Raw genomic sequence first — 444,773 nt, 5'->3', positions numbered from 1 at the left:
GAAAACAAGACGGTGTTTTCACCAAGTTGATCTTCTGTTACTAAAGGACTTTGTACTTACAACTTTGCGGGGTGGGGGTGGATGGAGTGTTAAAAATTCCCTTCCATTGTGTTCTTAGCAAAGTACAAAGCGGCAACCCAACTTAGTCTCCAAAATGTTGGTGGGAAGTCTTAACCGTGTGTTCTCAAAGGCAAGCAGTATCTGTACCCCAGGGCTTACTAGGTACTCAAGAGCTGGAGATGTGGTCCCTGCATGGGTGGGGGAACAGTCACCTCCCCCAAAGCGTAGGTATGAGATAAAGAGATGATCCTAGGACAGACACCAACCTGAAGTCCTAATATGTTCCAGCTGTGTCTATGATACTTTGTCACAGACTAATATCCTTGGGACCTGTGATCAGCTGGCCACATTGCAGGTGAGAAAACAGGTACAGTGGAATTAGGAAACTAGTTACTCCGCAGCACAAATGGTACTGCTGATATACTTTTTTTTTTCCCTTTGGTCCTAAATTTTGACCATTTTTTTAGTCCTCACAGCTCTGGAGTAGCACTTGCATATCATACAGCTGGTAGATGGCAGGGGCAGGGTTCAACTTCGGACTGCCCTTAAAGCCACTTCGCTAGGCTTTTTCTAGGAGTCTTTTTCAAAGCTATGTCAGAAATCTCCACTGGCTTTGAAACTATGCTTCAGGGTTGACTGAATGTCCCTAGACCTCTTGGTTTGCTCTGTGGGGCTACCCCTCTAAAGGGGTAGTTGCTTTCTCATCTGTGAAATTAAGTTGCTCCTCACCTTGAAACAAGATGACCTATTCCAGAGTGGAAAAACAAGAAAACTGAAGTCTTAGCTTATGGTTTCGGGGACAAGGGGGAAGAACTAAAAGGCTATCACTTTATAGTCAAGGGAGGGAAAAAAAATTTTTTTTTAAGTCAACCCCATCCAGATACTAAGATAGCCCTAGGCCTGCATGGGAAGCTGGCAGCCTGGAGCCAGGGCCCAGCCTGGAGCCAGACAAGAGTTTTGAACCATGTGGTATAAGAACTACAAATATTTTAGGGGATAAGACAAGGTCACTGAGACTTGAATTGCAGAGCCTGCTGTGGGGCGGGGCTTCTCTGAGAAAGGTGAGGTATAGATGGAGACAGATGTGGCCCTTCAGTTTGTCACCCAAAGCTAAGAGGTGACCTGATGTTGGAGAAGCATCGTGGCCCTGAAAGCATGAAAGGCAAGGTAGGGGTCAGTCTCCAGGTGGAAGGCTAACAGGCTGACTTGGCAACTTTGCCCTGCCCTCCTCCCCACAGTCTGGCTACTCAGGGTCCATGTCTACTTGGCTAATCCAGAAAGGACTGATAATGGCTGTAAAGGACCAAATTAAAAACAATTCTCAGACTGGTTTGTGCAAATGTTTTTTTTTTCTTTTATTTCCACATTTATATCACAAGGTGTCCACTTACTGGACCAAATAGCAAAGTTGCTCCCTTCTGCATCCTGAGAACACAGAAGTCTAGGTACTGTACATTCACTAAGGCTCCTTGTTTTTGCAAATCGCGTTTATGACAAATAACCATAAGGCAAACGAATCTAAAGGAATGGTTATGAGTGTTTCCAGCGTACAGACAGGTCTCCTCTCACCCAACAGTACAGCTTACACACCAGTAGCACCCGCGGTTACTTTTGTGTTTTTTTGTTTTTTTGTTTTTTTTTGTTTTTTGTTTTTTTTGGGGGAGGAAGGGACTCTAGGAAGGTGAACTTTTCTAGATTTGTGCAGGAAGGGGAAAACGAAGAGGGAGGAACAAAGTAAAGTTACTCGTCTGGTGGTGAGATGGAAAAGGGGGATAAAATAAACTCTAGAAAACTTAAATTTTTGCAGCATTTCTTTAAAAACTGGGTTTTAACTGAAACGAGATACAAATGTGTGGATGCCCATGGAGTGTGGGTCAAACTGCTGGCCAGTTGGCCTGCCTGATGCCAGCAGCTTGCTATAGCTGGGAAGCTTCTGGCACCATGATGGAAAAGCTGGCCAGGTGGGGTGCAAACAGAAGCTGCAGTGTTGCCCACTGCCTCAAACACTCAGGGCCACATTAAAAAACAGAAAATGCAAAGAGATGAGATGCGTGCTTCTGTTGCTGTGTTAAAGGTAACCTCTTCCACAGGTTTTCTCTGCCTGCCTGCAACTGAGGTCCCAGCTCATGGGGGCTGGGCAGCGTCCACACCTCTTCTGAGGTGGGGAACTAACGCTTTTTATAGCTGGTTTGCTATAGAGTTCTGAACTCACTTTGCTGGCCTTCCTTCCACACAGTCCTTCCTTTGCAATTTTGTTAGTAAACTGGTAGCAGCATTTCACAAAAGAAGGAGAATTTTGAGGGAAGAGCACGGAGAGACCTAGAGACTCTCGCCCCCTCCCTCCCGCCCCAGGCCGGACTCCCTGGATTCCCAACCACTGGAGGTGGCAGGGTCCTGGCGCCCCACCCTCCACGGCTAACTGCAAGGTGGGAATGCACTTAGAGCCCGCGGGCTGGTCAGTCCAAGCAGACATAAGGCAGAATGTTCAACCGCCCGTCGTCGCCGTGCGGGTCGAGCGATATGCACTGCGTCCAGTCATACCAGTTACCCTGTGTGTCCTGACACCCATTCACCCCTGGCCACTGGTGGGCCTGGATTCTGTCCAGATCGTCCTGTGTGACCTCTCGGCTCAGCCCAGGGAGGTCCGTGGGTGGGCCGTGAGGCACCAGCACGTGTGGCTTCCGGGCCCCACGCCGAGTGCTCTCCTCCTGCTTCAGGTACTCGGACATGAAGTGGTGAGCCCCTGGGGTCTGCGCACCCGATGATGAGAGCAGGCTGCTCTGCCGGCTCAGGTACGACTGGATGATCTCGTTGCGCGACAGCTCCTTCCAGTTCGTCTGTTCAAAAGGGCTCTGGAGGTTGGCCTTGGCCTCGGGTTTGTCCAGCTCTGTCCTGGGCTGCTCTGTGTGCACAGGGCTGTCGGCCCGCACTGGCTCTTTCTGGGTCAGAGGTTTGATCTGTCTTGTCATGGGGTCAAAGGTGAGCTTCCGCTCTTTTAACCGGACAGGTTTGACGCCCGCCTCGGCCACTTGCCCGTCCAAATTAACCGTGTAGTCACGAGGCCGGTACCTCTTCTTCTTTTTGCTGTCCGAGCCACCAGAGGAGGCAGCATCGCTGTCTGCCTTGGAGGAGTCTGGGGAGAAGCCTGCCCGGGGCAGGAGAGGCTCGGCTGGGGGCAGCCCTGCCTTGCAGCCTGGCCCTGAGAGCCGCTGGTGGCCCTCAGGCTGTTCTAGCCAGCGCACCGGGCTCTCTGCACTGGGCAGCAGCTCTAGTCGCCGCACAGGGGGTGTGGACGGCTGGGCCAACGGAAGCGGTGATGGCACCTGTGTGGCATCAAGCGACTGGGGCCTCTGCGAGGGACTGGGCACCGAGCCCTTGTATGTGTACGGGCTCCGTTGCCGGGCAAAGGAGCCCTCGTGCCGTGAGTTCCGGGGACTGAAAGAGCATCGAGGTGGTGCCTTGGGGTGGGGGGGGCCAGGAGTCTCGTCCACCCTGTCCAGCTGCTGCAGCAGTGCAGCCTTCGTCTGCAAGCAGGGCCCGGGGGGCTTGCCTAGGCCCGGGGAGCTAGTGTGCGGCCTCACGGCGTTGATGGGGATCTTGCCGCTGTGCTTGTCATTCTCACTGTGCTCCAGGCGGCTGCCCTCAGGGCCCACATGCCCACTGCCGTCCAAGGGGCCAGGGAAGCTCTCAGGGCTCCCACTGATCCCGTTAGTGGGGAGGGGGGACAAGTTGGGTACCAGGGAGTCGTGGCTTGCTTTGGAGACCTTGGGAGGTGGCCCAGGGTGGCCAAGGTCACGTTGGTCTCCCCGGCGCTTGCGGCTACCCAGCCTGTCCAGCCGCTGCCCGGGCAGCCTCTGGATGTCGTTGCGGTTCTTCAGGTCGTGGATGCTCTTGGGTGGGCCAGCTGCCCCTGCCTCTGGCCGACAGTTATGGGCACCCCCATTGGCTGAGCCAGTGGCGCCTGCCAGCCCCCGCAGTGTGGCCTCATTCTGGTGCACGGGCTCGATGAGCTTCTGCCAGCTCCGCAGCAGCTTCTTGGCCCGCTTGGCAAGCTCCTCATTCTTCGTCTTCTTGCGGACATCATTGATGAGCTTCCCAAGTCGAGTTTCCTACAGCCAGAGAGAGATGATGACACACTTATAGGAGAGGGAAACCTCATGAAAAAGGGAGCTGAGTGAGAAATGGTGGGGAGCACCCCATGTCTTTGAAATGACCTCACACTGGGCCCTAAACCACTGGCTTCCCAGACACAAAACCTATGAGGATTTGGGGCCTTCGTGGCATTTAAATTCTCAAATCCAAGTCCTCAGACCTTACGGTCCCAGGGCCACAGGTGGCATTCTCAGAAGCTCCTGGAGACTGTAGCCCATCAAGATCACTGCAAGGACACTTTGTCAGGGGAGCTTTCTGGGTGAAAGCACATTGTGACAAAGGCAACAGCAAACAGAAGGCCTTTAGCCAGCGTCACTCACATGAATCTCCATAGGCATGGCCGCCCCCTTCCCCCAGAGTGTGTAGGGCCTCCTGAAGAGACAACTGCAGCCACCCAATTCCTGCAATGCCCATGGTAAGACAGTACTCTTGGAGCACGTGCTATGGACTGGCACAGCGTAGTCCAGGAGGGCATGCCCCATCACTCCTCTTAAGGCCTCACTTGGCCAGTGAGCAAAGGCTGTGATCTCCAAGAAACCAGGAAAGACCTGGGTTGGGGCAGCTTGGGTCCCGCCCACACCATCCTCCCTAGTGTTCGAGCCCAGGAACACTCACCTCCAGTGCCTCTTTGGTAATGGGGTATTTCTCCAGGCTGGAGATGACTTCCTGCACCGCCACCATGTTCCGGATCTGCTAAACAAGAGCCAGTGTATCAGACCTTGGGCACTTCTTTCTCCCCATCCCAGCCTGCTCCAGAAATCCGCCTTCCCAAAAGCCAATGGAGCCAACATCACCAAAGCCCCGACCTCATGCAGCCTCCTACCTGCTCTCAGGGGCCAACATGACTCCTCTGCTTCCTCTAGTGCATGGTATGCAGTTTACCATGAGCCTGTCCATGTACACTCCCACTTGCCCAAGTAGCTGGCACACAACTGAAATTAACAGTGATTATGAAACAATATCTGCTCTTGCTATGGGAGATGCGCTACTGGACTCTGCCATTTGATGGGAGGCTGAAGGATTTATCAAATAAAATGCACCAGGTTTAAAAGACTGATACGTAATAATCCAATCAGGTTTTTGTTTTTTTGTTTTTTTTGTTTTTTTGGTCTTTTTGCCATTTCTTGGGCCTCTCCTGCGGCATATGGAGGTTCCCAGGCTAGGGGTCTAATCCAAACTGTAGTCACCGGCCTACACCAGAGCCACAGCAACGTGGGATCCGAGCTGCGTCTGCAACCTACACTACAGCTCACAGAAAAGTTGGATCCTTAACCCACTGAGCAAGACCAGGGATCGAACCCGCAACCTCATGGTTCTTAGTCGGATTTGTTAACCACTGTGCCACGACAGGAACTCCTAATCCAGTCAGTTTGATTACACTAAGATCTTTATAGAATTCATCCAAAGATACCATAAGGATTGCAAAAGTCACAAAGTGGGAGAAGACTGACACTACAGGGCCCCAAGGATCCCTATCTAGAGCATACAGAGAACCCGGGTCAGGAGACACAAATAGGAACTGGATAAAACGAGATTGTGCAGCAGTGCTCAACTCTCTTAGTCATCAGGAGATGCAAAGTGAACCCACAAGTGGCTACACTGCACACACCCGACTGGTGGAAATAGGATCTGACAATACCAGGTTGTTCTGGGGCACAGCCAACTCTGGGGAGTGATCGTCTGTGTCTAGTCAAGTCAAATGTGTGCCCGTCTCATGACCAAGCAATTCTATCCCTCATATAATACTTGCTACAAGCCAGGCCCTGTTCTATATACCAAGGTCTGTTTCCACAGACCTTGAAGAATTACCACACAGACCTGCGTAGAATTATCACAGCAACCTCAGGGGAAGGTACTACTATTCAAAATCACATTTATGGATAGGGATGGCACAGAAAGGTGTGGGTCATATGGCTATACATTGTAATGATACCAGTGTCCTCTGTGAGTTGAAGGAACAGACCGAGAAATTCAAGAGTACTGGAAATGAGCACACTGAAGCTTCATGCATTAACAAGATAAAGCTTAAACCAAGAGGGATGAAAAGTCACAGAAAATATCATATTGTTGATTCCATTTAAACCAAGCATCACAGCACACTCAAAAATTAACTCAAAATGAATCAGACCTAAAGGTGAAAGCAAAAACTCTTTTAAGTCTTCTCAAAGAAAGAGGAGAATATCTTTGCAACCATGGGGTAGACAAAGATTTCTTAGGAGCCCTAAAGCACTAATGTCAAAGAAAACATACTGTCAAACTGAGCATTAAAATCAAGAACTCCTGCTTATTAAAATAAGACACTGTTAATGAAGAGGCAAGCCTCAGCCTGAGAGGACATGTTGACAGAGCACATCTGGTGAAGGATTTGGATCCAGAACTGGTGAAGAACTCCTGCAGCTCAACACCCCTCAGCAGCTGCAGGTTTCTGATGGGCTAGCTGAAAGGGGGAAGCCACGGCTCCTGAGGAAGCCCCCCTCCCCTCCCAGATGGCACAGTGAGCACATCATAACACACACACACACACACACACAAGAACCAAGTTATGCAGGCATGTGAAAGAGCACAAAGAAAGGTATATTGCCCACCCAGCCACTACAGTGTGTTTCCTTGTATTTTTCCAAAAATATTCCTTGTATACAAGCCTGTGTATAAACTTATGACACACTAAAAAACAAAACATGGTTCTATGCCTTGCTTTTTCTTACATCAAAAACTTCCAGAGTTCCCATCGTGGCGCAGTGGTTAACGAATCTGACTAGGAACCATGAGGTTGCATGCAAGTTCCATCCCTGCCCTTGCTTAGTGGGTTAAGGATCCGGCATTGCCGTGAGCTGTGGTGTAGGTCGCAGATGCGGCTTGGATCCCGAGTTGCTGTGGCTCTGGCGTAGGCTGGCAGCTACAGCTCTGATTAGACCCCTAGCCTGGGAACCTCCATATGCCGCGGGAGCGGCCCAAGAAATGGCAAAAAGACAAAAAAAAAGAAGAAGAAAAAAAAAACCAAAAAAACTTCCGACATCACAGACCTCTTCCCTTTGCTCAGCATTCCAGTGGGAGGAGGGCTCCACTTCAGCCGCCACACTGGGGGGACACTTAGGCATTTCCACTCTCAGTTACAAACAAAGCTGCAGTCACCACCTTTGCTAGATATGACTTTGGGCTAACACAGAGCAGCAAGAGGGGCTGTTGGCACAAAGGCCATGAATAGTTATAATGAGCCCCCAGGGAGGCTGCTCCCACTGCGCCCATGGCAGGAGAGGAAGGTGAGGAAGCCTGTTTCTCACATCCTTGCCAGCACTGTGATGTTACCGGTTTCCTACTGCTGCCAAAATGACCACACATGATTACAAACTGAGTAGCTTAAATGACACGTGTATATCATCTCAGGTTCTGGAGGTCAGAAGGCCAGTTTGGGTCTCCCTGGGCTGAGATCCAGGTGTTGGCAGCTGCCCTCCTTTCAGGAGACTTTCAAGGGCCCATTTCCTACTCCTTCAGAGTGTTGGCAGAATTTGGTTCCTCACTGCTATAGGACTGAGGTCCCCATTTCCTTGCTGGCTATCATCTGTAAGCCAGAAGGCACTGCATTTTCTGGCTCACTACACCTCACCCTCCATCTTCAAAGTCAGATATGGGGTTGAGTGCTCCTACTGCACCTGACACAGGCAGGAAAGGGTCTCTGTTCTAAAGATTTAATTAAGCTGGGCCCTCCCAGATAATCCAGGCCTGCACCATTGATTATATCTGCAAAGTCTCTTCTGCCATGTAAGGTACCACACACCAAGGTAATAGGTAATGTTGACTAGGATATGGACATCCTCAGGGGCCACGAGTAGTCCCAGCTTTTCTCACTTGCTCCATGTCCAGCTAAAGGCAGACATCACCCCTACCCCCACTCTAGCTCTTCTGTCTCCTCTTAGTATAAACTGCACAGTGACCAAAGAGCAACAACAGTGGCCCTCACTGCCCAACAGGGCTTTTGCAAAGCTGCTTCTGCCAGGGGGCTAATCTGCACCTAGGCAACTAAGGCTACCACTCATAGTGTTCTTGTCTGGGGCTGTGTCTGTGAACACATCCAGATGGCCCTAAAAACCTACTCCAAGCTGCACTGAGGGAGGGGGTCTGCCAGAAAACACAATCCATCCTCTGCATACCTCCAACATGCGACAGGCAGGGATTCAGCACAGAAGAGACTGGACAGTTAGGAGGCTGGCCCCTCAGGGACTGCGAGGCCACCCACTCCCTGTCCCCAGCCCTGGGATTCTGGCCCCAACAGGGTCCTAGGTTTGCCACATGGCCTGTCTCCATCCCAGTGACCTCACCCTGGTATATTTAGAGCCCTGGGTCTCCACACACTCCTGAACCAGCAGTCACCAAAAGTGAGCCCGGCAGCACAGACTGTCCTTGTCCTTAGGCAGACATTGTCCTGCTGCCAGATAGGAGCGGGGTGGCAGAACACCTGAGAAGCCAGGGACTGCAGCAAGCTGGGGTTGCAGACCTTGCACAGCCAGAGACCCTCCTGGAAACTGCACAGGAGCAGGGATGGGATAAGGCTACTGGGCCCTACTGTCATGGTCCAGCAGCTCCCACAGGGGGGGTGGTGCAGAGGCCTTCAGCTTTGAGAAGGCTCTCAGCCTCTTGGCCCTGTGGAAAATGCTATGTCCTCTGCCTTTCTTTTTTGGCCCTTGCTGCGTGCAAGTTCAGGATCACACAATGGGGGCTCATCCCTCTGCTCTTAGGCCATGATGGCAAAGACACTGAGCACTGTGTAGGTAGCATCACCTGGGCATTCTGGAGGCAATCGGGCCCTGGGGACCAGGAAGCAGACTCTGAGAAATACTACAGGGGTCTGGCACCAAGCCCTGCTCTCACCACATCCAACAGGCAGGAGTTCTAGGGTCTATGCAATGCCAGGTTGGGCCTCTGGCCTCATACCTAGCAGGTAGTGACACCCCAGCAGACTGCAGCCCTTGTCTTTCACCCTCAATGAAAGGGCCCCTGCTGTAGCAGAGATGCCAAGGCTCAGATGGGGCAAAGGGGAGGCTCCATCTAGGCTCCAGGCCTATAAAGCCCAGCACGGGCCCCTTGGGGCAGGGAGGTATATATCAGGTAGAAGTCAAGCCAGAGGTGTCTATGGCAAGGGCGGCATCTAAGCAGGGCCACCAAGGGTGGACAGCAGAGGCCCTGACACCTCAGGAAATGGTGAGATGGCACCAAAGTACCAGAGAGGGGAGAGGGGTCCAGAGCAAAGACAGCAAAGCGGCATGAGCCAGGACGCCAGGAGGAAGAACAGACCCGAGGGAGGTAAACTGGCTACACAACCTGCTTTCCATAAACTTCAGCCACTGTGGGAGCCGAACTGCTCCCACTATCCCAACAGACCATTCATCTCTGCTGGTTTCTAGGGCCTTCCTGGCATTGTCTGTCTGAAAAAATACGATCACAGCAGAGACACTGTGCCATTGCTAAATGAGGAGGAAGTCTCTGAGCCACTCCCAGGTATTGCCCTCCAGAGAGACTTTGGGGAAGTTCTACAGTTCAGAGAGCCCAAGGGTCATGCATAGCCTCTTGTGGTCAGAAATAGCCTGGCAAGTCCATGACCCTTTCAGCCTTTTGATATCTCCCTTGGGATTTATCCTCTGTTTAAAACCAACCAACAAAACAAAACAAACAAACAAACAAAAAAACCTAACCTCTCAAAACCACTTGCCAAACGGCTCTCCCTCAAGGGCTAGAAATCATACATGAGGGACGTCTGAACACCTGCAGCCTCATCTTCTCATTAGGGCTCCTTCAATAGGTACAGATTAATCTGTATTTCGTCAACAATTAGTGAGCCAAGTATCACCTCCCCTTTCTACCAATGCTGACTTCCCGTGCAAACTGCTCACTGTCCCAGCCCACTTATTTTCATTATTTGGCCTCTTTATGGCAAATAAATACCTTGCCAGGTTGGTGATGTCTGGCCCTGTGCACAAGGATGCCTAACAAGCCTCAGGGAAGGAGCAGGGTGGGCGTGGCAGAGGAAGGTGTCAGGAGCAGGGAGAGTTACTGTGGAAGGGCAAGGAGCAGGCAGGGTGGGCCAGGCAGTGAAGGCAGGACAGGGAGTCAGTGGGCAGCCCCAGGTGTGGCTCAGGTGAACACACAGTCATTGGGAGACAACTGGTGGAAGTGACTCCTTCACTATCACACTGGAGACTCACATATATCTGCAGTCAGGCAAGGAAGTGAACATCCACCCCAGATAGAAAGAAGGTAAAGTAGCCGGTGTCTCCACATGGACTACACAGGCTCCTCCTAGCCAGCCTTGGTGAGGGGACAAGAAAGATCGTGTCTGAGCACATCCTCACTCACACTTCAGAGATGCCCCTCACCACTGACCCAGTTCCCACCAAGAGCAGGTGTGGAAGTAGCAAGGCCCCCATTCCTGGAGAGCCCCTCGGCGCTTGCTAAGTCACTACTCCAGAATGGGAGGAAGGAAGCGGGGACTGACATGCACAGGTGACAGGACCTGACAGGACCAAGGGAAAAAGGCAGCTCTCGGGCAGCCTTGGTAAGAGGACCGCACAGCACAGGGTGCTACCACTCCTACTCACGCCCAAAGCCGGAGACGTCTCTGTCCTCCCAACACGCTGGGTCACAGGAAAAATGAGGAACCTGTGCAAAATTCCATAGCCCACTGTGCTGGGAGAACTGTTAAAGGCTCATCCTCATCATTTTATTTATTTATTTTTGCTTTTAGGGCTGCACCTCCAGCATATGGAGGTTCCCAGGCTAGGGGATGAAGCGGAGCTACAGCTGCCAGCCTACACCATAGCCACAGCAATGTGGGATCTGAGCCACATCTGTGACCTACACCACAGCCTATGGCAATGCCAGATCCTTAACCCACGAGCGAGGCCAGGGATCAAACCCACATCCTCATGGATCCTAGTTGGGTTTGTTACTGCTGAGCCACGATGGGAACTCCCTCATCTTCATCTTTTAGTGACAAGTTTTAAGAGTATTTACCGATATGCCCTAGAATCTGGTAGAAAATAATTTACTGGGGGTGGGTAGCAAGAAGGGGATAGATGAAACAATGTTGATTGGCTCTAAGTTGGGACCAACTGAAAGGGGGGAGTGTGCATGGTTATATGATTCTCTCTGATTTTTTTTTTTTTTTTAAATTTACCACAAATCTAAAAGGTTACGAAACACACCCATTACCTAACATTTGGGTAGAAGATAACACTGGATCTGGCATGAGAGGGCAGCAGCCATGTGGAGGTGAAATGAGCTAACACCTGTTTTCCAATTCCTCACCACAGATTTGTGCTGCACCATCTGGTGCCTGTGACACCATCTTCACCTTGACCCTTGGGTCAAACTACAGGGCAATCCTCAGAGCTCTGGATCAAGCCCCCTGCAGCTGCTGAGCTGCTGCTCAAAAGGTCCAGGGCAAAAACAGCCACACTCTTGGGGTGGGAAGGGGTCTGGGTCTGCCCTCTGAGACAGGTCCTCACCTCCCTGCTATATAGCCCTCACTCAGAGTGGAACTGGGGCCAGGCATAGATTTCAAAGCTCCTTTATGCAGGAAAGGCTGGACCCACTCTCTGCCTCCAGCTAGGGAAAACAGCACAGGGTCTGGGAGGGCACCCACCCTAACATGCACCAAACAGCTTCCCATAGGGCTCTCAAAGGGCCCAGGAGGAAGAAGTTGGCAAGAGTTGTCCCAGGCTTCTGATATAAACCCCTCACTTGTCTGCAGACGCCATCATGTGTGCGCTCCCATGTGCATGAGGTTACAAGCTAGGTGGAGGGCAGCCAAGGTCTGGGGGCACCTCACAGAGGGGTGCAAACCAGGGTGGGGTAGAAACATGGTAAAGAACCAATGGTGGAGTCCCCATTGTGGTGCAAGGGATTGGCGGCGTCTTGGGAGTGCTGGGTTGCAGGTTCAATCCCCAGCCCAGCACAGTGGTTTGGGGATCTGGCATTGCCACAGCTGCAGCTTAGGTCACAATAGTGGCTTGGATCTGATCCCTGGCCCAGGAACTCCATATGCCACAGGGCAACCAAAAATGAAAAAAAAAAAAAAGAAAAGAAAAGAAAGAAAAAGAACCAATGGTAATCCTGGTAATCCAGGGAATGGACAGCCAGAGCTCCACAGCCTGCCCCCTCTAATCAGCCCAACATTCCAGCTCCTGCCTGACAGTGGCACATATGTGATCTGTGATCATGCAGCTGGGCTGCAGGAATCAACCACTCAAGACCTTTCTTCTCAGGCTGCTCCCTGAGGCCACTCTCTGACATGCAGGCACACCACTATCTTCTCCAGAATCCAGGAGACTGGACTGTCTTCAGAAAACCTGTCTACAGCACAGTATGTGGAATCCTCTTTGAAACCAACATCCCATTGGAAAAAAATATATTAACTGGCCTTCATCACATGTCTGAAAGTTGCTCTGTGAACTAGATCACTGGTCTAAACCTGGATTCATGTGTAGAGGTGGGGCCAGGCCAGTGAGGCAGAACCACCACTGACCAGCCTCCTCCTCATGGTAATTCAGGGGATATGTAGGTGAACCCCAGACCCTGAGTAATTACTACCCTGTGGGGGATTTCCAGTCCTGATGTGAAACAAGGAACCAAGAATTCTTCAGAGTCTACAAGGCTCCTGGCTCACTGCTCCCTTTTCTCCATGCACCAAGGGCTCCCATTCCACCCCAAATCCCCAATCTCTCAGTAATTAAGCTGGACCCGTGCAGCCCTGATGGCAAAGGGGAAAGCCTGCACTTCTGAGTCCAAGCACTGGTGAGAACCAAGGGCAGTAAGCCAGGGTAGGCTCACCCCAGCATGCCTCTCACAGGATCAGTACTTGTTGGATTCCTCCAGGGTCCAAAGTCCTTTCCTTCCTTTCTTGAAACCCCACTTAACAGATAAGGAAAATAAGGGTCCAGGAAGGTAATGGGAGTCCAGCAGTCAACACACCTCTAAAAGGTAATGGAGCATGGTTTCACCTTAGTTTGGCGCGAGGTCTGTCCGTCACACACAGCCCAGCTGGTGCTTTACTAGGTGGGATGAAGGAGGGCACCCAGATGCCACCAGGCTGGTGACATTGGCACCTGGCCCACATATTCTCCCAGCAGGGAAATGCACAGGTTACAAAGTGTTCCTGAAGCCACACGGGGCCAGTGGCTTCATGCCTAGCAGCATCTATGAATGGTCTCTCGGCTACCTCTGCCTTCCCCACTCCCGTGGTGCACTAGAACCAGAGCCAGAGATCTCCACACCCAACCACAACAGTAGGGGCTTCAGCCCACCCCCAACGCTTGCCCTGAGCTTCATGCTATTGGTAAACAACAATGACACTGGAGCCTCCTCCCTGCCGGGCCCTGGGAATGGCACACAATGAGGGTACACTTGCCCTGTCTGTCTGGCCATCCCCACCCCTGACCACACTGTGACCCTGCATCCAGGCAGCATAGCCCACACCAACGCCTTCAGTGGGCTCAAAGGCCACCCGGGCAGCAGTAAAAACTAGTTCACTTTAAAACCAACCATGTGGAAGCCACTTTTTTTTTTTTTTTAAGCAGAACAGTCTAGACTAGAATTTACAAAAACCACTTAACTCAAAAGACTTTGGAAGTGTTCAACAGCAAGCAAGCTGTCCTTCCAAACCAAAACATGCACAGATGGCACCCAAAAGAAAGCAAACCTCTGAGGCTTTCAAGGTGCTGAGCATTCTAAGGCCATCCTTGGCTGAGTCACCCTGCCCTGCGTCACACAGTGGGTGTTGGTCATGTCCGCTGAGGGCGTGCAGGTGGATAAATGAAAGGGGCTTTGCCAGGCAAGTATGTATCTGTGATTTAGTCCCAGCCTCACTCTTTTCAGCCATGGCAAGTCTTCCTGCTTCTGAGGAGCTTCATACATGTTCCCAAGGTAGGTGCCATTCTGTGACTCTAACTGCCTCTACTGCAGGTCAATGCAAGAGGTAGTGCCTGCATTCCCCAGAAAGCCTGGCAGTACCAGCCCATGTCCCACCCCATCTCCTTGAGCAAGGAAAATAAGTCAAGAGTCAGTAAGTCAAGATCGTAAGTGCCTTGATCCTACCTTTTAGCTCAGAAGGTGCAGCCTCCTGGCCCCGCTCTGCCTTGCCTGGTCCCATAACTGGGCAGGAGTCAGGAGAACCTCCCTCAGGCATATGTCACACTAGAGCTCTGCCTGGCAAAGCCACCTTCCTCTGGCAAGACCCCATGGGACCTTGTACCCACAGGGGCAAAGTCTCTCGTGCACTGCTTCTGAGAGGAAGAATGATGTTGGGGTGGGGGCTGTGTCTCAGCTGTTGCCACCAAGCTCACCACTTGCAAAAACACAAAAGCACTTCCTCATCAGTGGGGCCCATCTGCTCCCCAGGAGCGTACACAGCTCCAGGATGGCCATCGCCTGCATGGCCCTGACTGTGTACACTCACAGCCTGCAGAGCACCCATGGCCTGAGCTGCCAACTGCATCTGCAACTCGGCCCAGGACAGTAACTGGAGCTCCCCATCAGCACATGGGCATGAGCGGCTGCCATCTATGGGACCTCTGCGAAAGGCCTGTAGAGGAGAGAGAGGCTTGCAGACAGGAGGGGGTGGGTGGGATAGTGTAGTGTGTGAGAGAGCTTTCCCCTCCACAGCAGTGGCTCTCAAGCTGTCCCTCTCAACAGTCCTAGCTGCTCTTCTCAACAAAATTTAAACTCTCCTGACCTCTGAGTCACATCAGTATACAATTCTTGTTGTAATTCAGCCCTTTCTGAGAGCACAAGAGCTCTCAACATGTCATCTGGGAATTGGTTCATTACTACAACTGTAAAGTCAAAAAGCCAAGTGGAGCATTTTCCTTCAGTATCTGTGCTTGAAGAAAAAGGTCCAGTTGGCAGTGCATCTGATGACAGAGACCACACCAGTGGCGTTTCCTCCCTCCCAGCCTTGCTCTCATTGGAACAGCCAGTAAGAATACCAGCTGAGCAAGATAAGACGCCTATGGGAGGGGCGTGCACAGGGCTCGGCCCACTTGTATGCAGACTATAGTTAATCCAAACTGAGAACGAGCCAGCTTTTTAGGAAGTGACAGGGGCCAAGCTCCAAGAGAATGTTAAGTGAAACAGTGAAGTGACAGCAGTGCACTCCCAAGTTGCCAGTGAAAACACCTGGCACTGGGGCTGGACAGAGAAGCAGTTAGCTCAGACTCGGCCTCCAATGCTGGCCCAATTAAGACTTAGAGCAATACTGGCCACCAACCTGAGCCCAGCTCCTCCTCCATGAGCTGGGAAGCCTGGGTGGAATGTTGGGAAAATCAGAGATCATGTTTGTAGATCCTGAATGGTACAGTGACTGCCATTCTGGGAGACTGTACCCACAGAGGTCAGGCCAGGTGGACCCTGCACACTGTCCACCAGGCTTCTCTATAGTTTGTAAGATCCTTTCAAGGCAGCAGTACCCAGTGTGGTACCCAAGAGTCTGCCAGTCTGCCCTCCTGGGCTATGGGATCCTGAGAACAGGTGACATCCTAGAATCCTACTCAACAAGTTTCCAAATGCTTTCTGAGCACCTACTGCAGGCCTGGAGGATACAGGAAGGGCTGGTTTTCGCCCAGTCCTAAGGCATGGATAGAAACAGCAAGCACAGAACCAACAGGTGGAACATCAAAACTGAGGCTCATCTGGGCTGCAGGAGCACCAAAGTGGCACATCAAGCAGGCTCCTTTAGGACAAGAGAAGGACTATGGAGAAGAGAACCAAGGACTTACTCCTTCTCAGAGGGCCTCAAGCCCAGAAATGGCCCAATAACCTGAGGCTGCCAAGCCTCGATGGGTAAAAATGACCACACCCACAAATGATGACCAGGACCTCCGTGGTAAGCAATGAGTGTTACAGACATGCGATTGACACACAGGGTCTGGCGGCCCTCACTTTCCTGGGCACTCCATGTGGGGTCACCAATGTCTGTTCTAAGCTGGGTGGAAATGAAAAGAGTTAATAGGAACTGTCAGAGCCTGGGTGGGGGTCATGCTGGTTAACTCATTTGGCAAGTCGCAGGGTTAAGTACAGAGGAGCTCTTGTCCACTTCCACAGAACAGGAACCCATGAGCTCTGCAAACTCACCAGGCCCTAAAGGTAACTGAGGGTGGGCATGCCTGTCCTGCATGATACAAGAGCAATCAGGCAGGACATGGCCTAAAAGGCTGTGTGAACTCTGTATCATGTGTTTCCGGAAAGACTGTACACAGAAGGTGAGCCAACCCACCCAGCCCACTTAGCCACTTAAGTGGGAGGATGATAGAAGCTTCCTACAGACCTCTGGGAGGGGGACAAGAGACACCCCCTTCCCAGGACAGTGTCTGACATAGAGTAAGCACTCAGGAAAGAGGGGTCACCATGGAGCCTGTCACGAGACTGAACTCAAGAGGGGTCAGATCCAAGCCCACCTCTTTCCCTCCCCGGCTGCCCTGGGCTCTGTGTGGAGCTGGAAGAACAGCAGTGGGCATGGGGACCTTCTCAGTGAGCATTCCTGCAACAGGGATCACTGCAGAGAACCAAAGATACTGTCATGGGGAACAGGAAGGTTAAGTCGCTGCATTGTGTCAAACATCATTTAAGGATGGAACTCATACCCCAGGATCCGGCAATTCCACTCTGGGGTAGGGACCAACAGAAACATGAGCACACATGTACTGAGAATGATCAGGGCAGACATATTCAGAAAAGCCCCATCTGAAAACCAACCACATGGCCACTAACAGTACAATGGATGACTAAATCACAGTCTATCCATTCAACACAAAGATGAATCTCAACATAGGTCAAGTGAAAAAGCCAGTTACAAAAGAATACATTCTGTATTAGATTGGAAGCTCAAAAGCAGGCACGGACTTCTAACAGAAGCTGGGGAAGCTGGGGCTGAGGAGAGGATACCAGAGGGAGCAAGAACGGCTTTTTGGGGAGACACTCTATTTCTTGACCTGGGAGGGGGTTACTGGGGTGTGTTCACTCCACAAACATTCACTGAGATGTAAAACATGACTTGCACACTTTTCTGGATATACGCTATACTTTAATGAAGAATTGGTCTTAGAGGCTGTCCCATCCTGGAAACAGACACAAGAGCTACCAGGATTAAAGAGGAGGGACAGGTGACGGCAAGCCTGCCTCTCACCCTCCCAGTGCAGCACAGACCCTCTGAGGGTCCCAAAAAACAAGGTATGAGAGCTACCATGCCAGGAGCTCAGGCTACCTCTGAGACACCCAGCATGTGCTGTGCTTCACAGCTCACAGAGAAATGAGTCCACATACTCCTACCCTGGGCAGGGGCTAATCTGGGGAAAACAGGATGCTCTGAAGGTTCCACAGAAGAAGCATGGAGCAGGTAGGTCAGCGTCCCCAAGAAGGAGCAAGCTCCAAAGTTACTGGAGAGAGGGAGGCAGGCAGGCAGCACCCACCATTTGGGCATCACTGGACAGCAGCCTGGGTGGGGGACCTCTATCTCCTACAACATCATGGTTCTCTCCTGAGACCACAAACCTCCAAAGTAGGTGCTATGTCACCTCCCCAATGAGGAAGCCATCCACCCGTTATACACCTGGCCGCAATTTCATTACCAACCTAACCTGCTAATCCTGTGCAGTTAGCCTATGCCTGCCTCCACGCAATAGGCCATGAGCAAGTCGTAGACAGGGCAGAAATGGATAGCTGGCTCAAGGGAGGGCAGTGGAACAATTCAGATAAGTAAAATTCTACATGCCCACTCCAGAAATGAAGATAGCTAAGAAAGACTAGAAATTAAGGCGGGAGGAGGTGCGTGGCATAACATTAAAAAAAAAAAAAATCAATGTAATCTGTCGTATTAAGAGGTCAAAAAACCATTTCAGTGGAGGTAGAAAAAAATTTGACAAAATTGGACAACCACTCCTGACAAAAACTCTCAGTAAGCTAGGAATATAAGAGAACTTTCCCAGCCTGACAATATCCACAGCCAACATCATACTTAATGGTGAACAGCTTAATGTGTCCCCTGACCCAAGGAATAGGTACAAAACAAGGAAGTGTGCTTACCCCCGCCCGCCCCCCCCCCCCGACTCAGTCTCGACAGGAGATTTGAGGGAAGAAGATCATCCAGATTGGGGTAAATAATGCTGTCTTTATTCATAAATAACAAAAGTCTATATGGAAAATCTTACAGAATCTACAAAATAAGGATAAGTGAGTTTAGCAAGGCTGCAGGACACAAATTCAATATAAAATTCCACTGTATTTCTATATGCAAGCAATAAACATTCAGAAATGGAAAAAAACCAATTCTGTTTAACAGCAATTTTAAAATATGAAGTCATTACGGATAAATTTGACAAAAGACATATAAGACCTTAACACTGAAAAGTATAAAACATGGCTGAGAAAAATTAAGAGAGGCATCAATTAACGGAAAGATACACCAAGTTAATGGATTGGAAGAGTCAATATTGTTAAGACTTCAATTCTCCCTCAAACTGATCAACAGATTCAATGCAATCCCAATTGGAATTCCAGCAGGGTCTTTGGGAGAAATTGACACACTGATTCCAAATTTCGTGGAGAAACACAAAGGTTCTAGAATAGCTAATGAACTTTATAAAAAAGAAAACTGGGAATTCCCATTGTGGCTCAACAGAAACGAATCTGACTAGTATCCATGAGGACAAAGGTTTGATCCCTGGCCTCACTCAGTGGGCAGCTGGTTCTGGTGTTGCTATTGCTGTGGTGTAGGCCAGCAGCTGTAGCTCTGATTCAGCCCCTAGCCTGGGAACCTCCATATGCTGTGGCTGAAGCCCTAAAAAGACCAAAAAAAAAAAAAAAAGGAAGACTCACATTATCTGATTGTAAAAATTACATAATCAAGATAATGTGATATTGGAGCAAAGACAAACTGATCAATGGAACAGAACAGAGTTCATTAACAGACCCACACACATACATGGGCAGGTGATTCTTAACAAAGATGATAAGGTAATTCAATAGTGGACAAATAATCTTTCAATAAATAGTGCTGGAATTAACTGGATAGCCATATGTAAAAAACAGCAGTGAAACAAAGCAACAAACCTTTATCTCAGAAAATACACAAAAATTAACACAAAATGGACCGCAAATCTAAATATAAAAGTTAAAACTACAAATATATGGCACAAATGAACCTTTCCACAGAAGGGAGAATCATGGACTTGGAATCTGGGGTTAATAGATGCACACTATTGCCTTTGGAATGGATGGGCAATGAGATTCTGCTGTGTAGGACTGGGAACTAGACATCTTTGCTACTTATGATGGAGCACGATAATGTGAGAAAAAGAATGTATATATAATATGTATGTGTGACTGGGTCACCTTGTTGTGCAGTGGAAAATTGACAGCACACTGTAGACCAGCTATGATGGAAAAAATAAAAACCATTTACAAAAAAAGTTAAAACTATAGAATGTCTAGAAGAAAGCATAGGAGGAAAATCTCTGTGATCTTGGGTTTAAAAGGCAAAACTTTAGAAATACAACACAAAAAAGCACAAACTATAGAGAAAACAAACTGGATTTCATCAAAATGAAAATCGTTGCTCTTTGTTAAGATGACACTGTTATGAAAAGGCAGGCCACAGACTGGGAGAAAATATACACAAATCATATAAGAAAGGACTTGGACTTGCATAAAGAATATATAAAAACCTCTTTTTTTTTTTTTTTTTTCTTTTTAGAGCCACACTCACAGCATACGAAGATTCCAGGCTAGGGGTTGAATTGGAGCTACAGCTGCTGGACTACACCACAGCCACAGTAACATGGGATCTGAGCCTCATCTTCGACCTACACCACAGCTCATGGCAATGCCAGATCCTGTACCCACTGAGCGAGGCCAGGGACTGAACCCACATCCTCATGGAGTTGGTTAAACGCTGAGCCATGAAGGGAACTCCTAAAAACCTCTTTCAACTCACTACTTAGGCAAAGAACCTAAGAGAAAAAAAATGGGCATATGATTTGATGTAGGAAAAAAATCACTTGACAAAATGCTGAACGGATTAAAATCCTTCACCAAAGAAGAGATGTACATGGCAAACAAATACTTGAACATGCTCAACATTATCAGTCACCAGGGAAATGCAAATTAAAACCACCATGAGATACCACCACCCATTAAAATAGCTGAAATTAAAAAGACTGACCATACCGCATGCTCACAAAGATGTGAGACAACTGAAACTCTCATACACTGCTAGTGGGGTGGGAGTATAAAACGGTATACTCATCTTGGAAGAATTTTGGCAGATTTTTTTTTTTTTTTTTGGTCCTTTTAGGGCCCTACCTGTGGCATATGGAGGTTTCCAGGCTAGGGGTTGAATCAGAAGCTGCAGTTGCAGGCCTACATCACAGCCACAGCCATGCCTGCAACCTACACCACACTGCAACCTACCCCACAGTTCACAACTCTGGAACCTTTGAGTGAGGCCAGGGATCAAACCAGCATCCTCATGGAGGCCAGTCAGATTTGCTTCCACGGAGCCACGATGGGAACTCCTTGGCAGATTTTTAAACAACCCAAAAGTCCATCAACACATGAATGGGTGAACGAATTATAGTATATCCATAAAATGAAATATTACTCAGCAACAAAAAGGTATGAACTATTAATATATACAACATGCGTGAATCTCAAAACAAAAATGAATGAAAAAAGAGCCCAAAGTAAAAAAGAGTACATAATGCATAATTTCATAAAATTCTAGAAAAAGCAAGTTAATCTACAGTGACAGAAAAGTAGATCAGCAGTTGCCTGGGGATGGGGGTAGGCTGAAGGGAAGATTACAACAGGACAAGAAGAAGCTTTTGGAAATAGCCTTATTATCATGATTGTGGTGATGGTTTCTCAAGCTTATAAATTAAAATATATCTAATTGTACACTTTGTGCACAGTTTATTGTATGTCAACTATACCTCAATAAAACTGTAAAACAACTTGGAGGCAGAGGACAGATACAAGTTCCTGGAAAAAGGAGGAGGGATGGGAGGCAAAGAGAAGGAATGCTTCTTTGCCAGAGGTTAGGGATCAGAAGACCCACCCAAGCTCACTCTTCCCTGGGGTGGAGGGTGGGGCAGAAAGTTGTTTCTCCCCTAAGTAAAATGAAGAAACCTGTCATGCCTTAGCATCTTAGGGGTATCGTAAGGACTGCATCACAAATGCATGCATGTATAATGCACTCCTCATAACAGAATGGGCTCCAGCAGGAACCAAGCCTCATCAGCTTTTCTTTCTCCACATTCTGTTTGCCCCATAACACCTGTGCATCCAACAGACTGCACATCCTAACTGTGGGCTTGGGAAAGGTGATTCCTGGCTCAGAGATAGGCCCCAGCCATCAGGGAAAGCTCTGTGGCTGAAGCTGGGTGACAGTGTTTTACAGGTTGTAAAATGAAAGGCTCACTAGCCATTGAGGACTGAACTTCAGAACACACGCCCTCCTCAGCCTGCCTGTGGGGTTTTGTCATACTAGTTGGAGACCCAAGAGAGGGAGCTAGTGCTCACATGGAAAAGGCTGGTGGCCACTAACATCTGCAGAAAGTCTTAGGCAAAAAAAGCAGTTTGTTCTCCCTTCAAACAGCTGGTGTGAACGATACCCTGTATCTTATCCTCCTGACAAGAAAAGAGCCTCAGGACATCTGACACCTTCGTCTCTCTCACTCTTTGAGGTTTTCTCCAATATATAAAGCTCCTCTGACTGGAAATGTCTAAAATTGTGACTTCCCTCCAGACAGCTGAGCTAGACCCTTACTACTCTCAAGTGTGAGTGAATGAATGAATGGAAGGATGGATAAATGAAGTCCCATCTTACTGTTCTTGGTTGCTGGGGACCCTGTTTACTCCATTATAAACATCTCAGGGGTCTCTCTCTAGCAAGTCAGGATCTGCAGTCACAAAGTTGGTATCTGGAGAGCAAACAGGCCTCGTCCTGCTTCCAGTTGTCACCTGCACCAACCGCCATGCCCTCAAGGGTCATGGGAACAGGGAGGTGAGTCTTAGTACTCCTCACATACTCCCATGGAGGTCAAGGCAAAGAGCACCATGCCTAGGCAGCCAGCAGAGGAAAAGCTAAGGCAAGGGCAGGAGAGGGCTGTGCCCAGGGTGGTACAGACTCTGTTACTCCTCCAGGCAAATATGTTTGCTCAACAGGGTCCAATGGCTTTGGAGAGAGTCTCCCATGTTCAATGCAGTGGTCCTAGGAGTTACCACAACCATGAATATGGTCTCCGAATTATCTTCTTGCCCACCTGAAATGATTCCAAAGGGTTACATAAAGAGGGAGAAGGAAAGTCAATTTTTGCAAAGCCAACATTAAAGCAACAGGGAAACCAAACATCACAATCCACTCTAGCAACTTGGTGACAGCATGACCCACAAGGTGATAGCACTGCTTGGCATGGTGGATTAGTGGAAGGTTGCTGGTAGAAAGAAGGTGAGGGCACAGGGGAGGACCATTATGGCTCCCAAGGCCTCTTGCTACCAAAAGCTAAATCAACTGCTTCCTCCCAACCTTCCCTGATAGGGGGCCTCAGGAAAGCCTCATCACCCAAAAGCAGTCCCCGCTGGCCGGCATGGACCCCCAGCAGCACCTCCTCCCTCACCCTGAACCACCTGCATCCCAAGGGGGAAGGGGTGGCAAAATTGATCCTGAGGAGCCCACTCCATGGCTAAATGTCAGAGGATAGCCTTGCAGTGAGACACAAGGTTCCCCAAGGTGGGACCCCAGTTGGGTTCCAGGAGAAGCACCACAGCAGCTTTTCTTTGTTTTAAATGCACTATGGAAAGAACATTAAGGAGCAATGGGAACACGGAGGATTTCACTTATTACTGTATTTTCTTCTGTGTATCATTTGCTAACACTACTTCCTCACTATTTTCAATCTATTTTTAAAAACTTAAAAAAGTCTGCTCTTCCCCTTTCAACCATCACCATACAGGTAGGTACCAAATACAACTGACCATGGTAACTAGGCGAGGAAACAGCACACAAGTTTTAACTAAAACTTACATTAACTTTATAAAGGAAATTAAAAGCAAACTCTACATGATTCCTACCTGTAACTACACCAAAACTGCTCTGCCCAGGGGACCTTTCGCCAAAGCCAAGGGCCCATCAGCCCTGACTCATCTTATCTTTCAGACCCTGGGCAGGTCCTGGCACACCTCCACAACCTCGTCTTCCTCTTCCTTAAGGCACAAGCCCAGAAAGATGCCTTCCTCTCTCACTCAAGTTCTCCACTGCCTGGGCAATCCCAACCCAGGCAGCTCCACAGCTGCATCTGGGGCCCAGGTGTTGACTCTGAACCCATCTGGTGGCACTTCTGCATCTTAAAGGTGCAAAGGGTGTCTATACCACTGGCTGACTCCATCCCTCCCCACTCTTGGAGGTAGGGTAGGATCCCGCGGAGCAGGAAGCCCATTAGGGGCTTCTCTCACCTCCAAATAAACCTACTCATACAAGCCCCATTAGGTATGTCTTCTTTGGACCATAATTTCAACCTTGATATGGTGGGCCTGAGCCCACTTTGTCTGAGCATGCCTGTATCTGGCCCCATAACTTTTTATGCATACCAACCTTATCTGACCAGGGTCACCAACAGGGACCTGAGGTTTGATGGTGCCCAAGCTCCTTGCCCTAAATATCTGGCATTCTCCTCCACCCACTTTGGTCTTCCTCTCCTCTGAGAGCATCTTCTAGGCCATTACTTTTGTCACTCTTGAATCCCAACAGTCCCAGAAGGCACATAACAACATTATGCCTCAGATCTGACCCCAGAGGCCAAGCTCTGCAGCACCATTTCTCCTGAGCCCCTAGAGCCCCCATCAGTCTAGGCCACGGCAATGATTCTCTGGGTGGCTTTCCTGCTCTTGCCTAGAGCCTGCAACAATTATTTAGTTGAAATTGCATCACGAATACTGTTTTCTTTGTTCATAGAACATGTCTTCCTGTTGCTACATAATCTTCAAAATGATCTTGTTTAACAGCTAAATGTCCCATTAATGCATCATAACTTCCTAGACCTTCTCCAACTGCTGGGCACCCCATTTCCTTCCGGGTTCTCCTAGTGCAGCAATCATCTTCACACATATGGCTTCCTTCTCTCACTTTTCCCTCAGAAATAAATTACCACATGTTAAACTCTGCCTTAGGGTTCAAATACTTTATGGCAATTGGTACTGCCTCAACTTTACTTTTCACTCCCACCCTACACAATGCAATGACCCCATTACAAAGGTAAGGAAGAAAGTAAAGCCAAATCTGGTGTTCCCTGCACAGGGTCACCAAGAGACAGGCCCACCTGTCTGGCAACATGCATTCAAGTGTTGGGGCAGTTATCCTGCCCTTATCATCTATCCCTTGACTCTGTCAACAGGGAAGGGAACTCAGTGCACACAACCATCCAGGACCAGCAATGAGGCCACATTGCCCACAGCTGCTGACCACAGTCTTGGCCTTCATGAGTAGGTAGGTACAGGCCACTTCCTTGCACAGAGACTGGAGAGAAGAACTGGGCCCCTTCCCCCACTATAACTCAGAGGCTGCTGGGGAGACAGGCAATATCAGTGCAACTGTCACTCTACCCAGGGAGAGCTCTAACATCCCTGCAAGGGCATGATGGCACAGGGCTGGAGGTGTTCCTGGGAATCCAGGCAGGCCAGCAGACTTGCAGCAGGAATAGCAGAAGCAGACCTAGCCCATCTCCCACATCACTCTCTTGGATCCCTCCAAAAAGAAACAAGGGGAGTTCTCTTGTGGTGCAGTGGGATAAGGATCCAACATTGTTGCTGCTATGGTGCAGGTCTGATCCCTGGCCAGGAACTTCCATATGCTGCAAGTGCAGCCAACACCCCCACCCCCCAAACAAACAAAAAACCCTAAAAAAAAAAATACATAAAAAGAGCAGCCACCAGAAGAAATAGGGGTACCAGGAGCAAGAGCAGGGTTTCTGGACACTCCTCTGGGTATCCTGGGCAAAGTGAGGCCCTGAATGGAGCTCCATGGCTTACTGTCCATTCCTTCCCATCTGTCTTGTTTCTTGGACCATGGCCCTTGCCCCAGGATGTGGGGAAGTAAAAGGAAACTGTGAGGTGAGGAGGAAGAGGCAGGCAGAGGCCACTGGTACCAGTGACACAGGAGCCTGGCTTGCCTTGTGAGGCTGGGGGGGCCCCAGGGGGGTTGCAGTAAACGGGCCAAGTTGGACTGCAGTTCTCATTACCTCTGAGGATGGGCTTGAGCTCATCTGAGTCATTTGGCTGAAGCCCCTGCTGCCCATCTGCATCCAAGGCCCCCATACTACATGCTGCTGGCACTTCTTCCATTCCCCCACGAGCCTCAGACTGGAACCACGAATCTGTCGCAGCACCCTGAAGTGGGGCAAGGAGAGTCACTCTCCTTCCTCTGAGCCAAGGACATGATGTGTGCCCTGGAGGACTGTGCCATCCTGCCCACAGATGCTCTGAAGAGTGGAGACAATGTGTGCAAAGCCCATACCCTGGGACCCCACACCTGTCCCCCTCTTGACCTAACGCTAGGATCCCACTAGGCAGGATGAAGAAACAACAGATAAGCCTCTACCCTGCTGGTGCCAATGTCAAACACTGACCACTGTTAAGGGGCCCCCTGCTTTCTGAACCTAGATCTGGCCTCAGAATCCTCTTTAACCCAGAGCTCTGTGCAGGCTATCCAATGAGCATTGGGATGCAGGGAGAACCCGTCTCTCTTTTTCAGTTATATCCAGCAACCCCCGCTCTGCAACCTGTCAGCTCTACTTTCAAAGCCCAAATCAGCTCCTTCAGGTTCTCTGCCTCCAAGGCTGCCTTCTCACTGTACCTCTCACAGTGGCTGCCCCCCACCCCAAGTATAAGAAGGTCTCTTGCAGTCCCCCTCCCCAGTCTGCTACTCCTAATGATAAGCCTTCAGGCCCTGCTTGTAGAAGTTTTGCTGAAAGATACACTAGGAAAAAGAACTGGATCCTTTACAAAAAGGCCAATTAAGGCACTACATTTATTAAGAAATTCTTGCATGGGACTCTATTATCATCCTGATGTTTAAGGCTCTATCAGCCTCTTTTTACAGCGAGGAAGGTAAGTGACAGGTTATCTAATCTGCTAAGGTCACACAGCTGAATTTGGGGCTCGGGTAGCCTGGTTCCTAAGCACTGACTCTTTACCACACACTTGGCTACCTCACAAAATTCACAGATAAAGCACAGCCACGGCCTTGAAGGCGCTCCTGGCCTAGCCAGCAGACACATGATTAGTAAACTTCAAACAGTGCAGGCAGGCAGGGCCGTGGGAGGTTCAGAGTGCTCTAAAGCCTCTAAGAAGGGGGATGAAGGGCCTTTCTGAGGAGGCCTGAAGAGTATGCAGGAGTCTATAGGGCAGAGTTAGGACACATTTTAAGCTGGGGCAGAGCAGGAGCAAAGGGTCAGGGGCACACAGCAGCACAGCAAATACAGAGAACAACAGATTTGGGGGTGTAGGTGGGGAGCCAGCATAGGAAGGCCACATGGATCCCACACCATGCTCAAAGCAGGGAATGACACCATCAGATGGAGGGAATGTCAAGTTCAGATTCCAGTTTTAAATAGCTGGCTCCAGCTGCCTGGTGGAGGACCCCCAGCTAAGGCACGGAGACAAAACTGTAGGGGGAGGCCAGCCCTAGGGAGTGAGATGATGAGGTGAAGGACAGGATGGGTGTGAGATGAAGGGATACAGGGATTTAGGGAGGACTCAGGATGGCAGGCCATGGAGACCACCAATTGAGGCTTGTGGGATGGATGACTGTGTGCACGAGGGGGTACAGGGGATGGAGAGTTCATGGACAGAAGAGACAATGAAACTTGGCCTGCTGTCTAGGGACAATGATAACGGCACCACCCTCTCACTATGAGAGAACCAAGATCAACACCAGATATACACCATAAGTGGGTGGGAGTAGTTAATGATGGTGTGACTGGAGATGGCCGTGGCCCCCAAGTAGGGGGGAAGGAATATGGAGCTTTTTAGGCAATGTAAACATTCTATACCTCAACTGCAGTAGTTACACAGGTGCGGAGCTAGAAAAGACAAAAAAAAAAAAAAGTTTACAAACAATAAATGCTGGAGAGGGTGTGGAGAAAAAGGAACCCTTCTACACTGTTGGTGGAGATGTAAGTTGGTGCAACCACTAAGGAAAACAGTATAGAGTTTCCTTAAAAAACTACTCATATAACAAACAAACAAAAACAAAACAAAAAAAAACTAAACATAAAGCTACCATATGATCTCAAAATTCCACTTCTGGACATATATCCAGAGATAACCATAATTCAAAAAGATACATGCCCCCTAATGTTCACTTCAGCACCACTTACAACAGCCAAGACATGGAACCTAAATGACCATCAACAGGGAACTGGATAAAGATGTGGTACATATATACCATGGAATATTAATTGGCCACACAAAAGAACAAAATAAATAATGCCATTTTCAGCAGCAGAGATTGACCTAGAGATTATCATATTAAATCAAAGAAGAACACATATTGTGAGATCACTAATATGATAATGTAATAAAATGTAATAAAAATAATACAAAAGAACAGAACACAAACAAAAGATTTCAAAATCAAACTTATGGTTACCAAAGGGGAAATGTTGCGGGGAGGGGTAAAATGGGAGGTTGAGATTGACATACACAAACTACTATAGACAAAATTGTAAGTAACATGGACCTAATGTATAGCAAAAGGAAATCTATTCAGTACTCTACGATAGCCTATGTGGAGAAAGAATGTAAAAAAGAATGGGGATGTATATATATGTGTCTGTGTGTGATCCACTTTGCTGCACACCTGAAATTAACACAACACTGTAAGTCAACTACACTCCAATAATTTTTTTCCTTTAAAAAAGAAGCTTTTGGGAGTTCCCGTCGTGGTGCAGTGGTTAATGAATCCAACTAGGAACCATGAGGCTGCGGGTTCGATCCCTGCCCTTGCTCAGTGGGTTAAGGATCCGGCGCTGCCGTGAGTTGTGGTGTAGGTTGCAGGTGAGGCTCAGACCCTGAGTTGCTGTGGCTCTGAAGCAGGCTGGGGGCTGCAGCTCCGATTCGACCCCTGGCCTGGGAACCTCCATATGCCGCGGGAGCGGCCCAAAGAAATGGCAAAAAAGACAAATAAACAAACAAATAAATTAAAAAGCAGCTTTTTATTCAAAGGAAAGACAAATGCAAAAAACGAACTCTGCTACCAGCATGGCAATATGCAAACATCAGTTATTCACTTAATGAGGGATTTCTGCTGCAAAAGATACACCAGAAATAGGTGTACTTTACTATACATAATCTATACCTCAAGAAAGGTCACTTTATTTAAACTCTTCAGACTGAGATGAGGGCTGAAGGCCCTGATGATCAGGTGAACGAGAAAAGCACACAAAAAGAAAGAATGGATGTAAAACAGATCCAAGAACCTGTCTGTCCCCTGGGGAGGAGGCACAGGAAACCACTGACTTTTGCTGACACCCACGTGCAGCCCACGGCAGCTGCCCCCACACCTTCCCCCAACACAATGATGCCAGTTGGCTCTAATGGAAAGGAGAGAAGAGGCTCAGATGAATGATGTGTGGGGAGGCGATGGCCTGATGAAAGTAGAGAGGAGGGGAGCAGGTGGAAGATGCTGAGGCAGAAAGGCAGCAGGCAGATTCTGCAGTGCTGAGAGGAAAGGGGCAAAGCAGCTAAAGGGCTCATCCTGCAAATGGAAGCCCCTCAGAGAGGAACAGTTGAAGGATGCATGGAGCCCTTAGTACTAACAAAGCACCTTTTCACATGTCTCCTTATCAAGCTCCTAGACAATCTGTCATTCAGCAGGGCCAGCTGTCCTCCTTCCTCCATACCTGGCACACATACTTCCCTCACTTCTGCCTCCCTGCTAGGAGATGGACAAACTGGCGGTTCCACCTTGCCCTTAGCAGATCACCCAGACTCCACACATCTGGGCCAAAAGCGTCGGGAGACTGCAATGGGTTGGCCTCTCTGGGGCTGCTATTTCTCTGCTCCCCCCTGCCAAAGAACGCACACCTTCGTCTAATTAGGAATGAAACAAGTCTGCCCACTCAGTCCATCCTTTGTCTCACTGACCAAGCAGTGTGACTCCCAGTAAAGCAGCAATGCTGGGCAGGAGAGAGACCACTGATCCTCTCTGAAGGAGAGGCCTGTGGCCCCTTAAATGAGGCCCAAATGGTCAGCATAAAGCAGTCTCAAGATGCAATGCTTGTAGGTTTTCAGTCTTTTTTTTTGGGAGGGAGCAAATGTGGCATTCATTTTGCTGAAACCTAGAGGAATTTTTACAGCCCAGTGGTAAGATTATCAAAAGTGACTCAGATCTGTGAGGAGAACACAGCCAGAAGACGGAGCTGCTTGTTTCCAAGGAGAAGGGCGCCCTGCACACACTGAGAAGGAATAGCTGTCTCCAACATCAGGAAAGCCTTGGGCGTGGGAGCCAAAACCATCTAGACTGCATACTGTAACTGCTGCAGCCAGCAGAGAAAAGACATCAGAGTTCATTCAAAAGGTATTTTTTACCAAGAAAATAAGAATGTACAAGTGCTGAGGTGGAAGTCAGGAAGCAGGAGCTCTAGGGATTTATATTCATAGCAGGGAAGGCAGGCAACAGACAAGCAATCAGGACAAGGTGACTGTACTGAAAGCTATGAAAAAACAAATAGTGTGACAGGCTAGAGGAAGGCTTCCTCTGGAAACCCAGAGAGAACCCAAGACAGCAAAGGGTCTAGGGCAGAATGCTGGCCCCGCCCTATCTTTAGGATCACTGGCTCATTAAGCACCCACAAGGGGCTCAGAGCATAGCCTCTGAGACACTCAAACCAAGAGAACTGTCCCAGAAGTCAGCTGCAGAGGCACTGATGCCATCTTGGATAATGAGCCTGTGGCTTGCAGCCCAGATTCAAGCAGAATAGGGGTAGGGACTCTACACAGGAGTGCGCTGGAGCCAGCTCACACCAGCCCGTGACAGCCTGTGGTGAAGCTTTCAGGAATCTTGGGGGCCAGTTGTGAAACACAGCCATTGTGAAAAATGCAATGATTAAGGAATGGTTGGGACTGACCAGCTGAAAGCTGCTGTAGGCAGCTAGTTATCTCCTGCCTGGCAGCATTCCGAATTTTCTAGAAAAATCACACATCTGAATTATTATAGGAAATTCCCATTTGTATTTGTGTGGCTAATTAAAGTTTTAAAAACACTGTACTAGGAAGTGCTGCAAATCCTTGAGCTCTATCCTGCTCACAAATTACCTCTATTTATGCTCAGCGTCAGGTCCGTGGTAGACATTAACAGCAATAAAACTGCACAAGCAGCCCTTTGTGCCAGGTGTCGTTCTAGACACTTGACATGTATTAACTCACTTAATCCTCACGATAGCCTTGGGAGACAGATATTATTACTACCCCTCATTTTCTGTGTCAGGGCAGTAAAACTCCAAGATGTTAGGTAACTTGCCCAAGGCCACATAGATAGTAAGTCATGGAGCCAGAATCAGATACAGGCAGTCTGGCTCCAAAGTTGGTGCTTATAAGGTTTGTGTTCTAGTTCCTGAAAAACAAAGGTGCTTACATGCATAGGCAGACATAGTGTCTAAGGAGAAGGAATGAGTTAGATTCCATTTAACAGGATTCTGGTTGAAATAAGTATCACTTACGAAGGTCCTGTGAGGAGTACCTGTTGTGGTTCAGTGGAAACTAATCTGACTAGTATCCATGAGGACACAGATTTCATCCCTGGCCTCGCTCAGTGGGTTAAGGCTCCAGCAGTGCCGTGAACTGTGGTCTATGTCACAGACATGGCTCAGATCCTGCTTTGCTGTGGCTGTGGTGTAAGCTGGCAGCTGGAGGTCTGATTCAACCCCTAGCCTGGGAACCTCCATATGCAGTGAGTGCAGCTCTAAAAAGACAAAAGGCCAAAAAAAAAAAAAAAAAAATGTTCCTGTGAGCAGTGGAAACAACCTCCCACTTTGTTGCCATATTCCTGAGATCTGGGGTGACCCCCGCCTAGTTAACTTGGCATCCTATCTGTTTTAACATGTGTCCTGGATTTTTCATCTTTTCAACAGTTTTAGACTTACATTAAAAATAGTTTTTAAATGGAATTTTTATTGCTTTTTAATAAACCATTTGTAGTCAAAATATTTTATGAGTTCCTGCTGTGGCACAGTGGTTTAAGGATCCAGTGTTTTCTCTGTGGCAACACAGGTTTGCATCCCGGCCCCAGTTAAGGATCCGGCACTGCTGCAGCTGTGGCTCAAATCCAATCTCTGGCCCAGGAACTTCCATATGCCTTGGATGCGGCTATAAATGCACATTTTTAAAAAAATGTAATTTACTTTTAGCACTCTCTTTTACTTCTCAAGAGGTATCTTCATCCGGATAGGTTTTCTTTTTAATCGAAGTATAGTTGATTTACAATGTTGTGTTAGTTTCAGGTGTACAGAAAAGTGATTATACATATACATACATATTATTTTACAGATTATTTCCCACTATAGATTATTACAAGATATTAAAAATAGTTCCCTGTGCTATAACAGTAGGTCCTTGTTGCTTATCTGTTTTATATATAGTTGTGTGTATTTGTTAAACCCACACTAATTTATCCCTCCCCTCATTTCCCCTTTGGTAACCATAACTTTGTATTCTATGTCTGTGAATCTGTTTCTGTTTTGTATTTAGATTTATTTGTATTATTTTTTTACATTCTATATGTAAGTGTAAATTGCTTTGGGTCATATGGCTATTTTAATAATATTAATTCTTCCGATCCAATAGCATGGGATATCTTTCCATTTCTTTGAATCATCTTCAATGGATAGTTTTTAGGACCACCCTCCCAGTGCCCAGTAGAGTACCTGGTACATGGGAGACACTCAGCTACTGTTTGAACTGATTCCAAAAGTATAAATTAAAATGCAAACAGTTGCCGGCATTACTGCAACAGTGTTGCATTAAGATGAAGATAATGTCCTATGAGGTTTTTTTGGCCAAAGCTGCTGCATGTGGAAGTTCCTGGACCAGGGGTGGAACCTGCCCCACAGCAGTGACTTGAGCTTCTGCAGTGATGCCAGATCCTTAACCCACTATGCCACAGAGAACTCCAAAATGAGTTGATTCTGTACTATGTTGCTGCATCTTTGACATAGGAGCATTGCTGAATTGGAGTTTTAATCTTTTTTAGAAAAAAGGAACACAAATACATTGTAAAAAATTTTGTGGTGGGGGAATGGAAAAGAATCTGAAAAGAATATATATGCAGGCGTTCCCATTGTGGCTCAGTGGAAACTGATCTGACTAGTATCCATGAGGACGCAGGTTTGATCCCTGGCCTTGCTCAGTGGGTTAAGGATCTGGCATTGCCGTGAGCTGAGGTGTGGGTCAAAGACACGGCTCGGATCTGGCATTGCTGCGGCTGTGGCAAAGGCCAGCAGCTGTGGCTCCGATTAGACTCCTAGCCTGGGAACTTCCATATGCTTCGGGTGTGGCCCTAAAAAAAGAAAAAAAGGAGTTCCCGTCGTGGCTCAGTGGTTAATGGATCCGACTAGGAACCATGAGGTTGTGGGTTTGACCCCTGGCCTCCCTCAGTGGGTTAAGGATCCGGTGTTGCCGTGAGCTGCGGTGTAGGCTGCAGATGCAGCTGGGATCCTGCGTTGCTGTGGCTCTGGTGTAGGCCAGCAGCTACAGCTCCAATTAGACCCCTAGCCTGGGAACCTCCATATGCCGTGGGAGAGGCCCTAGAAATGGCAAAAAGACAAAAAGACCAAAAGACAAAAAAAAACAAAAACAAAAAAACCCCATATATGTAAAGTTTTATTGGAACACAGCCATGTTCATTTGTTTACAAACTGTGGCTGCTTCTGTGCTATGCATAAAGGCAGAGTTGTGACAAAGACTGTACCATTCACAAGGCTGAAAATATTTACTATCTGGCCCTTGACAGCAATAGTCTGCCAACTACTGGGGTTTAGACTTAAGAAAATGTTGATTATGCAGACTAAACTTAAAAATGTGTCATGTCTGTAGATGTTACATTAGGAATAGCACAAACAATTGAGGAAATATTCCTCCAGCGTTTGAAAACTATTATCTGATTCAGCAAAGGCATTACTTGACCCGTTAACATAAAAATATCAGTCAACATTCATGTCAGAACTACATTCATAAATTGACTACAGATTCAAAAGTTCAGCAAAAAAACAAAAGCAGTCTGTGAGAAACAACTGGCTACATGGAACTGACAATTAAAAGTGTGTGTTTCGTTATTACTTGTAAATTGTCTGTTAGCTATTCTATCATTAGAATTTATAAATTATGTATATGCATACTTTTTTTTCCTGGAGAACCAGCTGTCGAACATTTACAGGCACGCCACATAGAGTAAATTAGAGTTCTTCATTACTTCAAAGTACTTGAAATAAAGTTTGAATAAAACTAAAATCTATTTGCATTACTGCAATTTAACATTACATAAAAATGAAAAGAGGGAAGAACCTGGATTCTTTTCTTTTTTGGCCCTACCCATGGCATATGGAGGTTCCAGGGCCAGATATGGAAACTGAGCTACAGGTGTGACAACACCGGATCCTCAACCCACCGCACTGGACCAGGGATCGAACCCTCAGTGCAGAAAAGACAACACCAGATCCTTAACCCACTACACCAGAGAGGGAACTCCAAGAACCTGGATTCTTTAGATACCAACTCATAAATCACTGTTTATTAAAAAATGGTTCTAAGTTTTATCATCTCTACATGCATACAAAATTGCTCCACAGTGATTATCAAAGTAAAGCAAAAACGACAATGACAAAAAACAAAAACAAAAAAACCCCAAAACAAAGGATTTCTCTTGTGGCACAGTAGGTTAAGGATCCAGTGTTGTCACTGCAGTGGTTCAGGTTGCTGCTGTGGCCTGAGTTTGATTCCTGGCCCAGGCACTTCCATTTGCCACAGATGCAGCCCCAAACAAAAACACACTCCCAAACCACCTAACATATAAAAGTTATTTTGTGAACACTGTGCTCTCTTTTATGAAAATCAATAATGTTATCTGGAAATTCAGAAGAATATTTAATATTCAATATTTAATACAATTCCTGACTTTACACTTTATTTTTGTTATACCTATACTGAAGAGGTGTACTGCTCAAACCTCCTCCCCCCAAGTTTCTCTTCTTTTTTTTTTCTTTTTTGCTTTTTAGGGCTGCGCCTGTGGCATATGGAGGTTTCCAGGTTAGGAGTCTAATCGGAACCACAGCTTCTGGCCTACGCCACAATCACAGCAATGCAGGATCCGAGCCTCGTGTGCAACCTACCCCACAGCTCACAGCAATACTGTATCCTTAATCCACTGAGTGAGGTCAGGGATCAAACCCGCAACCTCATGGTTCCTAGTCAGATTCGTTTCCGCTGCACCACGAAGGGAACTTCCCGAGTCCCCCTTCTAAGTTTCCCAGTGCACTGCCTGAATACCATATTTCCTATGTGTGCCATGAACTGAAAGAATATGGAGGAAGTGTGACAGCAGGGAGAGGACGGGGCTCTTCATAATGGGTGACCAAGTGAGACCTGAAGAAGTCTGAAGTTACAGATCTGGGGATGTGGACAGTCATGAATGAGGGAGAAGGAAATTTAAATTAAGATGAGAAAACAGAGAAAGGTCCAAGTCATATAGCACCTGTAGATCACGACAATGAGGAGTGGGGATGTCTATTCTAAGTGCATAGGATCTTAGGCAACAGAGTGGTGTGATCTGATACTGGTTTGGAAGGGGTAAGAGGGAAGTTTTCCAAGAGGGTGGTAGACAAAAAATGGAGAAAAAAGGACGAATGGAGATACATTTTGACAGTAGAGCCGCCAGGACTTACAGATGGACTGGGTGTACTAGGTGGAAAAAAGGAGGAAGCACAGATTACTCTAGGGCTTTAATAAGAGAGCCACAAGTGCCGCTACACTGAACGCAATGACGAAAATTTAAAAGTCCACGTATACCCTCTCTGTCCTGGTGAGCTGGACCCCAGTCCTCTGAAAGCATGAAGAATACTACTGCTGGACTGGGTAAAGAGTTCCACACCCCTGCTCTCAACCTCCCAGAAAGGCATGAGAGAGGAAATAATCCTCTCCTCTCTGTTGGCTGCAGTACACAGGCCCCACGATCCACTCCACATCTGACTGCTCTCAATAGTTTGAGTGCTCTTCAGACTAAATCAGTCTACTTTTCTTTCCTTTTTTAAATTAATTAATTAATTTTTATTTAAACTGTTTACTTGAGGGGTTCCCGTCGTGGCTCAGTGGTTAACGAATCCGACTAGGAACCATGAGGTTGCAGGTTCTATCCCTGGCCTTGCTCAGTGGGTTAAGGATCTGGTGTTGCCGTGAGCTGTGGCATGGGTTGCAGATGCGGCTTGGATCCCACATTGCTGTGGCTCTGGCGTAGGCCGGCGGCTACAGCTCCAATTCGACCCCTAGCCTGGGAACCTCCACATGCCGAGGGAGCGGCCCAAGAAATGGCAAAAAGACAAAAAAAAAAAAAATGAAACAAACTGTTTACCTGAAAAGACAATGGAGCAGGGGAAAAACAAAAATAAAAACTGTCCTTACTTCCCCCCATGAATGCTTCCCATTTTACCCAAAGTTCTAGTTTTTGTGCCTTTCCTAGTTGTGCTGGACTGATAAAAATGCTCCTTTTTCTCATCATGGCAAGCCTGGTCCATTTTTCTACATAGCCTTCAGGACTGTTCTTCACAGCTCTACGTTATCTGACTCTGGATGCATTATGTTTCCTAAGCCTCTCCCATGCCACTGAATTAATGATACTAACAATTATTATTACATAAATATATCCATTAACGTTGTTATTAAAAATCATCCATGCATCTGTAAATAAAGGTCCAAGAGTAAACAGACTAGATGAAAGGATGTGTCCACATACATGCTTTCCAAAAGGGTAAGTATGAAGTTGCTCCTGGGTCCTGAGAGCAGGGTGGTGTGGGATGAGGGTGGGTAGAGTGGGAGATACACCAAGAGATATAAACAAGCAACAGGACGGTTTAACAGCCCAGTCTTGATTACCTGCCAATGTCATTCTTCCCACATGTTTGAGTACAAGGTATATTTTCTGATTCTTAATCACATCAACATTTTTCTGTCTGGTGATGTCTCTGGGATCTTGTGATTGTTAGTTCTGAGTTAAGTTTCCCATACTCAAGGGATTTCACACACACACACACACACACACACACACACACACACACACACACACTTCTATTTGGATCCCTTCCCTCCCTGGTCTGCAACCACAATACAGCGGGATTCAGAGAAGTTCAGGCAGGTTTTAAACCTGGATGGGAATTCCAACCCAAACACATCTTCCAAAGAAGTATGCCTTTCCTTCTACAAGTTGGGTATTTTGTTCTACAATCAATTTCTTCTGCTTCCCCCAGGGAGCTTTTAGAAATGTGCAAAATTATGCAATGTTGTCTGGTAACTGCTCACACTAAAAGGAAGACTATGTTTGAGGAAAAAACAGCATCTGTGAAAACCAAGTTAAATATCTACAAACTCATCCAGGGGAATAACTGCCCCCACCCCCATCCCTAAGAAAAGTAGGGAAGGGACTTATATGAGTTCAGTGTCTATAAAGTACCCAGCAATTTCCCTTAGGGCACTACTGACCTTTCAGTGGGATAGGGCTTGTCATCACTTTATAGAAGACAGCAAGTTTGACAGATGGTCAGCAAAAATCTGATGTAATTTGTCCAAGGACAAACATCTCAGAAACAGAGCTATATAGATTTGAATTTGGGTCTAACTCCAAAAACTTGCATGTTAAATACTTTTCTTTCTTTCCTTCTTTCTGTCTGCCTGCCCATCCATCCATCTTTCCTTTTTATTTGGGAGGAGGCTCAGAGGATTTCTCATTCATTAACCTACACTTAAGAATGAGAAGACCTTCTTCTCCATAAGATAAGACCTCATGAATGGAGCTGACCTAGCCTAAGGAGTCCAGAGGTATCAGAGAAATCAGGCTATGTGAAAGAGGAGGGGACAGAAGCCATATTCTGCATCCCCACGCCATCCCACCCCCATGTGGAAAAAACACAGCATAGTCCCTAGCTCTTACTCAAAGCACAAGTGATGAGGCCCTAGAAGCGTGCTGCCCAATTCGGATGGGCATTAAAATTAAGTAGAAATTTTAAAATGAGCTCCTTGGTGTTACCACCAAGGCATTAGGTGCTCACTATCCACACGTGGCTGTGGCTACCATATGGACAGTGCAGTCAGTGCACGTAGCCATGAGGACAACCATCTCCATCAGCAAGTGCTCTGCAAGGGAAGGAAAGAGCTTGGCAGGTATTCCCACACACTCCTCTCCTCCCTGCAGTGGGCACAGTGCTGCCTTGGGAGAAATGCAAAGGCTCTGAGGTCAGCTGTGCTGTGGCCAGCTATTTACCCTGGCTAAGCCTTAGGCTCATCCATTCAATGGGATAATACCTAGCACAGAATGAGCACACAGTTAAGAGTTGATGCTGCTGCCCTCCTACTTCTGTTAATGGTCCAAAGATAAAGTCCCTACAAAGACATAACCCTTATAAAGATGACACCAAAGACAATGAACACTTGATTTGTTAGGCAGGGTTGTTCACTAGGATTGAATGAGATCCTGCCCCTCCACACTGACTTCTATCTGCAAATCTATTACTCACTAATAGGATTAAAATCACCTCTCTGCTCCTTCCAGCTCCAAGTCCTCAGGTAAGGACAACCTCCTTCACTCTTTCTAATCTTTAATAGAGAAATACTATCAGCTCCCTCACCTAGGTGACTAAATCCAAGTCAGACACTGTACCAGGCACCTAACATGCTCAGCCCCTCAGGACACCAACACCAGGTAATGGCACCATCAGCTTCATATCACAGGTACAGACTGAGACCTAGAGACATTAAGTGGTTGCCACTCAGAGAAAAGCAACCAAGGAGGACCTGGAGCCAATGCTCTCACAGTACAGCCAGGGTTCAGAGTGCACAATCCTCTTCTAGGGGTAGTCTGGTCCAGGCCTGGCCCAAGGGAGGGAGGAGACATGTGCGCTGGGCCTGAGGGATTTATCACACTACAGAGGGCAAGTGCTGCAAAACCTATAGCTGCCCACTGCCCCCGATCCCTAGTTCCTGTCTCCAGACTTCCTACAACTCAGTGACAGGCTCAACGCCTGACCACTATGGCTCCAAGGGAACCCATGTACCATAGGAGGACTCCCAAAGGGCTGAGGTCTGGAGAAGGCCAAGCAGCCGTCACAGGATGGGGCTGTCCAGGGAACCAGCCACCTCAACCCTGATACTTTTTTTTTAACCCTTTTGGGGCCGTACCCGCAGCACATGGAGCTTCCCAGGCTAGGGGTCGAATTGGAGCTACAGCTGGCAGCCTACACCACAGCCACAGAAACTCGGGATCCAAGCCGCAGCTCATGGCAACACTGAATCCTTAACCCACTGAATGAGGCCAGGAATCAAACCTGCAATATCATGGTTCCTAGTCGGATTAGTTTCTGCTGCGCTATGATGGGAAATCCTCAACCCCAATACTTACGAGCCAAGCAGCTGCCCCACCTAGGCCCCGCCAAATCTGAATTCTTTCTTATCCCAAACCCAGCTTGGTCCTCCCAGGTTAGGCACTACTTGTCCTCAACCAGTGAAATCAGAGATGGACCCAGAGTAAACTGGCCACAGGCCCCAAGAGAAGGAACAGGCTCACTATACACCAGGAAAAAATGAACCAAGGGGGGTAGATAGAGGCATGTCAGACAGGTTAAAGGTGCTGTGGGCAAACTCAGACCAGGATGCCAGGAAGTCAGAAGACAGTGCTCCTGGGACAGCTGGCACTGGCCTTATTGGGGGAGGCATGCTGGGCCCAGAGCCCAGGCAGGCAGGTAGGAGGAGAAGGAATGAGGGAAAGAAAAATAAAAGGAGGGCAGGCCATCCAGGTGGGAGTGTAGAAGCAGGTCAGGAGAGAGGATGCCTGAGCCAGAGGCTAGGGCAAAACATTCTCAGCTGACTCTCTTGGTTGCAAGTGACAGAAAAGCTAGTTCAAATGGGTTTCAAGAAAAGAAGCTACTGGCTCATCTTGGGCTGGCCAAGCCTGAGGCAGCAGACCCCTAGCAGCAACCTGCTCATGCCCTCCCCCAATCAAGTCTCTCCCAAATACTCCAGCAAAGCACCAAACCTTCACAGACTCTGACTGGACCACAGGTCCATCCCTGAACCAATCACTGGCCAGGAAGATGCGGCCCCATGATTGATTATTTGGGCTGGGAGCTGGGTGAGCTGCCCAAAGTCTGTGAACCATTAGCTACCATGCACACATGTTAACACCCAGGATGCTTCAGGTCTGGAACCACATATCCCACTCTCAACAGTCTTCCTAAGCAGCATATATACATCCTCCTGAGAAAACTAAGGCTGCAAATAGCTTAACCTCATCCAAAGCTGCATGGTGAATAGCAGAGTCAAGATTTCAACTCAGTTCTGCCCAACACAAAAGCCTAAGTTGTCCACCCAGAGAAAGACTGTCTTCTCCACTATGTCATCTGAGGAGCTCACATGTTACCCAGTCAGCCACATGGTCAACTGGGAAGCGGCTGCACCTCCCTGGAGATCCTGCTTATAGGAATGAGGTGACTGAGGGAAGTGGCCAGCAGAGCACTTAATCATGGCACCACCAATGAACAGTACAGCATGCTGAGGGTAGCAGTCAGCTGGACTGCCCAGGCACCTATGGAAGCCATGATAAGAGTATCTGGGGAAAGCCTTAAAGGCCAGACGGAGGTCCACAAGCAAAGCCAAAACATCAAGGAGAAGGAGGCACCATGGGCAGGCAGTTTGGAGAAAGCAGAAACACCAATGCAGTAAGGTACAAGGGGCCCAGGGGACAATGGGAACTGTTCAGTGTTAGGCCTCAGGCTTTCTTCATTCCCAAGGAGGTGCATTAAGCTCTGACCCAGTGGCAGAATGGTGACCCAGGGAGACAGCCTGGAGTGACAAGCATAAAGGCATCCTCATGCTTGAGGTCAGCTCATCTCACAAAGCCGATTACATCACTTCCTATTTCTCAACTTGGGGGAATCCACCACCGACAGAACAGAAAACCATACCCCCCATAGTCCTGATATGGGAGCATCATCCCCAGGACATGGAGATGCCTGCTTCCCTAACTCTGAGTAGGGCTGACAGGCAGGTTCACCGGAAACCCTAAGACAGTCCTGACTTCCCACCTCAGACCAGCGTCCTAACTGTTTCTGTCCTGTCAAATGAGGGCTATAGCAATCTAGGGACACCTATTGATTTTGTCTGCACAGCAGACCCTGCTTCTTCTGCAAGCTCCTCCCAACTTCCTGTAGGCATTGCCATTTTCTTACAAAGCCCCCTTCACCCCACCCCCAAGGCAAGCCAGAGTGATTATCCAGGAGTTTTCAAACTGGAAGCAAGTGAATGAACCCACCTCTCTAGCCTTCAAGAGTTCAAACCCCAGAGCTGCTGTGCTTCCCTCCAAGTGGAGGAAGTCCGTCCACAAGACAAACAAATGCATACAGTGCCAAGGACCAAAAACAGAACCGTTTCCCTCTCAGTTCTCCCACCCCAATTTCAATCCCAAAGAGCACTTTGACTCAGTGAGGAGAAAGGTTAGAAGCAAATGTGGGATGAGTTCACAACACCTTGGAGGGTGATACTTCTGCTCCTTGGTGAGAAGTTAGGCTCCTGCACTCAGTGGCAGCGTGGCCTGTTGACCAGCCTTCAAAGGGAGAACTTTAAATGCCTGAGAAGCTCCTTTAAAATAGAAGTGAAAGTGAAATATCCATTCACAAATCTCCTCGCCTGCAGACACGCCTGTATGTGTAACATGTGGCCCACTTCTGTCACTGCAGGGCTGCCAGCATCCAGCAAAGGGGGAGCAGACATCATCAACTTCAGGTGCTTGCTGAGAACCCCTCCCAGACACATAAGAAGGGGAAAGTGGACGACCACAAAAGATCACCTGACCCTAATTGTCTCAATTAACCTAAGGGAAAGAAACCAAGCCCGGAAATGCAGGTACCAGTTTCTTCCGGTAAGCAGGGGGAGGAGACAGACAAAAGGAAGTGGGCATGGCAATCAGCTCTGACCAGACCTCCCAGTAACCATCCATGTCTCTGAGTTTGACAGGACCGAAGTCTGGACAACTCAGCTCCTGTCTGTTCACAGGCACTGCTTCCTTCCACCTAGGCAGTTACTGCAGTACCAGAAAAGGATGGGGACAAGACAATGTAGCACCATGGTGAGGCTCTCTGCACTCCTACAGGGCTCCTTCGCCCAGGATAGGGTCAGAACCTACAATCCGGCACCTGTGCTAAGACAAGGTAACAGCAAAGTACCCAAGCGTGACTACAGGCAAATCAATCTGCAACCAAGAGTGGGTCCTTAAAACCCCATGCTGTGATCTGATGTCATACAAACTATCCCATTGCTTACTCCAGACCTCATGGTTCAGCTATATCCATTTTGTCATCTGGATCCAAGTCTCCTAGGCCCAGCACGACACCCAACTATTTGAAGGCCCTATCATATCAAAGAGGTGACTAAACCAGCACTCACCCAGGGGTCACTGCTAGGTCATTCCCCAACCCATTCTCCCATGGAGCAGGATCCTAATGTCTCTTAGGGTCACCCCCTCTATTCTGGACCACTTGGGGGAAACTAATATCATGCCCAGATTTAGGGGTGAACCAACCAAGACAGCCTGCTAATTCAATCAAAGCCCAGAGAAAACACCAGGAAATGTCTGCCAGGTCCTCTGGGAGAGCTGCCTTCGCCTTCTTCCTCTGGATGACGGTCAGTGGAGGGTGAGGGAAGACACCCACTGTGTGAAGGTAACACTAAAAAAGCAGAACAGAGAGATGGAGTAAAGCCAGGTCCTCAACTGAAAAGAGACCCATTTCTGGGCTTTTGAGCAACACAAGCAGATGACCCCCTTTGCATTTAAGCTTCTGTTATGAGTGCAGAGCGCAGTCTCACACTTGTTCTGGGGGAGAGGGGCCAACAGAATTAGTAAAGGTGCTCTGCCTGCCACTATCTAACTGAACCCTCCAAGGAAACATTGTGAAACAATCAGCAGAAAGGGTAAACTATTCCTATTTTATATAATTACACATCAGTTGTCACTCGTGCCCACCTCTCACCCAACAGTGCTAAAGAGGCAGCTTGCCAACTCCTTGCCTGGCACAGATGCAAGATGCACCAAGGGGGTAAATAAAGTCGCTTCCAGGAGGGCTTGCCTTAGGAAGGAGAGTAGGCAGCTACCTTGGGATCACCCAGGGGAAAGTGGATGTGGCCACCACTCCACGCCCAAACCCAAGCTGGGCAGGGACCTGATGACATGAAGGATCAAGAAAGTTAAGATGGAATGAGGGAAGGAGGAATATCCAAGTAAGGCATCAAGGGGATAAGGAGAACCCAGCCCCAGTGTGTAGGCAGAGCTGCAGCCATCACGGTAGGCCAGGCATGACCCAAAGAGACAAACATGACCAAGGATGTAGGTAAGGGACAGGGCTGAAGGTATACGCAGGGCAGTGGGACCACCAGCACCTGAAGGAGGGCTGCCAGGCCGCCAAAGGCCTCTTGGTGTAAGCCCTGGTCATGTGCAGATAAGTTTTCCATCTGTAGTTCACCCGACTGCACGACAGAACCCTCCACCACAAAGTCAAGGCCAGCCACCTACAAAATCACCCCATGCACAACAGTGGACAAGTGAGCAGTCTCCACAAGGCTGACCCACCATGTGGTGTGGCCTGGAGAAAGCATCACCCACTTTCTGGCCCTGATGAATGAAACTCAGGAGAGGGGGTGTCCAGGAAGGGTTTGGTTCTGTCTCAAGACCAAAAAAGGCCAAAGGGTCCCAAGGTACCATTTGAACAGTGTTTCCAGGGATCAGGGATGGCCACCTTCTCTGTCAGGGGTGAAAAATGATAGCCAAGAAACAAAAAGGAAAAAAAAAGAAGTTCCTGTCATGGTGCAGTGGAAACGAATCCAACTAGGAACCATGAGGTTGAGGGTTCGATCCCTGGCCTTGCTCAGTGGGTTAAGGATCTGGCGTTGCCATGAACTGTGGTATAGGTCGCAGACGTGGCTCCGATCCAGCATTGCTGTGGCTCTGGCACAGGCCAGCAGCAACAGCTCCAATTAGACCCCTAGCCTGGGAACCTCCATATGCTGTGGCCGCAGCCCTAAAAAGACAAAAGACAAAAAAAAAAAGAAAGAAAAAGAAAAAAAGAAACAAAAAGAAATAAACACTTCACATCTTTTCCTCATCCAGTTCAAAAGAAAGCATAAAGTATTTCAGGTAAACTTTCCTCCTGCACAAGCACAAAAACGCTGTGCAATGAAGCCAACATAAGGATCCAAACCCAGGCAGGAGAGTGAACTGACTGCCTTGTACCCACTACCCTCTCTCGAGTGACATGGGAGGCAGCAACAGGTGGGTAAGGACTGGGGGGGGTAGATTCCAATCACAGCGCCATCCCTTCTAGCCAGATGTCCACTGAGCCTCAGTTTCCGCACTGGTACCTGCTTCCCAGGGTCACTGTATAGATTAAATATGAAAAGTGCCAGCATCTAGTACCTGCCAGTAAATATTAACGGCCAATTTGGAAGACCAGGCCTTCTTCACAGGAAGATCAAAAAGCATCTGAGCACCCACTTGCTGAAGAAGTTCCAGATACTTAGGGAGTAACTCATGCTCTACTACCAAGGAGCTTGTAAACCCATGGAAAACATGATCAATAAGACCTATTCTCATCAGGAATGCAGGATTTTTAAGTCATGTCCAGGGCCTGAAGGAGACTTTCTTGGATTAAAGCAGCAAAGGTTTCTGGAAAAGGGAGAGGAGTAGAGATGACAGGGGGCCCCAAACAGAGGCAGCGCAAAGGGTCTGACCCTAGGTGTCACACATAAGACAAATAAGGTCAGCCTGCAAGGTTTAAGTACACACTGTTTTTATGACAAGCTGTAACTTCATTGCAAAGTGTTACTAGATTAGGAGTAACTTCTGTCCTTCAATTTTCTCAGGAAAAAACAAAACAAACAAACCAAAAAAACACTACTCAAAGTACGCATGCCATTATGTGGAAGTTCCTGAATGTTTCTGATCATAAAAATGGATGCTGAAACTCAAAAAGGTTAGGACCCACTGAGCCAGAAGATTTTAAGGGGGAAATGTTGTAGGAACTGGGAAGGAAATGGAAATACAAAACTATATATATAGTTTTGGTCTTTTTTTTTTTTTTGGTCTTTTTGCCTTTTCTAGGGCCGCTTCTGCGGCACATGGAGGTTCCCCAGGCTAGGGGTCTAATTGGAGCTGTAGCCACCAGCCTACGCCAGAGCCAAAGCAACACAGGATCCGAAGCACGTCTGTGACCTACACCAGCGCTCACGACAATGCTAGATCCTTAACCCACTGAGCAAGGGCAGGAATCGAACCCGCAACCTCATGGTTCCTAGTTGGATTCATTAACCACTGCGCCACGATGGGAACTCCTACAAAACAATATTTAAAAACACTTCATCTTCAGAGTTTCCATTGTGGTACAGTGGGTTAAGAACCTGACTGCAACAGCTCACAGCTCACGCCACTGTGGAGGCGCAGGTTCCATCCCTGGCCCAGCACAATGGGTTAAAAAGGATCCAGATCTGCCACAGCTGTAGCTCAGGTCACAGCTGTGGCTCAGATTCAATCCCTGGCCCAGGAACTGCCATATACCGCAGGTGTGGTCATTTAAAAACAAACAAACAAACAAACAAACAAAAAAACTTCGCCTTTAGGGTTAACCTCAGAAGATGCACTGGCATTCGACTTTCAGGATGGGCACTACTTACATGGGAGGTGGGAGACTACTGCTAAGCCCACCAGCTTCTGTGTCAACCAGCACTGGCTTTGGGCCCAGAGCTCCCCATATCCACCTCTGTGACACTAGAAGATCATTTAACCTTTGCTCTCCCCTAAAATGAAGATGGACCATCTACTTCAAAGAGTAGTTCAGAGAATCGCTGAGGATGCAAAGAGCACTACACATACCTGGCACGTAGTAAGTGCTCAGTAAACCACAATTCTTCATTTTAGAGTCTCCAATGAATGAATCCAGAAATCTCTGTTGAAGTCCCTGGAGCATTCGAAAGCTTTTAACCCCACCTGCCTGCAGTGGCACATCACCTCACAAGACGTCTCCTTTTAGCAGGCTCCATACAATTACAGAACCTCCAGGAACCCATAGGCCAGGAGTCTGAGGGCCCAGGAGTGTCTGCACATCCACCTGGCATGGTGGCCCGGGACTCTCAAGCCAGCTATGATGATAATCAAGAGCTCCCCTGAGCACAAAAGTCCCTAGCTCCCAGAAGCTCCTGCTTTCCAAATCCTAGGTTAGCCTCTGGAAGCCACACAGAGCAAACCTAACCTCACTAACCTGAAACCATACTCCAGGCCCTTCACAGAGCCTTACAACTGCCCCTTTCCTATCTCAATGCTAAGAAGGCAAACTGGGAGTTCCTGTCGTGGCGCAGTGGTTAACGAATCCAACTAGGAACCATGAGGTTGCGGGTTCGGTCCCTGCCCTTGCTCAGTGGGTTAACGATCCGGCGTTGCCGTGAGCTGTGGTGTAGGTTGCAGACGCGGCTCGGATCCCGCGTTGTGGTGGCTCTGGCGTAGGCCGGTGGCTACAGCTCCGATTCAACCCATAGCCTGGGAACCTCCATATGCCGCGAGAACGACCCAAGAAATAGCAACAACAACAACAACAAAAGACAAAAGACAAAAAAAAAAGGCAAACTGTTCAAGGATTTGCCAGCAATTCCTCCAAACTCTCCATTCCCCTCAGATCAGAGATGAACCAAGAACTGACCCCCTGAACCTGACTAAAACTTTTCATTCTGAAAACACAAATGATGAAAAAAGGATGATTTTAGACAGTCATTTCATGCTTCTGAGAATTCTGATCTCTGAATAAAACATGTAAAGAACTGTCCCACTTGGACCTAAGAATTTGGCCCTGTAAGGCTGCCCCACACCAGACCACCCATGTGCACACTCCACACCTGCTCCAGGTCCCTCCAGGGTGGTGGCTGGGCATCTCCAGTTCTGCACCCTCTGCACCCAGCACCATAAGCACTTGCTAGAAATGAGACTGCTGAGCTACTTTTCAGTTTTACTGTTATTTCTCCATAAACAGCATAGGCCAATTGGTGATTGAGATGAAAGTATATTGCCTCCCAAGACCTGGAATTCATTCAGAAAGTACTTTTAAACAAAGCATGCAGAATAGTGCTAGGTCCTCCTTAGGCAGAAAATGCTCCCCAGTTCATGGAATCCCTGTGTCACTATTTGTTCAGCTCCACTCACTTGCCCCAAGAGTGAATAGGAGCAGTTTGAGAAGGGGGCTCCAAGCATGGGCACTCAGAAGGGCAGAATGAAAATGCGCTACTTCCACAGCCAGCCACTTAGCCACAAATTCAGCCACCTATTCTGATAACCAGCACGTGCTCCCCATAGAGACCAAGCGGGCTCAGGATGGCCCACCTGAGTGGAATAAAAAGTACAACTTCTACTGACAGAGACACAGGTCCCAGCTTCCAGACAGAGGTTTACAGTAGGGGGGTGGGCAGGAGACTCACCCATGGGACTGAGTCACCCAGAGGTCAGGCTGGGTTAAATCAGTTTTGGTTAAAACAGAACTCTAAGAAGACACTCACATGGACACCAAAAATGAGGCAAGGTGCATACTGTTCTTCTCTTTCATCTAACCCCAAGCTTGGCACCCTTGGGGGCATAGCCTGCCATACGAAGCTGCATCTTGAGCTCAGATGACTCTGATGCCTTTTTCTATCTGTATCAGGATAGACAGAACCCTTTCCATAAGATGATCTTGGACTGACCCCCCGACCTCTATGACCTCCAGCCAGGACAACATACTCCAATGAGAGCCACCTCTGAGGACCTCTGTGAAGACAGAATGCAAAGTCCACCTCTTCTGAGGAAGAGAGTGAGTCACAACAAGGACCTACACCTGCTTCACAACCCAACACTTGTTGCCTGTTTCCTAAAGTCATAAAATGCCACATTGCTGTCCTCACACATCCTGGCCACAACATAAAGAGCAAAGACAGGAGGGTTACTGAATTTGGGCAACTAGTGTGATCAGGAAGAGTTCACATGTTTAGATTTCCTATCTTCTAATATATTAGTGAGAATCAGAACTAACAGTCTTCCATTTTAGAATTTATAAAATTCCTCTTTTCTGCAGGATCAATGGCATTTTAAATTAACATCAAAAGTGCAGTAATCTTGAAGCAGAAAAGGAAGGTGGAACACAAGACTCATGAAAAGCTCCACATCAGTTGGCAGTTGCCACAACACAATGGTCTGGCCCAGGATTCTGTATCCCTGACAGAAACCTTAAGATATTTCCAGGACAGTCTGTCTAATGTCATCAACCAGTTAGATCTATCACAGGTAAATCAAACCCAAGCTGTAATCTCATATAAACTTGTGTGGGAGTAAAGAGGCTCCCACATCTTTTCTTACCAGCTCAAGAACACTGCCCCCTCAGCTTCTTCTGAAGCTCTCTCTCTCCTCTGAGAGCAGGATGGTGGCAAAGCACTTAATAACTCTGGGTAAGTCCCTAACTTGAGAGCAGTCACCTCACATTAAGTCAGCAGGAAACAAAAACATTTTGTCCTCTCTTGGCCATGGGAGACATTCACTAAATAGCACCTACTGTCATTATTAATACTGTTGGCTTCTGTACCTGCAGAAAGGGAAGACTGGCTACCCACTCCACCTTTCCTTACAGGCTGTTGGGAAGAAGCAGGAGACCCTGTCAAAGCGCTGCACCAAGTCATGTAAAGCATACATCTCTGTGTAGAACTGTGTATTTGTTATTCAGAAAATTCACATAATATGCCTTGCATTAAAAGAAAAAACTTCTAGAACAATTCATGTTAGCTTCTGCTACCCCATCTAGCATCTGAACCTGGATCTAGAAGGATCTTTATGGGGCAAAGACACCAGTTCCCAACCCCACTTTGCAGCCCAATGAAGCTAAGCAGTGTTTTAACCTTCAAATTTCTAGGTGGGAATTTTATCCTTCCCATGTGTCTTTCTGCAGAGGCCCCTTGGTCACCTCCCCTTGGGACCTGATGTCTGCAGAAGAGTGAGGAAGTAGTTCCTGAGGTTTCCTGCTGGAGAGGCTGTCCACTGGGGAGGCACTTACACAGATGCCTAGAGTGAGCTCACGTCTCTTCCCCAAAGTGCCTTCTTTGACCTCTTCCTGCTGTGAACACAGGGATGCTCACCTGCCCCTCACTGTTAGTCAACTTGTCAAAGGGGTGCAGCCCTCACTCCACCATCTGAGCCAGAACATTTCTCGGACACCAGACTAACATGTTCCTCACAGTTCTCCAGAGCGCCACACTAGAACACTATGTGACTCAACTCCAGGGCATATAGCAATCACAGGGCTTTTCGGTAAAAGAGGGTTCAAATGTAGCTCTGCAGTCATAGGCCTGAGAAGGATTCTAGGGTTCGGTCAGTTTAACCAGCCTTAGAAAGTATGTCTAGCACTTCTGATCTAGACAGAGAAGACCATACTCTGGTCAAACAATGAGGTACACAGGGGAACCTAATCACTTGCTGAGGAGACTATGCTTGGGTGGACTGACTCTGATTCCTGGGCAGAAGGAAGACAGTCCTCAACTTTATCCACAACAAAACAAGATTAAGCAGGAACAAAGGCACACAGTACACTTCAGAAAGATTTTCAACATCCTGGGCTGACATACGCAAGAGTAAGGCTTCGACCGTCCTGAAAAACTGTTAGTTGCTTTCTGAAAAGGAATGTATGGGATTTACTTCATTACTAAAGTATTAACTCAGAGCCTTATACTAGAGCTATTCAAATTCTATAGCGGCTAGAATTTAGAGCAAAGCGACAACTTTCCTCTTAAGAAAAAGTGTTTCTTTGTTACTTCCCTAACTTTTCAGATACTTGTGGATATTAGGTCAGCTGCCTGACATTGATTTTTCAAGCAAAAGTTAAGTTTGTTAAGCATAATTGCATGCCCATAAAGGTAAGCATTACATGACACAATTCTCTGTCGCTTCTCTCAGAAGAGGTTTAATTTTAGTATTGGCTCTTCAACACTGTCCCCATTTTTATTTTCCAGGAGCATCTTAAATATGTGTCAACTAACTATGCAGAAGTGAAGTTCCTACTTGGGCAAGGCAGAAAAGAGCAGCTGTGTGCTAGCAATGCCTTGTTGGAGCCACCTAGCTCTCACCTGAGCTCAGGTCAATCAGGAGAAACTGCAGAGATACACTTGTACCATCTCTGCCCACAACACATTCCTCCACAGGAGTGTGGATAGGAGTGTGGCTTGGGGTTTGCTCCAAGCCACACTCCTGTCCAATGGCTTATAGTGATATTCAGGGCTGTCACTGACAGTAGCAGCATTTAAAGGAGGCGCTTTCTCATCACTCATATTCAGAGGCAACTTCTCAATTCTATCCACTACATTTACATTAGTAGGATTCCACACACACCTATCACAAGAGTTGTCCCAAATAAGCCATGTGAAATGTGAATACCATGACACATAACACAATGGTGGGCTTGGATCCTCTTCCTCCTGTATTCCTAGGAGGAACCTTTCAGATTAGAGCCTTACACAACACTGGAACCCCTGAGGTCACTGCCCCACCTAATCTACAATATGGTGACTATGCATCAAAGCCCCTCCTGATTCCAAAGCTCTCCTAGATGTCACTAAGGATCAGTGCTAATATCTCAGGAACCTTTCAGATTCTCTGGAAGGCAAACACGCAAATGGAATTCAAGAAATTACACTCTGACTGATGCAAAAGACACCAAGGCTACATTTTTCACATCACTTGTTTTTATCCTCTAATATTTCAGTCTTGGGAACCTCTGCGGCACCAGTTACTGCAAAAATCCTGCAAGATCTTATATACTTTGTGCCTAGTCCACCCCCAAAGTCATTAAAAAAAAAGTATACAACATTTGTTAAAGACAATTACCACCACGGCCACTCTAATAGGGCCTGTAGACCAGGAACAACAGAATTACTTATGATATAGAAATCAGAGTCGTAGAGCATAACTTCTCTATATCTACCAAAACTGTACAATCCAACATGAATTCTGAAAATGCTAAGCTAAAGCCTACTGCTAAAAGTAATCAGCCAAACTCCTGTAAAAGAAAAGCAAAAGCCTCCATAGTGATAGAAACCTGAGTTACCTCGCCAAGCCCAAGATGGTTTTTCCTTCTAGCCCCAGTACATTAAAAAAATGATCTTAAGGGCCACTTCCTGGTCTCCCAGGAAATGCAGGGACTCATCTCTTACTTGGATGCTACTGTATCTTCCTACTGCTGAACCTGCTCCTGCCACAGGGAAAAATGACCCTTATGGCCAGCAACCACTCAGAGAAGATATGAGAACTCAATGAATCTTTCCCCCCACACACGGAAGGGGGCAGGGAAGATCCCTCTACAAACAGCAGCCTGGGTAGAGGAGCGTCTGAGAAAGCAACACCCTGAGGTTAACCCGGATGATCTAGGTCACAAACCAACAGGCTGGGACCCCAGGTAGGGGGAAGAGACAGCTGAAGGAGGGCTATGGAGGGAATGGGAGAGAAAACAATCCGCTCTAATTCACTACCAAAAAGGGGGGCTCTGGCTTGGTCAGAGACGCACTGAGTACTCAGGCCCAGAAAGGTAAAAGAATCCACTCTCCACAAGATCGTCTTCCGTCAGCAGCGACCCCAAGAGGGATCCTGCAAAGACATGTTCACTCTCAGAACCGAAGGGGACTCTTTACGCGCCCTAGGCAGCCGGCTAGGGGCAAAGCAGGTCGAGGTATTCTCTCCGAAGCCGGGAAGGTGCTTCCAGCCGGGAGGAAAGCGAAGGACTTCCCGATCACCCAGAAGGCCGAGACACTGGCGGCACGGGATCCCCGAATCATACCCCGGACACCAGTTGCTCCACAGCCTTTCCCTCTCCCCTCCCCCCCGCCGGGAGGGCTTCCCGGGGGTCGGGGGTCTCCCGGGAAGGAAGAGGCAGGCGAGCTTTGTCAGTAGCAGCAAGGGTCGAAGAGCTGGAGCGGGAACTGAGGAAAAGCTCTGGTCTCAGCTCCCATCTGCTCCCTCCGCCCAGGCCTCACGAAAGCCTCGGCCTCACGTACCAAACGCCGCCGGGCTGCCCGACCTGCCCCGGCCCGGGCCCGAGGGGCGAGAGGCCGAGATGGCAACGGCCCTTGGGGGCAGGTGGGCGTCCGACGGGTCCCCCAGAACCCGGCAGGAGAGAGGCAGTAGGGAGGGGGAGGGTCCCGGGCCCACGCGGCCTCCACCACAGCCCGTGCCGGGGACACTTACGTTGCTCTGGGGGTCGATGGCCTGCAGCAGCCGGTCCCTGATCTGCTGCGGAGACGGCGGAGCCGCTGTCATTGCCTGGGCGAGGCGGGGGGGGAGCGGCCGGGCCAGCGGGCGGGCGGGCTGAGGTGGGGAACGGGGGTCACTCACTCGCCGGCCTCCGGGAGCGGAGCCTCATGTTCCCCGCGGCGCCGGAGAAAGTGGGGGCGCGCGGGGTGGCAGAGGGGGAGCCGGGGCCGGGGCTGAGGCCCGGGGCGCCGCCGCCACCGGAGGAGGAGGAGGAGCCGCCGGAGCCTCTTGCCGCTGCTGCCGCCGCCTCGAGAACCAAACTCCAGTGAGCTACCCTCGCGCGGAGCACTCTGGGTAACCCGCGCCGCACGCAGCGTCGGCGCCACGCTGAGGAGGTTGGGAGATGGGGCGGGCAGAGACGCTGAACCTGGGCGGGGCCACGCGCGGACCCGGCCCCATACCCATACGCATGCGCGCGCAGGCGCACTCGCCCCACCGCTTGGTTCCTCCCGGCCGCCCGGCCAAGGGAGCCGTTGGGAGGCGGTTGGGCGGGGCAACGGCCACAGCCTGCAGGCCCCGCCCCCGCCCCGGCTTGGGGGCCGAGGTCTCCGACCGAAACGCTAGGTGGGCGCCGAGTCCTTGAACTCCGGCGCTGTGGGAGGCCGTATCAGAGCAGCCGAAGGACCTCTCCTCGGGGAGAAAAGCATTCTCTGTTCTGATGGAGGTGATGGAAATCGCGGGCAGGAGAAGCTGCCAAGTTTTCTGAGCCTGGGGTCTTTCACAGGCCCTCTATTTGCGTTTCTGAGGGCCAGGGGAGCAGACTTCCCCGTAGTGAATTTGTGCGTGTAAGGGTCAATTGAGCGTGCGGGAACGCTCCAGCCCCTCCCCCTCCAGAGGGCGTTGATATGAGCACGGGTCTGCGGCGCCTCGGGCCGGGATCCCGAAAATGTGCGATAGCCAAGCGCCCCGCATGGGAGCCGCCGCCCCAGCTAGGAAAGCCCCAAAGCCAACCCCTGAGCTGACACCAGCGTTGCAAGCCTGTATCTACGCCAAGCTCGCAACGTTGGGGTCAACCTGCCCAGACATTTGGGCCTGGGATCACTCTGTTGTAGGGCCTGTCTTGTGCATTGCGTGATGTTCAGCAGCATCCCTGGTTTCTACCCACTAGATGCCAGTAGCACCCTTTTCCCCCGCCTGGGACAGCCAAAAATGTCTCCAATCACTGCCAGAGGTCCCTTGGCTGGCAAAAATCGACTCCTGTAGAGAATCCCTGGTTTAAAAGAAAGACCCTTCCGTCCTCATTCTCTCAATCTCCACTACAAAGAAGGAAACTGAGGCCCAAGGTCATCCAGAGTTATAGGTCAAGCCCAGAATTGTTAACTGTCAAGTCTAAGCCGACCCCCGCGCCTTCTTTCATTGCTGTCTCCTCTGGAAGCTCTGCTAAATACTCAGTTTTGTGACGGGATGAAAGGGCAGGCTGAGTGGATTATTAGTCGCAGCCTCGGGAGAAATAACTTTTTTCGTTGTTTCAGGAAGACCTAGATTTAAAACAGGAGAGAGGCAGCTGATGAAAACCACATGTGCGCCTTGGATCTGTGCTACACCTGTTAGTCTTGCATTTGTCATGTTTCTGGGAAGCATTTTTATTTACAAAAACGGCTGTTTCCACACGTGGTTGTGGTTGCCTGCTTCTGCACATGTGAAAACTTTTACATCACCCTTGTAGGAGAAAATAAATATGGGCAAATAATTTACTCTCTCTCCTAGAATGAGATGCTTTGTTTACCTGGTCCAGGTTGGAAACGGGCCCATTTGGAGATATTCCTTATCTCACTTCAGATAAGCCAAACAAGCACACCTCCAAGCATCCCGTTCCAACCTCTCTTTTTAATTTCTGACTCAGATATAATATCAATATATGTATTAATATTAATGATGTATATATATTAATCAAGGGTTACAAAGAAATAATTTGTTTCATAAGGGTCAGGTTATTTAAGAAAAATCTAAAAAGCACTCTATTTACTTGCTTTTTATTTACTTTTTCTTTTTAGGGTTGCACCTGCCGCATATGGAGGTTCCCAGGCTAGGGATCGAATCAGAGCTACAGCTGCTGGCTTCCACCCACAGGCCTCATCTAAGACCTACACCACAGCTGATGGCAACTCAGGATCTTTAAGCCACCGAGTGAAGCCAGGGATCTAACCCACATCCTCATGGATACTAGTCAGGTTCATAACCTGCTGAGCCAAGATGGGAATTCCCTACTTGCTCTTTTTAAATTAAGATGACTGTGAGCTTTGCAAGGGCACTGACTTGACTGTGTCCCCAGCAGATAGAAGAGTGATTATTAAATATATGTGAAAAAAGGGAATGAACATCTTATCCAGATACACGGCAATTGTACACACATTCAGGCAGTTCAGTTCCATAGATCTCACACACAGTGGGGGCTCAATATTTAATAAATTAAGTATTACATTAAATATAAATACTGTGTACACGAGGATGCACATGAACACACACAGATATCTGTATGTAGTATATAAATGGTTTTATTCCACATTTGACATATATACAAAGGGTGCTTGTAATAGTAAAGATTAAGTCAGACAGCCAATGAACAGAAGTCTTGAAAATGTTAACAGTTCTCTTAGTTTCAGGGTAGATTAAGTTCACCTAGCAGGTGTTTTGCTTTGAGGAAGAGACACTTGAAATGGCAAAGAAGGAGCTAAAGGTAAATCTTCTTGCTGTAGTGGTTCTTCCCTGGTGATATGTCCCTTAAATTATTTAGACAGAGAGTACAATCTCTACTGTCCTAAGAGGACAAGATCTTCTGTGCTTGGAGTGCCCTTGGAAAGGCTGCCTCACAGTAAGGTGGCCTTCAAGAGGAAGGGAGAGGAAGTGGCTCTGACCTCATGACTGGCTCTTGCCATGAGAAGTGGCAGAGAAGGTAGTTTTAGCAGCCTGAATGCAAAGCACCCTCAGCCAAACTTGGCAGGTTGGGAGTGGATTCTCTGACAAACCTCAGTGGCCCAAGCTGGACAAGCAAGGGCATCAGAGACAGAGGCTGTGTGCAGGCCAGCTCCCACAACTGCACAGGACCTGTCTTCAACAGCGACATCCGGCGGTGGTGAGGAGCAACAGCAAGAATGCACTGGGCAGACATTCCTGAAGTGAAAAGCAGCTGTGCCCTTTTAGACACATAAACCCCTGGGAGTTGGGCAATTTAAGAGACTTACCCCCAATAAGGTATGTGAGAACTCCAGTGATTAAGAGAAAAAAACAGGAAAATGAGAGCAAATCCACCATCCAACTTGGACCCATATGTTTGCTGAGTTTAACGGTCTAGTGGGAATTTTAAAAAAACACTCTCATGTATTAACTCATTCAACCGTATCAGTGATCTCAGAATTACCTAAAGATAGGTTTCAGAGTTCTGCTTGGCTTTGCAAAAGGAAGCCAGTTTCAATTGGTTTTGAATATGTCACTGCTTTTAGGAAGAGTTTCAAACATGGGCAAGAGAACTCAATTTTTATTATGTCTCCAAGTATGGGGATACAAACATGCACAAAGCAAGTTTTGAAGCCAAAAACCTGAAAACAGGTTAGAGGCTCATCAATACAATACCATAATTATACTTCCAAGCAGAGTGTAGCAGGAGGGAGTTCCCGTTGTGGCTCAGTGGAGATGAACCCGACTAGTATCCATGAAGACGCAGGTTTGATTGCTGGCCCTTCTCAGTGGGTTAAGGATCCAGTGTTGCCACGGGCTGTAGTGTAGGTCGAAGACACGGCTTGGATCTGGCATTGCTGTGGCTGTGGCATAGGCCAGCAGCTGTACCTCTGATTCGACTCCTAGCCTGGGAATTTCCACATGCTTTGGTATGGCCCTAAAAAGAAAAAAAAAAGGTATTGAATAATACGGAAAAATGCTCCCAATTGAATATTAAATAATAAAATACAGCACATAAACTACATATATTACATTCTTAATTTGTTTTATTAAAATATATATATGCTAATGCACATAATTCATAGAAAAAATACTGGAAGAGACCAAAACATTTATCGCTGATAGGCAAAGTGACAGGTGATTTTGATTCTGACACTTTTGCCTGAAGTTCCACATCTTCTAGACCGAATATGTGAGGCCTCCTGATTATCCCACCTGGACCTGGTATTGTTCTGACCTCTAGTAGCCTCTAGTTCTCGCCTCTGACTCAAGTACTGCTAATCTGAAATGTAATCATAAACTCCAAAATCCTAAAGATGGATTTATCATCAGGCCGACTGATGGTTGTCCATCTAAGTCCAAACCGTTTGTGTTTTCCCCCTAAGGCGCCAGTTTTTGTATTATTATTAGTAAGAAAGAGAATCATTACAGGGAGTAATATTTACCAAGTACCTACTATGTGTCAGGTTCCACTCTAAGGGCTTAACATGAGGACCCTGATGGGGCCCTCCGGACAGTCAGACCCATGCGTCGACCCCTCCCTTTGACTCTGTGTGGAGCATGCAACTCACTTTGGCCTAGAGGATGCAGGGGAAGCCACACCCTGCCTGGTCCAGACTGTGGTTTTAAGAAGGCCTGGCAGTTACCACACAACTCAGTAATTCCATTCTTACAAATCACCCCAAGAAAACTGGAAATGTGCAGTGACTCAGATTGTACAGGTAAATGTCCATGGCAACTCTATCCTATTAGGCGCAATGTGCAAATGCCCAATACCCATCAACCGGTCATTGGATAAATGAAGTGTACATTGTACACTGGAATATTACTCAAGCATAGAAGGGAATGAAGCACTGACACAGGCCACAATGTGGGTGAACCCTGAAACCATTATGCTGAGAGGAAGAGAGCAGACACAAAAGGCCACAGCTTGTATGATTCCATTTATATAAAATGTCCAGAGCAGGGAAATCCATAAAGACAGGAAGAAGATGGGTAGGAGTTCCCATTGTGGCTCAGTGGAAACAAATCTGACCAGTATCCATGAGGACTCGGTTCGATCCCTGGCCTCGCTTAGTGGGTTAAGGACCCGGCGTTGCCATAAGCTGTGGTGTAGGTCACAGATGCAGCCTGGATCTGGCATTGCTGTGGCTCTGGCATAGGCCAGCAATGACAGCTCCGATTAGACCCCTAGCCTTGGAACCTCCATATGCCGCAGTACAGCCCTAAAAAAGACAAAAAAAAAAAGACAAAATTCCCTCTGGCCTTCAGTGTGCTCCCCGAGGTCACTGAGGCATGGACTTCCAAGTGTGAGCACAATTTTGATGCAAAGTGGTCAAGTCTGAGAACCACTCATCCCTCATCCCCACCCCACCATCCTGGCAACTACAGTTTACTTGCCTTAAAACAAATCTCAGAACTGGATTATTATAACACCAAATGGCTTGGACAAGATTCTCTTATCCCAGTACAGTTTCACAAGAGAGGTTAGGAGAAATAAGCAAGCAGATTCTATTCGAAGGGACTGAGCCACCCAAGCCCATCCTATTTGAGCTCCTGCTTGCCTACCTGAGCTCTGCCTACTTCCCAGGCTTAAGGGATGACAGGTGCAGAAAAGGATGGAGGTTCCATGAACTCTATTTACATCCTTTTCCCTTTTTTTTTGGCCGCCTTGAGGCATATGGCGTTCCTAGGCCAGGGATCAGATCCAAGCCACAGTTGCAACTGCAGCAACACTGGATTCTTTAACCCACTTGAGCTCAAACCTATGTCCTGGCACTGCAGAGATGCCACCGATCCCTTTATGTCATAGCAGGAACTCTTGCATCTTTTTTCTTTTTTAATTTCAAAATGTAGTGTTGGTTTTCCTCCTGTTTCCTGGACACTCTGATATTTAATTCTTTATGTTTTTTTTTTCTCTTTCCTGATTATGAGAGTAATAGATTTGCTAAGTATAGACAATTAGTCAAGTATGAGAAAGTATGACAAAGATTTAAAAAACAAGCGCTGATGGATACACAGAAATCTCTGCACTGGTCTACTTTCGTGTGTGTTTGAAATTTTCTGTGAGCAAGTTAAAGATGCAAAGAGGAGGAGTTCCCGTCGTGGCGCAGTGGTTAACGAATCCGACTAGGAACCATGAGGTTGCGGGTTCGGTCCCTGCCCTTGCTCAGTGGGTGGAGGATCCGGCGTTGCCGTGAGCTGTGGTGTAGGTTGCAGATGCGGCTCGGATCCCGCGTTGCTGTGGCTCTGGCGTAGGCCGGCGGCTACAGCTCCGATTCAACCCCTAGCCTGGGAACCTCCATATGCCGCGGGAGTGGCCCAAGAAATAGCAACAACAACAACAACAACAATTACAACAACAACAAAAGACAAAAAAAATAAATAAAGATGCAAAGAGGAAAAGAAATTGCTTGGCCAGACCTGTGAGTTTAGTGTGGTTTTGTGTGTGGCAAATGGGAGTTGCATAGTTGAAAAATAGATGGTGTTGTCTGAAGGGCCAAAGATATTTACTGTCTGGCAGAATAACGGCCCCCCCTCCCCCAGCTCCCAAAAACATCCCAGTCTTAATCCAAGGAACCTGTAAATAAACTGTATTAGATGGCAAGTTAGAATCAAGATTGCAGATGGGAATAAGGTTCTCACTCAGCTGCCATCTCCTAAGATGGAGAGATGACCCTGGATTTTCAATAAGGGGGCCTGATGCAACCACAGGGGTCTTAAATAGGGAAGAGCAGAGAGTCAGAATCAGAAAGATGGCATCATGAGAAAGAATCAACCAGCCATTGCTGGCTTGGACGATGAAGAAGAGGACCATGGCCCAAGCATACGGGGGGCCTTTAGAAACTGGCAAAGGCAGGGAAATGGATTCTCCCCTCCAGCCTCTAGCAGGAGCTAGCTCTGCCAACCCCTTGATTTTAGCCCAGTGAGACCCATTCTGGGCTTCTGACCTCTAGAACTCTAAGATAACAAATGTATTATTATTTTTAAATTTTTATTTATTTATTTTTTTCCTTTTAGGGCTGCACTGAGGCATATGGAAGTTCCCAGGCTAAGGGTCAAATCGAAGCTGCAGCTGCCGGCCTATGCCACAGCCAGAGCAATGCGGGGATCCTTAACCCACTGAGCAAGGCCAGGGAGTTAACCCGAATTCTCATGGATACCAGTCAGGCAGGTTTGTTACCACTGAGCCATGACGGGAACTCCTAATTTTTATCTTTTTTGATTTGCCTGCAGCATGTAGACGTTCCTGGGCCAGGGACTAAACCTGTACTACAGCAGTGACAACACGGGATCCTTAATCTGCTGAGCCACCAGGGAACTCCTCAATGTATTGTTTTAAGCCGTGAAGTTTGTGGCCATTTATCACAATAGCCATAGGGAAACTCATAGTGGACCCTGACTTAAAAAGCTTACCACTTCCTCTTTTAGAGGCAGAGCTGCCCAATTAGAGCTTTCTGCAATGGAAATGCGTGTGAAATGCAGCTACTTGTGACGATGGGTTTTTAATTTTAGCTGAGATAGAAATTGAAATAGTCATAGGTGGCTAGTGGCTACTGAACAGATGACAGAGGCCCTCATTACTCAGAGTGTGGTCCAGGAACCAGCAGCACAGGCATCCCCTGGGAGCTGGTTAGAAACACAGAATCTCAGCCTGAGCCCCCAAGCAGCTAAGTCAAAGCCATACTTTGCCACCCTGGACCATCTATTATGGACTGAATTGTGCTTCCGTCCAAATTCATATATTGTGACTCCCCACCAGTGTGACTGTATGTGGAAATAGAACCTTTAAAGAGGTAACTAAGGTTAAATGAGGTCACAAGGTTGGGACCCTGGTCCAATATGGCTGGTGTCGTCATCAGAAGAGAGCGCCCAGGGATGCTCACACAGAGGGAAGGTCATGTGAGGACACAGCAAGAAGGTGGTCCTCCACAAGCTGAGGAAAGAGGCCGCACCAGAACAAACCCTGCTGACACCTTGATCTTGGACTTGCAGCCCCCAGACACTCTGAGAAATGTTTATTGTTTAAACCACCCAGTCTATGACACTGTCGTGGCAGCCTAAGCAGACTAAGACATCATCTCATTTAAGCCTCACAAAACCCTGCTGAGAATGTCCCTTCCTTCCTCCCTCCCTTCTTTTTTTTCTTTTTAAGGCCACACCTGCAGCATATGGAAGCTCCCAGGCTAGGGACTGAATCAGAGCTGCAGCTGCTGGCCTGCACCACAGCCACGGCACCACCAGATCCCAGCCGTGTCTGCAACCTACACCACAGCTTGTGGTAGCACTGGATCCTTAGCCCACTGAGCGAGGCCAGGGATGGAACCTGCATCCTCATAGATACTAGTAGGATTCTTAACCCACTGAGCCACAATGGGAACTCCTTTTTTCTTTTCTTTCTTTTTTTTTTGAGAACTTTTTTTTAGTAAAAGTACTAAAGGGGCTGGAAGTGCCTTCCTCTGCATAATAATGAAAATCAAGGGAATGGAGGCAAAAACAAACTCCCCAAGTAGAATTTACATCTTTTTTTTTTTTTTTTAATAGCATGCCTTTGGCTTTATACACAACCAGCACACGTCTTTCATCAGCAATGCAGGAAAACATCAGGAGGTCTGTCAAATACTTCACAAACTCAAATTTGGTTAAGAAGGAGATAACGAAATGGCTGACATGAAAAGGAAATGCCTTGCCGACTTTTCAAATACAAATGGCTGGCCCCATTTTCAGAAAGTTTGCCAATGTCTGTACTACAATCCAGACCACAAGGCATGCAGACGAGTTCACCTGAGTGGCTTTGGGAGGAAGGGGCACCTTGAGACTCTCCATCACCCCTAAACTCAGAGGTTGAAAAATCTGTCCTATAAATGGGCAAGATTGGCAATACTTTTATTTCATTTTAGCCTTTTTTTTTTTTTTTTAAGCTTTTTAGGGCTGTACCCGCAGCATATGGAAATCCCCAGGCTAGGGATCAAATCGGAGCTGTAGCTGCCGGCCTATACCACAGTCCCAGCAACATCAGCAACATGTAAGCCATGTCTGTGACCTACACCATAGCTCACAGCAACAATGGATCAGTAACCCACTGAGCCAGGCCAGGGATTGAACCCGAATCCTCATGGATACTAGTCAGATTCACTACTGATGAGCCACAATGGGAACTCCTCCAAGATTGGCAATACTTTTGGTCTCTGTCGTCAACTCTACCACTATAGCCAATTAGGCCATAGACAACACATATCCAAAGGGGCATGGCTAGGTACCAATAAAGCTTTATTAATAAAAACAAGTAGTAGGCCAGACTTGGCGGGGGCAGGGGCCTTAATCCCCAAATTCTGCTCTAGGTCATCTGGAGCTGAGGTGCAATGAGAAACCCACAGAAAGGAGAGAGGGAGTCCATGCCTCAAGATGGTAAGGGTGGAGGAAGCAAAAGGGGGGTATCCAATAGGAAACCCAGAGTTTGCAGCCAGAGCTGGTGCTGCAAATTTCAACCTTCTTTTTGTTCTTCAGGTGTAGCTTCTCACCTTGGCAACAACTCTATGTAATGTGCTCCAGGACAAGCAGGAGTGGGCATTTATTTATTACCTAGATGGTTAAAGATCTTAACCACCAAGGCCAAGGTGGAAAGCCTGCTGGTATACGTCAAGTTCTGTCATTTGCACAAAGAAACAGTTATCTGGGTGGAACTGAAAACTCTGTCCTTAGTCACAGATTAAGCAAACTGAAAAGCTGAACAACGCTCCTTGTCAGAGGTAATAGGGGCTTCAAAACAAGTTCTTCGGTAGGTACATATGCATGTATGCATAAGCACATATGTAGGAACGAATGAACATTACATAAATAGAGACAAAGAAATGAGTAGTCTAAGATACTTTTGGGGGTGGGGGTTCTTAGCCTAAAGCTGTCAAGGTGGATCTCTCTTTTTTCAAACTGCAACTTTCTGTAGTGTTTAATGATTTTACCATCCTATCTTTTAAGGTGGACTTCTTTTGCTAACAGTTTTTTTTTTTATTGAAGTATAGTTAATTTACAATATAGTGTTAGTTTCGAGTGTATAGTGAAATGATTCAATTATACATATATATGTACACACACATATTCTTTTTCAGATTCTTTTCCATTATAAGGTTATAATAAGATATTGAGTATAGATCTCCTTTTTATATCTTTGGTTTTTGTTGTTGTTGTTGTTTTGGCCACACCAATGACATGTGGAAGTTACCAGGGCAGGGATGAAATCCAAGCCACAACTGTGGCCCAAGCCACTGCAGTGAAAATGCCAGGTCCTTAACCTGCTGTGCCACACAAGAACTCCTGAGTATGGATCTCTTCTTTATTTTGTTTTTTGGTTGTTGCTGTTTTTTGCTTTCTTAGGGCCACACCTGCAGTTCTCAGGCTAGGGCTCTAATCGGAGCTGCAGCTGCCATCCTTTGCCACAGCAACTGGGGATCCAAGCTGCGACTGCGACCTACACCACAGTTCAGAGCAACACTGGATCCTTAACCCACTGAGCGAGGCCAGGGATCAAACCCGCAACTTCATGGTTCCTAGTAAGATTTGTTTCCACTGCACCACGACGAGAACTCCTGGATCTCTTTTGTAAAGTAAATTAGGGATGATACACTGTGAAGTTCATCGCTGTGTTATTTATAATAGACAAAGGCTAGAGACAACTTGAGTCTCCATCAGTAGGCGACTAGGTAAATTAATTATGGTATGTCCTTACAATGGCTTATTTGCAATTACTAAGAATGATATTTAGGGAAAATACAGAAATGTGTGGTCATAGTATCAGATGAGAAAAGCAAGCTAGAAGATACAGAGATATCATCTGAATAAAGCAAAGGTATCCTCTATATCCAAGGCACATGTGGACAAAGAGCCAGAAGAATGTGTACCCAGTGATGCTCTCTGGGGTAACATGATTATGGGCGATTTTTTTCCCTTACAGCAAAACTATATTTTATAATTCTTCTACAATGAATGTGCATTGGTAGTTAAGACACTTTAACACAAAATAAAACAGGAGTTCCTGTTGTAGACCAGTGGAAACGAATCTGACTAGCATCCATGAAGATGCAGGTTCGACTCCCAGGCTTGCTCAGTGGGTTAAGGATCCTGCATTGCTGTGAGCTGTGGTGTGGGTCACAGATGTGGCTCAGATCTGGCGTTGTTGTGGCTGTGGCACTGGCCAGCCACAACATATGCTGCAGGTGCAACCCTACAAAGACAAAAGTAAAAAATTAAAAAAAAAATAAATAAATGAAGCAAAACAAAAGCCACTAGAGTTACAGTGATGGTACATAACACACAGCCTCCACGTAGTCTGGGAAGTACCAGTGAGGGAAGCCAGCAAATGTCACAACGATGGTGACCGCAGTGGCATTTATAACAGCAGACAAAGTACAAGTTCAAAGTACATATGAGAGGGCCAGCGAGAGGGCCAATGTTAAAGAGGGATTTATTGGCGCGCACAGTAATTAAAAATGATAACCACGAAGCCTCTCTGGCAGCCCAGAAAACAAGAAGGAAATGATGCCGACATGAAAACAGCAGAGACTCACAGACATAGAAAACAAATTTACAGTTACCCAAGGGGAAAGGGATAAATCAGGAGTTGAGGAGTAACAGACACACACTACTACATATAAAACAGATAAACAACAAGGACCTACTGTATAGCACAGAGACCTACATTCAATATCTTGAGATAAGCTATGGTGGAAAAGACTCAGAAAAAGAACATATATACAACATATATATAAAACTAAATCACTTTGCTGGATAGCTGAAACATTGTAAATCATCTATACTTCAATTAAAAACAAACCAAAAAAAAGAGAAAACGAATCCAAACTGCTTTATCCACTGTTGGAAAGTGGTTCCAATTTTTGAAAACGATGTGATCACTCTTTAACAGCAGGAATGCTGCGTGTGGACTGCAGGAATGAATGTAGGCAAGAGAGAAAATTCAAGCAGTGATGACACCCATACTGAGAGCTTATTAGACGCCACCCGGTCAAGCATCTGGCCCACTTTTAAGTTCACTGAACCTTACAACGACCCTATCAGGTGGGACTTTCAGGCCCATTTTGTAATAATAATAATAATAACAATAGCAACACCGGATCCTCAACCTACTGAGCCATCAGGGAATTCCTTAGGCCCATTTTAAAGACATGGAAACCGAGGCTTGGCAAGGAAAAGCCATCAGCCAAGGCCCTATCAGCAAGAAGAAGAAATGAGATTTGAACACACAACTTTTCTTTTTTTTTTTTGCTTTTTAGGGCCACACTTGAAGCATATGGAGGTTCCCAGGTCAGGGGTCTAATTGGAGCTGTAGCCACCGGCCTACACCAGAGCCACAGCAACGCAGGATCTGAGACGTGTCTGCAACCCATACCACGGCTTACCACAATACCGGATCCTTAACTCACGGATCGAACACAGGGATCAAACCTGCATCCTCATGGATACTTGTTGGGTTCGTTAATCACTGAGCCACAATGGTAACTCGTGAACTCACATCTAACTGACCCGGAACGTGAGCACTTACATGCTGTGGGACCCATGGAGCCCAAACTCAAACTTGGATAACCTTTGGTGCCAATGAGGGTTCTCGAAAAGCTCCCTAAACACCCATGTGTTGCCACTTTAAAAATGTACAACAGCCTTTGATATGCATCTCCCAGAGCTCCACTGCTTATAAGAACTTGACAATGAAAGAACAGTTCTCTGGAGAAAAATAAAACTATTGAAACAAAATCTCAACAACAGCATTCTCTTCTCTGCGCTCGATTCATTCCCATGACACACAAATGCCTCGCCTCATTGAAACCTCAGTGCTTATCTGAATAAGGCAGAGAGGTTTCCTCACACCATTCATATGGCTTGAGGACTGATCGGCCAAGATCTTGGCACATCTGTTTCTGCTGACAAGAACACCAGCCTGGATCATGCCCTGCTACTTACAAACCATGGGGTGAGGCTCAGCCCAGATTTGACAAGGAAATAGATTATAGAAGCAATGAAGTAGAATGAATGATCTGAGCAGCAGGACAAACGTACTCGACCCCGGTCTGGCAAAACTGCACCATTATTACTAACTCTCAATTCTTTCAGAACAGCCTGTCACAATCATATTTGCCCAATTCCTGCCCAACATTTAGTGAACAAAATCTGAAAAAGAGTATCTAACATCGGGGGAGGGAGTGGGATGGATTGGGAGCTTGGGGTTAGTAGATGCAGACTACTGCCTTTGGAATGGATTAGCAATGAGATTCTGCTGTGTAGCACTGGGAACTATGCCTAGTCACTTATGATGGAGCATGATAATGTGAGAAAAAAGAATGTATACATGTATTTGTAACTGGGTCGCCATGCTATACAGTAGAAAATTGACAGAACACTGTAAACCAGCTATAATGGAAAAAATAAAAATCATTATTAAAAAAAAATACCTAACATTGCCTCTTGTCTAACTTTTTGACAGCCTCCACAATAGATGAATCCTAGGTGCTTCCCATGGTGTAATTTGAAACAACTCAAATTGAAAAGTCAACTTCTACTACTGTGTAGAAATTAACATTTTTTTTTTTTCTTTTTAGGGCCACACCTGCAGTATATGGAAGTTCCCAGGTTAGGGGTTGAATCTGAGCTGCAGCTGCCAGCCTACACTACAGCCACAGCAATGCCAGATCCTTAACCCACTGAGCAAGGCCAGGGATCAAACCTGAGTCCTCATGGATATTACTTGGTTTCTTAGCCCCCTGAGCCACAATGGGAACTTCTAACACAATATTTTAAATCAACTGTACTTCAATGAAATAATTTTTTTTTTTTTTCCTTTTTCAGCTGCATCCATGACATGTGGAAGTTCCTGGGCCAGGGACTGAATCTGAGCCACAGCTTTGATCTATGCCACAGCTGCAGCAACACCAAATCTCCAACCCGCTGGGCTAGGCCAGGGATTGAAACTGCACCACCACAGAGAAAATGCCGGCCTCTTAACCCGCTGCACCACTGCAGGAACTCTAATAAAATAAATTTTTAAAAAACTAAATAAAAGTAACAAAAAAGGTTTTTTTTTTTAATTTAAAAGAAAAAAAGCCAATTTCTTGGGTAAAAAATGTATAAACAAAAAGTCCTTTTTTGAAACAAGCTTTATTTTCAATGCTATTTAGTCCTAAAAGCCTGCCTATTTATTTTTCCTCGCACCAGGTTACCTACAAGTCAGGATTTCAAAAACCACAACAAACAAATCCAACACCTGTGGAATCTGAGCCCTGACCACCAGCATGTCATTTTGGCAATTAAACCAGGACTTCCTTCCAAGAAGCTTCTGTGCAAAATATTGTATTTCCTCAAATGAGGCTTACTGTTTTGCAACCTTGAAATTACCCACCAACAAAGCAGACCCCAAAAACCCAAGCTTTCAGGATTGGGTCCCAATATCACCACAAAAATCATTCTAAAAACTGTACAATGAATGGCCCCCAAAGTTACTTTAATAGAGGGCTTGAAAGCAAGGCAAAATTTCTCATAAAATCCCCATCCTTCCCTGCCAACTGTTCTGTACCTCTCTTCCGTGGGGATCAGTTATACTTCACCCTTCAAGTCCTGGGGACAACCTCAGTGGCACAGAGTGACTGAGCAGAGCCCGTCGGAATAGGGATGAAGTTTGGACCCAGACCCAGCAACACTGAACTTGCTTGTTCCTCATAAATGCAGCCCCATAAGAGGGTGCATTAAACTTAAAGGCCAACCTTTCTGTTTCAAATCCCTGGATAAAAAATATTTTTCAAAATCTGTATAATTTGAACCAGTTAGTATGGTTATTAAAAACAAACCAAGAAACACCCAGAAATGGGGTTCCAGTGAAAGCTTGGTAAAGGAGGGATTCTGATCTGATGAAACAATCTAGATTTGGTCTTTTATCTCTGGGGAATGCCAGTTATCACAGCCCCATGCATAAGCCCTCCTCAAACTCTTTTAGTAGACAGCATTTCAGTGCAGAGATCAAAGTGAAAATATCTTTGAAAAGAAAACAGTGACATGGCTGGGAAACTGTGTGCATCTTGCTGAACATTTTTTCCACCCACCACATGCTTGGGTTTTCTGGGAAGGTCACCAGTTTTCCAATCAAAACATTCTTGAAGTCGTCAGGAACGGAGGAAGAGAGACTCGGCATCTAAGAAGCTGTGTTCCTGGTTCCACATCTGGAGCTCAGGAGCCAAAGAGCCTGGAAGAGTCAGAGAGAAGACACATCCATGAGAATGGGAAGTGTTGCTATGAAAATACTTTCTGGAAATATTTTCTGGTTACTATTATTCAGATTATTTTACATCATTTTCTGAGTTTATATAAGTAACTCTTCTGTCACTCAATATAAACACAATCAACACTCCCAAAGTGCACACTTAAAAAAAAGTATCTACTTCCTATGAATCTGGAACAAATTATCTTAGCCTACTCTCCACTACCGCAAGCCAGTGGTGACGATCATAAATAAAAAGACCTTTGGGGAGTTACCGTGTGGCTCAGGAGGTTAAGGACCTGGCATCATCACTGCAGTGGCTTGGGTCACTGCTGTGACACACGTTTGAGCCCTGCCCAGGAACTTCCATATGGCTTGGAAAAAAGACCTGTGGGTAGACAATTATTAGGGTTAACTCTGTCCATTGGAGAAAAATTGGAGTAGAAAAGACCAATAAACTGTATAAAGGGTCCATGAAATTTGGGAATGGGTACATAGGCCTAAGGGGGTTATGACGTAGGCCTAAGGGGAAAACCATAGAGTTGTTAAAAAGAGACACAGCTGACCCTTGAACAACAGGGGTTTGAACTGTATGGGCCCACTTCTACACGGATTTTTTTTTTTCAGTAGTAAACACTGCAGTATGGCACAATCCAAGGTTGGTTGAATCTGTGGATACAGGGCTGTGGACATGGAGGGCCGACTGTAAAGTTATTCTTGGATTTTTGACTGAGGAGGGGTGGGCTCCCCAAACCCCCGTGTTGTTCAAGGGTCAATTGTATACAGGTGCTCTCTATATTATTTGTGTAACATTTCTATAAATCTAAACACTTTTCAAAATAAAAATGTTATTTGGAAAAAATAATAACAGATGGTGCAGGAACAACTGGGTCACCACATGCAAAATAATGAAGTCAGATCTCTATCTCACACCATACATAAAAATTAACTCAAAATGGATTATAGGAGTTCCCATTGTGGCTCAGAGGAAATGAATCTACTAGCATCCATGAGGACACAGGTTCAATTCCTGGTCTCCCTCAGTGGGTTAAGGATCCAGCATTGCCATGGGCTGCAGTGTAGGTTGCAGATGCGGATCGGATCCTGCGTTGCTGTGGCTGTGGTGTAGGCCAGCAGCTCCAGTTCAACCCCCAGCCTGGGAACCTCCATATGCTGTGGGTGCAGCCCTAAAAAGACAAAAAAAAAAAAAAAAAAAGGATCATAGACCTAATTACTAATTAAAATTATAAAACTTTTAGAAGGAAACTTAGTTGTACGTCTTTTTTTTCCTTTTAGGACCACATCTGTGGCATATGGAAGTTCCCAGACTAGGGGCTGAATCGGAGCTGCACCTGCTGGGCTACATCACAGCTACAGCAAGCCTGGACCTGAGCCGCATCTGTGACCTACACTGCAGCTTGCAGCAGCACCAGATCCTTAACCCACTGAGCAAGGCCAGGGATCAAACCTGCATCTCCGCGGATACTAGTTGGATTCTTAACCCCCTGAGCCACAATGGGAACTGGAACATCAGGTGTACATCTTTGTTACCTTGGGTTAGGCAATAATTTCTTAGCTATAACACAAAAAGCACAAGCAACAAAAGAAAAAAGAGATACACTGGACTTCATCAAAACTGTAGAATTTTGACACCAAAACAAGTGACACCATGAAGAAAATGAAAAGACAATCCACCAAATGGGAGAAAATACTTGCCAATCACATATCTGATAAGGGACTGGTATCCAGAATGTAAAAAGAACTCCTACAACTCAATAATAGACCAACTAAAAAAATGGGCAAGGGATCTCCATAGGTATTTCACCAAAGACATAATGGCCAATAAGGACATGAAAGTTCAATGCCATGAACCATCGCACAAATTCAAGTCAACTTTCACATCCATTAGGATGGTTATAAGCAAAAAGACTGATAATAACCAGCGTTGGCAAGGATGTGGGGAAACTGGAACTGTCATACACTGCCCGCGGGAATGTAAATTGCTGCAGCTACTTTGGAAAATAGGCTGGCTGTTCCTCGAAAGGATAAATATAGTTACCATATGACCCAGCAATTCTACTACTGGTATACACCAGAGAACTGAAAACTTAAGTGCACAAAAACTTGTACATGAATGTTCATATCAGCATTATTCAAAACAGCCCAAAGATGGAAAAATCTATCAACTGATGAGCAGATAAACAGACAAAAGCTTTCTTTGCTCATGGCATGTGCTCAAAGTGCTGGCCTAAGTCAGGGATCTGCAAGAAGCCACACAGTAAGTAGTTCAGGCTTTGCAAGCCTGTCAAAATGGTGCAGTCTTGCTACTGCAGTGCAAAGGCTGTGACAGACATGGGCATTATCCGTTCATGAAAACTTCATTCATGAAAACAAGCAGAGGGTAGACCTGGCCCATGGGCTGTGGTTTGCTGACCCCTGACCAAAGTGGTTATGCTGGCATCAGGAACTCTCAATCCAAGTAGACTTGGATGCTCCTAGAAATCAAAATCAGGATACTGGGCTACTGGCTAAACTAGCCTTGGGCTGAGCAGGGAGGTCACAAAGCCTGAGGCTACCATCCTGGTCATAGGCCTGCAAATGAACAGTGAAGGAAGCCAGGTGAGTAAGAGGGAATGATGAAGCCAAGCGACAGAGAAGAGCCAAATGATGAAAACCCACTGAATTTTTCCCTTCACATATGCTGTTTCTGGTGCTACCATGCCTCTCTCCATCTCTGCAAATGGCAGGCTTCCTCTCATTCTTTAGGCTTTTTTTTTTTTTTTTCCTTTTTTCATTTTACAGCCGCACCTGTGGCATATGGACACTTCCAGGCTAGGGGTCGAATCGGAGCTATGGTTGCTATCCTACACCACAGCCACAGCCACAGCCATGCCAGATCCAAGCCATGTCTGCAACCTACACTGCAGCTCTGGCAATGCTAGGTCCTTAACCCACTGAAGGAGGCCAGGGATTGAACCTACATCTTCAGGACACTATGTCAGAATCCTAACCCACTGAGCCACAATGAGAACTCGCTGGTTCTTTAGGTCTTAATTTCATTTGAATGGCACCTTTTCAGAAAGCATCTCCCTGACCTTCCTAAACTGGGAATCCCTGACCCATTCTCCATCTCACAATTGATATTCTCCCCCATTTGTTTATTTTATGTCCCCGTTACACTGTGTATTTGCTAATGGCAGGGACTGTGGTTGTTTTGGGCTCAACCGTAATCCCAGAGCACAGCCGTCAAAAGACAGTGGTGAATAAATGAATGGATGGGTGGGAATCTAAAGAGACAAAGGCTAAAGAAGCCCCTAAAGCTTCTACTTCCCATGAGGACTAGCTGTACTTCCTACACTCTCATGCAAATTTTTTGATATCTTCATGAGCCCTCTGTAACTAGGCAGGCGTCATCCAAGCTCCCAAATAGGGCCTCTCTGGGTATACATTACAGCCATCATTCTGGGATCTAAAATATTTTCCATGGACACAGAAACCCCTCCCCCCCTCAATCTCTTAAACCCTAGAATCATCCCCTCAAACCAACCATTGGGCTGGCACAAGGACAGCCCAGCAACCACAAATTAAGCATCTCAATGACTTGGCCCAGCCAACTTTTCATTCTCTTCATCTTTAGGGGAAGCAGACAGGGATGGGCCCAGCCTGACCTAGAACCCGAGTCTCCTTTTGTGTTTTTCTCTGAGTCTCACAATTCATGAACAGCAATATTGGAATTATGGCCCTGACACTGAAAGGGCATACTGGATTTTTTTAGCCTAATGAGAAAATAAAAATAGGCATTAAAAAAGGTTAAACAGGAGTTCCTAAACAAGTCTGACTAGAAACATGAGGTTGCAGGTTCGATCCCTGGCCTTACTCATTGGGTTAAGGATCCAGTGTTGCCATGAGCTGTGGTATAGGTCACAGAAGCAGCTTGGATCCCATATTGCTGTGGCTGTGGTGTAGGCCAACAGCTATAGCTCCAATTGGACCCCTAGCCAGGGAACCTCCATATGGCCACAGGTGTGGCCCTATTAACAAAAATAAATAAATAAATAAATAAAAATAAAGGTTAAATAAAATAAACTGAATATACTTCTGAATATACTTCTGCTGGTTTCCAGCAGGGAGGGAGCAAGACTCAGCAGCATGCCAGCTGTTCAAGCTGTATTTTCCACTTTGGCAGATACAGAGCACAGGCTAAGACAACAGAGCTGGTGAGAGGTAAAGGGGCCGTGGGTTCAGGGGAAGGCCTCTCTTGGCAGCTCCTGCCAAGTGACCGGGCAAAGCTGGGATTTGGAGAATGCCATGTCCCAATCGAAGCTCCAGCCTGGACTGTGGTGACATAGTTTAACTCCTGCAGACTCTGATTCCCTCTCTAGTGTGGAGAGTTCTTCCTTTGAGAGCAGAAAGCATGACACAAAAGTAAAGAGGCCCGAAAATGACCATCAGGTATGTCATCCTAGAGAATGACATTGAGGATAATGACAATGAATGAGACAGGAGGGCTGGACTTACACAATCATGCAGAACATCATGAAGACATTCCACAGGGCGATGAAGATTCGAAAGTATCTGAGGCTCAGCAAGAACTCCCGGATGTTGTCACCTGGAAAGTCAGAAAGCATTTTCACAAGCAGTGCTAACATTTCTATTGTCACAGCTGCAGTGTGCTTCTGTGGTCTCTGCCTGGCCCATACCCACTGTCCTCAAGTTCCAGTGGCAGTGTGGCTTTCCCTTTGGGCTGCCTGTTTCCCAACCCTCCATACTGGGACTACAGCTGTCACTGACCAAACCCATGATAGCACCAAGCCCCCAATCTCTGATTGGCTCAGGGAAGGGCACATGACCCAAGTCTGCCCAATGAGAGTCAGCCCTGGGACTTTTGCACTGAATACTGGGAAAGAGGCACTTGATTTCTGCCAGGCTTGCTGGGCTGGGAAGAGGTAAGCCCAGTCCTCTAGGCAGCGGTCAGCAAACCATGGTCCTTGGGCCAAAGCTGGCCTCTGCTACCTGTTTCTGTATAGCCCATGAGCAAAGAATGTTTTTTATATTTTTTAATAGTTTAAAAAAAATCAACAAAGTTACTTTGTGAGACACAAAACTTACATGAAATTCAAATTTTAGTGTCCATATATGAAGTTTTGTAAAATACAGGCATGCCCATTCATTTACACTTGTCCCTGGCTGCTCTCAACCTAGGAATTTGTTGCACCAGAGCCTGTATGGCCCACAAAGCCTAAACTATTTATGATCTGGCTCTTTACAGAAAAATGTGCCAAGCCCTGCTCTAGTATCTCCTCTTGTCAACACAAGCCAGCCTGATGGTAAAAACAACCCAGAAGGAAAAAGAGAGTTGGAGAGGGTCACATGCTAGAAGGCTGGTTTAAGCCCTGAATCTAGGTTGCTTGAGGACAATTCTATCCTTGGAAATTTCAATTTTCTTTAACCACTTTGAGCTGGTTTTCAGGGTTTACAACTGAAAAAGCATAGTAATCAGGCAAGTATAATGGGAATTCTGCTTTGGTGACAACTTACTCCAGTCCCCTCTGATGCCAAGGAATAGAAACTATTCCAAGAAGAGGCAGTTTGATACATTAAGATGCCAGAGATTTGGATCCTAGAACCTTCCTCTAGTGTTTTGCATTCATTGCCCAGCCTCTTGAGACTTCCAGAATGAAATAAACGGATCCAAATTAGGTAATCTATAAGGGTGTTACCCAAAGTACAATCTACAGATCAGGGCTGGAATACCAGGCAGGAGCTCAGAAACTTCCACAGCAATACAACATGACAGCTGCCTGGCACTGCTGCACCATCCAAGTGCATGATCAGCACCAGGTCTTGCTGAAAACAGTTTAGTCTAGAATTGTCCAACCCATGCGATTAGCCACATATAGCATAGCCTATGTTAACTGCTGGCCCAGCACAGACTGCAAATATCAGAGGCAGGTCCATCCTCAGAATGTCTGCAAGGTAATGCTTGGCAAGGCCCTTCTCTGAGCCTAGGATCACCAAAACAGGTTCTCTTACCATCAACAAATGCTGACTAAAAGCCACTTGTTCCAGGGAGTATCTGAGTTCAGGGGATACAGGGGAATGAGATGGGTGCCCCTGCCCACAGGAGAACAAATACTAAACAAGTAACCACACACCTCATAATTACCATAACAAGTGCCATGAGAGCTACAATGGGGGACCCCGAGCTGGCATGTGTCAGGAGGGGGGTGAGGTCAGAAGTAGCCTCGCTGAGAAAGTACTGGAACCTCGACCTTAAATGTGGGCTGGAGTTTACTGCCCTTCTGCTCAGGTGACCTGCGCCTCTAGGTGCCCCAGTTTCCTCCTGTATAAATGGAGATGATGGGGGACTGAGAAGGCCTTAACATAGTGCCCAGAACACAGGAAGCTCTCAACAAATGCACCCACTATGGTATTAGGGGTCAGTCAGGCAGAGGATGGAGTGGGAAGAGCATTATCTCCAGGGGCAGCAGCCAGCACAGAGTCCCAGCCTGAAAGCCTTGCAGGAGCCCTCAGTTGGAGAGAAGCCACCGTTATGACCATCCTTGTCACCAATGCACCCACCACTTCCAAGCCCAGAGGCCCAACCTCCAACCCACCACAGTTCCAATTCAGATCTACAGTCCACAGACACTGGGGATGGTACAGTGCCTTCCATGTAGAGGGTAAACAATCTATACAGCTGCTGAATGAATGCATGAATGAATGAGTGAACTGTGTAGCCATGAACATGATGGGCCACATCTCTGAACCTCAGTTTCCTGTAAAAGGGAGGGGGAAATGCTTCTTAGAATGGAGGTGGAGTGAAACACCCAGAGGGAGCACCTAACGAGGCAGCTACCACCCAGCAGGCCCCCAGGGAGGAGAGCTGTCCATCTTCAAATTCACTGCTCCTCAGGGTTCCTACTGTCCTTGTGCAACACTCCATCACAGCACCCACTGCCTTGATTGCAGTGTCACCTCCTCAGAGGGCCTTTCTGCCACACAACCCAGCCGGAGCAGCCACCCCATCACTATCTTCACCTGACACCTTCTCCTTCACTGTCTGTTCTTTGTTTCAGAAGTGTCTGTTCCACCCCATGATAGTGCAACCCAAAGGCAGGAATTTTAATTGTCTTGTGCCCTGCTGGGCCCCCAGCACCCAGCACAGTGGCTGGCACACGGCAGGTGCTCAATAAATGCTTGGAAAACAAATGAATGGATATGACAGGCATGTACAGGTCCCATTAGACTCCAAGTAGTTACACAAATCAATTCAGCAGGAGGTATAAATTCTAGGGCCTCCATGGGCTGGGCAGATGGAATGACATAAAAATAAGAGGGCTGGGGCTGGGCTGAGGTAGAGGCCACACGCCCTGCTTCAGTGGGGTCCTGCATCTCGACTCCCATTCAATAGGTGCCAAAAGGTCACTTGAACTCACAGTTGTAGAGTGTTCTGATTTTTCTTAAAAATCAGACCTCTGAATTTTTACATAACATCTCCTGATTTACCTGAAAGCCAATCTAATTGAAAATTAAACAAACAGGTCCACAGCATGCTGAAAATAATAGCTATTTGTGAGGCTGTTCATTCACTCATTCATTCATTCCTTCATGGTGGGAATCTTTGCACTGCAAGGACACAGAGATGAGCCAAAACAAGCTGGAGCCTCTTCTCTGGAGTGTAAGGTCAAGTGTGAGGGGCGACTTTACCAGATGATAGCACACATAAAGAAAAATTATAACTGTAATAAATGAGATAAGTGCTGACCTATGCAGGGAGGTCTGGTAGGAGAAAGAAGCGGGTGACAGAAGTGGATAGAAGGAACATCACAAACTCAGGCCCACTACATGCACACGCACATGCGCGCACACACACACACACATACTTAAAAAGAAAACTGGTGAGAAAGAACTGTCTTCTCTGAAATGTACCAATTCCAGAGTTCAGAAAGAAGGCCTTACCTGTGCTCGGTTCTCTCGACTCCTCCCCAAAGCCCTGCGTGTCTTTCTTTTTCCTATAAGGAGAAGCAGACAGCGTCTACTTTCAACAGGACAAAGAAACCTTTTAGTCCCCGGGCCCTGACTCCCAGCTCAGAGGGGAGCTCTAACCTTACCGCTGATTTGCTGTGTGACCTCGCTGTTCAATAATCCTCCCTGCCCCGCCCATCACAGCTATGCCTGCAGCCACGGACGGTGTAGAGAGGGTGGTCCGAAGGTGCCAGATGCGGGGTTGAGGGTACAGGCTAGGGCTAAGAGATTCTTGGGTGATGGGCCTGAGGCTCTCGTGCTTGTGAGCAGAGGGATCTCAGGAGAGTCCGATTTCAAGTCGCTGTGGCATGGAGGGTCACAGGAGGATGGCCCATAATGAAGGCGGGGCCAGAGGGCTGGGACTTGAGGGCAGGACCCGCGGCGTAGGAAGGGCTCAAGCTCTCGGGGGCGGGGCTACGGGTCCCCCGGATGGAGCTGCGGTCCAACGCGGCCTACTCACAGTTTAAAGTTGAGCACCGCCCCGGCGTTCATCAGCAGCGTCCTGCAGAGGGAGAATACGGTTACATGGGCCGCCCCTCACCCTGTCGGGCCCTCCCGCCCAATCTTCCGGTCCCCCTAATTACCCAAACAGCAGGATGTCCCCGATCATCGTTACGGCCGGAGTGTCTGTCAGAACAGGAAGCGGAAGCCTCTGGGAGGGAGGGCAGAGGAACACGAGCCGACCAATCTCGAAGCAGCTCTGGCAAGGGCTGAGCCAATCAAAGACCAAGGCAGTCAGGGTCCCGCCTGCTGTAGACCAAACCCCCTTCAGAAAGAGAGAGCGCCGCTCCTTGTTGGGGCGGTCCAGAGTGTAACCAAGAAAGGGCGGGGCGGGGACCTGACGTCTCCCAGGGGCGGAGCCATCTGGGGGCAGAATTGGTTCACCAATTGCGAGCCAGTCGCGCAGGCTTGAGGGACCAGCGCGCCGGTGAACTAGAGCAGCAGCTTCTGTTGTGGGGCTGGGGTCTCGGATGGGGCTTCTGGAGAAACACGGTCCCCTGATCTTTGAACTGCATAGGGGAATGGGTCTTGACAGAGTGGGCTCTCCAGGGCATGGAGGCCCAGATTGATTGGACTCCAAAAGGGCCTCCTCCCGGGCTCCACGGGAGCCGGGATCCCACACTAGACGGGCAGTACCGGGGGCAGGGGTCCCAACTGACCGATTCCCTTGGAAGACGGGGTTCCTTGCGGAGGACAGAAGTCATGACTTACAGAGGGCTAAGATCATGACAGCTTTATAGAGGACAGGGGTCCTGACTGAAGGGGCCCTATGGTGCACGGGATTATGGGGTTCACAACTGATCCGGCCCCACGAGAGACGGAGGTCCTCCTGATCTAGGGGCTCCACAGAGACGAGGGTCCTAATCGAGCCCCACGGGAACCGGTCCTTGATGATCCGTCCTGCCTGTTGGGCCCTGTGCAGAGCGAATCCCGTCCCCCTACAAGGACAGCTCCCCTGCCCAACCTACACACCACAAGCCCGCTTCGCTGGGCTGGGGGTCGTGATGGCCGAAGGGACTGACTGTGTGACACTCGACCGACCGGGCTCCGTAGGACAGGACTGTCCCAAGACCCGCTCCGAAGCCAGCGGTAGCCCCTCCTCTCCCGCGGGGGCTGGGTTGGGGGCGGTGCCTGGCGGGCGGGGGCGGGTCCAGCAGCGGGGGCGCATTCGCCGGGCCTCGGGCAACTGGACGCACCGGGCCGGGGGCTGGGGTGCGACCCGTCAGGCGCCATGGAGCTGCTCTCGGCGCTGAGCCTGGGCGAGCTGGCGCTCAGCTTCTCGCGGGTGCCCCTCTTCCCTGTTTTCGACCTTAGCTATTTCATCGTCTCCATTATCTACCTCAAGTATGAGCCAGGTGAGCCTGGGTTGGGGGCTGGAGAGGGCTGGCATTAAGGGGACGGGGGTAAACCCTGGGGGTCTGGAGGAAGAGAAAGGCCTGGATCGTGGAGGGGAGGGGACAGCCCCAGGGCCTGGTTCGGGGGAGCAGGCAGGTGCTGGGATCGTGAGATTCTCCTACACGGGGGCGGGCAGAGGGGAGGGACTGGAGGGAGGGCAAGGGGAGAAGCCCCTGGGATTGCGGGGCTGGGGGAGGGGAAGCTGATGCAAGCCAGAGGGAAGGAAAGGAAAGTGATTGTTCAGAGGAGGGGGAGCAGGTACTGGGGAGGAAGCAAGGAGAGAAGGTCTGGGGTCCTGCTGGGTAGGGTCACGTGTGCTTGGGCAAGGGTCGTAGGTCGTGGTGAGGGCACCGGCGGGGGTTGGCGCTCTCGGCCGGGCCAGATGTCCTGGCTGCCCGGAGCCGTGACCTCCCTCCTTGCCCTTGGCGTGAGAAGCCGGAGCGGCAGCTGAGTGTCTATATAAGGGCCGGCTGTGCTGGGGGCTGTGATCAGGCTCAGAGAAAGTGACACCGGTGCCCCCTCCCTGCTGTGGCCATGGAGCCGAGGCTGTGCTAGATCTCCGAGCCCGGCGGGAATTCCTCCAGCTCTGGTCCGGATCCTTTGCACTTACTGAGTAGTATTGGCCCTAGGGCAGGGTGATTTGGGGTCAGCCTCCTCCCACCAGCTGCAGACCCTCAAGGAGAATCGCTGCGCTGGAAGACCCACCTTCCAGGGTTGTGATGGCAGATGGCCTCCTTAAAAATGCCTTGTATTTTTATACAAGATTCAGGGAGTGGTTTTTTTCCTTTCCTAGTATTTTAATAATTTTAGCACACCAGCAAACTAGAAGGACAACAGAGTTTAGCTTTAGAAAAAAGACCCATTACCCAAAATTTTGTGAACCTCTCCCCTGTTTAAATGTAAATTACCCCTATATTCTCTTCTCAGTGGAAATAGTTTTTCTAGAAGGATGATAAAAATAGATGCTCATATTAAAAAAAAAATCAAACTGAAAAGCCCAAAGGAAAAAAGAGACGATTACAGTTGACATGGTGGCCACCATTCCAGACCTCTCTTCTCTGCATGTATACCTCTGTAGTTATGGATGTAAATACATGTCTTATGCAAATAGGACCATACTCTGCCTGCCAAGTGTTTTTTTTTTTTTTTTCCATTTTATTTTAGTTCATCCACATGCCAGAGCCTATTTCTTTAAAAGGTCTTCTGGAAAGCAGTTGCTTTGCAAAGCAAAATAAGCTTTATATTGCCTTAGCCTGACACGGGGCTGTATTTCCTACAGATGAATTCCTGGTGGCTCAGGCCAGTCCCCTGGGCAAGTACAGAACTTAGTACACATTGGGAAATCTAAAATTGTGGAGGGCAGGAGCCCCATAAGGATGTAGAACACAACTCTCTGGAAGGAAAGAGGTCTCTGGGCTGGCTGGGAGGGTGTGGGAGGGATTGGGACATTCCTGCTGGACTCACAGAGTAAATCATCTGAACTTGAAGTACCAAAGCCTGAAGGTTCCTGAAGGTTGAGAGTGTTCAATGGTTCTGAACCCCAGCTGCACCTTAGAGGCCCCTGGGGGCTCTTAAATCCCCACCTCATCTCTGCTCCAGACCACCTGGATCAGAATATCTAGGATAGGACCCTGGCATGCTCCTGCTTCAAGCTCCCCTCCCCCCAGTGATGCTGTATGCTATCAAGGTTGAGATCCCTTTACCCCATTCAACGTTCAACCCCCTCCTTTCATAACTGGGGGAATCGGAAATAGAGGCTAAACTAATATACATATGCAATGAGTCTGTGGTCTCAAGTAGATGACAGTGTTGGGATTCAAACCCAGGTCTGGAGTTCCCGCTGTGGCGCAACCTGATCTTCGGCATTTTGGGAGCACTGGGCAGGTTCAATCCCCAGTCCAGCACAGTGGATTAAGGATCCAGTGTTGCCACAGCTGTGGCTCAGGTTGCAATTGTGGCTCAGATCTGATCCCTGGCCTGGGAACTACTTATGCCAAGGGGTGGCCAAAAAAGTGGAAAAAAACCCAAAACACCAGGTCTGCTTTACCCCAAGTATCACTACAATTGCTCTGGGGTACATGCCTCCCCTTAGAAAAGGGAGGCATTGGGAGTTCCCGTCCTGGTGCAGTGGTTAATGAATCCAACTAGGAACCATGAGGTTGCGGGTTCAATCCCTGGCCTTGCTCAGTGGGTTAAGGATCCTGCGTTGCCATGAGCTGTGGTGTAGGTTGCAGATGTGGCTCAGATCCTGCATTGCTGCGGCTCTGGCGTAGGCCAGCGGCTACAGCTCCAATTCAACTCCTAGCCTGGGAAACTCCATATGCCATGGGAGTGGCCCTAGAAAAGGCAAAAAGACAAAAAAAAAAAAAGAAAAGAAAAGAAAAGGGAGGCATTGGACTTAGCTTTTAGCCCCCCAGTTTGGTGTTTCTGAAGTTTTCTTCTTAGAACCCATATGCTGATGCAGGACCAGCTACAGGATCTGCAGGGCCCCTTGTTCAGAAATTAAGAATTTTGAGAATGAACCTAGCTTGAAGTAATAATCTTCAAAGTGGAAGTCAGTTCTGCCTCTAGCAATGAGTACAACACCAGGCTGGTTGCTTTGCTTACATGAGCTTCAGTGAGCCACCTGTAAAATGGCCTCATGAGTAAAATAATCCTGGATTGCCTTTCCTGGCTATTGTGAAGAGCTATTGAGAACTTTGTCAGTAGTGAGGTTTAAGGCACTTGTGAGAAGTAGTAGAATTAATTGTGGAGTTCCCATTGTGGCTTAGCGGAAACAAATCTGACTAGTAACCATGAGGATGCAGGTTCAATCCCTGGCCTCACTCAGTGGGTTACGGATCCAGCATTGCCATGAACTGTGGTATAGTTCGCAGACGGGGTTTGGATCCCACATTGCTGTGGCTGTGACATAGGCTAGCGGCTACAGCTCCGATTTGACCCCTAGCCTGGGAACCTCCATATGCCAAGGGTACAGCCTTAAAAAGACCAAAAAAAAAAAAAAATTATTTGTAAGGCGTGGGGCAGTTTATTTCCTGGGATGCAAGCATTTTCTGGGTCAAGCTTTCAGTGAGAATCCCAAATGAAGATGAAGCACAAACGGCGGTCCTCAGATGAACAGCATCATGGCCCCTAGTTAAGAAATGCAGAATGCAGGAGTTCCTGCTGTGGTGCAATAGGGTCCATGGTGTCTTTGCAGCGGCAGGGACAAGGGTTCGATCCCCAGCCCAATGCAATGGGTTAAGGATCTGGAGTTGCTACAGCTGTGGCATAGGTCAAAACTCCTACTTGAATTCAGTTCCCGAATTCCCAGGAACTCCCTATGCCTCGAGGTGGCCAAAAAAGAAAAAAAAAAAAAATGCAGACTGCCAGGTTCCCCACCCGGAATCTGCATTTGAACAAGATCCCTGTAAACACGCTAACATTTGAGAAATGAAGGACTAAAAAAGGCTAGAGCTCCTTAATAGGGCAGGGAGGGCTAGGTCTGGCTCATTTCTAGGACCCCCAGCTCTATGCAAGAAGAGGGGAGGAAGTCATGGATGCTGGCTGCATGACTGAAGGAATGAGTGATGAATGAGTGCGTGGCAATCAATCCTGGCTCCCTTAAGCCCTGACCCAGGCAAAGAGCCTTCCAGACCAGTGGTTCTCAAATATGATCGCAACATTAGATTCACATGGGAAGCTTTTAAGACTTATTGTCCAGGTAGTGCTCCTTCACCAGTACAATCAGAATCGCAGAGAGTGGTACCAGTATCTGTATTTTTTTTAAAGTTCCCCAGATGAGAACTGGCTCTCTACACCAGCGTTCCCCAACCTCAACTCCAGTGATAGAACCAACTCATTCTCAGTGGTTGGGGCCATCCTGTGAATTTCAGGATGTTTCACAGCATCCCTGGCCTCAACCCAATATATGCTAGTAGCATACTCCAGTTGTGACAACCAAAAATGTCCCCAGACGTTGTGTTGCCATGGCTGTGGCACAGGCCTGCAGCTGCAGCTCTTATACGACCCCTAGGCCAGGAAATTCCATATGCTGCAGGTACAGCTGTAAAAAAAGAATCACTGAAAATTACCATTGTGGCTCAGTGGTAACAAACCCCCTAGTATCCATGAGGATGTGTGTTCGATTCCTGGCCTTGTTCGATGGGTTAAGGATCCAGTGTTGCCATGAGCTGTGGTGTAGGTTGCAGAAGCGGCTCAGATCCTGTGTTGCTATAGCTGTGGTGTAGGCCCGGCAGCTGTAGCTCTGCTTTGACCCCTAGCCTGGGAACTTCCATGTGCTGTGGGTGTAGTCCTAAAAAGAAAAAAAAAATAGCCAGGTGAGACCCATCCCCAGGCGAGATCCAGCCATGCACATTTCCACCTGATTGGAGCTGGAACCAGCATTTTTCCTTTTTTCTTTTTCTTTCTTTTTGGGGCCACACCCACAGCATATGGAGGTTCCCAGGCCAGGGGTCAAATCACAGCTGTAGCTGCTGGCCTACACCACAGCCACAGCAATGAAGGATCCGAGCCAAGTCTGCGACCTACACCACAGTTCACGGCACTGCTGGATCCTTAACCCATTGAGCGAGGCCAGGGATCTAACCTGCATCCTCATGGTTCCTAGTCAGATTCTTTTCCCCTGAGCCATGACGGGACCTCCAGAACTCATTTTTCAAGAGAAGCTAGAAATGTGATTTGCAGCTCCTTGTGTTTATATGTTGGCTGTTTGAACATATTTGTTCTCTTTAAAAATTAATAGATAGGGGTTCCTGTCATGGCTCAGTGGTTAACGAATCCAACTAGGAACCATGAGGTTGCAGGTTCCATCCCTGGCCTCCCTCAGTGGGTTAAGGATCCGGCATTTCCGTGAGCTGTGGCGTAGGTTGCAGAGGCGGCTCAGATCTGGTGTTGCTGTGGCTCTGGCATAGGCCGGAGTCTACAGCTCCGATTAGACCCCTAGCCTGGGAATCTCCAGATGCCACGGGTGCGGCCCTAGAAAAGACAGAAAGACAAAAAAAAAAAAGTAATAGATAAATTTTAGAGCATTTTTAGACCTACAGTAAAATTAAGCTGAAAATAGTTTTCATATATCCACTCACACACACAGAGCATCCCCCAGCATCAACATTCTGCACCAGAACATTTGTTATAGTCAATGAACAAACATTATTGTCAACATCGTCATTGTCATATTACCATTATTATCCTGTGTTACCAACATCATTATCGACTAAAGTCTATAGTTGACATGAATTCCTTTGTATTGTACACTTTATGGATTTTGACAAATGTATAATGACATATATCCATTATTATGGTATCATACAGAATAGTTTCAGTAACCTAGAAACCCCCCAAGCTCTGCGTATTCATCTCTCCCTGCCATTCCTCCCCAAACTCCTGATAACCTCTGCTCTTTTTTACTGCCTCTGTAGTTCTGCCTTTTCCAGAATATCATACAGTTGGAATCATATAGTGTGTAGCCTTTTCAGAATGACTTCTTTCACTTAGCAATATGTATTTAAGGCTTCTCTGTGTCTTTTCATGGCTTGATAGATTTTTTTCTTTCTTTCCTTCTTTCTTTCTTTTTTTTTCTTTTTCTTTCTTTTTTTTTTTGGCCATGCCCGTAGTATATGGAAGTTCCCAGGCCAGGGATCGAACCCAAGCCACAACTGTGACAATGCCAGCTCCTTTAACCCACTAGACTACCAGGGAACTCCTATAGCTTCTTCTTAGTGCTGAATAATATTCCATGCTATGGATATTCCACCTACTGAAGTATATCTTGTTTGCAGCTTAAGCATTTTTAAAATGCTGTGGGAGTCAAAGAGAACAGTTCTTTGATCTCTAGTTTAAACCATAAGCTTTTTGAGGGTTGGAGTCAGGGGCCATCGTCTCCATTTTATGGGGGGTGGCAGGGAACTGAGAACAAGAGCTGACCACAAAGGCTCAGGAGAGGATGACCGGTCTTAAAGTCGCTGAGAGACTCTGTTAACCCACCTCCCATATTTGGACCTCAGACTAAATAGCACAGAATGGCAGCAGTGCTAAGAGTGCCCCGGGGAACTTTCTAGCACTTCCTGCCATCCACAGACAGGACACTGACCCCGGAGAAGGAATGTTGGGGTGCCTGTCACAGGTCAGGACTAGGATTCCAATCGGAGCTTCCTCCATCTTTCTTAGGCGGACCTGGTTTTTATAAGCCCATCCACTAAAACTTGCACTCACAGGTACTTTCCATTTCAGTTTAGTTCCATTTCATTCAGTTCCAGAAATAACTCTCACATAATTGCTAAATCCTAAGCAATTTCTTTTCATCCTTGCAGGCGCCCTTTTAAATGAACCAACTTGCCCACTTTGCCCAAGATAAGCACCCAAAGTCCCTTGTCCCAGAAACTCCTTAGCCAGGGCAAAAAGGGACAACTGGTCACTCTAAACAACAGCATCCCCATTCTACACATGACTAAGGGAAGGGGAGAGGAGTGAGTAGTCAAAGCTCACCCAGTGAGAAGGCATTGCTTTGGTGGCAAACCTGGAATTGAAACCCACTTTCTCCTGTTTCCTGGTGCTGCCCCAAGACCCAGCAAGAGAAACCAAGAAGAAGCATCGCAAAGCAAAAAGAGCTGGGGGAGTTCCTGTTGTGGCACAGCAGAAGTGAATCTGACTAGGAACAATGAGGTTGCAGGTTTGATCCCTGGCTTCACTCAGTGGGTTAAGGATCCAGCGTTGCTGTGAATGATGATGTAGTTCGCAGACACGGCTCGGATTTGGTGTTGCTGTGGCTGTGGTGTAGGCCGGCAGCAACAGCTATGATTAGACCCCTAGCCTGCGAACCTCCGTATGTTGTGGGTGTGGCCCTAAGAAAAAGAAAAAAAAAAAAAAAAGAGCCAGGGGGACAGTTTCTTGGCCATTGCCTCACTGTGGATCTTCGGGGAAGGCAGTCCCCACCAGCCTCAGTCTTCCCATCTGTGGCCATGGATGACTCCTTCTGTCCTAGGGTTGCTGGGAGGATAATGCAAGGATAAGAAGCTCACAGACATCGGAGTTCCTGCCATGGTACAATGGGTTAAGAATCTGACTGCAGGAGTTCCCTTCATGGCTCAGCGGAAACGAATCTGACTAGTATCTATGAGATGTAGGTTTGATCCCTGGCCTTGCTCAGTGGCTTAAGGATCTGGTGTTGCTGTGACCTGTGATGTAGGTAGAAGCCTTGGCTCCAATCCTGAGTTGCTGTGGTGTAGGCGGGCAACTGCAGCTCTGATTTGACCCCTAGCCTGGGAACTTCCATATACCCAGGGGGCAGCCCTAAGAAGACCACACACACACACACAAAAAAGAATCTGACTGCAGTGGCTGGAGTCACTGTGGAGGTACGAGTTTGATTTCCCCTGCTGGACACAGTAGGTTAAAGGATCTGGCAGCTCTGGCTGGGACTCCGTCCCTGGCCTGGAAACTTCCATGGCCACTGAAAAAAAAGAAGAAACTCACAGACATAGAAAACAAAATTGTGGTTACCCAAGGGAAAGGGGGGGGGCGAAAAATTAGGAGTATGGGAGTTACAGATACACACTAGTATATATGAAATAGGTAACCAACAAGGGATTATAGCACAGGGAGCTATAATCAATATCTTGTAATTAAAGAATACATGGTACCGCAGATATTATCACAACATGGTTAAATCAACTACAATACAATTTTTTTTTTTTCTTTTTTGGCTTTTTAGGGCCACACCTTCGGCATATGGAAGCTCCCAGGCTAGGGGAGGAATCGGAGCTGCAGCTGCCTGCCTACACCACAGCCACAGCAGTGGGGAATCTGAGCCACACCTGCAACCTACACCACAGACAGCTTAACAGCAACCCCGGATCCTTAAGCCACTAAGTGAGACCAGTGATCGAACCCATATCCTGATGGATACTAGTCCGTTTCATAACCCACTGAGCCACAACAGGGACTCTGACAATACAACTTTTAAAAAATGGAAAAAACAGAGTTCCTGTTGTGGCGCAGTGGGAACAAATCTGACTAGGAACTGTGAGGTTGCGGGTTTGACCCCTGACCTCACTCGGTTGCTGTGGCTGTGGCATAGGCCGGCAGCTGTAGCACCGATTAGGCCCCTAGCCTAGGAACCTCCATATGCCCTGGGTGGGCCCTAAAAAGACAAAACACAAAAAACAAAAAAAAGGAAAAAAACTAAAAAATAAGAAAGAATACACACACACACTTGTATGTGTAACTGAATCACTTCGCTCTACACCTGAAACTAACACAATATTGTAAATCAACTAAATCCCATTCTTTAAAAAAGTATACTGATGATAATACACACAGCATTGACTCATCAGTATAACTCAGTGAGGGGAGTGCTCTCATTCTCCTTTTGACAACAGAAGAAACAGCCTGGGGGTGGGGTGGGGGGGCTGTCATTTACCCAAAGCCACGCCAGAGTGGAGCTAAAACACAGGCATGTGACTTTACCAGGCCTCATCCTTAGTGAGACACCTACTTTGTTCCTGCAGAACCCAGGCTCCCACCCCCACCCCTACTCCCTGGCCTTATGGTCCCAGAGGGCACAAGAAAGACCCTGGAAAGAATTCAACCCCCTGGGGTTATTTTTAGTGGCAGAGGTATCCATTTCTGCAAACATGGCTTGCTCACCTGGCCTGGCTCCTGCAGGACCCACCAGCTGCTCAGAAGGATTAACTCTCAGCTGGCGGTGTTTTAAATAGATGCCCCAGAAGAGAGAAGAGGGCATTGGGCTTCTTAATGGAGGAACTTGGTAAGTGCTGAGACTCAGGACAACCTTGAGGGTGGGGAGAAGATGAACTTTGGGCCTGTGACTCCAGGGTGAGAAGGAAAAAAATGCTCCAACCCCTATTAGGAGTTTGGCAAAGAAGGGATTAGAGTTCCCACCTGACAAAAGGAAAGGGATGGAGAAAGAAGAAAAATGGTTTGTCCAAAAGCATGTGGTTAGTCGATAAGGGTGTGTGTTCCTGACTTACTCTGAAACAACTTTTCTTAGTTTTCATATTTCCTGATTATAAAATGTTGTATATACAAAACAAATGGGTAAATAATCTGTGACGTAGTCCTATGATGGAATACAATACAGGAGTGAAAAATGAACATTACCTTTGAAACTGTTGTGCTAAGTGAAAGAAGCTGGATGCACAAGGCCATGTTATATGATCCCACCTATATGTAATGTATGTAAGTTCAAGAACATTTTCCTCACTTCAAAGGGAAGCCTTGATCAGCATTCACTCCTCATTCTCTCATCCTCCAGTCGTCCCCCCCACCCCCACCCCCAGCAACCGCTAATCTGCTTTCTACCTATGTAGATTTTCCTTTTCTGGACATTTCATATCAATGGAATCATGCAATATGTAACCTTTTGTGTCTGGCTTCTTTCACTCAGCATGTCTTCTAGATTCATCATGTAACCTGTATCAGAACTTCATTCTTTTTAAGGCTAAATAGTGTTCCATTGCATGGATGGACCACGTTTTGTTCATCCATTCATCTGTTGATAGATGTTTGGGTTGTTATCACCTTTTGGCAGTTGTGAATAGTGCTGCCCTGAGCATGAACTTTTAAGAGTGTTCCAGAACCAGAATTCCCTGGTGACACAGCAGGTTAGGGATCCAGTGTTGTCACTGCAGTGGGCTCAGGTTGCTGCTATGGCTTGAGTTTGATCTGGGAACTTTCACACGCCATGGGTATGGCAAAAAAATAAAAAAAATAAGTTCCAGAATCTATTGATGGAGTCTTGTACATAGGACAGCATGATGTCCTGCTGACCATCCTAGGCTGTGAGACCTCCTGTTCCTGGCCCCCCATCCACAGCCATCAGAGAGGGAGCAGGCAATGAGGGATCCACAAGGGGACTTGATACAGACTGTGGAGCCCAGTGTGATGAGGCAGGAAGTACCCCAAGTCCTTCTTGCTTATCAGCTTTCAGAGAGAGCCCTTTTTTTTTTTTTTCTAGTTTTGATGATTAAATATTTCAAACATACAGAATGGCTATCTGAGATATGTCCATACTCTCTACACAGATTTACCAGGTGTGCTTTTTTTTTTTTTTAGGGCCACACCTGTGGCATACGGAAGTTCCCAGGCTAGGGGTCAGATCAGAGCTACAGCTGCCAGCCTATGCCATGGCAATGCCAGATCCGAGCCATGTCTAAAACCTATATCACAGCTCATGGCAATGCCAGATCTTAACCCACTGAGCAAGGTCAGGGACCAAACCCACAACCACATGGTTCCTAGACAGATTCATTTCTGCTGTGCCACACGGGACGTCCAAATTTACCAAATGTGAATGTAGATTTATTTCAGACTGTTTTTTTTTTCTTAAAGAAATAGGGTTAAAAAAAAAAAAAGCAATAGTGACAGAGAGAGTCAATCCCAGCCCTTTCCCTCTCTCCCTCTCCAAATGTGACCACTGCCCTAAAATCAGCCTGTATTGCTTCCATGCCTGTATTTATACCTTCACCCCATATATGTATCTATGAACTACCTGGAGCATTTTGAGTTGTTTTAAATATATACATAAAATATACATAAATGTATCACTTTGCAGCCTAGCATTTTCACTCAGCAGTAATCTTATGGGATTTATTCGTCTTGAAACTTCTAGAGCAGAGGTTCTCAACTAGAAGGGAATTTATCCCCAGGGGATATTTGGATATATCTGGAAACATTTTTGGTTGTCACAACCAGGGTGGGGTGGGCTACTAGCATCCAGTGGGTAGAGGCCAGGGATGCTGCTGACACATCCTGCAGTGCAGAGATTGGCCCTCACTTCAGCAGAGAAGGAATGATCCAGCCCCATATGTCAGCAGTGCTGAGAGTGAGGAGCCTAGATCTAGATCTAGGTTGTTGGTTTTTTTTAAAGTCAGTTTTTGTTTTGTTTTGCCTTTTTTATGTCTTTCTAGGGCCACACTCACGGCATATAGAGGTTCCCAGGCTAGGGGTCCAATAGGAGCTGTAGCCACGGGCCTATACCACAGCTCACAGCAACAACAGATCCTTAACCCTGCCAGGGATCAAACCTGTGTCCTCATGGATACTAATTGGGTTCGTTAACCACTAAGCCCTGATGGGAACTCCAACATCTAGTTCATTATTTATTTATTTATTTTTCTCTTTTTGCATTTTTCTAGGGCCTCACCCGTGCATATGGAGGTTCCCAGGCTAGGGGTTGAATCGGAGATGTAGCCGCCAGCCTATGCCATGGGATAGGCCATGTCTGCGACCTACACCACAGCTCACGTCAATGCCGGATCCTTAACCCACTGAGTGAGGCCAGGGATTGAACCCGCAACCTCATGCTTCCTAGTCGGATTCGTTAACCACTGAGCCACGATGGGAACTCCCTCTAGTTCATTTTTAAATAGCTACTCTGTGATACTCCATTTCCTGTGACTTCCCTCCTTACTAAGAAACTGTAGACTCTACTTTTCTCCTGTTGTAACCATGTGGCAGTGAAATACCCCCTCCCATGTCTTTTGTCAACATACTCTAGCATCTTTAGGGAAAATAGTGAGGAGAGGAATTGCTAGGACTGATGACCTAACAGCTTTGAATTTCCTCACTATTGCCAAATTGCCTCCAAGCTGGTTATGCCTATTGATCTTCTCACACTGTGTCTGTGCAAGGGAAACTTGGGCTCCTACACCCAGGGAGTGGGGGGAGTGCAGATATTCTCCTCCCCACATCTCTGTGAGGTTGACTGATCTGAGAAGAGTAGAGTGGACTTAGATTTCTTTCCCCAACATGGGCTTAGAACATTGGACATCGGACCCAGAAAAGAGGCTTGGCTGCCATGTTAAAAGATGTGGGTTCTGTGTGGTCCAGGCTTGGCCGCTTGCTTTGCTGAATGTCCAGCCCATGCTGACCCATGTATCTTGCACCAAGTGCCCTTTAGCTCTTAGATTTCTTCTCTCCTACCTACCCCACCTTCTCCATGCTTTCCCTTTGCCTGGATCATCTTTGCTCCTCCACCCCCATCCTTTAGGCAATCTCTGCTCATTGTTAAGATCTCAGCTGAAGCACTACTTCCTAAATGAAGTCTGACCTCTTCAGCTACTTCCCTGATTAGACCCTCCAAAGCACCATGTGTCTCTTCTTTATGAGGTTTATTATTTAACCAGGTTGTCTCACTACTAAACTATGAACCCCACAAAGGTAACGTTTGAACCAGTTCTTGCTCATGGCTGCATCCTGGGTGCCCAGAAGAAGCCAGGTACATGGTCAGAGCTCAAAAATACTCACTGAATGCATGGGCAATCTTGGGTAAGCCATTGACCTTGAGGAGACTCTGTTGCCTCATCTGTCAGCTGCTATGTTGGTTTGCTAGGGCGCTGTAAACAATGACCACAAACTGGGTGGCTTAAAAAAACAGAAATTTATTCTCTTATATGTTTGGAGACTAGAATCCAAAGTCAAGATGTCTGGGAGTTCCCATTGTGCTTCAGCAGTAACAAACCTGACTAGTATCCATGAGGACTCAGGTTCAATCCCTGGCCTTGCTCAGTGGGTTAAGGATCTGATTTTGCCATGAGCTGTGGTATAGGTCACAGATTTGGCTCAGATCCCTCGTTGTTCTGGCTTTGGTGTAAGCTGGAAGTTGCAGCTCCAATTCGCCCCCTGGCTTGGGAGATTCCATATGCCATGGGTGTGGCCCTAAAAAGGCCAAAAAAAAAAAAAAAAGAAAGAAAGCCATAGTCAAGGTGTCTGCTTGTTGTTTTCTTCTTGAGGCTCTAGGAGAGGAGCTTTCCATGCCTCTTTTCTGGTTCCTAGTGGCTTCTGGCCTTCCTTGGCCTGTACACACATCACTGCAATCTCTACGCCTGTCTTCACTTGAACTTCTGTATGAATTTCCTTTGTCTATTGTGGCAAAGTACCACAAACCAGGTGGCTCTGAACAGAAATATATTGCCTGGCAATTCTGGAAGCTAGAAATCCAAAATCAAGGTGTCAGCAGGGCCATGCTCTCTCTGGTGGTTCCAGGAAGGAATCTTTCTGTGCCTCTTTCTAGCTGCTGGAGTTGGCTAGTGGCCTTGGAGTTCCGTGGCTTACAGCTGCCTCACTATAGTCTCTGCCTTCTTGGGGTTTTGTTGTTTGTTTGTTTCAAGTTCCTGGGCCTAGGATAGAACCTGAGCCACAGCAGACAACACCCAGTCCTTATCTTCCCTGTGATTTGTCTCCTCTTCTTATAAGGAAGAAGAGACATTGGATTAAGGCCCAGCTAATGATTTCATCTTAATTTAATTATATCCACAGAGACCCTACTTCCAAAAATAAGGTCACATCTACAGGTACCAGGGGTTAGGACTTCAATATATCTTATGAGTTCAACTCACAACACCTTCTTCTCTGTGTGTCTCCTTCTTTGTCTCTTATAAGAACACTCTCTTTGGGCATTCCCATTGTGGCTCAGTAGGTTAAGAACCCAACTAGTATCCATAAGGATGTGGGTTCAACCCCTGGTCCCACTCAGTGGGTTAAGGATTCAGCTTTGCCACAAGCTGTGGTGTAGGTTACAGATGTGGCTCAGATCCCATGTTGCTGTGGCTGTGGCACAGGCCTGTAGTGGCAGCTCCAATTTGACCCCTATCCCAGGAACTTCCATATGCCAAAGGTTCTGCCTAAAGAGAGAGAGAGAAAAAAAGAAAAAAAGGAAAAATCTAATTAGATTCAGGACATACTGAGATGTTCCAGGATGACCTCATCTTGAGATCCTTACCTTAATTACATCTGCAAAGAGCATGTTCCAAATGAGGTTACGTTCTGAGGTCCTGGTGGACATGAATCCTGGGGGAGGGGGAGTTCTACTCCCCCCCCCCATAACTGGGGGTAGGGATACTGATCCCTACATTACGTGTGGTAGAAAGCCTGGGATCTGATGCTGAAGCCTTAAGGACAGTGTGAAGATACAATAGTAACTCAATTTTTTTAAGTAACTCAAAAAAATACATGCACCACAATGTTCATTGAAGCACTACTTACAATAGCAAGGCATGGCTAAATGTCCATTGGCAGAGGAATGAATAAAAAAGATGTGGTGCATTTACAGAGTGGAATATTACTCAGCCATAAAAAATGAGGTAATACCATTTGCAGCAACATGGAAGGACCTAGAGTTTATCATACTAAGTGAGTTAGATAGTGAAAGACAAACATCATATGCCATCACTTATATATGGAATCTAAGAAAATAATACAAATGACCTTATTTGCAGAACAGAAACAGACTCACGGACTTTGAAAATGTTATGGTTACCAAAGGGGACAGGTTTGGGTGGGGGAGGGATGGACTAGGGTTTTGGGATTGGCATATGCACACTGCATATGTGTATGGAATGATTGGCCAACCAGGACCTGCCGAATAGCACAGAGAACTCTACCCAATATTCTGCGATAGTCTATGTGGGAAAAGAAGCTGAAAGAGAAAAGATGTGTGTGCATGTATAACTGAATCACTTTGTTGTACAGCAGAAATCATCACAACCTTGTAAATCAATTATAGGTCAATAAAACTTTAAAACATGACAGCAAGAAACAAAAAGTAACTCAGGGAGTTCCTGCTATGGTGCAGGGGGTTAAGGATTTGACTTTGCTGGAATTCCAGTCATGGTGCAGTGGAAACAATTTGACATTGCTGAAGCTGTGGCATAGGCCAGAGTTGCTGCTTGAATTTGATCCCTGGCCAGGAAACTTCCATATGTTGCAGCCAAAAAAAAAAAAAAAAAGTTTTTTAAAGTAACTCAGTAAACAAAGGGTGCAGGGGAGTTTGTTGTTATAATGTAACCGAAAGTGCTCAATACAACCTCAGTGCCTCAGTGCCTAGGAGTGTTCAGACCCCATTTGCTAGAATGTAAGCTCCATGTGGACATTTCTTTCATTCACAGTTGCTTATTGTGTCAGAACCAGGTGTCAGACACAGCTGCCAAGCACACTGGGGGTTCAGCAGCAGATAAGACTGGTAAGGTCCCTGTACTCACCCAAGGATTAAGGTCAAATCAAACCAACGTGTTGAGTGTATCAATAGTATATACAGAAACTCCCCCCCCCCCGCCCCAGCCCTCCCAAACCTGAACTGATTATTTTTTTATTAATCTTTTGATTAATAGATCACATATTGTAACATTGGTTTTTTTTTTTTTTTTCTTTAGGGCCGCACTCACGGCATGTGGAGTTTCCCAGGCTAGGAGTGGAATCAGAGCTACAACTGCTGGTCTACACCACAGCCACAGCAACACGGGATCTGAGCCACATCTGCGAACTACACCACAGTTCACAGCAACACTGGATTCTTAACCCACTGGGTGAGGCCAGGGATTGAACCTGCATCCTCATGGATGCTAGTCATATTCCCCTGAGCCATGATGAGTACTCCTGTAACCTTGTTATTTCAGATCCACATTGAGTGGCATTTTCACTGGATTTAAGTAAATTGTTGAAAGAGAGGCATTGGGGAATACTACTCAGCCATGAAAAGGAATAAAATAATGCCCTTTGCAGCAACAAGGATGGACCTAGAGATTATCATATTAAGTTAGAAAGAGAAAGACAAATATCATATGCTCTCACTTATGTGTAGAATCTAAAATATGCCACAAATGACTTTATCTATGAAACAGAAACGGACGCACAGACATGGAGAACAGCCATGTAGTTGCCAAGGGTTGGAGGAGTCAGGGAGGGATGGATTGGAAATCTTGGATTAGCAGATACAAACTATTATATCTAGGATGGATAAACAACAAGGTCCTACTGTATAGCACAGGGAATTATATTCAATAGCTTGTGTTAAACTATAATGGAAAAGAATATGAAAAATAATGTATATATGTATAACAGAAATTAACACAATATTATAAATCAACTATACACCGACAAAATAAATTTTAAAATAAAAGAGTTCCTGTCATGGCTCAGTGGTTAACCAACCTGACTAGTATTCATGGGGACGTGGGTTTGATCCCTGGCTTTGGTCAGTAGGTTAAGGATCTGACATTGCCATGAGCTGTGGTGAAGGTTGCAGGCGAGGCTTGGATCCCAAGTTGCTGTGGCTGTGGCGTAGGCCGGCGGCTACAGCTCCGATTGGACCCCTAGCCTGGGAACCTCCATATGTCGTGGGCATGGCCCTAAAAAAATAATAAAATAAAATAAAGAATTTTTTTTAAAAAGTCATTGGTACCAGCTCTGGCTGTGAGAGCTAAGTAGCTATCTCTAATGACTTTTCCTAAATTAATTCTCTGGAAAATGAAGCTAGTTGGGGAGGGAAGAATTAAGATGATGAAATAAGCTGTAACATAGGAAACACCCAGGTTCCATCTCAGGGGTGTGACTGTAGAAGATTATGGCAATATTAGCATAAATATAGGACCTAACTTTTAAAAAATATTCTAAAGACTTTAAGTGGGTAGTACAAACTGTACAGTTTGGCTAATAAACATTAATCCTATATCTGTAGTGTTTTTGTTTGTTTCATTGTTTTTTGCTTTTTAGGGCATCACCCGCAGCATATGGAAGTCCCCAGGCTAGGGGTCAAATCAGAGCTGCAGCTGCTGGCCTACACCACAGCCACAGCAACTCGGGATCCAAGCTGCATCTGTGATCTACACTGCAGCTTGCAGCAACACTGGATCTTTAACCCCCTGAGCAAGGCCAGGGATCAAACCTGAATTGTCATGGACACTAGTAGGGGTCATAACCTGCTGAGCCACAAGGGGAACTCCTCTGTAGTGTTTTTTGTGAACTTTTTTAGGGGGTGTGCTGTGGGGTGCAGCAGCTTGATGTGGGATCTCAGTTCTCAGACTTGGGATTGAACCCAGGCTGCAGCAGTAAAAGTGCTAGATCTTGATTGTTAACCACTGGTGAACTCCCATAAAATTATTTTTAAAGAACTAGAACCCCTCCATATGTATTTTATTTTATTTTTTAAGTTTTTTATAGCCAAACCCATGGCATATGGAACTTGCAGGGACTGAATCCAAGCCGCAGCTTTGACATGCACCATAGCTGCAACAACAGCCAGATCCTTTAATCCAGCTCACTGGGCTGGGGATTGAACTTGTGCGTCTGCATTGTCCCCAGCCACTGCAGTCAGATTCTTAATGCACTGCGTCATAGCAGGAACTCCCACATCACCTGTATTTTAATTTAGGATTTTAAAATACCTTTTACCTTGAAAGAATTTGACTCATAAGAAGTGGCAAAAGTGATACAAAGAGTTCCCCAGTCCCCTTCACCCAATTACCCCAATGACATCTTACCTAATGGTAGCTCATTATTAAAATCTGGAAAATGACATCAGTACAATACCATTTACACTAACTATAGACTTTATTTGGCTGTTTTTATATGCACTTTAAAAAATATAGCCCTGGGAGTTCCCTGGTGGCTCAATGGGTTAAGGATCTGGCATTGTCACTGCTATGGTGCAAGTTTGATCCCTGGCCTGGGAACTTACTCATGCTGTGGGCATGGCTAATAAATAAATGCATAAATAAGTAGTCCCTTGAATTTTATCACATGTGTAAATTTGAGTCACCACCACCACAATCAGAATACAGAATGGTTCTAACACCTGAAAGAAACCACCTGATAATGCCCCCCTATAGTTAAATCTGCCTTTGAACCCTAACCCCTGGAAACCTCTGATTAGCTCTCTGCCATTCATCACTATGGTTTTGTCACTTGGAGAATGTTATATAAATGGAACCATACAGTATGGTTCCATACTGCAATTGGCTGTCTTCACTGTGCATAACACCCTGGAGACCTGTCCGGGTTGTTTTGTGTATCCCTGGTTTGTTCCTTTTTCATTTCTAAGTATTCCATCATACAGACATACCATGATTTATCTATTTACCCACTGAAGCCATTTAGGTTGTTTACAAATAAAGCTATGAACATTTGCATGCAGGACTGCCTGGGTAACAGATTCTCCTTTTCAAACCAAATCTTTTGCCAAATTCTGAAATGAAGCAGTAAATGAAGTTGTGCTCTGGTTGAAACAATGGGGAAGACCCAGAACCTACCTGCTTGGTCTCTCCTTTGCCCTCACGGTTCCCAGGAACATGGGAACATGGTTTGCAAACCACTGCCCTTGGGGGCCCATCTTCTCAGCCATGGATGGAAGGTCTTGGATCATCAGGGCTGCAGGATGACAGGACATGGGCTAGCCCATTTCCCTATCTGTGTGATTTTCAGTTTTGTTGCACAAAAAATCCACAAGTCCAGCCACATTGCAGACTGACCAATTGAGATATTCTGGGATGGGGCACAGTTGTCAGGTGTTTGTAAGTTGACCATTTACTCCCCAGGTAATGCTGATGTACAGGCAAGTTGGGGACCAATGCACTGAGCCACCTTCATTAGGGGTGGAGTCCCTATTTCTGTTTGCTAAGTAAGGCCATTCTTTTATATTTCCCTGCCTTGGGTTTAGAAGACTCAATTTAGTATCATTTATGAGTGTGTATCCTCAGTTGCAGAAATTGTGAAATAAGCTACATTTTCCACATTGTAATCCATTTGTTTGTTTGTTTATTTTTGGCCATACCCATGGCATGTGGAAGTTTCCAGGTCAGGGAGTCAACCTGCGCCTCAGCAGTGACCCGAAACACAGAAGTGGCAATGCCAGATCCTTCTCCCACTGAGCCACCAGGAAACTCCCTATCTATTTTTTAACAGCTTTATGGAGATATAATTCATATACCACCCAATTCACTCATTTAAAGCATCCCGTTAACTGGTTTTTAGTATATTCACAGAATTGTGCAACTATTACCTCCAAAAGAAACCCAGATCCTTTAGCTGTTACCCTCCCATCTCCCCCATCCCCTCTAGCCCTAAGCAACCATTAGTCCACTTGCTATTATTCGATGTGAAAACTTAAATAAAATGTCAAGACCACAGGCACAACTTAGAATAGATTTACAAGGAGATCCTTCTGAATAGCATTGAGAACTTTGTCTAGATACTCATGTTGCAACAGAAGAAAGGCTGGGGGGAAAATGTAATTGTAATGTACACATGTAAGGATAACCTGACCCCCTTGCTGTACAGTGGGAAAAATAATAATAATAAATAATTAAAAAATATATATATACCCCTGTTCTTTAAAAAAAAAATGTCAAAACCAAAAATTGGGTGGAGTTCATAGGGTGGTGGGAGCCCAGAGTTGGGAGTGACTGGCTCAGTAGAGCAAGGAAGGCTTCCTGGAGGAAGTGGCATTTGTGCTTGACCATTTTTTGACTTTGTGTCTTTGTTCCTTCCATGCTGCTATCCTGGAGTGCCCTCTCTCCCTCACTCTGTTTATATAATTCTACCTTCAAGGACTCCTTTTTTTTTTTCTTTGCTCATTGCTCTTTTTGCACGCTTCTGCACACATGGGCATGCCCTGCACTGTCCCCATCAGTACCTAGTGACTTCCCTCTGCCCTGATGGCATTCCCCCACCAAGACAGGGCTCCAGAGTTCTTCAGCTACGTCCTGCAAATCTCTCTCTCTCTGTCATCTGTTTAGGGCCGAACATTCAGCATATGGAAATTCCCAGGATAGGGGTCAAATTGGAGCTACAGCCACCAGCCTACAGCACAGCCACAGTACTACGGGACCCGAGCTGCGTCTGTGACCTACACCACAGCTCACAGCAATGCCAGATCCTTAATCCACTGAAGGGGCCAGGGATCGAACTTGTGTCCTCATGGATACTAGTTGGGTTCATTACCACTGAGCCACAACAGGAACTCCGTCCCTCAAATCTCTTATGTTCCTTTCATCTGGAAACAATCAAAACTCTTTTCCTAGCAAATGAACATTCTCCCCAAGAGCACAACTCAATTGGAAGGACAACCCAATTTTTTAAAAAAAGGCGCAAAGGACTTGAAAACACATTTCTCCAGAGAAGATATAGGAATGACCAATAAGCACATGAAAAGGTACTCAACGCCACTAATCATTAGGGGAATGCAGATCAAAACTACAATGAGCTACCACTTTATATCCATCAGGATAGCTATTTCTAAAAATCAGAAAAACCACAGGCGCTGCCAAGGATGTGGAGAAGTTGAAACCCTTGTGCACTGCTGGTGGGAATGCAAAATGGTGGTTATGGTGGAAGATGATATGGAGGTTGCTCAAAAGATTAAAAATGGGAGTGCCTGTTGAGGCTCAGTGGGTTGAGAACTCAACATAGTGTGCATGAAGATGGACAATCCCTGGCCTCGCTCAGTGACTTAAGGCTCTGGCACTGCCACAAGCTGCAGTGTGGGCTGCACATGTGGCACCAATCCGGCGTTGCCATGGCTGTGGTGTAGGCCTCAGTGGCAGCTCCGATTTGACTCCTAGCCTGGGAATGTCCCTATGCCACAGGTGTGGCTGTAAGAAGAAAAAGTTAAAAATGGAACTGCCATTTGATCCAGCGATTCCACAATTCCTACAAAGAACTGAAAGCAGGAACTTGTACAGATTTGCATGCTCCTGTTCCTAGCAGCACGATTCACAATAGCCAAAAGGTGCAATCAACCCATATGTCCACTGATGGATAAAGGATATGCAAAATGTGGTAGATCCATAGGATGGACTATTATTCAGCTTTAAAAAAGGAAGGAAATTCTGACACATGCATCTGACATGGATGAACCTTGAGGACATGATGTTAAATGAAAGAATCCAGTCACAAAATCACAAATACAGTATGAATCCACTTATGTGAGGTCCCTGGAGTAGGCAAGTTCATAGAGATGGAAGGTACAGTGATGAGTGTCAGGAGCTGGGGCGAGGAGGGAATACAGAGTTAGTGTTGAATGGGGATAGAGTTTCACTTTTACAAGGTGAATAAGCTCTGGAGATGGACAGGAGGGGTGGTTGCACAACACCATGAATGTATTTCATGCCACTGAAATCTACACTTCAGATGGTTAAAATGGTACATTTTTAGGTATATTTTACTACATACACAATTTTTTTTTTCTTTTTAGGGCCACACCTGTGGCATATAGAGATTGCTATGCTAGGGGTGGAATCAGAGCTATAGCTGTTGGCCTATGCCACAGCCACAGCAACATCAGATCCAAGCTGCATCTGTGACCTACACCATAGTTCACGGCAAAGCCAGATTCTTGACCCTCTGATCAAAGCTAGGGATCAAACCTGCAACCTCATGGTTCCCAGTCGAATTCATTTACGATGCGCCTCGGTGAGAACTCTGCACAAATTTTTTTTTTTTTTTTTTTAACAAAGAAAGAGAGGCCAAAAGTACAGGTGTAAGCTTATAGGGCTCTTCATATCAGCCCAAGGCAGGAGTGACTACATCAAAGCCTTACTAGCAGCACGTTGCCCACTTTCTCCAAGCCTCAGTCTCCTCAAGAGGATATCATAAGAGTGATCACCTGGGAGTTCCATCGTGGAGCAGTAGGTTAAGTATCCAGTGCTGTCACTGCAGCAGCGCCAGTTGCTTCTGTGGCTTGTGTGTTCGATCCCTGGCCCAGGGAACTTCCACATGCTGTGGATGTGATGAAAAAAAAGTGTGATCATTTGGTTGCAGTTATCCATGAGTGTTTTTTTGTTTTTGTTTTTGTTTTTCTTTCTTTTTCCTTTTTTAGCCTCTCCTGTGGCATATGGAAGTTCCAGGGCTAGGGGTCAAATCGGCTCCACTACAGCCACAGTGATGCCAGATCTGAGCCACATCTGCAACCTACACCACAACTCACCACAACGCCTAATCCTTAACCCACTGATTGAGGCCAGAGATCAAATCTGAGTCCTCATGGATGCTAGTCAGGTTTGTTACCATTGAGCCACAATGGGAACTCCTTGATGAGGATTTACTGAGTCTTTCCTTTAAATGCTAAATCCAGTGTCTCTGACCTAGGAATGCTGGTGTGATGGCCATTGCCACCTCTCTGACTTCAGAGAAAAGAGCCCCAGCCCTGTTCTGCCTTCTCTCTGTGTGACCTCAGGCATGTGGGCAGTCTCTCTGAACCTTGGTCCTCCCTCTAAAATGGGCCAACTGCAAGGCATTGGGCGGGCACTCTGAGAGGGCAGCTGAATTAGAACAGGCTGACCGGAGGGCATGAAGGGCAAAGTATGCCCTTGATGCCCTAGTGATGGTGGGGGATACTCCGTGCCCATCAGGAGCAGTTGAGCTGTCCCGGCGCCACCCTGTGGCGTCCTGGCTGTGCGCCATGCTGCACTGCTTCGGGAGTTACATCCTGGCTGATCTGCTCCTCGGGGAGCCCCTGATCGACTATTTCAGCAACAACTCCAGTATCCTGCTGGCCTCCGCAGTCTGGTAAGCATCACTGGTCTGGTGGCGTGTGGGAGAATATGTGGGTGGAGCGACCTGGCCATCTGGGAGATGGGAGGAACTAGGACCTGCCAGCGTGACCTCATCTCCAAGGGGTCCCTATGGTCTGTCTCCCCACTGATGCTTGTCATTTTCTCCCCCAAAGGTACTTGATTTTCTTCTGCCCCCTGGACCTCTTTTACAAGTGTGTCTGCTTCCTGCCAGTGAAACTCATCTTCGTGGCCATGAAGGAGGTGGTGAGAGTCCGAAAGATCGCCGTGGGCATCCACCACGCACATCACCACTACCACCATGGGTGGTTTGTCATGATCGCCACTGGCTGGGTCAAAGGTAAACAGGACCATGATGGGAACAATGGAAAAACCAGTTGAGAACTCTGCACAGGGGTACATATTGGCCACCCCAGCTGGCATAGCCTTTGCTCCAAGCTAGGGGGTGTCAGGACAGCTGCAGGAGTCCCAGCCTCCTCATTAGCTAACATCTTGAGGGTAAATGAGAAGATTCTTCCAGAAATTTGACTGTCAAAGGCAAATAGGACAATGAAACAGTGACAGCTGATGTCTCTAGAGCAGGATTTCTCAACTGCAGCCCCCCTGATATATGGGACTGGACCATTTTCTGGGATGGAGGCCATTTTTGTGTATTGTAGGATGCTGAGCATCCTTGGCCTCCACTCACTAGATACCTGTATCATCCACCAAAAATATCTCCAGACATTGCCAAATGCCTCCTAGAGAGGAAATCCTACCCCTGTAACTATAGGGGTTCTTAAGCTTTGTAAACTGTGACTCTTTTGTCAGCCCAGTAAAGCCTACAGACCCTTTTATGTTCTTTGGGTTTTTTTTTTTTTTTTTGTCTTTTTAGGGCCACACCTGAGGCATATGGAGGTTCCCATGCTTGGGGTCTAATCATAGCCATTGCTGCTGGCCTACGCCACAGCCACAGCAACACCAGATCCAAGCTGAGTCTGTGACCTACACCATAGCTCACGGCAACGCTGGAAACTTAACCCACTGCGCAAGACCAGGGATCGAACCCTCAACTTCATGGTTCCTAGTCAGATTCCCTTCCGCTGTACCAAGAAGGGAACTCTACCCTTTTATGTTTTTAAGTGCATAAAATAAAATATATAGAGGAATAAAGGAAGCCTATTATTTTAAAGTAGTTATATACTTAAAAAACATGCTGTAGTAGTTTTATGCATCTTTGCTAGTGACTAACTAGCAGACCTTCACTTTGCCATATAGCAGAAATTGGCACAACATTATAAATCAACTACACTTAAATTAAAAAAAAATTTAAATAGCAGAACTTCCATTGACTCCTAATAACTCTCAGACTTTTTTTTTTTTTTTCTTTTTAGGGCCACACCTGAGGCATATGGAAGTTCCCAGGCTGGGTGTCAAATCAGAGCTGCAGCTGCTGGCCTATACCACAGCCACGGCAACACCGGATCTGAGCCACATCTGCGAACTACACTAGTCAGGCCCTTAACCTGCTGAGCCACAACAGGAACTCCACTCTCAGGGTTTTGAAGTGGAGCTGAGCACAAGTGATATTTTGAAACCACCTGCAAAAACAGGAATGTGAAAAGAAAAAAAATCCATGGATTCTGTTGATGCCACAGTCACATACTTGCAAATCCTGCTCAGGTTTTGCCTCCCTTCACAATGGAAGGAGAGCCTGGATTTCAGTGACAGATGTGAAAATGAAGATGTTACTCTGTTTCCTGTCTGGGTTCCTCCAGGTTAAGACCTCTGACCCAGGGCAAGTATTGAGTTGAGGGCTCTGTGCATCTTATCTCATTTGATCCTTAGGACTCTCCTTTAGGAGAAGCATCATCCCTTTTAACTGAGAAAGGAAATGAAATGACTTGCTTAAGGTCACACAGCTAGTGGGGCACAGCTGGGTTTGACTTCAGGTCCTCTGAATTCAGTTCACATTCTTAACCACTTTGAAGCCCTCCTTTTCCCTCTTCTCCATCTATACTAAGAGGCAGGCTGAGATAGACTTCTTTTTTGTTTTATTTTAAAAATTTTTATTGAAGTATAAGTGATTTACAATGTTGTATTAGGGAGTTCCCATCGTGGCTCAGTGGAAACGAATCTGACTAGTATCCATGAGGATACAGGTTCGATCCCTGGCCTCACTCAGTGGGTTAAGGATCTGGTGTTGCCGTGAGCTGTGGTGTAGGTCACAGATAATGGCTCAGATCTGGCATTGCGGTGGTTGTGGCATAGGCTAGCAGCTACAGCTCTGATTCAAACTTTAGCCTGGGAACCTCCATATGCTGTGGGTGCAGCCCTAAAAAGACAAAAATCAATCAATCAATCAAAATTAAAAAACACAATGTTGTGTTAATTTCTGCTGTACAACAAAGTAATTCAGTTATACACATATATGTATCCATTCTTTTTCAGATTCTTTCCCATATAGGTTATCATAGTATACTGAGTAGAGTTCCCTGTGCTATACAAGAAGAACTTTAAAACCAAAAAAATGCTGCTAAAAATATAGCAGACAGTTATAATGGTGGGTCAATCCACTAGGAAGATTAACCATTATAAACACACATGCATTTAAAAACAGAGCACCAAAATACATAAAGCAAAAACCAAGGGAATTTAAAGGAGAAATAGAAAATTAAACAGAGTTGTAGGAATTCCTGTTGTAGGAATTCCTGTTGTGGCTCAGTAGGTTGAGAACCTGACTAGTATCCATGAGGATGTGGGTTTGATCCCTGGCCTCACTCAGTGGGTTAAGGGTTCCACTTTGCCATGAGCAGTGATGGAGATTGCAGACATGGCTCAGATCCCACATTGCGTTGGCTGTGGCGTAGGTGGCAGCTGCAGCTCCAATCCAACCTCTAGCCCAAGAACTTCCATATGCCATAGGTATGGCCCTAAAAAGAAACAAAACAAAACAAAACAAAAACAGTAACTGTTGTAGAGGTGGACCAAGGAGTAAGAGGAAGGCAAGGAAAGAAGGCTCAAGCAGATGCTAAATATCATTAGGTACTGCATCCCTGCTTCCTGATCACCAAAGTGAGTACCCCAAAACGCCTGGGTCTGGAATCATCCTCCACTGAGCCACAGTGTCCTCAGCACACTTGACATGTAGGGCTAGCTCATGGTCTGTGGTAGGGGCTGTCCTGTGCACTGCAGGGTGTTAAGGGTGTTGAGCAGCATCCCTGGCTTCAACACATGACTTGCCAGTAGCAGCCCCCCAACCCAAGTTATGACAATCAAAAATGTCTGTAGATATTGCCAAATGCCTCCTTGGGGGCAAAAGTCACCCCAGATGTAAAACCCTGGTCCAGTGGTACATATCAGGCACCCTGGATAGCACAACCACCCCTGGAGTGGATAATGTAAGCCTCTTTGCCAATACATTTGGGGTAAATGGGAAGATTCTTTTAGAAATTTGACCAGAAATCTTGATGTGGGTCTCCTTATTCTCTCTCCAGGAAGGCTATATACTATAGAGCAAATTCCCCAGGGCTATAACATGCTTTCCAGAGGGTAACTGCTTAAGAAAGATTAAAAGCTCAGAACCCAGAGGAAGAGAGAGGCTGGGGGTAGGGAACTCTCTGGAAGCCTCGTGCACAGCTCAGGGTCCTGGATTGGGGGCATCAGAGGCAGACAACCCAGATGTGTCCAAGACATACTTTGCAGGTGGGAACCGACCTCAATTACTTCATGTTGGTTTTGCTCTGAATGTGCTGTGTGACCCTCGGCAAGACTGTACCTTCTCTGAGCCTCAGTTTCCCCACCTGCAACTGATGATCATATACCCCAGGCTCAGTATTCCTCTGGAGAAGACTCCAGAAGCAAAGAAATTGCTTCCTTGGGAATTCAGCCAAGAAGAATGGGGAGCTGGGGGTGGCAGGCTTATTCAGAAGTACCCTGTCCCATAGGCTCCGGTGTCGCCCTCATGTCCAACTTTGAGCAGCTGCTCCGAGGGGTCTGGAAGCCAGAGACCAATGAGATCCTGCACATGTCTTTGTGAGTATTCCATCCTCCCCATTCCCTGGGCCCCACCTGGGCTGGAAACTTCTGGTAACTTAGAAGCCTCAGAACCTGATTCTCTTTCTGGAAGCTCCCAGAGGCCATGGCTGGGGGATCCCGGAGAGGGAGCCATGACACTACCTAGGCAGGCAAGGGCAGGTAGAGTTGCAGGGAGGTGATACATTTGTTATGGGTTTTGAAGAGTGAGTGGGAGTTTTCTGACAAAGCAGGAGCTTCTGGACAGAGGCCAGCACCTCTGCCAACTATCAAATCAGAAAAGAGCTGTGCTTCTGCCTGGTTCTACACAATCATGGTACAAAATGTAGGTGGGGAGTGAGGGGTCCAGGGAGGGGAGGATAGAGCATGGGTGAGGAGTGTGGCTGGGACAAAGTGGGGAACAATGGGCAGGGCCAGATAGTGGCATATAGGACTCAACCTAGGACCCCACCGGGCATTTATGTAGCTTAGTATATTCTTAAAAGACCTGAAAGCTTTAGGCTAGTTAAATTTTCTCCCAATCTACAATAAATGAGGCTGTTGCCATTAAAATATGACAACATTAAAAGACTCAGTGGGAGTTCCTGTCATTGCTCATCATTAACAACTAGTATCCATGAGGACAGGGGTTCGATCCCTGGCCTTGCTCAGTGAGTTAAGGATCCGGTGTTTCCATGAACTGTGGTGTAGGCCACAGACTTGGCTCGGATCCTGCATTGCTGTGGCTGTGGCGTAGGCTGGTGGCTACAGCTCTGACTCCCCCTCTAGCCTGGGAGCTTCCGTATGCTGCATCTGTGGCCCTAAAAAACAAAAAAACAAACAAACAAAAAAAGAGGCTCAGCCATATACCAATGAAAATTACCTCTCTTTTCACATTTTGGAACACATGGCATTATCTCCGTTTATCCCCATGAGAGGTCTGTTGTCACACTCAGTTCACAGACAGGGAAACAGGGACTCAGGCAGTTGTGTCTCTTGCTCCTAAGAAGGCAAGTAGTTTTCCCTCTCAGATTCCATTCCCACCTCATCAGCTGACTGCAAAGGCTCCACAGAATCACACACATAATCCCCCGACCCTGGCGAGTGCTTCGGAAATACCAGGTTGAATTCTCATGCAGTGAGCGACAGACATCAGGAACAGAAGTCACAGGTCTGTCTTCTGCAACAAGTTAAACTATTGGCAACTTATTCTTCAGGGAAGAAAGGGAAAGTTAAGCAAAACTGCATGTGGTAATCCCACCTTCTGGAAGAGTGCACTGTTCAGGGATCCCCAAGACCACCCTCAGGTTACATGATTTGCTAGAAGGACTCACAGAACTTGGCCAAGCCATTACACTCAGGATTATAGTTTATGACAGTGAGAGGATGCAGATTAAAATTGGCAAACACAAAAGGTGCATGGGGCAGCATCCAGGAGAGGCCAGGTGCAACCATCCAATTGGCGCCTCTCAGTAGAGCCATGAGGACAGCACCTGTTTCTCCCAGCATCCATCTGTGACTGTATGCACTGAAAATTGCTGACCAATAGAGCTCCACCCAAGCTCTTGTATTTGGGGATTTTTTTTTTTTTGGCTTTTTAGGGCCATACCTGCAGCATATGCAAGTTCCAAGGCTAGGGGTCGAATCAGAGCTGCAGCTGCTGGCCTACACCATAGCCACAACAATGCAGGATCTGAGCTGCATCAATGCCAGACTTTTAACCCACTGAGCAAGGCCAGGGATCAAACACGAATCCTCATAGATACTAGCCTTGTTTGTAACCTGCTGGGCCACAACAGGAGCGCCCTTTCTTTTTTCCTCTTTTGGGGGCATATGGAGTTCCCAGGCCAGGGATCAGATCAGAGCCACAGCTGTGAACTAAGCCACAGCTGTGGCAACACTGGATCCTTTAACCCACTGTGCCAGGCTGGGGATTGAACCTGTGTCCTGGCACTGCAGAGACACTGCTGGTCCTATTGCACTGAAGTGGGAACTCCTTCAGGGATTTTACTGGGGCTTAATCACACAGATATAGCTGACTGCCTGCATGGCTGACCTCAGCCTCCAGCCCCTCCAGAGTTTAGCTGATACCTTGTAGCCCAAGACCCCATGCTAAATCACACTGTTACCATCTGGTGTGACCCAAAGCCCCCAGATAAACAAAGACACTCCCATCAGGCAGGACATTCCCAGGGCTTAGTGGGTACCTCCCAGGAGCAGGGCAAAGTCTAGATCTCTCTTTGGGGCCAAGTTAACTCTTTACCTCATCCATGTCACATGGGCATCTTCCCACTTCCCACTCCTCTCATGGGCCGGCAGGGGTGGGTGGAGAAGGGAGTCTGGGCCAGAGATACACAGGTCTGAGCTGTGCAGAACCTCCCGGTAACCACAGCTGCCCCCTCCAGCCCCACGAAGGCCAGCCTGTATGGAGCCATCCTCTTCACCCTCCAGCAGACCCGTTGGCTCCCGGTGTCCAAAGCCAGCCTCATCTTCATCTTCACCATGTTCATGGTATCCTGTAAGGTGAGCCTTCTTGTCCTGATTGACACTGATCCTCACCTCCCAGGCTGATAATGGGGAGCTTGGACTCATGGCCTTGGGAGTCTGGGGAATGGACAGACCTTTGAGCGGTGAGGGTGGGGACCTTGCCAATAACTTGAAGCTTGGGAGGATGACAGGTGAAGAGCAGTATCCAGCAGATGGGGACGGGAGTGAGCGGGTCAAGGTCTTCCAGGCAGAGGACCCAGCCTGGGCAAAGGCCGGGACTGGGGAAGGAGTGTGTGGAATCTGTTTGGGCTTGGAGAGTGGACTGGACCAGGAATGGTGCTGGACTAATCCTCGGGCCTTGAGCTGGGCGTCGCCCTACCCAGGAGAGGACTTCCAGGGCCACACACTTTTGCCTCCCTGTGAAGCTGGAGAGCTTCACTGCTGGATCCCTGGGAGGAGACCCCAGGCCATTGCATAAGGAAAGGAAGTGAGTGACCCCAGGCCAAGCATGGCTCTTCTCTGAGCCCAGGTATGGGGCAGTGGGACTCCTGGGGGAAAGGTGACCAACTATCCTGGTGTACTTAGGTTTTTAGCACCAAAAGTCTCACATCTGAGAAAATCCAGAACAGTGGGCCACCCTCCTGGGGGTGCTTGCTGCCAGAAGGCTGGGCCTGGGCTATATCTGCCCTTGACCTGGCTGATCATCTTTCTCTCCCCTTCTCCCCCTCCCACCCTTGGCTTCTGCCTTGTTCTCTATCTGGCACTCTTGCTGTCTCCCTATCCCTCTGCACCCTACCTCAGGTGTTCCTGACGGCCACTCATTCCCACAGCTCCCCTTTTGATGTTCTGGAAGGCTACATCTGCCCTGTGCTCTTTGGATCGGCCTGGGAGGGCGACCATCACTATGACAACCATGGTGGATCCCAGGGCAGCAGCGGCCCTGGCTCGCCACACTCAGCCCTGCCCACAAAGTCCAAGGAGGAGCTGAGTGAGGGCTCCAGGAAAAAGAAGACCAAGAAGGCAGACTAGGGGAATCCCCAGTGAGAGGACCCAGACCCAGGACCTGGGCTCAGTTTTTCCCTCTCCAGGCCTCTATTTTTCCATCTACAAACTGGGGCCATCAGCCTACCCTCCAGGGCTGACATGGGGGGGTTAAATATGATATGGGGGTGAAGGGCATCTGTAGGAATAGGGGTCATTTTCTCTTTCTGCCAGGTCCCCATAGAGTTCCAGCTTGGGGGAGGGGGAGTCCACAGAATCTTAGCAGCAGCTCCAGCTGGAAACCCTGGCCAGTTATATACTTGGTTCTAGCATTTCCTAGCTAAAATTACACCTTGACTCCAAAAGAACTTCAAGCCGTGTGGAGGCTCGTTCATTTGACAGATGTTTACTAGGTGTCTGCTGCAAGGTACCTGCTGCGATTTCCACGTCTCTTCTTGCCAGTTTCTCCTGGGCATCTCTGGGCCAGTTGCCTTCTACTCTGAGCCCATCTGTAGAGTGGCCCCTCAACCCTGTTCCATATGCAAGGGACTGATGTGATTCTGGATGTGAACCAGCTTTAGGAGCACAATGCAGTCTGGAGGGGAAGCCTTGATGGATGTTCCTTGTGCTTAAAACAGTTTTGCATCTTTAGATCTTTTGTGTTTGTGGACCGGAGATCCCCCCACAAGTTACCTGGCACAAAGAAGGCCTTCAGTAGACATGTCTAGGCCAGACTTGAGAGCATGGAGGGTATGGAAGGCTTGTTCTGATATCTGGCTTCAGGTTGCCCTTAAACCAAAGAAATGCAGCTGGCTGGGCAGGGATTCCAAGATCTGGCTCCGTCCAGGGACCCTGAGCACTTGTTACTGGATTCAGGACACTCCATGAGATCTCCCTCAGGCTGGCACCCTTTACCGCTACTCACTCAGTCACTCAACAAACATGCCTACAATGTGCCAAACCCTGTGCTGCTACTGGGTGGGCTGGGAACTTGATTCAGGGTGAGCGAGGGGAATGGGAGCTGAGGGCCCCTCCTGGCCACCTTCATCTCAGCCTAGGTCACCAGGGCCTGTTGAGAGGGTGGGTGGGTTGGGCATGGCCAGTCTCAAGTGAAGTTTTGGCCCAGACCAAGCTGGGTTGGGGCAGCCCTCTGCATGTGGGTGCTCAGGGCATCACCCTGCAGCTTTATTGAGATCAGCATGGGAGTGTTGGGGTCCCGGGTGTTGCCCAGTTATTGGGAAAGTGCCTTGATCTGGTGAAGCCTGGGAGCTGGGTGGGTCCTGAAGCTGTAGGGCCCCAAAACTCCTCCTCTTGCATGTCCATCAAGGCTCAGCATCAAGGGTCAGCAAATAAATTTGTTGTGAAAAAGCCCTAATGGCTTGTCTCATTCATTCTTGCTCTTTTGGCCTCAGGACACAGCAAGAGTCTGTAATCTTAGAAATTCATAGATTCCGAGAGAATGAGGCTCATGGCAGCCCTTGACCACCAGGGGAGATGGAGGCAGAGGGTGAAGTCTATGGGGTTTGGGATAAAGCAGACCTGGGTTCAATCCTTACTCTGCCATTGACAGGTCATGGGGTTGCCCCTTTAAACCTGTTTGCTTCTTGGGAAAAAGAGGATGATTATTATCACTGCCCTTCAAAGATTGGGGGGAGGAGTTCCCTCATGGCTCAGTGGGTTAAGGATCTGGCATTGTCACTGCTATGGCTCTGGTTATAGCTGTGGCGTGGGTTTGATCCCTGGCCTGGAAACTTACATGCTGTGGGCGCAGCCAACAACAACAAAAACAAAGATAGGTGGGAGGATTAATGTGGGTGGTTGGGATTTTGCAGCTGTGCAAAATCCTGTGAAGAGAATGAAAGTCACACCACAGACTGGGAGAAAATCTTTGAAAATCACACATCTGATCAAGGAATTGTATCCTGCATATAGAAAGAATTCTCAAGACTCAATAATAGGAAAACAAACTGTTCAATTTAAAAGCAAGCAGAGGGAGAGTTCCCATCGTGGCTCAGCAGAAATGAATCTGACTAGCATCCATGAGGACGCAGGTTCAATCCCTGGCCTCGCTCAGTGGGTTAAGGATCCGGTGTTGCCATGCTGTGGTGTAGGTCACAGACAAGTTTTGTATCCCGAGTTGCTGTGGCTGTGGTGTAGACCAGCAGTTACAGCTCTAATTCGACCCCTAGCCTGGGAACCACCATATGCCATGGGTGTGGGCCTAAAAAGACCAAAAAAATTAAAAAATAAATAAAAAAATAAAAACAAGCAGAGGGGAATTCCTGTTGTGGCTGAGCAGGTTAAGAACACAACATAGTGTCCATAAGGATGCAGGTTAGATCCCTGGCCTCCCTCAGTGGGTTAAGCATCCAGTGTTGCTGTGGCTGTGGTAAGCCAGCAGCTGCAGCTCTGATTCGACCCTAGCCTGGGAACTCCCATACACAACAGGTGCAGCCATAAAAAAAAAAAAAAAAAAAAAGGATTTATAATGACTGGTTTTGGCAATTGCCAAACCCTAGAAACATTCCAAATGCCCATCAGCTGGTGAGTGGATGAACATTATACAATGAGTCCATCATACAATGGAATACTAGTCAGGGAAGAAAAGGAATGAATTTTTGATACACACAACAATGTGGGTGAATCAAATGCATTTGCTCACTGAAAGGAGCCAAACAGACTCAGGCTACATCCTGTGTGCTCTCTCTATAGGATGTTATAGGAAAGGCAACATTATAGAGGCAGAAAACAGATCCCTGGGTGGCTCTGATTGAGAGTGGGAGGATAGATTGTTTTCCAAGGGGGCAGGGGAATTTCAGGAGGTAAGAGAACTGTTCTGTATCTTGATCGTGGTCAAAATTCACAGAACCGGATGCTAAGAATTCTGAATAGCTTAATCAACTATAATGGGAAAAATAAAAATCTTTAAAAAACGGAAAGCCAGAATATACTCTAAAACTTCTCAGACCTATTCCTATCCTGTCTTTTCACCGGCAAGGTGTGTTGTTGGGCAAATAATCCCCCTTCTCTGAGTCTCAGTTTCCTCCTAGGACGACCTAGAATAACCTAGGAGCGTCTGGAGTCAGATCACAAAGCCAGCTCTGTAAGAGGGCCCGGAGCCCTTTTGCTTGGGCTCATCCAGCACCTGGTGGGTGTTGGCAAGAAGCCGGCTCCGTGCCTTCCAGCACGAATGTTCTGGGATCTCAGTTTATGATGGAACAGACTGTACCAAAATAGCCTCCCAGTCTATTTTGGGAAGGGGGTGGGCAAGCCACTGGCTGGCTGGCAGATGATTGGCGGGTCAGGCTGAACCTATGTCCCATGTAGGTGTGAGAGCGCTCAAGTTTGGCTCTTAAGTCCAGACTAATTTTAACTGCAGTAGTCAAGGAGGCTACAACTCCGATTAGACCCCTAGCTTGGGAACCTCCATATGCCGCAGGTGCAAGAAAAGACAAAAAAGAAAAAAAAAAGAAAGAAAAAAAGAAAAAAAAGTATTCCTTGATCCACGGGTTGCAGAATGGAAGTTGTGTTAACAGGCATGAAAACAACATGAATCTCATTGTACATCTCCATCAGAGCTCATGCATGACCAGGTGCATTGTCAGTGAGCAGTAATATTTTAAGAAGAATGATTTTTTTTTCTGAGCAGCAGTTCTCAACAGTGGACTTAAAATGTTCAGTATACCATGTTGTAAACAGATGTGCTGTCATCCAGGCTTTGTTGTTCCATTAAATAAGCGCAGGCAGAGTAGATTTAACATGAGCCTCAAAGGCCCTAGGATGTTCAGAAAGGCTTCAATCTGAAGTCACCAGCGGCATTTGGCCTCTAATAAAAGAGTCAGCCTGTCCTTTGAATCTTTGAAGCGAGGCATTGACTTCTGCTCTCTAACTGTGAAAGTCCTAGATGGCATCTTCTTCTAATATAAGGATATTTGGTCTACACTGAAAATCTGTTTTGTAGGGTAGCCACCTTCAGTAATTAGCTAGATCTTCTGGATAGCTTGCTGCTTTACCTTACACTTTGATTTTGTGAAGATGGTTTCTTTCCTTCAACCTCATGAACCAAGCTCTGCTAGCTTCAATTTTTTTCTTCTGAAGCTTCCTCACCTCCCTCAGCCTTCATAGAATTGGAGAAAGTTAGGACCTTCCTCTGGATTAAGCTTTGGCTTAAGGGAATGTTGTGGCTGGTTTGATCTTCTATCCAGACCACTAAAACTGTCTCTGTATCAGCAATAAGGCTGTTTTGTTTGCTTATTATTTGTATATTCCCTGGAGTAGCACTTCTACAACCTGAAAATCCCTAATCCACTGCACAAGGATGGGGATCAAACCCACACATCTGCACCACAGCGGGAACTCCAGATATGGAATATTTTCATCACCTTCAAAGTTTTCTTCTATCTTCTTTTGGCTGTATGCCAAGAAGTGGGATTTCTGGATCACATGGTAATTTTGTATTTAATTTTTTGAGGAACCACATCCAACAATTTTACTGTATTATGTTCCCTCAAAGCAAATTCCTAGTACCCTACACTCAAGGGCAGGGATTATACCAAGGCATGGGCGCTAGGTTCCAGGATCCACAGGGGCCACCTTAGAAGCCGCCCACTATGGGAGGACTTCCTGTTGTGGTGCATCGGAAACCATGAGTTTGTGGATTCGATCCCTGGCCTCGCTCAGTGAGTTAAGGATCCAGTGTGCTGTGAGCTGTGGTGTAGGTTGCAGATGTGGCTCAGATCTGGCATTGCTGTAGCTCTGGCATAGGCCGGCAGATCCTAAAAAGACAAAAGACAAAAAAAAAAAAAAAAAGCTGCCCACTATGTCTCATAAGCAAATCCAGACACAGTTGCACCTAGAAATTTCCATAAAGCACTAAAAAGATGCCATGAACATAAGCAGGTATTTTATAAGAAGTATGTCCTGAAAGTGGGTTGTTACACTCTAAAGAAAAATATTTAGGCTCAGTGGCAGAGTGACTTGACATCAGTCACATAGAGCTGACAGTGGGACAGAATTGAAATCCACCCCCACCTCATTCCAGAAAATAGGCTTCTTCCTTTAGGAGCTCCTGTTGTGGCTCAGCAGGATAAGAACCTGACTAGCATCCATGAGGATGCGGGTTCCATCCTTGGTGTCACTCAGTAGCTTAAAAATCTGGCATTGCTACAAGATGGAGCATAGGTCACAGATGTGGCTCAGAGCCAGTATTTCTTTTTTTTTTTTTTTGTCTTTTTGCCATTTCTTGGGCCGCTCCCGAGGCATATGGAGGTTCCCAGGCTAGGGGTCCAATAGGAGCTGTAGCCACCGGCCTACGCCAGAGCCACAGCAACGCGGGATCCGAGCCGAGTCTGCAACCTACACCACAGCTCACGGCAACGCCAGATCGTTAACCCACTGAGCAAGGGCAGGGACCGAACCCGCAACCTCATGGTTCCTAGTTGGATTCGTTAACCACTGCGCCACGACGGGAACTCCAGAGCCAGTATTTCTGTGGCCGTGGTGTAAGCTGGCAGCTGCAGCTCTGATTTGACCCCTAGGTCAGGAACTTCTATAGGCCACTGGTGTGGCCCTGAAAAGAAAAAAAGAAAAAGAAGAAATCTATGCCTATTTCACTCCAGGAGATATGCTGCTTCCTTGGTTTTTTTTTTCTGTTTTTTGTTTGTTTTTTAGGGCTGCACACACAGCACATGAAAGTTCCCATGCTAGAGGTTGAATTGGATCTGCAGCCTGTTGGCCTACACCACAGCATCACCAGATCCAAGCTGTGTCTGCAGCCTAGGCCACAGCTCGTGGCAATGCTGGATCCTTAACCCATTGAGCGAGGCCAGGTATCAAACACTATGTCCTCATGGATAGTAGTCAGATTCATTTCCACTGAGCCATGATGGGAACTCCCGGCTTCTTCCTTTATGTTTCATTTCTCTGAGTCTCTTTAGGGAAAACATAAGGTACACATATGGGAAGAGGGTGGCGGAGTCTCTGATGCTGAGCAGGTGCTTAGCACAGGTAAGGCCATCATCCAACAGTTACTGCAGACGTGGTATAACTGTGTTTACTTTGTGCTTTCTGATTGGTACCTGCCTGGAGGTATCTGGGAAAAGTACCAGCTTAATTAGTGGAGGATACAAGCACCTAATTGAGCCCATAGAAGCCAGCTGAGAAGTTAAAGTGAAGGCACCCAGACAGGATGTTGGCAGGCCTGAGAGTGAACTTTGGTTTTGCTTCTCACTTGCCTCATGACCCCAGGGCAAATCCCTCCTTGTTAAGTGAAAATATTGAACCAGGTTAAGGGTAGGTGAGCTACAGCCCACAGGCCCAATCCCGCCCACTGCCTGTGTTTTATTGGCACAGAACCTGGCTCATTTGTTCCCACATCATTAGCACCTCTCTCAAGCTAAAACAGCAGAGTGGAGTCCTTTCAAGAGAGATTGCTATGAGCAACTGAAAATATTGACTGTCTAGTCTTTCGAAGGAAAATTTGCTAACCTCTGGACTAGACGGTTTTTAAGACTCTACTTCTAAAAATCTGATGATTGGATTTCCTGTCATGGTGCAGTCGGTTAAGAATCCAGCTGCCATGGCTCAGGTGTGGGTTGGATTCCTGGTCCACCATAGTGGGTTAAAGGATCTGGCATTGCTGCAGCTGTGGCATAGGTGGCAGATGCAGCTTGAATCTGGTGTTCCTGTGGCTGTGGTGTAGGGCAGCTGCTGCAGCTCTGATTCTGTCCCTAGCCTGGGAACTTCCATATGCTGCAGGTGTGGCCCTAACAAAAAAAAAAAAAAAAAAAAAGGCAAAAACAAACAACAAAAAATCTACCATAGTAGGTATCTTAGGTTAGAATGCTATTTTTTTTTTTTGTCTTTTTGCCATTTCTTGGGCCGCTCTCGCGGCACATGGAGGTTCCCAGGCTTGGGGTCGAATAGGAGCCATAGCCGCCAGCCTACGCCGGAGCCACAGCAATGTGGGATCCGAGCCGCATCTGCCTCCCATACCACAGCTCATGGCAACGCCGGATCCTTAACCCGACACCTCATAGTTCCTAGTCGGATTCGTTAACCACTGAGCCACGATGGGAACTCCATTAGGTTAGAATGCTATAACAGATGATCATGGACTGGGCTGCTTAAACAAGGTGTATTTCTCATAGTTCTGGAGGTCAGGAAGTCCAAGATCAGGTTGCCAGCAGATCCAGTTGTCTGGCGAGGGCTCTTTTCCTGGTTTGTGAATGGCTATCTTCCCCTTTTATCTGGCAGAGAGCAAAGAGAGACCCTGTAGCTTCTCTCTCTCTCTCTCTTTTAGGGATGGGGGAATGCCCACAGCATGCAGAAGTTCCTAGGCCAGGGCTTGAACCCTTGCCACAGCGGTGACCTGAGTTCAAGCAGTGACAATGCCAGATCCTTTCACTGCTATGCCACCAGGAACCTCCTCTTCCGCTCTTTTTGGGAAGAACCTTAATCCCATCATGAGGGGCCTACTCTCATGATATAAGCCAGCTCTAATAATCTCCCAAATGCCCCACCTCCAAATATCATCCTGTGGGGAAGTTAGGATTTAATCATATAAATCGGGGCGGGGGGCAGAAATATTGAGTCTATAACAACAAAATAAAGATGAATTCATTCAACAAACATTTTGCTAGTGCTTAATATATATGTCCCTGTGCTGCACCCTAGGGGCACATAGATGCAAAAGCCCATCCCTTGCTCTTAAGGAGTTTTCTATGAGAAGGAAGGGAGTACCTTGGGGATTCAGATGGGTCTGAAGCATCAGGAAGGGCTTCCTGGAAGAGAGAGCGCATTGTCTGGGGCCTTGAAATACATAGAATTAGATGTCATGGAGAGCATTCCAGACAGAGACCACAGCCTGGGCCTAGGCTGGGAGGTGGAAGAATTTGGAAAACACATATAGAAGGGATCCCCAGCTCACCTGGTTGAGAGGACATATGTTGCATCCTCTCTGCCGTCCAGGTGTTGTAGATGCCCTCCCGGCTAGCCCCTCCTTCATTATAACTGAGATTTAGAGTCTCTTTTTTGTTGTTTGTTTGTTGTTTTTATTATTTTATTTTATTTGTTTTATTATTTTTCTTTTTAGGGCCACACCTGTGTCATATGGAAGTTCTCAGGCTAGGGGTCAAATTGGAACTGCAGCTGCAGGCCTATGCCGCAGCCATGGCAAGGCCAGATCTGAGCAGCATCTACGACCTACACCACAGCTTGCAGCAACACTGGATCCTTTAACCCACTGAGTGAGGCCAGGTACTGAACACACATCCTCATGGATACTAGTCAGATTCTTAACCTGCTGAGCCACAATGGGAAGCCCCTAGTGTCTCATGTTTATCATCACATTTTTGGGTTGCCCTAGAGCCCTCTAGGATGTGCCTCTGCTGTGGAAAATGGTAAAATAGGTATTAAAGATTCTAGAAATAAGAGAGACAGACTCGGGCCAGGGAAGAGCAGGGCATTCTATGAGGGCTTAGATGAAAGGCTGAAAGGTTTTAGTTCTGGCACTGCCCCATTGCATCAACTAGCTATTTGCATAACAAAGTGCCCCGATTTGTAGCAGCATAGAACCACAAACACTATTTTATGTGGTTTCTGAATGTCAGGAATCTAAACGTGGCTTAGTTTGGTGGTTCAGGCTCAGTCTCTCTCAGGAGGTTGCAGACAAGATGTCAGCCCTCTGACATCAGTCATTGAAATGCCTGAGTACCACTGGAGAATCAGCTTCTTTTTTTATTTTTAATTTTATTGAAGTATAGTTGATTTACAATGTGGTGTTAATTTTTGCTGTATAGCAAAGTGACACAGTTATACACATATACTTTCTTTTTCATATTCTTTTCCATTATGGTTTATCACAGGGTATTGAATATACTTCCCTGTGCTATACAGTAGGACCTTCTTGTTTATCCATCCTAGATATAACAGTTTGCATCTGCTAATCTCAAACTTCCTATCCTTCCTTCCACCATCCCCCCTCCCTCTTGGCAACCACAAGCCTGTTCTCTGTATCTATGAGTCTGTTTCTATTTTATAGAAATACTTATTTGTGTCATATTTTAGATTCCACACATAAGTGATATCATATGGTATTTGTCTTTTTCTTTCTTTCTTTCTTTTCTTTTTCGTCTTTTCTAGGGCTGCACCCAAGGCATAGGGAGGTTCCCAGACAAGGGGTCTAATCTGAGCTGTAGCCTCCAGCCTATGCCAGAGCCATAGCAATGAGGGATCCAAGCCACGTCTGTGACCTACACCACAGCTCACGGCAACTCTGATCCTTAACCCACTGAGTGAGGCCAGGGATGGAACCCACAACCTCATCGCTCCTAGTTGGATTTGTTAACCACTGTGCCACAATGGGAACGCCTTGTCTTTTTCTTTCTGACTTACTTCACTTAGTATGAGTCTCTAATTCCATCGTGTTCCTGCAAATGGCATTATTTTGTTCTTTTTTATGGCCAAGTAGTATTCCATTGTGTATATATATTTCATCTTCTTTATTCTTTCATCTGTCAATGGACAGGTTGTTTCCATGTCATGGCTATTTTATTTTATTTAAAATTTTTTTTTAGCCACACCTGCAGCGTGTGGAAGTTCCCAGGCCAGGGATCGAACCTGCACCATAGCAGTGAAAATGCCTGATCTTTAACCTTCCAAGCCACCAGGAAACTCTCTTGGCTATTTTAAATTGTGCTGCTATGAACATAGCGATGCATGTATCTTTGCAAAGTATAGTTTGGTCTGGACGTTATGCCCAGGAGTGGGATTACTGGATCATATAGTAGTTCTATTTTTAGTTTTAGGAAAAAATTCCGTGCTGTTCTCCATAGTGGCTGCACCAATATACATCCTAACAACAGTGTAAGAGGGTTCCCTTCTGGAGAAATAGCTTCTAAGATCACTCCTGTAGCTGTTCCAGGCCTCAGGTCTTTATTGACTTGTGGACGAAGGCTTCGGTCTTCACTACGTGAGAGTCTCCACAGGGCTGCTCACAGCATGGCAGCTGCTTTCCCAGAGTGAGCAATTTGAGAGAGAGAGAGAGAAACAACCACACAAGAGAACCCAGGATGGAAAACCACAGCCTTTTGTAACCTAGTATTAAAAGCGGCATCCAAGGAGTTCCCATCGGGGCTCAGCAGTTTACGAATCTGACTATATCCATGAGGATGCAGGTTTGATCCCTGGCCTTGCTCAGTGGGTTAAGTATCTGGTATTGCTGCAAGGTACAGAGTAGTTGCAGATTCCACTCAGATCCATTGTTGCTGTGGCTGTGGCATAGGCTGGTACCTGCAGCTCCGACTTGACCCCTAGCCTGGGAACTTCCATATGCCCCAGGTGTGGCCTTAAGAAAAGAAAGAAAAAAAAAAGACACTTGTTGGGGTTCCCTGGTGGCTCAGGTCACTACTGTGGCTCAGGTCACTACTGTGGCATGGGTTCAATTCCTGGCCCAGAAATTCTGCATGCCACGGTGCAGCCAAAATAATATAAAATAAAGTAAAATAAAATAAAATATTATAAACAAATAAATAAATGAGAGACAGTTGAGTTAGGGCCCCTCTGGGTGATCCAGGATGATCTCATCTTGAGATCTTTAACTTAATTACATCTGCAAAGACTCTTGCCAACTCAGGTCACATTCATAGGTTCTGGCGGTTAGGGCATGAATATATCTTTTTGGCAGCACTCATTCAACTCACTAGGTTTCGTTACATTAAAATCTATTCGTCTGTCTTGCACTTGGGATGGATCTCCTGTGATGATTGTAAGATTGGTCATTTGGAAAATATTGGTTCCCTGAGTTAGGCAGAGGTAGTCGCCTTTTATTATTCAATATCAGAAAGCTACATTTTGGAGTTCCTGCTGTGGCTCAGTGGATTAAGAACCTGAAATAGTGTCCATGAGGATGTGGGTTTGGTCCCTGGCCTTGCTCAGTGAGCTAAGGATCTGGTATTGCTGCAAGCTGTGGTATAGGTTGCAGATGCATCTCAGGTCCCACGTTGCTGTGGCTGTGGCATAGGCCTGAAGCTGAGGCTCTGATTTGACCCCTAGCCTGGGAATTTCCATATGCCACATGTGTGGCCATAAAAAGAAAAATAAATAAATAAGACATGGACTCACCTATTATGGGGTAAATTGTGTCCCCCTAAAAGATATATTGAAGTCCTAGCCTTCAGTATCTATGAATGTAACCTTATTTAGAGACAGGGTCTTTGCAGATGTCATCAAGTTAAGATGAGGCTGTCAGGCTGGGACCTAATCCGGTAAGACAAAGGAAGAGGAAAAGTTGAACTCAGACAAAAAGAGGAAAAGACCACATGACAGTGGAGGCAGAGACTGGAGTGATGCATCTATAAGCTAAGGACCACCAAGGATTGACAGCCACCACCCGATGCTGAAGAGGCAAGGAAGGACCCTCCCTTAGAGCTCTGGGGGGGAGTATGGCTGGCCTAATGACTTTATTTTATTTTTTAAATTAAATTAAATTTAATTTAATTTTAGTCTTTCTAGGGCTGCACCCGCAGCATATGGAAATTCCCAGGCCAGGGGTCAAATCAGAGCTGTAGCCACTGGCCTATGACAAAGCCATAGCAACACAGGATCCAAGCACTGTCTGCAACCTACACCACAGGTCATGGCTACGCTGGATCCCTAACCTACTGAGTGAGGCCAGGGATCAAACCCAAGTCCTCATGGATACCAGTCCCATTCGTTACCACTGAGCCATGAAGGGAACTCCAATCCTCCTTCCTCTAGAATCCTCAGAGAATAAGTCTGTGTTGTTCTAAACCCCCTGGTTTGTGGTAATTTGTTATGGCAACTCCAGGACACTAATCCATCACCCAAATATCCTGAGTAGGTAGAAACTGGCATACAATGGAATACTGTTCAGTGATACAAAAGAAGAGCTTTTTTTTTTTTTTTTTTTACATTTTGCTTTTTAGGACCACACCCTCAGTGTACAGAGGTTCCCAGGCTAGGGGTCCAATCAGAGCTACAGCTTCTGGCCTACACGACAGCCACAGCCATGCAGGATCCGAGCCTAGTCTGTGACCTATACCACAGCACACAGCAACACCAGGTCCTTAACCCACTGAGCAAGGCCATGGATCGAACCCACAACCTCATGTTCCTAGTCAGATTTATTTGCCCCGTGCCACAATGGAAACTCCCAAGGAGAACTTTAATACATGAAACGATATGGATGAATCTGAAAGGCATTATGCTGAGTGAAACAAGCCTGTCTCAGAAGGTTACCTGCCGTATGTTATGTTCTTCAAAAGAAAAACCTATCGGAGTTCCCGTCTTGGCACAGTGGTTAACGAATCCGACTAGGAACGATGAGGTTGCGGGTTCGATTTCTGGCCTTGCTTAGTGGGTTAAGGATCTGGTGTTGCCGTGAGCTGTGGTGTAGGTTGCAGACTCGGCTCGGATCCCGTGTTGCTGTGGCTCTGGTGTAGGCCAGTGGCTACAGCTCCGATTAGACCCCTAGCCTGGGAACCTCCATATGCCACAGGAGCGGCCCAAGAAATGGCAAAAAGACAAAAAATAAAGAAAAAGAGAAACCTTTTTCTTTTTCTTTTTCTTTTTTGGCCACCCTGTGACATGCAGAAGTTCTCAGGACAGAGATCAACCCCCACAGCAGTGGTCTGAGCCACAATAGCAATAATGCCAGGTTTTTAACCCACTGAGCCACCGAACTTTTTTTTTTTTTTTTTGCCTTTTTAGGTCCACAATCATGGCATATGGAGGTTCCCAGGCTAAGGGCTGAATTGGAGCTACAGCCGCTGGCCTACACCACAGCCCTGGCAATGCCAGATGCGAGCCATGCCTTTGAGCTACATCATAGCTCACATCAACGCTGGATCCTTAACCCACTGAGCAAGGCCAGGGACCGAACCTGCGTCCTCATGGATACTAGTCAGATTCGCTTCCACTGAGCCACGACAGGAACTCCAAAAAAAAACCTGTCTTGACAGAGAACATGTGAATGATTGCCAGAATTTGGGGAGAATAAGAGTACAAAAGGACACCCTAAAAGCAACTTCCCAGGATGATAAAGCTGTTCTGGTCAGTCCTGACTGCAGCAGCGGTTACGCAAATCTGTGCACACTCTAAAACCCACTACCCCTCACACCAAAAAGATGAGTCAATTTTATTGCATGTGAATTATAAAATAATATGAGAAGGTTGGGAGTTCCCCGTCCTAGCTCAGTGGATAACGAATCTGACTAAGAACCATGAGGTTTCGGGTTCGATCCCTGGCCTTGCTCAGTGGGTTAAGGATCCGGCGTTGCCATGAGATGTGGTGTAGGTCGCAGACTCGGCTTGGATCCCGAGTTGCTGTGGCTCTGGGGCTACATCTCTGATTAGACCCCTAGCCTGGGAACCTCCACATGCCCCGTGTGCAGCCCTAGAAAAGACAAATAAATAAATAAACAAACAAACAAAATAAAACAAAATAATATGAGAAGGTACATGAGGGAGATAAAGCATGCTCAAGAGTTGAAGTTTTTAAAAAATTAATAATTTTTACTGTTTCACCAAGCTTCAGCAGTAACATTAAGTGACAACGGCTTCCTCGATTCCCCCAATTTTTTCCCTTTTTCTGGGCAGTGCTGTGGGGAACAATATGAAGACTTCCAGTACATTTGAAGTCTTTTTTTTTCCAAGTTGGCTTGTATTGCATTTATTATAATAACATAAATATGCAACTACTCATTCACTCTACCTTTTATTCTAATGTCAATGGTGTTTTTTTTAAATTAAAGTATAGGAGATTTACAGTTTTGCCAATATCTTCTGTACAGAAAAGAGTATATTATACATTCTTTAAAATTTCCTTATTATTATTTTCTTTTTTTGGCTCTTGGCATATGGAGTTCCTGGGCCAGGGATCAGATCCAAGCCACAGAATTGAGAATGACTCTGGGTTTGGGGTCTGAACAAGTGGGTGGATGGGTGATGGTTAATCAGATGGAGAAGGCTGGGGGACAGTCAGATAGGCCAGGAGGGGATGTCGGTTGTCAACCCCATTCAGCAGCTGAGTCTCAGAGAGGGAGCACTAATTAAATTAACCGCCACCCCTGACTCCTCTAAACCTGGGTATGGTTTGAACAGTGTCCACTCAAAAGGAAATTTGATTCAAGTCCGGATCCCTGGCACCTGTGATGATGGCCTTATTAGGAAATAGGGTCTTTGCAGATGTTAATCAAGTCAAGAAGAGGTCGGATGGTGTCCTTCTGAGAAAAGGGAAATTTGGACACAGAAGCAAAGGGAGAACATCATGTGACAATGACAGCAGAGACTGGAGTGATGCAGCCATGACCAACGATGCCTGGAGCCCCTGGAAGCTGGAAGAAGCCAGGAGGGATCCTCCCCTAGAGCTTTAGAGGGAGCTCAGTCCAGTGGACACCTTGATCTCAACTTCTGGCCTCTAGAATTATGAGAAAAATTTCTGTTGTCTTAAGCCACCTTGTCTGTGGGACTTTGTATGACACCCCTAGGAATCCAATCCAGGCAGTTTGATGGGCTCCACTGTAATGTGACCTGGTTTGTAGTAAACTCTACATCTCAGCCTGCTTGTGCTGCTGTAACAAAATATGACAGACTGAGTGGCTTGAACAACAGACAGCTATTGCTCACAGAGTAGGGGCTGGAAGTCCCAGATCAAGGTGATGGAAGATTTGGTATCTGGTCAGATGCCAATGCCTGCCATGCCAATAGTCACCTTCTTGCTGTATCCTCACAGGGCCTTTCCTCTCTGTCTTCCTTTTCATATAAGGGCACTAATCTTTTTGTTTGTTTGTTTTTTGGGTGCCCTGCCGCATATGGAGTTCCCAGGCCAGGGATCAGATCCAAGCCATAGTTGAGACCTTAGTTGCAGCTATGGCAATGCTGGATCCTTAATCCACTGTGCTGGGACTGGATCATTTGCTCCCAAGATGCCATCAATCCGATTGATTGCCACAATAGGAACACCTAAGGGCACTAATCTTATCATGAGGGGCCCACCCTCTTGACCCAGTTATCTAAACCTAATCACCTTCCAAAGGCTCCAGTCTCCAAAAATCATCACTGAGATTATTAATTCTCTGCATCAACTTAACTGGGCTGAAGGATACTGGAGAAACATTATTTCTGTGTGTATCTATGAGGGTGTTTCCAGAAGAAATGACCACTTGGATTTTTTTTCTTTTTGTCTTTTTAGGGCCACACCTGTGGCATATGGAGGTTCCCAGGCTAGGGGTCGAATCAGAGCTGTTGCCGTTGGCCTACACCACAGCCACAGCAACGCCAGATCTGAGCTGTGTCTGCGACCTACACCACAGCTCATGGCAATGCCAGATCCTTAACCCACTGAGCAAGGCCAGGGATTGAACCAGCAACCTCATGGCTCCTAATCAGATTCATTTCTGCTGCGCACGACAGGAACTCCAGGATTTTTTTTTAGGGCTGTACCTGTGGCATATAGAAGTTCCCAGGCTTGGGGTTATAACTGGCCTGGGAGTTTGATTGGAGCTGCAGCTGCTGACCTACACCAAACCCACAACAATGAGGGATCCAAGCAGCATCTGCAATGTACACTGAAGCTCACGGCAACATGGGATCCTTAACCTAGTTAGTGAGGCCAGGGATCAAACCTGAGTCCATATGGATACAAGTCAGGTTCATTACCACTGAGCCACAACGGGAACTCCAAAAAATGAGCTTTTGAATTGGTGAACTGAGTAAAGCAGATTCCACCCTCCACCCCTGACCCAAGTCCCACTCCTTTGAAGGACAGCCTTTCGAATTAGCTATGGACCTGAGCTGAACAAAAAGACAAAGAGACAAATTCACCTTCTCTGTTGGAGCTGAGACATCCATCCTCTCCTGCCCTTGGACACTGGTGCTCCTGATTCATGAGTACTTCGTTACAGTAGCCTCAGCAAACTAGTGCACTCATTGAACAAAACACTAAGAGGACTCTCCCTGCACCATGATCTTGGAACAAAATTGCAACTAGATGAGCAAATGACAGGGTCCATTCTTTTTTTTTTTTTTTTGGTCTTTTTAGGGCTTCACCTGTGGCATACGGAGGTTCCCAGGCTAGAGGTCAAATCAGAGCTAGAGCTGCTGTTCTCTGCCACAGCCACAGCCACAGCAACGCAGGATCTGAACCACATCTGTGACCTACACCACAGCTCACAGCAACGGCAGATCCTTAGCCCACTGAGCGAGGCCAGGGATCAAATTGGTGTCCTCATGAGTACTAGCTGGAGTCATTAACTGTTGAGCCGGGACGGGGACTCCTGACAAGGTCCATTCTGTTTGTACATAGATGAGCACTTGTCAGTGAACAGTCACATAATTTTCTTCACCAGACCTTCTAGACTGTTCCCTGAAGGGATGCACTTCTTTCCAAACCCTATATAGGCAAAGACTTTTGTTTGTGCATCTTTCAGAGGTGCAAGTTGAATCACTGGACTGGTGCAGTGGGTCAAAAGATCTGGTGTTGCCTTAGGTGCAGCATAGGTCACAGTTGTGACTCAGATTCAGTCCCTGACCCAGGAACTTCCAGAGGTGTTGGATTGAAGCCATAATATATTTCTGTAATATATATACTAGTAACACAATCTGGCTGTTAAAAATGCAAACTATAAAGAAATGTATAAAGTAAAAAGAGAGTTCCCCCCTATGGCGAAGCAGTAACGGAATCTGACTAGGAACCATATGTTTGCTCATTTGATCCCTGGCCTTGCTGCGGCTGTGGCGTAGGCTGGCAGCTACAGATCCAATTTGACCCCTAGCCTGGGAACCTCCATATGCCATGGGTGTGGCCCTAAAAAGACAAAAAAATAAATAAATAAACAAATAAATAAATAAATAAAGTAAAAAGAGAGACAGACTTGGAGTTCCCGTCATGGTGCAACAGAGACGAATCGGGCTAGGAACCATGAGGTCAAAGGTTCAATCCCTGGCCTCACTCAGTGGGTTAAGGATCCGGTGTGGCTGTGAGCTGTGGTGTAGGTCAAAGACTTGGCTTGGATCTTGCATTGCTGCGGCTGTGGTATAGGACAGAAGCTGTATCTCGGATTTGTCCTCTAGCCTGGGAACCTCCATATGCTGTGGGTGCAGCCCTAAAAAGCAAAAAAAAAAAAAAAAAAAAAGAGAGAGAGACAGAGTCACTTCCACTCATCCATAACCCACCTTTCCAGAGGTAACCACTACGAATAACCCTTTTATTGTGCACAATAAATACATGTGGAAAAAAAAACTTTTATCTGTTTTGACCAAAATGGACTCATGCCGCACTCTCCCTTTGGTCCCTTGCTTTTGTCACATAATAACATGGACACCTCATGACAAAGCCCTAAAGATCTAATTCATTCATTCTGATGGCTGCATAGAATTCTCAATCCTGACCTGTAATTTATCTACCTGGTCTCTGATTTTTTCTATTTTTATTCTATAAAAATTTTAAAACAATTAAAAAAAATTGAAGTATAGTTGATATACAATGTTGTGTTATTTTCTAGTAGACAACACAGTGATTCAGTTATATATGATACATAGCATACATAACATACATTATATAATATATATATATACACTATATATAATATGTTACATATTTTGTACATACTTTTTTCAGATTATTTTTCCTTATAGGTTATTACAAAATATTGAGTGTAATTCCCCGTGTTGTATTACCCAATCTCCTATTGATGGATGTCTTTGTTGCTCCTAACTTTCCATATTATGACTGGCGTTGGGCTGTGAAACCAACCTACATGGGTTCAAATCTCATCTCTTCCACGTTCAAGTTGTTTGTGTTAGCTATTCATTGACATATAACAAATGTCCCCCAACATAACAGTTTAAAACAACAAATATTTATTATCTCAGTTTGGGGAGCAGAAATTTGGGAGCTTAGCTGGGTGGTTTAGGTTTGCGTTCTCTCTTGTCTTTTTTTTTTTTTAAAGCCACACCCTCAGGATACTGACTTACCACTCATCTTTTTTTGTTTTTTGTTTTTTGTTTGTTTGTTTGTTTGCTTTTTAGGGCCACACTTGTGGCAAATGGAGGTTCCCAGGCTAGGGGTCGAATCGGAGCCGTAGCCACTGACCTGAGGGATCTGAGCTGTGTCTGTGACCTACACCACAGCTCACAGCAATGCGGGATCCTTAACTCGCTGAACAAGGCCAGGGATTGAACCTGCATCCTCATGGATACTAGTCATGTTCATTAACCACTAAGCCATGACAGGAACTCCTAGGCTTGGGTTCTGAGGTTGAAATCAGATGTCAGCCAGGACTGCAGTCATGGAAGGCTTAAGCGGGACTGGAGACTCCATCTCCAAAATAGATCCTTCACCTGGCTGTTGGTTGGAGGCCTCAGTTCCTCATCATGTGGGCGTTTCCATAGGCTGAGTATCCTCATGACATGACAGCCAACTTTCCCCAGAGCATGCAATCCAAGATAGCAAAGAAGGCGTAGAGCCTTTTATGATCTAGTTTCCCAAGTCACACATTGCTAGAGTTCCCTTGTGGCCTATTGGTTAAGGATTCTGCCCTGTCACTGCTGTGGCTGGGGTTCATTCCCTGGCCTGGGAACTTCTGCATGCCACAGCTGTGCTCCTCAACAAATGTGCTCATTTGAGATCACACATCATTACCTTTTCTTTATTCTGTTTGATCAAAGCTAGCCATTAAGTGCAGCCCACATGCAAGAGGAGGGGGATTAGTTTTTATCTTCTGAGGTGATGCGTATCAAGGAATTTATGGACAGATTTTAAAACCATCATACTGTGCATCTGGGCAAATTATCTAGTTATCTTGCTTTCTTTGTCTCCATCTCTCTAGCTGAAAATGGAGATAAAAGCTAGCACCTGATTATTGACTAGGGTAGTAAGAGTGACAGGTAGGTTAGTACCTTTCACAGGTAGGCACTCAGGAAATGACAGTTGTTACATATGCCTGGCATATGTCCCTTTTTTTTCATGTGGATGAGTGTCTCTTTAGTAGCAGATTATGCTGTTGATTTAAGAATGGTTGACCAAAAAAAAAAAAAAAAAAAACCAAAAAAAAAACCCCAAAACACCACAAGGAATTCCCTGGTGGCCAAGTAGTTGGGGTTGGGCATTCAGCATTGTCACTGCTGTGACTCAGGTTTGATCCCTGGCTGGGAATTTCCACATGCTGCATGCAGGTGTAGCAAAAAAAAAAAAAAAAAAAAAAAAAGATTGACTCTCCAGAATATTTTTCTGACTTTGAGTTTGTTTACCTGGACTTCATTGGTGTCTCTCTCCAATCAAAGGACAGGAATTAGAGGCTCCCTGAGACCGTAACCAATATTGTGACTGGGTGTTCATTCTGGACTGTGCTGGGCTGGGTCCAGAGCTAAGCATTGGGAGAAGAAACAAATCAGAGACTTTCGGCCTGGGGCACAGACCAGCCTAGGATATTAGCAGCTAAATGTAATCATCAGGAAGGGTTGATTGTTTGCAAACCATTGAAAACGATTTTTTTTTTTTTTTTTTTTTTTTGCTTTGCAGGGCTGCACTTGAAGCATACGGAAGTTCCCAGGCTAGGCTAGGGGTCGAACTGGAGCTACAGCTGCCAGCCTGCACCACAGCCACAGCAACGCAGTATCAAAGCTGCATCTGTGACCTACACCACAGCTCAGGCAATACCGGATCCTTAATCCACTGAACAAGGCCAAGGATCGAACCTTCAACCACATGGTTCCTAGTCGGATTCGTTTCTGCTGCACCACAATGGGAACTCCTTTTTTTTTATTTTTATTTTTTTTGTCTTTTCTAGGGCCGCACCTGTGGCACATGGAGGTTCCCGGAGTCTAATCGGAGCTGTAGCCTCCAGCCTACACCACAGCCACAGCAACGCAGGATCTGAACCATGTCTGCGACCTACACCACAGCTCACGGCAACGCCGGATCCTTAACGCACTCAGTGAGGCCAGGGATTGAACCAGCAACCTCATGGTTCCTAGTTGGATTCGTTTCCACTGTGCCACAACGGGAACACCACTATGTGACTTTTTGTATCTGACTTCTTTCACTCAGCATAACACTTCTGAGGTTCATCTACTTTATATCATGTGTCAGTGCTTCATTCTTTTCTATGGCTGAATAATATTCTATGGTATGAAGTTACCATATTTTGTTTATTCACCAGATGATGGACATTTGTGTTGTTTTCACCTTCTCTCTATGTTGACTAGTGATGCTATGAATAAGTGTGTACAAGGATTTGTTTGAACATCTGCTCCAATTCTCCCAGGTATATACCTACAAGTGGAATTGCCAGATCATATGGTAATTGTGTTTAACTTTTTAATGAACTGCCAAGCTGTTCTCTACAGAGGCTACAGCATTTTGTTCAGAAACCCTGCTCTGAAGCATTCTGAGTTCTCACCAAGCAGAGCACGAGGGTTCCAATTTCCCCCCATCCTCGCTGACACTTACTGTTTTCTACTTTGGGGGCTGTGAGGTGGTATCTCATTGTGGTTTTAATTTGTAAAGTAGATAATATTTTAAAGAAAATTTTAATAAATCAAAAATGCCTACAAAAATCCATGATGAACAAAACATCAAAATCTTAATAAAAACAGGATCCAACCCTGCATTAGTTCCTCACTCATGTTACTGTATTTTAAATTGTGACATTTAATTTACTGAAAATTTTTCTGCATTGTTTGATTCTTTTAAATATTGCTTTGAAAATTATTTATCCTTTTATGACAATAAAAATATGAAAAATATTATTTTATATTTGCTGGTTGGTTGTTTTGGAGGCCCCTCTTCTAAATGTTATGCCCCAGGTCAGCCAGCCCCTCTCTGGCCTCCCGCTCCTGGCCCTAGATCAAGCTCACGGGGCAGGCCCAGAAATGGCCACCAGGGGGCGCTGCTTCCCCACTCATGCTCAGCCCAGGTATATTCCAGGCTAAGAGTTGGATTCAGTTTTAACATCCCAGCCCAGATCCCTCATCTGTATCGTGGGAATAGTAACATTAGGCTTGGGGGATGGCAGAGGAGGTTTGGAAGTCCCCTGCCTAGGGCTCAGCCCCTATTCAACACGGAATGACAGTCATGTCTATATCCTAAGAGCACAAATGGAACAATATTTAATTTTCCTACAGAGAATTTCAAACACTCGGAAAAGTAGGAAGAGTGGTGTAATGAACCCCCAGTCCCAGCCCTGACCACCAGCACCCTCTGGCCAACCCCACTCCATCCATCTCACCATCTGGGATTATTATGTTGAAGCAAAACTCAATCATTCCATCAATCATCATGCTGGAAATATTTTATTCTGAGTCTCTAAAAGATAAAGATTTGGAAAAAAAAAGAAACTAACTACAATACCTTTATCATGCTTTAAAAACTTTGCCAAGAATTCTTTAATGCCCGCAGATTCCAATGCAGCCAAATGCGGTTTGCCTTTCATCTCTGTTGCTCCCTTGCCAAGAGAACTTGGGCACATTGTTGAATTTCTCTGAAGGTCACTGTCCTCATCAGGAAACCGGGGTAGCCAGCTGAAGTCCTCAGGTCTCTGGGAGTATCAGAGACAGTATAGATATTAGCACCTGAAATTAAAGTCCCCCAAAATATAATAACATGACTACAGTAACATGAATATAATAACACAACAGAGAAGTGGTTCTCAACCAGGCAGAGGAGGTGGGGATTCATCCCCCAGGGGACACTGGGCCATGTTGGAGACGTTTGGGTGTTTTCACAACTGGGAGTGGTGGGGCTACTGGCATCTGGCGGTAGAGATTAGGGATGCTCTTCCATATCCTGTAGTGCATAGGACAGCACCCCAATAAAGAATGACCTGGCCCTAATGATCGATAGGGCCAAGGCTGAGAAACCCTGCTCTGAAGACTTAGATTTCATTAACACTTGCTGAAACAATGCCATTGGAGCCTTTGATTCCTGACTCTGCCACTAGTTGGGTGAACTTGGTAGCTGTAAAAATAGTAATGAATCAGCGCTCCCATCGTGGCTCAGCAGTTGACAAACCTGACTAGCATCTATGAGGATGTGGGTTCAATCCCTGGCCTCTCTCCGTGGGTTAAGGATCCAGTGTTGCCATGAGCTGTGGTGTAGGTCACAGACGTGGCTCAGATCTGGTGTTACTTCGGCTGTGCTGTGGTGTAGGCCAGCAGCTACAGCTCCAATTTGACCCCTAGCCTGGGACCCTCCATATGCCGCAGGTGTGGCCCTAAAAAAAAGTAATGCATCAGGAGTTCCCTGATGGTTCAGCTGGTTAAAGATCCGGTTTTGCCACTGCTGTAGCTCGGGTCACTGCTGTGGCTCAGGTTCAATCCCTGGCCTGGGAAATTCCGCCTGCCTTGGGTGCAGCCAAAAATAAATAAATAAATAAGTAAATAAGTAAATAAATAAATAAATAAATAATAATAATTAATCATAGCCAACATTCCATGGGTTCTTTGCTTGAGCTAGGCGTGGTGCTAGCTTCACCCTATTGGTAAGTATGTCTCATTCTCTCACCAGCTCAGGAGGTGGTTGAGAAAAACTTAAGCCCAGGGAGGCCAAGTGGTCCACACAAGGGGCTTCACCTCTTTGGACCTCATTTCCTACAGTGGTGGAACAGGATCATAGGGATCGCATGGACTGCCCACCACAAAAGGCATCTGCTAGGATGAGCCTATTAGCCAGGCACACAATGGTTAACTGCCAAGTCTGGCCAAGTGCCCAGCAAAGCTGGGGCTGGAGAATGAATTTCTTTCATTCTCCCAGTTGCTGGGAGATTTGGCATGGAGAGATTTGAGAAGAACCGAGCACAAAAGTTACTAGGATTGCTGGGGGTTTGCCTTCCAGGCAGTGCCAGGCCCAGAGAACTTACTTCTCCAACCTACTTTCCCAGAAGATTTGAAATTGGCCCTTCCACCACCAGCAGGAGCCAGAGGAAGCCTGGAGCTCCCAAGGAAAACCTCCGTCCTTCCTGAAAAATCTAGTCTTGCTTAGTGGTCTGTGGTGACAAACAAGAGTCGAGAAAGATGGATAATTTGGATGAGCCTGCTGAAGGGACAGTTATTTCTTGAGCACCTACCATGGGGGCCAGACACGTCAACCTCGGCAGACAGTCTCACAGTCATGGACGTCATGTTCTTGCAGGAAAGACAAATGGTAAACAAGCAAGGAAGAAACAACTGGTGGTGAGTATCGTGCAGAGAATTAAATTAGGGTGATGGTACAGGGAGTGACTTGGGAGGTCACTGAGTAAGGGGATGGTCTGAGGGAGCCTCCCAGGAGGTGGCTGTTAAGCTGAAATGTGAATGACCTAAAAGGATGCAGGATGGAAGGTTTAGGTATGGCATGTGCAAAGGCCCTGAGACTGAAATGCATTGGCCAGTGTTAGACCAGGGTTCTCAACAGGCAAGATTCTGCCCCCTGGTGGACATTGGCAATGTCTGGAGAGATTTTTGTCACAACTTGGGGGTTGGGGAGGAGTCCGCTACTTGTTTCCAGTGGGTCAAAGCCAGGATGCTCCTCAATATCTTACAATGTATAAGATGTCCCCCATTGCAAAGAATAATCTGGTCCCAAATGTTAGCAGTGCTAAGACTGGAAATGTCAGGGCTAGAGGAATAGAAGGAAAGCCTAGTGTGAGTGTCAAGGTCAAAACCTTCCCATCCTCTTAGTGAGGAGACCGTTAACCAAGGGAACATGGCCATGAACTGGAGTAGGGTCAGGTCCAAGGGGACTAATAGGGACCCAGGGAAATGGAGGAAGATACCAAGATTTAGTGGACGCAAATTCAAGGTCAGGAGACTGATAAGGAGGCACTAAGAGAAGGGCTAGACCAACTAGAATCCAGATCTAGGGCCTGGGTGAGCCTGGCAGGGTGCATCTGAACCAAAGGGTCTGGTGGATTGTGGGAAGGTGACTGGATGGCCAGGCTGACTTAGGAGTTGGGGGGAGTCCTTGGAGGACAGGGTCCAGACCAGTACTCACTCACTGACTGCCCTTCCAGGCTAGAAAGTTTTCACTCTGAGCCTCAGTTTCCTCATCCATAAAACAGTGACTCTCGTGCATTCCTGTTGTGGCTCAGCGGGTTAAGAACCCAACTAATATCCATGAGGATGCAGGTTTGATGCCTGGCCTCTCTCAGTGGGTTAAGGATCTGGCATTGCCGTGAGCTGCGGCATAGGTCACAGATGTGGCTCAGATCTGATGTTGCTGGATCTGATGTTGCCGTGTCTGTGGCATAGGCTGGCTGCTACGGCTCTGATTTGACTCCTAGGCTGGGAACCTCCATATGCCACAGGTACAGCTCTAAAAAGAAAAACAAACAAACCAACCAAAAAGGTGACAGTCAAATCAACGTCGCAATTTTTATCAGGTTTGTGCAGGAAAAGATGAACTCAGCAGGCCTGGGTTGTCCACACTCTGAACATGAAAGTTTGACCCTTGCCCAGCTCCTGGGAGGTGACCTTGTAAGCCCTTGGAATGTCCTTCCTGATAAAAGTGTCTTGGTTTGGAGTTCCTGTCATGGCTCAGCAGAAACGATTCCAACTAGAAACCATGAGGTTGCGGGTTTGATCCCTGGCCTCACTCAGTGGGTTAAGGATCTGGCATTGCAGTGAGGTGTGGCGTAGGTCACAGATGTGGCTTTGATCTGGCGTTGCTGTGGCTGTGGTGTAGGCCAGCTGCTACTGCTCTGATTGGACCCTTAGCCTGGGAACCTCCACATGCCACAGGCGCGGCCCTAAAAAGCAAAAAAAAAAAAAAAAAGTGTCTTGGTTTATCTGGGTGTTGGGCTGCACCCTGCAGGCCTACAAGGCTGCACTTTCCCAGTTTTAAGACCAAAGAGCTTGGGGTCAGCAACAGAGACATCAATGATTTAATGGATGAGGGGAGCTTACATGTCTGAAGCAAGGTCCTGGAGCAACACCCCACTGTGTGTGGCAGATGGTGGGGAGGACATGGTGACGGACTTTGCTTCCAGGGGGAGGGGAGATTGCTAGTTGTAGGGGGAATTGCATCCAGTTGGGTCATTTGTTATCAGGGAAACCAGCAAAGGGGCAAGCTCATTACCACCCTTTTGGTAAGAACAATGACCAGCTGGGGCCTGGGGCAAGGATGTAAGAAGGTCAGTCATGTGACGCGGTGTAGGTGAAGCAGGCACTGGACAAGCAGGAATGTACAGGGAGCAAGAGAGCAGGTCTTTTTGTGTGTGACAAAGTTCAGACTGGAAGGGAAAACCGATGCTACTCTTTATTGAGTGACGGTCTCTAAGGTGGGGACTCCCGTTTCTCCCAGACACCTTGCTTACATTGTGTTCATCATGGACATCTTGACATTCATTTTGCCTTTCAAGCATGCCACACCTCCGCACGTGTTGATCCTGAGCTGAGTGCCCTCCTCTCCTCACCCTAGCCCACCCCCGTGTGGGTTTCATTCTCATTTCACAGATGCTTCTGCTCATGTTCCAAGGAGAGAGGCCACTTGCTTAAGTCCTCCAAGAAGGTGGTAGATGGAGTTCCTGTCATGGCTCAGTTGTTAACGAATCTAACTAGGAACCATGAGGTTGTGGGTTCGATCCCTGGCCTCACTCAGTGGGTTAGGGATCCAGTGTTGCCGTGAGCTGTGGTGTAGGTCGCAGACTCAGCTTGGATCCCGAGTTGCTGTGGCTCTGGTGTAGGCCAGGGGCTACAGCTCCGATTTGACCCCTAGCCTGGGAACCTCCATATGCCATGGCAGCGGCCCAAGAAATGGCAAAAAGACAAAAAAAAAAAAAAAAAAAGAAGGTGGTAGAGGAGCTGGCATTCCAACCAGGCCCATGGACTCCAAGGTATCCTTTCTTCCTGTCTGTGGTTTGTTAACATGGAAAGGTGGGTGTGCAGGGCTAGCTCACTGAAGCCTTTTCAATAAGGTCAGATCCTGAGATCTTTGATGCCCACCCCCCCACCAGCTGTATAGACATATAATTGACATGTAACATTGTGTAAGTTTACGGTGTGTAACGTGCTGATTTGATGCACTTATTTGGTGCTACTACAGCAGCATTAGTTAATATGACTCCTCATATTTACCATGTCTCATAATTACCATTTCTTTTTTTTTTTTTTGGCCCCTCCCATGGCCTTCGGAAGTTCCCAGGCCAGGGATCAAACCCATGCCACAGGGAATTCCAGTTGTGGCTCAGCAGGTTAATAACCCAATGTAGTGTCTGTAAGGATGCAGGTTTGATCCCTGGCCTCGCCCAGTAGATTAAGTATCCAGTGCTGCTATAAGCTGCGGTGTAGGTCACAGATGTGGCTTGGATCCTGTGTTGCTCTGGCTGTGGTGTAGGCCAGCAGCTACAGCTCTGATTTGACTCCTAGCCTGGGAATTTCCATATGCCACAGGTGCAGCCATAAAAAGCAAAAAAAAAAAAAACAAAAAAAAACCCCTAAAACAACAACAACAAAAAACCCCGCACCACAGCAGTGACCTGACACGTGGTGGGAAACTTTTAATCTCTTAGCAAATTTCAAATATATATATATATATATATATACACACACACACAGTTTTGTTTTTTCTGTTTTTGTCTTTATTTGCCCAAGTCCACGGCATGTGGAAGTTTCTGGGTCAGGGATCAAACCCTCACCATAGCAGTGACCCAAGCCCCTGCAGTGGCAATGTCAGATGCTTAACCCGCTGTGCCACAGGAGACCTCCACTACAGTACAATATTATTAACTATAATTTTCATGCTATACATCAGAGCCTTGGAATTATTCATTTTATAGCTGGAAGTTTGTACCCTTTGGCCAGCATCTCCCCATGTCTCCCACCCTACAGTCCCTGACAACCACCATTCTACTCTGAATGCTATGAGTTGGGGTTTTTTTAGATTCTATGTATAAGTGAGATCGTGTGCAGTATTTGCCTTTCTCTGACTTATTTCATTTAGCATATGGCCCTCAAAATAGGCCCATCCACAAAACAGAAACAGACTCAGAGACATGGAAAACAGACCTGTGGTTGCCAAGGGGGAGGAGGGTGGGAGTAGGGTGGATGGGGAGTTTGGGGTTAGTACTTGCAAACTGTTACACTTAGAATGGATAAGCAGTGTTATACTGTGTAACACAGGGAACTATATCTCATCTCTTGTGATAAAACATGATAGAAGATAGTATGAGAAAAGGGATGTCATATGTATATATATGATATATGACTGGGTCACTTTGCTGTACAGCAGAAATTAGCACAACATTGTAAATCAACTGTGCTTTAATAATAATAATTATGAAAAGGTAGGTCCATCTGTGTTGTTGCTAGTGGTGTTTCTTGACTATTTCAAAGAGCACCTCCCAGTTTGATGTGGGTATGTCCTTAACTGCCCCTCTGGGGACTTGCTAATGTCCCTTCTTATCAAGGAAAACTGGTCTCGGGCCCAGACCTCCTTCAGGCAAGGAGCTCCAGCTAGAGATGATATAAAGCTGGTTTCCCAATTTCTCAGCACTGCTGACATTTGGAGACAGATAATTCTCTGTGGTGGCATTGTCCTGTGGGGCATGGAGAAGCACCCCTGGGCTCCACCCACTAAATGCCAGTAGCTCCCCTTCCCCCAGTCCTGACAACCCAAAGTGTCTCCAGACATTGCAAACATTCCCCCCGGGGAAGGGGGGGTGGGCACAGAATGGCCCCCTGTTGGTTGAAAATAGTACTGCTCGCTGAAATTGTACACCCAATGCCTGTACCTTGTGGAAGGGGACAGTGAGCACAGGATGGGGGGTGGTGTTTTGCTAAGAATTTGTCCTCTGGCCTGCCCTGCCAGGGCTGGGCAAGGCTCCCAGCATCCCACAGCCTCCCTCTGCACACCTGGGCCCAGGCTCAACTTTCATGGAGCCCCAGGGGACACAGGTGTTCGAGAAGCTGGCTGGTCCCTGGGCCCCAAAGCCCAGCACCAGGAAACCGCAGTTGCTGTGGCGACAGCTGAGCTGCTGGGGCGAGGAGCTGTTGGTTGAGGGGAAAAGGCTCCAGTGCCTGGAGGAGCCGCCATCCAGGGCTTTTGGCTGGGAGGTCACTGTCCATCATCCCCCCCACTTGCGCTTGGACACCAAGGAGAGCCGTGGAGAGCCTCTGATTCAGCCTCTCAGGGCACCGGAGGTGACAGAGGCTACAGATAGCCAAGGGGGGGTCTAAGAGGGTGAGACAGCCACTCCACCCCAGATGACCCTGCCCCACTGGGCTCCTAGGAAGGCCACCCGGCCATTGGTGTGAGGTCTCTGAGGCCCAGGCCCTTTCCTGGGGAAGGGTTATCCAGGTGGGCAGGCAGCATGAGCATCAGCCCCTTCAGCCCAGGCACCCGCCGGCGGCTTCTCCAGGGTCAGGCAGGCCCCCTCCCGGAGCCTCTGTCCAGCAGTGTGTCCATCTTCATCAGCTCTACGGTCTCAGGTAAGGGCCAGGGCAGGGCTGGGGGCTCAGGGGGTGCCAGGGCAATGGGCATGGCTCACAGGGTTCTCTAAAAGACTTGGATGTGAATGTAGCCCATTCAGTGACCCACAGAGAAGTTGATGAGGGAGGGCCTCCCTGACCCTCTGTTTTCTCCTCGATGAGCCGGACTCAGAGCTTGACTTGATAGAGTTGCTGGGAGTGGCAAATGATTTTGCCACTAATATCAATGATGAACGTTCTACACAATAGACGTAGAAAGTGCCAGAGTCTTCCCACAGCTACAAAGCTCTGCATGGCTGGACCCTGCGTACTCCCCACTTTATGTGGTATGATTCTAGCCTCCTTATAGACTCGTTATAGTCACAATGGGCTCCAGCAAGTCCTCGAACCCATGAAGGCCCAGGCCCCATAATCTGTAGTTATTCAACTTATGTGCTTATTTAATGCCTGACTCCTCCAACCAGGCTTAAACTCCACAAAGGTAAAGCCTACATGGTGTGTGCCAACAAATGTTTAATAATCTATTCTCCAAAAATTAAAACCAAAACAAAACCACCTGATTTATACCCTCTGCCAATTTCCGTGGTGTAAATTCTCCCACCATAGTCAATTTCGAGCTGCCAGTGAGACTTCATAAATATGGACTTGGGCAGGGATATTGGATAGCTCATCCTTCTGTAATATTTCCCTGATAGAAAATCAGTAGTTGTAAAAATCTCAAGAGCAGAGTTCATGGTCACATGTAGTAAAATAATGTAGAAATGATGAGTTTTGGAGTTCCTGTCGTGGCACAGTGGTTAACAAATCTGACTAGGAACGATGAGGTTGTGGGTTCGATCCCTGGACTTGCTCAGTGGGTTAAGGATCCGGTGTTGCTGTGAGCTGTTGTGTAGGTCGCAGATGCAGCTCAGATCCCACGTTGCTGTGGCTGTGGCGTAGGCCAGTGGCTATAGCTCCGATTTGACCCCTAGCCTGGGAACCTCCATATGCCACGGGAAACAGCCCTAGAAAAAGGCAAAAAAAAAAAGAAGAAGAAGTGATGATTTTTGAGATTTGCAATCTCCGCTTTTACTGTAATGTATTCCATCCTAAATTCAGAAAGTTTAACTTTTCATAGTGACTGTTTTAACAAAATTCCTCATGATTTAGCAATCCACCCTGCCAGGACAGCCAGGGGCTGGCTCTGGCATACTGCGTTCTGTATGTATGTCTTGTTTGCTGTTGTGCCCTTGATGATTGGCAGTGTCTGGCCATAAACTAACTTCCCAGTAGATATTTTATGGACAGATGTAAATAATCCATGGAATTTATAGGACAGGTATAGGACAGGTATAGGACAGGGGGTAGGAGACAGATCCAAGATTGGTGTCTAGGTCAGCTTTTGTAACAGGGCCTGGGAAGCTTCTCTGTACCAGTGGCTTTAGGAGTCCTGTCATAAATACTAAAGTGACCTTCCCCTGGCTATGCGGAGAAAACGAATGTTTGTCTTTTTGGGGCCACATCTGCAGCATATGAAAGTTCCCAGGCCAGGGATTGATCCTTAACCACTGTGCCAGATCGAATCCTCACTTCAGTAGCAACCTGAGCTGCTGCACAGAATATGCTAGTTGCTAAACCCACTGCACCACAGCAGGAACTCCTGAAAACAAATATTTCTTGAATACTTTGTTGCAATAGGTGCTTTTACTTGTAAACCTTGGCGGTTAAGCCAGCACATATTGAGTGCCTGTGTTGAGTGCTAAGAAATTAGCAGTGACCTAGATGAGCAAAGATTCTTGACTTTGGGGAGCTTGCAGCCCTGCAAAGTAGAGGCATCACCCCCATTTTATAGAAGGGGAAACTGAGGATAGCCTAACACTTGGCACGAGACCACACAGTGAAATCAAGCAATGGAAAAAGTCTTAGACTCCAAGTTTACCCTAAGGTAAGACTGCCAGATTTGGCAAAAATAAAAAAAGCCGAACTACCAACCACCACCAACAAAACTAGGATACCCAGTTCAATTTGCATTTGAGATCAACAACCAATCATCTTTAGCATAAGTATATCCTAAATGGTGTGCAGAAAGGGACATACTTATGCTAACAAATCATTTGTTCTTTATCTCAAATACAAACTGAACAGAGTTTATCAGAAATGCAAATTCTAGGGAGTTCCCCTGTGGCACAGTGGATTGAGGATCTGGCATTTTCACTGAAGTGGCTTGGGTGGCTACTGTGGCACAGGTTCTGTCCGTGACCTGGGAACTTCCATATGCTGAGGCAAGGCCAAAAAAAGAAAGGAAGGAAGGAAGGGCAAATTCTAGAATCTATGAAGTGGGCTATTCTTATGCTCTTAAGTTTTCATTGTTCGTCTGAAACACACATCAGCTGTGTGTCCTGTATTTTATCTGGTAACCCTAACTTAAGGTAACCAAACGTCCTGGTTAGCTGGGACTGAGGGGTTTCTTGGGATGTGGGACTTTTAGCACTAATACCAGAAAAGGCTCTGGGTGTGGTTGGTCTCTCTGGTTTGCCTCCTGTTTTTTGTATCTTTTGATTTGCTGTGAGGGATCCCAGCCTTGGTGGGAGTGATTGAGGCTAAAAGCGGAACTGTTGGAGTTCCCTTTGTGGTTCAGCGGGTTAAGAACCCAACATAGTGTCTGCGAGGATTTGGGGTTCGATCCCTGGCCTCGCTCAGTGGGTTAAGGATCTGGCTTTGCCGTGGCTGTGGCATAGGTCACAGATGCAGTTCCGATTCGACCCCCAGCCCTGGAACTTCCAGATGTCACAGCTGTGGCCGGCCGGTAAAGAGGGAAAAAATCCAGGCGGAACTATGAGGTAGGGGGAGAGTTCTAGGTTCTCCCGAGTTATAGCCTCCATGCCATTCCTTGCAGATATGGACGCAGAGAGGGAGGCCCTGCAGAGCACCGCCTACCCAGAAGTGCAGACCTTCTGCCAGAAGCATGGCCTGATGTTCGAGGTAATGGCCCACCCACTCCTCACTGCCTCAGCATCAGGGAACGAGGGTGTGCCACCTGGGCAGCCAGGTGGGGAATCAGAGGGGCTCCGTGACCACAATGCATCATGGAAATGGAAGTCCTCCAGGAGTTCCCGCTGTGGTGCAGGGGGATCGTCTGTCTCTGCAGCAGCAGGGATGCAGGTTTGATCCCCTGCCTGGCTCAGTGGGTTAAGGAGCTGACGTTGCTGCAGCTGTGGTGTAAGTCACAACTCCAGCTCAGATTCTTTTTTGTGTGTGTGCGGTGGTGGGTTGTTTTTTTTTAATTAATTTTTTTAGGGGTGGGGCTGCACCTGCATGGTATGGAAGTTCCCAGGCTAGGTGCCAAATTGAAGCTACAGCTGCCAGCCTACACCACAACCATAGCAACTTGGGATCCATGCTGGGTCTCTGACCTACATCACAGCTCACGGCAACACTGGATCCTTAACCAATTGAGTGGGGCCAAGGATTGAACCTGCATCCTCATGGATACTAGTTGGGTTCTTAATCCATGGAGCCACAAAGGGAATGCTTCCAGCTCAGATTCCATCCCTGGCCATACCATGGGGTGGCCAAAAAAGAAAAAGAAAAAAAAAAGTCCTCTAAAAAGATGGGGGGGATCATGGCCATGGGTACTGGGGTGAACACAAGGCAGTGTGGCACAGTGCTGGGAGTAGACACCTTGTGACCCTTCCCTTTGGGCATGTCACTTTTGTTGATGTTTTGTTCAGTCCTCTGGTCCTCTGGGACAGCTTCGGGGGACATCTAAGAGGACCGTGGGATATTCAGATTGGGCATGGAGGTGAGAAGTGTCTTTTTCCTGGGATGCTCATGGTGAACCAGCTGGGTAGCCACCAAGGGCCCCAAAAGTCTCCTACACACAGATCCCAGGGTAGGGACGTCGCCTCCAGCAAGTTTTATTTTTATTTTTTTAATTTAAAATTTTTTTTTTTTTTTTGCTATTTCTTGGGCCGCTCCCGCGGCATGTGGAGGTTCCCAGGCTAGGGGTCGAATCGGAGCTGTAGCCACAGGCCTACGCCAGAGCCACAGCAACGCGGGACCCGAGCCGCGTCTGCAACCTACACCACAGCTCACAGCAATGCCAGATCGTTAACCCACTAAGCAAGGGCAGGGACCGAACCCGCAACCTCATAAATGGTTCCTAGTCGGATTTGTTAACCACTGCGCCACGATGGGAACTCCCTCCAGCAAGTTTTAAAGAGAAAACTGACAAACCATCTTGGAGTCTCAGCCTCAGTTGACACTGCCTCCTTGCCATTTACGGCAGTGATCCATCATATCAACGCACCTACCATCACTTACATATCACTAAGAAAGATGCGTTGCTGTGTTGGGAATTCGACTCTGCCCACCACTCATCGTGAGGCATAGTTCACTGGCATAGGCACTAACAAGGAAAATGTAGGTGCTGAGAAGTGATGAAATGCCTCTGGTACCTCCCTTGAATGCCTACCAGGTACTGTGTGACAAACACAATAAACATGCTCAAGGCACAGACAGGGAGACAGTGGCCCAGCAAGATGAAGTTTCTTGCCCAGGGCTGGTGGCTGATCCTTTTTCCTTCTCCCTTTCCTCCTTTAGACATATCCAGTGTGGTAGAGCTTTTACCCCATAGTGTAGATTACTAGGAATTTTATGCCTTTCCCTCTGGACAAAAGAATTTAGGGATGCTGGGGACCGTTTTGTGTCCCATCCCTCTCTCCTCATCCCAGCTTTCCCCCAGGTCAGCTTCACTCTTTGAATCAAACCCTTCTGCCCAGGCCCCCTCTGGCCAGCAGGCAAAAATGGACCACAATCATGCCGTTGCCAAGGAGACTTTGCCACGTCTGATTTTGGCCAAAAGAAAACCCTTCTTTGCAAAGACAGCTCTGTGAACAAGTGTGGACATGTCCTTGCTTTAAAAGAACAGTTTGAAAATGCCCAAGGTCTTTAAAAAACTTTAAAAAATGTTTTAAAGTAAACTTTAACTTGAAATTTAGATTTGCAGGAAAGTCACCAGTGGTACGGAATTCTCACATGCCCCACACTCGCTTTGTTCCCTATTGTGAACATCTTTCATTATCCAGGCACATTTGCTATAACTAAGAAGAGAACTTTGGTACACGATCATTAACCACCCTTTGGGGAGTTCCCATTGTGGCTCAGCAGTAACGAACCCGACTAGTATCCATGAGAACTCAAGTTCAATCCCTGGTCTTGCTCAGTGGGTTAAGGATCTGACATTGCGGTGAGCTGCAGTGTAGGTCGTGGATGTGACTTGGATCCGGTGTTGCTATGGCTGTGGTATTGGCTGGAAGCTGCAGCTCCAATTCCACCCCTAGCCTGGGAACTTCCATATGCTGAGGGTGCAGCCCTAAAAAGCAGAAAAACCAAAAAACCACAAAACCACCCTTTGGACTTTGACACCTGATCTTCATGTTCTCTCTCTGGTCTAGGACTCCAGCCAGGGAACCCTGTTACATTTAGTTGTCATAGCTTCCTAGTCTCCTCTGGCTGGGGTGACTCATCCATCTTTTCCTTTGCACTCGTGACCACCACATTCTTGGGGAGGACTGCCCAGGTGCCCTGAGGGATGTCTCCAGCCTGGGTCTATCTGATATTTTTCTCATGATTATACTGGAATTATGGGTGTCATTCAAGTTCTTTTTTTTTTTTCCTCTCTCTCTCTTTCTCTTTTTTTTTTAAATGGCTGAACCTGCAGCATATGGAAGTTCCTGGGCTAGGGGCTGAATCAGAGCTGCAGCCACAGCAACACTGGATCTGAGCCTCATCTGCAACCTATGCTGCAGCTTGAAGCAACACCGGATCCTTAACCCATCAAGTGAGGCCAGGGATCAAACCCACATCCTCACGGAGACTATCTGAAGATCTTTACTCTCTGAACCACAATGGGAACTCTCATTCAAGGTTTTTTTTTTTTTAATTTTTAAAAGTATAGTTGATTTACAGTGTTGTGCCAATTTCTACTGTATAGCATAATGACACAATCATACATATATACACGTTCTTTTTCTCATAGCATCTTCCATCATGTTCTATCCCAAGAGATTGTTCCCTGTACTGTATAGTAGGACCTCATTGCTTATCCATTCTAAATGTAATACTTTGTATCTACCACTCAAGTTCTTTCAATCCAGACATCCCTTTTTGGGGAGAGGCTGTCAAAAATTATTGAAAGAAACTTTATGCCTTTATCAAAGGTAACTGAAAAAAAATCACTTATCCTGCTACATTCCTGATAAAACCCATGCTTGTAATTTCCAGGTGGTTGATCTGAGGTGGGGTATCCGGAACACCGAGGCCACTGACCACATGACCACAGAACTTTGCTTGGAGGAGCTTGACCGGTGTCGGAAAACATCCATAGGGCCAGCTTTTGTCGTGAGTCTCTTGGAAGGGATGGATTAGTTCTTACTTCTCCTTCCAGCACCAGGATATGGCCCCTGATTCTTAGGCAAACCCGTCAGTAGAGGAAAGTGGGTGGTGATGATTCTGCCATGATAACCAATCTTGAGAGCCTGCCAATGGCAGGCATTGATAATTAATCACTGCGCTCATTTTTCTGCAGTTAGCTGGGATCCAGACACGAGCAGTCAAGTGCAAATGCATGTGGGCTGGAGAGCAGAATGTTGAAGACCAAAGGGGTCTTAGAATTTGTTCTGAACCTCTCCCCAGCTTCCCCCTCTCATTCACTTTGTTTGGGGAATTTGGGGATCCTAGAAAACCATAGAGAAGGTGGAAACCTACAGGATATGGAATTTTTTTTTTTCTGTGTGCCCCATGGTGTGGGGGGCACACCCTGTGGCCCTATCTGGAGCCTGCCTCAGGGGCAAACTTCCTCTGATCCTAGATGAGACCAATTTTTCCATATTACAGGGTCTTTTCTCCCTCCCACTACACTTCCTCTGTTACCAGAACAATCCCCAGCTCACAATTAATGGTTTGGGGAATTTCCATTGTGGCTCAGTAGGTTAAGAACCCAACTAGTCTCTGTGAGGATGCAGGTTCAATCTCTGGCCTTGCTCAGTAGGTTAAGGATCCAGCATTGCTGCAGCTTCGGCATAGGTTACAGATGTGGCTTGGATCCCGAGTTCCTGTGGCTGTGGTATAGGCCAGCAACTGTAGCTCTGATTTGACCCTTAACTTGGGAACTTCCATATGCTGCGGGTGTGGCCAGAACAGAAACAAAACAAAACAAAATCTAGCCCTCCGTCTGTTTTTCTAAGTAAACATTTAATGACACTCAGTCACACGCCTTCATTTACATAAGGCCCAAGGCTGCTTTCCAGCTACTAGGGCAGAGCTGAGGAGTTGCCACAGAGACCATCTGGCCTGCAAAGCTGAAAATGTTGGCTATTTGACTACGAATGGAAAAAGTTTGCTGAACCCAGTCTTAGAAAGTAAAGAGGGAAAAAGTCAACAAGTATTTTTGCCCAATACACCTTAATCACAAAGAAGATTTGAGCAGCTCCCCTCATAAAAACAAAACAAAACAAACACCGGAAACCTCTCCTGGAGATAAGAATGTAAGAAGCAAGTGGAGTTCTCTTGTAGCACAGCGGGTTAAGGGTGCAGCATTCTCACTGCAGACTTGGGTTGCTGCTGTAGTTTGGGTTCGAACCCAGCCCAGGAGCTTCCACATACCACAAATGCAGCCAGGAAAAAAAAAAAAAAAAGATGTAGGAAGTAGGAGAGAGTGGTCCCCATTAGAGAAGCTGTTTCCTAGGGAAATAAAGACAAATAGATGAGACCTGTTTGGACTTGAAATTGCATTGCCCATTGCAATAGCCACAAACCACATGTGATGATTTAAACTTAAATTAATTAAAATCAAGTAGTATTAAAATTTCAGTTCCTTTGTTGCACCAGCCACATGGAAGTAGCTCAGTGGCCATATGTGTCAAGAGGCCAATGCATTGCACAGCAGAGATGAGAACACTTGCAGCATTGCTGAAAGTTCTAGTGCTACCTTAGAGATGAGATCTTAAAACAATGACAACAACAAAAGAAAGCTAAGTCCTGGGCAGCAGAGGTGAAAAGTTTTCTTTATCATGTATCAAGTTTTATCTATACAGTTCCCATTGCATTTTCATTCTTTTGTTCTATACTTTGTATGTGTTGTGTCAATTTTTCTTTGTTTTCCAATTTCATTGAGATATAATTGACATCTAGCATGGTATAAATTTAAAGTGTACAGTGTATGACTTGGCTTACATGGACTGTGAAATGATCTTTTTTTTTGGTCTTTTTAGGGCTGCACCCGCAGCATATGGAGGTTCCCAGGCTAGGGGTCGAATTGGAGCTGTAGCCACTGGCCTACACCACAGCCATAGCAATGCAAGATCTGAGCTGCATCTGTGACCCACACCACAGCTCACAGCAATGCCGGATCCTTAACCCACTGATCGAGGCCAGGGATCGAACCCTCAACCTCATGGATGCTAGTCGGTTTTGTTAAATGCTGAGCCACAACGGGAGCTCCTGAAATGATTATTAAATAATTTTTGTTAACACCCATCCTTTCTTATAGATATGGAAAAGGTAAAGTGTTTTTCCTTAGTGATGAGAATGTTTAGGATTTGCTCTCTTAGCAACTTTCAAGTACGCCCTGCGGCACCGTTAACTACAGTTATCATGTTGGACATTACATCCCCAGGACTTAATTATCTTATAACAGAAGTTTGAACCACTTTATTTATTTTTAATTTTTTAAAATTATAGTTTATTTACAGTGTAGTGTTAGTTTCAGATGTACAGCAAGGTGATTTAGTTACATATATGTAACTGAATACATATGTTCTTTTTCAGATTCCTTTAACTTACAGATTATCACAAAATATTGAGTATAGTTCCCTATTTAATTATTATTGCTTTAAAAAACATTCTGGAGGAGTTCCCATCATGGCTCAGTGGTTAACGAATCTGAGGTTACGGGTTGCAGGTTCGATCCCTGGCCTCGCTGAGTGGGTTAAGGATCCGGCGTTGCCATGAGCTGTGGTGTAGGTTGCAGACGTGGCTTGGATCCCAAGTTGCTGTGGCTCTGGTGCAGGCTGGCAGCTGTAGCTCCGACTAGACCCCTAGCCTGGGAACCTTCATGTGCCGTGGGTGCGGCCCTAGAAAAAGGCAAAAAGACAAAATAAAATAAAATACAATACATCCTGGAGTTCCCGTCATGGCTCAATGGAAACAAATCTTGCTAGCATCCATGAGGACGCAGGTTGGATCCCTGGCCTCACTCAGTGGGTTAAGGATCCAGAGTTGCTGTGAGCCGTGGTGTAGGTCGCAGACGAAGCTCAGATCCTGCATTGCTGTGGCTGTGGTGTAGGCCAGTGGCTACAGCTCCAATTCGACCCCTAGCCTGGGAGCCTCCATATGCCACAGGTGTGGCCCTAAAAAGCAAAAAAAAAAAACCCAAAAATAAGTAAAATAAATAAAATACATCCTAATGCTTGAAAGGCTCTACTCTCCAGCTTATGTATCTCCTTCATGATTTTTTTTTTTTTTTTCAGCCACACCATGCAGCAGCTTGATGTGGGGTCTCGGTTTCCAGACCAGGGATTGAACCTTGAACTTGGGCTACAGGGATGAAAGCTAGTATCCTAACCACTAGACCAGCAGGGAACTCCCTCCTTCTCAGATTTTTTTCCCCCAATCTTCTAATTTATTTTACAAATGAGCCTGATGATCAATCATTTTGTTGCATTTTAAAGGAAAAAAACTGTAAAGAAAAGATGGAGAGAAAATAAACTCCAGGAGGGATTCGATTTTGCAACCCAAATTGCAGGCGGCCAAAAGCACAACTGCAGCTTCCAGGTGGCATGGGGGATGGAGGAACAGGAGGGAGGATGATCTCTGAGCTTCCCCCAGGCCCAAACGGCCCAGGGACCTTGAGGATCCTTCCAGAAGGATTCCTTGGGCTGCAGGCAGGCTGACCTCTATCCACTTCCTGTCTTTCTCCTGAACCAGGCCTCAGCCCTCTATCTCTTAAGAGTCATGGCATCATTTTCCCTGAGTAGCTCTGATTTGGGGGGGCTTTCCACGAACATCAGAGATGCAGTGGAAGCCCTTGGAGAGGTATCTCTCTGGTAAATAAGTCATTAGGCTGTACGGCAGGGGACGGCTCCCCATGGCACTTCCTTCTAGAGGCTCCGGGTCTCTCGAGCAACCTGCAGCTCCAGCATCTCAGGAGAGTTGCTCCTGATGGCTCCTCACTCCTCCTTCAAGTGCCTCCCATTCTGGTTGCTCTGGTCCCACAGTCAGGAGCATCTTGCATTGTCTGCCTCTTTTCTGAGATCTCTGGTCTGTGGTTGGCTGAATACATCTTGACATCTTTTCCACCTCCTCTTGCTCCTCCAAGGCTCTTATGGCAGGAAAGCCCCCTGAAGAGTGGCATCCTCTTCAACATCCTATTTTTATCAAACCAGATTTGGGTCTGCCCATCCACACACAGTGAAGCCAATCTACGGACACCAGGTTATAGGGAAGGAAAGCGCAACATTTATTGCAGGGCGCTGAGCAAGGAGTCCAGGCAGCTAGTGCTCAAAACACCCGAACTAGGAATCTCTGGTGTGGCTCAGCATGTTCAGGGCCCAACATAGTGTGTGTGAGGATGCAGGTTCAATCCCTGGCCTCACTCAGTGGGCTAAGCAACCAGTGTTGCCAAGAGCTGTGGTGTAGGTTGCAAATGCAGCTCAGATCTGGTGTTTCTGTGGCTGTGGCATAGGCCAGCAGCTACAGCTTCAATTCTACCCCTAGACTGGGAACTTCTATGTGCTGTAGGTTTCGGTTGTAAACTGCACTCACAGCTTGCAGAAGTTCCCAGGCCAGCGATGATAACATCGAATCCTTAACTGCTAGGCCACCAGGAAACTCCCAGGAAAGCATTTTTACAGGCCAGGTAAGAGAGGGGAGTCACAGGGTATATAATCATCTCGTGCACAATTCTTTGATTGGCTGATGGTGAGGTCACAGGGCAGTGTCACAAGGGTTCACATTATCAGTCCTCAGGCCCCAGTAGGTCTGGGGGCTACGTGCTCATGATCATCACATTAAAGTCTTCCATTTGGTGGGGGTTGTAGCATCTGTAAAACAACGCAGGAAGCGTGCGTCAGATACTTTTATCTGGGTCTTAAGAGAGGAGTTTATGCAGAGGACCCCATGGGGTCCTGTTTGTTTACATCATCAGTACAGATTGCATTTATTCAAATGTCCTTGGTGCACACCTCTGGAATATTCTGTTTCCATTTTACATAATGAAGAAATTCAAGGCTTTAGGCCTGGCATCCTAGGCCTCCTCCAGCCTAATTCTCCTATGTTCAGTTTGTACTTTCCCCAAGCACATTGGGGCAGAAAGAGGGCCTCCTGTGTTGTCTGCAGTAAGACCAAAATCTTAGGGTCTCACCAAATCCTACAAAATCTCCTCAGAGGATGGCCTTATCTCTCTTACCTCCCCTTTTGGTTGGTGCTTTGGCTCCTGGCTTTCCGGCACTGAGCCTTTGCCACACTTCCTGCCCCAGGGCCTTTGTACATTCTGTTGCCCTGTTTGCCAGGACCTCTGCCCAGGGCACTCCTTTTTATGCCTTATTATGCAGATTTTAAAATTATTATTTTTTTTGGAGTTCCCAGTGTGGCTCAGTGGAAACGAATCCGACTAGGAACCATGAAGTTGCGGGTCTCGTTCAGTGGCTTAAGGACCTGGCAATCCTGTGAGCTGTGGTGTAGGTCGCAGACGGGGCTCAGATCCTGCATTGCTGTGGCTGTGATGTAGGCCAGCAGCTACAGCTCTGATTGGACCCCTAGCCTGGGAACCTCCATATGCCGTGGGTGCGACCTTAAAAAGACAAAAGACAAAAAATAATAAAATAAAATGATTATTTTAAAAATAATTTTTACTTTTTCCTTTATAGCTGGTTTACAGTGTTCTGTCAATTTTCTACTGTACAGCAAAGTGCCCCAGTCACACACACATGTATACATTCTTTATCTTACATTATCCTCCATCATGCTCCATCATAAGTCACTAGATATAGTTCCTTTAAATTATTATTATCTTTATTATTAAAGTGTAATTGATTTACAATATTTCATCAGGTTCTGTTATACTGCAAAGTGACTCAATCACACACATTTCCCTGTGGCGTACAGTAGGACCCCATTGCCCATCCATTCCAAATATAATGGTTTGCATCCAAAAAAAACCCCAAAATGCCCATTCATCCCACTCCCTCCCCTTTCCCCCTTGGGAACCCTAAGTCTGCTCTTCTTGGCCATGATCCATCTGTTTCTGTTTTTTGTTTATCTGTATTTTTAGATAGGATCATCTGTTCCATATTTTAGATACCACAAATAAGAGATATACGGTATTTGTCTTTTTCTCTATGGCTTGCTTTACTTACTAGGAGAATCTCTATATCTATCTCCTTTTTCTGCAGCTTGATACTTACTGTTTCAAGGGAATTTCTCTGACTCCACAGACCATGTGTGACCCGCTTTATCCTTTCCCCCTAGAACTATGACAGCTGCAGTAGTGACACTGGTGTTATTCTCAGATTGATGCCTACTTTTGTTAGGACTCTGATGTCCAGGAAGGCAGGGACCAAGTGTCTTGGTCACTGCTGTCTGTTGAGCAGTTGTCATGGGCTCGGCTTAATACATATTTAGGGAAATAACTGTGCTAAGAACTCAAGAGTTTCCATACTGGGATCATACCATCTCCCCTTCCCAAATGGCTCTTGAATTTTTTGGCCACAAGCATACATCAGCTTGATATGGGATCCCAGTTATTAGACCAGGGACTGAACCTGGGCTACAGTGGTGAAAGCGGTGAGTCCTAAACACTAGCCCACCAGGGAACTTCCTGGTTGGTTCTTAAACCCATGACCTTGGTCCACTTCCTTTACCTCCTGGGCCTCAGTTTCCATGACTAACAATGAGAGAGCTGGACATTTGATTCCCTGAAGCCTACTGCCCCTCTGATGCCCCCAAGAGAGGCCGGGATTAGGGTGAGGAGAGCAAGGCACTTACCTCCAGAATAAAATTTTATCAGAGTGCCAAAAATCTTAATTATCAAAATAATTAATATTTTATTTTATTTTTATTTTTAAGGCCATACCTATGGCATATGGGAAATTCCCTGGCCAGGATTCAAATCAGAGTTGTAGCTGTGGCCTATGCCACAGCTATGGCAATGACAGATTCGAGCCCCATCTGAGACCTATGCCACCCACAGCTTATGGCAACAGTGGATCCTTAACCTACTGAGCAGGGCCAGGGAACAAACCCACATCCTTACAGAGACACGTCAGGTCCTTAACACAATGAGCCACAATGGGGAGTTCCCGTCGTGGTGCAGCAGAAACGAATCCAACCAGGAACCATGAGATTTCGGGTTTGATCCTTGGTCTCACTCAGTGGGTTAAGGATCTGGCTTTGCCGTGAGCTGTGGTGTAGGTGGCAGACGCAGCTCAGATCTGGCATTGCTGTGGCTGTAGCATAGGCCAGCGCCTATATCTCCGATAAAATAAAATAAAAAAAAGTCACAATGGGAACTCCAAGATAATTAATATTTTAATGCAATGTTTTAAAAAAATATTTAAATTGATCCAAAAAAAATCTACGAGGAACCAAATATCAAAATTCTATAGACAGGGAGTTCCTGTTGCGGCCCTGTGGGTTAAGAACTTGACATAGTGTTCATGAGGTTGTGGGTTTGACCCCTGGCCTCTCTCAGTGGGTTAAGGATCCAGCGTTGATGCAAGCTGCAGGGTAGGTCACAGATGCAGCTCGGATCTGGCATTGCTGTAGCTGTGGCGTTAGCCTCAGCTGCCGCTCTGATTTGGCCCCTAGCCCAGGAATTTCTGTATGCTACAGGTGCGGACATAAAAAGAAGAAAAAAAGATCTATTGACTTAAAAAAAATACAACCTGAAAGATGAGAGTTAAGTTTTATTTGGGGCAAAATTAGGACTTAAGCCCAGGAGACAGCATCTCAAGTATCCCTGAGAAACTGCTTCAAGGCAGTTAGGGAGGAGCTAGGATATATAGAAGTTTCTGCAACAAAGGACAGGGAGCAGGAAGGAAAGAGGCCTGGGCTCACAGAAATCATTTCTTTGCTATGCACCTCCACTATCAGGGCAAGTATCCTGAGTTTTCAAAGTCTGCAGGACTCACTGGCTCTTACCCTAGGAGACATTCTTTATCCTTAACTACAGACCCGGCTGAAATACTACCCAAGAAGGAAAAGGGGGAATGTCAGGATATGATAAAGGTGAGGGGGAGGCACATTCAACATACACACATTTTACAAAAGTTTGTTGCTGATCTCCTGAAAGTTACTACCAGTCACAAGGAGCAGACATTACCATGAAGGATTTTAATGTTTTTCCAGAAATGAAGAGATGCAAGAGTTGGGCACATAAAATCTTCTAAAAATATCTGACCATCTGAAGCCCTGTTCTTCCAGTTTTCCTGGAGCACAGAGTGCCTCACTCCTGGTCTCCACCCTGAGCTTCACTCAGGCGGTGCTGCAGGTTGGTAGCTGCAGTGGCTAATGTTTTACTCCATGTGGAGGTTGATGGCAAGTGACAAATTTCAGTTCACAGATCCTTAGCTAAATCACATCTGCAAAGATCTTTTGTTAGTTAGGGTTCTCCAGGGAAACAGAACCTAAAGGACTTATATGGATCTAAGTAAGTGGAGATTTATTACAGGAACGGGGTCACACAGTGATGGAGACCAACGAGTCCCGCCACCTGCCTTCTGCAAGCGGAAGAACTAGGAAAGCTATTGGTGTAATTTAGTCCAAGTCCTGAGGGCTGAGAATCAGCAGGAGGTTGAGGGTCTAAGTCCCGATATGGGACGGAATGTCTGAGAACCAGGAGCGCTGATGACCAAGGCCAGAAGATGTCTCAGCTCTAGCTGAGATAGGGAACCTACCCTTCCTGTCTTTTTGCTCCATTGGGAGTTGATGGGTTGAATGAAGCCCACCCATACTGGGGAGGCTTCACTGAGTTCACCAATTCAAAATGCTAATCTCTTCCAGAGATACCCTCTTTTGACCTGCTACCTGGGCATCCATTAGCTCAGTCAAGTTGACATGTAAATTCGATCATTAATCAATTGATCTAAGAAAGAAATGGAAATAGAGTTCCCACTGTGGCATCTCTGGGATGCAGGTTTGATCTTCTGCCTGGCAATTGCAGCTCTGATCTGATACCTGGCCCTGGAACTCCACATGCCGTGGGGTGGCCAAAAAAGAAGAAAAAAAGAAAAAGAAATAGAAAGTTTTATTTAAGCCAAATTTGAGGATTATAACCCAGGAAGAACATCTAAGAGAGCTCTGGGAACTGTTCTGCTTGTTAGAAGTCAAGGCACAGTTACATAAGTTTTTTGATGTATTATTGACAGTTGAAATAATCCAGATCTAAGTGTCATAGTTGTGGGTCACGTGACCCCTTATAAGATCAAGAAGGAATTGCTATCTTTTAAAACATTTTTTAATTGAAAAAAAATTGGTGGGGAATTCCCATTGTGGCTCAGTGGTAACCAACCCTACCAGTATCCATGTGTGTTCAATCCCTGGCCTCGCTCAGTGGGTTAAGGATCTGGCGTTGCCATGAGCTGTGGTGTAGATCACAAACGCGGCTTGGATCCCAGTTGCTGTGGCTGTGGTGTATGACGCAGGCAGCTGCAGCTCCAATTGGACCCCTAGCCTGAGAACTTCCACATGCTACAGGTGTGGCCCTAAAAAAGGCAAAAAAAAAAAACAAAACAAAACTAGGATTGTCATGGTGCTTATGCAAATCAGCAGAAGGGTGGCAAAATGTGCTAAAATATGTTGAATCATCTCAGGTTTCTGTGTAATGAGGGTCTCCTACTTTGTCTTTTTTTTTTTTTTTTTGCCTTTTCTAGGGCTGCTCCCACGGCGCATGGAGTTCCCAGGCTAGGGGTCTAATCGGAGCTGTAGCCACTGGCCCACACTAGAGCCACAGCAACATGGGATCCGAGCCGCATCTGCAACCTATACCACAGCTCACGGCAACACCGGATCCTTAACCCACTAAGCAAGGCCAGGGATTGAACCCGCAACCTCATGGTTCCTAGTCGGATTCGGTAACCACTGAGCCACGACGGGAACTCCCCAGGCCTCATTTTATGTTTCACTTAATGACCTGAGGCTTTATTTATTTATCTCATACTTTTATTTATGGTTTTATAGTTAGGCAAGCCTACTTCGTTCTGATGGTTTTCTTGAGTGATTGTTAACTTACAGTGATCTCCCAAAGTTCCCTAGGTTTCCCTCTCTATCTGTGGTCTCCTACTGCAACTTCTACAACTACCTGTGTAACTTATCTTACTCTATTCCTATCAAACTCAGGTCTAACTGCTCAATGCTCAGAATTCAATGTGAGAGAGAGAGAGAGCAGGTAGAAAGGAAAGTTGCTTTTTTTTTTTTTTTTTTGGCTTTTTGTCTTTTTGTCTTTTAAGGCCGCACTGGTGGCATATGGAGTTTCCCAGGCTAGGGGTTAAATCGGGGCTGTAGCCGCTGGCCTACGCCACAGCCACAGCAACTCGGGATCTGAGCAGCATCTGTGACCTACACCGCAGCTCATGGCAACGCCAGATCCTTAACCCACTGATTGAAGCCAGGGATCGAACCTGAATCCTCATGGATGGTAGTCGGGTTCGTTAGCCATGACGGGAACTTCCAGGAAAGTTGCTTTTAATCAGAATGCCAGTGATCTGGGGAGATGGTAGGTTCAGTGTACCTCCACCCCAACCACTTCCAAAGATTCTGCTCAGCCATGAAAATTTTTAAAGGGAAAAAGGGAAATAACCTCAGTTAATCATTGAGATAGGGGGTCAGAGTCTTCACCACTTCCCACTGCGTGCAGGCTTGTGGACTTGTGATTTTCTTTAGATGCCGTCCTGTTCCCAGTTCATTCACCAGATTACTGAAGGGGAAGCTAGGGAAGAGACCTGGTCACCTTTTAATTATTTATTCTTCATCTTGACGTCTTCGATCTATGGAAACACCAACACATTAGGCAAGGTATTGTGTGATCAAAAGATATGAAAAGGGTGCCAGGGCCAGAGATAAGTAGAGCCCGGGGTTGCCTGGTTTAAGGCAAGTGACAGGATGAAGGGGCCTCCTGCAGAGAGCTTTTTCCTGCCAAACCTGCTTACACTAGGATAAGGATTTATCATTACTTGCAGCAAGTAAGAGCACCAGGGATCTTTCCCAAAGCAGCAAAATTGGGAAGTTTTAAGCTAAGGGTACATGCATAATCATGAAGGGACTTGAGCCAGGAGAATTCAGCAGAGAAGTGGGACAAAGGTCGGTTGGGAGAGTCCAAGCTTTTGCTGATTGAAATCAGGAGAGTCCACGGGTCAACATTGTCATTCCATCCTCCACCTGGGTGGGGGCCTTAGTTCCTGCAGAACTCAAAGCTATATTATTATACATATCCCTTGAGGAGGAACTAGGACTCTGCTTTAGTGCTGAACCCTTGTTTCTTTTTTTCTTTTCTATTCTTTTCTTTTTTTTCCTTTTTAGGGCCACACCAGAGACATATGGAAGCTTCCAGGCTAGGGGTCGAATCGGAGCTGCAGCTGTCAGCCTTCACCACAGCTACAGCAATGCCAGATCTGAGCCCCATCTGTGACCTACACTGCAGGTTGCAGCAATGAAGGATCTTTAACCCACTGAGCGAGGCCAGGAATCAAATGTGCATCTTCACGGATACTAGTATGGTTCTTAACCCAATGAGCTGCAATAGAACTCCCCTTCCCTTCCCTGATCAGCAACTGTTTGAACCTGCCCCTTGGAACTCAGGGAAGTCCATGGAGGCTGAATGAGGCCCATTTCCTAAAAACAAGAAATGGGGGACACAGAAAGGCTTTTGTGCCCAGGAGCCCCACAGGGCCCTCATTGGTTACAGGCTGAGATCACCAAATGCCGTAGGCCAAAATGGCTTCATTTATGTCAAGACAGCCAGGCCTGGTTCTCTTTCCCTCTTTTTCTGGGGACACCGCATCCTATCTGCTTACATTAATATAATCTCCACGGTCCAACCACCAGTCCCATTTTCAGGGCTTGGCATGCCCCACCCCAGGTCACAGAGCTTAAGTGCCCAAGCTGAGATCTGAACCTGGGCCCCTCTCTCCACCCCTCTCTGCCAGGCCCTCCTAGGTGACCAGTACGGCCCCTGTCCCATCCCCACGCTGATTGAGGAAAAGGAGTGGGAGGTGCTGAAGGCTCAGCTGACCGCGAGTCCACGTGATCTGGAGCTGGTGGCACGTCGCTTCTGGAGGGACGAGAACGCTGTGCCCCCCACCTACCTGCTGCAGGCCCCGTGCATTGGGGAGGCCCGTGGCCCCGAGGAGGCCACCCTGACCTCCGTCCTTGCGCACAGGAGCCCAGGAGGCCCGGAGGCTGGGCCTCATCACTCAGGAACAGTGGCACCGCTACCACCGATCAGGTGAGGCTGCTGGGACCCCCCTGGGTTCCCCCAGAAATGCCCATGTGTTCAAAATCCACATCACATTTGGTCCAAATGCCAAAGTCTGCATGTCTGTAAATGCCTAACTAACCTGGCTCCAGAGAGCCAGTTCTGAGAGAGATTATTTTTCTTTTCTTTTTCGGCCTCCCCGTGACATATGGAGTTCCCGGGCCAGGGATCAGATCCGAGCCGCTGTTGCAACCTAAGCCACAGCTGCAGTAATGCCAGATCCTTAACCCACTGTACCAGGCTGGTGGTCAAACCTGCGTTCTGTTGCTCCCAAGATGCAGTCAATCCCATTGTGCCACAGTGGGAACTCCTGAGAAAGGTTGTTTTTTTTCTGATCCAAGAGAATGGAGTCATGTCCCAGTTAATTTCCATCTCTGAGGCTCCTTTTCTCTTCCCCCTTCTCCCAGGCAGCCTCCTGGCTTTGGGGGACATGTACTAGGATGAGCATCAGCCCTGTTTGTCTGGGACAGAGATGTTCGCAGGATGCAGGACTTTCCAAACCCAGGACAGTTATGGGAAAACTGGGAGAGCAGCTCACCCTGTTTCAGCCGAGAGCCAGCCCCTGCTGAGGTGTCCCTGTTGTCTGTCAGTGCACCAGCCTCTGAGGTGGTAACTGAGGCATAGCAAATAGGACTGTTTGGCTTAAGTTGGGAGTAGAGGTTCTACCCTGCGACTGTCTGAGTCTGTCACCCAGCTCCCAGCGGGTACCTTCCCTCTCACTCTGGCCTCATCCTCTGCCCTTTCCATCTTCTGGGCCAGCTACCAGAAAGATATTTCTAAAAATAGAGCTCCTGCTGTGGTGCAGCGGGTTAAGTATCTGGTGTTGCTGCAGCTGAGGCACAGGTTGTAACTGTGGCTCCAATGTAATCACTGACCTTGGAACTTCCAGAGGCCTCGGGTAGGCCAAAAAAGAAAAAAGAAAATGTAGTGTGCCAGAGTTCCCTGGTGGGTCAGCAGGTTAAGGATCTGGCATTGTCACCGCTGTGGCATGGGTTCAATCCCTAGCCTGGGAACTTTCGCATGCACAAGGCAAAGTCACATGCAAAAAGAATGCAGTGTGATCAAACCATTTCCCCACTGCTTGCTATCAGCAAGAAATATGTTCTTCTTCTTATTTATGGGTTAGTAATATCAGTTTATGGATTATTAGTATGTCAATTTCTGTTACCCAAACTGATAAACATATGAATTTGTATTATCCACACTATTAAGTATATGAATTTATATTACCAAAAAATTAAATACATGAATTTATATTTCCCCAAATATTAAATACATGAATTTGTTACCTACACTCTAAAATATATGAGTTCATTTTATCAACATATTAAATATTTTGATTTATTTAAAGTATGTCAATGTACTTTGACATACTTTATGTTAACAGCATTTTATGTTAATAGTATTTTATTATTATGTTAATAGTATTTTAATTTTATTAAATATGTTGATTATTATCTATTCTATGTATTAATTCTAGTAACAACATATGAATTTTTTAAAATTTTATTTGAGGAATATTTTTTAAGGGCCACACCCACAGCATATGGAAGTTCCCAGGCTAGGGGTCGAATCAGAGCTATAGCTGCAGGCCTACACCACAGCCACAGCAACACAGGATCCAAACCACATCTGTGACCTACACCACAGCTCATGGCAACACCGAATCCTTAAGCCACTGATCAGAGCCAGGGACTGAACCTGCATCCTCATGGACACTAGTCGGGTTTGATTCCACTGAGCTACAACTGGAATGCCACAAATGATTTTTAATTAATAGGAGAGTTACAACATTATAACTTGTGTAGAGTTCCAGCTTGTCGTAATGCTATCATCTTATGTGACCAAAGCACATTTGCCAGAACTCAGAAATGAATATCAGAATTTATTGGTACATGACTATTAACTAGACTCCAGACTTTATTTGAATTGCCTCAGTTTTCCCATCTATATCTTTCTGTCCCAGGATCCCACATTGCATTTACTCCTTTGTCTTCTTAGGCTACTCTGGTCTGTAACAGTTTTTCATGACCTTGGTTTTGATGACCGTGACCATTTTGGTTTTTTGTTTTTTAGGATTTTTTTTTTTTTTTTTTTTAGGGCCGTGTCTGAGGCATATGGAAGTTCCCTGGCTAGGGGTCAAATCAGAGCTGCAGCTGCCAGCCTACACCACAGCCATGCAGGATCTGACCAGCATCTATGACTGGATCAGCTGTGGCTTAGGTCACAGCTGCAGCTCAGATTCATTCTCTGGCCTGGAAACTTCTATGTGACATGGGTGTGACCAGAAAAAAAAAGTCCTACTTGAAGAGTTTCCTGGTGTCTCTGAGGGTTAAGAATCCAGGATCATCACTGCTATGGCTCAGGTTTGATCCCTTGCCCTGGAACTCCTGCATGGGCACAGTCAAAAAAGAAAGAAAGAAAAAAAAGGGTCTCACTTAAAAGGACAAACAGGAGAGTTCCCATTGTGGCTCAGCAGGTTAAGAACCTAACTAGTATCCATGAGGATGTGGGTTCAATTCCTAACCTTGCTCAGTGGGTTAAGGATCCCATGTTGCTATGAGCTGTGGTGCAGACCAGCAGCTGCAGCTCCTATTTGATCCCTAGCCTGGGAACTTCCATATGCCGTAGGTGCAGTCCTAAAAACCAGAAACAAAAGCAAAACCAGAAGCAAACAGAAACTCCTGGAAATCAGCAGAAAACACAAATGGTTGTGGCATTCAGAGGCACATCATCAATGGCATCTTCAGAGAATACCACTTTCCAGGCTCAACTTTGTTTTTCTTAAAAATTTTCATCCTGAAATAGAGATTCCCAGGAAATTGCAGCCAAAAAAAAAAAAAATTGGAGGAAGAGGTTCCACATATTCTTTACCCAATTTCCCTCAAGGGTTTTTTCTTTTCTGCAATTTTATCACCTGTGTAGCTTCAGGTACCTCACTACAAGTGTCCCTCCAGCCACTCCTTTAGAGCTATACTGAGCCCTCCCCACAAACCCCAGCCCTGGCAAACACCAATCCATCTACATCTCATTTATTTTGTTATTTCCACCATGTCACAGAACATAAGATTGCAAACTGTAACCTCTTAAGATTAGCTTTGGTCCTTTAGCATCATGTGCTCAGCTTTTCATAAGCGTTATTCCACAGAAAACCTTCACAACAGTCCTTTTGAGATTCTGCTAGTATGCTTATGTTAAAGGGAGGAAACAGAGACTCAGAGAGTTGCCATGATTCGCCCAAGGTCACACAGCCTGTTGGTGGTCTTTCTGAAGACCATTGGTTCATGCCAAAATATGTCCAGAAAGGATCCTATTTTGGGACCATTAGTTGCCCTTATCTCTGATCTCCATTCATGCGGCTGAGGGCTACGTGGGGGTCATCTAAGGAGAACTTTTATGTGGCTCTTGTCTTTGGCTCTGAGACAGAGTCCTGTCTCCTAGGGCCTGACTTGCTCAGCTGCAGAGAGCTGGGAGCCTCTTCTGAGCCCAGGGCAGCTTCAAAAATAACTCCTCATTTGACTGCTATTTCAAAACAAAGGCCTCCAAGGAGAAGTCGGTGTGAGCTCTTGGCTCTGGAAAATACAGGTCCTCAGGGAAGCTGCTGCATGCTCTGGAACAGGGGTCAGGAAACCATGGCCCCAGAGCCAAATCATTCCACCACCTGCTTTTGTAAATAAAGTTTTATTGGAACACACTCAAGCACATTAGTTTGCATGTTGTCTCTTGCATAGCATGAAATTAACTATTTTGGGATGTACAATTCTGGGCATACAAATATGTGTTTGAGCTTCTGTTTTTAGTTCTTTTGGGTCCGTATCCAGGAGCAGAATTGCTGGGTCCTATAGTAACACCATGTTGAGTTTGATGGTATTGTTTTATGATGGGGCTGCTTTATACACACAGTCTGTGTTGCCTACACCAAGGCTTCTTAGATTAATAATAGCTAAACCAATACTACTCTGAGTGTGGCCCCTAGATCCCCAGCCTCAGCATCACCTGGGAGCCTATTGGAAATATGAACCCATGGGCTCCATCCAGACATGTGTGATCAGGACTTCAGGAGGTGGGGCCCAGCCTTGTGGGTTTTGTGAGCCCCCAGGTGACTCTGGCAAGCTATTGTCCTCAAGTCAAACCTGGCCCCCTGTTTGTTTTTGTAAATAAAGTTTTATTACAGTACACTCAAGTGTATCCATTTGCATGTTGTCTATGGTTTTGCCAGGTGACTCTGGCACATGTTCATCTTGAGAACCAATGTTCCCCAGAATGTGTCTCCCAGGTGACCCCATTTGAGCCAGCTGATGAAGTAATGCTAATCACACTCTCTTCCCTTCTCCTCCACCTATGCAGTCATTGAGTGGGAAATAGAACGGGGCCTGCTGAGCTCAACAGATGGGGACCGGGGGGTGACTGTCTTCCTGAGAGAGATCCAGGACCTCAACAAACACATCTTGGAAGACTGTGCCCTCAAGATGGTAGACCGGCTCATGGACGGCTGCCTGGACACAGATGCCCAGAACCTCCTCAGCAGCCTCAAGGGGCGCATTGCCAACAAGCAGCCTGGAGTTCTCAAGGACCCACCACCTGACATGGAGTCGAGATCTGGTGAACCCCAAAAACAAGGCTCACGCCCGGTACCTGAAGGAGCTGGGGGAGCAGTTTGTGGCCAGGGCTAACTATCAGGTCCTCGAGCACCTCCGAGAGCTGGAGGTGGGCAGGCAGGAGTTGGCATGGCTCTACCAGGAGATCCGCCACCACCTAGGGCTCAGTGCTGAGGCCACCAGGACCTTCTGTGGGCGCCAGGAGCTACTGGCCCAGCTGGGGCAGCAGCTCAGGCTTAGTGACAGCCAGCCTCACCCGCCTCTGGTGCTCTTTGGACCCCCAGGCATTGGAAAGACCACTCTGATGTGCAAGCTTGCTGAGCGAATGCCAGGGCTGCTGGGCCGCAAGACAGTGACTGTTCTGCGCCTTCTAGGGACCTCACAGATGAGCTCCAATGCCCGAGGCCTGCTCCACAGCATCTGCTTCCAGGTGTGCCTGGCCTACGGACTGCCACTGCCCCCCGCCCAGGTCCTGGAGGCCCATGCCAGGGTGGTCCAGTTTTTCCACGCCCTCCTCCATACTGTCTCCTGCAGAAACTTCGAGTCTCTCGTGATCCTCCTGGATTCGGTGGATGAGGTGGACTCTGTCCACCGTGCTCGGAGGATTCCCTGGCTGCCTCCCAATTGCCCTCCTAGGGTCCACCTCGTCCTCTCAGCCTGCTCAGGACAGCAGGGGGTTTTAGACACCATGCAGAAGGTGCTCACAGATCCAGGGGCTTACTGGGAGGTGAAACCTCTCTCTGGAAACCAGGGACAAGAGATGATCCAGCTCCTGCTGGCAGCCTCAAGGAGGACGCTGAGCCCCATGCAGAGGGACCTGCTCTGGGCCAGCCTTCCGGAGTGTGGACACCCAGGGCGGCTGAGGCTGGCCTTTGAGGAGGCCAGGAAATGGGCCTCCTTCACTGTGCCAGCCCCTCTGGCCTCCACTTCTAGGGAAGCAACGCACCAGCTGTGTGCCCGTCTGGAGCAGACACACGGGCAGCTCCTGGTGGCCCGTGTGTTGGGCTACATTGTATCTTCCCGGTGAGTCTCTGTTGCTTTCACTCTTTTGTTTCAAATTGAGATCTGAAGGTGTGCATTCTTCTGCAAGGGTTGCTGTAACAAATCACAAACTGGGTGGCTTAGAACAGTGGAAGTTTATTCTTTCACCGTTTTGGAAGCCAGGTCTGAAATCAAGGTGTCAGCAGAACTATGCTCCCTCAGAAAGTGCCAAAGGAGAATCTGTTCTAGGCCTTTCTCTTAGTCCCTGCTGCTGCCAGCAGCCCTCCCTGTTCCTTGGCTTGTAGACACAACACTCCAATCTCTGCCTCCATCATCTCAGAGCCTTCTCCCCATGTGTCTCTCAAGCTGAATTTCCCTCTTCTTTTTTTTAGGGCCACACCTGCGTCATATGGAAGTTTCCAGGCTAGGGGTGGGGCCTACCCCTATGCTGAGGCCTAAGACACAGCATAGCAACTCAGGATCCTTAACCCACTCACTGAGGCCAGGGATTGAACCTGCATCCTCACTGACACTATGTCAGGTTCTTAACCCGCTGAGCTGCAATGGAAACTCCTGAATTTCCCTCTTCTTGGAAGGACATCACTCATTGATTTAGAGCCCCCTTCCATCTGGTATGACCTCATCTTAACTTGACTACTTCCCCAAAGCCTGGTTTCAAATGAGGTCACATTCGCAGGTTCCCTCTGGGCACAAATTTTGGGGAACACTATCCAACCTAGTGTAGTTCATATCATAAAGTTCACTCTTTTATTTTTCTACTTTGTTATTTTTTTGGCCACGCCCATGGCATGTGAAGTTCCTGGGCCAAGGATCAAACTTGTGCCACAGCAACAGCACTGGATCCTTAACCTGCTGCACTGCTAGGGAACTCCACAAGTTCACTCTTTTAAAGTGTTAACTTCAGGAGTTCCTGCCGCAGCTCAGTGGGTTAAGAGCCCAACAGAGTGTCCGTGGGATGAGGGTTCCATCCCTGGTCTCCCTAATGGGTTAAGGATCCAGTGTTGCCACAAGCTGCAGCATAAGTCGCGGATGTGGCTCAGATCTGGTGTTGCTGTGGCTGTGGTGTAGGCCAGCAGCTATAGTTCCAATTCCACCCCTACCCCGGGAACTTCTATATGCTGCAGGTACAGACATAAAAAGAATAAATAAATAAATAAATAAATAAATAAATAAGTGTATGCTTCAGCAGCATTTAGCACATCCGTGATGTGCTATCACTGTCCTCTAGGATGGTCCCTTACTCCACAAGCAGACCTCATCCCCATGAGCAGTCACTGCCTTCCCCCACCTCACCCCGTCCCCACTCCTGGCAGTCACTAATCTGCTTTCTGTGTCAATGCAATCTTCTAGGGTATTTCTTTGGCAAATGTTTTACTTAGAAATACTTTTAAATTATAGACTAGGAGTTCCCATTGTGGTACAGTGGAAATGAATCTAACTAGTATCCATGAGGATGCAAGTTTGATCCCTGGGTCAGGGATCCGGCTTTGCTGTGAGCTGTGGTGTAGGTTGCAGATTCAGCTCAGATCCTGTGTTACTGTGGCCATGGTGTAGGCTGGCAGCTGTAGCTCCAATTTGACCCTTAGCCAGGGAACCTCCATATGCTATGGGTGTGGCCCTAAAAAAAATTATAGACTAGAGGAAGAACTCCCATAGTGCAAAAATAGTACAAAGAACTCCCATATAGCAGAGTTTATCAGTCTTGGGCCATTGACATTTGGGGCCAGAACATTCTTTGCAGTGTGTGGGGCTGTGCTGGGCACTGTGGATGTTGAGCAGTATCGCTGGCCTCCACCCACTAGATGCTGGTAGTATCCCCCAGCTTGGACAACTGAAAATGTCTCAGGATATTGCCAAGTGTCCCCTGCAGGCAGACTAGGTCCTAATTGAGAAATACTGTCATATGCCCTCCTTCCACAATCACCAGTTTGCCACATTAGCTTTCTTTCTCCCTTCCTCTCCCTGTCTTTCTCTTTCTTATTTTTTCCTTCCTTCCTATCCATCCATCTATCAGTGTCTCTCTCTACATACACGCACATCCAATTTTTCTCTGAACCATTTGAGAATTCATTATAGGCATCGTTCCCATTTATCCTTAAGTACTTCACATATGTCCTGAGAAGGAGGGAAATCAGAATCCAACATCACCACAGGACACATAAAACTTAGGAAATGTGTCCTAGCTGCAGTAACATCTTTTTTTTTTTCTTTTTCTTTTTCAGGGCAGCACCCGCGGCATATGGAGGTTCCCAGGCTAGGTGTCTAATCAGAGCTGTAGCCGCTGGCCTGCTCCACAGCCACAGTAATTCCAGACCCAAGCTGCATCTGTGATCTACACCACAGCTCACAGCAATGCTGGATCCTTAACCCACTGAGCAAAGCTAGGGATCAAACCCACAACCTTATGGTTCCTAGTCGGATTCGTTAACCACTGAGCCACGACAGGAACTCCTTGGGTTTTGTTTTTGAATAAAGACTCTGATTCAACAGATCTGGGGGTGGGGCCTGGGATCTTGCCTTTCTCCCAAGCTCCCTGGTGCTGCTAATCCTCCTGGTCCAGGGACCATACCTGGAGAGGAGGGGAGTTAGTACAGGGTTGTTATTGAAAATGGGGTCTGGCTGCTCACCACCCTAAAGCCTATGAAGAGGTGAAGTTGGTAGAAAGGAAAGTTTGCTTTATTTCTGAGGCTGGCAGCCAGGGCCGGAGGTGGGTGGTGGTGGGTGGACTCATGTCCAAAGGCCAGCTCCTCACACCGGCAATCCATGGGCCAGAGCTTTTATAGGTGGAGGGAGGGGCTACTTGCAGAAACAGCACAGTCCACTCTGACAGCCCTCTTGAAGTTGGTCATGCAGTGGTCTGATCAGCTTCATCTCAGTTGTTTTAAGTACAGTTACTCTTCAGTTCCAGGGTCAGTTTGTTTCCATTTCTTTGAGGCCAGTTCTCCAAATTGTGGCAGCTGATGTTGTGGCTACAATCTGGTCATCGTGTAGTTAACTTCTTCCACGTGGTGGGGTTGTTAGTATCTACAAGACAGCTCATGGGACATGGCTCAGAATATTATCTATCGCCTTTGATGAGGAACTGAAGGTCTTTGACTTTATTTAATGAGTAAACTATTTATTTGTTCTTGTGTGGCTGTTTTCCTTTGCTTTTGCATTTTCTCACTTCTCTGATGAACTTCTTTGGCTAAAGGTTTTCTATGGACAAAAGACGGGCTGAGGACATGGGGGGAAGGACCATAGCATCCTGTTCTGTTTCAGTGTCTGTTGCTCCATCTGTGTTGGTTTGATGTCTCCTCGTGATGACATTCAGGTTAAACCTGGGTGATATTTGGCCCCTCTTGGGCACCATTTTCTTTCCCACTGTAACTTTGCAATGTTCCCATCTGTAATCAAAATCAATGTGTGGGGAGATCTCAGATAAGAACTTTTTATTTTATTTTTAAAATTTGTATTTAATTTTTATTCCTTATTTTTTGCTTTTTAGGGCTGTACCTGCAGCAGCATATGGAAGTTCCTAGGCTAGGGGTCAAATCAGAGCTACAGGTACTGGCCTACAGCACAGCCACAGCAACATGGGATCTGAGCCCTGTCTGTGACCTACACCACAGCTCATGGCAATGACAGATCCTTAACCCCCTGAGCAAGGCCAGAGATTGAACCTGCATCTTCATGGCTGCTAGTCAGGTTCTTAACCCACTGAGCCACAATGGGAACTCTCAGAAAAAAATCTTTTTAAAACAAACTTCTCTGAGGAATTGACCACAAGCATGGGTCTACCTTTAACTCTAGGCTTCATAGCATAAGAATCAGCAAAAAGCAAATAGGAAAATTCAATTCCAATGTATTTATAGAGTTTAAGGGAATGAATGTTTAAATGCAGTTGTTCAGCCTAGAAAAAAATCTCAGGGCTGCAAACTCCAATAAACCTGGGTCATGATAGTCAGAGATTCCAGGCATGGGTGGTGAGTCAGAAATAATGAGCAGGAGAGAAGATTGTATTCATTAGATGCACACAGCATCCCATGGGAGGGTGGGATGCAGGTCAATTAGCAGGCACACCAAGCAACAAAGCTTTGTCTTAAAGCAAATGGCAGTCAGAAGTCACTCATGCCCATCATCAGAAATGATGGAAGTACACTTTTGCCACTCCTCAGATTGGGGGGGTAGTTCTCTCTCTCTCTCTCTCTTTGGCTGCACCCATGGCCTGTGGAATTTCCCGGGCCAGGGATCAAACCTGTACCATGGCAGTGACAATGCTGGATCCTTAACTGCTAAGCTACCAGGGAACACCCAGTTTTCTCTTCTGGATCCTTATCTTTTGTCACAAATAGTCAAGGTGGCAGCGAACAGCCCAGTAAGGGTTTTCTGTTTGTTTGTTTCTTTACCAGGAACAGAAACCCATTCATGTTATCACATAAGAAATAAATGCTTTAAAAAAAGATAACAAAAAAAAAAAAGAAAAAAACAAAGAAATAAATGCTTTATGGAGTTCCCATTGTGGCTCAGCAGTTTAAGAACCTGACTAGTGCCCATGAGGATGCAGGTTCAACCCCCGGCCTCACTCATTGGTTAAGGATCTGGCATCGCCATAAGCTGCAACACAGGTCGAAGATGTGGCTTGGATCCCATGTTGCTGAGGTTGTGGTGTAGGTTGGCAGCTGCAGTTCCAATTTGACCCCTTGCCCAGGAACTTCTATATACCACAGGTGCAGCCCTAAAAAGAAAAGAAAAGAAAGGGCTTTATGCCACAGCCATGGGAGAAGCTCAGAGGATGTAGGGCTACCCTATAGTCAACTCCAGGGGGGTACACCAGATTTTATATCACACCCCAGATTTTGTGACTGGTGCCCCCAGAATGGAGGCCTGGCCTGGACTCTACAAGAGCACAGAGACAGACCAGAGAATGTTCTAGGATAAAAGGGGTGGGCCATCAGGACAACCTGATGATGTCTCCATGGAAGGTACTGTCAGGGGAACTGTAAAGCCACAAAAACAGTGAATCAGGGAAGTTTCTCATCCCCTCTTCCCTGGGTCCTGTCTGCACATTGGCTTCTGTTCTAGACTCTTCCTGTCTCCTCTATAAGTGTAGCTTGCCTGCCACAAGCTTCCATTGGCATCATGAGCTCCCATTTTGGAGCTCTGGTGTCATCCTACTGATTCCTTCTTGAGTCCTGGTTGTAAAATCCAGGGAGATAGACATAAGTTGGCCTTCCTGACCCAATGTCTGGTTCAATTAGTAAAGCTGGGGGCCTCCTGGGGTGGAGGACCACCCCTCCTCCTCCAGGGTCTGGCTGGGGAGGCAGTTTATGGAGTATGACTTTAGGGGAGGTGATTCGGGTACTTCCTGTTGCATGAAAATATGTATGTTTTACATGGAGTCAGCTAATGGTTGAGAGAGATCTGAGAGCTAAGGGTTCTTAGCCAGGAAGGTTCTGTGTCCCCAGATAGAAACTTAACAATGGAGACATTTTGGTTGTCATGACTGGGTGATAGGGTGCTACTGGGATCCAGTGGGTGGAGACCAAGCATGCTGCTCAACATCCTACAGTGCACAGGATAGACCCCTCCCCAAGGGTGACCGTACCCCAAATGTCAGTAGTGAGGAGAATGAGAAGCCCTGCCTTAGTATGAGGGAGACCCTATCTGGCTATCGCTCTATCATCTATTATAATGTCTATCTATCCATCCATCTATCCATCCATCCAACCATCCATCCATCCATTCATCTATTTATATACCTATATCTATCTGTCTATAATCTATCCTGTCTGTCTGCCCATCCTTCCATCTATATCTGTCTATAAACTATCATCTATCTATCTGTCTATCCATCTATCTAATTACCTATTACTTATTTATCTATCAGTCTATTATCTACCTGCTTGTCCATCTATCTATCCATTAATCATGCTACTGACGTCTAGTGGGTAGAGGCCAGGGATGCTGCTAAACATTCTATGAAGTACAGGACAATCCCCATGACAAGGACTGATCCAACCCTTATTGTTAACAGTGGGAGGCTGAGAAATGCTGTGCTAAGCATTCATTATGGCCTCTCTAAGCCCCCTCTGTTCAGAGGGGGTGACTGGGAGAGAAGATCAGCTCTGTACTGCCGCTGGAAAGCTTGATGAGATCATGCTTGCAAAGGTACACCAATGGACAAAGCCCTTCACCCACAATCAAAGGCAGAGCTGTGTGACCTCACATGAAGGGCCTGGTCTGCAATGCAGGGAAAGTGGGTCCCATGTGGATCCCGTCAAGGAGGTGTCTTTGGGGATGGAAAAGGGCTCTCAACTTAATGGTTCAGCTGTGACTGTGGACATGTCCCCCAGTCTCTCTAGCATTGTTCAATAGAACATTGGCAATGAGGGCAGTGCTCTGTATCTCATTGTCCAATGTGGGAACTACAAGCCACACGTGGCAATTGAGCATTTGAAAGGCAGCTTATGCAACCCAGCAGCAGGGTTTTAAGTTTTATTCATTTTTTAAATGAGTTTAAATGCCCATGTGTGGCTGGGGATGACTATATTGGACATCCTAGTTCTAGACTTGATGAGAGACAAAATTTTCAAGAGCATGGGTAGAATTGAATTCCTCTTCCCCTGGCCATTCAGGGACATGAATACACAAACCTCAGTGTCTCCATCTGATAAATGGAGGAACACTCTCTGCCCTGCCTCCCTCTAGCTGAATTTGGAGACTCAGCTGCAAACTTGGATGAGGAGGTACAAAGAGGGGCAGGTCCTTGATTGCAGTGAGCAGCTTTGGGGATGACAGGAAAATGGCACCCACCCAGGATTGTTCACAGGTCTTCACCTGCTCTTATGTCCCTTCTGCGTCTCCTGCCCCCTATGTTAGACTCTTGCTATTGAAGAAAGACCAGGTTGAGGCACGCCCCCAGACAGGGAGTTGTCAGTATTAACTGCAGATTGTAAGAAGTATGATCCTATTTGTGTAGCCTGTCCAAAAATGGCAAATCTACAGAGACAAAAAAGAGACTGTTGGTTGCCAGGGGCTGAGGTGGGATGGGGGTGTGTTGCAAACAAGATGGTAGCTCATGACTGTGTCTAGCAAAGACTCTGGCCCCCAAACTTACTCTCATCCAGAGTTCCCCATTTTTAGTAATGAGTTTGCCTTTTGTATAACCAGGAGTCATGCCTGTTCCCTCTCCTTCCACACCCCTCCTCCCTCTATAATCAGCAAGTCCTCTCAGGTCTGCCTCCAAAACACCCTGAACCAATGACTCTTTCTATCTCTTCCATCCCTATCTTATCCTGGGCCATTCCTGTCTCCCCCTGAACAAGGTCCCCAGCCCCTCACTTGTCTCCATGACTCTGTGTTTATTCCCCAACAAGCCCCTTCCCCAGAGAGGCAAGAATGAGAAATTTCCTCCCTCCCTCCCTTCCTTCCTCCATCCCTCCCTGTATGTTTTTCTTTTTCTATCTTTTCTTTCTTTCTTTCCTTCTTTCTTTCTTTCTTTCTTTCTTTCTTTCTTTCTTTCTTTCTTTCTTTCTTTCTATGAGGGAGGTGCCTGGATTCTATTTCCGTTTTGCGTCATTCCTTCCTTCCTTCCTTTCCTTCCTTCCTTCCTTTCTTCCTTTCTTCCTTTCTTCCTTCCTTCCTTCCTTCCTTCCTTCCTTCCTTCCTTCCTTTCTTCCTTTCTTTTTCCTTTCTTCCTTCTTTCTTCCTTTCTTTCCTTCCTTTCTCTCTCTCCCCCTCCCTCCCTTCCTTACTTTATTTTTTTTCTTTTTCTTTTTGCTTTTTAGGGCCACACCTGCAGCATAGAGAAGTTCCCAGGCTAGGGGTCAAATCAGAGCTGTATCTGCTAGCCACAGCCACAGCAATGCAGGATCTGAGCCACATCTGTGACCTATACCACAGCTCACAGCAGCACCAGATCCTTAACCCACTGAGCAAGGCTGGGGATTGAACCTGCATCCTCATGGATACTAGTTGGGTTCTTTTTTTTTTTTTTTTTTTTTGTCTTTTTGCTATTTCTTTGGGTCGCTCCCGTGGCATATGGAGGTTCCCAGGCTAGGGGTCGAATCGGAGCTGCAGCTCCTGGCCTACACCAGAGCCACCGCAACGCGGGATCCGAGCCGAGCCGCGTCTGCAACCTACACCACAGCTCACGGCAACGCCGGATCGTTAACCCACTGAGCAAGGGCAGGGGTCGAACCCGCGACCTCATGGTTCCTAGTCGGATTCGTTAACCACTGCGCCACAACGGGAACTCCCCTAGTCGAGTTCTTAACTTACTAAGCCACAATGGGAACTCCCAAGAAAAAATTTTAAATAAACCTTTATTTGGGAATAATTTGGGGTTTTGTTTTTTGTTTGTTTGTTTGTTTGTTTTTTGTTTTGGCCATGCCCAAGGAAGTTCTCAGGCCAGGGATCAAACCCATGCCACAGCAGTGACAACTCCAGATCCTTAACTCACTAGGCCACCAGAACTCTGGGAATAATTTTATATTGACATAGGAGACACAAAGGTAGAACAGAGTTCCCATTGACCCTTCCCCTAGCTTCCCCCTATGTTCACATCCAACATAACTACCACATCATTGTCAAGATCAGGACATCAACATTGGTACCTGACTATGAACTCAACTCCAGACTTGATTTAGATTTCACTAGTTATTATCACTGGACCTGGAAGCAATTCAGGATTCCTCATTGCATTTAGCAGAGTGATATTATTTAATTGAAATGAAATTCACATACATAATATTAAAATTTTAACATGCTACAATTCAGTGACATTAGTACATTCACAGTGTGGTGCAACCATCCCGTCTATCTTTTTTTTTAAATTTTTAAAAATTTTTGTTTAATAGTTATTTTCCAATACAATTTTTTTTCTACCATACAGTATGGTGACCCAGTTACACATACATGTACACATTCTATTTTTGCACATTATCATGCTCCATCATAAGTGCCTAGACATAGTTCCCGGGGCTACACAGCAGGATCTCATTGCTAATCCATTCCAAAGGCAATAGTTTAACCCTATTAACCCCAAGCTCCCCAACAACCCCACTCCCTCCTCCTCACCCTTGGCAACCACAAGTCTATTCTGCAAGTCCATGATTTTCTTTTCTGTGGAAAGGTTCATTTGTGCCTTATATTAGATTCCAGATATAAGTGATATCATATGATATTTGTCTTTCTCTTTCTGACTTACTTCACTCAGTATGAGTCTCTAGTTCCATCCATGTGGCTGCAAATGGCATTATTTCATTCTTTTTTATGGCTGAGTAGTATTCCATTGTGTATATATATATATATATATATATATATATATATACCACATCTTCCTAATCCAATAGTTTGTCAATGGACATTTGGGTTGTTTCCATGTCTTGGTTATTGTGAAGAGCTGCAATGAACGTGCAGGTGCATGTGTCTTTTTTAAGGAAAGTTTTGTCCGGATATAAGCCCAAGAGTGGATTGCTGGGTCATATGGTAGTTCTATGTATAGATTTCTAAGGTATCTCCATACTGATCTCCACAGTGGTTGTACTAGATTACAAACAGTGCAGGAGGGTTCCCTTTTCTCCACAACCCCTCCAGCATTTGTTATTTGTGGACTTATTAATGATGGCCATTCTGACTGGTGTGAGGTGTTATCTCGTGGTAGTTTTGATTTGCATTTCTCTAGTAATCAGGGATATTGAGCATTTTTTCATGTGCTTGTTGGCCATCTGTATATCTTCCTTGGAATCCCCTCTATCTTAGTTCCAGGACATTTCCATAATTTCTGAAAGGAGATTCTTTCCCCATTAGCAGTCCCTCCCATCCCTCCTTCCCCAGCATCTGACAACCAGGAATCTATTTTCTATCTCTATAGATTCTGCTCTGGTCATTTCATGTAAACGAGATCATACAATATGCAGTCTTTCGTGACTGGTTTCTTCCACTCAGTATTTCCTCAAGGTTTATTCATGTTGCAGTGTGTATCAGTATTTTGCTCCTGTTAATGTCAAATAGTACTTCATCATATGGATACACCCTGTCTTAGTCCATGTTTGCTGCTATAACAAAAATACCATAAGGCCTTATGAATGATCCATTTCTTACACTTCTGGAGGCTGGGAAGTCTAAGATTAAGGCACCAGTAGATTTAGTTTCTGGTGAGAGCCTGCCTCCTGGCTCATATACAGTCATTTTTTACTAGAACTTCACAGGCAGAATGGACAAGGAGCATCCTGAGGTCTCTCACAAGGGCACTTATCCCATTTCTGTGGGCTCCACCCCATGACCTAATCATCTCCCAAAGGTCCCCCCTCCTAATACCATCACCTTGGGTATTAGAACTTCAACATATAAACTTGGGGGAGATGCCTATATTCAGTCCATAGCAACCACATTTTTTTTATCTCATTCATCTGTTGATGGACATTTGGTTTGTTTCCACCCTTTGACAATGGTGACTAGTTCTGCTCTGAACATGAGTCTCTAAGTTCTAGTGTGAACACCTGTCTAGAATGAGATTTTAAGTTTCTGCCCTGATTAAACCCTTCCAGTGATTTCCCATTGCTTTTAGAAAAGAATCCAAACTCCTTACCGAGGTCTGCTGGATCTGGCTATTTCCTATCCCCCTGCCTGGAGCAGCCTGGCCCTAGATCTTCTCACACTGGCTCCTTCTTTCCTGCACAGTGCCAATTCCAGTGGCATCTTTTCAGAGGGACCAAGTTGCTCTGAGCACCATTTCCCCCCTGCGCCACACCTTGTCACTTTCCTTCATGTGACATGGTTGATCTTCTTCCTACCCATTGGTGTTACTGAACCTCTATGTGATTTTTTTCCTGTCTTTTCCTATCTAGCTCTCTGTGCCAGAAGATAAGCTTCATAGGTGTCTAGCTCTTTGTCCTCCAGGGGTCAGCACAGAGATGACCCTCTGTGAATAGTAGTTAAGCAAACATGCCAATACTTGACTGATGTCAGTGACCTTCCAGGATGCAGCCATCTGCTTCCCTGAGAATGAACACATTAGCCTGGCTTCTGCCCAGAGAGCCTTCTGATGCCAGAGAAGCATGGAGCTGTTTTTCCCTGGACTACCCATGTCAAATGCTGCTAGGATGTGCCAGTTTGATCAGGTGGACAAGCCATAGTGCTTGAAACTACAAGGAGAGGATCCAAGTCTATGTTGTACTGAGGGTGTATTGAAGGGTAAGAAAGAAGATTCTGTTCTGAAGTAGGAATTTTTTTAAATGGCCACACCAACGACCTATGGAAGTTCCTGGGCCAGGGATTGAATCCATGCTACCACTGCAACCTACATTGCAGCTGTGGCAACACTGGATCCTTCAACCCATTTTGACAGACTGTGGATTGAACCCACACCTCCACAGTGACCTGAGCCACTGCAGTTGGATTTCTTTTCTTTTTTTCTTTTTTTTTCCTTTTTTAGGGCCATACCTGCAGCATATGGAGGTTCTCAGGCTAGAGGTTGAATCGGAGGTGCAGCTGTTAACCTACGCCACAGTCATGGCAATGCAGGATCTGAGCCTCATCTGTAACCTACATCATAGCTCACGGAAACACCAGACCTTTAACCCACTGAATGAGGCCAGGGATTGAACACTCATCCTCATGGATTCTAGTCAGGTTCATAACCCACTGAGCCACAATGGGAACTCCTGCAGTTGGATTCTTAACCCACTATACCGTGGTAGGAACTCCATGAAATAGGAAATTTTTGAGGAAACACAGGACCACACTTTGATGCTATCAAGTATACCTTAATGGTATGGCTCCCAGGAATTCTGGTTTGGAAAGACCTGTCAAGAGGAGAAAAGCAGGTTAGGGAGATGGCCTGGCTGCCCTAAAGAGGGAAATGTGGAGAACACCACCAATGACATAGAAATGATTGTCAAGGATGAGACAACCTTAGTGGAAGAGGTCTCAGAGAATGCTAATGTTAATATCCACCTTGCTGGGCAGCAGAAAATTCCAAGTGAGCAGGTATTCTATATATATGATGAATGTGGCAAGTGTTTGATTTTGTTTTGATCGAAATGAAGACTTTGATCAATATCAGAGAATTAAACACATATGCACATGGTGTTTGTACTCCCTGTATGCAGAAGTCAGACTTCCTCTCTCCCTGGGGCTGCAGTAAACTCTGATTTTTCTCCAATGCCAAGGAAATTTGCAGGCAAGTCTTGCAGTATTTCCAGTCAAATGCTCACAGGTATTACAAAGTCTATTCAAGGCTTGTTCAAAATGTCAATGCTTATCCTGTTTAATGCTACTTCCTAGAGTTCTCTGATGGTCTAGCAGTTAAGGATCCAGCATTGTCACTGCCGTGACATGGGTTTGATTCCTAGCTTAGGAACTTCTGCATGCCACGGGTGCAACCAAAGAAAAAAGGGGGGGGGGAATCCCCCTCTGGCACAACAGGTTGAAGGATCAAGCATTACCACAGCTGCAGCTCAGATCTGATTCCTGGCCCAGGAACTCCATATGCCAAAGGGCAGCAAATAAAGGGGGGGGGGAGTCACTTTCTTTCCAAGGCAAAGAAACAGTGTAGGCACAGGGGAACAGTTGGTTTTCGCATTATTTTCCTAGGTTCTCTCTCCCTCTTTATGTCACCCAACTTGTCTGAGATCTGGAAAGAGACAATTCAGGGTTTTGTAGTTGTGTATGAGAAGAGAAGATCAGGAAACATTCTATTGGATGGGTACAACTGTAACTGGATGTTGGTAGAGCTGGGCATGGGCACTGTCCAAATGCCCATCCCCATGGTGAACACTTTGGTGGCATGCAGGATGCCATAGAGCTGGCCACATCCACCCCTCCCATGGCTTCTGTGTCTTTCAAATGCAGGAGACACAGGTGTGTTCCAATGCCCGTCCCACCCCCTGCAGGCATGGGCTCTCGGAGGCAGAGCTGAAGGATGTCCTGTCCTTGGATGATGAGGTTCTGCAGGCTGTGTACCAGGACTGGACCCCGCCCAGCAGGGAGCTGCTGCGTTTCCCACCCCTGCTGTGGGTGAGGCTTCGTCGAGATCTGGGTATCTGCTTGGCCAGGCGGCCAGTGGATGGCTTCTTGCTCCTGGCCATCGCTCACAGGTGGGTCAAGTGTGTTGGTGACGCAATTTGGGTGGTACCCTAAGAGTGAGGACTCACTGACCAGGCTCCTCCTTGTTCCAAATCCTTCTTTGCTCCCCATTCCCAGGGAATCAATCCACTTAGAGCAGCCTTCAAGTGTCTCTCTACACCACCAGCTCTAACACAACTAACTTGTTTTTTAAATTGACGAGAAATTAACATCACATAAAATTCATCATTTGAAAACAAACAATTCAGTGGCATTGAGCATATCTACATGTGGTACAACTATCACCTCTATCTACTTCCAGAAACTTCTCATCACCCTAAAAGGAAACTCCAGCCCTATGAGCAATCCTTCCCCCTCCCCCAGACCTTGGCAACCATAGATCTGCTTTCTGTCTCTATGGATCTGCCTATTCCGGACATTTCATACAGATGGGATCACACACATTGTGGTCTTTGGGGTCTGGCTTATTTCAGCATAATATTCATGATTCATCCACATCATACCATGTATCAAGGCTTCATTCCTTTTCATGGCTGAATAATATTCCACTGTGTGGATGGACCACATTTAGTTTATTCGTTCATCCATTGATGGATACATGGGCTGTCTCTACATTTTGGTGATTGTGACCAGTGCTATGAATATTTGTGTATAAGTTTTTGTTTGAACACCTATTTTCCCATTCTTTGGGGTATATAACCAGGAAGTGAAATTGCTGTCATCAGGTAACTTACTTTATGTTGTTTGTGGCCACCCCAAGGCATATGGAGTTCCCAGGTCAGGGATCAGATCCAAGCCATAGCTGTGACCTATGCTGTAGCTCCAGCAACCCTGGATCCTTGACCCACTGTGCCCGGCCAGGGATCAAACCTGCATCCTGGCACTTCAGAAATGCCACTGATCCTGTTGCACCACAGTGGAACTCCAAATGTTCCTTTTTAAAAAATTGAAGTGCGGGAGTTCCCGTCGTGGCGCAGTGGTTAACGAATCCGACTAGGAACCATGAGGTTGTGGGTTCGGTCCCTGCCCTTGCTCAGTGGGTTAACGATCCGGCGTTGCCGTGAGCTGTGGTGTAGGTTGCAGACGCGGCTCGGATCCTGCGTTGCTGTGGCTCTGGCGTAGGCTGGTGGCTATAGCTCCGATTCGAACCCTAGCCTGGGAACCTCCATATGCCGCGGAAGCGGCCCAAAGAAATAGCAAAAAGACAAAAAAAAAAAATTGAAGTATAGTTGATTTATAATGTTGTGTTGGTTTCAAGTGTACAGCAAAGAGCTTGTGTTATCTATACAGGAATATGTATATCTATTCTTTATCTGTTTCTTTTCTATTGTAGGTTATTGCAAGATATTTTGAGTATAGTTCTCTGTGCTCTATAGTAGGTCCTTGTTGTTTACTAATTGTTCCTTTTAAATATTTATTTAGGGAAATAAAAGTAAGATGGGCCGATTTAGAGATAACTAGGAGGCGACGAGTAGTATAGATAGTCAGCTGAACCAGCCAGCATCTGGAAGGCGGTTTAGGTTGGACCTGCCTTGGGGAACTGCCTCCTGGAAGGCCAGTGGCCACCTCGGAGCTGGCGCACTGCCCAGGCCCATCAGCCCATGTCCCCTCTCTGCAGACAGCTGGCCGAGGTGGTCCAAGAGCGCTACCTGTCTGGGCCCGAGAAAGCCAAGAGTCACGGAGTCTTGGCTGACTTCTTCTCAGGGGCCTGGAGCCAGGGCACCAAGAAGCTCATCACCCTGCCACTCGTGGGAAAACCTCTGAACCTGGACCGCAAGGTGAGCTGTCCAGAGAGAGACCCTGCCCGCCACTCACAGCCTCCATGCAGTGCTCGCAAGGCAGAGACTGCCTGGCTAGGACCCCATGCCTCCTTCCTTCGCTCATTTCCATCCTCCGGATTGCCTTCCCTTCTCTTCCCACAGAGAGTGCCACGTCCCCTCAGCCCCTGAACATTACTTGGGGGGTGGGGAGCAGCAGATGAGGAATATATATGCCCCCACAACTTTCCAGGGAAGAAAACAAAACCACGTGATTCAGAAGCATATCCTAAAGTCCGGCCGCCCAGAGTTTTAATTTGCTACACTCTGGTTCTTCCTGAGACACACTAGCTTCCTCCCCGCTTTGTGTGTGTGTTGGGTGTAGGGATTTAACTTTTTCCTTTGTGAATTTCCAGCACAACCCCATCCCCAGTTGTGAGTTCCCCCATAGCATTGCTCCTTTGAAAAATAACACTTTTTTTGTTTTCCACTTAGGAGAGGAATGTGTGATTGTTAGGGAACACAGAGAGGATCAAACAGTAAAATCAAAACTACCCACAATTCCCCTAGTCTTGGGGAGATCTGCTCCCACACTCCCCTTCCTGAGGCCAGGGGGTTACTCTTCACACATTTCCTTCCAGTCTTTCTTTTGTGCCCTGGAGCTCTAAGACTTGGCATCCTTAGCTTGCAAGTCACACCCTTGAGTTTGTTGATTTTGGTGGGGGGTTGGGTTTTATTTTTTTTTGTTTTGTTTTCCTCTCAAACCCCTCAAGGCTCAGCTCAAATGCCTCTTCCTTCAGGAAGCCTTCTGTGATTTCCTCCCTTTTTGATTACTTGTTCTTTACTCTATGCTCCCTTCACTCTAAGGCAGAAGTCACACTTAAAAAGGAAAAAGCTTTTCATTTCAGGGAGTTCCTGCTATAGTGCAGTGGGTTAAGAATCAACTGCAGCAGCTCAGGTCACCTGAGAGGCTCAGGTTCAATCACCGTCACAATGGGTTAAAAGATCTGGCATTGCCACAGCTGCAGTGTAGGTCACAACTGCAGTTTGGACCCAATCCCTGGCCCAGGAGCTTCCATATGCTGTGGGTGTAGCCATTAAAAACAAATAAACAGGAGTTCCCGTCATGGCTCAGTGGTTAACGAATCTGACTAGGAACGATGAGGTTGTGGGTTCAATCCCTGGCCTCACTCAGTGGGTTAAGGATCCGGCATTGCTGTAGCTGTGGTGAAGGCCAGCAGCCACAGCTCTGATTCGACCCCTAGCCTGGGAACCTCCATATGCTTTGAGTGTGGCCCTAAAAAGCAAAACAAACAAACAAAAAACAAATTAAAAAAAAAAACCCTTTTAGTTTCAAAATCATTTTAGATTTACAGATGAGTTGCCATGAGTGTATGGAGAGTTCCCTCAGACACTTCCCTTAGTTCCGCCTGATGTTAGCATCTTCCATAACCATAGCAACATCTTCCATAACAACAAGGAAATACCCTTTTTTTATTTTTCCTTTTTCCTTTTAGGGCTGCACCCATGGCATATGGAAGTTCCCAGGCTAGGAGTGCAGCTGTCAGCCCTCACCACAGCCACAGCAATGCCACATACTTAACCTACTGAGCAAGACCAGGGATTGAACCCACATCTCTATGGATACTAGTCAGGTTCTTAACTTGCTGAGGCACAATAGGAATTCCTCCACTGTGTCTTATAATTCAGCCTTTCCCAAACTCTCATCCCGCTCTCTCCCACCTCTGGGTCTTTGCACATGCTGTCCCCTGGCTCTGAAATGCCATTGTTTCTGACATATTTCAACAGACAGACTCCTACTTATCCTGTGAGGCCTGGCTTCTACGCCCCCTCGGATTTCCTGAGCCCCAAATGCCTCCGGTCCCAGGCCAGCTTGTGTGTGGGCATCTCTGTCTGGAATTGTGTCCCCCCACCCCAGCATCACCAGATGCCCAGCCTGGCTCATGTTTGTGGCATGAATGTGTGAGCTTGGGTTGGCCTGGCTCCCAGCCCCCTCCTCCTCTGCAGGTGGCCCCTCAGCCCCTGTGGTTCTCAGATGCAGTTGCGAACCTGCGGAAGCTGAAGGAATTACCCTATCACCTGCTCCACTCGGGCCGCATTGAGGAGCTGAAGCAGGAGGTGCTGGGTAAGGGCCATGCCCCTCTTGGAGGGGGTTGAGCGGGTCCCCGAACTTCTGCTGTGCTCCCCCCTTCTGGAGCCTGACAAAGGGGAAGGTCAAAATCCTCAAAATCCTTGCCTCCTCTTAAGGCGCTGGTTCTCAACAGGGGTGGATCTGCACCACCTTCCCCACCCCCACGCCCAGGACACTAGGTGATGTCTGTAGGTATTTTGGTTGTCACAAGAGGGGGAGGGGGTGCTGCTGGTGTGTAGGGCTAGTTGATAGTGCAGAGGGTGAGAAACTCCACCTTCAAAAGGGAGAGATACTCTCTGTCTGTCTGTCTGTCTGTCTATCTATCTATCTCTCCATCCATCTATCTCTCCATCCATCCATCCATCTCTCCATCCATCCATTCATCCATCTATTCATTCCTATGATTTTCAACTGGATGTGATTCTGCTTCCCAAGGGACACTTGGCAATGTTCATGGTTTTGATGATAATGACTGAGGCAGTGTTACTGGCATCTGATGGGTGGAGACCAGGGACACTGCTCAACACCCTGCACAATGGCTCCACCGCAGAGTATGACCCGGCCCCAAATGTCAGCAGTGTGAGAGTCCCCAGGAGAAGTGGGGAGGTGAGAACCCCCTGACCTCCAGAATGAACTGGAAGGAGATGCATGCTCCCAATAGCTAATCTCCATCTTCTCCCCACAGGTAGTATGAACTGGATTTCCTGCCGGGGCATCTCAGGGGGCATCGAGGGCGTGTTGGATGACTTTGACCTGTGTGCCCCTCACGTGGACTGTTCTGAGGTCAGCCTGGTCTGGGAAGCCCTCCAGCTGTGCCGCCCAGCTGTGGAGCTCCAAGGCATGGGTGAGTTGGGTTGGGGGGTGGGAAGGTGGTCCACCATGCACTGACTGCTAGAAGTCCACTCTTCTCACTGAGCTGCCAGCTGGATTTGTATTAATTCCCACCCCTTTCCAGTCTACACCTGTGGGTTTTCTCCCAGCTCTAGCTTCTGGAATTCTGAATTGAACCTGGGAGAGCTTAGGAGTGAAAACTACCAAGCCCGTGCCTGTCCCCTCACATTGGCCTGGCACCTTATTCTAGAAAGGGCTACCTAGGAAATATTTCAGGCAAAATCAGGGAAATTATGTTGACACTTAATGTAACAACAGAAAACACGTTCCTACATTTTTTTTTTTTTAATTGGCTGCACTTGTGGCATATGGAAGTTCCTGGGCCAGAGATTGAATCTGTGTCATAGCTGCGGCAATGCTGGATCTTTTAACCCACTGCACTAGGCCAGGGATCAAACCTGCACATTTGTAGGGACCTGAGCCATTGCAATTGGATTCTTTTTTTTTTTCATTTTTTTAAAGCTTTATTTAAACATAATTGATTTACGAGGTCGTGATAATTTCTGCTGTGCAACAAAGTGATTCAGTTATATGTATATATACATCCATTCTCTTTCAGATTTTTTTCCCACATAGATCATTGGGCAGAGTTCTCTGTGCTGTACGCCAAATTCCTGTTGGCCAATCATTCCATATACCCCAGTGTGCATATGCCAGTTCCAAACCCCCAGTCCATCCCTCCCTGCCCAACCTGTCCCGTTTGGTAACTATTAAGTTATTCAAAGTCTGTGAGTCTGTTTCTGTTCTGCAAATAAGATCATTTGTATCTTTTTTTTAGATTCAGCATATAAGGGAGATCATATGATATTTGTCTTTCACTGTCTAACTTCACTTAGTATGATAATTTCTAGGTTTATCCATGTTGCTACAAATAGCATTATTTCATTCTTTTTGCAGCTGAGTAATATTCCATTGCATATATGTATCACATCTTCTTTATCCACTCCTCTGTTGGTAGACACTTAGGTTGCTTCCGTGTCTTGGCTATTGTAAATAGTGCTGTAATGAACATTAGGATGCATGCATCTTTTCAAATTATGATTTTCTCCAGATAGAGGCCCAGGAATGGGATTGCTGGATCATATGGTAGTTCTATTTTTGGCTTTTTTGAGGAAAGTCAATACTGTTTTCCATATTGGTTGCACCAATTTACATTCCCACCAACAGTGTAGGGAGGACCCCCCCCCCCACCGCACCCTCTGAGCACTTATTGTTTGTAGTCTTTTGGATAATGGCCATTTTCTGGCTGGTGTAAGGTGGTACCTCATTGTAGTTTTGGTTGGAATTTCTGTAATAATTAGCAATGTTAATGTGTTTTTTGAGCATCTTTTCATGTGTTTCCTGGCCATCTGTATGTTTTCTTTGGAGAAATGTCTATTTAGATCTTTTGCCCATTTTTTTTAAAGCTCAATGAATTTTATTATATTTATAGCTGTACAACCATCATCACAACCCAATTTTACAATTCTTTTTTTTTCCCCTTTTGTCTTTTTAGGGCTACACCCATGGCACATGGAGGTTTCCAGGCTAGGGTTCCAATCAGAGCTGTGGCTGCTGGCCTACACCAGAGCCACAGCAAACTCGGGATCCGAGCCTCATCTGCAACCTACACCACAGCTCATGGCAACACTGGATCCTTAACCCACTGAGCAAGGCCAGGGATCGAACCCGCAACCTCGTGGTTCCTAGTCGGATTTGTTAACCACTGAGGCACGATGGGAACTCCTGCATTAAGTGGTCTAGAATTTCTTTGTGATGTATTTGCAACAGAATTTTGTAACCTTAAGTTTAGGAAAAAACAACTAACCCCAAATAATGTCAGTATAGTATAAGATTCTGAAAATCTTAATAAGGTTAATAAGGATTTACCTCCTCTTTCTGAAAAAGTGGATTTTTAACTCTTGCTGATAAGACCATATTTCAATTATCCTTATGAATTTGGATCTAATAACAGAAAAGATACTTATTAAAATACTGTCTTGGAATAGAGATTATAAATGAGGAAATGGAATGCTTGCATTCCTTTAAAAAAAATGAAAATCAAGAGTTCCTGTTGTGGTGCAGCAGAAACAAATCTGGCTAGAAACCATGAGATTTCGGGTTTGATCCTGGCTTCGCTCAGTGGGTTAAGAATCTGGGGTTGCTGTAAGCTATGGTGTAGGTTGCAGACACAGCTCGGATCCCATGTTGCTGTGGCTGTGGTGTCGGCCAGCAGCTGTAGCTCGGATTCAGCCCCTAGCCTGGGAACCTCTATGTGCCATGGGTGCGGCCCTAAGAAGCAAAAGAAAGAAAGACAGACAGACAGAAAGAAAGAAAGGAAGGAAGGAAAAAAATCATATCAAAACCAAAAAAAAAAAAAGTTTGTGGTAAAATATATGTACCAGAAAATCAACCATTTTAAGTGCACAGTTCAGTAGTATTAAGTCCATTCACATTGTTGCACAACCATCCCCAGCATCCATCTCCAGAACTTGTTCATCTTCTCAAATGGAAGCTCTATTTATTAAACACTAACTCCCCGGCCCCCACCCCCAGTCTGTAGCACCCAACCTTCTACTTCCTGTGTCTATGAATTTGACCACTCGGAGGACCTCACGCAAATGAAATCATGCAGTATTTGTCCTTTTTGTGTCTGGCATATTTCACTTAACATAAGGTCCTCAAAGTTCATCTGTGTTGTAGCATGTGTCAGAATTTCTTTTTTTTTGTCTTTTTTTTTTTTTTTTTAAGGGCTGTACCCATGGCATATGGAGGTTCCCAGGCTAGGGGTCGAATCGGAGCTGCAGCTGCTGGCCTGCACCACAGCTCATGGCAACGCCGGATCCTTAACCCACTGAGCGAAGCCAGGGATCGAACACGCATCCTCATGGTTCCTAGTTGGATTTTTTTCTACTGCGCCCTTATGGGAACTCTGAATTTCCTCCTTTTTTTAAAAGGCTGATAATATTCTACCGTGTGGATGAACCACATTCTGCTCACCCATTCACCCATCAGTAGACCCTTGTGTTGTCCCTTCCTTTTGGCAATGGTGAATAATGCTGCTCTGAACGTGGGTGTGCAAATATCTTTTCAAGACACTGCTTTCAGTTCTTCTGGATATATATCCAGATGTGGAGTTGCTGAATCATCTGGTTATTCCTTGTTTGATTTTTGAGGAACTGCCTGACCATTTTCCATAGTGGCTGCATACATTCCCACCAACCATGCACAAACGTTCTATTTCTCTGTACCCTGGCCAACACTTGTTATTTTCTGATTAAAAAAAAAAAATAGCCATCCTAATGAATGTGAAGTGGCCAGGATTTTTTTTTATCATACATTTCCCAGCTATTTTTGATTTGAGGGCTTTTATAAGGGGTTTATTTATTTGGCCACACCTGTGGCATGCAGAAATTCTTGGGCGGGGGATCAAATCCACAACACCACTATGGCAGTGACCTGAGCCATAGCAATGACAATGCTGGATCCTTAACAGCTAAGCCACTAGGGAACTCCCTAGAAAGGGTTTTACAAAGGTGCTTAGTTCCTACATCCCTTCTGGCCATACTGAGGCTGGATACCCACCCACCCCACCCCACCCCCTGCATATTCCATCACTGCATGCTGTTTCCATTTATCTTAACTCTCAGTTATTATTATTTTTTTTTTATTTTGTCTTCTTAGGGCTGCACCCGAGGCATATGGAGGATCCCAGGCTAGGGCTCAAATCGGAGCTGTAGCCGCCTGCCGACACCACAGCCAAAGCAATGTGGGATCCAAGCCACATCTGCAACCTACACCACAGCTCATGGCAATGCCAGTTCCTTAATCCACTGATTGAGGCCATGGATTGAACCTGCATCCTCATGGATGCTAGTCAGGTTCCTTAACCACTCAGCCATGATGGGAATTTCTCAGTTTTTTTGTTTTGTTTTGTTTTGTTTTGTTTTTGCTGACTTTCTTTCACATCATCTATCTGCTCTGCTTCCTGCCAAATGTCCACCCCCTATCATATAGACCAGTCCAAGAGCATGGATTTTGAGGAATTCTCATTACGGCTCAGCCAGTTAAGGACCAGATGTTGTTCCTGTGAGGATGCGGGTTCGATCCCTGGCCTCACTAAATGGGTTAAGAATCTGGTATTGTATTGGTTGAGGCCTAGGCCTTAGCTCCAGCACTAATTCAACCCCCAGCCCAGGAACTTCCATATACTGTAGGTGCTGCCCTAAAAAGAAAAAAAAAAAAAAAAAGCATGGATTTTGAGTCCTGCTATGTTGATTCAAAATGAAGCTTTGCCACTTATGAGCAAGGTGACCTTGTAAGTCCCTTACCATCCCCACCCCTACCCCTTCATGTCCCACCTTGCAGTCTTCAGGTTTCCCATTTGCTAAATGGGGTTGTTTGTCAACCCTCCCACCGAGGGCTGCTGGGTAAGATTTGTGAATCCATTCATGCAGAGCCTGTTCCCCTGGTGCCATCCGAGGTCCCAATTACTGGCATGTGACAGCACCAATGTTGTTGGCAGGAACCGCCTTGGAGGAGCCATTTCTGCCCTGAGCCTCTGCTTCCCTCATCTGTAAAATGTGGGATAGAGCTGAAGTGCACCAGGAGTTTCAAACCTCAGAGGGAGTGATTTCCCAGGAAAAGAGGCTTAGACACCCAAGCCCAGTTTAAGGGAAGGTTTACAAGCCCAAGTCACAGTATATTCTTTACCTGACAGCGCCCCGCAAGGAGGAGGTGTAGGAATGAATGTCACCACCAGATGGCGCAGCTGAGCAACCATGCTTTTGCACCACATTCCAGCACTTTCTGCCTGCTTTTAAAAGCCTGTTGGCTCCCTTGTCAAAGATTAATTGACCATAGGTGTCAGGGTTTATTTCTGGATTCTCTATTCTGTTCCATTGGTCTGTCTGTCTGTTTTGATACCAGTACCACACTGTTTTGATGACTGTGGCTTTGTAGTGTTCCTTGAAGTCTAGGAGAGTGATGCCTCCTGCTTGGTTTTTGTTTCTCAGGATTGCTTTGGCGATTCTGGGTCTTTTGTTGTTCCATATAAATGTTTGGATTGTTTGTTCTAGTTCTGTGAAAAATGTCATGGGTCATTTGATAGGGATTGCATTGAATCTGTAGATTGCTTTGGGTAGTATGGCCATTTTTACAATATTGATTTTCCCAATCCAGGAACATGGAATATCTTTCCATTTCTTTACATCTTCTTTGATTTCTTTGATTAAAGTTTTATAGTTCTCAGCATATAGGTCCTTTACCTCCTTGGTCAGGTGTATTCCGAGGTATTTGATTTTGTGAGGTGCAATTTTAAAAGGTATCGTATTTTTGTATTCCTTTTCTAATATTTCATTGCTGGTATACAGAAATGCAGCTGACTTCTGAATGTTAATCTTCTATCCTGCTACTTTGCTGAATTTATTAATCAGTTCGAGGAGTTTTGGGGTTGAGTCCTTAGGGTTTTCTATGCATAGTATCATGTCATCTGCATACAGTGACAGTTTTATCTCTTCTCTTCCTATATGGATGCCTTTTGTTTGCCTAATTGCTGTGGCTAGGACTTCCAAAACTATGTTGAAGAGCAGTGGTGAGAGTGGGCATCCCTGTCTTGTTCCAGATTTGAGTGAGAAGGCTTTCAGTTTTTCCCCATTGAGGATTATATTTGCTGTGGGTTTCTCATAAATGGCTTTGATTCTATTCAGGAATGTTCCCTCTATACCCACTTTGGCGAGGGTCTTGATCATGAATGGATGTTGGACTTTGTCAAATGCTTTTTCTGCGTCTATTGAGATGATCATATGATTTTTGACTTTTCTTTTGTTAATGTGGTGTATGATGCTGATTGATTTGCGTATGTTGAACCATCCTTGTGAACCTGGGATGAACCCAACCTGGTCATGGTGTCTAATTTTTTTGGTATGTTGTTGGATTCGGTTGGCTAAGATTTTGTTGAGAATTTTTGCATCTATATTCATCAATGATATTGGGCGATAGTTTTCTTTTTTGGTGGTATCTCTGTCTGGTTTTGGAATGAGGGTGATGGTGGCATCATAGAATGTCTTTGGGAGTATTCCTTCTTCTTCAACCTTTTGAAAGAGTTTAAGGAGGATGGGCACCAATTCCTCTTTATATGTTTGATAGAATTCACCTGTGAAGCCATCTGGTCCTGGACTTTTATTTGTAGGGAGTGATTTTATGACCTCTTCAATTTCATTTCTAGTGATGGGTCTGTTCAGTTGGTCTGTTTCTACTTGATTCAGTTTTGGCAGGCTGTAAGATTCTAGAAAATTGTCCATTTCTTCCAGATTGTCAAACTTGTTGCCATATAGTTGTTCATAGTATTCTTAAAAGAGACACGTGCACCCGCATGTTCATTGCAGCACTATTCACAATAGCCAGGACATGGAAACAACCCAAATGTCCATCGACAGAGGATTGGATTCGGAAGATGTGGTATATATACACAAGGGAATACTACTCAGCCATAAAAAAAATGACATAATGCCACTTGCAGCAACATGGATGGAACTAGAGAATCTCACACTGAGTGAAATGAGCCAGAAAGACAAAGACAAATACCATATGATATCACTTAGAACTGGAATCTAATATCCAGCACAAATGAACATCTCCTTAGAAAAGAAAATCATGGACTTGGAGAAGAGACTTGTGGCTGCCTGATGGGAGGGGGAGGGAGTGGGAAGGATTGGGAGCTTGGGCTTATCAGACACAACTTAGAACAGATGTACAAGGAGATCCTGCTGAATAGCATTGAGAACTTTGTCTAGATACTCATGTTGCAACAGAAGAAAGTCTGGGGGAAAAATGTAATTGTAATGTATGCATGTAAGGATAACCTGACCCCCTTGCTGTACAGTGGGAAAAAAAAAAAAAAACCTGTTGGATTTCTCCTATTGCCTCAGGCCTCAGGATGACTTGGTGTAGTGCCATTTCTGACCACATTTTTATTTTAAAAACTAATATTTTTGTTCATCATAGTTTGAGGGGGCATGTGTTTGATTTTTTTTTAATATTGCATTAAAATAGTATTTTTCTTGGTGTTTTTGCTGTGGCACAGTGGGGTTCAGAATCCCACTGCAGGAGTTCCCGCTGTGGCCTAATAGGATAGACGGTGTTTTGGAAGCGCTGGAACATGGGTTCAATCCCCGGCCCAGCACAGTGGGTTAAGGTTCCTGCATTGCTGCAGCTGTGGCTTAGGTTGCAAGTAAGGCTCAGATCTGATCCCTGGCCTGAGAACTCCACATGCTGCAGGACAGCCAAAAAAGAAACAAAACAAAACAGAATCCCACTACAGTGGCTCAGGTCGCTGTGGAGGTGTGGATTCGATCCCTGACCCCTGCACAGTAGGTTAAAGGATCGGTGTAGGTCGCAGTTGCAGCTGAAGTTCAATCCCTGGCTGGAGAACTTCCATAATATGCCTCGGGGGATGGCCATTGAAAAAATATATGTATTTTTCTTGATGGTCAAGTTTGTTGGTGCCACCTTAAATTTTGTACCTGTCCTGAGAGGGGCCCACCCCTGGCCCCAGCCCTGCCCCATTCCACCCACCAGCAAACCAAGGCACAGGGCATTGCCACCAGTGTCCCAGGCCCCACACTTAAGATGCCCCAACAACAGGGACAAAAATGAACTATTTGCCTTCAGAGTCCCTGGTCTTCGCTTGGCATTGCAATTGAATTTTGGGGGTCGGATTTCTACCTCTTACTGACTGTGTGACCTTGTGTAAGTTGCTTAGCCTCTCCATGTCCCTATTTCCCCCTTTACACACTTGGGGTAATAATGAGGATACCTCTGTGTGGGAGGCAGAAAAATCTGTCCCCCCATATATATTTTTTAATCCCTGGAACCTGCTCCTATTCCTTAATATGGCCCCAAAATGTGATTAAATGAAGGTTCTTGGGATGGAGAATTTATCCTGGATCATCTAAGTGGGCACCCAGTGCAATCACGCTTATCCTTATTAGAAAGAAGCAGAGGGAGCTCTTTGCCCTCTTTCCTTCTCCCCGGCATTAGCAGCCATGACGGTCGAGCTGTGCAGTTTTCAGCAGGCACAAGATCTACCCAGGACACGGGAAGCGCTATGCCAGGACCAACGGGAAGGTTCCCCAATTTCTTAAAGCAAAATGTGAGTTGGCGTTCCTTTCCAAGAGGAATCCTCAGCAGATCAACTGGACTGTTCTCTACAGAAGGAAGCCCAAAAAGGGACAGTTGGTGGAGATTCAAAAGAAAAGAACCCGTCATGCAGTCAAATTCCAGGGGGCTGTAACTGATGCATCTCTTGCTGACATAATGGCCAAGAGGAACTTGAAGTTAGGAAGGCTCAAAGAGAAAAGCTATCAGGGCTGCCAAAGCAGCAAAAAAAGCTAAGCAAGCATCTAAAAAGACAGCAATGGCTGCTGCAAAGGCTCCCACAAAGGCAGCACCCAAGCAAAAGAGTTGGTGGAATGGAAGATGGGACTTTTAAATAAAGATCTGAGAATAACTGAAAAAAAAAAAAAGAAGTAGAAGCAGAAGCAGAGGAAGATTTGAAACAGAAAAAGGGGAAACCACAGAGACACACAGATGAGAAGGACAGGTGAAGATGGAGGAAGAGGTTGGGGTGACTTGCTAGTATAATATGGGTGGGAATGTAGATTGGTGCAGCCACTGTGGAAAACTGTATGGAGGTTTCTCTTAAAAAAACAGAAAGAGAACTACTATACGATTCAGCAATTCCATTCCTGGCTAAATGCCTGTAAAAAAACAAAACCGCTAATTCAAAAAGATATATTCGGAATTCCCGTTGTGGCTCAGTGGGTTAAGAACCTACCTACTATTTGGGAGGATGCGGGTTCAATCCCTGGTTTTGCTCAGTGGGTTAAGAATTTGGCGTTACTGTGAGCTGTGGTATAGTTTGCAGATGCAGCTCAGATCTGGCGTTGCTGTGACTGTGGTGTAGGCCAGCAGCTGCAGCTCCCATTTGACCCCTAGCCTGGGAACTTCCATACGCTGCAGATGTGGCCCTAAAAGAGACCAAAAAACAAACAATAATGCACCCCAGTGTTCATAGCAGCCTGATTTACAATTGCCAGGATATTGAAGCAACCTAAGTATCCATCAACAAATGAATGGATAAAGAAGATGTGGTATACATAGACAATGGAAATAAGAAAAGAATGAAATTTTTGCATTCTCAGCAACATGGATGGACTTGGAGGGCATTACACTACATGAAATAAGTCAGATAGAGAAAGACAAATACTTTATGGTATTACTTATATGTGCCTTCTAAAAAATACAACAAACTAGTGAATACAACAAAAAAGAAGCAGACTCAGAAATAGAACAAACTAGTGGTTACCAGCGGGGAGAGGGAGGGGGGAGGGGCAGCCTGGGGTGGGAGGGTGAGAGGTACACACTATTGAGTGTAAGATAGGCTACAAGGGTGTATTTTACAACACGGGGAATATGGCAAATATTTTGTAATAAATGTAAATGGAGTATAGCCTTTTAACATTATATTAAAATATTAAAACAAAGAGATTGGGGTGATGCGGCTATAAGCCAAGTATGCCTAGAGCCCCAAGAAGCTGGAAGAGGCCAGGAACAATCCTCCCCTATAGCCCCTGGAGAGAACACAGCCCTGCTGACACCTGGATTTTGGACTTCTGGCCTCCAGAACCATGAGAAGGGAAAGTTCTGTTGTTTGAAGCCCCTTGGGTTTTTTCGTTACAGCAGCCACTAGACATTAACCCACTTAGTAACTATGAAGTACTGATGAAATGACTGTGATTTCTCTAGCAGACACTTGTTCTGGCACTCAGAACATAGCAATGAATAGGAGAAATATCATTTCTGTTCTTGGGAAACCCAAGGTCTAGGGTGGTAGAGGGGGAGACTGAGCCATGAAATAAATGAACACAAGGAAAAATCAAATTGTAACTGTGATAAGGACCTGATCTAGGGGGGATGGGCCGAAGACTCCTTTTTTAAATTTAATTTTATTGAAGTATAGTTGACTTACAATATTGTGTGAATTTCTGCTGTACAGCAAAGTGATTCAGCCATACATATACATATATTCATTCCCATATGAGTTATCACAGAACACTGAGTAGATTTCCCTATGCTATATAGCAGGTCCCTGTTGACCATCCATTCCATATACAAAAGTGTGCTTTTGCCATTCCCAAGGCCCCAGTCCATCCCTCTCCTCCTACCCTTCCCCTTTGGTAACCATCAGTTTGTTTTCTATGTCTGTGAGTCTGTTTCTGTTCCATAGATAAGTTCATTTGTATCATATTTTAGATTCCACTTCAAAGTGATATCATATGGTACTTGTCTTGCTCTGTCTGACTCGAATCTCTAGGTCCATCCATGTTCTTGCAAATGGCATTCTTTTGTATGGCTGAGTAGTACTCCATTATGTGCACGTACCACTTCTGCTTAATCCATTCATCTTTCAATGGACATTTAGGTGGCTTCCATGTCTTGCCTATTTAATTAGAATGCCCAGTGTGCTAAGAAGGCACTTGTCTTGGCCGCTTTAAATAGTGCTACAATGAACACTGGGGTGCGTGTATCTTTTCAAATTATGGTTTTTGAAGAATGCTTTTTACCAAAGTGATCTCTGAGTTAAGATGAAGATGAGGGGATGATTGGCATGAGAAAAGGAGAAGGAAGAGTTCCTGCTGTGGCTCAGCAGGTTAAGAACGAGGATGCACCAGGATGCAGGTTTGATCCCTGGCCTCGCTCAGTGGGTTAAAGGTTCTATGTTGCTGTGGCTGTGGCCTAGGCCTACAGGGGCAGTTCCAATTCAATTCTTAGCCTGGAAACTTCCATGTGCTGCAGGTGCAGCCATATTGAGAAGGAAAGAAGGAAAGAAAGGAAGGAAGGAAGGAAGGAAGGAAGGAAGGAAGGAAGGAAGGAAGGAAGGAAGGAAGAGGAGTTCCCATCGTAGTGCAGCGGAAACAAATCCGACTAGGAACCATGAAGTTGTGGGTTCGATCCCTGGCCTCACTCAGTAGGTTAAGGATCTGGCATTGCCATGAGCTGTGGTGTAGGTTGCAGATGAGGCTCGGATCTGGCATTGCTGTGGCTCTAGCATAGGCTGGCAGCAACAGCTCCGATTAGACTCCTAGCCTGGGAACCTCCATGTGTCACAGGTGCAGCCCTAAAAAAAGACAAAAGACAAAAAACATTTTTTTTAATTTATGAAAGAAATAAAAGAAAAGAAAAGGGAAAGGAAGCATTCTGGGCAGAGGGAACAGCATGGGCAAAGGTTCTCCAGACACACTTGTCCCTACAAGTGCACCAGGTGGTTTATAGCCAACAGAAAGGGGAGCAGGAAAGGACGATAAGATGAGAGACTTGACCCAGGGAAGCAGTGCCCCTCCCCATAACCAGTGTCTCCCCTCCGTTGCAGAGAGAAGTGTCCTGTATACAGAACTTCTGGCCAGACTCCATTTCTTCGCTACCTCGCATCCAGCACTGGTGGGACAGCTGTGCCAACAGGTGCAGAGCTGGTTCCGGGTGTGCCCATTCCCTGTGCTGGTGCCCCTCGGAGGATTCCTCCAGCCTCCAGGAGGACCCCTCCGGGCGACCCTCACTGGCTGTCATAAAGGTGGGTCTTCCCCAGTGAAGCAAAAATCTTGCCAGCTCCTGCCTGCCTGGGGCCAGCAGATCACAGGGGTTTCGGGCTGCTCTCTGGGGCTCCTCTCTGCCAGCAGGGAAGCCCCAAGGGTGCCATCAGGACTTGCCCGTGCTGTCTCATGCTGACTGGGCTCCTTCTGCTCCCCAGGGACTGTGAATTACTAGTGTAAATACTGCTAATGAGCCTAGAGCAAGGGGATGCTGACTGCCTCTGGGGTCTCATCTCTAAGAGTTTGGTGCCCATATTTCAGAGAGCTTCTGCAGCTTATAGGCTCACTGGCCCCTGAGAGGCTGGTGGACTTGTAGGTTTTTTTGCTGGGACACCAGAATGTCAGAGCGACAAAAGGATTTAATTCTCTCCATCCAGTTGTCACCCATGTTTCTAACCATCCATCCATCCATCCATCCATCCATCCATCCATCCATCCTTCCATCCTTTCCTCCCTTCCTTCCATCTTTCTACCCTTTCATCCATCCACTCGTCCTCCCTCCCTCTCTCCTTTCCTATTCTATCCTTCCTTCCCTCCTTCCTACCATCCAGCTATCCATCAGTCTGTCCCTCCATCCACCCATTCTTCTGTCCATTCATCCATCCATCCATCCATCCTACCATCCAGCTATTCATCGGTCTGTCCATCCCTCTACCCATCCCTCCATCCATTCATCCATCCACCTTCCTTTCTTCTTTCCTTCCATCTATCCTCTGTATGTCCTTCCTTCCTTCCATTCATCCACCCATCCACCAATTGTCCATATTTCCACTAGTCATCCTTCTTTCCACCTGCCTACCCACACCACTTCCATTTCCCTATATTACCATCTTCTATTCACTCACTTACCCCTCCACCCATCTACATGCTCGGCCACTCATCACCTCACCCACCCATCTATCAGTTGATTCATCTACCATCTATCATCTACCACCCATCTATTCAAGTCACCCATTGTCCAACCAGCCATCTATTTGTCCACTCAACCACCAGTCCACTTCCATTCATCCATCCTTTTATCTGCTCACTCACAGTCTCTCACATTAATCATGAAGCCACTGAATACAATTAGCTTGTGGTTCAAATGCCAGCTATTATGACTCTGGTTGTGTAGGTCACAACTGTAGCTTGGATCTGATCCTTGGCCTTGGAACTCCATATACTGTGGGGTGTCCAAAAAAGAAAAAACAAAAACAAAAAAATAGGAGTTCCTTTCTCACCTGTGCGACAGCCATTTCTGTGCCACATGGGCTTGTAAGGAAAGCCACACTCTTAAGGCACCAGGACTCTGAAATAGAAATTCTAAGAGATGCTAAGTACAATGTACAGAAGAATTGATTCAGGGATAGCTACTAGAATGCTGTATTGAGAAGTATTCTGAGACTGAATATGGTTTAATGGAAAAGAATGTATATTGGATACATTGGTTTTGATGCTGTGCACAGGCCAGATAGCAGTGGCTTAAGTAAAACAGGAGTTCCTGCTGTGGTGCAACGAAATTGGCAGTGTCTCTGGAGTGCTGGAATGTAGATTCAATCCCTGGCCTGGCACAGTAGGTTAAGGATCCAGTGTTGCTGCAGTTGAAGCATAGGTTGCAACTGTGGCTCAGATCTGATCCCTGGCCCAGGAAATCCATATGCTGTGGGGCAGCCGAAAAACAACAACAAAAAAAGACAGGAGTTCCTGTTGTGGCTCAGTGGTCATGAACCCGACTAGTGTCCATAAGGATGTGAGTTCGAACCCTGGCCTTGCTCAGTGGGTTAAGGGTCTGGCATTGCTATGACCTGTGGTGTAAGTCGCAGATGCAGCTGGGATTTGGCATTGCTGTGCCTGAGGCGCAGCAGCTCCAGTTCCACCTCTAGTCTGGAAACTTCCATATGCCATGCTATGGCCCTTAAAAAAAAAAAAAAAAAAGGCAGGAGTTCATTTTTCTCCCACACAATAGCCCAGGTAATTAAAAGTAATATGGGTCTCCAGGGTGTCAGGGACCCCTTTCTTTCAACCTTGTTGCTCTGCCAATTTCAATGTGACGTTTCCATTTAATGGCCCCAAATGGCTGCTCCTGCTCTTGCCATCACATCAGCATTCCAGCCAGTGGGGAGTGGGAAGGAGCAGTCAATGGCAGGCTCCTTCCCTCCCAGCACAGAACTCAGTACTTCTTGCTCCTGTCTCACTGGTGAAAACTTGGCCATCTTCAATTGTAAGGGAACTTGGGAAATAGGATCTTTGTTTGGATAACCACATATTCAGCCTAAAACCTGTGGGCTGTGGGTTTTATTGTTAAAGGAAGCATGATAGAATGGCTCTTTGGGGCTGGGGCTGGGGGGTGTACAAATCACAGAGTGTGGTGATTGTTAGCAATGTCTGCCACGTTGTAGGCAAAGGAAGTGGAGTTTCTAGTTTTTCTTATCTCAATGGGGAAATGTTTTGTGTTTCAGACCCACTGTGGCAGTTGTATGAGCTTTAATTTAATTTTTTTACTCTCCCTTCCTTCCTCCCTCCCTACTTCCTTCCTACTTTCTTTCTTTTCTCTCTCTTTCCTCCTTTCTTTCTTTTTCTCCCTCTCTCTCCCTTTCTTTCCTTCTGGCCACCCTGTGGCATACGGACTTCCCAGCTCAGGATCAGATCCAAGCTGCAATTGCTGTGCCAGGCCAGGGGTTGAACCTATGTCCAGGACTGCAGAGATACCACCAATCCCATTGTGCTACAGCAGAAACTCCCAGTTTCTTTATTTTTAAAATGAGAAGTTTTGAGTTCACATTTCCAAGGTCACAGTGAGTGAGTGAAAACAAAAAAGTGGGGGGAGAGGAAGAGAGAAAGAAAAGAAAACCAAATCTCCTTTCCTCATGCCCTGTCCCAGTGAGGTGGATAAAAATTCTGGATTCTCAGACCTAGTCTGGCTCTAATTTCAACACTTCCCACACTATTTTACATAAGGGGAGGCTGAAGCGCAGAGCAGGAAAAGGACTTACTTAAGGGCATTCTGGAAGTCTGGTCTCCTGATATCTGGGCTGATGTTTTCTTGAGTGCAACTCTGTTCCTCTCTCTCTTCAGCAATGTACTAATCAGGATCCTCCCAGCAGAGAGCCTTGGGCTGTGTTTGCTCAAACTATTGACAGGGATTTTTTAGGGCCACACCCACATCGTATAGAAGTTTCCAGGCTAGGGGTCAAGTAGTTGCCAGCCTATCCCACAGCCACAACAACACAGGATCTGAGCCATATCTGCACCCTACACCACAGGTCATGGGAATGATGGCTCCTTAACCCACTGAGCAAGGCCAGTTATTGAATACTAGTCCAGTTCGTTACTGCTGAGCCACAATGGGAACTCTGCAAATAGTTTTTTCTTTGGGGTACCAGCCCTCATTTTCCCACACAGATCAAACTCAAAGAGAAGTCAAAAGCAGAGTCATCATTCTCAGCCAATATAATTCCATTCCTGAGTCTTTTCTCAACTCAACTATACATCATTGACATTTGGGGCTGGATCATTCTTTATAGGATAAATCTGTCCTGTGTGATCAGGATGTTGAGCATCATCCCTGGTCCCTACCCATCAGATGTCAATAGCACCCTGGTCCCCAGCTGTAACAACCAAAAATATCTCCAGACATTTCCCAGTGTGCCCTCGGGAGTGTTGTGGTCCAGGTACGCAGGTCAGAAAAAGAATTTTCCAGCATGGCAAGGTGAAGAGAAAGAAGAGTTTATTGAGATGTGAGATGCTGCTGGCATAGGAGGACCACTTCTTGATGATCAGGGAGAGCCAACCCTGGGTATGTGGTAGTGTCTATTTTTATAGCCCAGGGAGAGGAGAAGTCTTATAATTCACCTACTGACATGATGATTGGTTGGGGAAAGAGGGGTCTTATGATACACTTGCTGCTTGTTTGGGGGCATATAAGGCCCCTATAGGGGTGGGGTGAGAGTGGGACACATACCTTTCCTAGTAGGGGGTAGGAAGGAATATACCAGGTTGCTCAAGTTGAGGGAAGGGACATTACAGTGAGACAGGTGGAGTGATGATAAGGTAATTCTTGTCTTGGCCAGAGGCTTTGAGTTCAATCTCCTTGAAGGGGGCTTGAAGTCCCATAGGGAGCAGCATCACCCCTGGGTAGGAGCTGCTGAACTAGAGGCACTTATGACTAAGCAGTGGTTTAGTCCATTTTCCTACCTCAGAGCAATGTAAACATTACAGCCCAGAGTCTATCTCTGGCATCTGACAGCATTGGCTTTGAAATCCTAGCTCTGCCCCTTGTAGGTGTGTGACTTTGGACAAGGAACTGACTCTGTCTGAGGCTCAGCTTCCTTATCTGTGAAGTGGGGGTGCATTATAACACCTCATGGCTGAGCATTCAGACACAGGAGATCTCATCTCTGTGTGCCTACAGGCATTACAGCCATGGCGTGGAGCCTGGAAGAGAAGCTGCTGGTGGTTGGCACCCAGGAGGGCATGGTGGCTGTGTGGGACATGGAAGAGCAGCAGGTGATCCACATCCTAACTGGACACAGAGGTGAGGCTCAGGAAGTGGGGTCTGTGATCAACTTCTTCCTAACATCCCTTGGCACTCAGTCAGTCCCCAGGGCTCCTTCACCAGTAATTCACTTCTCTGTGTCAAAACCCTGGCCTTTGTTCCTGCATCAGCTAGCTATAGCCACATAACAAAACACTCCAACAGGAATGTAAATTGGTGGAGCCACTATGGCAAATAGAATGGAGGGTCCTCAAAAAACTAAAAATACAGTTGTCATATGATCCAACAATACTACTCCTAGGTAGATATCTGGACAAAACTTTATTTATTTATTTTTTTATTTTGTCTTTTTAGGGGTGCACCTGCAACATACGGAACTTTCCAAGCTAGGGGCTGAATCAGAGCTGTAGCTGCTGGCCTACACCACAGCCACAGCAACGTGGGATCCAAGCCTCATCTGTGACCTACACCACAGCTCACAGCAACGCCAGATCCTTAACCTGCTGAGCAAGGCCAGAGATTGAACTCTCAACCTCATGGAGCCATAGGAGCTGCTCAGCAGGAGTAACTGCTGAGCCACGGGAACTGCAAAACTATATTTCAAAAAGATGCATGCACCCCAATGTTCATAGAAGCACTATTTAAAATAGATGACACAGTAACAACCTAAATGTCCATTGACAGATGAATAGATAAAGAAGATGTGATATAAATATACAATGGAATATTACTCAATCATGAAAAATAATGAAATAATGCCATTTGCAGAAACATGGATGGACCTAGAGATTATCAGACTTCACTTACATCCAAGTGAAGTAAGTCAGACGAAGACAAATATCATATTCCACTCATACACAAAATCTAAATTATGACACAAATGAACTTATCTATAAAACAGAAGCAGACTCATAGACATAGAGAACAGGCTTGTGGTTGCCAAGCGGGAGGAGAGGTGAGGGAGGGTTGAATTGGGAGTTTGGGATTAGCAGATGCAAACCATTGTATATAGAGTGGATAAACAACAAGGTTCTACTATGTAGCACAGGGAACTATATTCAATATCCTGAGATAAGCCATAATGGAAAAGAATATGAAAAAGAGAACAAGCAAATACCCTAAACACAGTAGCTTCAAACAATAGCAGTTTATTTAGCTCCCCTCTGTGAGTGGGCAGTTCAGGCTGGGCACAGCCGGGCAGCAATTCTAGTCTCAGCTGGGCTTGCTCATGCCTATGTAGTCAGTTACTGGGCATCTGGGAGCTGGCCTGGTTCAGGATGTTCTTAGCTGAGACAACTCAACTCTGTTCCATGTGGTCTCTCATCCTCCACCAGGTGATCCTGGGTAGAGGCAGAGTCTCGAGGGCGAGCAGAAGCGTACAAGGCCTCTTAAGGCCTGGAACTGGCATCCCTTCACATTCTCTCTCTCTCTCTTTTTTTTTTTTTTTTTTTTGCCTTTTCTAGGGCCACACCCAAGGCATATGGAGATTCCTAGGCTAGGAGTCTAATTGGAGCTGTAGCCGCCGGCCTATGCCAGAGTCACAGCAACGCAGGATCCGAGCCGCGTCTGCAACCTACACCACAGCTCACAGAAAGGCCAGATCCTTAACCCATTGAGCAAGGCCAGGGATCGAACCCACAACCTCATGGTTCCTAGTCAGATTCGTTAACCACTGCGCCACGAAGGGAACTCCTCCCTTCACATTCTATTGGCCAAAGGAAGTCACCAGAACAATCCAGAATCAGTGAGTAGGAAACCAGCTTGTTCTCTTGATGGGAGGAGCACAGTCACACTACAAAAGGCGTAGATCAGGAAGGGTAAAGAATAGGGGTCATTTATGTAATTTGTCTACCACAGTCCTTCAGAGCCTATAAAAGTTTTCTTCTGCAAAGTCCCATCACAGCTATGGTTCACTCATCCCAATGATTCTTGAGGGCTTTCTGTGTACCAGGCCTTTTTCTAGGAGAGAGATCAGGGCTGAGACTCAAGTAAGAGGAGTAAGACACATCCCTTGTGTGTAAAATTTAGGGGCATCCCCAAATTAAAAAAAATCAAGATAAATAATATTTCAAAACAATTAATGCAAAAAAAATCCACAATGAATAAATATCAACATGTCTTAAAAACAGGATGGGTGATAGACAGGGTGAGAGGCTCCATACGGGAGCCAGAGGCAAAAGGAAAACTCGGTAATTTGTCACCTCCTTAACTGTGCACCCAAGATGAGGCCTTACTTGCCTCACGAAATCCCTGCCCTGAGTCAGACTCATGTGTTTGGGAAGAGAAGCCAGATAAAAACGTAGTTACACATTGTGATAAGTGTAGTGAGGAGGGGGAGCGGTAAATTAGAAGTTTGGGGTTAACATATACACACTACTAGATATAAAAGAGATAAGCAACAAGGACTTGCTGTGTAGCCCAGGGAAATCTACTCAATATTCTCTAATAACCTATGTGGAAAAAGAGTCTGAGAAAGCACAGATATATGTGTGTATGTATATACACTGATTCCATTTGCTGTACATCAAGCTAACACAATGTTAAGAAGTCAACAATACTCCAATAATTTTTTTTTTTAATATCATGAGGAAAACAGGATGTCATGAGCTGCAATGACCAAAGTGACCAACTTAGGGGAGTTAGGGAAGGAATTTCTCTGAGCAGTGACAATCAGCCAACATGCAAAGGGTTGAAGGGGAGTTCACCTTGTGGTTCAGTTGGTTAAGAACCTGACTAGTACCCATGAGGATGTGGGTTTGATCCCTGGCCTCGCTCAGTGGGTTAAAGGATCCGGCATTGTCACAAGCTGTGGTGTAGGTCATGGATGAGGCTCAGATCCTGCCCTGCTATGGCTATGGTGTAGGCCAGCAGCTGCAGCTCTGATTCAACTCCTTAGTCTATGAATTTCCATATGCCACAGTTGCAGCCCTAAAAAAGCAGGGCAGGAGGAGTTGAACAAATAAGTGTGCAAAGGGCCAGAGTGTGGGAAGAGCAGCCCAGGAAGACAGCCAGTGTAGAGACCCGAAATGGAGAAGAGGTTGACACATTTACAGAATAGGAAGGAAGCTATGAGGCTGGAGCTTAGGATAATGTATCAAATGAAAGAAGCCAGTCGCAAAAGACTACATTGTATATGAGTCATTTATATGAAATGTGCAGAACTGGTAAATCCAGAGGGAGAGAAAGCAGTTGTGGCTGCCCAGGGGCTGGGGGTACAAGAGGGATGGAGAATGACTGCTAATGGGAACAGGGCTTCCTTTTTGGGTGATGAAAATGTTCTGGAATCTGATAGAAGTGATGTTTGCCCAACATCATACATGGACTCTCGTTATCAGTGATTATGCACTTTAAGATGGTTTAAATGATAAGGAAAGAAAGGGGGAGGGAATGACGGCTTTCTGAGTTTATGAAAATATTCTAAACCTAGCCTGTGGTGATGGTTGCACAACTCTACGGAACATAAAAAAAAAAAAAAAACAGTGAATTATACTGTTGCCTGAGAGTGGGTATTTCTTTCCTTTTCTTTTCTCTCCTTCCTTTTTTTTTTCTTTTTCTTTTTTTCTTTTTTGCCATGGAATGCAGTGGTTTGATGTGGGATCTCTCCTCCCAGACCAGGAATCGAACCCAGGCCACAGCAGTGAAAGTGCCAAAAGTGACAAAGCCTGACCATTAGACCACCAGGGAACTCCTGAGTGGGTGAATTTTATGCTTGTGAATTTTATATCAATAAAGATGTTAAAATATAATATCATTACAGTCTAAGCATGTACATAGCTCTATTATTTTTCACATTTTGCCATAACATTCTTTTGTTTTCACTGAATCTTTTTATTAATTTTTGTTTTTTAGGGCCATGCCTGTGGCATATGGAAGTTCCCAGTTCAGGGCTGAATTGGAACTGTAGCTGTCAACCTACACCACAGCCAGAGTAAAGCCAGATCTGAGCTGCGTCTGCAACCTACACCACAGCTGGATCCTTAACCCACTGAGCAAGTCCAGGAATCAAACCCTCATCCTCATGGATCCTAGTCGGGTTGGTAAACTGTTCAGCCAGAACGGGAACTCCCTTACTGAATCTTTTTTAAACAACTTTATTGAGGTATAATTTACATACTACACAATGCGCCTGTTTTAAATGTACAATGCAACGATTTTTTAGTAATGGTACCAACTTGCGCTACCATCTCCATAATCCCACTGGAGAACTTTCCATCACCCCAAGGAGATCTCTCCTGCCCCCTTTACAGTGCATCCTTGGTCCCACCCCCAGCCTCAGGCAACCACTAATGTGCTTTCTGAGTCTATAGATTTGTCTTTTCTGGACATTTCATATAAATGAAATTGTATACTCTGTGACCTTTTGATCTGGCTTCTTTCACGCCACATAATATGTTTGCAGTTCATCTGTGTTTTTACATGTACGGATGGTTTGTTCCTTCACTGTATGGAAGGGAACAGAAGTTTTTATCCATTTATCACTTGTAGGACATTTACATTGTTTCAAATTTGGGGCTGTCACAAATAATGCTGATATGATCCATTGAATCTCCATCTTTTTTTTTCTTCTTACGGCCACACTTGGGGCATATGGAAGTTCCCAGGCCAGAGGTCGAATCAGAGCTGCAGCTGGGCCTGTGCCTCAGCTTATAGCAACACAGAGTCCCTAACTCACCGAGCAAGGGGAGGAATTGAACCTCCACCCTCACCAAGACAACACTAGGTCCTTAACCTGTCGAGCCACATCGGGAACTCCTGAATCTTCATCTTTATAATGTTCAAAGGCAGCAAAAAAATTTCATTCTTCTAGATAGATCATGCTCCAGAATTCACTAAACTATTAAAAAAAATTTTTGGCTATTTAGATTGTTTGTAGTTTTATGCTATTTGGGTAACACTGGGATGAATTCTGTTTTCACTCTCATCAATATTTTTTTCATTCTGTTGACTATTTCCAGTGAGTAGCACTCTTGAATTAGAAGTTATGAACAGTCCTATGGGTTTTGAGACCTGTCATCTTATTGCTTCCCAAACAGGCTGTAGCAAATTAAAACACTCCCCAACCCCAACGCTCCCAGCACTAGATGTTTTCATTTTACTCTTTTTGTCTGAGTAGTCAGAGTGGAGTGGGTACTGATAGAGTATCTGTCAAATAAAATTCCCTCATTTTATCATCAGGATGGCTACTTTCCCATAAGTCTATTCAATCTCTGTATCTGTGTGTGTGAGCCCATTTACCAATGACGACCCTGATTCTCTTTTTAAAGCCATCAAACTCATTATTTGTACTTGGAAAAGCTCAGGAACCAGTTCACTGGAAAAAAAATCAAACAAGCAGAAAACATTATATACCTACACAATATGGGAAGTGAAAACTTCTGATCTGGTGGTTCATACTGGCTTGTGAGAGCTGACTGAAACCTTCAGGAGTTTGATGAGATGGTTGTCAAACATAGGTGTTCTTTTTTTAAAAAACTAAAGTATAGTTGAATTACAATGTTTTTCCAATTTCTGCTGGATAGCAAAGTGACCCAGTCATACATATATATATATTTATATGCATTATGTTTCTTACATTATCTTCCATCATGGTCTATCCCAAGAGACTGGATATAGTTCCCTGTGCTATACAGTAAGATCTCATAGCTTATCCATTCTAAATGTAATAGTTTGCATCTACTAACCTCAAATTCCCAGTCCATTCCCTCCTCCCACCCCACCCCCGTTGACGACCACAAGTCAAACAGAGCCATTCTGAAATAGTAAATTACAGAAACACATAATTAAATCAATTATATTAAAATAAGGTAATGCTCAAACCTCATCATTTTCTAACTATTTTAACACACTCTACCACTCTACTCTTTTTTTTTTTTTTTGGCTTGATGTAGGATCTCAGTTCCCAGACCAGGGATTGAACCTGGACCACAGCAGTGAAAGCACTGAGTCCTAACCACAAGGCTACTAGGGAGCTCCCTGCCATATTCCACTCTTCTCTTGGCTATCATATCCATGGGATGGAAATAGTGTGCTACCGACCATCTCCTCCCAACTCCACATACATATGGTTGTGTGTAGTCATATAAGCTTGTGCAACCTATTTATTTTTTAGTAAAGATCACATATTTTGCCTCTTTCCATATCATGTGTATCTCTAATTCATTTTAGCAGTGATATTGTGTGCTACATATGGGGATATATTATAAAACATTACTATTTATTATTATTATTGTCTTTTTTTTTTTTTTTTTAGGGCTGCACTCATGGCATATGGAGGTTCCCAGGCTAGGGGTCCAATTGGAGCTACAGCTATCGGCCTACACCACAGCCACAGCAACCTAGGATCCGAGCCATGTCTTCAATCTACACCACAGCTCACCACAATGTGGGATCCTTAATCCACTGATTGAGGCCACAGATTGAACCCACAGCCTCATGATTCCTGGTTGGGTTTGCTTCCACTGCACCATGTTGGGAACTCCTAAAACATTAGTATTTATAGAAATTTTGGTTGATGGAGCTCCCGTCGTGGCTCAGTGGTTAAGGAATCTGACTAGGAACAATGAGGTGGCGGGTTTGATCCCCTGCCTCGCTCAGTGGGTTAAGGATCAGGTGTTGCCATGAGCTGTGGTGTAAGTTGCAGATGCATCTTGGATCCCGCATTGCTGTAGCTGTGGCATAGGCCGGCGGCTACAGCTCCAATTAGACCCCTAGCCTGGGAACCTCCATATGCCTCCGGTGTGGCCCTAGGAAAAAAAAAAAAAGAAAGAAAGAAATTTTGGTTGAAAAATACCCCAATCGTAAGAAATAAAAATCCCCTTCAATGTGCTGGACATATGAATTCTAAAGTAAACTTTTCTCTGGCCTGGGAAGTTCCATGTGCTGCACAAAACAAAACAAAACAATAAAAACAAAAACCCCACCAAAACAAAACAAACAAAACTGAGACAAAGAAGTAAACTATCCTTCCTTTAGTGTCCCCCAAGCTTCAGTCTCCCCTGAAAGTGGTGCATGCTTACAGTCTGTTATATGCCAGCATATATGTTATATGCTTACAGTCTGTTATAAGCTGACTTTTCTCTCAGCTTATGCAGACATTGCTCTGTACTTTGAGCCTCTGTCAAAAACAGCACCTTGCAGGGACATTCCCATTGTGGCTCAGCTGGTTAAGAACCCAACTAGTGTCTGTGAGGATGGGGATTTCATCCCCGGCCTCACTCAGTGGGTTAAGGATCCAGCATTGCTGCAAGCTGCAGCATAGGTCACAGATATGGCTTGGATCTGGCTGTGGCATAGACTGGCAGCTGCAGCTCTGATTCGACCCCTAGCCCAGGAACTTTCTGCAGGTGCAGAAATATGCCGCAAGTGAGGCCCTAAAAAAAAGAAATTATACCACGCTGGTATTTTTTCCTTTGTTTTTTATTTATCTTTATTTATTTTATATATATATATATATATGTATATATGTACACACACACACACACACACACACACACACACACACACACACACAGAGCTTTTTAGGGGCCAAACACATGGCATATGGAAGTTCCTAGGCTAGGAATTGAATCTGAGCTGCTGCTGCCAGCCTACACCACAGCCACAGCAACTTGGCATCCGAGCTGCGTTTGTCACCTACACCACAGGTCAAGGCAACACCAGATCACTGACCCACTGAGCAAGGCCAGAGATCAAACCCACAATGTCATGGGTACTAACTGAATTTGTTACTGCTGAGCCACAATAGGAACTCCATTTCTTTTGTTTTTTAGTTTTTAAAATTCCTTTTTTAAAAAAATTAAAGTGAAGTTCATTTACAACATTGTGCCCATCCTCACTGTACAGCAAAGTGACCCAGATATATATATATATTGTTTTTTTCATATCATCATGGTCTATCCCAAGACTGGACACAGTTCCCTGTGCTGTACAGTAGGCCCTCACTGCCCAACCATTCTAAAAGCAGTAGTTGCAGCAACATGGATGCAACATCATGCTGTTTTATATACTAGATACAACTTGCTTTTGTTCCCATAGAGTACAACAGTGTTTTGTAGCGGTTGAGAGTCTGGACTCTAGGCTGAGATCCTGGCTCAGTTACTTATTAACCATGTGGCTTTGGATAAATTACTGTGCTCGGCTGTGGATCAGTTTCAGCATCTATAGGATATGGGATAATGATATTACCTCATAGAGCTGTTATGAGATTAAAGGTGTTTGATGCATGTTAACCACTGACAACTATGCTTGACACACAGAAAGCATCAGTATTGGCTTTTGTAATAATAATTATCATTAAGGTCGGGTCAGTGTATATGTATGTACACCTATCTTATTATTTTTGATACCTACATAATATTCTTTACATGGATGTACTGTATTATTTAACCAACTCCCTTTCATAGACAGGTTGTTTTCAGTTTTCTTTTTATACATACATGGTTGTGATTAAATGTATTTTTTCCCTCCAGCTTAATGTGGGATCCCACTTCCCAGACCAGGGGTTGAACCCAGGCGCAGTGGTGAAAGCTCTGAATCCTAACCACTAGACCACCAGGGAACTCCCTAACAATGTTGCAGTTAAGGTCCTTCTGCATCTTCACACACTTATATTATTATTCCTGTAAGACACATTCCTAGAAGTGGGAGATTTCTGTGTCAGATTGTATGCACATTTAAATTTTTTCTCTCTTTTTGTTAGCTTTTTCTTCTAAAATAACTGTAGGCTCAGAAGAAGTTACTAAAATAGTACAGTGAGTTTCCATATATCTTTTATCCACCTTCCCAGAATAGCAGTCTTATTATAACTATAGAACGTTATCAAAACCAAAAGATTGCATATTTTAACTTTTGATAGGTGTCACCAAATTACACTTTTACAAATTTGTATCAACTTGTACTCTCATCAGCAAGGAATGAGACTAACTGATTTCCTGTATCATTGCCAGCACTCTAGCAATCAATTCATAAAATCTTAGCCAATGTGATGGGTTATAATGGTACTGGTATTTCACATTATATTTTTGTGATTACTAGTGAGGTTGAGCATCATTTTCAAATGCATACTGTCCACTTGTACTATTTCTGTAAATTTCTTGTTTATATTCTTTGTCCAATTTATGAGTAGGTTCTTTGCATTTTTTCTTGCTTATTTGTAGAAACTCTTTGTTTATTAAGGAGAGTCTACATTTATCTGTTGTATACTGCAAGTATTTTCTCCCAATGTGTCATATACCTTTCACCTGCATTTTATCCTCCTGAAATTTTGCACTTTTATGTAATCCAGTTTGTCAATTTTTCCTCTTGATAGCTTCCAAATTTCATGTTTTGCTTAGGAAAATATCTAAGAACATGAGAACTTCTATATTTTTGTTTTTGTTTGTTTGTTTATTACCTTTAAAAACTCCCTAGAAGATGATGAACTTTTATACATTTCAGTGATCTCTGTTTATTACAGATTCAATATTTGGGCAATTAATTTAATCCTAACCAGTTGTTGCTCTCAACTTAGCTTTGCCACATTCCATTATTTGTAATTTGGATTATGTTCTGGTCCATCCACCTTTCCTTTAATAAAGCAGGGAGTTTCTAAGCCAACAGATGTTTTGGTAATTGGAAGGTCAAAATGTTCCCAGCTAATATACTATCTCCCCACCCTGGCCTGTCGCAGGAGAGGTGAGGTGTGTGAAAGTATTTGCCAAAGGGACGCTCGCCATCTCTGCCTCAAAGGACCACACCCTGCGCTTGTGGAACTTACTCTCTGGACAAGAGAAAATCACCATTTGGGATGGAGGCTCAAAAGATTCCACTGAACCTCAGATCTGGAGTCTTCATGTGGATGAATCAAAGAAGGCTGTATATTCAGCATCTAGCTCAAAGGTAAATACCTTCCCTGTTTGCAAAAGGAATGCTGAGGCCAGAGCGTTCAAAGATGGCATACATATATATAAGGGGGGGTGCTCCTTGATGTGGGGCAGGGGGGCTTTAGACAGAGGGACACAACCACTTGAGAGGGTGCCATGAAGGGCTTCAAACCTCATACATGGATTAGATGATTTTGATAGTTCTTTCTGACTCTAAGATTTGAGACCATTCCCCTTTTCAGTACAGTCATTTTTAGTGCTATAAATTTCCCTATGAATGCTGCTTTACTTACATGCCATAAACTTTGATGAATTATTTACATTCGGTTCAAAATACTTTCAGAATTTACCTTTTGATTTCTTCTTTGATCTATGGGTTATTTAGAAGTCTGGTACTCATTTCCAAATAGCTGAGAAGTTCCCGGATAGTGTTCTATTTTTTTTTTTTCTAATTTGATTCCATTTGTATTATATGAATCCTTTCAAATGTATTGAGACTCATTTCATGGTCTCTCTTGGTAAATGTTCCACACACATCTGAAAACAATATCCATTCTGCTGTGTTATTCCATTATATCAATCATAAACTTATAATCTGATCATTTTATGACTAGAGACACACAATAGAATAGTGGGTTAAAACTTCATAATTAAACTCATGGACACAAATCTGTATCCAACTCCAGTTGACTTTGCAAACTGAGTGGTCTTGATTTTATCACCTCATCTCTCTGCCTCAGGTCTTCCTCTATCTCATGAGGTAATGACTGTAAAACATCTGGCTTAGGGCTTGGTACATAGTAAGCACCAAATAATTAATACCCCTTAATTATTCTATTTTATTAGTAATTGGTGGTTGCCAGCATAAGTAATATTGGTAGCTTACAAATGCTACTATCCAATATGGGGTACTACCAGCTAGATGTGGCTATCAAGCCCTTGAAATGTAGCTGTTCTGAACTGAGATGTGCTGTCAGTATAAAACACACACTGGATTTCAAAGCCTTAGTTATTGTAAAAAGAATTTAAATATTTCAATAATAGTTATGTGTTGATTACATCTTGAAATGATATATTGGATTAAATTAAGTACATTGTTGAAATTAATATCACTTGTTTCTTTTTACCTTTTTTAAGGTGGCTGATAAAAATTTTCAGTTGTGCGGCTTGCGCTATATTTTTAGTGGACAATGTAGGCTTAAATATTACAGAGGTATGGTTGATTTCAGAACTGGTTATTAGAAATCATCTTTGTTATCAGCAAAAGTTTGGAAAATACAGTAAAAGATATAATGTATACTAAATAATCACAAATATGGCTTTTTTTTTTTCGATGGCTGCACCTGTGGCACATGGACGTTCCCAGGCTGGGGATTGAATCTGAGCTGCAGCTGTGACTTACGCCACAGCTGTGGCAACACTGAATCCTTAAACCCACTGCACTGGGCTAGGGATTGAACTTGTACCTCCACAGTGACCCGAGCCACTGCAGTCAGATTCTTAACCCACTGCACCACAGCAAGAAACCCTAAATAACCATTATTAACATTTACATGATTTTGTATGTTCATGTATATATGAAACAAAATGAAGATAAAATCATATACATGGTTTTCCAAAGCTATTTTTGCCCACAGCCATAAACATTCTTCAAAAACAGTAGGCTTGGTGATTTCATAAAGATTCCATTGCATGGCTCTGCTGTAGTTTATTTAACTAATCCCTCATTACTGGAAACCTTTGCGTTTTCAAATAGCTGAGGTAATTTTCCTTATACATATATCTTTTTACGTATTTCTCCTATTTCTTTAGTGTGAACACCACAAGTAGAATTAATAGGAAATGTTTACTCTTTAAACAGTTACTGCGGATAAAAAGATTCTTTTGGGGGTGAAGTCAAAGGTGAAATCTGCTTTAATTACTCATCAGCATTTACTTGGAATGAACACATATGTGAATGCACATAGCATGCTGATTTTTTTCTATTTTTAAAACTTTTTACAAGGTCCTACTGTATATAGCACAGGAAACTATGTTCAAAATGTAAAAGAGGAGTTCCCGTCGTGGCGCAGTGGTTAACGAACCCGACTAGGAACCATGCGGTTGCGGGTTCGGTCCCTGCCCTTGCTCAGTGGGTTAACGATCCGGCGTTGCCGTGAGCTGTGGTGTAGGTCGCAGACGCGGCTCGGATCCCGCGTTGCTGTGGCTCTGGCGTAGGCTAGTGGCTACAGCTCCGATTCGACCCCTAGCCTGGGAACCTGCATATGCCGCGGGAGCGGCCCAAGAAATAGCAACAACAACAAAAAGACAAAAGACAAAAAAAAATGTAAAAGAATCTGAAAATACTATGTATGTAATATATATTCTTATATATAACTATATTTAGTTATATGTACTATATATTATATATGTATTAACTGAATGACTTTACTATTCTGAAACTAATATAACATTGTAAGTTATATTACAATGTTTACTATTCTGAAAATAATATAACATTGTAAGTCAGCTATATTTCAATTCAAAAAACCTATTTAAGAGTAATTTTAGATTTACGGAAAAGCTATAATGATAGTAGAGAGAGTTTCCATATGCCATTGATCCAGCCTTCTCTACTGTCAACAGCTTACATAACCAGTGTACATTTGTCAAAACTAAGACATTAATATCAATAATGACTATCAACTAAACTCCAGACTATATCAAATTTTCCACAAATGTCCTTTTGCTCTTCCAGGATCCAATGTAGGATATACCCCCTTCACACACACACACCTTTTTTTGAACTGATAGAGTATTGACAATAAAATACATGAATTACAGAAAAAGAACAGGTCTTGCATTCAACTCTGGAAAGCTTGGAGGCTAGGTCTCCCTCTGACACATCTCTTCCTTTTTCTTTGCTTTTTTTCCCCCCTAGAGTCATACCCATGGCTTATGGAAGTTCCCAGGCTAGGGGTCAAATCAGAGGTACAGCTGCTGACCTATAGCTCACAGCAATGCTGAATCCTTAACCCGCTGAGAAAGGCCAGGGCTCGAACCCATATCTTCATGGATACTAGTCAGACTTGTTACCGTTGAGCCACAAGGGGAACTTCCACGTCTCTTCCTTTTCATCATTCCATTAGGTCAATGCTTGGAATCTGGAAACTGGAGAGCTGATTTTCTGTATCCTGGGTGATGCCTCCGAACCCTGGGTGTCCACGGCAGTGCTGACTTCCCAGGCCACCCTGCTGACAGCATCCAAGGGTGGTGTGGTCTGTCTGTGGAGCTCAGACACAGGAAAACTACTGAGGAAGCAACATTTATCCAGCATCAAAGAAGAAACACTTACCTGTGTGGTCTCGGTCCAAAAACAAGGAAAGATGGTGACTGGGACGAGCAAGGGCTCCATCTCTTTGGTAAGCAACTTGACTGAATATGATGCCAACAATTCCTCAGCTCCAAAGTGATCAGATGTCCTAGAAGTTGGGAGAAACCATCTCACCTTTGATCTCTAATAAATGACACTTGGCTTCTTCATTCTAGGGATTTGCAATTCAGCACAGTCCAGGAAACATCTCTTGGTGTCTCCTGGGGGTTGGCCCAGGTGGGCAGTTGCTGCTCAGTCCTGCTGGAGATGCTCTGGGAGAAAGCACAGAATGTGCGTTAGAGCTGTGTCTGCAAAGGAGTCAGGTGCTGGGTTTCTATCACCACCTACATCAGTGGTTGTGTGAGGACTGCTCCCAGGAGCATTAACACAGGGTCCAATTGTGATAGAGGGATGGGGTAAAAAACAAAAACACAGCCCAGTGCAGAGTTGCAGGTGGACAGGAATCAGCCTTCAGGAATAGAAGAGTATGTTGAGGGGATATGGATGAGGCACCAAGAGCGAGTTACATAGGAGTTGTAGGTGGCAGAACAAGGGCACCACACCAGGCACTGGAAAGGCTGTAGGAGTATGAGTATAACCACACCTTCAAGGAATTCAATCTAGGAAGGGAGCCAGGCTCACCAATGACGTACGGTCACACTAAGAGGAAGAGAGTCTGTTTTCAAGTAGTAGTAGTGTGCTCTTGGTTGGGGGAAGGAACAAATACTTCTGAAAGAGGAACCTCTGGAAAGGCTGCCCCTGGGGAAGCAGCCTCAGAAGAAGAAGAATTTCCAAGATGAATAAGGGAAGATGGAGGAAGTAGGGGATATCGTGGTGGGGAGGTAGGAACATGCTTGGCGTAATAGGGGAAAGAGAGGCATCATGGAAGTGCATCACAGAGGATCTTGTACATCCTGTTGAGGTGAGAGGTTGAGGAAGGAAGGAATATGGCCACTAAAGAATCTTCCCAAATCTCCATATTCTGGATCTTATGCCTTGTAGCCTCCTCTAGCAATCAAGTCACCAAACACAATCACAGAAGACAACCCCAGTCCTTTCATCAGGCCTCTTAGTTGCTTCCCTTTTGCCTTCATTCACTGATTGTCTTCAGCAATAGCTCTCAGCCTAGCAAGGAACTTGGACTTCAGGGTCAGACCTACTTGAGTTTGAAAATCCCAGTCCTGAATATAAATTGGTACAGCCACTATGAAAAACAGTAGGGAGGTTCCTGAAAAAACTAAAAATGAAGTTGTCATATGATCCTGCAATCCCACTCCTGGGCATATATCCAGACAAAAGTCTAATTTGAAAAGATTCAAACACCCCTATATTCATACCAGCACTATCTACAATAGCCAAGACATGGAAACAAGCTCTCTCCATTAACAGATGAGTAAAGAAGATGTGGTACATATATACCATGTAATTTTATTTAGCCATAAAAAAGAATGAAATAATGCCATTTGCAACTATATGGATGGACCTAGAGCTGATCATACTAAGTAAAGTAAGAAAGAGAAAGACAAATTCTATATATTATTTATACATGGAATCTAAAATATGACACAAATGACCTTATTTAAAAAACAGAAACAAACTCAGAGACATAGAAAACAAGCATATGGCTACCAAAGGGGAAAGGGGGTGGGGGGGATAAATTAGAAGTTTGGGATTTGCAGATAGAAACTATTAGATATAAAATAGTTAAACAACAAGCACTGGGAACTATATTCAACATCCTATAATAATCCATAATGGAAAAGAATATGAATATATATATATATATATATGTATATATACCACTTTGCTGTACACCAGAAACTAACACAACTGAATAATTGACCATACTTCAATCAACAAACAAAAACCAAAGAAACAAAAAGAAAATCCCAGTTCTGCCTCTACCTACTTATATTCTTGAGCTATTCAGCTCCTTCTTTGAGCCTCAGTTTCCTCATCTGTAAAATGGGGGAAACATGGCACTTATATCTAGGGCCACAACAAAATATGGACAGATGGGCACCTTTTCAGGCTTCAACCAGTGGGGTTGGGATGGGGGTGCTAAGATAACACCAGAGTGAATTGGAAATGCATATTAAGCTCAGATTTCTCCCTTCATAACTTACCTTTGGCGCCCCATCCCAATCCCCTCAATTCTGAAGTCTGTTCTGTCGGTCCCAAGCCATTGATGATAGTGCTCTTGGTTAGCAATGCCTGTGGTGTTCACATGGGCACCCATTACTCTTGGGGGGCTCCACAGACATTTCTCCCAGTGGAGCCCCTATTTGTGGCTGGGCTAGCTCTTGTGGTTCTTTCTATGATCACAGAATGCACTTCAGCAAGAAACCATTAGGGAACTTTGAGGAACAAGATTTATTACTTACAGGTCCTGGAGGGGGTAAATAGTACACCTGAGGGCCACACAACAAGGTTGAGAGGAGAGAGAGATCGAGGGAAAGAGTGAGAGAGCATGGACTTGGGGCTCTGCCTTTATTGGGGACTGAGGGTGGGATGAGCATTTTGCAGATTTGCCTTTGTTGTTGAATTTAAAACATATGAAGAAAACTAGGATGCAGGAAGGCAAAGTGGTCAGTTACCTAGGTTACCCAGGACTTTCTAAAAGAGGAAACTTCATAGGTAGGCAGCCTGTTTCCTTATCTAGTTGTTTTGCTAGCAGCTGCCAACATATTTATTCAAGACGGGTCTCTTTTGAAACGGATGCCTCAGCAATCAAACAGCTTGATGTCAGGCACTTACATTACAGCTGCACACCTGCGACTCTGCACCTGCCTGGGTTTTTTTTTCTGACTCCTTACCCCCACCCCCACCAACACACTTGGCCTCTGTGTTAATTGTCCTGGGACCATCCCTCATCCAACCTCTAATGGAGGTGGTGGATAGAAACGCAGCTCTTGTCTCCTTAGTAGGGACAGCTCTGATGCATTCTGCACACTCTCTCTCAGAACGTCCCCAGTAGGACTCAGCTACATTTGCCTGCATTGGTAACCGGCTTGATGAGCCACATTTATTGGCTGCCTTCCCTTCCCTGTCTCAATTCTCCACTCTCTACCAGTGTTTCCTGGAATTAACTCCCAAACAAACTAGTTGCATTCAAATACTATTCTCAGCTGTCTGTTTCTGACAGAACCCAAGTCAGATTTCTGCCAAAATGTAAATTCAGGCAGAAAGCTGTTGACAGGACTGTATGATAATCCCCAACATCCCCAAAGTGCTGGTGGTCAGCCTGCAGAGGGAGCAGTTCTGTTATTTGGAAAACTGGTGGCTGGGCTGTAAGAAATAGGGAGCTCTAGAATCTTGCCAGTGCTTAGATCCCAGCCCTGCTAGGGGGAAGTCTTGATACCACCTTTAAAATATTTGAAGACAGTAGTAAAACCAACTAAAGATTCAGTCTAGTCCAAGCCCACCTAAAGTACAGATTAGATTGATTCAGACCCCTCCACACAAGTGACCCAACAGGAGGAGCATCTCCTTTTCTAAGGGTAAATATTATTTAGGCCATACTCTCCTTTTATACACAATATCCATCATATTACAAAAATTATGACATTCACAAAGTAGCAAAAACAGAACCACAATCAAGAGCAAAAGCAACCAATAGAAGCAAATGACTCAGAGTTTAAGTAATCAGTCAAGCACTTTAAAATATTTACGATAAAATATTTAGGATAAATAACAGAAAAAGTGAGTACCATGTGAAAACAGATGGAGAATTTCAAAATTTCAAAATCAAAACTAGAAAAAAAGGGACCAAATGGAAAGAGTAGAAACAAAAAACAGAATGTCAAAAATAAAAAAATTATTTGATTGGCTTAGGAGCAGACCAATCACAGCAGAGAAAGACCAATGAATTAAAGATAAGTTCATGGAAATTATCCAAATATAAAGAAAAAGAGCAAGGAAGGAAATAAGAGGATTGTGGAGGCAATGCCAGATGGTCTAAAGCACGACTAGAGTCTCTGAAGGAGAGGAGAGAATGAGAATGTGAGAAGAAATACTTGAAGAGATAATGGTCAAGGATTTTCCAGAATTTATGCATGATATCAAGTCAGAGATCCAACAGCTCACAGAGCCCCAAGCAGGGTCAAAAGAAAGAAAACCATACTTTGGCTATCACAATCAAACTGCTGAAAACCAAATGTAAAGAGAAAAATCTCAAAAGCAGCCAGAGATTAAAAAAAGACCGTACTATGGCTGTCTATGGTAAGATCTACAGCTAACTTCTCACCAGAAACAATGAGGACAGAAGACAATGGAAGGAATGGCATCTGTAACTTGAAAGAAAAAAAAATCCGCCAACCTAATCTCTTATATACAATGAAAATATTCTTCAAGACTGAAAGCAAAATAAAAGGCATTTTCAGGCAAACAAAATCTGAGAATTTACCTCCAACAAATCTGCACTATGAGAAATGCTGGAAATAAGTTCTTCTGACCGTAGAGATATAATACCAGATGTAAGCTCCGTGAATGAAGGAAGAGCACTGGAAACAGTGACTAGAGGAGGAAGCTCAACTCAAAGCTGTCTGTGTCCTAGGGAAATCAGAGCCTGAAAACACAGGTACCCAAACAACCATTTGGTCTTGGGAAAAGCAGTCTTCTTGCACAAAAGTTGCCAAGAATGGAAGCTTTATTTTATTATCTGAATGTTGATGTTTTTAAAAAACCTCCCCAAATTTATCTGGTTCAGCAAAGTGCATTGTAATAGCGCTCTTATTTTGAACATAAAAAGGGTGTATTTTCAAATGAACCTATCTACGGAAAAGAAACAAACTCATGGACATGGAGAACAGACTTGTGGTTGCCAAGGGAGAAGGGGAGAGAGTGGGATGGACTGGAGTTTGGAGTTAGTAGATGCAAACTATTGCATTTGGAGTGGGTGAGCGATGAGATCCTGCTGTATAGCACAGGGAACTGTATCTAATCACTTGTGATGGAACATGATGGAGGACTATGTGGAAAAAGAATACATATATATATAAAACTGGTTCACCTTGCTGTACAGCAGAAATTGACAGAACATTTTAAAGCAACTACAATAAAAAAATTTTAAATAAATAAATAGGAGTTCCTATCGTAGCATAGCAGAAACAACTCTGCAAGTTTGATCCCTGGCCTTGCTCAGTGGGTTAAGGATCCAGCATTGCTGTGAGCTGTGGTGTAGGTTCCTCCGTTGCTGTGGCTGTGGCTAGACTGGCGGCTGTAGCTCTGATTCGACCTCTAGCCTGGGAACCTCCCTATGCCGCAGGTGCAGCCCTAAAAAGCAAATAAATAAATAAATAAATAAATAAATAAATAAATAAATAAATAAATAAATAGTGGAAAGAGAGGGGGAGGGGATGAAAGGATTTCATTTAGTGGATAAAACATAGCATTCGATTTCAATCTTGACCAGATACACCATTTGTGGATTTTTGCAGCGTTTCTCCTTTTATTTAAAATTAAAGAGAGGAGTTCCTGTCATGGCTCAGTGGTTAACGAATCTGACTAGGAACCATGAGGTTTCAGGTTCGATCCCTGGCCTTGTTCGTTGGGTTAAGGATCCGGTGTTGCCGACTTGGCTCAGATCCTGAGTTGCTGTGGCTCTGGTGTAGGCCGGTGGCTACAGCTCCGATTAGACCCCTAGCCTGGGAACCTCCATATGCCATGGGAGCGGCCCTAGAAATGGCAAAAGGACAAAAAAAATAATTAATTAAATTAAAGAGAAACTTTGTAGACATTGAAAAAAATAGAAATAAAAAATTAAAAGGGTGTATTTTTATGAAAAGGAAATCCATTTCTTGGGCACTATTTTACCTTCTTTATGGGGGTATAAATTGGTGAAGCCCTTGGGAGAGCAATCTTGCAGAGTCTATCAAGGTTAAAAGGTCACATTCTCAGAGTTCCCTTAATAGCTCAGTGGTTAACAAATCCAACTAGGATCCATGAGGATGAAGGTTTGATCCCTGGCCTCACTCAGTGGGTAAAGGATCCGGCGTTGCCATAAGCTATGGTGTAGGTCACAGATGTGGCTCGGATCCCCCATTGCTGTGGCTGTGGCATAGGCCAGCAGCTGCAGCTCCAATTCGACCCCTAGCCTGAGAACCCCTGTATGCCATGGGGTGCGGCCCTAAAAAAAAAAAAATAAGTCACATTCTCACTGAACCTAGCAATTCTGCTTCAGGAATCTTTATTTATTTAAGTACAGTTGACTTACAATGTCATGTTAATTTCTGCTGCACAGAAAAGTATTTCAGTTATACTATAAATGTATGAATATATATACATTATTTTTATATTCTTTTCCTTTATGGTTTATCTCAGGATACTGAATATAGTTCCCTGTCCTATACAGTAGGACCTTGTTGTTTATCCATCCTATAGATATAACAGTTTGCATCTGCCAACCCTGAACTCCAATCCATTCCTCCCCCATCCCCTCCCCCTTGGCAACCACAAGTTTGTTCTCTATGTCTGTTTCTCTTTTGTAGATAAGTTCATTTGTGTTGTAGTTTAGATCCTACATATAAATGATATCATACATTATTTATCTTTACCTGTCTGACTTCACTCAGAATGATATTCTCTAGGTCCACCCATCTTGCTGCAAATGGCATTATTTTGTTCTTTTTTATGGCTGACAGGAACCTATCCTAAATACTTGCTATGCGCACACAAAGGTAGACCCAGAGTGGCCTCATTTCATGTGAATTTGACTTAGGTAAAAGTATTCTGTCCCATTGTATGTGCATATTTGTCATAGGAAACATGCAAAGACACTTAAAATTTGTTTAGCATCTCATGATCTCACAACCAGAGTGGAGATAGGTGAACTGAAGACCGTATTTATACTAGTGTGAGTGGCAGCAGCACCATCCTTTATTTGTCTAAGGGGGAAATCCCTCTCAAATTCTGCATGTTTGGTATTATCTGAGATCTTCAGGAATATACCTCTCATTTAAAATGAAACCAGTCTTGGAGTTCCTGTCGTGGCTCAGTGGAAACGAATCTGACTAGGAACCATGAGGTTGCGGGTTCGATCCCTGGCCTCACTCAGTAGGTTAAAGATCTGGTGTTGCCATGAGCTGTGGCGCAGGTCGAAGACGCAGCTCGGATCTGGCGTTGCTGTGGCTCTGGGGTAGGCCGGCAGCATCAGCTCTGATTAGACCCCTAGTCTGGGAATCTCCATATGCTGCAGGTGCAGCCCTCAAAATACAAATAAATAAATAAATAAATAAATAAATAAATAAATAAATAAAATGAAACCATCCTCTATAATAATATTTACTGCATCACTCTGTGTTATAACAAAACGTGGACATGGTCTCAGCTGTCCATCCATAGGAAGGGGGTTAAATAAACTAAGGAACTTTAATGCTGTGATTATGTAGCTATAAAAAAATTAGAAAGTCTTGAAACGCGGTCAGCAAACAGTGGCCCACTGTGTGTTTTTCTTCAACCCATGAGCTGAGAATGGTCTTTCTGATTTTAATGGTTAAAAAAAATTTTTTAAGAATAAGATCTTGTGACATGTGAACATTCTATGGAATCCAAATTTTAGGGCCATAAATGAAGTTTTCTTGGCACACAACCACACGCATTTGTCTACACACTGTCTGTGGCTGTGTTTGTGTGCTAATGGCAAAGTTAAAATCATATGGCCGCAAAGCCTGAAGTGTTTACTATCTGTCCCATTACAGGAAAAGTTTGCCGACCCTTGACCTAGAGATACTTTCATGGAGATAACAAATTCTCACATAGTGCTAACCATGTATTAAGTGCTATTCCAGGGACTTTATATCTGTTAATTTATTTAACCCTCAAAACAATGCTAAGATGTAGCTTCTGCTATTACCTGTGTGTTACAGATGCGTTAAACTGAGGCGGAGAGGTGAGGTCATTTGCCTAAGGTCACACAGCTGGGAAGTGTCACTGATGGGATTTGAACTCAAGCATTCTGGCTCTAGGATCCATGCTCTTAAGTGCTGTGCTACACCTGGGTGCCATTGTCATCTGGGGCCTGGTCCTTCTGCTGTGGGGGCCTTTCTGTGCATCATAGGGCATTTAGCAGCATCCCTGGCCTCTGCCCACTAGATACAGAGCGTCTGCCCCATCTTAACAACCAAAAATGTCTCTAAGACATGGCCCAGTGTTCCTGGGGGTGGGGGTGGGGGACAAAATCACTCCCCTGCCCCAGTTGAGAAAGGCTTCTTCAGACACATTAAGTGAAAAAAGCCCCTTGCAGAACAATACCTATGAGGGATGGTGCAGAAAAGGAGGCAATGGATTCTCAGCAAACCTAGACAGCAGTGACTTCCAGGAAGAAGGCAGAATGGTGAGAAATGTGAAAAGATGCTCATGGTGTGCCCTGGATATTTATTTATTTATCTATGTAATTTTATTTATTTATTTATTTTTGCCTTTTTAGGGCCGAAGCAGCAGGATATGGAAGTTCCCAGGTTTAAGGGTCAAATCTGAGCTGTAACCACTGGCCTACACCACAGCCACAGCAACTCCAGATCCAAGCCATGTCTGCGACATACACCACAGCTCACGGCAATGCCAGATCCTTAACCCATTGAGCAAGGCCAAAGATTGAACCTGCATCCTCATGGATGCTAGTCAGATTCGTTTCCACTGAGCCAGGATGGGAACTCTTTTTTTTTTTTTTTACTTTTAAAAAATATTTTATTTTACTTTTTTGGCCTCCCCACGACTTATGGAGTTCCTGGACCAGGGATCAGATCTGAGCCTCAGCTGCAGCCTAAGCTGAAGCTATGGCAATGCCAGATCCTTACCTAACCCACCGTGACTGGCTGAGGATCGAACCTGTGTCTCAGTGCTGCAGATACACGCCTATCTCATTGCACCACAGCAGGAACTCCAAGAATAACTTAAAAAAAAAATCACCCACCCCCATCTTTAATGGACAAAGTGCTCTCAAAAGGGAATTGATTTTTTTTTTACACACTTAATCTTAGCAGATTACTTCAGATGTTTTTAAAAAGTATATTAAGATGCCTTTTCACTGTAGTATTTAAATATCTATTACAGGTTTCCAAGGTGGACTTGAACAGATGGCCTTATATTACCAAAACTTTTAACAAACAAAAAAAAATCAGCAATAACAGCATGTAGAAGTTCACTTCCTCCTGCCCCTGCTTAAAACAAAAGCAAAAACAAAAAACAACCCAAACCTTCCTCCTAGCTGTGAACAAAATCATTTCATTTCTGCAACTTGGGAATGGGGACAACCATGCTGCCCTCCTCCAGCTCCAACCTAACTTTCCAATTCATTTGAGCTCTCCAGAGCTCTGCCAGGGGCAGAAAATGAATGCTGGGATGTTCTCTGGGACCCTCTGTTGATTACAAGAGCAACATCAATGGTAATAATAATAGCTGCTGCTTTGAGAGGGCTGATTCTGTGTTGGAGGAAACCATCCTATGCACTCCTTAGCCCACGATAGGTCTGTGAGGTATCTTCGCCCATTTAACAGATGAGGAAACTGAGGCCACCAGGGGCTGAGGAATATGCTTAGGATCACGGAGCTGGTAAGTGGCAGAGCCCTGCATCCCAAGTAAACTCTTAACTCTAAACCTTTAACTCTGGAAATGCTTAATGGGCATCCTTGGTTTTGCACAGTTTTCGTCGGAAGGAGACAGTCTGCTGGAGAAGCTTCCGGAAGCTGTGGGGTTCCTGGTGGTCTCTGAAGATGAGTCCCTTCTTGCTGCAGGTTAGCTCTCATTTGGAGTCATGAGTCGGCAACTCTGGATAGGTTTGGAGGTGGAGAGTGGCTTGGTGAAAGGGGGAAGCAGGACAGCAAAATTTTTCTGCAAAGGGCCTCGTAGTAAATATTATTGCTGGTTTCTCACAATTATTCAACTCTACCCTTGTGATATGGATGCTGCCATGGGGATATTTCAAGTGAGTATGGCCATGTGCCAATAAAACTTTCTTTATGGATGCTAAAATGTGAACTTCATACCATTTTCATATGTTATAAGGTAGTAATCTTTTTCTTTCTTTTTTGGCCACCCTGCAGCACATGGAGTTCCTGAGCCGGGGATCAGATCCGAGCTGCAGCTGCGACCTAAGCTGCTGTTGCAGCAACACCGGATACTTATCCCATTGTGCTGGGCTGGGGATCAAGCCTGAGTCTCAGTGCTCCCAAGACACTGCTGATCCCTTTGTGCCACAGCAGGAACCCCGAGTAATCTCATTTTAGCTTTTTCAAGCACTTATAAACATAAAAACTATTAGCCCACATGTAAAAATAAGTGACCAGCCAATTTTTGCTCAATGGCTCTAGTTTGCCAAATCCTTTTCTGGGTAAATCTCCTAACCTTTATGGACTTCTGGTTTCATTATCTTTGAAACAGGAATGTTTATCCCTGCCAGATAGTCACAGAGATAGAGGGGAACTGGGTAAGAATTTGGGGGTACACTCAGCCTACACAACCCCTCCTTTTAGGAGCTTCCAGGCCAGTGGGAAAGATGGACAATTAGGTAGCCACAGAAAAAGTGGCTAGTGCTATGTTGAGACAAGAATCAGAGGCTATAGGAACATGTGATAGAGTTCCCTTCCTTAGTCTGAAGCAATCAGGGAAGGCTTCCTGGTGGAGGTGACCAACAGATTTTTTTTTTTAAATCCACCACCAGATTTTTTAAAAAAAGAAAAAAGTTTTAGTGTAGTTTTAGGTTCACAGGCAAACAAGGCAGAAGGTACAGAGAGTTCCATATACCCTCTCATTCCCACTCATGCACAGACAGTGTGAGCCACATTATATTGTAAATGTTCTCATGACTCTAAAAAGATCAAAAGAAACAGACGGCCACTTGTATTAATAATATATCATTCAACAACTTAGAATAGATTTACAAGGAGATCCTGCTGAGTAGCATTGAGAACTATGTCTAGATACTCATATTGCAACAGAACAAAGGGTGGGGGAAAAATGTATACATGTAAGAATAACTTGACCCCCATGCTATACAGTGGGGAAGAAAAAAAGACAATAGAAAAGATCTGTGAAATAATAGCTGGTTCTTTGAAAGGATAAATAAAATTAACAAAGCTCTAGCTAAATTCACCAAGAGAAGAGAGGACTCAAATAAATAAAATCAGAAATGAAAGATGAGATATTATAACTGACACCACAGAAATAAAAAGGATTGTGAAGACTACTATGAACAATTATATGCCAACTCACTAGACAGTTGAGAAGAAATGGATAAATTCCTAGAAACACACAACCCACCAAGACTGAGTCATGAAGAAAGAGAAAGTCTGAAAGGACCAATTTCTTAGTAAGGGGATTAAATCAGTAATCAAAAATCTCCCAGGACCAAAGAGTGAATTCTACTGAACACTCAAAGAAGAAATATTATCAATCCTTCTCAAACTCTTCCAAAAATAAAAGAGAAGGGAACTCTTTCATCTCATTTTATGAGGCCAGCATTATCCTTATACCAAAACTGGACAAAAATGCGACAAGAAAATAAAAATACAGGCCAATATCTCAGGAACAAAGACATAAAATCCGCAACAAAATATTAGCAAACTGAATTCAACAATACATTAAAAAGACCATTTCAGACACACTTCGGAGATAGTTCAGGTTTGGATCCAGACCATTGCAATAAAGCAAGTATCCCAATAAAGTGAGTCACACAAACTTTTGGTTTCCCAGGCATATAAAAGTTATATTTACACTATACTATAGTCTATTAAGTGCATAGTAGCATTATGGCTAAAAAATCAAATGCCTTAAGAAAAAAATACTGTATTGCTTAAAAATGACAACCATCATCTAACAGTGCAGGGTTGCTACAAACCTTTGATTTGCAAAAATCTCAAAATCTATGAAGCACAATAAAACAAAGTGAAATAAAAATAATAATAATATATCATTCAATAGACCCCCAAACCCAACACAAACTCAGTATAAACATTTTAATGGTATATTTCACACTATTTTTAAAATTCTTCTGTGATTTTTTTGGTATCTGTCATGTATTTTATACTTACAGCTCATATCAATTCTGACCAGCCACATTAATAGCCATGTGTGCTGACCATACTGGAGAGGCAGGTCCAGCAGATAAATGCTTCTCTTCCAAAATTAAATAGATGACTGCATGAGTTATACCCTCCATCCTGTTTCCAAAAGAATTTCAGGTGGCTTAACTGTATATAAAGTGCAGCATGGGAAACAAGAACATAAGACAAAAGAAAATGAGGATAGAGACACAGAATAGGATCAGGACTAAAGCCAAAGGCATTGAGGACCTCAGTGACCTATAAACCTGTTACAGTTGGGTTTAAAGTGTGGCTCTTTCCAGCAGCCAATGAGAAGAGTTTCCCCATCTACAGTTATGGAGCCAACTTTGCTTGGGTGATGTAACTCAATCTTAACTTAGCTAAGATCAGGCAAGGATTTCATTAACAGGTCATACATAGAATTGTGGTTTGGGGTCCCCAGGAACACATTCAGGTTTGATGATTTGTTAGGGCTCACAGAACACAAAGTTGTTACACTCACAGTTACAGTTTATTGCAGCAAAAGGATACAGATTAAAATCATCCAAGGAAAGAGTCCAGGAGAGACCAAACAAGAGTTTGCCCTCTCCTAGTAGAGTCCTGCAGGCAGTGCTTACTTACCTGGCAATGACAACACACATGGTGGACTGCCAACCAGAAAAGCTCACCCCAGCCTTGGCATTTCAGCTTTTTACTGGATGTTGGTTTTGTAGATATGGCTGACCCCCTGCACTACTAACCTTAATCTCCAGCCCCACCTGAGGTCAAGCTGATACTGTATGTCCCAAAGCTTCCACCATACATCGTACTTTGAGCATACACCATCCAGTGTGGCCCAAGGTCTCAGATTAACGAGGACTCTCTTTTCAGGAAGAACATTGCAAGGGCTTAGAGGTCACCTTCTGGGAGCCAGACTAGGACCAAACCTTTAATGTGCAGGGTGTGGACAACCCAAGATGGCTGAGTTTATCCTTTATTGCATAAGAGTGTAATGCAAATATCCTTGGACAATAGACATTTTGGTGCATTTCATCAGTTTCCCACCCATATGTTTCATCCATAACATCCTTCCATATGAGCCTGCCATTCAAGTACAATTCCATAAAAGCAGTTCCACAGGGGATACGGAGAGCCATAAGATAGACTCAGCCCCCAACTCCCAGTGACTTAATTTGATCCAAGGGTTGTCTTGAAGCTGAACTGAGATGACTCCTTAGTGCGAGAGTTAACTTTATAACAATAGCAGGTAATACTTGGTTTTTTACGATGTGTCAGAACCTATCCTGAACACCTTACATGCATTAATTCCTTTACACCCCAATAGCCCTGGGAGGTATTCATTATTCTCATTTATAGATGAGGACACTGAGGCACAGAGAAGTTAAATGACTTGCTTGAGGTCACACAGCTATAAATGGAGGGTCTGGGATTTGAATTCATAGTCAGGCTCAACTCTGAACCCTCCAATCTGATGCTGAATATTTGTTTATGTACCAACAATATTTTATTTCTGGACATCAAATTGGTGGCCTGCCTGTCTTGTCAGCAATAACCGCTGTGAAAACACAGGGTGTTCATTTGAATAGGGTCATGGTAACCCAGCACCCACATCCAGACCTGAGCAGTTGGTGCCGATGAAAATGGGTGACTCAGTGAGTAATCTGTGGTGTTCCAGGGATAGAGATCTTTTTATAAAGTAAGGAGGTGGCTTCCTTCCTACCTAGAAAAGACAGTAAAAGTACGCATACACACACGCACACACAACATCCGAGTTTCTCTGCCAGCTGCTGGGGGTATGCTTCCTGCCTTAGCAGAAAGGGCCTGGTCTGTCTCCTGCATGATGCCTCAGAGGCCATGCATAATCTGGCCTTCACCCAGCTGCCTGCACCGTTAGGGGTCCTTGCAACAAAATGTTCACCTAGGCAGTATTTGGAATGCAGATAAGCAAGTCCCTTTGGGTAGGGTTCCCAGATAAAATACAGAACATCCAGTTAAATTTCAGATAAATGGAGTTCCCGTCTTGGCTCAGTGGTTAACGAATCCAACTAGGAACCATGAGGTTGTGGGTTCGATCCCTGGCCTCACTCAGTGGGTTATGGATCTGGCATTGCCATGAGCTATGGTGTAGGTTGTAGACATGGCTCGGATCCCATGTTGCTGTGGCTCTGGCATAGGCAGGTGGCTAAAGCTCCAATTGGATCCCTAGCCTGAGGACCTCCATATGCCAAGGGTACAGCCCTAGAAAAGACAAAAAAAAATTTCAGATAAACAACAAACCAAGAGTTTTATATAAGTATATCCCACACAATATTTTGGGATATACTTATACTGATAAAAATTTCATTGGTCTTCTGAAATTCAAATTTGGGTGCATTATTGTTGTTATTTTGCTAAATCTGGCATCCCTTTCCCTCACCTCCTTTCTTCACTTCCTTCATAGTCCCCTCCATGCTGCCCCTCAAACACACCAGGTATTTCCTACCTCCTGGTTGTCTACCTCATTTCTCTTCCAGTGCCTGCCACCTCCACATCTCTCTAAAACTAGCTCAAATGTCCTGTAATAAATTGCCACACAAACTTAATGGCTTAAGCTCATGGTTCTAGTAGCCAGAAGTCTGAGATCAAGGCATTGTAGGACTGGCTCCCTCCAAAATCTTCAGAGATTAATCCTTCTCCCCCAACCCTTCCAGCTTTTGTCAGGATTCCTTGGCTTGTGGCCACATCTCTCCAGTATCTGCCTCCATCTTCATGTTGTCTTCTCCACTGTGTGTGTCTCTGTGTCCTTTTTTATCCTGGATCCAGTCCCTGACTTCATTGCCCTCATCACAAACTAGAATCCTTTCATTTTCCTTCCTTCCTCCCACCTCCACCCTTCCTTCTATCTTCAAATCTTATTCTCTGTCCAGATTTGTGTTGGGTTCTGGGAGACCACAAGCCACCCAAACAGGCAGAACCAGCCCTCTGGAATTTTTTTCTTTCTTTCCTTCTTTCCTTCTTCCTTCCTTCCTTCCTATCTTTCTTTCTTTCTTTCTTTCTTTCTTTCTTTCTTTCTTTCTTTCTTTTCCTTTTCTTTTTCTTTCTTTCTTTCTTTCTTTCTTTCTTTCCTTCCTTCCTTCCTTCCTTCCTTCTTTCTTTCTTTCTCTCTTTCTTTCTTCCTTCCTTTCTTTTCTTTCTTTCTTCCTTCCTCCCGCCCCTCTTTCTTTCTTTCTTTCTTTCTTTCTTCTTTCTTCTTCTTTCTTTCTTTCTTTCTTTCTTTCTTTCTTTCTTTCTTCCTTTCTTTCTTTCTTTCTTTCTTTCTTTTTCTTTCTTTCTTTTTCTTTCTTTCTTGTCTTTTTCCAGCCACACCCTAGACATTTGGAGGTTCCCAGGCTAGGGGTCAAATTGGAGCTATAGCCAATGACCTACCCCATAGCCACCGCAAGGGTGGATTGTCAAACACCTCAACCCACTGAGCAAGGCCAGGGATTGAACCTGCATCCTCATGATGCTAGTGAGATTTGTTTCTGCTGAGCCATGATTGGAACTCCAGAACCACCAGCTCTCTGAAAACTCTTAGTCTTATGATAATAAATAATTTGATTGTTTTTTGTAAGATTATTGATCACTGTGGTGCCCACTGACTTCTGCAGGCTCTCCAAGAGATGGGGGCCTTGTCTATCTTGTTCGCCTATATTCTTTTTATCTTTTTGTCTTTTTGCCATTTCTTGGGCCGCTCCTGCAGCATATGGAGGTTCCCAGGCTAGGGGTCAAATCAGAGCTGTAGCCGCCGGCGTACGCCACAGCCACACAACACAGGATCCGAGCTGTGTCTGCAACCTACACCCCAGCTCACGGCAACGCTGGATCCTTAACCCACTGAGCAAGGCCAGGGATCAAACCCACAACCTCATGGTTCCTAGTCGGATTCATTATCCACTGAACCATGATGGGAACTCCTCTTTTTGTCTTTTTTTTTAGGGCCACACCCTCGGCATATGGAGGTTTCCAGGCTAGGGGTCAAATTGGAGCTGTAGCTGCTGGCCTACACCTCAGCCACAGCAACATGAGATCCAAGCCTCATCTGTGACCTACACCACAGCTCACGGCAATGCTGGAACCTTAACCCCCTGAGAAAGGCCAGGGATCGAACCCGTGTCCTCATGGATACTAGTCGGATTCATTAACCACTGAGCCATGATGGGAACTCCCACCTCTGTATTCTTTCCACCTGCACATAATGGATGCTCAAAAAATCCATTTTGATTGAATTAAATTACTCTCAAGCTCTTTAAGGAATGAAAGGTGTAATCCTGGTCACTGCTATTTTAGGTTTTGGAAGATCCGTGCGGATATTTTTGGCAGACTCACAGGGGTTTCATCGATTCATGGCCACTGACCTTGAACATGAAGACATGGTGGAGACCGCTGTTTTTGGTCCTGAAAACAATCTGATTGTCACTGGATCCCGGGATGCACTCATTCAGGTAAGGGGGAGATGCTTGCCACATTTCCCCATCTCCACCTCTGGAATTGAAAGTATGATTCTTTTGGGATATTTTGGCTTCAAAATACAGACACCCATAAGAACTAGTGCAGGCAAAATAGGGCTGATCATTGGGGAGATGGTGGGGAGGGGGGAATCTCCTGGGACCCAGAGACCTAGGGGGATTGGAATTACCAAAATATGCAACAAAGGATATAGAATTCCCCAAAATTTTGATACTGGAAAGACTGGAGCAGAGTTGGGGAGAGGGGAGGAAAATTCCTGTTAATCTCAAAGTTCTCACAACTGGGGAGAAAAGCACATGATAAAGTAGAAGTTTTACGACATTCTGGTCTTAGGACCTTTTTTGCAGGGGAGAGGACACACACCCATGGCATATGGAAGTTTCTGAGCCAGGGATTGAACCTGTACCACAGCAGTGACAGTGTCAGATCCTTAACCCACTGTGCCACAAGAGAACTCCCTCACAACCTCTTTCAATTCTTAAAGACTATTGAGGGAGTTCGCACTGTAGTGCAGTGGGTTGAGAATCAGACTGCAGAGGTTCCCATTGCTGCTCAGCAACTTAAGAACCCAACTAGTATCCATGAGGATTCAGGTTAGATCCCTGGCCTTGCTCAGTGGGTTAAGGATTGGGCATTGCCACAAACTGTGGTGTAGGTCTTAGATGTGGCTTGGATCTGGCATTGCCGAGGTTGTGGCATAGGCTGGCAGCTGCAGCTCAGATTTTGAACCCTTGCCTGGGAACTTCCACATGCTGCAAGTGAGACCCTAAAAAAGGAAGAAAAAAAAAAAGCTTGGGTTACTGCAAAGGTGGGAGTTAAAGGACCCTGTGTTGCTGCAGCTGTGATGTTAGCTGCAGCTCAGATTCAATCTCTGGCCTGGGAACTTCCATATGCCACGGGTACAGCCATAAAATAAAGTTAAAGTTATTGAGGGCCCCAACGTGCTTTCATTTATGTGAATTATATAAATATGATTTATATATTTTGTAACAAATTTTGGGATAGTTTTAGGATTTACAGAAAAGTAGCAAAGAAAGCAGTGTGTGTGTGTGTGTGTGTGTGTGTGTGTGTGTGTGTGTGTATACTTCACCCAGCTACCCTCAATGTTAATATCTCATATCATATTGGTCCCATTATCAAAACCAAGAAATTAACATGTAGGACAATATTATTACTCATCTACAGACTCGGATTCTATTTCACCAGTTTTCCCACAACTGTCTTTTTTCAGATCCTTTCTTGCATTTAGCATCTATTGATAATTGCCCTATTAAAATTTTTAAATCACAAAATCTGAAAATACTTAGCCATTAATTCATTAATATGACACATCTACATAATAATATAAGTTTATGAAGACAACTATATTTTCTGAAACAAACTCCCTCCAAAATTGTGGGAAGAGAGTTGTTTCACATTTTGTCTGGCTTTGTCTCACATTTTGTCTTTCTTGTCTGGCTTAATAGAAGACAATTGGATTTTCATATTTGATTCTGCATTCTCCTATCTGTTGTGATAACATGTCCCATAGCTTCTAAAGATACCACTGCTCACTTATGAAGGGAGGAGGGTGGAAAGAGGCAAATGACTTCTTAAATTATTGTGAAAATAATTTTGCTTTTGCAGAACTCCCTGAAAACCCCTTTTGCAGAATCATGGGGGGGGGGGGGGAAACCCTCCAGGGGTTCCCTGGAACACACTTTGAGAACTACCATGGTAGCTGATTGGTGAGATGTGGGAAAGTTTGAGAGGGTGAGGAGATGTGAAGGCCATTGGACTACACCCTAAAAGTTTACCTTAGGTGGACAGATGAGCTAAGTATATTTCTAAGCTATAGCAGCATAAGAAAGAAGTCAGCTTTGTCCCTCTGCTTCCATCCTCAGGTGTGGAGTCTGTCAGAACAGGGAACTCTGCTGGACATCTTAGAAGGTGTTGGGGCCCCTGTAAGCCTGCTGTCCCAGGCTGGCACCTTGGTGGCTTCTGCTTCCCATCAGTCCTCATCTTTTAAAGTCTGGGATCTCGGCTACACTCAGAAGCCAAGGGCCTCTACCCCGTTTCTGGACCGCACTGGCCTCACTGCCGTGTCACACAACGGAAGCTACATTTACTTCCCTAAAGTTGGGGACAAAAACAAAGTCACCATTTGGGACTTGGCAGAAGGTTTGTGAGACCTAAGCACAGTCATTTGTGTGGGTAAGAGTTGAAGTCTGTGTCTTGGTCTGTTCAGGCTGTTACAACAAAACACCATAGATGGAGGTGGAGGAGATTAAACTACAGACGTTTGTTTCTCATGGCTGTGGAGGCTGGAAAGTCTAAGATCAAGGTGTTGGCAGGTTGGTGCCTGTTGAGAGCCCCCTTCCTAGTTTGCAGACAGCTGCCTTCTCATTGTGTCCCCACATGGCAGACAGCAAAAGAAGCAAGCTCTCATGTCTCTTCTTATAAGAACACTAATCCCATTAGTGGGGGCTCCACCCTTACACCTGATCACATTCCAAAGGCCCCACCCCCTGATACCATCGCATTAGGGTTTAGGATTTCAACACGAATTTTGGGGTGGGACACCAACATTCAGTCCTTAACACCCCAGTTCCAGTCAGGTTGAAAGCAGCTTATAGAAAATAGGATTTGGAATTCCCACTATGGCACAGTGGGTTAAGAATCCAACTGCAGTGGCTTGGGTCACTATGGACATGCAGGTTTGATCCCCAGCCTGGCCCAGTGGGCTAAAGGATCTAGTTTTGCTACAATTGTGGTATAGGTTGCAGCTGTGGCTCAGATTCAATCCCTTGCCCCGGAACTTCCACATACCATGGGTACAGCCATAAAATTTAACTTTTTTAATTTTTTTTTTTTTTTGTCTTTTAGGGCCACACCTGTGGCATATGGAAGTTCCCAGGTTGAATCAGAGCTACAGCTACAGTGCCACACCACAGCCACAGTAATGCAGGATTCAAGCCACATTTGTGACCTATACCACAGCTCACGGTAACACCAAATCCTTAACCCACTGAGTGAGGCCAGGGATCCAACCCAAATCCTCATAGATGCTAGTCGGGTTCTTAACCCAAGAGCCACAATGGGAACCCCAGGCCATAAAAGTTTATTTATTTTTCTTTTTTCTTTTTTGTTTTTTTAGGGCCATGCCTGTGGCATATGGAGGTTCCCAGGCTAGGGGTCCAATCCAAGCTGTAGCTGCTGGCCTACACCACAGCCACAACAACGCAGGATCTGAGCCCCATCTGCAATCTACACCACAGCTCACGTCAATGCCGGATCCTTAACCCACTGAGCAAGGCCAGGGATCGAATCTGTGTCCTCATGGATGCTAGTCAGATTCGTTTCTGCTGAGCCACGATGGGAACTCCAAGGCCATAACATTTTTAAAATACAAAAGAGGACTTGATTTTATAAATTTCCAGCATATATATATGGTGGTCAATCTCTGTTTTAGTTGAAGCTCCCCTGAAGGCAGGGCCTGTGATAGGGATGTAGAGGGGAGAGTGGTGTAGAGGGGAGAGCTCCCGGGAGAGACCTGAGAGAGAGTAAGGGAAGCCGGCAGGAAGGGGCAGGACTGAGCAAGGAGGTGGGCTCAGCCTGATCCCACAAGGAGCCCAGAACATGAATGGCACCTCATTGTTGTCCCATCATGAAACAAGGGGGCCCGCCTTTTTACTCCCCTATCAGTCAATCATTTGTCTGGTGCCATCCTGGGTAGTGGGCACAGGCCCCTAGACATTCCCAAATGAATCACTGCCTTCACTCAATAGCTATAGCAGGGCTTGAATCTAGGTGAACTGGCAGGTAAAGGGGGTCTGGATGTGTCACTAGTGGTGTCTGCTCAATCCCCACTCATGGATGGAAGTGTAGAATTCCCTTGTTGTTTCGTTGTTGTTGGTATTTTTTTTAGGGCCACACCTGTGGCATATGGAAGTTCCTGGGCTAGGGGTCAAATCAGAGCTGCAGCTGCTGGCCTACACCACAGTCACAGCAATGCCAGATCCAAGCCCCATCTGTGACTTACGCCACAGCTTGTGGGAATGCCAGATCCTTAACCGACTGAGCAAGGCCAGGGATTAAACCCACATCCTGATGGACACTATGGTAGGTCTTTACCCCACTGAGCCACAACAGGAACTCCAAATTCTCCTGTTAATGATAAAATAATTTAAGAAAAGAAATTCACAGTCAAGTTCATACATTTGTGGGTTTGGCAGACATTTGTTGAATAATAGCAGTGGGGCTGAGCTCTGGGAATTGGCAGTCAGCAAGACAGATGAGGTGAAGATTTTCAAGGTGCTTGCCTTCTAGTCCTGGGGCAAAGCAAGATGCAAAGAAATAGAACTGGGTGATTTTTATTCTAGGGAAAAAAAAAAAAGAATGAAAGAAACAGTGGGGTGGAAGGCAATGAGGCAGGAGTCAACAAACTACAGCCCTGGGGCCAAATCCAGGCACACCATTCATTTGCATATTGTTTGTGGCTGCTTTGGGGGCACAACCCAGTAAGGTTAAATGGTTACAGCAGAGAATATACAACCTGCAAGGCAAAAATATTTATTCTCCTGCCCTACCCCCTCCTTTTATTTTGCCTCGCCTATGGCATGGGAAGTTCCTAGGCCAGGGATAGGAACGCAGCAGCGACCTGAGCCACAGTAGTAACAATGGCAGATCCTTAACTCACTGAGCCACCAGGGAACTCCCTGCTCTCCTGCACTTTACAAAAGTTGGTGAAGGAAACATTTGGGATGAGAGGTCACGTGAGGCCATAAAGACCAGGGAAAGTCACGTATGTTTGTTCTGAGGGGAGTGAGATGTCATCTGGCAGTGTCAGGCAGGGCAATGAGAGCCTGAAATTGTCTCTTTTTAAACTTTGGATAATTGGACAGGTATGGAATTAGGGAAACTGACAAGATGGAGAGGAGATGATATCATTTAAAAAATCCTTAAGGAGTTCCTGTTGTGGCTCAGTAGGTTAAAAACCCAACATAGTGTCCATGAGGATGCAGGTTCCATCCCTGGCCTTACTCAGTGGATCCAGCATTGCCACAAGCTGCAGCATAGTTCGAAGATGTGGTTCAGATCTGGAGTAGCCGTGGCTGTAGTGCAGGCTTGCAGCTCTGATTCTACACCTGGCCCAGGGAATTTCCATATGCTGCAAGTGCTGCCTTAAAAAGGAAAAAAATATATGTAGGAACCAGCATCCCTGTGATCCATTAGTTTTGAATGTGTGTCTTTTTAGGGCCGTTCTTGCAGCATATGGAAGTTCCCTGCATTGGGGTCAAATCTGAGCTGTAGCTGCTGGCCTATGCCACAGCCACAGCAACTCGGGATCCGAGCTGTGTCTTCGATCTGCAGTGCAGCTCATGGCAACGCCAGATCCTTAACCCACTAAGCAAGTCCAGGGATCCAACCCACATTTTCAAGGATGCTAGTCAGGTTTGTTACCACTGAGCCATGATGGAGACTCCAACCTGCGATCCATTCTTTTTTTGTTATTGTCTTTTTTTTTTTTTTTTTTTTTTAGGGCCACACCCACAGCATCTGGAGTTTCCCAGGCTAGTGGTCTAATCGGAGCTGTAGCTGCTGGCCTATGCCACTGAGCGAGGCCAGGGATCAAACCCACAACCTCATGGTTCCTAGTCGGATTCATTTCCGCTGCACCACAACAGGAACTCCCCTGTGATCCATTTTAATGCTGTCTTCTCCCCATGGCAGGCGAGGAACAGGATACCCTGGATACCTCCAATGAGGTCAGGTGCCTGGAGGTCGCCGAGCAGACCAAGCTCCTTTTCACTGGCCTCGTTTCTGGGATCGTCCTGGTGTTCCCCCTGAATTCCAGACAGGATGTGATGTGCATCCCCCCTCCAGAGGCCCGGAAAGCCATCAACTGCATGGCGCTTAGTAAGGACGAGGGGCACCTGGCCATCGCCTATGACAGCATCGTCCTGGTGCTGGACATCAGCCCCGGGGATCCCTGCCCAGTCATCGATGGGCCAACATACACCTTCTATACCCAGCTGCCTGACACCATAGCCAGCGTGGCTGTTCTGGCGGATTATCGTGTGGTCTATGGCATGACCAATGGTGACCTCTTCCTCTATGAGTGTGCGAATTCCAAGGTGTTCCCTCTGGAGGCCCACAGGAGCCGAGTCACCTGTGTGGAGGTCAGCCACAAAGAGCAGCTGGCAGTCAGCGGGTCAGAGGAAGCCCTGCTGTGTCTCTGGGACCTGCAGACTTGCAAGTGGAAATTCGAGATGAGCTCCACGGTGAGTAGCCAGCCACACCGTGTGCACACTAGTTCCTGGCATTAGAGAATGGATGATAGGAGTTCCCGTCGTGGCTCAGTGGTTAACGAATCTGACTAGGAATTATGAGGTTCTGAGTTTGATCCCTGGCCTTGCTCAGTGGGTTAAGGATCCAGCAGTGCCGTGAGCTGTGGTGTAGGTCGCAGACGTGGCTTGGATCCTGCGTTGCTGTGGCTATGGTATAGGCCGGCGGCTATAGCTCCAATTCGACCCCTAGCCTAGGAACCTCCATATGCCACAAGTGCAGCCCTAGAAAAGACAAAAAGACAAAAAAAAAGAAAAGAAAAGAAAAAAGAAAGAAAGAAAAGAAAAAGAAAATGGATGTAAGTATCATTTATTAGTGCATGTCATGTGCCACCTATCAGGGACAGGACTAGGGTGAATCAAGGGAGAGGTCCTGGCCTCTAGAGCAGAGTTTAAGGGGATGCCAAAAAAAACCCTCCACAACCTGGAGAAATTATATATATATATATATATGTATATATATATGTATATATATATATATATATATATATTATTTTTTGTCTTTTTGCCATTTCTTGGGCCGCTTCCGCGGCATATGGAGGTTCCCAGGCTAGGGGTCTAATCAGAGCTGTAGCTGCTAGCCTATGCCAGAGCAACGCAAGATCTGAGCCGCATCTGTGACCTACACCACAGCTCACAGCAACGCCGGATCTTTAACCCACTGAGCAAGGCCAGGGATTGAACCCACAACCTCATGGTTCCTAGTCGGATTCGTTAACCACTGCGCCATGACGGGAACTCCTGGAGAAATAATATTTTAGTGCAATGTTAAAAAAAACGAAAATAGGAGTTCCTGTTGTGGCTCAGTGGGTTACAAACCTGACTAGTATCCATGAGGACGCAGGTTCAATCCCTGGCCTTGCTCAGTGGGTTAAGGATCCTGCATTGCCGTGGCTGTGGTGTAGGTTGCCGATGCAGCTCCAATTTGATACCTAGCCTGGGAATTCCCATATGCTGCAGGTACAGCCCTAAAAAGAAAAAAATAATCAAAATAAATGCAAAAAATCCACGAAGAACAAAATACCAACATTTTAATAAAGACGGGATCCAGGAGTTCCGGTTGTGGTGCAGCGGAAATGAATCTGACTAGGAACCATGAGGTTGAGGGTTTGATCCCTGGCCTTGCTCAGTGGGTTAAGGATCTGGCGTTGCCACAAGCTGTGATGTATGTCCCAGACATGACTCAGATCTGGTGTTGCTGTGGCTGTAGTGTAGGTGGGAGGCTACAGCTCCGATTAGACCCTCTAGCCTGGGACCCTCCATATGTCACAGGTGCAGGCCTCACAAAGACAAAGACAAAAACAAAACAAAACAAAAGACAAGATCCAATCTTGCACTGACACTGCCTCACTCTCCTTGCCCTAATCCTGACTATGCTATTCTTTCACCCAATAGTTTTGATCATACTACCTTTGCCAGGCCTCTTTCTAGTGCCCAGAAAGCAGCTGTGACCATGGCAGACAGTGTTCCATGTCTTGGAGCCACATTCAAGTGACGGAGACAGTATGAGCCCCAGGAGGGCAGGATTTTTGTTTGTTTTGTTCACAGAGGTGGCCTCTGTTTCTCTGAGAGTTCCTGACCACTAAATGTCTGTGAAATAATAACAGAAGTAGCAAATCCATGTTGGGTTGTGGTGCAACAAAGGCTTTGAAGAAAAATAAGGCAAGATAAAGAGGGTGGAGAGTGGCAAGGGCTGTTATTTAAGAAGGTCCAGGAGTTCCTGTTGTGGCCCAGTGGTTAATGAATCCAACAAGGAACCATGAGGTTGCGGGTTCAATCCCTGGCCTTGCTCAGTGGGTTAATGATCTGTCATTGCTGTGAGCTGTGGTGTGGGTCGCAGACTCGGCTTGGATCTTGAGTTGCTGTGGCTGTGGTGTAAGTCAGCGGCTACAGCTCCGATTTGGCCCCTAGCCTGGGAGTCTCCATATGCCACAGGTGCGGCCCTAAAAAGACAAAAAATAAATAAATAAAAATAAACTAAGGGAGACAATCTTGTAACTAAGAGAACAGAATATGTGCAATTTTATCTTAAAAAGCCTTCACCCCACAGGACCTATTTATATTTATGAAGCCACTATAAGGCTGAGATGTAAGTAATATTTTGCCTCATTGAGATGGGAAATGTCACCACAGCACTTAAATACACCTAGCTTTTTGGTTTTCGGTTTTTTTTTTGGGGGGGGGGCGGTTTCTGGCCACATCCATGGCATGTGGATGTTCCCAAGCCAGGGATCGAACCCACACCATAGCAGTGACCCAAACCGATGCAGGGACAATGCCAGATCCTTAACCCAGTGTACCAGAAGGGAATGTCTGTTGTTGTTGTTTTTAATAAACTTAATTTTGGAATGATTTTAGATTTACAAATAAGTTGTGAAGATAGTACAAAGGTTCCCATTGGCCCACCCCTCCAGCCTCCCCTGACATTAACATCTTATATATACCTAGAGTGCATTTGTCAAAACTGAGAAAGTAACATGGGAACAATATCATTAACTATCAACTTTATTGGGATTATATGTTTTTCAATCAATTCCCTTTTTCTGTCCTAGGGTCTAATCTAGGACTTCAAATTATATTTAGCACATAGTTTTTGATTAAATACAGTGGGAGCTAATACTTGTATAACTGAGGTCATTTCAGAAATTAAATCCTATCATTCCTATTCTCCAATACAAAATGTCATACAACCTCTCAATCCAATCTCTTGGAAGATGTGTTTGGTCCTGGGAATTTTTTTTTTTTTTCAGTGTCACAGGTACAGCATAGGGAAGTTTCCAGGCTGGGGATCAAATCGGAGCTGCAGCTGCTGACCTATGCCACAGCCACAGTCACCCTGGATCTGAGCCACATCTGCAACCTACTCCACTCCCTGGATCCTTAACCCACTGAGCAAGGCCAGGGGTTGAACCTTCATCCTCATGGACACTATGTCGGGTTCTTAACCTGCTGAGCCACAATGGGAACTCCCTGAATCTCTCTCTTTTTTTTTTTTTTTCCTTTAGGGCTGCACCTGCAGCATATGGAAGTTCTCAGGCTAGGGATTGAATCGGAGCTGCAGCTGCCAGACTACACCACAGCCACAGCAACGCCAGATCCGAGCTATGTCTGCAACCTGCACCACAGCTCACGGCAATGCCAGATACTTAATCCACTGAATGGGGCCAGGGATTGAACCGGAATCTTCACGGATACTAGTCAGGTTCGTAACCCACCGAGCCACAATGGAATTCCTGGTCCTGGGAATATTGATGTTACCTATCTCTCCAGGTTTTAACTTGATCCCCCTTCTGAGATGCTTACAAGCCTGGTTTCCTACACAAATGCCTTGGAGCTGGATTCCTGAGTGTCTTTCAGTCTGAAATCAAGATCACATTGCCTTTAAAGAATACATATACATGGAGTTCCCATTGTGGCTCAGTGGTTAATGACCCAACTAGTATCCATGAGGACACAGGTTCAGCCGTTGGCCTTGCTCAGTGGGCTGAGAATCCAGCATTGCCATGAGCTGTGGTGTAGGTCACAGATGTGGCTCGGATTCCACGTTGCTGTAGCTGTGGTGTAGGCTGGCGGCTACAGCTCCGATTGGACCCCTGGCCTGGGAACCTCCATATACCATGGGTTTGGCCCTAAAAAGACAAAAAAATAAAAAGAATATATATACATGTATGACTGGGTCACTTTGCTGTATAGCAGAAATTGAAGGAACATAGTAAATCAACTATACTTTAATTAAAATTTTTAAATGAAAAAAAGAGCACATTGCTTTTTTCAATAGAATTCTTACTGTAGAGGAGTCCAGTGCGCTTGCTTCTCCAAGGATGACAACTATGTCTACGCAGGCTTGAAGGATCGCTCCATAATCGTTTGGAGTGTACTGGATGGTGAGTCATTTCACTTGGTGGGTAGGACTGAGTTTAGATCTGGAGATGAGGGGTCCTATTCTGGATCCTGGCCTTTAGAGGGCCCCACTCTGGCCTCCCTGAGCTGGGCCCTTCTGCTTAGGGAGACATCTTCAGGCTCAAAGTACAGGCTTAACTAGAGATACACCACCTCTTCTAGACCCATGCTCTGGCTACCTGGAACTCCAGAACACCCTTCCCACCTGCGCTGGAGTCTTCTTTAGGTCCTGTGCCGGCCTCTTTCCTAGGTCTCTCCTTCTGAAAGTGGGCTGTGCCCCCAGTGTAAATACCCCCAGACTCAGATGGTGCCCATGAAGTGGTGTGCATGGAGTCTGGATGTGTGAGCTGGGTAGGGGGTTCACATACATGTGTGTGAGGCCCCTTGGGGTACAGGATGGAGCTGGATATAGGGAGAGGGTGCCAAGCCATAAATAGCTGTGGGCTGGCTGTCCCATACCATTACATTCTAGCATGGAAGTGAGAGTCTTCAAGCCAAACCTGACCTTCCAGGATGGTCTGAAGATACATCTATCAATAGAGAAGGATAGAACATATTCCATTTAAGAGTTTACCAGCTAGATTTGCAGTGTTCACATATTTTACCTTACAGGATGTTGGCTTTGATTCAACCTCTCGCCCCAGCCCCTATAAATGTTTGAAGTGTCTTGTTTAAGACCAACCACTTGAAAACCCCACATTTCTTGATCTGTTCAATATTAAGTAAGGGCATATTAACAAGAGTGAACTTTTCTTGTGTACTGGGTACTGTCCCTGAGCCATTTATTTCTCTCAATAGCCACCTATATTTTATAAAATTTGAAATTCTGAGAGGTGGGGTGATTTGCCCAAGGTAACATGGTGAGTAACTGGTAGGTTGTGGTTTGAAGCTTGTCTGCCTGGTCCCTAGGGTCACCTTTGTTACCCTCTCCTATAGAGAAGGGAACCCTTATGACCCTGGTAGGGAGATTGGAACCATTGCTGTCCCCATTTGATAAATGAAGTTGAAGTTCAGAGAGGTAAAGAACTTTCCTAAGGTCACAAAGCAAGTAAGTGGCTGAATGAATATCAGGTAGAGTTGAATACACTGTAATCAAATACATTATAACCAAATATATTGTAATTGAATCATTATAACTGAATGCATTGTGATGGAATACATCATAATCTAATACACTATAGTCTAATACAGTGTAAGAAAGATGCCTGGCAAAGAGACGCAGCTCAGAAGGCGTGATCTGTGGATTGTGACCTTAAAAGCCCACCCTGAGCAGGTTCATAACCTCTCATTCTACTCCTCCTCCTCCAGTAATAGTAATATTTACTGAATTCACTTGAGTCTGAAACTGGTACCCAGCACTTGACATGCATAACATCTTCGAATCTTCGGAATATCCTTTGGCAGGTAGGCTCAGTTATCATATTTGCAGAGGAGGCAAGAGGGACTCTTGAGAGGTTGACTGTCATGCCTAAGTAATAAGGGGCATAGAAGGATTTGATCCCATGCAGCCAACTCTCAAATGTATGAATTTGAATCTCTGTGCCCCCCTTTTTATCATGTGTTCCCTCCTCTCTACCACCCGCCTCAATAGGCACCCTCCTGGCTGTCCAGTTTGTCCATGCCATAGTGAATAGAATCATCCCAACCGCCAATGGCTTCATCGCCCCCACCAGACATGGCTATCTCATCCGTGAACGTTTCCAGTGCCCTTCATCAAGAGTCTCACAGCAGGACCCTCTCAAGAACTTCAAGAAGGCAGTGTGGATGGTCAAATCCAGGCAGAGAGAAGAACTGGCGGCTGCTGCAGGAGCACTCCAGGACTTAAGATCAGGGAGTGCCCAAGGAAATGAATCCAAGTCAAATAAACGTTCACAAGTCTGCTTGCTAGTATAAAAACCTTCACTGGGCTCCGATGAGTTAGCCCTGTTCGATCTGGCTGAAGCAGAGAGAATGCATGTTTTGCCATATATCTGGACACACAGCCTTCGATGATGTGACCCAGACCTTGCTTCCCAGCCTCTTTCCATTCTTCTCTCCTCCTCGTCCTCTCCATTCACAGACCTGCAACTCCCAGGTTAACAACAGGATAGCCAAATTCAGTAGAAAAGAGAGTTTCCCTTCCCCAAGTTTGAACCAAAGTCTTGGCTGTGAGTCTGTTAGCCCCAGTCAGCTCAAATACGCATCCTGGAACACAAAGCCATCTCTGGGGAGAATGCAGCACTCTGATTGGTGGGCCTGACCCAATGCCCATCTGGGCTGAGGATGGTGTCAACACCACCCAATTATGTGGACTGAGCACAGGAGAAGTTATTCTTGGAAGAGAAACTGGGATCTGGTGCCAGGTCAAGGGGTGGGAGGGATGGATGGATAGATGTGAGACCAACCAATCCACAAATATGGACCACAGAGCTTTATAGTTTAAAAAGCTTCAGGTGCTACGGTTGGATCCTTATCACAGCACATACTTCAGAAGGGAAGGCAAGGGTTTCTGCATCCATTTACAGATGATGAAACTGAGCCTTGCAGTGGTAGTGCTCAAAGTCATAAGCCAGAGGTGCAAGAGTTCTGAGAAAGGACAGAGTTCCCATTGTGGCTCAGCGGAAACGAATCCAACTAGGAACCATGAGGTTGCAGGTTCGATCCCTGGCCTCGCTCAGTGGGTTAGAGATCCGGCATTGCCATGAGCTGTGGTGTAGGCTGCAGCAACAGCTCCCATTAGACCCCTAGCCTGGGAACCTCCATATGCTGAGGATGCTGCCTATAAAGACAAAAGACAAAGAAAAAAAAAAAGAGTTCTGAGAACAGAAAGCCTAGCTTTCCTGTCCCAGTCCTTGTTGGACCGCCCTACTCCAATTTTAGACTCAGAAGCACAACCATCTATTCCGTGGGTGACACACTCAAATGTCCACAGGTGTCAGCAAGTAATCTAGATGTTTACTATGCTCCCAGGGTGCAGTGGAGAGTTATGGTGACAATGGCAGTGTGGAGGGTACTGGTGGACCCCAGCCCCCCCAACTTTATGCCAGAATTGCCATGTGGAAAGCAATGGTGTCACAGCTTCCTATTGCCATTGGTAAAGCCAGAAATCCAGACTTTTAAGAGAAACTTTTTTTTTTTTTTGCTGTTTTAGGGCCACACTCATGGCATATGGAGGTTCCCAGGATAGGGGTCGCAGCTACTGACCTACACCACAGCCACAGCAAGGCAGGATCAGGGCCACATCTGTGACCTACACCTAGCTCACAGCAACACCAGATCCTTAACCCACTGAGCAAGGCCAGGGATTGAACTCACATCCTCATGGATTCTAGTCAGGTTTGCTAACCTCTGAGCCACAAAAGGAACTCCTTTTCTTTCTTTCTTTTTTGGCTGCATTCACAGCATTCAGAAGTTCCCAGGCCAGGAATCGAATCCACACCAGAGCAGTGACCCAAGTCACTGTAGTGACAATGTTGGGTTGTCACTGGACTGTAGTGACAACTCATTGAGCCACATGGAAACACCAGAAATGTTCCCATTTTTTAAAAGTTAGCGATTGACTCCAATTTATAGGCATATTTGCCCTGTGTGCCTCTAGCTCATGAATTGACTCCTGCTCCAAGCTGGCATTTAAAGAGGAAACCTGTTATCATTCTTCCATCTCCACTCCTTGGCTCCCAAACTTGGAGGATAAAGATGTTTTTTATCTTAAAAACTAGAGGTTCTTCAAAGTAGATGGAAAAAACTGCTGACATCTCCCTGCCATGCTTTTGGACCGTCTCTGCCTTAGAGAAGTTCAACAGTCCAACTGTTTCCATCCCAATTTCTTCTTTGCCTGCAGCCTTCTAAAAGCTCCAGTTGCTTCTGTGGCTTTTGCTATAAGGATAGGAGAGTCCAAGCCTTCAATGTACTATTCCTTTCCTCCTCTCCACATTAGATTCCAGACAAAGTTTCAGAAAAAACAACCTTAGAACCAGAGGCTTTTGAGCTGGACATGACCTGACTGATGGTCTCATTCAGTCGTTCCTCAAACTAGGGTTCCAAGGAGGGTTCTGGCAGTTTTGCAAACATTAGCATCAAATTCCATTTTTAAAATATTTTAAACTATAATTTTTAAAATGCAGGTTGGGGAGTTCTCATTGTGGCTCAGTGGGTTAAGAACCTGACATAGTGTCTATGAGGACACAGGTTCTATCCCTGGCCTTGCTCAGTAGGTTAAGGATCTGGCATTGCCACAAACTGCGATGTAGGTCTCAGATGAGGCTCAGATCCAGCATTGCTGTGGCTGCGGCACATGTCACAGCTGCAGCTCTGATTTGACCCCTAGTCTGGGAACTTCCATATGCTGCAGTTGCAGCCATAAAAAGAAAAAAGTTTTTAATTAAAAAAATAAAATGCAGGTTGGGCAGCAGGGTTTAAGGTGTTGGAGGTAACAGCGTGGGCTTCTCCTGCCATTTCCATTTAACTTAGATTGTGCGGGGAGCCTTTGAAAAAATAGCTACTCTTTGCCACTATATCTCTGTGAATCAGGCTTTTACCCAAGGAAGAAATAGTGGAAATGACTAAGACCTCATCTACAACCTCTGGCTTAAAATGTGGGCGTCCATCTCAACAGCTTTGGTGAGAATCAATTGCTTTGTACATAAATATTAATTCAAATATAGGAAAGAAATTATACTGATAAAATGTTACTCAGAATTGTTGCTTCCATTGGGATTTTCGTAGTGTTTTTGTAGTGAGTTTTCATTTGAGAAGGAGTTTGGGTGCTCTGTTTGACAAGCACTGTGCATTGCAGTGGAGTGACTTGCCTGAGGTCTCCCAGCTCTGGTGGAGCCAGAGTGACACCGTGTTTATTGTGTTAACAGGACTACATTAACATGCTCTCCAAACTGGGACACTTTTTGAGAGTGAAAGGGAGTACTCTTAACCGTGACTCTGGGACAACTACCGTAAACTAGACTCTCCCAAGACAAATGGAATATGCCCACTCTGGTTGCAGCAGGAGTTAACTTATATTAAATTCTAAAGAGTTTTTTTAATTGAGATGTAAATGATATGTTAACATTATGTTAGTGTCAGATATACAACATAATGATTTGATACTTGTATATACTGTGAAATGCTCACAATAAGTCTAGTTAACATCATCACCACATGTGGTTACGATTCTTTTTTTGTGATAAGAACCTAAGACCTGTTCTCTTAGCAACTTTAAAATCAAATGTGCAATGCATTATGATTAGCTATAGTCACAATATTTACATTACACCTCCAGGACTTATTTATCATAATTTTTTTTGGTGAGAAATCAACTTCTTCCTTAAGTAGTTGCCTAAATAATAGTAATACATTTCCATGGCAAGCAAATCAAGAAAAGAAGAATAAGGAGGACATAAGATAAAAATTAGAGGTAGTGTGATAACAGTAACCCTGTTTGCCAGGGACTATCCCAGTTTAAAAATGAAAGTCCCACATCCTGATAACACTTCAGTCACTGGCAAATCAGGACAGCTGGTCACCCAAACAGCTTTTTTTTTTTTTTTTTTTGATTTTGCATATGACATGGGGAAGTTCCTGGGCCAGGGACTGAACCGAAGCCACAGCAGTGACCTGTACCACAGCTGGATCCTTAACCCTGGGCCACCAGGGAACTCCCAGACAGCTCTTAATTTCCCAATCCCCTTCACTCCCTGCTTCAAGAGATGTACCTTTTAACCAACTTCACCCTTTTCACCTCCCCTCCTCACTAGGCAACCACCAGTCTGTTTTCTTTATTTATGAGTTTAGGGTTTTTTTTAGTTAATATTATTTGAATTATTTAATATTATGAGTTTATTTATTCATTTACCTAACTTGCAAAGGTTCAAGCCCACAGGAAAGTTGCAATATTGAGGACAATGAACACATATTTACTCATTCTGAGTGTTCCCGGGGTTGCCCTATTGCTGCCAGTCTCCTACTAAACCAATCAAAAGTGACATCTGGGAACAGGGTAAGGCAAGTGGGGTACTCAACTCAGACACAAAATTTAAGAGGCACCCAAAAAACTCAATCATCAAAATAAATATTGCATTGTTATATATTTTTTAGGGAGTTCCCACATACTTTTTTTTCTTTGCGCCACATACTTTTTAAATCAAAATGAATAAAAATGCAAGATGAACAAAATACCAACATTTCAAATAAAAATGGGATCTGATCTTGCACTTGCACAAATTTTCCTCACTCACTTCACTCTAATTCCAACACTGGCGATATCAAGATACTTCTTCCCTAAATATATTGGCAAGCATTTTTAACGAATAAAGCCATTCTCCTACATGACCACACACACCTGCCAAAACTAACAATCATTATTTGATATCTTTGGGAGATCCCTGGTGGTCTAGTGGTAAGGTCAGTGCTTTCACTTCTGCGGCCCGTGTTTGATCCCTGGTCTGGGAAGTGAGGTCCCACATCAAGCCATTGCTGTGGCCAAATAGTAATAATAATAGGCATTTCTAATTTTCCTAATTAGCCTGAAAACATTCCTAATTAGCTGTTTATTTCAAACTAGGACTCAATTAAGATCCCTTCACACATTGCATTGCATTCCGTTGTTTTGTCTCTGTTTCTTATATTCTAGAGCAGGAGTCAGCAAACCAGTCTGCTTTTGTAAATAAAGTTTTATTGGTTCACAGCCATGCCTGTTCACTGTTCATTCGAATATTGCCTACGGCTGTTTTCATGCTGCAGTACCAGAGAATATATGGCCCCAGAGCCAAAAATATTTCCAATCTGGCCTTTTGTATTTATTTATATCACATACACTTCAGAACTGAGTTCCTTGTAGCTTCAGGACTATGGACCTCAGCGCCTAGAGGCTGCCTCTTTCCATAGGCAGTTCATGATGTGACCGATTGCTCCTTCAAGGCCAGTAGGATCACACCTCTCAGCTGCTTCAAGGCTCTGACCTCCAGACTTGTTTAAAGAGTGCCCCTGATTAGGGCAGGCCCTTCTAACATAATCTGCCTTCTGATGAGTTCGAAATCATCTCATTTGGAATCTTGAGGACACTTGAAAATTCCTTTTGCCTATGTCATGTAGAATAACCCAAAATGTAGGATGACATCCATTACGTTCCCAGAGCCACTCACAGTCCAGGATGGACGAAGAACCAGGGCACACACACCATGGCGTGAGAATGTCTGGCAGCCTTAGAACTCTGCTTCTACACGTGATTTAGGTCCTAATGTTTACCACCTGGGAAGACTTGATTACTTCAAAATAGGATCTTTTGGAGTTCCCGCCGTGGCGCAGTGGTTAACGAATCCGACTAGGAACCATGCGGTTGCGGGTTCGGTCCCTGCCCTTGCTCAGTGGGTTAACGATCTGGCGTTGCCGTGAGCTGTGGTGTAGGTTGCAGACGCGGCTCGGATCCCGCGTTGCTGTGGCTCTGGCGTAGGCTGGCGGCTACAGCTCCGATTTGACCTCTAGCCTGGGAACCTCCACATGCTGCGGGAGCGGCCCAAGAAATAGCAAAAAGACAAAAAAAAAAAGACAAAAAACAAACAAACAAAATAGGATCTTTTGATCTCCTTGCCAAAATATCCAATAAAAGACCTACCTAAAGAATTCCTGTTGTGCTTCAGCAGTAACAAACCCAACTAGTATCCATGAGGATGAGGGTTCAATCCCTGGCCCAGCTCAGTGCATTAAGGATCCGGCATTGCCATGAGCTGTAGTGTGGGTCACATCACAGATGTGGCTCAGACCCCAAGTTTCTGTGGCTGTGTAGACTGGCAGCTATAGCTCTGATTCACCCCCTAGCTTGGGAACTGTGGTGTAGGTCAAAGACGCAACTCAGATCTGGCATTTTTGTGGCCATAGTGTGGGCGGATACCATGATTGGATCCCTAGCCTGGGAACCTCTGTGTGCCTCGGGTGTGGCCCTAAAAAGCAAAAAAAAAAAAAAAAAAAAAAAAAAAATCTGAGCCACAGCTGTAACCTGTGCCACAGCTTCAGCAATGCCGGATCCTTTAACCCACTGTTTGGGACTAGGGATTGAACCTGCACCTCCACAGTGACCCAACCTGCTGCAGATTCTTAACCCACAGTGCCACAGCAGGAACTTTTTAGCAAGTTACTTTTTTTTTTTTTTTAGGGCTACTCCTGTGGCATATGAACATTCCCAGCTAGGAGTTGAATCAGATACAGCTGCCAGCCTATACCACAGCCACAGCAAGGCCTGATCATTAACCCACTGAGCTGGGCCAGAGATCCAACCCACATCCTCGAGGATACTAGTTCGGTTCTTTTCCACTGAGCCACACGGGAACTCCTTGGGAACTTTTTATGCTTTATAAAAATGAGAATGAAAATACGTATGTGTACTATTGCCTACATTTTAAATTTGCACTCTCCCACACTCGTGCACATATTCGTGCATCCTTCAGAATTCACTCACGCCCAAAGTGGAATTGGCTTGTGGTTGCCTGTCCTCCAAATGAGTGAGGGCTTCTTCTGACCCTATGAGACCTATGAAAAGAATGGAGAACTGAAAGTGATCCTTGTGGGAGGGGGACACTGTGTGAGAACCCTGGGGCAGAACAGAAGCCTATACGTGCCATTGGTTCTCAGGAAAGGGACTGTTGCCGGAAGGTGTGGGTGTGGAGAGGACTGACTGTTTAGACTCTGTGGCCTCAGAGTTTGGTTCAGGCCATCTTAGCTGAACACACTGAAACTAAGAAGAATCCTTTTGTGGTCTGGGAGCCTCGAATCTTCCATGCTTCCTTACCCCTCTTCCCCTCATCACGTGTTCTCTGCTTTGTCTTCTAAATATCACTCCCTTCCACTCCCTTCTCTCCACCTCCCCTGCCCCCAGCCTGGTCTAAGCTACCATCATCCTTCGCCTGCCTAAATGATGAAACAGTCTTCCTGCACTGTGCCTGGCTCCTCTCCAACCACTTCTCTGCAGAGGAGTCAGATCATTTGCTTCTAACTTCAAAGCTACTCAAACAGCTCCTTGCATGGAACCCATGTGCAGTTTCTACCAGCACTAAATGCCAAGATCAAAAGCCTTAACTCGCAATCAAACTACCATGAGATATCACCTCCCACCAGTCAAAATGGCCACCATTAATAAATCCACAAATAACAAGTGCTGGAGGGGCTGTGGAGAAAAGGGAACCCTCCTGCATTGTTGGTGGGAATGTAAACTGGTACAGCCACTATGGAGAACAGTTTGGAGATACCTTAGAAATCTATACATAGAACTTCCATACGACCCCACAATCCCACTCTTGGGCATCTATCCGGACAAAACTCTACTTAAAAGAGACACGTGCACCCGCATGTTCATTGCAGCACTATTCACAATAGCCAGGACATGGAAACAACCCAAATGTCCATCAACAGATGATTGGATTCGGAAGATGTGGTATATATACACAAGGGAATACTACTCAGCCATAAAAAGAATGACATAATGCCACTTGCAGCAACATGGATGGAACTAGAGAATCTCATACTGAGTGAAATAAGCCAGAAAGACAAAGACAAATACCATATGATATCACTTAGAACTGGAATCTAATATCCGGTACAAATGAACATCTCCTCAGAAAAGAAAATCATGGACTTGGAGAAGAGACTTGTGGCAGCCTGATGGGAGGGGGAGGGAGTGGGAGGGATCGGGAGCTTGGGCTTATCAGACACAACTTAGAACAGATGTACAAGGAGATCCTGCTGAATAGCATTGAGAACTTTGTCTAGATACTCATGTTGCAACAGAAGAAAGGCTGGGGGAAAAAATGTAATTGTAATGTATACATGTAAGGATAACCTGACCCCCTTGCTGTACAGTGGGAAAATAAAAAAAATTATTAAAAAAAAAACAAACAAAAAAACAAAAGCCTTAACTTGCCCCACAAGAATGAGTGTTCTGCTTCCTCCGTCCTCTCCACTTTTTTTTTTTTTTTCTTTTCAGGGCTGCACCTCTGCATATGGAAGTTCCCAGTCTAGGGGTCAAATTGGAGCTCCATCTGCCAGCCTACATCCACAGCCAGAGCAACGCTGGATCCAAGCTGCATCTGTGACCTATGCCACACCTCGTGGCAATGCCAGATCAAGTCCAGGGATCAAACCCACACCCTCCCGGATACTATGTCAGGTTCTTAACCCATTGAGCCACAACGGGAACTCCTCTCCTCTCTTTTCCTGCACCTTCTCCCTCCCTCTCTCATTCCTCTGCAGTCCAAGAACATTGGCCTTTTTTTTTTTTTTTAAATTCTTCAAATGTGCTACACTCCTCCCCACCACAGGGTCTTTGCACAGCCATCCCTCTGACTTTCATGGTGAACGCTTATACATCCTTCAGAACTCAGCTAGAATGCCACATCTTCTTATTCCTTGCTAGAATGGATTAAGTGCTTTGGGTGGTATTTTCCAAAAATGGTCATGGCAATATTTCCTATCCCCCATGCTATTTCAGAATCTGGCCACCTCCTAGGTTCTGGAGTCTGTTTGCCCTCCTCTTGAGTTTGGGAGGGACTTTTGATTCTCTGTGACTTGCAAGAGTGGATCAGGAAAGGCTATAAGTTTTCCTCCTAGCTCACATGTTCCTCTCAGGATGATTGGGCTTGGAAGCCAGGTGCCATGTTGTGAGGAAGCTCAGGCTACATGAGGAGGCCATATGTAGGTATTCCTGGCAACAGCACTGGCAGTGGTTTAGATCTACAGCAAGAAGCAACTGGCACATGTGTAAACCTTCAGGGGATTCCAGCCTCAGCCTTCCAGGCGCCCAGCTGACCCTGAGGGACCAGGGATTAGCTATCCCTGCCAAGCCTGCCCAAATACCAGAATGGAGAGCAAAATAAATATTATTATTATTGTAAACCCCTAAATTTTGAGGTAGCTTGTTACATAGCCATAGTAACTGGAACACAATATCTTTTTTTTTTTTTTTTTGCTTTTTTGGGCCGGTATATGGAGGTTCCTAGGCTAGGGGTCCAATCGGAGCTACAACTGCCAACCTACACCACAGCCTTAGCAACTCAAGATCCAAGCTGCATCTGTGACCTACACCACAGCTCACAGCAATGCCAGATCCTTAACCCACTGAGTGAGGCCAGGGATCGAACCCAAAACCTCATGGTTCCTAGTCGGATTCATTTCCACTGCGCCATGATAGGAATTCCCAATAACTATTATATTTGTATGTTCTCTCTGAAGTATTTGTTACAAGTGAGCTTTACATCTATGTATGTGATTATTTGATTCCAATCCTCTTGAAAGGCTGATGGATGGCTCTGTGAGGGTAAAAGCCTGGTCGGTTTTGTTCACCCTTCTACTCCTGACCCCTGGCAAATGATGCTCTTGTTGCCAATGTATTCTCAGCTTTCCTGCACCTCTTCACACATTGAAAAAAAAGATACTGGAGTTCCCATTGTGGCACAGTGGTTAATGAATCCGAACATGAGGTTGTGGGTTTGATCCCTAGCCTTGCTCAGTGGGTAAGGAGCTGGTGTTGCCATGAGCTGTGGTGTAGGTCACAGACGCGGCTTGGATCTGGCATTGCTGTGACTCTGGCGTAGGCCAGCAGCTGCAGCTCCAATTTGACCCCTAGCCTGGGAACCTCCCTATGCTGCGGGTGCGGCCCTAAAAAGACAAAAGACAAAAAAAGAAAAAGAAATAGGAAGACCTTGGAGGTTTGGAAGCAGCTGTGGAATGATAGTTCTTGATAGCACTGGGGCTGGAAAAACTGGTTAAGAGGCTCCCGAACCAGTGGGAGGTTCCAGTGGGGAAGTGATAGGGTCAGGAACCAGAGGCTCCAGTGGGGAAGTCATGAAGTCAGGACTAGAGAAGCGAAGAGAGGAGGAACAGGACTAAGTCAAGAGCAATTTGGCAAAAGTTAACCCCGTGGCCCTGAACTAGGGTGCTGTGTGCCCATACCAGGTTGTCACATCAACCCTACAAGTACGAGTCAAGAACATTTTTTTATATATCAGGCTGTGTAGATCTTAGCATCTGTCGCAGTTATTCACCCCGCTGTTGTACTGCAAAATTAGCCAGCGATGACAGGTAAACAAGTGGGCATGCCTATGTTCCAATAAAACTTTATTTTTGCTGACACTGAAATTTAAATTTCATAGAATTTTCACGTGTCACGGAATAGTCTTCTCCCTTGGATTTTTCTTCCAACTTTTAAAATTGTAAAAATTATTCCGAGCGTGCTTTGGGGGCCAGACAGAAGCAGGCGGCAGGTTTTGGTTTGCTCACAGCGGTATATGTCAGGACAATCGCGTTTCAGTTTTATGGGGTAAGATCCTACCGCAGAGTCCTTGAAAGAGCCCCGCCTTCAGGGCGGAGCCAGCGCATGCGCGGCCGGCCCCCGGGCGGGGGCGGGGCGGGCTGTGGCTCCGACTTCCAACATGGCGCACGCTGGCGGTGGCAGCGGCGGCGGCCCAGCGGGCCGGGGGCTGAGCGGGGCCCGCTGGGGTCGCTCGGGCTCTGCGGGCCATGAGAAGCTGCCAGTGCACGTGAGTGGCGCCCCAGCTCTCCCTCGAGCACCCCGTCGTCCAGTTCCCGCAGGCCGGCGCCCCCCACCCAAGCCCCGCCCGGCCCCGACCCCGCCTCGGCCTCCTCTCCGCGCAAACCCCAGACCCCCGACTCCCCACCTCCGCTCCTTGAGGCCCAGCCGGTTGCCCCTCCCGCCAGGGCCCCCCGCCCCCTCCTCCGCAGACCGCGGCCCACCTGGACTTTCCCCTCCCCGCAGGTGGAGGACGCCCTCACCTACCTGGACCAGGTGAAGATCCGTTTCGGCAGCGACCCTGCCACTTACAACGGCTTCCTGGAGATCATGAAGGAATTCAAAAGCCAGAGGTACCTGCCGGGCCCCTGCCCACCCCGGGGGACCGTCCTGGGCCGCAGTCAGCCTGAGCTGGGTGGGAGCCCCTTACCCTGGATGCCCCATGACGGGGTGACCTTGCCCAGGTGGTCAGAACTTAGCGGATCCTCAGTTCCTTCTTCTAAAAAAAAAAAAAACTGGGACGGGAGGGACCCCCCCACCCCTCACCCGCCCCGCCGTGGCCCTGTTGTGGAGATTCCTGGACCGAGGGCAGGGATGGGGTGAGGCAAGTGAGCAAACACAGGGTCGGATCCCGTCTTTACTCAAAATGTTGATTTTTAAGTGAATTTCATTTTTCGAGGCTTTTTAAAAGTTAATTTTTATCTTTTGGTCAAGCAGTGCATGAAAATGTTATTAATTTTGGTTATCGACCGTATTGGCACTGTGTCCCTCTTAAATCTTATCCCCAAGGTGAGTTCCTCACTCCCTTCACTCCAGTCCCAGGCCTACTTGGAAGTAATGCGCACAAAATGCTTAGTAAGGAATCTGGCACTAAGAAGGCATTTAAAACATGTTAGCTGTTTTCACAGGCACTGAATCAGGAGGGTTAGAGATAGATGGGAGACCTCCCTCCCAATGGTGCTCTTGTTGGACAGGATGCTCATTGAGGCTTAGAGTGGGTCAAGGGGTTGGCCAGACCCACCTTAGGGGCAGAGGCGGGACCAGAACTGGTTCTGTCTGACTTAGATTCGCCAGTGTCACATCCCCTCAGTGCTGCTTCTCCCTCTAAGGAGACAGGGTAGGGCCCACCTGGTTGCCTTCCACAGGCACAAGGCTAAAGCCTTGACCCTGACTGCAGCCCTGAGGGAGACCCCATCTCTGCCCTCTGATTCTTATGCCACTTCCATACTTGCATGGCCTTTGGTATTTAGGCATTATAGTCAGTTGCTGGGAACAACTCCTGTGTCATAGTCCATCTCTAATTCATGCGAAATGGAGGAATTTATCTCCCCTTTAGAGGGTTTTGACATGTCACTTCTTAGAGCCCACAATTTAAAATTGGCTCTCCTGACATTTTCAGAACCTAGCACACATGCTTGCAGTGTTTTGGGAGCCGTGCTGTGTACATATTCTGTGAATTTTGTCAGGAAGGCACTGGGAGCCCAGGCCTGGCTGCCTTAGCAGCGGATCACCATCAGCAGAATCACTCCAGTCACACTTTAGGGGGGTTGGTTCTTTGTCCGTTGAGAAGCTCGTGACATGGCACGGTTAAGGGAGCCACGAGTAGATTTCTCTTTTAATCTGCTCCCCAGGACGCCTCTGCCCACTCTTGTTCTTCTTTGTTCTAGTATTGATACTCCAGGAGTCATCCGGCGAGTGTCGCAGCTATTCCACGAACACCCTGACCTCATTGTCGGATTCAACGCTTTCCTTCCTCTCGGCTACAGAATAGACATTCCCAAGAATGGCAAGTTAAACATACAGTCGCCTCTGTCGAGCCAGGTATGCGGCTGCCATGGTTTGAATGATCTGACCTTAGCACAGCCCACCCTGGTACGCAGGCCGGGCAGCGTGTCTCGTGTACTTCATTGCTGGAAAGATGGTGAAGATCTGGTCTTTTTCCTGAAATGCTTCTAACACAAATCAAAATAGATCAAAACACCTACCCAGGCAGGCTCTGCATCCCAAATTGATCCTTTTGGTGGATTTAAATCAGGAGTGGATGTGATTGTGCGTGCCAGGGAGGCATTCTTCTAACACAGTTTTATGTCCAGTCAAGATAATTGTGTCCACAATCACTGAAGTCTTGGTTGGAGGTTCTTCCCCTGAGTGCCTTAGGCAGGCCTCACTTGTACTTGGGTCTGTGGTCCCCTCTGATCACCCTCAGTGCCACCCACAAAATAAAAGCAGCAGAGATGCATGTGTGACTAGCCATTTTTGTTGCTGTGCTTCATTTACCTGCTGACAGGATCATTGACTGAGCTCAGGCTTGTGGCTTTGGTCCCTTCTTTCTTAAGTGACAGCTTGCTGCCTCTTCTGTCTCTGCAGTCCCTCCTTGCTTGAGCTCACCAGACTCCCTGAGAAAAAGCCTGTTTGAGCTTTACTTTTCTAAGGTAACCATTGTCTTTTTCTCTCCTCGACCCTGTTGCCGTGTAAGGCATAACACTTTGCTGTGGGGGTGCTGTCCAGGGCATCATGGAGTGTTTAGCAGTGTCCCTGGCCTCTGGCCACTAGATCCCCACCCAGTCAAGACAGCTAAAAATGTCTCCAGACATAGCCAAGTGTCTCCTGTGGGCAAAATTACTGCGTTGAGAACCACTGGTGTAAAGGAACCAGCTCTTTCAACCTCCTCCATCTCTGCCCCAGGGGTTTTTGCGGGGAAGGTAAAAATCTACTCTGGAAGCATTTTGTAGGTTTCTCCTCTGATAAAGGAGATTGCAGAGTGTCCTATCAATTAAGGAGTCAGGATTTGAAAAGAGAACAGCAAGAGGCAGTGTGGCACTGGCTGATCCTTCTCCAAGGGGGACTGGCACATAAATTCTGCCTTTTCTCTACGCAAGGCAAGCTCCACCATCAGCACATTGTCTCATTAAAGCCGAGGAGTGTGTATGTTTTAAAAAGGAACTTGGAAGGCTTCAGCCACTGAATTCCAAAAAGCTTCCATTTCATATTTGCAAATGGAGCCCCAGGATCCAGAGGTAGCGCTTCAGCCTCCAGATGATAAAAGCCTTAGCGGAGATTAATCTTCAGAACAATCACAGCCAGGAGAGGAAAGCAAGCTCATCTGCAGCAGTGGTGCAGGAGCGTTTTGCCGGATCTGAAGCGCTGCATAAATGCTGGCTGTCATTACCATCACTCTGCTAAAAAGAGCCAGAGTCCAGGGCCTAAATTGCACTCTATGTGTGGAACTCGCCTTTCTCAAGCCCTGTTGGGGTGCTGCTCTCTGGGCTGGATCTCCCCACGAGCCTCACCTTCCCTTCAAGAGCCCTAAGGCCCTGGTACTCCACAGCTTCAGGAATTGTTGGAGAGATAAGGAGACAAGACCAGTCTGTCTGCCCCTGGGTGGATTTGGTGACCGCAGGTCTATTAACTCAAAGAGAGGCTTGATGAGAATTTTCCCTTAATAGCTACTTCCTAGGGTTTTATAGTCTAGCTGTAGCCCTGCAGCCTTAGATAGGGCCCCTTCCTCCTTTGGAGAGGGACAAGCCTTTCGTTCCCTCGGGGCATGTGCCGCCCACTTGGTTTCAGTCGTGTACACAGATCAGCCACGTTTCCAGCCCTGCTTCACTCCAGGCACAAACAGGATGTCTGCTCAGCTTCCTAGAGTCCTTTTTCAGTCCATGGTACCCTGTGAACTTTACAGGGCTCCCTACACACCAGCACCCTGGTAATTTTTTTTCTATTGGTTTTTCCAGCTTCATTGCTTGGAAGTAGAGCTCTGAGAGAGAGAGAGAGAGAGTGTGTGTGTTGCCATTTTTTAATTTGTCATGAGTCCTGACAACTACAGACAAGGAGAGAGTAGTTCTTAGGTGCCGAGGAGGAAAAATAAGTCTTGGCCTTTGGGGGGCCCTTTGTGCACTGTTGCCATTGGGGCCAGATCATTCTTTCTCATGGGGACCATTCCATGTGCTTGAGGGTGTGAGCAGCATCCTTGGCCTCCACCCACCTGATGCCAGTAACACCCCCTCCCCCAGGTGTGACCATCTAAAACGTCCGTAGATGTTGCCAGGTGTCCTCAGGGCGCAGTATCACCCCAGTTGAGAACACTGGTCTAAGGGGAAGATAGATGTATGCTGTGATGTGGGCAGAATGGCCAGAGAGGGACGGGACCGTGGCAGGAAGAACGTCTCCTGGGTGGCTGTGGCCTCCTGAGTCAACATCTTTTGGGGTCTGGTTGGCCTCAGTTGTAATGTCACCTCCTCAGAGAGCCCCCTATACCCACCCCCATGTCCTTTCACAGCACCCATTTTATGTGTTTCAAAATAGCATAGCAAAGCTGAAAAATAAAAAAAATCCACTGTTTCTCGTTGGTTTCCCTTCTCCTGGCAGACTGAGTCCTTCAGATCAGGCAGGGCCACGTCTGTCTTGTTCACGACTGTCCCCATCCCGGAACATTAGAGGGACAAGATCCTGGATGTCGGTGGGAAAATGATGAATCTAGGCTCCTGGGTCCCATTCAGGGGGGACTCTGCCTCTCAGGGGGCCCAGCCCCTTTGTGTTTGGCTGAGACAACAGCCGCTTAGAGGGAAAGAGATAAACCTTGAAGTACAGCTTGTAACATAGTGACTCCTTTACATTCAAGGGAGGCTGCCGTCTTCCCTCTGGGGAGGGTCATTCATAAGTTCAGTCTGTTCCTGGCAGCTCACTGTGTGCTTCAGGGGGATGAGCAGCCATGGAGCAAGTGTGCATCACCCCCTTTGTGCCAGGCACTGGGGTTCATTTAGCATCTCGGCTCTTAGGGCACTTACATGGTCCAGGTGGGGACTCTTAGGAGACATGTATGGACAGATGGACTACGAGAGAGAATTCAGCACAGCAAGCAAGAGACAGCAGGGACTAGGCTTGCAGAGGTGCTTAGGCAGGTGCTAAGTGAGGGAAACAGGAACCAACGTCCGTATCTTGCAGGGGAGTCTTCCTGGTGGGGGAGTAAAACTGAGGTGGGAACAAGTGGGTGCCTGAGAAACAGCCTGGAAGCTGGTGGGTTGGGGCCCTAGGCAGAGAGTAAAGGAGGGAGGATCCAGGAGCCTGGGAAGCCAAGGCAAAAGTTCTGGAAAGGCTGCTCCGGCTGCAGTGCCAGAGCTGGACCGAGGGGGCAAGAGAGGCTCTGGGAAGCCAGGGGGAGGTGAGTGCTGTGTGAGCCAGATGGAGGGTAGGGTGATGGGGACCAGGGGTGGAGTGTCAGTGAAAGGGAGAAGTCTAGGGGTGGTTCCAGGTGCCTGAGCCCCTGGATGAAGGTGGCACCTGCTGATATGAACAAGGCCGGGGGCAGTGGGGGTAGACGAGGTGGGGGAGCCAGTCTGGGTTTACAGTGTCTCTTTGAGGCATCTCTTAAGTATCCAAGTGGGGCTGTGTGTGGACACTCAGATGGGCAGGTCAGCCATGGAGGGCAGCTCATCAGTGTCTAGGAGGCATTTCTAACTGTGCCTGGTCAAGGCCACCCAGGGCAGGCAGAGAAGACAAAAGCCTGGATTGTTCTAGAAAGTATAGCCCAAGAGTTGGCAAACTGTGGCCCATGGAACAGAGCCAGCTTATTTTTGTATGGCTGCTGTTTTTTACGTATTTCAGATTACATTAAAACAATTTTTTTAATTGTGGTAATATTTACATAACATAAAATTCATCATTATAACTGTTTCAAAGTGTCCAATTCAGTGTGTTTTAGTATATTCACAATACTGTGCAGCTACCACTACTAATTTCAGAACATTTGTTTTCCCACCAAAAAGAAACTACCTCCCAGTTCTCCCCCTTCCCCCAGCCTCTGGCAACCACTAATCCTCTCCCTGTCTATAGGTTTTTCTGTCCTGGATGCTCCATATAAATGAATCACATACTATATGTCCTTTTGTGTCTGGGCTTTCTTCTCCCAGTATGATGTTTTTGAGGTTTGTCCATGTTGTACCAGAGTTTCATTTCTTTTTTTTAAGGCTGAATAATATTCCACTGCATGGGTGGACCACATTTTGTTCATCCGTTCATCAGTTGATGGATGCATGGGTGGTTTACCTTTCGGCGATTGTGAACAATGCTACCATAAACATGTGTGTACAGGGATTTGTTTGAGCGCCTGTTCTTGGTTCTTTGGGTGGATACCTAGGAGTGGAATTTTTCAATCATGTGGTGACTGTGTTTAACTTATGCAGAATCACCAGACTGCCCCAGCGGTCGCGCCGTTACTGTCTGGCCCTTTTTGCCGAGCCCTGGTCTCCAGGGGTGGTTCTCTATCTTGTCACAGTGACTCTCACTCCGGGAAATTCGAAGAGGCACACAGTGCTTGCCCCCTCGTAGTGGCTGCTCCCTCCCCCCTGCCCATCTCCTTCTAACTCTTTCCACTACCAAGCCTGTGTACCCTGAACAAACATAAGTGCAGACCCCTGTGGGCTTAAGCAAAGGTAATCAGGAAGAGCATCCCTGAAGTGTCATAGAACAAATCTCTGTGCTGGGAGAAATAGTAGTTAGAGTTGTGACTGTTCTGGATCTTTTGTGTCTGTTTTCCTCAGCTCATATTTCCTAGAGTTGCCTCTGCACCCACTCTTAGGGGCTGAATTATGCCCCTACCCCACCCCCCAATTCATATCTTGAAGTCCCAACCCTCAGTATTTCAGAATGTGGCTGTATTTGGAGATGGTCTTTATAGAAGTGATTAAAGTAAATTGAGGGCATTAGGATGGGCTTTAATCCAGTCTGAGAGGTACTTTGGACACATGGAGAGACCCCAGGGATGTGTCTGTCCAGAGGGATGACCCTCTGAAGACACAAGGAGGAGACGCCTGACTGCTAGCCAGGAGGCCTCAGGAAATACCAACCCTGAGCTTGGACTTCCAGCCTCCAGAACTGTGGGGAAATCCGTGTCTGGTTGAAGCCACCCAGTCTGGTATTTGTTGTGGCAGCCCCCACACACTAGAAGACGCTCTTAGGTGCACCTGGCAGAGGTGTCTTATGATGACAACTCTGTAGCAGTGTGCCTGATGTTCCCTGCAGTCTGAGGGTCAGCTGTTGGTGCCAGATGCAGTGCCAGGCACCACAGGGGATGGAAACAGTGGACTCAGTGTGTTCTCTCATCCATCCGTCTCATCATCCATGACAGTGGATGAAGTCCACTCTATTCCAAGCACTATTCCAGGCACTGGGCATACAGCAGTGACCAAAATAAAATCCCTGCCATCCTGGAGTTTGCCATCGGATCAGGGATGGACAGACAATGAAATAAATAAAAGAGTTACCTATAGGAAGGTGATACATGCCGTGGAGAAAAATAGAGCAAGAAAGGGCTCAGTGTGCTGGGATGCAGGGTGGTTTTACATTGGTGCCAGATGGTTCGGGAAGATTCGCTGAGAGGGTGTTGTGTAAGCAAAGACCTAAAGCTGAACCAGAGGGATCCTGACCGTCCTGAGACCCAGATGGGGACCTGCAGGATGCCAGGGGTCGCTCTTGACAGCCCAGACGTGGTCAATGGCAGAGGGAGGCCATCCTCAGGACCCCGCATAAAATTCCAGTTTGGAAGCATAAACATCACCTCCCTTGAGGGGCGGCCCTGTCCCACTGTGAATTAGGATTCCAGCTTCCCAGGAGTGAGATGTGCATCTCTTTTCTATTTTTATCTGTATTGACAGAAGAGCACATAAATGGAGGGCATGGATGACTCAGAGCCCAGCTCTTTTCTCTCACGTGACTTGCCCCGGGCTTAGCACCAAAAGTCCCGCAGCCCTGGGCAACCTGTTCAGTGGTCCTCCCTTCACCTACAGGGTCCCAGGTTCATACCTGTGGACAGCAGGTGCTTTCACACCTGAAAATAGTCTTGTTGAAATGGGCTGACCAAAGGTTTGGGAAGATTCTGCTGTAAATGGTCCAAAACTCTGCTCCAAAAAGGATTAAATAGTCCACTTTTTATAAATTTCTCCTGAATGCTAATTTTTCCAAGTGTGGAGTGTATGTCACGTTTTCATGTTCTTTGAATCTATGGGAAAGGTAGAGCAGGGGTGAGTTCATGAGACTCCCAGGAACATGCGGGCACTAAGAATGCCAAGGAGGGGCTGTCTCTGTTCTGGGTGCCCTCTCTCTGCTTGCCTTCCTTCAGGCCCCTGGAAGGAAGCTTTTCCTGCATCGAAGTAAAAAACTTGGCTCTTTGCTGAGTCTTGCCTGTTCTCGCTCACAGTGGCTCAGTCTGGCGTTCCTCACAATCTGTTCCCGGTGTCGAGCCCGGCAGTAACTCGCTGTCCTGTCGTTGTCAGGAGAATTCGCACAACCACAGCGACTGCACAGAGAACTTCAAGCAGCAGATGCCATACAAGGAGGACAAACCCCAGGTGCCCTTGGAGTCAGATTCCGTGGAATTCAACAATGCCATCAGCTACGTGAACAAGATCAAGACCCGCTTTCTAGACCACCCAGAAATCTACAGGTCATTCCTGGAGATACTGCACACTTACCAGGTACGAAGCCTTAGGTCACACTTCCTTGCGGGTGTTTGTGGCATCATGCAGTATCAGGTGCATCAGAAACATTCAGATTTTTTTAGCGAATTCATGAAATCCTATAAAATTCTGTTAAGCTGGGTTTTTAGGTTTTTCGTTTCTTCTTTTTTTTTTGCATTCTTTTCTATGGCAAAATGTATGTAAATATAAAACAACCATTTTTAAATGTACAATTTACGGCATTTAGTACATTCACACTGTTTTGTAATCATCACCATCATCCGTTTCCAGACCTTTCTCATCTTCCCAAACTGGAGTCTATCCCCATTAAACACCCCTCATTCCTCACTCCCCCAGCCCCTGGCACCCACCCTCTAGCTTTCTCTATGAATCTGACTACTCTAGGGACCTCATATGAATAGAATCATACAGTATTTGTCTTTTGTGACTGGCTTATTTCACTCAGCATAATGCCCCCATCCATGTTGTAGCATGTTTGAAAAACGTCATTTTTAAGGCAGAATAATATTCCATTTTATGGCTGTGTCTCATTCTGTTTATCCATCCATCAGTGGACATGTGGGTTGCTTCCACATTCTGGCAGTTGTGAGTAATGTCACTGTGGACATGGGTGTACACATACCTGCTGGAGTTCTGTTTAATTTTGATTTCAGTTTGCTCCTTGAGACACCTCTGCACCCTCACTGGGAAACACACATTAGAGGACGAAGAAAGAAGAACCCAAGAAGACGGTTTTTATAAGATGACTTAGTTACTGTTTATAGACAGTAGAGCTACCCTTTATTTATGCTGATTCCAGCTGGGCTTTGTGCCAGGTACTGGGTCGACAGAAGTGAATGGTTGCTGTTGCTTAGAAGGTCAGTTTAGAGGTGGAAGAAACTGAGACATGACTGGAGTGGAAAAGAAAGGATGTGTTGGGAGAAGTGTGTCAAGGTTAAGAGCTGCCGACCCCATGGGGGAGAGGGGGTCAGGGAGAGGATAATCAGGTTGAACCTTGACAAATCTGTGAGAACCAACAGGATAGACTCTCTCTTGGTGCTGGGAATGGCCTGTGCAGAGGCCCAGGGGCCAGAGCAGGCAGCTGGCTTCAGGGAACTTGACAGGAAGTGCAGGCGGGCTGGTGGCAGGGGACATGGGTGTCATGCAAGGAGTTGGGCCGTCATTCTTACCCAGGCATGGAGTTTCTGATGCCTTTAATTTTGCTGAGCCACAGAACCCACTTTTTAAAATGAAATCCTCTGTACAACCTTGATAAGAGAAATAAAGAAGTGGGATTCTTTTTAGCATCAGTGTTTGGTATCAGATTGATAGTATTTGCTCCCTGTAAACCCAGTGGAGCTGTTCTGATGCTCTAAACATTTGCCAGCAGTGGTGCCGGTAATGTGTGCAGGCCCGTCAGCCTCACGTCCAGCGTCTGCACGGTCCTTGTGCAGCGTGAAGAATATATTGCTTCTCCCAGATGAGTGGCTGCAGGTGGCAGCTGTGAACATCAGTCTGTGTCGAGGTTAATGGTTGTGATGAAGTGGGTTTATGGGTCCTTCGCAGATTCCATGGAGTCCTCACATTTCAGGCCGGAAGAATCCTTAGAGGAAAGGTTGGGAGATATCTGTTCTCTTGATGGAAATTGGGGGCGGGGTGCAGAGAAGTTAGAGTGACTTCTCCAAGGTCATAGTGAAGAGCCACAGGTTGATTTGCAGAAATCATGAGGGAGAAGGTACGGCTCAGGGTTCTCCAGCCAGAGCCACAGGGAGTTGGTTGGAAGCGCAGCTGCTGGGGCCTCCCCTCAGAGTTGCCTCCCAGGTCCTGCCTGGCATCTGCCTTTTCAGCAGGCTGCCTGGTGACTTCTTCAAGAGGAGCTGGAAGTGTGAATTTCTCTGTGAGTTATCCTAATTTTAGAACTTTGGCAGAGTTCCTGTCGTGGCACAGTGGTTAATGAATCCGACTAGGAACCATGAGGTTGCGGGTTTGGTCCCTGCCCTTGCTCAGTGGGTTAACGATCCGGCGTTGCCGTGAGCTGTGGTGTAGGTTGCAGACGCGGCTCGAATCCAGCGTTGCTGTGGCTCTGGCGTAGGCTGGTGGCTATAGCTCCGATTCGACCCCTAGCCTGGGAACCTCCATATGCCGCGGGAGCGGCCCAAGAAATAGCAAAAAGACAAAAATAAAAATAAATAAATAAATAGAACTTTGGCTCAGATTTTTAAAACACAGAGTGATGCCAAAACAACAGCTCTAGGGTCACATGTTACTTGTTTTTTGTTTCTTTGTTTGTTTATCTCTATTGGGCCTCAGTTCAGACCTTAGGTCTGCCCACCACCCCCTCTGAGCACCTTCCCTCACCTCCCTGAGCCTCAGGATTCTAGTTCAGAAAATGGTTGTAATGCTGGTGGTGCAGACCCCGGTTGAACACGGTTAACTGAGGTCACTGAATCAAGCACAGCACTTGTCTCCAGTCAGCCATGCGCTGCTGTTGCCCTTATACAACTTCGTACGTCTGTCGTGTGCCTGGATGAACACAGCCAGTTCTGCCCTCACGTCCCCACAGATGACTATGCTCTGCAAACATGCACCAACCACAGGGCTTACAGGAAAACGGGATCAAGGCAGACACTCAAAAACTATGTCAGTGACATGTTCAAAAAAGTTAGGCACCTACTAGAAACCAGTAGCACCATTGTACACACATTAAATGACTAAGCATGATATGGATGTTGCAGCACATTCAGCACTTGACCTTGCAAGAGACCTGAGCTTCACCTGTGGACATGGGTGTGGGAAGGTTGCAGGCTGTGAGTCACCGTGAGGAGGTTTCCTAAAAATGGGGTAGGATGTTGTCCCCCAGATGGGGTGGTCGGGGTGGCTCCTCACAGCTGAGGGGGTACTTAGATGAGAGGGTGTGTGTGTGTGCGCGTGTGCATGCGCTCGCACATATAAGGGTGAGTCGTGTATTCCCGCGTGGCTGGCTCAGCCTGGTGTACTTTTCCACGTTCCCCTCATGTTGTTCTTGGACAAAGTCCTGCTTAAGCAAAAACAAAATCTGTGTCCCACTCAAATCCTTCCCTAGTATGTATCTCAAACAGGTTTGTGTTAAACTGACATTGGAGCAGAATTGTCTCTGTGGGGAAATTCCAGGAGGTGTGCACCCGGGTCAGAGGGTGGGCGTCCACCTGATCACACCTGGCACCACGCTTCTCTGGAGCGCTGGTGGCTCCAGTCTTCCTTTCCGCTTTAGAATGAGAGCACCCCGTCCCCACACCCTCATCGCCAGTCCTTTTCCTCTTTGTTAGTCTGATGAGTACAAATGCTGTGACACTGCTTTAAATTGTGTCTCTTCAAACATGACTCAGTCTGATTACTGTTTCATCTGTGCAGAGATGATTCGTATTTATTCTCTAAACTGAGTGGTCTTTGCCTGATATTTTTTGGCTTTCAAATATCCCAGTAACTTTGGGTGGGGGAAAGTGGAGGCAGTTTTTTCTCCCTCCTAAAGAGGTACTCTCCGTGCTAGAATCAAAAACTAGCTTTTGTCGGGGTGCAGAGGGCCAGGAGGGGAGGCACGCCAAGGGCTCCCTGTTCCTTTTCTCTTCCCTTGTGCAGCTGCAGAAGGGGCTGCCAAAGCCCTGCCGTGTGCTCTTGGGGGCCCGACACCAGCGCCTCTTCCTCTGTCACCTCAGGTGTAAAGCTGACAGGGACTGGTTTCTGACATCCGAGTTGAGTTCTGCCCACCGCTTCCTGCCCTCCTGGCCCGGGTCCTCTCTGGTCCTTATCTTGCTGCTTTAAGCTCCATGTCAGGCCAGCTTCCTTCTAGAGTCTTAGTGACTCAGGGCAAACAGGTCCCTTGGCCTGTAAATCCCTTCCCTTCCTTCTTCACCCTCTTCCCCTCCTAGGCCCAGCACTGGCTCCTCACTCTGCTGGCAGCAGCACGAGCCCCCCAGACCTGGCGAGGACCGCGGGGTTCAGCCCTGACTTTGCACTTCCCCAGCCTCTGCTCTAGGGTGTGTGAGGGCTGTGGCTGGTTCTTCCCCCACCGTGTCCCTCCACACTCCCAGCACAGCCTCATCCATGGCCGGGCTCAGGCTGTGCTATACAGCAGGGTCAAGACACAAGCACACAGAGCTGTTCTCCAGAGCAAGGTGGGGGAGTTGGCGGGGGTCTGCAGGGCATCAGTGGGCCCCTCTCTCCTGGTGGCAGGAGTCATGGGCTCTGCCCGCTGATTCTCTTTTGTGAGTTGTCACTCTGTCTCCTCCACAGTGGGATGTCTGAGTGTCACAGCAAGGAGTGCCTCCTGGTTCCTTGGCTAATGACCCCTTTTCCCTTTCCTGAAAATCGGCAGAAGGAGCAGCTGAGCACGAAGGGCCGTCCATTCCGAGGCATGTCTGAAGAAGAGGTGTTCACTGAGGTGGCCAACCTCTTCCGGGGTCAGGAGGACCTGCTCTCCGAGTTTGGACAGTTCCTGCCCGAAGCCAAGCGGTCTCTGGTGAGTACAGAGCCCCTGCCCCAGTCCATGGTCACATTCTCCTCAGCCAGAACCCCACTCCTCAGTGCAGCCCCCAGGGCCAGGTCAGGTTTGTCCACTTCCCCAGCACACTGGGCTTCCCCAGAAGCCAGACCCAGCACAGACACTCACGGCCCCCAGAGCAGGCTCACATCCATTCTGATTGGAGCAGTTCCTCACAAGAGCTGCTCTGGACACACAGAGGTGGTCAGGCTGGTGGGGAAGGCAGAGGGCATCCTCCCATGGAGACCTGCCTGTAACTGGGGCCCTGTGGGAAGGTGCAGGAAGGGTCAGACTCACCACTGCCACCTCCGAGAGGACTGACTAGAGGTGGGCTGAGACTTGGCAGTGACTGACTGGGGGGCAGGCAGAGAGCTGATAGCAGAGGAGGGGCCTGGGATTGGGAGGTTAGGGGCACAGACCGCACTGTCGGCCTTTCTCTCTTTACTATGCCCCAAAGCCTGCTGGGCTTCCCTTTCCATTTTTTCTTTTTTTTTCTGTTAACTTAAGACTTTTAAAAAAAATAAAGTAAAATTCATGTAACATAAAATTCACCATTTAAAAATGTACAGTTCAGTAGCATTTAGCATATTTGAAATGTTGTGCAACCATTACCTCTGTCTAGTTGCAGAACATTCACAACACCCCAAAAGGGAACCCTGTCCCCATTAGCAGTTATTCCCCATCCCTTCTCTCCCTAGACTATGGCAACCACCAGTCTGTTTTCTGCCTCTATGGACTTAGCTGTCCTGGACATTTCATATAGACAGAATCATACAACATGTGGCCTTTGGTGTCTGGCTTCTTTCACTCGGCATAATGATTCTAAGTTTCATCCATGATGTAGCATATGTCAGAACTTCATCACTGCTATGGTTGAATAATAATTCCATTGTGTGGGTGGACCACATTTTGTTCATCCATTCATCCATTGATGGACACTTGGGTTGTTGCCACCTTTTGGTAATTGTGACTAGTGCTGCTGTGAATATGTGTGTTCAAGGATTTGTTTGAGTCCGTTTTCAGTTTTTTGGGGTCTATACCGAGGAGTGAAATAGCAATGAGTCATATGGTGACTCTATGTTTAACTTTTTGAGGAACTGCCAAACTCTGCCACAATGGCAGCATCATTTTACGTTCTTACTAGCAATATACTAGGGTTTCATTTTCCACATCATCATCAACGCTTGGAATTTTCCTCTTTAAAAAAATTTATAGCCTTTTAGTTGGCATAAAGTGGTATCTCAGTGTGGTTTTGATTTGCATTTCCCTACTGACTAATGATACTGAGCATTTCATGTGCTTATTGGCCATCTGTTTATCTTATTTGGAAAACTGTCTATTCAAGTACTTTGCACATTTTTTAGTTTGTCTCTTTGTTATTGAGTTGTAACAGTTCCTTATATATTCTGGACATTAGTCCCTTATCAAATATTTTCTTCTATTCTGTAGATTGTCTTTTCACTTTCCTGTTAGTGTCCTTTGATACACGTAAGTTTATAATTTTGGTCAAGTCCAATTACTTCTTTTCTCTTTCATTGCTCATGCTTTTAGTGTCAGATCTAAGAATCCATTGCCAGATCTGAGGTCATGAAAATTTACCTTTAAATTTTCTTCTAATAGTTGTATAGTTCTGGCTCTTATGTTTAGGTTGATGATCCACTTTGAGTTAATGTTTGTATGTGGTGTGGGATGGGGTCCAGCTTCATTCTCTTTTATGTGGCAACCCAGTTTGTTGAAGAAACTGTTCTCTTCCAATTGCATGGTCTTGGCACCCTTGTCAAAAATTAATTGACTGTAATAGTGTAGGTTTATTTCTAGACTCTCAGTTCTAATCCATTGATCTCCATGTCTCTCTTTTGGCCAGCACCACACTGTCCTGAATACTGTAGCTTCAGAGTAAGTTTGAAATCAAGAAGTGGGAGTCCCCCAACTTTGTGCCTTTTTCAAGATTCTTTCGGCTAGACAGGGCCCCTTGCAATTCCATATGAATCTAAAGATTGGCTTTTCCACTTCAGCAAAAAAGGCCATTGTGATTTTGAAAGTGGCATTGCATTTTTCAACTGTTTTGGAGAGTATTGCCATCCTAACAAGATTAAGTCTTCTATTCCATGAATACAGCATTTTCCTATTTATTTAAATCTTTTCTTTCAGCAGTTTTACAGTTTTCAATGTGTAAGTCTTACACACACACACACGCACACACACGCACACACACACACACACACCCAGTTAAATTTATTCCCAAATATTTTATTCTTCTTATTGTTGTAAATGGGGTTTTCTTCTTAAATTCATTTTTGGATTATTCATTGCTCATATATAGAAACACCACTGCTTTCTTGTATTGATTTTGTATCCTGTACTTTACTGAATCCATTTATTAGCTTTAATAGTTTTTATGGATTCCTTACGATTTGCTAACAGAAATAGTTTTCTTTCTTCCTTTCCAATTTGGATGCCTTTTAATTCTTTTTTTGGCCTCATTGCTCGGCTAGAACTTCCAGTATTCTGTTGAATCAGAGTGGTGGGAGCAGGCATCTCCTCGTCTTATTCCTGATCTTAGAGGAAAAGCTTTCTGGTTTCCACCATAGAGTGTGATATGAGCTGTGGGGTTTTCATAAGCACCCTGGGGTTGAGGGAGCCCCTTCTATTCCTAGGTTGTTGCATAGTGTGTTTCCTCCTTTTGTTCTTCCTCTTGCTTTTGATGACAGCTTGGGATGTGAGCACGCAAGAGGTCCCCCCACCTCCTCGTGCATCACCACTACCTCTCCTGGGTCCTGCTTCTGTATGAAGATTCAGTGGGGGTGCAGGGCTTGGGAGGGCAACAGGTCTTGAAGGAAGGGGCTCGGGAGGTGACAGGAGTCTAAGTTTGGATGCCATTCAAGACTCTGGGTCAATCAGGCAGACTTCTGGTATGTGGGTTATAGCCTCCAGGACACCACACCATCCCTAAGTGGGGATTCCACTCAGAAACACCTGACTCAGGAGGTTCCTGTCGTGGCTCAGCAGTAACAAACCCAACCAGTATCCATGAGGATGCAGGTTCGATCCCTGGCCTTGCTCAGTGGCTTAAGGATCCTGCATTGCTGTGAGCTGTGGTGTAGGTCTCAGACACAGCTTGGATCTGGTGTTGCTGTAGCTGTGACATGGGCCGGCAACTACAGCTCCAATTCAACCCCTAGGCTGGGAATCTTCATATGCCATGGGTGCGGCCCTAAAAAGACAAAAGCAGGGGGGAAAAAAAATAGAAACACCTAACTCAGAATCAGAGAAGCTCTGAGCCTATCCATGGGACTGACATCTAGTCCAGAGTGTTAACCAGCCCTCCCTGCCCTCCTAGAGCCTTGAGCATCCTAGGGGCTGGGCAGAGCCCTGAGAACACACAGTCTGGGCCCCCTTGGGCACCTGGCGCTACAGGCAGGCTTGAGCCAACTACGTCACCTCCCGGGTCTTGTGTCCTTCTCTCTCACAGAGGACTGACCAGCATCCTGGTGAGGTGGGCATTGAGCTACTGTCCTTTAAATGCTTCTCATGGGGCCCGACTTGTGCTCAGTGCTCCAAGAAAGAGCAGCTGCAGTTGTGTTGGGAAAGCAGGTTTAGGATCCAAGCTAGTCAGTTTCATACCTTCCTCCCAAGGCCTCCTTCTGCATCTCTAGGACCAGGCTGCCACCTGGCCTCCTGGAGGCCCTTGGGGAATTGAACAAAGCCCTACACTGGGCCTCTCACGGTCCCACCCTTGAGTCTGGCTTTCTCTCTGAGTCCACTATCTGCCCCGCATCTCTCTCTGAATTTCAGAATCCCTACTTGGTTTTTTTTTCCTCCCTATTCCCAAATAAAATCTTTTGCTGTCCTAGCATCATTCTCACTTTCCTTCTCTGTATATGCTCCTGCTCATCAAAAACCCCTCATTGGCTCCAGGAGCCACATTGCCAAGGAGCAGAAGGGTCTCACCACCTCCCTCTCACTTCATACCCTTCTTGTCTTGCCACAACCCAAGGTTTTTGGGCCTCTATGTCCCTGGGAGCTCAAGCTGCATGCTGTCACCTGCTTTAAAGCCCTGCGTTGCCCCCTTGTGGATAGGCTTCAGCTCTCATCCTCATGGATCTGAGTCCTAATCTTAGTTCTCACTTTGGCATTGGCAGCTCTTCCCCCAACCCTATCCATGCAGGGATGTGTGCACAGTGGCATCCCCAGGTGGCCTTCCCAGAGTCATCGCTGTCAGCATTGTGTGGTCCAGGAGCAGCCCACCCTCATGTCCTCAGGGAGAAAAGGCCTGGCTGAGTCCCCAGACAGTTTTCACTTCCCTGGAGGACACACCCTGCCCACTTGAGACAGTGGCCCCAGCGTTGACAGGAGGTGGTGGGTGCAGCACCTGGAGCTGGGGCTTGTGATTGCACACCTGGTTCACATCTCACTTTGTCCCCTCCTTGCTGCAAGAGCCTGGCAGGTTGCTTCCCCAAACCTCAGCTCTCTCATCTAGGAGGCAGTGATGAGGACCTGTCCCCCTAAGCTGTTTGGAAGCTTCCTTAGCCAAGTGTCTGGCCCTGGTGAGTCCAGGGCTGCAAGCAGGGCCCTGCCTTTGCTGAGCCATGAACCTCCACAGACATGGGAACCACTTTGGAGGTGGATGGGGTGCCTAATTTACTAGAGTTATGGGGACAGTGCACAGCAGACACTTGGTAACTGATAAAAACATGTCAGTCTCCACTGCTTGCATTAGTTCATGTGTTATCCTGGTGAGTCAGGTTTGGAGGTGAGCAGTCTCCCATCCTCTGAGGGCTGTGGTTACAGTGCCCCCTGGTGGACACAATATAGCATTTACCAATTGGACACAGAAAGCCTGCCTGGGAAATAGGAGCATTTCCCTCACAGAAGCACCTGCCCACAGTTTCTTTTTCTCTTTCTTTTTTCTTCATTTTTGGCTGCATCTGCAACAAGCGGAAGTTCCCAGGCCTGGGAACTAACGTGCACCACAGCAGCGACTCAAGCCACTGCAATGACAATGCTGGATCCTTGACCTGCTACGCCACCAGGAAACTCCACACAGTTACTTTAAATGGCATTTGTTATCAGTTCAGCAATATTTTTAAGTGTACTTTAGATGATTAGAGCTCTTACCCATTTTAAAATATTGAATCAACTTTTAAAAATTATTAAAATCCACAGGAGTTCCTGTCGTGGCTCAGTGGAAATGAATCCGACTAGGAACCATGAGGTTGCAGGTTCGATCCCCAGCCTCACTCAGTGGGTTAAGGATCCCGCGTTGCCATGAGCTGTGGTGTAGGTCGAAGACGTGGCTCGGATCTGGTATTGCTGTGGCTCTGGCGTAGGCCGGCAGCTACAGCTCCGATTAGACCCCTGGCACAGGAACCTCCATATGTGGGTGCGGCCCTAAAAAGGACAAAAGACAAAAAGTAAAATAAAATAAAACACACATACATAATTCATCATATAAAGTATCTTTATATTAGCTTTCGGATTTCTATTAAAATTGTGAAAAAAAGGAAACCAAAGATGAAATTTGATATTTTCCTAATTAAACTCATCTGTGTGACCTAGATCAGGAGTCAGCAAAGTTTTCCTAGAAAGGGCCAGATAGTAAGTGTCCTAGGCTTTGTAGATCAGACAGCCTCCATGCAAAGATTCAGCTCTGCCATGGTAGCAGGAAAGCAGCACAGGCTGAATGTCAATGAATGGGCGTGGCTGTGTGCCAATAAAACTTTATTTATAAACATAAGCCAAGCATGGAGAATATGCCAGCCCCTACCCAATGTGTCTTTAGGGGCCTTCTACCTCAGGCATTTGCACATTGGGACATTTTTTTTTCCTCTTGAGGGCCACACCTGTGGCATATGGAAGTTCCAAGGCTAGAGGCCAAGTCAGAGCTGTAGCTGCTGGCCTACACCACAGCTATAGCAATGCTGGATCCTTAACTCACTGAGCGAGGCCAGGGATCGAACTCACATCCTCATGGATACTAGTTGGTCTTAACCCGCTCAGGTTGCTGCTGTGACTCGGGTTCAATCCCTGGCACAGAAACTTCTATATGCTGCGGGGGAGATCGGCGATACTGAGCTTGCCTTCCAGCTGGGTGAGCTTGGCCAGGTGAGCAGTGGGTTTGCTCCTTACCCCCCTCAACTCCAAGTCCTACTTGGCACATCATATTGTCACCTGTTCCCCTTCTTTGGGAATTGGTGTTTGCACCTTTTCTGGTGTCTGTGACAAATACCAGTTGAGAATTTTTCTACTTTATGTTAGAGTAGCTTTGAGTCCTCAGATAACTAACTCTCCAAAGAAGTTTAACCTCTTAAGGGACAGGTTTTGCCTGTAGTTAAACAACAAATCTGTATTATTATAATTACAAAAATAATACATGCTCATGAAAAAAATCAAGCATTAGAGTATCAAGTGTGAACTTCTCTCCTTCCTTGTCTGTTTCCTAGTCATTCTCCACAGTTAAGCACTTGCAGGTGTCTTAGGTAACTTTCCATAAATTTCCTCTGAATATGCAAACAAATATGTATCCTTTAAAAAAAAAATGGCATCCTGTTTGTTCTGCCTCTAGGGTTTTTTGTTGGTGGTGGGTTTTTTTTTTCTGTTTGATATTACAGCATATCAGGTACGCCTTTCCCTAGCAGCAGCATAAGGGACACAGAGACACAGAGCTGTCTCATACCTGATGGTTGTTTCTGTTTTGTTTGGATGCACCACAGCTCTTGTTCACAGAGCCCAAGCTTTGGGCACACCCTTCACACAGTGTCTCTGCATACAGGCCCCATGGTGGCACGAGGACAGGCAGCATGGTGGGGGGGTGATTGCAGTGTGCCTCCAGAAAAGCTCAACCTGCAGAAAAGCTACAGTCTGTCCACTTTCCCCTGCCTGCTCTGGCTTTCATACAGATACAAATGCTAATAGATCCTTCCAGAACCATTCTTCAGAAATAAGGCCAACACTCTGACCTGTCAGTCAGTACCTGGGGTAGAGCCTGGGAAGACCAGTGATGAGCCCCCCACCAAGTGATGACATTGACCCCAAGATGCATATTCTCAGTCTTAGAAAAGAGTACAAACTTGGCCGCAAGGCCCTCCAAGTGACCTGGTGGCCATTAGCTGCTTCCTCTTGCTGCCAGGGCTTTGCAGGTGCCAGTTCTCTTGCCTGAAGTGCCTTTCCTTTCTGAGGTGCACTTGAACACACAGCGAGACACCCTGTTGGTGGTCTGCTGGGTGAGCCCCACACACAGAGGCCCAACTATAGTGTCTCCCCCTGAACTTCCCTCACCTATCAGGAGCCCATCCAGACCTTCCATGAGCCTTCTGCCAACTTCATAGTGTTGCACTGTGATGATCTGGGTACACAGGTCTTTCCTCCAGTAAATGTGAGCATCCTGAGAGCCAGGGCCGCCTCGTTTTTGGACCAAGCCCCTGGCCCGTGGTGAGCAGTGCTCACTGGGGCTGTGGGCTGAACCGAAGGTGATTCTATGTACTCAGATACATTGAGAACCAGCACTGATGGGTCCAGCTATATCTCCAGGCTAACACCTCCTGTATTTGTGTCCTTAGTTCACAGGAAATGGACCATGTGAAATGAGCAGTGTCCAAAAGAGTGAGCATGAGAAGAATTTGGAACACAGCAAAAAGCGCTCTCGGCCCTCACTCCTCCGTCCTGTGTCGGCTCCAGCCAAGGTAACTGTCAGCTGCACACGTAGATGTGTGCTTGTGTGGACGCCCAGCTTCTCTGTGGATGACTTGGGAAGCAACATGCAAAGGCAGGCTTGGGGCAGGAGGCTGAGTCTAGGTTCTAGTCTGGCTTGAAATTCACTGGCTGTGGAACCTTGGGAAATCAGCTCATCTCTAAGGTGGGCCGTTCACCTATTCCCCCTGGCCCATGAGATTGTGTGAAAAGGAACATTACCTCCTCCCGCAGAAAGGGACATACTGCTCAGTCTGCTCCTTTTCACCATCACTACTTTTTCATCAGCATGGCCACCATGTACAGTTGTGCAGGTTGGTCACTGCACAACATGCTCCACTAAAGCGTGAGAGGTGCTGAGGTCCTATTGTGCTCATCACCTGTAATGGTGATTTTTTTCTAATTCCATCATTCCTTGTGCATTTAGTAGTTGGCTTTGTACTGTAAGGAAGAGATTTTTCTTCATCTCCATTTATTTAATTATATATATCATGATAGACCCTGGGGTTTTACTTCATGACTATCATTGTTTATCTTGATGCCTAAACTATCTCATATCTGGCCAGTGAGGCCCCTCTGGGCTGACTCTCATGTCCTTCTGACACATCCCCCTCATTCTCCAAGCATTTGGGAGATGGTTTTGTAGTGTCCTACATACCTCAGGAGTGTAGCCCAGTTCAGGTCCAAGTCCAGCCTAGAGACAAAAATCACACAGGTTTAAAACCTGGGCTTCTCCAGGATCCTCCCAGCACCGGCTCCTTCCCATCACCATCACAGTCCATAGGACAAAACAGTCAGGGGAAGAGCTTTCTAATATTTTATCTATGGGCATGTGTCCCTTACTCTTCTTTCTCTGTGATGTTCCTGCCCTGTTATCAAAAGTTATCAAAAACTGCTAGGATTTTGATCCCAGATTGTAGGCAGGCTGGTTGTGTGACCTTCACTTTTCACCAGGTAATGGAAGCTGAGGTGGTCCTAAGAAGTTCATTAACAGGGGTCTTGGTTAGACCTTACCCAGCACCCAATGACGGTTCCCATCAGAAGAGTTCAGTTTGGGCAATGTTTTGTTAACACTAACAAAGCTGGACCCTGGGGGCCGCCCACGGGATGCACAGAGCGTCATGACATGGAATTTCTCTCCACAGAAGAAAATGAAACTCCGCGGTACCAAAGACCTGTCCATCGCCACCGTGGGGAAGTACGGGACTCTGCAGGAGTTCTCCTTCTTTGACAAGGTGAGCCACAGGGCTGAAGACCTCTGGGCCTGCCCCCATCCAGGCTGGCCTTGCCCAGCTCAGATCTGAGTAGGTGAGCTAGGGAGCAGGTGGCAGGAGGGCATTGACGGGCAGCGGACAGGAAGTAGCAAAACAGGTGGGAAAGTTTAGAGCCCACTCCAAGTCTGGGGGCACGTTTCTGCCACACAGGAGCTGTGTGGTTTCTCTAAAGCAGGGATGGTCCTGGGGCCCCTGCCCAGACTCTGTGGGCAGAGCCAGCAAGATGGCCCCGGGCCCTTGCTGATGAGCCGAGGTCACTCACTGCATAGAGAGCAGTCCCTCGCAGACTGCGGCCAATCCCTTCAGAGCACACCTGTGTTGGTGACTGTGTGCACCTGATGATGCAGGCTCGGGAGCCGGGCTTGCGCCTGGCAGGGCCCCCTGACGCGCTTTCCCCGCAGGTGCGCAGGGTGCTGAAGAGCCAGGAGGTCTACGAGAACTTCCTCCGCTGCATCGCGCTCTTCAACCAGGAGCTCGTGTCTGGCTCTGAGCTCCTCCAGCTGGTCAGCCCGTTTCTAGGGTGAGCAACACTTCCTCAGGCTCCCCACTTGGGTTTTGTTTCTGTAAACATTCACCCTTCTTTTTTGGCTGTTGTTTTTGGAAACCGGTATATGTGTTTTCTTCCATTCTGTCCTTAAGTTTGAAATTGTTACAGAGATATTATAGATTTACCTGGAGTTGTAAGAAAGAACACAGAGAGGTCCTGGGGAGTGTTCGCCCCATGGTTAAATCTGTAGTCAGGGTCACAGCCGGGACCATGACATTCACACAACACACCCATTTTACTTGTACGTGTGTGTTTGTACAGCTCTGTCACCAGTGAAGGTTCATGTGTCCGCCACCACAGGCAAGATAACTGAGCTGCTTCAGAACCATGAGAATCCTTGTGTTGGCCTTTGATACCCACACCCACATCCCTCCTGCGCCCCAAACCCATGACGACCCCTAACCTGTGCTCTATCCCTAAAACTTACATAGCAAAAGTAGTATGTAAGTGGAATCACAGCCTTTCGGGACCAGCTTTTCATCCAGCATAATTTCCTAGAGATTCATTTTGCTTTTTAAAATTCTAACAATCAAAAATGCCAGGAAGAATGAAAGGACTCCTCAGCATCCAGGCTGCCCAGAGAGAAACCCTATTAGCAGGTCAGCAACCTGCTTGCAGCACATCCTCCCACCCTGGGTGGGCCTCCCCCCGCCCCCAGGGCCTGGCTGCCTCTGGAGGATGGAGCTGTTCTCGGAAGTGACTGAGCATGTGCAGTTCCTGCACCTGTGCTTTGGAAAAAGGAGTCTGCCTGCTCCCAGTGTGCTTCCTGCTCATCTGCCCTGTCATACCCAGTGAGCTTCATAGCCAGTCTGAGCTCGGTTTTCGTGCTGTCAAATGGGGATCATAAACATACCTACGCAGGATTTCAGAAAGTACCAAGTGGGCTCTGCATGTAAAATCCTTACAACTGCCCCTCAGACATGTTTGCTTGAATTATACACAACTGTGCATAACATCCTGTTTAGCCCCTCAAGACAAACCCAGTGGGAGGTGCTATCTGAGTCCCTTTCTATTAATTAAAAAAAGCTTTTTACGGAGTTCCCGTTGTGGCTCAGTGGTTAACGAATCTGACTAGGAACCATGAGGTTGAGGGTTCGGTCCCTGGCCTCGATCAGTGGGTTAAAGGTCCGGCGTTGCCTTGGGCTGTGGTATAGGTCGAAGACATGGCTCAGATCCCCAAGTTGCTGTGGCTGTGGCGTAGGCCAGCGGCTACAGCTCCAATTAGACCCCTAGCCTGGGAACATCCATATGCCATGAGTGCGGCCCTAGAAAAGGCAAAAAGATAAAAAAAAAAAAAGCTTTTTACAACTTTTTTTTTTGTTGTAAGATAAAACACAGATTCAGGAAACCACATTAAGAGAAGAATGGTTTGGCAAATCATTGTCAGGCAAACCCCCCTGTGCCTAGCACCAGGTCACAAATGGACCTTTGTCAGCTCAAGGAGCACGCCCCCACACCACCGCAGTAAAGCTCCCTCCTTGGGCTTAGGAGTGATCACCTAGCTCCCTGTGCTAATTATGCAACAGGCAGACATCTCCAGACACATAGTCCAGTCTCACCTGGTGTCTGGGTTTTGTTTTCAATATGTCTTATAGGTCCTTCTTCATCCCAAGGTTCCCTGCTCTGAGTTCATTCCCTACAGTTTCTCTGTTGGTGCCCCCACAGTGTGGGTGCTTTCTGCCAGCAGCATCTTCGTGGTTGCCCACATCCCTCTGTCCATCAGGAGGCAGCAGTTCTTTCTGTGGTTTATTCATTTGTTAATCCATTCAGCGGGGGTTGCAGAAGAGAACATCTCAACAGTATTTATCACCTTTTGGGGGCCCAAGGTAATGCTTGATTTCTCCCTTTATCACAGTGTCAGGGTAATGAGTTGCTTTCCTATCTCATCAGGACCAATTAGGAGCTGAAAAGGGAACCAATTTTTTCTGGTATCATATATTCTCATGGGCTTAAACACATTCAGTGTGTCTCGGTACATTTTATAGCTGAGGAAACTGAGGACCAGCGTGGCTGCCTCTCACTTTCCCCAGGATTGGCTCTCATGAAGGGCGAGTTCAGGGTGGGGGTGGGGCTGGGGGAGGGTCCAGCCTGGAAGCCCACCTTCACTCGTGCTCTGCTCTCTGGACCTTGAGTTTCATATAAATGTCATCACACTGTAAGGCTGGGCTGCAGTCTCCTCTGTCTTTCTCTCTCTTTTTTAAAACTCAGCATTTCTTAGCCCCACCTGGTCGTTTTCAGCAACTGCACAGTATTCCCTTACTTGTATGTACCATGGTTTTCTCAGCAGAGTCTGTAATGATGGACATATGTCTCCAGGGGCTCCCTGTCATCTGTGCTAAGGTCACGATCTTGGGTTGGAATACTCCAAGGTCGAGTTAGTGTCATCAGGAGGTGCTTCCTTGGTGGTCCTGAGAGTATACACGTATCACGGTACCCTTTTCTCTTTGATTCACTTTCTAGGGCTGCTAAAGATTTGTTAACCCTGCAGTTCCCATCATGGCTCAGCAGAAATGAATCTGACTAGTATCCATGAGGACGCAGCTTCAATCCCTGGCCTCGCTCAGGGGGTTAAGGATCCTGCATTGCCGTGAGCTGTGGTGTAGGTTGCAGGCGTGGCTCAGATCCCACATTGCTGTGGCTGTGGCGGAGCCTGGCAGCTATAGCTCCGATTCGACCCCTAGCCTAGGAACCTCCATATGCAGAGGGTGAAGCCCTAAACAGACCAAAAAAAAAGATTTGTTAACCCTCTGAAAAACTGCCCAGAGCAAGACAGAGGCATCGAAGTGTCTCAGCTAAAAAGAATTTGGGGGGTGGGGAGCTCATATCCAAATGGGTCTGCACAGCTCAGAATCCAGTGTTGAGCTCGATCAGGATCTGCTCTTCTGTTTTGATGTCCTTGCAGCAGTTAGAAACTCAAGCTGGGGAGAGGGCCATGGGGGTGTGCAGTGAAGCAGAGAAAGGAAGCAGCTTCTGCTTGCTCATCTTGACCTGACCCTCCACTGGATTAGCGTTTTCATCCCTCCCCCACCCCCACAAGGCCTCTCTTTGCATCTGGGAGATTCCTCCTAGTTTCCTCTCTCTGTGGCCTCAGAGAGCGGCCACCTGGTGACCGCAAGGCTGGAGTTGGGGCTGGAGCAGGGCTGCAGATCCCACTGTGACCTCAGACATCCTCTACACCGATGTTGTTGATATCTTCCTCCCCTGCATTTTCGGTGGCTTGTGGGTTTTCCTCGTGAGCTGGGTTGGCTTGGGGTCCCTACAGGCTGACTGCAGCAGGGCATGTAGTTAATTAGGGGAGACTGCCTGGCTTGGTCATGGCAGGACTGCCACACCTGCTGTCAAAATATCTGCACCTTTTTGGAGGATTTGATAGTTACTTAAACATTAATCCAGGTGATATTGGGGGTCAGTTGCATTAAAATCTTCCTTTCGGCATGCATGACAGTGACATTAAGACTCCTGAGAATCTCTCCATGGAGGGTTTTCCAGGGAGTGGGGGCGGGGGGGCTTCCCCTCCTGAGGGAGAAAGGCTATGGAGCAGGGGTGGCATACTTCACCTGTCAAGGGCCAAGGGTCACTGTTCCCAAACTTCTCGCATTGTCATGCACAAGCAGTCACAGGCAATATTAAGTGAATGGACATGACCATGCACCAGTTAAACTATTTACAGACAGGTGTAGGCGGGTTGATCATAGTTTGCTGACACCTGGCCAAGTCCTCGGCTTCTCCTAGTCATAGAACATCATTGACCCCCAGCTTTTGCCAGTCGGTGTCATCTGGTGTGTTTCAAGGACCTCCTGTGAGTGGGGGCCTGAGGAGTGACAGAGGAGTGGGGGGTAAATTCACTTGAGTGGCGACTTTACTTGTGTCTAATGCTCATTCTGCCTCTTACCACCCCCCCCCCAAGGTAGAGTCTGACCATCTTTACCTGTCCACATCAACACAAAGCCATTCTAAAATCTAGATCATTTCCAAAAGGCCCTCAGGATGCTGACTTACCTCTTGGTTTTTTTGGGTTTTTTTTTTTGCCTTTTGGGATTGTACCCATGGCATATGGAGGTTCCCAGGCTAGGGGTCAAATCAGAGCTGCAGCTGCCAGCCTACACCACAGCCGCAGAAATGTGGGATCCCAGCCACATCTGTGACCTATACCACAGCTCACAGCAACGTCAGATCCTTAATCCCCTGAGCGAGGCCAGGGATCGAACCCGCATCCTCATGGATCCTAGTTGGGTTTGTTAACCACTGAGCCATGAAGGGAACTCCATGTCTTTCTTTTTTTAAAATTGATATAAATTTGATTTACAATGTTCTATTAGTTTCTGATGTACAGCAGAGTGATTCAGTTATATGTATATGGTCTTCTCCAGATTCTTTTCCGTTATAGGTTATTACAAGATACTGAATACAGTTCTCTGTGTTATATAGTAGGACCTTGTTGTTTATCTATTGTATATATACTAGTTTGTACCTGCTAATCCCAAGCTTTTAATTTATCTCTCCCTCCCCCCCGTTTGTCTTTATTTCTGAAGGAAATTTCCAGAACTCTTTGCACAGTTCAAATCCTTCCTGGGGGTGAAAGAGCTGTCCTTTGCCCCACCCATGAGTGACAGATCTGGGGACGGAATAAGCCGGGAAATCGACTATGCCTCTTGCAAGCGCATTGGATCCAGCTACCGGGCACTCCCCAAAACCTACCAGCAGCCCAAGTGCAGCGGGAGGACAGCCATCTGCAAGGAGGTAGCACGCACGGAGGCTTATGTCAGCTTACGTGGTGCATGCTCTTTCCCCCGCTCCATGAAAACACCTGCCGCCTGTGTTCTGGGTGGAAGACTGAGTGTTGATTCCCGCAGACAGTGAATAATGGATGGTGCTGGCATGTGGCAAAACAAAATGCCTGGGCAGAGATGATGGTTTCTTACTGTGCTGGTGGTTTTGGCAAGCCACTGAGCACATGGCACCGACACAGGGTTTGGCTTATTCCTCCATCATTTAGACTGAAGTTTATTTCTGCCAAGAGCCCAGTCTGTCCGGGTTCACTGCCCGCAGCATGTCTCTGTTTAGCTTGACCATTGAGTACTTTTTCAAAGTTAGTAGGCAGGCTTACTGCATTTCCAGAATTCAGGAGCGCCTCTTAGATCCAGGATATGTAGTCCAAGAGTCAGCAGACTTGGGTCTGCAAGCCAGATCCATCCCACTGCCTGCGTTTGCAAATAAAATTTATTGGCACACAGACACACCCATTCATTATATACTGCCTGTGGCCACTTTACCAGGACAAAAGCTGAGTTGAGTGTAGGCATACCTAGGAGGTATCATGGGTTTGGTTCCAGATCACTGCAAAAAAGCAGATAGTGCAGTAAAGCCAGTCACACAAATGTTTTGGTGTCCCAGTGCATATAAAAGTTGTATTTCAGAGTTCCCTTGTGGCTCAATGGGTTAAGGATCCGGTGTTGTCACTGCAGCAGCTTGGGCATGGGTATGATCCCTGGCCTGGGAACTTTCACATGCCATTGGTGTGGCCAAAAAAAATTCTGTTTATATTATTAAATAGCATTATGTCTAGAAAAACATATATACCTTAATTTAAATCCTTCACTAAAATATCATTACAATCATCTGAGCCTTCAGATGGTCACAGATCCCTGTAACAAATATAATAATAATGAAAAAGTTTGAAATATTGTAAGAGTGTCAAGAAGGAAGCAAATGCTATTGGAACAATGGCACCGGTGGACTTGCTCTATTCACAGTTGATGTAAACCTTCACGTTGCTTATAAATAAATAAATACATAAATACATAAAAGCAATATCAGTGAAGCAGAGTACAATGAGATATCAGTAGATCTGACAGGCCAAATGACTTGCTAAACCTAAAAATATTTGTTATCTGGCCCTTTTCAGAGAAAGTGTGCCAACCGCGAAATAGTATGATTTGGTTTACTTGCCCAAAGTCACATTTTCTCTTAAAACCACTTTAAAATTAGGTGTACTGTTTGTATAACAAGGTAATTTCCTGTAAAATCAGGATTGTTACTTATCCTTGTATCTTCTACACTGGACAACGCAGTAAAGCACTCTGGCCACTCTGGTCACGGCGTTTCCTCTTGGCTCAGGTGCTGAACGACACCTGGGTGTCCTTCCCCTCCTGGTCAGAGGACTCCACCTTCGTCAGCTCCAAGAAGACACCCTATGAGGAGCAGCTACACCGCTGTGAGGACGAGCGTTTCGAGGTGCGTATGCGGGCACTTCGGGGCCCTCCCAGTAGGCCCCCCTTCTCCATGGTCCTGCCCTCAATTTCCCGTGTCCTTCTGTGTTCATCTTCTCTGCACCCTGGGCTGTATCCTGATTATCCTTAACCCTTCTGGTTTCTTTGATAGTATCAGGGATTCCAAGGCTCTCCAGCAGGGGGCAGCTCCTGAAACCATCCTTTCTCTGGGTGCTTTTTCTTTTGGGGGGGGAGGCGTATTTCATTAATTGGAATTAGTTTCACTTAATTTTTTTAATAATTTTTACTGAGATTGTAGATTTGCGTGCAGCATAAAAAAATAACACAGAGTGATCCAGGGACCCTTCCCCCAGTGGTTGGTATCTGGCACAGTGTCACAGCCAGGTTATTCACGTTGACCCAGCCCATGACCTTATTCCCATGTTCCTAGTTGGACTTGTATTCATGGGGGTGGGAGGTATTGTGCCTAAGTGTGTGCATGTGTGTTTAGCTCTGTGCAGTTCTCTCACCTGTGGAGCCATGTTTCTACCACCCCAGCCAAGATACTAAACAGTTCCCCCACTGCCAGGATCCCTCCCCAATTCCCAGCATTCACCAACCTATCCTCCCCCTTGTTCACTTTGTCCTAAATGGAATCAGTCATGTGGTGTGTTTATTTTTTGGGAATTGGCTCCTGCAGCACGTATTCTGGGCAGTTGCACCCAGGGCTGTATATACTATATGTCACTTCCTCTTCGTTGCTGAGGGTAATGTGCTTTTGATGTCTGTGAAGAGGGTCAGCCCAGGAACCATTCCCATCCTCAGATGGGTCCACCAGTGATACGCAGCCCATGGTCTCAGTCCGTGAACACCGAGTCCTGCATAGCCGCCATCAGCTGATGCCATTACCAGGGTCTGACCTACTCCCGTAGCCAGCCATGCTTGCTCCAGTTCCCCAACCTGTGTCAGGGTCCCTGCATCCCAACGTCTGTCTTCCCCTCCTCAGCTCTTTCTGCACATCCCTTCTGCCAGCCCAGGCCCATCCCTGGGGCCCTGCTGGTCCCTCGACAGCTGACCCCTTCCTGCCTTCCTTTCCATAGTTAGATGTTGTCCTGGAGACCAACCTGGCTACCATCCGGGTGTTGGAAAGCGTGCAGAAGAAGCTCTCCCGGATGGCGCCAGAAGACCAGGAGAAGTTCCGTCTGGACGACTGTCTTGGGGGCACGTCAGAAGTGATCCAGCGCCGCGCTATCCACCGCATTTATGGTGACAAGGCTCCAGAGATCATCGAGAGCCTCAAGAAAAACCCTGTCACTGCCGTCCCTGTAGTCCTGAAAAGGTGTCCTCATGCTTCTGATTGCCCCGCCCCGGCATAGGGAGCCCCCCAAGAGCTCATTAGTGTTATTTGTCACGGGTGCAATTGTGAGGGGGTCCCTGGGGGCTCAGCCTGGTTTACTGTTCTTCCTGGTCTTCCTTCATCTCCCTGTTCCATTCCCAGGAGGAAAGCGCAAGCATGAACAGTTCATGTCCTTGTAGAACTTTCTATCATGGACATAATCATATCTAAACGTGGAAAGTAACTTATTTTAAGGTACAAATGATGCCATCCCATATCACAGCTCGTCTTTTATTTAATCATATGTTTTGAGGCCCTTCCTGTTCTGGTGAACAGGTACTGGTTAAGTGGCTGCACTTGGCCAGGTGCTGTGTTCAGCCCTCTGGCTGCAGAGCGGAACAGTCCCTTCTATCATGGGTTCACAGTCAGGCAGGGAAGCCTAGCGGTGGAGCCCACAGCTGCAGGGAGTGCAGTCAGTGCTGGGGGCCAGGACAGGAAGGAGGTTCCAGGATAGCAGTGTTTGAGACACAAACTCGCTGTGTCAGTTCTACGGGGCCATTACTCCCTCCCTCTATCTGGCACAGGCCCAGAGCTGGCCGTGCAGAGTTTGGAACACACGTGGTGGGGCTGTGGGTGGAAGACAGGCTGGCCCTGCCCAGGAATGACTTGGGCAGGCCCCCCGACCCCCCTGGCAGCCCCTGTACTGAGCCCCTCTGGCCCCACAGGCTGAAAGCCAAGGAGGAGGAGTGGCGGGAGGCCCAACAGGGCTTCAACAAGATCTGGCGAGAGCAGTATGAGAAGGCGTACCTCAAGTCCCTGGACCACCAGGCTGTGAACTTCAAGCAGAATGACACCAAGGCCCTTCGTTCCAAGAGCCTGCTCAATGAGATTGAGAGTGTCTACGATGAGGTGAGGCCCTCGCAGGGCTGTGGAGGGGTGAGGGTGGCTGTTTCTGTAGCTTCCCGCAGCCTTGGGCCAGGGAGGGAGATTGAAGCAGAGGTCTTTCCCCCCAACCCCCGCCACGGGCTTTGATGGACCTTCCTTTAGGTGATTGATGCTGGCAGCTTTCCTTTTCTACCACTGACTGCACCCCATGCATTGTAAGAACCCTCGGAGGGAACATCTCTTCTAAGCTTTACTTGCTGGCCTCGCTGCCATTATTGTACTGATTTTAGCAATGGGGAAAGTGAGGCAGGCCAGGCTCCCAGGCTGGAGGATCAGGCTTTGAAAAAATCGAGCAGGGAGTGAGTTACTTGTGAGAAGCCTGAGGTGGGAAGCCTGGCAAGGAAGGAGGGGCTGCTGCTCCCAGGGCAGAGCTAAGGCCACACACTGGGCAGCATCACTGACCGAGTGCACCGCCCTGGCCAGGGTCACCTACTCCACTCTCTTCCTTACATCACCCTGCACAGAGAGGGATCATGTCTCCTCTCATACTTTAGAAATGGAAGGCAGAGGAGCCAGGCTGCTGACCAAGGTCTCCAGACTCTCCAGCAGCACAGCAAGGGAGGCCCTCCTGCCCAGAGCTTGTGCTCATGCTCCTCCATGTGGCTGGGCAGACCACCCAGGGTAGCAGGCCCAAGAACCCCTTCCTTCCAGCCTCCCTCCCTCCTATAGCACCCACCTCTCAGCTCCAGTCTCTGCCCCACTAACTTGAGTCCAGTCTCTGTCCCATTGACGTGACCTCACTTGAGTCCTTGGGGTCCTCAAGGTCTGAGATTCCCCCAGCAGTGTGTGGTGCAGCATGAAAATGAGGCTGTGGCTCTCATGACCTGCTGCCATCACCCCAGAGTCTTGCAGGGCCTTACCTAGGGTCTGAGGGGTAAGGACAGTGGCCCCGTGAGCTCTGCCCGTGTGGCTCCTCTGTGTTTAGAGAAATGAAACCTTCATTCTGTCATGTGGTTAGTTAGCAGAGGACAGTCGGTGTGACATGCACCAGGACTTGCTCCAAAAAGGAACTTAAAAAGACTCTGATGGGTATTGGTGGCGTAAATGACACAGGGACCAGGAAGCAATAGGGCAAGGGTCACGCTAAAGAGCCAGGAGCAGGGCTGAGCTGCAGCCCCCAGTGCACCCCACTCCCACCCCGCTCATACCCACTCAGGCTCCATCTTTCCCACCAGCAAGGAGGAAAGGAGATCACTGGCTGCTGCAGAATTCACAGTTACTAAGGGAACACGGCTCCTCATGGAAGGAAGCCTGAGCTACCTGTCCCAAAAACCGAGTCTGTTGCCAGGGGACAGACTCAGAGGCCTCACCCCTGTTTCTGCCAGTCACTCATTCTGTGGGTGACTGAGGAACCCCTCAGCTACACCCTGCGCTGGTCATTGAGAGTGGCAGACCCAGTCCTGACCTTGAGAATTCTCTGCCTACGGGGACAGGTCCACACACACTTCTTTACAGGTGTCCACCCCTGTGCCTGGTGGACCAGTATCCAGGAGAGAGCACAGTGTGGGGCTGATATCATCAGGCTACTTGAGGCAGGCTGGAGGAAGTAGTGATTGTCATCAGGTTTGTAGGGAGGAGTCATTGGCTGGATAGAGACGGAGGGGAGGGGAGAACCCAAGGAGAAAGAGCAGATGGGTACATGCGAGGGTCCTATGCACAGCAGGCCACACTCAACCCCCCGCAGCATCAGGAGTGTAGGGTGGCGTGCCAGGGCCGGGGTGCTCCTGAGCAGCCTAGGAAGGCTTGGAGGGGTGGCTAGGACTGACTGGGCTCCCGTGGACCAAATGGCTCTAGACTCAGTGAGGGGAGTGATTGGGTCGACTGGTGAACAAGATTGGGCAGGTGGGAGGCTCGTGCTGGCCCTGGATGATGGGAGGACAGTGGAGTGGCAGGTGGGAAGAGAACAGAGACAGGACACTGGGGGGTGGTGATGGGCCAGGTATGCAGGGCTGGGAGGGTTGGGGTAGGGCTTGAGTGTAAGTGGGTCGCAGGTCTTCTGGGGTCCAGCCAAATGTATGTGAATGGACGATGGAAGACAGAGAGGCCCCTAGTCCTCCCTGAGCCTTCCCCACCCCCGGGAGAGCTTGGACTGGGCAGCCCAGGTCAGCTGGAATCCAGTAATCGAGGTGCCCCTCTGCTTTCCCCCAGCCTCCAGCACTGTTGCAGGCCTGGCTAGTGGGAGTTTGGCCCTGTTCTGATCCCGGAGCTGGGCTGGGCCCCAGACCAGTGTGATACCCTCAGGGCCCTGTGTCCCTGAGCCCCCAACTTGGAGTTCTCCCAGAGGGTTGCTTCCTACCTAACAGCCACCCTGTCTCTCCAGCACCAGGAGCAGCACTCGGAGGGCCGCAGTGCCCCCTCCAGCGAGCCGCACCTCATCTTCGTGTACGAGGACAGGCAGATCCTGGAGGACGCAGCCGCCCTCATCAGCTACTATGTCAAGCGGCAGCCGGCCATCCAGAAGGAGGACCAGGGCACCATCCACCAGCTGGTGCATCAGTTCGTGCCCAGCCTCTTCTTCTCCCAGCAGCTGGACCTGGGTGCGTCCGAGGACTCTGCTGACGAGGGGCGGGGGAGCCCCCAGGGGCAGAGCACAGACCCCGGTGACCGGAAGAAGCCAGCACCTGGGCCACAGAGCAGCCCCCCAGAGGAAAAGGGGGCCGCAGGCGAGGCCCCAGCTGCCGAGCAGCAGCCACCACAGCACAAGCCCCTGGACGATGTCTACAGCCTCTTCTTTGCCAACAACAACTGGTACTTCTTCCTGCGCCTCCATCAGACCCTGTGCTCCAGGCTCCTGAAGATCTACCGGCAGGCACAGAAGCAGCTCCTGGAGTACCGGACAGAGAAGGAGAGGGAGAAACTGCTGTGCGAGGGCCGCCGGGAGAAGGGCAACGACCCCGCCATGGAGCTGCGGCTGAAGCAGCCAAGTAAGCCCCCCTCCCGGGGATGACACCCCGGTTGCTCACCTCTGGGAGCGGGAGGGAAAATGGGCCAGTCGAGCTGCCGCCCCAGAGCCACAGGCCGTCTTTGGGAAGCCTGTGGTGGGAGACAGTGAACGTGGGCTGCCAGTGATCCCTGGCGACTCTGCATCCTTCCTGGTGGGGGCCGCGTGCCAGCCAGGCCCTCATTGAGCCCAGCCCCGCTCCTCAGGTGAGGTGGAGCTGGAGGAGTACTACCCGGCCTTCTTGGACATGGTGCGGAGCCTGCTGGAGGGCAGCATCGACCCCACGCAGTACGAGGACACCCTACGTGAGATGTTCACCATCCACGCCTACGTGGGCTTCACCATGGACAAGCTGGTGCAGAGCATCGCCCGGCAGGTGAGCAGGCGGCCCCTCCCTGCACGCCCTGCCTGTCCCAGCCTTTCCTTCACTCCACTGCCTGCAGCTGGCCCAACGGTCAGCAACTTCCCTTTCTTTTTTCAGTGAAGGTAGAATTCATATAAAGTGAAATATACACCACCTTAAAGTGAACATTTCAGGGGCCTTTAGTACAGCTACAATGTTGTGCAGCTGTCATCTTTGTCTAGTTCTAGAACATTTCCCTCACCCCTAAAAGAAACCCCATCCCCATGAGCAGTCACTCCCCAACTCCCCTCCACTAGCCCCTTTCTGCCTTGATGGATTTGCCTGTTCTAGACATTTCATGTGGGTGGAATCATACAACATGTGGCCTTTGGTGTCTGGCTTCTCTCATTCAGCATGTTTTCAAGATTCATCCACGTTGTAGCCTGTGCCAGTGCTTCATTTCCTTTAATGGCCGAGTAATAGTCCATTGTGTGGAGGGACCACATTGTGTTCTTCCACTCATCCGCTGATAGACACTTGGGTTGTTTCCGCCTTTTGGCAAAGGTGAGCAGTGCTACCATGGATGTGTGTGCGGGAGGATATGTCTGAGCCTCTGTTGCAGACCTCTTGTGAGGGTAGTTTGGCAACACGTAAAGAACCTCAGCCCACCTCTCCTGGAGAGGGAATGTCAGTGACGTGCGTTAGCATCGCCCACAGCTGAATGTCAGCTGGAGGAAATCGGTCATACAAACTAAAAAGCAAAGCCCTAGACAAGTCGCTGTGGTTCCAGGACGTGGGTCCTGATTGGTGACCACTGGAGTTGTGCATCTTGAGTTTTCTTTCCTGACAATCAAGTGAGGCTATTCATTCATAAAGTGGAAAAGAAACCGAGGAAAGAATAACTTCATTACTGTCCCTCTCAGATACAGTGACACTTTAGAAATGGCATTTCCTTCCAGGTTTTAAAAATTTCTTGTTGAATTATGGGAGTTCCCTTTGTGGCTCAGTGGTTAACGGATCCGACTAGGAACCCTGGGGTTGCAGGTTCGATCCCTGGCCTCACTCAGTGGGTTAAGGATCCGGCATTGCCATGAGCTATGGTGTAGGTCACAGATGTGGCTCTGATCCCGTGTTGTTGTGGCTCTGGCATAAGCCGGCAGCAACAGCTCCAATTGGACCCCCTAGCCTGGGAACTTCCATATGCCTCAGGAGCGGCCCTAGAAAAAAGGCCAAAAAAAAAAGACTAGAAAAATTTTAAAGATAAATAAATAAAGAATAAAAATTTCTTGTTGAAGTAAAATATATACAGAAAAGTGCTGAATCCTAAGCATGCAGCCTAGTAGGTCTTCAGAAATGGATCCCCCCAGCCATCCCCCTTGTGGGCACCCGCTCCCGATTTCTGACACTGAGATAGAGTCCCTGGTTTTGAAGCCATGTGTAAACGCGGCGTCTAACTACATGGGTATTCTGCATGGGCAGTGGGATTCTTCGAGATTCCTCTCCATTGAGATTTCCCCATGGTTTCTTTGTCGTCCGCTTGGGAAGAATTCTAGGGCCGAGCTTCCATTTGGGTCCTTGGAGCAGTGCTGTGCATCCCCTGTGGGCCTTGTGTATGCCTGTCCTCCGCTCCCTTGGGTGGTACGTAGGCCGGCCCAGCCAGCCTTGAGGGAAGCTTCCAGACTCCTGCACACTCTGCATCCTCATCTCTCCTTGGCCGAGCAAGTCAGCCCCCAAAAGACCACAGCTCTCAGGACAGCAGGCCTGTCTGTAGCACCAGATGGTTTAGACCAGATTCTTTGGCTTATTTTTTTTTAAACTCCCTCTCTTCACAAAAATCTCTTAGAAAAGAAAAGAAACAATAAAAATGGAGCTGTTGGAGTTCCTATAGTGGCACAGCAGAAACAAATCTGAATAGTATCCATGAGGATGTGGGTTCCATCTCTGGCCTCACTCAGTGGCTCAGGAGTCTGGTGTTGACGTGAGCTGTGGTGTAGGTCGTCGCAGGCACGGCTCAGATCCTGTGTTGCTGTGGCTGTGGCAGCTGTAGGCCAGCAGCTGTAGCTCTGATTCAACCCCTAGCCTGGGAACTTCCATATGCCATGGATGCAACCCTAAAAAGCAAAAAAAAAAAAAACAAAACTGGAGCTGTTTAGCTGGCGCCTTAGTGAGGGCAGGCTCCCCACCCATGGCCCACAGGGCCCCTCTGAGCTTAGGTCTGTAACCTACGGGGGTGCGTCCACATTCTTTACCTCTATTTTACTTACTTAGTTTTTTAATTAGCATATCTTACTTTCAGTAATAGCACTGGTTGGGAATGAGCCGGATGCCAGGCACTGTGTGAGACCCATGTGTGTCCACAGGTCCCTGTATTCATTCTGCAAAAAGACACAGAGAAGAGCCTGAGGCCCTAAGTCTGAACTAGCCTGTCTGGACAGCTCATGCACAGGGGCACTGACTCGCCATCTCCATTTGACCCTGTGGCCTCAGCTAATTCCAGTACTTATATTTTCCTAAACCTAAACATTTCTTAAAAGTTTCATAGAGGAGTTCCCTTCATGTCTCAGCAGTTAACAAACCCGACTAGAATCCATGAGGATGTGCATTCGATCCCTGGCCTCGCTCAGTGGGTTAAGAATCTGGCGTTGCTGTGGCTGTGGTGTAGGTCGACGATGCCGCTCGGATCCTGAGTTGCTGTGGCTGTGGCATAGGCTGGCGGCTGCAGCTCCAATTCAACCCTTAGCCTGGAAGCTTCCACGTGCTGAGGGTATGAGCCTAAAAGGCCAAAAAAAAAAAAAAAAATTTTTTTTCATAGAAATGAAAGCAGCTAATTGTGTTTGTAGCTAAACACTTAGGGGAAAATAACCATCACACTGCTTTTAATTGATTACCATCCCCATTTGAGCATGTTTTCTTCTGTATTTTTCCTGTGCATTTCTCAGCCCTAGGCAGGGTTTGCTGGTCTGGCCTGGTCTGATCCAGTCTGACCTGATCTTTATCTGCTCTGCTCCAGTCTGTTTTGATCTAGTCCTGTCTGGTTTGCTCCGGTCTGGTCTGGTCTGCCCTGCCCTGCCCTGGCCTGATCTGGCTTTTGATCGAGTCTGGTCTTGTTTGCTTTAGTCTGGTCTGGTCTGTTTAGTCTGCTCTAGTCAGGCCTGGTCCACAGCCAGCATGGAGGTCACCCTGCACAGCCCGTTGGATCCTGGTCTTCACCCCCCACCACGTGGACTTTGCCGGCATCCTCTCTGGGCGAGGCAGGGGCTCCAGCAGGAGGTGGATGTGGTGGCCACGCCTCACCACCCCACCGCCAACCCCCAGGAGGCACATGCCAGGCACCCACCGGCTCTCCTCCCCGGCAGCTGCACCACCTCGTGAGCGACGACGTCTGTCTGAAGGTGGTGGAGCTCTACCTGAACGAGAAGAAGCGAGGCGCCGCTGGCGGGAACCTGTCCTCCCGCTGTGTCCGTGCCGCCAGGGAGACCAGCTACCAGTGGAAGGCCGAGCGGTGCATGGCTGATGAGAACTGCTTCAAGGTGAGAGGCAGCTGTGCACAGCCCCACATGGGGCTAGGATGGGGGTGTCCACAGCAGGAGAGGACTGGCCAGCCTGATACTGGGTGCCGCTTTCACCGGGCCTGTGGGTATGGGCCCTGGCCCCAGAAGGCACCACAGGGCCTGTGAGGTGGGTGCCCAGCATGTGGTCCCTGGAGGAAGGAAGGGGCTTGGAGGCTGGTGAAGGGGGCAGGGGGTCATCATCCTCTGCCAGCCTGGGCTGTTCTCGTGGCTTCAGGCTTTTGGTCCCCCTCCTTCCACAGGTGATGTTCCTCCAGCGCAAAGGGCAGGTGATCATGACCATCGAGCTCCTGGACACAGAAGAGGCCCAGACAGAGGACCCCGTAGAGGTTCAGGTGAGGACCACAGCCCCTGTGCCTTGCACACACCCCAGGGGCTGGGGGCAGCATTGTGAGGCTCCCACCAAGGGAGCCCATGCACATGCTGGCCTGGCACAAGCTGCAAGATGCCCATCAGAGAAGCCTCTGTGCAGTCTGAACACAAGGAGGTGGTCTCCCAGAAGTCAGTGGTGCATCCGAGTGCAGGGGACCATGTGGGAGCTAAGCTGCCCTCCCCTAACCCTAACTCCTGCCACCTGCTGCTGACCCTACAGCCAGCCCTGTCACTCAGACCCAAGGGCGGTGGCCTGTGACCACTGTACTCCCTATGCATGAAGCTCAGAGCTCTGGGTGCCTCGTGGCCACCAGGAGAAAACCCAGCTGCCCTCACTCAGGCACACATTCTGCCTGGTGCCCTCTCAGCAGCGAGTAGGGCCCCGAAGGCCCAGGCTGCCTTCACCATGGCCCAGTTCAGGGGCTCCCCTCACAGCAGCCTTCACTGGAAATGCTCCCAGAGACAAGTGAGGTTGGGGGCCTTCACACCCTGTCCTTTGCAGAAGTTTCCAGCAAGTGTGGTTTTGTTAAGCTTTAGTCTAGAGGAGCCTCCAGCTTTAACAGGGAGTGAGAGGATGAAGGGTCACTTGGACAGTGCAGGCTCTGGCCCCTGTGAACCCTGCCTTTTAGTCACCCCCAACTCCTGCCTGGTCTTTCCCTCTTCCTACCTGCTGTTCGAGTCCCGATGTCCATTCCTGCCCACTTGTGCCCTGGACCTAGCTGTCCACCTGTGTTGGGGGCCTCCTTTTCCCCCTGTGAACTTATCACATGATGGATACAGGAAAGGCCTCGTACAGTAGGAATTCGTTGACTTAAGCAGGAGATGCCATAAATCATCTGAATCCTGGTCCAGTGGTGCCTCTCCCGCTGTGGCTGAGCACCTTGTTGGGAGCTGCAGTCTGCAGGTCTCCACGCACCAGGGTCCTCAGTAACTGCCATCCTCCTAAAGAGGACAAAATCCCCGGGAGCACCTGATGACATGCGCCGTGTCTCTGTCCCCCCAGCACCTGGCTCGGTACGTGGAGCAGTACGTGGGGACCGAGGGTGCGTCCAGCTCGCCCACTGAGGGCTTCCTCCTGAAGCCTGTGTTCCTGCAGAGGTGAGGGGATTTGGGGCCCAGGTGTTACTGGTACCTGTATGACTGGCCTTTAGTTTTCACGGAATTGAAGGGTTTGGGTGGTGGTTTTCATTGCTTCAATTTGCATTCCTCTGACCCTGGGAAGTCGGGCAACTTCCCAGTGTTGCTGGGCCACAGGAACTTCCTAGTCTGCAAATCCTCCTCTCGCCCCCCCAGGAACCTCAAGAAGTTCCGCAGGTGGCAGTGTGAGCAGGTGCGCGCACTGCGTGGCGAGGCCAAGAGCTCCTGGAAGCGGTTGGTCGGGGTGGAGAGCGCCTGCAACGTGGACTGCCGCTTCAAGCTCAGCACGCACAAGATGATGTTCATCGTGAACTCCGAGGACTACATGTACCGCCGTGGGACCCTCTGCCGGGCCAAGCAGGTACCCCTCCCCACCGTGTCCTGGGAACCTGGGGTCCGGCCCGCAGCTCTCTGGGGTGCCGGGCCCCTGAGGTCCAGCCCATGGCCTACTGAGGTGTCTGGGCTGCCCTGACTCCCCCACTCCCCCAGGTGCAGCCCCTCGTCCTGCTTCGCCACCACCAGCACTTTGAGGAGTGGCACAGCCGCTGGCTGGAGGACAATGTGACAGTGGAGGCGGCCAGCCTGGTGCAGGACTGGCTGATGGGTGAGGAGGATGAGGACATGGTGCCCTGCAAGACACTCTGCGAGACGGCGCACGTGCACGGGCTGCCGGTGACCCGCTACCGGGTGCAGTACAGCCGCCGCCCAGCCTCACCCTGACGCACCCATGGGCACCACAACACGCAGCTTGGCAAGGTCGCTTCCTCAGCCTCCGTGTCGGTTGGGTGTTTTCATGAACAGCGTGAGGGGAGCAGGGTGTCCCCCCAGCCTTGCTGCTACGGGCTGTGAGCTCCAGAGATGGGAGGGTCGTGTGGGCTTTCTGCCCCACGCTGCCATCCCTCTCGGCTTCCCCGCTTCCTTTGGGCCCTTCCTGTGCCAAACCTGAACCCCCTGCCCTTGAACTCTAGGGGCTTAGGCCCCACTGGAGGGGGAAGGATCAACATGCCGGCTAAGGCATGCCGAGTGCATTCACACGCCTGCTGGGCCACTCGCATCACACGTGCCAAATGCCCAAGCAGGGGCGCCACTGGCCTTTTTCTGTATATGGTGAAAGCTGGTGAGGAGCTGCCCAAGGGCTCACGTTTGGGAAGGGTCAGCGTTTTAAGAGCCCCCGACATTAAAGGGGTCGGGCCCAGCTGGACCTGCTTGAAAAGCATGTCCTTCCCGAGTGGTTCTGAGAGCTTCTAGAAACATTTCCCAAGCTGGGCAACACCTACATCTGATGGTTCGGGTCCTCAGTCACTTTGAAAGTGAGAAGAGCCCTTGCACCCCAACTGTTGGGATCCCACTTTGACATTCAGACATGGAGTGGGCAGGTGGTACCAAAACTGCCCAGACGGCCCTGCTCTGGATAAAAAGAGACTCAGACCCCGAGTTGATCCAGCAGCTGGACTCTGGGCCGGTGAGGGGAGGGGGCCTGGCCTGCCGCACCCACTGAGCCCCAGCGGCCCCACCTGGAGGCCTGGGGTGCGGTTATGTACCTAAGATGGACACTCTAGAAGTATATATATGCACACATATTTATTCCTTTATGCTCTCTTAGTGGTTGTAACTTCTACAACGGCCAAGCCCCACAGCTTCTCTGGGGGGTGCGAGCCCTCTTGGAGTTCTGCACCCCCGCCCCAACGCCACCTGGGGTAGGTATGGATGTGTGAGGGGCAGAGGCTTTCTGTGCCAAGAATGCCAAGCAGTCTGGGCGGGGGACCAGCTCTTTGAACTTCCTGCAACATGAGAAGCTCTGGCTGGGCCCCTGGCACCCGCATCAGACTAAGAATGGGCTTCACAGACAGGTGGGCCTGGAAGAATCCCTGTGCAGCCGCTTCTGCCCAGCAGCAGCCCTCGCCCTCCCACAGCTGAGCTGTGCCAAACCCAAGGTTCTGGGAAGTGGAGACATGTTTCTAGAAGTTTCTAGAAGTTACCAGTGGAACTTGAGGTTTGCAAAGCCTTTGACTCCAGGCCTGGGCCAGTTCCAAGGCCAATGCGTCCCACCCAGGTGTCTCCTCGCCTGTGTTTTCTCAAGTGTAATCCATGCACTTTGTATGAATCCTTGTTTTATAAGAAGGAAATACTTACCAGAATTCCTGAACCAGACCCTCCTGGCAGCCATCCTCCTCGGGAGCCCGCAGCCCCCTCTGTGCCTCCGCCTGGGCCTGGGGTGCGGGCCAGACCCCACCGAGCCCCCACCCTGCATGCTTCTAGGGAGCATCTCTTCTGTTTTTGAAGAATTTCTGTTCTGGGGCTTGTACTTCCTTTGCAGCTGTTTTGAATGTAGTTTTCCTTTTCTATTTATTTGCACATTAAAGATTAAGTATTGACCTAAGCTGTGAGGTCAGTCAGTCATTTCTCATGAGTGAATCCCAAAGTGATCTCTCCCTGCCAGAGGAGTTGGAGTAACCACAGGGAGTGTCCGTGCACGCTCGCCTAGTTCTCAAGCCCCCTGCGGGGATCACCACCACTGGTTTCCCTGCTTCCCTGCACCTGCACAACAGGGTCCTATTTCCCCTGGGGTGTGGCCCTACCCCTAAAATGTTTTCTAGAATATTCATTCCCATCTCAGTTTTTATATTTGTCAGAAGTGAGAAGTATTTCCAGTGTGGCACATGCAAATCCTTCTTTGAAGACTGCAGTGTTGCTCTTGAGTTATCTGCGCTGGCCCACTTTTTTGGGGGGGAGGTGGCAAGAAGTAGATTTACTAAGATAGGGCACTTGTGAGAGATGCAAGTGGGTAGGCTCCGGTGGGCTACAGTTTTATCATCCAAGGGGAGTGGGGGTGGAGAAAGACCGCCTCTTCCTTTCTGGGAGTAGTTGCTCCTCCTTGGTATCCGGTAAGGCAGCAGGAGGGTGTCCTCAAACTCCTGAAGCTGAATGCACTCATGCCATCCCCCACCGGCCTGAGGCAGTTCTAGCACCTCCACTAGTCAAGCAAACCTGCCTTGTTCTGATGGCTTTTTTGAGCCATTTTTTAACTTACAGTGATCTCCCAAAGTCCCCTAGGTTTCCCTCTTTACCCATGGTCCCTTATTGGGACTCCTACAACTACCTATGCCTACTCCATCCCTATCATTGCCCACTCCAGGTGTTTTACCACTTTATGCTTAAAGGGGATATGGGGCGCCTGTAACTACTTCCGGCTGAGATAGGGCGTAGGCCCGCTGGCCCACTTCTGACACCACCTCCGGAAGACTGCAGGTGCCAGGGGACTCGGGGTCTCTCCCTCTAGCCCCACAAAACCATCCTCCATGCTCTCTTGCCCCCCTTTCCCAGCTGTCAAGCCTTGCCCCCCACTTCTTGGGACTCACCTCCCGCATCTTTGCCATCACCGTGTCCCCTGAACATCTCCAAGTCCCCCTCCTACGGTCCTCCACCAGCCTCCAGGTAAGTGGGAGCTCTCAGCTCTGTGAGGGTTCCCTAAGCTGACCACCCCCACCAAAGCTTCTGCAGTGCAACAGGCCGACCCCTCCCCTACCCTGACTCTGGCCCCTGCCAGGCCTCACCCATCACATCCCTGACCTCAGTCTGCCCTGCCCTCTGACCAGCCCTCCCCACCTGGCCAGTCTTCTCCCAGGAGTTGTCCTCAACCTCCCCAATTTGTCGGTGCTGCCCCTCAGGGACTCCCTCTGCCCATGTGCACCACGTCCCCCCCACCATGTTCCTGGCCATGTGCAACTCCCCAGAGGGTCAGGGCTCCCAGGGAGTTTGGTGAATGAGCCTTGGTGCTGCCCCAGATTCCTCGTGCCTCAGGCTCACATCCAGGGATGCCCACGGCACCCCCTGTGCCCACACACTGGCCTTTGTTGGAAGCGATGGGAGGGGAGTCCTGCGGTGCCAGGTCCCAGCAGAGCAGACAGATCCAAGGGACCTCTGGAAGGTGGAACACTTAGATTCCAGCCCCAGGGGACACCTTCAGAATAGTCCCTGGCTTCATATGGGTGGGGCCTGTGACTAGGATGAGGTTCCTGTACCAGAGACTGGAGGGAGGGTCCCTCCCTGTACTGAAAGACATTGAGGGGAGGAAGTGGGCTTGGCAGAGGCAGGTGAGGACCAAGGGGGGCCTGAACAGAGGCCAGCCTGCCCCTTAGAAGCGCCAGAGCACAAGGCCCTGTAGCCAGTGCGTCAGCAGTCATGGATTACACAGCAATAAGGAACAGCCCTCACCAATAAAGCAGCCCTCTGTCCTAACCACCCCGCCTCTCTCCTGCTGGCCTCCTTCAAGATGCGGAGGTGCAGAGCTTTGGGACCCAGTGGGCCACCCTCCTGTCCCTGGCGGAGGAGGTGGCTGTGGTGCTTGTGGAGGCAGGGGAAGGGGGTATTCAGGTGGAACATTTAGTCTGAAACTACTGAGGTGTTTGTCTTGCTAGCCATTTGCAAAACAGAATTAGCACGTTGCACCGAATGTCCTGGCTGAGAATAAGCCTGATTGTCCTAAAAAGCCAGTTGACCTAAAATCAGCCTCAGGAGACCTGTGGTGGAGGTAGAACTAGTGGGGGTAGGACTGGTAGGGATAGACATACCCAGAAAAGGCCTGCAGGGACTGGGCTGTGGTGAGCACCCAGCAACTCCAGGAGGAGGGGGGGGTCCTGCCAGAAACTCTCCAGAACCTTCTCTGTGCCTCCCTGTATGGGGGAGCTCCAGTCCACCCAGTACAGGTGCACAGACTCATATTTGGGGTCCCAGGGGTGAAGCCTGGGGCCTCCAGGGTTGGGAGTCCTGGACCTCAGACTCTGATGCCCAGCAAGAGGGGGCCACAGCACCCACCCCATATCCTGATCGAGGGGGTTAATATCCCTGCCCACAGGCAGAGGCCCAGCCCTGGAACAAGGGGAGGTCCAGGCGTGTTTGTGGGTGCCCATCTGGCTTCAAAGTACAACATAAAACACGACTTCCACAAACGATGGCCATCCCAAGAATTATTGCATCGAAAGGACTCTAGGGCCTCTGTGACTCATCAGCGACCCCCACCCGATCTTCCTTGGACACAGTGAGGCAGGGAGGGGGCAGCCGGGGAGGATAAGCTGGGGTCCGTTTGAGGGGGTCTAGGCTGGGCTGGAGGATGAGGAATTCCAGGACTGACCACTGGTTTAGGTCTGTTTGCCTTTTTCTTTTTTTTTTCACGTAAATTGTGGTAAAAGACACATAACACAATTTACCATGTTGACCATTTTAAGTACACAGTTTGGTGACATAAAGTACATCTACGTGGGTGTGCAACCATCCCCAGAATCCATCTCCAGAGTGTATTCATCTTCCCAAACTGAAACTCTCCTCTATTAAACACCAACTTCCCATTCGCCCCCTCCTCCAGCCCCAGCACCCACCCTTCCACTTCATTCTGTGACTATGAATTTGGTCACCCTAGGAACCTCATATAAGTGGAATCACACAGTATTTGTCCTTGTGTGACTGTCTTATTTCACACAGCACTGTGTCAAGCTTCATCCATGATGTAGCCTCTGTCAGAATCGTTCTTTTTTATTTTTATTTTTTTAACTTTTTAGGGCTGTACCCACGGCGTATGGCAGTTCCCAGGCAAGGGCTGGCCTACACCACAGCCACAGCAATGCTGGATCCTTAACCCACTGAGCGAGGCCAGGGATCGAATCCGCACCCTAATGGACACTAGTCAGATTCACTTCCGCTGCACCACAACGGGAACTCCAGAAATTTCTTTCCTTTTAAAGCTACTCATGCATTTTTTTAAACATGAGTTTTCATGGAAAGTGACACATGGTACAGAAAATTCCAACAGCACAAAAAAAGCACTTGGAGAAAAGCAGGGGCCCAAGCCCCTGCCAGAAGGCAGCTGCTCCTGTTGTCCCCTAGGAGGTACCACCACCTGCCTGATTGTCACTGGATTGGGACAATGGCCTTGCACCTCCATGTGCTGTGTCTGGAGTTGGGGCGGGGGGGGGGGGGGGCGAGGGCTCCCGCTGGCTCAGGTCTGTTGCCATGGCGAATGGGACGTCGTCCGTCGATGGGCCAGCCCCACTCCTCCCCGCGCTGCCAGGAACTTCCCTGTACAGTCGTCTTCCTGAGCGTGAGTGTCTGCCATAAATTCCTAGACACGGAACTCCTGAGTCAAACCACCCTCCTGGGGCTCAGTCCACCCTGACACAGCTTCCCCTGCAAGGGTTTCCTGCTCTTTCCTGGGGGGCCGCAGAGGGTCCGAATGTGCCCTGAGGCTTTCATGGATCACGTAGGCTTCAAGCCATAGGCGCGGTGCTGAATTTGTCATTGGTGCTGGTGGACCTGCTCAGACATGGAGGAGAGGCTCCGGGCTGAGACCCTCCCCTCGCAGAGCTCTCCAGGCCTTGGTTTCCCTTTCCCCCAACCCTGGGGCTGGGGGAGGGGACCTCCAGCATCACAGCACTGACTCTGTCCAGGACTGCTCGGTCATTTCCTGACCGGTCCTCCTGTCCCTGAGTGTGGCTAGATTAGGGCTCGTCACGCCAGCACACAGCCGCATCGGCCCTCCTCTCCCGCCCCATTTGTTCTTCCTTGATCCCTACAGCTCCCCCTAGGGGTCCTCCTGCTCCCAGACCTTCCCCCTCAACACTGCCTCCTGCCACTGTGGCTCATCCCTGACCACACAGTGTGGGGCTCCCCCAAGGTGGGAGGGGGAAGGCTCTCTCAGGTCTGCGGGAGAACGGAGTACCCCCCACCTCTGGATAGGACACAGAGAGGTCTGAGGGGTGAGGGCCTCAGGGGAAGATGGCTCAGGGGGGCCCTCTGGGCTGGCCTGGCCTCTTCCTTCTGGCTCAGGCATGGCTGTGACCATCCCCTCCCAACCTGGAGCCCCAGGCTGAGGGGAGGTGGGCCAGGACCCGAGCAGACGGGCTTTGAGAACTGGAAACAGGCACTCCCAGAGAGGGCCACGGCTGGGCTCCCCTAAGACCCCCCCGAGGATAGCACATGGTCAGCATCGGGGGGTCTGGCTGAGGACCAAGACCCCCTCAGCTATCCTCTGCAGACCCCAGGCTCACAAGGCCTACCCCTGTCTGAGCTTAACTCTGGACCCATCCGGGGGCCTGTGGCTCCCCGGGCGTAGTTGAGGTTCCATAAGATGAGTAGCCCCCACAGAGGACCAGGGGAATTTGGGGAGGGTGGACTGCTCACCTGCTCTGACCTCTGACCGGAGAAGGCAGGGATCTCATCCTGCCTGCCAAAGCCAGAGGGTGGGGGCTTTAGGAAGGACCAAGAGGTCTTGATGGGGAAGAGAGCTGGACTGTCACAAGGAGGGGGCTAAGATGTGACTGGCCAGCAAGAAAGTAAGCACTTGGAGTTCCCTGGTGGCCTAGTGGTTAAAGGATCCAGCATTCTTAATGCTGTGGCACAGGGAAATTCCCAGCATGGCCAAAAAAAAAAAAAAAAGGAAGTCACCACTTGGCTCACAGAAGCTTCTAGGGCTGGACAGAGACTGCACCTGGAGCTGGGGCTGGAGTCTGGCACCTTCTCCCCTGTCTTGCTGGCTGAGCACTTAGACACTGTGCAGCTGAGTAACCCCAAGGGCCAGACCTCCTCAGTCCAGGCCCTGGGCTTTGCACAGGGATCATGGGGGCAGGGGCTGGTTTATCTCACCAGCCCCTGTCCACTCCTCCGCTGGTGTTCAGGAAGCTGGGGGTGGGGGTCCAGCCAGGCAGGAAGCCTGAGGTCAGCCGGCCACAGCCCAGACCAGCCAGCACCTAGCCTTGGCAACATGTGGGCGCTCTTGCTGCTGTGGCTTCTGGCGCTGGGGCTCAGCCTAGAGGATGACACCCAGACCCCCATCGCCTACGATGACGGCGGGAGCACAGAGGGAGAAGATGGTGATGGTGAGTGACCTCGGGCCCTGCCTTGGGACTAGGGGGTGCCCAGAGCCAATAACAGGGAAACAGAACGGGGCAGGGGGATTTTCCAGTCCACCCAAGAACCACAGCTCTGTCCCGCCAACCCCGGGGGATCCTGAGAGCTGAGGCCTGGACTGTAGTGTCTAGGGGGCCACACCATCCAGTGGGGGGAACTGCTAATGTCAGGGAGTGGGGGGAGGGGTGACACTTGGGCCCTCAGCGCCTCCATCCCTCTTCCCCTTCGGGTCTCTCTCCCCCAGACTGCACACCAGGGCCCCAGCCACGCAGCTACCCTGGCCAGCCCTGTGCCAATGACAGCAACACTCTGGAGCTCCCGCTCAGCTCTCGGGCACTGCTGCTGGGCTGGGTGCCCACGAGGCTGGTGCCCATGCTCTATGGGCTGTCCCTGGCAGTGGGACTGCCCACCAATGGCCTGGCACTGTGGGTGCTGGCCACGAGGGTGCCACGACTGCCCTCCACAGTGCTGCTGATGAACTTGGCAGCCGCTGACCTGCTGCTGGCCCTGGCGCTGCCGCCGCGAGTCGCCTACCACTTGCGCGGTCAACGCTGGCCCTTTGGTGAGGCCGCCTGCCGCCTGGACACGGCCGCACTCTACGGCCACATGTACGGCTCGGTGCTACTACTGGCCGCCGTCAGCCTGGACCGCTACCTGGCCGTGGTGCACCCGCTGAGGGCCCGTGCCCTGCGAGGCCAGCACCTGGCCATCGGGCTCTGCGTGGCAGCTTGGCTGCTGGCGGCTGCCCTGGCACTGCCCCTGGCGCTGCAGCAACAGACCTTCCAGCTGTTGCACTCGGACCATGTGCTCTGCCATGATGTGCTGCCCATTGGCACGCAAGCCTCCTACTGGCAGCCCGTCTTCATCTGCCTGGCAGTGCTCGGCTGCTTCCTGCCGCTGCTGGCTATGCTGCTGAGCTATGGGGCCACCCTGTGCACACTGGCGGCTGGTGGCCAGCGCTACGGCCACCCACTGAGGCTGACTGCGCTGGTGCTGGCCTCAGCCATGATTTTCTTCGCACCCAGCAACGTGCTGCTGCTGTTGCACTACTCAAACCCAGGTCCAGACGCCTGGGGGGACCTGTATGCCGCCTATGTGCCCAGCCTGGCACTCAGCACCCTCAACAGCTGCGTGGACCCCTTCATCTATTACTACGTGTCGGCCGATTTCAGGGGCAAGGTGCGGGAGGGGCTGTTCTGCAGAGCGCCTGGAGTCACGACAGCGTCCAGAGAAGCGGGCAGCCCAGGGACGGGCACCCGGTCCTCTTCACTCATCTGAAGGACCCTCCAAAGGCAAAAAAAACAAGGAGGGGGTTGTTCCGGGTTGAAGAGGGCCCCCTCCCAAGTCATGTCCACCAGGACCTCCAAATGTGAGCTTATTTGGGAAGAAAGTCTTTGCAGGTGTTAAGATGATGTCACGTTGGAATAGGATGGACCCTAAATCCAAAGTGACCAGTGTCCTTATAAGAAGAGGACAGAGACACATATAGGAAAGCAGACCATGTGACCATGGAGGCAGAGATGGGGTGATGTGACCACAACCCAAGGGACATCAGAGACTGCTGGGCAGCCACCATAAGAAGTCAGGAGAGCAGCCTGGGACAGACTCTCCCTCAGAGCCCCAGAAAGAGCCAACCTGCCCACACCTTGAGCTCAGGCTTCTGGCCTCCAGAACCATCAGACAATAAATTTCTGTTAAGTTACCTGGTTTGTGGTATCTGGTTACTGCAGCCTCAGGAAACTAAGACGGGTGGGGTGGGGTTAAATGCAGGTTCCCAGGCCCAGCCAGCTCCCTTGTGTCTAAAGTGGGGATGGGACAGGGTTGATGTTGTCTTTAGATCCATCGCAGAACCCTACCCAGGAGTAGACTCAGGCCTCCTCCTGCTTTGTGGCCAAGGCAGCTAGAAGCCCTGTTGGCGGTCTTCATACCCAGAAGCCCAGGGTCTGGCTTTGGGGTGGGCTTCAGTGTTGCTGGGCATCTCCTGAGCAGTGGGGACTCCCGCTCTGCTCCCCAAATCCTGGTGCAACCCATCACTGGGAGCTACAGGGCTCAGCCTCCCACTGTCACCCTGGCTGCAAGACATCACCTCCTCTCCCTTGCCTGTGGTCTGCTTCCTATTCTCAGTTAACTTCCCCATGAACCAAGTGGGTACAGTAATGGGAAGATGGACATTGTGCACTGGGGGTCTGGGGGCTGCAGCTTTGCAGACTCCACCCCCAGCCGCCTGAAGGTGGCTCTGAGCCAAGCCAGGGGACACCACATAGGAAGGGCAGCCACAGTCCTAGATACATACACGCACCCGGCAGCTCCCCAACCTGGTAGGTGGCACAGGGCATTGCATCAACCTTGGGAAGTAAGAAGCCCTCTCCAGGGGCAGTGGGGAATGGGTGCCCTTCCTGAGCTCCCCATTGAGTTCACATGTCTCTGGTCCAGGGAAGAATGAGCCAGCAGCCCCAGGACACACAAATACATGCACGCACATACATGCACACCCGTGCTCACACACCTGAAAGTGAACCGGGGGCCGTGTGATTAAATCAGAGAAGCCTATCACGTCAATAGCCTGGTAATTTTCCCAAGATGTTACCACTGGGGGAGGCTGGATGAAGGGTACCCGGGACCTCTCTGCATTGGCCTGATTTCTTACAAATGCATGGGAATTCCGATTATCTCAGGGTGCATGTGTTCCAAAGCCTCCTTCCCGCCTCCCTGCTCTGAAAGGCTGGGCTGTAGATGAAGGGATAGAGGTGAAGGGCCGGATGGGAGCTGGGAGGCCCAATGATGACTCGATGGAAATGAGCTTTTTATTACACCAGCGGCCTCTATGGCAAGTGGGCAACAGGGCCTCGGCCAAGGGAGCAGTACCTTGAAGGCTGGTGGGGGGAGGGTGTGTTAGGGTCATGGAAAGTGGCCGGTGCTGCACAACAGGGACCCACAGTCTAGGCAGCCCCCTCAGGGTCTCCGCACTGTCCGGAGATGAGCAAGATTGGCTGAAATAAATAGCACTGCGGAGGGAGAAGACAGCCGGACACAGGAGGGAACACAGGCAGCTGGGACGGTCCATAGAAGGAGGCAGGTCTGAGCACTCGGCTTCTGTCCATCCGGAGCTGGGACACCGTCCCAGGCTTCTAGCAGGGGGACGGTCCTGCAGGTGGTCTCCGGGATATTAGGGTTTGAGCCAGAAAGAAGGAGAATGAAGGCACATCTTCCTGGAACCCAGGGCTTCCTACAGGCCTGGTGCTGCCAAGACCAAAGATGTGGGGACTGTGACAGTTCCGGAATAAGTTGGGGTTTGGGTCCAAGGGCTCAGCAGCCAAAGAAAGGCCTGGACTTTACATTTTGGACAAAGGTGGCCTGTTTTGTTTGAAAGTTCCTTAATTTGGCCAGGGTCACGTTCCCTCAGAAACAGACCTTTGGCCTTGAGTTCTTTGCAGAAACATCCCTCTTCTGTCCCTTCTCCGGAGACCAGAACATCAGCCTGCAGGCGCTGCTCTGGCCGCCCAGTCCCAGGGCTGGGGCAGAGGGGAGAATGCCTGGAGCTGCAGCTGCAGCTGAGGAGGGGGAGGGGAGCCTTCAGCCCACCCCCACCCCACCCCACCCCCCCGCCCCGACCGTCCTTCCTGTTGAAGTGGGGGCTGGGCCCCCAGGAGGCCCTCCATCCATCAGGGCAGGTCTCTGCTGGTTCTTTTACCCGGTTCTTTGGGAAGCAGGGGTCACCTGCGGCGGGGTCTGCCAGCCCCCAGATGGTCAAGTCCCCCGTCAGCGGCCCCCTTCCGGTGGGACGAAAAGGGGTACCCAGCCAGACCACGTCTTCCAGCTCCGAGCTTTAGGAAGAGAAGCCACTCTGACTGACGGGAAGAGAAGGAGAAAAATCCCTGTGGGCTGCCGGCCTTGGGAGCGGGGCTGCGGCGGACCCTGTCCTGACTCCGCCTCCAAGTCGCTCAGCCCCACTGCCTCCGCAGAACCCCATCTGAAGACCGGTGGGGGTGCTGGGGTGCATGGGTTCATCCGGGCCCCTCAGGACCCTGCTCAACCCGCACCAGGCCACATCGATGGGATGGGGCGTTCACTTCTGGTAAGAATGATCCGCAACGTGCAGGGGACCTCCGACCAAATGGAGAACCTATTTCTGGAACTTAATCATCTATAAAAAGGAAGGAACTACCGATGCAACATCATAGATGAAGAGCAAAGTGAATGGAAAAAAAATCTCAAAAGTTTACATACTCCACAATTCTGTTTTCAAAGCAAAATTATAGAGTGGGAGACAAAATTATACAGTGGAAGAATAGATGAATGGTCGGGGTGGGGCGTGGGAGAAGCAAAGTGGGTGTGGCTATAAAAGGGCAAGTAGAGGGATCTTTCTTTTGGTGGGGGGGGGGGCGCAGGGAGCTGCAACTGCCGGCCTATGCCACAGGGGCAGGCAACATGGGATCCCTAACCCACTGAGCAAGGCCAGGGATCGAACTCGCATCCTCATGGATACTAGTCAGCTTCATAACCCAATAAGCCACAACGGTAATGCTTAGAGGGATCCTTGAGGTGACGGGTTGTTCTGTATCTTGACTGTGGTCATGATCACACACATCTACACGTGAGGGCAGCTGCAGACTCAATGGCAAATGAGTGCATGTAAAAGTGGCGGAATAGGAGTAATATGGGAAGAAGGTACTAATGTCAGTTTCGTGGTGTAACCTCATATTTGAGTACTGGGAGATGTTACCACTGGGGGACAGGATGAAGGACACCTAAGGTCTCTTTATTACACCTTCCTTCCTTTTTTCTTTCTTTCTTTTCTCTCTCTCTGTTCTTTCTCTTTTTTCATCTTTTAGGGACGCAGCTGTGGCATATGGAAGTCCCCAGGCTATGGGTCAAATTGGAGCTGTAGCTGCCGGCCTAAGCACATCCACAGCAACCCAAGCTGAGTCTGTGACCTACACCACAGCTCGTGGCAACGGTGGATCCTTAACCCACTGAGGGAGGCCAGGGAGCGAACCCGTGTCCTCATGGATACTAGTTGAATTTGTTATGGCTGAGCCACAATGGGAACTCCTTCTCTGTTATTTTTTACAGCTGCATGTAAACCTACAGTTATCACAAATTTAGAAGTTTAATAAGAATCCCCCTCCAAATGAAAATAAAAGCAGACCTCTCTCAGAAGGCACAGGAGACAGCTGGCAGATACTGGACAGGATGGGCAACACTTGAGAGAATTTAAAGCTCTATATATGACCATTAAGGCATGAGGGATGGGAGAGGACAACAAACAGATGTAATGGGCTTCAAAGTTGCTCATGTTTTGGTGAAGTGGTTACAAGAGTCCCACCAAGTAGACTGTGAAGAGTTTAAGGAGATACAGTCTTTTTTTTTTTTTTTTTTTGGTGGCATCCGAGGCATGGAAAAGCTCCCGGGCCAGGGATAGAAGTGACCCAAGCCACAGCAGTGACAATGCCTGATCCTTAACCATTACACCACCAGGGACTTCTTAAGGATGTATGTAAGTCTTATGCCAGAGCCACCACTAAAAAAATAAAAATAAAAACTAAAAAAGCTAAAACGACAATAACTGAATTAAAATGGAATTCTAAAAAATACTGAAAAAATCCGAAAGAAAGCATGGAGGAGTTCCCGTTGTGGCTCAGCAGCAAAGAAGCTGACTAGTATCCATGAGGACATAGGTTCGATGCCTGGCCTCGCTCAGTGGGTTGAGGATCCAGTGTTGCCGTGAGCTGTGGTGTAGATCGCAGATGCAGCTTGGCTCTGGCATTGCTGTGGCTGTGATATAAGCTGGCAGCTGAAGCTCCGACTGGACCCCTAGCCTGGGAACCTCTGTATGCCACGGGTTTGGCCCTAAAAAGACAAAAAAAAAAAGAAAGAAAGAAAGAAAGAAAAGTGTGGAAGGAGAAACACAGGAGGACAAAACAAAAATATCACAACAGTAACCTTAAATTCAGCCCTATGGATAATTATATGCATAACAAGCAACCCCAGTGCCTGGTGTGAGATGACATACCCCCTAAGTCTCGGGGATTTTGGTGGGTGCTCGTGGAAAAGCTTTCCTGCTGGGTTCACTGATTGGGGATGTAAATCAGTCTTTGCCACCAGCAAGGATGGAGAGACCCTTGCCATCCAGGAAGGAAGGACTCTGAGGCCTGCCTGTGCAACCAGCCTCCTGGACCTGGCATCTATCTGAGCTGATAGATCAGCCTGCTGCTTAAACTTCTTGAGTTTCCGCAACCCCAAAGATCTGCCTCCTCCAGGAAGTCTGCCCTGCAGCCCCTTCCCAGCCTCACTCCACAGGGCTCTCCCTCTGTCTCCTATTTCTTCCATCCTTCCCTCAGGGGGCAAAGATTCTCTTCCTGACCAAACTTTACCAGGGTTCCTCTGAGCTCTTTTTTCACCTCAGTCTCAAGTTTTAGGCTTCCACGTTCATCTGCAATTGTAGCAAGAATCCTCCTAATATGTCAGTTGAGCCAGAATCCGCCAGCCTCCAGACCAATCACCCTTGATAGCTGATCAGGTTCCTCATCCTCCACCATCTCCCCTGGTGATGTCTCATCGCCCTGCCTTCAGCAACAATCTGGTTTGGTTGGTTTAGTTAGAATATTCTCCCTTCACCCCTGGCGATTCCTCTTAGCAATTTTTTCTTTTCTTCTCTTTTAAATCTCTTTAGGGCCGCACCTGCAGCATATAGAGGTTCCCAGGCTAGGGGTCCAATTGGAGCTGCAGCTGTCAGCCTATGCTACAGCCACAGCAACAGCAACACCGGATCCGAGCTGCATCTGTGACCTACACTGCAGCTTGGAGCAACTCGGGATGCTTAACCCACTAAATGAGGCCAGAGATTGAACTCATATCTTTATGGACATTAGCTGGGTTCTTAACCCACTGAGCCACAGCGGGAACGCATCTCGTAGTAATTTTCCATCCAGTGACCCTCCATCCCACTCTTTGGCTATTGATTCCCACTTATTATTATGATGATGATGATTATTTGTATTAGGAGTTGGTAAAATCTCTATCCCATTGCAAGACTCCATTTATCTCAGTAGTGCTTCCCTTGAATAAAGTACTCCTTGCATCATGAATAATTTCTTCTTTAACATGGGCCCCCAGGTACAGTTAAAGACTGGACCCCACCTCATCCCCTAAAACCCCCATCTCATCCCCTAAAATCCTGCAGGCTGACCCATCCATCAGTCACTCCCACACCCTGCCAGGTTCCAAGAGGTTGAGAGTAGGCCTAGAACTCACCTGTCCTCTGCTTCCCCATCCAAGTCCACTGCCTCATGGCCGGCTGCCAGGTGCCCAGTGTCCAGGGGATCTGGGTCATAGTCATAGTTGTACAAGGCAGAGTCTGGTGTCGGCTGCTCTGGAAGGAAGAAGGACTGAGTCAGTAGGGAAAGCACTGGAGAGAGAGGATCTGGATGACCAACAGCCCAAGGGGCCTGAAGGGAGGAGATGTGTGGACCAGAGCAACAGAAATGAGGTGGGGAAAGGGACCTAGAGATCAGAGGTGGTGAGACAGCCAAGCACAAAGTTGGGGTGGGGCTGGGGAGAAGTGACTGAGACTGAGGAAGTACAAAGGGACCCTGATGCAAAGGAAATGGTGTGATAAAGATGGGGCGATGCATTCTTGGACGAGGTGGAGTCCCCGAAGCCGGGCTCCGGGTGGGTCCTCACCGAGGGCGCAGCGGCTGGCGGGCGCGGGTTCCAATCTCGCACGACCGCGGCAGGCGGCCTCCTGAAGGCGGCAGGCGCTGGCATAGACTATGCCGTCGGAGCCGCACACCGGGTCCCCGCTGGAGCCGCAGTCGCGAGCGCAGCCACAGCGGGTGATCGTCGCCCCCTCCTCTGGGATGGCCATGGGACCTCGCTCGCCGGGGGACCAGCCTAAGGGGTCAAGTGAAGTCGGCAGGGTCCCGGGAACCCCACCCCCGACTTAGCCCTCACCTCCCACTGGCTCTGGGGACCACGCCCCACGGACTGGAGACAGTTCCTGGGAGGCCCTGAGCCCTGACCTGGGGGAATTTCACGCCTGGTATTTACGAAACAAAATTTTAAAAGAAATGTTTTGCATTAAAAGCAATCTAAACCCATTTCAAGAAGTCTGCGAAATAAAGGGCCTGAGACCGCCCTTCGCTTCGTTGACTCGGCGCTCGCACTCAGAGCGCTCGTCCCCGCGTCCCAACACCCTCTGGCTTGTGGGGGAGGGGAGGTTAGGGCTCTTCTTCGGACCACCCGCTTCTACACCCGCCTTACTCCCGCCCCGCTAGGCCCCACCCCCACCCTGTTAAGCCCCACCTCCTCCTCCTTGCCCGCCCCACTCTGCTCAGCCCCGCCCCCTCTGATATGGCACCACGCCCTGAACCTTGCCAGGTCCTCCAGCCTTTACTGTGCTGTACTCTCCTCTGCGCGGTGACTCCCCTCCAAGAGGACTACCCTCCCCCAGGCCCGCGGGTCAGGTCGGGATGGCAGGTGGCCGGAAGGAGCAGTGACTCCGCACACTCACCGGGGCCCTGGGCCAGGGCACGCTCCACCTCGTTGCAGGCAGGCCCTGCGCACAGCTCCCAGGCAAGCGGGCTGTGCGCGCTGACGTTGTAGAAGCGGGTGGCCTCGAAGGCTGCGGGACGAGGGGAGAAGAGTGAGTGACAAGGGATGGGTGACAGGGTAGGAGACCAAGTTGGGGTTGCGGGCTGTGGGAGCGGGCTTACCAGGCTCGTAATAGTCGTACACGGAGATGGGCAGCGCTGACGTCCTGCCCACCACGTGCTCGCGGAGCGCCCGGAAACGTATGCACGTCAAACACTGGCTGGGGATCTGCAGGGACAGCCAACAAAATCGAGCTTCAGTGGGACCACTAAAGCCAGGGACTGAGAGGCTCTGGCCTCTGTGCTCTGGGATGCCCCAAAGTGTAGGCCCAGAACTCAGGGTGCACTAGAGGCATGAAACACAGAAACCTGTGTTCCCAATTGTGGCGCCGCAGAAACGAATCTGACTAGGAACCATGAGGTAGTGTGTTCGGTCCCTGGCCTCGCTCAGTGGGTTAAGGATCTGGTGTTGCAGTGAGCTGTGGTGTGGGTCGCAGATGCGACTTGGATCTCGTGTTTCTGTGGCTGTGGTGTAGGCCAGTGGCTACAGCTCCAATTAGACCCTTAGCCCGGGGAACCTCAATATGCCATCGGTACAGCCCTGAAAAAGACAAAAAGCAAAACAAACGAACAAACAAACAAACACAAACAAACCCAAAGCACAGAAACCTGATCCCATCTCAATTGTGTGGGTCCTTCCATCCCACTTGGGGAAAACATCTTAGCTGGTCTTTCAACACCTCCCCACTCCCCCATGGCAGGTGCCCTCCCTCCCTGTGTATGTGTGTGTGGCCCTTAGGACACACAGTCTTGTACAACCACTATCCATCTGCAGAACATTTCCATCACCATCTGCAGCCACTCCCCATTCCCCCTCCCCCAGCCCCTGGAAACCACCCATCTGCTTTCTGTCTCTTCACTCAGCCTGTTTTTGAGGTTCATTGCATCAGTGCTTCATTCTTTTTGATGCCTAAATACTATTCCACATCCCTGTGAACTTTCCCCACCAAAGCCAGCTGGCTGGGGCACAGAGCCAGCAGCCACACCAACTCTGCCTAGATTTACTCTTCCAGTTCCTTTTTCATAGTAGGAGATCACTGTGGGAACCACACAGGGGTCATGACAGCTGTACCCTAGACAAAATGACTGCTGTGGAGGCCTCCGCCCAATGCCCCCTGCTGGCAGTACCTCATCAAAGTAGAACAGCACTCTTCGTCCAGCCACCTCATACCTCTTCAGTGAGAAGTGCCTGTCAAGGAGCAGCTGCCAAGGAAGTCAGAGGTCAGGATCCGCCAGGCCCCTCTGCCCCAAAACCCTCTTCCTCCCTGATCTCCAAGGGCCCAAACCCAAGAGGAGCCACGGCCCCAGATGCTGAGGGTTTTTTGCCTGCCATCATCCAGCAAGTCCTCATGGGCTGGGCCAGGGGTGGCGGTCAGCACCCTGGAGAGGGCATTCAAGGCTGGTTACCACTGTCCTGAGGGCCTGCCTCGCCGCTCCTCCCCGCAGACTCCTCCGACCCAGCCCTGGTCCTGTGGCACCCTGCCACCTACTCCTGCTTCACCTGCACCATTCAACGACCGCCCCCCAGGACCTGCTATCCTGCTCCACCCTCCCCGCACTGCAGACCTCCTCAGGCAAGACAACTTCCCCTCTTTGTGACTTCTTCCTCCTCCCACCACAATAGGGGACTGGTCTCTCTTTAAGTTGAGGGTGGTGGCAAGTCTCTGGAGAACCTCGGCTGGGGGCACTCTCTGGCACCCCACATCATCCCCAAAGTGCAGGCAGATTTGCCAAACCCCCTCCTCTGCCACGTGGATCACAGCACAGGTGGCCCAGTGAGTGACACCTACTAGGAGAGGCGCCACCCCTCCTCACCTGCCCCTCCGCAGGTGGCCAGCCCCAAAGCACCAACTTGGCCCAGAAGAGCAAAAAACAAAAACAAAAACAAAAACCCATTTTGTGAAGGGCTGGGAATTGGCAACATGGTCAGGGCCATCAGTCAGAGACCCCACCCAGCCCCTTCCCACCGATGCCACCTTACCTGCTCCAGGCTCTCAACGTCCACCCGGAACCCAGACAGCAGAGGCACCTCCAAGACTGCCATGTTGGATGACCCTGCATGCAGCCACCTTCCAATGAGAGGAGAGATGGAGAGGCCCTTGATTTCAGGCCCCAAAATGGGATTCACAGCCTCCTCAGTCCCCACAACCCCTGGGCCTGCCTGCCAGCCCATCTGCACAAACACCCTTGGCTACGTCATTGAGCAGCCCATTTCACAGCTGAGACAGAGATCATATGGAAAAGGCCTTGCCAAGAGTTCTGGGCCTGATCCAGATCTGTCGACTCTGGGCTGTATTTTGCCCTGAACCCCATGCTGTACCCCCACTGTGGGAAGCAGCTCGTGGGACTGAGAGAGTCCAGGCCATGCGGGAGACCCCATCACTCCAAACAGTGCCAGCCCTCAGTTTCCCCTTCTGTGACATGAAGGGGTGGGTAAATTAGCCTCTAGGGTGTGCCGGGTGTTGGTGACAGGGAGGGGGGCTGACATTCAGAGTAGGACCTGCAGACTGTGGGCCTGAGGGAATGGGGTGACCACAGTCCCTGGGGCAGGTGGGAGCGAGGCCTGAGAGAGCCTGTATCTGGAGGGCACACAGTGGGTTCTTCCTCACACATCTGAGGAGGGAACAGAGATGCCCAGGCAGGGTTGCCCGGGCCAGACAGTTGGGCTGGCCCAGCTGCTTCTTGCTCTCCTGCCCCATTAGACGTGGCGACAGCCCGGCTGAGTGATACCATCCTGAGTCTCACTGTGGAGCAGGAAACACAGCTGGAGGTTTGGAGGGCCACTCAGCCCAGGACCCTCTGCTCTGGGGCTTGGGCCAAGTTGGGCTTGTTCTTCAGAACTTCCTAAGATAGGGGCCTTGGAGACTCACGGCTGAAGGTCAAGGTTGAGGAAGACGCCTGGGCAGCTCTGATGGGCTTCAGGTGCCATAGGTGCCAGCCACCTCTGGCTTCCTCCATCATTGCCATGGCGATGAGCATCCTTTGAAGGCAGCTTCATACACCACCCCCCTGCCCCGAGGACACTCTGTGGCCTGGTCCTAGGATCATTCTTGGGAAACTGAGAGACCTGGAGCTGGTGGGTCTCCTAGGGGCCACAAACAGCTGCCCCATTCAGCCCGACCTGTCACTGGAGTCTGCTGCACCCTTTCTGAGGCACTTGCACTTCTTCTTTCACTCATTTCCAAAATCATTTGTGTAAGCTTTCGATTGCAGGGACACTGATTGTGAATAAAGACAGTGGCAGCTGTGTGACACAGCTACTGGATAAACAACTAGATAAGGAACAAGGCTGCCCACACACACAAAGTTCTTTCTTTCATTTTTTTTTTCTTTTTACGGCCACACCTGCAGCACATGGATATTCCCAGGCAAGGGGTCGAATCAGAGCTGCAGCTGCTGGTCTATGCCACAGCCACGGCAACTCCAGATTCAAGCCACATCTGCAGTTTGGGGCAACACTGGATCCTTAACCCACTGAGTGAGGCCAGGGATTGAACACGCATCCTCACAGACACTATGAACATAGGGTTCTTAACCTGGTGAGCCACAGCGGGAACTCCCAAAAGTCTCTCTCAGAAAGCCCTGGGTAACATAGACAACTGACCACTTGGGTGACCTCGCCTCCTCCTTCCTGTGCCCTAATTCCTGCTCTTAAATTATATATTCACCAATAAAGAATGAATCTGCAAAACCCTAGGCACCCCACCCTTGGGCTCCAATAAAGACAATCTCAGGTCTGTGCCTTCTCTCTGTCCCTCTACCTGTGACCTCACTGTGTGGCCCTTGGTAGGGTCGTGTACCCTTTAGGACCTGTGAATAAGAAATTTCATTCTTTAGGAGTTCCCGTCATGGCGCAGTGGCTAACGAATCCAACTAGGAACCATGAGGTTGTGAGTTCGATCCCTGGCCTTGCTCAGTGGGTTAAGGATCCGGCATTGTCGTGAGCCGTGGTGTGGGTTGCAGACGCGGCTTGGATCCCGCATTGCTGTGGCTCTGGTGTAGGCCGGCGGCTACAGCTCCGATTCGACCCCTGGCCTGGGAATCTCCATATGCCATGGGAGTGGCCCTAGAAAAGGCAAAAAAAAAAAAAAAGAAACCTCATTCTTCAAAATTCCCTGATGAGTACGGCTGATGTGTGTCGTCTTGTAATCAGAATAAGGACCACAAGGGGCTGGTCCAGCCTCAGCTTTGGCTCTGGTCACAGAAATGTCTGTGGACGCTCCAGGCTTTCCTAGCTGAAAGTATCACTATGGATACGCTGAGACCGATACAAAACACTGGGTGGGAGTACCAGCCAGAGGGGCAGGAGGCCTTACCTGGTGCACACCTCCAGAGTCACCTGGTACTCCTGGTGATGCTGGTCAGCTGCTGGGTCGTCATCATCGGCTGAGGAGGCGGGCCCAGAGGGTCGCCGCTGCTGGGCCTCAGGCTCCTGGAGGTTCACAAGCAGCTGGAAGGAAGGCTTGGCCACCGGGTCCGGCACGTTGTAGGTGACATCAATCTGGGGGGATGTGAGAGGATAGGGGCTTAGGGGCCATGGGGGCAGGGAGGGGAGGGGCAAAGGCAGAGCAAGGTGGGGGACAGCCGGAAGGACAATACAGTGACATCAGCAACAGTCATATACATATACAGACCTGAACATATAGAGACCCCACCTCTCACAAAGGCTGGTCCAGCCTCAACTTGGGCTCTGGTCACAGAAATGTCTGTGAGGGCTCCAGGCTTTCCTAGCTGAAAGTATCACTATGGATACGCTGAGACCAATATAAAACACCGAGTGGAGGTGCCAGCCAATGGGGCAGGAGGCCTTACCTGGTGCACACCTCCAGAGTCATGCCACTTAGCCCTGATGGTAGAGGTGCGACCACCGTCCCATTTTTCTGCGTCTCAAGCCCGGGTCTATCTGCCTCTAGGGGACCCCCTTCCATCCACTATTGTCTAGGCTCCCATTTTCAAGATGGAGAAACTGAGGCTTCATGGGTCTTCAGGCAGACTTGCCCTCTGGCCCACTGGCCAGAGCCCAGGAGGCCAGCTTGCCCCCACCCAGAAGGTGATTAGATCCTGAGCCTGGTGACTGAAGGGCAATGGGGAGGGACAGGCTGAGTCCAGGCTGGGTGTCCCCATTTGGGCTTTGGCAGGGAGAAAAACCTTGCCATTGGGCAAGTCCCACAGTCAGGAGTGAAAGGGGGGTCTGCATATGTTCAGAAACCACTGGAACAAGGGTGAGATGGAGTTTCCTGGGGGAACCCCAAACACCCAAGGGGACACCTCGCCATCTGCCTTGGGTCCTGCCTTGAGCAGAGTAGGTGGTACTTCAGGCAGCTGACAGTCTGCTGGGGGGCCTTTCTCTCACACACATCCACCCCACTCAGCCCATCCGGACACTGAGCTCCCCCTCTTGCCCTCCAGGGCCCCCCTGGGAGCATCCCCTCTTCCTGCAACCTCACCTGCATCAGGCAGCAGCCTTCACCCTTGGCGCTCACAAACAGCCCTGTGGGGAGGCTGGGGATCTGGGGAGAGAAGATGCTGTGGTTTTCCCCCTGCAGACTCACACTGGCAGGCTGGCAGCAGGGAGGGGCCGCATGGCTGTCCCCCCAACCCTGGTCCCAGGAACACGCACCGCCGCTGTCTGCAGAAGCTTCTGGTTGGCCCTGTGCAGCTCGAAGGTCTCCTGATAGTCTAGGTTGGTGGAGGCCAGGGAGACAGTGAGGTTGACGCCACCCGCATAGGACAAGATGGCATATTCGGCCAAGGCCTGCAGAGCCACGCAGGTGTCCTGGGGACAGAGCAGGAGGCTGCGGTCAGCTCCAGGAGCGGGTCAACCAGCAGTCCCTCTGCCTCTGCGCCGGGAGTTCTGGCCCAAGTTAGGGTTGCCATGGACCCTCTCTGGAGGCTGGGGACCCACATGGCTGGCACAGAGAGCAGATTTGGCACAGACACCCACAGAGCTGGGGGGCTAAGAAGCTGGGTAGGCATCTCCACCGAAGTGGGGGCTGAGGCCCAAAGCCAGGTGCATCTGTCCCTCAGCCCCACCCTCCTGCCTCATCTTGGACTTCATGGCCCAGGGGCTGTGTGCAAGGAATCTGTCCTGGGACTTGAAGAAGCTGGTGGCTTCCAAGCTGGCTCTGAATCCCAAGCCTGGGCCACAGTGACCCTGCCCACAGCCAAGCGCCTCCCTTTGGCCCTGCCTGGCTCACCTGAGTGGAGGAGAAGCCCCCGAGAGCGTTCCGCTGCTGGGACAGCCACTTCACCACAGGCAGGGCGGTGGCCACATCTCCCAGGAGGGTGTAGGTCAGCAGGGCATAGGCTGTCATTTCCACCTCGGCCGAGACCACTGCAGTGGAAGAGGCTGGCTGGGGCCCTTTGGATGCTGAGACCCAGGACCCAAAGCAAGCACCAGGGATGGAGTGACCAGTACCTGACTGATAGACGCCGTCACTGAAGCTCAAGAACGCATCCTTGTCTACATCCCGGGAACCCGTCAGGCTCCAGTGGGTCATCCCATCTGCAAGGCCAGAAACAGATCAGTGGCCCCAACCCCTCTCGGCACTCAGCCTGGCAACCCATGGTGAGTGTCGGCACATGTGGTCCCAAGAAGAGACATCAGGGGACTGGACCCCAGTGGAAGAGGGTCTCAGGGGAAAATGGCTGAGTCAGGAAGGGTCTAAGGGCTACACCTCAGATCTGCAACTATAGCGATAAACCCAGCCCTTCCTGCACCCCTGGCAGACACCACCAATCCATGGCTGCTTTTCTGCACCCCCAGCAGACATTGCTAATCAATGGCAGGCATCAATGGCCTCCCTCTTGGCTGGTGCTCTGATGCAGGCCCCAGTCATTCCCACTATGGGTCCAGGAAGCCACTCCCTGCTTGCAAAAGCTCCAAGGATTCTGAGCTTGTGTGAGGTATAAAACCTTGAACCATAGAGAAATCAGCCCTCCCTACCTCAGCTCTTGAGCATTTAGTCCTAGATCGACACTGTCATCCAACTGGGTGGTTTTAGAATTTTACTTTTTAAGGTTTTTTTCCTTAAGCAGTGAAAGCAATCCTTCAGGTGACATCTTAAGCAGAGAAGCAGGATGGACCCCCAGTGCAGCTGCTGGGGAAGGCTGGGGTGGGGGAAAAGTGGACTGAGTTTGGGGGCATTCTGAGAAGTCGAAGCTTGGTGACTGGGGTGCCCCAAACACAGTAAGGAGTCATTTTTTAGATGGAGAGACTGACACCCCAAAGATGGAAAAGGCTTTCTGCGGCTCACCCAGTGATGAGGGGCAGGGTGTGGGTCAGCCGCAGCCCTGCCCTGCCTCCCAGCGCCCTGCCCCAGGATGGTTTCCAGGAAGCTTAGGGGATCCCCTGAAAGCTACCCTCCCTGGTGGGGTAGAGGGTGGCATCCCCTATTTCACAGGGGAAGAAAATGATGCTCAGGTTCAAGCCACTTCATCAAATGAAGCTGCCACCAGTAGGTGCAATAATGAATAATATAACAAAACAGAGCGAGCAAAGGATGCCTTCTTAGTTCCACGCACGCATTCACAAGCTGTATACTGGGGCCCATTGTGGGTCAGCCCCACACTGTGGTCACTGGGGTGATGGGCGGGAGACACGTACCCTGGGTGATGGCCAGGCTGCGGAGCTTTCGCAGAGCTGCAGGGGCTGCAGGGCTGCGGAGCAGGGTCAGTGTGTAGGCGGTCAGGGCACTGCTGTAGGGGTCCACAGCCAGGGGCGCACTGGACTCCAGGAAGTGCCTGGCTTTGGAAATTGCGCCCCTCTCCTCCTGTGGGGTGGGGTGGGAAGTAGAGCCCCAGGGGGTGGCTCTGCCCTCACCCCACCCACCACCCTCCTGAAGGTTCTTGGGCCATGCCCAGGGAAAGCACTGGACCACTCGCAGCCCCTCGCTTTGCCTCCTTCTGGGCCCCCATCACCTGCAACCTCAGCTTACGAATCCACATCCCCTTTTTTTTATGTTGATACCAACTTTTTCCAAACCAAGTCTGAGCACAACAGATCAATTCAGAGACTGAATCAGGAATACGATATTCTATCTATGGGTATATCATATGTCAGGAATACTTGATTTCTTAGTATTGGATGCTCAAGTTGTTCTTGGTTTCTACTATAATAAGTAATGTTGCAATGATTATATTTATCTAAGAATTCATTTAGTTATGTATACCTTTTCTGGAGAGAAGTCTAGAAGTGAAATTATAGGCAGAGCATGACTGTTAATGCTTTTTATACATTCACTAAAATTCCTTTCCAGAACTACACTCCTACTAGTGGAATATGGAAGTGATGTTTTTATATCTTTTTTTTTCTTTTTCTTTTTTTAGCACCGCACCAGATGCATATGGAAGTTCCCAGGCTAGGGGTCAAATCAGAGCTGTAGCTGCCGGCCTACACCACAGCCACAACAATGCCATATCCAAGCCGAGTCTGCTTGAGGCAATGCATAATCCTTAACCCACAGAGTAGGGCCAGGGATCGAACCCACAGCCTCATGGATACTAGTTGGTTTCATTACCGCTGAGCCACAACAGGAACTCCCTGTTTTAGCTTGACTTATACACAAATACATATACACACTATATGTATGCATTAATCCACAATATTAAATATTAAATATAAATATACAATTAAAAAAAAAAAAAAAGAACTGGGAGTTCCCATCATGGCTCAGCAAAAATGAATCCGACTAGGAACCATGAGGTTGCAGATTCAATCCCTGGCCTCACTCAGTGGGTTAGGGATCCGGTGTTGCTGTGTCTGTGGCGTAGGCTGGCAGCTGTTGCTCCAATTGGATCCCTAGCCTGTGAACCTCCACATGCCGCGGGTGCGGCCCTAAAAAGTAAAAAAAAAAAATTAAAAAATTTTAAAAAAGAACTGAACAGGTGCAGGAGGGGACTGAATTGACCAGATCTTGACCTTGGATTTTCCAGTCCAAGGACTGGAATCACAAGTATTAAATGTCTGAGAGTTCCTGTTGTGGCGCAGCGGAAACGAATCTGACTAGGAACCATCAGGCTGCAGGTTCGATCCTTGGCCTCACTCAGTGGGTTAAGGATCCAGCACTGCCGTGAGCTGTGCTGTAGGTCACAGATGCAGCTCAGATCCCTACATTGCTGTGGCTGTGGGGTAGGCTGGCAGCTATAGCTCCGATTCGACCCCTAGCCTGGGAACTTCTGAATGTCACGGGTGTGGCCCTAAAAAGATAAAGAAAGAAAGAAATGTCTGTTGTTTAAGCCCTCCAGTCTGTGGCATTTTGTTATGACAGCCTGAGCTGATGGGGGTTAGGATTTCAGGATATGAATTTGAGGGAAGTCACAATTTAACTCTGTTAACATTAGACAAAAGGCCCTCTGGGCAAAGCACATGGGACGTGGAGGGTCTTAGGTCACAGCAAACCCTAGACACAGAAGTTCAATCTGGATTGTGAGGGTGAAAATTCTAAGAAGTGCTACAACTCAAGATCCATCATCAGGAATTTCCAGGTGGCTCAGTGGGTTGAGGATCCTGGGTGGTCACTGCTGCAGCACAGGTTCGATCCCTGGCCCAAGGAACTTCCACATGCCGTGGGCGTGGCCAAAAAATTCATTGACACAGATGTTAGGAACGACAGAGTCCCTACACCAGGGGCTGAGAGCCATCTATTGAGGGAGCCCCAGCTGCAGGGGACACAGCACTCCCACCTGGGACAGCATCATAGAAGTCACAGTGGCCCTTATAATCCTTGGGACAGCAAAGCCCTTGCTGAGTCCAGTACTAACTGTCTTCGAAGGTTCTAGACCCTACCCCCCACCACCATTCACAAGTCCAATATTCTGTATAGGGTTTCCTGAAGCCAGGTCACTGGCCAGGAGCGTGATTGAGCCCAAACTGATTCCAAATGGGGCCTGGGGCACCGCCCCACCCCACCCCAGTTTGCGTGCACATGCACACACACGCACACGCAGGCATGCGCGCACACACATGCTCCCCCCATGATTGCCGATGGAAACTCTCACTGCTCTGTTCAGGCCACAAGAAGTTAGATACTTTATGAACATTGAAAAGCACCCCAAAAAGCGCCTCATTAACGAGCAGAAGGAGGGCAGCAAGAAAGAAATAGAAGCTGAAGACGGCTGGAAGATGGCCAGCCTGGCCTGCAGGGCAAAACCGCCCCACCCCCAGCCCCTCATCCCCCTGGGGGCCCCCTGTGCTTACCTCTGAGGCTGGGCCCACCTCCAGGAGCGCAGCCACCACGTAGGCAGTCAGAGGGACTGTGCCGTGTATCCCACCCTGCAAAAGGACTCACGGGCCTCACCCCGAGCCAGAGGGGACATATCCTCTCCCCGACCAGCCCAGACCACACTGAGGAGCAGGCAGGGCCAGGCCAAGGCCCCTGGAGGCCCGAGGGGCTTCTGACCTGGATATCCTTATTCAGAATCCTGCCCACCGCCGGGAAGGAGCCATCTGCCTGCTGCTGCTGAACAATCCAGCCCTTGGCATCTGCCAGCTCCTGAGGGTCGATGAAGACGAAGCTTCGTGCCTGGGCGAAGGACTTCAGGACAAAGGCTGTGAGCCTGAAACAGGATGAGGTGGGGGCTGGCAAGGCTACAGACTGGGGAGGCACAAACAGAGTCACCTCTCATTGCCCCCACCCCTGGGGACTGTGGCATGCTCTCCACATCACCCAAGACCCTGCTTCCTTATCTGTTAGACAAGAAGGTCTGGCCTGGCCTCACAGGGCTGTTGTGAGCACTTGATGGAAGTGTATGGGTGCCCAGCAGGACCCAGTGATGGAGCCCAGCCTCCCTGTCTGCTCCCTCCCACCCAGGAAGAACCCAGGTCTGCTCCTTGCTGGGCACTCAAGGCCTTTTTGTGAGCTGATCCAGTCCTATCCCCGACCCAACCCCTCACCACGTACAGACCTTCTTTGTTGCCCCTCCATAACCACTCCCCAAGAGATCCCCAGTCTTGAGATCCCAAGTGAATCAGAAACCAGGTACCTTGGATGCTTGGGCTCCTCTGTAACCCTAGCCAGCCAGTTATAGGCATTCCAGTCCCCAGGCCTGCAAATGGCTTTTGAATGGGTCCATGAGGTGATGCTAGAAGAAGCTGCAGCCATTTTGCAACCATGAGGAGAGCAACCACTGTGCTGAAGTCCACAGGGACCAAGGCAAAGACCCAGAGACCCTAATCAATTGTGGGATGGCCAAACTGGCCAATCCTGGAGCTTCCCCAGCTCTGTGGTGTGAGCTGATGTTCAGAATTGCTTTTTTAACCAGTTTTCTATTGCTTGCAGCTGAAAACACCCAACCAACCCACTAGCTTTAGTTATTCCACACAGGCCCTGGATGCACCATGTGCCGACCTGCCTTCTTTACAGGATGAAGTCCTACCTGTCTCTCAATGTTCAGCCCAGGGGTCTCTCCCCACAGGAAGCCTCTCACATACCCCCCACTCTGGGCTGCCTCTGGACCAACCAGCAGCCCTACCTGTGTCAGTGTTGTCTATCTGTGACTGTGCAGCCTGTTCCTTGTCCATGCCATCCCCGAGTCCAACTATGCACAGTGGTCATGGTGCACCCTGAGTGAAAGGCACTGGGACCAGGGGAATGAACAATGAATAAACAATGAATTCAGGAGAATCACTGGATAGAAACTAAGGAGCCGAGAGGGATGAACAGTAGAACTGTTGACAAGGGAAATGGCCCAACTCAGGATGAAAGAGTAATCCCCCCTCCTCAAAATCAAGTGATTCACGACCCTACACCCATCAGGATCAATAGCAAAAACAATGACCGAAAACAACAAGTGTTGGTGAGGATGTGGAGAAATTAGAACTTTTGTGCACCACTGGTGGAAATGTACAATGGTGCAGCCACTGTGGAAAACAATATGGCAGTTCCTAGAAAGTTAAACACAGAATTATGAAATCCAGCAATTCCACTTCTGGGTATGTGCAACCAAGAGAAATGAAAGCAGGGTCTCAAGGAAATGAAAGCATTAGTGTGAGTAATGCTGCTTATGTTTGTAGCCGCATTACTCAAAAGAGCCAAACCATGGAAGCAACCCCATGTCCACTAACACAAATGGACAAGCAAAATGTGGTATATAGGTACAATGGAGTATTATTCAGCCCTGAAGAGGAAAGAAATTCTGCAAAATGCTACAACACGAATGAACCTCAAGGATATTATGCTAAGTGGAGTAAGCCAGTCACAAAATGACAGATACTGTATGATTCCATTTAAATGAAGCACTTAGAGTCATCAGAATCATAAAGAATAGAGACAGAAAGTAGGATGGCGGTTACCAGCAGCTGGGGGAGGGGAGAATGGGGAGTTAGTGTTCACTGGAGTTTCAGATTTATAAGACAAAAAGAGCTATGTGGCAGGATGGTGGTGATGGCTGCATAAAAAGATGAACTTATTTAATACCACTGAACTGTACACTTAAAAAGGATTACGATGGTAAATTTTATGTTATGTGCATTCTAACACTTTTTTTTTTTTTTTGGTCTTTTTGCCTTTTGAGGGCTGCTCCCTTGGCATATGGAGGTTCCCATGCTAGAGGTCTAATTGGAGCTGTAGCCACCGGCCTACGCCAGAGCCACAGCAACGCGGGATCTGAGCCGTGTCTGCAACCTACACCACAGCTCACAGCAACTCGGGATCCTTAACCCACTGAGCAAGGCCAGGGATCGAACCTGCAACCTCATGGTTCCTAGTCAGATTCGTTAACCACTGCGCGACCACGGGAACTCCATGTGCATTCTAACACAATTTTAAGAGAAAAAAGAAAACCAAATAGCTCCGTGCTCTGTTTATGTGAACTGTTAAAACCTGAATTATTGACTTTATAATATACCCAAAGCCCAGGAGTCAGCCCATCCTGGCCACTCTCCCTCCCAGACACCTCCCATGCATTCCTCTACCCCAATGGCCCTTGCATCCACCAGGCCACCTCATGGCTCCCGTCCCTGGCCCACCCCAGCATGGTGACCGGCTCTGGAGGAAAATTCCAAACACTGTGTGTACCAGTGGGACATGGGGCAAAGATGGAGCTCAGCTGCCCCTGTGCTGGCAATTGTGGAATTCCTGCAATCCACTGCACTCTTCTCTTTACTTTTCCGTGTGTGTGTGTGTGTGTGTGTGTGTGTGTGTGTGTGTGTGTGTGTTGTTCTTCTTCTTCTTCTTCTTCTTCCTCTTCTTCTTTTATTTATTTTTTATTTTTTTGTCTTTTTGCTATTTCTTTGGGCCGCTCCCGCGGCATATGGAGGTTCCCAGGCTAGAGGTCGAATCGGAGCTGTAGCCACCGGCCTACGCCAGAGCCACAGCAACGCGGGATCCGAGCCGCGTCTGCAACCTACACCACAGCTCACGGCAACGCCGGATCGTTAACCCACTGAGCAAGGGCAGGGACCGAACCCGAAACCTCATGGTTCCTAGTCGGATTCGTTAACCACTGCGCCACGATGGGAACTCCCCTCTTCTTCTTTTAAATGAAGTACAGTTTATTTACAATGTTGTGCCAATTTCTGCTGAACAGCAAAGTGACCCAGTCACATACATATATCCATTCCCTTTCTTGTATTATCTTCCATCATGGTCTCTCCCAAGAGACTGGATAGAGTTCTCTGTGCCGTACAGCAGGACCTCATTGCTTATCCATTCTCAATGTCATAGTTTGCATCTACTAACGCCAAACTCCCAGTCCATCCCACTCCCTCTACTTTTCCACTTTTTTTTTTTGTCTTTTTCTAGGGCCGCACCCATGGCACGTGAAGGTTCCCAGGCTAGGGGTCTACACCAGAGCCACAGCAACGTGGGATCCGAGCTGCATATGCAAGCTACACTACAGCTCACGGCAATGCTGGATCCTTAACCCACTGAGCAAGGCCAGGGATTGAACTTGCAACCTCATGGTTCCTAGTCGGATTCATTAGCCACTGAGCCATAACGGGAACGGCTACTTTTCTGCTTTTAAAACACAAAAGGATTAAACAAACTGTGGTCCATCCATATAATTGAATATATTACTCAGCAATAAAAAGAAAAGAACTATCAAGCCACGGTGTGACATGGGGGAAATTTAAATGCACATTACTAAGTGAAAGAAGCAATCAGAAAAGGCTGCAAGCTATCTGATTCCACCTTGATGGCATTCTGGAAAAGGCAAAATTATGGAGACAGTAAAAGGATCAGTGGTTGCCAGGGGGTGGGGGCAGGTGGGGATGAATAGGCAGAGCACAGGGGATTTTTAGGGCAATGGAACTATTCTGTATGATACCGTTAACGGTGGATATGTGACAATGTACACTTGTCCAAACCCACAGACGATGCAACACAAAGAATGAACCCTAATGTAAACTATGGAGCTCAGTTAATAATAACATAGCAATAGTGGTCCATCAATTATAACAAATGACCTCTGTTAAATGCAAGATGTTAACAGGAGGGAAAACTCCATGTATCAGGGAGAGGGGGTGTATGGGAACTCTAGCTACTTAATTTTTCTATGAACCTCAAACTATTCTAGAAAAATAAAGCCTATTAATTAAACATACACACACAGCCCACCGTGACTGAGATTACAGCCATGCTTTGCCCCAAGTCCTCCTGCTTCATCTGGAATAAAATCTAAACTCCTCCTATCAGGTCACTTTCCTCCTCGCCTGTGCCGTTCCAGCCACATTGGTCTCCTGTGACTCAAACGCCTAAAGCTCAGTTCTGCCTCAGGGCCTCTGCACAGGCCATTCCCTCTGCTTGGAATCTTCTCCCCTGGGATTTTCACACGGCTCCTCCCTTACCTCCTCAGGAGACCTCCTCAGAGGGACCTTTCCTGACCACTCCATGTAACCATGTGCCTCATCACACCCTATCCATGTCTTCATAGACATGAGAAATTATATACTTGATGTAGTAGCTTTAAAATATATGCACATATATTTTAAAATGCCTTGCTATTTTTCCTTTCAAGCAGTAGAACCCAATTCCTTCCTTCTTGAGTATAGTCTATACACAGTGACTTGCTTCTAAAGGATAGAATGTGGTGGAGGCAGACAGCCTGACTTGGGAAACTAGATGATAAAAGGCAGGTGGAATCCTCATTGCTTTCTCTCTTGGACTGGTCACTCCGGGAGCAGTCAGCTGCCATGTTGGAAAGGACACTCAAGCAGCCATGTGAAAGACCCAACTTGGAAACAAATGCTCCAGCCCCAGTCAAGCCTTCCTATGAAGACAGCCTCAGCCAACACTCTGACTGTAACTTTGGGAATGATCCTAGCCAAAAATGCCTGCTAAGCTGTTCCTGAATCCTTGACCTGCAGAATTAAGATAATAAATGCTGCTTGTTTTAAATGGCTCTGTTTGGGGGAGGGGGGCACTTGTTACAGAGCAGCAGACATCAGTAGATAACTATTACATCTTGTACAGGGTCTCTCTCTTCAACAGTGAGCTCCTGGAAGCAGGGACCATGCCTTTATTGTTCCCTCAAGCCCAAGAACAGAGCCTGGCGCATAGTAGACACATGTTGAATGAATGAATGAATGAATGTACATTAGATGTAAAGGAACCCATCCATAACAGATCCTGAGCTTTAAGGCTATCGAGCTAGAGCCTGGACTTTCCAGCCAACTATTTCAAGAAAGGCACTAAAAAAGTATCCATCCTAAGGGGAACCCAGCATTATAGTGAGTATGCCCGTGCCCTTATCCCATTGCACCCTGGATCCCAGTCCTGAGAGAGATATGTGGTGAGATAACAGGCTCAGAGAAGGTGAGCATCCGGTTTAAGGCTATACAGCTCACCCGAGCGAGATAGAGTCTGGGTTTTCCCAGCTCCAGAGTGGACACTGTTGTCGCTGTTCTGTGCTTCCTGTAGCTTTGTCCCACAGGGAGGTTTCGCAAGGCCAAGGGGGAGGTGGGAAATGTGCTGGATGTCACGTTTCCACAACCGTGGTAGAACTGGTCTTTCCTTGCTCACAGTGTGTAGGTATGCACATACACACTGTGGGAGGGTGTACAAAAGGTCACGGCTCACTATTTCTGACTGGCAGGGGCCTCGGGGAGCTGCCAGGATTTGGCCAGCTTTTGGAGAATGACTCAGTGGCTTTGGCCATCCCTGCAGGCAGTTGGGGGCCTTTTTTTGCTAGGCCACGACTGGCCTTGCGTCATGGGCTGTCAGCAAAGCAGGGCCCTGGGACCAGAACTGGGGCGGATGATGAGCTGCTGGGGACAGGGGTGGTGGTGGGGGCTGAGCACGTCACCAAAGCTGGGCCCCTCTGGAGCCAAGCCAGTGACACTACGGTGTGTGGGCTCAGCCAGGCATGTCCCTGTCCCCGGCCCTGGGAAGTGCTGCTATGCAGCGGACACTGTCAATTTAAGAACTGGGCACTTCCCATGTCCACAGCTGCTGCAGGCGCCATCAAGATGTTGCTCTGAGAAGAAGGTCCCACAAGGGACAGGAGCTGGGGGTGCCCAAGTTCCTCAGTAAACCCCAAAGTAAACAAGGCCAAGCCCTAATGATGCCAAGAGCTGCCACGGTCCAAGGATCCCAGGGAACAAGATGCGGCCAGGTTCTCCCTGCCCTGATTGACCCCAAAAGCCAGAGGGAGCCACTCACAAGGCAAATGGGACCCCAGGATGCTCCTCCTGCACCCTCAACCTAGCCTCGAGGTAGTGGTCTGGCCTCTCCCAGCCCATCCCCTACTGCTCAAGGTCACCCCCATTCTTGGATCAGAGAGCTATGAGGATACCCAGAGCACCCAGGACCCAAGGGGGCGGGAGAGCAAGGGTTAGGTTCCTGGGCACTGTGGCAACAACAGCAGAAGGAGTAATAGTAACTGTTGCCACCAGCTCCACCACAGCAGGGCCAGGCAGAGTCCCCACATCCAAACCTCTAAAGCCCAGGAGCAAGGACTGCAGCCATCTCCATTCCCATACAGGCTCCTCGTTACTCTGGGGGTCAGGCCCCAGGTGACCTGGCTATACTGTGCTGGACGTGAGGCTGTGGGTTCCAGTGGGAGCTCAACAGCTGTGCCTGGGGTGATGGAGACTCACCACATGCTCCCCGATGCGTCCCGCTCCCCAAATGCACTATAGGAGCCATCCTGGTGCTTGTAGGTCAACTGTCGCTGGTAGCCTGAAGGGTAAGCACAGGGGACAGCACCCTAGTGAAGGGCTGGCCTGCCAACATTCTACCCTGGGATTCCTAAACAATGCCACACCCCCATCGGGGGGGTCCTAAAACTGCCCCACACCCACATCTGGGGTCCTTGAAACTGCCCCATACCCACATCTTGGGTCCTTGAAACTGCCCCACACCCACATCTAGAGTCCTTGAAACCGCCTCCCCACACACTTAGGGACCCTAAAACTGCCTCTCACTCACATCTGGGGTCCTCGAAACTGCCCCATACCCACAGCTGGAGTTCCTTGAAACTGCTCTATACCCACACCTGGAGTGATTGAAACCTCTACTTCTCTTGTTTCCTGACATCGCCCCTTTGTGACTCCCGGACACATGCTGGTCCTCTGTCATGCCTGAGTGGTGGGGGTGGGGGTGGGGGTCAGTGAAATGCACCACCACCAGCCAGGGCCCTCTGCCACCTGAGGTCTGTGGTGGGGGGCAGGTTGTTGGTCCACCGCTGGAGCCAGAGCTTGGCGTGCTCGGAGCACAGAAGGTGCCAGAGGGGCTGGAGCAGGGGAGCAAGGCAGGGGATGAGAAGGAAGGAGGGCAGGGGGGCTACTAGGGCCTCTAAGGCCGGGCCAGGTGCTTGGTCTTACTGTGGGGGCAGCAGGGAGTGTGGGGAGTGAGGGAAGCATGGGGTGGGGTGTGAGGGGATGTATGTTGTGGGTGGATTATAGGGTCCAGAGAGAAAGCAGAGGAACTGGGGAGGCAGGGACTGTCCAGGGGACTGTCCATGACCATGGGCTTGGACCGGGTAAGGGTGATGGGGGGGTGCTCTGCGGTGTAAGCACAGCTGCCTTGGTGGGACAAGATGTGAAGGAAAGAATGAACGATCCAGAGGTGCCAAGGTAAGTGGCCTGCCCCACTGGGAGGACGGAGCTGTGCCCACAGAGGTGGGGAGAGAGGCGGAGGAGCTCTGAACTGGGTGGATGGTGTCCCCCCAAATTCACCTCCACCTGGAACCTCAAAATGTGATCTTATTGGGAGGGAGGTTCTTGGCAGATGGAATTATGTTCCTGGATTGGGCTGGGCCCTAAATCCAACGACTGATGCCCTTCAAGGGAACTACAGACACGGGGGGCTTGTGAAGATGGAGGCAGAGAGCATGGTGATGCGTCCACAAGCCAAGGAACCCCCAGAGCCACCAGAATTCCACCAAGACAGAGGCCTGGGACATCTGCTCCCCCAGAGCCTCCAGGAGGAATCAACCCTGTTGATTTCAGACCTCAGGCCTCCAGAACTGCAAAGGAGTGATGTCTCATTGTTCTAAGCCACCCAGTTTGTGGTATTTTGCTATGGCAGCCCCAGGACACTAACACCAGCAGATCTGGCAGAAAACATTGACTGGGGGCTTGTTGAGTCTGAAATGCCCATTAGTCAATGGGCATAGGGTCTGGCTGTCTGGGGCAGGATGGGGTGGGGGTGGGGCTGGGTGAGGAGGGTCAGGGGGCCGCCCACCACTAGGGGTCACCACACTCTGGGTGGCATTCAAGGGCTTGGCAGGGAGCGGTCCACTGAGGTGCTCCTGGCCCCCAGAATCCAGTGCTCACCGAGCTCCCAGACCCTCACAACCTGAGCCCCACCCCCTCCATCACAGATCAAGCATCCTTGGGCTTTCTGTGGCCAGCCCTCCTGAAGCCAGACTTTCAGCCTATGGCAATTCCCGAATTCTCTTTCCATCTGAGAGCTGTACATTCCTCAGCATAAGTGTTCTCTTTTTCTCATCCATGAGGACAGGGGGTTCTAGATTTCTATGACTGCTTTTGGAGCATAGTCACTGTAGGAACCATAAGAGGCTAGGAGGCAGGGACCCCAGACTGGCTTAAGAACTGAGATTTTCTTTTTCTTTTTTTTGGCTGCCCCACAGCACATGGAGTTCCTGGGCCAGGGATCAGATCCGAGCTGTAGTTGCGACTTAGGCTGATGCTGTGACAACACAGGATCCTTAACCCACTATGCCGGGCTGGGATAGGAACCTGAGTCCTCATGTTCCCAAGATGCTGCCAATCTCTTTGCACCACAGCAGGAACTCTGAAACTGAGATTTTCTTTTCTTTTCCTTTTTTTTTTTTTGTCTTTTTAGGGCCACATCCAAGGCATATGTAAGTTCCCAGACTAGGAGTCTAATCAGAGCTGCAGCTGCCAGCCTATACCACAGCCACAGCAACTCAGTATCTAAGGTGCATCTGTGACCTACGCCACAGCTCACAGCCATGCCAGATCCTTAACCCACTGAGCGGGGCCTGGGATCAAACCTGTGCCCTCATGGATACCAGTTGGGTTCATTACCCCTGAGCCACAATGGGAACTCCCTATAACTGAGATTTTCTTATGCCTCAGTTTCCCCATCTGATAGGAGCTGGCATCATCTGAGCCAGGCACCTGTGGGCCCTTTTTGAAGGCAGAAATTTCCAAGGTTATGGCCATGGGTTCTCACCTCCTTTTGGCTGGATTTAGTGCCCCTGGCTGCCCCTCATGCCCCAATCCAGGGGAGCTGGGGTCTGAGAATCCCCATCACTTGCCTCCATGAGGTCTTGGGCCTCTTCACTCCCCAAAGTTTCACTTTGCTCATCTGGGAAGTAAGGACCATTAGTGTGGGGGCTGCTGGGTGGGCAGTGTGGGTGGATGTCAGCTTCAGAGCTGGGCCCAGCCTCCTCCATGCTTCCCAGGCTAGAAGAGCCCCAGGCCCTTGGGATCAACTGACTGAACTTCCTTGTTACAAAGGCAGGAAACCAAGGTCCTGAGAAAAGCAGGACACAGAGTGGGAATCCGTGACAGAGGTGAGGTCCTCACCTCCAGCCTCCCTCCCCTCCCTGTGGGGCCTAAGAGGTACAGAGAGGGTGAGCTATTGGCACCCAGAGCCCTGTCCTCCCACACCCAGGGCTGTTCCCTACCCTAAGGACCTGATTCTTGGCCATGGAAGATGTTCAGTGCTGCACTATTTAGAGGGGAAAAAAAAAAAAAAAAGAAGTTCCCAAATGGCTCAGTGGATTAAGGATCCAGCATTGTAATTGCTGTGGCTCTGGTTACAGCTGTAGTGTGAGTTCATCCCTGGCCTTGGAATTTCCACATGCCATGGGAGTGGCCAAAAAAAAAAGAAGAAAGAAAAAAAAAAACCTGGGAATTAACCCCAATATGTCCCAAGAGGAGGGTTCAGTATGTTGTGCCCCATAAATCCATGTGATGGACAAATAGCGTAGTCTTGAAAGGGATTTTGAATTGAATACATGCTGAGACCCAGTGATTTCACCCTCACAGAGGAATGGACACGTTTTCACTGAGTACTCGAACAGGACAGTGAATGGCAGCACCATTCTAAAAGCCCTGAACTGGAGTTCCCATCGTGGCGCAGTGGTTAACGAATCCAACTAGGAACCACGAGGTTGCGAGTTCGATTCCTGCCCTTGCTCAGTGGGTTAAGGATCCAGCGTTGCCGTGAGCTGTGGTGTAGGTCACAGACACGGCTTGGATCCTTCATTGCTGTGGCTCTGGCATAGGCTGGCAGCTACAGCTCTGATTAGACCCCTAGCCTGGGAACCTCCATATGCCGTGGGAGCGGCCCAAAAAATGGCAAAAAGGCAAAAATAAATAAATAAATAAATAAAAAATAAAAGCCCTGAACTGCCAACTGCTCTAACACCCGCCATCAGACACGCTGACTGTGGTCCCTCCACACAGCAAGGAGGGGAACAGACCACAGCTTCTCACAGCGCCAAATCTTATGCACACAGTGCGGGGTGGGGGCTCGCCAGAGGAGGCCACATTATAACACACCAAGAGTAGGAGCTCCCACTGTGGCGCAACAGGATCGGCAGTGTCTTGGGAGTGCTGAGACACGAGTTTGATCCCCAGCCCTGCAGCAGAGTGGGTTAAGGATCCGGCATTGCCGCAGCTGCGGCTTATTTGGAGGCTGCGGCTCAGATCTGATCCCTGGCCTGGGAACTCTATATGCTGAGGGACAGCCAAAAAAAAAAAAAAAAAAAGACACCAGGAGTAGCAAAGCTAATCTGTGCTTCTGGAAGACAGAAGAGTAAACCCAGGGCCAGCACTATCAAGGAGCTTATAGGGATTTTTTTTTTTTCTTTTCCAAATGTTTTTTTATAATGCTATTATATTGTTCTTGTTGTTCCAAAAAAAAAAAAATCTACATTTGAAGGTCCTGCTGCGGTGCAATGGGATCAGTGGTGGTCTCTGGAGCGCTGGGAAGCAGGTTCGATCTCTGACCCTCGGCACAGTGGGTTAAGGATCCAGCATTGCTGTAGCTGCAGAGTAGGTCACAACTCCGGCTCAGTTAGGATCTGATCCCCGGCCCAGGAACTCCATATGCCGCAGGGCAGCCAAAAAAGAAAATACATACATATGTTGAAATTTTTTAGAAATCTACATATTGAAAGATCCTGTTCCTCTTCTGATGGTTGATGACTGACATTCAGAGCATTTTCCTAACAGGTGGGGCTGCCAGGCTCCTACTGACAGGGACCAGATTAGGCCACCCAGAGTGGCCTCTTTCACCCACCTTCTTCCCCATCCAGCACACTTGGCATGGGGGCCAAGGCCGCCTGTCTCTCCACACCCTCCACACAGGCAGGTCTCCCCAGTACCTTGTACCAGATAATCAGTGGTCTCCCTTTCCACTTCAGGGCTAAGCTGTCGTGTTTTCTGAAGATATTTCAGGACAAAGACGTTGGGTGCAAAGTGGATCATGTTTTGCTCTCCGCAGCCAAAGGGCAGCCGCAGGAGGTTGCTGAGATGGTTCAGAGTTGGCCCCATGACATCTCCTGGTGGAAAGGAAAAGAAGAATGGGTTGGGAGTTGGCCTAGCTGTCCTAGGCACAGCTTTCCTCAGAGGGAGCCCACCTATGACCTAAAATGAGTCACCCACCCTCCAACTGCCAGTGCTGCTCTTTGAGACTGGTCTGCACCCTTGTCCACTCAGCCTGCTTGGTCTCCTGGCTTTGGTGAAGTCTGATGGCCCTATCCTACATGCCTCTCTCTATGTTCTTTAGTTCTAACTCAGGTGTTTTTCTCTGTCTTTTCATTAAGTTAAAGCTTTTTCCTTTTCGGCCTTTTTTTTTAGCTGCGCTTAGGGCTTGTGGAATTTTCCAGGGCAGGGATTGAACCTGCACCACAGCAACAACCCAGGCCACCAGAGTGACAATGCCAGATCCTTAACCTGCTGCACCACAAGGGAACTCCCTTTTCTGGCTTTTTAAACAGATGCAATTAGGGCTATACATTTCCCTCTTAGTACAATGTTGGCTGCATCCCATAACTGTTAAGCCATCAATCCAGCCATATAGCTTTCCATTCTAAATATTTTTTCTAACTTCCAATATGAAATGTGATTTTCTCCTTAACCATGAGAATTTAGATTTTTTCTCAATTTAATAGAAACTACGAAAGATCAAAACTGATAATCTACTACTGTACACATCTTGGCCTGCCCCATAGCTCAGGTCAATCCCTCAAGAGGAAGAAAGGCTGGTCTTTCTAAATCCTGCAAGAGAGGCCTGTCCTGTCCCACACATCTGAGCTAAGTGTAAGGTCTGAGTCTTAAGCATGACAATAGTACAAAAGAGGTTTTGTTATCATGGCCATCCAGGCAGCCTGGCCCTAAAATGAATTTTTAATAAGTCTTCGTACATGTGTGGTAGTATTGATACTTTTTTTTAAAGTTCTTTTTTTTTTCCCTCTTATTGTACTCTCAACCCTTCAGTACTGTGTCTTCCTCTCCCTGGCCTCTCTGCCCTAAATGCTGCTGATGGGCTCCAGAATCCCCACCATCTCGATTGTACTTTCTTTCCTTCCTTGACTTTTCCCCCTGGCCCAGTGAGGCTGCCACTGCACCTGCAACCTCCTCCTGTGGGTTTTCCTTCCTGGCTACCTTCTTGTCACTCACCTCCTCTGGGTTTTCCAGTTTCTCCTCTACCCTTCCATTCCACTGTGCTAAAGCCACACTGTCATACAGGTCCCTGCCTTCACCTCCTCTCCATCCCTGTCCATCTGCATTCTCCCCTATACCCCTCACCTCCATCTGGGCCACTCCACTCCCAAGGCCCCATTTGACTTGATCTTATGTCTTGGATTATAAGCTCCAACATCCTCTGACCTGGTTGCAATCCACCAACCTGCCCAGGACCCAAAGCTTCCATCCTCTGATGTCAGAGCAACCCAAGACTCCCTCATTCAGATCTGCCTCCACCTGGCCTCTCCCCTTCTCCTCGCCTTTCCAATCCCCAGTACTGGAAGGATCACATCCACTTTCCACTCCCATGCCCTGGCTATGGGAGAAATCCACAGCCCAAGAGACCCCTGGCTGCAGCCTCTTACCCCAGCTCAAAAAATGCTCTAAATGCTTGACTCTCTCACCTGAACCCCTAGGGACCATGCCCTTCAATCTGGCCTTGCAACCTTCTTATACATCCCCCAGATCTGCTGCCTTCATAGAGTTCATCACCCAACCCTCAGGGTCACCCCATGTGGGCAAAGACCTGTCTCCTCAGCCAGACTTGGAGCCCCTGAAGGGCAAGTTTGAGGTCATCTCTAAGTCTGGGCCCAGCACCCAGATCAGAGAAGGAACTAGCTGCTTGGAGGCACTGGGAGCACAGGTCCCCAGAAAAGCCCAGGAGGAGACTGAGTCCAGAGTGAATACTTGCCCTTGGCCTGGCTCTTGTCCCTGTCTTCCCCAAGTTCAGCTACAGGGCAGACGCACCTATGATGGAGGCAGCCGCACGCTCAGACCCAGGGATGGCACTGTGCGGGACCCCCAGGGTGAAGGCTTCACTGTAGCTCTCATCCATCTCCATCTTCCTCCAGATGCGGAACTCGCCCATAGAACCCCAGCCAGTGGAGAAACCGATGAACTGGACCTCTGGTGGCCTGGGGATGGTCCAGGCCATGATGACAGACTCATTGGACGGCTCTGGACCATGGCCAACCTGGAAAAAGAGGCCAAGGCTCTGCTGGGGGCTGGCAGAAAGCATGAAGCTGTGCTCAGGCATGGTCTGAGGCTTTGGCCATGCTCATGGGATTCTTGGGGGGGGGGGCGGTCAGAGGTGAGAGAAACTAGAGAACATATTGTCCACTAAACACCCAACAGAGACACAAGTGCGGCATTTGCAGGTTCCAAAGTCACTGGGCTCTGTGGAACCTCTGGATCTTTGCACATGCAGCTCCCTCCACTTTGGTTTGCCTGGCAAATTCATATTCATACTTCAAAACCCCACTTGGCTATGTCCCTCCTCTAGAAGCTGTGTCAGCTGGTTCTTTTCTATGTCTCCTTTGCTTTGCCCAGAAAGAGCCCACAGTCCTCATTTTACCTCTTCATACCCACTTTCTTTCCCCTGGACAGCTCACCACCCTTCCACTCCCAGATCCCTGGGCACTTCCTCTGCCATGGCCTTTTTTTTTTTTTTTTTTTCCCCCTTTTTAGGGCCTGCCACTTTTTTTTTCTTTTTCTGGCCTAACCCATGACATATGGAAGTTTCCAGGCTAGGGGGCGAATCAGAGCTGCAGTTGCCAGCCTACACCACAGCCACAGCAATGTGGGAACTGAGCCACAGCTGCGACCTACACCACAGCTCATGGCAATACTGGATTCTTAACCCACCGAGCGAGGCCAGGGATTGAATCTGCATCCTCACAGATATCAGTCTGGTTCTTAACCCACTAAGCCACAACGGCAACTTCTCTCACCACTTTTTTATAGTAAGCAACTCCAGGCAGGCTATAGCAACATGAGGGCTGTCCTGTGTTTTCCCCCTCTCCCTTTCACTCCCATCACATACAGTAGGAAGCAATTCATGCCAAAAGACCAGGGGGTTCCTGTTGCCACCCTGTGCAAGCCCAACCGTGCCTGGATGAGCCCGCTGTGCCAGCTGATCCAGAATGTTCTGAATTCATCCCAGGAGAGGATCTTGGCCGTGGGTGTGCTGGCCACAGGCTCGCCCATCTTGCTGGTGGAGATCCAGGACCTGGTGTTCTGGTGCCCTCCCAGAACGATCTCGATCATGCCCGCCGTGTCGTGGGGTCCCGGGGACAAGGCCACACGGGCGTCGTTGTGAGCTCGCACGGCCATGTCAAAACGGGTGAGGTGCAGGGGCCGCTGCACATACTGGAACTCATATTTGTTGGGCGTGGAAATGTGGACTCTCTCTGGATGGAGGGAAGGGGAAGGGGTGTTGAGGGGGCACTGGAGGTACTCCGTGCCTCCCCCTGCATGTGCCCAGAGCTGAGCATCAGGACCTCAGGGGACCGGTCTCACTGTGGCTCCATACACAGCTATGGGAAGCGCGGCTTAATGCAGCATGGCTTGATGACTGCTTTGCCAATAGCATGCAAAAGATGAAATGCTCACAGGGAAAAATCCTGCAAAAGAGGTTCAAGACCTATACACAGAAACTGCAAAATGCTGCTGAAGCTAAAGACCCATACCAATGGAGAGCTAGCCCGTGTTCATGGGCCAGACGATAATATTGCAAAGATGTTCATTATTCTCCAAACTGACCTAGAGATACCACACAACCCCAATCAAAATCCCAGCAGGGTGTTTTGAAAACATTGCAAAGCTGATTCCAGAATGTATATGGAGACTCAAAGGATCTAGACGAGCCAAAACAACTTGGATAAATAAGAACCAAGTTGAAAGACTCACACCATCTGACATGGAGACTTACTCTAAGGCTACAGCAATCGCAAGAGCATAGCACTGCTGTCAACATAGACACATGCTCAATGGAACAGAAGAGGAAGTCCAGGAATGGACCCACACACAGGAGCAACTGATTTTCAATAAGGTGCAAAGGCAATTCAATAGCAAAAGGAAAGCCTTTTCAACAAATGATGCCAGAACAATTGGGTCTCCAGATGCAGAAAAAGGAACTCTGCTCCATACCTTGTATGGGCCCTAAGAATTAACTTGAAATGGATCATAACCATTTTTTTTAATTATTTATTTATTTTTCCCACTGTACAGCAAGGGGGTCAGGTTATCCTTACATGTATACATTACAATTACATTTTTCCCCCAGCCTTTCTTCTGTTGCAACATGAGTATCTAGACAAAGTTCTCAATGCTATTCAGCAGGATCTCCTTGTAAATCTATTCTAAAAAAATATGGAACGCTTCACGAATTTGTGTGTCATCCTTGCGCAGGGGCCATGCTAATCTTCTCTGTATCGTTCCAATTTTAGTATATGTGCTGCCGAAGCGAGCACGATCATAACCATTTTTAATACATGTGCTGCCGAAGCGAGCACGGGCCATAACCATTTTTAAATGTAAAACTTAAAACTATAAAAATCTGAGAAGAGAACATCAGGTCTATCAAAGATTTCTTTGATACAACAACAAAAAATAATCCATAAAAGAAAAAATGATAAGCTGGGCTTCATTAAAATGAAAAACTTCTCCTCTTTAAAAGACACTATTGGAGCTCCCACCGTGTCACAATGGGATCAGTGGTGGCTTGGGAGCACTGGGACAGGTTCCATCCCCAGCCGGGCACAGTGGGTTAAGGATCCAGCACTGCTGTAGCTGTGGCTTAGTTGCAACTGCAGCTCAGATCTGACCCTTGGCCCATATGCCAAGATGGGGTGGGCCAAAATGAAAATAGATAGATAGACAGAATAAAAGACACTATTAAGAGAATGAAAAGATAAGCCAGAGACTGGAAGAAATAGCTTTGCAAGGCATTTATCTGATAAAGGACTTGTATCCAGAGTATATTTTTTAAAACTCTCAAAACTCACTGCAAATAAACTTACTCAATATTTAAAAGGTTAAAAGATCTGAACCAATTCAGATATATTAATAGCAAATAAGCATATGAAAGATGTCCAGTATGATTAGTCATGACGGAAATGCAAATTAAAACCACAATAAGATACCACTAAACACCTATTATAATGGCTAAAATTAAACAGACAATACTAAGTGTTGGTAACAATGGGGCAGAACTGACTCTCATCCAGTGCTGGTGGGAATGCAAAATGGGACTACCACTTTGGCAAACAGGTTGACAGTTTCTTAAAAAAAAACACATACCTACTCTATGAGTTAGTTGTTCCACTCTAACAAGGAAAACACATTCCCCATATGGAGACTTGTGCATGAATGTTCACAGCAGCTTTATTTGAAACAGCCCAAACTGGAAATAACTTGAATGTCCATCAACAGGTGAATGGATAAACAAAGTGTGACACATCTGCCCAGTGGAATCTTAGCCTTAAAATGACTGAATTATTGATACACACAACACGGTTGAATCAAAATTATGCTTCTTGAAAGAAGCCAGACAAAAAGAACGTTCTATATGATTCCATTTATATAAAATTCTAGAAAGTGCAAAGTAAGCTGTAGAGACAGAAAGCAGATCAGTGGTTCCCTAGTGACAAGAGTGGACAGGGGTGAGGGATTTCGAAGGGACATGACTTGGGATTAATGGAAATCGCCATTATCTTCATTGTGGTGATGGCTTCACAGATGTACACATATGCCCACATTCATCAAACTACACTCAAAATATGTCCAATTTAATGTATTTCAATTACACCTCAATAAATGTGTTAAAAACATTACTGACCTTACTTTGATTACAAATATATTCAGCTTAGTGTGGCTTATGATGTAAGAATACAAACAACATATCGATGCCCAATAATGCTTCAATATGTTCCATAATGATCAAATTATGGGGCAGTCATTTGATGGGGCATACTAAAGCTGTTTTGAAATGCTGTTTATAAAGACCTTATGATTACAAGGAGAAGTACTCAGGATGTGTTAAATGAAAAAGGCAAGATAGAGTATTATATAGCTCATGAGCCAGAAGTATGCCAAAACAATAATCAATCTTACAAAAGCAAATACAGCTAAATGTCAAAAGAGGTCATCTTTGGATGTGAACCAGAGGAGATAGTTTTCTTTCTATCTTTCCAAATTGTCTCTAATACATAGATAGTGCTTTTTCCTTTCCCAATTTTATTATTATTATTATTATTGCTTTTTAGGGTCTCACCCGCAGCATACGGACGTTCCCAGGCTAGGGGTTGAATCGGAGCTACAGCTGCTGATCTACACCACAGCCACAGCAATGTTAGTTAGATCTAAGCTGCATCTGCAAACTACACCACAGCTCACGGCAACGCCGGATCCTTAACCCGCTGAGCGAGGCCAGGGATCGAACCCGCAACCTCATGGTTCCTAGTCAGATTTGTTTCCGCTGCACCATGATGAGAATTCCTTTCCCAATTGTAAAAACTGTGGTAAAATACACATAAAATTTACCATCTTACCCGTTTTTAAGTGCATAGTTCAGTAGCATTAAATACATTCACTTTGAGCAAACATCACCACATTCATCTCGAGAACTCTTTTCTTCAACTTGTAAAAGTGATGCCCTATGCCCACTGAACAATAAATCCCCACTCCCCTGGCCCAGCCCCTGACAATCACCATTCTACTTTCTGTCTCTATGAATTTGACTGCTCTAGGGGGCTCATTTAAGTGGTGGAATAATAGGGGATTTGTACACATGCATTGCTTTTCAAACATGTTTTTAATTTAAACTTTACTGAGATAGTTATAGATTCACATGTAACTCTAAGAAATAACACAGAGAAATCTGTGTACTCTTGACCCAGTTTCCCCAATGGTAATATTTTGCAAAATTCTAGTACCAGGACACTGTCACTGTTACAATGTGCTGACTGCATTTAGATTTCCCCAATTTTGTTTGTATGAGATCCCTCTTGTTGCCCTTTTATCACCAGACCACACCCTCCAGCAACCACTCTAAAATTCTGTCATTTCAAGAATCATTAATGTACCATTTTTGGACTGATTTTTTTTCATTTCATCCCCCTCATCCAAGTAGTTGCAGATATCAATAGTTTTCTCCTTTTTAATCTCTGGATGGTATTCAAAGATATGGATGGACCGCAATTGTTGAACCATCCACTCACTGAAGGACATCTAGGCTGTTTCCAGTTTGGGGTTATTGTAAATAAAGCTCTCTGAACGTTTGTATACAAATTTTTGTGTAAATGTTACTTCTTCATTTCTCTGGGATAAATATCTAAGAGTGTAACTGCTGGGTGTACATTGGTGGCATGGTTTTGGTTTTGTTTTGTTTTTGTGGGTTTTTTTTTTTTTTTGTCTTTTTAGGGCTGCACTCACGGCATACGGAGGTTCCCAGGCTAGGGGTCGAATCAAAGCTATAGCTGCCAGCCTACACCACCACCACAGCAATGCCAGACCTGAGCTGCATCTGTGACCTACACCACAGCTCATGGCAATGCCGCATCCTTAACCCACTGACAGAGGCCAGGGATCGAACCCGCAACCTCATAGTTCCAAGTTGGATTCGTTTCTGCTGCACCACGACGGGAACTCCCTTGTCTTCGTTTTTTTTTAAAGAAACCAGCAGACTGTTTTAAGGAACCACCACCAGCAGCTGTGCCACTTCACTTTCCCACCAGCAGCGTACAAGAGGTCCAGGTTCTCCCTCCACAGCTTGATTATCTATTGCTGTGTCACTACTTTTTATTTTTGTCATTCTGATAGGCGGATACTGATAACTCACTGCATTTCAATTTGCATTTCTCTCTTGGTTAACAATATTGAGCCCCTTTTCCCATGCTTATTTGCCACCTGTACAATTTCTTTGGTGAACTCTTCATTTCTTTCACCCATTTTCTAATTGGACTGTTTGTTTTATTTATGGTTGAATTTTGAGAGCTCTTTATATATTCTAGATACTAGTCCTTTGTCAGATCTGGGTTTGAAACTATTTTCCTCCAGTCAGTAGTGTGGATGTCTTCCCCTTAACAGCATCTTCCACAGAGCAAACATTTCTCTCTCTCTCTTTTTTTTTTTTTTTTCTAGTGGCCACACCCACAGCATATGGAAGTTTCTGGGCCAGGAACTGAATCCAAGCTGCAGCTGTGACCTAGGCTGCAGCTGCAGCAACAATGGATCCTTTAACCCACTATGCCGGGCTGGGAATTGAACCTTGCCTCTGCAGCTACACAGGAACTCCATTTCTCATTTTTTTTTTTCTTTTTACGGCTGCACCTGCAGCATATGGAAGTTCTAGGGCTAGGGGTCAAATCAGAGCTGCAGCTGCAGGCCTATGGCACAGTCACAGCCACACCTCATCCAAGCCACATCTGCACCTTATGCCTCAGCTTGCAGCAAGGCCAGATCCTTAATCCACTGAGGGAGGCCAGGGATTGAACCTGTATCCTCACAGACACCATGTCAGGTTCTTAACTCACTGAGCCCCAATAGGGAACTCCTCCATTTCTCATTTGGATGAGGCCCATTCATTGATGTTCCCTTTTATACTTCATGCTTTTGGAATCATATCTAAGAATTCTTTACCTAGCCCCAGACCCAAAGGTTTCTCCCATATTTTTTTCTCCTAAAGATGTATGGTTTTACATGTAAGTTCATGCTCCGTTTCGAGTTAATTCTTATATAAGGTGTGATCTTTAGGTCAGATTTTATATTTTTGCCAATGGACCTCCAGTTGCTCATAGCATCATTTGTTGTTCATCCTCCACTGAACTGCCTATACACCATTGTCAAAAATCCTTTGAGCATATACATGATGTATTGCTATTTACTGAAAAAGAAACGGGGGATGTCAAGAGGCAGCCCATGTCCAGAGTGTGCTGTGGTCAGGGGACCCATTGGGCTGAATGCCTTGAGAACAGGGAGGTGGTACACCCGGGGGGTTGGCATCCCCAGAGGACTCCATCCGAGATCCTCAGCTCTGACTCTTGGCATAGCCTGACAAGTGACTGCCCAGTGCCAGCCCCAGCCCACCTTCCAAGCTGGAGGGCTCCTTGCAGATGGGCTGGATGGGGTAGGGGGCAGACCCTCCCACTGGCAGCTCAGGCTCACTGCCTGACCCCACCAAGGTAGAGATGTGGATGGGCCATTCTGCCCAATGGGCACTCTCTGTACCCACTTCCTGTCACGGGTCATACTGTCAATTTCAAGGGATCAAGGTGGACAGATTCTAAATCTCATACTTTTCAGAACCCACCTTAATTTCCCACATCTTCCCCTGCTGCCCCTGGTTCTGGGTCACCCTCATTCCCTCATCTTTCCCCTGATGTGCTAAGACCTCCCATCCTCAGACCTGGGCTCTTCATCTGGGGCTCCAAGGGCAGCCCTACCCATGACTGCAGTCTCTTTCCTCATTGGCACCTGCAGTTTACCACTGTATGTGCTCACTTCCTGCATGACAGATGCCCGGTCCTCGCTCTGACTTACAGTTGTCCCCAGCTGGGACATTTCAGTGCTTCATTGCTATGTCTCTACCCCAACCCCCCTAGGAGGGCAGGTGTCCATTCAGCAGCAGGAGAGCTGCAACAGAGTGGGGGTAAGGGCCAAAGTCCTCAGCAGAGTGGGCATAGGGACTCACCATTGGGACAGAAGAAAGCACTGTAGGTATACGATCGAAGGGCTCCTTCAGGCTGAAACAGAGAAATGAGAAGAACTGAGTGCCGGGGGGCAGTCAGAAGAGAGGTGGCTGCAACTCTTAGCCTGGATCCTGCAGGGTGATGCCACAACCACAGGTGCACAGAGATGGACCATGTTAACCTACCTCCTTCAGCCAGATGGAGAAACCAAGGCTCACTCCCCTCCCTGGGCTCTAGTCTAACAAACTCATGAATTGCTACTAAACATATCATGCTTCCCACATCCCTACCCTGCTCTCCAGGGAACCCCTTCCTCCCAGCTCCCAGCCCGGCTTCTCTCTCTGGGCAGGGAACACTATGACACAAAGGCTGCTGGGATTTGAAACCCCCATCCAACATCCAAGAGCACTGAGAAAGGGGAACCCGGTCTGCCAAGGACCAGACCGGGTCTCCATCCCTCTGTCCGACACATCCCATCAGACATCAGAGGCATGTCTCCTGTCCGTCATGTTCCTGCTTCTGCTCCCTCCAGGATGTCCCCCAAATAGTAGACAGCAGCTGTCTTACTCTCTTGAAAGGGGGCACCTGGAATTTAACCTGATATGCCTTGTGGGGTTTCATTTGACTGGAATGGCCCCTGTGGGGCTCTTGCTTTTCCAGACCCCTTTTAGCAGCATGAGACTGGTGCACCAGGGCCATCTGTCCTGAGGTCAGACCTCAAAAGGGTTAATGCTAGACCACTGCAGCCAGGCAGCCTCCTGGGGTCCCAGCTTCTCCCCCTGTGATGGTTCATTTTATCTGTCAACTCCAGGGAGCCGCGAGATGCCCAGATATCTGGCCAAATGTTACTTCTGGATGTGCCTGTGAGGGCACTTCCTGAAGGGGTCAGCATCCGAATTGATGGACGGTAAGGCAGAGGGCCCTCCCTTCCACGGGTGGGTTCCCTCCAGGCCACTGAAGGTCCAAATAAAAGGCAGAGGAAGGATGAATCCTCTCTCCTGGAATGCTTGAGCTGGGGCATCCATCATCTCTGCCCTCGATGTTCCTGGTTTTCAGGCTTTTAAACTTTTTTTTTTTTGGTCTTTTTGCCATTCCTAGGGCCACACTCACAGCATATGGAGGTTCCCAGGCTAGGAGTCGAATCGGAGCTGTAGCCACCAGCCTACAAAAGAGCCACAGCAACTCGGGATCCGAGCCGAGTCTGCAACCTACACCACAGCTCACGGGAATGCCAGATCCTTAACCCACGGAGCAAGGCCAGGGACTAAACCTGCATCCTCATGGATACTGGTCAGATTCTTTTTTTTTTTTTTTGTCTTTTTGCCATTTATTGGGCCGCTCTTGCAGCATATGGAGTTCCCAGGCTAGGCGTCTAATCGGAGCTGTAGCCCCCTGCCTACCCCAGAGCCAAAGCAACTCGGGGTCCGAGCCGCATCTACAACCTACACCACAGCTCACAGGAACACCGGATCCTTAACCCACTGAGCAAGGGCAGGGACCGAACCGGCAACCTCATGGTTCCTAGTCGGATTTGTTAACCACTGTGCCACGATGGGAACTCCTGGTCAGATTCTTAACCACTGAACCACAACAGCAACTCTACTCGGTCCTCTGTTGATGCTGCAAAATGGGTCCATCCATCCCGGGTCTGCACTGGAGAGTCCAGGAAGCACCTGTCCAGATCACATCCACTTCCTGCTCTCAACCCAGGGCCCCGCCTGGGGGGCCAGCATGAGGGTCCCACTTCACCTACACAAGCCACAACCTGACACCACCACTGAGCACCTCATTGGCAAAGCTTTAGTTGGTGCTAAGAGGCCAAGCACATCCTTTTGGATGACACTGAGCTGTCTACCAGCTGGATTGTCACCTTACACCCAGCAGGCCTGACATGGAGCCTACACGCTATTTGCTTAGCCACAGGCTCCAGGGTGAGCCCCAAGGTTTTGCTTGGGCCTCAGCAACCCCCTCACCAATCTACCTGCTCAGGTCCTTGCCAGAAAAAGTGTTGAGTCGCTGGATAGGGTCTGACCTTCGTAAACCCATAATGGCTCTTGATAGCTATATGATCATAAAAATGATTCATAACCTAGATGTCTATCAGTGGATGAATGGATAAACAAAATGTGGTCCTTGGAGTTCCCTAGTGGCTCAGTGGGTTAAGGACCCCACATTGTTACTGCTGTGGCTTGGGACACTGCTGTGGCGTGAGTTCAATCGCTGGCCCAGGAATTTCTGCATGCTGCAGGTGCAGCCACAAAAAAAAAAATTTTTTTTTCTTTTTTGGCCACTCCATGGCATATGGAAGTTCCTGGGGCCAGAGATCAGATCAGAGCTGCAGCTGTGAGTTATGTGACCTATGCCACAGCTGTGGCACCACGGGATCCTTAGCCGAGCCAGGGACCGAACCTGCATCCCAGTAATGCAGAGATGCTGATGATCCTGTTGCACCACAAGAGAACTCCCCCCAAAATTTAAAAAAATAAATAAATGGACCTTAAAAACCTCATGCTGAGTGAAAAGAGCCAGATGCAAAAGGCCACATACTGTATGATTCCATTTATACGAAATGTCCAGAACAGGTGAATCCTCAGAGATAGGATCCAAGTCCCTTGGCTCTGGCTGACCATCCAGGGTCTCTGGGACACACGCCATGCCCCCCCCCCCGCCCATAGCTCATGGCCACTCGGTCCTGTCTCCTCTTCTGGCTCAACTCAGAGGGGACCCTGGTGCCAGTCTCTCTTCTCTAGGCTGTCTGAGCTTTTGGCTGATCCCAGGTTCCAATCTCCACCTCTGGGCTCAAGCCAACTCCTGCCCAGATTCTAAAACACAGTCCCCTGTGTGATGTCACTACTATTACCTCTGGCAGGAATTTTCCGCAACCTCACATCAGGGCTTCATTCCTGTCTGTCCTATGGATTTATCTATTCTGTACACTTCATATAAATGGGATCATACAACAATGGGGCCTTTTGTATCTGGCTTCTTTCACTCAGCAGAATGTTTTCAAGGTGCATCTACACCATAACATGCATCAAGGCTCCATTCCTTTTAATAGCTAAGTAATATTCCACAGCATTGGGGAACTGTATTCCTTTGTATCACATCTATCCACTCATCAGCTGATGGACACTTCCTAAAATGGAAGGGGCATCTCTGGCTTATGTGCAGGATCCCCTAGTTGACCATGATAAAAGCCTAGATGACAAGAGCTCACGCTTCTTTATCACTTGGGCCAGGAAGAGGCCTTCCACGCACACTTAAACCATCCATCAGTTCCTGTTTGAACCTAGGGCTCTTACTCCGGAGCCCACCCTTGACCAAGAAGGAAAACCTCTTCTCACTCCTGTGATGCCCACCAAGCTCTCCTCATGGGTCTGAATTATGTCTGCCTCTTTCTGGCTTCTGTGATCTTTGCTGAGACACAATGGGGTGATCCAAGGCTCTGAGCCCTCCAGCATAAGTGCAAAAGGTCACCTTCCCCTGGGCCGACTAGGGAGCCAGGCGAGATGGTGTCGGCCCCTCCTCCACTTGATACAGCACTCGCGACAGCTCAGCCATCACCTGCTTCTCCAACGCATGCCTCTCAGGAATGGCCTTTCCACTGTTTTCAGCCTCCTGTCCAGCAGGTGGTATGTGATATCTCGGGAGGGTCCATGGAATAACCAATGGAGGGAGCAAACCATGTGCCCAGAGCATTGCAACAGGCTGAGGTGGGAGAGGGTTTGGCTGCTTTATCAAACTACACACCTGGTGCTTCCTATTTTGTAAATCCATTTTTGTAAATCCATTTTTTCTTTTTTCATTTATATTTCAAGTCTTCTGATGCCTAAGTCATCCCTCCTTGTCTCCCAGAGCGTCTGTATGAAGCTGGACCACTGGATGCTGCAGACACTGCTGAGCAGCATGAAGGGGCGGAAAGGCCTGGGGATAGGAGAATCCTTCTCCGTGCATTTAGAAATTCCTCCTGCAGAGGAAGGAGGTGAGAGCTCCAGGACCCAGGTTGGAGGGCACGCTGTGGCCCAGGGACCATGCTCACGCTGCACCAAGGGTCACCAAGGGTCTCTGCATTTCCTGTTGAGGCCATCCCGTCCTGCTGGCTTATGGAGATCGCATGCTTCATCCGATGACACACTTGTCCCAGAGGACTCCATCACGTCATGTCAACAAAGCTGCAGCAATGACCCATCCACCTCTGGGAGTTCCACCCAGTGTGTGTGTGACTCCAGGCGCTGATGGAAACCATTTGTGCTCTGCTCTGCAGCCGAGAGGCAGGGCAGCTGTTTGCAGCTGGGCCGCTGGGGAGGGGCAGACACTCAGGGCTGCTATGAAGAGCTTCATCAGGGCGGCCTCGTGCTCTCTGAGCAGCACTAAGAGCTCTCACCTGAGAGCTCTGAGCAACCCCGGATAGATGGGGCATCTTTGCTGCTACAAGCCTAGATCTGTGAGGTGTTGTGTGCACTCTCTGACCTTCCCCAGGCTGTTGGGGGGAGTGCAAGCACCCTCATCTCATGGAGCAAGGTTGGAATAATAAGTCACTTACTGAGCCCTATGCATATCATGCAGATCCCAGAGTCACAGCTTGGGAGTGGGGCTGGGGGTGGTGGTTTGGGCGCCCCAGCTGGAGGCTCTGTGTCCTTCTGGCACGGGCAATCCAAGAACAACTCTCCAAATGCCCAGTCAGTTCCTACAACTGCCTATAACAAACGGGCAGCCAGGAGACAGAGGTATGCCACCCTCCAAGGTGGTCACCCCAGAGCCAGAAGGACACTTCCCCAAAGCCCTCACGAGTCCCAAGCTGCTCCACCAAAGCCTCCTCTGCTCCTTGGAGAGGGGATGGATGCCACAGTGCTCCAATGAGAAAGACCTAGGGGGGCCTCCCTAGCCCTGGCTGGGGCAGGGACCAAACACCCAGCCCCCACCTCACCATTAAGGGAATCAGGTCCTGGCCAAGTGCCTCACGTGAGGACATAGGCTTACCTCAACCATCACACTGCGCCTGATGTGATCCCTCCTGATGGGGACCCTTCTGTCAGCGTAATTCTCCTCCAGGGGTCTGATGGACTTCCCATCCCGACAGCAGCTCGTTTCTCTGTAAGCCAGGGCTTTGGCTGTGGAATTAGAGTATTTGGTGCTAGCTCTCAGAACATGTCCCTCCCCAGCTGATGCTGTTCTGCCCCCACCCTTGGCCCAGGTGTGCATGCATGCATAGGTGCTTGTATGACATATGCACATATGTGCATGGGTATGCATGCATGTGCGCACATGTGTGCATGGTACATATTTGTGCATGGTATGTATGCATGCGTGCACTGTGTGAGTGGTATATATGTTTGCATGAGTGTGCATGCATGTATGCACTGTGTGCATGGTGTGTGTTTGCATGTAAATGCACGCATGTGTGCACTGTGTACATGGTACCTGGTGCATGTGCGTGCATACGTATGTATGCATGTGTGCATATGTGTTCAAGTATTGTGTATGTACGTGTATGCAACTGTGCACTGTGTGCATGGTACAGATGTTTGCATGCATATGTATGCATGTGTGCATGGTACCTGGCGCATATATGTGGCTGTATATGAATGCACATGTATGCAAGAATGTTTGTGTGTGCATGCTATGTTGCTTTGGCATCATTTTTTTTTTGTCTTTTTGCCATTTCTTGGGCCGCTCCCGCAGCATATGGAGGTTCCCAGGCTAGGGGTCAAATTGGAGCTATAGCCGCCAGCCTACGCCAGAGCCACAGCAACGCGGGATCCGAGCCGAGTCTGCAACCTACACCACAGCTCATGGCAACGCTGGATCCTTAACCCACTGAGCAAGGGCAGGGATCGAACCGGCAACCTCATGGTTCCTAGTCGGATTCGTTAACCACTGAGCCATGACAGGAAGTCCCTGCTTTGGCATCTTAAGAGCCTGGCTTCCCCCAAATGAGGCCCCTACCTCCTGATCACTCCCTCTGGCCTGCTTCTCCAGCAGCTATCTTGTCCCTCAACCTCATTGTCTGCCCCACTAACCCTTCGCCTGTGCCTGGATTCAGCACCTGGACTCCCTGGCAGCCAGGAGAGGGAAGATGCCCAAAGAAGCACATGGGCCTCACCTGTGATGTTGCTGAGACCCAGATCGCTGAAGGACAGAACCACCCACGTGGGCTCGGTCTCCCCAGGGGCCACACATGTCTTCTTGGTCAGATGGCGTTTGCCAGGATGGCCAACAAATCGGATGCCCTTGGGAACTGAGAACTTCACATACACCTGGAGAGAGTGGCAAGGGTCCATGATACCTGGAATCAGTGCACCCTCCCAGCACACCCCACTGCCCACTGCAACCTGCCCACCCTGGCAGCCTCATCCAAAATCATGCTTTCCTTGGGAGGCCCCCTTTCCATTTCTTTTTTTTTTTTTTTTGGCCATCCTGTGGCATATGGAATTCCCAGGCCAGGGATCAGATCCAAGCCGTAGTTGCAACCTAAGTCACAGCTGCAGCAACACCAGATCCTTAACCCACGGCGCTGGGCCGGGGACTGAACCTGTATTCCAGCACTCCAGAGATGCTGCCCATCCCGTTGGCCCACAGCGGAAGCTCCCCCTTTCCATTTCTGATCAGAATGAACTGCTCACCTCTTTCCTGCTGGGAACTGCTCCTTCCCTCAGCACCTCCAACAACCTCACTGGTCCAGCTCCCCCTTGGGACTAAGGGCAATTCAAGGGCTGTCTCTCCAGCCCCATCCATCCCTGAGCATGGGATAAAAGGGAACCACTCCACCTGTAGGCCCTACAGAGCACTTCCTCTGACCCTCTCTCCAACCACTGAGTTCCACTGCTTCACAACAGGGCTCTGCGTGCACTCATGCATGCCTATATGGGTGTGCTATGCATCCATGTGTCTCCGTGTGCACACTTATGTGTGGAGTTACGGCATGTTTCCAATGTGTAATGCACACAGGTGAAGGTGAGTGTCTCTGCACACATGTGTAAGCACAGCAGTCTACTCGTGTCTCCGTGTGCATGTTGTATGTGCACATGTGTGTTTATACCCCCCAGCCTACAATAGGCCCTTTGTTCCACATCCATTTGTCCAACCAGCACAGTGGCAGCACCTAATGGGTTCAGGTGCCCTGCTGGAAGCTCAAGAAATAGATCTGAACAAAGACGCATGCGTGATCCCCAGGCCTCAGAGGGTCAAAGCACCTAAGTCACGCATACCCCCCCCCCACACACACACATGCACGCGCGCGGGTGTGTACAAAGAAGGTCTACAGCAGCAAGTGTGACAGAGTGTCTGAATCCTGCCCACAGGCAGGCAGACCCAGCCAGTGGCTGGTGCAGGGTGCTTTGGGGCCTCCCCCATCCCTCTTGAGAGCCTTCTTCCAGAAAGTTCTTCCAGGGAGGAAAGAAGAAACTCAAGTGTCAAATGAGATGCATTTTCCAGGTCCTGGGTGGAACCAGCTGTCCAGGCTGAGGGATCTGGATGGACTTGTTGTTCTGGAACCTTGAGATGGGCACATGGGGGGCGGGGGGTCCTGAAATTGGCGAGTGCCCTTCCCTGGACACACCTGCTGCAAGGCAGGGATTCTTTTCTCCCACCTGTCAACGCAGCCACTTGCACATGCTCAAAGCTGAAATGAGCACCTGGGGGTCCTGCCTGCAGATTCAGGAGAGACTCCTCAGGGGCCACTCTGGGAGTCTTATTCTGGCTTTTTCAAACTGGCATTAACTACATAAAAAAGATGGATGATAAAGGTGCTGAGATTTGGGGCACTGCTCCTGGCTGATGACTCTGATTCTTTCATATGTCCTCCTTGGCCCCCTCCAGGCCACCCTGTGGCCACTGTCCTGGTTCCTGCCGCCCGGGCTGTCACTCAGACTAAGAAACAAGCCTCCTCTTCTCTCCTGCTTTCCAGCCCAGCCAGATTGTGTCATGAGCAGTTCCTAGGATAGGTCAAGCTGCCTCTTGCCTCTGTCACTTGTGATCACCTGCAGAGATCAGGCTGGCTCCCAGCAGGACCCCCCTCTCCCATCCCCCCACTCATTCTTCCATCACTAGCCTGGGCTCATAACCCCAACCGTTAAGGGGTGCCCCTCACTCTGGGAGCCCATCTACCTTCTCTTTCTCCCACCCATCAGCTGACATCCAGGCTGAGATGGTGCAAAAGGATTATAACCAAGGAGGAGGGGAGGACATGTGCCCCTGAACTCCCCCAGCCTCTGATGCACAGGCCCACAAACACCCCTTTCCCACCATGCCCCCACCAGATCTTGGCCCTCACAGCTCCCTCCATCTTGCCTGCCTTCCCTCCTCATCATCAGGGTCTGACATCCCCAAGCCCACCACCCTGAGGATAGCTGTTATGGGTAAAATTGTGTCCCCCAGGAAGACATTTGAAATTCTAACCCAAGGATCTATAATTGTAACCTCACTGGGAAATATGCTTTCTGCAGATGCCATCAAGTTCAAATGAGGTCACTAGAGTAGACCCTCGTCTGATTAGACAAGGGTCCTTCTAAGAGGAAATATGGACACAGAGACGTCTGTTCACAGAAGGAAGAAAATGTAAAAACACACAGAAAGAAGAAGGCCATGGGAAGACCAAGGCACAGACTAGAATGAGGCAGCCACAAGCCAAAAGAATGCCAAGAATTGTGGGCAGCTGCCAGAAGCCAGGGCAGAGTCTGGGATAGACTGTCCCCCAGAGTGGCCAGAAGAAGTCAACCCTGCCCACACCTTGACCTTAAACTCAAGCCTCCAGAACTGTGAGACAAGACATTTTCATTGTTTAAAGTTGACCACGTTGTGCTACTTTGATACAGCAGCCACAAGAAACTGATACAGTAGCCGTCCCACCTCTGCCACCCACCCACCCTACTGCAGGCACCCTGCAGGTTCTGGGACCCCAAGGGCAGCATCAACAAGGTCTGTGGCACTTCCACAGTCACTGTCCTTAGCATCTATGTGGGCTAACCCATTTAACCCTTTAATCACCCATAAGACTACCTGCCTGACATCTATGGAAACTGATACACCAATAGGTGGAATAACATAGTCAAGATCAGCCAATTTTTAAGTAGAAACTGGGATTTGGCTCCATGGGCCACCCGGATTCCCTGTTTCTGTGCTGGAATCAGCACAATGCAACCCACCTCTGATCCATCACTTGTTTCTTATTAAGACCAGGGAGCTAAGAATGGTTTAGACATTTTTTCAATGATTGGGGTGAAGAGGAATTTGGAAGGGGCAGCACTGCATCACCCTCGGGAATAGGAAAGGCTGTCTATGGAGGGCAGGTTTGGTACCTCAGCACAGGTGTCCATGTAGTTGTAGATGCTGAGCGGGATCTTGGCCTGCTCCCCGCGGACCACGTAGGAGGGCAGCGTGAAGTCTACGAAGAAGGGCTTGAAGGTCTTCAGCAGAGTGGGTTCGGCGATACCCAGGCCCCTCTCGGCGGACAGACCCACCGCCTCACCCACCCAGCTGGTGATGGAGTCAGGGACCTGCACGCTGAGTGTCTCCTCACCTGACGCGTCACTGTGGAAAGATGGACAACCCATGGTCCCTTCTCCAGGGCCAGCACAGAGGCCAGGTGGGAAGGAGGGCTCCAGCCACGTGGCCTTGGGCCCCAGGGAGGTGCCCCCTCAACAGCTTGGAAATCAGCATTATGATGCGACATAATCAGAAATATAAATGTCTCTTGGGACAGCTGTGATCACAGGACCACCCAAAAAATGGGTTCAGAGAGGCAAACTTTGGCAGTGTTTGGCAGTGGGCTCTGCTCAGTGTAGGGGAGAAAGACACAGAATCAAGAGGTCTGTCACTTAACAGCCTGCTTGTGTCACCAGAAAGACATGTCCAAGTCCTCACCCCTGGTAACCTGTGAATGTGACCTTATTGAGAAATAAGGTCTTTTTAAAATTTTTTTTCATTTTTCATTTTATTTTATTTATTCTTTTCAGGGCTACACCCACAGCATATGGAAGTTCCCAGGCTAGGGGTGGAATCAGAGCTGCAGCCACCAGCCACAGCCACACCAGATCCAAGCCACATCTGCGACCTACACCACCGCAGCAATGCTGGATCTTTAACCCACTAAGGAGGCCAGGGATCAAGCCTGCATCCTCATGGATACCAGTGGGATTCTTAACCCACTGAGCCACAACAGGAACTCCCTATTTTTCAATTTTTAAAGTTTCATTGTTGATTTACCTTGTTGTGATCATTTCTTCTGTACAACAAAGTGACTCAATTATACAAGTACACATATCCATTCTCTTTCAGATTCTTTTCCCACATTGACTCTGATGGAATATTGGATAGAGTTCCCTGTCCTATACAGCAGGTCCCCATTGGCCAATCATTCCATATACCTCAGTATGCATATGACAATCCCAAACCCCCAGTCCATCCCTCGCCCTCCCATCCTCCGCCCTTCCCCTTTGGTAACCATAAGTTTTGGAAATAGGGTCTTTGCAGATGTTATTAGTTAAGATGAAGTCATACTGGAGCAGGGCGGGCCCTAATCCGATGACATATGTCTTTAGAAGAAGAGGAAAATTCAGGAGTTCCCATCGTGGTGCAGCAGAAATAAATCCAACTGGGAACCATGAGGTTGTGTGTTCCATCCCTGGCCTCGCTCATGGGTTAAGGATCCAGCGTTGCCCTGAGCTGTGGTGTAGGTCTCAGACGCGGCTCGGATCCTGCATTGCTGTGGCTGTGGTGTAGGCCGGCAGCTGTAGCTCCAATTCGACCCATAGCCTGGGAACCTCCATATGCCATGGGTGCGGCCCTAAAAAAACCCAAAAAGACAAAAAAAAAAAGAAGAAGAGAGAAATTCAAACACAGAGAGAGGAAGGCTAGACAAAGATGGAGGCAGAGGCTGGAGTGATATGATCACAAGCCAAGGAACGCCTGCAGCCCCCAGAAGCAGGAAGAGGCCAGGAAGCCTCCTCCTCTAAAGTCTTCAGAGGAGTGTGGCCCTGCTGACACCCTGGTCTCAGATTTCTGGTCTCCAGAACTGTGAGAGAATAAACTTCTATTGTTTTAAGCTCCTCAGTTTATGATTGTCATGGCAGCCACAGCTAATACAGTACCATAAATAAATAAATCAGTAAAATATCACATCCATAATTTCTATATTGATTATGTATTGAGACAATATTTTGGATATATGTTAGGTTAAATAGAAATGTGTGTTAGAAACTGAATGTGGAGTTCCCATTGTGGCGAAGCAGAAACCAATCCGACTTGTAACCATGAGGTTGCAGGTTTGATCCCTGGCCTCGCTCACTGGGTTAAGGATCTGGCATTGCCGTGAGCTGTGGTATAGGTTGCAGATGCAGCTTGAATCCTGTGTTGCTGTGGCTGTGGTGTAGCTCCAATTCGACCCATAGCCTGGGAACCTCCATAGGCCACGGGTGCAGCCCTAAAAATCAAGAAAAAAAAAAAGAAAGAAAGAAAGTGAATGCAATTTCTGTACAGCAGAAATTGGCACTACACTGTAAATCAACTACGCTTTAATTTAAAAATTAAAATTAAAAAAATTTTAAAAATATGATTCAACTTGTGGTGGCCAAGAAGGAGAGGGAGTGAAGGAGGGATGGACTGGGAGTTTGGGATTAGCAGATGCAAACTATTATATACAGCATGGATAAACAACAAGGGCCTACCGTACAGCACAGGGAATTATATGCAATAGCCTGTGATAAACCATGATAGGAAGAGCATATGAAAAAGAATATGTATACATATGTATGACTGAATCACTTTGCTGCCTACCCGAAACTAACACAACACTGTAAATCAACTATACTTTCATAAAATAAATTTTTTAAAAATATGATTTGAATGAACTCCTCTTTCTCTGAAATTACATATATGATGGTTGATGTTCTTTTTCTATTGGAGAGTGTTGCTCAAAGAACATGCAAGATCTCCCTACCCCCCACGCCCACCCCCACCAAGGGCAGAACTGATCACTCGAGGATGGTCCTGGGGGACAACCTCTGGGGTTTCTTTGGCATTTCCAGAATGTTCTTTTGAGATCTGTCTTAGCACATAGTGGGAGAAGCCCTAGAAGCAAAGCTCAGATTGCCCTTGACCTGACAGGGTGCCCGGCTATTCCTCACCCATCTGGCCTCTCCATCCACTTCCCGGGAGAAACCTTACCCAGGTGGACCTTGTTGGGCAGTGGAACATGGCCCCACAGGACCTGGAGCATCTTTCCTCACCTTTATGAACATCACAGGTGCCACCCCTTCCCCCAACAACAACTCAAGCTCAGCCTCTTTACATTTTGCAGAACGTTCCCCAGCTTCATATGATCACAGCCAACCAGAGAGCCAGGCTCTGCAAGAGTGTATGAGACAAGGATGCCAGGCTGGGAAGTGTGAATGTCACTGTGCACTGGGTGCCACCCACTTACCCAACCCCCCAGGGGGACATTCACACTTCCCAGCCTGGCATCCTTATTTCATACACCCTTGCAAAGCCTGGCTCTCTGTTACAAATGTATGTGTGATTTTTTCAGGTCTGAGCCCAGGCCATTACAAAGGCTTCACCCTATGTAAGTTGTTGCAACCACTATTGCACCAACTATTGTATGAGGATCCTCAGAAAACTGAATATAGAACCACCATATGATCTAGCAATCCGACTCTTGGGCATATATCTGGACAAAACTATAATTCAAAAAGATACATGCACCCCTATGTTCATAGCAGCACTATTTGCAATAGCCAAGACAGAAACAACCTAAATGTCCACTGATAGCTGAATGGATTAAGAAGATGTGGTCCATATACAAGTGGGAATACTACTCAGCCATAAAAAAGAACAAAATAGAGGAGTTTCCATTAGGCTCAGAGGGTTAAGAACTCAACTAGTATCCATGACAATGCAGGTTCGATCTCTGGCCTTTCTCAATGGGTTAAAGGATCTGGCATTGCTGTGGCTGTGGTGCAGGCTGGCAGCCGCAGCTAAGATTCGACCCCTAATAATAATAATAATAATAATGCCAATTGCAGCAACATGGATGCAGCCAGAGATTCTCATACTGAGTGAAGTAAGTCGGAAAAAGAAAGACAAATACCACATGATATCACTTATATGTGGACTCTAAAATGTGGCACAAATGAACCTACCTACAAAACAGAAACAGACTCACAGACATAGAGAACAGGCATGTGGTTGCCAGGGGAGAGGGAGGAGGCAGCAGGATAGATGGGGAGTTTGGGGTTAGTAGATACAAACTATTACATCTAGAATAGATAAGCAATGAGGTCCTACTGTACAGCACAGGAAACTATGTCCAGTCTCTTGGGATAGACCAAGATGGAAGATAATATAAGAAAGGGAATGTGTATGTATGTATGTGTATATATATGTGTGTGTGTGTGTGTGTGTGTGTGTATGTATGACTGGGTCACTTTGCTATACAGCAGAAATTGGCATGACATTGTAAATCATCTTTACTTTAATTCAAAAAATTCAACAAAACGTCTTCACCCTGCAGGCCTCCTGGAGTTGGGGTGGGAGGGCACTGCAGTCTCTGAGGGGAGCTTCAATCAAGGACTCAGGGCCCCCCTGGCTGGCCATGATCCTTGCCTATTTGCATTCCCAGCCCTAAGCCTCCACTCACATGTCTTTATCATAAGGGATTTGGGCAGGGGTCATCTTCAGACACCTCTGCCAGGGCCTCCTTATTTTCAGGAGAAAACACTGAAGACATCTCTCCCTACTCTGGCTCAGCACCCAGTACCTTCCCACTCCTGGCTCTTTCCCCAACCCCCACCCCACGGTCCATAAAACTGCTGGAGCCTTTTGTTCAGGACTCCCTCCAAGTGAGAGGACCCCTATATCTTGGCTGATCCATCTGACACATGGGCCATTCTGTGGGGAATAGAACAGGGGGATATATAAACAGAACACTATTCAATGACAATGGAATACATGTTCTCAGGCCCATATCAGGTATTTTCCAGGACAGACCATATGTTAAGCTACAAATTAAGTCTCAATAGATTCAAAAAGAGAGATAGCAACGTATCTTCACTGACCACAAATGGGATAAAGTTAGAAATCAACAAAGAGAAAGAAAGCTGGAAATTTTACAAATTTGTAGAAATTAAGCAACACAGTCTTAATGTGTTGGATCAAAGAAAAGATCAAGAAAGGAATTAAAAAGTACTTAGAGATGAATGAAAACAAAAGCACAGCAGGAGTTCCAGCTGTGGTGCATTGGGTTAATGATCCAGATGTCTCTGCAGAGGTGCCGGTTCAATTCCTGGCCCAGCACAGTAGTTAAAGGATCCGGCATTGCCACAGCAGCAGCATAGGCCACTCTGATTAGATCCCTGGCCCTGGAAATCTCATGTGCTGCAGGTGCAGCTGAGGAATTAAAAAAAGGCACAACACACCAAAACTCACAGGATGCATCAAAAGCAGTGCCAGGAGGGAAATTTATAGCTATAAATGCGTATATTACAAAATAAGATCTCAAATAAACAATCTACCTTTTTACAACTTAAAGAAGGTAAAAAAGAAAAATGAAAGTGATCCAGTAATAAAGATGCAGAAGGAAGGAAATAATAAAGATTATAGCAGAGATAAATGGAATACAGAATAGAAAAATAATAGAGAAAATCAATGAAATCAATAATATTGTCAAACCTTTAGCTAGATGCACTAAGAATAAAAGAGAAAAGACCTAAATTACTAAATTCAGAATGAAAGTGGGGACATTACTGCAGAGTCTACAGAAATGAAAAAGATTATAAGAGACTACTGTGAACTCTTGTACAGCAACTACTTGGATAATCTAGATGAATGGATAAATTCCTAGAAACATGAAACCTACCACGACTGAATCACAAAGAAATACAAAGTCTGGATAAATCTATAACTAGTAAGGAGATTGAATCAGCTTTTTATTTATTTATTTATTTAGGGCTGCATTTGCAGCATATGGAGGTTCCCAGGCTAGGAGTAGAATCGGAGCTGTAGTCACCACCCTACACCACAACCACAGCAACTCGAGATCCAAGCCAAGTCTGCGACCTACAACCTACACCAAAGCTCACAGCTCAACCCAATGAGTAAGGCCAGGGATCGAACGCGCAACCTCATGGTTCCCAGTCAGATTCGTTTCTGCTGAGCCACAATGGGTACTCCAGAGATTGATTGGTAATCAAAAATCTGGACCTGATGGCTTCACTGGTAAATTCCATTAACAATTAAAGAAGAAACCTTGTGTATTGTTCGTAGGAATATAAAATGATGCAGCCACTGTGGAAAACAACATGGCGATTTCTTCAAAAATTAAACATAGAATAACCATATGATCCAGCAATTCCACTTCTGAGTATACATCCAAAAGAACTGAAAGCAGGGTCTCAAAGAGATACTTATATACCCACATTCATAAAAAGAGTATTCATAAATAACCAAAAGGTGGACGCAAACTAAGTGTCCAGGAAAGGATGAATGGACACACAAAGCGTGGTCCATCCATACAATGGAATGTTTCTCCGCCTTAAAGAGAAAAGAAATTCTGACACCCACCACGACATGGATGAACCTTGGGAACATCATGCTGAGTGACATAAGCCAGTCACAAAAGGACAAATACTGTATGAATCCACTAACATGAGGTCCCTAGAGCAGTAAGATTCATAGAGACAGAAAGTAGAAGAGTGGCTGCCAGGAGCTTAGGGGAAGGAGGATTGGGGAGTTAGTATTTCATGGGGACATAGTTTCAGTTTTGCAAGATGAAAAGACTTCTGGAAATGGAGAGCCGTGATGGTATGACGGCAGCACGACAGTATGAATGCACTTAATATCACAGAACTGTACACCTAAAACTGAATAAGATGATAAATGTTGTGTGTATTTTACCACAATTTTAAAAATTAGGAAAGGAGTTCCCGTCATGGTGCAGCAGAAATGAATCTGAGTAGGAACCATGAGGTTGCAGGTTCGAGCCCTGGCCTCCCTCAGTGGGTTAAGGATCTGGCATTGCAGTGGCTGACACGGGTCAGATCTGGCATTGCAGTGGCTGTGGCATGGGCCAGCAGCTGTAGCTCCAACTGGACCCCTAGCCTGGGAACCTCCATATGCCACAGGTGTGGCCATAAAAAGCAAAAATAAAAATAAAACTTAGGAGGAAAAAAAAGATCTGACCAATCCTTGCCTAGGCCAAGCAACAGCCTCCACCCCTGGCCTCAGACCTGCCCCCTCTGCCTCCTCCTTGCTCTGGCCAACAGGGGGACAGAGACTATCTCAAATCCCAAATGCCTCCCAGCAACGCTCCCTGGCTCTCCACACCCCCCAACACAGCCCCACGCAGCCTTCACACCCCCTGCATCCTCCTCACGGCCTCTCCGCAACCATGTGCAAACCAGCAGCCCTCCCACCTCCCAGCTCTTGCCTCTGCTGGTCCCTCTTGCTGGACAGACATCCTTCCCCCATTCTGGTTGATCTATCCTGTGGGACTCAGCTTTAGCTCCAGCTGCCCTGCGCATCTCTCCAGCTTTCCCAAAGAGTCCCTCCTCTTCCTCCCAAGCCCCAGGCCCAGCCCTCCATGAGAACACTGACCCTGAGAATTCCCATAGCGGCGCAGTGGAAAGGAATCCGACTAGGAACCATGAGGTTGTAGGTTCGATCCCTGGCCTTGCTCAGTGGGTTAAGGATCCGGCGTTGCCATGAGCTGTGGTGTAGGTAGAAGACGTGGCTCGGATCTGATGTTGTTGTGGCTGTGGTGTAGGCCGGCAGCAACAGCTCCAATTAGACCCCTAACCTGGGAACCTCCATATGCCGCAGGTGCAGCTCTAAAAGAACAAAAGACGAAAATAAATAAATAAATAAAAATAAAAAGAACACTGACCCTACCAAAGCCTGAAGCTTTTTGGGGCATATAACAAATTCAGTGAGTGAGGGGACCCTTATCTGCCTTGTTCAAGATGCCATTCCTGGCAGCAAAACACGTCGCTCACAGAGTTCCCTTTGTGGCTCAGCAGGTTGATAAGAACCCAAAGGTTCAATCCCTGGCCTCGCTCAGTGGGTCAAGGCCCCAGTGTTGCCACAAGCTGTGGCATAGTTCGCACAGGCAGCTCAGATCCAGTGTTGCTGTGGCTGTGGCGTAGGCTGCAGCTGCAGCTCCAATTTGACCCCAGCCCAGGAACTTCCATATGCCATGGGTGCAGCCTTAAAAAGGAAAACAAAACAAAACAAAACATTGCCCAGCACCCAAAACCTCACCTAGTAGCCAGAAAGTAGATCCATTTCTACTTTCCGTACATCGCTGATGATGGACAGACAGCCCATTTTAAAGCTGGACTCTCAGAACAAAAGGCAATCATTAGCATCTGTTCTCACCAGGAGGGAAGACTTCCCATAATGGGGACACACACCTCAGTGCAAGCAGCCTGAGGAAGTCCCAGCTGTGTGCTTGGTTCAGTGACATCTCAAGAAGGGGGCCCCAGAACAGCAGTAGGTCCACGCACTGGCCCACCCACTGGCCCTGGGGGTCTGAACTTTCATGCCTCACTGGTTTCCCAGGGCAAGTCACCGCCACCTTCTACTAATGCCATTGGTGTTCTGACACCAAGTATTGAAAGAAAAAAGCCAACTGCATCTGGCAAGACTTTGGCACAGCACTGCTGCTCCAAGGCAAACTCAAAGAGAAAATAATATGGAAAGAAAATGTGCTGAGAAAAGCAGCCTGTGTGCAGGGGGTGGGGCCAGAGTCCCCTGAGGAGCGAGGAGGGGCTGGGGGGTAGGATCGCGGTCATGTTCCAGGGAACTGTAATCGTTTTAATGAGCTCATTATGTAAACAGAGCAGATCATGTTACCCCCAGAGGGACTTGTAAGATGCACGAAGCCCTCGAATTTCATATTTCGTGGGCAGATGTCCGAAGCTGCAGTGGGATTGGGGGCTGACTTCAGAGCTTTGAGTTTTATGCGTTAGGAAAGGATGCCCAGTGTCTTACTCAGACGTTGGTGTCAGATCTCAGGGCAAACCCACAGGGAACAAGCTAGATTTCCATGGGGGCCTCTGAGTCAGCCCACAAAGGCAGCAAAGTCAGGAAATCTTACTGTACCTGATGTTGAGACAGAGCCAAATCCATGTTTCGGGGAAGAAGGTCCTTTTCCTCTTCTCTGTTCTATGAAAATAAAAAAGAAAGAAATGATTAAAGTTTCACGGATAGGGATTTCCTGTTGTAGCTCAGAGGGTTAAGAACCCCAGTGTCCATGAGGATGTGGGTTCGATCCCTGGCCTTGCTCACTGGGTTAAGGATCCAGCATTATTGCAAGCTTCAACATAGGTGGCAGATGTAGCTTGGATCCAGCATTGCTGCGGCTGTGGCGTAGGCTGGCAGCTGCAGCTCCAATTTGACCCCTAGCCTGGGAACTTCCATGTGTCGTAGGTGTGACCATCAGAAGAAAAAAACAGTTACTTGGACATAACTTAATTCTGTTACCTGGCAGGTTGACATTCTACTTGATTAGAATACAATGTTTTAATTCCTTTAACCAACAGGTTAATATTTTAGTGGTTTTCACCCTCTTACCTGGGAAGGTTAGCATTCTAATCGATTAGAACATAAGGTGTTATTTCATCTGGCAGGGTGAGCATTCTACTTAATTAGAACCAGTAAAAGCGAGGTATCAAAGGTTTGGCAGAGTCTCCTTAAAATGACAGGGGTGCCTCATATCCTGAATTTCAAAGGTAAGAGGGCCACAGGGACCACCTCATGTCCTCCCTTTTGCTAATTTCCCTCCCTGGGTTTGCCATGTTTTTCTGTATCATCACATTGAGTTCCCCTGCACTCCCCTTCCTCTGGGCTTTCATCCTTGGAAGCCTCACAGCTCACCTTCCTCAGGGACTGTCCTAGTCTTTAAAAAGATAGTATTAATATCTTGAAATGTGGCAAAACTTCTAAAAATTAAAAATGCTCACATCCCTTTTGACCTGCAATTACCACTCCTAGGAATGAACCCTGGAATTAACCACAGACACAAGTGCAAAGATGGATGATGGTTTGGTTCATCACAGCACTGGGAGAATTAACAAATAGCCAAACCCTCCATCAATAGGGTGTCTGGTTCATCAAATGATAATACAACCACACCATGGAATATTACATGTCAGTGAAAAAGGATGGGGTAAGCATATATGTACTGATACGGAATAGCCTCTAACAGTTGTTGACTCAAAAAAGGAAAGTATAGAACAGTATTATAGTATTCTTCCATTGGGTTGTTCAAAAAATCCTGTGGTTTCTCGCTGTGGCACAACAGGATTGACAGCGTCTCCACAGCGCCAGGACACAGTTTCAACCCCCAGCCTGGCACAGTGGGTTATAGGATCCCGCATTGTTGCAGCTGCAGTGTAGGTTGCAACTGCAGCTCAAATATGATCCCTGGCTCAGGAACTACACTTGTCGTGGGGTAGCCAAAAAGGAAAAATAATTCCTGTAGGTACACAGAAAATTTCTAGAAGGATACCTAAGGAATTATTGATCATCATGCCTCTAAAAAGGGAATGGAGGCTCTGGGGGTGGGAGGCATATATATCCATTTCATTATATCCCTTCGCACACTGTTTGGAAAAAATTTAACCACGTGCATATCATTAAGTAAAATACCTTATCTTCAGAATAAGGATATAGTATCCAATTACAAAAGGGCATGGACACTTGCTTTTTAAGGCATTTCTCTTTCTGCATTGGGATTTACAACTGCCTTTGCAGGGGTTTAGAGGCTGCTTACATGTGAGCATATCTTAGAAACGCCTTTGTGTGCATACAAATTACTATACCATGCCCTGATTTAGAGTGTGGAAATCAGGACCCTTATGGGGCTGCCACACTCAATTGTGTGACTCAGGCAAGAAGAACCTGTGGCACAATAGGTTAATGATCCAGCTTGTCTCTGTGGCAGTCCCAGTTCAATCTCCAAACTGGTGCAGTGGGTTAAGAATCTGGCGCTGCAGCTATGGCACAGGTCGCAGATGTGGCTCAGATTTGACCCCTGGCCAGGGAACTTCCATATGCCATGAGTGCAGCCAAAAAAGGTGGGAAAAAAGAAGAACCTAAGGGATCCAGGTACCCAGAACCATTGCAGAGGGGACTGGGGGGACTGGGGGGACTGGGGGGGTTCCCTCTATAGAGCCTGCCAGTGGTTCAGGCTCACCTGGTCTGTCATCACCACCAGTCCTGTTTCCTAGGCAACAGATGGTCTGGGCAAAGAGGGCTTAGAAGATGAAAGAGGACTTTCATGGAAAGGCCCAACAAGGTGGAAAATCCTCTGGGACACCTCTGGCTCAGAACAAGGGCTAAGGAGTCTGGGTGCCACCCTCAAGGTCTCTGGAGAGACACAGATACTGATGTGCTGCTGACCACACTGACCTCATCCCTGCCCCACTTGGTTCTGTGCCTCTCATGGGAGGAGCTGGCAGGAGAGAGTACAGGTCTGCCTCCCCTTTCCCAGCCTATATGCTCTTAAGTCCAGAGATAATAAGAAGGCAAAGCCTTCAAAACATCCTCCTCATTCCCAAGCCAGCTGGCCAAGACCTGGAGTTGAGAAGCTAGTGGGAGATGCAGAGAATGAAGAAGGTGGGAAAGAGACAGGTGGGTGATGGGGGAGCAGAAGAGAGGAGACAAACAGAGAGACTGGAGAGGGGAGGAAACATCAAAAGCCTGTGAAACAAAGGCTTCCATGAGATCAAGGACAAAGTCACCAATCTAAGGATGTGAACTCCTCTCAGTAACTGGTAAGTTAGCAAACAAAAAACAAAAATGAGCAAAGACATGGAGGACTGGAGTTCCTGTCTTGGCTCAGTGGTTAACGAATCAGACTAGGAACCATGAGGCTGCCAGTTCGATCCCTGGCCTCACTCAGTGGGTTAAGGATCCGGCGTTTCTGTGAGCTGTGGTGTAGGTTGCAGACACAGCTCGGATCCTGCATTGCTGTGGCTCTGGTGTAGGCCGGGGACTACAGCTCCCATTAGACCCCTAGCATGGGAACCTCCATATGCCGCGGGTACAGCCCTAAAAAGACAAACAGATAAATAAATAATAAATAAAAATAAAAAGCTTAAATGTTTGAATTAATAATAAGAAAGACTGAAAAGTAATTATTTGGTGTTTAACTCCAAAAGATAAAGAGTTGGAGGGGAAGGGGAAGAGAAAGAGAAGGAAGGAGGGAATGGTGGAAGGAAGGAGAAAGGGCGAATAGAATTTTCTAAGGAGAGTCTCTGGGAGTAAGAGGATCAAGTCTCAGCTTCCCACCCTGCCCTAATTCCTTTGTTCCAGGCAGATTCTTCCCTGTTATGCCATTCACTCTCTCCCATACCCCCAGCTCCATGCACTTGGGTGGGGCCAAGAACAGGGGGAGCCCCAGCCCCCTAGACCAGTGATGACTCTGGCCCCAAGAGGACACTGGGTAATGTCTGTAGAGATTTTGGTTGTCACAACTTGGGAAGAGATGTTACTGGCATCTGGCTGGTAGAGACCAGAGATGCCACTCAACATACGGAACAGCCCCACCGCAGAAAATGACCCAGCCCCAAATGTCAATAGTTTGAGTTCAGACAACCCTGCTTGAGGCAGCAGAAATTACCTGGGGGGTTGTCTGGAGGACACTGCTGCCATCAGGCTCCCTGTGTGGGGCTGGAAGGCGGGGACAACCTCATCAGTGTACAAACCACCATCCTGCCGGTGGTTCAGGCTCACCAGGTCTGTCATCACCACCAGTCCTGTTTCCTAGGCAACAGATAATGCCAAGACCCACAGTGGGAAAATGGATGTGGCGGCCCCTAAGACCAAGGGGCAACCTTGCTGATGTGTAGCCCTGGGGGAGTCAGTCCTCCAGGTCTGATGACACTGGTTAAGGCAGTCATGGGACCCAGTGACCAACCAGGGCAAAGCAGAGGATATTTGCAGTCTAGACACAAAAGACCACATCTTGTATGTTTCCATTTACATGAAATGTCCAAAACAGACAAATCCATAAAGACAGAGAGCAGATCAGTGGTTTCCAGGGGCTGGGGAGAGGGGGAGAAGTGAGAAGTGACTGCTAATGGGGATGGGGTCTCCTTTCAGGGGTGATAGAAATATTCTGGAACTAGATAGAAATGCTGATTAGCATAAGACTGTGATGTATTAAATGCCACTGAATTGTTCACATTAAAATGGGTCAATTTTAGCTCACAGATGCGGCTCAGAGCCCACATTGCTGTGGTTGTGATGTAGGCCCAGTGGCTGTAGCACCAATTTGACCCCTAGCCTGGGATCTTCCATATGCTGCAGGTGCAGCCCTAAAACAAAGCAAAATAAATAAATAAATAAATAAAGTATAATTGAATCACTTCGCTGTAAAGCAGAAATTAACACAACTCTACATCAAGTATACTTCAATTTAAAAAAAGATTCTGGAAGTTCCCATTGTGGCTCAGTGGTTAATGATTCCAACATGAGGTTGCAGGTTTGATCCCTGGCCTCGCTCAGTGGGTTAAGGATCCGGCATTGCTGTGAGCTGTGGTGTAGGTCACAAACGCAGCTCAGATCTGGTATTGCTGTGGCTGTGGCGTAGGCCAGCAGCTACAGCTCCGACTGGACCCCTAGCCTGGGAACCTCCCTAGGTGCAGCCCTGTAAAGACAAAAAGACAAAAAAATAAAAATAAAAAACAAAAAAAATTCTGCAGCACTAAAAGTTTGGAAACCCCACCCACCCCCGACCCATCTCTGTACCCCGAGACCCCTGATTTCAAAGAGGAGCTCAGAAGAGGGCGGTGGGGTGCAAGACCACCTCTCCTTACGGCAAAGGCAAACCCAGAGTCCTTGGTGATGCTCCAGGGCCACGGGAAGATGGAGGAGCGCCGGCGTCGTCGGGCCGTCAGCCCAGCCCACCAGAAGGGTCCATCTTCCCTGGACACCCCAAAGGCATCAGAAACATCATAATCTTCCAATTCCTGGAAAACCTACAGGCAAAGGGAAGCAGGGACCAGTCAACTGAAGGCTTCTTTTCAACCCAAACCGGTCTCAACCTGACGCAACCTCCTTTCACATGGCTCACTTGGCACCAATCTCAAGAGAAGGAAACAACCTAAATGTCCATCAACAGATACACGAATTAAGACGATGTGGTAATGCACACAACGGAATACTACTCAGACATTAAAAAGACCAAAATAATGCCATTTGCAGCAACGTGGATGCAACTAGATATTTTCATACAAAGTGAAGTAAGTCAGAAAGAGAAAGACAGATACTATATGATCTCATTTATATGTGGAATCTAAAGTGTAGCACAGGAGTTCCCATCATGGTGCAGCAGAAATGAATCTGCCTAGAATCCATGAGGATGAAGGTTCGATCCCTGGCCTTGTTCAGTGGGTTAAGGATCTGGCGTTGCCGTGAGCTGTGGTGTAGGCCGCAGATGTGGCTCAGATATGGCGTTGCTGTGGCTCTGGCGTAGGCCAGTGGCTACAGCTCCGATTCGACCCCTAGCCTGGGAACCTCCATATGCTGCAGGTGCAGCCCTAAAAAAGGCAAAAGGCAAAATAAATAAATAAGTAAATAAAGTGTGGCACAAATGGACCTACCTACAGAACAGAAACAGACTCACAGACATAGAGGACAGACTTGTGGTTGCCAAGGCAGGCGGAAATGGGATGAGGAGTTTGGAGTTGGTAGGGGCAAACTATTACGTTTAGAATAAAGATAATGAGATCCTATTGTACAGCACAGGGAACTCTACCCAGTCTCATGATGGAAGATAGTATGAAACAAAACATGTATATATATGTGTGACTGAGTCACTATGCTGTACAGCAGAAATCGGCCCAACACTGTAAATCAACTATACTCTAATAATAATAATAATAAAAGAGATGGACATTGATGGCATTAACCTATTTTAAAAATGGACAGACTGGAGCCAGAGAGATAGGATCTGGACACTGCCACGTTGCAAGAGTATGCTGGATTTGACTCCAAGATCTTTCAACTGCACCAAAGCAGCGACAAGGATAGGGTTCTCTGAGAATGAACCCACTGGACAGAGAATCTGGATTTACCCAGGGCTTTTCACTTATTGGAAAGAAGAGACCCTCTTCCCCAAAGGAGATGCTGGAGCCCAGCACCCAGAGGGTGTCCCCACCCCCACCCCACCCCTCACCTGGGCAGGAGTCAGCCGAAATCCAGACCTGAGCAGGTAGACGCTCCTGTCAACTGCAGCAACACACACGCAGCTGCCCCTTGCAGCCCTGACTCGCAGGTCGATGACTTCCCCGGGCTGGGTCTCATTTGCTGAGTATGTCAGTGAAACCTGGACCCAAACACAGCAGAGAAATTGGGAGCTTGGCCAAACTCTCCAGACCCTCCACCCATCCTCTTTGCCCACCAAGGAGAGTTGGTTCTCTCCAGCTCAGCCGGGACCCTGGCCTTGCTGCTCAGGAGAGGACAAAGGCAGGAGGCAGGGTGACAGGAACTAGGCTGGTGCAACTGGGACTTTCTGTGCAAAAGACGGCGGGGGGGGGGAAGGGAGAAGAAGGGAAAGGGCAGCAGGAGAGGACATGCTTCGGCCAGTACTAGAAAGAGCAGGGAGGGGGTACGGGAGGCTGAGCCCACTTTGAGGGACATGAGCAGTGTCCATTGGGTCTGGAGCCCAGCAGGGACAGAGGACAGCTGACCGCTATCCCTGTGTGTGATGAATGCAACCCCCATTTGTGTGACTTTTGGAAGATCTCCAGGAACGATGCAACTTAGGTTCCAATTATGCTTGAGGGTAGGGCAGCCCTTACACGTCCAGCCCGTCACACCACATGGAGTCCAACAGCTGTGCACAGCCTGCCCCAGCCCTGACACCCTGGAGTCCCCAGCCCTGATGGCACTTGTCAGTACCCCCTGCCCCAGTTTGGTTCCTGATGCTCTACCTGGTTTTCAAAGAAGGTCTCAACGGCAAACTGGAGGCTGTCAGCCACCCCTTCTCCATTCTCCCTGACGTAGAAGACCAGCAGGCGGCCGAGGGGGACCATGCTGGGGGTCACGGCCAGCCGGAGAGAAGTCACGCACACATTGATCTCAATGGCTGGGGCTGGAGGGGGCTCTAAGACAAGTCAAAAGTGAGGAGAGACGAGTTCCCTTCGTGGCTCAGCGGTTAACAAACCCGACTAGGAACCATGAGGATGTGGGTTCGATCCCTGGCCTCGCTCAGTGGGTTAAGGATCCAGCGTTGCCGTGAGCTGTGGTATAGGTTGCAGACATGGCTCAGGTCTGGCATTGCTGTGGCTGTGGCATAGGCTGGCATCTGTAGCTCCGATTCAACCCCTAACCCTACCCTGGGAACGTCCATATGCCGCAAAAGCGGCCCTAAAAAGCAAAAAAAAAAAAAAGTGAGGCAAGACCTGTAAGAGTAACCATTGTGGCAAAACAGGATCAGCCACATCTCTGCAACACCAGGACTCAGGCTTGAGCCCTAGCCTGGCACAGTGGGTTAAAGGATCCAGCATTGCCGCAGCTGTGGCATAGGTCACAACTGCAACTTGGATCTTATTCCTGGCCCAGGAATTCTACATGTCATGAGGCAGCCAAAAAAGAAGAAGGGGGGATGGAGGGGTGGGAGAAAAGTGACCCCTGGATGAGAATCATTGAGATAGATAGATAGTAGATGATATCTATCTACAAGATAGATGGGGGGGGGGGGAAGAAGAGGCAAACAGACAGAAAGAAAAAAAGTAAGAAGAGACATGAAAGCTCAGCGCACAGTGGGACCACCAATGTCCCAAGCTGCCCTAGGGGTTCATGGGGTGTAGCAAGTCCTCCATGGATGCTCACATCCTCTGTTATCTCACCCAAAGAGCAGACAAGCCCAAGAAGATGTAGGTGCACAATGTCCAAAGCACCATGCAGGCCAGTCGTTCTCAACCAGGGCGAATGCTGCTCCCCAGGGGACACTTGGTAATTCTGATTGTCACAACTTGGGGGTGTTACCGGTATTTACTTAGTGGGAACACAGGATGCTACTCAACACCCTGCAATGCACAGGACAGCCCTACAGAGAATCAATCAGCCCCAATCATCAGGAGTGCTAAGGATGAGAAAGTGACTTAGAATAAGAGAGACCCTGTCTGACTTCCTGTGGGCCTGCCTTCCTATCCATCATCTATCAATTCATCCATCCATTAATTTATCTATTGATGATTCTATCTATGACTCTATCTATCCATCCATCCAGTGATTCTACGAATCTATAATCTATTGTCTATTAATCTATTTATCTCTCCATCCATCCATCAATTTATCTATTGACGAGTTCATCTAGGAATCTACCTTTTAATCCATCTCTCCATCCATCCATCTACCCATCCACCCATCCATCCAACCATCATCGATTGATGAGTCTATCTGTAAATCTGTCTATCTTAGTGATTCTCATCCAGGGGTCACTTTTCTCCCTAGAGACATTGGTGCTATCTGGAGACATTTTAGGCTGACATACTGTGGGTGGGTGGGTTGACACTGGCATCTAGTGAGTGGAGACCAGAGATGTTGCTCAACACCCTACAATGCACAGGATGGTCCCCACCACAAAGAATATCCTGCCCTCAAGAATCCATAGTCCTCAGTTAGGGGATCCTGCTTTAAACAGAAGGGCTATGAAGAGGAGGGGGCTGGGAAGATCTAGGGTAGGAAGTAGGTCTCGTGAGGAGCACATGGAGTCAAGGAGGAGGAGAAGATGGACTCCTAGATGGGGAATCAATCTGGGAAAAGGCAGAGGGGAGCTGGCAGGTGGCAATATGGCACAGGATGGGCCTGTGGGGGGCCCAGCCCACAGAGGCCTCCAGAGGAGCTGCCTCCAGCTAATAGTCACTGTCTTCCCTCCTGGCCCCAGCTCAGTATTGCCTGGGACAGGTGCCCTCTGCCCTAAGGCAGCCTCCCCTCCTGGGAGAATCCTGCTTACCCCTCCTTGCTGGGGCACCCATCCCAGTTTCAATGCTTTGGAAGGATGAACAGGAATATCCAGCCTGTGGCCCAGCTCACCTGTCTCGGAAAGGTGCATTAAGCGAATGGGTTTCTCCGGGGCTGCCCGCTTGCTTCTCTGCTGGGTGATGTGGGCAGGCTGCTGGCCTGAGAGCACGATGTTGCCTCTCGCAGCCACTTCATAGTACAGGGTGAAATTGCAGGGACATGTGGATCTCACAGGGAAATAGGCATCCTTCCCGACCTGTGGGAGATACACAGCATGGGGAGTCCTGCCTGGTACCCACAGCCCAGCACCAATGCCACAGCCCACCCTAGGAAGAAGGCCACTCTGGAGACACAGGGATGCAGGACAGCTGAAAGAGGACTGCTTGCTTCAGAGCAGAGTGCCTGGTATCAGGTGCGTGAGAGCCTCAGCAGATGCTCTGTAAATGGGGCTGTGCTGTGGATGAAATGTGATCAAGGTATGGAAGCTCTCAGGGAGGTAGAGTGTGGTAAAGAACTGAACCTAGGAGTTCCCGTTGTGGCTCAGTGGTTAGCAAATCCGACTAGGAACCATGAGGTTGTGGGTTCGATCCCTGGCCTTGCTCAGTGGGTTAAGGATCCAGTGTTGCCATAAGCTGTGGTGCAGGTCACAGGCACAGCTTGGATCCCACGTTGCTGCGGCTGTGGCGTAGGCTGGTGGCTACAGCTCCGATTAGACCCCTAGCCTGGGAACCTCCATATGCCGTGGGTGCAGCCCTAGAAAAGACCAAATAAAATAAAATAAAATAACTGAACCTAGCCCAAAGACAGGTCTGGCCTTTGTCCCCCACTCCTGGGAAGTGATCTCTCAGGCCTTGAAATGTCTTGCCTAATGAGATTTTGTTTATCTGGGGTCTGGGGCCACACCATATCTGGAATAATATAATTTATGGCAGGGGCCTTGGACCACATGATATCAGTTTGCCCTCTGGCAGGGTAGAGATGGGTCATCTAGGCAGGTGGTCAGCCATGCCTATATGACCGACCCCCAATAAAAACCCTGGACACTGAGGTTCACATCAGTGTCCCTGGTTGGCAGCACACCATGCATGTAGTCACACATTGTTGCTGGCAAAGTAACACCATCCTTGACTCCATGGGAAGAGGACAACTGGAAACTTGCCTGGACCCTGCTTCATGATCCTCTTGCCTTGGCTCATTTTAATCTGTATCTTTCACTGTATTAAAATGTGACCATGAATAGGACAGCTTTCATTGATTCTGTAAAACTCTCTAGAGGAGTTCCTGTCATGGCTCAGCAGTTAATGAACCCGACTAGCATCCATGAGGATGCAGGTTCGATCCCTGGTCTTGCTCAGTGGGATAAGCATCCAGCAGCATTGCCGTGAGCTATGGTGTGGGTCGCAGACACTAGGATCCTGCATTGCTGTGGGCTGAGGCATAGGCTGGCAGCTACAGCTCCAGTTGGACTCCTAGCCTGGGAACCTCCATATGATGTCTGTGCAGCCCTAAAAAGACCAAAAAATAAATAAATAAATAATAAAATAAAATAAAACTCTCCAGAAATTAAGGAAACTGGAGGAGGTTTGGTGATCCCCAAACTCTGCAACTGGCATCAGGTGGGAGGATGGTCTTAAGCACTATTCCTTAACTTCACTGGTGCCAGTGCTGGCAGTGGGCTGGACCTTCTCATTGGATGTACACTCCATGAGGTGGGTTCTAGCATAATCCCCAAGTTTCCAGAGGAGGAAACTGAGGCTTGGTCCCTTCCCAACATCAGTGAGTGGTTGGGACAGGATTCAAACCCCAAAGGGCTAAAGCCAGAGTCCCATGCTTAACCTCCAAGCTGCCCTCATCCCCTGTGTTACAGATGAAGTCTCCCAGGTCCTGTGACCTCCTCGAGGGCTTGGAGTAGGACCATATCCTACACTGAGGCCACAGGCTGTGTGGGAAGTCATCTTCTGGGCGTTTGCTCCATAGGTTCTCTCCTATGCCCCACATTTTCCAATCCATGACTCTCCCCAGACATCTGGGCCTCACTGAATGCCCAGAGAAGGGTAATCTGATCATTCAGTGAGAGTGGTATCATTTTCACTGTGGGTCCTGGGGCAAGTCATTCCACCTCTCTTGAGCCTCAGTTTTCCCAACTGTAGAATAGGGTTATATCTCCTGAACTGTAGGCCCTGAGGATCCAATGACATGATAATGTAACGTTCTCAACACCATACCTGTTCACTGTGGGTAATTAAAAAGTGTCATTTTACCTCCCACTGAAGACAAAAACCCACCTGTTTAAGGAGCTGGCCCAAAAGTACTCCCATAGCAGTATAAAGAAGACTGAACTCTTTAAGAGCGTCAAGGTCATGAAAGACAAGAAACCGTCACACTGGAGAAGATGAAATGCAATGGGAGATCCTGCGTGCACCAAAAAAAGGGCATTCCTGGAAAAACTAGGGAAATCCAAATACAGTCTGGAGTTTAGTCAGTAGTAATGCACAGTGCTGATTTCTTAGTTTTGACAAATGTACCACTGTTTCATAGGATTGTAACATTAGGGGGAAGCCTAACAAAAATGTTGGTGGCCTTTTTTTTTTTTGGCAAAATGCAAAGGTTGATCCTAAAAGTCACATGTACATGCAAAGGACCCAGGAAAACCAAAACAATACTGAGACAGAGCAAAGTTGTAGGAAAACTTTACCACACTTACCAATTTTAAAACTTGCTACAAAGCTACAATATCAAGACAGTGTGGTATTGGCATAAGGACAAATACATCCATCAATGGGACAGAACTGAGAGCCCAGAAATAAATATCTATGGCCAACTGATTTCTCAAAAAGGTGCCAAGACCATTCAGTGGAGGAAAGAACAGTCTTTTCCACAGATGATGCTGAATCAACTGGATCTCCACTTGCAAAAGAATGAAGTTGGACCTGATCTCGCCATGCATATACAAAAATTAACTCAAAATAGTTCAAGGACTTAAATGTAAAAGCTAAAACTATAAACTCCTTAAAAAAAAACACAAAGATAAACCTTCATAACCTTGGATTTACAATGGTTTCTTTGGGATGCAACATCAACACTACATGCAACAAAAGACAATTTTTGTTTTGTTTTGTTTTGTTTTTTAGGGCCGCACCTGTGGCATATGGAAGTTTCCAGGCTAAGGGTCGAATCGGAGCTACAGCTGCCCGCCTACCTCAAAGCTACAGCAACGCCAGATCCAAGCCACCTCTGTGACCTATACCACGGCTCATGGCAACACCGAATCCTTGACCCAATGGGGAAGGCCAGGGATCGAACCCACATCCTCATGGATCCTAGTTGGGTTTGTTAACCACTAAGCCACAACAGGAACTCCATAAAAACAATATTAATAGATAAGCTGATTTCATCAAAATTAAAAGCCTTTGTTGCATCAAAGGACACTATCAGAAAAATGAAAAAATAACCCACAAAATGGGAGAAAATATTTTCAAGTCATATATCTGATAAGGGTCTAGTTTCCAAAATGTATAAAGTACTCTCACAAAAACAAAAAGATAAACAACACTAAAAATTTTTTAATACACTAGGGGAAGCTGAATGAAGGATCTATAGGAATTTTCTGCACTGTCTTAGCAACTCTTCCATAAGTCTAAAATTATTCCAGGAGGTCCCATTGTGGCACAGTGAAAATGAATCCGACTAGTAACCATGAGGCAGCGGGTTCAGTCCCTGGCCTCACTCAGGGGGTTGAGGATCCGGCATTGGCATGAGCTGTGACGTAGGTCACAGACGAGGATCGGATCCTGCATTGCTGGTCACAGACAAGGCTCAGATTCTGCATGGCATAGGCTGGCAGCTGTAGCTCCAATTTGACCCCTAGCCTGGGAACCTCCATATGCTGTGGGTGAAGCCCTAAAAAGCAAAAATAAATAAATAAATAGAATAAAATTATTCCAAAATTTAAAATGGAAAAAAAGGAACTACGATGGTAATAGACTTTAACATACTAGATCATTTTTTAGAAGTCCAAAAGTCTGTAGGCACACTGAAAACAACAATACAGCAAAAATAATGGTGGCAAAAGTTCTTTTTTTTAACCAGCCATTAAAATGCAGAAGGAATGCCAGAATCATAATAAACGCAGAAACCAGAACTGCCATCACAGCCCCAACGTGATAACTGATTACAGCAAGAGTGGCCAAAGATGCTAAGGGCATTGGATGGAAGATTTCTGGGGGTCAGGACACTATAACAGGGGCCTCAGAGTGTCACCTGTTTATTAGCCTCACCTGCAGAGGAAAAGAGCTGGTGGGAACCAGACCCGAACCAAGGATAGATTAGCTTCAGCAAGGGTGGAGCCACCTGAATCTGTGCCTCCTGATGGGATGCGGCAAAAGCAGGACCGACACGGTCATTTTGCCAAGATAATGTTTTAACCTGCATCTCATTCAGAATGTGGGATAATCTACAACACCACAGGCTTGGATTCTTTTTTGGCCACACCCACGGCCTTTGGAAGTTCCAGGGCCAGGGATCAAGCCTGTACCACAGCGACAACAATGCCGGATCCTTAATCTGCTGCACTGCCAGGGAACTCCCAGGCTTGGATTCTTTACAAAAGTCATGGTGATGAAAAGGCAAAGGGATTGTTCCATATCAAGAGCAGTTACAGACACAAAAGAGCAAAATGCAAATTGCACACTGATCCTGAATGAAGTTCACATGCACACACACACCAACACACACACACACTTGCACGTGCACAAGCATGCATCTGAAAGACATGCACACACATCCACACTCCTATATATGTGCATAGGATTGTGCAGACATGCATGGGCATGCATACACACTGTATTTAAACTATATCTTGAAGACACCTTTGAAAATTTGAATATTGCCTATGAATTAAACATCATTGAATTAATAAAATCTTAGATATAACAATGACCTTGAGGTCATGTTAAAGAACATCCTTTTTTTAACTGTACACATGCCATAAGAAAGCTCTTGGGCCAGGGATCAAACCAGTGCCACGGCAGTGACCCAAGCCGCTATAGTGACAAAGCTGGATTTTTAACCCGCTGTACTGCCAAGGAACTCCAGAATGTCCTTGTTTTTAAGTTATATTATGCTCAAGTATTTAAGAGTGTAGCTTCATAATATCTGTAGCTTACTTTCAAGTGTTACAAAAAAAAAGTAGCGAGACATAGATGGGTGAGTGGGTGAGTGGATGAGTGGGTGGGTGGATGGATGGATGGATGGATGGACAGATGAGAGGTATGTGGATGGATGGGTGGATGGGTAGGTATATGAGAGGATGAATGGATGGGTGAATAGATGGGGGAGTGGGTAGAGGGTGGGTGGACAGTTGGATGGGTGGGTGGATGGGTGGATGGGTGGGTGGAGGATGGGTGGATAAGTGGGGAGATGGGGAGATGGGTGGGTGGATGGATGGGTAGATGGATGGAGGAAAAATATTAATTCATAAATCTAGGCAAAAGGCATATGGTTATTTATTGTATAATTTTTTCAATTTCTCTCTAAATTTATAAATATCCTCCTTATAACAACACCCAAACAAAAGACCCTTCTGAGGTGCTGGGAAAAAAAGAAGGAAAGAGCACAGACCTTTTGCTTCTTCTCACAAACTAACCTTGTGGCATCAGAGCAACCCTAAGAAAAAATGCAATGACAGCTCCCATTTAGAGAGGAGCTCCTCCCTGCATGTCCCGTGATGCTGGAGGGAGAGGAAAGGGCTCCAACACAGAGCCCAGACTGACCCAAGCACAGCCACTCTTGCCTCAGAACCCTGAGGTCGCACCCAAGGCCCCTTGATGACAATCGGGTGTGGGGGGGGGATTGGAACTTGCTGACCTGACTCAGGCAGGACAGAGGTGTCCCTGCTGGAGGAGAGTCTGAGTGGTAAGCTAAGTCCTGAACTACTGGAAACAGAAGTTCCAGAGCTGGGACTCAAGACTCCCTCCCACCCCCATGGGAAGGCGGCCAAGGCCAGCATCCCCCACCACACTGCTGGTTGAACAGCATTACAACGAGAACCATGTGTTCAGCCAAGCTGGGCATGATCTCCTCATTCTCATAATCCCACAGAGGGCCGCAAACCCCAAGGAACAGGCAGCCCCAGTGCCTCAGTTCCTCCGAGCTGCATCCAGGGGCCCCTTGTAGCCTCGGGTCTGGGCATCTGGGCAGCGCAGTTGGAGAGAGAGTGTCAGCTGTTTACAAGGCTGGTAGGGCCTAGAAGTCCCATCAACAAGTGGTTTCCATTAGAAGCAATGCTGGCGAGCCTGCTACCACCTATAGCAGCCAGGCACAGCCCCCAGTGCTCTCAGCTAGGGGAGTTAACAGACTGCTTTATAAAACATACATGTACAGGGAGTTCCCGTTGTGGTGCAGTGGAAACGAAACCAACTAGGAACCTTGCCATGAGGTTGCGGGTTCGATCCCTGGCCTCTCTCAGTGGGTTAAGGATCTGGTGTTGCTGTTAACTGTGGTGTAGGTTGCAGATGTGGCTCGGATCTGGTGTTGCTGTGGCTGTGGCGTAGGCTGGCAGCTGTAGCTCAATTTGACCCCTAGGCTGGGAACCTCCATATGCCACGGTGTGGGCCTGAAACAAAACAAAACAAAACAACATATACATATACATGGTTCAATAGGTGAGGGACCAAACAAGCAGCAGTTCATGTAAACCATACAACGCAGTATTATTCATCGTAAAAATGAATGACACTCTCAGAGCGCCCATTGTGGCGCAGCAGAAATGAATCCCACTAGTAACCATGAGGTTTCAGGTTCTATCCCTGGCCTTGCCCAGTGGGTTAAGGATCTGGTGTTGCCGTGAGCTGTGGTGTGGGTCGCAGATGCAGCTAGATGTGTTGCTGTGGCTCTGGTGTAGGCCAGAGCTCTAGCTCCAATCAGACTCCTAAGCTGGGAATCTCCATAGGCCGCAAGTGCGGCCCTAAAAGAAAAAAAAAAGGCACTCTCAAGTCACAAAAAGACATGGAAAAGAAAGGAGAAGAGGAATTCCCTGGTTAGGGATCTGGTATTGTCATTGCTGTGGCTCAAGTTGGGGCTATGGCACAGGTTTGATCCCTGGCCAGGGAACTTCTGCAAGCCACAGCTGCAGCCAAAAAAAAAAAAAAAAAAAGGAGAGAAAATGGAGAAGAGAAGAAAAGAAAAAAAAAAGAGAGAGACAGGGAGGAAACTTTGATACAGATTACTAAGTGAAAGAAGCCAGCCTGAGGAAGGCCATACACCGTATGTTTCTGACTCTGACATTCTAGAAAAGGCAAAAGTATGAAGACAGTGAAAAGCTCAGTGGCTGCCAGAGTTGGAGGGAGGGCGGAATGAATAGGTGCGCACAGAGGGTTTTTCGGGACGTGAAACCATTCTTGACAATGTAATTGACATTCTGTGACACCGTAATGGTGGATATGTGACACTGCACTTGTCACAAAACACACATCACCAAGAGTGAACCCTGTTGTACACTGGGGATTTTACTTCCTGGTCACATATTGATAGCAGCTCATCAATTTTAACAGATGCTAGTAAATCAGGAAAACTGTGTGCAAAGGAGGTGAAACTAGGGGAACTCTCTGTACTTTCTGCTTAGCTTTTACAGATCCGAATTTCCACACATACCTCCACAAATCTTACTTAATTGGGATCATGGAGTTAACAGACTTGGGGGGAACTAATAACATGAGAACCAGCGGCAAGTTCGTCCCATCTTTGCACTTGATGGAGCTGCAAGTGTCTGGGTGGGTGACTCCCAGTGCCTTCGCTCAAGACGCTCTGAACAGTGGGGAATCAGGGCCAACAGCAGGAGTCCCATCTCAGGTGTGGGAGCAAGGGCACCCTCAGGGCTGGTGACATCAGAGTAAACCCTGAGCCGCAGTCTAATGTCCATCATAATTAAATTACAGGCATTCATTCCATGAAATACTCTCCTGGCAGGAGGAATGGGGCTCCAGCATGAACACTGGCATTAGCCCTGCTGGGGCACGTGCAGGTCCACTGGAGGAAGTGCATGCATGCTGTTCCTGGGCCCCATTCTGCCCAGGCAGGGCGCACCTGAAAGCCTTACCTGCAGGGGGCGGGAGGGCGGCTGCAGCTGCAGATAGCACTGGCTGGGGGAGTACCAGCTGCTGAGGGAGAGGTAGCTGGGCAGGTACTGAGCCCCCACAGGCTTTCCGCTGAGGGCCATCACCTTGGTCTGAAGAAGAGAGGGTACTTGGTCAAGACCTTGATGCTTGGCGTAGAAAGGGGGACTTCGGGATGCTTCTGCCTGCCCTGCCCTGCCCTGCGGTAAGACCCTCTTAAACTCTAATTTCCCTTCAGAGAACCCTCTCCGCAGTTCTCAGAGGATGGGGTTCGCTGTAGCCACCCCATGGGAAGCAAGTGTCCAAGATGGCCATGAGGTGTTGGGAATTGGCTCAGGTGTTCCTCCACCTCCCCATGAGAAGCAAGTGTCCAAGACTGGCCACAAGGTGTTGGGGATTGCCTCAGGCAGAGGCAGGTGGCTCACGATCACTGAGACAGTCCCATCACCAGCATTTTGGGAAACCCCATGTCTTGGGCTTGCCAGCAGCCCCAGTGGCCTATCAGAAGGTGCAGCCCCCGCCTCAGGAAGTGAGCAGCATGGAGATGGCGATCAGGAGAGGGAGCAGCTGCGCTGGATGGTTTCCCTGGGGCCCTGGATGCAGCTCCATTTGGAGCTCACGAACCTCCCTCTGCAGGCCCCAGTCACTGGTGGCTATATTACTTTTGCTCCTTTGGGAGTCTGAACCTGTTGCCTTCACTTGCTACTGGAAAGGTGCAGCTAACACAAAGGAGATGCCAGAAGCTGGGCAGTGGGGGGAGTGGGAGTGGTGTATCTAAGACCTCTGTGTGATAAAGAATTAAGAAGCTGACCTATGGAGTTCCCATTGTGGCTCAGCATAAAGGAATCTGACTAGTAACCATGAGGATGTAGGTTTGATCTCTGGTTCCACTCAGTGGGTTAAGGATCTGGCGTTGCCGTGAGCTGTGATGTAGGTTGAAGACGCTGGCTAGGATCTGGCGTTGCTGTGGCCATGGCATAGGCTGGCAGCTGCAACTCCAATTCAACCCCTAGCCTGGGAACTTCCAAATGCTGTGGGTATGACCCTAAAAAGACGGGGAAAAAAAAGAAGCTGACCTGCCTTTGGCCCAGTTACTGGGAGGTAGCCTCTAAAACCCTGGCATTTCCCAAGTGGTGGGAGTGTCTTTATTATTTGTGGTGGGTCCTGATAATGTGTGTGAAGGAGAAGATTCAGGATGGGGAAAAGCCATGTCGGAAAAACCAACCATGAGATCAGAGGGTTGAGGCTTTGAGCCACGTGATGTGGCTAATTCAGCTAATTCTGCTCTCTGGGGGAGAGGGAGTGGCTAGAGACGAAGTTCGGCCACGGAACCAATGCTTAAACTTATGTAATGAAATCCCAATAAAAACTGTGGACAGCAAAGTGTGAGTGAGTGTCCTGATGGGTAGTGCTCTGTGTATACTGCTGGGAAGGTGATGTGTCCTGACTCCAGGGGGATAGCACACAAAACTTCCACTTGCAGACCCTCCCAGCTCTTGTCCTAGGCATGCAGCCCTCCCTTTGGTTGATCCTAATTTTCATCATTTTGATATAATAAAACCATAATTGCAAAAGATACAAACTCCCAGCTATAAATTTAGTATTGGAGATGTAATAGACTGCATGGTAACTATAGTTGACAATATCATATTGTACATTTGAGAAAGTCGACAAGAGAATAGATCTTAAAGGTTCTCATCAAAAGAAAAAAAACTGTCACCATATGTAGTCACTAGATGGAGTTCCTGTTGTGGTGCAGCAGAAACAAATCTGACTAGTAACCATGAGGGTTTGATCCCTGGCCATGCTCAGTGGGTTAAGGACCCAACATTGCCGTGAGCTGTGGTGAAGGTCGCAGACATGGCTTGGATCCAGTGTTGCTGTGGCTGTGGTGTAGGCCGGAAGCTGCAGCTCCGATACGTCCCCTAGCCTGGGAACTTCCATATGCCATGAATCCGGCCCTAAAAAGCGGGGAAAAAAAAAGGACCTGGTAACTAGACAATACATACACACACACATATATATAATCATTATGTTGAACACTTGAAATGCCTATGTTACATGTCAATTCCATACATATACATATATATATGTGTATTATATATATATTGATAAAAACAGACTTTAAAATTGGTTCTTCTTTTTTTAAAAATGAATTAACAACCTTTTCCTAAGCAGTATTTGGTTACAGAAATAGACCATCTTTCCACTAAACTGATGTTTTTGGAAAACCCAGATACTTAGTCATATACTTATGAAAGACAAAATTATTCAGCTAATTCTGGTATTTGTAGTCTTTTGGGAGCTTTTCTGCTACTTAATTCCTAAGATACTAATGGAAATTAAGAGGTGTCTTTCAATCATTAAAAAAAAACCTGAATTGTAAGGTAATGGAGTAGTGGGAACCCCCAAATTTGTAGCCAGTTGCTAAAAAGAGTAGGTGACTGAAGGACCCCTAATTGTTAAAAACCTTTAAGGACATGTCACCCACAGGGGATATAGTGGCCACAAGGGTCCTTGACTTCCATCTACACATTTATTTCAGCTTCTCCCTGTCCCCACCATCCCAGAGTCCGTGGGGCCACCAAGCCCAACACCAGCCATGGAGGCCGGGGCTGGAACATCTCTTTATCACTCTCGCTCCTCCCTCTCCTGACAAGGGGACACCAGGTCCTGCTGATTCTACCTCCACAGCTCCAGGCCCAGTATCCTCTCCATCAGTGCCTCCTGCCTGCCCACCTGCAGCCCCACCCAGACACCCTCCACTGTGGACACTGGAGTGATGGAGCAGGACAGGGGAGGGGTATCATAAATCAGACCATTCTGCCCCTTGGCACTGACACTTCCTTCTGGGTAAAACCTGAGCACCCCTGTGAGGTGAAGGAAAGCCCCACCAGCTCCCTCCTCCATATCTTCTCGAAATGGCTCAGTCTGGGCTGGGCATTTCCAAGACCCAATTACATTACGACTGTGGGCTTCTGGCCCTCTGCATATGCTGTTTCACCTTCCTGGAAGCAGCCTGGCTGAACCTCCCCCTGGTTAGACGTCTATATGGGAAGAGCCCCTTGGGGGAATCAGGCAACCTCATCTCTTCTCAACTTCTCTTCTCACCCTAGGGTGGTTGGGTCATCTGACACTTCTCCCCCCATCAGCCCCCACCCCCCCATCAGACTGTGAACTTCTTCAGGGCAGAGGCAGGCCCCAGGCCCACTGACCCAGTGCCCAGGAATGCTCTAGGGCCAGAGGGCTACCAAATCCATGCTTGCTGGTTGAATAACAAGGGTCTAGGCAACTCACCCACCTCCAGCCACACGTGCTGGGCTGACATGGGGATGGAGGGGATTTCAAACCCCACCAGCCCACCCTGGGACACTGACTCGGTGGTGTAGATGTTGTCCTTCGGCGTCAGCTCTGCCCTGATCTGGACCGTTACCCCTTCGGCTGGGCTACCATCTGGGTAGGACAGCTCCACCTGGAAGGAATCATCAACAATTCAATGTGGTGAGGATGGCAATGCTCCCCAAACTGACCTACAGACTCGACCCAATCTGCCACTGGAATCCCAGCCAGCTTCTTTACAGCAATCAACAATCTGATGCTAAAATTCAAAAGGAATCACAAGGGGCCCCAACCAGCCAAAAGCAATCCTGAAAAAGAAGAACCAAGAACTCACACATTCCAGAGTTCCCATCGTGGCTCAGCAGAAATGAATCTGACTAGCATCTATGAGGATGAAGGTACAATCCCTGGCCTTGCTCAGTGGGTTAAGGATCTGGCGTTGCCGTGAGCTAGTAGGTCACAGACTAGCTCAGAACTGGCATTGCTGTGGCTGTGGTATAGGCCAGTGGCTACAGCTCTGATTAGATCCCTAGCCTGAGAACCTCCATATATGGAGGGTGCAGCCCTAAAAAACAAAAAAACAAAAGATCACACATTCCAATTTCAAAACTTACTACAAAGGTACAGTAATCAAGACGTGGTAATAGCATAAAGATAGATATGGAGACCAATGGGATAGGATTTAGAGTCCAGAAATAAAACCACCCCATCTATAGGTTTTTGACAAGGGTGCCAAGACCATTCAATGGGGAAAGAACAATTCCTTCAACAAATGATTCTGGGACAACTGGATCTCTACATGCAAAAGAATGGAGTTGGACCCTACCTCACACCATCTACTAAAATGGACTCAAAATGGATCAGAGACCTAAATTATAAAACACTTAGAAGAAAACAGAGGGAGAAAATTTTATGATCTTGGACTTGGCAAAGAAGTCACAAGGCACAAATCACTACATTGCCAGCCATTCACCTAACGTCACACCAGGGTAGAAATTGCGGGGGGACAATGCTATGGACAGTTCCACGTGACTCTCAGACCTCACTCATTCAGGCAAGTAGAAAAGGCAGTGAGAACAAAGAGTTCAAAAGACATGGACGTTGTGAAGAAATACAGTCAGTGGTTCCTGAAGGACCCTGGAGCACCCCTCAGTGGTGTAGGTATTAGGTGATGGGGTAACCAGCTTAAGCATCTTAATGCAAACAGTGGATAATTTCTCAGCTGTAGGTAAAATATTCCCCTGTCACTGAATGGACAGCCTGAGCCCTTCTTCACACATTCTGACCTGCACAGGGAACCTTAGCTTCTACTCAAGCTGGGGAACCAGGGGCACACAGACTAAGACTCTGTGCATGGGACAGGCGGCTGAGATCCTGGCACAGAGGAGAGAGGGAGGTCCCATATCAGAGCAGGAGGAGTAGGACACAGCAGGAGGACAGACCATTAGGATCCTGTGGGTGACCCATGACAAGGGGGCGTGATACAGGGCATAGGCAGGGGTCAGAAGGCATGGCCAGCTTCCACCTGGGGTGATAGAGGCTCCATTGACCTTGCCCCCACCAGTTACAATCAAAAACCAGATGCCTCTGTTCAGAAATTAGGATAAGGATCTCAAATTTCTTTTTTTTCTTTACTTTTATTTTTATTATAGTTGATTTACAATGTTGTGCCAATTTCTGCTGTACAGGGAAGTGATCCAGTCATACATATATATACATTCTCTTTCTTTTTTTAAATTTTTTTTCTGTTTCCTTTTTAGGGCCTCACTTGTGGCATATGGAAGTTCCCAGGCTAGGGGTTGAATCCAAGCTGCAGCTGAGGCCCACGGCAACACTGAATCCAAGCCACAACTGTGACCTACATCACAGCTCATGGCAATACCAGATCCAATAACCCACTGAGTGAGACCCGAGATAGAACTGCATCCTCATGAATACTAGTCAGATTCTTAACCCATTGAGCCACAATGGGAGCTCCTACTTTCCCTTTCTTATATTACTTTCCATTATGGTCTAAGGATCTCAAATTTCTGATCACCTCAAACTTTACTGTGTAGAAAAAGTGTGGTGGGTGGGAGGGAGGCAGGGCTTCTTCAAACCGCTGTTCCCAGAGTTTCCATTGTGGCTCAGTGGTAAATGAACCTGACTAGTATCCATGAGGACTCGGATTTTATCCCTGGCCTTTCTCAATGGGTTAAGGATCCAGAGTTGCTGTGAGCTGTGGTGTAAGCTGGTGGCTACAGCTCCGACTGGACCCCTAACCTGGGAACCTCCATATGCTGCAGGTGCTGCCCTAAAAAAAAAAAAGACAAAACACCCACCCCCAAAAAAATGCTGTTCCCACAAGGGATCTGAATCAGTCTGTCTCAGGGTCTGGGACCTTCCTGCTAGGGGGACTCAGATGTCAAACCATCCAGAGATAAAGTCAACCCAACTGAGGAAGGTGCTGCCTTTGAGGAACTGATTTAATAAATGGATGTGTAGCATCCTCGCTTAATGCTCTTGGTACAGGAATATCTAACAATGCAGAATAAAGCAAATCATGCTTTTAGGTGGAGCAGAATGTCCAGTGTCCCTGGCCCCAGGAACCAGCTCTCAACACACTCAGCAAAGTGGCCCTTGATCCCAAGAGAGCAACAGTAATACTGGTGCCAGCAAAGTACACGGTTTTCAGCTAAGTCCCAGCTGCAGGGCCTGTGGCACTCACTGAACCAGTTTCACAGAGGTCGCAAGGGGGAGCTGGGTGGCAAGTAGGGCAGAGCCTGTGACTTTGACAGCCCCTGCTGGGCACCATGCCCAGAGCTTACCTTCCCCACATAGGACAGACCCGGCTTAAACTGCTTCCTGGTGTCTTTAGAGTACCGGACGTCCACCAGCTGCCTCTGGACGGGAGTGGAGTCATCAAAGGCCACCTGTTGGCTCCCATCTGCACTGGTCACTGTGGCCCAGATGCTGACTGTGCCCCGGAAGTGCTCAGGGACGTCGGCAGGGATCATGTCCTTCACACAGATGCTGAAGTCCTGGGAGCCACGGATCTGGAGGCAGGAGACACCCAGGTCATGCTCACTCAGAGCTGGAGTAGCTTTGAGGGATGCTTTTCAAACCCAGAGCTCACGCAGGTGATTCTGTGGCTGTTTGGAGGGCCAGGAGGACACAGCATAGGCGACCCACGCGACCGACACTGTGGGTCTGTGCATGAGGGCTGGATCCCTGGCCCAACACACATCCTCCCAGGAGGAATGGGATTGGCTCCTTGGGCTGAAGGTGGAGACCATCCGCTCCTCAGTGCAGACAGTGAGGCAGGGATTCAAGCCTTGTCAGCCACACTCTGGAGCACAGGCTCTCCTCCCATGCCCCAGGCACAGAAACCTCCCAATCAATCCCTATTTCAGGATAACCCCCCAGGAAAGGGGGCTGGTAAATAATCCACATTCACAAACAGCAGTGGAGTGAATTTCTCAGTAAAGGAAAAAATTAAGGATCCCAAGGGCATTGGCAGTAGGTATGGGAGAGGGGAGGGGCCAGGGTGTCCACTCCACAGAAAAGAAGCCTGGAGTTCAGAGGAAGGACACATCCCAGGTGGCAAAGGGGCGGGGAAGGAGCTTCGGGTGGAGGTGGGAAGCAGGTGGCACTAACAGGGTTCAATGATGGAGGCCAGACAGAGGTGCAGATTCTCCAGGACAGGCTGGAGAATGCACGTTACATAGTGTCACACGCGAGGTTACATTAAGTTGAGGAAGAAACACCAAAACCAGGTTATAAAATTTGACATGCTGGGGAATGTGAAATCATGCAGTCTGCTTTGGAAAACAACCTGGGAGGTCCTCAAACAACATAGAGTCACCCCCAAGAGACTGGGTTCCTGTTGTGGCTCAGCGGTAACGAACCCAATTAGAATCCAGGAGGACATGGGTTCCATCCCTAGCCTCGTTCAGTGGATTAAGGATCGGGTATTGCCGTGAGCTGTAATGTAGGTTGCAAATGCGGCTCGGATCCTGCATTGCTGTGGCTGTGGCATAGGCCAGCAGCTGCAGCTCTGATTGGACCCCTAGCCTGGGAACTTGCATTTGTTGCATGTGTATCCCTAAAAACAAACAAACAAACAAACAAATGGACGAGGGCCAGATGGTACAGAAAAAAAAGAGAACTCTGACTAATGGTCTGTAGGCACCAGCACAAGAAGCCAACCCATTACAGTCAGCTCTCTGCATCCATGCTTCCGTAGCCAGAGGTTCTGCACCCACAGATCCTACCAATTTTGAAATTTCGATTGGGATCCTGGGATGCAGAACCCAAAGACACAGGAGGGCCAACTGTATCTCTAAGACAGATCTGTAGGAAGTCAGACCTCTATCTCCATAGCATCCAAAAAACAACCCCTGTTAACAACCAGCCCTAAATAGTCTGATTTAGGACATGATTAATCACTGACAATTTCCCTGATTTTTGCCCCCACTTTCATCTTAGGACCAGTTGGAAAAAGCCAAATATTCACCCCTCAGTAATCACATCAGATGTCTGCTTCTAGTTACCCACCCGCAACTTGCCCCCAACAATAGCTTCTCATCATGGCACACCAGGATTCTTCCCTTTCTTTCACTATAAAGCTTTCTGGCTTCTCCATCTGCCTTCGAGTCTCTGCCAAATGCAAGTGATGGTGGCTGACTCCTTTGCTGCAAGCTTAGAATAAATAACCTTTCTTGTCCTTATTTGGGTGATCTTCATTTACCTGCATACCATATATAATCCAGGAATTCCATACCCAAGAGAAATGAAAACATCTGGCTACACAAAAACTCGTACATGAAGGTTCCAAGCATTTGCCATAACTGCGGAAAAGCAGAAACTCAAACGTCCATCAGCTGATGATTGGATCAACAAAATGTAGTCCATCCACACAATGGAATATTACTTAGCCATGACAAGGAGTGAAGCCCTGACACACAATACAATGTGGATGAACCTTGAAAACATCAGGATGAGTGAAAGAAGCCAGACACAAAAAGTTACATGGGGCATGATTCCATTTATATGAAATGTCCAGAAATTCACAGAAAGTATGTAGGTAAATGGTTGCCAGGGGCTGAAGATGAAAACAAGGATTAACAGCAAAAGGATATGAGAGATTCGTGGGGGGCAGGGGTGGGAGTGGATATTGGAAATATTCTAAAACTGGATGGTGATGAGTTCTAGTTGTAATGCAGTAGAAACAAATCCGACTAGTACCCATGAGGACACTGGTTTGATCCCTGGCCTGGTTTAGTGGGTCAAGGATCTGGCATTGATGTGAGCTGTGGTATAGGTCGCAGACACAGACTGGATCCTGTGTTGCTGTGGCTGTGGCGTAGGCTGCCAGCTGTAGCTCCCATTTGACCCTTAGCCTGGGGACTTCCACTTGCCGTAGGAGCAGCCCTAATAAAAAACAAAACAAAACAAAACAAAAAAAACAAAAAACAACTGGATGGTGGTTGCACAACTCTGCAAATATGCTAAAAAACACTGAATCTAAGATACATGGGTGTTCAAATTGTAAGATATGCGAATTATGTCTCAATAAAACTTTTTTTTTTAACTTTGCATGCAACACCCTAAGAGGAAACACATCAAAATATCTATAGGAGTTCCCGTTGTGGCTCAGTGGAAATGAATCCGACTAGGAACCATGAGGTTGTGGGTTCAATCTCTGGTCTTGCTCAGTGGGTTAAGGATCCACCGTTGCCGTGAGCTGTGGTGTAGGTGGCAGACTTGGCTCAGATCCCAAGTTGCTGTGGGTGTGGTGTAGGCTGGCGGCTATAGCTCCGATTGGCCCCCTAGCCTGGGAATCTCCATATGCCACGGGTGCGGCCCTAGAAAATACAAAAAAAAAAAAAAAAACAACAAAAATATCCATAGCAGTTGTTTCTGCCTATCAAAAGGCAAGTCAGAGTTCCTTTTGTGGCTCAGAGGTTAATGAATCTAACAAGCATCCATGAGGACAGAGGTTGAATCCCTGAGAGGGTTAAGGATCTGGAGTTGCCATGAGCTGTGATGTAGGCCAGTGGCTTTAGCTCCAATTCGATGCCTAGCCTGGAAACCTCCATATGCCATGGGTGAGGTGCCCGTGCAAAAAAAAAAAAAAAAAAGGCAAGTCATCTTTATTCTTTCTTTCTTTGTTTTTTGGTCTTTTTAGGGCCACACCCTCGGCATGTGAAGGTTCCCAGGCTAGGTGTATAATTGGAGCTGTAGCCGCTGGCCTCCACCACAACCACAGCAATGCCAGATCCTTAACCCACTGAGCAAGGCCAGGGATCGAACCTGCAACCTCATGGTTCCTAGTCGGATTCTTTTCTGCTGCCACGACGGGAACTCCTATTATTTCTTTTTTTATATTTTCTAGTCTCTATGTTCAGCCTGTAGGAATTTTATCATTGGGAAAATCCCCACCATATAAACTGTTCTGGGAAGTAAAATCAAATGGACAATCACGGAGCTGAAGGTGAGGACAGGCCCTGTGGGAAGAGACCACCAGGTGACAGCTTGGGATTCCTGCTCCTCACCTTGGTGGTCCTGAGAACGGGGCGCCCCACCTCTTGGCTGTAGTACCCCACACCATTTACAGTCATGTTGATTGTTAGAGTCCCCGAGACGGGTTTCCCAAAGGTGTACCTAGAACAAAAGGACAAAGAGTAGTAGTTTCACAAGCAGGAGACCCCCATGGGACAGGAGGGGAGGGATCAGTGTCAGGAAGGCCAGGCCCTGCAAGATGTGGTCACTGGCACAGCAGCAAACACAGGGATGCTTCCCATGTTACATTCCATCCTCAGTGCCGTCCCTGCAGCCCTGAGTCAGGACAGGTCATGCCAGGGCTTTGTGATCCTTGGTACCAAGCTTCATGTTAGACAGAAAAAGAGACCAAGGGTCAGAGAGGAACTCTGAACCCAAATCAGCAGGCTATGTGAGATAAACCACTGGGGTTGGCCACACATTGGAACAGGGCAGCAGCATTGCGGAATAAGTAACCTTGGCCACCAGGGAGGCCCGGCTGAGCCTAAGGGCCAAGGGAGTTCAACTTTTTTTTTTTTTTTTTTTTTTTTTTTTGCTTTTTTAGGTCCACACCTGGGCCATATGGAAGTTCCCAGGCTAGGGGTAGAATCAGAACTGCAGCTGCCAGCCTATGCCACAGCCACAGCAATGTGAGATCCAAGCTGAGCCAGTGACCTACACCACAGCTCATGGCAACACCGGATCCTTAACCCACTGAGGGAAGCCAGGGAATGAACCTGCATCCTCATGGATACCAGTTGGGTTCGTTACCACTGAACCACAATGGGAACTCCCCTGGGAGTTCAACTTTGAACCAGAGATCTGTCTTCTCTAAGCTTCATTTTTCTCACCAGGAGAACTGGGAATAAAATCATCCTCTCAGGGTTGTTGGTAAAAGATTAAATGTCTGTGGAGTTCCCGTTGTGGTGCAGTGGTTGACGAGTCCGACTAGGAACCATGAGGTTGCGGGTTCCATCCCTGGCCTTGCTCAGTGGGTTGGGGACCCAGGGTTGCGGTGAGCTGTGGTGTAGGTTGCAGATGCGGCTCGGATCCTGTGCTGCTGTGGCCTAGGCCGGTGGCTACAGCTCCGATTGGACCCCTAGCCTGGGAACCTCCATGTGCCATGAAAGCGGCCCTAAAAACAGCAAAAAAAAAAAAAAAAAAAGAAGAAGATTAAATATCTGTTATACCATGCCTAATGTGGTGGAGACACTAGCTTACTGGGACAAAATTTTGCAAAATGGGGGCAAAATTTCATTTTTTTCTTTTTTTGAGATTTAAATTTTTTTCATTTTTTAAAGTTTTATTGACATATAGTTGGTTGGTTTACAGTAGTTGTGATAATTTCTGCTGTACAACAAAGTGATTCAGTTATACAAGTACACACATCCATTTTCTTTCAGACTCTTTTTTTTTGTCTTTTGTCTTTTGTCTTTTGTCTTTTGTCTTTTGTCTTTCTAGGGTCACAACCAACATGTATGGAGGCTCCCAGGCTAGGGGTCGAATCGAAGCTGTAGCCTCTGGCCTATGCCACAGCCACAGCAACACGGGATCTGTGCTATATCTGCGACCTACACCACAGCTCACGGCAACGCCGGATCCTTAACCCACTGAGTGAGGCCAGGGATGGAACCCGCAACCTCATGGTTCCTAGTCTGATTTGTTTCCACTGAACTATGACAGAAACTTCTTTCAGATTCTTCTCCCACCTAGATTACCACAGAATGTTGGGTAGAGTTCCCTGTGCTATACAGCAGGTCCCCCTTGGCCAATCATTCCCTATACCTCAGTGTGTGTATGCCAGTTCCAAACCCCCCGCCCATCCCTCCCCTCCCCCAGCAAAATTTTAAAATAAAGCCCAGAATTTATAGCCAGAGGAGACGCAGGCTGGAAAACATCTCAGCTACAACCTCCCACAGGCTTCAGAGCTAGGACAGGAACACAGGCCTTAGAGGTTTGTCCCAGAGGCCCCAGAAAGGGACAGTGCCTCTTCCCTCTGGTCTATCCTCATGTGGGGGCTTGGTCAACAGCCTGGTCATTAGGCAGGCAAATCTCCTCAAGAAACCCCTGGTGGGTCAGCCCACTTGTGGGTGCTGCTTGAAGCGGAGGAGAGGGCAAGACTTGGGGGAGGGGGTGTGCCCTGGGGGCGTGTTTAGTGGGCGTGGCCAAGAGGGTGTGTCCTGGAGAGGGCGTGTCCTGGGGATGGGCGTGCCTACCTTGGGAAGGAGTCACCTGCAATGGCAGCCTTTTTTCTCACCTGGCCTGCACAGTGCCCGTCTCACATGTGTCCAGGTCCTGGATATACCGGGGCGGGTCAATAAGGAGCTCAAACTTCGGCAACACTGAAGGGAGAGAGCAGAGAGGAGGGAGGCAGGTGGCTTCTGCCACTGGGGTCCTGGCCTCACTCAGAGGGGTTCTAGAGGTGTGGGAAGGAGAATGGCAAAGGCCACTCTGGGGCCTTCATGCCATGGGAATCCACACCCTGTTTTGTTGAGCAAAGGCAGCTCTTTGAGGATTTTGCTGGTCCTCGCATCTATTTCCTATCTCTGGGGGACCAGCACCCTGTTTGTCTCAGGGTGCCGTGTCTCATCAATTTTAGGCCACCTGCTTTGAGTGCAGCCAATTCCAGCCCATCCCAGGGAAACAAAAGTGGCCAGGCTCCTGGACCCACTAGGGGCATTCTGAGTGTTCTGGCAGCTGGAGCAGGTCACTCTTTGCTGTCCTGGACGTATCCAGCCATCTCTTCACCCTGTACAGCCTGGGAAAGGATGGATGCCAGGGAACAGATAAGAGGAAACGTGAAGTCCCTGGTCCTGAGAGTTTGTTACGAGCCCATAAGTCCCTTTCATTTTGCTGAGTATGGACTTGGCTTTTGCTGCTTGCAGCTCATGACTCTGACCTCTATGGCTGATCCTTCCAAATCCTTCCTCTTCAAAAGAAGAGAAACCCTTGACCTCATAAGGGAGAATCTTAGCTCAGAAGCAGAGCACGTGGCTCTGCCCCAGGTTCACTCTCCAGCTTGTTACTGGAGCAATTTCCTTAATGGCTCCCTCGGCCTCAGATTCCCCATCTATAAAATGGAGATGCCTCATAGGTTCAGGATGAGAACAGAAGAACAAAAGGAAGTGACAGCCTTAAGAGTTCCCAGGTGGCCTAGCGGTTAAGGATCCGGCATTGTCACTGCTATGGCTCGGGTTCAATCCCTGGCCTAGGAACTTCCACATGCCATGGGCTAGGCCAAAAAAAGAAAAAGAAAAAAAGAAAAAAAAAATGACAGCCTTAAAAGCACATTCTAACACATGCTGCAGCAAGGATGAACCTTGAGGACATTATGCAAAATGAAATAAGCCGGTCAAAAAAAGACAAATACTATATGAGTCTACTCATATGAAGTCATATATTTTACCGCAATTTTTTTTTAAAGGACATGACAATGGCCCAGCTCTCCTCATGGTGCCTAGCCCTACCTAGCCCTACTGAACAAGGCTCCCACCATCTTCCCCCTTGTCATCTGTGTCATCATTTGGGGTTTCTCCCAGATCTGAAATCCTAGGATCCTAAGATTTACCAACTTACCATACTTCTGAACTTCGAAGGACTTATTGTACACGTGGCCTTGCAGTTCAACAAAAATGAACCATTCTCCCAGTACTGGCTGGTCGGACAAGGGGAAGGTCATGTTGGTGATGCCTGTATGACAAGAGATACCTGCTTATGCTGAGGCAAGTGCATGTGCAGAGAACCTGGCATCTGGCAATAAGGTCAAGGCAGAGGCTCCCTGGAGACTCTGCGCCTCCCCCATCCCTCAGGGAAGCCAGAGGCACCTGAGGCTGGTGGGGTCTGTGCAGAACAAGCACCTCCATTAGCTGAGGCAGAGAAGCAGCAAGAGACAGCTTGGGTTCCTGGGGGAGCCTTGAGGCCAAGGCCAAGTGCAAGTGGTGAGCTGGACAAGCCAGTGAGACGGGCCACCCAGCTTATCCACTCTGCTCCTCACCCGAGTCATTCCCTAGGTGACAGAGAATCACATAAGCCCTGTCCCTACCTGGCAGCCCTCCCCAGGCATCTCAGAATCAGGAAGAGGGAAGTGGATATGAGGAGGGGTCCTGGAGGCATGTGTGACACACATCACTCACTGAGGGCCCCCCCAAGTCACAACTTCTGGCCGGTCATGTTTGTGCACTTCTCTGGTTGAGGGTGCACAGCTGTCCTCAGTCTCCCCACATCCCACCTACACCTTCCCTCTCATGGGGCTCCACTTCCCTTAGGGTCAAAATACAAAGGGAGATGTGGTTACCGGCCCTCATTGTCATAGAGAAAGAAAAAACGCCTGCTCCTCAGCTGAAGCAAACCCTTCTGATTCCTAGCTGGAAATGTCTCGTACTGGGCGATGAACGAAGAGGAGGAAGCCCTGCACTGGGAGGAAGGTGGGGGGTCCCAACAAACGGGGCCCGGATATGCTAGAAAGGTCTCCAGCGATGGGAGGAGCCTCCGCTGGATCCCAGGCACCGAGTAAAGAGGCCGGAGCGCCCGACGCTGAAGGGAAGGAGCAGCAGGTGCCCAGACAGAGCACATTCAAGTTTCTTGGAAGGTTTATGGCCTCTGCCACCCAAACGTGCAGCCCCCAAACCGCAGAAGGAATTAGGAGAGAAGGTGAGAGAGAGAATTACCACAGCACAGGCGCTCCAAGTGTCTCCACTCCATCATCCGCGAGCCCCGAGGGTCCTGCAGGGGGCGACACGCAGTAAGCTTAGGGCGGCCCGTGTGTGTGTGTGTGTGTGTGTGTGTGTGTGTGTGTGTGTGTCCAGTGCGCATGCGGGCCCATTGAGCCCTCTCTCTAGGGCAGGACAAGCGGGAGGGGAGACTGCAAGATTAGCTATTTACACGGGGCAGAAGGAAGCTTGGGGCACAGAAGGGCATTGTCTGAGGACAAGGAGGCAGAAGGGGCTGACATGCTTCCACATTTAGGGAGCTGTATGCAAATCTACAAAACAGATGGGCAGGAGTTCCCACTGTGGCCCAGCAGACACGAATCCAACTAGGAACCCTGAGGTTGCTGGTTCCATCCCTGACCTGGCTCAGTGGGTTAAGGATCGGGAGTAGCCTGAGCTGTGGTGTAGGTGGCAGACAGGGCTCGGATCTAATGTTGCTGTGGCAGTGGCCGGCAGCTGTAGCTCCGATTTGACCCCTAGTCTGAGAACCTCCATATGCCATGGGTGCAGCCCTAAAAAGAAAAAAAAAAAAAAACACCAAACAGATGGGCAGACACGCGCTTAGCCAGGGTGGACCCAGGGACAGGCATGGACCAGGTCTCAGCCTGTGGGGCACAGAGGCAGTCAGGGATCGATGCAGAGGGCAGGTGGTGGGCAAAGACAGACCAGATCTTGCAGAGAGCAGGACACTCACCAGGATGTAAGCTTCCAGCTGCAACAGAGACAGACAGAGTCGGTGAGCAACCCCTCCCAAAAGCCCTGAGCCCTCCACGGACCCTGAGTGTTCATCTCTGGGGACAAGCACAGGTGCTATGATGGGTTGAATGGTGTCCTCCTCCTCCCCAAATTCATATGTTGATGTCTTTGCCCTTGGTGCTCAGAATGTATTTGGAGATGGGTCTTTATAAAGGTGATTAGTTAAAAGAAGTTTCCTAGCATGGGTCCCATCATCCAATAGGACTGATGTCAAAAGAAGGGGAAATGTGGACACAGACTCAGTGTGAAGACACAGGAGATGACCAGCTATAAGCCAAGGAGGGAGACTTGGAACAGATACTCCTCTCATGGCCCGTGGAAGGAACCAACTCTGCACACACCTTGATCTTAGACTTCCAGCCTCCAGAACTGGGAAAGAATATATTTCTGTTGCTTAAGTCATCCAGCAAACTCACACAATTGCCATTGGCCATGAGGGTGTCCAGGCTCATCCGGAGCCTCTGTGTTCCTTGCTCCCTGTCACAGCCCTGCCCTCCTTTCCATGTACCCCCAGGCCCCAATCAGGGACAGCTCCTCCAGGCAGCCGTCCCAGGCTGCATGGGTTGCTTTTTTTCAAATGGCTCATGCCAGCTTCCTTGAAGGCCTGGAATGCGCGCTTTTCATCCCTGAACCACCACTCCACCCCAACACGTGCCTGGAGCCCAGCTTCTAGCTGGTGCCCATCAACAGCCAACTGAACAGTTGACACTGACTCCAATGCAGGTAACTGCTTATACAGCTATGCTTCCTGATCCCAGAAGCACGTCTTGCCTGGTGGCCATGCACAGCTGACCCTGTGCATGTGGACCAGTCTGCATCAGCTCAGGGGTGTCTGTATGGAGCCCAAAGACACTGGGAAGCTTTGCACTTTTGTGTGTGTGTGTGTGTTTGTCTTTTTAGGGCCACACCAGAGGCACATGGAGGTTCCAAGGCTAGGGTGTGAATCAGAGCTATAGCCGCCAGCCTACACCACAGCCACAGCAACCCACTGAGTGAGTGAGTGAGTGAGGCCAGGGATCAAACCTGCGTCCTCATGGATACTAGCCAGATTCGTTTCCGCTGAGCCATGACAAGAACTCCAAGCTTTGCACTTTTATTTTATTTTATTTTATTTTTGTCTTTTTGTCCTTTTTAGGGCCGCACCCACGGCATATGGAGGTTCCCAGGCTAGGGGTCAAATCGGAGCTGTACCCACCGGCCTAGGCCACAACCACAGCAATGCCAGATCCAAGCCACGTCTGCAACCTACACCACAGCTCACGGCAACACTGGATCCTTAACCCACTGAGCGAGGCCAGGGATCGAACCCACAACCTTATGGTTCCTAGTGGTATTCGTTTCCTTTGTGCCACAACCGGAACTCCAAGCTTTGCACTTTTAATTCAATGTCCTGTGGTTTATCACTCTCGGGCCTCACCCAGTCAAGAACCTCAACCAACTTTCAGAGGAAAATAGGCAGCTGCGGGCATACATCCAGGGCCTTCTCCTGCCATCATTTGCATGAAGCCCTTTCTGGCAAAAATTGAACACTGGGCAGGAACTGGTATCACATGAACTAGTCTCACTCCCTAGCCCTTTCCCCAGGGAAGGCTGTAGGCAGACAGCTCCCTCCGACATCTGGGCACCATCCATTCAGAAACACACAACAACCAAGGCCTTCAACATTACCCTGGCTACAGACCCTGGTATCCCACTGCTGGGGTCCAGCTGAGCCTATGGAAGGACACGCCAGTGGAAAAGAAGGTTCGAGCATAAAGACAATCATGGCAACATTTCTGACAATAGCCAAACCCTGGAAACAAGCAAATGTCCACCAGGCGAGGGCAGGTGGGTTCAAAGCCTTCCTTTGGCAGAAGGAACTCGGGCACAGAGGTGAGTTCGAAGGGCTGTGGCAAAAACGTGGACAAGTGCATTAAAATATCCAATGAAAAGGCAGTTTGGAAACTCAGGATGATGAAAGAAAAAGCTGTGTGTGCCCAACAGAACCGTGCTTCTAGCCAGGGACCCAGCAGGGAACTTTGCAGGATTATTTTCCAGAATATAAGCAGGTCGGCTCTGCTCAGTCATGTGCCCCAAGTGCTAGAACAGCAGCTGGTACACAGTAAGTGTCGTACATGAGGCCCCTCCATGGTCCCTCAACTAAAGTAGCCCCAGACTGTATTCCCATCTTTCCTACGTGTGTGTACAGTTTATTTAAATCTCTTCCTTTACAATCAAGACACTTCTGAAAGCACCTCTTTGTAGCGGAATACTAACTAATAATATAGAAGAAGCAACAGTGTTGGAAAAATCACCACTTTGCAGGCATCACAGCAAGTTTTGAATCATATAATTTGGGACTCATCTGTGGATGCTAAAACAAGAGAGTGGGCATGGTGACCGGTAACAGGGTGTTCACACAGTCTCAAGTGTCCCCCCCAGATTATGTACTGGTTACAGTGGGGAAACAGTGACTTTTGCGGGGAGAAATCAGTCTGACTTTCCCTGAACCTCTGGTCGCAGTTAACATCACCAGGAACGTAACAAACCAATGTCAGGGGCCTTGGGATTTGCACCAGGGAGAACCAGCCCAGCTCCTGTGGATCCTGCGCCAAGACACACATCCTGAACCTGATCACAGAGGACCAGCCAGAAGGCCGGCCCACTAGGGGACGCTCTTCAAAACAACTGCATGGACTCCCCAAAAGCGTCAATGCAATGAAACACAAGGAAAGGCTAACGAACTGATTCAGGGTAAAGGATGCAAGAGACGCAATGACTAAATCTGACAGGTGGTCAGGGACTAGATCCTGGACCAGCAAAGAAACATGCTATAAAGGACATCATTGGAATGATACAGATTTTATATTTGGTAATATTGTTGGATTGATGTCAAAATTCCTAAATGTGATGATTGTACTTTGGCTACATGAGAAAGTGTTCTTGTTCTTAAAGGATAGCAGCAGAAATGTTTAGAGGCAAAGTGATATTGGGAGATTAGTCTCAAATGATTTCTCATTAAAATAATTTTATAACTATATATATATATGTATGGATGTATATAGATATATACAGAGAGGGAAAAAGAGAGAGAAAGCTCATAAATGTGTTAACAAGGACCTATCATACAGCACAGGGACATCTACTCAATAGCTGGTAATAATCTATATGGAAAAAAAGGATGGCTGTGTGTGTGTATCACTGATTCACTTGCTATATACCTGAAATTAATAAACATTATAAGTTAACTATAGTCCAAGCCACAGCAGTAACAACATAGGATCCTTAACTGTTGAACTCCCAGGGAACTCCCATTTAAAAACTTTTTAAATTTTTTAAAATGTAAATACTTCAAAAAAATAAATAAATAAATACGTTAACTATAGTCCAATAGTATTAAACAAAAAAAGAAGAAGAAAGCACATAAACGCAGTATGTAATTGGTGAATCTAGATCTATGTTTCTCAAAGTGGGCTTCCCAGAGCAGCAGCTGCAGCTGGGAACCTGTTAGAAATATAGACCCTTGGACCCCTCCCAGAAAGCTCCCGCGTCAAAAATACTGGAGAAGGCCCAACAATCTGTGTGTGAACAAGCCCTCCAGGAGATTCAGAGGCACACTCCAGACTGAGAACCCCTGTTCCAGATCAGGGCTTGGCCACCTATGGCCCTTGAGCTAGATCCGACCCTCTGCCTGCTTGTGCAAATAAAACTTTATTGGCACCTAGCCATGCTCATTCATCCACATACTGTCCATAGCTGATTTTATGCAATCTGGGTGGTTTCAAGTTGCGAGCCATGACAGAATCCCTCCAGCCTGCAAACCCAAACGTATTTACTACTCAGCCCTTTGCAGGAAGTTGGGCCACTCTTGGGCTCCATGAAGGGCCTGCAGGAAACTCTCTGTGCTGTTCTTCCAACTTTGCCCTACATCTGAAGTTATTTCTAAACAAAAAGTTAAGAGAAAAGCAATACCTCTTATATATGGCTATATTTATGTATTTTTTATTTTATTTTTGGCCACCCCCACAGCATGTGGAAGTTCCTGGGCCAGGGATTGAACCCATGCCACAGTAGTGACCCGGGCCACTGCAGTAACAATGCTGGATCCTTAACCATTTGCACCACAGGAGGACTCCGTGTATGTATTTATTTTGAAGGAGAAATGGTAGGTTTGAAGTGGCAGTTTTATTTTCTTTCTAATAAATGTTAAATAAATGCACAGCTATCAAATGATAGGCCATGGAAGAAGCATGCCCCAACACTCTTGCCTCCCTCTGTCATACAGTTGCGCCCCCTCCCCCGCCCGCAGGTCCCCAGGGGACATGGAGCCTTGGGAGGAAACCGAGAATGGAGGTAGAAACTGGAAGAGGCAGGGGAGAAAGGCCAATGGTTGATGGTGGCCCTGGCCAAGCAGACCCACCCACATAGAGTAGGTGTGTTCCACGCACATGGTTTTAGAAGCCGATCTCACCTTCTCAGTAGCTGGTCTCAGGTCTGGGGTGACGGCGAAGATGCTGATGAGCACTGGAAGAGAGGAGAGTGGTGTGTGGCAGCTCCAGGCCGTGGCCAGCCCTCCCACCCGGCCCACGCCAACCACCCACCTCGGTGCTGGGGCCTGTACACTGGCTTGTCAGTCTGGATGAACACAGAGACGCCCCGGCCATCCACGGTCACCGAAGTCTGGTTGTGGAAGAGAGGGCCCTCCTCTGCCCCCTGGCCAAGACCCATCACCTTCAGGAGGGCCTGGCCCCGGAGGCCCGTGGGCACCTGCAGGCAGAGCACGGAGCTTAAGGCAGGGGGTGTCACCCTAGAACAGACCCAGGTGCTAGGAAAGCAGCATGAAGGTCTAGGGCAGGGGTGCACACCTGGAGGTGACTGTGCCCCCAAGGGCTACTTGGCAGTATCTAGAGACATTTCTGGGAGTCACAGCTTTGGGGAGTGGGTGCTATTGGCATCTGGTGGGTGGCAGCCAAGGATGCTGTTCAACACCCTGCGATGCACAAGACACCCCCACAGCAAAGAAGGATCTGGCCCCAGATGTCAACAGCCAAGACTGAGAAACACTGGTCTAGCTTGACACAACAAAGCCTTCTCCTCTCCTGATACTGCAAGCTTGCGAAGATATCCTCGCCCCTGCAGAGCTACAAAAATCATCTCCTATCTTACCCAAATGGAGTCATAGCTGGTGAGCTGGTGGGGATGGAGACCCCAGCCCCTTCATATACAAATTTACATATGAATATGTACATGCATATATATATGCATATTTTTACATAGCTCATATATATATTTATATATATATATAAAATGTGTGTGCCTCTGTGTTTTGTCTCACTGCACACACATTATACAATCCCATTTATATGAACTGTCCAGAACAAACAAATCCATACAGACAGCAAATGATGAGTGGGTACCCAGGACTGGAGGGAGATGGGGGATGGGGAGTGACAGCTAATGGGGACAGGATTTCCTTCTGGGGTGATGAAAATGTTCTGGAACCTACTAAGAGTGGTGGTTACACAACATTGTGAATGTACTACATGCCATCAAATTGTCCACTTTAAAAGGCTTAAAGTGGTAAAAACAAACAACAAAAAGTGCAGTCTTAAGGGTTGGCCCTGGAGTTCAAATTTTTCTAGGGCAAGATTTGCAGCATTCAGGGAATGGAAGCTACCCTATATAATCCCCCTCCTTTTTATTTTTTCTTTTTAGAGCTGCACCCGCAGCATACAGAGGGTCCCAGGCTAGGGGTCGAAACAGAACTGTAGCTGCCAACCTATGCCACAGCCACAGCAATACAGGATCCAAGCCGTGTCTGTGACCTTACACCATAGCTCATGGCAACACCAGAGCCTTAACCCACTGAGCAAGGCCAGGGATCAAACATGCCTTCTCATGAATGCTAGTCAGATTTCATTTCTGATGAGCCACAACAGGAACTCCCCTTATTTTTTTTTTAAATAATGAGTGGAACAGGCACGCATGTGAGTCATAACCTACTGAAGCTCCTTTTATGATTAAAGCAAAGCAAAGTTACAACTCTCTGGATGAGATCACGTGCCATAAATACAATGCTCATGGCCCCCCCTGGGTGCCTGGCAGAGGGACATTATATGCTCAGCAGTTCATACTGGGAGCTAGATGCACCACCCATTCCTAGGACCAAACAAATGTGGGCTGTTCCTCTCCCAGTTGTTTGTCAGCATCCACCTGGGTGGTCCCTCAAGGGGTGAAAACACCCTTATCATTGTCACAGCAAACAACCATGCTAAGCGTCCTCCCAAATTATCTGATCAGTTCTTGCGCCAGTGTGCCCATTTTATAGATGAGGTCAAAGGATGTCAGGACCCTCTCCATCCCCGCAGCACCTCTCTCTGGCTGCCCCTCCTGTCTGCTCTGAACAGCATCAGGACCCTGCCTGTCTGCCTATCTGCCACCCTCAGGATGGAGCTTCATAGGCCTGTGGAGTCCCTCCCAACTGCAGTTAAGCTTCAGGACCAACCTGAGGATAAACCCCTTACTCTGACCCCAAATTCCTTGCCTGAAGGTCTCAGCCAAAGACCTTCATGTAAGGAGGAAAAAGTCCCAGGTCACCCAGAAGAGCAGGAAACACGCAGGTAGGAGGGAGATGGGGGGGGGGACCTTAGAGGCCAGTGTGCCAGGGTGGGGGGAAGTTGGGGTTCTGGGGGATAAGAAGTTGCCCTTGAGAACAGAGTGTGTCAGATGTGACCTTTGGGGACATGAAGTAACTCACCCCAGGTCTCCAAAGCTGCAGAGCCACCATTTCCAATCAAGTCTCTGATCAAAGTGGCGGTCCTACCTGATCCTGCACCTGCCAGCTGCCAGAGGTCTTTCCGGAGACTGTGCTGATCCCCCACTCCCACTCCTGACCTCAGTGATCCACATCCATTCCTTTAGCATCAGTGACAGCCAAGCACTTGGGGGCCGAGGTCTATGCAGGAGAGACGGCCAGCAAAGCTGGCATCATTGGAAGCTGAGAGCACAGGTTGGGGGCCCAGGGCCCAGCCAAAGTAAGAAGCTCACTGGGGCTGGCTGCCCTCTGAAGGGGGCTGTGTGGAGGGGTCAGTTCCATAGCAGGCCTATCCACCCCCATGATGAACGCCCAGCACCCCACCCCTCCAGGCCAGGGAGGCCCCTGGGGCTTTGGGTGGAGGTCCCAGACCACCAGGCTCCATGGGCGTCCAGCAAGTACACCCAAGAGAAAAGCCTCCAGAGTCACAGGATCCTCTGAGTTTCCGATGCATTGTTGTAAAGGTGGGTGATCACGACTATAAAGACAGAGCACACAACAGACACCCACCCACGGATGGTGGCGACAGGTATCATGATTCCTCTTGGACATGGAAACCATCCAAAGAGGAGGAATTCAGATGAGGGCTGATGCCACAGACTGGAAATCTCCCTCCCACTATTTATGGGAGCTCCTGGCTGGCTCCACTCCAGGCCATTGGCTGCCTCTTTTTTTGCCTTCTTCCTGTCCCAAAACTTTTGCACTGGCTGTTCCCTCTGCCTGGAATGCCCTCCCTCAGATCCCTACATGTTGGTTCCTCCCAGTTTCAGCTCAGAAGGATCCTCGCTGCCATATAATATGTGGCTCTACCCCCCACTCCTTAGTACTCTCTTTCTCTGGCATATTTTAAAGTCAAATAGAACACTTACTACTTTCTGAGGTGATCGTATGTCTGTAATTGTGAGTTTACTGCCTGACCCACCCCTCTGCCAAGGATGTGTCCAACTTTGTGCTTGGGAGTTAATAGATGCTTAAGACACTGGTACACAGAAAAAGCAAAATAGGGAGTTCCCACTGTGGCTCAGCAGTAATGAACCCGACTAGTATCCACGAGGATAAGGGTTTGATCCTTGGTCTCACTCAGTGGGTTAAGGATCTGGCCTTGCCATGAGCTGTGGTGTAGGTCGCAGACGTGGCTTGGAACTTGCCATTGCTGTGGCTGTGGCATAGGCCAGCAGTTGCAGCTCCAATTCAGGTCCTAGCCTGGGAACTTCCATATGCAGCAGGTATGGCCAGAAAGAAAGAGAGAGAGGAGAGGAGAGGAGAGGAGAAGAAAGGGAAGGAAGGGTCAGAATAAAACAAACATCTTGGAGTTTCCATTGTGGCTCAGTTAAGGACCTCAGTTAAGTTGTCTCTGTGAGGATGTGGGTTCAATCCCTGGCCTTGCTCAGTAGGTTAAGGATCCAGTATTGCCTCAAGCTACAGCATAGGTTGCAGCTCAGATCCATTGCTGCTGCAGCTGTGGCAGAGGCTGGCAGCTGCAGCTCCAATACAACCCTTAGCCTGGGAACTTCCATATGCCTCAGGTGCAGCCGTGAAAAGGAAAAAAAAATCACAAAGGCTTAGGTATGCTTTCTTAAAAGTTCCACCAAGGGCTTCTAACCAGCATCTTTGCTGCACATGAGAAAAACAAGACAAACTGGGCAGGGCCTGCCCATGGCAGCCAATGACTGGCTTCCAAAATGTGTACCTGGAAATGCTTATGTCCCCAAGGCAGGCAGGACTGAACAGTGGGTGGAACAGTGATCAGGGAATTGAGGAGGGGGAGGGTCCTATACCCACAAGAGCACCTTCTCTCTTGTCTGATGCCCACACCATAGTTTCTCAACCTCGGCACTACTGACTTTTAGGACTGGATTATCCTTCGCAGTGGTGGGGATGTTGCGGGGGGTGGCATCCTGTCAGTGCAGAGTGTTAAACATACTTAATTCACTTCACTCCTGGCCCCTGCCCAAGGTAAGCTGTGAGAGGAGCAAAAAGAAAACTGCAGAGGAAAGGAACAAGGAGAAGGGTGGAAAGAAAGAAGAGGAGGCTGAGGTCCCCAGTGGACCTCATTCCAGTGGATCTAACTTGAATCGCATCACCCGCTCTTGACTCACTCTCTCTGGCCTCCACCCACTAGATGCCAGTAGCATCCTCATCCTCAGTTACAATAACCAGAAACATCTCCAAACACTGCCAGTGTCCCCTAGGGCTTGGGGTAGAATCCTTCCCCACCCACCCCCCACATTAGAAAGGCTCATCCAGGAGTTCCCTGGTGGCCCAGCAGTTAAGGATTTGGCATTGTCACTGCTGTGGCTCTGGTTCAGTCCCTAGCCCAGGAACTTCCTCATGCCATGGCTGTGGCCAAAACAAAACAAAACAAAAAAGGCTCATCCAGAGACATTCTAAACACTAAGGATCTGAGACCCTTCTGAGAGTCTCCAGTCTAGTGTTAAGATCCCCTGGCCCCTCTCCCAGAGTTACACGGCCCTTCATCAGTTTCTTATACAAATCCACAGCATCTGTTCTGTGAAGAGTGTCTTCTTTTTATTTATTTATTTATTTAGGGCCACACCTGCAGCATATAGAAGTTCCCAGACTAGAGGTCAAATTGGAGCTGCAGCTGGCAGCCTACGCCACAGCCCCAGCAACGCCAGATCAGAGCCGCATCTGCGACCTGCACCGGATCCTTAATTCACTGAGTGAGGCCAGGGATCCAACTCACATCCTCATGCATACTCAGTCCTTAACCCACTGAGCCACAACGGGAACTCCAAGAGTGGTTGGAACGGTTGGGGACAGGGCATACATAATCTTAACCCCTGTCTGGGGCAGCCCTGCTTTCTGATTCACAAGAAAGCAGAAGACCTGCTCACAGGAAGCTGGCAAGGGCGGCTCTAGTATTTATCCCGGGTTTTCCAGCTGTGGACATCTGGGGCTGGTCCAACCTTGGGGTGCGGGGTGCCATCCTGTGCATGGTAGGATGTTGAGCAGCATCCCTGGTCTCTACCCATTAGAAGCCAGTAGCAACTCCCCTCCACCCCTACCTCCCAGTTGTGACAACCAAACATTGTTTAAATCGCCCCCGGGGAGGTGACTCTAGAGAAAGAATTCCAATATTGACAGCAGCGCTGCCCCACAGCAATTAGACCCCAATGACACATCCCTTCCAGTGGGAGAGGAACAACCTCGGACTTGGTTCAGATCACTGGAGGAGAGCACATTAGAATCTAGAATGATTCTCTATTTAGCCCTTTCTTTCAGGGATTCCTTTGAGCATCTGGTAAGCGTTAAAGACGCTAATGCAGAAAATGCCAACAATTTGGGGGCTTACAACCGCCTTGAAATCCAAGGACTGCAGTTTAAAAGGAACCCATGTCAGAGAATGACCTACATGTGGTTTGTTATGTATAATAATTTTACAGTCAAAATATTCAATGCCAGTGCAGCTGCTGGAAATTTGGTCTCTAAAGTATAGATGATGTGTAATGCACAGCACAGGCACTGTTGTGTCTTCTAAGACAAAATAGGACCCAGAAAGAGGCTTGGATCCTAACCTGGTAGTTCTACTGTCAGGATACTCGGCCTAAGGAGGGCATCCAGAATACTAATACCGCTTTATGCACAAAGATTCTCTCAACTTTTGGACCATATTATCAAAACACTGAAAACAAACAAACAAAAAAATCTAACTGTGTACAAGCAATGTAAGTTTTTTTTGGTTTGGGGGTTTTTGGGGGGTTTTTTTAGTAAGTTAGTATATAAAAGATGTGCAGTGGGATGCTATTACAATAGGATGCAAATTATAATTACAGAGACTTGGAAATATGGAAGTATGTTTATGCAACCTATTGAGAGAAAACAGCAGGAAAGACCACAATATGCCTTTTAATTGCAACTATGAAATAAAATGTCTTTTTTTTTTCTGTATTTTTATGGCCACATCCGCGGCATATGGAGGTTCCCAGGCTAGGGGTCGAATCAGAGCTGTAGCCTCCAGCCTACACCACAGCCACAGTAACATGGGATCCAAGCCACATCTGTGACCTACACTATAGCTTAACACACTGAGCGAGGCCAGGGATCGAACCCAAGTCCTCATGGATACTAGTCGGGTTCGTTAACCACTGAACCACAATGGAAACTCCCGAAAGAAAACGTCTTTGTGGGGACAAAGATTTACAGGAAATATGAAAAAGTGAAAAGTATGAGGAATGGATTCTGGGCGAGTTTTCTCCTTTTCTAAACTTTTTCCCTCCATTAATGATTTTTCTCCCAACGCATGCAACATCTCTTGTTCCAATTCAATTCTTTATTTCCAGGGTAAGATTTCTGATTGTAAAAATTCATAGCTTACCTTGAGTTTGACTGTCCCTTTATCTAAAAGAAAAAAAAATGAAAATAAAATGTAAACAGTTAAATCAGGAGCTGTGTTTTCCAGCCTCCTTGAGCAGCAGCCTTACAAACAGGGGCTTTCTCAACTCAGAGGGATTTTCTGTTGACAAACACACACCCTGGGTCATGCTGGTCTGGCCTGGGCTGGGCTGGGGTTGGCAGAAGTGAGAGGTTTCCTCCATCCTGGCAAGTACAGAAGACCAGAGGGGATAGACAAAGCCCAGCTATTCAGGGAAACCTGGCCAGCCTGCATATTTAATTCACTTTACCCCTGGCCCCTGCCCAAGGTAAGCTGTGAGGGAAGCAAAGAGAAAGCTCCAGGGGAGAGGAACAAGGGGAAAGGTAGAGGGAAAGGTAGAGGAGAAAGGAACAAGGGGAAAGGTAGAGAGAAGAGGGAAGATAGAGAAAGAAGAAGAGACTGAGGTCCCCAGAGGACCTCACCCCAGTGGATCTAACTCGTCTCCCATCACCCTCTCTCCTACCCAAATTAAGTCATTTGTCATCCTGACACTTATCCAGGCTCTTTGGCCTCAGGACTTGATTAGGCATCTACTGATTTTGCCTTCTGGTGTCATTCCTCTACTTCCTGCTAGCAGAAGCTCGATTTTCTTGGAGGAGCCACCTGTCCAGGTCCAAATTCATAAGGTTTAGTGGGGCTTCTGCCCATCTTTCTTGTGGCTCTGTGCAAATCTACATAGGCCTTCCTCCTAGGCATATTGATTGGTTCAGGGACAAGCACATGACCTAAAATAGGCCAGTCAGCACAGGCCTTCCCTATGGTCATGGGGCTTGGCTGAGAGGTTACCATATGACCCAACATGGGCCAATCAGCATAGGCCTTCCCCTTGGTCACAGGGATTGTTTCAGGGTTGAGCACATGACCTAACATGAGCCAATCAGGGGGGATCCTTGGACTTTTCCCAGAGGTCCTGGAACTGCCACTCCCTCTGAGCTCTGGGGACATACAGACCCATCCAGAAGCAGAACTGGGAGATTGGGCCAGGGATGTCAGTGGGCTTTTCCAGTTTTGAGATCCGTAAATTCTCTGTTGCTGAAGCCAGCCTGATTTGGATTTCAGGACTGACCAATGGAATGGGGACTACCTGCACCCCTCCTGCCTACCCAAATCCTAGTTTCCACTCCAAGCCAGCCTCTCCCACATCTCCCCAGGACAGGGGCTGCTGTGTTGGCCAAGGCGGACTGACATCATCTTGGCGTCTCCTGTGGCTGCACCACACTCTGTGTGATGAACGAGTAACCTGCCCTGATAGACGACAGGCCCTGAGGCAGGGTCCTGCCCTCACCACCGTTGTACAGGAGGCCAGTGCTGCTGTTATCTGCAGTTTACTATGGACAGCAGGGGAAAGGCTGGCTGAGGGCCTGAGCTCAACTCAGTGGCAGGCTGGCTATGAGCCCAGTCTGGGTCTAACACCACAAGGGTGCTAGAAGCTCAGCTAAAGGTCCGAAAAGGTCACAAGATTCCCTCTGGGCCCCCTTCCCACCTCCAGCCAAAGTTGACAGGAAACAGTGCCCACCTCTATCCAGACCTGCAACCCACTGAACCTGAGCTGCTATCCTGCCCCTCCTGGGTCTTACTCTCTCCATCTGTAAAGTGGGGAGAATGCAGCCTGCCTTCCTATTCCTGTAGGGTGGGATGGAAGCAAAGCAATGACAGCACTGCCTGAACCCTAAAGGCCACTTTGCAAGGTAGAGAGAAAGCCCTGGTCAAGCACCCCCGGGACCTACCCAGGATGGCACCCTGGGTCTGTGCCACTGCCTCGCCCTGGGCCACCAGCTGAGCCTGGACCATGACTTCCCTTGGGGAGTTAAAGATGGTCACACTGATGACTTCCTCCACTCCTGAGCGGAAGACAGAGGGAGCAGCGATCAAATAGCCCCTGCAGGAAAGGAAAACCACAGTGAAGGCCAAAAATTGTCTGACTCACCCCTAGCCTCATTGTCACCTGGCTGAATCAGGGTGCACCCTGGGTGGACTCCCACCTATGCCTGACCACACCCTGATGCCACTGTCACTTTATGTGTCTGTGTCCCCTACAAACCTGTGAGCTCCTTGAAGCTTGCTCACCTCTGAAGTCCCTCCAGTAGATGAGAATCCGGCTTCTCTGGATCTACCCAACACCACGCCCCCTTCAATCTCTGTATTAGGAACCCTGGCCTTTTTTCTCAGCTCCTTCTGCCACAGAACCTTTGCACACACTGCACCCACAAACAAAAATACTCTCTCCCGTCATCCTCGAAGCCACTCTGTGAGAAGTGCTAACATTTCCCACTGACAGAGTCAAAAATTAAGTCACAGAGAAATCAAGTCACTGAGAGGCTAAGGTACAAATCCAGGCAGCCAGACTCTGGAACCCAGTGGAAAGAAGCAAGGAACTTTCTGCAGCATTAATTTTAAGAACACGAGCCTGGGAGTTCCTGCTGTGGTGCAACAGGATCAGCAGCATCTCTGCAGGATGCAGGTTCGATCCCTGGCCAGCACAGTGGGTTAAAAGGATCCAGAGTTGCCACAGCTGTCGCAGCTGTGGTTGGGATCTAATCTCTGGCCCGGGAACTCCATGTGCTGTAGGATGGCCAAAAAAGGAAAAGGAAAAAGAACAAGAGCACTACTAAATGGCCTGAAACAGGAAAAGCACCATGAACAATGGACTCAAAAGAGCCCTCTTGGAGTTCCCATCGTGGCACAGTGGTTAACGAATCCAACTAGGAACCATGAGGTTGCGGGTTCGGTCCCTGGCCTTGCTCCGTGGGTTAAGGATCCGGCATTGCCGTGAGCTGTGGTGTAGGTTGCAGACGCAGCTCGGATCCCGCGTTGCTGTGGCTCTGGTGGAGGCCGGTGGCTACAGCTCCAATTAGACCCCCAGCCTGGGAACCTCCATATGCCACGGGAACAGCCCAAGAAATGGCAAAAAGACAAAAAAAAAAAAAAAAGAGCCCTCTCTTTCTGAAAATCCTCAGCTTGACTGTGAAGACATTTCTGAAAGAGAGGTGTCATTATCCTGCTTTCCAGATGAGAAAGCTGACCTTGCAGAAGTTGAAGGAACTGTGCACCAGATCACACAACCAAACAGGAGAGGGACCTGGGGTCCCCTTAGGGCATCTGACCTGGAGGCATAGTTCCTCCCTGAGCTCCCACATCCCATTATCTTGCAGGCTTCCGGGGAAAATCACAAAGCCTCATCCATAACCATGTGACCCACTCATAGTGCAATGGCAAATGCCAAGAGCCTGGCAGCACAGGCAGCTTGATTCCAACAGTGCAGAACTACAGGCACCCAAAGGAAACAGGAGAAAGGGAAAACACTGGAACAGGGAAAACATTGAGATTAAGAGAGATTTTTATTTCTCGAAATCCTCTCTGGTTCCCTGGTGCTTTAGTGGATATAAGATTCAGTGCTTTCACCATTGCAGCCTGGGTTCAATCCCGGGTCTGGAAACTGAGATCCCACATCAAGCAGCTGCACATTGTGGCCAAAAAAAAGAAAATAACCTCTCTGGGACAACCCCAAGTCCCCAACACAAAGAGATGAATGTAGACCCTTACCACACACCATTCACTAAGAGGACCTTGGAGACATATCATGTACTATGTGACTCCAGCACTCCAGCAGAGTGTCCAAAGACCCTGGTTTCACAGGTGCACTGCCCAGCGATGGCTGAACCCAGTAAAGACCAATGTTCTGTTTGATTCCAGCACCTACATGCACCTGCAATGACTGGGTTTCTATGTGCAGTGTCTGGCCTCAGCCATGCACAGAGCATGCGTTGATCCTAGGTAAGTAACTGCACCAGGCAGAGCATGCAATGACCCTGAATTTCACAGATGCTTTGTCCAGATCCAGCACTGACCACAATGTGTACTGACCCTGTATCATATATGTTCTGTCCAACACCAGCAACAAAGAGTACAATGACACTGGGATGGATGTGTGCTGTCTCACGTGAGCCTGGGAAGACCCTTGCTTCACATGTGGTGTGCAGCATCTGGCTCCAGCATTGACCAGAAGGAGATACAATGGCCCTGGGATCCCTTGTGCAGTGTTTGGCCTCAACAGTGCAGAGCACGCAAAGATTCTGGGTATGTAACTAGTGTCTGGAGCACATAATCACCCAATGTACATGTCAAGTACTAGTATCTCCAACACCGGCCTGCTCTGACAATGACCCTGGATTCCCGTGTGTCCTGTCACACTGCAGCACGGGAAAATGGCCATTTTCAGGACAGAATCTTTCTTTCCAGTTCCCAGATGACCCCTAGGGCCTCCTACATAGAACCTGCTGAGTGTAGAAGAAATACACAATCCACATGTTCATTCTCCTTGGGCACTCTAAAGTCCTTATCCAGAGGCGAGTCAGCAGCTTTGCCCAAAGGCCCAAAGAACCTGCCGCGATCGAATTAACTCTGCCTGGGGCTCAAGAAGTGCAGCCATTAGAGTGCTTGCCCGCAGATCACTGTCTACCTGATGCAACCCCAGGCATCCAGCCTGACACTGGCTTCTCATCCTCTGGTCTTAGAAGGTCCCATTCTGGGAAAGATGGTGTTTGGTAAAGTATAGACAGTACTGGTCTTACAATAGTGTGCGAATCCATGGAGGTTCCGGGCATCAAGAATCCCTCACACAAAAATCACATGGATCAGGAGTTCCCACCATGGTGCAACAGGATCAATGGCCTCTCTGGAGCACTGGGACGCAGGTTCAATCCCCAGACCAGCACAATGGGTTAAGGAACTGGCTCAGATCTGATCCCTGACCCAGGAACTCCACATGCCGTGGGGTGGCCAAAAAAGAAAAAAAAAAAAATCACATAGATCATAGAAGTGGGTATCGGGGGGCTTTTCCTAAAATGAGATCCTTCAGGCTGGGTGGACCATGGATCTGGCTTAGAGGTCAACCTGGAACCCTGGGTTGGTCACTTGTGTGTCTCCCAGCATGGAGGCTCTATTTTATTTTTAATAGGTAATATCTCGGGGCAACTTTAATCAGAGGCAAACACTCCTGAGAACTGTTTAAAAGTCTGCAACACAGGAGTTCCCATTGTGGCTCAGTGGAAACGAACCTGACTAGCGTCCATGAGGACGCAAGTTTGATCCCTGGCCTCACTCAGTGGGTTAAGGATCCAACATTGCCGTGAGCCATGGTGTAGGTTGCAGATGCGGCTCTGGTCCCACATTGCTGTGGCTGTGGTGTAGGCTAGTAACTACAGCTCTGATCCGACCCCTAGCCTAGGAACCTCCATATGCTGTGGGTGCGGCCCTAAAAAGACAAAAAACAAAAACGAACAACAACAACAAAAAAAAAAACACAACTACTAAAAGTCTGCAACACACGGCTCTGAGCTTGGTCCTTACGAGGTAGGCTGTCTCGTGGAGGACAGGGTCATACTTTGTGGTGGGGTCGTCCTGAGCATGGTAAGATGTTTTGCAACACCCCTGGCCTCCGCCCAGCAGATTCCAGCAACATGGCCTCCCCTAGACGTGACAACCCAGAAGGCCTCCAGACACTGCTGAATGACCCCAGGAAGACAAAAACCATCCCATGGTTGAGAATTGCTATTCTTTTTTTTTTCTTTTTTGGCTGCCCCTCAGCATGTGGAGTCCCTGGGCCAGGGATCAGATCCGAGCCACAGTTACGACCTACACTGCAGCTGCAGCGACGCCAGATCCTCAACCCACTGTGCCAGGCTGGGGATCGAATCTGCATCCCAGCATGCCAGAGGCGCTGAGGATACTGTGCACCACAGCAGGAACTCCAGACTTGTTATTCTAAGGGATGCCAACTTTGAAAGCATCAGGACAAAAGTTTGCTGGGTTCCAAGTGCACAAGGCCCAGGGGAGGTAAATCCCCAGGCTTCAATTGCAGTCCGGTGTCTTACTTTTCAAACTGTGTGGCAAAGGAGCCTCCACCCACCTAGTCTCACTGCTGACCTGTTTTCTGGGAACTCCTATACAAGGGCTGCTTGAACAAGGCTCATAAAGGCCATATTGGATTAAAAGGCTGAGCCTGGGCAGCTGGAGGCAGGCCCCCTGAGCCCACAACCTCACAGGGCTCACCCAACTTGGCAGGTCTGAGAATATTTCCTATGAAGCCAACTCATGGGAGTCTCCTTAGCAGCTAGTTAATTCACCTCTTCACTGTATCAACCCACCAGAAGCTCTGCAAGCAAACTTCAAGAAAAATGTAGAAGCAAAACAAACACTTCCTACCCCCCCATGCCCTCCCACAGAAAACTGAACGGTAGGTCTCTCCTTCCATTTTTCAGCCAAGACACGCACCTCTTACCTTCAAGCCACCGACAACTCGAAACCGCCACCCAAGAAGTCAGCTCTGGTCACACACCAAGGGGGAGAGATGGGATGGGGGTGGCTTTGAGACCTTAACTCTGAGGAGTCCCTGTGTCTCCACGGGCCGCTTCTTAAGCCTCAGGCTGCTTCCCTTCCCAGTATGTCTTGTGGGGGTTGTGGGGAGTCAAGACTCTAGGTCCGGCCCAGCCCAGAGGCTGTGTGGCCTTGGACAGGTCGCTGCACCTCTCTGAGCCAGACTCCGTAGCCCCCACCTCAAGAAGGTGGCCAGCCTCCACTGTCGCCAGGGGCTACTCACGAGGTCTGGGGCTGCGCAGCGCGCACGCCGTCCTGCGGCGACAGCAGCAGCAGCAGAAGCCGGAGCAGCGGCTGGAGGAGAGCGCCCCACATTTTCCAGTTCCGCAGGGGCACCGCGCCCCGGGGGGAGGCCAGGCCGGGGCCAGGCCAGGGCTGGGGTCCGAGCGCTACCGTCCCCTCTGCGCCGCTGGGGGCCCTTTGTTCACAGCCCCCGCGCCGTGCTCCCGGCGCCATGCGCCCAGCTCCGCGCCCGGCCAGGCTGGGGCAGCCGGGGACCAGCCCCCTCCCCGAACCCGCCTAGTCCCCGGGCCCGCCCCCGCCCAAACCCGCCCAGCTCACCCCCTCCTGGCCGCGCCCTCCCCGGCCGCCCGCCCCGCCCCCTCTCCGGACCCTGTCCCGCCCCTGCTCTTTCCGGGACTCATCCCCTCCACCAGCTCTTCACCAGTCGCTCCTGGGAACCTCTGTCGGATGCACCCTCAGACCCGGCCCATTCCCTTCCCCTTCCTCCGACCCGACCTGGCCCCTACTTCGCCCCGCACCCCGGCCCGGCACCCTCTCTGGACCTGCCCCCTTCCTGGGCAGCCCCCCTCAGTCCGCATGCCAGGTCGCCTGCCTCCCCGCCTTCCCCCACTCCCCACTCCAGGGACCAGACCCGTCCCTCCCCACCCCGCGCTGCTGCACTTCGGCGCAGCCTTCACCCTACACCCTGAAGGGCCCCGGCCTCCGCCTGGACCTATGCAGTGCGTGCGGCCTGAGGAGCTGAGCCGTTTGGGGAAACTGAGGCTGGCCAGGGAATGAAACTTCCAGACCCGCAGCTGCCCAAAGGCCCCTGACTACTGGTCCTCACTTCTTCCCTTGCCCCTCCTGCGCCAATCCACAAACACCCTAAGCCAGGCCCCTCCTCACATCACTTTACCCCTTGGCAAATAGCCAGGACGAGCCAGCACCCCTCCCTCTCTGAAGGCAGTGTGCCCAAGTGAGTGAGGGTCCCATTGTTGTAGATCCCTTTGGAAGGGGGCACCTCCTTTATATGCCATGTCCAAGTCCAGCACGCGCACGCGCGCACACACGCACACGCACACACCCTGACCGGTCTGCCCCAAACTGTCCTAGGACCCCTGAGATACCAGGGCCTACTTCTAAAACTCTAGTGGGAGTTCCCCTTGTGGCTCAGGGGACCAAGAACCCAACTAGTATCCATGAGGATGCCGGTTCCATTCCTGGCCTCACTCAGTGAGTTCAGCATCCAGTGTTGCTGTGAGCTGTGGTGTAGGCCGAAGATGTGGCTCTGATCTGGCAGAGCCCGGCAGCTCCAATTTGATCCCTAGCCTGGGAACTTCCATATGCCAAAGGTGCGGACCTTAAAAGCAAAAAAATAAAATAAGGTAAGACAAATAAAATAACTCTAGAGCTGACTACAGGTCTCAGATTTCAGGTGCTGCTTTACAGGTCCCCTGAAGCCTAACTGTGAGTTCCCTGCCCTCACCAGTTATGCCCTGTACTCAGCAGGAGAGGTTACATCCCACCTGGCTAGTTGCCCTGCCAGCTAGACCAGCTGCACCCAACCCAGTCCTCAGCTGACAGATTTCACTTTCTTGTCACTCAGATAAGCCAGTCACATCCTCCTAAGGGAAAGCAGGGGCACCCCTCCCCCTTGTTACTACAATCACTGCCTCCCACAGCCTCTGGCTGTTTGCCCTGCGTGCAAGTGCAACCCCTACATGGCCCTGAATAGCCAGCTGTGTCCGTCCCCTGTCCAGGGTTGCAAATATTTGTAACTAACAGACAGCTCTCCACCTCACCTGTTTGGTGTTGGGTGTTGTGTGTCTCACTAACTTGTGCTATTTAGTGTGTGGGATCCTTAACTAATGGGGCAAGTAGGAAGCAAACAGATCACCATGGGGTTCCGATCGTGGCTCAGCAGTTAACAAACCCAACTAGCATCCATGAGGATGTGGGTTCGATCCCTGGCCTTGCTCAGTGGGTTAAGGATCCAGTGTTGTCGTGAGCTGTGGTGTAGGTTACAGATGCGGCTAGGATCCCGCATTGCTGGGGCTGTGGTGTAGGTCGGCAGCTGTAGCTCCGATTCAACCTCTAGCCTGGAGGTTCCCAGGCTAGGTGTCTAATCGGAGCTCTAGCTGATGGCCTACGCAAGAGCCACCGATCCAAGCCTCGTCTGCAACCTACACCACAGCTCACAGCAACGCCGGATCCTTGACTCACTGAGTGAGGCCAGGGATCAAACCTTCAACCTCATGGTTCCTAGTTGGATTCGTTAACCACTGCACCACGATGGGAACTCCCAGTCAATTCTATTCTAATGCTTGTTTTAAAAACAAAAATTTGTTTGAGGAATGCATAAGAGAAGGATTTGAGCATAATTTGGTGGAATTGCTTATGCGGGACTTGTTCTGCAAGAAACATGGAGTGAGTGTAGGTAACTTCGCCCCAGTGACCAGAGCCACGTGGGAGTACAAACTCCCCCCACATACACCCTCAACACCTACACTCCCTGAGCCGTTAGGCGCCACCCCGCCCCCCTCCATCTGGGGTGACAACGTCCCATCTCATTTCAGGAAACCTCCTCCCACTACGTCCACAGGTGACGCTCAGGTCTTTTCCAAGGTCAAGTGCAACTTTCATATCACACTTAGCCATTTAACATGTGTACAGTGGTGCTCCTGGTTTCTAGTGGGTGCCTATCTTTTTTTACGGTGTCACGGACACAATTTTTGAATGTCATGCCCTGACCCCTTTTTCCCATGAGCCCCTTGGTTGGTATGAAGAGCGCTATCATTTTCAGGACTGTGTCAGGGTAGAACTGGCTGCATTTGCACCACAGGGAGAGATTGGTAAACATCTAGGGCACTGGTGGTGAGCGACAGAGCAGTCTGGGTCTGGATGGGAGGGCGAGGTAGACAGTCTGATTGTGTGAAGCACTTTGTTCTCCCAAGGAGCCAGCTTGATCCTGGGCCCACCAAGCACCCAGCAGTCAGGACGTAGCAGGAGGTGGCAGAAGGGCAGCCCCACCGCCCACAGGACATGGGCCCTCAGCACTGCACAGCAGGGACCCCAAAGAAGAGGAGGAGCAAGGCATGTCTTGTGCAGGAGCAGCTGTGGTGAATGGCGCTTGCTGCCCAGAAAAATGCATGGGACCTCTGAGCCTGCTGGAAGGACACAGATGTGTCAGAGGTGACCCAGCCAAGCGCTTTGCTGGCTACATCACTCAGGGGCAGTGAGTAGCCAGAAGCAGTCTGTGTGTCCATGCATGGGACAAGGGACAAACAGTTAAAGGAAGAAGGTGCCATGTGTGATTCCCACACATCAGGGAAGGTGGGGTACGGAGGTAGGGGGAGAACAGTAGCCGGGGAAAGGGATGTAGGGAAGGTGATTTCAACAAGTCTTCAATAAGACTCTGAGCTCCCACTGCCTGGGGAGCAAGGGCCTGGTGGAGAGGGAAGGGTGGGAATCTTCCTGCACCTGTGTGCTTTCTTTTGCCCTGTGTCCCCTGTGGCCCTGGCAGGACCAGGGGTACTGGCTTGATGGAGAAGCAGAGACCCCGCCACACAGTCTGTGTGAGCCCCGTCCCAGTGTGGCCTTTGAGGAAGGCTCCTTCAAAGAAGATAGACAGACGGCTGACCAGTGAGTGAAAAGATGCTCAACATCAGGAGGGAAATGCAAACTATAGCCTAGGACCACAGACTGGATGGCCTAAAACAACGGAATTTATTCTCTCACAGCTCTGAGGGCCTGAAATATGAAATCAAGGTGTTAGCAGGTTTGGTGCCTTCTAAAGACTGTGCGGGAGAATCTAATTCATGCCTCTCTCCCAGCTTTTAGTGGACACCTATTGATACATTGTTCCAAGTGTTACCGATTAGGATCTTTGGAGGCTTTAATCCAGAGAAATTGATAAGAAGCCAGATGAGAGACTCAAGCAAGGTTGCTGTACTAGAGAGCAAGAACCAGAAACAGGTGCCCTTGCTTGCTCCCAAGGGGAGGTTGAACTGGTTCTTTCAATGGGGTGAGGGTGAGGGTGGATCAGTGGGTGGGGCAGGAGGCATAGCTTAGGTGGTCTGCCCATCCCCTTGGTGGTGCTGTGTGCAAGGACCATGTGCAGTAGCCTGCTTGTCTCCCACCCCACCCCCCGCCCCCGCCTTGGAAGTGGCAGTTGATTTGTGGTCTTTTGGTTCTCATTGTTCACAATTAGCCAACCTGCATATGTGTGCAGTTATTTTTAATCCCGTATAGTTTCTTTGTATTCTGTTGCTGGAGGAGATGTTTGTCCAGGTGAAAGTACTTCAACAAAGGGTCCCAGGTCCCAGTTCATCTCACAATCTTTGCCTCAGTCATCACGTGGCTTTCTCTCCGTGAGTGTGTGTGTGCGCGCGCACGCGCATGCGTCCAGATTTCTTTCTTCTTTTTATTTAATTAATTAATTTATTTATCTTTTTAGGGCTGCGCCCAGGGCACATGGAGGTTCCCAGGCTAGGGGTCAAATCGGAGCTGTAGCCACTGGCCTACGCCACAGCTCACAGCAATGCGGGATCCTTAACCCACTGAGCGAGGCCAAGGACAGTGTCCTCATAAATACTAGTCAGATTCGTTTCCACTGAGCCACAACGGGAACTCCAATATTTCTTTCTTCTTGTAAGGGCACCAGTCCTAGTGGATTGAGGGCCAACCCTAATCCAATATGATTTCATCTTAACTAATTACATTTGCAAAGACCCAAACCCATTTGGATTTGGGATCCAAGTAGGATCATATTCTGAGGTTCTGGGTGGACATGAATTTTAGGGGGATCTTATTCACCCTAGTAAGGGACCTTGCAGCAAATAATCTTAAGTGATTTCTGGAGTTCCCGTTGTGGCTCAGCAGTCAAGAACCCAAGATAGTGTCTGTGAGGATGCAGGTTCGATCCCTGCATCCCTCAATCAGTGGGTTAAGAATCCAGCCATGAGCTGTGTCATAAGTCACAGACGCACCTTTTATCCTAAGTTGCTATGGCTGTGGCATAGGCCAGCAGCTGTAGCTCCAGTTGGACCCCTAGCCTGAGAATTTCAATATGCTGCAAATGCAGCCCTAAAAAGCAAAAATAAAAATAAAATGATTTCTTAGGCCATTCTCAAGAGGGGAGTATATTCGATTTCACTTTTTGAGAAACCACAAAACTGTTTTCTCAGGAGGGGAGTATATTCGATTTCACTTTTTGAGAAACCACAAAACTGTTTTCTACAGCGTCTGCACCAATTTACATTCCCACCAGCAGTGCATAAGTGTTCCAGTTTCTCCACATCTTGCCAACATTTAATGATGTCTAACTTTTTTTGGTTGTCGTGTTTTTGCCTTTTAGGGCCACACCTGAAGCATATAGAGGTTCCCATGCTTGGAGTCCAGTCAGAGCAATAGCTGCCGGCCTACGCCACAACCACAGCAACGCTGGATCCTTAACCCACTGATCGAGGCCAGGGATTGAACCCACAACCTCATGGTCCCCTGTTGGATTCATTTCCATTGCGCCACGACGGTAATTCCAATGATGTCTAACTTTTTGATTCTAGCCATCCTTGTAGGTGTGAGGAGGTATCGCCTTGTGGTTTTGATTTGCATTTCCCTGATGACTCATATTTTATCTAAAGCATGAGAGAGTGGCAAGCAGAGATGTAAACATCTGGTTGTGTTTTTTGTTGTTGCTGTTGTGTCTTTTTAGGGCCACACCTACAACATATGGAAATTCCTGGGCTAGAGACCCAATCAGAGATGCAGCTGCCAGCCTTCACTGAAGCCACAGCAATGCCAGAGTCGAGCCGTGTCTGTGACCTACACCACAGCTCATGGCAACGCCAGATCATTAACCCACTCAACGAGTCCAGGGATCGAACCCAAGTCCTCATGGATACTAGCTGGGTTCGTTGCCACTGAGCCACAACAGGAATCGCTGGTTGTGTTTTTTAAGAGACTCCTGTGACTCCTGTGATTCCAAGAAGAATCTCTGAGAGTCGAGAGAGAGCAGAGAGGCCAACACAGGGCTTTGCAGTTTTTTGGGTCTCTCCAAACACCTGGGGTCTGGCCAGGCTTTGGTGGAACATGTAGGAGACCAGGGAGAAGAACAAGACTGATCACTTTGGTCTTTCTGCCATTCAACAGCTGGGTGACCAGAGGGTCAAGTTCATGACCCATCCTGGAGGGCAGATTCCACATCTGACCTCACAGCGTTTGTTGAGGAGATTTGACAAGACAACACAATATGAGTGTCACAGTTGATGGGACACTCGTGTGTATCCCCTCTGTGCCCCCTCACACCTCATGCAGCCCCTCAGCCCAGAAAAGGGTGGGCACCCCATCGTCAGAAGATGGCTTTCTTTGCGAGCCCCCTGCTCCTTTAAAGCCAGCCCAGGATAGGAAGCTGATGCCTGAGGGGAACAATGGTCCAGGCACAGCCTCTCAGTGCTGGTCAACGAACCCTTCAGGGCTCCCACGCAGACTCACAAGGGAGCAGATCTGATTGTAGGAAGCCAGTAAGGGCAGCTCTAAGGATTTTTTCCAGGGTTTATCTGACCCAGCACTGCTGAGCTCTAGGGGCAGATCATTCTTTGTGGGAATGCTGACTAGACTCAGTAGATGCCATAAAAATCACCCCCAGTTGAGAGCCACTGGTTTAAAGGATCCCAGCCTTTTCAGTGTGCAGACCAAATTTTTGGCTTTGACACACAATACCCATCCCCTAAGAAAGTCATATTTAGGAGTTCTTGTAGTGGCTCAGTGGTTAACGAACCCGACTAGCACTCATGAGGATGTGGGTTCGATCCCTGGCCTACCTCAATGGGTTAAGGATCTGGCATTGCCGTGACCTGTGGTATAGGTTGCAGATGTGGCTCAGATCCCACATTGCTATGGCTGTGGCATAGGCCAGCGGCTACAGCTCCAATTCGACCCCTAGCCTGGGAACCTCCACATGTCACCCGTGTGGCCCTGAAAGACAAAAAAAAAAAAAAGAAAAAGAAAAAGAAAGAAAGTCATGTTTGGAAAGATGCTATCACACTATGGGTTCTATCAAGTAAGGATTCAGAGCCCATTTTTATCAGCTGTCAGTCACCAGTCACAGTATAGAGTATTAACTAATAAACTGAGACAAGTGATGGGACCAGAGACATGCTCTTTGTAAACCACCTAGTTCAGGTGGGATTATAATAGGCGCTCAGGCTGATGATGAGAGAGGTCGAAGGAACAAATGATGAGTATAGACACAAAGGATCTGCTTGCAAAATGCCTACTGGTGACACAAGGGAAAACAAGGCCTCCTGGTGGAGACCCTTGGTGCAAAGGTGTGAAATTAAGGGCAAGACCAGCCTGACTTCTGACACCAAGTACAAGTTTAGGAGTTCTAAGACCACCCTCAGGTTCAATAATTTTCTAGGACTCACAGAACTCACTGAAAGTTGTTAAACTCAGAGTTACAATTCACGACGGTGAAAGGATATAGATTAAAATCAGTCAAGAGAAGAGATGCATGGGGCAGAGTCTAGAAGAAATCCAGGCATGGCCCAGGAACTTTCCCATGCTGTGGGTTTGGCCAAAAAAAGAATAGAGGAAGTTACCCTTGGAAATAAGGGGTCCTCCTGTCAATCAAGAAGACAATGGGAAGGAGCTCCCATCGTGGCTCAGCAGAAATGAATCCGACTAGTATCCATGAGGACTTGGGTTCCATCTATGGCCTTGCTCAGTGGGTTAAGGATCCGGCATTGCCATGAGCTGTGGTGTAGGTCACAGATGAGGCTCAGATCTGGTGTTGCTGTGGCTGTGGAATAGGCCAGCGGCCACAGCTCTGATTCGACCCCTAGCCTGTGAACCTCCATATGCCACGGGTGCAGCCCTAAAAAACAAAAAAAAAAATAGATGAATAAATTGAACACTTAAAATGGGTGAATTGTATGAGGTGTGAATTATATCTCATCAAAGCTGTTTTTCAAGAAAAAGAAGGGAGAAAATATTTGCAAATGAATCAACTGACAAGGGATTAATCTCCAAAATTTATAAACACCTCCTACAGCTCAATACCCAAAAAACAAATAACCCTATCAAAAAATGAGCAGAAGATCTAAGCAGACAGTTCTCCAGAGAAGACATATGGATGGCCGAAAAACACATGAAAAGAGGTTCAGCATCACTCATTATTAGAGAAATGCAAATCAAAACCGCTATGAGGTACCACCTTACACCAGCCAGCATGGCCATTAGCAAAAAGTCTACAAACAATAAGTGCTGGAGAGGGTGTGGAGACAAAGGAACCCTATTACACTATTGGTGGGAATGTAAATTGGTGCAACCACTTCTTTGCAGAGCAGATACTGACTCACAGACTTTGAAAAACCTATGGTTTCCAAATGAGACGGGGTGGGGGGATTCACTGAGGGTTTGGGATGAAAATGCTGTAAAATTTGGTTGTGATGATTGTTGTACACTTAAAAATGTAATAAAATGGAGATGCCTCAGAAAACTAAAAATAGAACTACCATTTGATCCAGCAGTCCCACTCCTGGGCATCTATCCAGAGAAAACCACGACTCAAAAAGACACATGTACTCCAATGGTCATTGCAGCACTATTTGCAGTAGCCAAGATGTGGAAACAACCTAAATGTCCATCGACAGAGGAGTGGATCAAGAAGATGTGGTACATATACACAATGGAATATTACTGAGCCATTAAAAGGAAAGAAATAATGGCATTTGTAACAACACGGATGGACCTAGAAATTATCATGCTGAGTGAAATCAGACAATGAGACACCAACATCAAATGCTATCACATACATGTGGAATCTAAAAAAAGGACACAATGAACTTCTTTGCAGAGCAGATACTGACTCACAGACTTTGAAAAACCTATGGTTTCCAAATGAGACGGGGTGGGGGGATTCACTGAGGGTTTGGGATGAAAATGCTGTAAAATTTGGTTGTGATGATTGTTGTACACTTAAAAATGTAATAAAATTCATTAAGTAATAAAAAAGAAAAAAGAAAAGAAAAGAAAAAGAAGCCTTAGGAATTTCCATGCGGCTAAGCAGGTTAATGACCTGGCATTGCCATAGTTATGGTGCAAGTTGCAACTGCGGTGCGTATTCAATCCCTGGCCCAGAAACTTCCATATGCCATGGGTACAGCCCCCCAATAAAGAGAGAGAGAGGAAGGAAAAAGAAGCCCTAGGCACAGCTCTTTGGAAGAGCACAGCTGGCAGAGAGGGCCTGGCACTGCTGGCCACATCAGGGCTCTACGTGCTTCTTGGGCAGCAACCTGAAGCCTAAAAGAGAGCTGGTGAGTTTGCTTTGGAAATTTGGACCTAGCAAGTCCACCCTGGTTCCAGGTCCCTGTGCCTGGAACCACGCTCTCCCCAGCTCCTCGCCTCCGCCCCTGTCCCCCTAATGCCAAGGTTTTTCTCCATGGTGCTGTTCCAGGCCTGACAGGCTCTGTTTGACTCAGTGGGGAAATATGCTGAGATGTTCCGTATCATGTGAACCGGGGGGCAGAGCTTCTGTGCCTGTCCACTTGCGTTTCTTACAAACATCCTATCCTGGAGTTCCCGTCGTGGCTCAGTGGTTAATGAATCCAACTAGGAACCATGACGTTGCGGGTTTGATTCCTGGCCTTGCTCAGTGGGTTAAGGATCCGGCGTTGCCATGAGCTGTGCTGTAGGTTGCAGACGCAGCTCGGATCCCGAGTTTGCTGTGGCTCTGGGATAGGCCGGTGGCTACAGCTCCAATTTGACCCCTAGCCTGGGAACCTCCATATGCTGCAGGAGCAGCCCAAGAAATGGCAAAAAAAAAAAAAAAAAATCCTATCCTAACAAATCTGTTTCTTGCCCGTCACTTTGTCTCTCACTGAATTCCTTCTGTGTGAAGGCATAAAAAACCTGAACCTCAGTGAGTCCAGATACTGGGTGAGTGATTCTAATTTAAAACCATGGGCTCAAGACAGGATTGAGATGGCGGGATAGAAGGACTGGAGCTCAACTTCTCTTATAAAAACAACAAAATTACAACCAAATGCTGAACAACTTTCAACCAAATGGACTGAAAACTTTCAAAAAGATATCCTGCTCATGTGAACCTGGATAGGCCACAGGAGATGGTGCTGGTCTATGCTGAGCAGGAGAGCTGGCTCTGGGCTAGCAAGACTCTGCAGACACTCGGGACCACTCAGGAGTGGAAACCCCCAGGGCAGGAGCTGGGATTTCCTCTCTAGTGCTGATTGTGCATGAGGCAGGGGGTAGGAGCTCTCCACTCACAGACCCTGGTCACCTTCTCCCACTCCCAGTGCTGGTCACCCTGCCAAGGCGAGGCAGGCAGGCTGACCTTGATCTTTGCAACAGGGACAGATACAAGGATGGGAGTCATATTGGAAATTTGACTACCAGCTGCTTTCAGGATTCAACGGGAGTAACTGCTAGTGGATATGGAGTTTCTTTGGGGGGTGAAAAAATGTTCTAACACTAGACAGAGGTAACAGTTGTACAATATGTTGAATGTACTAAATGCTGCTGAATTGTTTCCTTTAAAATGATATGTGAGGAGTTCCCATTGTGGCTCAGCGGGTTAAGAACCCAACTGATATCCATGAGAAAGCGGGCTTGATCTCTGGCCTCGCTCAGTGGGTTAAGGATCTGGCATTGCTGTGAGCTGTGGTGTAGGTCACAGACGTGGCTTGGCTCCCACATTGCTGTGGCTGTGGCTGGTGGCTATAGCTCTGATTCGACCCCTAGCCTGGGAACGTCCATATTCCATGGGTACGGCCCTAAAAAGACCAAAAAAAAAAAAATGTAACAAGAAGTCTATATCTGATTTTCATCCCCAGTTGCTGGCACCAAGCTCCTAAAACCCTTGCTATTTCCTAAGTGATAAGGACAACAGGAGCATATTTTGTTAAAGTATGTTGTTTCCCCAGTTCCTGAAACAGGAGCATCTTTTGTTGTTCAATACAAGCTCCTTTTAATTGTACCTGAGTTTCTGGTACTGAGATGACTTCCAAGGATGGGGACAAGTTGCCAGGAGAACTAACCACATGATTAGAAGGTCATACCTTTCAGTTCCACCTCCCTGACATCTAGGGAGAGCCAAGGGGCTGGGAATTGATACCAATCACTAATGACCAATGATTTCCTCATTTGAGCTAATGTCATGAAGCCTCCATAGGAACCCAAAGGATGAGATTCAGAGAGCTTCTGGCTTGGTGAACATGTGGAGATGCTGGGAGGATGATGTGTCCAGAGAAGCCACAGGTGCTCCATGCCTCTTCCCACATACCTTCCCCTGCGCATCTCCTCCATCTGGCCGTTCCTGCGTTCTGAGTCATCTCCTTTATTCAAAAAGCAGTAATAGTGGAGTTCCTGCTGTGACACAGTGGGCTAAGGATCCGGCCTTGCTGCAGCTGTGGCTCAGATTCTATCCTTGGCCTGGAAACTTCCATTTGCTGCAGGTGTGGCCATTTGAAGAAAAAAAAAAAGTAATAGTAAGTAAAGCGCTTTCCTGAGTTCTGTGAGCCATTCTAGCAAATTGTGGAAGCCAGGAAGAGGGTCTTTGGAACTCACGATGTATAGCTGATCTTTAAGAAGCCCTGGAGGACTGGCATCTGAAATGAGAGCAGTCTTGTAGGACTCATCGCTTTACCGGTGGGATTTGTGTTCCAGGGAGTTAGTGTCAGTATTGCTTGGTGTGGAAAACCCACGTTTGGCGTCAGAAGGGTATGGCAAACAGAATTTTTCTTGTGGGTCCCAAGGGACTTTTGAGGGTGACAGTTGTGTGCACTATCTCAACTGTGGTGATGGTTTCAGGAGGGGTACATGTGTCAAAACTTAGCTGGAGGAGTTCCCATCATGGCTCAGTGGCAACGGACCAGACTAATATCCATAAGGATGCGGGTTCAATCCCTGGCCTCACTCAGTGGACTAAAGATCTGGCGTTGCTGTGAACTGTGGTGTAGGCTGGTAGCTGCAGCTCCAATTTGACCCCTAGCCTGGGAACTTCCATGTGCTGTGGGTGTGGCCCTAAAAAGATCAAAAAAAAAAAAAAACCCAAAACTTAACTGAATACTTTACATACATGCAGTTTATTGTATATCAGCTATAACTCAATTGATCTGTTTATAAAAAAACAGAGATATATATTTTTTGGATGTTTAGAATGTACATAATTTTATGTGTTGTTCCATTTTTTTGTATGGGGTGTTTTGAGTTTTTTTGGGGTTTTTTTTTCTGTTTTTTTGTCTTTTAGGGCTGCACCAGCGGCATGTGGAGGTTCCTAGGCTAGGGGTCGAATCAGAGCTATAGGTACCGGCTACACCACAGCCACAGCAACTTGGGGTCTGAGCCACATCTGCAACCTACACCACAGCTCACAGCAACGCTGGTTCCTTAACCCACTGAGCGAGGCCAGGGATGGAACCCGCAACTTCATGGATGCTAGTCGGGTTCGTTAATCACTGAGCCATGAAGAGAACTCCCGTTTTTTTGAGTTTTTAATTTTTTATTTTTTATGCAATTTATAAAGGTTACATTCCACTTATATTTGTTACAAAACATTGACTAGATTCCCCTACATTTAAAGGAAAATGGAGATGCAGGAGAACGGGATGCAAGGCCAAGACTTCCCGAGGAGAAGACATTTGAGAATTCTACCCTCTGAGACAGATGGGTCTGAAGCTCACTCTTGGTCTCTGCCTGGTCTGGGCTTGGGAGAAGCCAGCAGTCCCCAAATGCCCCTCAGAGTACAGCGATGTCACACACCACCCTGTGGACAGGAAGGAGCCTGTGCCTGCTCTAAGTAGCGTGAGGATGTGGGAATGGTGGAGTCCAGCTGCCATGGGCCATCTTGGGCTCGGGGGAGATCCAGAGATCAGGCCAGGCTCATCCCGTCTCCCCCAGGCTGGAAGAGCACATAGGCCCGGCAAGGGCAGTGATGGATTGGTGGTCCCCAGGCAGGCCAGGGGGACTGGCTCTGGGCCCCAGGGCAGGATCAGGGTGGCTATGATGGCCTGCAGGTGACCCACCTGCACTTCTGAGAATATGCACCAGCCTCTCTACTCCAGAGCTGACAATAGATGTGTCTGATCGGATGTCCCTAGAATCAGTGCCCTGAAACTTCAGTTTGCCAGGGTTTCACCTTAAGGGCAAAAGACACACCCTGCACGATCATCAGACCCCAGACTGGGAAGGTCAGTCTCTTTCCCTTGGGACCCCATGCAGTCACATTGTCGCTGGAGCAGTCTCCTGACATCTCCATGCAGGCCACCCTCCGGAGGCCACTCACCGATGCAAAGTCCCTCCTGGGGGTCTCCCTCAGCTGGGTGACAGTGCATCCAAATGAGTCCCCATAACACGTGCTGTCTGCACCTGCCCACCTGACCTAGGTAGCTCTGTCCCCACCTCCCTCCTCTGGGCGGCTGTCTGCACCTGCCCACCTCACCTAAAATTTGTTGGCACTTTCTCACATCAACTGAGGGCTGTCTATACCCCATCTATCTTACTCAGGGCTGTGCACTTTCAAGAAGAGTGCTCAGAGGGGCATGTGCATCTGTCCTGGGAGGAGTTGAGAAGGTTGGCTGCAGCCCTTCTTACCAGCTCCAGAGCTCTCGACATGGTTCAGAGTCAGACACCTCCCGGCACCCGAGTCTGGCAGGCCGGCACCTTTGTCTGTCCCTTCTGGCTTCAGTCTGGGCCCCACCCTTCATTTTTGGAGGATCCCAAGAAGTGAGAGCAGAATACAGCCTCAGATGGTGCACCAGCTCTGAGATTTGATAGACAAGAAAACTTATGGCCAGACAGGTCAGCCCCACATGGGCATCCTGGCTGGTTTGCCTTCTGGGCAAGCAGGCTGGAAATAAAAGTGCCACAGTGAACGCCCAGGCTCCACCAGTCAGGCCATTTCTGTCCCAGGGAAGATGCCAGCTCGGTGCCAGGAATGTTCCCGACACACCCTGGGCCAGGAGGGAACTAAAGAGTCACCAGGCCACCAGCAGCTCCAAGCACCTCTGCTCCATGGGTGGACTCGCCTGGCTCTGCAGGAGACTGGGTCGGTCGGGGGCGGAGCCTGAGATGACCACCAGGCAACAGCATGTCTGACCCAGTTGCTGGGGGCGGGGAAACGCACCCCCCGCCCCCTAGGCCCCCTCCCACCCACCCCCCGCACCCGCACCCCGCCCCGCCAAAGTGAGGTGAGCAGTGGCTCATGGTTCCTTCCTACAAACTTTTTATTTGTTTGTTTTGTCTTTTTTGCCTTTTTCTAGGGCAAAGCGGCATATGGAGTTTCCCTGGCTAGGGGTCCAATTGGAGCTGTAGCCGCCAGCCTACGCCAGAGCCACAGCAACGCGGGATCCGAGCCGTGTCTGCGACCTATACCACAGCTCATGGGAAAGTTGGATCCTTAACCTACCGAGCAAGGCCAGGGATCGAACCCGCAACGTCATGTTTCCTAGTTGGATTCATTAACCACTGAGCCATGATGGGAACTCCAACCCTACAAACTTTTTGAAGCTCCCTCGCCAGCCTGGCTCCCCAAGCCCATAGTCCCCCCCACTCTGGGCACTCGGCCTCCCACTGCCCCAGACTTGCTCACGCCCACCTCCCCTAGCCCATCCCTCCTCACCTGCTACATCTCCAAAGGCTTCAACTCCAGGGAAAGGACTCAGCCCTCTTCCATCTCTATATCAAGATACAATTCACTTCCTAAAAAGATCACCCATTTGAACTGTACATTTTAAATGTTTGGGACCTCTGAGACTGCTGGAAGGACACAGATGTGTCAGAGGTGACCCAGCGAAGCGCTTTCATGGCTACATAATTCAGGGGCAGTGAATAGCCAGAAGCAGCCTGTGTGTGTCCATGCATGGGACAAGGGACAAACAGTTAAAGGAATAAATAAACAAACTATTTTAAAAAGTACAGTTCTACAGTTTTGAGTGTTTTACAGAATTGTGTCACCATCACCGTACCCTACTTTTAGGTCATCTCCATCACCCCAAGAGGAGACTCTGTCCCCATTAGCGATCACTCCCTAATCCCCCTGCAGCCCTCCAGCCAGCACTTGTCTGTTTTCCATCTCTATAGATTTGCCTGTTCTGAAGATTTCATGTAAATGGAATTGGACAATGTGTGGGCTTTGGGGCCTGGCTTCTTTCACGCAGCAACATGGGGGTATTTTGTGTGTTTGTTTGTTTTTTTTTTTTTTTTCCGGCTGCTCCCGGGGGGCACGTGGAAGTCCTCGGCCAGTGATCAAACCCATACCATAGCAACAACTTAAGCCACTGCAGTGACTGTGCTGGTTCTTTAACCCACCAAGCCCAAAGGGAACTCCCTCAGCATCATGTTTCCAAGATTCATTCCCAAGGCACCCTTCACAGCTTATCAAAACTGGTGGAGAAAACCAAACATTGTTCTGCTGAGGATCAGAAAGGGCCCCAAAGTCCCTGACGTGAAAAAGATGACAATAACAACGTCCATAATAATAGCGGTTGGCCTTCATGGATTGAAGTCACATACTGGGTATGAATCAGGTCATTTTTCTGTTTTCTTTTTCCTCAGAACCACCTCGAGCAAGGAGGACAGTTATTCCCAGTTCTCAGATGAGGAGGCTGAGTCCCAGAGACATTGACGGCTCAGTGACAGAGCCAGGATCTCACTGCCCTCCACCCTCCCTCTCCTGCACCCCCAAGGCACATGCCTCCCGTCTGCACCCTGCTCTGCAATGCTCAGCCTGGAAGGCTGTTCCCCGCAGGCTTTGCAAGGCCACTTCTTTCTTGGAGTGGGTGGCAGGGGAGGATGGATGGGCAGCTTATAGCCTCCCTGTACCTGCAAGTGTTTCCCCTGATGGCAGCTTTCAGACTGGGCACCAGACAAAGAACAAGGAGCTGTTTTTCAGTCTGATGTACTAATCTGTGAGCATCTTAAAAGTTTTTTTTTCTTTTTTGGCCACACCCATGGTGTGCAAAGTTCCAGGGCCAGAGATCTAATCTGTGCCACAGCAGTAACCAGAGCCACAGCAGTGACAACATCAGATCCTTAACCTGCTGAGCCACCAGGGAGCTCCCTAACTTTTTTAAAAAAATTAATTACTTGGAGTTCCCGTCATGGCGCAGTGGTTAACGAATCCGACTAGGAACCATGAGGTTGCGGGTTCGGTCCCTGCCCTTGCTCAGTGAGTTAATGATCCGGCGTTGCCATGAGCTGTGGTGTAGGTTGCAGACGTGGCTCGGATCCCGCGTTGCTGTGGCTCAGGCGTAGGCCGGTGGCTACAGCTCCGATTCAACCTCTAGCCTGGGAACCTCCATATGCCGCGGGAGCGGCCCAAGAAATGGCAAAAAGACAAAAAAAAAATTTAATTAATTACTAGTGTCATTGCATGGACTAAACTTTGCATTTCATATCATATTTTAGTCATCTGCTGATTGTTTACTATATTAGAAGCATATAACTGAATTCCCAACTTAAAGCTACTCTCCTTAAATTGATACAAATCTCTAAGAGAAAAATCTGTTGGAGTTTCCTCATGGCTCAGCAAGTTTAGGATCCGGCTCAGGTCACTGCTATGGCGCAGTTTCCACCCCTGGCCCAGGAACTTCTACATGAGCGGGCACAGGCAAAAAAAAAGAAAAATCTTTTATTTACCATTAATCCACAAATGATCTGTTTTGTAATACAGAGATTAAGCAAAAGATTAAGTTCTATTAAAATTGCAGGGGGTGGGGGGAAGCTTGGCCTCCGTAGTGAGTTGAAATGTGTCTCCCAGGCAAAAAATTACATCCTATTCCTAATTCTTGCCCTGGAACCTGTGAATGTGATCTTATTTGGAAATAGGGTCTTCAGTCTCCAGGGCTCACATCTCACTTGGATGCCTTGCTCTCAAAGGAGATTCAGGGAGACAGGAGATGCAAAGACGTGGCCCAGGGCCGGGGCAAAAAAAGAGTTACAGGAAAGAACTCTCAAAGATAAGGATGCGCCCCAAATAACTTTTCCCCTGTGTGACTTCCTTCTGGGGATTAGACCACAGATGGTTAGAAAGGACAGCACATAAAAGTTTTCTAGTGTTCCCCAGTGGCCTAGTGGTTAAAGATTCAGCATTGTCACTGCTGAGGCTCAGGTTCAATCCCTGGTCTGGGAACTTCTGCATGCCATAAACTTGGCCAAAAACCAACCAAACAAAAAAAGTTTGTTGGAGTTCCCGTAGTGGCTCAGTGGGTTAGGAACTCAACATAGTGTCTCTGAGGATGCAGGTTTGATTCCTGGCCTGGTTAAGGACCCAGCATTGCCACAAGCCGTGGCACAGGGCACAGATGCAGCCTGGATCCAGTGTTGCTGTGACTGTGGCATAGACCAGCAGCTGTAGCTCCAATTCAATCCCTGACCTAGGGACTTCCATATGTCACAGGTGCGGCCCTAAAAAGAAAAAAAAAAAGTTTTTGTCTGTTCAGGGCTCATGATGTAATTTCACGAGCTGGTTTGCATAAAATAGCTTCAGAACTCTTCAAGACATGTCTTCTTAGTTGCAGAATAACTGCAAGTCCCTTTGGCTCAGCCACTGCCCAGCCCCCACCACTGCCGGAACTCCACAGATGTGCCCCCCACCCTGTTTGTCCCTAATGCCAAATCTGTGGATGTTGATCCCAACGGTCTCGTGTTCCTAGGCCTCTCAAGGCAGCTCTGAGAGGCTGATGCAGACGCTGCCGTGTGACTGCACAAATCGCTGGCCCGCGGCCAGGTCAGCTCTGGACCCGGAGGCCAGAAGCTTCTAGCTCTCCTGGGGCAAGTACGGTGCCGACAGGAAAATACTTGTTTGGTTTGCAAGTTGAGCCAGCCCACTGAGGAAGCCATGGAGGGATAATAAAGATGGGAACCCATGTGGTCAAGGCTCCCGACTCAGCTTCAATGGGCAACACCACGGGCGTGGTCCTAAGGGGCTCTGCAGAGGGCTGATGGACGTGACCCATGACCCTTCCGCTTTCTGAAATCATCAAACATCTGCTGAGTGAGCTGTTTGGGAACTGGTCCCAAGCCAGGGTCATGGAGGGAGCGGAGTGGGGGGTAGGGGTGGGGAGGTGGAGGGTGGATAATCTCCGGAGCCCTCTTCATCAGGAACACACTTGAGTCATTTTTAATCAATCAAAAAGAGGAAAAGAGACCAAATGCAGTTAATGAATGCTCCCGTACCACGCTGTGTTGAAACTTTCAGAAGTTGGACTGGCAACAGTGAAACCTTGGAGACAACTTAAAATGCCCATCAGGAGGGAGAATGGCTAAGTAAATAAGGTTATGCTCGCACAATGAGCTATTAGGGAGCTGATAAAAAAGAGCAAGGGAGGGCTGTGTATACTGACATGGAAAGATACATGACCAAAAAAAAGAGAGGGAGAGAGGAGTTCCCGTTGTGGCTCAGGGTTAAAAACCCAGCTAGTCTCCCTAGGTTGTAGGTTTGATCCCTAGCCTCACTCACTGGGTTAAGGATCCGGCATTGCCAAAAGCTGCAGTGTAGGTCACAGATGCGGCTCAGATCCAGCATTGCTGTGGCTGTGGCCTGCAGCTGTAGCTCCGATTCAGTCCCTAGCCTGGGAACTTCCAGATGAAGCTGGTGCAGCCCAAGAAAGAAAGAAAGAAAGAAAGAAAGAAAGAAAGAAAGAAAGAAAGAAAGAAAGAAAGAAAGAAAGAAAGAAAGAAAGAAAGAAAGAAAGAAAGAAAGAAAGGGGAGTTCCCATCATGGCTCAGCAGTTAACAAACCCGACTAGTGTCCATGAGGATGTGGGTTTGATCCCCGGCTTTGCTCAGTGGGTTAAGGATCCGGCATTGCCGTGAGCTGTGGTGTAGGTTGCAGAGTCAGCTGGGATCCCACACTGCTGTGGCTCTGGGGTAGGCTGGAGGCTGCAGATCCGATTTGACCCCTAGCCTAGGAACTCCATACGTCGCAGGTGCTGCCCTAAAAAGACAAAGAGACCAAAAAAAAAGAAAGAAAGAGGGAGGAAGGGAAGGAGGAAGGGAGAAAGGAAGGAAGGAAGGAAGGGAGGGAGGGAGGAAGAAAGAAAGTAAGAAAGAAAGAAAGAAAGAAAGAAAGAAAGAAAGAAAGAAAGAAAGAAAGAAAGAAAGAAAGAAGAAAGATGATGTTTTTCAATGAAAGAACAGCTTGCAGTGGAGTTCCCACTGTGGCACAGTGGGTCAAGAATCTAACTACAGAGGCTCAGGTATCCACAGAGTTGTGAGTTCCATCCCTGGCCCAGGGCAATGCATTCAGGATCTGGTGTTGCCACAGCTGCAGCTCAGATTCAATATCTGTCCTGAAAACTTCCATATACCACGGGTGCAGCCAAAAAAAAAATTTTATTTTATTTATTTTTTTGTCTTTTTGCATTTTCTTGGGCCACTCCTGCGGCATATGGAGGTTCCCAGGGTAGGGGTCTAATCGGAGCTGTAGCCGCCGGCCTATGCCAGAGCCACAACAATGCAGGATCCGAGCCGCATCTGCAGTCTACACCACAGCTCACGGCAACACCGGATCGTTAACCCACTGAGCAAGGGCAGGGATCGAACCCGCAACCTCATGGTTCCTAGTCAGATTCGTTAACCACTGCGCCACGACGGAAACTCCCAAAAAATTTTTTTATTTAAAAAAATAACAATCTGAAAAAACAAATCTGTATTTGTTTCCTATAGCTGCTGTAACAAATTACCACCAGTCTGGTGGCTTAAAAGAACACACACTTATTCTCTTAGAGCTCTGGAGGCTGGAAGTCTGAAATCAGTGTCACCAGGCTAAGTCAAGCTGTTGGCAGGGCTGGTTCCTTCTGGAGGCTCAGAGGGAGAATCCCTGTCCCTGCCTTTCTGGGCACCCAAGGCTGCCTGAGTTCCTCGACAAGTGGCCCCTTCCTGGATCACTCCAACCTCATGCTTCTGTCACCACATCTCCTGTTTCTGTGTGAGACATTCTCTTGAGGACATTCCCTTGTGATTACATTTAGGACACACCTGCAAATCCAGAATAACGTCACCATCATTTCAAGATCCTTGACATAATCACATCTGCACAGTCCTTTTTGTCACAAACATAATATTGACATGTTCTGAGGATTAGGACACACATATCTTTGGGAAGAGGAGGACATTATTCAGCCTACCACGTTCATCTTTGAGGGTGGCTGAAATTGTGTCTGGTTCTTTGGATGCATCACAATGTATTATGTGTCATAACATGGTGGGTCAGTCAGGGATCAAGGTGGGAAACAGAAGCCACTTGAGGTCTTTTAACAGAAAGGCGTTTAATACAGGAAATTCACAACTTGACTCTGCCATTGGAGAATGAAAGCAGCCATGGACAATGGATTTGCAATGGGGTCCTACCTTACAGCACAGGGAACTGTGTCCAGTCTCTTGGGATAGAACATGATGGGGGATGATATGAGAAAAAGAATGTGTGTGTGTATATATATATATATATATATGGCTCACTTTGCTGTACAGCAGAAATTGGTGCAACATCATAAATCAACTATGCTTTAAAAAAAAAAAAGTAAGCAGCCATGAACAATATGTTAAAGAATGATCATGACTGTGTACCAAAAAAACTTTATGAAAACAGACTGCAGGCTGGATTTGGCCCTACTGGCAGTTGTTTACCAACTCTGGGTCATTCTACCCTGAACTACACAAACAAATGGCAGAGCCTCACTCCTCTGCCCCAAACCCCCTGAGGGCTACCCATCTGGCCAGAGCATTCTGTCCTCAGGGCCTTTGCAAGGGCTATTCCGTCTGCCTGTAACACACGTCACTTCCCTCATGGCAAAACTTCTCAATCAGGAGTAAGATATACAATTGCTGTTCCAACACTTTAACCCCATCACCCTCCTAGGCTTCTCAACTTTTTTTTCCTCTTTCATAATATAGTCAATCCTCTGTATCTGAGGATGTGGAAGCCATCAATACAGAGGGCTTAATGTACTACATCATTTTTACTAAGGGACTTGAGCATCTGCAGATTTTGGTATCCACAGGGGGCTCCTGGAACCAATCCCCTGTGCCCACTGACAGACAACTGTGCAGGAATACCTCACAGTATTGTGCTTCAAAGATACTGCGTTTTTCACAAATAGGAGGTTTGTGGCAACTTTGCATTGAGCAAGTCTATTGGCGCCATGCTTCCAACAGCATTTGCTCACTTCATGTCTGTCACATTCTGGTAGTTCTTGCGAGTTTTCAAACTTTTTCATCATCATTATTATTTGTTATGAGGATCTGTAATCAGTGATCTTTTTCCTTTTATTCACTTCTAATTGATATTATAGTTGATTTATAATGTTGTATTAGTCTCAGGTATATAGCAGAGGGATTCAGCTCTATATATACATAAATCTATTCTTTTTCAGATTCTTTTCCATTATCGGTTATTACAAGATACTCAGTGTACTCCCCTGTGCTATAGAGTAAGTCCTTGTTGTTTATCTCTTTTATATACAGTAGTGTGTGTATAAATTAATCTCAAATTCCTAATTTATCCCTCCCACACCCCCATTCAGTAATCTCTGATGTTGCTACTACAGCTCACAGAAGGCTCAGATGGTATTTAGCATTTTTAGCAATAAAGTATTTTTGAATTAAGTTGTGTATATTTTCTTTTTTTGCTTTTTTTTTCTTAGAGCCACAGCTGGGCCATATGGAAGTTCCCAGGCTAGGGGTCAAATTGGACCTGCAGCTACTGGCCTACACCACAGCCACAGCAACGCAGGATCCAAGACAAGTCTTCGACCTACACCACAGCTCACAGCAATGCCAGAACCTTAACCCAAGGAGTGAGGCCAGGGACCGAACCTGCATCCTCATGGATCCTAGTCAGGTTCATTAACCACTGAGCCACAAAGGGAACTCCAAGTTATGTACATTTTTTAGACATAATGCTATTGCACTCTTTTTTTTTTCTTTACAGCTGCACCTTCGGCATATGGAAGTTCTCTGGCCTGGGGTCAAATTAGAGCTGCAGCTTTGGCCTATGCCACAGCCACAGCAACAGTAGATCTGTGCCACATCTGCAACTATGCCACAGATTGTGTGGCAATGCCTGATCCTTAACTCACTGAGAGAGGCCAGGGATCGAACCTGCATCCTCACAGAGAAAATGTCAGATCCTTAACCCTCTGAACCACAATGGGACCCCTAATTGCACTCTCGTAGAATACAGTAGAATGTAAACATAAGTTTTGTTTGTTTGTTTGCTTTGCTTTTTAGGGCCGCACCTGCAGCATATGGAAGTTCCCTGGCTAGGGGTCGAATCCAAGCTACAGCCACAGCAACTTGGGACCTGAGCCACTTCTGCGACCTACACCGCAGCTCATGGCAACGCCAGATCCTTAACCCACTGAGCAAGGCCAGGAATTGAACCCAAATCCTCCTGGATCCAAGTTGGATTCATTAACCGCTGAACCATGAAGGTAACTCCCTTTTTAAACATAACTTTCATACGCACTGGGAAACCAAAAAATTCTTGTGACTCACTTTATTGCAATATTTGCTTTATTGCAGTGGTCTGGAACCAAACCCACAAGATCTCCAAGGTATGCTTGTGCTTATTCCCTTCTGATATACTATATAATTTATTTATTGTGTTGATCGTGTTCTGGCTATAACCTCTCACTAGAGGGTAATCATCACGAGGGCAGGGATCTTTGAATAAATTTTTCTACACATGAACCTTTTAGTTGAATGAATAACAATTCTGTGTGTGTGTACACACATGAGTGTGTGTAAAGATACATAAACCTATCAGGAAAGATCTACACCAAACTGTTGGAAAGAAACTAGGAAGAGATTCTTTTTATCTCACATACATTTTGCAACAAGCATATTTTCTGGTCTAATAAAAAGAAAAAGGCAGGAATGTTTCCCAAAGGCATAAAATATTTTATAAGGGCCTGGAACCAATAGAAAATGTATAAAGGGGGAAAAAAATCTAATTTGGGTGTATCTTTTAGTCAGGAAAAAAACAGGATTTCTGGAAATGTGAGTGAAAATGGACCAAAAAAACAGAATCTCTTTGTAATCTTTTTTTTTCTTTCTTTCTTTTTTCTTTTTATGGTCATACCTGTGGCGTGTGGAAGTTCCCAGGCTAGGGGTTGAATCAGAGCTGCAGCTGCTGGCCACAGCCACAGCCACAGCCACAGCCACAGCAACACAGATCTGAGACACCACAGTTTTCAGCAACACTGGGTCCTTAACCCACTGAGGGAGGCCAGGGGTGGTACCCAGATCCTCACGGAGAAACATCAGGTCCTCAACCTGCTGGGCTTCAGAGGGACCTCCTGTAATCTGTTTTTGGTGTTAGAGTTTCCATGATGATGAAGCCTTGAAGCCTTGCATTAAAATACCCTGATGAACCAAATGGGCCTATCTCAGCATGGGAAGTGGGAGGAACATTTCTGGAGCCCCCTCCCTTGCCTGGGGCAGACCCTGGGCTGGAGGGGCCATCCTGAGTCAAGATTGACCCCAGATGGGAGGAGGCTGCACAGAGAAAACTGAAAGCCCAGCCACTTCTGATGCACTTGGCTTTTACCTCCTGAATGAGTGTCCTGGGGCTGCCGTAGCAAAGCACCACAAACTGGGTGGCATTAAAACAGGAATTTCTTCTCCTGTAGTTCTGGAGGCCTGAAGTCTTGAAATCCAGGTTTGGGCAGGTCCATGACCCTCTGAAACTCTAGGGGAGGACCCTTTCTGGCTTCTTCCAGCCTCACGGTCTCCAGGTGTTCTTGGCTTGTGGCTGTATCACTCCAGCCTCTGTCTCCATCTTTCTTTTCTTTTCTTTTTTACAGCTGCACCGACAGCATGTGGAAGTTCCCAGGCCAGGAGAGGGGTTGAATCAGAGCTGCAGATGCCCGCCTACATCACCACACAGTAACACCAGATCCTTAACCCACTGAGCAAGGCCAGGGATCAAGCCCGCATCCTCATGAACACTGTGTTGGGTTCTTAACCCACTGAGCTACAATGGGAACTCCTCTGCCTCCATCTTCACACACAGCTTCCTCCTTCCATATCTTTACCCTGTTTTCCCGCTATGCCTGTCTCTGTGTCCACATCTCCCCATTTTACAAGGACACCAGTCATGTTAGATTAGGGCTCACCCTAATGACCTCATCTTATCCTGCTTAAATCTGCAAAGACCTTGTTTCCAAATGAGGCCACATCGCAAAGTGCTGGGAGTTAGGGTTCCAACATGTCATTTTTAGGGGATGCCATTCAACCTATAACAGAGGCTGTGTCCTTCTCAAGGGGCAGCAAAAGATGATACGTGTCTGTCTGTCTGTCTTTCTGTCTGGGATTGCTGAGCATTGTGTGTGCCGGGCCTGCCATATGGCCTGTCATCCTGTAACCTGCCACATGGCCTGTCATCCTGTAACCACAGATGCTGATAAAATGTTCGCCTCTGTTCTCTACCTCCCAGTAGCCTCCGGAATCAGGAGCCAGAACAGTCTTCCACTGTGAATAAACACTTTCTTGGAGTATCATGCTTATCAGAAGCGATGGTGTCAGAGCTCCCGTCCTGGCTCAGCAGTAACGAACCTGACTAGGATCCATAAGGATTCAGGTTCAATCCCTGGCCTCGCTCAGTGGGTTAAGGATCTGGTATTGCCATGAGCTGTGGTGTAGATCGAGAGGTAACTCAGATCAGGCATTGCTGTGGCTGTGGTGTAGGCCAGCAACTGTAGCTCCGATTCAACCCCTAGCCTGGGAACTTCCATATGCTCTGGATGTGGCCTTAAAAAGCAAAAAAATCAAAAATAAAGATGATGGTGTAAGCACCCCTTGGCCTTAGAACTTGGTCATACTTTACACTCACACAAGAAAAATAATAAGAGTTTTGTCATGAAGCAAAGTCAAGGACCTCTAGTTCCTCCACAGGGGCTACCAATTATATTCGAAGCCACAGCCTGGGAGCTGTTTTGCAGATACTGAAGCCCCCACCAGGCAGAGGAAGATAACAGCATGCTGACCAAATTGAAGCCAGGACATAAGCTGCTCCATTTCACACCATTTCAAGTGGCCTCTAAGAAATGGGAACAAACCCTGGAACTGAAGATTAACTGTACTTAAGATGATGCTGATCAGGAATTCCCACTGTGGTGCACTGGGTTAAGAATCTGACTGCATCAGCTCAGGTTGCTGCAGAGGTGCAGGTTTGTTCCCGGTCAGGTGCAGTGGGTTAAGCATCCAGCGTTGCTGTGAGCTGTGGCATAGTTCACAGATGCAACTCGGATCCTGCGTCACTGTGGCTGTAGCGTAGGCTGGCAGCTGCAGCTCCAATTCAACCTCTGGCCCAGGAACTTCCATATGCCACAGGTGTGGCCATTAAAAAAAAAGAAATAAAAGGGAAAAAAAACATGACGCCGATCAGACCACTTTGTATCACTGATTTTAGAGGGCTATCAGTGGGAGGTCCCTTGTGGCACAGCAGGTTCAGCATCGGTGTTGTCACTGCACTGGCATGGGTTCGATCCCTGGCCCAGGGGCTTCCACATGCCACATTTGGGGCCAAAAACCCAAAACAAAAAGATGACTGTCAGAACTGACTATGCTGCTCTGCCCACTCCTTCTGCCCATATAACCCCGAAACTCCCCTTTAAAAATCTCTTGCTTCCTGAGTGGCAGCTGGGAGTTTGTTCTCAGACATGAGTCCACCTTCTCCCCCCACAGGTCACCAGCCTCCAAAATTAAGCAGCCTTTCTTTTCCTACCAACCCTTGCCTCTCGGCTACTGGCTTTGGAGTGGTGAGCAGCAGGACCTGGGCTAAGTAACAACAATAGCTCTAGACAGATGACTCGAGAGAGAACACAGCATTCTCAGAGTCTTGTTTTGCTAGACTGCTAAAAGCAGAGGAAATTTTAATGACTCCCTCCCACGGTGTGAACCAGAACATTCCACCTCAGCACAGGGAGAAGGAAAGAGAACCACAAAGGAAGAGGGAGGGTGGAGGCCAGCCTGGGTCCCCTGTGATGGGGATTAGCTGGACGCCGTGATTGGCGGAGCACAAGCCAGATCCCACCTGCACCCGAAGCGAGGGTGTCCTGGCCTGAGTTCTGGGTCCACAGCGGTCGTTGCTCACAAGCCCAGCAAATGCTCCTAATTGTTCAGGGTCGGCAGTTCACTGAGCTTAATCCTCCAAACATCAGGGGTCTCTACAATCGCTGAGGGGGGCTTCCGGAACTCCCTGGAACCCAATCAGTTCCAATTAGCCAAAAAGGCAGGAATGTGGGCTGTGGATGAAGCCGGGGTGAAAGAGCTCCTCAGCAGGAGAGGAGGCCTGGTGCAGGGGCTGTCTTGTGGAAATAGGCGCAGGCACCAGCCACAGCCGCAGAACGGAGGGAGGAAATTCTGGTCTCGTGGTTGGTGGGGTCTCCCTGTTTGGTGGGGCTGGCATTTCTAGCAATGCCACCCTTTATAGTAATAAATTAGATTATTAAAAAGCTACGGTAAGCCAGACAGAGGACAAACATCACACAATGCCATGTATATGAGGTCCCTGAGATAGGCAGATCCACAGAGATAGGAAGTTGAATTGAGATTATCAGGGCCTGGGGGAGGGAGGGAGTGGGATGGACTGGGAATCTGCGGTTAATAGATGCAAACTATTGCATTTGGAATGGATAAGCAATGAGATCCTGCTGTATAGCACTGGGAATCTAGTCACTTGTGATGGAACATGATAGAGGATAATGTGAGAAAAAGAACGTATATCTATGTATGTGTGACTGGGTCACTTTGCTGTACAGTAGAAAACTGGCAAAACACTGTAAACCAACCATAATGGAACAAATAAAAATCATTATAAAAAAAGATTATCACAAGTTCCCATCATGGCTCAGCAGTTAACAAACCGACTAGGAACCATGAGGTTGCGGTTCAATCCCTGGCCTCGCTCAGTGGGTTAAGGATCCAGCGTTGCCGTGAGCCATAGGTCGCAGATGCGGCTCAGATCCGGTGTTGCTGTGGCTATGGCGTAGGCCAGCAGCTATGGCCCCAATTAGACCCTAGCCTGGGAACCTCCATATGCCTTGGGGGTGGCCCTAAAAAAGCGCGTGCGCACACACACACACACACACACACACACACACACACACACGATTATCAGGGCCTGGGGGTGGGGGGAGAAAGGGGAGTTAGAGTTTAAGGAGCAGAGAGTTTATGTTGGGGCTGATGAAAAACTTTTGAGTGTAGAGAATGGTGATGGTTGCACAGCATTGTGAATGCATTGAATGCCACCTGATTGTACACGTACAAACAGCAAAAGAGATAAATATTATGTTAGGGGTAGAGTCTACCACACTGCATTCATTAAAGGCAAAGAAAATAAAAAACAAGACAATTATATTAAATTTTTTATATAAATTCTTTTAATAATTTTTTTCCTTTTTCTTTTTAGGGCCAAACCTGCAGCATATGGGAGTTCCTGGGATAGGGGTTGAATTGGAGCTGCAGCTGCCAACCTATGCCACAGCCACAGCAGATCCAAGCTGCATATGCGACCTACACAGCAGCTTGTGGCAATGCCAGACCCTTAACCCACTGAGCAAAGCCAGGGATCAAACCCAAATCCTCACAGGGACTGTGTCAAGTTCTTTTTTTTTTTGTCTTTTGTTGTTGTTGTTATTGTTGTTGTTGTTGTTGTTGTTGTTGTTGTTGTTGTTGTTGCTATTTCTTGGGCCGCTCCCACGGCATATGCAGGTTCCCAGGCTAGGGGTTGAATCGGAGCTGTAGCCACCAGCCTACGCCTGAGCCACAGCAATGCGGGATCCGAGCCACGTCTGCAACCTACACCACAGCTCACGGCAATGCCGGATCGTTAACCCACTGAGCAAGGGCAGGGACTGAACCCGCAACCTCATGGTTCCTAGTCGGATTCGTTAACCACTGCGCCACGACGGGAACTCCCCGTGTCAAGTTCTTAACCCATTGAGCCACAACGGGGACTCCCTTAAAATTTTTTTTAAAATTTACATGCAAGTTAAAAAAAATATAAATAAATAAAATAAAATTTTTAATAAAACATTCTTTGGCCACACCCTTGGCATGCAGAAATTCCTGGACCAGGGATCGAACCAGCACCACAGCAATGACAATGCTGAATCCTGAATACACTGAGCCACCAGGGAATTCCACAAACCAGGTTCTTGTGCATAGAAGCCAGATTACTCAGAAGTGACCATCACTGTCCCTGTTTGCAGGGGACAGATGCGGGCCCAGGGAGATGGTACCGTTCATTGCATGGTCACCTGAAACACTGTAGGGTGGGATTCAAGCACAGCATCTGGCTCCATAGTCCCTCACCTCCACCCATGTTCATTGTAATTCCTTGGCGTCAAGTGGAGCCTGTGATTCCCCTGTGCGGACCTATCCCAGACCTTGACTGTGGCATGTCCTTGGAAAGAAATGTCTGAACCTGAGTTATGCCAGCTGAGATGGTGCAGACCCAGATCGTTCTGCATTTTTCTTTTTTTTTTTCTTTTTCAGGGTCGCACCATGGCATGTGGAAGTTCTGGGCTAAGGGTCAAATGGGAGCTGTAGCCGCTGGCCTAGGCCGCAGCCACAGCAACGTGGGATCTGAGCCGCATCTGTGACCTACACCACAGCTGTAGCAACTCAGGCTCCTTAATCCACTGAGCAAGGCCAGGGATCAAACCCGAGTCCTCATAGATACTAGTTGGGTCCTTAACCTGCTGAGCCGCATAGGGAACTCCTGCCTTTTTCTGATAAAGGCCCATCCAGTTCTCACCAGTTACTTCACGGCTTTCTCACGATTCTTCATGCCTCTCCCAGTCCACTCCAGTTCCTGTACATGGAGGCCACAGCTCTCCCCTTGAATCGAGGTAGGCTAGGCAGGAGTCTGAAAGCTGCTTCTTGTCCAAACTCACTAAAGGAACTCAGGCCAGATCGTGATCTGTGCAATGAGAGGGCCACCCCAGGAGACAGGTGGTCCCTGGCACCAAAGCCACAACGCCCTCTTTTCTGTGGAAGCCCCTTCATATCTCTGGACCCTCTGTTAGCTTCCTGGAGCTACTGTAACAAATAGCTACAGACTTGATGGCTTAAAATAACAGAAATTTATGGTATAACCACTATGGAAAACTGTATGGAGGGTCCCCAAAAAGTAAGAACAGAACTATCATAGGATCTAGCAATCCCACTCCTAGTCATATATCCAGAGAAATCCATAATTGGAAAGATACATGCTCCCCAATGTTCATAGCATCTGTATTTACAATAGCCAAGATATGGAAGCAACCTAAATGTCCACCAAGAGAGGAACCGATAAAGAAGATATGGTACATACACACAATGGAATATTACTCAGCCATGAAAATCAATGAAATGCCATTTGCAGCAACACACATGGACCTAGAGATTATCATATTAAGTGAAGTAAGTCAGAGAAAAAGTATCTTATGATATCATTTATATGTGGAATTGAAAAATACAAAAGAACTTATTTGCAGAACAGAAACAGACTTACAGATTTCAAAAACAGAGTTCCTGCTGTGGCTCAGCAGGTTAAGATCTGACACAGTATCTGTGAGGATGCAGACCCAATCCCCAACCTCACTCAGTGGGTTAAAGATCTGGCATTGTGGCAAGCTATGGTGTAGGTTGCAGCTGCAGCTCAGATCTGGCACTGCTGTAGCTGTGGCATGGGCTTCAACTGCACCTCCAATTCAACCCCTAGCCCAGGAACTTCCATATGTCACAGGCACGGCCATAAAAAGGAAGAAAAAAGGATCCTTCATTTAATTACTTCTGCAAAGACCCTTTTCCAAGTAATTCACCCAGGTTCCAGGGGTGAAGATAACCTTTCAGAGAGCCAATATTCACCCCCACTGAGGCCCCCAGACCAGATGTCTGCCTGAGCTTCACCAGTTGTTTGGGTAAATCTCATTATTTTTATTCCCATTCCAGGTAGTGCCCCAGACGTGTCCCAAACCCTCTCATGATGCAGAATTCTCTTTGAAGACCAGCAATCCCAGGATTGAAACCTCCACCACAGTTAACTACCACTTGAATGTTGCACGTTACATAATCAGTCCAGGCCACTGTCCAAGGTGTGGAGCTGAGAGGTTCCAGGACAGATCTGGGGCTAACACCCCACCCATATGATGCCAGTGCTGCAGCGAAATGTGAAATGAAGTGTGCCAAGTCATAAAGGGTGATGACATTCCAGGATACTTGCCACAAAAATAGTGCCCACGAGACTGCAGGTGAAAGAGAGGCACATTACAACTGTATATTTCCACTTCGTTTCTGTATGAAATTCGAATGGAATTATTTGCTCTGAAATGTGAGTCCTGCTGATCTCTCACAGGTGACAGTTCTGGGTGATTCGCCGCGCAACTCTGGATGATCTCAATTTTCTACAAGGAACCTGTCAAAAAAAAGTCCCTAAGGTATAAGAGATACTGAAACACGAATACAATCTGTGGTAGTCGCTATTTTATTCTTTCTTCTAAGCAAGCAGAGACATGAATGATTTCAGCTCAATTGATGGGTGGTGGCAGCAGCTGGGCGTAACTGGCCAGAGGGCTGAAAAACATGGACACTGGAGAGCCGGGGACTTGCTGCCCCCTAGAGGCCATTGGGAGAACCCCAGCGCCAGGACCACAAGAGGGAAGATGGAAGAAAAGCAGAAAACTGTGTGAGACCCCTCTGAATAGCGCTCTGGTTCCTGCAATGCCTCCACCCCACCCCCCACGCCGCCATCTCCTCCGTGAAGACCTGGCCTCATAGTGGCCTCTCATGGGTGCTTTGCTCCTCCACCCCCAGCCACAGGCAGGGGCGCTGTCCACTTTGACCCCCAATTCACCTTTCAACCAACCTGAGTCCCATCCCCTCCACAGGACTGCCACCCAGCTAAGAAGGACTTTGCAGAGAGCAGGTGCTCCATCTCACCTCCCAGTGAAGAACCTGGCCCGAGAGGGCACCTCAAAGATAAACTGAGGCACGAGTGACCTCAAGACTGCCTCTCTGTGGCCTCTTCCTTCTGGTCCCATCCCCTCCATCTACCTCAGTCCATTCTGTGCTGACTACAGGTTCCAACATAATATCCTGCAATTCCACTTCTGCATATTAATGCAGAGGAAACAAAATGACTAACTGGAAAAGATATTGAGTGATTATGCACCATGTTCACTGCAGCATAATTTACAATAGCCAAGACATAGAAGCAACCTAAGTGCCCACTGACAGATGAATGGATAAAGAAAACGTGACATAGTGGGAGGGACTGGGAGTTTGGGGTTAGTAGATGCAAATTATGACATTTAGAATCGATAAGCAATGAGGTCCTGCTGTACAGCGCAGGGAACTCTATCCAGTCTCTTGGGATAGACCATGATGGAAGATAATATAAGAAAGGGAATGGATATATATGACTGTGTCACCTTGCTGTCCAGCAGAAATTGGCACGACATTGTAAATCAACTGTACTTTAATTTTTTAAAAAAAGGTGAAGCCCTCATGAATAAGTGCCCTTAACAAAGAGACCCCAGAGAGCTTCCTCTCCCCTTCCACCACACGAGGACACAGAAAGAAGATGCTATGGGTGAAACAGGATGCAGGCCCTCACCAGACACCCAATCTACTGACACCTTGATCTTGGATTTTCAGAACTGAAATACAGTTTCTGTGGTTTTTAAGTTGCCCAGTCTAAGGTATTTGGTTATAGCAGTCCAAACAGTAAGACAACCTGTTCTCAATTCTTTTGGGTATATAACTAGGGAGGGGAATTGCAAAGGTATTTAAGAGCAGAAGGAGTGTGTGAAACAGCTCTGATCTTCAGGAAGTGATGAGAATGGTAGCATGTGAAGTTAAAATTCCGTCCCTCCATAATGAAAAGTCAGAAGAAGGAGCTGGCAGAGTTTTGGTGTGATGGCAGATCTGGAGTGCGTTGAGGTGTGAGAGAAAATCCTGGGAAATGGGAAGAGGTTATAACTCCCCCCCCCCCCCCATAGAGTCAGTCACTTCCTTCCCTGTGTGCCTCCAGAGAAGAGCTGTGTCACCATGGTGATGACATTCTTTGGCATCATTTCATTGTTTTGTGATTGCTTCCCCACCAGTGCCCTGACAGCAAGATTCTTAGAGAAGATTTGAGCCCTGCGGTTTCTTGTCTCTCGTCTGCTATGACGGCGTCACCCAGCCTCTCCTTCTAGAAGCTGTCACCAAATTGACATGAGACCACCGTTTTTCTGATTGTGGACCTGACCTGTGTTCATTACCAAAAAATGGAAAATGTAGATCAGGGGGACAGAAGCTCACTCATGATCTGTCACGCAGTTCATCACTGTTGGTGGATTCAGTGTTCAATTCTAGTCAGCGCACTCATTCTATAAGAAGTCTGGGAAGGTCCCTCACCAATGCAACATTTTGTCCAACTCCTCGCAGGCCTGCCTCTCCAGCAATAGTGGGCAGCTCTTCTTTGGCATGAGAGCAATGCACAAAAAGCCAAACTATTTCTTGGCCCACAAACTCTCATTCAAAATGATGACACCCAGAGTTCCCGTTGTGGCTCAGTGGTTAACAAATCCTGCTAGGAACCATGAGGTTGCAGGTTCAATTCCTGGCCTTGCTCAGTGGGTTAAGGATCCGGAGCTGTGGTGCAGGTCACAGACACGGCTCAGATCCCTAGTTGCTGTGGCTCTGGCATAGGCCAGTGGCTGGATCTCCTATTGGACCCCTAGCCTGGGAACCTCCATATGCCATGAGATCAGCCCTAGAAAAGGCAAAAAGACAAAAACAAAATGGTGACAACCTTTGCAATAGCTAAGACATGGAAACCACCTAAATGTCCATTGACAGATGAATGGATTAAGAAGATGTAGTACAGGAGTTCTGCAGTGGCTCAGTGGTCAATGAATCTGACTAGGAACCATAAGGTTGTTGGTTTGATCCCTGGCCTCAATCAGTGGGTTAAAGATTCCAGTGTTTCCATGAGCTGTGGTGTAGGTTGAAGACATGGCTCGAATCTGGCATTGCTGTGGCTGTGGTGTAGGCCGGCAGCTATAGCTCCGATTAGACACCTAGCCTGGGAACCTCCATATGCCATGGGTGTGGCCCTAGAAAAGACAAAAAAAAAAAGATGTAGTACATATACACAATGGAATACTACTCAGCCCATAAAAAGGAAAGAAATAATGCCATTTGCAGCAACACGCTTGCAGCTAGAGATTGTCATACTAAGTGAAGGAAGTCAGAAAAAGAAAGACAAATAGCATATGACATCACTTATATATAGAACCTAATATATGTCACAAATGAATCTATCTACGGAACAGAAACAGACTCACAGACAGAGAGAGCAAACTTGTAGTTGCCAAGGTGGAGGGAGTGGGATGGACTGGAAGTTTGGGGTTAATAGATGAAAATTATTATATTTAGAATGGATAAGCAACGAGGTCCCTATATCCAGTCTCTTGGGATAGACATGATGGAAGAGACCATAAGAAAGGTAATGGACACACACACACACACACACACACACACACACACAACTGGGTCACTGTGCTGTATAGCAGAAATTGGCACAACATTATAAATCGACTATTCTTTAATTTTTAAAAATGGAGGAAAAAAATGGTGTCTGCTCTGAGTCCATTGGAAAAACTATGTCCTTTTACAACTTAGATTTCCCACTTTACTGTTAAGATCAGGGTCAGCAAATCTTTTCTAGGCCAGATGGTAAGTATTTTAGGCTTCGCAGGCCAGATAGTCTGTCCCAAAGACTCAACTCTGCCGTTACTGACTGAAGGCAGCCACAGACCTTAGTACCCACGTGGCTGTGGCTGTGTTCCCATAAAACTTTATGTGCAGGCACAGGAGGAAGTCCAGGTTTGGCTTGAAGTCTGTCGTTAGCCAACCCCAGTTTAGACTTTTGCCGGAGGTTGTTCTAATTCTCAGCCCAGTCATGGCTGAGAAGCAGTCACACAGAGATGCCATCTGGTCTTTTCTTCTGCAATGAATGAGATCCATGAATGAAGCTGAGAGAGATGGTATGGCTGATAGAGGAGAGGAGGCATAAGGAATAGGCCTGCCCCATCATAGAGGTTATTAACATAGAGCAATTCCAACCACAGGGTCACTGGACAATGTCCAGACACATTTTGGGTTGGGAGAGCACTACTGGCATCTGGTGTGTGTTAGAAACAGCAGAGGCTGGAGCAATGAGATCTCAAGCAGGTTTATCGACCAACAGAGTGGCCAGGAGCACTGAGCAGAGAGAACTCAGGCTCCCCCCCATTTAAAGAGCAGTTAGTTATGTAGGGAAAGGGGTAGTTTCTATTTTTAGCACAGGTTTCTGATGGAGTAGGAAACAGGGGAGATACAGGTTATATCGTTACAATTTAACCAGCTATTTTTGCCTTGAAGCTTTGTGTTTCATTTTATACCAAGGCCATCTGGCTTTTGGCACATTTTGGTTCAGGTTGGGTTTTGTTTGTTTGTTTGTTTTGGTCTTTTTGTCTTTTTAGGGCCCCACCCACGGCACATGGAGGTTTCCAGGCTAGGGGTCTAATCGGAGCCACAGCTGCCAACCTACACCACAGCCACAGCAATGCCAGATCCGAGCCACATTGGCGACTTACACCAGAGCTCACGGCAATGCCAGATCCTTAACCCACTGAGCGAGGCCAGGGATGGAACCTGCGTCCTCATGGATGCTAGTCAGGTTCATTAACCGCTGAGTCTGGACAGGAACTCCCACATTTTAGTTCTTTTACAGTTGCCACCTAACAGGATGGAGATCAGAGATGCTGCTCAACATCTCTCAATGTGCAGGATGGCCCCCACCCCAAAGAATGATCTGGCGCCAAACATCGACAGTGCTGAGGTTGAGACAACATAACTTAAATGTAAGCATGACAACTTAGAAAGCCTGTTCCCCTGAGCTCCATTGTATGAATTTCCTAGAAATAGAATACATGCGGATAAGAAAATATTTGACCGAAATGTTAAAGGAACACAAAAATGCAGTAAGAATAACAAGCAAGCATCCTTCCAAACTCAGGGTCCCCAGCGCCCTCACTCTGGACACAGCTTCTCTCAACATGTTTTTGTTTCTGGTTTTTTTGTTTGTTTGTTTTTGGCTTTTCAGGACCGCACCTGCAGCATATGGAGGTTCCCAGGCTAGGGGTCCAATCAGAGCTACAGCTGCCGGCCTATGCCAGAGCCATAGCAATGCAGGATCCGGGCCGCATCTTCGACCTACACAGCTCACGGCAACGCCAGATCCTTAACCCACTGAGCGAGGCCAGGGATCGAACCCTCAACCTCATGGTTCCTAGTCGGATTCGTTTCCTCTGCGCCACAACGGGAACTCCTTGTTTCTCTTTTTAACAAATGTTAACACATATTGTTCCATGCCCTACCCCTTAGTTTGAACTTTCTCTTTTCATTTGTAAAATCGTGGCCATCTTTCTGCAGGATTCATTTTCACAAAGCATAGTTGTTCCTTAAATAGATTTAAGTTTAGTTCCCAACATGACAGAGGGTATTTTACATACCACCCCCTCATTCTGCAGCCCTCTGGAGCCCTTGCTTAATCGGAGCATGCAGTATACCGCTGCTCATTTTAGACAGTGGGTGGCATAATTTCACAATTGTTAACAGAGGCTGAAAGATGAAGGGAACTGCAGGGAAGGTGAAGAGTCTAAAAGCTGCTGGAGAAAGACGGGAAAAGAGCAGAAGGAAAGGAGTTCCCTGGTTGTCTATTAGTTACAGATCCAGTGTCACTGCTGGGCGCAGGTTCAATCCTTGGCATAGGAAATTCTGTGAGCGTGACCAAAAAAAAAAAAAAAAAAGGCAGAGGAAAAAACAAGCATATGGCAGATATCAGAATATCAGACACTTATATCCTAAATTTAGGGCAACAAGAGGGTTTGGCCTGAGTGCTAGCTGTTCAGATCATCACTGGTGGAGAAGGCTGCAGGAGGCACAGCTGGTGTGTACACTGTATACACTGTAAAGTGTAACGTGCAGTGTATTGTTTTCTGGGACTGTCATAACAAGTAAGCATGAACTGGGAGGCATCAAACAAAGAAAATTTATTTTCACCATTTCGGAGGTCAGAAAATTAAAATTGAGGTGTGGGCAGGGTTGGTTCCTTCTGGAGGCCTGAGGGACAGACTGTTCCATGCCTCTCTCCTGGCTTCTGGTGGCTGTCGGCAACCTTGGCAGTGCCTTGGTTTATAGCTATATCGCTCCAATTTCCACCTCTGTCACCACATGGCCTTCTATTCTTTGTGCCTTTGAGTCTGTTTCCTCTAATCTTTTCTTATAAAGTCATCTGTTAATGGATTTAGAGCCCATTGTCCATCCAAGACCATCTCACCTTGATATCCTTGTATTAATTTTATCTGCAAAGATCTTCATTCCAAATTAGATTTTGAGATTCCAAATGGATGTATCTTCTCAGGGCCACAATTTGACCCACTACAAGTGGTTTTCAGGGAGTTCCCATTGTCGTTCAGCAGAAATGAGTCTGATTAGGAACCACAAGTTTTCGGGTTTGATTCCTGACCCCGCTCAGTCGGTTAAAGATCCAGCGTTGCTGTGGCTGTGGTGTAGGCTGGAAGCAACAGCTCTAATTAGACCCCTAGCCTGGGAATCTCCATATGCTATAGGTGCGACCCTAAAAAAGACAAAAGACCAAAAAGAAAAAAGTGGTTTTCAGTATATTCATAGACTTGTGCAACTATCATCTCTACTTCATCCCAGAATATTTCATCACTCCACAGGAAATCCCATACAAACTAGCAGTCACTCCCACTCCCTTCTCCTACCCAACCCCTGGCAACCTCTAATTTGCTTTCTGTCTCTGTGGATTTACCTATTCTGTTTTTGTTTTTGTTTGTCTTTTTGAGGGCCGCACCCACGGCATATGGAGGTTCCCAGGCCAGGGGTTGAATCAGAGCTGTAGCTGCCGGCCTATGCCACAGCCACAGCAATGCCAGATCCTAGTTGCATCTGTGACCTACACCACAGCTCATGGCAGTGCCAATCCTTAACCCACTGAACAAGGCCAGGAATGGAAACTTCATCCTCATAGAGACTAGTCAAATTCATTTCTGCTGAGCCATGACAGGAACTCCCCGATTTACCTAATCTGGACACTTCACATAAATGAAATCATATAATACATGGCTTTTTTAAAAAAAAAAAAGAAGTCAGGAGTTCCCATCGTGGCGCAGGGGTTAACGAATCCGACTAGGAACCATGAGGTTGAGGGTTCGGTCCCTGCCCTTGCTCAGTGGGTTGACGATCCGGCGTTGCTGTAAGCTGTGGCGTAGGTTGCAGACGCGGCTCGGATCCCGCGTTGCTGTGGCTCTGGCGTGGGCCGGTGGCTGCAGCTCTGATTAGACCCCTAGCCGGGAACCTCCATATGCCGCGGGAGTGGCCCAAGAAATGGCAAAAAGACAAAAAAAAAAAAGAGTCAATCACACAACCATAATCACCACCTAATTTTAGAACATTTCCATTCCAAACCCCCAGTCCATCCCTTCCCCACAACCTGTCCCCCTTGGTAACTCTAAGTTTTTCAAAGCCTGTGAGTCTGTTTCTATTCTGCAAATAAGTTCATTTGTATCCTTTTTTTAGATTCCACATAAAAGTGATGGTATATGATATTTGTCTCTCACTGTCTAACTTCACTTAGCATTACCTCTAGGTCAATCCATGTTGTGGCAAATGCCATTATTTCATTCCTTTTCGTGGCTGAGTAATATTCCATTGTATATATGTACCACATCTTCTTTATCCATTCCTCTGTCAACAGACATTTAGGTTGCTTCCATGTTTTGGCTATTGTATGTAGTGCTGCAATGAACATCGGGGTACATGTATCTTTTTTAGTCATGGCTTTCTTTGGGTAGATGCTTGATCATATGTTAATTCTATTTTTAGTTTTTTGAGGAATGTTCATATTGTTATTCATAGTGGTTGCACAAATGTACATTCCCACTAATAATGTAGGAAAGTTCCCTTCTCTCCACGCCCTCTCCAGCATGTATTGTTTGTAGACTTTTTGATGATGCCATTCTGGCTGCTGTAAGGCAGTACTTCATAATAGTTTTGATTTGCATTTCTCTAATAATTAGTGATGTTAAGTACCTTTTCATGTATTTTTTGGCCATCTGTATGTCTTTTTGAAAAATGTGTTTAGATCTTCTGCCCATTTATTGATGGGATTTTTTTTTATATATTGAGCTACAGGAGGTGTTTTATATATTTTGGAGATTAATCACTTGTCAGTCACTTCATTTGCAAATTTTTCTTCCCATTCTGTGGGTTGTCTTTTTGTTTTGTTTAGGGTTTCCTTTGCTGTGCAAAAACTTTTAAGTTTAATTAGGTCCCATTTGTTTATTTTTGTTTTTATTGTCATTACTCTAGGAGATGGATCTGAGAAGATATTGCTGTGGTTTATGTCAGAGTGTTAGGCCTGTGTTTTCCTCTAAGAGTTTTACACTATCCAGTCTTACATTTAGGTCATTAGTCCATTTTGAGTTTATTTTTGTGTACAGTGTTAGCAAGTGTTCTAATTTCATTCTTTTACATGCAGCTGTCCAGTTTTCCCAGCACCACTTATTGAAGGGACTCTTTTTCTACATTATATACCTTTGCTTCCTTTGTCATAGATTAGTTGACCATAGGTGCATGGGTTTATTTCTGGGCTTTCTATCCTGTTCCATCGATTTATATTTCTGTTTTTGTGCCAGTACCAAACTGTTCTGGTGACTGTAGCTTTGTAGTATAGTCTTAGGTCAGGGAGCCTGATTCCTCCAGCTCCATTTTTTTGTCTCAGGATTGCTTTGGCTAATACATAGCCTTTTATTCCTGGATTTTTTCACTCAGCATAATGTTTTCCAGATTCACCCATGTTAAAGCATGTTTCAGAATTTCACTCCTTTTTATGACTGTGCAATATTCCATTGTATGAATTCGCCACATTCTGATCATCCATTCACCCACTGATGGACATTTAGGTTGTTTCCACCTTTTGGTAATTGTGTATAGTGCTAAAATGAACATTGGTACTCAAATATCTCCTTGAGTCTGTTTTCAAAATTTTGGGGTCCCCACAAAAAAAGGAGTGGAATAGCTGAGTCACATGTGTGTTTAACTTTTTGAGGAATCATCACACTGCTTTTCCCAGAGGCAGGACCATTGCCCTTGCTTCTGACACCTATTGTAAGTTGGAGGGTTCCTAAAACAATGTCAGGTTTATAATTCACTAGAAGGACTCACAGAACTCACTGGAAGCTGTTATACTCATGGTACAGTTTATTACAGTGAAAAGACACAGATTAAAGCCAACCCAAGAAAGATATGCACAGGGCAGGGTCCAGGAGGGGTCCAAACATGAGTCCTTCAGTTGCCCTCTCCCTGGATACTCACAGATAGCAATTCCTCCTTCTAGCCACACTAGGTGTGACAATATGCACCAGTGGTGTGATGATATGCACCAATGTTGCTAACTAGGGAATCTCGCCCAAGCCTTGGTGCTCAGAGATTTTGCTGAGGTATGGTCATACACAGCTGCATGGCTAAACTTCAGAAGCAACACTCAAGCCCTGTGGCCCAAAAGCCCTCATGCACACTGACGTTCCTATGGAGCAGAATATTCCAGGGGCCTAAAGGTCACCTCCTGAGAGCCAAGAGCAAAGGCCCAATTTCTCTTAGGCAAGGTTAACTCTTCACGTACACTTGCCTTGAAGGGTTTTTTCTTCTATTGTTTTCTCTTCTATCTTCCTTGAGTGTGAATAATTACTCTTCCCCCATTAGTTAACATTTTTATTGTAAACAGATACACTTAAAATTTGCCATATTATCCATTTCTAACTGTACTTTTCACTGGTGTTGAGTAGACTCACACGGGTGTGCAAGCATCAACACCCTCTATCTATAGACTTTCCATCATGCACAACTGAGACTCTCTCCCCATTAAACGCTAACTCAGAAAACACCATACAACGGAGGTTAGAGGGACTTGCTAGAATGCCCTGGCTCATGGAAACATGTGGGTTGGGAAGAGAAGGGATGAAAGTCAGGGGGATAAGAAATGGCTAGCTAATGGCTAGCTGCCATTAGATAAAGATAAAATAAACCAATGAAATGTAGAGCTGGATCCAGCTCCACTGGGGCTTAGAGAAATGCAAATGAACAAGAGAAAACGTGAAGTTTTTAATTTCTGGCTGTTGTTACCAGTAATAGATAGAATGAAAGTAAAGAGAACATTGGGTCAAAACTTCATGTTAGAGCAAGATCAGATTTCTATTGTTCTGAGCTTTGACCACCAGCCTCAGAGCTGTCCAGGAAGGGAAAATTGTGTGGGGACAACAGAATACCTCTTAGGCTTCTGGTCACTGGAAAGGTAATCCACATAAGGTGGGGAGAAGGAAAACCAAGAAACTAATGATAGTAAGGTAGGGAAGTGTCAAAAAGTTGTATTTTGTGCACTGGCATCATCAGCTTCCTGCAGAAACTTTACTACAATGAATTGTGAGAGTGAGTGTGCAGGGCAGACTCTTTGATTTAGATGCCGCCAAGTGGAAGAGCATGCACAAGGCCACGTGTTACAGAACACACGCGTGCCTGACTCACAGTGAGGCCAAACAAACTGAAATACCAGAGTTTGGAGCAAAGAAATGTTTATTGCAGGGCCATGCAAGGAGATGAGTGGCTCATGTTCAAAAAACTAGGCCTAAACTCCCCAAACGTTTTCAGCAAAGCATTTTTTTTTTGGCTGCATCCACAGCATACAAAAGTTCCCAGACCAGGGATCAAACCCATGCCACAGCAGTGATTAGAGCCACAGTAGTGACAATGCCAGATCCTTAAATTGCTGAGCCGCGAGGAAACTCCCTCAACAAAAAAAAAGCATTTTTAAAGGCAAGGTGAGGGAAGGGCATGGTTGGCAGTTCCAAACTTCTCCTGTAGGAATCCTTTGTTCTTGCAACTGTCCACATAGGTCAGGTCACCGAGTTCCTATAAAGCTCCAACAAGGCAAATGTTATTCCCCGTTCTGCAACTTTTTATCCCTTATATGAACTGAAAAGTGTTATACCCTTAAAGGTCAGAGCCTAGAAAATGGGCTATCCTGTATATTTCACCTATAGGCAACATTCCCACTGTGGTGCAATGGGATCACCAGCCATCTCTGGAGCGCAGGGACACAGGTTCGATCCCTGGCTGGGCACAGTGGGTTAAGGATCTAGTATTGCCACAGCTGCAGCATAGGTCACAACTGCAGCTCAACTCTGATCCCTGGCCTGGGAACTCCATATGCCCTGGGGAAGCCAAAACAAACAAACAAACAAAGAAAAATCAAAAAAACAAAACAAAACAAAACAAAAACCCACAACACCATTCTTAACCCAAAGCAAAAGCAACCAAATACAAAGATTAAAATAAAAGAAATAGCTCTAATATGGAGTCAGACTTGTCCTTCTCTATTACAGATGCAGGACCCTCACTCACTAGGGAACCAGTGGTTACATGTGATATACACACAGGAGATCATTAGAAGAGCAGTAAGGTGGACTGCATAAAAACGACTCTCAGGTCTATTTATCCTGTGACAGGGAGACTGTCTAACTCTCCCTGTAAATGCCAAATGGGACACCCCCAGGTGAAACAGGTGATATGATTCGTATGCAAGCCATGAGGGGCTGGCTTTATAATGACGGGGATATTCGTCCACTGAATATGCCCATTACACACATCATAGAAAACGGTGAGCATTAGGGGGCCCTTTTGCAAAGATACCCTATGAACCTTACTGCTGCAAAATCAAGAAACAGTCCCAGAAGTCTGATGGATTTGCATCTCATCTTCCCTTCAGTGGTCTTATGAATGCTAAATAGGTTAAGTAACAAGAGAATGGTTGGACATCTTTAGATTCTTATAAAGAAATGGGATAGGCGTTCCCGTTGTGGCTCCGTGGTAAGCGAACCCTACTAGCACCCATGAGGACATGGGTTCGATCCCTGGCCTTGCTCAGTGGGTTAAGGATCCAGCATTGCCACAAGCTGTGGTGTAGGTTGCAGATGCGGCTCAGATCTGGCGTTGCTGTGACTGTGGCTATGGCGTAGGCTGGCAGCTGCAGCTCCAATCCGACCCCTAGCCTGGGAACTTCCATACCCTGCAGGTGCGGCCCTAAAAAAGAAAAAAAAAAAAAATGGCGTGAACAAAATAGACCTTGACTGGGTTGAAGCAAAGGTCTGAACACAGTGCTGTGGAAGGGTGAGTGGGTTAGAGGATCGCCCGCTGATACCTGACTGTTCAGGGGTCCCAAAGAAGTCTGCTTTTACCCCAGTATGGGGAAATTTTAAAACGTAGAAGGCAAAGAGGATAATGAGCAACTTAATCTGGAATCAGTCAGGGCAAAAATTGGGCTGATTCATGAAGACAATGGCTGACAAAAGGACCAGGGATCCTAGGGTGTCCCTTCTGGGGACTCAAAGCTTTTCCCACAGAAATGAGGGAGAAAATGGGTCAGGGAGGTGGAGAAGTTTCTGGGACTTCTCTTATAGGCAGCCCTCCATATATAGCAGCTTCATGGGGAATCCGTAAGAAGGGCTTCAAAGAGACTTGAAGAATAAAATGTAAGGGTTGGGAGTGTGGATAGAAATTGGAAGGTTTAAGCTCACTTGACAGGAAAAGGCTGTGTCTCCTCACTTGCAATGTTTTGTGGGAATGGCAGCCATATACCTGACTGGGGGCACCTGTCCCCCTACCTATGATGGTAAATCCACACCTGCTGCTGAAGGGCCCAGGAGGCCCCAGTGAGGCGTGGAAGTGTTGATGGGATTAAGGTGAAAGTTGCAGGAAAGCGTGGCTGTTTGCACAGGCTTTGGGTGAAACAGCCACATCTCTTCATCTGAAGGCCTTATGGGGATGGATGCTGCATCCCACTGGGAACGTCTCCCATCCCTCGTGTCATAACACAGAAGTCCTGCAGATGGGAACTAGTAAATGTCGAGGAGGCCTGCTCCATGGGAACCAATAAGATTGCTGGGGCCCATGTGACACAGAAGCCGGAGCGCTGGTTGGCCCTATCCTCTGTGCCAGTCCCATGTAGAGTGTAGACTGCAGCTCTAGCAACACCCCACAGGTGTCCCCCAGGGACGGCCACTGGGACTCTGGACTGGATGGAGAATTTCCATCTGAGGGCCAACTCCTGAGTCGCTATTGGTGATTAAACAGAATTGCCCCTGAGACTCAAGGATGTGAAATCATCTTTTTTTTTTTTTTTTTTTTTGGCCACACTCATGGCATGCAGAAGGTCATGGGTTAGGGACAGAACCCATGTCATGGCAGTGACCCAAGCCACACCGGATCCTTAACCTTCTAGGCCACCAGGGAACTCCATCATCTTGAAAGTGAAATACAGTGGACCCTTGAACAACACAGGTTTAGGGGAC

At 47.7% G+C, this 444,773-nt stretch overlaps 7 protein-coding genes and 1 non-coding gene across 11 annotated transcripts; 4 read left to right on the top strand and 4 right to left on the bottom strand.

Moving 5' to 3' along the window:
• Positions 1-1,390: 1,390 nt before the first annotated feature.
• Positions 1,391-52,108, bottom strand: MED26 (mediator complex subunit 26). 2 transcript variants are annotated; one of them, XM_047776693.1, is made up of 3 exons: positions 51,779-52,108; positions 4,828-4,905; positions 1,391-4,169 (listed from the first exon to the last, which is right to left on the bottom strand). In XM_047776693.1, exons 1-3 carry the CDS (start codon positions 51,848-51,850, stop codon positions 2,517-2,519), a joined length of 1,803 nt encoding a protein of 600 aa, XP_047632649.1. In that variant the 5' UTR covers positions 51,851-52,108; the 3' UTR covers positions 1,391-2,516. The 2 variants fall into 2 exon arrangements, with proteins under 2 accessions (XP_047632649.1, XP_047632650.1); XM_047776694.1 differs by having other exon boundaries at positions 4,828-4,902.
• Positions 52,109-65,880: 13,772 nt separating this feature from the next.
• SMIM7 (small integral membrane protein 7) lies at positions 65,881-75,689 on the bottom strand. Its single transcript, XM_047776692.1, has 5 exons — positions 75,605-75,689; positions 75,481-75,522; positions 74,955-75,007; positions 71,511-71,601; positions 65,881-66,977 (listed from the first exon to the last, which is right to left on the bottom strand). The coding sequence occupies exons 1-5, from the start codon at positions 75,628-75,630 to the stop codon at positions 66,962-66,964; spliced, it is 228 nt and encodes a 75-aa protein (XP_047632648.1). The 5' UTR covers positions 75,631-75,689; the 3' UTR covers positions 65,881-66,961.
• A 990-nt stretch (positions 75,690-76,679) lies between these two features.
• Positions 76,680-108,056, top strand: TMEM38A (transmembrane protein 38A). The gene is made up of 6 exons (XM_047776691.1): positions 76,680-76,876; positions 99,059-99,215; positions 99,376-99,560; positions 103,147-103,234; positions 105,619-105,736; positions 106,502-108,056. The coding sequence occupies exons 1-6, from the start codon at positions 76,753-76,755 to the stop codon at positions 106,727-106,729; spliced, it is 900 nt and encodes a 299-aa protein (XP_047632647.1). The 5' UTR covers positions 76,680-76,752; the 3' UTR covers positions 106,730-108,056.
• A 29,984-nt stretch (positions 108,057-138,040) lies between these two features.
• Positions 138,041-235,040, top strand: NWD1 (NACHT and WD repeat domain containing 1). The gene is given in 20 exon segments (XM_047774372.1): positions 138,041-138,064; positions 141,368-141,484; positions 153,283-153,504; positions 153,506-153,581; positions 157,959-158,182; positions 158,184-159,232; positions 172,090-172,293; positions 173,901-174,060; positions 176,068-176,185; positions 176,877-177,035; positions 188,493-188,690; positions 193,100-193,222; positions 202,851-203,059; positions 206,172-206,444; positions 216,036-216,126; positions 222,742-222,896; positions 224,805-225,081; positions 228,634-229,184; positions 233,026-233,131; positions 234,739-235,040. Coding segments are annotated over 20 exon segments (4,623 nt in total). The 5' UTR covers positions 138,041-138,055.
• Positions 235,041-245,521: 10,481 nt separating this feature from the next.
• On the top strand, positions 245,522-287,345 carry SIN3B (SIN3 transcription regulator family member B). Of its 3 annotated transcripts, none has more exons than XM_047776689.1 (19): positions 245,522-245,644; positions 245,881-245,987; positions 247,302-247,455; positions 253,905-254,105; positions 258,439-258,582; positions 266,163-266,285; positions 267,441-267,527; positions 267,968-268,086; positions 272,646-272,853; positions 274,231-274,347; positions 275,423-275,661; positions 276,384-276,567; positions 278,924-279,527; positions 279,751-279,920; positions 283,244-283,417; positions 283,699-283,791; positions 284,832-284,926; positions 285,122-285,326; positions 285,455-287,345. In XM_047776689.1, the coding sequence occupies exons 1-19, from the start codon at positions 245,537-245,539 to the stop codon at positions 285,683-285,685; spliced, it is 3,363 nt and encodes a 1,120-aa protein (XP_047632645.1). In that variant the 5' UTR covers positions 245,522-245,536; the 3' UTR covers positions 285,686-287,345. The 3 variants fall into 3 exon arrangements, with proteins under 3 accessions (XP_047632645.1, XP_047632644.1, XP_047632646.1); XM_047776688.1 differs by having other exon boundaries at positions 267,438-267,527; XM_047776690.1 differs by lacking the exons at positions 245,522-245,644; positions 245,881-245,987; positions 247,302-247,455 and adding an exon at positions 248,013-248,066 and having other exon boundaries at positions 267,438-267,527.
• Positions 287,346-292,387: 5,042 nt separating this feature from the next.
• Positions 292,388-294,566, top strand: F2RL3 (F2R like thrombin or trypsin receptor 3). Its single transcript, XM_047776687.1, has 2 exons — positions 292,388-292,833; positions 293,109-294,566. Exons 1-2 carry the CDS (start codon positions 292,719-292,721, stop codon positions 294,140-294,142), a joined length of 1,149 nt encoding a protein of 382 aa, XP_047632643.1. The 5' UTR covers positions 292,388-292,718; the 3' UTR covers positions 294,143-294,566.
• Positions 294,567-295,414: 848 nt separating this feature from the next.
• On the bottom strand, positions 295,415-401,582 carry CPAMD8 (C3 and PZP like alpha-2-macroglobulin domain containing 8). The gene is made up of 43 exons (XM_047774661.1): positions 401,306-401,582; positions 396,435-396,586; positions 394,651-394,673; positions 388,099-388,264; positions 387,969-388,021; positions 383,457-383,474; positions 382,721-382,775; positions 381,630-381,743; positions 380,311-380,395; positions 378,068-378,176; positions 374,339-374,566; positions 371,494-371,664; positions 368,177-368,305; positions 360,154-360,337; positions 358,047-358,219; positions 357,290-357,439; positions 355,929-356,090; positions 354,731-354,873; positions 351,208-351,270; positions 342,411-342,642; positions 339,218-339,371; positions 338,095-338,225; positions 333,117-333,168; positions 326,537-326,835; positions 325,394-325,619; positions 323,284-323,460; positions 318,554-318,635; positions 311,916-312,072; positions 311,714-311,788; positions 309,122-309,287; positions 307,934-308,020; positions 307,713-307,849; positions 307,136-307,291; positions 306,963-307,025; positions 305,832-306,016; positions 303,497-303,584; positions 302,644-302,718; positions 301,579-301,684; positions 301,377-301,487; positions 300,548-300,757; positions 300,119-300,236; positions 296,632-296,708; positions 295,415-295,664 (listed from the first exon to the last, which is right to left on the bottom strand). The coding sequence occupies exons 1-43, from the start codon at positions 401,536-401,538 to the stop codon at positions 295,531-295,533; spliced, it is 5,709 nt and encodes a 1,902-aa protein (XP_047630617.1). The 5' UTR covers positions 401,539-401,582; the 3' UTR covers positions 295,415-295,530.
• Positions 327,791-327,897, bottom strand: LOC125126630 (U6 spliceosomal RNA). The gene has a single exon (XR_007134725.1). It is a non-coding gene; the product is annotated as a U6 spliceosomal RNA (small nuclear RNA).
• Positions 401,583-444,773: the final 43,191 nt, after the last annotated feature.

Source organism: Phacochoerus africanus, chromosome 4 (genome assembly GCF_016906955.1).
Source record: "Phacochoerus africanus isolate WHEZ1 chromosome 4, ROS_Pafr_v1, whole genome shotgun sequence".
Taxonomy (NCBI): domain Eukaryota; kingdom Metazoa; phylum Chordata; class Mammalia; order Artiodactyla; family Suidae; genus Phacochoerus; species Phacochoerus africanus.
Note: the sequence above shows the minus strand (reverse complement) of the source record. Positions and strands in the feature narration are given on the sequence as shown.

Coding starts and splice junctions, on each gene's coding strand:
- MED26 (XM_047776693.1), bottom strand. CDS start 51,850: ATGACAGCGGCTCCGCCGTCTCCGCAGCAGATCAGGGACCGGCTGCTG. Junction 4,906..51,778: donor CCATCGACCCCCAGAGCAAC/GTAAGTGTCCCC, acceptor GCTCTTGTTTAG/CAGATCCGGAACATGGTGGC. Junction 4,170..4,827: donor TTACCAAAGAGGCACTGGAG/GTGAGTGTTCCT, acceptor CTCTGGCTGTAG/GAAACTCGACTTGGGAAGCT.
- SMIM7 (XM_047776692.1), bottom strand. CDS start 75,630: ATGATCGGGGACATCCTGCTGTTTGG. Junction 75,523..75,604: donor GGGGACATCCTGCTGTTTGG/GTAATTAGGGGG, acceptor CTCCCTCTGCAG/GACGCTGCTGATGAACGCCG. Junction 75,008..75,480: donor GCGGTGCTCAACTTTAAACT/GTGAGTAGGCCG, acceptor TTCTCCTTATAG/GAAAAAGAAAGACACGCAGG.
- TMEM38A (XM_047776691.1), top strand. CDS start 76,753: ATGGAGCTGCTCTCGGCGCTGAGCCTGGGCGAGCTGGCGCTCAGCTTC. Junction 76,877..99,058: donor CTACCTCAAGTATGAGCCAG/GTGAGCCTGGGT, acceptor CGTGCCCATCAG/GAGCAGTTGAGCTGTCCCGG. Junction 99,216..99,375: donor CTGCTGGCCTCCGCAGTCTG/GTAAGCATCACT, acceptor TCTCCCCCAAAG/GTACTTGATTTTCTTCTGCC.
- SIN3B (XM_047776688.1), top strand. CDS start 245,537: ATGGCGCACGCTGGCGGTGGCAGCGGCGGCGGCCCAGCGGGCCGGGGG. Junction 245,645..245,880: donor ATGAGAAGCTGCCAGTGCAC/GTGAGTGGCGCC, acceptor CCCTCCCCGCAG/GTGGAGGACGCCCTCACCTA. Junction 283,792..284,831: donor AGGACCCCGTAGAGGTTCAG/GTGAGGACCACA, acceptor CTGTCCCCCCAG/CACCTGGCTCGGTACGTGGA.
- F2RL3 (XM_047776687.1), top strand. CDS start 292,719: ATGTGGGCGCTCTTGCTGCTGTGGCTTCTGGCGCTGGGGCTCAGCCTA. Junction 292,834..293,108: donor AGAGGGAGAAGATGGTGATG/GTGAGTGACCTC, acceptor TCTCTCCCCCAG/ACTGCACACCAGGGCCCCAG.
- CPAMD8 (XM_047774661.1), bottom strand. CDS start 401,538: ATGGCGCCGGGAGCACGGCGCGGGGGCTGTGAACAAAGGGCCCCCAGC. Junction 339,372..342,410: donor ACATGGACACCTGTGCTGAG/GTACCAAACCTG, acceptor CACTCTCTCCAG/GTGTATGTGAAGTTCTCAGT. Junction 303,585..305,831: donor ACTCTGGAGGTGTGCACCAG/GTAAGGCCTCCT, acceptor TCTCATTGGAAG/GTGGCTGCATGCAGGGTCAT.